Source organism: Rhipicephalus microplus, chromosome 2 (assembly GCF_043290135.1).
Source record: "Rhipicephalus microplus isolate Deutch F79 chromosome 2, USDA_Rmic, whole genome shotgun sequence".
Lineage (NCBI taxonomy): Eukaryota > Metazoa > Arthropoda > Arachnida > Ixodida > Ixodidae > Rhipicephalus > Rhipicephalus microplus.
The window spans coordinates 278,522,071-279,098,786 of record NC_134701.1 but is presented as its reverse complement, the minus strand read 5'-3'; the positions used below and the strand labels follow the sequence as shown (position 1 = coordinate 279,098,786).

At 47.1% G+C, this 576,716-nt stretch overlaps 11 protein-coding genes across 15 annotated transcripts in view; 2 read left to right on the top strand and 9 right to left on the bottom strand.

The window, feature by feature from the left end:
• LOC119163116 (uncharacterized) overlaps positions 1–8,187 on the bottom strand; it is a gene marked incomplete at its 5' end in the record, with an annotated part of 79,631 nt that extends 71,444 nt beyond the window's left edge. Inside the window, one exon of the mRNA XM_075886006.1 lies at positions 8,052–8,187. Within this exon, the coding sequence (XP_075742121.1) occupies positions 8,052–8,187 (136 nt within the window). The remainder of the gene's footprint in view (positions 1–8,051) is intronic.
• Positions 8,188–14,176: 5,989 nt separating this feature from the next.
• pasi1 (septate junction component pasiflora 1) lies at positions 14,177–22,686 on the top strand. The gene is made up of 6 exons (XM_037430618.2): positions 14,177–14,482; positions 16,255–16,351; positions 16,424–16,509; positions 17,746–17,847; positions 19,175–19,225; positions 19,303–22,686. The coding sequence occupies exons 1-6, from the start codon at positions 14,390–14,392 to the stop codon at positions 19,384–19,386; spliced, it is 513 nt and encodes a 170-aa protein (XP_037286515.1). The 5' UTR covers positions 14,177–14,389; the 3' UTR covers positions 19,387–22,686.
• Positions 22,687–68,774, bottom strand: Scgbeta (sarcoglycan beta). Of its 2 annotated transcripts, none has more exons than XM_075882096.1 (6): positions 68,689–68,774; positions 68,019–68,219; positions 66,068–66,250; positions 62,714–62,926; positions 50,177–50,311; positions 22,687–47,839 (listed from the first exon to the last, which is right to left on the bottom strand). In XM_075882096.1, the coding sequence occupies exons 1-6, from the start codon at positions 68,725–68,727 to the stop codon at positions 47,630–47,632; spliced, it is 981 nt and encodes a 326-aa protein (XP_075738211.1). In that variant the 5' UTR covers positions 68,728–68,774; the 3' UTR covers positions 22,687–47,629. The 2 variants fall into 2 exon arrangements, with proteins under 2 accessions (XP_075738211.1, XP_037270940.2); XM_037415043.2 differs by having other exon boundaries at positions 68,695–68,768.
• A 1,558-nt stretch (positions 68,775–70,332) lies between these two features.
• LOC119163099 (endothelin-converting enzyme 1) lies at positions 70,333–75,046 on the bottom strand. Its single transcript, XM_037415034.2, has one exon. It carries the CDS (start codon positions 74,064–74,066, stop codon positions 71,847–71,849), a length of 2,220 nt encoding a protein of 739 aa, XP_037270931.2. The 5' UTR covers positions 74,067–75,046; the 3' UTR covers positions 70,333–71,846.
• Positions 75,047–80,780: 5,734 nt separating this feature from the next.
• LOC142779081 (uncharacterized) lies at positions 80,781–87,955 on the bottom strand. Its single transcript, XM_075882091.1, has 2 exons — positions 87,567–87,955; positions 80,781–82,416 (listed from the first exon to the last, which is right to left on the bottom strand). The coding sequence occupies exon 2, from the start codon at positions 82,230–82,232 to the stop codon at positions 81,078–81,080; it is 1,155 nt and encodes a 384-aa protein (XP_075738206.1). The 5' UTR covers positions 82,233–82,416; positions 87,567–87,955; the 3' UTR covers positions 80,781–81,077.
• Positions 87,956–114,986: 27,031 nt separating this feature from the next.
• On the bottom strand, positions 114,987–134,469 carry LOC119179513 (glutamine synthetase). Its single transcript, XM_037430606.2, has 6 exons — positions 133,444–134,469; positions 131,637–131,804; positions 130,735–130,887; positions 124,771–124,898; positions 118,968–119,170; positions 114,987–115,853 (listed from the first exon to the last, which is right to left on the bottom strand). Exons 1-6 carry the CDS (start codon positions 133,595–133,597, stop codon positions 115,571–115,573), a joined length of 1,089 nt encoding a protein of 362 aa, XP_037286503.2. The 5' UTR covers positions 133,598–134,469; the 3' UTR covers positions 114,987–115,570.
• Positions 134,470–142,215: 7,746 nt separating this feature from the next.
• LOC119179506 (glutamine synthetase) lies at positions 142,216–162,062 on the bottom strand. The gene is made up of 6 exons (XM_037430594.2): positions 161,716–162,062; positions 159,190–159,357; positions 150,964–151,113; positions 149,894–150,021; positions 148,738–148,940; positions 142,216–147,024 (listed from the first exon to the last, which is right to left on the bottom strand). The coding sequence occupies exons 1-6, from the start codon at positions 161,867–161,869 to the stop codon at positions 146,739–146,741; spliced, it is 1,089 nt and encodes a 362-aa protein (XP_037286491.2). The 5' UTR covers positions 161,870–162,062; the 3' UTR covers positions 142,216–146,738.
• A 16,388-nt stretch (positions 162,063–178,450) lies between these two features.
• LOC119179496 (glutamine synthetase 2 cytoplasmic-like) lies at positions 178,451–198,529 on the bottom strand. Of its 2 annotated transcripts, XM_037430583.2 has the most exons (6): positions 198,376–198,529; positions 193,147–193,314; positions 192,017–192,169; positions 188,916–189,043; positions 185,857–186,059; positions 178,451–179,347 (listed from the first exon to the last, which is right to left on the bottom strand). In XM_037430583.2, exons 1-6 carry the CDS (start codon positions 198,527–198,529, stop codon positions 179,062–179,064), a joined length of 1,092 nt encoding a protein of 363 aa, XP_037286480.2. In that variant the 3' UTR covers positions 178,451–179,061. The 2 variants fall into 2 exon arrangements, with proteins under 2 accessions (XP_037286480.2, XP_075738209.1); XM_075882094.1 differs by lacking the exon at positions 188,916–189,043.
• LOC119163070 (DNA-binding protein RFX6) lies at positions 198,432–482,125 on the top strand. 2 transcript variants are annotated; one of them, XM_075882089.1, is made up of 18 exons: positions 198,432–198,569; positions 328,233–328,432; positions 381,016–381,144; positions 470,323–470,446; positions 471,323–471,384; positions 471,528–471,605; positions 472,689–472,719; positions 472,784–472,888; positions 473,619–473,696; positions 474,296–474,409; positions 475,653–475,702; positions 475,788–475,882; positions 475,959–476,017; positions 476,092–476,224; positions 477,583–477,674; positions 478,503–478,626; positions 479,977–480,099; positions 481,994–482,125. In XM_075882089.1, the coding sequence occupies exons 1-18, from the start codon at positions 198,528–198,530 to the stop codon at positions 482,053–482,055; spliced, it is 1,701 nt and encodes a 566-aa protein (XP_075738204.1). In that variant the 5' UTR covers positions 198,432–198,527; the 3' UTR covers positions 482,056–482,125. The 2 variants fall into 2 exon arrangements, with proteins under 2 accessions (XP_075738204.1, XP_075738205.1); XM_075882090.1 differs by lacking the exons at positions 198,432–198,569; positions 328,233–328,432; positions 381,016–381,144 and adding an exon at positions 469,662–469,845.
• LOC119163086 (glutamine synthetase-like) lies at positions 200,739–215,365 on the bottom strand. Its single transcript, XM_075882095.1, has 6 exons — positions 214,535–215,365; positions 213,702–213,869; positions 208,206–208,355; positions 206,240–206,367; positions 204,334–204,536; positions 200,739–201,301 (listed from the first exon to the last, which is right to left on the bottom strand). Exons 1-6 carry the CDS (start codon positions 214,686–214,688, stop codon positions 201,022–201,024), a joined length of 1,083 nt encoding a protein of 360 aa, XP_075738210.1. The 5' UTR covers positions 214,689–215,365; the 3' UTR covers positions 200,739–201,021.
• On the bottom strand, positions 226,254–390,582 carry LOC119163077 (uncharacterized). 2 transcript variants are annotated; one of them, XM_075882092.1, is made up of 6 exons: positions 389,929–390,573; positions 262,918–263,104; positions 254,547–254,782; positions 252,752–253,005; positions 248,598–248,732; positions 226,254–228,804 (listed from the first exon to the last, which is right to left on the bottom strand). In XM_075882092.1, exons 1-6 carry the CDS (start codon positions 390,094–390,096, stop codon positions 228,642–228,644), a joined length of 1,143 nt encoding a protein of 380 aa, XP_075738207.1. In that variant the 5' UTR covers positions 390,097–390,573; the 3' UTR covers positions 226,254–228,641. The 2 variants fall into 2 exon arrangements, with proteins under 2 accessions (XP_075738207.1, XP_075738208.1); XM_075882093.1 differs by lacking the exons at positions 226,254–228,804; positions 248,598–248,732 and adding an exon at positions 250,275–250,986 and having other exon boundaries at positions 389,929–390,582.
• Positions 482,126–576,716: the final 94,591 nt, after the last annotated feature.

Genomic DNA, 576,716 nt, shown 5'->3' with positions numbered 1-576,716 from the left:
CGCAGACGCTCCCCTAAGCGGCTCTTCGCCTGTGTCCCGGACAGCCACGAACACAGGTGGCGTTTCGAGCCTGCACGTGCACCGCAAGTCGGCGGACCCCGAGGAGTGGCCAGACTTCGAATGGAAGCAATGATCCAAGCAATGGGATTCCGTGGTGAACCCTCCGTAGCGTATACTCTGCGGGGCGACATCTCGGGGGTCTTTGACGTTCATTAGGCAACGCTTCTTTGCCGACCCGTTTGGGCGCAGAGACGGCGGCGAATTCAGAATGTAGGGGGTGGGCAGCATGTGCGTGCGTGCGGAAAGCAGCGGCGACGGGGAGCCACTGACCTGTGCGCGGTGCAGCTTGCAGGTCACTGCGTGCGCCATCGAAACCCACACCGGTGCGCTTCGCCAATGGCGTCACGTTCGCTAGAACGGTTCCGCTTCCTTCTTCGCGCGTTGTTAATTACGGAACCTTTCTTATTCATTTCCTACAACTATGGTACACATGAATGCTGTACTGACGACTGCGGTCGGTTACAATCCTAAGAATGATTAGAAGCTCTGGCCGTACACAACCACGGTGAGCTTGTCAATCACTTAAGTTCGAGAGTCGCTAAAGTTGTCCTTTCTAACAGTGTAACTGCTCAATATTAAACAATCTGTTAGCCTCGACATATGTCATCACTATGAGCACTTGCAGCGCGACGATTGATTGATTGCTCTTTTATCTTGGCGCAACCCACCATGGGGTATCAGCCTTAAACGAGCGGTGCCGTCGGTGCGGGATTTCTTCAACCTCTTCTTCATCTTCTGCTTTGCTCGCCTGATTCGTGCGCCCAGCGTGCGCTTTCTCACTGCACCGATTTGTCCGGCGTGATGTGCAATGACACGGATGAGAGAGAAATAGAATGAAATAAAGGAAAGAGGGAAAATATCGAGTAAAAAGTCATAGCATTATCTACGGAGTAAATGATGATGACTGGGGCGAATCATCCGTCTGTGTCTATTCATCTGTCTGTCTGTCCGTTCGTTCGTTCATCTGTCTGTCCGTCAACTATACAAAAACCATTAACGCCATCTAGTAATGATATTTCCAATGACATATACACACAACGCCATCTACTGCATGATAAGAGATGCTACCGGGTACGCCGGAGGGATGAGAGATCACCTATGGACCATAAGGAGCTTGGTCCCTAAGACAGAGAGAAAAGGATATGAAGACACAAAAAAAGATGAAAAAACAAACACTACGACGAAAAGAGAAAGAAAGCAAGAGAAAAACAAACAGAGCGGAAGAAATAGAGAAAGAAAAAGAAATAAGAAACGAGGTAGAGAGTGAGAAAAGAAAGGAAGAGACAAAACAGGGAAAGGAAGAGGCAAGGACAAGCAACAGATAGAAATTTCGTGATGATGAAGAGGAGCAAAAAGAGGAACAACGAAAGCTGTCCGGCTCTGCTTTATCTCTACTCTGTGTGTGCGCGCGTGTGTGTGCTTCTAAAATATGATTTTTGGGTAGGCAGTGACACAATAATCTTTCATGAAGTTTGCCATGACGTTACAGTTCACAGCTTCAAATCAGCAAAACAAACATGTGTCACCAACTTTCTGAAACACGCCAAAGATGCTTGATGATGTCGCAGAAATGACCAAATTTGATGGGATTGAACGTCTATATGCGAATGCGAATACTCTTAATGAGGGTCACTGATGGCTGTGCGTGGTGTCTCATTTATCCTTACGTTATAACCAACTTTAGTGTGTTGGGGGGGGGGGGGCGACAATCAAAGTTTTCGATTAAAAACCTGAATTTAGTTGAAGTCGATTCTGTATCAGTGAAATTGAATAGACTTTGATAGGCAACTACGACGTTTCTTGAGTTGTTTGTTGATTAACGCATGAAGTGGGTTGCGCGATAAAGCGACACACGCTATGATCGGACGCCGTAGTGGAAGGTTAAGTATAATTTCGACCACCTCCGTGCATGGTGCTCATTAAAGGGACACTAAAGAGCAAAGCAATTTTTGTCGTATTAGTAAATTGTTCTTTCACTGTGCTTGTTATTCTAGAACGCTTTTTAGACGCTTGTTAAGACACTTGTTAAGCTAGAAAGTACGCAAAAAGAGAACGTCGATGGCGAAGCCACCTTGAAGTGTCCGCACTACACTGCAGGCTGAACCAGTGGCGTGCTGCCTTGCGCACGATCGCAGTAACAAGCTGACCAGTTTGAGGTAACCCGTTTTTTTTTACATGGTGCTGAAGCCAACAAGCGAGAGCACATTGTAAATAGTCCAATAAAGTTTTCAATAAATCATTCTACTTATTTTGACGGCGGCGCCTACAGAGGCCTATTCGCAGTTCTCAAACGGTAAAATCAAAGTGAAGTGTCCTATCAGGAGGCCATATAGACGTAGCAAGTTTTAATGATCTGAGGAGCTAATGGGGCCAAATTACGACACACATTGTAATCCGCGACGTCAGGTGCGGAATTCTCGGCGCAAAATTTAGAAATGAAACTGTGCACTTGATTTTCTCCTCTATTGATAAACTTGTGGTGGTGAAAAAACTACAATTTTATTGTTAGAGTGAAATTTATCTCTCTACACAAATCCGTTGTTTATCTTTAGTGTCGCTTTAAGATGCGCTGGCGTCGCACAGTACACGGGCGCCATCATATATTCATATATCATATATTCGTCGCCATCAGAATGCGATCGCCACGGCCAAACTCGAAGCCACGTTTTTCAGGGTGGCACTGACAGTGAGCTATATACAGCATAAACTGTGCACAATTAAACGTGAAACAGGGCTCGGCTGCTGACCCTTAGATAGCGGTACTGAATCCCGACCACGGTGGTCTCATTTTAGATGGAGGGGGAAATGCGAAAGTGCACGTTAAAGAGCTACAAATTCCCTTTGCTTTCCACTATGACATTTCTCGTTATAGTATGGTAGTTTTGAGACCTTAAACAACAACGAATAATTAATTAATTATCCTATCAGCTTTATTGGATATATGCGCTGCTCGCCAGTTCACTTTTATCACGCACCACGCTCAAACGTCCGCATTTCAAATTGTTTTATGCATAGACAGCGCATGAGGCATCTTTGCAGAAGAAACGGACTTGCAGACACCCTCATATGGAGGCACCAGGCTGCCGCAAGCGAGTAAATGTAGCCGGGAGTGTATTGTGAATACGACAGATTGGGGAAGTGACTACTCGGGCTGCCTGTTCCGCGTGTTGCATGCGTATATACTCGTATGGCAATAAATCTGATCGCGTGAGACTACGATGGGGACGGGTGCTTCTGCAAATGATAATGTCTGCAATGGCGAGCTCGTCATGCGAAAATTAAGAACTTCCGCAGGCTTCCGTTAAGCCCGAAGAGACTAAACTATAACAGTACGGGGCGCTGTCAGGTGTGCTTACTCACGTTTCAGAAAGTGCACTGTAGAAAGAGACTTTTCCGGGACTCCGCTAACGTGGTTTGATTTCTATACCTACACGTACGACTGATGTGTTTTGTTTACATTATTTGCTTGAGATATGGATCGATATTCGAGCACGTGATATGGAAAAAAAAAATCAAAAGGTCAGGCATAGACATGGTCGCCGAGTGGATTTTCTTCTTTTGGGGAAGTGGGGGGGTGGGGGGTGGCGTGCAAATCAGTGTTGCATCGCGGCTGGGGGAGAACACTGGAGTAGCTTGGGTGAGGTGAAGTGTCCCTCTTGCACTCCCCCCTGCCTACACCCATGGGCATATAGAGAACCCACATCAATATGGACTAATATTATTATATATAATACCATTATATATATAATACTATATATTACTGTTGTACTATTGCTATAATACTATTGTATATAATGCATTAAACGCACTGTTGTATCAGTTGGAGCATTAGAAATAAATGAATAAAGTTTGCCGTGATTAAGCAGCGTTTATGGTTAGATTCCAGCCAGGTTCACAGGTTCGATTCTAGCCATAGCAGTCACGTTACGATGGAAGCGAAAAGCTAGAAGCCCGCGTATACGCGCGCCTTGCTGTGCGAGACCAGAGCACGTTAAAGAACAACAGACGGTCTAAACTACCGGAGCTCTCCACAGCGGCATTTCTCATAACTATATAGAGCATTTGGGACGTAAAACCCCTGATATTATGAATATTGAAAAAAAAGCAGCACGCGAAAGTACGGTCTTCTTGTCCCATAACAACAATCGTCAGCTAGATTGTTGCGTTTCCTTTTTTTGAAAACATTTCATTGTCCCTTTCGAAATGCTATCTGGGGCCGATAACGCGCATGCCGTTATTGACATGAATGTACAGACTGGTCCAATGTTAAAGGGAACACCTGCGTGAGCTGCATGTTTAGATTTCGCTATTTTACCGAATCATAGCGGGTTAGAAATGCATAAGGCTACTGCATGGTGGTTAAAATTTCCGACTCCTCTTGACAGGCTATTGACTTGCGCGAAGATTGTTTCTTAATCCACTTGCTCTTGGAGGGCCAGGGATATTGAAGGTGTGCATTCGAGTGTTCCCTTTAACAGTGGACCATACTGTACAGTACATTGCGCACAATAATGTGCGTCATGTACAATACAATAATGTGCGAAAATAAAAAGAGCACACGAGATTGATGACGATAGTTCTAGACCAAAAAGACACCCTTTTTAGGCGAACTTTATAGGTAGAATGTCCGCAAACATTTAATCTTGTTCGAAGCTCGGGCTGTAAACGCTAGTCAGGAAGCAATTTTTTATTGATTCTGCAGAGAGAGTCACGTTTTACTAATGCTAATTGGCGCGTATCAAAAGGGGATCACATCAATGAAAAAAATGGCAGCATATCCTCGGAGTGAATGATGGGGAGGGGGGCGAAGCATTCGTCCGTCCATTCGTTCTTGCTTCCGTCCGTTCCTGCGTACGTCTGTGTAACCGTCCATGCGTCCATCCACCCGTCCGTGCGTGCGTCTGTTCGTGCGTCCGTCCCTGCGTTCGTCCATGCATCTGCGCCTGCGTCCGTTCATGCGTCCATCCATGCATCTCTCTGTGTGTCCGTTCGTCCATCTATTCAGCACTCCAAGTACCACCATCTCGCATCTTTTCATCATATATTCTCCATATAGAAGCACCGCCATCCAGCGGACATTTCAAGGACTAAACGGGAGGTGGCACATGCACACTTTCTTACGGCTTGCGCTTCGAGTTAACTTCCCACCTTTAACCACCTCGAGTTCATGGTATATACTAGTTCACTGTATTCATGGCTATGCGGCCCAACGCTCGCTAAACCTTTCTAAAACCAAGGAGGTTACACCCAGCGAGTATAACGTAGCAACCCTTTCTTATCAGATCGTGCTCAATGTACATAATGGGGATCGCAGCGTGCGCGTTACCTAAAGGCCGAATGCTCCTGTCTCTCATTCCCCCTTAGCAGCCATTAACATGTGCATTGAGCACTTTCTTTTATTGTTCAACAACGCACAGAAGAAATCTCTCACCGGAACCACCTTGGAGGTAGAAATCGTAAGGACCGCTATTTCGGGTATGTGCCACTGGTGGTTACGTACTACGAGAAATGCACAAGCCACGCCATAAGGAACTTCGCCCCTAAAAAAAAAAACTGTTCTGAACCTTGGCCTACATCCGGGTGATATTACTTTCATTATAATGTGGACGGACACTTAACAGCAATCACTTCCGGAACTGCCATGACACACGAAAACAGAATCTTGCGGACCATGCACATTCACTTAAAATGCTCAGCGTCATCATACCTGTTCCTACTGGAATACACGATACTAATAATATGTGGGGTTTTACGTTCCAAAACCACCATATGATTATGAGAGTCACCGTAGTGGAGGACTCCGGAAATTTCGACCATCAGGCGTTCATTAACGCTCACTGACATCGCACAACAGACGGGCCTCAACCTTCTTGCACCCACCGAAATGCGACAGCCACGGCCGGGGTCGAACCCACGACCTTCGGGTCAGCAGCCGGACACCGTAGCCACTGTCCACCGTGGCGGACAATGCACACTCAAACGAAAGCAAATGATTTGTCACTGTTAACGCAAAGTGGCGCTTCTCTGATACGTGAGGTGTTCCCTGTGTGGCACTGCCCCGCCGCGGTGGTCTAGTGGCTAAGGTACTTGGCTGCTGACCCGCCGGTCGCGGGTTCGAATCCCGGCTGCGGCGGCTGCATTTCCGATGGACGCGGAAATGTTGTAGGCCCGTGTGCTCAGATTTTGATGCACGTTAAAGAACCCCAGGTGGTTGAAATTTCCGGAGCCCTCCACTACGGCGTCTCTCATAATCATATGGTGGTTTTGGGACGTTAAACCCCACATATCAATCAATCAATCCTGTGTGGCACTGTGACTGGCACACTGTGCGCATAACACCGCGCGTCCTCAAACTCACTATCACTGACCCCCGTATTCAGAAATGCTCCTCGACTCGACTGTTGAGTTGAGCACTGCACCGCTGCTCGGCTGAAAATGATGCTGCGCTACTCAAGAATCGCAGCAGATTATCGCTAATATGCAGTGACTTGCCGTGCCTAGAGACGGCGCTCCCATCGGCTTTCTCAAGCGAAGGTGAAGCGTTGAGTAAAGGGACGTTCTAGAATACGGGGGTGAGTCCGGCATGACACGGCTGCATGCATGCTTCAAACCGTCTCCGATAAGCGACAGTGCCACCGCAGCGTCCCTGAGGGATTACGTCACCAGCGGTGGTTGGAAAACCAAGTTGATAAGCTTGGAAGATCATCATTGCTTCGTTATCGTGACGAGCGTAGCGTGGACATGCTCACTTGCTGCTGCCGTTAATAGAAGAAATAAACGCGTTAAATTTCAAGCTGGGATTCTTCTAGCGTCGACATTAAATCCCACAGCTGGTATGCAATCATCTCAGGAAAAGAAACGCGCACCCACAAGATGCACAAACGACGAGGACATGGCTTATACCCGAGAAGTGGCCATCTCAAAAGACCGCAATGACTTTGATGTGTGGATGGTGATTGCCCGGCGTCCCTTCACTTTACGGACGTAAGCTCCGCCGTTTTCACGCCAGACCCAACTGTATAGTCATTTTCGGCAGCGAATTAAAAAAAACGGTGAAACATTTTTGTTCGGCCTAGTCATGTCAGCACCCGCAACATATCTCACGGCTTTCGAGCCTCACATCGTAAGCGAACGCCCGAGTGGAAAAGTATAGCCTTCGCCAACAAATGGCGGCAACTCCTTCATCATTTGTTATTTCAGTAAACAACTACATGAAAAGAAACACATGCGAAAAAACACTGCCCTTCCTGCTTTAGGGGGATTTGGGGAGCCATGTGCACCACGCATGTCTTATACAATAAATTCTCATCTGTAGATACGGCCCAACCACCCGATCAGTTAGAACTATCTGCACTGTGACCATAGGCGTGAGCAAAAAGGCGTTTGGTGGGGGGGGGGGGGGGCAGGAGGAAGCGCCCTAGTGGGGGCTATAGTCATTTAAAGAGGGGCGCCAATTCTGCCCCGTATACGTTGACGTAGTCGGACGTACACGTCATTTCTTTAATGCGCGTGGTTGTGGATGAGTATTATTTTTTACTATAATGGCGACCAGTGAGTCCTGATGCATGCATTCAAAGAACTGTTTACTTGGCGCCTTTACCCCATAAAACTGAAGATCAGCGGCAGGCCTCTGCGAGAAGCATTTCATCGGAGCTCGTTTTATTTAGGACTCGACCAACAGGGCTGAAGTGAGGAAGAAGGGCAGAAACGCACCTTCCCCCTTTTCTAAGTAAAGAACCCTGCACTTGCACATGTATGTAAATACTTATAGTATACCCAGTACTTGCCGGATTGTGGTTACCCAGAGGCTACGGAGAGAATATCCGCTCCCATTCTAAAAGCTTTACATCGTTCGCAGTTTTCGCACCACGCCAGCAAATGCTCGCAGTAAATCCCCCGCGCGCCTGAAGCTAAGCTTTGTTCGCGTTCCTCGTTGTACATTCAAATCAAACGCAAATGGCATGCATATAAGTATGGTGTGTAACACTCACTTTGGCTGCATCCCGAGAAGTGGCCATCAGGCCGTAAGGGCTCGTCGTAGGTAACGCAGTCATCGTCGGCGTATAGGCAAGGCAGCAGCACAGAAGATTCGCACGTGCACGAGTAAACAGCGCAGCAAGTGGCACATTAGCAATAGTCAAAACGGCATCTAGACGTGCACGGTGTTACTCTTAAAGTGGCACAACGCCACAACGGCGTGAAGAAACGGCCGAGCCGGCCAGAAGAAAGAACGGAGCGCTGACATCCGGCAGTGTGGCAGAATACGACGCTCTGGTTTTAGGCACCTGCGCTCGTCACCCCCGCCAAGGCAGATAAAATGGGAGAGGCCTACATTGAACACCGCCGCTGCCGCCAATGCCTCTCGTTTGCTTCTCAGCCCCCAGCAGCAGATACACAAAAATGACCGTGCCGCGGCCTGACGTGAAAAAAAAAAATTTATTATCAGTCATTTCACCACCGCCAACATCTCGAATAAAAAGCAAACGTAAATAAATAGTCATGCCTGTTACCGAGGGTGCGTTTTGGCGGGCTCTTGCGCGTGCGTGCATGCCCAGAAGTATAGTGAACCAGAACTTCCCGTTCACGAACGGCACTATCAGCGTGACAGAGCATTCTCGATAAGACAGAGGCGAGCGCCGAGTTTTCCAGAAAGAAAACGCAACCAAGCCAGATGACGATAACGCCTGACAAGAAGACAGGGTATACGGGGGTGATCCAGAGAATGCTATGGAACACCATACTCTGGATCGAATGCAGCTTAGCGTGTTAGGCAAAAAAAAAAAAAAAAAGGAATACTTGAGGTGTCTTTCTGTCGCATAACGATAATAGCTAAGGCGCCCATCTCGCGTACTTTCGTAGCGTTCCGGCACTTCACTGCGCGCATTTCTAGACCATGTCAAAGTTTTCCAAATCATTAAATTCTCTAGTGGAGACATCTTCCGCCAATTAGAGAAGCCGTAATAGCCTTCTGGGCAAATCACAGTTGACAAAGGGCACAAATAACGGCATAACGGAATTTAAGATAGTTCAGGGTAACTTTCAGGGTGGCATATAGGATGGGAATCTAGGGAGCCCGCAGTTTGCAAGAAACGAAACGCAGGCAAGTCAGATAACATGACGGAAAGACGTCCCAGATACCTTCAGCAACTTTGAGAGTGTAAATTCCAAGTAAAAAAATCGTGTATCTGGCGAGTATCTCTGCTACCCAACTATCACTATCTGTCTCGCTTGCGTTTCCTTTCTTTCAAACCCGGCGGGCTCATAGTCGTCGGCAGGATTTGCTCTTAGGAGGGTGCAAACCACCAATGTTCCATCGTAGTGATGAAGCGTGGAAACTTGGACAAGTTGGTAGGACATAACTGAATATATGAACAGCGCAACTTAAAAGTAGTTACGCTGTAACTACTTTTAAGTTGCGCTGTTCGTATATTCAGCTCCATCGTAGGTGGGCTATAGGAGAGCCCTGGTGTAACTTGGGTGAGGCCAAGTCAATAGTAATATATAGGTGTTCTGTGGTCAAGTGCTGCTGAAGCTGGAGGGGGAAGTACCCCTTTTGCACCCTCCCGCTGAAGCCCATGGGCCGGCTCCTTCCGCTTTTCTTTCAAAAATGCTGTCATGTTGATATCGGTTACACTGTAACTACTTTCAAATTGCGCTGTTCGTATATTCAGCTCCATCGTAGGTGGGGTATAGGAGAGCACTGGTGTAACTTGGGTGAGGCCAAGTCAATGGTAGTATATAGGTGTTCTGTGGTCAAGTGCTGCTGAAGCTTGAGGGGGGCAAGTACCCCTTTTAAACCCTCCTGCTGAAGCCCATGGGTCGGCTCCTTCCGCTTTTCTTTCAAAAATGCTGTCATGCTGATATCGGTTACACTGTAACTACTTTCAAATTGCGCTGTTCGTATATTCAGCTCCATCGTAGGTGGGGTATAGGAGAGCACTGGTGTAACTTGGGTGAGGCCAAGTCAATGGTAGTATATAGGTGTTCTGTGGTCAAGTGCTGCTGAAGCAAGGAGGATACATAAAACTTGCTGGAGTGGAAGGGACGCTGTGCGAGTGAAGCCAGCCGCCGCCATCTTGCCAGTGGCAAAAAGCGTGCTCAGCGCCCTCGCGAGCTGCTGATTTCGTCCGTTCTTGTTTCACCTTGTCGGCTTGTAAAGACAAATGGTTTACAATGGTTGCCTCTTGCGTCATTTACGGATGTGCCAACAGGTTGAAAAAAGGTTGTGACCTCACATTCCACCTGTACGTACACGAAAACGTCTTCGACATAGCCATTCCGCGCTCGTTACTAAAGGGAGCTATAGCTGACGCGATCTAACGTGCAAAACATAACAGTCCAGATTTGTTTTACAGATTTACTAAAAATCCCGTAACGCGGAGCCTCTGGGAGTGGGCCGTTCGCCGTAAGAAGTAGAATGCGAAAGACGGAGATCACTTCGCTCTGTGCACTTTGCGCCAGAGTGCTTTGACCACCTCTTTGACATTGAAGGGAAGCATGTGAAATGGGGTTATGAAGTGGCATTGAAGGCACTTCAACGTGAAGAAGGGTTGTGGCTCGGAAACAAACTTACGAAAGTCCACGTCCAATGGGAAAAGCAAGAAAATGAGGGTGTGATATGCTGTACAACTGAACGAGTGCCTCAGTTGCCGACGCTTCGGACTTCTGCGACCAAAAGCTAAAGCTGCCGCAATTCAAGGGTGCCAGCACAAGATCTACGTTTATTTGAACTTTTGATGGCTTGTTTGACATCTTAAACTCCAGGAACCCGCTGGCAAGGTCGTACAAAGCGCCCTTTCGGCAAGGGAATGAAGCATTCTGGAAGTCGTTTTTTTTTTTTTTTTTGTGGAGACTCGAACGTACATAAACGGGCTGAGAGATCCGGCAGTGACAGAAGGACCGAAAAAAAATGGATTCATTGGTTTTTGGATATGCATGGCAAGCACCGAAAGAATGTTTGACAGACTTGTCAGCCAGGGTCAGCTGAAATACTTACTGACACACAAACTCAGTCAAGACTATGCCGAAAACTTCTTTGAATCAATACGTGGATGAGGCGGCCACAACAACCCAACAGCTTCGCAGTTTATGGCTGCATACAAGCGTCTATTGGTTCAGACGGAAGTCACGTCTTCAAGTTCTGGACACTGCTCCCAAGATGTTCTCTCCGTATTGAATGCAACGACTCCTGCAGCCATGGTACATCCAAAAAGCAATCTCACTGACATGCGCTAGGCCCCAGTCCTGCAGCTCGATGACCACGACAATACGCATCGCATTGACTAGCCCGAAAGCTTTTCTGCTTTTGTCAATTCCGTGGTGCCATACATAGCAGGCTTCATTGTTCGAAAGGTCGAACTGCAACTACCTGTGAAGAGTGCATAGCAGCCATGCACTCAGATGAGCTGACACCTTAAATGTAAGAGGCGAGGTGGTCTTGTTTTACCGTCGCGAGATGTCATTAGCCCCTGTAAAGAAGTCGAGGACTGAGGTGGCTACAGGCTGAATGTGATTCCATCACAACGGTGAAGTCTAGAGCAAGACACCTCATCCTGAAAAATCTATGAGCTTCCTCCGAGAAAAACTGGTTCCATAAACTAGAGCAGCACGTCCTAGACTTTGATACGCTTGATAATCAGGTTTACAGTTTGTGCAGGCAAATCGCTGAACAATACGTAAAAGTGAGGATACAACACATGACGGAGGAAAAAAAAACCGAGAATCGGTCAAAAGTAAGGTGGGACCACTTTTGACAAGGGCAATAATTTTCAACCACCTGTAGGGCACCTATGTTTTCGATTATGTGTTTGCTTTAGGCATCGTGATTTGATGCATATGCACTTTAATTGAGTTCTCTACATGCCACTTGGCTGCGTACAGGTCGCAATAAACATTTACAACCAGAGTTACTTGTTTTCGTTGCTTTATAAACACACGAGTCACTTCACCCGCAGCGCGGTGAAGCATTAAATTTGAAGCGCTCGGCTCTTTTCTGCCACTGGCAACATGGCCGCCGCATGCTCGGCGCGGCTTCACTCTCTCCCGTAGCGGCGCATAGGCGGCTTCCACTCCAGCAAGTTTTATGTATCCTCCTTGTGCCTAAGCTTGAGGGGGGCAAGTACCCCTTTTAAACCCTCCTGCTGAAGCCCATGGGTCGGCTCCTTCCGCTTTTCTTTCAAAAATGCTGTCATGCTGATATCGGTTACACTGTAACTACTTTCAAATTGCGCTGTTCGTATATTCAGCTCCATCGTAGGTGGGGTATAGGAGAGCACTGGTGAACTCGGGTGAGGCCAAGTCAATGGTAGTATATAGGTGTTCTGTGGTCAAGTGCTGCTGAAGCTGGAGGGGGAAGTACCCCTTTTGCACCCTCCTGCTGAAGCCCACGGGTCGGCTCCTTCCGCTTTTCTTTCAAAAATGCTGTCATGTTGATATCGGTTACACTGTAACTACTTTCAAATTGCGCTGTTCGTATATTCAGCTCCATCGTAGGTGGGGTATAGGAGAGCACAGGTGTAACTTGGGTGAGGTCAAGTCAATTGTAGTATATAGGTGTTCTGTGGTCAAGTGCTGTTGAAGCTTGAGGGGGGGGGGGGGGCAAGTACCCCATTTGCACTCTCCTGCTGAAGCTCATGGGCCGGCTCCTACCGCTTTTCTATCAAATATGATGTCATTTTAATATCGCGCACGCTGTTTGTGACAGGGAAGTGCCGGCACGGCAGCGATAACGCAAGGAAATTATACAAGTACGCGGGTTAGATGATTAGTTGTGTAGCAGAAAGAACTTCCTAAATACTCGATTTCATAAGAGTGATGCTTGCTGTCTTCTACGTAATAATGCTACGCTCTTCTTCATTTTAAACCTCCAGACTAGTTCAAACTTGTTCAAATCACAATATGCAAGGAAAACACAATGCTTTTTGGATTTTACGGCACATTATAAAATAGAGATCACGCCAAGCTAAGCTCGTTTAAAAAATTGTCATTATCAAAATTAATTTTTTTTTCTCTCTCTACGTGAACATTTAAAAAAGAAACGTTTATAAACTTCTAGCGAAGGCACTGGCGCGATCTCTACGCAGAAAACGGCACCATGCTACCACGCTTTTTTTTTTATTGTGGCCTCCGAGACCAAAAGTCGAACGCTTGTGCTAAGTATTGCAGAACCTGACTACAACTTTAAAACGTATAAATAATTTTTTCGTTTTTAATTATTGACACATAAAATTTTAATTTTTTTATAACTTAATAACAGTTTTAACAGTTTTTATGGTTCATGTTGCAAGTTTCCGCCAGGGGCGATAACAGCGCCACACAGACAAAAACTGTCACATTTCGACATGGCAGCGCGCACGGTTGTAGATCGTCAAATCTTTTGATAGCTTTTGATTCTACCGGGACCTTGTTCTGTGGATTCACACACCTGACCACCGCCAAGTGCCGAGTGAAACTCCAGTCTACAAATACAAAATGGTGCATGTTATGAAAGGTATACTTGTCGAGTGCGACCCGGCAATGAAGCAATTTCTACTCCACTTGGACGACACCAACGCCCTGGGAAAGAAGTTCATAATCCAAGATTTGGATGAAACACACGTCTTCATTACAGCAGAAATATTGGAAACACTACAGAGCAAGATCGACGACATCATGGACCAGATTTCATTTCCGTTGTCCGAAAAGTGATGGTGTGTCGTGCGTTGCCAGGTGTGCGTGGCTTCCTGCACGCAACGCTATGACGGAAACTTGTGCTAATTGCAAGAAGACTTCTTCATCTGACAGCTGGGACATTGTGACAATTTCAGCTGTGCTGAACGCTATTAGCCGTTAATAGTTGCCGCGCGTGAATAAAAAAAAAAAAAACGAGTGGCGAGCCCTGCGCACGACTCGATATCCAAGTTGGCTTTCGTGCTGTGGTTTTTCCGCATTTTAACAGTGTGGCATTGCATGCGACCTGTATACTACATGTTTTTACTGCCGTACATCGTTCACTAACTAACCGAGCAGAGCGAAATGCACGACTTCGCATGTGTCGTTCGTATCGTTTTACAACGCACGAAACGAACCGGTGCGGAAGGAGTCTCCGATTGGTTGGCTCGTAGCAGGTGACCTAAAACAGGTATGCGGAATGGGCAACGCCTCTAGCGACGGCGTACGTGCGAAGCAGCGCCCGTTTGAAGTCAACCGTCAACAAAGGGTCGTTGCGGCGTCTCCGTTTGGCTATGTAACGTTAATTTAAGCGTGAAAGACATGCACGTCATAACCACCGTTCTCTTAGCATTGTGCGCTGTACTCGGAAAACTTATTTAACGACACTCAAAGACCAATCATGCCACTTCTAAGTCGCTGCTGGACGCCTTTCCTCCTGTACCACTGGACCAACCTCCGCTATGGGAGTTTTTACTCTGCGATGTACACAGCTGTAAGCATATTTCTGATCCGTGGTTTTGTCTTCTGAACCACCGTGTGCCTACCATTTATTTTTTCTTAGATTAACACGCACGAACCGCATGTAGCTACTTTTACAGAGAAATGCTTGGGCGTTGTCATGAAGCCGCCGTCCAGGCGTGTCATTAGCGCTAAATTACTCACTCTGGTTGAGTCATCGGAAGTATTTAGCCATCAAACGATGGCTTCGTAACTTGCACGTTTGTATTGATATTTCCTAGGTCTGTGCGTCTCATTGCGAAGCCTGGAGTTACTGCAGGCCAAGACAGATGCGTAATTGATGTACCAGAGGAAACAAATGCACATGGTGTAGTGAAGCTGCACTACGTGCAAGCTAAGGTTGTTGATCTCTTGCTCGCTTTACTGGGAGTTGAAGCGCGCCCTGGCGCTTGGCCCGCCCTAAATAGGCGCACATGCGCGAACCGGAAGAGCCTACCGCTGCTGTGCCGTGTAGTGCAGAATCTATTCTGCATTGTTGTCCGTAGTGATTGATGCCTGCGCACTGCTGTTAATGCACGTGGCATCAGCCATGGGTTTCTCGCAAAAGAATGCGTCGTTTTGCTGAGGTGAAGTCATGTGGATGCCGATCTGCCGCTCAATTCGTCGATTGAACCGTAATGTTTTAAATTTCAGAGATCGGAATTGTTGCGGGATGATGCACCGATGTAGGCAATAAGCTTAAGCGCCGGCTTCAGCAAGGAATACTAAAATAAATATAGTATTAAAATAAAAAACTAGTTGCAGCGAAATGGGAAGAAATAGTGCTTAACTACAATAAATATAAAACAATACATTTAAGACAGTAATTGGCACATTCTGATCAAAGAACGAGCAACATCAATAAAAGATGTTTACATACCAGGTGCTCTCAAGTTCGGCAAAATTTCCAAGTTCGTCTTGTTCTAGGATATTACTAATGTTTTGTCATACTGTGAAAAATTACTTTTCATTTAAGGGTGTGTGTGTGTGTGTGGGGGGGGGGGGGGGGGGTCAGAATCTTTCAAAGCGAAGTTGAAAAAAAAGTGCATATAAAAAGGGCATTGCTGTACTGAAAGTGCAACAAATGCTAAACATACTGATGTAACATTATTGAGAGTTCATGTTACAATGTAGAAACGATGAATGAGTATTTGCTGCCGGCAGAATACTACAGTATGTAAACTGGTATAGGCAGAAACCTGAATAAGAAATCCGGAGGCTTACAATTAGGGTTCAACTTAAAATTCGGACGATGTGAAAAGCAATGGACAGGAAAGGGATAGGTGCAACATTAAGGGACAAGAAAGCAGAGTGGGTAAGGGAACAAACGGGTGTTAAACACGTCTTAGTTGAAATCGAGAAGAAATGAACATGGGCAGGGCACATATAACGTGTAGGCAAAATAAAAGCTGGTCATTAAGAGTAACCGACCAGATTCCAAAAGAAGGCAAACACGCAAAGGGGTGACAAAAAGTTGTGGCCAGAGCACGTACAGGAACGAGTTGTGTGTCGGAACATGGGAGAGGCTTTAGCCTTGCAGTGGGTGTTGTCAGGCTGATGATCATGACGGATGGACAGAAAAGAGCTCATTAAAGCCATTTTCTATGATCTCCTTAACTTGTCTAAATGCTGTTCAACTAGTGTGCACACAACTAAGTGATGAGAAAGAGATTGAGCTATGTTGCATCATGTGCACTTTGGCAAAGTACATAGTCGAATTGTTTGCCTGATGACACCCACCCTTTTTTCGTGTTCTTCAACTTGCAGGTGTATCATGTTTTATTCATATTCTATGCCATATATGCTATCAACGGAGGAAGGACGGATTATTTCTTCAGTCCATACTTCGAGCTTTCAATGAAAGGTAAGCTCCTTTCAGGAACATTATGTAGCTGCCTTTTGCAACATCTCTAGAAAAAGAACTGTGTCGTTCCAGGAATATACGTTGCAGCTGGCTGCACCATGGGCTTTGGTGTCGTCTTTCTCCTTTTCACGCTAATGTTGGTCATAGGCATCAAACGTGTAAGTGTGCAACAACTTCGTTTTCTTTTGATGGCTGTTGCGGGGATTGAAGTGTTTCATTAAATCTGGATTGATGCTGTCTGCCATTTAGCAGTCACTTTATGGTGCTTATAAACTACAGTTTTTGTACCAAAAATTTAACGATGCATTTTTGATACTGCTGTTTTGCAGACGAGTCAGAATTGTATACTAGTAGGACTGCAGTTTCGAAGACATAAACAAAATAAGATGCACAACAAAATAGTTATACTGTGTGGCTTACTTCGTCCCCGACATTCAAATGCAGTACAGTAAAATAGAGAACAAATTTATGTGCCTGCCTACATGCTACAGCCGGAAGTTGCTGTGAAAATCATTGTGTGTCCTGCCTGTTGCATCATCTACATTGACGAGTAGGCTTCATAGCAATATGATGTTGAGTTCAACACTTTCATTAAATCAAGCAAGTGTTGAAACATACTTTGGCGATCTCAGTTTAAATTGAGAGTGTTTAGGTTAGGCTAACATAAAAACATCTCGGGTATGAAGGCACTTCAGTCAATTCACTTTTTTTCCTTTTCACTATCATTGTGATGAATGCACAAAGACAGTTGCTTTAAGGCTGTTTCGATAAAGAGCTGAGTAGTAAAAACTTGCTCTCATTTCATATTAAAGGCATATCAAAAGCTAACTGTGAAACTCTGCCAACAACCCTGTCACTGTGTTTGGTGACTAGTACATATGCTTGTGCACGTGAAAAGAGATAATAAATGTACTATATAAAAAACAGGAAAACATGGCTAGCTTTGACCTATAGTGGGTGCTTTACCCAGTCAATACGTCCAGCAGCCTTAGCTGCCATTTTTGCTCAGAAAGATGATTAGAGCTGGACCATCAAGTGAGAGCTGAACAATGCTGTCTCCCATATTTGTCTAATGAATCGTCTGATGAGTGTGAGCAGTGGTGTGCTTTACATGGCCATACCATGTTGCACATTGCTCACATTGTAGGCATTTGTGATATAGCAAAGGGCACAGAGTGTGGCAAGACTCCTGTGGATGCATGTTTGTAGTCTGCATCATACTACAGCTTCCTCTCATGATGTAAAAGTCGTGTGGACATGCTGGTCTGCTTCGCAAAAGGCTGTAGTGTTGCAGGATGCGTACGTGATTGTTATTGGTACCGGCTTGGAGTGTGATTGCTTGCTTTGTAGCTCACACTGCTGGGACGATAACGACAAATTTTGCATGTTCGTAGGATAACCGTTGCCTCTTCTTCCCGTGGATGATATCTGTTGTCATCGAAATCCTTCTCATGATTGCTGTAGGACTGTGGTACATTGGCCGCTATTACAGAAATGTAAGTGTGTTTGTGACCTCCACTAGAACACAACTTGACCTTAGCTAGCATATCTCTGCTTGGTTGAGAGATCTACAAACTGCTCTTTTAAGTCCCACAAGAAGCAAATGTTTGACTGTATGGACAGATTATGTGAATTGACTTGCATTAATGTGTAGAACCCTTCAGTGCAGGCACACATTCCTATGAAATTGTGTAGCGAATAAGCATGTTGATATGTGAGTAATGAACCTCTATGTAATAAAAAGCAACACCCTAATGTGCTTCATTAGGTGGTACTAGGAGTTAAGCCACTATATAGCTACTCAGTCCACACGTACACTACATGCTCAAGATATTGGAAAAAGGACTTGTTAGATATTGAGATGCAGGACAAATTCACACAGTGCAGTGATTACTGGCATAGCCAGGAAGAAAGCAGGGAGTTGAGAATGTTCAGCTGTGCCCCCCCCCCCCCCCACCTTAAAATTTTCAATTTCGCATTTCTTTGTAACACACACATACAAACCCACTTATGAACTTGGTACGTAAATAATGTGTGAGACTCCACTTCAAAAATAAAATAAATATTTCTGGTTACACTCCCAGCAATGATTACTAAACACTGTGTTGAGCTTTACATTGCTTGCTACTATAAAAAAAGTGTCAAATTTAACTAGGCTGGAACAAGGCAACACACAATCTCTAAAGTATGCAATAACATATGTGTAAACAGTGTTCAGTGTTAAGTTTCCATTTTAAGTATGAAATTGCATTTTTTTTACAATGTGACAGTTATGATGTCTCAGCAGTTAGGGTGGATGCTTTACAGGGGAGCTTATCAAAACTCTCACTTAAAAAAGTGATGCTTGTACACCACGTGCCGCCTTTTACTTACACCTTCACAGTCATCGGGACTCCATCACATAAGCTCAGCAGACTGCTTTCTGTTAGATATCTTAAAGTGACAAAAGTCCATTTGTGATTATGTAAATCATTGTTTAAAGTATGGTGGGATCAAACCTCTGTACTCCAACGCAGGAACCCAAAGTCCTGACAGTTTAGCCACAATCACAGACATGCTTTCCAAGTGTAAACATCACTTTTTGAAACATTTAGTGTGTGCATCACATGCCAATTTTTTATGTCCTCTTCTCGAGACAGCTTATGCTTCAAGATGCTTCATTAGACAGCACAGTCATCAGGACTTTGTAATATTTTTGTCAGAGAAACATGCCCTTTCCACAGTGGGTGAAATCCACCATTGTTACGGCAGTATTATAAGATAATTCCAGAATCTTCAAGAATCCTAAAACAACTCTCTTATGCCCCCTCGTTTTTCTTGCAGCTTTACTCCGTTCTGGCTGCTATCATCCTATGGTGCATCGATGGTGTTCACGTGAGTAGCTTTTCAACCGCGTACATTAAAAATATAGCATTAAGATCTAATATTTTGTTGCTTGTTCATCTTCGCAGGTCTACTGCTTCATGTGCGTCGTATCGCACTACCAGGTGGTCCGTGACCTTCAGGAGCCGAAGTTCCAGATTTTGTACCCATAATTTTACATCCAGCTGTTCAGACTGCAGGCAAAACTGAGCAGGCACATACCTTCACGAACACATCCAATGTCTACTCCTCCATCTTCTCGTAGAGTGCAAAGAACATGCTCAGGAGCCATATTAATGGCATTGAAAATTCTCGAGTTAAGAAAGCAGAGGCACACCAACAGCAAGGGACACGCTAAAAGTGAGAAAAAGGATGTAACTAATGTGAAGATACTTTGCCAAGTACTGCTTTTATTAGATGAAAGAGCCACTGCAGACCCGATTGCAGCCGATTCTGATGTTTGCAGCTGCTGTTGAGTTGGCATATTCAACTAATGGGAACCTTTGGAGAAGTGAAGACGTACCTTTGGTCTATTTAGTCCATACATGCTGTAGAACAGTGCCAGAGAACACAAGAGACCACACAGAGAACAAAGAATGATGTGCAGCTCCCTGTGCAGAGTTAGTTCTACTGTGGTGTGTTGCTGCAAGGAAAGGTGAACTAGCATCACCATCACTCTCTAGAGCTTTTTAGTGCTACTAGTCTAAAAAGTGGCACAAAGCAGCTAGCAGTTGGCAGCAAGCATGCTGCGGGTTGCCCAGTTTCTTCTGACAAATGGTGTTCGGTACTCACGGATTGAATGCGCCATTTTCGTGTCATATTGCTGTCATTTCAATTGAAATGCTTGCATCAGAACTACCATCACCTTTAGCAGCCAGATTTATAGCAACATGATGTATTTGTCTTGTGCAGTTGTGCATATCAATAGTTTACTGAAAATTTTCACGTCGCATTTCAATCCGCTGGACAGTATGTGCTTGGAGTATGAGCACTATAGGATTAGGCATGACGACATTGTAATTGCACAAAAAATGGCCCCAGAGAATATTATAAGGCACCTCTAGTGAAGTGGGCAAAAACTATGTGCAGTTCTTGGTACAGAGGCTTGCACATGGGGATAGCATCCACCATTTACTATGGTTAGTTATCCATTGTCAAACGCTTTCTTTATTTTGGGCGAGCATACATCACCGCCTCGCCCTCACTTATATGTGCATATTGCAGAAAAAAAAATGCAGCTTGCTTGTCTGTGTCAACTTCCAGACCGCTTGTCGGCCTAGGGCAAAGACAGTGATCTGGCTTACTTTTCTGCTCGCAATAATGTTTTAAGAACCTTCCCGGTGCAAGCAGGGCTATCGTGTCTTATTCATGAGGTATTGGTGAGCACGGTGTTCACATTTTCTCCTCAAACTATTCCATTATTGTAAGTGCCAAGTATATAAGAATGTTCATGATAAACTCGTCATTCATTTGCGCTAAAGTTTCATCTAGAGGTGGCACTTCACAGCGAATGCAGTTTAATAACATGCATGCTTTTGTACCATAAGGCTGACCATGAGTACCATCATTCTGCTTTTTGCAAATACTGTACTTGTCTAACATGGTTTCAGATATGTGCTCCAGATTTATTCTTGACAAAACAGGCAAAGAATACTGCATGCAAAGGTCATACAAGCTGCATCTACTGTAAAACAACCTCTGCAAAACTCGAAAAAGCCACTGTCTTAAGACAGCCGAACCTTGCAGTTATCTTGCTCCTCTATTCACGCGGCATTTCGTATAAGTAGTGAATGTGGTGTAGATTATAGGGATGAATATTCACCTTTGTAACATCTATATGCTTTACTTCTTTCCCCGGTATTGTTTAGTGCATCTATATACACTAAGCAGCCATTCGCACTGCTCACGCAGTTTAGTACAAATAACTGGAGGCTTACGTGGCACTATTGTGGATAAGAGCAGTGAATGTACAGCACGGGAATGACGGAAATATGTGACCTGTTAAAAGAAATAAATATGAAGCTTGGTTCACAGTTTTCTGCATTAACTTTCTTAAAGCTTATCATAATGGAAAAATTTGATACCTACGGTCGTTTTCTTCTTTACATAGTTAACATTTTTGCAAGTTACTGTGTCAGCCACACAAATTACGTGATGCATGCAACAATGCAATCCTTTATTGAATTCAGTGAACTACTCTGCAGTAGAAATTTGTCTGCTGCAAAACAATGCAGCAAATCAGACTACAAAACGGAGCATTAAAAAATGAGTCAGAAAGTGTGCATTCAATTTTGACCAAACCGGTTATAATTTGAGTCAAGGCAGCCAATTTAAACCACGCCAGGCAGAGTATGCAGAGAGGCAATTCTTTGAGTATTTGCGTTATGCTGCTGTAGTAAAACAGAACCATGTTAACAGCTCAAGCACAAGCTGTGCCAACCAATAGCTGCCCGCATCACAATAGCAGAATATTTTGTTTACAGTGTTTCTGGTCATTCCCATGTTGGCTAAAATACTTGAAGCTGCAGTCCTCTCGCTGGTTATGTCTGCATGAAACGATATTTGCGGTGAGAATTGCTGCATTCTTTTGCAACAGCAATCCAAGACAACCGCAATGTAGTTCATTCCTACTCCGTCCATGAAAAATCTCATATTTGTGAAGTTTACAATTTCTACTTTTTTACACTTTTTGTAAAGCTTTACATTGTACATGAACTACGGGACTGATTATTTGCAGTGGGCTTTGTTATGCACTGAACTGGGCAGTGCATTTCTGCTTGCACTAAACAGCTGTAGGCCCACAGCAGGTTTCAAGTATTTTGTGATGCTATTCTCAACCGGTGGCTAATCAAGGGCATTTAAAACCTGCAGAGGGTAACGGCAAATTGCAGTGCGTCCCACATGAATCTCATTCATGCAGTCTGGACAGTAGGAATATGCACTGCGAGGACCTTTACGCAGATGCTTGTGCATGGCTGTGCCATAAGGCTCTTTTCGAAGTTTTGTTGCACTCTTATCATGCTATCACACTGCCAGTATGAAACATTCCTCACTTCATTCAAAGTGGAGTGATTCAACACACACCACCTTGCAGTGTTATTGTTACTCGTGCAATGTCATTCTGCCGAAAATGGAACACGAATCATTGAGCTCACCCTTTTACACTACTTCAGCACTTTCCAGAGTCACCTGAAATTCTCTGCGAATGATAAATTCTTGCACTACCTCAAGAAAAAGAAGATTATTACATAATATTATTTGTGCTATGTGCAAAAAATAATGATTTTGGATTTGGCCAGCTACATCAGAATCGACCCAGGATGGCATTTATACCATACCCTTCTGGCACACTTACCAACCATTAGTAACGGCAAGCAACAAATCTACCCTATGTTTTGTGTGTAGCATGAAGTTGCTGAAGGTGCAAGTTTGAGCATATATTTAATAAAGCAAAACTTTTTTACACTCTGAAATGCATCGTCAAAAGTGTCTTTATTTCCCATCAAAACAACATACATACGTCATGAAAACAGTGGAGAACAGCTTTATGAGGCCAAGCACATCATATATGTGTTGCTAAAAAGCAGGTAAACATAAAATATTTTAGGTTAATGAATGAGGATCACCACCCTTATGAACGCAAGTCCCTTCTACAACACGTAGGCATCAGCCTTAAATGCTTTTTGTTCAACTACAGCTGGTCATTTCGACACTGAACGTTTTCATCATCTTCTGTCACGTTTGGACGCTACATGCAGACGACATACATGGGGGGTGGGGGGGAGAGGAGATTTTGCAGATGCTTTAGAAATTTTGTTTCATTACTACTATGAGGTTAACAGTAGTAAATGGTTAACAATAGTAAATTATTGCACAATGTTGTAAAACACAGTTAAGCAGTTATGCCATCATCATTTGGAAATTCTGTGTTGTCCCCTCGAACAAGGATCGTTTGACGCTTGCTCCAAAAAATGCTAGCTTTTCCAGCTACCTATTTGCTCTGCATACTTTTCGATGTGCATAGTATGGCAGAAGCTCTGTAACCATTATGAACCTTGAATGTCAACTATTAATTGTTAATCAAAACTATGCTCAAAGTACCCACTATTCAATTAAAGCTTCAATAACACATAACAAGCTAGCGGCTTGATCATCACAAAGCAAGAACGAGTATATTATAAAGGCATGGAAATGGAAGACTACACACGGGGGTATTGTGCCTTGTTGTCCCTCAGTGTTCTTGCGAAGTGCGTGCAGTTTTTTTCGCGTCTAAAAATTAATGACGGTCGGCACATTTCTACTTTCGGCTGCTGTACTTCTTTAGATTGACTTTCCAAGTGAACTGGTGACAGCATAACAGCACAATTCCCTTACATAGAGCGATGACTAACCATGGCTATTGGCAGGATTTGTCTCTGGGGAGGGTGCAAACACGTGTTCGTTGTGACTGGGGAAGGAAGGAGAGTGCTTGTGTGGCCTAGGCGAAGGGCAAGTACTCCTGCACGCCCCAGTGCCCATACACATGTCACTTTAACTGGGAGACTGAGGAAGATGACATCTGGTACATCGGATGTCGAGTATTTATCGGACAGCTGTGCATCAAGCCATCCGATTAAACAACCGCAGGCCATGAGAACCAGGGGCCACACTTTCTAATGATCAATTTCAACCTTCACTCATCTGGATCTATGTTGTCATTCTGTCTAATCACAGCTGTGAAGGCAAAATTTTAAACAAAGAAAATTGAACCATTGTGAGAAACAGAAAGATTGATATTAAACCAAACAAAATGTGACCCCAATGCTTCGTTCAAAGAGACTGGCGTGAGTTCTTCCAGTTTCAGAAAAAAATCGCTGCCAAAAGCTATAATCTCTGAAGCCGACCCTTGATAAGCCTATTGTGATGCCCTACGCAGCAATAACGATGTTCTGTCGGTAATATTGGAGAAGAAAGTTTGGTTAGTTGACAAATGCCATAGACACAAGATGTATTTACTAGTATCATAAATTAGCACAAGAAAAAATGTAAAGTAAAAAAATGCAGAAAAAAATACAAAATATAGCACTGCCTGTTCAAGGCACTTGGCAAATGCACAATGTATAAAGCAATGCTGACAATAGGTGACACCACACACCAACAAATCTACTTTTATTGCTTTTTAGCTAATCAATTTGCACAGTAAGTGATAAATCAGAAATACAACCCAAAAACTGAAAAACAGTCTAACTTTGATGTTATGAAAATAACATCAAAGCTCGCTCAACAAACATGCAGTTCAGGACAACTTTGTAAACGGGGATAAGGTAATGCAAGTGCACGAGGCTATACTCAAATGTGTGAACCTACTATTAAACATTATGTAATGTTGAAAAGATGCCTGCTAAAAGCAGTGTTCTGAATATGGCAGTTCAAGTTCAAGAATATGGCACTTCAAATTTCAAATCTGCACAGCAAGCTATGAAAGATACTAGAAAAAGAGAGGAATTCTCGTCACTTGCTGCTTTCCACTGAACACCTAAATGTTTCAACACATGAATGTATTGCACCCACAATTGCCTACGTGCGGTTACTTGCGAATTCAAGAAGCGAACTTGCTGAACACTACAACTCCAGCGATGTTCAGTAACTGTAAAATTATTATAATCCTTTTGGCGAATTGATGCGCCATAACAAATATTCACGAACCCATCTATATACCTTGGCAGTGCAATTCACTCGTAACACAGAGCAACAAAACAAAAATACTGGTGCACATGCATTATAATAAAATAATGCTGAACTTCTGTTGCAAGAAATGCATAGGCATTTGTAGTGGGCCTTTTTGCATGATCACACTTACCTGCAACTTAAAGGGACACTGAAGTGATACAATGACTTAGTTTATATTGATGAACTGTACTATGAGAACTCTAATGTTGCAAGTTTCACCACCATAAATTCATTATTATAGGAGAAAATCAAGGTTGAAGTTTCAATACCAGGTTTAGCACCAAAATATTTGCACGTGACGTCACGAATTTCAAAATGGATTTTTTGTATTTTCATGACATTGGCACAATAAAATTTTCTGAAGCTTCGCATGTTAAGTCTATGGCCCCCACAGATGACAATGTACCTTATTTTTACTGATTAGTAACTACATATGCAAGGCTAGATCCGCCGGCTACCTACAACATCCCTAACCTTAACCTAAACCTACGGAACTAGTAAACACCATCAAAATCTATGACGTCACAGTGTTTGGTGCGTGATCTCAAGGTGGCGTTTCCACCTGCATTTTCTTTTCAAGTGTTTGCTTGCTTACCAAGCATCGCCTTGCGGTAAGAGTGGCATTTTTGAGATTGTGGAATTGTACTTAACTACTTTGCAAAAAACCTTTCTTCTCTTTAGGGTCACCTTAAAGCACATAAACAATATTGAAAATAAGGATTAGCAGGGAAAAAAAAGTTGCTGGATTCCCAATAACAAAATCTGCTTAATATGTAAAGCAGTTATAATATTGATGGATTGGATAGTATTTTTTTGGCAAGACATATGGCACAGAAGAAATCATTTATACATAACACTGTTTTCACTAGCAGTTATAACAGCATTAAAGGGACCCTGAAACAGTTTTGGCAACTTTGTACAAACACACTGGACCCGTAAACCAAGTCCAAACAGTCATTTACAAACCAATTAGAGCTCTCAGTGTAAATAAACTGTGTTATTTATTACAGTGCTTTAATCTGCGAATCGCTACAGATCACTGTGACTCGGCCAAACGCATTTTAAACAGCCCATTCACAGAGAGAAATGGGTCTCTTTTGAGCGTCCAGTGCGAACAAACGTGTTTTTCTGAGCTCTTGCGTCGGCAAGAGACGCTGCTGCATCTCTGTTGTCTTCGAATGATTGCTGTCAGAGTATTGCTTCAATCTTCCGGAATTGTACACCGTTCGACAGATCTCATCGAGAGGATTCCACCGAGCCCATTTTTGACCTGGCAGGCCCATTTTCGCCCTTTTTAAAGACTTTTCTTCGGCCGGGTATCCGCCAGTGCCGACGGAACGGCATCATGCTAGAGGTGATGGTGGTGGACGGGGATGTTATTTCCCAAAAAGACGCGGATGCGCCTGGGTAGCAGACTGCTTTAGGCAAGAATATGCGTTCTCCCCGACAACAAGCATCTACTTCTTCCCAAAGTGAAGGAACGGCTGGCCATCACACGGCCACCGCGCATGGCGGCGTTCGGTGTCTTGCAGCCGCATCGAGGCTTACCAATTGCCGAGGAGTCATATTCGAGTCATAGTCCGACCGAAAGGGGGTCTAAATCTCAAGAAGGTTAGCCTGATTTGTCTAGCCCAAGCCCTGGAAACAGCAGCAAAACTGTCCCCGGACGAAACACTGGAGGATATTGTCTACCTGAACATAACTCAGAATATCATTGTGGTCTCTACCACAGCGTCTCGCAACGCGGGTGCCTACGCGGCGCTGCGTCTCATTTGCCTTAGCTCGACTGAGTACCACGTTTCCGCCTACACGGCCGCTTTTGACGATACCTGCAAAGGTGTCATCCGAAGGGTCGATGTGGACATCAATGAGTGACAGTTGGTGGCGATGATCGTCAACCAGCGCAACCCTAAAGCCATGGAGGTGCATCGCATCAAAAAAACGACTACCGTTGTCGTTCTCTTCAGTGGTCTCAAGGTACCCAACTATGTTATGTGTGGTACGAGCATGCTACGGTGTACTTTGTACAGGAGACAGACTGACGTTTGTTATGAATGAGGAGCTCTCGGTCATTATGCCGATGTCTGCGCAACACCGACTAAAGAAAGTGTGCCGCGGGTATGCTGTCAACGATTCTGCGAACGATTACCAATGCCAACCGACATGTGCCTTGTCCGGGAGGGGGGGGGGGGGATGGCACATCTAACGGCCAATCGATTCCAAGTCCCCTACTTGGTAAGGCGGCGAAAACGGCATACAAAGGCCGCCAAGAAACGCAGGCAGCACCAAGAGGGTCTGACGTCATGGGATTCGGGCATGGCACCAATGTCGAGAATCCGCTCTTCCTTGCCAACAGATGAGAAGAGTCGCAGCCGCTCAAGAGAACGCTCTCGCTCCAAGAGGCATGCCCACTCGAAGGGGCGCTCCCACTCCAAGGGACGCTCCTACTCCAAGGGACGCTCCCACTCTAGGCTACGCTTCCAAGAGGCTCCCAAGACCTGGGCAGATCGTGCCAAGCCAAGCCCGGCGCAGCAGCTAGCACAGGTAACGCAAGCGGCACTGCCAGAGCAAAAAGAAAACCCTAGGATTGCAATCTTACCTCAAGAGAATGCTAGCTTTAAAGCGCAGCTTCAGCAGATGAGGGTCAAGTTTGAAGTTCTCAAAAATACAGTACAGCACGGTCTTTGTCAGTGGAGCCGCGGCTAAGAGAAGGATAGGTATGGAAAGAGAGGTAGCGGCGGCTTTCGACGTGGACGTCTTGGGAGCAATCAAATATATACAAAAGGCGGTAGCGCGGCAGGTGGAATGCTTTGACCTCGTAGCATGTAAAGTTGCCATGATCGAAAGCAGACTCGTTCCAAGCGGGAACTCTTTTGTCCCGCTGACGCCTGTTTCACTTGTTCCCTCTGCGCGCCCCGGTACGCCAATGAATCAGGCTGCCATCGATATGGATGTGCCGTTAAGACGGCAAACCAGTAGCAGCAGCCATGGCTCCCAACCCAACTGAGTTCGTCATTTGGCAGTGGAACTGCGTGGGGTTCAGGAAGCGTAAGGCCTCCTTCCAGCAGTAGATTGCTTCACTGGCGGTTCAGCCGCATGTGACTGCTTTACAAGAAACCATTGACACGGCGGTTGCTTTGCCCGGATATCGATCTATATCGTTTGAAGGGAAGGGTCAACGTGGTCTGGCTGTCTTGGTTTCAAACAAATGCGCGTTTTTAGAACACACGCTTGCGCTCGGCAACTCTACATTTGGAGGCTAAGCTGGTTGAAATTATTCCAAAATATTGGCTTAAGTTAAGCATATTCGTACTGAATGTTTACAGCAGCCCTCTAAATCGTAAACAGGCGTTCTCCTCGGTGGTCACAAAGATGGCTACACTTGCAGGCAAGTCACCGCTAGTAGCTATCGGTGACTTTAACGCACCTCACCCAGCCTGGGGTTATCCAAAGGCCACTGTTAAAGGGCAAAACCTTGTTAAAGTTATGACGGAGTGTTCCTTGGAGCTGGTCATGAACCCTCAGTTCCAAATCCGATTGATTGATTGATATGTGGGGTTTCACGTCCCAAAACCACTATATGATAATGAGAGACGCCGTAGTGGAGGGCTCCGGAAATTTCGACCACCTGGGTTCTTTAATGTGCACCCAAGTCTGAGTACGCGGGCCCACAACACTTCTGCCTCCATCGGAAATGCAGCCGCCGCAGCCGGGATTCGATCCCACGACCAGTTCCAAATCCGATTGGGCAAATTCAATTCAAGAGACACCACTCCGGATCTGGCATTCAACAGAAATGCGGGGAGAGTTCAGTGGGTTAACTTGCAGGAAAGCCTGGGAAGTGATCACTTCATCCTCACAGTCACGCAAGAAACCTGGGCGGCTCCACCTAAAGAGTACGGGGTGACGAACTGGGACGAGTTCAAGAAGCGCTGGAAAGCTGATCAGACAGAATATGCCATGTTAGAGGAACTCTTTTCTCGACACGCGGAGGATGAGCTCCTTGCAACCAAGACTGTCCAAACTGACTTACAGGTGGATACGGTGAACTTGCGTCTTGCGTATTTATTGGCGGCTAAAAAATCGCTGGTTGAGAGATGGCCCAGACAAAAGCTAAATAGAAGGCTCCGCAAACGCATAGCTCTCCTCAATAAAGATGTTAAAGATTATTGTCAGGAGCTTGCTAGGCAGCAGTGGAACGAGGTTTGCTCAAAATTCGATGGGCAGATGCGCGCCGGAGGTAAATGGAACCTCCTGAAGGTACTACTCGGTCAGACAAACTCCAAAAATAATTAGAGGTTGCCAATCGACCACTTAGTTCAAGCACAGCGGAGCAGTGGAGTCACTGATACCACTTTACTCAAGGAATCAGCAGAGCGATACCTTCCACTTGGCCCCTCCGGGGACTGGGATTATCCGGTCTTTCAGGGAAGGCTGCTCGAGGAAATCGACTCACCCTTTACAAACCTTGAAATCGAATAGATGCTTCATGCATAGCCACTCAGCCGCTGGTCCAGGCGGCATTACAAACAGGTTGCTGCGTAATCTCGATGAAAAGTCCATCGCTAAGTTAACCGAGGAGGTCAACACCCTCTGGGCAGAAGGTCTTGTGACTGAGGCCTGACGGACTGTTTCGGTAATACTCATTCATAAGCCGGGCAAGGTACTCGCCATGGAGAACCTACTCCCATTTCCCTCACATCTTGCGTGAGGAAGGTGATGAAGCATGCGATACACAACAGGGTATCTTGGTATATTGAAAATAAAGAGCTCTTTCCGTACAACATGGTAGGTTTCCGGCGGGGTCTCTCTGCCCAGGATGTGATGCTGCTGATTAAAAAGCAAATTATCGACCTACACACCTGAGATGTTCGAGAAATATTGGCCCTAGATGTCGCCAAGGCCTTTGACACGATTTCACATCAGTTTATACTGGAGGAGGTAGAGCGCATGGGATTAGGTCCCAAGTTTAACGCCTATGTTCGCGCCTTCCTCAGGGACCGCAAATCCACCAAAAAGACTAACGAATTAGAATCTGAAACCTTCGCCCTGGGTGCGAGGGGCACGTCGCAGAGAGCAGAAGTTTCACCCCTTTTGTTCAACATAGCCATGAAAGGCCTCTAGGAGCGCCTCTCCACTGTAGCCAACAACAACTATACCTTATATGCCGACGACATTACAGTATGGTGCATGGGGGGTTCGGATGCTGAAGTGGAGGAGGTGCTCCAATCTACTTTGTCTATCACGGAACATTTTCTACAGGACACAGGGCTTGAGTATCCCCCTCTATATCGACCGGTTCGACCCGAAAGAAGGAACAAGTCACCGCTTAATCAGGCGCAGATTACTATAGCCACACGGGATGGGCAGTCGATTCCTAGAGTCAATTGTATTCGGGTGCTAGGTTTCCTTCTTGAATCCAACGATAGAAATTCACAGGTTTTGGCTCGCATCACTTCCAAAATGGGGAACATGCTCAGACTAATATTGAGGGTTTACAGCCACAGAGGAGGTGTGATGACTGCGATGAGCGAGCCATAGGGGCAAAACCCTGAGCGCGGAATTGAAACGAAGAAGAGAAAGAACAAGACGGTGCAGGGAGCGTGCGCGGACGGCTTAGATGGTTGTCGGTGTTTTGGGCCCCGTGACCTGGGCGCTAGCCCCAGTCGAGCGTGACCTGGGCGCCAGCAAGACGTCATGGTGCGAAACATTGACTTGAGCTCGAGCCAGTGAGCTACACGAGAAGGCGTGTCTCACCGTGGACGCTACTGCGATGGACTCAACGCCACGTTGCCTGGTGCTACGGTCACTGCAACGACGGTGCGCGTGAGTGTGGTCATGTAGACTTGGTGTCGCAGGAGTGAAGCACGCAGACCGTAACGACGTAGACTCTCTTCTCGCATGGAAGGAACTTTATTGTAGACTTTCCATGTATCATTGTGAGATTCCATCATATGTGTTCCTGACTTCGTCCGATATAAAGAACGTCTTCACGTTATCAGGTTGTCTTGAGTGCGTCCGATGACTTGGACCCGTTGAGTAAACCCCCTTACCCACCACAATTGGCGAGCCTTGCCAGGATCGGCACTTACTATGTTCCCGCCGAAAACCTGTCACGCTCAAGACGCCTGTTAACTTGCAAGGATTTCGAACTGCAGTACATATGCAAAGATGACAATGACTATGAGCGTGTAAGACGGGAAGGAGAGAAGCTACTGTCGGAAATGCGCACGGCTATCTCAGACATACGAAAGATTGCAAGTTGCAAAGCAGCGCGCAATGAGGCTAATGAGGTGGATAGGATAAAACTTTACCAAGACGAGACATATATAGCTGATTCGCTGACACGTGAGAACGTGAATGATAAAGAACTTGACGTTGATCCTCCAGATACACAGCCTGCAACTACAGGTGCGAAGCGGGCATGTGACGACAGCACAGTCCGCAGTGATAGACAGCAAGTCGGTTTTTGCTTTCCTCAGTTTGGACCTGTTGGTCAAACTAAGACTGTTGCAAACAGATCTCAGTCTGTGACTTCAGAAGTGCCAAGTGGTCGCGGCAGCGAGAGTGATGTGAAAGAAAGCGCAGCCAGTAACCATGGTACTTTTGACGTGCCGGAAGCTTGAGTCCTTCGCGAAAGCATGCCAGCTGGGTGTATGCTAGGCCTGAGTCAGACAACTACCTTGCCAGCTGAAATGATCGTTCGAATCTCAAGTTAAAGCAAGTTCCTGATGACATTCCTGAAATAGAGCCGCAAGGGCAAAGGTCAGGCAAGAGAGACTTGAACTCCTAAAGTACTAGCGCAGTTAGAAACGCCTTGAGCCCAATGTATGGCTATTGGTACCACTTCAGAACAGATGGGCATTGACCCAGCAAAAGCTTGCTGTGTTGTGGGTACTACCCAGCCGGAGACTCAGGTACAGATTTCATGGTTGAGTACTGGTGGTTAGATCTTGGCAGCATCGACAATGCTCCGCGTTACCCAGAAGTGAGCTGAAATAAAGAACGCTGGTTCCGTGCGAACACTCGGAAGAAAAAGAATCAGCCTATAAACATGAGGAATTGATACCGAACTGACCTGTACTCCCATTGTATGTATACTTTTGTGATGGCCACTTGCGCCTCTTGGGTATCATGGCATGTCATATGACAACAAAATAAGTTGAATCGCTCTCCACTTTTCTGATAGGCTCACATCAAATATGTGCAAGACATGTTCCTTGGTGAAACGTAGAGAATATAGTCAATGTGACATTGAAACGAATGCTTCAAATAGTGCACTTCTATGCCGGTAAATCTTTGAGTGTATATTGCAGTGCTCCCTAAATGCTGGTGAAACACTTGGACATTCCAGCCTACAGCATTGGTGTTACTCTGTCTCCAACTTGTACGTCCGAAATTCGACCCGGCAACAGACTTTGGACTGTATGAATGTCAGCAACCAAAATGTCTATCAGACACCACCTTTACATCCTTTGGCATTGTCAAGTAGCACGCTCTGTGGACTAGTTCAACTGCAGCAGCCAAAGTGCGTGCAACTTTCTGAAAGAGGGGGGAAGAATGTGATGAGTGCGATGAGCCAGCCATAGGGGCAAAACCCTGAGCGCAGAATCAAAACGAAGAAGAGAAAGAAGAAGGTGGTGCAGGGAGCGTGCGCAGGCGGCTTTGACAGTTGTCGGGGCTTTAGACCCCATGTCCTCGGCGCTCGCCCCGGTAAGGCGTGACCTGGGCGCCAACAAGACGTCATGGTGCGAAACATCGACTTAAGCTCGAGCCAGCGAGGTACATGAGAAGGCGTGTCTCACCGTGGACGCTACTGCGATGGACTCAACGCCACGTTGCCTGGTGCTACAGTCACCGCAACGACGGTGCACGTGAGTGTGGATGTACACTTGCTGTCGCGGGAGTGAAGCACGCTGGCCGTAACGACGTAGATTTTCTTCTCCCGTGGAAGAAACTTAGTTGTTGACTTTCCATTCATCACTGTGAGATTCCATTATATGTGTTCCTGTCCTCGTCCGATATAGAGAACGTCTTCATTCTATCAGGTTGTCTTGAGTGCATTCGATGATTTGGACCCACTGAGTAAACCCTCTTACTCACCACAGGAGAGCTGAGGGAGAGCAATCTCCTTCGGCTCTTCCACGCATTCCTCATGAGCCACATTAATTACGTGGCATCCTCGCTAAAGTGTTCTAAACGCGAGGAGGATAAACTCGACACTTTAACAAGTAAAAACATCAAAGGGTACTGAAGCCTAACGAGGTAAGCCCATGCCGGTGCGACGCCAGCCGCGTCCTTGTTCCCAGATGCCCTTTTCGCTCTTCTCAGGGCTTAGTTCCAGAAAAATGAAATATCAGGTGGTGGGGGAGGACATCACCCCAGAAGAGGTAACAGAAGACCGCGGTTGGCAGTCTGCAGGCGCCAGAAGAGCTGGCGCGCGCTCAGTAGGCGCTAATACTAATGGTGCTACTCTCAAGGAGACGAAGTCGACAACGGCCGAGGCCCCGCGAGGCCGCAACAGTGGCAATAACACCAACGCTAGGAACATTCGCGCGGGCCGGATGCCTCAGCTCCCCAGGGAGGATACCAAGATCGTGATACGGCCCCGCAGGGGCCTCAATATTGTCAAGACTGGCTGCACCGTGGTGGCTGATGCAATCCTGGCGGCCACAAGCATCTGCGCCGAAGATTTGCGGGGCGACACGCTATGCCCCAACGTGCAGCAGGATATTATGGTTGTCAGCACACCTAGAAGGAGAAATGCCAACCAATACGTCAAAGTTTGGCAGATCGTCGTCAAGCGCTGAACATACAAGGTCAGTGCCTACGAGGCTGCCCTGTCATAATAAATGGTGCGCGTGGGTTGAAATGTGCAAAAACAAAACGGTACGCCGTGCGGTGGCGACTTGTGTGGCCTTTTGAATGTGTGCACCGTTTGGGGGGCGAATTGCGTATGTGCCGTGCGGTGGCGCAGAGGACGGCGATCGTGTGCGCGGCGTGTCTCGAGACAGCGTGGGCCGTGCACGAGAGTCGAAATTGCAAAGCTGGGCTCTCCTTCGCTGGGCGTCCGGTCCATGGGAGAAACCGGAGCCCTACCTCCTGCTGCCTCGACTTAGAGCGCTCCCGCCTGTTCCGCTACGAGGAGATCGGGGCAGGGAACGTGCATGAGGCCGGGCCAAGGTCTTGACGCTGTGGACAGATGGGCACACTCAGGGTTCGGCCCACGAGCACGCACAGGCCGAGGGCGTCCACCGTGGAGCGGGTCTCTTGGGCGCAGAGTCCTGGCATCAACGGCCACAGAGTGGACCTTCTTGACTTCATGCGGCCAGACCAAACACTGAGCTACGGCATCGGAGAGATGGTCTACGCACGGCACCTTCAACTCGGCAACTTCATCGGCTCCGACAAAAAACTGTACGCTGCTGCTTGACTATTTCGCATAACAGTCCTCATGTCAAATCTAACTGTTTTTCTCTATTCATTGAGTCCTGTCGTGTCTGTAAAGGTGTCTTACGCGTGTCTCTCCACCGGCGTGCTGTGTTATTCTTTCTGGAGCGAATCCTGAACCCACGTTAACATCACAAACTGGCGAGCCTACCAGGATTCGCTCAGTAACAGTAGAAAAAAAACAAGCAGTTTCACTTGTGTAACAGCACACGTTCAGCTTCCAACATGAACTTAGAAAAGCTTGCCGCTGTAGGGATTCAACTCAGGCTGACAGGCGCAGAACTGAGCAGGTGGATCAAGGCTCAGCAGGCAAAACAAAGGGATGATAGAGCTGCGGAACGAGAGGCACTGAAAGAGGCTGCGGAGATAGCGCGCTTAGCTGATGAGAGGCAGCGTGAGATCCTCCTACTAAAGCTACAGCTTCAGGAAGGAGCTCGGAATGTACCGGCTGCAGCTAATGACGTTCTGCCGGTACCCAGCACTTCATCACCGCTTAACCCGCAGAAATTAATTCCTCTCTTTGACGAGAAACACGATAATTTACACGCGTACTTACAAGGATTTGAGCGAGTAGCAACCGGTCAGGATTGGCCACAAGAGAAATGGGCCATGGCTGTGAGTATGTGCCTCTAGGGTGACGCCGTAACTGTGATTGGTAGGATGACTGCCGCCGATTCATTGGACTACCAGAAGGTGAAGAAAGCTTTGCTGCAAAGGTTCCAATTTACGGCGCAGGGTTACCAAGACAAGTTTCACAAGGCAAGAGCTGCGGACCGCGAAACTAGAACGCAGTTAGCCGTGAGAATTGCGGGCTATTTTGATCACTGGGTCGACATGGCCAACGTGTCAAAAACGTACGAAGGGCTACGTGATCATATAATCTCCGAGCAATACCTACGCTGTTGCCAACCGAAACTAGTCATCTTCTTAAAGGAGTGAGAGGGCAAATCACTTGACGAGCTTGCTAAGCTAACTGATCGCTTCCTCGAAGCACAGAATTTGCCGAACATTGGAAAAGATCCCGGTATGGGGAAGGATTTTGGTGAGAAACTTAATGAAGCACCCTGTAAACTGCAAGTGAAGTGCATGCTCTGCAATCAACTCGGCCATTTGGCTCCCGACTGTCGCAGCCAACCTAAACAATTGGTAAGGTGTAAATCGTGTGGCAAACCGGGAAACTCGGCTGAAAATTGCAGAGGTCAGTGCGCAGACAACAAACCGACTTCGTCCTGTGCATTCACAGAAGCACAACTGACTGGACCTTGTCAGGGCAAAACATCAAAGTGCCCCCTAAAGCAAACTAGCCGCTCAAGTAATGACGACAAGAACAGAAAACCCGCTGTAACTTTCCTAAGCGACGGGATGCCAGTAGTTGAAGGGCGATTGCTAGGACGAAAAATTCGCGTGCTTCGGGACACAGGCAATACAGCAATTGTCAGGCGAGAGTTGACTCCTGAAGAGTGCTTGACGGGTAAAACAAGCAGTGTCATTTTGCCTGATGGCTCAAGGAGTCGCCTCCCTGAAGCCCTCATACAAGTGAAAACACCTTACTTTTCAGGCAGTATAAAAGTGGCTTGTATGAACCAACCCCTGTACGATGTGGTTTTAGGAAACTTTCCAGGCGTCAGAGGACCATACGATCCTGATTCGGACTGGTAGCGAGCAGATGCGGCTGAGGAAGAGTGGAAAGAACCAAACATGACCAGGAACCCTCCGCAGGCCTCAAGCACCGCTAAATCCAAAGCTCCACAACAAAAACAAAGCAAGATGCGTCCCTTGTACGACCCGGAGGTTTTGTCGAGTGACATCACAAAAGCGCAACTCATTGAGGGGCAGCAGAGTGACCCGAAGTTAAAACCGTTTTTTAGTGAAGTGAACAAAGAATTTAAATCGGGAAAAGGTCACGGCTATGAATTCGTGGAAGAAAATGGATTGCTCTACCGCTGTTACCGCCTTGCAACAGGTAGAACATTTACAAAGGTGGTAGTTCCAAAGGCGTTTCGATGAAATATTTTAGAAGTTGCCCATGAAAACATCATGGTTGGGCATCAGAAAATCAAAAGAACAACCGATCGTATTTTGCAAGAATTCTACTGGCCTGATTTACACGGAGACATAAAACGCTTCGTGAAATCATGTGACATATGCCAACGAACAACACCTAAAGGAAAAGTAGGAGTCGCTCCATTGGGCAACATGCCTCTGATCCGCACACCTTTTGGAAGAGTGGCAGTAGATCTGATCGGCCCCTTCTCACCAATGTCAGACTGGAGGAACCAATACGTTCCGACCTTAGTTGATTTCGCAACTAGGTATCTGTATGCTATAGCACTTCCCGATATTGATACCGTTCATGTTGCCGAAGCGCTCATCGAAATGTTTTCCCGCATTGGTTTACCCAAAGAAATAGTCACCGACCAGGGAGCAAGCTTTACCTCCGACTTAATGAAAGAGGCTAGTCGGCTTCTCTCCGTGAAGCTTCTCAGGACGACGCCATACCATGCTATGGCGAATGGCCTCGTAGAAAAATTCAATGGCACCTTAAAGATGATGTTAAGGAGAATGTGCCAAGAAAAACCAAGATCACGGGACAGGTACCTCGCCCCCCTGCTTTTGCGTACCGAGAAGCACTACAGGCAAGCCTTGGGTTCTCTCCCTTTCAGCTTATCTATGGTCGTCATGTCCGAGGACCACTGACAGTATTAAGAGAGCTGTAGACGAATGAGGAACTCGATGGAGAAACACGGACAACATACACGTATGTCTTTGACTTGCGGAATCGGCTGGAGGAGGCGTGCAAGATAGCGCAAGAACAATTGGAAAAAGCTCGCGCCAAGCAAAGAACATACTACGACAAGAAAAGTCGTCCTAGAAAATTGTGTTCAGGCGGCAAAGCTCTCATATTGTTGCCTACTGACTCCAATAAACTTCTAATGCAGTGGAAAGGACCATTCCAAGTAATTGAGCGAAGAAATGACGTGGATTACGTCATTGACGTCTTTGGGAAAAACAAGATATTCCATATAAATATGCTCAAGAGGTACGAAGAACGGGAGCCTAGCGAGCCCCAACAGATGTCAGTTGTCACAGAGGTTAACAAAAACACCACCGAAGGACAAGAAGATGACGTGAACCTTATGCCAGCACTGAACCTGCATCGCACACAATTTTGCACTGATGTCAATGTAGCCACAGACCTTACCGCTGAACAGGTTGAAGAAGTGGAATGCTTATTAGAAGAGTATGCCGACATTTTTTCAGACCTGCCTGAAAGGACTGCGCTCGTGGAGTGTTCCCTTCGTCTTACATCCAATAAAACGGTGCACGTCCCTCAGTACCCTATACCATTTGCTTTGCAAGAAAAGGTCGAAAAGGAAGTGCAAGAGATGCTAAAGTTGGGTATCATTGAGAAGTCTAAGTCGCCGTACCACGCACCGATCGTAGTGGTGAAGAGACCTGACAACACGCTTCGGCTCTGCATCGACTTCAGTGAACTAAACAAGATACTCATCCCAGATTGCGAGCCAATAACACGCATTGATCTCGTACTTGTACTTGTTGGTCAAAAGCAGATTTTTTCCAAATTTGACTTTACGAAAGGATATTGGCAAGTACCAATGTCTAGAGAGAGCCGTGAGAAAACTGCTTTTTCTAGCATGTCTGGTCTCTACCACTTTCTTTACATGCCTTTTGGTATCAAGATGGCACCGGTCGTATTTGCGTGCCTGATGAGACATGTACTGGGTGGTGTCGAAAACGTTCATCATTACTTCGACGATGTTGTCATTGCTACCGACGCATGGCAAAAACACATAGACACCCTCAGAAAAGTGTTTCACCGAATCAAACAAGCCAATCTCACGATCAAGCTAACGAAATGCGAAATAGGAGAAAGCAGCATCGTGTTCCTGGGACATCGCATCAGGAAGGCTACAGTCGAACGTCTTCTCAAAACCCTGGAGAAGATTCTGGCTACTAAACCTCCTGCAAGCAAGAAGGCACTACAGTCATTCCTTGGCTTGACTGGCTATTACCGGAGGTTCATACGAAACTACGCCGAACTAACAAAGCCATTGACAGACCTCACAAAGAAGGGACAAAGACACAATGTATCGTGGGATTCAGATCAAGAAGCAGCATTCACGACACTAAAGGAGAAGCTGGGTGATGTGCCAATACTCCTCGCTCCCGACCTTTCGAAAGAGCTTGTACTTCACACAGACGCCTCGAATACGAGCCTGGATGCGGTATTGTTTCAGATGGGAAACGATCAAGTGCTACACCCTGTCGCTTACGCTAGTCGTAACTTATTGGCCAGGGAGACCCACTATTCTACAATCGTGCGGGAATGCCTCGCACTTGTATGGGCCATACAGAAGTTCCATATTTACCTGTATGGAAAGCCGTTCATTGTGTAGTTCGACCACCAGCCCTTACAGTACTTGAATTCTGCCAAACACCTGAACAATAGGGAGTCTCCTTTTGCAAGAATATTTCTTTTATGTTCAATACATAAAAGGCTGTGACAACATAGGAGCGGACTACATGAGTCGTGCTTAACATGTACCAACGAACTCAACCGCACAAACTGGAAAGCGTGCTATGTATTAACTCTTTCTTTCCGCGCGTCTCTTTTAAAATAGTTGTAATATGGTGCGCGCGGGTTGAAATGTGCAAAAACAAAACAGTACGCCGTGCGGTGGCGACTTGTGTGGCCTTTTGAATGTGTGCGCTGTGCGGGGGCGAATCGCGTATGTGCGTGCGGTGGCGACTTGTGTGGCCTTTTGAATGTGTGCGCTGTGCGGGGGCGAATCGCGTATGTGCCGTGCGGTGGCGAAGAGGACGGGGATCGTGTGCGCGGCGTGTCTCGAGACAGCTTGGGCCGTGCACGAGAGTCGGAATTGCAAGGCTGGGCTTTCCTTCGCTGGGCGTACGGTCCATGGGAGAACCCGGAGCCCTACCTCCTGCTGCCTCGACTTAGAGCGCTCCCGCCTGTTCCGCTACGAGGAGATCGGGACAGGGAACGTGCACGAGACCGGGTCAACGTCTTGACGCTGTGGGCAGACGGGCACACTCAGGGTTCGGCCCACGAGCACGCACAGGCCGAGGGCGTCCACCGTGGAGAGTGTCCCTTGGGCGCAGAGTCCCGGCATCAATGGCCACAGAGCGGACCTTCTTGACTTCATGCGGCCAGACAAAACACCGAGCTACGGCATCGGACAAATGGTCAACACACGGTGCCTTCAACTCGGCAACTTCATCGGCTCCTACAACAAACTGTACGCTACTGCTCGACTATTTCGCGTTACAGCTCTCATGTCAAATATAACTGTTTTTCTCTATTCGTTGAGTCCAGTCGTGTCTGTAAAAGTGTCTCGCCTGTTTGTCCATCTGCATGCTACGTTATTCTTTCTGGAGCGAATCCTGAACCCACGTTAACATCACACGCCCCTCATTCCATGTGAAAGGGCGTGATCTGAGGTATTCCACTCGTCGTCGGCCCGAATGATATTGACAACAAGATCGTAAATGAAAGAAATCGGCTCGCCCTGGCATCCAAGCGCATAGGCATCACCGGTACGGTAATTGTCGCCTTCGACGAGTCTCAAACTTTGTACGCTACGGCCCCACCCTTGTGCAATATTCACTTTATCGCAAGAAAATAGACATTTGCTACGCTAGTGGTCGGCTCGGTCACCGTGCTGATATGTGTCCCAGCCCAGGCGACGTCGTATGTCGGGGCTGCGTGCTTCAAATCCTGACGCACAACACAAGTGTACCCCCAGGTGCAGGCTGTGCGGTCGGCAGCACCTCACGGCTGACAAGGACTGCAGACAAAGATTCCAGATCCCGTACGTCGTGCCACGAAGGTGCTGGGAAAAGTCTCACGCCGCCGATCAAGGCCAAGCCACGGCACCATTATCACCCCTCACGGATGGGCAGGACTTCCAGCAGTCACGCAGTTCCGGGGGTTGTTCCAGGCGACGTTCTTGGTCCCATTCCAGGGGCCGTTCCCGGTCCAGGAGCCGCTCCCGGTTCCAAGGAGGAGCGCGGCGCTCCAAGTCTGGGAGTCGCTCCAGGTCTCGATCCAGGTCTACCGGGAGTCAACAGCAGCCTAGCGGGGTGTCAGCGAGAAGCAAGAAGTCGGGCTCTGTAACCTGGGCCGACACAGTCCGAGGAGCGCCAGCTGAGGTACTGTCCGGGTCACTCCCAGAGCACGCGGAAAGCGCGCGCGAGATTTCCCAGCTGAAACGTGAGAACGCTGCGATGAGGGAAACTATTAACAGGCTTATATCCGAAATTGCCGAGATTAAGAACGCGAAAAACCCACTATTGCAACCCGCCGCCGCCTGCGTCGCCGATACAATGCCCCTACCTATGGAAGTGCACAGCACTGAAGCCGGCGGCAGCAGCAGTGAGGGTCAAAGTGCTCCCAAGAAGAGGGCCGTCGCCTACGAACAGGAAGGTGTAGCGATTCGAGTCAGGTCTGAGCTTCAAGACACGCTATACGCGCTCAGTGAACGCATCAATAAGCTCGGGAAGAATTTCGCCCAATTGCAGATCACCCTGGGCGCGCAAAACGACCGAGTATCCAAGGTAGAGTCCTTTCTCGAAAGCGTAGTGAAACCTGCCCTGACCTCAACCGCTGTCGTACAACCCAGCCCGGCGCTATGGGCCCTATCGTCCACGCTATTCTTAGCCAATCTGAGGGCAGCACCACCCCACAAAAGCACCAAGATGGCCAAGCCAAGTGAGACGTTTCTCATTTGGCAATGGAACTGCAGGGGCTTCCCCAGTAAAGAGGCGTCCTTGCAACAGTACATTCGATCCTCTAGCGAAAAACCCCTCGTCATTCTGCTTCAGGAAACATTAGCCCCAAACGTCACACTGACTGGTTACCAGCCTGTCTTGCATTATTCTGATGGCCGGGGCGTCTGCACCTTAGTCAGTAGCAAGCTCACACACATCTCTCACGATCTCAAAATGGCCAACAGCAGCGCCGAATATGTTATGACCGAGATTCTGTCACGCAGCTCGGACTGAAGCAGCATCTTTTTTCTCAACGTGTACAGTAGCCCTAAGGACCGACGACAGTGTTTCAGGGCCCTCATAAAGAAGGCAGTCAACCTGGCGGGTCCCAACCCCCTGGTTGTGGCAGGCGATTTTAATGCTCCGCACCACAGTTGGGGCTACCCGTACAATACCAGCAAGGGGGCGGAACTGTGGCAGAACGCGACTGACATGGACCTGACTCTAATCACCGACAAGGCCTTTCCAACTCGGTTGGGCACCTCATCCTGCAGAGACTCGACTCCTGACTTGACCTTCGTGAAGAATCTCCCCGATGTACTGTGGGCCAACTCGAACATTGACTTAGGTAGCGACCATTACGTCCTGGTGACGCAGTTCTTAGTGGTTGAAAGAGGGCACGGGAGTTTTTTTGGACAAATTGGGACCAGTTTCGCAAAGTCCGCAACGACCGACCACTACCTGCAACCAGGCCAAGCCTCGAGCAGTGGATTAGCCAGCTCAGAGAGGACGTCATAAGTACCACGAAAAATATTAGTACTGACCTTCCGGTTGAAAAAATGAACAGCCGCCTTGCCCAACTGCTCGAGGCCAAGCAGTCACTTCTTGCCCACTGAAAAGGCCAGCGCCTCAATCGCAGGTTGCGAAAGAAAATCTCCGACCTAAACAAGACCATCGAGGAGCACTGCTGCGTCCTCTCCAAGCTGCAGTGGGACGAGGTATGTAACTCGGTAGACGGCCAGATGGGTAATGGCAAGACATGGAACCTGCTCAAGCATCTGCTCAGTGAGACTAACATCAAAACTAACCAGTGGAACGTACTAGCGCGTGACATGCATGAAGCCAAGCAGTCCTCTTCATAAGAGGAGGTTTTGAAGCAGCTGGTGCAAAAGTACCTCCTGTCGACTCGAACCCCGCAACAACGTACCGAGAGTACTCTGGAATGGCTAACACTAAACTGGACGTCGAGATATGCCACGAAGAGGTTCGGCAGGTGCTCCACGGGCTCAACGGAAGGTCTGCCGCGGGCCCTGATGGCATAACTAATAAGACCCTGTGGAACCTGGACGACCGGTCAATCGATTACCTCACCGAAGTCATCAACGAGGGATGGAAGAGCGGCGAGGTCCCCGACCCGTGGAAGGTCGCACACACCATGCTCATTCCCAAGTCGGGCAGGCCACCCAACTTGGACAACATGCGCCCCATTTCGCTTACATCCTGCGTGGGAAAGGTAGCCGAGCATGTGGTACTCTATAGGTTTACTCGGTACCTGGAAGACAATGGGCTCTACCCGCACACCATGATTGGTTTTCGGGCCAAGCTTTCGACGCAAGACGCTATGAAGCTGCTCAAGCACCAAGTCATCGACTGCAATACTCGAGACACGTGGGCCAATCTCGGCCTCGACTCAACAGGAGAAAGCCGTTGACAATGTTACTCGCTCTTTCGTGTTTGCGGTCAATTGCTGAGCTCGGCCTTGGAGTCAGATTCTGTAAATATGTCAAATCGTTCTTGACCCGTAGGAGAGCCACCCTCAGAGTGGGAGACCTTGTCTCCGAGGAAATCGAGCTGGGCTCGCGCGGCACGCCACAGGGGTCAGTGATATCGCCAACCCTGTTCAACCTTGTCACGGTCGGGTTGTCCAAGAACCTCTCATGTATCCAAGGCATTAACCGCACAATTTACACGGACGCTATTACCATTTGGTGCACAGGTGGCAGTGACGGGCAAGTCGAGCCCTCCTTGCAGGAGGCCATAGACACCACAGAAGATTACCTACGTCCCACGGGCCTGAGGTGTTCCCCAAACAAGTCCGAGCTCCTCCTCTACCAACCCACTAGGCGAGGGCAAAAGCCCAAAAACTGGCAGCCGATCTCGAAGTGTGACATTAAGCTCTACACCGGAGATGGCGGCACAATACCCTGAGTCGACTCCATTCGGGTCCTTGGCATGACCATCAAGTCCAATGGTTCCAACGGCAAGACTATACTCAAGCTCGCCGCCAAGACGGATAATGCGGTTCGGCTGGCTCGACGGGTGGCCAACCGCTACCAAGGCCTCAAGGAAGACAACCTAATCCGCCTGGTCAATGCCTTTGTGCTTTGCCATTTTTCATATGTCGCGGCCATGCACAATTGGCAGCGTGCCGAGCGTGACAAGATCAACGTGTTGCTCAGAAAGATTACCAAGCGAGCCCTCGGTATCCCGATCAGGACGTGCACCGAGCGCCTGCTCCAGCTTGGAGTACACAATACGTTGGAGGAGATTGCCGAAGCGCAGGAGCGGGCCCAGCTCGCGCGCCTTTCGAGCTCCCAGACCGGCAGACATATATTCCGAGAGCTCGGTCACTCTCCGGTTGAAGTGGATGAGATGAGACAGGTGCCCCATGAGATTTCTGACCTCATCAACGTGGCACCGATATCGAGGAATGTCCATCCCGAGCACAATCCTGGTAGGCGACGGGCTAGAGCTGCCACTCTTCTCAAGCAGGTTCATAGTGAGGAGCACGGCGTCCGCTTTGCCGACGCGACAGCGTACCGTGGTAGCCGCGCCTTCTCCGCAGTCGTCGTCGACTCCAAACAGCAAATCACCAACTGCGCATCGGTTCACAATGACGATCCGACGATTGCCGAGCAAGTGGCCATCGCCCTAGCCATCCTGAAAGGTGAAAGAGAGGTCATCTATAGTGACTCTAGGTCAACTATTCGCGCTTTCGAAGCGCGGTGTAATCTCCAAGAAAGCCCTGCACATGCTCCAAAGTGGTGGCCGCGATGGTATCAAGCACCCCGTACTGATCTGGTTTCTTGCACATGTTGGAGAGGTCCAAGGTGCTCCTTCCAACTTCAACGAGTCTGCCCACGAGGCCGCGCGCGAGCTAACCGACCCCGTTGATTCTGGGCAACGATTCGGGGCCAACGGGGTTGCGGAAAACAGGGACGCGCCTGCCACGTACAACGAAATAACAAAACATTTTTACCTCGCGTGAAGACTACATCCACTTTCTCATCCAAAACTTAATAGGCCACAGGCCCTTACGCTCAGGCTACTGCAGACCGACACGTACCCTAGCCTGAGACCCCTTCATGCTATTTATCCTGACGTGTTCCCCAATGACGCTTGCCCCACATGTGGGGATGTATCCACACTGGTGCACATGCTCTGGGAGTGCAAAGCAATGTACACTAACCCCAACAGTACATCGGTCAGGTGGGAGGCGGCCCTACGCAGCTCCCTCCTGGCCGACCAACTTTGGGCCGTCCAGCAGGCCCGCAGAGCGGCCGATAGGCTTAACCTAATGGTCCCGACAAGGGAGTCGTCCGCTGCGCGCTGACGCGCACATTGCAGGACCGCAATAAAGTTTCACAACCAACCAACCAATCAAAGGGTACTAGGCCTACCCATGAGCACCAGCACGGACAGGCTCATGAGTCTGGGCATGCACAACACCCTCACGGAGGTGACCGAGGCACAAACACTAGCTGAGGTCCCGCGACTCTGCTCCACGAAAACAGGGCAGCGTCTCCTATAGTCGCTGGGATTTCATCATACGGCAGGGAATGAACAGGAGATCTTCTTATCACAAACAATGAAGAGCACGTGTAAGGTGGCACCCTTCCCGCGTAACGTTCATTCACAGTATAATGTTGGCCGGCGAAAGGAACGGGCCAAGTCTCTTTTTGATTTCGTGGCTAGGTCAACGGGCAGTGTAACTTTCGTCGATGCGGTGCAGTACGGTCGCTCCGATCGTTTTGCAGCTGTGGTTGTTGATCATCGCGGTTGCGTACTCAATTCAACTTCCGTGAGGAAAGCCTCTGCCTCCGTAGCAGAGCAGGTAGCGATAGCCTTGGCAATGATGGACCCTTCGCGTCCAGAGATATTTACTGATTCCAGGATTGCCGTGCTGGCCTTTTCCTTGGGAGAAATCTCTAGGAAGGCTGCTGCTATTTTAAAAATCCACGGGTGTAATAGGCTACCACACAATCACGTGGTTTGTAGCACACATGGGCTCAGAGGTGCATTCCACTCTTCCCAACGCCAATGAAATTGGCCATAACCGTGCGCGAGAAATCACGTACCGCGGCGGTACGGGCGGGTACGAAGGTGGGTTAGCGGATAACTTTAAAGATCCACTTGGCACTTTTAAGGAAGTGATGTCCGATCATCAGTTGTTTAGGCGGAGGTACCCGCTTCCGCATTCTAAGCTCACTCGGCAGCAGTCGTCGGTTCTTCGGATGCTACAGGCAGATTCATTCCCATCTCGTTGCACATTCAGCCACTTTGCTGATGGCATAGCTCCAGGATGCCCTAGTTGTGAGGCACATAACTGCACACTCGCTCACATGCTCTGGCAGTGCCCAGTATTACGTGGCGTAAAGTTAAGCAAAGAAGAAGACTTGTAGAGGGCTCTTAAAAGCTCCGAGCTCTCAGTACAATACTTGGCAGTCCAGAAGGCCTGCAAACGGGCGGAGGGCCACGGTCTTCTAGTCCTGGCGTAGACGCGGCCAGAAACTGCGACAAACCCTTCTTCGGGGGGTGTCTGACCAGTTCTCCAGGACCAAATAAAGTTCATTTCACTTCACAGATCGACACGCTACCCTATTGACGTCACCGTGGCTGCTGATCTGATTGGCTGTGAAATTCGTGGCACAGTCCCCGTGAAAGCGGAGCTTAGCCCCAAGCGCTCGAAGGAAGAAAGTAGCTGAGGGTGAATAGTGGTGCGGAGGAGGAAGGTAGTTGCTATTAGTGGCAGCTCCATTAATAAGGGGTGTTTCGATTGAATTATGGTGCCAATGATTTGCTCCAATAGTAGTCTAATCAAAAATGGAATATGAAAGAACTGTTTGAGGGGCCTTTCAACAAGAAAACTGACTGGAATTTTGGCGTGTTTCTACTTAAAAGAAATACTATGCCCAAAAATATCTAAGAAAGGGGTACTGAAATGAGTTTCCAGTTGTAATTTTATTGTGTCCAATGAAAGACCAAGTCCTCAAGAGCCTAGAAAATGCACTGCTAGGCACAAGTGTCGACTGAAAATAATTGCATGTTTTTATATGCTGGTGGCAGTTCCTACAGTACCTTGAAGTCATGATAAAAAGTTTTACGTTACATGCTCGCTCAATGGCAGCACTGCTCTGCGGCTCTGTCGGCGATGCATAAGTGACCTTTTGCGTGTTTCGGTACCTGATGTCATCACAACTTGTCATACTCGTGGGTGAAGTCACCAGAAATATTACTGTAGCCCGATGTCACGCTGGTGCTGATGGCATCAGCAAGTGCACAATGCGAAACTTCACTTTATATGTCTAAACAACGTACCACCTATCTAGGCAGTTTTTCTAAAGCTTCATGTTAGTACGTAGTGATTTGACTACAGGACATTTGTATGGCTGAGTAGACCCAGTTACAAAAATTCGCGTCAGTACCCTTTAGCGGCTCAAGCATGCTAGCAGAGAAACACACGCAGAGTGCTGCCGACAAAGCAATTCCTCTGCAGCAGTGCAGCCACACTAAATGGCGGCGAGCGCGTCCATCTTGGATTGAGGCATGGGAGTACAGAGACTGATGTCACTTCCTCTGCAGTTGTTTTTTTGCAAGATGGGGGTAATGCATATTTACTACAGTCTTGAGAAAATTATGTGGGCCCCAGATGGCCTTGTCGAAAAGGTACAGACCAGGGTTTTGCTACCACAGTCACAGTCATAAAGTTATTTGTCATAGCAAATGAAATAGGCACGCATGTACGAATTCCAGTAGCCTTCCCATTAGTACTGCTTCATAGAAGGCCACGTGCTAGTTAGTTTGTGTCTTCCCAGTCTTTTTGTGCCATTTCTATCTTTCAACTTAAACAATCATCTAGCTCAGCAACAAGTTGTATTTCATACTAATAGATGGAACGTGTGCAGACCAAGAGAAACAAGCACTGACACGAGGACGAAATGTGCTTCGACATTAGAGCGAAACAAACATGTCCATGGGTCTGCATAAAACTGTTACAGCATGTGTACATCACTGATGGTATTACTGGCAAGCACATTCGACACACTACGAACAATTGCGCATTAACCCATCCCTTTCACAACATTAGAATGCTGCTGCGTGGAAATTCTGGAGGCTTGCAATTTTCTTCTAAAAGCACACAGTGCACATTTTTCAGCTAGTGTGTTCTGGCTTTAAAGACTAGCTTAGTAATAAATAAACAATATATGGCATGCTGCACGGCTGCACCTAGGTACAGGGGTTGACGCTCTCTGGAAACCTAACGTCTCCGCATCCAAAGCCCTGCTCCCGAACTGGTACACGGAAGATTCGGCCAGAAGGCATGCACACACACAGCTTGTACCAGTATGAGGCATCGCTTGAAGGGTTCTCGGAGCGTGGCAAACCGGCGGCTAGGATACGAATGCCATTGCTGCCATCCAAGGTAAGGCTTTGGTTCTGCAGAGTAAAATAAGTTATGAACATGAGGTTTGTTTAGCATTAAAAAAAAAAGAAAGCCATAGCGGAAGGATCTAGATTATCTTTCCAGACTATAGTACACGGCAATCATCGATGCAAGTGTAGGCACTGCTGTTTTTTTGCTCAAACATTATGACTAAACTTCACATAAATGCAGTGCTCGCTTGTTTTAGCACTTGTAGGTAGGGCGTGCAATTCATTGCTTTGTTTCTTCCGTTCACTTTTTTTTCTTTATATCTTAAGTTTCTCAGTGAAAACTGGCTCAGTCTTTTGCTGACCCGAAGCTCTGTCTCAATTGAACTAGTAGAACACGAACCTTATAATGCAGTTACACTCTTATGATTTTCTCTTCTCCTTCACCGTCATCCAAAACCGGGATATTGCATCTAACTCTGACACTAGTTCTTTGCAAATGGACATTAATAATACTATTGCTAACTGGTGCAGAACTTGGTGCATGAACCTCAACACTAACAAGTGTGAAGTTTTACGCATTGCACGAACTACTGCACCCCTGCTAACTACGCCTTAAACGATGCTGCTCTAGATTCTGTAACTTTGTGCAAATACTTGGGGATTCACATAACATCTGACTCGAACTCGAAGAATCACATCAACAACGTTATAAACAATAGCAACCGTATGCTAGCATACTTACGACAAGACTTTAGTCATACCCCTTAAAACCCCCCATATCAATTGTTAAACGTTAAACCCCCCATATGAATCAACTTTTGTGCAGAATAATGGCAATGTAGCAGGATTTGTCTTCTTAGAGCAGCTTGGCACAACTGACGCAGTTATCACACCATCACACCCCTGCATGTTACAATATTCGACATAAAAAAATGGAAAATATATTTCTAGATTCACCATTTCCCAAAATAATTTGAGTGCAGTCATCACTTAGCTAGATAGAGTTTTGACAATATGAAAGGCAACAAGGTGAATTGGTTGCACACTTGGTTAACATCTTGACCTAAGTATTAGGCTGAAAAATGAGGATATAGAGGCGTGTAGTTGCTGTGCGTCTCTTCGGCACCCGTGGTTTTTGGACTGGCCACTAAGCAAACATGCAAAAGTGAACTACCACATTTGGTAAAATAATGAAAAGATTATTTCTTTCAAACCTTCCCTTCATCCAGCAACGGCACTCTGCGAGACAAACTGTTGCCATTAGCTTGAGCTATTTTAAGAATAGCAGCACACAGGAACAAGATGACCCTATGAAATAGTACCACAATGCTTCAACAGTGAGGCATGCAAACTGCTTCCTTGAATATGTGTTGAGATTAGCTTCCAACAAAATATTTCAAGAATAACATTTATGGTCATAAATGTTTGAGAAAAAAAAAAGAGAGGGCAGCATTCATCGAAGCAATGGCTCTCGCTGACAGCAAGTCTGATTTCATTCCCAAACAAGTGATAACATACTTGCTATTACTTTCTCTTATATTGCTGAACTGACACATTGTAGCTGTTACGTGTTGAGTACAACGAGTTACCAAGGACTTCTAGGAAAGACACGACTGCATGAAGGAGATCTGTTCAGTAAGAATTTCTTGAGCTCGTCGGGCTTTTCTTTGTGGCACGTACAATACCATTTATAGACTGCTGATTGATAAATCACCACTTTTTTTGAAATTCGAAATATATTCCCAATGCCTAAAGTGGAGATAGCTGCTTTTGCAAACCAATACGTGTGTGCATTTCACTAGTTGTGCAAGCACTTAAGCAAAATGTAAGCAGATTAATATATGTTTAACAAACCATGCATCTAATACACTGTGAGATGCCTCGGCCAGGGTGCCCCAGTGACCACCACTGCCTCTTGTTGGGGTGCCATTGAATTGTGCTTCCCTACATAGTAGCGTCCTCTAGAGTGATAGCAATATCATGCACTTCTGCTCACCAGCATACGTGAAGATCTTATGTTAAGCGTTTAGAAGAGTTGCTTGTTGGCCAAGTTGGTACATACTTAGTAAACCACAAAAGCCACACAAATTGTCAAAATTCGAAAAAGGAGAGCAGTAGATACAGATACAGAGAGTTAGCACAGCCTCAGTTTATCTCACCAGGAGAAAATGTTTGTTTTCAGCACAAAAGTGATTTACTCTGATTAGCTTGCCGGGTGCTTTTGGTTTGTTATCTGCGCATGTGTTGTATGGACTTGGGAGGAAGGTTGTTCCGAAATAAACGTCAGTTGTTAGTGCAACGTCTCTGCTCTCTATCTGTTTCTACCACTCCACTTCTTCCGGTTTCGATGTTTTGCGTGGCTTTTGTAGTTTACTAATTATGGTAAGCACTATGACTTACCACACTCCTCAGAAATATGTTGTGTCCAGCTGACCAAGTAATGTTGTGCCCTTCCATATCCAGCCCTCCGTTGCCTTTGAGTAGAATTTGGTAGGGAGATGAAATGATCAGTGGATCACGTTTGGCACTGGTGAGCTAGAAAAAAAAATGTTTGACTTGGGGAAAACAAGCACTTGCCTCTGTTTCACAACTTATCCACTGGAGATTACAGAAATCACTCCACGCTCAACAAAACGTATTGTGGCCTTGCATATACATGATGGCCATTGCAATGAACTTGGCAGGCTATCTGAAAACGAAGGCTTTGAAAACATAGGCTGTCATTGATTAGAGTATTACCTGAAAATAAAAAGTTTCATTTACTGACATTTAAGGCAACTTCAAAATAAAAAATATGTTTAATAATAAATGTAACCATGAAGCAGGTAGCCATAGAATGCTTTCAATGTTTTTCTGGCTTATATTGAAGTCCTAAAAGAACTTCACGAGGGAGTAAAATTTTTACTTGTTAGTGAAGCTTAGCAGAAACAATATTAGACATTATATTATCCCAGACTCTGCATACCCTTACCAGTGTTGCAGAGTTGACACTCCAGAATTGGAATGATTTTGAAATCATTCCACATTTTCTCAAACCGAAATGGAATGCGGACAAATCTTGGAGGAACGGAATAGGAATGGCATTGAATGCCTTTGTACAGAATAGAATGCGAATGGAATCAGGTCCTATTCCAAAAGTACGTTTTCATCTATGAGCTGTTTTTCAAGCTTAAAACATTAGTAAGTCATAGCCTCGAATTCATAAATAAAGCAGTATTTTTACAACAGCTTGGCTGATTACAAGCAAAGTACATTCATAAGCAAAACCTACTACAATTCTACCCTTATGTGAATGTGTTGCTCTAAGTTTGCCTCTGATTTTCCCGTAACCACGGTTCTCTACCGTTGATTTCCATCGTGTAGAGTTACAGCGACATACCTCCTTTAACGTTCAAACGGCACGCTATTTATATCTACGACTTACCGCTGTTGGCGGGCATCTCAAGGGGGAAATATCGCGTTGTCAGCATTATCAGCAAGATGATACAATAAGTGCGCAGCGGCTCTTATCTTCCACGAGTGCTTTGGCCTGCAGATAGGAGGAGGGTGGACTGGACGATCCCTCACACACCCTTATGTCCCGGTGGGGAGGATCATACGTCTTGGCTGCCGTTGGGCTTGCACTGGAACTATTCTGTTGTAGTTACGGATGCACAAAGTCTTTGGAATCGTTGCACAGCCTCCTTGGCGAAAAGGGCGGGCGAAGTATCAACTGAGACGCTTATTCGCATTCATCTGTACCTGTGACTACGTTTCGTGAGTCATTTGTGCGTGAGAAACGTGGGGCACGTTTCGATCTGCTTGCCATTCTGCCCGTGACCTTCCAATTTGTTGGTATCGCGTCCATGGCTTCCTCTTTGCGGCAAAGCTGTGGCTTGTTTTTCTTGCTTCTGTCCCTGTCTGTGACTCGGACGCATATTCGAAAAAGCGAATCTTTAAGTTGTGCATCTCTCAATGACTGGAAGGCTGTGGGATGCTAAAAGCTGCCAGGCTCATAGCTTAGGCCTTCCTTCGCTGCCTAAAGTTCACCTTTAGGTGGTTCAGCTGCTCCTAGTTTTGTTCAGCTTGTTTTTTGTCAGCCGTTGATTGGCGGCTGGCGTTCTTCGAGTGAGTTTGGCACTTGCTGAGGCAAGCTATGGTGCTCTAGTAGACAGGATCGACACCTTCTTGCCTCAAGATACACTGTATTTGTTCACACAATGCTCACACTCTCACAATTCTTGCACCCCCGAAAACTGCCGTAATAATGTCGCCTGCTCGTTCCAGCCACTGATAATGATAGTGCATGCCATCTGGCGCCACCTCTTAAGCATTAATTGTAGTAATATTGCACAGAGATTCAATCTAATCTAAGCCAAGCCAAAGTGGCAAGTGTGCATTGCGGCGTGTTCTGCATGTTGTGTTGGTAATCTTGTGACGTTATGGGGCGATACTGAAGCTACACGGCTGCTTTCAAGATGAAAGTGATAGATCATGCACTAAACAATGGCAATAGGGCCACCGGTAGGCCCATCGAGTTTTGAGTTCGCAACTGGTGACGGCAGCTGAAAGCCACCAAGACGCGTTGGACCTACCATGTGGATAAGACTGGGATTGATGCTAAACTTATTTCTTCCGAAGGAAACTGCAGACGATTCTGTTAAATAGCCATCAGTCCAATACTGCAATCCTACGCTTACCTTTTAAAAGCTCCTGTTCAGTGACGAACGCTACCGCTACGCCCGCAACGCCCACAAGCTTTGCATATGATATTCTAATTCTCAACTATATTTGCTTGCACTTTTTGTGTCTCAAATAAATCTTGCCTTGTGTTGAATTTCTGCTCTTATTGTTGATGAGGTAAATTTTAATTAGTACTTCTCAAAGCTTGCTGTTAGTTGCTGGTGTGAGACTCCCAATTTGTGGCCACTTCGTTTTCCCTTTCACTCTGTACGTTTTCATGGAAAGTTTTCCCCGCGTTATTCTCACAACCTCCAACTCTGCACCGGTTTTCCGCCAAAAAAAGTGCGAGGATTATGCGAGCAAATATGGTATAGCATGCCAATATTTCTATTGCTAAACTAACATACACAATCCTCTAGTCCAAAAAAAAACTGTGCATGGGCCTAAATTGATATCGTTATGAGGAAAAAACTATGTACTGTTATGACCGTCATCATTATTGATGTCTTTCGGCCTTTGTGAACTGGACAAAACTATTTCAGCGCATTCCAAGCAAGGATGTGCCATCAAGACGGGTTGATTTCCTGTCAGCAAAATGTGAACAAGGAGTCCAAGACCGGTTCGCGCAAAAAAAAAAAAATGCACGAGTCAAAAATGCCATTTTGAGCTCGACTCTATGCAAGGTTTTCGAAGCAAACAAGGAGGCAGCTGGGCCATTTTCGAGGTCACCGTGGATCTGAAAAGGCCGGGACCAGCCTGGTATTTACAGTTTGGGCTGAAAGCTAAAACTAAACTCGTTGTGGCTGCACCTTGCGAGGAGAAGCGAAGTCCCAGAAATTAGTAGCTAAGCTGCAGCTTCTAGCAAACAATGAGGAATTGAATGTGTGGTTGAAGGAAAGGAAAAAGGCACTATCTGCTGCAGCCCTTAAGGGAGCCCGCCTCAGTGAAGAGAGATTAGTCAACCGCTCCTCCTTCCCCCTCTCCCCATAGGATCCGCTGAAGGGAGTGGCATGTTTCGACGAAAAGCTGTCAGGCCACTACATTGTCCTACCCGAACGCAGTCAGGCAAGTTTGGCATGTGTACCGGGAGCCGGTTCTTCGAGCCTCATCCAACTGCCAGAAGAGTTCTTGGAAACCAAGTTCATCTAAGATCATCCGACATGCACAAAATCCTGGTGACGTGAGCAAAATGTCGATGAAGTGCGTTTGTGACCATGTTTGGGCATCGTGTAGACTGTGCCTTCTCCACGTGCATTGTGTGGTCTTTCACCGCCTTCGTGGGTGGAGCACCTAGACCATCGAGCGCCGTATTGACTGAAGCCACAGGCAATGCTCCCAGGGTTGGTAACGCGGCGCTATGCAAGAGGAAGACTTTAGTATATATTCAGTTCAACAGTTCTCCTGGTCAGTTCTTCAGACTTCTTGAGTTCTTACTAACCATGTAAATAAATTGTTGTCGTTCTTACGAGCGCCTCATCTCATTTGTTGGACGATGGGTCTTAGGGCGGGAGCCTGCTACAAGAATGAGAGCCGCGGGACCCGAAGTCGCAACAGTACACAAGGAGACGTACAACACTGCCCCATTCCAAGTGCACTCCGCTGAGCACTTTTTCGTCATCCTCCTCTGCCATATTCACCCGTAACAATACCCGCCGCCGGCAAAGGCACAGTCATGGTGCAATTGGTTTTTGTGGCGAGAGGGCTACAGTACCAGTCACGATACAAGAATTATATCACTCGTTGTTGAGGTAATCGGTGACCTAGGAGCGAGTGGAGCTATCTCATAGGTCACACCAGTGACGTTCATATGACATGTTAAGGCCACCATGTCAGGACATCAGTTTTTCATATAGACGAACACGCTGTGATGGTAACCACAGTAAGACCAGTGACCCCTGTGAGTATATACCCCATGTGAGGTGGCACGCGCATGCTAACAGCGTCATTCATTTGAGGATCAACACAACAATTAGCGTACACAACAGAAACCATTTGCAGTTTTTGCAGGATTCATCAACTTTTGTTTAATAATAAAACAAATATTGTTATGGTCATTAATTAAAAGCATGCAAATTGTCCGATATGAAAAGGAGTTTATTGGCGTGTGTTGTGATGGTGGCCCTTCGATGAAAACACGATCGGGACAGAGGAATGGTCAAGCAGATGCCGGTGACGATCAGCACGAGGCGAGCGAGATGTCCAGGACCCAGTACCCAAGCGGTGGCGATGTTGCTTGCCAACGATGCGTTTTCTTTTTCACAATTTTCCCTCGCTGAAAAAGAGCCATCCTGGCGACCTAAGAGTCTGGAGGCAGAGGGTTATGATATGGCTTAAGGCAGGCGACGTGGATAATGTCACGTCGACGCCGGCGCATGTTGTCAGATAAGAAAAGTGGCTCAATGAGGAAATTGACCGGCGGGGTTTGCTCCAAAACGCGGTGAAGACCCTCTAACTTCGGGACGAGTTTTGAGAAAAGGCCGGGGTTTTGTAGGGAACAGCCAGCCATACAAGTGATTACGGGGAATAGTTGTGGCATCGTGAAGAGTCGGCGTTGTTTTCTTTTTGGCGCTGCTATTCTTGTGACGTAAAGGTGCGTGCGAGTTCATGGCACTCTTCCGCTTTTTGGGCAGCTTCGGACACAGATGGGCATTCGGATGCGTCAGGACGGTATGGAAGGAGAGTGTCGATGGTGTGAGATGGTTCGCGTCCATATAGAAGAAAGAAAGGTGAAAATCCAGTGGTAGACTGTGCCGCGGTGTCGTATGAGAAAGTGATGAATGGAAGAATGTGATGCCAGTTAGTATGATCAGATGTCACATACATTGCAAGAATTTCACTGAGGGTGCGGTTAAATGTCTCAGTGAGCCCGTTAGTCTGCGGATGGTACGCCGTGGTCTTGCGATGAACAACATGGCATTCAGAAAGCAGAGCCGTGACGACTTCTAATAAGAAGGCTCAACCTCGGTCACTTAGTAGTTCTCGAGGTGCACCATGTCGTAGTAAGAATCGATGGAGGACGAAGGACGCTACGTCCCAAGCAGTGGCACTTGGAAGGGCGGCGGTCTGAGCGTAGCGTGTTAGATGGTCCACAGCGACTAAGATCAACCGATTTTCATCTTATTTTGTCGGTAGAGGGCCATAGAGATCAATTCCGATCCGATCAAAAGTTTTGGCAGGGCACGGAAGAGGTTGAAGCGCACTGGACGAGTGGAAAAGCGGTGATTTGCGGCTTTGACAGTCAGGACAGCCCATAACGAATTTTCAAACAAAGTTATACATTACGCGTCAGTAGAAGCGATGGAGAATGCGTTCGTAAGTTCTGAAAACTCTGGCATGGCCACATTGGGGATCGTCGTGAAAGGAGGCGCATATTTATGATCGCAAGCTGCGGGGGACAACCAAGAGCCACTTACGACCTTCAGGGGCGTAGTTCCGTCGGTGTATCAGCCGATCACGAATGGCGAAATAAGCAGCTTGACGTTGGGAGAGATCGTGATACCGCAGTGGTTAAAAAAGGAAGCGATCCACGGGTCCTTGTGTTGTTCACTGGAAAAAGAGTCGAGGTCGAGAGATGCGACAGAGTTGGTACCAGTGGTTCCGCAGGCCGAGTCGGGAGGTAAAGGCGAACGGGACAGGGCGTCGGCGTCAGAATGCTTGCGTCCGCTGTGATAGATGACGCGAATGTCGTACCCCTGGATTTGCACTGCCCACTGAACTAGGAGACCAGAAGGATCTTTCAATGTGGCGAGACAACAAAGTGCATGGTGGTCCGTTACCAGGTCGAATGGGCGACCGTACAAATAAGGGTGGAACTTGCGAAGCGCCCACACTAGCTCTAAGCCCTCCTTTTCAGTGACGCTGTACTTGGCCTCAGCTTTAGTGAGCGTAGGACTCGCATAAGCGACGACGTATTCGGAGTAGCCCAACTTGCGTTGGGTGAGGACAGCACCAAGACCAACCCCGCTAGCGTTTGTGTGAACTTCCGTTGCAGCTGTTAAGTCGAAATGCCGAAAAATGGGAGGAGATGTTAGCAGACTACGGAGCATGGCAAACCCGACGTCACAGTCAGGAAACCAGGATGAAAGGTCTGCGTCACTGCGTAGGAGGTTGGTCAGTGGTGACATGATCGACGCGAAACTTCGAACGAAGCGCCCGAAGTACGAGCATAGTCCCGACGAAACTGCGTAATTCTTTCAGTGTAGTAGGTTTCAAGAACTCAGCGACTGCTCGCAGTTTTGCAGGGTCGGGTAGAACACCATGCTTGGACACGATGTGCCCTAAGATGGACAGCTTTCGCGCGACAAAGCGGCATTTTTGAAGGTTCAGTTGGCGCCCAGCAGAGGTTAAACACGTCAGAACCAGTTGGAGCCGAGGCGGATGTGTAGGAAAATCGGGAGAGAAAACGACAATGCCATCAAGATAGCATAGACACACAGACCACTTCTGTCTACGCAGCATGTTGTCCATGAGTTGTTCAAACGTGGCAGGAGCATTACAAAGCCCAAAAAGCATTACATTAAATTCATACAGGCCATCTGGTGTAATGAACGCAGTTTTCTGGCGATCAGCTTCTGCCATAGAAACCTGCCAGTATCCAGATCATAAGTCTAAGGAGGAGAAGAATTCGGCTCCTTGGAGGCTGTCAAGGGCGTCGTCGATGCGTGGTAATGGATAGACGTCTTTTCGCGTCACCTTGTTTAATCGCCGGTAGTCGACGCAAAATCGAATCGATCCATCCTTCCTTCGAACTAGAACAACAGGAGATGCCCAAGGACATTGCAATGGTTGAATAACGGGACGGCGTAGCATCTCTTCGACCTGGTCGTTGATGACGTGGCATTCTGCAGCTGAGACATGGTACGGTCTTTGACGCAATAGCTGGTGCGAACCGGTGTCAATGCAGTGGTGCACTGCGGAAGTACGACCCAATTGTGGCTGAGAAACATTGAATGAATTCGCAAAGTGCTGGAGGAGATTAAGGAGCTCGGCGCGTTCTTGGGGACTTAAGGTGTCGGCGATGGAACTCGAGAAGACGTCACTCGACGAGCATTCCAGTGGGGAAAGGGCATGAAAATCGGTCGAGGCGCTACTGCACAATTTGTCTGGCATGTTAAGGAATAAAGAAGAATCAAGATACTCCACTCGACCGAGACATTCGCCGGAAAGTAGCGTAAGCGGTCCAGAAAGGAGGTTGTGGACAAAAATATTGCTTTGGCCAGTAGTGACGTCAAGTGTAGCGAAAGGCAAAGAAACGGCTCTGTGGCTCATGAAAATGTCGGAAAGTGTAAACATCGTTATGGTCATTGCAGCAAAAAGGGACAACGGCAAGAGAGGCTGGCGGAATTTCAGTGTCCTCATGCATGACGGGTTTTGGCGACCGCTCAAGGGTTTCGTGCAAAGGTTCGTCACACAGGTGCGAAAATTGAACTTCAGCGCGTGCGCAGTCGATGACGGCATGATGATGTGACAGAAAGTCCCACCCGAGGATAACGTCATGCGAGCACACCGAAAGGACAATGAACTCGAAAACGTACAGAGAGCCTTGGACGAATATGCGGGCCGTACAGGTGCAGAGAGGTCAAACTGGTTGTGCGCTAGCCGTAAGAAGCGATAGTCCAGAGAGCGGCATGGTCACTTTGCATAGGGAGCGGCAGAGCTGGGCGACTATAACAGAAATGACAGCACCAGTGTCGACGAGGGCAAAGGTAGAAACACCATCGACATATATGGCGAGGACGTTAGCAGGTGAAGTGCGAGGACTTGAGCATTTCGACGATCACCTGCGAGCAGATGGGGAGCGCCGAGAGTGAGTCTGAGATGGGGGCTGGGGTGACCGAGACTCAGGAAGGTTAGTGTAGCCATACTCCGGTGAGGGATAAGGAGCAGGTAGGTGCATGGGCTGTGGGTCATACGGTATGGCCGAGAAGCGTCGTGGAGTGGTTGGAAGCGACGGCAACAATATCGTGCCACGTGTCCTGAAGTACCGCATGCGTAGCAGATCGGTCGATTGTCAGGAGTGCGCCAGGAATTGCTGACTCGTGGTGTGGCCCAAGGTGTCGAAAAAGGGGCGGAGTGGGGTGCAACTGAAGACATGGGTGACAAATGCTGCTGGCGGGGTCAGCAGCATCCCACCTGGGCATACATAAGAGGCACAACCACGAGCTGCATAGCCGGCGTATGGGCAACAGGCATGGCCACAGGCTGCTGGTGGGCAGCGACGGGAACAGCCTGAGCTACCTCTTCGGCAATAACATCGCCGAGTGGTGAGGGCAGACGAGAGGACGTCGGCTGCTGCGTGAAGGGAATAAATGACAGTTGCCGAGCTACTCCTTCACGCCCGAAGTCTTTATTCTCTTGCAGGGTTGGTGAGTGATCAGGAACAGAAGTAAGACTGGAGAGCGAGTCAGCGTGTGAGGAAAATGGCCGAGTCAGGGTGCGCTGCTTTCTCAACTCGTCGAAACTTCGCCACAAAGTGACAATTTTCGCAACGGTAGCAGGATTATGGGCCAGGAGCATCTGAAATGCGCCGTCCTTTATCCCTTTGAGGATGTGCTGAATCTTCTCCGACTCGGGCATGGCGGTGTTCCTAGGGTTGCAAAGACCAATAATGTCTTTGATGTAACTGGTGAACTATTCCGTTGGCATCTGTGCACGAGTCCGCAAGCGTTGTTCGGCTATGGACTTGCAGACAGTGGGTCGGCCAAAAACGCCAGCAAACGACATTTTGAAGATGGACCACATCGTAATGTCGTTTTTGTGGTTGTTATACCATATTTCGGCCATGTCAGCGAGGTAAAAGATGATGTTAGTCAACTTGTCCGCGTCATCCCACTTGTTGTTTGCGCTCACCAGTTCGTGCTGAGTGAACCAGTCTTCCACGTCGGTCTCACCAGCTCCGCTAAAGACCTTGGGCTCTCGCAAGCGAAGAACACAGGGGTTGCTGAAGGATGGAGTGGAAGAGCTAGGTCGCGCGTTGTTGGTGGCCATGATGGGAGGTAGCATTCGGTTGCGCAGCTCCACGTTTAGGCAAATGCGAATGGCAGCACCCAGGTTCAAGCGACGGGAATGTCAGCACCCTCCATTAATTGAAAAGGGGTTTATTGAAATGTGTTGCGACGGGGGTCCTACGATGAAAATATGATCGGGACAGAGCAACGGTCAAGCAGATGCCGGCGACGATCAGCACGAGGCGAGCGAGAGAAGCCCAGGACCCAGTGCCCAAGTGGTGGCAATGTCGCTTGCCAATGATGCATTTTCTTCTTCACAGATAAAGTATTATTACTTCTCCAGCTTTGTTAAGTCAGTCTGAAAAACCATTGCAGTCGAGCAAAAAAGGTGGTCTGTTCTAGTAACACTGGCACGCGGTGTTGTGAAATGAACTGTTGTGGCTCTTATCATCCCAAAGATGCTTCTAAAACAAAGTTAATGATCATGAGGCATGCTTCAGAAAAGAACAGAGAATCCCAGCTGTCTTTCGGTCATGTTTAGGTGTTCTGTATTGTATATGCGATATGGGGGACAGCATGGACGCAGGTGAAGTGGAATGTAATGTCAAATTCTTCTTTAACGTAGAACCCCGGTGAATACTGGTGTGTACTTCACGCATGACGACTCACGCAACCTTACTAGATTACGTTAGCCTTACGGTTATAATTAGAAAATTCCTTTAAGTCAATCACGATGATCTTCGCTGAAGACAGTGTTTTTTATTCTGATGATTGGCGTCAGATGCAGCGCTCGCATTTCTTTGCCGTAGGCAGGTAGGTAGAAAAGCAGGCGAATGCGCCGCCGTGCACCTCTTTGAACGCATGATAAAAAACAAACAAAAATTACTCTCTGGCACCACTTAAAGCTGACTCAAGCGTGTAAAATACAATTTCAAGTTATAAATGTTTGTGTCTAGGCAAAGTGAGTGCACCTGTGTGGATTTCTTGTCCTGCCAGTAAATTGAAGCAAATAGCTGTTGGGCGACGCTAGCCGTCATTCTTTGTCGACTTTCAACATCAAATAAAAACAATATTTTTTTTTTCATAGTACAAAAGCATGCTCATTGCCATCAATGCGATGTTGCCACAATCAAAACGAATTTTTAAAGCGGTAGACAGCCCTTTTAAATGTCACACCAATCTTGACTTGATCAAGTTTCGAAAAGGTGTGCAAAATTTGAATTGAAGTATGTTTGCTTTTTTTCCAATTTAAATTATAAGACTTTTCATTAAGAACTGCAAAATATTCGTTCGTGCAACCTCTACATTGTAGTGCCAGCCACTGAATCCTACAGAGTTAAAAGTATAAAAATAGGTCTGCACATTGGTCATCTGGTAGCAAGGTGAACAGACATTACTTCACCATTCCTGGAAGCCCTTTAACTCATGAACAATCATTTTTCAGTAAGAAATATTATAGTTTACAAACAGCCTACCCAAGCACTTTGCATGCCTAGAACTGTACATAGTGCTTGCATCCTTCTGTGCTTATTCTGCTTTTTCAATCAATTTTTTTTTGTAACCTTGCAGGTTTACTTGTCCTAACTTTAGTTATCATGCCTAGAACTGTACATAGTGCTTGCATCCTTCTGTGCTTATTCTGCTTTTTGAATCAATTTTTTTTTGTAACCTTGCAGGTTTACTTGTCCTAACTTTAGTTATCCTATTTTTGAAGCTCCTTAACACTAAAGAGACCCTGCAACACTTTTTGAACATGGTCAGAAAACCCTGCTGATCGGTAGTCGATGATCCAGAGGACACGCGAGCCAAACATTGCAGCGCTGCGTGCAGCCTGAAATTCACAATTAATTCTCAGAGTCACTTAGAAAACATTCTCTCTTCCCTCTAAAAATGATGCCATATACCCAGATTACTGCACCATATATATTCAAGATCAGCGCCATTGGCAGATTTGACCATCGCAAGCTACAAATCTTTTGTGGCTGCCACGGGATGCTGCCACATGCCACACATTTGAAGAAAAAGTAGACAAAAGCTCAAGTTCATGGTGCATGCTGACAAAAGATCTTCTTGCGCCTTTTTGATGCCCTTCCCTGTGTAGTTTTCTGAATGCTTACTGGTATGAAATGAGAGAGAAAGCACTCGAAGCGTTCGACAAATCTATAGAACTCTAGTCACACTTGATGGATTCTAAAAATTTTGGGGCATATGATGCGTGAAATGTCACGAGATAATAGTGGGACTATTCTATTACCGCTTAACCCCTTGAGCCCTCAACTTTTTTCAGTTTCCCGAGCAAGACTGCCTGTTTTTGTTTATTAATGATACTCTATCTGATTGTACTAAAAAGTAGCTAGTTGATGTTACAAAAATATTTGTATTACATACATAGTTAAATAAACACAATGACAAGCTCACTTTTGAACAATACATGGGAAAACAGCTACCTGTTGCGAATAAAAATATAAACCTTATAAATAAAACAGTTGCAGATGCCACATCTTTTTTTTTGCTTGAGCAGGCTATGTGTCTTCGGGCTATTTTACTCAGGAAAATTTGAGAATGCGTGGAAAATTTCAAAACAAAGAATGATGCAAAGCGGCTTCAACAAAAAGCACTTGTGATGTTCACTTCCGTGCTGCCTCCATCATCAATGGAACGGCTACTCAGTTCACTACTATTGCTGCCTTTGCTTCTGGGTACAAAATAAAAATCTGTATGCGAATCATCATCATCACTCGAAGCAGATAGAACGAAAAGCTTCTTTTTTTTTACGGGCCTGCTACGCCCAAGTTGCCATCTTCGCATGCCATCTTCCCCCCACAAATACCACGCTCCTGCTGCCGGAGAAAACTAAATCGTCAAGAAAATGCTGCCATCTAGTGGATGACACGCAATCTTAGTCGTAGACAAGTGCTTCACGTCCTCAACACTACAGGGGAGTACCTATTCCACTAGGACCAGGTCTACTCATCCAAAGCAATTTGGCAACAGTTGGGGCAAGTCAAGCTCTGCTCATCCAAAGCACTTAAGATGTCAAGAAAGTGTTACTAAGGCCCTTCAGTGGAAGGACAAAATGGTTACAGAGTAAAATGTCGGGGGAGCCAACTTCACTGAATCAGCATTACAGGCATTTCCCAGGCTTGAAGATGCACCTCTATACTGCGTTAATGTGACCTTAGCCAATAATTAGAAATCATGTTGCAAAGAATTTCACTTAGGATCATCTCTAACTTTCAGCTCCAGTCTACTACTTCTTGGCATGGTGTAATTGAAACTGCTAGCAGATTGCTAGCGAGAGATTTCAGAAAAGAAGAGCTGTGCTTACCCGAGATACATGAGCCTCCTTGACACTGAGATTTGGTATGCCCTTAGGCAGCTGGAAACCCTGGTATTCAGTAGAGAAGATTGTTCGGCCTGTGGTTGGGCTGCGGACTCTGAATTCCTTGACATTGCTCACTACAGTCCAGTCAGGGCCAACTTCCAGGCTCGGTCCAGCTGTGTCGGATGCTTGCTTCTCCCCTGAAGTCCTCACCACAACCTGAATAACAAAGTGGAGAAAACGTGTCAGTGAAGACTTTGACGAGAGAAAAATACTTTTAACACAATTCATTTACTGTACACATACTAATGCAATGGCCACATGCTGGTAAAAGCAGCAGCCCTAACTTTGTAAGTAGTCTCCCCCCCCCCAAAAGAAACACTCAAAACTCACCAGTTTTAACCCTTCATTCTTACTACACACTTCATTATTAATAAAATGTGATGCGATTCGAAAAAAAAAAAAGCTGCACTAATCTGTAGCGTATGATAATGAAATTTTTGCTGCATATATTTCCTTTATGCTGATTTCAAATATGTGATTCATTTCATAGTAGGTTGAACAGTTTTTGTTTTATGCTACAACAATGTGTAAAGTATAGCTATTTTTTGACAAACATTTTGATGCCATTAAACTGACATAGTTCTGAGCCATTAGTGGCTCATAATGCTCTAAATTAACTGTAGAATGCAAATAACTATCAAGAAAGTGCATAGAAAACATTTTAATGGTAAAAAAATTATAATGTGAATATTTTGAAAATCCTCAACCCATACTAATTGTTTACTTTAGATTTATTTATTTATTTATTTATTCATGCACCCTAAAGGCCCGAGGGCATTACATGGGGGGGGGGGGGTAATAGTATACATATATAGAAACTAACACAAACAATAAAGTAATAACATGTATGAAAAAGTAAAGAACAACATATAAATAATGTACAAAATCTCAGAAAATCAATTACGAAGACAAAAGTACACTAAAAAGGAAGGCGTATCAAAAGAACAAGCGAGGCTGAACATTTATACAGGCAGTATCAAGCTTTAAAAGATATACTTGCACCCTTCACCTGTTAAGAGATATGTAGGTGAAATTTCATCTTCATTGGGCAATCAGAAGTTCCAAAAATATCATGTACAAACTCAGGAAGTTGTCCGAAAATGTATCTTGAGAAAAATGCCTGTTAAAGGTATAAATGAAAGCTCATCTATGCACAAAACATGTTTTTTTAGATGACTTCTTCTATCATGAGAGCTTGGCAATCATGGTTATTTTGAGCATGTGGCTTTAATGAACTCTTCTGACGAAATGCTATGACAAGCAGTGAGATGACAATTTCAAGAATGCTCTAGTCAATGAGCACTTCTTAGTTTTTAGAAGCCACATTGTGCTTTTTAAAAAAAATTTAACCTACTTCTAGCTAAATTACAATTTTCAGTTATTTGTAGAGAACATATAGAAGCTGAACTTGTAAAAACAAATAAAAGCAAAAACAAGTAACTTTGGAAACTCACATCTTAGGTTAGAAGTTCTACCTGTTGTGGGGTGTGAGAATTTCGAAGCTATTTTTTTTTCTTTTGGAACACCCAACCGGATGGCCAGAACTTTGAGAAGAACGAGAACTCAGGGAATCGAAGGTTATCTCAAAAGAATGCACTCAGAAAAAAAAAAAAAAGGTGCACGGGGGAGTGCCTTTAAAGGCTAGCACAATACATTCCTGGAGATAAAGACTCACTTCTGCAGTATGTAACAAAAAAGCCAAGCTATGGCTATTCTATTTAAACTTAGATGTAGCATGCAAAAGTGTTCGGCATCGCATGAAATAAAGCAATTCCGATTAGAGTGTTCAAAGCCAAAAATAGATAAATGTGGCACTTCATCGAGTAAAAGAACCTTTCTCTCCACTGCCGCACAGTGACTGTCTCGAAGCGAAAAAATAAAAGAGCTTTACTTCTTTTTTTCTCGCTTCCCTCAGTACAAGTGGGTACTGCAGTTCAATAGCGACTAGCAGTGTGGAAAATATCAACGAAAGAAAAATAATTTGTTTCTGCATACATTGACCTCCCCACGATTTTCTCCCCAACTTTAAAAAACAAATTGTGGCCATTACACTAGCATACAAAGTAATAAATCGTAATATAATAAGCATGTAAAAACATTGAATCTCAGACAACAAATGAACACGAAAGCTTCTTAATTAGTTTTATCATTTTCTACAAATTTTCTGAAAATACTGTTAACATAATGTAATCGGCTTCATAAAATAGCTAAATAGTAACCTTTGTTTTATTACCTATAATGAATTTCTATGAATTTCATTGCCAAAAGAAATTATTTCTTCTTTTCCTGTGTATTATTATCAATAGCAGTCAAAGATAATCCATCATCTTAATGCCAACTCACACGATTGCATAAGGCCTGCTGAATTTCAGAGTCCTATCAATGATCTATGATAAATGTATTTGAAAGGTGCACTATTCGTGAGCAATATGAGAGGAACAAAAGAACACATGGTGAATAGCCTCCAACCCAAATACTGATACTCGGATGGCGCTGTGAAAAATGAAGTGTAAAGGATGACGCTTTTCTGCGAACTGCTGACATTCCCACCATGTGTCTGTCTTACGGCACGCGAAATGTACGACGATAGTTATAGCGCGAGAACAAAACGACGACACAGAGACAAGAAGGACACTAAAGACTCGAGCGCTCGTGTCTTTCGTGTCCTTCTTGTCTCTGTGTCATCGTTTTGTTCTCGCGCTATAACTATCGTCATGCCATACCAACTAGCCCAAGCTGCCACACGCGAAATGTATGACACAAACAGCAGCTTGATAGTGTAGTGACAGCTGTAGCGCTCACACTCAGCAAACAGCTCTTATGTTTTGAAGTGCCTTGATTTTATGTGTTTTCTGCACACAAGCGAATAAAAAAGTGGTATTTTGAATAGAGCTACGGACAGCAGTCTGTTGCACTTAGATTGCGATGCCCAACTTACACTTTCGAGCGGCCAACCATGTGCACCTGCGTTTGTCATCAGCAATAGCGAAGTGGGCATTTTGATACTTAACGGGACAGCATTGCCCGTTCTAAATCATCTTTAAGAACTACCACTGTGCATCGCCATGCCTGATGCTTTACTATTTGCCATGCACTTGGGTGTTCCCAATCATACTGCTCATGATAGAACATGTCACAATTTCTAATGACAAAAAGCAATACTACTCTATTATACACAGTGTACCACCAGCCTTTGTCTATGTGACAGCTTTGCTGAAAATCTCCTAATCATAAAGCAGCAGATCATAAAAGGAGCATCATAAATCATAAGTAATCATAAAAAAAGCAGATACTTACCGGTTGTGATTCCCCAATTATATGCAGATCTGTGTCTTTGAAGCCTCCAATGACACCCTTGTGTGGAATAACTGTCCCGAGGTCGGCATTGTTTAGAAACCTCAACAGTTGGCCGCTGGGGAGAAATTCAAGGCTTTCCATGCCATATCCAATACGCAGAACCCCCAACAGCATCACAGTCACCTGAAAAATGATACGAACTCTGACAAATGTTTTGCAAGCTTTAGTTTGTAATGACTACTGAGGAATGTAAAATGCAGCCATGATAAGCAGAGGGTGAAGTGGTGTGTTAAAATCGGGAAACATGCAGGCCTAAAATCTTATCAGCTAGGGGGGAGAGGCTAAATTGGAGACCACTGGTCCAGCCATTGTCCTGAAGTTGACATAAATAGCCTGCTGCTGACGATGACAATTGTTTTAAGAATAAAATGCATCCATTCTCAATTGTACTGCATGAACAGTTATCAAAAGGAATGAACAACTCAGGTAACTAACAATGTGGATCGAAATATTAAGCTGCTTAGCAATGTGCTTCATGAGCACACAGAGATGGTCAGACAGAGTGCACTTTTAAAGAAATACCAATATAAAATTTACATATTGCTTCTTCAGTAGCAATAAATAGCCAACAACCCACTAATTGTGACTGGATTATTGTCTTGAGATGTTTTCATAGTACCAGTGGCACTTTCAGTTTCAGACAATGTCAAAAGAGGCAGAAACCAGTACAGTGTTTATGTAAACACAGTTGGCCACTTGAGAACACAAAACTGATGCATCAGTCAGGTGCTGTGCATGGCACTGCGTCACCACTGGGCTGTTGCAAACGTGCATGGCCCACAAAAATACAATGCCTAGGCAATGACGCCAGCCTTTGTATTGCCACTGAAGTCCATAAAAGAAGTGTTTCTTTTTTCGTTGGAAAACTGTGCTAGAAGAGAGTACTCACAGGAGCATGGAAACCATCTCAAACTCACGGTGCGGGTAGCTGTTCATTGTTCACATTGGGAGCAAATTGGTAGGGGTGAAAAAAACGTGACTTGGTTTCTTCACAAATGTATTTTTTTCATTATTGATTAGTCTCTTTTGCCACTGTTTTCTATGTACGATCACATGTAAACAACCAGCCCAAAGACCCACACTAGTGCTTTCTTCAAAATCATGCTCAATAATAGTTTTGTGTGCAATACGCTTCGCCAATGGACAGACTACATATGAATCATGTTTATTAGTGCACGAAAAATGCAGCATAAGATGCATTTCACGTTTTATTAGATTAATTACTCCTTTTTTTATTGCATGCGAGGACCTTGATGTTGACATTGGAAAGATTATCATTTGGAAACTCCCACCTGCATAAGAAAGAAGGATGACAAAGGACGCTACATTAAGTACATTTGTGTGAAACGGTACAGAAAACTCCAAGGGTTCAGCGTAGTGAGGAACAGTGCGGGCAGAAGGCAAGGATTCGCGTGCGTGCATTCAGTGCCAAACAACAGGCAAGGAAAGCTGGTAAGACAAGCAGCGCAAGAGATGTTCACATAGAAGGCCACCAGTAACAGGACAACCAGCACGAAGCCAGACGTGCGCACATCACTGCACCACGTACGACGCCAAATTTATTTGTGGGGTTTAACGTCCCAAAGCCACTGTATAATTATGAGAGACGCCGTAGTGGAGGGCTCCGGAAATTTCGACCACCTGGGGTTCTTCAACGTGCACCCAAATCTGAGTACACGGGCCTACAACATTTCCGCCTCCATCGGAAATGCAGCCGCCACAGCCGGGATTTGATCCCGCGACCTGCGGGTCAGCAGCCGAGTACCTTAGCCACTAGACCACCGTGGCGGGGCCGTACGACGCCAAAGGGGTAGCACAAAATTCTCGACATGCAAGCGCGCTACACATCTTACAGAAAAAGGAAAATCGTGCAAGTAGCGGCAGAGCTTACCGCAAGGTTGGCGAGAGAAACCACGAAGAGACCCACCACCAAGCCATAGAAGAGAAACGCTTTCCGACCCCGCAAACCAGTTTTGTGCAGCGAGTTCTCAAATATGGGAACATACCCAGCAGAGAAGTTTCCATTGTGCCGTTTGTTTATCTCCTGCTTTAGCATAGCTTTTTCACGCATTGACAGCGTGCTTCGGGAGGCCTGAAAAAAAAAAAACAAGAATTAGGTGTGTCTTTAAGGTCAACGTGATCTTGTCCTGCGATCGCTTTGACGTATGAAAGATAAAAAAAAAAAAAGATGCATACACCGATGCATGCGAATTACACGTTAAAAATATTGACATATCAATCAATATGAAATAAGCACTGTCGTGAACTACCATAACTCCAAATTCTGTAGGGGTCCGACTACGTTGACACAATGGAGGCTGAAAAGCGGTTATTTTTCGCATGCGACAAAAATGCATCAAACGTTATAACGTAAATTTCGAACACAGTGCCGCAAAAGCTGCTCGCCTGAGAGCTCTCGGTCGCGCACCTATGATGTTGCGCTATGAGAGCAAGAACTGCATAAAACAACGTAGAATTAGTTCACGCGATCAATTTTGTTTGCTAGAAAACCACCCAATTTAGGTTATCGTGTTTGGTGTTAAAATTGCAAAAATACGCACGCTAACCTCCATCGCTGGAACAGCAGCAACTGCAGCCATTGCGAAACCTCAAACGAACTTGGATTGCCTTGTCTTGACCGGTAAACACCTATCTTGACTTCTAATTCAGTTTTCATTGGCTCCATGCAGCGCAAGATCTTACGTGTGGTTGTGGCAAAACTGGTGCATGAATAAAAAAATAATACCACAAAATATATTCAAACTAAATATAATGAAAATATTTTACAAACAAATGTACGCAGCCAAAGTATTGGACAGACGATACAACGCACACACAACAATGGCGGCGATAGTCTGCAGTCGGTGGTTGGCGGGATTTCCGCGTTGTATAAAAATTACCGAGTTAAATGCATATATTAAATCAGAGTTGCTGTAATGGCATGCTTCTGGCAGTCCCCATACAACTGTGCCCACAAGATTCCTGAAACCGCGTAATGTGTGAGAGTGCCGTTTCCACAAATGGTAAGCGTTATTATCATGCAATTAAAGTTTTTTTTTCTCACATCTTTAGGACTTAAAGCGCCGATTGCATTCGGCTTCCCACCGCTGAGCTAATGTGCGGGTTTAACGTGAACGTCCGGACGTCCTGCTTTCTGTGGTAACCGACTTTTGGCGCTAAGAAAAATACCGGTGGGACAATCATGCGAAATATGTTCATCGCTGGCGCAAGGAACAGTTAGAAACGTAAAGAATGCTCTCCGAATGCTTTGCGAACCATATCCACGGGTAAAGCTTAGTTACAAACAAGTGCACAGCAATATACATGATTTAATTGTGCGATTGCAACTCACAATTTATGGTTAAAATTCAAACAGAAGAGGGGGGGGGGGCAACTAACGAACAAATTAGGGCGTCATGCGGTGCCCAAAATGGTTGTGTATAGGTGTTCTGTGGTGCCCATGTGTTTCGCACATATGCTTCGTTCAGCTCCCTTGCTCTATATTTATTTAGTTATATTTATTTGGACTTGTTACAACTGCAAGAAAGCACTATTGTATGTTGGTGACATTCAAGATGACGAACACAGAAATGGCAAAAACTAGGAAACTTGAGCTTCGCTTTCGAGAGCAAATTAAACGCGATAGAGTTATCGGACCGTGTTCGTATCGTTAAATCGCTCGCCTGGCTTCGCTATCGGCACCGAATTGGCAACTTTACGACTTAACAACACCGTCTGGTGACAAAAATTTCAGGTTGGCACCATGGCTACTTTCTGGTTTCTTTTGAACTTCTGTTTTGATGCAATGGGTAGCCATTTTTCTCATTATTTGCAGGTAAAGCGTGGTTAAGGCTGGACATTAAAAAAGTGAACTCTGCTTGTCGGAGAAGATATTTGCGACAGTGGACTGTAACCAGGGACATAGATGAATTATATCATTAGTGGGTTTCGTTCGTCATTCCTACGCTAGGCCTGCACTGAACATGCAGCACAGTCACAGCGAAAGCTGGAAGAGGGGCCTTTCAGAGCCTTTTATAAACACTCTTTGGGAAACTGCTCGAGGCACACTTGCTCGGTACCCGCTACGCCATAGATAATCATAATTTCTTTGTACTAGGCTGGCATTCACTATGCTATCCTTCGTCTTTCTTCGGAGAAGCATGGTGTCCGCTACACACTTGCAAGAAATTTTGTGCAAATTTAAAAAAAATGCGAATGCATTTCTTAGTCGGGCCATGTCAGGCATCTGGCGTTGTCCGCGGCAGTGACTGTGCGCCGACAGGTGTTATCTCTCCGCTCTCCCTCTCCCATAGCAACAGCTGTGGGCGCGCGCACTTACTATCCTCGCCCCTAACAACCAGAGCATGTGGTGTAACAGAGTGTAGGAGAGGGTAGGTACAGTGCTTCGCCGATCCTACCCTCGCCGTTCACTCTCTCTTTTTCCTGCGCCGCCACACTCTCCCGTCCGCTCGCGCCTCACTCTCAACCGTTCGCTGGCTGGGCGCCTCTCTAGGCGGCGGAAAAAGTCGGTGAAGGTGAATGCCTGACGGCAACGGTACCCTCTCTCGGCGCAAGCAGTGCATTCGCATTTCCTCGCTATTCCCTTCGGGTAGGTGGGGGCATTTTTTTGTATGCAGTAGCTGATGACGATGAAGAATTAGGCCTGAAGTTGGTATGCGCCACAGTTAATATTTGATGCAAAACTCGTTACTCAATTCACATTGTGACGCCTGGTTGTTCCTTTGCTGTTCTAAAACACCCTATTACTCATATTAAGGCGATTCCTTTTCCGACATCAAGCCTGCCTAAGGCAAATTTCCAAACGAGTTTCAAACGCGCCTCTCGTCTTGAAGAAGCGTGACATAACGTCGGGGGTACACGGGGGTTGTGTCTTTACAAGGGCGCCGTCGTGGTCGCTGATGCGCGCGCAACTCAGGCATAACCAGGTGGGTCGTACACCCTTCATAAGGCGTTTACTGTTCCAAAGTCACGATAAGATTGCGAGGGACGCCGTAGTTGAGGGTTGCGGAAATTTTAACCGCCCGGGGTTCTGCGCCACCTCAACCTAAGAAAACGGGCCTCAAGCATTTCCGTCTTCATTGTTGAAAATGCGACCGGGATTCAATTCAATGACCTGTGGGTGAGCAGTCGAGCCCCATAACCATTGGACCACCGTGGCGGGTTCACTCGTATGTACTTTGCATGCAAACGTATTTTCTGAAATCAACGTTTTGTAGAATTACGCGAGACTGGATTTAAGAGTTAGCTGCCAGCCTTACTTCTTGTAAGAATATAATATGTTGCTATATCGCACTTATTTATTGGTCATTGCGGCGAAACTGGGATTTTATTTTTTCGAGGATGAAATTCGCGTACCAACTCCCCCTCCAATGACTTTGCTGACCCCCGGGGTTCTGCAGACCCGCACTTGCGAACCGCTGCATGATTTAGATATTGCTGTAAATAGTTTACACTTGCTATATGCGTTTAGCCGCCATGACCGTAAGAGACGCTGAACAGGCGATACTTATGAGAGAAAATGAGTTATGAAACAAAATTACGTTCATTAATCGCGTGATCCATGCCGCAGTCACGAAAAAAAACTTTTTCGAACAGACCACTCACCGTTCACGAAATGACTATCACAAACACACACGCATACGTACAGCCACCTAAGGCACTGAAATCAAGCGTATATAATGTTATGGCATATATCACGTTATTCGTCCGTGCACCGAAAGCTCGTCTCCACGGACACGTTCTGATATCGGGACTTGATGACGTTGACGAGCCCGGAACAATTGACCCGAAGGTGCGCGAGTGCCTCGGCGGGATGACACTTGAAGGCCTGCTGGAATATCTTGACGCGTCTCATGGGCCAGTTGCAAAGGGCCTTGTTCATGACCCTCGTCTCGTCGTTCCTAACGCACAGGTTTATGCAGCTTCCCACTAAGAAGAGCTGAACTGGCGAGAGCTCGACTGCGGGTAGCACAAAGCTACCCGAACTACCTTTATCGGTCATGAACATCTGGTAGGCCCTGAGCAAAGCGCCAGAACGGAAAAAGCTTTCCGCTGGGTCCTTCAGTTGATAGGTGACGTTGTTGTACGCGTCGTTGTAGCATTTCATGTGCATTCGGAACTTGCGTTCTGTCGGCAGATTCCACGTCTCTGCGGCTCGGTACTTGTTGCTGTAATAACCTTCGTAGTAGATAGCGTTCGTTGCCTGCGTCACGAGGTAACCGTAGATCAACGCCGCAGGGAAGTTTTCGGTGCCAAAGAAAGAAGTCATGAAGACGGAAAGAGGTACGAATAGCACGTTGTGGGAATAGACGTGGCGAACAGTAGGCACGATCGACCACACGTCGCGCGGGTAAATGTACCGGTAGGACTTGGCTCTCAGAGTCTGGCTCAGGCTATCCAGCACGCTGACGTACAGGGTCGTGAAGGGAATGGTGCTGTCGATATCCGGCAACCGCGTGTAGGCTTCCTCCACATCCTCGTACCTGAATCGCGACAGGATGCCGACTTCACTGACGAGATTACGAATTCGTGCTTGCATCTTGCTTAAGGTCTTAGCGTCCATCCAGTACAGATCTTCTAGTTGAGCCCTCACGTACCTTTTAGCGTTGACGACGATCTCTTCCCAATCGGAAATGATATCCTTGTCAAATTTTTGGTACATGTAGCGGTCAAGCACCAAGGCGAACAGGCGATACGTTTCGTAGTAGCACACGTCCACCCGAAAAATGTGCTCCGTCACGTTGGTAACCCTGAAGCGTTTAGCAGTTTCCATCATGGTCTTGCGGAGAGCAGGGCTCGTGTGCCGACCGAGCGTCTCTACAATCACCCAGGCCATATAGCTTGACATGGCTGGCAAGGTGCTCTTTTCGTTCATCAAAGATAGAGTTTTCTTTAGAACTGCGAGATCGGAAACCCGAGCGACCACTTTGTTGATGAGCAGTCGTTTCTGCTCTGGATCGAAATAGTTCCCTAAGGCGCGCAAGAGCTGCCAGCCTACTTTAAATGGATCCTGCGAGAGCACCCTCAGCCTCACAACCAGCAGCTCGTCGTCCCCAGTCGTCACCATTCTGATCTCGTCTTCCACGTATGTTATGTTCGAGACTATGCCCACGGGCAGCGTCTGCTGGAACACTTCGCCTAGTACGTCGTTCATGAGGTGTGAGCGAAAGTTCAAGTTAGAGGTGGCAGCGTAGCTCAAATACCACGGGTGGTAGCGGTCTTCTATGGCCAGCCTCAAATTGCTCATGCCGCTGTCGAAGCTCAGGTCGACGAACGGGTGTATGAGGTAGGACAGCTGAAGCTCCACGAGAATCCTGAAGAATTCTTGCGAGTTGGGCAGCACTGTCGGCCAGTTGAATCGCAGGTCGTCGGTCAAGAAGCTTTTGATTTCGTCGATGCTGGAATCTGGTGGTCCAGCAAAGGTAGTCGCGCAAGACTCGTGGAACGAGATGGCCTTGATGATGTTGGGCGGGTGGTTTGTTCCGCTTGGCATGTACAGGGATAGATTAACCAGCGTTATCATGGTAGAGGCGTCCGTCGGATACGTGCTCTCCCATCCGCTGCAGACGAACTCGTAGAAGTCGGAGCAAGGCCGGACGTGCACGTTGATGCTGCTCTTGATGAACTTCGCCGTAGAGCGACATGCTTCCGAGCGGCACACTGAGTCTTGCGGTTTTACGATCTCGGCGAAGAGGACGGATAAAATGCAGTATGCTACTGGCAGAACTGTCATGCCCATTATAGACAGGATTCTGGGAAGATAAGGGGCTGAAACGTCTGACATATCGTGCCCAATGTCTGCTGCGGATTCCCTGCGATCCCCTGCCGTGTCTTGCGGCTGTTTCTGTGGCTGCTGCTTCTGGTCGTGGTTGGCCGGAGCCCCCTCTCCATCTCCTTTCGCATGCTCCGTCGTCGGCATCGCGAACAAAGGCAAAAAGCTGCGCAGCCTGCAGCAACAAAGAACGCACCATCAGTTGAAGAACAATTTTGAACATTTGCACCGATCGTTTTAACCAGCCGATCAACTGAATTTGAATTATAGCCGAAAAAGACCATAGCGAACACGGGAAATACCATTTCTCTGGACATAATGCACAGACCAGCAAGTAAAGCAAGCGTGGTATGAATACAGTTTAAAGAAGATTTTTCTGGAGACTCGACGTCTCCTCCAGGTTCTTATTGGAAATTTGCGATTATCGTTCAATGACAGGTGGAGAGTACGAGAGGGCACGGTGGGGGCTTGGCTTTTCTCTAGGCTGCATAACGGGGGCAGAGCCCCTCTAGAGGTGGCCTGGAATATTTTTTAAGAGCTTGGCTAAAACTCTCACCCACCGCCAATGGACTGTTGCTATCAGACTTTCAAAACTAGGATCACGGGGCAGGGACAAGTAGGGAGCCTGGCGCCGTGGTCATATTGAGATCTATGTGACAGGATCACAAAATTGCGGCATTTGCACTCAAAGGTCCCTCTGTACGCTTGGCACGATGGGCTCCGCGGTTCCAAGAGTACGATCCGTGTCATCTACCGCTCAGACCAGAAGCACGCAGATGCCGATGCTATTTGGCGTTCGCCTGTTTCTACTATAATATTACGAGTGCCTCCATTCAAGACATCTTATTTCCACCATCAGTATTCATCGGCATGGCTTTGGAGCAGCGGAAGGAATCGTGGATTGCGTCTTTGATGATTTACTTTTCTGATGCACTATAGCCGGCCCACCATCTCGAACGCTACACCGACAAGCCTCACTTCGCCATCCGTGATGGAATCCTTTATCGCCGTAACTACCAACCTGACGGCCGCAAATGGCTACTCGTACCCATACAACCCCGCGCTAGCACATATGCTGCTTTCCATGCCGATCTGCAGTGCGCACATGCCGGTTTGTATGAAACCGACGCCAGACTACGTCTTCGCCAGACTACTGGCGCGGTATGTACACACATCCGATCTTGCACAGAGTGCCTGCGCCGCAAGCCTGATTCTTGCCACCCTATACTGCAACATTGCAACTGTTACCATACCCAATGCGGCCATTCCACCGGGTTAGAACAAACATTTACGGTCCTCTGCTATGCACATCAGCTGGGAATCGCTGGGTTTTTACGGCGATAGGTCATCTCACGAGATATGCAGAAACGGCTGTTCTGTCATCCGCTACGGCACGTGACGTTGCGTCTTTCCTGCTTCTACGTTTTTTTCTGCGTGACGGCGCCCCTCGTGAACTCCTGAGTACGGCCGCTGGATTAAAAACAAACTAACAAAAAACAACCTTGTTTTTTTATCCAGCGGCTGTGTCCTGAGCGACCGAGGTCGCGTCTTCATCGCGGATGTGATTCAAGAACCTCTCGCTGAATGGTGCGTTAATCACAGCTTTACTACCGCATATCATCCGCAAACAAGCGGCTTGACCGAGTGCTTCAACCAGACTCTTGGCGATACGCTTTCTATGTAGGTCGCTTCCAACCAAACCAACTATAGGACCTTATTCTTCCTTATACGTTACGTACGCTTAACGCTTACAACACGGCACCCCGGGCGCGACAGGCTTTTCGCCCTTCTTTTTACTGTATGGTAAAGAGCCATAATCTCCTATCGACACCATTCTTCCCTACCGACCCGACTCGTCCGAGGGCACACCAGTTTCCGAAGGGACTCGATATGCGGAAGAATGTCGGCAATTAGTTCGCACCCTTACAACACACTGAGAGAAAGGACGACACCAATTTCGCCACGACGTCGGACGGCCCCACAACCAGTTTTCGCCCAAAAGAGATGCCAATGGAATACGGGAAATTTTCAGCCTGTTTATGCGTAACTTGAAGTACGTGATGAAGCTGTCCAAGACCAACCGCAAGCTCAGGACTTACTCTAGAATAGCCTGGCATCGAATGAAAAACAAAAACAAAAACAACTTTAATCTTTACAACATGCCGCACCTCGAACATAAATCCAGCTTTTTTACCGAGCTCAGGAATAGATCTTTTTTCGATTCCTTTAACCTTCGCGGTATCAAGCGTTCACCACAACTTCCTGAGCAATGGCTTTACCTCGTCGCAACAAATAAAGTAACGAACTCGAAAATTAAATTACTAAGTTTCGCGGGATTTTCACATACCGGAATAGATGATCGCAGGTTGTGCAGAGCTGAGAACAAGACGACTTCTTCGGGAAATCCGGAGTAGGCACGCGTACTCGTAGCGAACAACGTCTTCTTCTAATTCGAACGAATAATAATGATGCGGATGACAATGGTGACGTCCTATAGGCTCATGCACGCAGTGATGAAAATTTCAAAAGGCCGTATATATCCTTGACAAACGCCCAATGAGGAAGTAACAAGTAAACACTTTTTCTGGTACTGCTGGCTTTTCTTTCCGCCGTCAGCATAACCATTGAATTTGAAATGCGGCAATTCAGTCTGCTCTTTACTTAGACTGTACTATTGTCACTTGGGCTTTCTGTGTTGGAACAGTGGGACGGGATTAAATGCAGTGCTGAATAGAAATCCATGCCTTATTAAAATCGATTGAATAGGTACATTAATCGCTGCTACTAATTTTATAGCTTCTGACCCCTCGTCAAAATTATTTTTGTTTGGTTCAAAGGTTCGACAGCACGGGTTTATTCAGTAGTACTAAATTGGCCGAGTAACTCTTCTATCAATTCGATGTCGTAAGTCCGAACGTGAATAAATAAAAAAAAAACGATAGCACCTCATGACCTGTCCGACTCTTTTGAGGACGTAGGGGCATTCCATGCAGGAGCATCATCATCATCATTGCACGTTAGCTCGTTGCTCATGCCTATGCATGATGATAGCAGATTTATTTGTTTATTTCTTCGCGGCAATAACTCATTCTTATGGTTAGAACGGAATCTGTAACCGCCCTTACTGAGACAAAACAAATTAAGAGTCATAAACACCGTGCTAATGTAAGCAACAAGCCCTTTTCATCGCAGTTTCTTCATAATGCCCATAGTAACGCGAGTAGCATTAAGCCCGGTTGATTTCTTTTTGATTTCTTTTCCCAAGCTTGGCTCTCGGGCTAGTGGCTTCTCATTGAATCATATTAGATCAGATTAGCTAGCTAGCTAGCTAGCTAGCTAGATCTATCTAGCTAGATAGCTAGCTAGATATCTAGCTATCTAGCTATCTAGCTAGATCTATCTAGCTAGATCTATCTAGATCTAGATCTATCTAGCTAGATCTATCTAGCTAGATCTATCTAGCTAGATAGCTAGCTAGCTAGCTATCTATCTAGCTAGCTAGCTAGCTAGATAGATAGATAGATAGATAGATAGATAGATAGATAGATAGATAGATAGATAGATAGATAGATAGATAGATAGATAGATAGATAGATAGATAGATAGATAGATAGATAGATAGATAGATAGATAGATAGATAGATAGATAGATAGATAGATAGATAGATAGGCGGGCAGGCAGGCAGGCAGGCAGGCGCAGGCAGGCAGGCAGGCAGGCAGGCTCAAAGCTCGGTTGGCTATTAAATGCTTCATGAAATATCCAGAGTTTTACGTCCGCAAGTCACATTTTGCCCCCATCGAAATTGATCACTGCGGCTGGTATCGAACCCGCGACCTTCGGGTCAGCAACCGAGCAGCGTAACCGTTACGGACCGCGGCGGACAGCTAATAAATGAGTCACCTTAAATATGTTGGTAGATGTATGAAACAAGGCCGCGCCTCTTTGATTAACTGCTTTCATCCCAGGTTTGAAGCTGTTATGCACTGCTACGCAATGGGCCTTTCGAGCGAAGTCGCTGTAGATCATGCACTTACAAAGGCAGTAACTGAGGTACGCTCGATCTGACGCAACCTTCATATGAAAAAAAAAAAAAAATGGTTGATTCCTTCGTCATGGGACCCGGTATAACACAAAAATAAGACGTCCCCTTACAGAATGGGTGTATTGTTTTCTGTACATTGATTCAAGAGACCTTAAGGAAAATAGGAGAGAGGGAAAAAGAGAGAACGAGAAGGAAAATAGGACAAAAAGAACGACAGGGAGGTTAACCAGCCTATAGGCAGCCGGTTTGCTACCCTGCGCATGGGAGGGGGATGGGGGAGATGAAAGATAGAGAGGAGAGAGGGAAGAGAGATAAACGCAGCACATTCACCAGCACACGCGCGTACACTATGTCATAGTCCAGTCTTGTCTTTCGCGATGTGTGACATTGCTGTTACAGCCGCTTGTTCAAGTCCGTGTAACGTGGGAATTTCAACAGAGCTTTTGTCGCCTTTTGTTGCAATATGTACATATTGCAACAAAAGGCAATATGTACATATTGTCCACAGACATTTGGCTGTTGTCGATACGCGCAAAAACGGACGCTAGTGACTGTCTCTGGATGTCAAACAACGGACAGTCGCACAGGATGTGGTGTAGCATCTCTTCGCAACCAGAGGCATCACAGAGAGCTTTGTCGGCCATTCCTATGACAAAGGAATAAGATTTTCAAAATGCCACTCCTAACCATAAGCGATGAAGAAGGGTGGCTTCTCTTCGGTCGAGCCCAGTGGGCATGCGGAGAGCCATCAAAGAGGACAGGTGGTGTTGACGATTCGTCTCGTTGCTTGGTGGGCACCATAGTGAAAACGTGTTTTCACGCACAAGTCGTCGAAGAGACCTTATAAAATGCCTGTAATGTTTGGCAGCTAAAGCCGCGTTTAACGTGAATGCCTCCACGTTGACGCTTATTGATACACCTCCATCCCTATGACTAAGGTCCATGATTAATGATTGATTGATGATTCAATATTGTAGTCATGCAAATTCACGATCGATATCAGTTGCAACACGCTGTCTGGGCTCAAAATGTCGCCAACGTTGCAAATCTTCACCTAAATAGAAAAAAAAAACCACAGCATATCTACGGAGTGAATGGCGATGAGTGGGGCGAAGCGTCCGTCCGTGTGTCCATTCGTGCGCGCATCCGGATGGATGGACGGGCAGATGCACGGACGGACGAAAGCAAGAATGAACGGATTGATGGACGGATAGAAGAACAGACGGACGCATGGATGAACGGAAACACGGACGGACGCATGGATGGACAGAAGCATTGACTGAATCATGGACACACGGACGTACGGATCCACAGGCAGACAGACGGACGCATGGACGGATGCACAGAAGCACGGACGGACGGACGCTTCGCCCCACTTATCACCACCATTCACTTCGTGGATATGCTGTGAAAACCACCAAAGCCATCTATTTATACTTTATTCTCAAGGACATATACACAGAACGCCATATATTGAACAAGTATAAAATAGAGGTTGCCACGTACTTTACATACGGACGAGGGAATGACCCACGGCCTAAAGAGCTTCGCCCCTAAAAAAATGGCGAGTGAGACTCTCAGCGGTGCTTTCTGAACCAATTTAACGTTTGTCGGCGTCATTGTTCCGGCTTGAGGTCAGTCTAATCAAGCCAGCATGTTGGAACTCATATTGAGTGTGACTGTATGCCTGTGGCAGATGTAGTTAGCGGTGAGAGCGGAACAAAATAAAGTGGTGTAACTGCCTGAAGAGCGTGACTGATTTCACGCCAAACTTGGGCTAAGATCGTCCCTTCGCGCAACGAACATGGTGTCTTTTTTGTTTACCAACCACGATTTTTCGCTCACCTGGGTGAGCGTAAATGAGGAACGCGGAGTTACATCCAGGTGAAACAAGCGCGTTGTGGATATATTTTTGATATTAATGGATGCTATGACTCACGCCGACGCTTTGGATAAGGTGGTGTATCAAGCCGTCAGAAAATTGTACTTCTTTTATTGAAAACGTGCCGATTAGGACGGATGCGTAAATGACGCGTTGAAAAAACTAATCATGGAGTCAGAGTCATCACAAAGGTCATGACTCATGAGGTATTACTACACTTTGTCAAGATGACTGTGAGAGGATCGTACTAGATACAAAAGACGCGTTTTTAAAGCTGAGAAAGTACGTTACTTTAGCGTAGCTGTCTGGCAGTAAGGAAAAGGCGTAGAGGATGTCGTGCCCGGCGCCTGCTGTTGTCGATAGTGAGGTCGTTGGTTCGACTTCCGTTGGTGGAACTTTTTTTATTTGTCTTCCTATCGTGCGTGTTTTCTCGACGTAATTTACGCGACGAAAATACGTCAATGAATTCTTGGTGGACTACAGAATAAAACACCGTGTCACTTATAGAAGGCGTTTTCGCATGCATACATTACGGCTGGAAGAACATGACAAGATTCTTGATAAATAAGAAGCTGTGTTTTGTTTTTTTTTCGATAAATTGAAGAGGAGCGTGTGACATCGACCTGTTCACTTGTACCAGCCCTGCATTGTTTAGATTTCCTCCTTTAATTCCACCTTTATTATGCGCCTTTACCCAAGCAGAAAAGACAAGAAACGCACCTGCTTGTTGAGGGCCCTTACCAAAATCCCGAATGAACGCGAGGACATAAAAATAAAATGCAAATAGAACGGAAAAGGTGGATTGTAGTTTACCCGCTGTCTAGCTATAAGCTCACGTGGCACCAGTATGCCAGTGCCGAATTGATGGTGTATCTCCTCCCCCCCCCCTTTCCCGACTGCAAGAATACTTGTATTTATTCCATACATATAAATCGGTTTTAGAATACAAACAAATCATTGGTTTTATTTCAATCGCACGCTCTTTTCGCACTTAACAGATATATACACAGATTAGGGGAATGGGCGGGTCATTGTCAGAATCTCGGTCTTATATGTATATACACAGCAGTTTGTTTCACGCTGATGGCGAGTGAGGGAGGCGCGCTCGGGAACTGCTGAGAACAAGTATACCCGAGCCCTGGCGTGCTCCTCAGTAACATGGGCATTACGCATCATGGGACGTTGTTCGGGTCTTCGCTTGCATTGGCACCGTTCTTGCTAACATCGCCGCGGTCAGTGACCCCATACGTGGTGGATCTTCCGGTACCCGTTGGCAGGGTCCCGCAATACGTACGTCCTGCTCGAGCCAATCCGCAAGTCAGGCGACGAGGAGCTGGCATGAGAGTCGTGGTGTCGTTTACGTGACGACGACGAGCCCTTAGCAGGTGGCTCCGTCTCGCTCGGTTCGCTATGTCCCACGAGCACACACTGCTTGTCGTCGAGATTTTCTTCTCCAGTGGAGACCGAGAGGTTTGCCATCTTGCGCACCGGCGGCGGCGACACTTTCTTCATCGGTGATGCCAACCCCGTAAAGTTGACTGTGCGCCGTGTGGAGGTCGTGGAAGCAGTACGCTTGGCGGCGGGTGCGCCCAGCTTGGGCGTCACGCTGCCCTTGATGCCGCTCTTGAGAGGCCTCAGCCCCGGCACGGAGGAGCCCGGTGTGACGGTGGCAAAGACCGACATGCTGCGGTCCACCCGACAGCGGCTGCTGATTTCCGTATCGGTCATCGGCCTGATGGAGTGGCTCCGGCGATGACGCCTGGACGCGCTCTGGGTGCTAGTCGGAGTGCCCGTAAGCTGCTCGCCTTCCATCTGCATCAGGGGCTCCTCCTGGAACCCGATGCGCTTCTTGGTATCCGGTGTGGTATCCTTGCCAGGATCGAAACCTCGCCGCGTCGACGGTTTGGTGACTGGGTTCTCAACCACTGCTCCCTCAATGCTAGGCGCGTCCTCCGTGAGCGTCGTGTAGTAAGGGTTCACTTGGAGGTGTCCCTTACGGAGCCTGGAGATGAGTGCGCGGAAGAAACCGCGCTTCGCCGTCTCCTGCGGAGCCCGGCTGCCCGAGGAAGGCGGAAGTGCCACGTGGCAGGCTTCGTTGCACTTCTCGAACATCATGCTGGGTTTTCGTAGTTGGTACACGGGAGCAATGGGCGCCGAGGGCGGCTCAGCCTCGCCGTGGGCGACCGATGGCTTCTTCTGGTGGTGCTGAGAGGATGGAGAGGCCGTCGGTGCAGCGACGTTTTCCTGGCACATCGCGGCGGTGTGTGTACCGGTCTCGCGCCCGAAGAGCACGTCTCTCAGGGCTCGTCGCCTGAGCGTGCCCTCGGGGGGCTGTACGAACAGCACGAACAGCACGACCAGGCCGCTGATGCTCAGGAACACGACCATGCAAAACTGCTTGCCGAACGTCAGCAACAGGACGATGAACAGTCCCACGGAGGTGATGAGCAAGAGCCAGCAGGACAACACCGTGTACTGGTCTCGGTCCAGCCTGGATATGTACGTGTTCCAGGTTGCTCGGCTTGTTTTCTTCAAAACGCTGTGCGCCTTCTCGACGCGTAAGACACGAGGCCTGTAAAAAAGAATAAGGCAGCCTGAATCAGCGACCATGATTAGCGGTGAGATGTACGATGTATGCATGACTTACGCGTCAGCAGGCAGGGGTGCTGGGTTGTCCGCCTGCATAGTTGCTTGCTAGGCAAGCCGTTTCATTTTCGACAAGTTAATGCTCGGTGACCGCACCGTAGACATGATCAACTTCTTCTCCTTCCTTTCGCTCGACAGAGGAAGAGAATCCACACCAGCTGCTGTCACATCTTTTATTTCCTTATTACAACTAAAACTAGATATCAAAAAACCCGATTTTACTGGTTTCTTGATGTAACGAAAACAATTACGTTCCCAGGCAGTGCTGTCGCCAACCGTAATCAACGAAACTAACTAGGTTTCTCATCCGAATAAACGAAATTTTTACCGAAGGAAGTCAGTGTATTTCTGGCGATATCTCTCTCCATTACTGACACAATTTTTTTTTTCGTTGAGTGGGCGCTTTAACGCTGTCGAGTTCAAACGTGTTGCCGCCGTAGTCACGGCCATAGTTTTAATTAGGCGAGGCTGCACGCCCCGTTCATGCATGAAATAGCGGACACTACTCGGCCAAAAACACCTGCAACGAAGATGAGCCATAATCTGAGGTAGCCTCAGCAGTTCGTAGCGTACTTAACAGATTTCAGAATACATTATCCACCCGATTTGTGAATGAACTCCCTGAATGGGTAAGAGCCTGTCCTTCTAGGGTCATCATCATCATAATCTTCGTGCTTACGCAAAAGATGGTGCTGGGGGCACCATCAGTCATTTATCATCGTTTATCAGTCAATCTAAAAGAATATCAAACTAAATGGTTCATCTTTTAAGTAATGTAATACTAATAATCCGTACTTAAGTTTGTTATATTAGCTATTCCTAGCTTATACGACAAGTATTGCGAAAAAAATACTGAAAACATTCTTCTGATATTCGGCCAATCTCCTGCATTGGGTATGAGCCATGAGAAGAGGAGGAGAAGAAGAAGTAGAGGCGGTGGTGCTTAAAGTTCCTCTCATTCTTTTAGAAAGAGAATCGCTACGCTTATGTCTTGGTCCCCTTAAAACAGTTTCTAACTGCGTTTTATACCTAGAATCGAGAGTTACTTCTCTTTCGTGCAGATTTCGTATCTTGACCGTTCAGACATTTTTAGGAATGAGTCGCCACTCCAGCCGTCGCAGACAGTATTCATATCCTCCCCGGAATTATTTTTGGGTGTTAGATGGCCACAGTTTCACACCCCACAAATTATATTTGTGCAACGTTTACTGCACCTGCTGAATGTACGTATCGGCGAGATAAGGCCGACTAGTGATAATTCACCCCATGAGGATATTCAATTTGACGACATTTTTCCTAATAATGCAAAGTTGCTCCCCCATCACACTCTAGGTGGTTTATTGCAAGAACACTTGCAGAGCATCAAAACAAGTGGAAATATTGCTACAGATGCATCGCAGAGTGACGAAAAGTCAGCTGTTGGTATATTCAGCCCGAACTTGGATTGGTCCAATGCCTCCTAGAAAATTTTTTCTAGGAGGCGTTGATTGGTTACATTCATCTTGCTAGGAAGCGCAGCCACTATTACAAAGAACACACAACACAAGCGCTTAACTTCAACTAAACGTTTATTGCAAACGTAAGAGTTTATAAAGGGGAGAAAAGAGAAAAAAAGAATAAAAAATGGTAGACAACAAAAAGCACACGTGCCAGTCCCGTACATTACTATCCGTTATTGTCTATCACCCCATCCAAAAAACATAGTTCTTTCCGCGTGAGCGAGATAGAGGGTGCACTAACACAATCAAAATCATCGCGTGTCATTTCATACAATTGTTTATTGGTTATATTCGCTCCAACTACCTGATTTCATACCCGTTTTTGTGTCTGAGTTTCTGGCAGTGGTACTGGCTTTGCGAAAGTTAAACGCAGAATTTCATCGGCTGTTATAATTACAGATTCTCTGTCTCGTTGTGCTGCATTTTTGGTTGGTGCTGAATTGCACATAACAAAGACGTTTCGTGCATAAATACTCCCCCCCCTCCCCATTTGAGAAAAGTTAGATTAGTTTGGGTGCCGGGCCATAAAGGGTTGCTTTTGAACGAAATGGCTGATTCTTTAGCCAAGTCAGCAATAAGTAGGCCAATTTTACCGTGTTTTGCACCATCCGCTTATGTAACGACCGCGCAATTTCGCAGGCGTACCATTATGGAAAGCTCCACAGGTACATCACTCACAAATTCGAATGAATATCGGCACTTATTATATCCCTGGCGCCAATCCTCTTGTGACACACGTAAACTTGAAGTCACAATCACCAGGCTGCGCTGTAGGGTGCCCAAACTAAATTTATACCAACACAGCTCTGGTCAGACTCTTTCTCCGATGTGCGCTTTCTGTGGGTAGCCAGAAACTATAGATCATTACATTTTTACATGTAGACGGTTTACTACAGCTCGTAGATCCAAGTTAGAAAATCCTTTACGCGCTACTAGAATTAATTTATCCATGCCCGTGATTATGTCCTTTGGAGCCTCCATTTCTGGGTTTGCCAGTCCGAAAGTTTGCGAGGCATTGCGGAATAATCTGAATGAAACGAAAAGACTAACAAACTAATATTATTCTTCTGTATAGACATACGCATAACTTCTTCCTTTTAAATCTTTTTTAAGCTAGGTTCTGATCTAGGTTATTATCTATTACTAATACAAAAACTTTACAGTAAGTACATATCAGTGATCATCAAAAATTCATTCTAAAAGTTGCAATGTTCTCACTTTGTAAGTTCCTTTACTCTAAAATAGAATAATACTTTATAAGACCACTCAATTATTGACCAATCCCCCACAGTGGGTACGAGCCACAAGTAAAGGGCAACAAGAACAAGAACAAGTTGCCAATGCTTTAAATAAGTTTTTTAAAGCTTCAAAGATATTCAGACTGTAGAACATATTATTACTCCTAAATTACTTGTTTCCGAATCGCTTTACTTATTCATTCATTTATGGTTGTTCGTGAAATTATCTGCTTCATTTTCGATATGCGTTATCTGTAATTGTCAATTTATCATATTTTATTTTTTCCCTTGATCTCTCTGATTAGTTTAAAAGACGTGAGCTAACAGATTAACAGTATTTCGATAGAACTGCCCGGGTCTTGGCCTATCCCGCAGCATGGGTGTGTGCCACAGATTCCAGGCTCTTCCTCTTCATGTCCCTGTAAGTGCTCCCGCAGGAGCACAATATGGTGGTTGATTTCGTTATTTCATGCATAATTTATGCAAACGACAGCACGGGTCACCTTCTCGCAGCTATCTCACCACGCTTAATTGTAAAATGGCTGCATTCATTCTTCCATTCTTCACCAGCCAATACCGACGTCCCACCATAGCTTGACCAGACCGTCTACCCGGTCTTCGTTGCTCGGGCATAGGGGGCTCCGGGGCCAAGCCGCCGTCGCGGACTTTTTCACGCGCGCACGTGTTGTTTAGCGGCGAACGCAATGCCGTTATAGTTAATTGGTGACGTTGCGTGAAACTTTTATATCTCCGAGAACCTAAAAATGCCTTTCCCTGTTTCACAAACTTCCCGGTTTAAAGAATGCACGCGAGTGTGATAACCATGTCAGTAAATCGAGCTTCTGCTATGTTTATTCACGTATTTGCGGTCAAAGAACCAGATAAACGTGAAGTTTATGAAGAAGACACATTTGAGACACATTACGAGTAGCATGTGCATTTCGTAGAAAAAGTGGGAGAAATTGCGAAAAAGGTAAGGAATAGACAATGACACTAACCGTTTCGACAAAGCATGTTCACGATGTGCGAGCTGACAACCGATGTCAACTCTCACTCGAGATCGTGCTCTCCCCAAACCTCAATCTGTTATTTTTCAGCCAGGATGCATACTTAACGGGGAGACACCACACAGTGCAAGGACGTGAAAACCCGTAACTCCGCTGTATCTGTGCCTCATTTGCTGAAAGTGAATAGCGGGCGGTACCATCATTTGAAAGTATTTAGCTATGCACGTTATATTTAGAACCGCCATTATGAGACGTTTTTAGGGGCGAAGCTCCTTAAGGCGTGGGGTGGCGGTGCATCCCTTGTATGTATGTATGTATGTATGTATGTATGTATGTATGTATGTATGTATGTATGTATGTATGTATGTATGTATGTATGTATGTATGTATGTATGTATGTATGTATGTATGTATGTATGTATGTATGTATGTATGTATGTATGTATGTAGTACGTGGCCACCGGTGGCACATACCCGCTCTAGAGTGGGTATGTGCCACAGGGGATACGAGACGGGAGATGGTGGCACTTGGAGTGTTCACTAGATGGACACACGGACGGACGGACAGGCAGACTAGCAGACGGACGGACGGATGGATAGACGCGTGGACGTACGGACGGATGGGCGCACGAACAGACGGAGAGACAGATGGATGGACTGACTCACGGACGGACACATGGATGTACGCGCGGAGGGTAGCGCGGGCGCACGGAAACAAGAACGAAGGGACGGACGGAAGCATGGACTGGCTGATGGACGCTTCGCCCACTCATGATCATTCACACCGTGAATATGCTGTGATTCTTTTTTTTTTCACATTGGAAGCCAACAGCTGCGTCAACGTTTTCAGCACTTCTATCACTTCAATACCTCGCTCTCTGATATCCCAACCTGATTGATTGATTTGAGGGGTTTAACGCCCCAAATCCACCATACGATTATGAGAGACGCCGTAGTGGAGGGTTCCGGAAATTTCGACCACCTGGGATTCTTTAACGTGCACCCAAATCTGAGTACACGGGCCTACAACATTTCCGCCTTCATCGGAAATGCAGCCGCCACAGCCGGGATTTGATACCGCGACCTGGGGGTCAGCAGCCGAGTACCTTAGCCACTAGACCACCGTGGCCGGGCCTCCCAACCTGAAGATTCAATCGATCTCAAGAGGACAGTATACGTCGGCAAGTGTGTCAGGAATCATGTAACGCCTAAAACATTAGGCATCGCTTCATATAAACGTTAATTTCATGCGAGGCAACAACAGGATTTTTAAACGGGAAAACGAGCTCATTTATAAAAACCTAATAAAAGTGCGTTTAAGCAGATACTCACACATAAGACGCATTACAAGGTACGAAATATAAATGAAACCCAGATGATGCCTGGGTATACGGGCACGAACTTTATCATGGCGCGTCGTTCGGGAGGCACCTTTGATATGAATATACGTCGTAGGAGAATGCACTGTGAGCTTAAAATAAAAGCACAGCAGGAGTTATGTGGCAGCTTGTGCAACGCATGTCGTCACGTGGCGGTCTGCAGGTGTAAGTGCGTTGCCGAACTTGACATTTATGAGAGTGATACACGAGTCGTGTACAATGGCGCACGATGTCAGTGCGAAAACTCTTCGAAAGTCGTGTAAGACCAAGATTTTTGAGTCTGACGTCGTATTTTTTTTCCCCAAAGATGTGCACAATTGAAGTCTTATAAGAAAACACTGAAGGGCGCCACTTTCTTATAATGCCCAGCTTTATTATAATCAGAGAGATTAGCATGTTAGATATATACAGGGAGTTTTTTTTTTTTCGTAGACACATATCTTTAAAATAAAAATCCGACGATAGTAAGCCTTCTGTCGTTTTTGCAGATGAACTGTGTACGTTGAGGCGGAAATACTTTGCAGCAGCTTAACTGACACTTAAGCGTCTAATTAACAAAACGCCATATCTACGTGAGCGTGAGGGCGCTAATTCAACGCCCCGCTGCTGAACTTTTCCTTCTACGCTTGGAGACAGAAGGCTATATATCGTCTTTCGAAGGCATGCATTTGCAGTGAAGCAGGCAGATACGCGGCCATTTTATTTAGATTGACGGTTTCCAGCAGGCTAAAAAAAAATGGCAGATCCCACGTACAGTGGGGATCGATGATATGCGAAGCATAGATGAGAAATGTTGGTATGTCACTTTAAAATCAGCACAACGTTACGAGGTGGTAGTAAATGATGCTGTACATGACTTCCGTGTCATGATTACCATGTTTGGATGTGTCGTTCACCTTTATTTGATTGATTTGTGGCGTTTAACGTCCAAAAACCACTATTTGAATATGAGAGACGCCGTAGTGGAGGGCTCCGGAAATTTTGACCATTTGGGGTTTTTTAACGTGCACCCAAATCTGAGTACACGGGCCTACAACATTTCCGCCTCCAACGGCAATGCAGCCGCCGCAGCCGGCATTTGATCTCACGACCTGCGGGTCAGTACCTTAGCCACTAGACCACTGTGGCGGGGCTGTCGATTACCTTCGTCATCTATTCACGTCACGTATAATACCAAATTTAGTATATGTGGAGATAGCGAAACGGCCGCGAGCACGCTATGAGCGTGGTAAGTTGTCATGTTCTTACATGACACGTGTGTCAGGATTATCATGTTTGCACCAGTAAGATATTTCGTCATTCATTCACGTCACGTAACACCAAATTTGGTATTTGTGGAGCTAGCAAAACGGCCGCCAGCGCATCATGAAGAGCCCAATATACTCCGATGAAGCGTTGACGCGCGCGCACGATGACCACAGCGACGTTACGTTAGCAAAACACGAGCACTCTATAGTCTGACGCCAGGCCCGACCAGCGTCCGTCGGCGTGGCCCGATGGCAACCGACGTGAAATGCGACATGCTACATTTCGCGCCGATGCTATAGAGTAACTCTATGCTGATGCGTTACCAAGACAACACTGCGTCTCCCACTTTTCGCGATGGAGGGACGCCGGACGCGCCGAAACGCGCATGCGTCAAAGCAGCGCGGCGCACGCCTGCGAGTAAATAATGGCAGGACCGGCGCTTGGCGGGACAACGCCGGCCTGACGCGACAAAATGAACGCTGGGGAGCACGTGCACCGCGTCATGTCAAAATGTATTGGCGCCTTCACTGTGGCATGTAGTCATGTTCTCACATGACACGCATCGCATGATGAATATGTTTGCACAAGTCACATACCTTCGTCATCCATTGGCGTCACGTAATGCCAAATTTGTCATATGTTAAGCTTGCGAAACGGCCGCGAGCGCATCATGAGTGTGACATGTAGTCATGTTGTTACATGACACGCATCTCGTGATTATCATATTTCGATGTGTCATTTACCTATGTCGTCCATTCGCGTAGCGTAATACCGAGTTTGGTACATGTGAAGCTAGCGAAATGGCCGCCAGCGCATCATGAGCGTGGCATGTAGTGATGTTACATGACACACATCTCATGTTTATGATGTTTGCACTAGTCACATACCTTCGTCATCATCCACGTATCGTAATACCTAATTTGGCATATGTGACGCTAGCGGAACGGCCGCGAGTGCATCATGAGCGTGACATGTAGTCACGTTGTTACATTACAAGCATGTCACAATTTTCATGTTAGGGTCTGTCGCTTGTGTTAGCCATGCAATATACCAGTTTTGGAACATGCCATGTGAACGAAATCACCGCGAAAGCTGCTGGACTATGAAACGTAAATTATGACATTCATGACATAAATGTCATGATTTTCATGTTATGACTAGTCAAATATGTTCTTCGTAAAGTCATGTTATGCCATACCAAGTTTGGTATCGATACCATTTATTGAAACGGCCAGGAGAGCTAAAAGTCGTAGGCGGCTAGATAGATAAATAGACATGCTCAAAGTCGCCGAAGTTCGCTAAGTAATCTTTCGCATTTAATACAATGGCCCGTTGATTGTCTTTTGAGGACGCAGCAATGAGTAGCTGATATAAGTGTACAGTCCATGATCGTCTGGTCATCCGAGCTTGGAGACGCACGGCCTTCGCAATGGACGCCGCTGCGCTGTACGGTTCGACGTTTGCACCGGGCCTGAGGTCTTCGAGGTACCCTTGGCCGGCGTCGTACTCGAGGCGTAGCTCGCACACGCTGCCATCTCCAGAGTACGAGTCGGTCACAAAGTTCTCGTTGGCGTCGCCAGCATGCTGGCTCCGAGGCGGTGTTGGTTCGCCGCACTGACCTTGCATGGATCGTAGATCCGTAAACGCTCGGCGGCATTAGCTTCGAGCTTCTTTAGCGCCACCTAGCATTGCGGGTTTAGTGCACATGCTATGGACCTGCCCATCCTACAATGATCCAAGTAGAAACGTAGAATCCTGGGAGGCCTTATTACACAGCCGTGACGCCGAAGAACAGCGTCAAGTCATCGGTCTCGCGCTGACCACCGCCGAGTCCCAAGGGATTCCGGCCGATGGCTAGGGGGATGATTGGGGGCAGAGGCCGAAGCCTCCTCCCCCGTCATTCTAGATGGGTGCAATAACCGTTATTTCTCTCTCTCTGCCTCTTTAGCGCCGCCTGTGAAACAAAATTTACGGACAGCCCTATCATTATACTGAAAGAATTATTTGATTGATTTGTGGAGTTTAACGTCCCAAAACCACCATATGATTATGAGAGACGCCGTAGTGGAGGGCTCCGGAAATTTTAACCACCTGGGGTTCTTTAACGTGCACCCAAATCTGAGTACACGGGCCTACGACATTTCCGCCTCCATCGGAAATGCAGCCGCCACAGCCGATATACTGAAAAGAAGACAATGCTTGCTTGTTAACAGCCGACAGCCGACATCATGAATAATTTAGCCTTGTTAAGCCTGCGCTAGTCATGGTTGCTTAATTAAATCACTGCGTGACAAGAATAAATAATTAACGACCCACGCAGATAGCAAAAACGCTGGGCGAGCGCTCGTCCTGTGTTTCACTCTTTCCATGTGATGTGATGAGCTTTAATTATGCTGTATTGATCAACGCTATCATCCTTTAGCAATGATTTAGTCAACACAAGTCGACATTACCGAGTGTTAGATTGGCTAGCAGAATGAAATTAAACACAATAGTAGAGGTCACGTGACCTTGTGAAAAAATATGTTTTGTGGTGCACGTCTTTCGGGATCAGACCATATTTATCGTCAAACACTAGTTGCGAGTAAAGCGGTGTCCCTTTCGTTCCTTTTGTGCTTGTCTCAGTGCGCTGCTTCATCAGTAAACATAACAAATATTCGTCGTAGTTCTTAGACATGACGTAAGATGAATGCGATTCTTTATGAGGCGTTAGACGCCGTCTGCCCGGTCGCTACAACAAGCTGAAAACTGGCAATGTCCTCGAGCCATCACCACATACAATTACGTTTTCATTATCGTGAGTAGGAGACGTAGTTGTAGTTGGGGCAAGTTTCTCCAAGGAGAAAATGCACTCAGGGTTAATTTACCTGTACTGATCTCTGATGTTGTGTCAGCGATGTCCGAATGAATGTAGTCAAGGCAAGGTTCAAAATTTAAAAAAAAACTGTATTGTGCTAAGTTACAGGTGAATCGGCAGTGGTTACATGTATAAGGAAACTGGACTCGGTGCAGGAGCTCCATCGCATACGTCCGACGCCACTCGCGTCTCGGCTCGCCCTGCGGTACGTTGCTCTGCGGTCCTGGCTCGAATCTCGGCTCGTTCTCCCCTCTCTGGCGATGCGTTGCTATGCGGTCCCGGCTTGAAGGCTCACTTTTTGTTTTTTGAATGTTTGTTGAACCAATGGGCACGCTCAGGGCTCGGAGTCCACGTTAACGCAGTCCAGCGTTTCCCGAGCAAGCACGGAGACGCTGCCGGAGAAGGAGGCGGTGCCGGAGAATGAGACGCTGCCGGAGAATTCAGCTGTGCGAACTCGAGTGCCGCTGACACGGCCCTCCCGAAAATTGCGCCTGTCCTCAGGCGTGCGTGTCGTTAGATGGCGATGGTTCCGTAACTTCTCGGAGGGGCTCCTTATATCTACGAAGCTGCTCCACGTTGACGATTTTTCGGTTGATCAGGCCCGGTGTGTGGGGGTACTCTTTGGATCTCGGCCCTGTTTCTTCCGACGAGGGCCGTTATCTCGAATGGACCTTCATAGCGAGGGTCTAATGAGCCTCGAGCGCTCAACTCAAGCAGGATGAGGTCCCCCGTTATGAACCTCGGAGTTCGCCGCTTGTTGTCGTAATGGACCGTTGTTTTGCGCTGAATCTGCAGTAGCCTCTCTCTTGTCTCCGCACGTCATCTTGCCAAGTCGTGTAGTCTATGAGACTCGTCGATGTCTCCCTCGACTGAGGCGAGGTTGAGCTCTCCTGGCAGTTTTGGGTCGTAGCCGTGCATGAGTCGAAATGGGCTGGAGCCACTGTGACGATGCTTCGTGGCGTTGATTGCTAGCGTTGCTCGGGGTAATTCCTTCTGCTATTTGTCCTTGTTGTTTAGCATTTTGCGTAGCATCTGTTTCAATGTTCCTACCATTCGCTCGATCAGTCCGTTTGATTGTGGCCAGTATGGTGGGGAGTTCTGATGAGCAATTCCCAGTCTGCGATAGAATTGGTTGGTTTTCTTGCTCACAAATCCCTTGGCTTGGTCCGTAATAATGACGCTGGGAACCCCAAATCGCGGAATGCACTGGTTTGTCATGAAGTCAAGGTAGTGCGTCGATGAAGTGCTCGGTACGGTCACGGCGTCCATGTATCTCGTGACGTGGTCGATACACACGAGGATGTGGTCTCTCTTCTCGTTTAGCGGACCCATGTGATCCAGGGATATCACCGCGTTTGGCTCAGTAGGAATATCGCGTGGGATGAGGCAACCTTCATTCCGTGTCGTGCGGGCGTTGATAGTCTGGCACGTGTGGCAGGAGTCAACATACTCGCGTATGTCCTTTCTCATCGATGGCCACCAGTACTTTCGCTGGATCAGGTCTCTTGTCTTCTCGACGCCTAGGTGGCCGTTGTTGTCGTGGAAAACGATCATCACACTGCTTCGGAGGGCAGCGGGAATGATCACCCTCCGACGGACCCGTCCCCCCTTGAGAGATTTCTTCACCAGTATGTCGTTTTCGATCTCGTAGTCTGAAGATTTGTGCTTGGCCTCCTCCCGAAATCCTTTGCAGTCAGTATCCCTCTCCTGAAACACGTGTAGGCGACTGTGTTTGCCGACCACTACTGCGTAGCAGTGGAGGTCTCGGGTCGAAACGCCCTGGTCGAAAGCCTCTGCAGATTCCGACTGCCTCGAGAGTGCGTCAGCAGCGGAGTTCTGGCGTCCTGGCTTGTGCTTGACGTCGAAGGTGTACTTTGCTAAGTCGAGCATCCACCTCGCAAATCTGCGGTTGCTGGCTCCCTTCTGGACGAGGTATGACAAGCTGAAGTTGTCCGTGAACACTGTAAAACGAGGGCCTCCTCTCAGGTAGACCGAAAACTTCTCAGTGATCGCCCAGTGGAGCGCCATGCACTCGAGCGTATTGGAGTGTAGACCACGATCGTGCTCGTTTAGTGATCTGCTTGCGTACTCTATGATTCGCTCCTTTCCGTCTTGAGTTTGAGAAAGCACCGCACCCAGCCCAGTTTGCGAAGCGTCGACGTGAACGTTAGTCGGGCAGTCTGGGCGGAAGCTTGCCAAAATCGGCGGGTTCTTCAAGGCGTGTTTTGTGGCGTTGACGGTTGCTTCATGAGCGTCAGTCTATACGAAAAGAACGTCCTTCGCCAGAAGGTGCCGTAGCTTGTGCGTGACCTTTGCAAACTCCGGTATGAACTTTCAGTAGTGGTTAGCGAACTGCAGGAAGGAGTACAGCTTCTTTGCGTTGCGATGCGGCTCGAACTTCTCGACAGCGGCAACTCTGGATTCGTCCAGTGTTCGTCCTTCGGCGAAGATCACGTAACCCAGGAAAGATACTTTGTTTTGAATCAACTGGCATTTCCGGAGAACCATATTCAAGCCGTTGATCACGACTCTCCTGAGTGCTTCGTTCAGCAAATCCAAAGCCTCCCTCACTGTTGTGGCTCCCTGCCCGACATCGTCCATGTACGTAGCTGTCCTAGGTAAGCCATCGAACGTGCGACGCATGACTCTTTGCATGGTCTGAGGGGCCTTGCAAAACCCAAAGGCCATTCGAAGGTATTCGTACTTTCCGTCTGGAGTGACGAATGCGGTCTTGTGTACGTCGTCCGGCTTCATTCGTATAGTCAGAAATGCCGTCTTCACGTCCAACACAGTGAAGTAAGCCGATCCGTCGCGCATGACACCGTCAATAACGTCTTCCATGACAGGCATTGGATAAGAAGGGTTGATGGTTTTCTTGTTGAGCTTGCGATAGTCGTGTACCATTCTTCGTGGAGTCGTCGGGTGGTGCGGTTGGTCGACGACTATCGTTGGAGCACCGTACTCGCTTTCGCTCGGCCTTATGATGCCCTTGGAAAGGTAGTCATTCACCTGCTCTCGGATGAACTTGCGATCAGCCGGTGATTACCTGTACGGCCTCGATGACACTGGTATATTGTCTCTGAGCTCCATGCTGTGCTCGGTGTGAGGACACACGCCCAAAGTGTCGCCTTTGAAAGTGAACGCTTGGTGATGCCTTAACAGAATTGCGTGAACTTGTTCCCTCTCTGCCTTGGTGGCATCCTTCGTTACCTTCCGTGTGGCGTCTTCGACTAGACTCGTGAAGTCTACGTCGGGTGCGGGACATTTCGTGTTGAGGCGCACGTACCCTTCGTCTTTGGAAACACTCTCGTCCGATTGCCGGCAGAACGTCGCAATAAGCGTTTCCCCGGTGCGGTGTGGTGTGCCTTGTTTCGGGTGTGGCACTTTGGACGATGAAAATTTTCCGGAGGGCTCGACTGGAACGATAGTCACATCGTTTGACGTGTGAAATGTTACGTCGACGTTGGCGACTCGTCGCCAGTCTGATCCCAGAATCAGGTCGATGCCGCTGGGCAATTCCGTTACCACGACGTCCCCGAGTCGCACATTCGTGGTGCCCAGTGTCACATCAAGCGTTGCAGCGAGAGTTGGGCATATGCTGCGGTTGAGAACTTCAATGTTCTCGCGCGATACCCATGCGTGCGTGGGAATGTCGTCCGTCAAGGCATTGGCACTCATGATGGATAAGTTGGCGCCACTGTCAATGCACACGCGGACGGGTCGGTTGTTAGCAGTACCGGACACTATTGGTAATGTGCCGCCCGTCGAATGCAAAAAACAGTTCGCTTGCCTAGGTGACGTAGTCCCTGTTTCGTGGCTGCTATTGTCCCTCTTCGCTCGTTTCTCGTCCGCTCGGATCGTTGCTGGTGTTTTCGGCTTCCTACAATCACGGGACAGGTGACCGATGTCGCCGCAGTTGAAGCACGAACGAGCAGAGATGGGCCGCGGGTGTGGAGCTCCCGAGAAATCGCTGCGCGGGTTGGCCTTCGGCAAGTTGGCAGGGCCGCTGGCTTGCACCCGCTGGTTCGAACCCTGACCACGGCTCGCTGTAGACGATGAAGGTTTCTTGTCGTTCTCGGCACACATGGTCGTGCGACGCCTCGCGTCGAGCAAAGCCGCTCTGTCAATGAGTTCGGTTACTGTGCCACACAGCTGCGCTGCCAGTGGGTTGGCCCATGTGTCGTCCTCGATGCCGCTGAGAATGATGGAAATACGTTCTTCCTCTGCTAAACGGTACGGCGCCTTGTTCAGAATGACGTTCTTCGCGTACATGTACTTGACGATGGTCTCGTGGCTCTGAAGGCGTCGCTTCGTCTGCAGTTCGAGAAACTCCTGCATTGTCAGCTTTCGTTTGAATCGGAGAATGAGCGCTTCCTTCCATTGCTCCCAGGTGTCCCAGGTGTGAGCCGTAGGCGCTGTGCCAATCCTTGGCAGATTCCGTCAAGCGGCTTGCTGCTGTCACCAACGTCGGTGATGGCGTCCAGTGGGCGAGCGCTGCGATTCTCTCCACTTGCGTAATCCATTCGTGAGCACTTTGTTGCAGCGTCCCATCGAACAAGGGGATTGAGGATGACGTGTCGCTTGTGGAATGAATCTGGATCGGGCTCGTCGTCGGTGGACCTCTCGACAGCGTGTTGGCGAGCAGGGCTTGTGTGTTCACGAGCGCGGCGAGGATCTGGGCCATGGAAGGTTCTCCCTCGTGCGTTGAAACGGTCGGCGCGGCGGGGCGTGCCGCGTCTTGGTTGGTGCCGTCGTTCAGTGACGGTGGCCGCGTCGAACCCGAGGACATCGTTATGTCAGCAGGCACGGAATGGTGCAGCCCGAGGGTTGGAGTCGTCACCCGTTCCGTTCGCAGTGAAGCGTTCTGATGGGCTTCGTGCAATGTCTCACGTTCACTCGTGGTCGCACGGTTAAGCTGGGCTCGCAGGCTGCTAAGTTCAACGCAAAGCCTCGCGTTGTCGGCGGACAGTGTCTTCAGGTGTGCCTGCCTGTCGTCGTCGTATAGGCAGCCTGGTTCTTCGTTGACGAGTCCGTCGGCTCTAGGGCTTGGCGAGTGATGTTGTCGCGGATGATTCTTGCGATGAGCTCGTCCTTTCGTCCGGAGCACTGTAGACCTCGTGCTCTCAGCTCGTCGACGAGTTGCTTTTTCGTTGCATTGGCCATCGTGCTGTGGTCGAGGGTCGTGAACACGCTTTCGACGATGGTCGTTTCGGAGTCCCGAGACGATGTACGGCGCGGCGTCGCTCCTTCTCGTGGCGTCGTTTCTTCCTCCGCATGCAGCTCGGTCGATTCACATCCTGTCGGCTGCGCCATGTCAGCGATGTCCGAATGAATGTAGTCAAGGCAAGGTTCAAATTTTAAGAAAAACTGTATTGTGCTAAGTTACAGGTGAATCGGCAGTGGTTACATGTATAAGGAAACTGGACTCGGTGCAGAAGGTCGATCGGATACGTCCGACGCCACTCGCGTCTCGGCTCGCTCTGCGGTACGTTGCTATGCGGTCCCGGCTCGAAGGCTCACTTTTTGTTTTTTGAATGTTCGTTGAACCAATGGACAACCGCGTCGAGTGGACGCGCTCAGGGCTCGGAGTCCACGTTAACACAGTGCAGCGTTTTCCGAGCAAGCACGGAGACGCTGCCGGAGAAGGAGGCGCTGCCGGAGAATGAGACGCTGCCGGAGAATTCAGCTGTGCGAACTCGAGTGCTGCCGCTGACAGTTGAACGCCACAATGTCAAGAGAGAGAGAGATAAAAATTGCCCGCAGCTTCCCTCGGGGGAACACTGAGGAGGATGCGGACCATATAATTGGTTAACGGGGTGTTAAAGTGCGACTTACTTGGGTCGATGGCTAAATTGGTTAACGTGGTTGTGAAATGGGGTGTTAAATTGCGACTTACTTGGGTCGATGGCTAAATTGGTTAACGTGGTTGTAGGAGGGGGTGTTAAATGAGTGAACACGTACACACGTATGCGAAAGGGCGGCGCTGGTCGAAGGGACGTCGATCATTGTGTTTGTGGATTCGTTGGAATTCATTTCACCGCGACCTTGGACGTCGACGCGCCGTACAAACCAACCGACGAGCGGCAACTGAGCGAGCGAGCGCCGACCTTGAGTATATATACAGCACGACGGCGCATGCACTGTCAGCTGTTGAATGTTCTCGAAGCGCGACGCCACATGCGCGTCCACTGGAGAATCAGGAGAATTGTAGATGTCGAACGCGGTGTGTAGAGGAGGAAGAGTGCACAGATGGTGGAGGAGTGAAGCGCGCGCGGTGTGTAGAGGAGGAAGGGATGCACTGATGGTGGAAGAGTGGGCGACGGCGCGACGGCGCATGCGCGCGCGTCAGCTGTCGAATGTTCGAGAAGCGGTGCGGACGGCGCGGACGGCGCACTACAAGGCGCGAGTATAAGATGCTTCCGCATCTAAAAATGCAAGGAGCCACAATGTCAAACAACACAGCAAAGGCGCAGCCTGCGCAACTCGGGGACGGTGGAGGTTTGCTGGGAAAACAGGACATGAAAACGAGTTTGGTGAATTGTTCAGTACGTTGCCGTGTTGAAATAGCGGGACTAGGGTAGCGGGACTAGGTTGCAACAAGTTGCAACTCCGCCCCCCCCCCCCCCCCAACACACTCTTATTCGTTACGCCAAAGCAACACAGCAATGTATTCTATAATTGCGTTGACTCGTTTCCGTACTTATATCCTGCAATGGTCACCATTATTAGTCTGCTGCTGCGTCAGGTAATTGAATATAGAAGGTGGGCCTACCATAATCGAACAGTTATTATTCCACGACGCACTTCAGGGTCACCCAAGTGAGCGTGTACAAAGACGGGAAAACAGATTTCTGTTTTTTAGTCCGACTGTTGCTAGCCGGCGATGTAAGCACCGCTGGCATGCATGTGAAGAAGCTCAGAACAGACGGCCTTCGCCAACGTCGCAAGCAAAAAAAAAAAAAAACAGTAAATGATCCTCACCAAGCGTAGGATAACGCCGCATATTTTCCGTGTGCATAGCGCTGTAACCACCACTGGCATAGATGTTATTAAGAACCTCAGAAAGGACAGCATTCACTAACGTCGTTACCGAAAAAAAAAAGTAAATGATCCTCACCCAGTGTATGGGTTAGAAGTAACGTCGCATATTATCTTTAGCCATTGCGCACTATATATAATCGCACTGTATGGTTGGTATGAAGTATACCTTTTTCCTGAGTGCCTGATTGCAGTTTACTTGAAACAAATCCATGCACGTGATCCTTTGCCGGGGGCTGTGACCGCTCATTTTCTCGCGCCTTTCTTTATGCGTTCATTTGTGTGGACACCCGACTGGGCAAAAAAAGAAAAGAAAAACAGCCTGCATTATACCTCCACGGAAAAATTGCAGTGGTTTCCAATTTCCGAAGGCGGTGTGATACTGCCAACATGAGAACTGGTTCGACTGTCAATGCATTAAAAAATTATTCCGCTGGGTACTGAAGACAAAAAAAAAAAAAAAAAAAAAACTCCTGCGCTCTGTTTTCGGTGCAATTCAAGGAGCTCAAAGTGACATAAGTTATTTCGAAACTTACCACAGGGGCTTCTCTTATACCTTGCGCGTAGTTTCGAAGCGTTAAACCAGATTATTTCTTTGTTATTTTGCGTAACAGGTTTGTCATACCACCGTCTTCGCATTCCTAATCCAAGACGAGGTGACTTCGCAACCGCAAAACGTGGCTCAAGGCTTTCTCTTTCGAAAGGTTCTCGCCCAGCACGACCCTTTTAAGTCATCGCATGCATCCGTGAAGACGATTTCTTTTATTGTGTATTGCTAAAGACGCAATAGTCAGTTTCCTCCCCAGTCCGAGGTCATCTGATGGGATAGCGTTCATGAAACAAACACCCTTGAGACAATCACAGAGGCGTTAAATTGATTGATTTGTGGGGTTTAACGTCCCAAAACCACCATATGATTATGAGAGACGCCGTAGTGGAGGGCTCCGGAAATTTAGACCACCTGGGGTACTTTAGCGTGCACCCAAATCTGAGTACACGGGCCTACAACATTTCCGCCTCCATCGGAAATGCAGCCGTGCACAGCCGGGATTTGATCCCGCGACCTGCGGGTCAGCAGCCGAGTGCCTTAACCACTAGACCACCGTGGCGGGGCACAGAGGCGTTAAAAGGGCCCTCTAACACTTTCCACAACTGCATAGTTTTACGTGGTTTTCCAGCTGTTTGTCTACACTGACGGATTAAGAGATACGTGTCGCAAGAACGGCAGCGATAGGTCCTAAAATGCAAAGTTATTCAGGGTAGACATATCAAAATACAAAAAAAATGGGCGTTTCCCTCAACTCGATTTTCGCGGGCTCAGCTTACCGTGCTTCCCTCGCGCTCTGACGTAGGAAGGCAGCCCAATGAAATAAACTAAAAGACCTACCTTATACAGCAAGCTCGCATGACATATTGCCTGTTACGTCCAGCGTATTAAGGACGCCGTTGCGATGGTAACAAACAATGTGGCACTTGAAGAGGGAACGACATGTGCGAAACAAGCCAAATCGCGAACGCTTCTATAATGTTATGTAGCTTTACTGATCTTTGTTTTTGCAATGACGTATATATTGCATTTTTTTAACTTTATAAAATACCGGCGCCCGGAGCATCGCCGGCGCGTTTCCTCCAGCACATGGCATTCGGTGCATTCTTTGATCAGCTTTGCAGTTTTCAAGCTCGAAAAGTCGGAACGCTTTATTCTCTGTCGCTTTGAGTAAAAATCATGCTAATGAGAGAGAGAGAGAAAACATTTATTGAAAGAAGCTTGTGAGTGAAGGTGGGAGGGTCCCTTATTCCATGAACCCTCTGGCTTGGACAGCCCGCCGAGCTCGAGCGACGAGTTGACGCTGCTCGACCAGGTCCGGCTGGGAGATCGCAGCCTCCCACGCTTCGCTGAGGAGGTCTTGGTCCGCATCTGGTGCTGCTGCTCGTAGTCTTGGGACGCTTACTTTGCACTGCAGTAGGAGGTGTGCCAGAGTGTCTGCCACATTGCAGTGAGGGCAGATGTAGCTGTGCAACGTTGGCCTCATATGGTGCAATAGTACGCCGTGTGTGAACGTGTTGCTTTGAAGACGCCTATAGTCAGTCCCTTCGTCTCTTGTGAGTTTTGGATGTGGTGGGGGGTATAACCTGCGTTCTAGCCGATAATGTTGCAATAATGCATGGTACGTTAGTGGTATGGCTTCTCTTGTCTCTGATTCTGTTGTTGAGTAGGAGGTGCCTCGGATCTTGTATGGGAATGCCCGGTTGACGCATTCGCGGGCTGCGGTGTGTGCCGCTTCATTTCCCTCGAGACCTTCATGACCCGGAATCCACACGATGCATGTGTAGGAAGGAGGATTGTCCATGCGCTTTAGTAGCCTAATCGCCACCGTGGAGACCCTGCCTTTCAGGTAGTTCCGTGCCGCTGTTTGTGAGTCGGTAAAGACCACGATGGGATCCTCACTCGTCTGGGTGACGAGTGCTATAGCAGCCTCTTCAGCTGTTTCCGCACGTTTGGCGAGGATAGTCGCCGATGCCAGTACTGTGCCCTTGCAATCTACGACGGTAATCGCGAAGGCATTACGTCTCGGATATTTGGCTGCGTCCACGTATCGCGCCTGCGGGTCATTGCCATGTTTTTTTTTGATCATGTTAACCCTGGCGAGCCGCCTTTCTCGGTGATGTTGAGGATGCATGTTCCGAGGGATCTGCTGAATTTCAAGGCTTTCTCGCAGATGTGACGGTATTTTGCCTTTGCGTTCTTCGTTGGGTTCTAGAGTGGTCTGGTATCCTGTGCGTCGAAGCACGGCTTGCCCTGTGAGTGACAGCTTGAGTCTCTCGACCTGGTTGATGAGGTGTGCTTCGGTGAGTTCTTCCCAGGTATTATGAACTCCCATGCGAAGCAGTCGGTCAGTGGAGGCGGCTGGCGGCAGTCCTAGGGCAAGCTTTGTAGCCTTTCGTATCAGCAGATTAAGTTTTTGTTTCTCCGCTGTCTTCAGGTTGAGGTAGGGAGTTCCCTACGTTATGCGGCTGTAAAGGAGAGCTTGTACCATTTTTAGGGTGTCGTGCTCTTTGAAGCCACTGCGGCGATTAGCCACCCTTCGGATTAGGTGGGTGAGCTGTGTCACAGTGTTCTGCAGCCGGGGTAGGGCAGCGGAGCCAGACCCATCTTTATGTATGTGTAGTCCAAGGACTCGAAGCGTGTCAACTTGTGGTATTTGGACTCCCTGTAGAAAGACTTGTGGGTCAGGAGTGTCGTAGCTTGGTGGTCTACCCCGGGTGCGTGCCGCAAGTACTAACAGTTCCGACTTTTCCGGAGCACACTGGAGGCCGCAGGTCTTGAGATATCCTTCAGTGATGTTTATCGCCTCTTGAAGTCGGTCTTCCTGTTCACCCGTGCTTGAACCTCTTGTCCACATAGTGATATCATCGGCTTATAACGCGTGATGTATCCCAGGGACAGCATCCAAGAGACGTGGGAGCTTAAGGAGGGCCAAGTTGAAAAGCACTGGTGATATCACTGAGCCCTGCAGCGTGCCTTTGTTAGGGAGTTGAAAAAGCTCGCTCCTGATATTGGCAATCCCTACAGTGGCAATGCGGTTGGTGAGGAAAGCCAGCATATAGGCGTATGTCTTGGCACCGCAGCCGACATCTTCCAGGCTACGCACAATGGCTTCGTGGCTCACATTGTCAAATGCGCCCTTTACGTCCAAAGCTAGAACAGATGACTTACTGTGCTTGCTCAAGCGGAGAAGAATATCTTCCTTTATCTGCAAGAGGACGTCTTGTGTGCTGAGCATTTGGCGGAAGCCGAACATGGTGTTCGGATAGTGACCATTGTCTTCGAGATGTGTGGTGAGCCGCTCGTTTACCATGTGCTCAAAGAGTTTCCCAGCGCAAGATGTAAGGGAAATGGGACGAAGATTCGTAATCGAGATTGGCTTGTTTGACTTGGGTACCATGGTCACCTCTGAGTGCTTCCAGGCTTGTGGTAGCTCGCCCTTCCTCCAGCAGTCGTTATATTGCCGAAGGAGCGCCGTCAACGCCCGGGGCGGTAGCTGTCGTAGGTGCTTATTGGCCACTCCGTCTTTTCCCGGGCTTGTGTTGCGCGTAAGCTTAGCAAGGGCCACGTGTAGCTCTGCCAGCGTGAAAGGCTGGTCTAGTGCTTCGTTCGGTGCTCCTCGGTACTCCCTGGGCGTCGAATTGTTGATGGAGGTAGCTTGCTGGTTAACCGAGCCACAAAGTTTTGCTTGAAGCTCTTGGAGTAACTGGTGCTCTGTGCCCTCATAGTAGTGTATGAGCCGCTTAATTGTATTTCTTTGGTTAGTTTTGGTGTGGGCGTCGTCAATCAGGGCTCGAAGAATGCGCCAAGTCTTCTTTGTGCTCAATGTCCCTTGAAGTTTGTCGCAGAAGGACCGCCAGTTCTGGCTCGTAAGGTTTTCGGCGTACTCCTGTGCCTGTCTAGTGAGTACGGCGATGCGGCGCTTCAGCTTGCGGTTGAGCTTTTGCCGTTGCCATCGTTTAATAAGCGATCTTCGAGCTTCCCATAGGTGAAGGAGATGATTATCGACTGCCGGATTGTCCTCGTTCAAGTGTATCGTTTTGGTATGTCCGTCAGCAACACTTACAATACTGTTTAACCAGGCTTCAATGTCTTCGATAGTCGAATCATCATCAAGCTCATTCCTGTAGGCGGTCCAGTCCGTGAGCCGAGCTTTTCCTGTCTTGAGCGAGCGGTGAACCTGTTTGACCTCTATTTGAATTATGTGATGGTCACTCCCTAGAGTGTCTGGTAGCCTTGTCCACGTTGCGTTGTGCACGTCTCTAGTGAACGTGAGATCAGGATTAGTATCCCTCGAGACGCTGTTGCCAACTCGGGTTGGATGGAGCAAGTCATTCCACAGCGTCAGACCGTGTTGCTGCGCAGCGTCGTGAACACGCGCCCCCTTCTTGGTGGTGCTGTGATAGCCCCAGGCCGCGTGTGGAGCATTGAAGTCCCCAACCATGACGAGTCGGTTGCCGTTAACCATTTGACGGAGCTCTTGGACGAAGTGGTCGTATTGGTGTAACTGCTCCCGCGGAGGACTGTAAATGTTGGCCAGGTATAAGCTTTGTTGAGTCTTCCGAGTGGGGATTATCTCCACGATGGTGTGTTCGATGCCAATGTCTTCAATTTCATGAGCCTGTGCGGTTAGAGTCTTCTTGACTAGAATTGCGGTGCGGGGTGTGCATGTGAGAGTGCTGTAGCCAGGGAGCTTGATTTTTTCTGTGTGGGTTTCCTGCACCGCGATCATATCTGGATTATTTGTTTTAACATATTCTTGCAAGTTTGCAGAACGAGGACTGTAGGATCTGCAATTCCAGTGCCAAATTCGAAGAGTGAGGAGTGGCTCAGACTGTCTATGTGTGGGAGCTGCCATTCTGGCAGTTGATTCCTGCCTGGTGCCGGTCGTTTGGGGCTGTAGATCGAATTTCCGCTGCAGTGTCATCGCCTAAAGTTTTTCGCTCTTTCCGCTTGGTCCCTGATTGCTCTACCAGCTGCTCATGGGTAACGAAATTTTTGTATGCATATGTTATGAAGTTATGCTGTTGTGCCATGAAGCCATCAAGCTTGGCGTCGAGCGTGCTTACAGTACGGGTCAATGGGTCTACCTTTTCCATAATTTTAGTAACCACTTTCTCCATGGTTGTATCTATGGATGCGAGGAGTTTCGCAGTGAGGGCTTTCTCGAAAGCTTCAAGGCGTCGTTCGACGAGATCGAGCATCTTCGCTTCATGTGCTTGCAGCCTTTATTCTACCCGCTTCATTATTCTGGCTTCCGTCTGTTTTAGTATGCTGTCGTCAAGGTCTAGTGTGCTACACTCGGCTGGTGGGCGTTGTTGTATACTCCGTTGTAGATCTTGGACTTTATTTTCTAGAGCCCGGATGGTCGCTGTCTGAGCAGGCGAGATGGTCGAGGCACTTGTAGTATTTAGAGAACTGGGCCCGTCACTACCGGTCACCGCGGCGGCGTAACTAATTCCCCTAACGGAGCGAGACCGTGATGGCGTGCGGGATCCAGAGCGACCTTTTTTCTTAGAGCGAGAGCGACTTCGGTCAAATTTTTGGGGAAAAGAGGGGGCTCGTGAAATTTCTGGTGTGATAACTGACCCGAGTAAATCATTGGTGCAAGCACTCCAGTGATTCTCACGGGCGCGGGCGTTATCGAGCTGGTGGCGTCTTACTTGATAAGGAGGGGGATTGCTGCGGAGTTTCTTCTTGCATTCCTTTCCAGCAGTCTCATGGTCTTCTCCGCAGATCTTGCACATCGGTTGGCAGTCATGTGGTTCTGTGTCCTTGTCGTGGCCGCATTTGTAGCAGAAGTTCGCTTTCGGCTGAGGGCAGATGTCTTGTCGGTGGCCTAGGGCGCCACAGGTTCGGCAATATTGGATGGACTTCCGGTATGGCTTGCATCGGTAGTCTCCACTGAGGTACGTCACGTAAAAAGGAACGTGCTGCCCGTCGGAAGTGATAACTGCAGCTATGGAAGATCCCAGCATGCGCGCGCCAAGGACGTGGTATCTTGGGTCTACGCGAAGTCCTGCAACAATCTCTGTGGGGCTTGTTCCTGGTTCGAGGCCGTAGATCACTCCGCGGCACACATCATCGGGGTGTCGAATGTGCGGATTCACTTGATATATTACTCCACCGTGCTGTATAGCATTTATACTTTGCAGTTTGGAAGCTCGTTCAGTACTTGCTGTGCTTGCGATGATCACATTCTCTACTTTTTGCACCTGCACTCGCACATGGTCATAGAAGTCCTGCTGGGCCAAGCCACTGGATCTTCCGATAGCATGTGTAACCTTGATGAGTGTTCGTTTTGAAAGATCTAGTCCTGGTTGCGGGCGGAAAACAATTTTGAAGTCATCAGTAGGGAATGGCCGCATCCTAGGGCTGCGTTGACGCTGCGGTTGAGATTCGGCGTCTGGCTTCACAGGTTGCGTAGCTCGTTCTTCGGCTGACTTTTCTTCTTTGGCTGACCTGCCTTTACGGCCAGCTTGAAGCCACTCAATGTGGGCTTTGCCTGTCGTTTTGCCACTATTTTCATCAAACGTCCATTGTGATGCCGTTCTTGAGTTACCCTCCGTGTTGTCCAGTTGCATCGTACTCGGGTTTTCTTGACGTGGGTTAGACGTCTGCGTTTCCATGAGAGCTCTTTACCTCAGACGCTGCGTCTCTGTGTTGCGCGAGCAGCGTGCTCGTGCACCTACGAGACGCTGGCGTCCAGCTCGTTTCGCAGGCCCGTCGCCACAGCGGCGTTCGCGTGCAGCGCGTCCTCTGAATTCCTTGGCGCGTCCCAGCGAGCAGGCACAATATGTTTAGAGTTCAATATCTAGTAAAAATGTACACTCACTGCGATGAGTCTGGTGTCAAACGATGCCTTGCAACGTGAGGAATCCCAGCTAGGTCACTAAACGCGAGCAGTGTCCAGGCAAGGTTGCACAGAAAATAGCAAAAAGAGCAAGAGCCCATGTGAGGTGCGACTACCATGCTAATGAAAAAATATTTAATAGTAATCCTTATTTTTATGCTATGCCAAGATCGAATTTAAGGTTACATTTATCCACGGCCGGACTCGACTCCTTCTCCGGCGCTCCCCTTGCGGAAGGAGCGTCGAGTACGGCCGTGATTTATGCAATCATATGGCGCAACCTTCTGGCGTCATTTCCGCTCGCAGTAGTTCTGGCGAGCGCCACTATACGAGTTATGCCATCGGCACCGATGTTTTCATGGAAGAAGGATGGATGTTTCGAAGCGTTAGAGGGCCCCTCAAAGAATACTTGGTGCGTCTGCTCGACAACGGGGTTTCAACAGTGGCGTTTCATTCAAAAATACTTGTTTACGTGATACGTGTTTCTGCCGACGCTGTTTTACTTCAAGGTGCGCATCCACTCACCGAATAAGCATGACGCAAATGCAGTAAAGCTCGCATCAATGACATTCGCGCATACAGTGCTGTGAAGCTCATTTTTGTTGATTTCCACGCGTTCAGCGAGAGTGAACGTGAGGCATGCAGCTGCTTGTTAAAACTGGCGCGATTTCTTACGTGTCCTTGAATTGAGTAGTAATAAGTATTATGTAGTAACACTACTGCCACGGTGTTCTTGCGAAGCTCATGGGAGCGACGGCCGCGTAGTTATTGTTTTAAAGATGGGTTTTCATCATCTACTCATACACAAACTAGGGGAGTGCCGCAAGGCTCATTGTTTTCCCCTGTGCTATTAATTTACTAATGAGTACCATTCCACGTAAACAGGATATAACAACTTATGTTTATGCAGACGATATCGCGTTTTTTTTTGCAATGGCAGATAACATTCAGATCATATATGAACGGCTGCAGACTTACCTTAATATACTGGAGAGCTGGCCCGATAGCAACTGCTTTCTACTTAATCCGAGTAAATGGGCCCTCCTTGTTTTCCCTCTGCAATACCCCGTACTCATCTCTCTGTCTTACCATCATGCGGATATACCACAGGTGGAATCTGTTAAATACCTTAGAGTAATTTATCACACATTGCTTAACTGGCGACCTCATATCGAATATATCGCCGGAAAAGCTGTGCGGGCCGTTGGTATATTACGTAGGTTAAGCAACTGCCGCATATGTATGAGAAGAGACGCACTGGTAATGATATATCGCATGTACGTTCGTCCTATTCTGGAATTTGGTTGTGTGCTTTTCTTTGGAGTTCCCGCTTACAAGTTGCGGCCTCTAATTCTTCTAGAAAGAAGCTTTGCGCTTATGCCTTGGCCTGCCCAAAACAGTTGCTAACAATGTGTTGTATGATCGAATCGAGGGTCCCTCCGCTTTCTTGTAGAATTCGCCTTCTGACTGTTCAGACATGTTTAAGACTTTATGAATCACCATTACGACATTCAGAAACAGCCTTTATTTCCACCCCGGAATCATTTTTTGGTGCTAGACGGCCGCGATTTCACACCCCACAAATTATATCTGTGCAAAATTTACTGGAGCCTCTAGACGTGCGTGTATGAGACATCATGCCGAGTCGTGATAATTGATACCCTCTGGAAATTCAATTCGACGACATTTTTCTTAATAATGTCAAATTACTTCCCCATAATGTTTTGGATGGTTTACTACAAGATCACCTGCGCAGTATTACAACGAACGTTATTATTGCCGCAGACGCATCGAAATGTGACGAAAAGTCAGGGGTTGGTATTTTCAGCTCGATTTTAAATTGGATTTATTCCCTTCGACTACCCGATTTCATACCCGTTTTTGTGGCTGAATTTCTGACAGTAGTGCTCGCCTTACGCAAGTTGGATACAGCAATTACATCAGCTGTCATAATAAAAGATTCCTTATCTCTCTGTGCGGCACTTTCTGTTGGCGCTGATAATCAAGTAACAAAGGCGTTCTCTGCACTAGTGCCTCCGCATTATAGAAAAGTCCGATTAGTTTGGGTGCCTGGACATGAAGGCTTATTTCTAAATGAAATAGCCAATTCCTTAGCTAAGTCGTCCATTAGCGAACCTATTCTACCGCACTGTTCATCATCTGCTTATGTGACAGCTGCTCGATTTCGCAGATGTACGCTTATCAAAGTCTTTAGAAGAACAGCACTAACAAACTCTACAGAATATCGCCATTTAATATATCCCTGTTGAAGACACTTTTGCCGCACTCGTAAACAAGAAGTAGCTATCACAAGGCTGTGTTGCCGGGTACCAAATCTAAATTACTATAAACACAGGTCTGCTCAGGTACCTTCGCCACTGTGCGTGTTCTGTGATGAACTGGAAACAATAGATCTTTTTTAGGGGCGAAGCTCATTAGGGCGTGGGCTGTGCGTCCCCTGTAGCCTGTATGTAGCCACCTCTAGTTTAGTTCTTGCAGTGTTCACTAGATGGTGGTACTTGTAGCTGATGATGAAAAGATGCAAGATGTTATAAACTAGAAAGCGGTACTTGTAGTTGATGAAAGACGCGAGATCTTATAAAATAGGAATGATGTCACATATGGCGCGTGTCATTGGTTGAAGGCAATCGTTCGATTTAGTGCGGCGACGTACGCTAGGGGGAGCGTTGTAATGAAATCCGTTCGCTGTTGGCGCGCGCTCGGAGTCGCCGGATGGATAAGGCTGCACAGCGGAGAGAGCGCAAGGCGGCAGCAGCGCGCGCTCGCAGACAGAATCCCGATGTGCGAGCGCGCGAGGCAAGGGACATCGCAAGCCATCCATCGTCTAAGAACAAATAAAAGTTGATTTGTGTATATACACACGCAGCGTTTCTCACGTCTTTACATGATGATCGACTGGGCGAATTACACGGAAGATTCACAGTTTACCGATGAATCCCTCCGGAGCTTCGCCCATTCATCATCATTCACCCCGTGAATATGCCGTAATTTTTTTTTACCTGCAGGTGGTTTAACACATTACAAAAAACCCTTTTAGAAATACCTTTACGTGGTATTGGTATGGGATTATCTGTGCCGGTCATTTTGTCTTTCGGAGCTTCCGTTTCTGGATTCTCTAATGCGACAGTATGCGCGGTCGTCCGGGAGTAGATTTATGAAACTAATAGGTTGACTAATTAACCTTTTTCAATGTCCTAACAAGTATACAAAATTATATACCTATAAAAATCAGATTATTGCTTTATTCTAGGAAAAGAATTCGTTTCTTCATTTAAATAATTCTATGCATTGCATCAAGCACCACACTTTCCTGGGTTATCGGTAATCTTTTTATTATATCTCCAATATTCTAAATCTGAACAATACTTTTTAAAACCACTAGATTCTTGGTCAATCCCCCATAGTCGGTATGCGCCACGATCAATAGGTGAACTACAACAACAACAGTTGCGGCCCGGGTTCCGATCAATAAAGAACGCTCGTGGTCTGGCTCCGCATCTTCCCTGCGGGGTTCTGGGCCGAGCAGCCTCAAAGCCCCCCTACATTTGGCGCCCAATGGGAAGAACCCTGCCCCTGAGCTACGCAGATCGAGGAACCTGGCAGTCTGTGACCATGGCCCTGACGACGCCGCTGACCGTGCCCTCTTTTCCCGGTCAAGATGCGAGGGAATCGGTCCTCGACTTTATTGACAATCTTTTCGTGTACTCGACCGTTAGCGGCTTCTCAGAGTCCGACGTGCTCCGGCGGGTCGTCCCAGTTGCTCTGCCTGGTACTGCAGAACGATGGCGGTGGCTTCAACCACCCTTTCAGTCCTAGAACCAGTTCATTGCGGCATTCCGAAAAGAGTTCCTACCGGTCGCTCACGAATACCTTATCAGGTGTGAGCTCGACACTCGAACGCAACACCCAGAGGAGGGTCTGCGAGATTATGTTCGGGCCATGCCTTCCGTCGGGTGGACCCACTGCACCTGACGCCTTTAAGGTCTCGCACGTAATGCAGCTATGCCACCCCCGTTTCCAGCTGTACCGGTTGGGTGGCTCCATCCCTTCCCTCGAGGAGCTTCCCCGTTTTGCTTCGAAAGTTGAGGAGGCCGTCTTTCGGGAGCACCAGCCACCACCTCCTGACGTCCCTCTTGGGACCCCTTGTGGCTCACCATCTAACTCGGCTTCACGACTACAAGCGAGCGACCCTCGGTACGAGCTGGTACGAGCATGGTACGAACGAGCTGTCGGGCGCCCGAGTACTGAGCCGTCTACTCCGGCCGTACCCATCGTCGCGGAGGAGGGAGGTGAGCTCCATGGAGGCAAGGCAGAGGTTCGTTAGAGTCGACAAGGTGCATGGGACGTCGCCGAAGTTGGCGTGGCGGTCGCCGTGTGGGGAGACGCCACGCGACGAGATGGCGCTGCAGCCCGGAGCTGCGGCAGATGGCGCTATTGGTGACGTTGACAATTGGAGGAAAAGTATTGATTGATATGTGGGGTTGAACGTCCCAAAACCACCATATTGCCACAAGGCAGTAGTGGGATTGGGGCATAAAGCGGTAGATGGTCTCTACTTGGAAGAAAAGACTACGAAGTGGATAAAGACTGGTCCCAGGCCGCCTGTGTGTCAGCCATTGCCATCGCAAGTAAACATCGTAAATATCCGCAATTATACGTTTTCTTGTAAGATTATTGGTGGAGGTGCGGGGTAGGTTTACCTGGCTTTCCCGGCAAACCAACACGGAACTTTGGAGTGGTTGCCACCTTCATTTTCCTGCAATGGCTCGACAGGCCTACCCACAAGAGCAACAACAGCCGCAGCAACGACAACAGCAACAGCAGCAGCAGCAGCGGCAGCAGCAGCTGCTGCTGCTGCCGCCGCCGCCTCCTCCTCCTCCTCCTCCTCCTCCTCCTCCTCTGATACTCCTGCCTCCACGAGACCCCTGCCTCCTGCCTCCACGAGATGCTGGCCAACGTTGTATTTTACTTGCGGGATACGGCACTCACCTGGTATGAGATGCATGAGTTGGAGTTCACCAGCTGGGATATTTGCAAAATGAAGCGGGTACGCCAACACGCTGGGCTCCCAGAGGTTCGAGTACGATCTGGAGTTGGAGAACATCGAGAAGAGGCTGGTGGTCAGGCACGCCGCAGAGATGAAGGCACTGAAGTCGGAGCACAGGGCCAACATGGAGGCACTGAGAGAGAGAGCATGTAAGAAGAGCTGCAAGTCGTCAAAGCCGGCTACGAGGAAGAGCAGCGCAAGCTACGCAGAAGCCTCGAGACCAACCACTACTTGGTGGATAACTCGCAGAAGGCACAGTTCGGGCTGGCGCTGGAGGCCCTGAAGAAGACACACAAAGCGCAGATTGAGAAGATGAAGGAACAGCATGCGAGTGTCGTGGAACAACTGGACAAGGAAAGAACGCAGTTGAAACAGTGCATAGCCGAGGAGAAGGCGTCTGTCATCCAGGTTATGAAAAGCCAACTGGAGGCTCACTACACAGAGATTGTAGACACCGGCAGGGTAGGGTGTGCCGCAAGAGTCAAGCGACTGCATGATGAATTGGCGAAGACGGTGCAGCAGCTGCGCTCCTTGCGTCAACGGCACGAGAAGGACCCACCAAGGGAGGAGGAAGTGGTTGCTGTGACAACCAATCTGTCTACGGCAGAAAAGCCTGTGATGGTTGTGTAGCTTGATAGTTTAGATGGGAAGCTTCCTGAAAGAAAAATCGAGAAAAGAACCGCTCAGGAAGCAGTTTATTCACAATATCACGCCACCACTTCTGTCGCAAAAAAATAGAGTCCTCGGCAGAAGTGGGTGACATCCTGTACGAGCGGTCTGAACTGATGAAGCAGCTGAGAAGGCTCAGTGCCATTGTGCACAAACTGCAGGCAGAAAACGAAGACTTGCAGGAGTCCTTGGAGAAAGCGACAGAAAGGGTGGATACGTTCTAGAACTACATCGAGAAAAGCGATGAAAAGCATCAGCGAGGGTGGGTGTGAGCGCCAGAGGCATTAGCAGTTGGAGCTTCTGCGAGGACGTCACGCTTCCACGGCTGCTGAGCTGGCCAGCGTTCAATGACTACTACGTGGAGGAGTGGCCACCACCTAGACGTCGCAGGTCCGGGTGGCTACAACGACAAAAGATCCAGCGAGATGCTTACGGCCATGTCCCCGTGCAACAATGTCAGCACCAGGAGGTCTAATTTGACTACGTTGGGCCCGCTAGCGTGGTGGGACTGGATCTGCACCAGGAGCAACGGCTTGCCTTCATGTTGCCACCGACGACCGCAGTCACTAACCTTAGTAGACCGGTGCGCCTCCGTTTTCGAGCGGCGGCAGAGATGGTACCCCTGCGCGAGTCGGTGACTACGATGTCTGGCAGCCCATGAGGTATCCCGAGGTGTCGCTTTGGCTGTCCAGACATGTGATTGCGTGTACCACGCGTGGTCCGCCGTGGCCAGGGATAGCCCCTCCATCTATGCGGCATCTGCTCTCCACTTGTTCTGAGGAGAGGGGCAGTATGGGAGCAACGGTCGCGAGCGCGCCGACCATAGGAGAAGGGAAGAAGACAAGGACGATCGGATGTGCGCTTGGTGGCACGTGGCAGCGGCTGGCAGCAGCTGGCAGTGGGCAGTTGCGGCCCGGGTTTAGATCAATAAAGAAGACTCCTGGTCTGGCTCCGCATCTTCCCTGCGGGTTTCTGTGCCGAGCAGCCTCGAAAACCCCCTACAAGCTGTAGTGCGAGCTTTCCGGATTTAGCTAACTGCAGCACGTGTTTTCTTGAGTTTTGTCAGAGACGGCGCTCATTTACAATGATATCAACGTTGTTGCAAGTTCAAATGTCATGTATGAAAGGGACGAAAAAGAAAGAGGCTTCCAGGCTTTTCGGCCCGAAATCAAGGGTTCGCGTCTTGGCGAGCATATTCACGAGGGGGCCGTTGATGCGCACGTTATGCGCGAAAAATCATGTCGCCCAGCTGTTCGAGCCCAAGGTATTTCTTCATGATGTCTGGGCTGTATGTCGCCACGGCTGTTTCTTGGAAGTGCGGTGATGGGGGAGACGCAGACTGAGTGAACGACGAAAAGCAAAACGAGCCGTTAAATAGAAAGCGTGCGTTGGGCGAGCAGCTTAGTGGAAGATCAACGAAATGGGAGGACGATGAGAGAGAGGGTCAGGCTGGTTGTTGGGCACAACGGAGAAAGCGACGTCAGCGAGACATGCTCAGGGCCACCGTCTTGCAAGTTGTGGCGGTTGCAACAGCTTCGACTATATCTCTTTCTCTCCCACTGCACTCCTTTTCACTTGCTTATCACGATTTGCCATCCATTCCTCGCATTATAGTGCATACACATTTGTGATCTAAGGTTATACTATAGGCCGAGGTCGACGTTACTATTCTTCTGATAGGGTGAAATGAATGGGATCGGTGGTGTTATATGATATCATAGGTCTCTCCATACCTTTTGATAATGACCGTGTAAATGAAGGCACCCTTAGAGTTTAGCTACAGCGTGCGCTAGAAATTAGTCTCCGCTCCTCACAAATGCCGATGCGCGTGTGCGTTGATAACTGTCAACACCGCGTAACACACGGCACGCGTGTACAATACACTGTTTTCATTTTGAATTATGAACCACTATGGGAAGCTTGTCACATATATTTATGAGAATTTGAGTTCTACACATGATGAACGAAAGATAACACTTGAATGATCATTTGGAACTAACTACGTTAAGTACATCATTATACTTTCTACGAGACACGACACCAGTTTGTGTCTGCGTGCACCGCATTTAATAAATAACTTTTTCCCACTGTATGCGTTGGAGCACCTACACAATCTATATGAGGGCTTATTTAATGATCTAAGGTTGTGGAACTACAGCCTTACAGCAGCATTGATGCAGTTATAGCGCCTGCATAACGTTGAAAGAGTTTCGTAGTGAGAGCTACGTTGGGCGTGTTCTATCCGTTTCGCTGTGGCCAGTGGCCGCAACCATGAGCTGAGTCGTTGCCTAGCAACCGCTGCAGCTGGCAGCGCTGCTCGCCGCACCATCGGGCATGATTTAAGAGGAGGGGCCGGTGCCGTATTACAGCATTAGAGGGGGAGCCGGCGTGGCATCATATACATAGAAGGAGCGGCTCGGTGGGATTCGTCGGCTCACATGGAAAGTGAGTGGGACAAACTGGCAGAGTGGAACGAAATCAAGAATAGGCAGCGAACTGAAGAGACGGAGAAAGAACTAGCTGCACGCGCCGAGAAACGAAACCGTACAGAGAAACAAGCTGAACAAGATCAACCGTACATCTGATACGCACGCCCACGCATGATGGAGTTAGGCCCCAGATTATGTTTTTTAAAACATCAAGTTCGGACAAGGGAAGTTGGCTAGAAGCAACAAGACGTCTCTTTCGTATTGCGCGAGGTGCTACAAGGCGTTTACTATGAGAGGGAGAGATGTAAGAATAAAAGGATATTGGAGCTTGTGGTACTGACAGTAATCTAAAGCAGAGTGAAGACAACAAGGTAAACCATAAAGGTGATTATACGTGCACCTCTGTGGAATGGTCTTGTTAAAGTTCGACATGAAACGATAAGAACTTTATTGATGTCCTGAAGAGGTCGCGCACTGGAGGACCAGGGACGAGTCGATGACTTTACCCATGACGGGATTGGGAGATCTAGACCAACCGCAACATCATGGACCTTCTAGACGGCCTGCGTTAGTTGTAATTGTGCTGGTCTATTGAGGGTGCATTTCCAGGAGTACTTTGTTTGAAGTGAAAAGGCTCTTAACTATTTTCATGCACAGTACATCATTTTTGGCGGGAAAGAGAGTTTTATTGAAAACTATACTGAGACCTTTTACAGAAAATGATTTCCTCGCAAAAAAACGGGAAATTGGCAGTTTTAGTTAAAAAAATATCAGGTGGTCACTCCAGGCGACCACCATGCAGTAAGAATCTGCTGGTCACTTTCGATGAAAGCACAGCTCTTCATTTCTGTAGTCCTTAGCGTTAGCTCCTCATACATCATGCTTACCTGCACTATCAACATAGTAGGAAGAGCACATACTTATATATCTATAAAAGTATCTCGGGTCCATGGTCTATCGTGCCTTCAGGATGACGGCAGCCGCAAGAAAGCAACATGTATTGAAACCCAAATGAAGTAGCGTCATCTCTGTCAGATTGCCGAATGCTAAATATGCACCATTTGAAATTCAGCACGCTGGGCTCACATGTTTCAAGAAGAAAAAAATGAAGAAATAGTGGTTACCTGGGGTGACTACGGTGCTGGAAAGACTTAAGGTTCGGCACAGCCTGAGCATGTGTTCAGAACTGCAACATTCGTATCCGCGATTGCGAAGTCTGATTGCTGGGCAGAGACATATAATCGGTCACTATAGGCACACGGTCCTGACAATCATCTCGCAGACGGTGTACGGGTCCGCGTTGGCTCCGGGCCGCCTGTCCTCCAGGTAACCCTTTCCAGCGTCCACTACGGTGCGTGGTATGCGCACGCTGACCTCCTTGGAGCACTCGTCGGCGGTGAACTGCTCGAGAGGCGTCGCCATCATTCCCGATCCGACCCGGAGTTTGTTTCGCTTCACCCTGGCTGTGTCGTATTTGGCCAAATCGGCGTCGGCGTTGCTCTTCAGCTTCTCGATGGCAGCTCTGATGGCACTGGGTACAGAGAAGAGACGAGAACATAAATAATGGCGCACTGGCAAGTTATTTTCGTGTGTGTGTGTGTGTGTGTGTGTGTGTGTGTGTGTGTGTGTGTGTGTGTGTGTGTGTGTGTGTGTTTTGCGTTAAACTAAGGTCATATATCTCACAGTCGTCAAAAGCATGCTGACAAGTTCCGGCTTACCTCAGTCTGACAGCTTTCCTAAAGCAAGTGATGATCGTGGACGCAGCTCATCGATTGCTGCAAAGTTACGCAGAGCTCCCAGAGACGAAAGTATGAGCAATGAATTAAAAGGCTATATCAGCTTAGGATTACAGCTATTTTTGTATACGTTTGGAAGACGCGATATCTGCGATCTAACGAAGTCAGCAACACTATAATTAAATGAATTATCCTACTACTGAAATCTTGCTAGTGGGACATAAGAAAATTGGAAACGATCATATTCTAAAACAAGTCTTTTTTAAACGCGATAATGAAGTTTCACACTCAACGTGCTGAAATAGCTCTCATAGGTGGAAGTCTTGTAGAAGAGGTGAGCCTCCCTTACTGCTGCCTGCAGCTGATCCCGCATATCGCATTGTTCTTGAAGCCGGTCGGAGTTGATAACCGTGCTCGTGCTTTATTCACGGGGTCCACATTCGCTTCAGACGACTTTAAGGAGAAAGCTATCTTCTTTTTCGTCTCAGTTTACGTATTGCTTTTGCCACGCCCCCTCGCGAAACCTTTCTGCACGTAACGTGGTTTCACACTGCGTTCAAGATCGGAGGCACTGCAAGCTTTTCGCACCTCACTCAGATTTGCACTGCTTCCGTGATCGGCCCACCTTTGACCAAGCGACGATGTAATGCGGTGACGCCATCGTGTGGCGTCACAATGTATGACTCATAGTGACGTCACAAGTTTTGTTGATCTGTGACATCATGTCACACGTCACATGTCAAATGTGACGTCATGTCACATGTCAAACATCATGAATGGATGATAGTGTTTTTCATCATTCGTGTTGACACTAACAAACGTCAAAGTGGGACGATTGGAGCCCAAGCAACAAAACCGGCATTTGCCTGAATTCCGCTCTCCAGTGGGGATATGTCTAAGGCCTTCGTCTTAAAACAACACCGCGTCCTTTTTGAAGCAGTCCACTGCGTCACGTGGGAAGCTAGGTCTCGTACCGAGAGTTGCAATGTGTGTGTTGGTGACGCGTTGAAAATCATTTTTTTAGCGCGAGGTGGAATACGGGTATTCGGAAACAGTCATCTCATGCAGTCTGTCCCTTCCTTTTTCCGTATTTTGCCTCGCGCTACCAAAATTCCTCGTACCGAGCGTCCATTCTCCTGGATTAGCGCAATAATATAAGTATCTTACAAGTTTCAAAGGAATGCAAGTTTTAAACGAATCGTTATATTAGAATAATTACACCGATAGACAATTAAGCCAAGAAGCATATGAAACGTTACTTGTGGTTTCTTATTGTGGTATAATGATTATCATTTAAGTTGATAGTAATTAAAGTGGACGGAAAATCACCCATACCGTCTGTGGGATCCGAGCCCCCAACCTTAGTCTTATAGTGTCATACATTGGCAGATGTGGAGTGGCCGACGAACTCTGCTCGTCTGGCGCAGAGTTCTACACTCTCACACACAAGAACATAAGAGAATCTACCAATGAAACACACGCGCTCCCTTCGGAGCAAATGGCAGGGTCAGAATGCAAAGCGATGCGTCCGTCTCTCTTCTTGCATAAGTGGGCACGTTGGGCACTGAGCCGCTATACGCTAGCAAAACATGAGCTCCGACGCGAGGCGCAACTGACGCGACCGGCGTACACCGGTCCGCCGAAAGTTCGCACCGTTTCAAGGCACGGGGTGCTTGTGACTTCCGGTCGAATCCGCCGATTTTTTCGGAGTAGAAAAAGTTGCTCCGTGGAGGGGATCTCGAGACGGAGCTGCTCCAGATCTGCCAATTGAACATACAGAGAGCACTTTCAATCCGCCAATGGAACAGACTTGCTCCACAAGAAGCAGAAGAAAGTATTACCTGAAGTGCTCCGAATCTGCTGATGGATGACACCATTAGTATTTTCGAAAAAAGTATCTTAAATTTTCAGACGTAAACGTTTACCAGAACGCCAAAACTAAAAAAAATAAACCGGTTTTAAGCCCGTAACGACACGTGTCAATAATGATGCGATTAGGAATCAATAAGCCCCGCCGCGGTGGTCTAGTGTCTAAGGTACTCGGCTGCTGACCCGCAGGTCGCGGGATTGAATCCCGGCTGTGGCGGCTGCATTTCTGATGGAGGCGAAAATGTTGTAGGCCAGTGTGCTCAGATTTGGGTGCACGTTAAAGAACCCCAGGTGGTCGAAATTTCCGGAGCCCTCCACTACGGCGTCTCTCATAATCATATGTTGGTTTTGGGACGTTAAACCCCACATATAAATCAATTAGGAATCAATAAATGTGTAGACATGTCATATTCTCATCAGGGGCGTAGCTTGGGTTTTTTTGTATGTATTGTGATCAGTACAAATGTTTCAACATGTTGTGGCAGTGCTATTGGGTGCACGATCAATGATTTGTTACTTGGTTGCTCCATTATTGCTATAACTGTAGCACTCACCCTGTCCACTCTCTTTCCTCACTAGTGTTGTATAGTTTCATCGGCGTGCACTAAAATATCTCATGCCGATCACAATTGACCCGCCGAACAGCATGCCGTAATAATCGGTACCAGAGGAAAGGACGATGTGTCAAACGTTGGACAGAAAATGACCATAATTTTCATGGCCGTGGTGGTCATGTGGTTGTCATGGTCAATTACTAGATTGAATACAGGCCGCAACGACCTCAGTTCCGCGGAAGCAAACTGCTAGAAGTCCATTTATTACGATTACGGCCCAAACCCAAGTGGTCGAAATTTCCGGAGCCCTCCACTACTGCGTCTCTCATAATCATATCGGGATTTCCTGGTGTAAAATCACAACATTCATTGTACCCTGATATCGTCAAAATACGTCTCTTCGTTCCTTCCCGCCTCCTTAGCTAGACGAGAGCGCTCTCAATACATGCTTCGGAAAAACTAATAGTGAGCTGAACGAAGGCTCACTTTATGCCGCCGTCGCTGCGCATCGCCCTGGTGCTGAAGTTAGTGTGCATGGCAGAACCGAGCCAGTCTCCCGGTGGATAAGGCATCGGATCCAGGCTGACCAGCACGTCGAAGTCTTCGGCAACGCGGTCCAATATGTAGCGCGACATCCAGAGGTGGTCGGCGGCTTCGACGCCTTCCAGGGGGCCCACCTGGTATTCCCACTGCGAAGAGATGGCCCGGGTTTTTCGATTCGTTTGTGTCCATGCTATCGGTGAGCGATGTGACACATCATAAACTAGGTATAATATTGTACCAGCAGAAATAGAGCAAGTAACTAATATGACGTTAGTAAAGTTAGATAGATGAGCGTGCGTCTTGCTGGCCCATACGCAACAGATGAAATAATGGATATCATAGCGAAAAGTTATTATGTTAGCATACTTCAGGGGTAGTAAGTAGTGCTTGATTATCTGCAGTATCGCACTTATCTTCATTGAGGCCTTATCGAACCCGACATTCTACCAGCGTTTCGCGTCGGCGTCTACCGTCGGTGGCGTCAACGTGAGTGAGGCGAAAAATCATGATCACGTCCCCATGGCGTCCGCATGGCGTCCCCATGGCGTCTCCATGGCGTCACAGATAGCCGAATTTCGGGGTGTCATCGTGACTTCATGGCAACATCATGTGCAGAGCGCTTGAGAGTGGTGAGGCAAAATGAATACATTGACTAAGAAGAAAAAAAATGGTTATCATCCTCTAAGCACACGAGTGTGCTTGAAGGATGAGTAAATCATCAGGTAGATGCTTTTTATTCTCGTTTTCATGGCGTCCTATCGCCACGCATTTACGCGCCTGCTACTCTGTCCAGTGTAGTATTTGCCAGAGGACAGCGGCACCCGATAGATGATGAATGCCTGTATTGTCCTGTCTTTTGCGCTGCTTTAAACTACAGTTCTTCTCGCTTAGCGAATTGACTATGGAATATTGAAAATAATAATCATCAAAGAATCATTTATTCAATGTTCCCTGGAAGAACTATAACTTCTTAGTCCATGCGCACGAAAAATGAAACCATACAAATAAACATACAATACACTCACTCTTCAGTAAAATCAAATAAAAAGAGCGAAAACACGTAAGAAAAATAAATCAGCGCGAAATGGAAAGAAAAAAATATCGACCGTCTCTCCGAAAGAAACCCTGATGGAATGCAAAGCAGCAGCCATGCGCACGGCGTTGAACCGGTTGAAATGGGCGTCGATGCGGACGCTGGAAGAACAGTTTGAAGTGAAACTCTGCGTAGCGTTTACTCTACTGAACGTTTGTTTGAAACGCGAAAACACGGAAGGTGGGTTGGGTTTCATGCAAGTTTCATCACAGAAAGACTGTTCGCTCGATGTGCGCTCGAACGTTGCCAGCGGCGGAGAGGGTGAAGCAAGAGAGATGACACGCGGCGAGCGGTGACAGGCTAGGGAGATAGTGACGTCAATGCGTGCGCGCTGCGAAGGAAGGCGTGACCTACTTGGCACCGCCCCATCACCTGTGGCTAGGGGAGCGTGGTGCGGACGGAGGGATAGCGTTACACAGGCTAGTCATAGAGCAGCTTCGCATCTGATAAAAAGATAAGATGAGAATCATGGAAAAGAAGTGAATAAAGAGAAATATTCACGACTATGTAGAAACTTTTCTGAAACAATGAAAAGGGAAAAACCTCTACATTGTGAAAAACTATGTTAAGACAGTGCAGAGCTGAGATAAAAACAATGAAAATGGGCTGTGAAAAACGTCAAGCTTATGGATTTTCACATTACAGAGACTTTCCCCACCGCTGTGGTCTAGTGGCTAAGGTGCTCAGCTGCTGACCCGCAGGTCGCGGGATTGAATCCCGGCTGCGGCGGCTGCATTTCCGATGGAAGCGGAAAAGTTGTAGGCCCGTGTGCTCAGATTCGGATGCACCTTAAAGAACCACAGGTGGTCGAAATTCCCGTAGCTTTCCACTACGGCGTCTCTCATAATCATATGGTGGTGGTTTGGGACGTTAAACCACCCATATCAATCAATCAGCTTAAAGAGACTTCGTATTCTGTGTACAGTATAGAGTGTTGAAAGAAGTTGTCAAGCTTGCAGGTACATGAAATGGTCGATTCTCTCTGGTTTACTTACGCGGAATCAGAAAACTTACACAGCCGAGAAATAATGGGCGTGAAGTCATACCGTGAACTGGTTTGTAAAGAAATGATAGGTCAGCGCGATTGCGTCGGCTGTGATGTGATGGCAACGATAATAATCTAGTAGTGTTTGAATGAGATCCGGAGTCACTTCTAGTGAAACCATGATAGTAAATGCTAATGAATTTTTTCTGGACTCGCTCAATGGCGTCACTGCCACGTTTGTCAAGACCATTCCAGATCACAGATGCATATTCAAGTTGACAATGACGTATTGCGGTGTATAATTTGTGAAAGATTGTAGGAGATCTGAATTTTCAAGAAATTCTACAAACGCAGCCAAGAGAACGAAGGCCACGCATGGCAGCAGATTTCGTGTGAGCAGAAAAGCTTAGCATGCTATCAAAAAGAATACCAAGATTTCTGAATTCCAATATCTTGCATAAGCACATGGTATTGACATAGATGGAAATGACACGATGGATCTCTTGCGAGATATACTCATGAATTTGGTCTTTCAGGTATTCAGACGAAGGTTATTGTTGTCACACCATTTGGAGAAAAAAACACAAATGTGACTGCAGCAAGCGACAGTCATTTTCCTAATGAATCTCCTTAAATATCTTGATGTCATAAGCATAAAAGAGAAAAGAGGAATGACGAATCGCGAAAGAAACATCGTTAACGTAAATGAAAAATAAGAGTGGCCTAATACCGACCCTTGAGGAACTTCACTAGTCTCTTTGTACAAGGAAGGCGTTTGGCCATTTACGGCAGCATAACATGATCTATTAGGCAGATAGCTGGGCAATAGATTCATATCAGATGAGTCAACATCAAAATTTGCAAGTTAAACCAAAGACAGTGAGTGGCCTATACTACGTCAAAAACCTTGCTCAGGTCACTGTATAAACTGTACGTCAACCTGTTCTCTCTGAGAAATAGGTGAAGATATTCGTGTCATGAAACTATAGCAATATTTGTGGTAGCTGAACGGCCAGACAGAGATGCGTGTTGATTAGGAATCAATGAATTATTCACGCTAACATACAAGATGTCGTGAATGTTGTGAAAAGCCAGCTCAAATATCTTCGACGTGGCACACAGTAGAGAAATCGGGTGATAATTAGAAACATCAGTTCTGCAGCTTGACTCAAATACTGGGAAAACACGCGCAGTTTCCCACATGCTGGGAAATGTGGAAGCGTTCAGACAGTTGTTAAATATTGTAGTCAGTACTAAGGTCAAATATACCATAAGCCTTGAGTATGGCTGAAGGGATGCCATTCGGGCGAAATGATAAAGGTTATAAGCGCTTAATAATATTAAAACTATGAAGGGCTTAACGTCCCAAAACCACCTTATTATTATGATAGACGCCGTAGTGGAGGCTCCGGAAATTTCGACCACCTGGGAATCTTCAACGTGCATTCGAATTTCTGCACACGGGCCTTCAGCATCTTCGCTTCCGTCTGGTTTTAAGCGCTTAATGTATGAGCTGATGAGCTTTTCATCCAGCGATAGACCACTAGGTGTGCTAACTGCCTTGGGCTGTTGTACTATCTGAGTCCTACAGTCTGAGGTCTTGTAGACGGATGAAAAATGCGTGGCGAAATAGTTATAGCGACGGCGTGCACTTCGACACCGTCCGAGTCCAGTAGCCTGAAGGACTCCCCACTTATGCTAGACCGTTTGCGTGCATACTTTAAAAACTCAGCTGGCCTGTAAGATAGATTTTTTTCAACAATGCAATTCATAAACTGTGGTCCCGTTTATATAGGTGATTAGAGAGAGCGCGGAAAAAGCTCAACTTGCTGAATGGAGTACATTTAGCCTCCCTGTGCACGCGATCTTTATGTTTCAGCGCACTTATAAGTTCAGGGAAAGACCAGTGGTGATATGTACGATGCTAAGCTGTATATTGTGGTTTTACGCATGCTGCTTAATGCAAGCTTCGTATACCGCTAAACTTGGTCATCAAAATTTGGTTAGTCCGTAACATGTGACCAATCAATGGCATCAACGGATAATGTAAGCCCGTGCATAATTGAGCACTCTTGTAGGCAAATCTTGGTGATTGCTTAAATTGACTACTGTAACTCGTTGTTTCAGCTTATACAGATACTCTTAAATGAAGTGGTGGGAGGAATTTGTCAGGACGAACAAGAGAGACGTCAAAGCGTGCAATTTCAACGGGTTGATCGTTTGACAGACAGATGTTTAAGACGTTGTCTCTACAATGGACAACGGTGTTATGTTGCGGTAGGGAATTAAATGCGACAGAATTCCAGAGAAGGCTACACTTTTTCTCGGTGAAGTAATTATAACGAAAAAAAATGAGCGTTCTCCAATAAATTCTAGGCACATTAAAGTCACCAAGAACAATTCTTCTGTGCCCACTTTGAGACGATATTACATGTTCAATAGACGACATGACATCATGAAACATGGCAGGATAATGCTGGGCGGTAAATAGAAACACCCAATGAACAAGTTTTTCAGGCGCTCAAAGCAAATTTCTAACCACATCGATACATCGCAAGTTTCGAGGTCTTTCTTTCTAACGAATTTAAGTGAACTGTCAATGATAATCAGCACCGCCTTGCTCCACCGCCTTGCTGTTTTGTTGCACTGAAATCTCGGTCGCTGCAGAAAGTGGTGACGGTCGGAGGAAAAATGTGAGATGAGCGAATTTCAGAGCCCAGCCATGTATCAGAAATAGCAACAATAGGAAAAGAACACAATAAAAGGTTAGTGAAAAGCTCGTTTATGTTGATATAGGCAGACCACGAGCATATCTGGCAGAATATGTCTACGTTTACTGACTAGATTTGGCCGCAAATAATACACACACAAAGTAAAGAAACACTCAACGACAAGCACAAGCGGCACTTCCAAGTTGGAAGTGCCGCTTGTGCTTGTCGTTGAGTGTTTCTTTACTTTGTGTGTGTATTATTTGCGGCCAAATCATGTCAGTAAGCAAGTGCCAACTAGGCCAACAATCAGTATTGTTATGTCTACGTTACACGGCACTTTCGACACCTGGCACTAAAGCTCAGACGAATGAAGCATGCCGTCGCGCAGGTCCCCACGAAAACGCTTGAAGAGGCATCCGAGAGGCCACATCGAAGGCTCATTCAGGCGCTGTAGCGTTTCTTCGTCACTCTCGATGCATAAAGATGAATATGTATGAAATTTAGTTTGAAGGTGCCGTCAAGAGGTGCGAGACTTATCTATTGAAGTAATATGTTTGTTGGTGTCAGCAGCAGTGATCTCCGGGCTCAGCTTTGAAACGAAAATGGCCTTTGGCCGTTGCGGCCGATGTGGCCGTTGAGTTACAGATATCAATGATGTTGTCATAACTCCAAATGAGGCAGATTTATTCCTTCACTTAATAATAATAATAATAATAATAATAATAATAATAATAATAATAATAATAATAATAATAATAATAATAATAATAATAATAATAATAATAATAATAATAATAATAATAATAATAATAATAATAATAATAATAATATTAATAATAATAATAATAATAATAATAATAATAATAATAATAATAATAATATACTGTGATGTTATTACACTGAAAACAAAAACAAACTGGGTGAATCTTATTGCTCTATATGAAAAGAAGTTTTTACCTGAGATAGCATACCCTCGCTATTTGTGCCGGCCATCTTGACGCCGGCGTAGGTGCACGCCTTGTAATGAGCGTCCGATATGTATCTCCCGGAAGTGACATCAGCCCCGACGCCGAAGCAGTAGGGACCTGAATGAGAGGATAGCACGTGTTAGTGAGTTGGATCGAACAGGTGTATGAAAACCATAAAATCACGTCCTTCACCTAAGAAACTGGGCTGAATCATCCAATGTGAGCTACACCTCGGCTTGGATGTTTTATTTGCCTTATTTTTAAAATAGAATGAGACGGCGTTGTCGTATGTACCTTATGCAAGGAGCAATGCTCGAAAAATAGTGGCTACATTGTTACAGGTATTTGCTGTTCAGCAAGCCTGATTGACCAACAAGCCTGATTTCCACTAAGGTTTGCGGTTTACACCGCTGAGCTGCGGATAATGTAGTCGAAGACGAAAAACTTTCTTTTAATGACAACTGCCTGAAGCAATAGCAGGATTGTGACCAATGGTACTGTCGTCACACTGCGATATTCTTTCGCAGGTTATGCAAATAACTCTCTATAGCACCTGTCCCTTCTTTTATGTAGGGACAAAAGAACGGGCTGCAGAAGCGTGGTTCGTTTTGCTTGTTGGAATCAGGGCTAAAGTTGACGAAAGCACAAGCGAAGGAACCTGCAGGACGAGAAAGGACTAAGGACGGAGAGCTTTATTGCTTCGACGCAATATAGTTGACTATTTGGCGGAAAACTAACTGCAATTAAAATTTTCAGTTAAGTCATGGCACATCAACGGACGCTGTGAATGCCACAAAAAGGCTAGTTCGTATATATGAACGTTATGCACTGACAGAAGTACTGCTCCAAGTGCTCCAAGCCGCTGCAAAAGAGAAATGCTGCTACAGGCCGCTCCAAAGCTCAATGTTTCCAAGTATATCTACTTTGAATCTGCTCCAAAGTGGTGCTGCAGGCGCGTAGCCAGAAATTTTATTCGGCTGGGGCACCATCTCAATTTGGGGAGGGGCACCCCCTTAGTATGACCACTTTCGCTCTCTATGCCACGACGAAAAAATTTCGGGGGGGGGGGGGGGCAAGTGCCCGGTGTGCCACCCCCTGGCTACTCCCCTGTGGCACTGGGAAACTCAAAACCAGGATTTTTAACCATGTGACCATCAAGTGAGCCTTAACAAAAAAATGGCAGATCCCAAGTACCCTAGGATTTGACACTATGCGAAGCATGCGGAGGGAAGGTCACCCTGTTGTAATTTTTTTAAAGACGACAGTCTTTCTTGGGGACCTTCGACAGAAAAATTTTGGTCTGTCTGTATGTATGTATGTATGTATGTATGTATGTATGTATGTATGTATGTATGTATGTATGTATGTATGTATGTATGTATGTATGTATGTATGTATGTACATTTGTCTGTTTGTCCACCCTAACGATACCTCAAACGGCCAACCCCATCCGCAGCTCCCACCAATATTGCTCAAAGTTTAGCGCTCATAGTTGTGCGATTGTCAATTAAAAAAACAATTATTGCGCATATCTGAGGCACCACAACAATGCTTCGATGTTTTCTATGTCTGCCTTTATACTAGAAGAGTCACACACAGGTAACTTTAAGGAATGTAGCGTTTAATCGCGCTGCGCTGACAGTACAACGCGATGTTCAAAAAGGTGTTTCCAACGCTTTGTTATGACGTCACGGTGGTGGCACCTGTCCGTCGCTTTGTGTTCTACACCTTATCACGTACCTCTGAGACCGGCGCGCATCTTTCTCCGTAGGCTGCACGCCTTCGTTTTCGAAGATAACTGCCAGATGGCACTTGTGTCTAACGTGCCTAGATGCGCTCGTTCGCCTCCGCCACACGCTCGAGGCACTCTAACGCAGCGCCTGCAGAATACCATTCACCGATTTTCTTGCGCAGAACATCAAATAAACGTTTTGTTCACTCTCTCCAGACACAAGACTATCGTCTTTCGACGACATTTACAGTGTAACATGTAGATTAGGGCCAATTTTTTTGCTTCAGTGACACGTCATGAAATGACGCTAAATATTTGTATAAATGTTACACGCATGAACATATATTGAAGAGTTGCAGGTATTTATATAATCAGTTGTTTGCACTTGCGCAACGATGCAAACAGGACCATGAGTATTAGCGACACCAGAAGCGAGAAGCTGATAGGAAGCGCTGGTGGTCGGGAGGATAGTAGCCGTAGACACTGCAACATAAATCATTGATTGATTTGTGGGGTTTAACGTCCCAAAACCACCATATGATTATGAGAGACGCCGTAGTGGAGGGCTTCGGAAATTTCGACCACCTGGGGTTCTGTAACGTGCACCCAAGTCTGAGCACACGGGCCTACAACATTTCCGCTTCCATCGGAAATGCAGCCGCCGCAGCCGGGATTCGATCCCGCTACCTGCGGGTCAGCAGCCGAGTACCTTAGCCACTAGACCACCGCGGCGGGGCTGCAACATAAGTCAACTTCAGTGCACGGCACCTAACTAAAATTGGCGTAGATAGATAGATAGATAGATAGATAGATAGATAGATAGATAGATAGATAGATAGATAGATAGATAGATAGATAGATAGATAGATAGATAGATAGATAGATAGATAGATAGATAGATAGATAGGTGAATGGGTGGGTGGGTGGGTGGGTATTTGTTGCATTTTTAGGGGCGAAGCTCCTTACAACGGCACCGGTTTGTCCCTCGTAGTAGTCGTAGTGCGTAACCAGTCTTACGTTTGGATTTGCAAGGTGGTGCCGGTGGGAGATTTCTCCTGTGCGTTATTGAACAATAAAAAAATTCGCAGTGTGCGCGTTAACTAAAAGCCGCATTCCCCTGTCTCTCATTCCCCATTAGCAGCCATTGGCATGTACATCGAGCACTATCTGACAAGCAAGGGTTGCTACGTTATACTCGCTCGGTGTAACCTCCTTGGTTTTACAAAGGTTTAGCGAGCGTTGCGCCGCAGAGCCATGAATGCAGTGAACTAGTATATACCATGAACTCGAGGTGGTTAAAAGTGGAAAGTAGACACGAAGGGTTCGCTCGCTGTATTCCGTGCTGACCGGTTGTGCGCCCGCGCGCTCCGTGCGCTCGCGACCTTCGGCGTCACCGTAGCTCTGGCCGACTGGGCTCGCCCTACGTCACCTCCTGTCGCCGACGACCTTCGACGGCAGTGAAGCTCTGACTTACTGGACCTGCTCTACGCCATCTACAGACGCCGACAACATCTCTCGCAAGTGTACCCCGTCCTCGGACTCCAGTGACCGTGCTTCCATCTTTCCTGTCTCTCCTATCCCCTCAGTTTGTTGTTGCTTCTTCTTCCTCTTTTCTATACCTTTACTTCTACCCTTTTTATCCCTCCTCACCCCCATCCCTAGTGAGCTCTGTGGTGGTGTCGCTCACTGAAGCAGACAATAACGGGGCTCACTTTTCTCTTCCTTTCTCTTTCTCAAGAACCACTACAAAGTAAACACGAAGCGCAAGCCGTAAGAAAGTGTGCGTGTGCCACCTCTCCTTTAGTCCTTGGAATGTCCGCTGGATGGCGGTGCTTCTATATGGGGAATATATGATGAAAAGATGCGAGATGGTGGTACCTGGAGTGTTGAATAGATGGACGAATGCACACACGGACAGATGCATGGACGGACGCGCGGATGGCTGCACGGATGGCTGCACGGATGGCTGCACGGATGGCTGCACGGACGGATGGATGCATGGACGGACGCAGGGGCGGATGCATGGTCGAACGCAGGGATGGACGCACAGATGAACGTACGGACGCATGAACAGGCGCATGCACGGACGAGTGGATGGATGCGCGGACGGTCACACAGACGGACGCATGGACAGACGGAAGCAAGAACGAATGGATGGACGGATGCTTCGCCCCACTCTCCATCATTAACTCCGGTGATATGCTGCCATTTTTTTTTTGTGTGTGCAGTGGCTGATGACGATGAAGAATTATACCTGAAGCGGCTATGCGCCACAGTTAATAGGTGAACAACAACAAGCTTTAGTAATGGGTTGAAGCATTGGACGACCAACTTGGTACGCCATTCGCCTTGTGTGACGCCTGCTTGTTTCTTTGCTGTTCTAAAACGCTTTATTACTCGTACTGACGCGATTCCTTTCCCGACATCAAAGCTGCATAAGGAAAGTTTGCAATGGGGATTCCAGCATCGGTGTGGCTCTGCGTCAGAATACTGGGCTGGCACGCAGGGTACCCGGGTTCGAATCCCGTTGTTTTTGTTTACTTTTTTTATTTCATGTGATAGTGGTGATATGGTGTCACGACGCGTGGTATGATGTCACGCGCAGTTGAGCGTTGCTGAGTGCGCTTTGCTTGCCAGCTGTGTGGCGGAATATACAAAAGTAGGAACCGGCGTGAAACTTCAGAAGGTGTCGAACAACTTGCACTAATACTGGCAGTGCTACATGAATGGCCATTGTCGATATATATATCTGATTTTGCTCTATGTTATTGTCTTACAAGCAAACTACTTTGGTGAAATGCTTTGGTGATTGCTAACTGCTGATGTGATGAATTTGATGCGTGGTTGTTTACATTACCACTTTTATCAGCTTTGACCTCATTTATGTCTCAAGAACTGGCACTTTGAGTGTATAGCTCATCAATCTTATTTTACTTTTGAAAATGCTGGTGCTTGCTATTTTCGGGAAATATCAAAATAGCTTTATTTATTTCTTTCATTTATCATATACTGCGAACCATTTAAGGTCCAAGCAGGAAAGGTACAGCAAGTTCAAAGGTAAAATAAAAGTACGACAAAGTTACAACAAAATTGATACTGGTACACACGAAATGTAAGAAAAACATAGCAATCACCATCAAATTATACTCGTTTCCAGAGGGCTGAGTACACCCACTGCAACACAATCCATAAGCAAAGCACCACACTCTTAGGCACACAAGCTTATATAACTCCTACCGGTTGTGAACTGATGCTTTGGCAATAGTTATAGTTACATGGGACTGGGGCGACTTTTGTAATTTGCTGCTCAGCTTAATTGGTTTTCTGTAATTCCTGCCATATGTACTGGTACTTTCTTTATATATGCTGCTCATCTTACTTTGTGTTCGTGGACCACCCATCTGTTTGTTTCTTGAAAATTGAAGTGATTGCTTTATTAACATTATACTTAGCAATAAGTAATAGTATTTTAATATTTACGATATGCTTGAATGATGGTTTAAACTCTAGGAGTCGCTTGCAATATTTGGTCATGTGCTCCGATGACACCGAAATCTGCTCGAAACTCGCAATTTTTCTGCTTCGGAATCGGCTCCAACAATCGTAATGTCGCTTCCATCGCTGACGATGTGTAGCGCAAAGAGATACGCGTCAGGTGACCGAGAAGGCAGACTGCAAGGAGCGCACCTGCCAACCGAAATTTTCAGACGCACGAATAATTGACAGGCACAACAAGCGGACGACGAGGGAAATAACGGAAGCGTATAGAATAAAAAAAGGAGGGCACAGTTGCGTCAGTGAAGTGTCAGTTCTACTAAAAGATGCGTAATTTCCTTTTTTGGACGTCACATAACCCAGTGTTTTTTTCTGTTTTTTGTTTTTTTCTGTTTTACGTTTTTTCTGTTTTTTTCTGTTTTACGTTTTCTTTTTTTAGTTCTTGACACGTGTTTGTTTCCGGTTGTGTGCCATCGATTATGGGAGTGCATATTTTGTTATATCACGTTGTTAATGGCGACAGGGGAAGTCGGGAATGACGTACATGCGTGTGATGTATTTATTAGTGTTCGCTACGAAATGAAATCGTGAACCTTTACCAACACGCCCAACTGGCAGTCATCCTAAGGCAGACTAGACTTGTCGGTTGTTCTTGTCGCCCGGAGTGCAACGTTTACGGTGCGCACAGGGTCAACACGTAAGCTACGAATATATGACATGACATACCTAGAGCCTTGATTGTATGCCTAGAGTCTCTCGGCCAGTCCACTGGGTGTCCGTCTTTTTCAGTTACCACGTACTCTTGTTCGATACCAAACCAGGGTTGCTGATCTTTCGCCTTGTTCATTGCGTTAAGGCAGCTTCGGCGGGTATTAGTCTCTGAAATGGAAATAGAATGAAAGCGATAGTCCCTGCAGAACTGTGGTATTGTTCCTTGCGCGCTCAGCTGCAGCGGTATGGGAGGCCTCAGGCTCTGGTAACTTTTCGGTGGGTGAACGATCCAGGTGTGAATGGTTCCCATACAGAGTACCATGCCACCGGTTAAATACACTTTTGGCAGAAATTTTCGCTTCTTTAATGAACAGCATCTCCCTCTTTTTGTTGTCACTCTTCGATATTTAAGGAAGAACTCGGCGATGGGCCACGTAAAGTCGAAATGGTAAAAACGAAGTTTTTGTGAGCGCAGAAACTATACTGTAGAGCTTGTTTGCCTGTATGCGCTGTAGAGTAAATATTAGAAAACAAAAAAAAAAAAAATTCTCGTCAGACGACAATGAAAATGCAACTATCCGGCAAGTAATAGTTGCTTTTTCGAAAATTCAATGTCTAGAAGCGATTAAATGTTACAACCATATTTGTGCTAGCTGTCATTAGTAACTTTCTGAGTAGTCGGGAGGTAATGATCATGGTGATCTACTCGACTGCAAGCTCCGCTGCAATGTTGACTCGCAAAACGGAAAAGCATCATGCAGGCTGCTCGAGCTGCAGAGAACCTACCACGCATCGCAGTGATAAGCTGCCGACATATACTTTTTTTCAAAAAAAAAAGGGGGGGGGGGAAGGAGTGACATTGCCCTGCTTGCACCTATGGTTAAGCACTTGACAGCGTACGAAGAATGACGTCTTACTCATTGGTGAGCGATCGTGCTGGAGTACTTCGCAGAGGACGAGTTTGTTGCGGCCCTTGAAAAACGGGTCCCTGAACAGGGCGACAGGTGATAGGTAGGCTTCGGACTTGGGGCCTGCGTCGGGCCACTGGTACGATGCAAGGGCGCAGAATGTCCATTCCGGGCACTCTGTAGTTGAATGAACGGATTAAGGAAGGTGGGAATGGATAAGTTGGTGGATAACTCAGTGGTGAGCGAGGGAGTGAGTCAGTGAGATCGCCAGCAGAGTGTCCTGCTTTATTCATTGATCCCCTTAGTTATTAATTTATTGGTGGTACTGAATTCACAGGAATGTATTGTGGGGACGGCCGGAAGGAGGGAGGGGTCCAAGAAAAAATCCCATACCGCAAGTAGTCTGAATACTTACGTATGAGAACTTCTATGAATCGACAACTACCAACATAGACCATTCTATCCCAGTACCGCTCTCTATGAAATTCGCCCCATCAGCCTTGTGTCACAAGAGGCCTTAGTCGGGCCGACTCAACTCGGCCCGACTAAGGACAGGATGGGACTATGAACAGGATCGACATGCACTCCTGCATGGCTGCATATCGGGGGTGCTCCCTCCTCACTGTGCACTGAATGCATGAAGTCGCGGATATTCAGCACCATCTCTGATCAATTTCATGCGCAACGCTTCTATTAGTCACAGTAGTGCTTTGCGATACGGCAAATGATCATGCCACTGTCACCATCAAATTCATCCAGTAAACAGTTATTTTATTATTTTTAAAAATTTAGTTTTCATGGCTGACCAGTTTTCTCGAAAAGCATGTGCAGTATGTTACAAAAAATACAGACATAAAGAGCCGAGAAAATTGAAGAGTATGTAGTGCTTCGTTTTTAATCACTCACCAGACCGAATGGATAGTTAAGGTAAGATAATTGATTGATATGTGGGGTTTAACGTCCCAAAACCACCATATGATTATGAGAGACGCCGTAGTGGAGGGCTCCGGAAATTTCGTCCACCTGGGGTTCTTTAACGTGCACCCAAATCTGAGCACACGGGCCTACAACATTTCCGCCTCCATCGGAAATGCAGCCGCCGCAGCCGGGATTCGATCCCGCATCCTGCGGGTCAGTAGCCGAGTACCTTAGCCACTAGACCACCCCGGCGGGGCTTAAGGTATAAGATATGGTTGCATACGAGTGTTCCCTGCAAACTTCGCATAGGTTACTGCAGAGACGAGTGTTCCTAGGAGGGGCAAATTCTTCGCGATCAACTCTAGATGCATTCACGTAGAACGCCTTTCTTCGGCGTTTTTCCTGCACAGAATGCGAAGATAAACGATATTTATAGGTCACGTTCGGTTAACGCTAAGGTATACTTCCTCGTATCTGCATGGCGCGTTTGAAAAGCGACGAAATACCCTTAAGTACTGTCACGACCTTGTTTTTATCCAGCCGCCGTGGTACTGTGCGCACGCTAAAAGCCCAGCTGCGCTGCGCGTTCAACGCGCGCGCGCACCGAAAAGAAGGAATATCGCGGCGCGAGGCCACGTGATGCGAGTAAGCCAATGGCATCGGCTGCGACGCGGGGCAAACAGATGCAGTGCTCTGAAAGTTTTCCAGCGGATGTAGTTTTTTATGAATTTAAGCGTGATTTAAAAATATAAATCCAAGCCACAACGCGAGAAGATTGCGAGAATATGTCACTATAACTCATTTAAAAAAAAAATTCTACTACTATCTAATCGCACGTTCTGGCCAGGTGTCGGTCCCATTAGGCGTTTTATCTTTCGTACACACAGAGATATCGTACCTTCAGCGGTTTTCGGCTCAAAGCCCAGAGTTCTGGTTTTGCTTCGAGTTCTCTCCAAAGTTCCATCGATGAAGACGTATGTGCAGAAGACAGCGTCGTCCGGTTGATCCAGATCGAGGTATCGCTGTAGCACTGCCGCTCTTTTCATGGCCATATGTCTGCGGCTCGCGTGTCGAAAACACCGAAGACTGCCGAGATGGGCTTTCAATAACACCTGTATTCACTAACACCCTTTCACTCAACTTTTTTCCTCGACTTCGCCAATCAAGGCCAAGCGCCCTCCTTCGCACAAGGGACCGCTTTGTTTCTTGAACTCTCCTCCGTATTTCCTTCGCCGAGGGAGGCCTTCGAAATGCTGTTCCTTTCACTCGAATGAAACGCGCAGACCGAAAAAAAAAAGCATCTGGTAACAAGGGTGTTATGAAATGGCATTAGCAAATGTGTATTTGTGCACAATAATTAAGGGTTTCTCTTAATTATCTATCCTTATCAGTTGACATTACAGCAAAATACGTATCTCTATATTAGTAGAGTATACCTTTCGTAAGCTTTGTGCCGATAGAGTAAGCGAAACTCGTACTTCACGTCTGGCAACAATCGCACCCGGCTTTCCTCGGTTGTTGACCGAACAGCTGACTCTGCACCATCTGCTGCTGTACGTTTTCACGTGCTTTATTCATTTAGTTTCTGATGCGCCTGTCAATTGCAGTTTTCATTATGGCAGTGTCTGCGCGTGTACGTGTAACCTAGTTTTTTTTTTCCATGGCGACTAACGAACTACGTAAGTGATAGCAGAAAGCACAGCCCCACAAACGGGTGATTTGTTGCTATCTTTTTCTTGGTTTGCTGAGGGCCTTCTGATCACCGATGCAGCTACCAAACTGATAACTCGGGTTGAGTAATTTGTTTCATGATATCGCATTATAATTGATGTGCTTTAGTGAGTTCCCCACTGTATTTTGTACAAGGATTACTTGTTCGTTGGAGGAAGAAGAAGTTGTCACAGAGAACAGCCTCTGCTTCGAGCTCTGTGAGTCTCCTAATTCTTTTGCCAAGTTTTTTCAATAATCGACACACCTCGAAGGGGCGCTCCCCCTTAGAATGGGGGATCAAAACCCCATCCAGCAACCGGGACCGGGCCGACCACATCATAGTGCGTCTGACGCAAGTACTCACCCCGGCCCAAGCGGGGCCCACAATGACAATTCTGATGACTCCTCCGTTGAAGATATGGCTTCGGACAGTGACTACGTGGTCGTACCAAGCCGACGCCTGAAGAGGAAAATCAGCCGGACATCGCCCACTAGCCGGCAAGCACAGACAAAGACGAGTAGCATGCGGTCGTACACCATTTCGTATGTGCCGACATCGAAGACAGACATTTTGAACTCTCTAAATAGGCAGAGCCTGACAGAGTACTTTGAGCTCATCGCTCCAGGGAAAGTCGTAGAAATACGCATAAATACCCGAAAGAACATACTGTCCGTGGAGGTCACTACGAAGGCCTTAATGGACACGCTGAAAGCGATTGTTCGATTAGGAAATATTCCGGTTCGCGCATTCTCCGCGTACGACGAAAAAACGACAACAGGAGTTATATACGATGTGGATGAGGAGATAACAGACTCGAGTCTCGAGAAACTGCTGTCATCGTCGGCTCCCGTGCTTGGCTTCCACCGCTTTGGACGCACGCGATGTGTTAAAGTAGTGTTTCAGTCGAAGACGTTACCCACACATGTAAAAGTTGGGTACGTGAGGCACTCGGTACGTCCTTACGTACCAAAACCTCTGCAATGTCATAAATGCATGAAATTTGGGCACGTTAGTGCAGTTTGCAAGGGTGCAGTAACCTGCAAGAATTGCGGTGGCCCTCATGATGGTGATAACTGCAATGCTGTGGCCAAATGCCCAAACTGCTCAGGTGCCCACGACGCAACATCAAAGGAATGTCCCAAAATGAGGAATGAAATTAGTATCCTGAAGAAGATGGTTCGAGACCACTCCACTCACAGAGAAGCTGCAAGGGCTGTACGGCGTCGTAAACATCGTTCGCGACATCGACGCAAACGAAGCAGCAGTGCTCATAGCTTATCGAATTCGACACACAAAACCGTGCCCTCACCACCTCCTAGCCTACTTTTGTCGGCCAGAAAAGAGGATACAGACGCTCAAATGCCAATTCAGTCCACGCAAGTACAATGTAACCAGTCATTGGCTCTCCCCACGTCGGAGACTCAATGGCCTTCACTACCGTCAAGAGCTACGGTAGCGCCATCATCACATAGTGCCCCTACCTCCAATGAAGAAAACAAGAAGATGGACAACACAGATGTCAAGGCTATGCTTAAAAATTTGATGGGTTCGATGCGTAAGATTCTCAGCAGCCTAAACACTCCCGCTGCTAAGGCGGCTGTGCAGCTACTTGAGGTTTTGGAGCCTCTTCTACTGGTTCTTCAGTAAGTGAACATGACACTGATGTTCGAAGAACGCATGCGCCAGTCGCTTGTTATGCAATGGAATGCTCATGGCCTACGTGGCCGTCTGTCAGACTTCAGACAATGGGTTTTTAAATATAAATTTCCTGTTATCGTTATATGTGAACCGAATATGGTTTCACCTTTTCGTATATCTGGATATATCCAGATTTGGTCCCGCAGTGATCAACGTACGAGCAAAGTTCTCGTTTGTATTCGCCGCGATTTGACATTCTTGAGACATGAAGTCGCGTCGCATACCAGCAATGATTACGTGAGCCTGATTATAACACATAAAAAGCGAACATTCTCCGTAATAGGAGGATACATACACCCAAGCGCACAGATGGACTGCTTCCACCTGGGGACCATTCTTCAAGCTGCACAAAGGCCACACATTGTGATCGGCGATTTTAATGCACATCATCCTCTCTGGGGTAGCACTACAACGAATTATCGCGGAAAGGATTTAGCCAATTTTATATACAACTATGGACTAAGCGTACTCAACGACGGATCACTTACATTTGTTCGTGGCACGTCCTACAGCAGCTGCCTCGACCTCTGTTTCGTTTCCAGAAACCTTCTGTCTTCCGCATGTTGGTGCACAGATTTGGACACTCGCGGCAGTGACCACCTTCCAACCTATGTTCAGTTCAGGTGGTTTCGCCGCACGCACACACGCTACATCCGTCGAACCGACTGGACACTGTTCAAGGCATCTGTCAAGTCTGGCTGTGAGCACACCACTGATACATCCGAGGTAGAAAACATAATTGCTTCTTCACTGCGTGACACAACCGAACAGGTTAACCTACCGATGCAGAGATCAGCAGTTGACTCCCAATACGAGGCCCTTCGTGCAATCCGTCGCCGTGCCGAACGCCGATACAGACGAACGAAGTCACCTTCAGACCTTTCCGCCTGTCGTCGAGCTCAACGACATGTTCTTCGGCATCTTGACAAGATTGACAGGCAACGTTGGAGAAATTTCTGTGGATCTCTGGACCCCAGGCAACCTCTATCTAAGATCTGGCGGGTGGTACGAAGTTTGCAGACAACTCCCCAGCAACATCAACCATTGTTGCTCTACATCAGGGACGGACAGAAGTTGAGATAGCCAGTGACTACTGTAGCCTCATCGTGGACACCACTGATGATCTTGCCACTAATGAGCTTCTTACTACCATTGGGCCTCCATCGTCTGACGAGCGCCTTGATGTACGTTTTACAATACATGAGCTTGACGCTGCGATTTCTGCCTCCCGCCGATCATCGGCACCAGGACCTGACGGAATCACGTATGCTGCACTCAACCATCTTGATACATAAGCACGACGTATCCTGTTATCTCATTATAACACCTCATGGGAGTCAGGAGAAGTCCCAGCTAACTGGAAATGCAGTCGCATTATTGCACTGCTCAAGCCGGGGAAGTGTCCTTATGCACTGTCCTCCTACAGACCAATCGCGTTAGCCAGCTGCGTCGGAAAAGTGATGGAAAGAATGGTACTGGCACGATTAGAGTGGCTTCTAGAGAGCAACAACTCCTTTCCTGCATTTATGAACGGCTTCAGAAGAGGCCGATCTGCCATTGATGGTGTGGTCGACTTGATCACCAGCGTTGAAGAGGAAAGAAGCCGACGCAGACTAGTGGCGGCGGTCTTCTTAGACATTAAGGGTGCCTACGATAATGTGCTGCATTATGCGATCCTTGACGCACTGGAAGATTTCGACATCGGTGGACGACTGTACGCTTGGATTTTTAGCTACCTTAGGGACCGCACCATTTACATGACGACAAGTAACGGAGACACCGATCGATATAAGGTTCATCGTGGTGTTCCCCAAGGAGGAGTTCTCAGCCCGATCCTATTCAATGTCACAATGATCGGCCTAGCAGCAGAACTTCCCAGCACGGTGAAGATCACTGCATACGCTGATGACATATGCATATGGGCATCCGGAACTACTCGTCCGCAATTGCGAGCTCGACTACAGCGTGCAGTGACGATCACATACAAATATCTACGACGTCAGGGGCTCACTCTTTCAATCGACAAATGCTCAGTGCTTGCGTTCACGCGCAAGCATATGTCGCAATACCCGATATTTATTAATGGGACAGCGATACCTGCTGTAACGCACCACAAGTTCCTTGGGGTTGTCGTACACAGAGATCTATCGTGGACGAGGCATGTCGCCGTATTTCAATCTAAATTGAAGTGCTTTGCTCTCATTCTTTGCCACGTAGCAGGAGCAAGATGGGGCCCATCAGAAGCATCGCTACTTCAATTATACAATGCTCTATTTGTGGGATACATTCGATACAGCATGCCGGTGCTTTCCAATATGAGACCTAGTTGTGTGAAGACACTCGAGAGTGTTCAAGCTCAATGCTTACGAAGATGCTTGGGTTTACCACGCCGCACTTCAACAAATGGGACAATCGCAGAGGCTCGGGCTTGTCCCATCAGTGTATACATGCTCTGCGAGCCACTTAGAGTTCACCTACGATTACTGAGCAGACACAGACAGCACCCACTGTCAGTACTACCCGCCACTCACCCAGATTGCAGTTTCTCAAAGGTAATATTGCGGCATGAAAATATTATACCACCAAGGTTTTCTCCGCCAAATGCCCCTGCAGTGCCACCATGGGTTCTGCCTAAACCACCTATCTCTTTTACGATACCTGGAATTACGAAGAAGTCGCTCATTTCTTCTGTTGGCCTCAGACAACTGACCCTATATCACATTTATACAACGTACAGTGATTCTCTGCACGTGTACACCGACGGATCCACCACGCTAAACACCTCCGCCGCAGCCTTTGTCATCCCAGACATGGATATCGCTCGAAGATTCAAAGTGGACCATAAAACCACATCAAGTGCCGCAGAGCTTGTCGCTATCCGAGAGGCAATAAGGTTTATTTCCGAAGAGCGACCTCGAGCCTGGACGATTTTCTGTGATGCCAAACCCGCTTTGCAAACCATTAATTGCATCATGAAGCAAGGTTCATATTACAGCTTGGCAATAGAAACCACAGAACTTATTCAGGTCGCTTCAACAAATGGCCATCTTATAACTTTCCAGTGGATTCCCGCTCATTGCGGCGTGATGGGAAACGAAGAGGCAGACGCTCAAGCTAAAAATGCCTTAAGCAGTGCCCCTGAAGTACGCATTGCGTTTTCACGAGCTGACACGAACGCCCTGCTTCGCTGCGTGATGCGCAGCTACACACTTCAGCACTGGACCAAACCGGAACGGCGACACCAGCGACTTCACAAATGGGACCCGGAAAGGAGGTTCCGCATGCCTCCTAAATTGAAACGGCAACTCACAAGTATGATCCACCGCATTCGTCTTGGTGTAGCGTACACTAGACGTTACGCACATATCATCGGTCGCAGTGACACCGGTCCTAATTGTGAACACTGTGATGTGCCAGAAACACTTGAGCACATATTTTGTGTCTGCCCAGCATACGCACGTGAACGACAAACACTGATTCCTTCTAATGAACAATATCGCAGTAGGTCATTAACTGATGAGACCATGTTGGGCCCTTGGCTAGACACCAACAGTGCAACTGCGGTCACAAGAGCAGTCATTACCTTTTTAGAAACAACTGGACTATGTGCGCGGCTATAAAATGTGTCTCAGCTAGAGAGAACACTACATACTCACCTCTCTATCTCACCATCGTCATCCATTAATCTTTCTTTTCCCCTTTCCCTTCCCCCAGTGTAGAGTAGCAGGCTAGAGCAAACTATCGCTCAGGCCGACCTCTCTGCCTTTCTGTAAATAAACATACTTCCTTCCTTCCTTACTTGTTCGTAAATTCAATCTCGCTGCGGGAGTACGTACACGATTCGTAACTTAGGGGGCTGAATTCAGGGGCCTGTGAAATTTTCATTTCTCTCGTTTTATTTTTTGGAACCTTCAGGGGGGCACTCTCGTAGTGGTTCCCTTTGCTGTAATATGAAATGTGGAATATAGTGCTCGTAACTGCCATTCAATGTTACAACAGTGTGACGTCAAGAACAAGGCATCTTATACTTGGGGTTGAGCGTTCAAATTAGACTGTTACGCTAGTTGAGGAAAGTGATCGTGTCCCTTACCTCCGCCATCGACGAAAGCAGTTTTTTAAAGTGCTTCCTTTTTAATTAGCAACATATGTTTTCGGTTAAAAGACGCGCGTGCGTGTGTGCGAGAGAGAGAGAGAAAGAGTATTTCTTGACCCCAGGTATGCTCCATGCAAAATTTTAGTTTAATGTGGATACTTGAGTAAGCATTCATTTCCCTCTGTTTTATATTCGATTTGCACTTGATCTTCTGACGTGACAAATTCGAATACACCCTTTAAGTCACTGTAAATTCCGTCTCCCAGTCCACGCAGCGAACATGACTTAAAATTTTTGTCCCGTCTTCTCGTTTTGGAAGCGCAGAACATTCGTTAGCACACGAATGTTGTCTGTGCTCAAGTTCTGACTTTTGCTGCAGATTATTACTCATGGGAATAATACCTTTCGAGGAGGACCGCGCTGTTTGTGCTGCGTTGCGAAGCCTCTGCAGTACATAATCTATAGGACATTTTGGATTATTCCGCAAACCGTGAGGCTGCGGCTGCTCCTGACTTTTGCCGCTGTTGTGTCCTAAATACGAGCGTGTGAGTTATGTCAGCCTGAGAGGAAGTGTAGTTTACTCTAATGATTCAATGAGGACCAGAGCAGCAAAATGTTGAAAAATGCTCCAGAGCATTGCACTCATCGGGGCTGTATCAGGTCACAAGAACCCTGTAAGTATGCGCTATTTCTACATCATAAGCATGTCCGTCTGGCTGTTGGAACCGCGCCACCTCACGTCCGTGGGAGGGGAGTGGTGCTGCTGTATATTGAGCAAGCGTGATTTTGGTGGAACGGCTTTTCTTTAGAATCAGAGGAGATGCGGTTTTTGCGATCCTGTCCGACCATGAAAGTACAAGGATGATGCTGATTTAGGTATTGATAACTGAATTAGGCAAATAGTGCGAATATTATATGAACCTTTATTATATGTGGCTCACGAAGAACGATGTAAGTGACAGACTCAAATGTGTAAGCTCAAAAGTGTCCATCAGTGAACAAATGCACCCTAGTAGCTAACACGCTGCCAAGATGAAGTTCGTGCTCGTAGTTCATCATAAAAACGATACAGTGGGTAGACACACTAGCGTGATAATGTTGTGTGAAGATGTGGTGGGTTTCGGCTCGACTTGTAGAAAATTGAGCCTGCCGTTACGATGAAAAAGGAGTGTATTTAAAATAAAACATAGAGTAACATATTTACTATGCTGCTCTATGAATAAACCGCAGCCTGACTTCGTGGGTTCTGCTTTAGAGCGTGATTCCAAAGCTAGAACTCTTCGTTCATCACGTCTTCGATCTTTGTCGAACATGGTGCACCTACACACGATATGTGCAGATTTTCTCATTTTATATACAGTCATGCAAACGCTATAGTGCATTGCAAATACTGCACGTTTAAAGACGGTGCTGGTCTGTGTTCTGTGGGCAGCCTGGTTTTTGCACAAAATGGCAGAGAATAACGAAAACATAACAGGACGTCAAAGCTGCATTTTTTACATTTCTCGTTTTGCAGACATTCATTAATATTCTCGCGTTCGTAAACACGCATGTCTTTTGTTGAGTTAATGAGCTTTGACTATTTTGATACATATTTGTCTCGGGCACTTGCGCAGCTGATCAGGCATATGGTTATGTTACGTCCACTAATTTCATTATGTGATGACATGAATTCAAATATACTGCGTGCTTTTTTTTACAAGTTGCCATCGTTGCTTTATTAGAAGTGCTATTACTAAGCTTGAAAAGAAAACAATATTCTAAAGCAGTGTGTCTCTGCTGTATTTCTATATCATCTGTTTGTGTTTCAATAAGACATTCCATACATATTCGCGTGCAAGCAGTCTTCATAGAGCAGGACCGCCCGCTTGATTTCCCAAAGCTGGCTTTTTCGTTTGTAGGTGTTGTGTGCTGTATGAACGCTGTGCGTCGAAGCTATGTATCACGCGTGTGTACAGTCGCGCGCAATATGAAGATGAAGGTTATCGTGTGAGCGTCCACTAGGACCTACAGTGGCGCCACGTCCCAGCATACTCTCTTGAGGAGAGAGAGTCCATGGTATCACGCAAGCTTAACTCGCCATTTTTCGCTGCTCCTTAAGCTTCAAGCACTTGCATCTTAGGAGGCTGATTAACCGAAGCAGCGCCAAGCAACAAGTTTAAGACATCTTTCCTCTCAGCATTTTTTTTATTCATTTGTGCAGATAAAAGCCGCGAAGAATTTAGTGATCGCAATAAGTGAAAGGCTCAAAATATATAGAAATGGTGTCCAGTTCGCCATATATGGGTAGTTGTTGTAGCATTAAACAGTCAACGAGCGAGATCGAAATTTGCGACGTTGGTTTTCACAGTTGCGAACGTATCCCTATGTCCTTGAGACGTTAGGCGGGTCGATGCTCGCGCGATATCCTTCTTATTGCCACGCGCGTTTCTTGTTTTTACTTTTGATTCGGTTTTTGCCCCACAAAGCCTAGGTCAGAAATGCTCAGTGCAAACTGCGCCTCATTGTTCGAGAAGATTCGCGATCGTTGTAGATCGTCCTGATAGGGAGCGATCCGCTTGATATCACGCCCGCCTGTCTCGGTGCCACAGTATAACTGAGCCGTAGCCGAATGGCTCAAAGACAGCTTCGTAACGAATGCGCACAGGCGTAGGAAGAAATGCTGCGGCGGAAGCTCTATTCCTAGAGTACCAGACTTTTGGGCAAGTTGCTTTAAAGTTACGTTCAGTGAAGCCATAGCGCTGATGAAACGGGAGCTACAAAAAGAGAAAGTGTGCGTCCTGTACTCTTTCTTTGGTCCCTGCCTTATCAGCGCTGCGACTTCATTCAAGCTTAATTCATCGCGAAAGGCCGACGAAAGCAGGCACGCTCCGTATGGACGCCATGCTCGCGCAGAACCTTCACGCAAGGAACAATTCAAGGTAAGCATGCCGTGTATACCTTGGCTATCTCAACAAAAATGCTCGAGAATTTCTCCAGTCGAGGCGCGGTTCGAGTGAAGGGTTGATTGATTGATATGTGAGGTTTAACGTCCCAAAACCACCACATGATTATGAGAGACGCCGTAGTGGAGGGCTCTGGAGATTTCGACCACCTGTGGTCCTTTAACGTGCACCCTAATCTGAGCACACGGGCCTACAACATTTCTGCCTCCATCGGAAATGCACCCGCCGCAGCCGGGATTCGATCCCGCGACCTGCGGGTCAGCAGCCGAGCACCTTATCCACCAGACCACCGCGGCGGGGCTCGAGTAAACGGTGATTTGTAATCGGAAAACGGCCCTCAAGGAACGTTTCGAGTGAAGGGTCGAGTCGAGGAGTGTTTGTGAATACGCGGGTGAGGCTCCGTGTAGCAGTGCGTTCTTATTAAATTGGTGAGTTATTTTTTGTGTACATGCAGAGTATGAAAATTCAGCAATGTTAATTATCTATGGAACACTTTTCTTGCAAAACGCAATTTCAGATATGTTTGCTTCGACAACGGGCAGCACTGGATCAACTGCGCAACGAAGCAGGCTAATTATACGACTGCAATAATATGGAACTCCGCCCTCAAGGAACTAAAATAAGCAGCGGAGGCAAGGACACCATGCTTGCATTCTCTTGGGTGTATTTTGGTTTATTTTTTGAATTTTTGGTAAACTTGTCTTTCTTGTCATAACATTAGTTATCCCATTTTTGAAGCCCCTTAACATCAAAGAGGTCTTGCAACATTTTTTTTTTTTTAGCATAGTCAGAAAACGCTGCTGATCGGTATTCGAAGCTCCAGAGAACACGCGAGCCAAACGTTACAGCTCAGCGTGCATCCCGAAATTCGCCGTTAATTATCAAAGTCAGCTAGGAAACGACATTTCCCGTTCCCTCTACAATTGATGCCATATGCCCATATTACTGTGCCATACACCCAAGTTTGGAGGCATGGGCTGATTTGAGCGTCGCGAGCTGCATCGAGATCGCGCTTCCCCCAAATCTAGATCTGTCCTTTTTCAGTCAGGATGCACAGCGAACCGTGAGACACCTAAGAGCACAAGGTCGTAAAAACCTCGAACTTCGGCGTATACGTACTCGATTATCTTCAAGTGTTCAGCTGTGCCCGTAACATGGGCGATTGCTATCGTGAACCGTATTTAAAATTTGAAGCCAGCAGCTGAGGCAACTTGCTTTCGCATTTCCTTCATTTTTATCTCACTTTCTGATTTCCCATTCTGAAGAATAAAATAATCGTAAACGATCGATTCAAATGATCGATAAATTTAAGAGGCCAACAAATTAGCAACTGTATTGGAAATTGTGTTACGCGTTAAACAACGTCCGCCATCGTTTCCTGCGAACGTTGTTCGATTGATGGCAACAACGGGATTCTTAAACGGGAAAATGCGCTAATTTACAAAAACTAATGAACGAACTTCTCAGCAGAGATGCTTTACAAGGCATGACGCTTTACAACATGGTTTACAAGGCACAACCTTAATTAAACCCAGACGATGCCAATGTAGGGGCACCAACTTTACTACAACATGTCTGTCTAGTCTGGGAGACACATTTGATATGAATATGCGTCGCAGGGGAATTCACTCAGAGTTTAAAATGAAAGCACAGCAGGAGTCATTTGGCAGCTTGTGCAACGTCTGTTATGACGTGACGCTTCGCAGCTGCAAACGCGCTGGTGAACTTCACATTTAGAAGAGTGACAGGAGAGTAGTACACAGTGGCTTGGCTATCAGTCTCTAAATAGTCATGTACAGCGGTTAGCACTGTTAGGGTGAACACGTGAGCGCGTGGCCGACGGCACTACATCAGCGCCGCGTAACAGCGTTCGTTGGAAACATTGCACGGGCGCAGCATGTGCTCAACGTCAAAAGTATGCGCTGTTCGTCGTCTGCTAGCCGCTTTTTGGTCGGTTAGGCTGGCGTGTCCTTCATTCCGAGGCACATCTCGAATAAAATGTGGGCCGTTAATACAAAAGTGAATATAAAACAGTTTACTTTTGAAGTATTTATAAAGAAAATCTCGAAGACAAAAAATAGGTCCAAAAGAGGGATGCATCAGCTTCGCAAACAAAAGTTTGGCTAGGGGGCGACGAACAAGCGTATTCATGACGTGGTAGAAAAACTACATCGCAGAGCACATGCTGCGTATATGCGCAATGTTTCTACCGATGAGTGTTACGCGGCGTTGATAGTGCGTCAGCCTTGTGCGAGCGTGTTGATTAACATTTTATTTATTTATTTATTTGGGGGGTTTAACACTCTAAAACCACCATAATTGATTGATAAGTAAGATTTAACGTCCCAAAACCACCATACGATTATGAGAGACGCCGTAGTGGAGGGCTCCGGAAATTTCGACCGCCTGGGGTTTTAGATGCGGAGCATCTTATACTCGCGCCTTGTAGTGCGCCGTCCGCGCCGTCCGCACCGCTTCTCGAACATTCGACAGCTAACGCGCGTGCATGCGCCGTCGCGCCGTCGCCCACTCTTCCACCATCTGTGCATCCCTTCCTCCTCTACACACCGCGCGCGCTTCACTCCTCCACCATCTGTGCACCCTTCCTCCTCTACACACCGCGTTCGACATCTACAATTCTCCTGATTCTCCAGTGGACGCGCATGTGGCGTCGCGCTTCGAGAACATTCAACAGCTGACAGTGCATGCGCCGTCGTGCTGTATATATACTCAAGGTCGGCGCTCGCTCGCTGAGTTGCCGCTCGTCGGTTGGTTTGTACGGCGCGTCAACGTCCAAGGTCGCGGTGAAATGAATTCCAACGAATCCACAAACACAATGATCAACGTCCCTTCGACCAGCGCCGCCCTTTCGCATACGTGTGTACGTGTTCACTCATTTAACAGCCCCTCCTACAACCACGTTAACCAATTTAGCCATCGACCCAAGTAAGTCGCAATTTAACACCCCATTTCACAACCACGTTAACCAATTTAGCCATCGACCCAAGTAAGTCGCACTTTAACACCCCGTTAACCAATTATATGGTCCGCATCCTCCTCAGTGTTCCCCCGAGGGAAGCTGCGGGCAATTTTTTTTTAACGGGCACCCAAATCTGATCACACGGGCCTACCGCATTTTCGCCTCCATCGAAAATGCAGCTGCCGCAGTTGGGATTCGATCCCGCGACCTGCGGGTCAGCAGCGTGCTCGCGTGTTTACCCCTAAGAATGCTCACCGCTGTGCGATGATTACTGATCCCTAATTGTGCTCACTGCTGTAATGGCTGAGGCTTGAGTCCCGTTACCGTCAGGGTAATCTTGATGCGCCCGCCTCTTTAACCTGGTTTTTAATCTCGATAGTTACCAAAAAAAAGTGGCTCTCTTCGCATCTGTATTGACAGTAAATTCGGAAGCTAAGTGCGAACCAGGATTTGTACCTGTTGCGTAAAGATAGTGAACTGGGAATGTTACGGAGCAATCGCACGTTTTCAATCAAGTGAGATAGCAGGCAAGGTAAGCTCGACTTGTAAACAATGCTGCCAATAGGGCGCGCACTGTAGACACAGATCCGTTAACAGGGCAAACGTGGGGCCTCCCGCGACAAGCTTCTGCGAATAGCCCAGCTTTTTTTAGATCGATGGCTCCCAGCAGGCTGAAAACGGAACGGCCCGCTGATTGTCTTTGTAGAACGCAGCGACGAGAAGCTGATGTAGGTATGCAGTCCATGGTCGCCCCGGCCATCCAGGCTCAGAGACACACGGTCTTCACGATGGCCGTCGTAGCGCTGTACGGCTCGACGTTTGCGCCGGGCCTGCGGTCTTCGAGGTACCCTTGGCCGGCGTCGTACACGAGGCGCGGCACGCGGACGCTGGCCTCTCGAGAGCACGAGTCGACGACGAAGTTCTCGTTGGGCGTCGCCAGCATGCCGGCCCCGAGGCGGCGCCGGTTGGCCGCGCCGCCCTTGCGCGGGTCGTAGATGCGCAGGTGCTCGGCGGCATTGGCTTCGAGCTTCTGCAGCGCCACCTTGATGTGCCTGTGAAACAAAATTTACGAGCAGCCCTATCATTATACTGAAGGAAGACAATGCTTGCGTGTTGAAAGCCGACAGCCAACATTATGAACCATTTTTTTATTTATTTTATTTACAGTATACTGCGGTCACAAAGGACCACGCAGGTGGGAAAATATACAGCTTCGAATTTACAAGCACAAATGGAGCCGCAAGGCACACGAGCTCACAGAAAAGGGAAACAAACTAATCTTGCGGTATATCTAGAAGTATTACCAGCGTAGCCTGTCAAGATAAAAAAATAATACAGTTCTTAGGAGAGTGACGCACACTATAAGAAGTATAAAAGTAAACAAAAAAGAACTCTTCCCGGAAGACTTCTTTTCCTGGCTAAGTGCGCATGTCCTTCGCATTTAGCCTTGTTATACCAGCAATAGACATTGCTAGACAAAAAAAATATAAAGGTAGGCTAGTTGGCAGCGTAGCTTAGTAAAATGACTGCGCGTCAAAAGAAAAAGAAGGGTCAATGCAGAGAGCAAGACCACACTGATTTTACGGTCATCAGGTGTTTTACTCTTTTGTGTTATCAACACTGTTATACATTAGCGAGACTTCAGTCAACACTAGTTGAAATCGCAGCGGAAGTCACGTGACCTAGTGAAAACTTGTGTTTTATAGTGCTCTTCTTTTGCGATCGGACTATATTTCTCGTCAGAAATCGCGCAACGCCGTACCCTTTTGTATAATGTGTGTGGACGAGTGCTACATGAAAACATAGTCCTCGAAAAAAAAAAAGTTATGCTGCATGTATTTTGCAGCCTGGTGTGGGTGTCCCATCTCGCGTCAGCCAATAGGTCCGCGAATGCACTAGTTGAAGGTGTAGCTGCGTACACATTCTCAAAAAGTAAAACAGAGTCCGCGAGCAGTGACAAAACTGCCCTAAACTGCATGCCAGCATGCTTTATCGAAGAAGTGTTTCTCTTTTTATAAACGGAAATGATGACACTATCTTCTGTCACATTTCGTTTCATAATTAGAGAACCGCTGCTCTGATAGAGCAACCTGGCATGCAGTTTTGCGTAGTTTGGCCACAGCTCGCTGACTCCGTTTTATTTTTGGGGCACCTGTACGTTACCTGCATTGTTGCTCAGCGCTTGAATTCGTTTTAGGCGATAGCTTTTTTTTTTACGATGTGTACGACCTCCAGTGTTGTAATGTGTAGTATCACTCGTTAGGAATGATAATGGAGGCAGAAGTTGACGGATAACCGTCACCTCCTGCATATCGCTCTTCGTGACCAACAAGGGTCAATAGATGTGGATTACTACAGGCTTCATCTTCTGAATGTATCACAAATGGACCTGTGTAATGAAGGCGGATGTTAAATAGTATCACAAATCCTCCACTAGCTAATACATGTCCATGCTTTGAAGCCTTATAAGGTCGGAGATGACAAATTTTGCGAAATATAGAAATTTCTGTTGTAGGCAACACGAGATAGCAAGTGCTATTTCAACGCCGGAGTGCCATTCCCCGTTGCATCATGAGCATTTAAGGATGCGCTCGGCAACAAGAGCAGCAGCACATGCAAAGAAGAGCGGATTGCCACAGTGTTCGACGGATTAGTTATGCAGTGTCGTTCAGTACGAGTGTGTCGTCAAGCGAACGCGCGATCTGGGGTAACCGGAGAGCAAACAAACAACCAAACAAACAAAAAGAAGATAGAAGAGAGCTCACTCGAGGCCTCCCGGCTTGCGCATGTCCTTCGTGCTGAAATTGATGTGTCCTCCGGAGCCGCAGAGGGCGTCGTTCTCGAAGGGCTTCGGGTCGAACGAGATGACCACGTCGAACTCTTCCGCCACCCGCTTGAGGATATAGCGCGAGATCCACAGATGATCGCCCGCCGCTGTACCTTCCAGTGGTCCCACTTGGTACTCCCACTGTGAAAGACAAGTCAGCGTACACGTCTGTGCGAGAGTAGAGCCAATAAGATTGGCAGATTGTCGATTGTTCATGTAGTGCCACTGTGGCGCTTAAGTTCGCGATAATGAAATTAAGGATTCGCCATCGTCATTTAGTGGCTGACGTCGCAACCTACTGGAGTTGCAGCATAGAGCAGGATGCATGCTGTCGGCTGCAGGCAGGCCATGCCTTGCAGACAGCGTGTCATGTATAAGGTGCTGTAAGGTGTAAGGTGGTGTAAGGTGATAAACATGTGCATAGAGATAAACTGCTGATAGAAGCACAACGAGGTAAACAGCTTAAAGTTGAGCTGCAATTAGAAGTGATTCATGATAGGGAAATAAAAAACTCAGACGTGCATACACTATTACAGAAGCGGATGTAAACTTACAACACAAACGCCAAATATCAAGTTAAATGTTTAAAAATGGCAGGCAAATATCTGCAGAAAAAATTTGCTGTGCAGGCTCTGCAGGAATGTAATTGCCTTCCTAGTCTGGGATACGCTGTCAATCATGAACACGCTTAGTTATAATGTCATCGCTTATTTTCTTACGTTTAAATGCGACGTCATCGTGACTAAGCACTCGGATATCGCGGAGGTGGCCCACGCACCTTATTGGCGGACGACAAAAACCTAGCACGTGAAGGTGGATGCGGACACCTTCATGTCAGTTTTCTCCACAGTTGTCAGCGACAAAAGAAGCGCGTGAGCACACGTCAGTTACCTCAGAACGACATTATTCAGAATGAAAATAATTCACTATATACAGTTTCGCTAATGTTTCTAGCACTATAGCAGGAGATGTTTGTAATGACGGTATACATTTATTTTGTTGTGAGAATATTTGGAAAGTTGTATGGCGCCGCGACACATCTTGCCGATTTGCACTGGGATCTAGGGTGAAGGCCACAGCGCGGCTCGCCCTACCTGCGAAAGGACAACCTCGGAGTTGGTTCCGCTGATCTTGACCCCGGCGTAAGCGCAGGCCTTTAGGTGGGCATCTGAAATTTGCCTTCCGATTGTGTTCTCCGCTCCGACACCGAAGAAGAATGGTCCTGAAGTGTAAAATATAGGGATTAAAGGCGTCAGCCTTTCGCTTCACTTTTTGGCCGACACACAGCAATGTCATTAGCGGGTAATTGCAACTTGGCACATGGTAATAGTAGAGCCCTTGTCTAGCATAGTATTCAAGATTGGGCGACCTCTGGCGAGCATGCCACTCCCATCTCGGAGAAGATTTAGTAGGGACTTCACTACCATGCCATCTCGGAGGCGAACGTACCATCACTTGCATTGCGAGTGACGGTACATTCTCCTTATTTCTGCCGCACACTGACTTGGCTGAGGCACAGTGACACGGAGCTAAAGAAGATGTAAGATACATTATTTGCAGTCTTTAGCTGCAACGTAGTAATCGTGATACGAAATGCAAAGAAAGTACAGCGACCGAAAAGACGACTTGCTGCCGGTAGGGAGCAAGCCTTCAACCTTCGAAGAACGTGTCCGATGCCTCAGAGTGTGCTAGAACAGAGGAGTGCGCGGAACGGCCGTCGCACTAGCGTACAGAAAGGAAAGCCCAAACAGGGTCAAGCCGTTCGTGGCGCTTCGATCGGTAACCTGCAATGGGTTGTTTGAGAATTGCGCGAGGCTCTGCCAAAGTGGTGGAAACGTAGGATTCCCACTTCCCACTCAAAAGGCCCACGTTCTAATTGCAGCTGCAGATAGTGGGCTTTCATTTTATTTTTAGTGGCACTTTCTACAGCTGTATTACTTTTTCTTTGTTTCTTCAAACTACCTTCAGTTGCTACTTGTTGCTACGAAAATTAACTTAAAATGTGAGGGCTCGTATTCGCGAAAATCGTCGACGAAATAGCAAACTTCCCAAGTCAGCACTCATTATGCACACATGTATAATCTCCCACACGTACCTGGTTTACTCTTTTCAAATAAAATACCTAGAAAATGTAAAAAACATGTGTCGTCGTTAGTATACATACCCAGTGGCCTAATTGAGTGTCCGTCTCTGGGCCAGCCTAGTGGCAGACCGTCCCTTCCTCGAATCGCGTACTCTTGCTCGATGCCAAACCAAGGCTCCTGGGTGCCAGCTTTCGTCATCACCTCGACGCACGAATGGCGTGTGTTCGTCTCTGCAAGAGAAAAGGGCTGGTGTAGTTTGTCTTCCTGCTTCGAACAAACACTACAATATTGTCAAAGAAAAAGCTTCTAATATGTCCTGCCTGCGCGAACTACGGAATTCGGAAATTCTTGCTAAAAATAACTCTAGGAACACGGACTCGAAATTTACTTGTCTAAAAGGGGCCATATTATCAGCCAATTTTCGATCGTCACCCGCGTTATACGGGTTGATTCTTGTTTGTCCAGAAACAAGCTGGTGAAGTTTTAGTGCACTTGGTCAGGCGCGTGATTTGTCATTGAATATTCTTGAAAGAGGTGAGGCCCCGCCGTGGTGCTCTAGTGGCTAAGGTACTCGGCTGCTGACCCGCAGGTCGCGGGCTCAAATCCCGGCTGTGGCGGCTGCATTTCCGATGGAGGCGGAAATGTTGTAGGCCCGTGTGCTCAGATTTGGGTGCACGTTAAAGAACCCCAGGTTGTAGAAATTTCCGGAGCCCTCCACTGCGGCGTCTCTCATAGTCATATGGTGGCATTGAGACGTTAAACCCAACAAATAAACAAATTGAAAGAAGTGAGTGACCTCAGAGTCTGGCGACACTGGCGTACTCGCGACCTGTGGCCTAACAAGCTGCTCGCAGGGTGAGCGTCTGCATTCCGGATAACGATTTTGATCCGTGGTCAACTGCGCGAGCAATCGAGCCATTTCGGCTTTCTTCGGCTAGGCGTTGGAACTGAACAATTTGCGGCGGCTGAAACTTTGGTAGAAGACGACGTGGCTCCGCTCCATGCAGCACATGACGTCACAAACGCCATATCAAAAGGGTGTACACTGGCGGTGGGTGGGGTTTATAGCCGGCGATCACTTGGAGCTTAGCTTGTGCGGAAATAATCTTGAGCAGCAGCGCAAATTTCATACGCATAAACGTGTAATAGACACACTACTTTTATTTTTCGCTGAAAACCGCAAATTCTCGAGTGACCATCTCTGGGTCCCTTTAAATTTGAATGGCGAGTGGATTTCTTACGCTTGGCGGACGTCAACAATGAAGTGTGCTTATCGGGAGGCGCAAGTGCGCGATGTAGACAAATGCACTGGGGTGCAAGAATGCCAAGGTATTATGAGAGAGGGAGGGAAAGGTTCGGTGAAAGGCAGGGAGGTTAACCAGAATAAAAGTTCCGATTTGCTACCTTGCGCTGAGAAAGGGGAAATGATACCGAAAAACTGTATATACACTGCATGCTTAACTGACACAATCCCTGGCATCATCCTACTTGCCTCTATGTTGAGGAAATTAATCATGCGTAAACCTAAGTTGGAGAGAGCTTAGCGCACAACTTCGAAAATGAGGCTCGGAGGCAAAAATAGAAGCATGGACATCCATGCTTTATCCAGTGCACTTTGACTCAGCTGCGTCCACTGGGAAATTGATTTCTAAGGTTTAATGTCTGAAAGCGAAACTAGGTTTACGATTAATATCGTATAACCCGCCATGGTGTTCTAGTGGCTAAGGCACTCGGCCGCTGACCCGCAGGTCGCGGGATCCGATTCTGGCCGCGGCGGCCGCAATTTCCATGGAAACGAAAATGGTTGAGGTCCGTGTGCTTAGATTTAGGTGCGCGTATAGAACTCCAGGTGGTCGAAATTTGCGGACATTTTTGCTACGGCGTCCCTCGTGATCATATAATGGTTTGCGGACGTTAAACACCAGCAATTGTTAATATTGTATAAGGGGGCCCTGAATCAACTTCTGTGTTTTATGATGTGCACTTAAAACAGACAGCACACGCATTTCCGGATATCACCTACATCGAAATGCCAATCGCCGCAGGAAGTCACACCCTTTACCTTACAGTCATTCACAGGATGTAGTAAACTCACGTCGTAGCTGCACTCACTAATATGTAACAAAGGCAAACGAAAATAAAAGAGAGCTCACTCGAGGCCTCCCGGCTTGCCCATGTCCTTAAACGAAAGTGCCCGCCTCAGTCGGGGCGTTCAAAAGTTAGCTTGACATAAAATGGAAATCAATACCGGGCAGACGGCTTGAATGCTATCGGTTTCGAACATATTAAACACAGAAACACCGATGGACTGAGACGCCGTGGTCGCAAGCATCAGTCTTGGAGTATTATCCAACACAAGTACTTGCTATTTGAACGTATCGGCACGATGAGACATGTCTGAGTTGTGCTTTCGAAATCTGAAATTGTGAGTTATTTACCACACTCGTGATAGCTATTCATCGCAGTTCACGGACTTTGCGATGAGAAATGGGATTCTCAATGAGCCGTTACACACCGCTTTTCACATCTGCTACATTAGCGGGTACACTGTCCGGCAGGGTCATGCAACCATCACCACATCAAATTTTGTTTTCGTCATAGTGATTGGAAGATATGATTGAGTCGATTGATAAATATATCGGCAGGAACCTCCCTCTAAGCAGAAAATCCATGCTGTCCCTGTATTTTCTTGCATCTCTCTCTCTTTCTCTCTGCGTGCATGTGTGTGTGTGTGTGTGTGTGTGTGTGTGTGTGTGTGTGTGTGTGTGTGTGTGTGTGTGTGTGTGTGTGTGTGTGTGTGTTGACCTGATTGATAGATATGTGGGGTTTAACGTCCCAAAACCATCGTATCATTATGAGAGACGCCGTAGTGGAGGGCTCCGGAAATTTCGACCACGTGGGGTTTTTTAACGTGCACCCAAACGTGATCACACGGGCCTGCGACATTTCCGCCTCCATCGGAAAGGCAGCCGCCGCAGCCGGGATTTGAACCCGCGACCTGGGGGTCAGCAGCCGAGTACCTTAGCCAATAGACCACCGCGGCGGAGCAGCGTGTGAGTGTGTGTGTGTGTGTGTGTGTGTGTGTGTGTGTGTGTGTGTGTGTGTGTGTGTGTGTGTGTGTGTGTGTGTGTGTGTGTGTGTGTGTGTGTGTGTGTGTGTGTGGGTGTGTCTGTGGGTGTGGGTGTGTGCGTGAGACATGCGTGCGTGCGTGCCTACGAATACTTGTTTCTCATGTTGAACGTCACAGTGTGTAACAACGCAGCAGTGGTGAAGCCAGGAATGCTATCGAGGTGAGGAGGTGGGGGAGGGCGGGTATCTGTCATGAGTGCAGAATGGAAGCCAGTCTGGTTAATCATCCGTAACTAGGGCTAATTTCCATGCATGGCTTTTGTGACAGACTTCCGTTCCAATATCCTGCAATTGTCAAGCTCATTACTCTGCTGTTGCGTCGACGAATCAAATACAGAGGTTAGGCTGCCGTCATTGAATTGTCATCATTCAGACGATGTGCTTCAGCGTCTCTGAATTGAGCGTGTACGAAGTCAATCGAAAGCATTTCCTGCTTTTACGTTCGATTGCCTTGTGCCGGTTGGGTAGACACCGCTTTCACGCATGTAAAGAACGTTAGGCGAGGCGGCCTTCACTATCGTCGCTACGAAAAGACAAAAACAAAACAAAAATAGCAGTAAATGGCACTCATCCAGTATACCGGTTAGGAGTATTAGCACACATTTTCCTTATGCATAGCGCGGACTACAATTGCACCATACGGCAAGTATGAAGGGGACCTTTTTCCTCAGCGCAGTTCACTTGAAAGAAATCTCTATACCACATTTACCAAATTATAACGCGCATCTTTTTTTTCCCGGAAATATAGACCTCAATATCGAACGCATGTGCGTAAGATTCGGGTACAGACGTTTAAACTACCCCACTATAATAGTTGTATATATATATATATATATGAATACGAAAACTCTCGGGTGCCCTGCTATCAGTGCAATGAAAGAACCTTTAAGTGGCCTAACTCATTTCGAAGGACGCCACAGTGGTGTAACTCATGACTAGCTCGTGGTTTCGAAGCGTTAAACCCGATTATATAGTTTGTTACTTTAGGTGACTGGTTTACCAGACCATTATCTTTGCATAAAAAAAAACGTCACTGACCTATGTCAAACAAAACATGACGTTTCGGATCCCGAAACGTCATTTGTTATGGATTGGGCACAAGGGATCTGTGCGGATACCGAAACGTCATTCGTTTCGTTTGCCATAGGTCAGTGACCTGTTTTTCAACAATGCCTTTACCTGACTAGACGCTATTCCGTCGAACTCTCAATTACATTTTTGCATTTCTGATGCAGCATAAAATTACATAAAATCAGCAGCGCGTTGCTGAAAGCGTCCCTTGTGGATAGGCTTTCGCCATGCCCGTTCTTTTCGAGTCACAGACATTGTATCCGTGAAGATAGTTTGTTTTAATACTTAATGAAGAAAAAATGGAATAGTCGCCGTTTCTGCTTCGGAATATGAGATCGTCATGTCAGAATTGTCAAAAAGTTTCGCTCATGTGAATCCACAGGAACCCGTCGGTAATGAAAAAAATAATTGTAATAAAAAGGACACGAATCATAACTGCGGTTTGTGTAAATGCTGGCCTCTTTTTAATCACCATCGATTAGGATTAACATGCACATGCTCTTGACTATATAGGCCAATGGGCTTCAGGAGATGTCTCTTCAAGGAAAACTTATTGGCGGAAAGATGCGAATTATTGCTGCGCTAATAATGACCAGTCGGGAGGAATTCTCGCTTCCAGCGACATCTTCAGTAGAGAAATGGGAGGAAGCTTGAGCCATAGAGTTTCCCAAAATTAACTAGAGGGCACTCTGGCGCTGCGATCGTTCAGCGACCATGGGAATGATGGGTAGTACACACATTTGCCTATTCTTCGTACTTGCGGGCGGCGAATTGTACTTGCGGCTTCGTTTATTGCTGTGTTTCGATTTTGTTTTGAAAGAAAGATTCAACCCTTTTGAACTTCGTGACCCAATTTGGAAAGGTAATTAAAAAATAGGGCGGTGAAGCGCAATCGCTGAACATTTGCCGATTTTTGTTTCATGAGAAAACAGCTTCAAGCCACACGAACACACACGGAGCCAAAAGCAGGCCAGAAGTTCGAAGTTTAGACAAACGTGTGTACTACCCATCATTCCCATGCTCGCTGAAGCGCCGTGTGTTGCAGCTCCCATAGACACTAGCGCCAGAGTTCCCTCTGGTAAGTATTGAGGGAAACTCTATGGCTTGAGCTTCGCCTTCAATGGTAGACTGAGATTGCGTAATCGGGTCTCGTACGCATCGCCTTCTGAACTTTTAGCCTGCTCTAGTTTTCGGTGCATGCCTCAACCGCGCAACAATTGACCGTGCGCGTAACATTGACCATTTCGAAGTACCATTGAATGTCTCTTGCAAGGGCAGTTGCCCGCTTCCTCATAATTACTCCTTTTGCGAACCAGCGATGGGTCTACTACGCGTCCGCAACATGCGTACCTGCTCAGCTGTTCACTTTGTTGATGCTTTGCTTTAGCTGATGATGATTAAAGACATCCGATTGTTTTGTGCTGGTTGGGCCTTCTAAACACCCACTCGGTGCTTAATTTACTTCTTTTGACGCCTGGCGTGTACTTACGCTTCTGCTGCGTAATGTAGGAGACGTTACAAATATTCCTTTCACTTTGTGGTAATAATAGAGAGTTTTAGTACTGCGGAATGGTGCGACGTACGCATCACGCAAGCGCCTTGCGTTACGTGGCGTCGTTTGCCACTAAACGGCTTTTAGTACGCCGTGGTACCCGCGTACGTAACGAGCGTGAAGCGTGTTGCGCCATCTGGTTGATCAAAATAGAAGCACGTGTTGTTGACAGCCAATGTGAGCCAATCCAAGTGTTATAACCAGATTATGGCCATATTTTAAGCCACAGAGCCGGTTGGTGCTTGACTTCGATGCCGCCATTTTGCAAAACGAAGTCTCGCGCTGTCGCGAACTTGTTCGAGAGCGGCGCGATCACCTCATACGTACGCACGCACGCATCTCATGCGTGCGTACGTAGCGGCTGCGTACGTAATTCGATACGTGCGCGTTGTGGTCTGCGCACTACGCAGAACGTGGCGTCCTTACGTACGCAGCGTACGCAGTACTAAAACTCTCTAATATGTATCTATAGGTGTTTTTTTCTGAAACAGTTTAGACAAATACTGTGGTTCTGTAGTAGAACACTTGCTTACCACGCAGACGGCACAGGTTTGATCCTCACTCGGACCCGGAGTTTTTATTGTTTAGGTAATTTGAATGTTTATCGATTCTTTGCTCACGAACAAGATGATGATCTTTCGCTCAGAGCCGATGACGCCGACGCCGGAATTTCCACGGAACGAGCTCTTTGACGCTATCGCGTTAGCATGCATGTCGTATGCTGTGGTTCCGATGGAAAGCGTGTAATGGTGATCTCGGTTAATAATTGGCCGTTGCTGTTTCTTCATCGCCTTCTAAGCGGCAGTGCGACTTTAGCTTTTTTGGCAAATGTCGGCATAAATCTTGGCATTCCCGTTTCAGAAATATTATCGTTAGAAAGTTGGCGTCCCACGTGAAAATGGAACAGTCGAACTCGCGCTCAGCTTCATGTAACGCCATAACCAATGGGCTTTATCTGAGTAGCTCACCCAACATTTGTATGCGTGAACATGGAGGCCAAAGTAAATATATTATAGCAAGCCTCTATCTAACCAGCATAGGCAACGTAGTGTCGCACGAGTGAGGCAACGAAAATAAAAAAAAATCAGCCAATCAACGAGCGAACAAACGAACCGAATACAACCATACAAAGCGCTATTGCAGTTAGTAGGTTGAAGAGGTGACTGCCCCCTTAGGGTAACAGCTACAGGCAGTGCGTAAAACAAGATGAATAAGGCGCGCAGAAAAAGGTGCCGCTCGTCAGTGAAAGATTATCGAACAGTTTTAATAAGATAAAATATTTTCGTTAAACAGTCTTCGTGATAATAATTTTTTTTTGCAAAAATTACACAATGCCAAAGAAAAGCGTGCATGCAGAACAACTCCAGCTAGGTCTAGCGAAATGAAATAATGTTAAAGAATGTCAATAAAAATGTGTCACGAACCTGTTTCAGCGATATAGTTACAAAGTGCTCACCAGTTATCGATGAATAACTCGGTCAACTAACTTGTCCAAACCCCTAATCTATGGATCTTTCAGTCGATGAGTGTATAGAGTCTTTAGAAAATTCAGACTTGGCTGAGTGACCCCAGTGTCAGGAACCGCCGCCTTCACAAATTGGACCCATCGAGAAAGCTTAAAGTTCTATCGGACCTCTCCCGCCAGGATGCAACTTTACTGTGCCGCCTGTGGTTAGGAGTATCTTTTACAAAGGCGTACTCTTTTCGCATAGGAATGGCGGATAGCTCCCGATGTGAATCGTGCGACACTGACGAGACAATAGAACATCTACTGTGTTCATGTGAACGTTTTGCGAGTGAACGCAACTTGCTACGCGAAACGTTAGAGACACTAGACAGTAGACCTTTTTCCGAAGAGAAGATACTTGGCTCATGGCTCTACGCGTCGCTGGCCAGCAAAGTGACGCGGGCATTGCTAAGTTTTTTTAAAGACGACCGGTCTACGCGACCGCTTATCAGCGTGCAATGGACAAGGTCACATATACACACACGTTGCCCTTCACTTCTCTCTCTCTTCTCCTTTAATCCCCTCACCCCTTCCCCCAGTGCAGGGTAGCAAACCGTACGTGCGTCTGGTTGACCTCCCTGCCTTTCATTTCTTTCCTTGCTCCTCCTGCTCCTCCTAGAAAATTCAGTCTGGCAACATCGCTCTTCTGTCATATCTTGTTCACTCGTGCGACCTGGCGGGCTGCGTGTCCCAGCGACCCTAGCGACGCCGATTAGCGTTCCCTGCAGCGCACACGGACAGCCAGTCCGCCACCCGCAGAGGTCTCGCAAGGGCCGCAGGGGCGCTGTTTCCTGAAGCGGCCGCTTTGTGCCCTCTCGGGCGTCCCACTTATTGCCAACCACAACACACATACGCAGCGATAATCGCGTACTGGTATCAGCACAGTGCATCACCGTGGGTGAACAAAACATGGCGGAAAAAAATATGTTTTCGGTTTCGTTCGATAGGTGGCGCTGAATTTTGAAAAGGGTGTCTGTTCAAGTATCACGAAGTAAAAAATAAACGCCTCCAATCTGCCAATGACTATAACAGATGGGTTTCACCCACCGTGCGGCGTTCCGTCGTATTTTAACACTTGGCACAGCACCAGTTTGTTCCGTCCCCTGAGAAAGGGATCACGAAAGAGGGCCACGGGCTCCATGTACATCTCGGACTTCGCGCCAGCGTCGCCCCACTGGTACGTGCCCAGGGCGCAGAACGTCCAGCGTGGGCAGTCTGTAACAGGAAAATAAAAATAACTGTTCTAAAAGCCTTTTTTCATTTATTGATTTGGGTTTCTCAGAGGCACTAAACTATTTTTAAGTGCAAAGTGGTGGGCGGGGATTACTAACTAACTGAGGACGTAAAAGGAGAGGCCGAGTGTAAGGGTCACTTTCTCAACGAGCTATATACGGACAAACATACTTTCTGTACTGAGCATTTGCGCACCACAGTATTCACACCGTACGAAGGAGTTCACAGCTGCTGGTTTCCAAGTAAAAGTAGCAGCCGGGTGGAACGCGGCAATGTCAGTGCCTGCACTGGACAATAAGAAAGGTGTACTAACTCACTCACTGACTCACTCACTCACTCACTCATGTGGAAAACACACTCGAGACATCTAAAGAGTCGTTCAAACACTTCATACGTCGGCTCGACTACGGGTTTATGACAGCCGCGTTTCATTTGAAATATTTGTTTTCGGTATTCGTGTTTCAACCGACGCTGTCTTCCCTCGAAGTGCGCATCCACTTCACAAGCAAGCATGACGCAAATAAAGTGCAGCGCACAGTTCGCATCAATCACATTCGTGCTTACAACACGGTCAAGCTTATTTTCGTTTAGTTCTCCGCGTTCAGCGAGAGCGAATACAGCGTGCGGCCGCTTGTTGAAACCAGCAGTGTTTCTCACGCTCGATCATTTGAATGAAATGGTTATAAAAACTTGTTTAGTGATATTTCTGCCACGGTGTTCTTGCGATGCTGGAGAGCAAGCTTTTCAGATGTTGCTCTCTGCAGTGCGCATTTCTTTAAGTTTCGTATTCCCACGCGTGGAAGAATCCCCGTGGGAAAAAAAAAAACACACTAACGCTGCCTCAATGAAACGGCCTCTGAAAACACAAAAAGAAGAGTGCATTATTCTTTCCTAGCGTTTCTCTTCTTTCTGGCGCACTTCGTGACGCAAGAACAGTGATTCGTGTGATGTCATTACGGCACATTTACGTGATTAGTCCAGCGCCTCCGAGATCGACGGGATTTCATGGTGAAGGAAGGCGAGGTCGAGCGTGACAGTTGCTCTATCCTTTTTTTTTTGTTATAATCGTGTACCACTTGAAAGGCCTAAAATTTCATGTCAGTAATTCTTGGCATATCCCCCTGTGTGGGCAAGAGCCACAGTGGAAGCATCATCATCATCATCATCACCATCACCATCATCATCATCATCAGTTGGGTGGCGCGGCAGCAAAACTCGCGCGAGAGGTGCAGAAAATAAAGAAAAAGTCAGTTGTGTTTAGGCTATGGCGCTAACCAGACGTGTTGGGTCGTTTTCTCGCGTGTTCTCCACACATACACGTGAAATGTAGGTTGTGAATTGTCTGCTACACTGCTTCACAAAGGCAGCCACCCACCCGTTCTTTGAATGACTATCGTGCGCGATCAACTGGTGATTTTGTGTTTTTGACTGCGCATTTAAAAGTAACAGCGTGTAGCCGACAAGCGTGAAATCTTTATAGGCTCCATTCTTAGTGCTGGCATTGTGCAGGTGCTTTCAAGAAGTGAGTGGTGGGGACGAGCTATCAACTGTAGGAATTCTGAGTATACTAAGGCAAGAAGGAAACCACTGCCTCGTCTCTGAACTCAAGGGGGTGAGGGGCCCTTCAAAGGATTGTTTCATCGAACGTTGAAAGACGCAGGAAATCGACAGGACTCAGCATGTGGCAGCTTTATCTTCACAGCGAGATAGCATTTCGTGCTGAACTTGATAGTCATACCGAGGGACAATGCGCTGCAACTTGAAAGCGGGATAAGTTGCTGCAGATAACGAGTGGCCAACCGTTTCATACATTTAGTTTTTTTAAGCATCGATATAGTAAATGGTAGCACATTTTGTTTTCAACACTACAATCGACATTGATTGCTGCTGCTAATATAGGTCAAAGCCTTTTTCACTGCCCTGTCTCTTCTACAGTATTTCGCCCGTGGGCTATAGCTGGAACCATGGTGGCTGGAAAAGTATTATTATTACTTTATGCCTAATGACGAGTGCTGTTGCTGAGACTAGCTAATATAGAGGGTTTGGACGTGGCGTCATGAACGCAGTTCTTGAAAGGAATTGGTGCTCCACCAGGGCTGCTTCGATGACAAACAAGTTGCTTCTGTGTGAAAACAACGCGACAGGAACGTCATCTCTGTGCGTGAGTAATGAAGAAACCCGCATTTGATGATATTAACGTGACGTAAGAAACGTCACGCCCCCGCATGCTGGTGATCCAACATGACCCTTTCAGAAACGGCCTTCATCTACGGCTGTAGTAACATTGGTGCGAGCTCAAGTGTCATGTATATAAACGTGAAGCAAAGAGAGAGCTTTCACCTTCGGGCGCTTTCGGCTCGAAGTCGAGGGTCCGCGTTTTGGCGCGCACGTTCTCCAGGGTGCCGTCAACGAACACGTACGTGCAGAATACCACATCATCCGGCTGCTCGAGCTCGAGGTATTTCTCCATGATGTCGGGGCGGTATGTGGCCATGGCTATTTCTTGAAAGTGCTGCGATGGAGGAGACGCGCCGGCTCGACTCGCCGCTGATTGAACGGGAAGCAGAACGGGCTGTTAAAAGGAAGCGCGCGTTGTGCGAGCAGCTGAGTGGAGTACCAGAGAACGAGAAGGATGAGGAGAGAGAGAAAGGGCGAGGCCCGTTGTTGCGGCATAACGGGGGCGCTGACGTCAGCTAAACAGATGCTCAGGGCCGCCGCCGTCTTGCAAGTTGTGGCGGCTGCAACTGCTCCGACTCTTTCTCTCTCCTCCTTCATTCACTTTCTTTTTCTGATCGCGTTTCACTATCAATTTTTCTCATTTATGTGCGCAAAACACTCACTGTATGATGTTATATGCCAGACAGAGGTCAACTTTGCTGCCCCACTGATAGTGGGAACGGAACGAGATTGGTGGCGTTATACGAACTCGTAACTCTTACCATATTTCTTAATAATGGAGGGATGAAATGAAAGTGCCATTAGAGGTTATCTGGTGGCCCGTTTGTTCTTTGCGCAGCTCTCTGTTGTTAAGCGTGAGTGAAAAAGAACAATGCACCGCGGCGTTTCCCTACCTCTACTTTGACGCAATAAGTCAGTCACTATGGATGAGTTGTGCCATATCGACGAACTCTCTGATAAAGGCGTAAGTGAAGCGAGGAACTGTTATCGCATATGATGAAATGAGCTCTCTGTGGCGTAACGACAACGTCATGCGACTCTTGCGCTCCAGTTATCTTCACCGGAAACGTTGTCACGTGGAGTAAGCTCAGAAGCGTTGTTTGAGCATTGACACGGTGGCGACGAAAATGTAAAGCACAGGTTGGTTAAAGTGCAATAACATCGCTTGCATTTTCTGTGTGACCACTGCAAGCTGCAACAGGAGTGGGCTCGCTAGGGTGTGTTGTGCTCACTTTAGCTGGTGTTGCTTTGTCGCTTGATGTTGACTGGAACAGTTGGCGCTGAGTAAGGTGTACTTATTTATAAGGTTTGAGTCCCCTGCAGCTGAGACAAAGTGACCAAGCCTGCTGGTTTTAACTGGGGCTAAACGTATGTAGAATAGGGGAAACATGAATCGTTATCATCGTGCTGAGATATAGGCTAAGTGAAAAAAAAAATACAAGTTTAATTTCAGCATTTTGTTCGATTCGAAAATAATTTTCTGCAAGAGTGGTATTCTTGAAAAAAAAAACATATCTTCATTGCTTGTTTCTTGCTTATTTGCTTTCGTCTGTAACGGTGGCACTTCTTTAATATCTGTACGCACCATGCGACTGTAAACGCATCGTACTGCTGCGCCAAAGTGACAACTTAAGTCCTCATGTCTCCACGTTTTAGTATTACCTCGAGTTGGCCGCAGTGGTGCGTCGTTATGGTATAAACGCATAACTTGTTTCTCTGCTCACCCTTCATCACTTCTTCTGTTTCCTTGTCCCTCTTACCCTGTGCAGAGTAGCAGGCTAGAGCGAACTAACTCAGGCCGACCTCTATTCATTCTAATAAATCATCTCTTTCTCTCTCTCTTACCTAGAGAGATATTGTAACAGACTAGAAAAGTGTAGAGAAGAGAAGCAGAGGAAGACGAAGAGTCTTGGCACGATCGCAGTGTGCTGCCGCAAACGACCATCGTTCACCTCCTGTAAATAAAACCATCTTATCACAGCTCGCTGTTACAGTTGTGGTGGACGTGCGGGGTAATCGACACCCGAAGACGGAAGGTGAACCGCAAGTTCTTCGACGGAGCGGTCGCATTGCTGGACTTCCACCGAATCCATCTGGGCTGGACATGTCCCACAACGCAAATGAACACCGGCCCCTCTCGACTTCTGCGCCGACCAGTTCGGCTCCACAACTGAGAGATGCTCGTCCCTTTGCCTGCAGACCAGATGAAGACGCCGAGGCTTGGCTCATCCATTACAAACGGGTGAGCGCCGCTAACAAATGGGATGCCGCTTCTCAGCTTTTGTACGTCGTGTTCTTTTTGACCGATACTGCATTAATGTGGTACGAGAATCGGGAGGAAACGCTAACGACGTGGGACAGATTTGTTTCTGAAATCAAAGAACGTTTCGGCGACCCAACAACGATAAAGAAAAGAGCAGAACAGACGCTAATGCAACGCGCTCAAATGCCAGGTGAAACTTGCACGACCTACATTGAGGAAGTCATAAAGCTATGTAGGACCATTGACTCCGGAATGTCTGAGGAAGACAAAGTCGGGCACATTCTAAAAGGAATCGCGCAGGATGTTTACAGTTTCCTCATCGCGAAAGACACCTTGATATCTGTCACCGATGTCATTCGTCATTGCCGCAATTTTGAGCAACTAAAGATGAGGCGCATCACGCCAAAGTTCGGCAGGCTGCCCAATGTGACGACCATCGCGAGCATAGACAGCAACCAGGCGCTTGATCTTGCAACAACAATCCGGCAGATCGTACGTGAAGAACTCGGCCTGTGTATACGCGCAAGTGGCAAACCGCCCAAGCACTCATCCTCCCTATCAGCCACCAGAGTTCGAGCGAAACGTTGCTTCATTCTCCTCGCACCGAGTGGCGGAGGGCTTTGAGGATTCTGATGCCACACCTCAGTATCAGCCACGTCTATACGATAGAAGCCCTGCCTATGACGCGCGATCACGACGAGCACAGCCACATTCTTATACTCAGGGTTCTCAGCCGGACTACGTCCCGCTGCGGCAAGGACAGTACTGACCCTACTACCAAGATGCGACTTACGGCGAATACAGTGGATTCCAGAGAATGGCAGAAACCCGTTCTTCGCCTGATACCGAACTTCCTCGCCGACAGCAGCGGCCCAGAATTCGTTCCGATGAATACAGTATAAACCGTGACCTTCCCGTGTGCTACAACTGTGGTTTCACTGGGCATATTGCTCGGTATTGCCGCCAACAACGCCGCCAATCACGAAGGACACCAGCCATGTCTTCGCCACTAAGACCCGGTGCTTCATATGACCTGCGGACAACCGACTTGTTTCCAAGGGACCGTTTTTTGCACGAGACCAGACGCAGTGATTCGCCAGCATCCGAGCGGAGTTTGACACCACCATCCAACCGTTCTCGTCGCTCGCCGTCTCCTCTGCGCCGTTCTTCTCCGCCGCCGGGAAACTAGCATCCGCGGCCAATGGAGGTGAGGTCGCCGGACGGTCTTTTCAAGATATACCTCTGCCTATTGTTATGATCAAAAACAAAGTGAATGTGTTGATTGATGGAATACCGACGATGGCGTTAGTTGACAATGGGGCGACTGTGTCTGTGATGAGCCTCGCCTTCAGAAACCGCTTAGGTCGCAAAGTTATGTTTTCATGGGACGATACAATCACCTTTCGTGGTGTATGCGGCGAGTGGCTTAATCCTCTTGGTGCATGTGCTGTCAGTGTTTCATTGGCTGGGAAAGTATTTGTATCGGAATTTCTGGTTCTATCTCGTTGTTCGCACGATGTCATTCTTTGTATCGATTTCCTGGAGCAATGCGGTGCTTCCGTTGACTGTGGTAGTGGGGAGTTATTACTAAACAATTTGTTTCTACCGTCGCTTTCCGAAGAAGAGTACCGTGGCGAAGACAGGAACACACTTAGTGTGATTGATGAAGTGATAGCACCATCTTGGTGCCCGACACCCGTTCGAGTATCTTCCACAGCGGTTGATGATGCTTGTGTTGACCTCGTAGTGGGGCCTCTGCGCAAGAACTGTTTTAAGAAGGACATACTTGTGCCTTGTTCTGTTGTGTGCATGACGAAAGGAGTAGCAACATTGTGGGCGCTGAACTGTTCTGCCACGCCACAATTGTGCTTCCTCGCGGGACGAAGATAGCTCTCTTTCATGAAGCCTCATGCAACTCGATAGCAGCAATAGCTACGGACCTGCCTCCCTCTTCCTCTGCTTGTGATATTCGCCATAATGAAGATCTAATGCTCGCTATGATCAGCAAGACTCTCAGTACGACGGAACGGCAAGCACTGGTGCAGGTCCTTTCCCGGCATGTTGCTGCTTTCGACTTCAAACATAGAGATGCACCCCTTCAGTTACCCTCGTCCCGCGCTCGTCACAGAATAGACACTGGCTCTGCACACCCCATCCGCCAAAAGCCCTACCGAGTGTCATCCTCTGAGCGCAAAGTTATCGCCGAACAAGTAAAGGACATGCTGAATAAAGGGGTCGTGCAAGAGTCGTCCAGCCCGTGGGCAGCCCCGGTAAATCTTGTCAGGAAAAAGGATGGTTCCTGGAGATTCTGCGTAGATTACAGGCGTCTAAACACTGTGACGAAGAAAGATGTATATCCCTTACCACGGATTGATGACGTCATAGATTGCTTGCATGCCGCTTCCTATTTTTCAACGCTTGATTTGCGGTCAGGTTATTGGCAAATACCTATGGAACCCGGCGACAAAGAAAATACTGCTTTCATAACTCCGGATGGCTTATTTGAATTTAATGTCATGCCTTTTGGCCTTTGTAATGCTCTAGCCACCTTTGAAAGATTTATGGACACATTATTACGTGGTCTAAAATGGGAGATATGCATGTGCTACCTTGACGATGTTGTGATCTTTGGCCGTACGTTTGAGGAACATAACAACCGTATCAGTCTTGTTCTCGACTGCATCGAAAAAGCCGGGCTGGTTCTGAATTCTAAAAAATGTCGCTTTGGTGAACGTCAAACTCTCGTGCTGGGGCACTTGGTCGACAAGGATGGCGTCAGACCCGATCCTCGCAAGATAGAAGCAGTGAGCTCTTTTAAATCATCATTTGTCGGCCTATGCTCATATTTTCGTCGTTTTGTTCCACGATTTGTGGAGATCGTGTATCCGCTGACAAACGTCTTGTGACAGGATGCAACCTTCAACTGGACACCAGAGTGTGACGGCGCATTCTCACAACTTAAGTTTGTACTAACGTCAGCACCACTGTTGCGTCACTTCGATCCATCTTGCCCGACTGAGGTCCACACGGACGCTAGTGGTATCGGTGTAGGCGCGGTGCTTGTACAGCGTGACAATGGCGCAGAGCATGTCGTGGCATATGCCAGCCGTTGCCTGACAAATCAGAACGCAATTACACAGTTACGGAACAGGAATGTCTGGCAGCTGTTTTCGCTGTACAGAAGTTTTGTTGTTATCTTTGCGGGAGGCCATTTAAGATAATTACCGATCACCATTCGTTATGCTGGCTGGTCGGTTTGCGTGACCCCTCTGGCCGCCTCGCACGTTGGGCGCTGCGACTTCAGGAATACGACTTTACGGTGTCGTACAAGAGCGGCCGTCGTCACGCTGACGCAGACTGCCTCTCCCGGATTCCTCTTGCGACTACTGACTGCGATGCTGAGAATTTTGACGACTGCCTTGCTGCTGTTACAAGCACGTTCCCCAACGTGGCTGATTTCCAGAGAGAACAACGCAACGATCTCAACTTGGATCCTCTTTTTGCCGCCGCACGTGCCTCCCAACACAGCGGTCGCTTTACGGTCCGAGACAAGTTGCTCTATAAAACTAACTACTCCAGACCTGGAGCACGTTTTCTTCTAGTTGTCCCCGAGAGCCTTCGCTTCGAAGTTCTGCGTGCCATGCATGACGATGCGACGTCCGGTCACTTCGGCTTCATTAGAACGCTGAACCGCACGCAGGAACGCTTTTACTGGCCCAAGATGTACGAAACGACGAAGCGTTACGTCGCTAGCTGCGAGACGTGCCAACGTCACAAGCGCCCGGCCACCGCTACACCAGGTCCCCTTCAGCCGTTAACACCATCCAGCACACCTTTTGAACAAGTACAAATAGGAATTGACATTATGGGTCCATTTCCGTTATCTAACAATAAGAAGCGCTGGATAATCGTCTGCGTAGATCATCTTACGCGGTATGCCGAAACCGCAGCTATTCCCTCTTCTACCGCTGCATCCGTGGAGGACTTCTTGCTTCACTCCGTTGTCCTTCGCCATGGCCCACCACGTGTTATTATCAGCGACCGTGGCCGCCAGTTCACTGCCGATGCCGTTGAAGAATTACTACGCATGTGCACGACACAGTTCCGTCATTCCACACCGTATCACCTACAGACGAATGGCCTCGTTGAACGGACAAACAGAACGCTGACCAACATGCTTGCCATGTACGTTTCTTCCAATCATAAGAACTGGGATGAAGTGCTGCCTTTTATCACGTACGCGTACAACACGGCAAAACATGAAACAACGAACTTCAGCCCATTTTATCTGTTGTGCGCAAGGTTGCCACTAAGCCCTCTAGACACTTTCTTACCCTTCATTCTACACAATGACGACTCTGTATCAAACACCCTGTGCCTCGCGGAAGAAGCCCGTCGAATCGCTCGTCTTCGTACTCTGGCCTCTCAACGTCGTTCGAAGGAACGATACGACGACCGTCACGAACCAGTTTTATTCGAAAAAGGTGACTTGGTGTTACTTTGGACACCGCAACGCAAGCGTGGATTGTGTCAAAAGCTTCTGTCACGATATTCAGGCCCATTTGTAGTTTTGGAGCGTCTAAGCCAGCTCACTTACGTAATAGCTCGTCTTTTGTCCAATGGTCGTCGATCGAGCAGAACGCAGCTCAATCACGTGGCTCGCCTGAAACCTTTCCACCCTCCTTGTGCATCATAACTCGCCCTACGGGCTTCGTCTGCTTGCGGGGGAATGTAACAGAGTAGAAAAGGGTAGAGAAGAGAAGCAGAGGAAGGCGAAGAGTCTTGGCACGATCGCAGTGTGCTGCCGCAAACGACCATCGTTCACCTCCTGTAAATAAAACCATCTTATCACAGCTCGCTGTTACAATATTTTACCGTTTACTGTTGAGATTTGTCGTGATCAAGTGCACTTGGCATTGACCGTGCTCACTACTGATCCAATAAGTTTACTGCTGTGAGTGCCTAATTCTTACTTACCCTGTTACATAATGTCACTGTTGGATATCATATCTTGCCTTCTAAGATGTAGCCTCATATTTATCCACCTAACGAACGCTGAGAGCTGCGTTTTCTTCACGCAAGCTTTTCTTTTTCAACGGCCCCGTTAAGCTGTTGAAGGACAGCCCCGCAGGCGCCGGGACGTCCCGCGCGGGAGCCTGGCGCCTCGGGTCGCACAGGCGGCGGGTAATATTACTCCGAAGCAGCAGACCGGCCTTGCTCCGACCGAAGTGTCCATTCTCGAACGTGGCCTTGCAATCTATTCGCGCTCTTTTTTTTTTCAGCACTGCTGTCGTTCATTATCATCACCATCATCATCATCATAATCATCATCATAATCATCATCATCATCTGCCTGACTACGTCCACTGCAGGACAAAGGTCTCTCCCATGTTCCGCCAGTTAACCCGGTCCTGTGCTTGCTGCTTCCAATTTATACCCGCAAACTTCTTAATCTCATCTGCCCACCTAACCTTCTGTCTCCCCCTAACCCGCTTGCCTTCTCTGGGAATCCAGTTAGTTACCCTCAATGACCAGCGGTTCTCCTGTCTCCGCGCTACATGCCCGGTCCATGTCCATTTCCTCTTCTTGATTTCGACTATGATATCCTTAACCCCCGTTTGTTCCCTAATCCACTCTGCTGTCTTCCTGTCTCTTAAGGTTACACCTACCATTTTTCTTTCCATTGCTCGCTGCGTCGTCCTCAATTTAACCTGATCCCTCTTTGCAAGTCTCCAGATTTCTGCTCCGTAGCTAAGTACCGGCAAGATACAGCTGTTATATACCTTCCTCTTGAGAGCTAGTGCTGTCGTTCGTTACTCATTAAATATTGCGGCGTCCGTCATGTGGCTTACAAAACCACTGCCGCGGAAGCCACATTCGAGCCTTTACTGCCTTTACGAGAGCAAATACCGAAATTAAATACAAACAACGCGCGCATGCTCCAGCGTATACGCGTATTCATAACATTGAGTCTCTGTACACCCTTCCATCTGACAAAATATAGTAGTAAAAAGGTAGTAACTGTAGTCCTTATTACCACCTTGACACATTTAGTATTTTTCGCTAACGTTTACTCCTTCAGAGGTATGAAATATTGTCATTACTACTTAGCATGTCAGGGTTAGTAGACGATACTTGCTTACGTGAAGCGTTGGTTAATGTTACTACGTATGTCATTTGTGGCATATTGTGCTGTTGTATAAAATTTAGGCAATCTGTAGTTTTTCTTAATTACTTATGAATAGCAGTTTTCTCATATGTCGAGTCACACGTATACGAGAGTAGCTAGATATGAAAATACCCGGCCAATTCATGAAATGTAAGTCCGATTTCATGGTTAGTTTACAAGTATAAGGTCTGTTATCCCCAAGTATGGCTCTATGCCAACAAAATGATGAATTGGGCTGGTTGCTGTACGATCATCTTTCAAAAGCTATGAAGAAGCGTACCGAAGATCTGCACAGTATAGAAGTCGTCTGGACGGCGCTTACACTCACAACTCAATTTTTATTAGTGAGAATAAGGCATATAATTCGGCTACATGTTTTTTTCGCTCATGTGTTCATAACAGAGCAGGGCGCAAAAAAAAAAAAAACTTGTCAGGATAATCACTAGAAGTTTTCCGCGTTAGATACGTTAGATGTCATCTGTTATTCCTCACAAGCACCACGTGCTAGAAACGCGTGCTCCTTATCTTGCAGCCGCACTGCATTCGCTTGATAACACGGTCATGTCCCCTCTTCCGAATATGATACGATTCCACTATCTCACGTGTCAGTTTATCCATGGGAAAAAATATATTTCGATTTCACGAAACATGGGGTAGCATACGCAGTTTTTATGCTATGATGAGGTAGATGGGTATTGCTTGAGTTCTTTTCAGATGAGTGGTGTTCCCTAGACTGATCTTTCACGCATCTTGCAGACTGACCTACGTACACGTTACAACAAGAACAACAACAAAAAAGGAATATTACCAACCACCACTTTACGCGTCCCAAAAACTCTTTAATCTATCTCCCTATTAACAAACGGACACAAACTTCCTAGTTTGTTTGTTGCCGTAAACTTTACGTCTACATTATGCCTACTGCCAGCGCCAGCTTTTAGGGGCGAAGCTCCTTATAGCAGCACCCGTTCGTCCCTCGTAGTCGTAGTAGTAGTGTGTAACAAGTCTTACATTTTCACCTCCAAGGTGGTGCCGGTGGGAGATTTCTTCTGTGCGTTGTTGAACAATAAAAAATTCGCAGCGTGCGCGTTAACTAAAAGCCGAATTCTCCGGTCTCTCATTCCCCCTTAGCAGCCATTGGCATGTACATTGAGCACTATCTGACAAGAAAGGGTTGCTACGTTATACTCGCCGGGCGTTACCTCCTTGGTTTTAGAAAGGTTTAGCGAGCGTTGGGCCGCAGTGCCATGAATAAAGTGAACTAGTATAAACCATAAACTCGAGGTGGTTAAAGGTGGGAAGTAGACACGAAGCGCAAGCCGTAAGAAAGTGTCCATGTGCCTCCTCTCGTTCAGTCCTTGGAATGTCCGCTGGATGGCGGTGCTTCTATATGATGAATATATGATGAAAAGATGCGAGATGGTGGTTTTTGGAGTGTTGAATAGGTGGACGAACGGACACACAAACAGATGCATGGACGGACGCACGGATGGCTGCACGGACGGATGTACGCATGGACGGACGCAGAGACGCACGAACAGACGCACGCGCGGACGGGCGGATGGACGCAAGGACGGCCACACAGACGCACGCATGGACGGATTGAAGCAAGAACGAATGGACGGACGGATGCTTCGCCCCGCTCTCCATCATTCACTCCGTGGATATGCTGCCATTTTTTACACACTACGGTGGTCTAGTGGCTAAGGCACTCGGCTGCTGACCTGCAGGTGGCACGCGATCGAATCACGGTTACGGTAGCCGCATTTTCGATGCAGGCGGAAATGCTTGAGGCCCGTGAGCTTATATATAGAATCAGGTTCGCGTTAAAAAACCCCAGGTGGTCGAAATTCTTGTAGTTCTCCGCTACGGTATCTGCCATAATCATATTGCCACAGGCATGGAACGAGGTTTAGCCATGCCAATGCGAGTATGTGCCATGGTGTGAAAGAAGAAGACGGTTGGTGTATGCTCGTGCTCTAACGTTCGGTTCGGCTCGACGTCCAGTGCTGCTCCTGTGAACAGATGTTGTGGTCGTTCTGTGATCACGTGACATTTTCTGGTGGAGGTGCCGTATTGTGGTGGTCCCGAGTAGAACGACGGTGCCGTCTGCAGAGTGGACGGACGGGACGGATAGCCAACAGCCGGTGCAGGAGTACGTAGTGCTTCCGCGTACGTTAATAGCGGAGCTTCGGCCGGACGCGAGGCCGTCATGGGTTGGACTTCGGCTGCACGCAGAGTCGTCATGGGGTGCACCAGCTGCCGGACCTCTTCGCGAACGACATCCGTTAGAGCAGCAACATGGGGCGGAGAAGACACCACGTGCAGCTTTTGCAGCTCCTCGCGCACAATACTGCGCACGAGCTCCGTCAGGTCTTCTACAGTCGTGACGTCAGGTGTTGGTAGGGTCGACGACACTGACGAAAGACTGCCAGGACGCTCATACTGGTACGAACGCTGCCTTAGCATTCTCTCCATTGTCGTGGCTTCGCGGAGGAAATCCTCTACAGTGCTGGGAGGGTTCCGCACTAGTCCCGCGAACAGCTGCTCTTTCACTCCCCGCATTAGGAGGCGCACCTTCTTCTCTTCCTTCATTGAGGAGTCGGCTCGCCTGAACAGCCGCGTCATGTACTCAACGAACATGGCAACACTCTCGTTCGGACGCTGGTTTCGGGAATTGAGGAGCCGTTCCGCTTGCTCCTTTCGGTCAGAGCTTCGGAAGGTATTTCGCAACTGGTTGCAAAACTTTGGCCAGGTTGTCATAGTGGCTTCATGGTTTTCGAACCAAGTGCGCGCAGAGTCCTCGAGATGAAAGTAGACATACCGAAGCTTTCGCAGCTCGTTCCACTCGTTGACGCTGCCGCAACGGTTGTAGTCGTCAAGCCAGTCGTCGACGTCCTCGTAAGGGTCACCGTGGAACGGCTTCGGAGTACGCGGGACGTTGAAGAACCATGGAGGAGGCAGCGTTGATGTTTCTTGGGTTCGCGTTCCCGCACTAGCCATAGTAATGCCGAGTTGTGGAAATGGTCCAAATTCAGGAGGTAGGCCTAGTTGTCGCCTGCTACGCCCTAGGTCAGCTGGTTCTTCCAAGTCGCGACATGTGTCGGGACCTTGCGGCTGATTTCAGTGCATACAACACTACCCCGCACCTCCACCAGAAAATATCACGTGATCACAGAACGACCACAACGTCTGTTCACAGGAGCAGCACTGGACGTCGAGCCGAACCGAACGTTAGAGCACGAGCACACACCAACCGTCCACTTCTTCTTTCACACCATGGCACATACTCGCATTGGCATAGCTAAACCTCGTTCCATGCCTGTGGCAACACCCCCCCCCCCTCGAAAAAAAAAGTACCACCCCGATGACCAATTCCGATTAAAAGTTAAAGTAGTCGCGTACACACACAAAGACGCGTGATGAAGCAGTGTCAAGTGGCTCGGGGGTAGTGTGGCTTCATCCGTGCCAATATATATGGTGGCTTGCGGGGCGTTAAACCCCACATATCATATATATATATATATATATATATATATATATATATATATATATATATATATATATATATATATATATATATATATATATATATATATATATATATATATATATGTGTGTGTGTGTGTGTGTGTGTGCATATTATGTATTCAAAGATAGAAGAGTAGCTGGTCGCTGGTCCTAGTAAAGGTATTAACCTCTAGAAAGCGAATCGATAAAATAACACCTGTATACCGACCCTAAAGTTACCCTTGTCTATCTGTTATTTTCGCATGGACGTGAACATTACGTTTATCTGGGTAATTTTTCTCGACTCATGATGCCACCAAACGTCGGCAACGGAATTGAGGAGGTTCCAAGCATCTTACTGCCTATACCATTGCCTCTACAGCTGCATTGTACAGCGTTTTGATGCTCGCTCGGGCACAGCCAGTACTTGAACGTGGAGTACATATTCGCGTTTGTTTTGGTCACCGCTTTTGCTTTCCATGCCGCTCAATTCGAAAGTCACTTTTAAAAACAAATAAATCACATAAATATTGGTGAATGACGGTGACCAAAAAAAAATTGGCAGCATATCCACGGAGTGAATGATGGAGAGTGGGGCGAAGCATTTGTCCGTCCATTCGTTCTTGCTTCCGTCCGTCCATGCGTCTGTCCATGCGTCCATCCGCCTGTCCGTGCGTGCGTATGTTCTTGCGTCTGTTCCTGCGTTTGTCCATGCATCCGCCCCTGCGTCCGTTCATGCGTCCATCTATGCATCTGTCTGTGTGTCCGTTCATCCATCTATTCAACACTCCAAGCACCACCATCTCGCATCTTTTCATCATATATTCATCATATAGAAGCACCGCCATCCAGCGGACATTCCAAGGACTAAACGAGAGGTGGCACACGCACACTTTCTTACGGCCTGCGCTTCGTGTCTACTTCCCACCTTTAACCACCTCGAGTTCATGGTATATACTAGTTGATTGATTGATTGATTAAAACTTTATTTTTGTCCTGAGAAGACGCAGGAGAGACCCCGCGCCATCCGGCTAATCCCACGTTGGGACCGTCAAGCCGAGCTTGGCGGCTCGTTCACGGGCACTCTGGACGGCCAGGGTTTGATCCTTAAGTTCATCGTATTCATGGCGCTGCGGCTAAACGCTCGCTATACCTTTCTAGAACTAAGGAGGTTACACCCAGCGAGTATAATGTAGCAACCCTTTCTTGTCAGATAGTGCTCAATGTACATGCCAATGGCTGCTAATGGGGATCGCAGCGTGCGCGTTAACTAAAAGCCGAATGCTCCTGTCTCTCATTCCCCATTAGCAGCCATTGGCATGTACATTGAGCAATATTTTTATTGTTCAACAACGCACAGAAGAAATCTCTCACCGGCACCCCCTTGGTGGTCAAAATGTTATGCTTGTTACACACTACAACGGCTACGAGGGACGAACGGGTGCCGCTACAAAGATCTTCGCCCCTAGAATATTTCGCCAACCCCGGATTTTCTGGTTAAGACAATACTTCGCATTTAAAGGAGTACAGTAAAAAAAAGGGGGGCATCAGAGTTTGTATCTAACATTGTCAGAGGTCATTTTTTTTTTCAATGCACAGATGTAAGTACATTTACCAACCAGCTAAGCTGGCGAAGCGTCATTCAATGTAATACACGCGCAAACAGAGACAAGGAGAATTAGGGGCAGGCATCCTTTACAGAAGTATGGCCTTGAGCGTGACTTCCAGCTGAAGAAAGTAAAAGCATAGTTCTTCCTTTGAAATTCACGGCAGCAACTTCGCTAAAGCTGTTTGTTAACAAGGGCTATAGGCTACTGGCTGTACTGGTGAAGTTTTTTCTTCTTTTATCTCGTTAGACTTAGTGGTATTTAAATTAAAAAACCTCAACTTCATGATGAATTAACGTATTACATCACGGGCGCGCCAAGCCGTGGTGGTCTAGTGGCTAAAGTACTCGGCTGCTGACCCGCAAGGTCGTGGCTTCGTATCCCGGCGGCGGCGGCTGCATTTTCGACGGAGGCAGAAATGCTGTTCGCCCGTGTGCTCAGATTTTGGTGCACGCTAAATAACCCCAGGTGGTTGAAATTTCCGGAGCCTTCCACTACGGCTTCTCTCATAATCATATAGTGGTTTTGAGAGGTTCAACCATAGAGAAAGAAAAAAAAAACCATCACAAATGCGTGCTTATCAAGCAGTATCACGTGCAATGTTAGTGCTGTTCAAACAAGCTTGTTGTGAACATCGTGTCGTTTACAACGATCTTGCCTTAAAAATGATTCCTATAGGATGTATGCTTTCCAGCTGAGCTAGAAAACAACAGCCTGTAGGAGTGATTGAAACTGACTTGACTGAACTTTACTATTCGGAATGCAGTATACTCAAAAGACGAGAGTGTACTACTACGCACAGTATAGCTTCAGTTAGTTCGTGTATAACTTGCAAAACAATATTTTGTATATTGTCGCTCGTACTCTTTTATTTTGTATTTTTGTTACCGCCCTGTTACAAGTGTAGCTGCTGCCTCGCGCAAATTGCGCCCCAATGACTGGGAACCACCTAGATTATCTCAGAACTTTCCGCTGAGATTATGTGCGCATAACGCGAACAGAGTTTGTTCTGTAACTTGTGCGGCCGCTGGCGATGACGCTGGAATCTTCGATGACACATGTATGGATGCCGACGTTCGTCGCCGCTTGACAAATTATCGACGGTCCACGACCCGTTCGCCCATATCAGGGTGCAGCGTGCATTGCTTCCTGTAGTTTGCGTTTCCTTTACCCGGCTACAAGTTCGGACAAATAATGAGTCATCTTGGACGCGCCGACTGCTGCCTTCGTCGACGTCACGACGCCGAGACAATTGTGTGCAGTCGACCGTCGCAGTCTAATAGCAGAATATGCATGAGCGAGACGAAATAGTGCGCAGAAGTACATCGTTTCCTTTCTGAACAACCTACAAAGCAAGGTTTCCGTACACGCGACAGTGAATGTTCCCCGAAGCGCCCATAGGAAAAATGAAATACTTACACGACCCTGAACATATAGACATTTGGTGGGATACAAGATGGAGAAATTGCCAGGCTGTCCCCGCCTGTATAGAAACAATGAAACCAATAAACTTGCATGTGTGCATCGAACCGACATTGCTTTCTCCACTAGGCTGGAAAGCTGGGCCAAGTTATTGGTTGCATATACTCAATGAAAAGTGCAAAAAAAGGCCACAGTTTCGCCGCGAGGGAGAAGCAGTGAGCTCACAGCATATGATCGAGTTTACGAATGTGTGCCTTTGCAAGTGATCTTTGCCGCAGGCTAATCGCCTTCGCTAATATTGTGTCCAGCATCAGGATTGAGTGGTATTTGTTGGTACAAGAAATTTCAGCTGACCGGTGCGGAGCCCCTATACACTATATAGATAGAATTCCTTTCCGAGACAAGACATTTCATTCGCGAATAACAGCCAATACTGCCTCCGAGTACTGATGAATGAAAACAGTTTTCAACTTAAAAATTCAGATTTGCGGCACGCAGTGTTTTTGTTTTACACGGTTCTGATAAGAATATTTGGGGTTTAAGAACCTAAAGCCTTGATATGGTTATGAGGGATGTCGCAGTGGAGGACTCCAGAAATTTTGATTATCTGGTGCTCTTTAATGTGCACTGCCATGGCACAGTACACGGGCCTTTGGCATTTTGCCTTCATCGAAATGCGAGTGCCCCATCCGGGATCGAACCGCGACCTTCGTGTTAGCAGCCGAGCACTATAACCACTGCTCTACCGCGGCGGAAATTGGTGGAACTTTGACCTCGGCAAATAGAAAAGCCAGCGCATGCCTATAGGCCTTCTACATATGTACCGTTGATAGCCTTAACTTTGCGCAGCTTCTTCCACTTCAACGGGTCTAATCATGTATAATCAACTGGACCAGTCCGTTAAAAACGTTGCGGAAACAAGGGCCTGCATCCTTGTTATCTCACAGATAGCGAATGCTCCCACACAGAAAAACAAATAAAACCAATATAATGAACCTATCGCAACGCATCCGTCACATAGATGTCCAGGAAACTGCTACTCTACTGATAGCTGCATGAAACAAAAAAAAAAGAAAAGAAAACTTTCCACTGAACGCACCACAGTTGTGCAACAAACTGGGTTGAGCAACGCGTGGTACCTGTAGGCGATTGTTCTTAGGAGGATTTGTCACCGATATTGTGTCCATTGAAAACCGGAAGTTTTCCGGTGGAGGTCACGCACGTCGCCCGAATGCATTATCTGTCTCCCCTCGATATATTGTGTCCAATGCGTGCCAGGAAGGAAGAATTGGTCACCACTTTTAACAAGTGCGAGTGCGAGTTTGCGCTGTTAACAGTGAACACCAAGGGACACACTGTACGCTTGTATGATACACCGTTTTCTTTCTGCATGGAATTCCAACCGTGCGCTATTGGATGCTTGTCATATTTATTTATCATAAATTCTTTCCATCCATAATGGAACAAAGGTAACGTTTCGATGATAGCATGAAACAGAAAAAAAACAAGATAATACACCAGTTTGTCTCTGCCACAGCATTTGAATGAATGAATGAATGAATGAATGAATGAATGAATGAATAAATGAACTTTACTTAAAGTCTGGTAGTTTCCTTAAGAACATTTTTTTCCGCCACTGCATGAATTGGAGCTCCTATATTATTTAAACGGCCAGCTTGTTTTATGATACCTGGCTGTGCATCCACAGCCTTATAGTTTAATCAATTCAGCTATAAAAAGGCCTGCACAACGCTGAAAGCGTTTCGAAGGTCACAAGAAAATTGTTAATATATTCAGTGGTGCGGCGATGTACCTACTGAAAAAGGCAGATATATACGAGTGTTTTAGGGCTGACAGTACAGCACGGTAAAACGTCCGAAAAGTTTTCCGTGTACCTTTGTGGAGCGGTCTTATTGATATCCCACATGAAACGACAGGAATTTTATTAGGGTCCTGAATAGTTCACGCCCGCGATGAGACTTGACCGCTGACAGTACTGGCAGGCCTGTACCCACCGCGAATCCGCGGGCCTTTGAACAGGTTGCTGTTTGTGTAGACTCTTGGAAGTGGACTCGGCATTCGGTTTGAAGCGAAGATGCCTGTATGGCTGGGCACAGCCAGACCTTGTCTTTCATAATGCAACATTCGTATCCGCATAAATTTAAAAGGCTCGTTTTTCTTCGTGAGACACAATATCAGTGAGGGCCAACAGAAAATGATGCCGAAGTAACATGGATCTTATTAGCAGTAATTGCATTGTAAATGTCAAGAAAGAAAAAGGCTGAAAGATAACTTGCCGCTTGCAGGCACCGAACCTACGACCTTCGAACACCGCGTCCCATGCTCTATCAACCGAGCTACAGTGATGGTCACCCCCCCCCCCCTCACCCCTTTACGTTCGCTTTAAAGGCTGCATAATAATATCTTCTATATATACTTGGCATCATCGTCTGTTATTTCTCGTTATTAGTGGGTCTAACACGCGTACCCACGATTGCGAAGTCGGCTCGCTAAGAAAAGCCAGTTAATCGATCACTCTAGTCTAGGCACACAGTCCTGATGATCGTCTCGCAAACGGTGTACGGGTCCGCATTGCCTCCGGGCCTCCTCTCCTCCAGGTAACCCTTTCCAGCGTCCACTACGGTGCGTGGTATGCGCACGCTGACCTCCTTGGAGCACTCGTCGGCGGTGAACTGCTTGAGAGGCGTGGTGTACATTCCCGATCCGACCCGGAGTTTGTTTCGCTTGACCCTTGCCGTGTCGTATTTGGCCAAATCGGCATCGGCGTTGCTCTTCAGCTTCTCGATGGCAGCTTTGATGGCACTGTGCAAGGAGGAGAGGCGAGAACATAAATTACAAAGCGCTGGGATTTTTTTCCACATGCTCGTTTTTTTTTCTGTGTTGAACAAAAGTCTTATGCCTGAATGTCATAAAAACACACTGCCAAGTCCCGGCAAACTTTATTATAAGAGCTTTTCTAAAGCAAGTCATGATGACAGACGCAGCTCGCTCGTTGCTGCAAGATTATCCAGAGCCCCCAAAGATGAAATTGCGAGCAAATAATAACACGGCTATGTCACCTTAGCATAAGCTTCTTGTTTTTTAAACCTTCTGGTGAACGCAATATCTGCAACCGAGTACATTCACCAACTGCATGCATAAATGAATACCCTAAATCCTGGAAATTCTCTGCTATGACATGTAACTATAAGAGGAAACATGATGAGGATCATTTCCTTGAACAAGTCCACTTGATTTCACATTTTTTAAAGTGTCAAATAAGTTTCACACTTAGCATCCTAAATCACACTCAGAGGCGAAAGTTCCGTAGAAAAAAATGAACTTCCCGTTCTGCTTCGTGTGGCACAACTGATTCCGCATGGCACATTATAGCAACTGGTCGGATCTGGTAACTATGCTCTTGCTTTTTGCCATAAAAAATCCACAAAGTCCCTCACGCATTCTTGTGAAATGACTCGAAGGCGAAAGCTATCGTCTTTCTCTTCTAAAGGAGCTTGCTGGCCAAGCTTCTTATGCTCGGGGCATCTCCCTTGGCGTGTACGTTAAAGGCGCAGCTGTGAAATGTAACCACTACACGCCTATCGTAACTTTCATAAAATAGGGAAGCGCCCAGTATACCGCTATGCCATTCGTCAGTCCGCTAATAAGCGAGATACCCACTACACATCTGTAAGGCATTATATCAACTTAGTGCTACGAACAAGGCTCTTCGTCGACAGGCAGATACCGAAGTGAGAGCTCGCGAAGCAGAGGCGGCACGCAAGCGGTAGCAAGAGAACCTTGAATCGGAATCTGTATCGACATTGCTCGCTTCAACTTTCAACTGCAACCTATAATTCAAGATCCCCTCGCCACATACTTCACAAACCTGAAAATTGGAATCTTCAAAAGGATATTCGTCCCACAGCTTTGTTATCAGTAATGTAGTCCTCGTATATATTTCCATCGACATGTAAATCATACCTATAACAACGTGTGACATCTTTATATGATGATTGAGGACTTGTTTGGGGATTCACGGATTTTCTGAATCAGTTCGGAGCAAGTTTCGTCATCATTCTTTTTTTTTTGTCTCAGTCGATGCATCGCCCTTTCCTCGCCCCTTCCGAAAGCTTTCTACACATCACCTGGTTTCGCACTGCTTATGCGATCGTACTTTTGCTTTTCACTGCCCTTTACCCTGACTGCTCTCTGCCGTTTCGCATTCGCCAACCATTTGCGCCATGGGAACGCGGTGGCGTACGCTGGCGGGCGTTTTCCACCTCAGTACTGCTAGCAGTAAAACTAAAGTGGATTTATTAGGCTGAGCCTCATAGAGTTCCCTACAGTCAATGTGGCCCCGTAACGTAGATAACGTTTCAAACTGCACTCGAAAGCGAAACTTCAGGCTAAACAGGATACCTTCAGGTAGTATGCGAGGTATTATTTTTCAGCTGCCATGTCGTAAAAGTCTCCAGCTGCCAGAAAACATTGTTACGCACTCGCCGTCATAGCTACTAGCGGCACTGACTGGCTCCCCCAGGTCTAAATGCACATATACAGTGAAACCTCGGTGACATGAATCTCCCGAAGTCCCTAGAAATATTCGCATCATCTTATCAAGAAAACGCGGAACATAGTATGCATCAAAAGAGAGCTGGCGTACATTTTCATTCATTGTCAGGACAGCAGCAACACCGTGAACAGGTCTAAATGATCGCGAGTAAAGTTTCGAGACGCCAAAAGTCATACGTGTACTTGCAAATATATGGCGCATGCGTGTGTGTGTAATTAATGAGCCAGATGCGATCTGACCTGTGACAGCAAGTACCCCTTCCTCATTACAGTACCTTTTTTCGCATGACGACAGTACTGTGGTGAAAGGGACTTAAAGAGCACGTTCCTCGGAATAGATGAAGGCCAGAAGATTTCATAACCGCTGCCTTTCATTTTTATTACTAGGAGCGAAGCTCCTTAGGCCCGCACTTCACAATCGTCGCCGTCGAAGCTCCCTGCGCTGGGCCAGCGCGCCGAGCGGAATTCGCAGCGGAAGCGCCGGCGCTGTGGCACTCGCGCTGCGCCACGCGCACCCCACATTCACTCGCTCAGTCGTTCCCGCCACCTGGCGCAAAAGACGCTCTCCCAATCTTCTCGCCACCAAGCCGCCTTCGTAAAAGCTAGCAGCGAGATCAGGCGCACAGTCGTTCGCGTCTCATGCAAAGGAGTTTCGCTCATCAGTTTTGTTCGTACACGGAACAACTCCTAGTTTTCTTAGTTGCGGAGCATCTCTTGCTCGGGTTTATGTCCCGCGGTGTCGGCGTCCGCACCCACCATACGCATGCGCAACTCTCCGTCTTCTCTCTCCTCTATAGTTGCGCGCTCCTCTCAACACCTCTCTTTCCCCTCCTACGCTACCCCTCTCGCCTCGCAACGCCGACGCGGGGAGCGTGTGCTTACCTACGCTCGCTCTCCCTCTCCTCCAGGCATTTCTTCCCGTGGTGTTTACAACTCCATTGCGCATGCGCATCCTCTCTTCTCTCCTACGCTTCCCTCACTCGCTTCGCAACTCTGATCCAGGCAGCGTTTGCTAGCGAGGTCCTTGCTCGAAAAGGCGAACTGTTTCGAGCTGCACAATGTTCACTGGCCACCACGTATACATAGCCACATGATCTTTACCTCCACGGCAGTGTCGGTGGAGATTTTTCCTGTGCGTTGTTGAACAATAAAAATTCGCAGCGTGCGCGTTAGCTAAAGGTGGACTGCGGGTCTGTGTGTCCGATCGGAGTCTTCTGTCTCTCACTGCCGCGATTGGCATGTTCCAGTCGGAAACACCGGTCCATCACTGTGTGCTTTTCGCCTCCTCAGGTTTCTCGCCTGCGCAACGTCGCGATGAGTGCCAGCGTCAACGTCGCCGCCAGTGTAAGCGTTAGCTACTGCTGCTTTGCATCTACGCATGGTTCCCTTTGGCGGGAGTTGGCGCAATTTTTAGGGGTTAGGGGCGAAGCTCCTTATGGCGTGGCTTGGGCGTCCCTCGTAGTACGTAACCACCAGTGGCACATATACGAAATAGGTATAACATTTGAACTCCAAGGTGGTGCCGGTGAGAGATTTCTTATGTGCGTTGTTTAACAATAAAAAATAGTGCTCAATGTACATGCCAATGGCTGCTAATGGGGAATGAGAGACAGGAGCATTCGGCTTTTAGTCAACGCGCACGCTGCGATCCCCAATAGCAGCCATTGGCATGTACATTGAGCACTATCGGACAAGAAAAGGTTGCTACAGTATACTCGCTGGGTGTAACCTCTTTAGTTTTAGAAAGGTTTAGCGAGCGTTGAGCCGCAGGGCCATGAACACAATGAACTAGTATATACCATGAACTCAAGGTGGTTGAATGTGGGAAGTAGACCCGATGCGCAAGCCGTAAGAAAGTGTGCGTGTGCCACCTCTCGTTTAGTCCTTGGAATGTCCACTGAATGGCGGTGCTTCTATATGGGGAATATATGATAAAAAGATGCGAGATGGTGGGACTTGGAGTGTTGAATAGATGGACGAACGGACACACAGACAGATGCATGGATGGACGCATGAACGGACGCAGGGGCGGATGCATGAACGAACGCAGGGACGGGCGCACGAACAGACGCATGGACGGTCACACAGACGGACGCATGGACGGGCGAATGCTTCGCCCCACTCTCCATCATTCACTCCGTGGATATGCTGCCATTTTTTTTCTTATCGTGGTGGCGTTATGCGTGTTTGTTTTTTTTTTTTTGGAAACTTAACAGCTGTGCACGCATAAGCTGGAGGTTTGCTGAAAATTCGGAAGTCGCCGGTGCAAATCGGAGAGTTGGCAGGTGTGCACGTCCCGAACAATCATGCGAGTTGACGTTACGAGGCCTAGCTCCTTGTTTGCGTCGCCCTTCCTCCTCTGTGTCTTACTGTGCGCTGTTACCCCCTACAGCTCCTCCGTTAAGTCTGTTCGTTTTTTCCTTTCGGACCTCGTCCTCGTTTTACAGGATGTCTGAGTGCGATATGGTGATAAGTGCAATGATGCTACCTCGAGCACAACAGCACGTGTGAACGAGTTAGAGAGAGACAAATAGGCGATGCCAGCGTTATGTGTATGCTAAACGCGAAGGCACACAGGGTACATTAAGGCCTCAAAGATTCACGCGCATTACCTCGGAGGCTACGTCGCGCCGCTGATGGCAAGTGGTCGCGCGGCGCACATGCCTGTGCTTGAATTCGCGCACCAGTTCATGATTGTCGCGTTTTCCGCGACTGCGCGGGCAGCATCTGTTTGTATCTGCACGGTAACGTACGATTGTATCAAACGCCGCGGAGTGAAAGTCGGTTTGGTGCATCGGTAGTCCTTTACATTGCAGGCTAGGGGCCTTGGTAGGTACTACAGAAAATTTCGTATCATCCTGAAATTCATACGAGGCGTGATGGTATCACCAAGGTTCCACTGTATACCCTTATAGGGTGGACGTGGTGATGACCGCCGCTGTAGCTCGCTTGGCGGATGATTTATTTATTCGAGGGTTGAAGGTTCGGTCTCTGCCAGGCGCAAGTTGACTTCTAGTCCACATTATACTTTCTTGTCATTTGCCTCATAATTGCTGCAAAAATTCCCGATACCTACTCACGCTTTTTGTCTCTTCTTGTCCGAATCAATGTTGTTTGTAGCCTGATTGTTAGTATTTTAAAAATAGTGTTCTATTTTAACGCTTATGGCTAGGAGTGGCATTTACAAAATCTTACTCCTTTGTCATAGGAATGGCCGACAACGCTCTCTGCGATGCCTGTCATTGCGAAGAGACGCTACACCACATCCTGTGTGACTGTCCATTGTATGAAATCCAGAGACAGTCACTGGCATCGGCTTTTGCGCGCATCGACAACAGCCAAATGTCTGTGGACACTATTCTGTCAAGTGCCCGAGAGAAGACCTTGCAACAGAAGGTGACGAAGGCTCTGTTGAAATTCCTACGCGACACCGACTTGAACAAGCGACTGTAACAGCAATGTCACACACCGCGAAAGACAAGACTGGACTATGACTGAGTGTGCGCGCGTGTGCTGCCGAATGTGCTGTTTCTATCTTCCTTCTCCGCTCTCTTTCATCTCCCCCATCCCTCTCCCATGCGCAGGGTAGCAAACCGGCTGCCTATAGGCTGGTTAACCTCCTTGCCTTTCTTTTCCCTCTATTTTCCTTCCTTCCTTCCTTTAACACGAACAGTTACTACAATTTCAAAGCTTGAAAACATGCGCCATGAACCCCGTAACAATGCGGGCCGATCCTAATGAAGTTATGACTGAAAAAGTGTACCAAAATGCCCTATTTCTACCAGAGGCGTAGCTCGGATTTTTTCTGTATGTATTGGGATCAGTACAAATGTTTCAGGGCGCTGTGGCAGCGCTGTTGTGTGCACCGTTAACCATTTGTTACTTGGGTGCTGCATTAGTGCTGGAAAGCGTATCACTCGCCTTGTCCGCTGTTTTTCTCGCCCTTGTTCTATTTGTTTCATTGACATGTGCTGAAGGTCTTTACGTTGATTACAACTGACACGTCTAACAGCAGGTTTTAAATGCGAAGCATTTTTTAGCGAACTTCGGCGACTTTGAGCGTATCCATCTAGCCACCTACGACTTTTAGCTTTCCTGGCCGTTTCGATAGTGGTATCGATATCAAACTTGGTATGGCATAACATGGCCGTATATAGAACTTATTTGACTAGACATAACATGAAAATCATGACATGTATGTCGCTATTTACATGGCATGGTCCTGTCGCTCTTGCGGTGGTTTCGTTCACATGGCATGTTGCAAAACTGGTATGGTATGACATGATTGCATGACGAGCACAAGCGACAGACCCTAACATGAAAATCATGACATGCGTGTCATGTGACACCATGACTACGTTCCACGCTCATGATGCGCTTGCGGCCGTTTCGCTATGGTCACATATACCGAATTTGGTATTACGGTACGTGAATGGATGACGAAGGTATGTGACTGGTGCAAACATGATAATCATGAGATGCGTGTCATGTAATAACATGACTGCATGCTACGCTCATGATGTGCTGGCGGCCGTTTCGCTAGCTTCACGTATACCAAGTTCACACATCAACACTTCTCATTCGTGCTTCGCACATAATCGATTTGCCAATTTTTTATTGAGTGATCGACAGATAATAAACCGCTGTACCATTAATTGACAAAAAACCATGATCGGTCATTCTACTATCTCGGCTAGACGAGGGCACTCTCAATACATGCGTCAGAATGAATGTTGGTGAGGTGAACGAAGTCCCACCTTATGCCGCCGTCGCTGCGCATCGCCTTCGTGCTGAAGTTCGTGTGCATGGCAGAACCGAGCCAGTTTCCCGGTGGATAAGGCATCGGATCCAAGCTGACCAGCACGCCGAAGTCTTCGGCAACGCGGTCCAATATGTAGCGCGACATCCAGAGGTGGTCGGCGGCGTGGACGCCTTCCAGGGGACCCACCTGGTATTCCCACTGCGAAAACGATGGCCTGGGTTCATCTATTCGCTGGAATTCGTGCTATCGGTGACTGGTACGACACATCATAGGCCGATATTGTAACAGAGCAGATAAAGCAACCGTGGTGTAAAATGCAGCGCATAAAAGCAACGCACAGAAGGAGGAGGACACAGGACAAGCGGTGAGATGGCAACTGTCGTCTTCATTAGAAATGGTAGAATATACACAATCAGTTCAGTTGCGTGCGCATCCTCCAAACGGCGCGTGGTTGGCGCGCTTTTTGAAGTAAGCTGATCTAAATTCATTAGATAGCTGGATGGGGAGGAAATGCAATAATCATCTTCAGGACACATGCATAAAAAATCACGTGAAGTCATCAAGCAGTCTACACAAAGAAAAATAATGGTAATTGTGTTCCCCATCCATGCACCTATATAAATGTGAAATTACCTTACTTGAAGAAGCGTGACAATTACGTGTAGTCTGGGGGATGCGCACGTAACCGAACTGGTTGTATTTATTCCCCTCTTTGTAATGAAGATGGCAGCTGCTAATTCAGCACTTGTGCTGTGTCCTCATTTTTCGTCTATTGTCTTTCTTCGTTGCGTTTTACATCATGAAGCTAAAGCGACTCGCCCAGTTTTGTACGCTAAGATAGAGTAAGAAACGAGGATACAGTTAGTACAGTTATGTGGACGAGCTGCGTGCGCCTTGCTGGGCCGCACGCAAGAGGTAAAATACCTTAGCGAAAATTTAGTATTAGGTCAGCACACTTAAGAAGTGCAGTAGCGCACTATTACCTGTAGTAGCGCATTTTTTTTGTATGTGTGTAGGTGAAAGCCACAGACGCCCCAACAAACCGGAAGTTTGACGCTCGCCCCGCGTCGTCGCTAACCGTCGGTGGTGTTACACGAGTGGCGCGAAACATCATCATTACGTCACGACACCACAATATGGCATCATCAGTGCCAGAAGTCGCCACACTTTGACGTCATCCCAAGACATCGTAGCTTGACCGAAGAGTGTACTGACCACGGAGGCAGAGCAAAACCAGGTGAGGTGCCTCCGATTGTGGAGGCGGTATGGGAAAGCTACGTCATGCGCAGAGAGCCTTCGGAGTGTGGCGGAGCGAAATCATTACGTCGACTAAGAAAACGAAGATGGCTCATGACCAGCTAAGCACTATCGAGAGAGCCCATGACATGGGCGGAGAGATGCATGTCCCCGTACCGTTGTGGCTGCAGCCATAGATGGGCTAAGGGCGAGTGAGAGTCGTCTCCGGATTCAAATAAAGTTTTTTGCCTGCCTTCCTGCCTGCCATTCGTCTTAGCTGAGCGCACACGGCACCCTGTGAGTCTTGAAATGATGAACAGGAGAGTTTGGTGTGTCTGCCCCGAAGGAATAAATAGGTTGCACTTCGAAGTCGACACAAGTATAAAAGAAGGTACCAAGAAGACGCCCACGCAGTGCCACTAGGAACAACAATATTTTTCTGAGCCCGAACATCCCATATACACCAGAAGTGTGACTGTCAACTAAAAACATGTAGTGGTAATAAGAGGTATGCGCAAGGAAGTCACCTGTGGGACAACATCATAATAAGAGATAATCGGCCCGCCCCGGTGGTCTAGTGGCTAAGGTACTCGGCTGCGGGCCCGCAGGTCGCGGGATCGAATCACGGCTGCGGCAGCTGCATTTCCAATGGAGGTGGAAATGTTGTGGGCCCGTGTGCTCAGATTCGGGTGCACGTTAAAGAACCCCAGGTGGTCGAAATCTCGGGAGCCCTCCACTACGTATAGTAGATCGACGTAGCGCGTTTAGAAACATAGGACAAGGGAAGGGACAGAAGGGAGCGCTTACTTCCAACAAAATTTTATTTCGAGGAGCGCACATATATATGCATGCTCCTATGTCTCTATGTCTTACCAACATGCCCAACTTTATACTCTAGCCTCCACTACGGTGTCTGTCATAATCATATGGTGGTTTTGGGACGTTAAACCCCAAATATCTATCTACAACAACGGTGAGCGCTTTCGGCTCCGACTCTGTTTCGTGGTGCGCCGTTCCGCAAGAACAATTAACGTGTGCTCGTGCGTCGTTTTAGTGCTTCCCCGTGTATTGCCGGTGTTTGACTCACCGAAATTCGCGGATACCAGCGTGACGACGCTGTGCTCGGTTGTTGAAACCTACGTATGTTTCTCGCACGTGCGTGTGCTGTAAGCAATTTCGCTTATTTGTGTCGCGATACCCCATATCTATCAATATCAACCCCATATATATCAATATCAAATCACGTGATAATCGCACAGTTGCGGATGGTCATTGTTTCCACAGGAAACCCAACTCTTTAGTCGACAATGATACGAATAGCTTCATAACGCAGACGTCCCCAAGAGGGTCTATCACGAAACGATGGCAATGTGATAGTGTGCGGTTATCAGTTATTGTGATGCCGTTTCATAGGCGACTCGATCACGCACGTCTGCTGTGTTACCATCAGGTGATATTTGTTTGCTGTTGCATTGCAAATAAGCATTCATGTTGCAAGTAGCACTGAGTGTGCGTCCTCTCCGGCTTCGTGCCGTCGTTTTTCCTTGTGCCGAGTTCGTGCTGCAGCTAAATGATTTATTGATTTACAACAAGCCCACTTTGCGACTCTCGTTGTCTACGCTGCTATCGGCTACGCCTTCTTGCTTGGAAAGTCAAATAATAATAATAATAATAATAATAATAATAATAATAATAATAATAATAATAATAATAATGCTCTGTTGTTATTACACCGAAGAAAGAGATTAAGCGAATCATCGCCTTCCAGGTATACTTTTTGTTACGAATCTTACGTTCAACATGAAAACAAGGTTTTACCTGCGATAGGACGCCCTCACAGTTTGTGCCGGCCATTTTGACGCTGGCGTAGGTGCATGCCTTGTAGTGAGCGTCCGATATGTATCTCCCGGAAGTGACATCAGCCCCGACGCCGTAGCAGTAGGGACCTCAATGAGAAAGGATAGAACGAACCTTAGTGAGTTGGTTCAGACAGTTCTATAAAAAAACAAAACATACTATCAGGCCCTTCACCTGAGAAGCTGCATTTAGCTTGTGCTCTGAATCATCCAATGTCACCCGATACCTCGCTTAAGATGTTTTCTTACGTTATTAAAAAAAAGAAAGCACTTTTTCGGCATAAAAACGAAGCAGCGATTGCGATAACACCCCAACGGACTGTTACTTGAAGTAAGGAAGATTATGAACCATACGAAAGGCAGTGTACAAACCCGCACGTACAGCAGCGTATTCTTCGTGTGTCGTGGCACCTATACAATCCCGCATTGCTTCTGCGCGATCAGAATTCCGTTGGAGCTGTTCCGCGGGTGTTCGTACGACACGCGATGGCACCATAAAGGTCATACTATACATACAGTTTCGCCGGCGTTTGTCCGGCGTTTTCTTCCTTGGAGTCAGTCGGCGTCGACGATTACGGTGACGGTAGTGAAAAGTACAGTTCCAATGCACTTCACTGAAACGTCTACCTCAGATAGTCCCAGACATTGCAGTGTGGGCGTCAACGCCAGAAGCGGCTGGATAGTGGAAGAAGTTTGCTTGCTTGCTCGTTTCTTTGATGTGTGGCTCCCGCCCATCACGGGGGATTCGGAGAACTTTGGTGCCGCATAACTGCTAGCGAGACATACGACCTTTGCTCGAGAATGTTTCTTTTAGGTCCACTGACATTAAGCCAGGGGTAAATGGTGCATATAGTATATAGCTCGCCGTTATATAGTGAGATGGATATCACTTAGCCTCACCACCTTTTCTGCATAACGTGGTTTCAAGAACTCTCGCTATATACTCTACTTAGCTTCGGATGTTTCTTCAGTAATGCTAGAGCGCTTATTGTCGATATGTGATCGTACCCAGATTCTATACGAGTAGTGTCATTTTATGTTCATTCTAGCAAGCATTTTATTAAATACCATGAAATAAAAAAATAAAAAGCGACGTGGCCTAGTGCTCTGAGGATGGAGGGGTCGCTGGTTCCAAATCCAGGACATGACGGTGACAGCGAAAATCAGCTGAGAGTGTGCATATATCGCAATAAAATAAATGGGACGTCGTTGTCACATCTGCACTTTACGGTATGGTATGGTAGCGTAAACTAAATCTAGGTTCTGAAGATCAACGCGTAGGTTGACGCAGGTGACTCCCACGTTGGGACAGTAAGGTATCCCTTGAGCAATAATTTTGAACATGATGGCTGCATCACTACCGGTCTCTGCTGCTCAGCAACATGTTACCGACAGTAGTTATTTCTATGAAGGGTCGTGGTAACCAGCACTGAGCTGCCGATAATTTAGATGAAGTCAAAATAGCACCTTTTTTTTAATGTCAGCTACCTGGAGCACTAACAGGATTGACACCAATGTTACTGCCGTCACTGCTGTGTATTTGTTCGCAGATTATGCAAATAACTCCACAGCTCCTTTCCTGTATATTTAAGAGGAGACATCTGTGTATTTAACAGAACTAAGATGCGACGCAGTATCGGCCTGCAACATTGTTGTTCTACGAGCTAGCTGGATACAGACTTACAAAAGAGAAGATCTGATCAAAAGGACATGGATAACGTCGGTCAAACGGGGTGGTGGTGGTGGTGGTGAAAAACATTTATTTAGACTATTTGCAAGAGAAATATAGAAGTTGCCTTCAGGGCCGACCCTGTATAAACTCTATAGAAGGAGTCCCTAGTCCGGGACCCTTATGGCTTCAGCGGCGGCATGCGTCCTGGCCACGAGGGCTCAGACCCTCAAAGGCCGAGCAGCCGAACAGGGCAGCCTTCCAGCTCTCTCGTGTAGGGGGTAAAAGGGAAGTTGATCGGGGGGACCGCCGGGTTAGATGGGCAAGCCAACACCATGTTGAATGTATACGCAAGCGGATGTCCGCAAACGGGGAGACGCGTCAACGAGCGACTAAGTCAACATGAAGAATGAAACAAAAATGCCGATAAAGGAGCCCGTCTTGTGGTTCATATTCTCTTTCAGCAGGTGTGAAGCAGGATTTCAATAGACGTCGAGTTTTGGCAGATGCCAAAATGAGCATGCGTGGCTGGATTTGGAAGCTTTTCACACTACGAAAAGAGATCGTCTGTGTGCCAGCTACAGTTTCGTGTCCCTGCATTCATATGAATACAGTTTCTTGTCGTCGCGGATCTGATCCACCCTTTTCATCACTACTTAACTGGTCTAAAACTTTCGTTGTGTGCGCACGCGCGATAAGGCTGAATTGCGCATAAATATGCATCGACATATGAAGGAATAAAGCAGTTGATATTCAGCGCTCGCGTGTGTGTCCTCTTTGTGGGGCGTGTTCTGTGTTTGCGCTGATAATTTTATGTCATGAAAAGTCACGAAGTACATACAATCGAAGGGGCACATGGGATGAGCGCTGACAAACAACGGGAGGCTTCATTGCTTCGCCGTAATGCAAAGTAAAATTGGTGTGATTGATTGATTGATATGTGGGGCTTAACGTCCCAAAACCACCATATGATTATGAGATACGCCGTAGTGAAGGGCTCCGGAGATTTCGACCACCTGGGGTTCTTTAACGTGCACCCAAATCTGAGCATATGGGCCTACAACATTCCTGCCTCCATCGGAAATGCAGCCGCCGCCGGCAGGATTCGAACCCGCGACCTGCAGGTCAGCAGCCGAGTACCTTAGCTACTAGGTCACCGTTGTGGGGCAAAAATTGTTGGGAAACCTACAGCACGCGAAATTTTCAAGGCTTCGTCATGACACATGGGCATAAGCCCTCAACATAACACAAAAAGACCAGATGTAGTTTCAGAACAGCTTATGTGCCATACACGACAGGGAAGATGGATAGACCGCTTGTACTTGTGGCCTTGTGTAAGCCGTTTATGGCTTACAAAGTACATGCATAAGCTGCAAAAGTACCACGCTATTTACCTAGAGCCTTGATTGTATGCTTAGCGTCTCTTGGCCAGTCCACTGGGTGTCCGTCTTTTTCAGTCACCACGTACTCTTGCTCGATACCGAACCAGGGTTGCTGGTCTTTCGCCTTGTTCATTGCGTTGAGGCAGCTTCGGCGGGTATTAGTCTCTGAAACGGGAATAGAATGAAAGCGAAACCGCTGCCAAAACTGTCGTGAAGCTCTTGGCGCGCTGGGCAACATCAGTATGGGAGGCCTGCAGGCTCTCGTAACGCGTCAATGTGCGAACGATCCAGGTGCGAAAATATACGAAGTAGTTTGTCATAGGTTAAAAACACGCCGGAAAAAAATCTGTTTTTCTTTTATGAAAAGTTTCTCTCTTTGTCTATCTTGCTCTCTATCTATATGTAATGCTTAGGGGAGAGCTCTGCAATGCGCCACGTTTCCTAAAAGCCTAATTTTCCGAGCGCAGAAGAGATACTGTTCCATATATTTTGCTTATAAACAGATCGAACTCTTTGCGAGATGAACATGCATACCTGCTTATGCTGTAAGTAACGGCTGATTATCGAGCGTACAAAATAAAAAAAACATATAATTGTGGGAGCTGCCACGCGTAAGGTTTGAACTGTCTGCGTAGACGGCAGACGATGATCGTGGCGAAGTACTCGGTGGTGGCCTTCACTGCATTGCTGGCACACAAAGCGAGAGAACATCGCGCAAGCTGCTCGCACCGCAGAGACGCTACCGCGCATTGCAGTAGTGCGCTGCCGTGCGCAGCACTTTAGGGAGCCGGGCTGTCGTCTGCTGTCGTATGACGTCACCGTCGTATGCTGTTGTCAGTTGGCGTAACGCAGGGAAAACTACGCATAGCGTGGCCGTTTGAGCGCACGCCCGCTCGAAAGAGAAGTCTTTTTTTTTCTGTTGTTTTTCGAGCGTCTTGATGACGATATAGATAAGTTGAAATAATTACATAAAAACACAGAAATACTGGAAAAAGGTAGAATAAAGAAATAGAGGAGGAAGTAAAGAAAGCGAAAACCGAAGAGAAACAAAGAAGGCTGCGTATTTCCTGCAGGCTTGGCACCACCAGTGCAAGCTGCCTTGATTTTTCTAACAGAGGGAAAAGGAATGAGTCGCGTTTTACTCATTGGTGAACGGTCGTGCTGGAGTACTTCGCAGAGGACGAGCTTGTTGCGGCCCTTGAGAAAGGGGTCCCGGAACAGGGCGACAGGTGACAGGTAGGCCTCAGACTTGGGGCCTGCGTCCGGCCACTGGTACGATGCAAGGGCGCAGAATGTCCATTCCGGGCACTCTGCGTCAAGATAAATAGATTAAGGAAGGTGGGAATGGATAAGTTAGTGGATAACTGAGCGAATGAGTGAGTAGGTGAGTGAGTTTGTGAGTGAGTGAGCGAGTGACTGAGGGAGGAGGGAGAGAGGGAGGTGGTCAGTGAGTGAGGGAATAAGACCGCCAGCGGAGTATCCTCCTTTATTTATTGATTTTGTTTAGTTATTATTTTATTATTGATTAGGAAATTGCGGGAATGCTATGTTTTGGAGGGGGGGGGGGGCTCCAATAAAATAAGACTCTCATACCGCGAGTATTCTGAGTAATTACGAGAAAGTCATCGTAGAATACACGCGTAATCTACCTTATAGCAGATAGTACCTGTCCCAGAATTATTTCCGTCTCTGCTAGCGGCGTTCGAAGCTTCAGTGATGGGCACTCCAGGATGGAGTGTGTGATGTGCTGTATGCGTAAAGCCGGCGATACGATTTCTCAACTGATAGCAGTAGCTTTCCTTTATCTTAGATTGCGTTCATGTGCACAGGACGGCCGTGTGACTTTTATCTATTCACGAAAGGCTTAGTGAAGTCTGGGGCAATATTTCACAGAGTGGGGAACGTTTCGGCAATCATGCCAGAGGTGGGCGTCGTTTTAGTTAATTGATTCGCGAAGCTTGACGTACCTGAAGCTGTCATCAAATACACGCTAGTGGAGGTTTTCGGAAGAAATTTCACCCTCCGTCATTTCAATAAAGTGTAAATTGTCATATATGCCTAAGCACTGCTTTCAAACGTTATGTCGTAATGTACTGATGCCGTGCGTTGATGGCGTGATCACTGGCGTTGCCCGGGGAAGTGAAGGGGGGTTGGGATCCAAACCTTCTCAAAATTTTTGAATTTTGAATGTGCGTATACACATTCACACATATCCAAATGGTGATTGGATACCCCCTCTCCCCTTCCCCCTGAAAAAAGCTTTCCGGCTACATTTCTAATAAACAAGCAGTCCTATAGGAACGGCTTTTATACGTGGCATCGGTTTCGCTGCGTGGTAATAGAGTTATTATCATTATAGATGTAGTTTTGGGAACTATTCGCGTGTTCTAGGCAGTTCGCACACGTTTTGAACTTTGCAGGATAGCGGAATACAGGAGGCGTAGCCTCGATTAGCGTAAGGCACCTTTGCCACCGAAGGTACAGACGGAGAGACTTTTGAGAAGCGGCGTTGGTGTCGCCTCCATGTGGTACATGGTAAGCATGTCTGCGCTATCAGATCCAGCGCTGCTTACGGGACTCTAACGGCTTCATTTCGAGGCCATTACACCATGCCATTTTTTAATATGATATATAAGGAGATGTTTGCGCACAAATATGGTGCCGGCTACTCCATAGCCCTTGAGTGCAACTTGAACACGTATCCTAAAGTAGAACATACAAAGCTGTGCATGGAAAATGGAACAATCGGGCACAGATATGCAAAGATACACTTATACGCACATATCACAACAAAATGGTAATGTTCGAAAGTCAAATAATTAAGTCTCTGATAATGTCCTTCGTTGATATTCGGTCCAACCAGCACAAAACAGCAGAGCACACGCCTGGTCCTTATGAAGATATATTCACTCTTGTGTACATAATGGTCGACACGTCATTCACTTCAGCACACACATATGATGGGTGTCACGTGATACTGCACATAATAAGTACATTTGCTATACAAATGAAAGTTTGTTATTTTTTAGTACTTGTCAGCAATTCCGCTGTCTTGTGAGAAACGTGTTAATGCTTTTAAAGCGTGCGACTGTAAAATTCCAGTTGGCCATGGGCCCAGAAGTTTCTTCATGCTAAACGGTCTGCGGTCTAATCCCAACGGTTCTGATTTAGGACTGCGTCTCGAGGTGTCATTATGTGGACAGTCTATGAGGAGGTGACATACGTCTTCATCTATAAATCCACATTCACATTCGGGAGTTTCAGCTCTGCGAATTATGTGCAAAGAAATGTTTTGTGTATGCGGTGCCTAGCCTCAATCGGTGAATTAGAGTTTCCATACTTCTATCTAATGCCACCGTAATTTTGAATTTAATAAATGGATCGATGTGATATAAATTGCAGCTCTTGCACCTTGGTCAAGCCAAGCAGTTTTGCTGATTCTGAAAGTTGTAGTCTTTATAATACTACGTAATTCATTTTTCGAAATTGGTAAAGAAACAGTAACATCTTTACGATGTGCTTGTCGTGCTGCTTCATCGGCAGCTGTGTTTCCAGGAATGTTGCAATGGCGAGGTATCCACTGGAATTTGATCTCATGTTGCGTTTTGTTGCTTTGGTGAGCTCTTTCAGCGTTTCGTATGTCATACTATCACTTATTACTGTCCTGTTTGTACTGGAGAGTGATCTTAATGCGGCCTGTGAGTCACTGAAAAGTACCCAGTTTCTCGCGTCTGCTGCCGAGTTTATAAACTTTATTGCATAGAGAATCGCAAGAAGCTCAGCTGTAGTAGCTGACGTCATGCGACATAATTTAAATTATTCCTGAATATTCAGCTGTGGTACAATAAATGCCGATGTTGAAGACGTTGTTATACTTGAGCCACCTCTGTAAATGTTTATGTGCCCTGGATACCGCATGTGTATCTGATAAAGCGCTAGTTTTTGAGCAGCTTCGATGAACATGTCTCTCTTTCTGATAATGCCATTCACTGAGAATTCAATGCTTGGTATTGCTAGCAGCCATGGAGAATAGTCCATTTCAGAGCTCCAAAATTCATTTCTTGGTAATATATGTACATTACTCTGTATTTCTTTATGAACATTGCTTTTACCCCTTCGTATAATCTCCAGTGCCAATGGGTGGTTCTTGTGTTGCGTGTGTAAGCGAAAAAAATGGCGGCATGTTTCGATTGTTCTCATGACTGGAAAGGGTGGTTGTCGAGTCTATGCTATGACAAGGCTGCTGGAAGTCGCTCGTCGAACACCTAGGCAGACGCGCAGTCCCCTAGTTAATAGTCTTTGAAGTCGCTCCTCTGATGTGCGGGAAAGGCCGTGTAAGACTGTTGCAGAATATGCAACTTTTTGTCGTATTACAGCATTGTGAACATTGCCATTGATGTAATGAGCTAACTTTAGAGTAGCGTAGCTAAGGTAAGCTAAGCTAAGCTAGATATAGCTGAGGGTTACGCACTTGAACATATTGTAACTCAGCGCACAACTAGGCGTACGCAAGAGTGGAAGGGACAATTCCCGCAGTCCCTTCTTCTCTTGTGTCCGCGTAGTCGTGCGCTGTGTTAAAATATATTCAAGTGCTCTCACCAATTGGCCCAGTTCTCGGTCCTTCTACAGAGGGCTATACGCAGCTGCATGCGTAGACACTTTGGCAGCTAGCTATAGGAACGCGATCGCTGAAACGTGAATTGATCTTTCTTTTCCCATGGCCACTCGATTAAAATATGCAAAATGTGTGTGTGTGTGTGCTTGCATAGAGTGGCCGTCCCTGTTTCTTTAACGAGAGTAGTCGTGCAGCTCAACGACAATTCTAATGCGCTGCGATTTGTGGAAGCACCACAGGATTCTCCCACGCCTGGCCTCGTGCTATACCGCCAGTGTCCAGCGTTACAGCGGCATTTTCGAAAAGAGCAAATTTCCCGCGCGCATTCGATGGCAATAAAGATAGAAGATTATACAAAACTCTCGCAACAGCTGTGGCATGCAAAGTCACATGTTCTTTCATGTTTTGATACTGCGAAAACAAAGCCACGGTGAACGTGAGCTCAAGCTTTCGCCGTATATGGAGTTTTGTGGTTCAATTATTGCATTCCTAAAATCTGGCTGCTCGTTATACCTCTCTGAAGTTTGCAATGAGGCTTGAAATAATATGTGTCCACATCGGTAGAATAGTAGTTACGCTGCTTGGTCGCAGACCTGCAGGTCGCCGAATCGTGCTCGGAAGCGGCGGCGGTCGCATTTAGATGCATACGTTAAATGGTCGTGGCTCGTGTGTTGTGCTATATGCAAATGCACGTTAAAGAACATCAGATGGTCGAAACTTCCAATATAGTGTATCTCATAATGATATCGTAATTTTAGAACGTAAAACAACCGATATTATTATTATTATTATTATTATTATTATTATTATTATTATTATTATTATTATTATTATTATTATTATTATTATTATTATTATTATTATTATTATTATTATTATTATTATTATTATTATTATCGGAAGCTATAGATAACTTTTTTTTTTCATATATCATGCCACCGTTTAGCTCCACTGCGTAGAATGTTTCTTGAAATGCCGACCATTATGCTTGGCTTACTATTTACGACTTCTAACATTTTGTCATTTGAGGCCGAAAAGTTTGGGTGCACCGAAATGCTACTCTGACTGCGCTACACAAATACATTCAACCAACCACAACCTACCACAGCCACCACTGAAAACATTTTTTTGTTCGATATTATTTCTATGGACTTTATTAGTTTTTACCTCACCGACTTCTTAATTATCGTGTGCTTAGTCCTTTTCGTTTTTTTTTAATGTTGCACAGCGTTTACATTTCCATTTTATATAATGTGACCATTTCCACATGCGGCCGTGAGCCACTTTGCATTAGGCGACAAAAAGAAACAGAACCTGTTTGCGCGCTTCTTTTCTACCTCTATTATTTCGCATTAGACCACCATATATAGGCGTATACCCAGACATTTTTTTCGGGAAGGAAGGGTGTGGTTCAATGATCTTTTTGTATGCATTCGTGCATGTGTTTGTGTGCGTGCGTGTATATGTACACACAAAATTGAAAAAAAATTGGGGGTGATTTGTACCCGCCTCCCATGATCATTATACAACTTTGCATGTGTACAGATACCGGCATATGTACTAACGCCTGCACAAGTGTACATAAACTATTGTATAACACGTCCACGTCCCCTCCTACCGAAGAAAAAATATTTCTGGCTACGCTGCAAGGGCGGAGCTTGTATTAATTCTTAGGTTGTAATTGACTATACAAGCATTCCTTTGAGCATCTCTTAATCGTTTTCATCTATCCTTTGTACACACAGAGATACTGCACCTTCAGCGGATTTCGGCTCGAAGTCCAGAGTTCTGGTCTTGCACCGAGTTCTCTCCAAAGTTCCATCGACGAAGACGTACGTGCAGAAGACGGCGTCGTCCGGCTGATCCAGGTCGAGATATCGTTGTAGCACTGCCGCTCTGTCCACGGCCATGTCCGCGTCTCGCGTGCAGAAAACACCGAAGACTACCGAGGTAAGCTCCAAGTTGCCGAATGCCTTCTTAGTATGGCGACGGGCATATCATCGCGCGATAGCGTATTTAGGCGGTACTAGAGCGTTCTGAAGGTGATGTCGCCACACCACGTGAGTACAACAGATTACGCTACTCGAAGATACAATTGTTGAAATCGAAGCGCAAACATCACGGTATACCCGCGCCCGGTTAATCGTGCTTCGGCGCTCCATTCGTGCTGGCGTGCGATATTTCTCCGACCCACCGCAGTGCGCTGTATTAACGGCAGTTGCAGTTTGAATGTTTCGGGCTCTACTTAGCAGTACGTTTCATTGCATTCACAATGAATGCACTCTGTACATGGACATTGTGCACATGCACTGTGTACATGGACATGGACATCTTTAAGGCATACCTTCTTCGAAAAACGCAATCTTAGATATGTTTGCTTCGAGAATAGGCCACTCTGAATCAACTGTGTAACGAAACAGGCTAATAATACAACTCCAGTGTTTTGGAACTCATTCACGACTTTCATCGAATTTTCGAGGCCACACACACACGCACGCACACACACGCACACACACACGTTATATGTTTGTTCAGGTACAGTTTCATTGTTAAATCATACTTGAGCGAAGGTTCTGTTGTACAATACAGTATTTGTGGCAAAAAAAGAGAGACAGAGAGATCTTTATTGAAAGGCAGATAATTTAGCCTTTAGCCAGCGTGTGTATATCGCTGACTTGCTACTCTGTGTGGGGAAGGGGATCGAGGATTGAAAGACAGAAAGAGAGAGAGCGAGAGAAAATATTAAAAGTGAGAACGAAAAGAAAAAGAAATTAAATATACGTATTTGTAGCAAGCAACATATTCTGCCCATCTTCACGAGCCGTTGAAAAGTCTGATCTGCTGTGTTTATAACTTGTAAACTTAAACTCGTGTTGTACGGAAGATGAGGGCTAACGAAACAAGGCGAGTACAAAGGAGTTACATATGCGCAGATCAACGCGCAAGTCGGCGACCCAATTTAAAGAGCACCACAGCTACTGGAAAGAAGGTCATGGCTAATTGTGACGAAAGAAGCGTATCAAGTATCAGTGTTCTTAATTCGTTGCAACAACATCGGCATGGAGTCAAGATTCGGATCGTGGGAAGATCACGCCGCCAGTTTAACGTAATGTAAAAAAAACTATAAGGCTAAACTGGGCAAGCATTTTTTTCTTGTGCCATTTAGCTCACTATGGCATGTGCATCGCATCAACTTTATCCTTGTGCTTTTTTTCGTTTTTCTTTTATTCATACTGCGCAAACTCAAAACGTGGGATAGACCCAATGCAGTTTATGGTAACATAGCTAGCCCAAGGGGTGTGGTGGACTATACAAAGGTTACCACGGCTTATGCTTGCCCAAACTGCACAGATTCACACGAAGGGGACGACAAACTCATGTGCATCGTGAATAACTACATTCATACACAAAACAGGCATTACAGCACTTATATAATACAAATGTACGCATGCAAGGGCAAGCCTTCATCACACAACAAAATATAGTAAATAAATAAACAAATGAAACATTCGACGGACCATGTACATTGTGCGAATCTGTTTCATGCGAAGCAGTCGGCGAGTAGCTAGCTGTCAATGCTTCATTCCTTTAGCGTTGAGTCGATTGTTACGAGTTGGAGAAGCGTAAATCAAGTAGTTATGGTAGATCATGTGCTTACCGGGCACGGCGACTATACCGACGTTTAAAAGGTAACTTATGCGTTTTGATAACGTCAGCATTCATGCGAGAGCGTAGATGCCTTTTTTTTTTTAAACTAAGCGCACGCTGCGGGGGATTCAAATTTCGCGTGCCATGCTGTGCATGTTATATATCATTCACTAGTGTATTGCTCCGGGTCGAGCAGCGCTTTAATCAAGCTTGCAGTCGTAGGAGTACGTATGTAATGTTTATTCGACTGTTATAAAAGCGGAGCCAACACTGGAGCTAAAATCGATATAAAGCTAACGTCATGACATCAACGCGATGTCATTACGTCAAGGTGACTGCTCCCCTTTTGCCCCCTCCTCCCTGCCCCCCTCCCCTCTGAAGAAGCTGAAAAAAAAAATAGAACGGACAAATTCCCCGCCCTCCCTGCCCCTCTGAAAGGACACACCTGGTGTGCCCTTTTCCCCTCACTAAAATAAAATATCCTGGTGCCATCACTGCGGCCATAGAGATATGATTAACGGTGCAAGCCAATGTATGATGGCGTCACTGTGCAAACTTAACAGTGCTAATCGGGCTCAGGGGAGCATACTCGATCGAAAGAAGAGCGGGGAGAGTGAAGTCACTGTGTACGACACGTTCTGCGGGGCGCTACCTTCGATGAGAAAACCGAATCGGAACGGTATGATCGAAAATGTCAACACATATGCCCAGTAGTATTTATAGGGGAACGGATGCGAAGGAAGCTTCATTTCACCTAACATAGAGTTTGAACGAGATCTTGCATGGCTCGGTAAGGTTCTACGTTGGCGCCCGGCCTGCGGTCTTCGAGAAATCCTCGACCAGCCACCTGAGTCTGTCGGGGCACGCGCACGCACACGTTCTTGCTGGCGACGCCAGCAGAAAAGTGGCGTTGGGGAGTAGCCAGTCGATCGCCTTTCAGCCGCTCTTCGTTGGACTTATCCTTTCTGGGATCGTATGCTGCCAGATGGAGCTCGTGAGTGAGTTCTAGCTTCGCGATAGCCTTGTTGATCCAACTGCAAGAGGGAAAACAAAAAAACAAATACATTCCTATTTTATCGCTGAAGCGGACTTTACATATCTCCAACATGTCTCGTATATTAATCGTGATTGAGGTCCCAAGTTGGGCTGTTGGAACATGATTTAGAAATACTGCAGCGCAAAAAAAGCAAACAAACGCCAGGTTTGTGCGAAGAATGCAGCGTAATTCCAGCGAAGGCAGGGAGAGGGTAATTTCTGGAGCTTGTAAACATTCTTTCTTGAGGCTGTTAATACAAGTACACTTGAAAGGTAGGCCCTATGTCATAGATAATAATATTTTGAAGAAGGGCCATTTTTAGTCATTTTGTGTAAAATCGAAAATTTCGCTACATATATGCAAGGCGTTATGTGCACCTCGTTGATGCAGTGGCTGATCACGATGAGTAATTGTCATTCCCTTTGTAATGCCCTTTGTAATGAGCCCTTTGTAATGGGTTGAGCGTATGACAACCGGTCGTTGTTTTACTCTCCGACCGCGCCATATTACGTACGTGAGAAAGGTAGAGAGAGAAATACCTTTTTTTCTGGCTCTGAGGGAATAGGTCACGATCTTTGGGCTTCCTTGGCAACTAATACAAAATCAAAAATAAATAAATTGCGAAGCACTCGGTACGCCATAAAACAACACAATTTTAGTGAAGTAGTGAAGCATTCAATATGTCGTTATTCGTCATTCTGAGGTCAATTGTGATGCCTGCGACGCACTTGCAAGGCATTACGTATACTTGGCGATGTGATGGTTGAATATATATGATGAAGATTTGCGACTGTACGTTGTGTAATTGGTCGGAAGTATTCAACGAACCAGTCGTTACGCTCTTCGGATATTTTGACGCCTGGTTGTCATTTTACTCTTTTACCGCACTATGCGTAGTTAACGTCGTTCCTTCTCGACATCAAGCCCTCCCTACACAGCCCTTTGCGAATAAGTTTCAAGCACCGGTGAGGCTCTGTGGTACAATGCTGGCTGCCTCGAGGCGATCCCAGGTTTGAACCTCGCTCCATTCTGGGTGGATTTTATTACTTCGTTTTTTTTTTTTGTGCGATAGCGGTTACGGATACCGCCAATGGTTACAGCAGGGAATTACGGTGTGAAAACGGTCGTTCTTTTGATATCTCATAAAAGCTTTCTTAGTAAATGACATACAGACGGAACAACAGAATTTAACTCCCTTTCTTGTTGTCTTGTTTTGATTGTGTCTTTTTTTAAATTTTACAGTATTTTTCTATACCCCAATATCTCCCAGATCACGGATTGAACAAATTATTTAGTTAATAAAAAATGAACGCGTTGATGAACTAAATCCCGTTAGATGGCGCGAATGCAGCGGTGAAAAACAGAGACAAAGAACACGCAGCACATGAACGGGTTGCGCACGGTTCCAAGTCAGGCGGGTTCCCTGGCAGAAGCAGGCAAGCACCACTCTAAACACACGAGAGGAGGAACCCACTCAATAACCTTCAACAGTCAGTCGTTCCTTCGTTAGAGATCATGCAATTTCACCCTTAATCTGATGTATTACGTAGAAGTCACGAATTCCCCCTCTCATCCCCTTGTCTTTTATTTTCACAACGGCAAAAAAAAATTTGGGTGGTATACTTGACACCCTCTCAGTAAATCGGTGATATGATATGTGGGATTTAAAGTCCCAAAGCCACCATATGACTATGAGAGACGACGTAGTGGAGGGCTCCGGAAATTTCCACCCCCTGGGGTTTTTCAACGTGCACCCAAATCTGAGCACACGGGCGTACAGCATTTCCGCCTCTATCGAAATGCAGCCGCCACAGCCGGGATTCGATCTCGTGACCTGCGCGTCAGCAGCCGAGTACTTTAGCCACTAGACCACAATGGCGGGGTGGTGAATCAGTGAATCGACCGACAGTGTGTCTGCATTTTATACAATGAGAACACTCCTGCAGTTTCTTATCCGTGCCGACCTCCTCGAAAGGCTTCGGTGGGCTGAGGGTCGTGATATGTTTTGTAATGCTCGGTATCTGTCACGCACTGATTTTACAACTTCTTAATCATACCTATCTGCAGCAACATGCTAAGCGTATCGCCAGGCAAACATGTCCAGTAACATTAAAGATCCTTTGCTCTTGATCGATTGATATGTGGGGTTTAACGCCCCAAAACCACCATATGATTATTAGAGACGCCGTAGTGGAGGGCTCCGGAAATTTCGACCACCTGGGGTTCTTTAACGTGCACCCAAATACTGTGCTCTTCTATCATATGGTACATATTTCCCAAATATTAGGATGCAAGCCTTACATGCCTCATCACACACGAAATGTGACCATGCGTGTCGTGAATATGAGCTATGCAAAAAAAATTATGTGACGTCATCGCATAGTAAACGGTGGGTCAATCCCCGAGGCACAGCAAAAACATGTAGGTGAAGAAAGCTTGCAGCATGAAGTTTCCCAAAGCTAACTAGAGGAGACTCTGGTGTTGCGATCTTTCAGCGACCATGGGTGTGATGGATAGTGCACGGATTTGCCGAGTCTACGTATACCTGTGGGTCTCGAACTGCACTTGTCGATTCGTTTATTGCTGTGTTTCGGTTCTGATTCGAAGAAAAGAACGAGCCCTTTGGAACTTTCTGACCCGATTTGAAATGGTCAGTCCAAAAGGTTAAGGTGGTGAGGTGCAACTGCTGAACATTTTCTAAATTTGTCTTGTCACAAAAAAAGAAATAGCTCCAAGCCATGTGAACATAAACGGAACCGGAAATACGAAGATTAGACAAATTCGTGTACTAAGCATAATTTCTATGCTTGCTGAAGCGCCGTGCGTTGTAGCTACCATATACACTAGCGTCATAGTTCCCTCTAGTGCATAGTGCAGGGGTGCAGGGGGCGCAATTCAATTGACTGGGAAAACAGAAAAGAATGGAATAGCTTTTGCCTTCAAATCATTTTAGACAAATTCATAAGTGACCGTGTGAGTTCTTACTACAGCTATCCAGCATCAAGAGAAATCACTCTACTGGTGACTTACTCGAGGCCTCCCTCACTTCGGGACGACTTGGTGCTAAAGTTTATGTGACCCGCGCCACCCGGCAGCTTGTAGTTCTCGAACGGTCGCGGCTCGAAGCTGACTACGACGTCGAAGTCCTCGGCCACTCGCTGCAGAATGTAGCGGGACATCCAGAGGTGGTCGCCCGCCTCCACACCAGGCAAAGGCCCGATCTGGTACTCCCACTGATCAAATGAAGTCATAGCATGTACACCTAATTAGCTGCGAATAGCTAGGGTGTAAAATTACTGCGTAGAAGCATGTGCGGGGAAGGTGACCGTGTTGCATTTTTTAATTGAGTGACACGTTATGAAATAATGATTGATATAATTGATTTGTATGTGGGGTTTAACGTCAAAAACCACCATATGATTATGAAAGACGCCGTAGTGGAGGGCTCCGGAAATTTCGACCACCTGGGCTTCTTAAACGTGCACCAAAATGTGAGCACATTGGCCTACAGCATTTTTGCCTCTATCGGCTAGATATATGAACTAACGCTGCACGCACAGACATATGTTGAGTTGAAGATGTTTATACCACCAGTTGTTTGCACTTGCGCAACGATGCCAACAGAACATGAGTATTAACAACACGAGAGGCGATAATCTGACACGAAGGGCTTGTGCTCGCGAGGATGATAGCCCTGGACACTGCTACATAGATCAACTTCAGCGCACGGAATCTAACTACAATCGACGTTAACCCGACGTGACGGCTGTATTAGAGGAGTACGTATGTAATGTTTGTAAAATTGGATATTGATTGATATGTGCGCTTTGACGTCCCGAAACCACCGTATGATAAAGAGATACGCCGTAGTGGAGGGCTCCGAAAATTTCGATCACCTGGGGTTCTTTAACGTGCTCCCAAATCTGAGCACACGAGCCCATAGCATTTTCGCTTCCCTAGAAAATGCAGCCGCCGCAGCCGGGATTCGATCCCGCGACATGGGGGTCAGCAGCCGAGTACCTTAGCCAACGTAGACCGCCGCTGCGGGGCGTGAGTTGGTCGCGCGCGGCAGTCATTTCGAGACGAAGCAGAAGGAAAATATCTTGAACTAGGCGCACATTTAGCGTTAAAAAATAGGTATGCCATAAATTGGCACGCACTACAACTTTGTGCTACAAACACCTGCCCTCAGGTGAGTAATTAAAAAGTTAACGAATTTTCTAAATTAGTACACGCAGTGTCATATTAGTTGCACCAAAATGTTTTCGTCTCGACGGGTATTTCGTGAGCGAAAACAACAGGAGCCTCGTTGTCAGATTTTTATACATAATTTGTTTGTTAGTGCACTGTGTAGCAGATCAGCATAGATCCGCAGGGATCCAGCGAGAAATCTTCAGCTACCTGTCATGCATAACCTGACATGCAGCACCGCGTAGCGTTGTGCCAACAGCAGTTTCACTCGCGGGTCGTGTAAGTATATCTTTGTGCCTTGAAATCTAGTTGATACAATCACGCTTAATACGTTTTTCGGCTTTAATCTTTCTTTGTATTTACGGCCGACGATCAACGTACGTGTTGCGTTTACACACGGCTGATACAAGCGAAGATTCTTGCGTGTGTGCCTAGTCTTCTTTCTTTCTTTCTTTCTTTTTTTCTTTCTTTCTTTCTTTCTTTCTTTCTTTCTTTCTTTCCTTCCTTCTTTCTTTCTTTCTTTCTATTTTCTTTCTTTCTTTCTTTCTTTCTTTCTTTCTTTCTTTCTTTCTTTCTACGTGTATATTCGCGTGAGTTTGAATATTCCCCACTTAAATTTTTCATCCACGTCAACTAGTTTCGATATATGTCATAATTACTATATACTACAGTTAAATGTTGCATGTAATGACCCTATACCTTTTTTAGCATCACTGGCTGTTGTTTTTATTAGGTTGTTTTATACCTGTGAGATGACGGCTTCGCCGTTGGAGCCGTAAAGCTTGACTCCGGCGTATGAGCACGCTTTGACGTGTGCGTCCGCAACTTGCCGGCCGGCAACGTTTTCAGAACCCACCGCATAGAAATAGCTCTCTGCAAAGAACGTGTGTAGTTAAAAAAAAGTAAAAAGTAAATAAGTTGTCAGGGTCTCTTCACTCGAATTTTTTCCGTCTTACTAAGTGTGTGTTAGGAAATGCGCCATATTATGCAATGAATTTAAGTAAAAATAGATACTTTTGCACTATATCTGCTCATTAACAGCTCATACTCAAGCATACATGACTGACAGGAAAAAAATGACTCAACAACAACCACGCGATATTTATTTGTCATGAATATTGAAAAGGAAAGAACTGCTGCTCAATGATACATAAAAAGGCCGCATTATTGAGCAATCACTCACTCGGTAATTTTCGTGTTTTTGCATGCTTAAAAAGAATTGTTTGAAAAACAGGCGAGAGGGCTGTTATCACTGCAAAAACAATCTAGGGTCACTATGAAAAATAGTCAACTCCGAAGGATTTTTAAGCGTTTGGTGTAATAAGAAGTATGCAAAAATGTCCGTAGAACGTAATATAGGCGTTGTGTACCGCATTTCTTTATCATGTGGTCGATACTACATCGGTGAGACGGGGCGTTGTCGGAACGATCGCATTAGGAAGCACGAAATTATCATGCGGGGATCGGTGGGCAGCCATTTGGCAAGTCACTGTGCGAACCATTAATGAACACCGATGTTTGAAGTATCCCAAGTAATGGCAAGATCTGTAGGGACAAGAAGTCACGTGAAATGCGTGAAGCGTTTCTGATTCGCAAGGCAGGAACGGGGTGGGTGACTGCCCCATCTGTGAACTTGTTGGACAATGAGTGCAAGTATCTTTTCAGTTAAAATACAATTTCAAGACTTGAATAAGATGTTTGCTTGCGCATGCGCCATCATTTTCCCTTATATTCAGGCAACAGTGAATTTTGTGCAACGTGAAATTACAGGCGGCCTCGATTAAAGATCAGATCACCATATCGGAAACGGCTTATCGCCGACAAGCGCTGGACCCGAGTTGATAAATGAACTCTTGATTGATTGATTTGTGGGGTTTAACGTCCCAAAACCACCATTTGATTATGAGAGACGCCGTAGTGGAGGGCTCCGGAAATTTTGACCACCTGGGGTTCTTTAACGTGCACCCAAATCTGAGTACGCGGGCCTACAACATTTCCGCCTCCATCGGAAGATAAATGAACACTTATTAAAACCGGTCCTTGCAGTTTCCCTTCGGGCGAGGGAGGGGGAAGCAGAAATCATTGGAAAATGGCGAAAACAAACACGCACGTGGCTGGCGCACCAGTGAGGGCCACGTTTATTTATGCTTGCCGGTGCCGAATTTTTCGCGTATACGGCGCCGCCACCGAGATCTGCGAGCTGCAATGTATACCTTTTGCTTCAAAAAAAAAAAAAAAAGATGAAAGATTATCTTTAAAAGGAATAGTGTTTGCAAAAAAATGGAATTGAGTTATATAAGTCTTGTTATGTTTTCTATAAATTATGTCCAAGATTGTGGTAGCGTACCTTACGGTGCGTGTAATTTACCAGTATTATCTGCTTCCTAAACATTATAAGATATTCAAAGTACCTGTTTATCTTACCACGACTTACGTAGAAAATATTTTGTTTCATATAGTGTTGGTTTGATACTCAGGTACACCCCTAATGTCACAAGATCAATAACTCCCCGGCGAGAGAGATTAAAAGGAAGGCCAGGAAGTTAACCAGATGTGAGCATCCCGTTTGCTACCCACTCTCTATTACAGTGTATGACGTACGTTTAATATATTTTTTGTGTAAGTATTTAGGTAACTGGTGCGCCCTTAAGGGCGCCACCTTACCCTGTTAATCTTATTAGTAAAAAAAGAAAAGTTTATCATTGACTCACGGCAGTCTTTCAAGGTATGGCGCCGACTGGGCCAGCTGATCGGCAAGCCATTTCTTTCAAGAAGCACGTACTCCTGCTCGATACCGAACCAGGGCTCTTCGTCTTTCGCAGATTCCATTGCCATTTTGCAAGAGTGGCGCGTGTTTGTGTCTGAAAAAAAAAAGCGAATCGGCTCATTAATGATGTAATCGGAAAAACTTATATGTATACATACTAAGCATATTGCCACATGCGCTTCTTTTTCTGCTCGTTCGTGCATGGTTCATTACACTTATAACCACTGCCTGGTGCAGAATACGCCCAAATGTCTGGCGCGGTATTATAATCTTCTGATTGGCTGGAGCGCGCGAACACGGAGAGTTGAGCTTATAATTCTGCAACTCACGCGGTCACCAGCGATAAGTCTCCGATGTTCAATAACTAGTGCAGAAATGTCGATGTGCTTTACTGCACATGAGATAATCAACGTCGACGCGTCACCGCCAACAGTGTGCAATGTGCATTTCTTGTAGTCTTAGTTTTTGTTTCCCGGGTGCCAGCTCGCCCAAATAAAGAGTTAAGGCGCTGATATTCTCCAGCGTATAAGCATCACCGCACAGAAAGCGTGGAGTGGGTGTTGCGTCGGTTACGCAGTACTTTTGAAATTATTATGGTTGTTTTATTGCGATAGCAGTACACTCTCGGCTGGATTTTGCCGCCGGCGTCGACGTCGGCGTCGATGTCATGCACCGTATATGTATACGTATTTATATACATGGAAACGCAAGAAAGAAAAAAAATCAAGAAAAATTGACCCCGTGTCTGCTTGTAATCTGCAAATGTCGTCGAAAGACGATAGTCTTGCGTGGGGAGAGAGTGAACAATTAGTTTTATGTTCTGCGCAAGCAAATCGGTGACTGGTATTTCGGTGGCGCTGCGTTAGAGTGCCTCGAGCGTGCAGCGGAGGCGAACGAGCGCATCAAGTCACGTCACACGTGAGACATGAGCGCCACCTGGCAGTCTTCTTGCAAAACGAAGCGCGTGGCTCTGAGACGGGTGTGCGCGCCCGTCTCAGAGGTGATAAAGTGTAAAACGCAAGGCGACGGGTAGGTGCCACCACCATCGCGTCTTAGGAAAGAGTTGGAAAGACTCATCTTTTCGTGCAAGCGTTGCCTATTCAGCGCAGCGTGATAAGCGCTACGGTCCCTAAAATTACTTATGTATGCATTATGCACACGCAAGATGAATACGTGTTGTTATAGTGCCCCAGACTTGCGCAATAATTGCTTATTCATTCACAATTGCACAAGTACGAACGCTAAACCTTGAGCAACATTGGTGGGCGCTGCGGATGGGGTCGGAAGTTTCAACTATCCGGTGCCGTTAAGAGTGGACATACAGACAAGTGTACAGACAGACAGACCAAGATGTATGCGTCGAAGGTCCCCAAGAAAGACTATTGTCTTTAAAAACACTCTGGCGCGCGGAATTGAACGTGGGATCTCTGCGTCATGAAAGCGAGGCGTTATAACCACTGATCCACCCCGGAGCACAATATCCATCGTTCAAACGGCAAGCTACTTATATCTACCACCTACCGCATGCTCACGAGCATCTCGAGGGAGAATTGTGTTCTCAGCACTTTGCCCGGCTGAGAGAAGGGGAGCGACGCTCCCGCACACGCCTTTATCCCACGGCGGCGAGGAGGGGAAGGTCGTACGCCTTGGCTGGCCTCGGACTTTACCTGGAACCATTCTGCTGTAGTTAACGGGTGCACAAAGGTCACTGCAATCACTGCAGTCTCCGTTTGCGAAAGGCGCGCGCTTTTCAGACACAGAAAATTAACAAATGAGACGCTTATTCGCCTGCATTCGTACCTGTGAGAACGTTTTGTGCGTCATTTGTGCGTGAAGAAGGCGGGGCCTGTTTCGATCTGCTATCCATTCTGCGCTTGACCTTTCAATTTGTTAAGTGTAAATACACTTTATAAGCGACCCCAAACCATCCACCGCCGTCGGCGGCGTCCGCAGTCTTCTCTCTATCTTTAAAAGAAAGAGGACTTGGCGGGCCGCAGCGCGACGCTCTACCGAATAAGCCACGGACGCGACGCTGATATCGGTGTCAGTAACGCGCCTTATACCCCCTCCCCCTTCGCTCGCTCCTCCGCTCTCCTCGCTCGCTGCAGCTGCGCGCGCACCCCTCTCTCTCGCGCGCCCGCCTTCCCTCTCAGTCTCCCGTCGAGAGCGGGTCGTGCGATGGATGTCTCGGAGGCAACGCTACCATCAACAACGAATGCAGTACAACCGAATGCCAGCACTGCACCCGTCGTTGGAGGTGACGGTACCGCGGTGGTTTCGCCGACGTTGCAAGACAAGGCGGCGCTGCGAAGGGCTCGTGAGACCGAACGTAAGCGGGCGAAGCGTGCAGCGGATGCCGAACTGCGTGCTCGTGAGACCGAACGTAAGCGGGCGAAGCGTGCAGCGGATGCCGAACTGCGCGTTCGCGAGGCCGAGGACAAGCGGGCGAAGCGTGCAGAGGATGCCGAACTTCGCGCTCGCGAGGCCGAGGACAAGCGGGCGAAGCGTGCAGCGGATGGTGAACTGCGCGCTCGCGGGGCCGAGATGAGGCGTCAGCATCGAGCCGCGAACGCGGCCCAAGAAGCGGAACGACAACGCAAGCGTCAGGCGGAGAAGGGCGATGAAGGCCGGCGTCAAGACGCCGCTCGCAATCGTTAACGGCGAGTGGACGTTCCCGAAGCCGTTCGAGCCAGTGAACGTGCCGCGCGGGAGAGGGTGCGAGCCCTGTACTTTGCTCGTCCGGGCGCGTCGTGAAGTGTAAATAAATAATACTTCGTATATAATGTATCTGTGTACAAATGCTTCCTGGCAAACAACACTTAAATTTATTAATTACACTTTAATCATCAGTAATAAAACTCCCAAGCATTTCCCCGAGGGTGAACATGGTTAAGTGCGAATGCACGGGGTGATGCTATGAGGGGGAGTAAAGTTAAAATCCGTTGGCATTCGCCAGTGAGTTAACATAAACTCCCCCGTGTGATCAAATTGCGATTCCCAGGAACCATTGCACCATAAAGGCACCATAGTGTGATTAATAAATATAATAGTGCGAATTAATAAATACTCCTCATAGCATCACCTCGTGCATTCGCACTTAACCATGTTCACCCTCGGGGAAATGCTTGGGAATTTTTTGTCATCGCGTTCATTACTTCGCCTTTCCAGCAAAGCTGTCACTTTTTTTTTTAATACGTTGCTCGATTATCGCACACATCATTCGACTGCAATGAATTTATCTGAATATACAGGGAAGCTACGCACGCCGTCCATCTCGTGTTGTAGCTTCTGCCTCGCCCTGAACTCGCTACAGCTGCAACCATCACAAACTTTTGTTATGAGGTGGCAGCATCGATTGATTGATTTGTGGGGTTTAACGTCCCAAAACCACCATTTGATTATGAGAGACGCCGTAGTGGAGGGCTCCGGAAATTTCGACCACCAGGGGTTCTTTAACGTGCACCCAAATCTGAGCACACGGGCCTACAACATTTCCGCCTCCATCGGAAATGCAGCCGCCGCAGCCGGGAATCGAACCCGCGACCTGCGGGTCAGCAGCCGAGTGCCTTAGCCGCTAGACCACCGCGGCGGGGCCGGCAGCATCGAGGGACGACACGGATGCGTGAATGCATTTTCTCAGCTAGTGCTCCATGAGAAATCGAGGGATGCGACACCAAGCCCACCAAGCGTTCCCAAGGTGAAGCGAGTCATGCGACTGGCACTGAAAAATGTCAATATAATTTAGCAGTATGCATGGTACTGTACTCCATAGAGCTATACATAATTAGCAATTTTCACTAAAAGGCACGCCACACATACTGGGAGTGGCGACTTTTGTGGCGAAATTTAAAGAAAATTGGCCACTTTTGGCGACATTTCACTCGTCGTTTGGCGAATTCCCCTTTAAAGTCAGTGACAACCCTGCCCAAGGCGCGCTCCGGCGTCGCTCCGGCAGCAATTGGCGCCCTTTCTCGTCAGCCGTAGCAACTTCGCCATTACAAAATGCGCTCTCATCACTACTCCGCTTAAAGTCCCTTGATCTTTAACTCAGCTGCGCATACGCTGCTTTGGCAGTGGCCGCTGTGTCGGGCCCAAGGAGGATTAAAAAAAATTGCTGGAGTGGAAATGATTGCGCAGAACTGAAGCCGTTCCTCTGGCAAGATGGCAGTTGTGGCGGCCATCTTACTAGGGGCATCATAATGTATCACCGGTCAGCGATTGAAAACGAAGCGTTTCCCTTGCACGCCCAACGAGTTTGATGTGGCAACTTTTTCGGGTCACATAGTGCTCCAAGTGCGTCTTACAGTTACTAGTTTTCCTAAGTGGGCCTCTAATTAGAGGAAAAGTTCCTTGATGATTCAGTTATCCATACTCGTTTCTGCATGTTATTTCGTCGGGAACAACTGTCTTTTAAAATAGAACTAACGTAGCATTTACATAAAATATCAAAGCCACTTGATCTTTAAGTGGGCACTATCAGAAAAGAACATGTCTCCGCCATCTTGGCCGTGGAAAAAGGTGGCTTCACTTCTGCCGGCAAGGCATTGCGGGAGCTTCCACTCCTGCAATTTTTCTTTAATCTTCCTTGGTCGGGCCGCGTCGCGTTGGCGCCATGTTGCACGTGGTCTCGCGCCTGACATGGCGTCGCCGAAGTGACGCGATCAAATGAACCCAGGCACGCGCGTGCCGTTCGAACGTCGGAATATAACAGAGTCTTTACGTCTTTAATAACCGTACTGCCGTCTTCTTTGTCGCCGCGACCTGGAGATAACTTGCATTGCTGATTGGTGTCGCTTAACGAGGAAAATTCGACGCATGATCAGTAGTGCTACAGCGGCGGTCACTTTCTGCCCCACTTTCATCGGTATTTCTGCGTGTGAAGCTCCTGGAGTGCTAGCCGGCGTTACTGGTAGCTGTTGCGGCAACTGAGCAAGACTATTGTCACCAGATAGTGCGTATATTGGGTTTCGGTGTTTTGCACGTCATCCAAAAAAGCAAGACTTTTTGAATGTAAAAGGGAACCAATCGTTCCTGACTCGTGTAAGAACATTTCCACTAGCGCATGCAGGTTTGGTCGGTTGTGTAGTCAGCCGCATGTGTCATTTCATAATAAACAATAACTGCGCAGGTTTCGCCTATTAAAACTACGATGGGATTATGTGAGGCTCAGCTAGGTGGGGCTTCGAAAATTTCGACTACCTTGGGTCTTTTAAGTCGCACCTAAATCTAAGCACATGGGTCTCTATCGTTTTGCTTTCGAGGAAATGTGCCCACCACGGCCGTGGTTCGAACCCGCAACCTTCTGGTCATCGGTCAAGTTCCATAACTAATGACCCACTGCGGCGTATCTGCACATTATCAGTCGACGTGTACTACTATTGCATAACGTGCGTATTTTGTAAGCAAATAAACTTCAAGAAAAGGCACCGCGTATATTTACCGTTCGGTTGATCGTCCGAGTTGAGAACTTCGCAGAGAACCAGCTTGTTCCGGCCCTTGAAAAAGGGATCCCTGAACAGAGCTACTGGGGCGAGGTACAGTTCAGAGTCAACGTCCGCATCCGGCCACTGGTCAGTGCCCTTGCCACAAAACGTGCACCTCGGGCACTCTGAAGCAAAGGAGTGAGGAAAGGATGCAGACTATACTAACACACAACAGCGAGTCTATGCATGGCAGTTGATCACTAATCGAGAACGAGCTGGCAGTAGAATATTGAACTACTTGTATATAAAATAGCGTATAGTTTCCATCAAGATTTGCACATTTGTTGCACATTTTTTACCACCATTATGGATTAGTTTGCAATGCAGTAAAATATGGCTTTTTTCTTTCATCTACGAGTATGTACCCTCGCCTTGTGTAATACACACCATCAATGGGGTCCTTGAAGAATAAAATTGAAATGAAGTAAATATAATGAACTAAAATTAATTAACCACCCTTCGTGCAACATAAGGATGGTTGTATTATTTGCCTTTCTTAAAATTAATTATGTGGCTCAATACAGATGCCTTTTTAACATCTTTTATTCTCCTCAGCGCTTTCCCCAGCACAGGGTAGCCAGCCGGTCTAAGAACTGGCTAACCTCCCTGCCTTTCCGCTTAAACTTTCTTCCTCCTCCTTCGTAGTTCCCATTGATGGTGGACGTAAGCGCATGCAGGTAACAAAGTCGGGACACATTCGAGACTAGCTGCAATCGCCTGGTTGCTATTAAGACGTACAACAAAGTGACCTCACAGATGAAAAAATGCAATAGAAGCAGACCCACTGTACCTTCGGGTGATAGCGGTTCGTAGTTGAGTACTCTCATCTTTGATCTCACGTTCTCCAATGTACCATCGACGAACACGTAAGTACAAAACACCTGGTCGGCCGGTTGTTCCAGCTCCAAATATTTCTTAAAAACGTCTGGTCTTGCAGTTGCCATAGCGAACTTGTACGCAACGTTCAGTTGACAGGAGTATACGGTTTTAGTCGCCAATCTCTGTCCGCAACGTACCCGCCGTCCGTCTCTCGCTTCGAGGCCTGGAATTGTGCGGCGAAAAAAAAAAACGCTATAGCCGGCTGCGTGGCTTTTTGCTGGAAGCGCAATGCTGTTTGTCAGTCTGGCGTTTTAAGACGATAAAAATGTGGCGTCTGCTTACGAAACGAAAATAGTGCGCTTTATTAGTTCCAGTTTTTTTTTTAATTTTATTTATCTTCAAGCGGCCGAGCTGTCGTTTGGCGTATTCGTCAAGGATACACCTGCGGCAACGTGAACCTGCTATTATACCAGCCACACAACGGCTCACAGACACGCAAAACAGAAATCTTTGATGTCCCACAGCCAGTGTTTTGACGTTCATTTAAAATGAATGAAACCTCAGCAATTATCTCATCTTGTGATTATGATATCGTTATTTCGAAATGAACGAAGTAAGAGTTTGGAAAAGCTTATTACATTAGCCCAAACTTTTTTTAGTGTTTCTGTTAGGGTCTCTTTGAAGGGTTGTTTGATTCATGGATATGTGGTGTGTAACGTTCCAAAACCACCATATGATTGTGAGAGACGCCGTAGTGGAGGGCTCCGGAAATTTCGACCACCTGGGGTTCTTTATCGTGCACCCAAATGTGAGCACACGGGCCTAAGGCATTTTCGCCTCCATCGAAAATGCAGCCGCCGCAGTCGGGATTCGATCCGGGGACCTGCGCGTCAGCAGCCGAGTACCTTAGCCACTAGACGACCGCGGCGGGGCTTGTAACGTCACGTTACGCCTTATAGGTATTGGTATCACGCGTGTTCAATTAGCAAGTGTAGTTCTGCCTTTTAAATTTGGTCAAGTTTACATTACTGCGAACAGCCATGAATGTGACTAACCACGAATGTCCGACTAACCTTGAAGGTCTGATGATGCTCAGCATGAATGCATTACAGAACTTTAGCCAAACGTAAAAGAAAAAGAGCTGGCGTTTGTCATAGTCTCACTGCCACTGACCTCAACCGATCTCCAAGCATGATCCACAACTTCCAATTGTATGAATCGTTACCTTCAGGCTGCGATTCCCAGTGCTAAGTAACAATTATTGTTTACCTGCCTGAACAGCAGCCACTCGGCGGAGTGAAACGCTGGGTATGTGTCAAGCAATTTATGGAGATGCGGACTTTCGTATAGAGGAAATCGTTTGTGGGGTAGTTGGTAAGTCGTCGTGGTGAAGGAATGGTGGTCGTCCTGCTGAAGCAACTGAAGGGCCCCCTAAACCACCTCCGATGTTTTCTTGGCATTTTTAAGTAAACGTGCACGTCGAGTTCAGAGTGCCGTCGTTATCAACAATGCTAGACAATGGGCCACAAGATAAAATAAAATAACATTCGGCGATTCTCCGGTCCTTTCAGGTGTCCCCAGTGCTGGTCGTGACGTCACTTGGGTGATCAGGTGATGGCGCCATGGAGCAGGCGCTGTCGATTAGTCGAACAAGCTTATTTCCTAGCTATAGTAAGAGCACGTATACTCCCTGCTCTTCCCCGTCGTGTTGCTGGGTGCACGGCGAGGAGAGGCACTTTACGACAAGGACACACAAGTCGACCCCGCCACGGAGGTCTAGTGGCTAAGGTACTCGGCTGCTGACCCGCACGTCGCGGGTTCGATTCCCGGCTGTGGCGGCTGCATTTCCGATGGAGGCGGAAATGTTGTAGGCTCGTGTGCTCAGATTTGGGCGCACGTTAAAGAACCCTAGGTGGTTGAAATTTCCGGAGCCCTCCACTACGGCGTCTCTCATAATCATATGGTGGTTTTGGGACGTTAAACCCCACATATCAATCAATCAATCAATCAATCAATCAACGCACAAGTCGACAAACGGAGCGTAGCAGGGAAACGAGTGAGGCGTCGATCATGAAGCGCGTGGAATTCTAATATTGCGGTAACGTCTAAAAAAAAAAAAAATCGACCACGTACTTCTTGTATACTCGTGCACAACAGCAACACCACAACTAAATTTCGACCTCTGCGTGGTTTAGGGGCCCTTTAAGTACGTGGTTGGTGTTCTGGAGTGTATGCTTGCGTGGACGTGTACGTGAACTAGGGCCGATATCGTAACTGCATCAAGGCCAGCCAGAATCACATTCGGTAGGAGTGCGAGGGGAACCCACATGCCACAACAATACTGCTGGCTTCCTCTTGCAAGGCGTGGGAGTCACTGCGGTCGTCAACTGACGACCATGTTCAGGTAAAAGCGATTAACTGGGCCGTGCATGCAAGATATTGACGGTGGCAGGCTAACATCAGAGACTTCGTTGAGTCATAAAGCTTTTTATTCGTCTCTTTTATAAATGATTTTATATTGCAAGCTTCCTTGGTATAAAATGGTTCATAAGGGACATACATAACATTGAATGGGTCAATCGGGCACCCTTCTCGAGAAGTGCGGGTATTCGGCAGCGCAACATAAAAATTAATGGAATGCTTTACAAGGTGAGTCCGTCCATCGAAAAACGGAGGAAAAAAAAAGAAAATCGAAGAGACGAGACGAGACAAGGAAAGACAGGAAGACTGGACGAGCGCTCACTACCATGCTAGCGAACCCCTTCTGTGCTCCTCTCGCCCCCCCCCCCTTTTTTTTTTGCCCTCTGCATTTATTTCCAAACGCAGTGGACTTTGACATTCACGCTGTCACGCGATACGACGCGCGCTTCCGCTAGTGGACAGCACTCCTGCGTGATCAGGGGCTGTATGACTAAGTTGAGCGTTAATGAATTTGAGTTAGTGCACAGGTGCGGGTGTCATACACGCGCAGACACATCACCTCGAGTCGTCAGACCTACCGCTACACCAATTTTTCAAGTAACATGCAGCGTATACCACATGATAGTGAGCCTTCGAATCACACAGTCTCTGATAGACATTGCATATAATTAGGGGATTGCGAGCATTTAAATTTTCGAACATAAATCAGCCCCCCCCCCAAAAAAAAAACTAACAAAAATCTGCCTTCAAACTTGCAGTAGAGTTTTGAATATGTGTGGACCGTTAAAAAGTTCTGAAGCGAGAAGTAAATATAGCTTTCATTACTCTTTAAAAATGAATAATAAAGGTAAATGTCATTAGGCTGCATTACATTAAGAACACTTTGGGCAACGCACTCCTTACGGATTATTATGCAGAAATATCAACTAATTGACACGTGCACAAGGTGAGCACCGTTTACATACTGAAACAACCCATCTGAAAGCGGCAATAACCCCCCCCCCCCCGTCTTACAATTTAGATGACATTCGAATTCACCCGAATATTTGCTGCCTTAACCTCATATTCGGTCATGACCAAACATTTGAGAAATCTGGATATGCATTTCTGAATCGCATATGGTTTGAATAAGTAAAATATTAAATTCGAATTTTAAATTTAGGAACACTTGCTCGACCTTATAATAATCACACTAACCGTTTTAAACTAACCTAAACATTCCTGTTTACATTAAGCTGTAGTCTCGAATATTATATAGTGTGTATTTAACCTTCTTTGCCTTTATAAAAACGTACGGCCAGTATTATGCCACAGTTACTTTTAAACTTCATTAAGTTCTTGGTAACATGTTTGCTAGATTTGACATGGTACAAAGGAAGATGCCACGCAACAGCCAGCGGCACCACTCATGTGACGTCGTACTGCGCCAGGGTTCCATCTGTGCTGCGCCCTCACCAAGTGATTACTTTGACTGAATAAAGATCACAACATGCTTTATTTCAGGAACAGTATATATTGTACTCTCCTTATAACCCTTTGCTGTAGGATTTTTTTTTCTTGCGCAATTGCTTCATTCTTTCAGCAGCTATTCAGCCGTTGATCATACTTTGTCGTAAATTGGTTTGCAAAGACCTGTCCATTCCGATTACAAGCCCAGAGGACCGTTGCTTTCATGTAGCACGCGTCGATGTTTTTTTTTATATTGCTACATGCATATGTAAATTTTGTGGGACGATGCACATGTGTGCCTGAGGAAGAGGACGAAGGGTGGTCTCCGCTCGTTCGCTGGTGAACCGGTCACGCCATTACTGCTGGTTTTAGGGGCGAAGCTCCTTAGGGCGTGGGCTGTGCGTCCCCTGTAGCCTGTATGTAGCCACCTCTACTTTAGTTCTTGCAGTGTTCACTAGATGGCGGTACGGTCCCCTGTATGTAGCCACCTCTAGTTTAGTTCTTGCAGTGTTCACTAGATGGCGGTACCGTCTCCTGTATGTAGCCACCTCTCGTTTAGTTCTTGTAGTGTTTACTAGATGGTGGTACTTGTAGCTGATGATGAAAAGATGCAAGATGTTATAAACTAGAAAGCGGTACTTGTAGTTGATGAAAGACGCGAGATCTTATAAAATAGGAATGATGTCACATATGGCGCGTGTCATTGGTTGAAGGCAATCGTTCGATTTAGTGCGGCGACGTGCGCTAGGCGGAGCGATGTAATAAAATCGAGTGGGCAAAATGTACAGAGGATTCATGGTTTACCAGGTTTACCTCCGGAGCTTCGCTCACTCATCATCATTCACTTCGTGGATATGGCGGAATTTTTTTGAGTACATCTCATCCACAGCCTCGTCGATACGGCGTCGCGTCTTATCCGTAACATATTTGGTGGAGGTGGAACGTTCCCCGTCCTCACCACGAAGCTTAGCAGTGGCCGCACCGTTCAGTCTCCGGCCATGGCTACCAATGACAACAACCAGTCAGCGACTCCATCTGTAGCTCCAGCCACTACATACCTGACGATGCCCTACCCGTGTGATCCCGGTACATTCTCCGCACAACCTGGGCTTGACGTTGACTACTGGCTCCGTATCTACGAGCGTGTTAGCGAGACACGCCGATGGGACCCTACCATGATGCTCGCCAACGTAATCTTTTACTTGGACGGCACCCCACGTGTTTGGGTCGACGCCCATGAGACCGAGATCACCAGCTGGGATATCTTAGAGGAGCGACTACGCGACATCTTTGGGGACCCGTCCGATCGCCAAATGGAAGCGCGAAAGAACTCGCCACTCGTGTGCAGTCCTCAACTGAGTCATATGTCTCGTACATACGAGACATCCTCGCGTTGTGCCGGAAAGTGGACGAGCAAATGACACAGAGTGACAAGGTGAGTAACTTACTCAAGGGCATCGCGGATGACGCCTTCAATTTGCTCATGTACACTAACGTGACGACCGTCGATGTGATTATTAAAGAATGCGCCGCTTCGAAAGGGCCAAAAGCCGACGTGTCCTGCCTCAATTCACGCGCCTACCAAAGACAGCTGTTACATCTACCTGCACCGATCTCAGTGCCGCACCACCCATGCAGGAGAACGTGACACGTATAGTTCGACGGGAGCTTGAGGCGTCAAGTCCGGCGCCATTGCCTACACTTCCACTCGACCATGGCGCCGCACAAACGGCTCCGGCGGTCTCTGTTATTCAAGCAGCCGCGAGGCAAGAAATTGCAAAGCTCGGTTATCCTGTGGCCTGCTCTGTTTACCGACCTGCCTCCAGACCGATGACAATAAATGCACCGCGCCATGACTCATATTTTCTTTCGCGTTTTCGCAATCCGTCGGAATGGAGAACAGAAGACGACAAGGCAACCTGCTTCCGCTGTCACCGAGTTGGCCATGTCTCCCGCTACTGTCGCAGTACTTGGACGCCCCACCGTTGGAGCCAATTTTCTTCTTATCCTCGGCCTTACGCGGACCCCCGTCCCCCGTCGGTATTCGCCCAGCCGTGGGTATCCTGCTTCCGACGCACCTAACGGCCGCTCTACCGCTCGTTCACCATCACCGCAACGCCGCCGTTCTCCGTCGCCCCAACCCCGCCACTATCCATCGCCGACCAACTATGGATCTTCCCGGACGGAAAACTTGATTATACAGCTCCTGGAGGTAGTGCTGCATCAAGTGCGACTGACCGAAATCTTCCGTTGACGCACCCTACTAATAAGAACTTGCTGGAAGTGCATGTGGACGGTCTTTCTAGGACGGCTTTAGTTGACACTGGAGCTCAGGTGTCTATAATGAGTGCTCGTCTCTGTCGTCGCCCCCAAAAAGTACTCACGCCTACGCAACACAAGCCGTCCGTGTCGCCGATGGTGCAACTGCGCCCGTCATTGGAATGTGTACCGCACCTATTAGCCTTGCCGGCCGCTATGTTCCTGTTTTATTTACCGTGCTCGACAATCGCCCTCATGACCTCATCTTCGGGGTGGACTTCTTATCGATGCATTTTGCCCTGATCAACTGTTCCGCCGGCACTCTCTGTTTAGAACTTCCTCTTCTTCCAGATTCTCGCCCTGAGCTGCTGAAAAGCCTCTGTACCACAGAATTCAGTCGGATACCGCCAAAAGTCCTCAAATTCATTGAATTGGCAACAAGTTCACTCGTTGTTGGCGCTGATTATGTCGTCACGCCTATTCCTGATGTTCTCCTGGTGCGCGACATCACTGTGCCACACTCCGTCGTAACCATGGCCTCTAACCGAACATGTCTGCCAATTATCAATTTTGGTTTTACGCAGTAAGTATTACCACACGGAATTTCAGTCGCCACGCTTCGACCCTTAATAGAAGCCCACGTCACCGCTTGTGTGGCAGACGCATGCTCCAATCTTCTATGTCACCCGCAGGATGCCACATCCCTCGATGCGGCCTTGCGCCCCATGATCGACCCGAAACTCAAACCTGAACAGTCCGACGCTCTATTCCTCCTTCTGGCTTCCTACCGTGACATATTTGACATCGACAGCAGTCCACTCGGTAAGACTTCTCTCGTGAAGCACCGCATTAATACAGCTGATTCTCCTCCGATTCATCGCCGACCATACCGGATGTCTGCCACGGAGCGTAAAGTAATTCAAGCAGAAGTCAACAAGATGCTAGCCAAATGAAATATTGAACCTTCCTCAAGCCCTTGGGCATCTCCTGTTGTTCCAGTTAAAAAGAAAGATGACACGTGGCGCTTCTGCGTTGATTACCGCCATCTTAATCGAATCACAAAAAAGGACGTTTATCCTTTGGCCCGAATAGATGTCGCCCTCGATTGTCTTCACGGCGTGCGATACTTTTCTTCAATCGACCTACGTTCTGGCTATTGGCAGATTGCAGTAGACGAGAAAGACCAAGAAAAGACTGCGTTTGTAACTCCCGACGGCCTATACCAATTCAAGGTGATGCCGTTTAAGCTATGCAACGCCCCAGCCACCTTTGAGCGTATGATGGACTCGCTATTGCAAGGGTTCAAGTGGTCAACATGTCTGTGCTACCTGGATGATGCCCTTGTATATTCGCCTACATTTGAGACACACCTCGAGCGTCGGTCAGCGTTCTCGACATCTTCCGCACTGCTGGCCTTCAACTAAACTCGTCAAACTGTCACTTTGGCCGCCAGCAGATTACGGTGTTGGGCCACCTTGTCGACGCATCAGGTGTGCAGCCTAACCCAGAGAAAATTCGTGCCGTCACGAGCTTTCCTGTACCACAGTCTGTCAAGGACATCCGGAGCTTTGCGGGATTTGGTTCCTATTTTAGAAAGTTCGTGAAAGATTTTGCAATGATCGCTCGACCACTCACCGACCTTCCGAAGAAAGACGCGACTTTTACGTGGGGTTCCGCTCAAGCTGCCGCTTTTTCTCAACTCATCACCCTCCTCACGACTCCACATTTATTGGCCCACTTTGGCCCGTCCGCTCCGACAGAAGTCAAAACCGATGCGAGCGGTCACGGGATTGGAGCCGTCCTAGCTCAACGCCAGCGGGGACACGAACGAGTCATCGCCCGCGCTAGCCGCCTTCTCACAGCTGCCGAGCACAACTATTCAATAACAGAGCGTGAATGTCTTGCTCTTGTTTGGGCAGTCGCGAAGTTCCGCCCATATTTATATGGCACGAGTTTCTCTGTAATAACGGACCACCATGCACTATGTTGGCTTTTGTCACTGAAGGATCCTACTGACTGGCTCGGGCGCTGGACTATGCGACTGCAAGAGTACACCTACACAGTGACGTACAAGTCCGGACGCCTACATCAGGACGCAGACTGCCTGTCCTGCTACCCGGTTGCTGAGTCGAGCTCTATGCCTGATGCCGACACCGAGCCTTGCGTCTTTTCCCTTTCGCAAATGACATGCATCGGTGACGAGCAACGCCATCTTGCGTCCTTGCATGCTATCATTGAGCGCCTCGAATCACCATCTTCCAATCAGTCCCATCACTCATTCGTGCTCCACGATGGTGCAATATACCGCCAAAGTTTGAGCCGGATGGACCGGCCCTGCTTCTTGTCATTCCGAAACACCTTCGCTCGGAAGTTCTACATGAACTTCATGACCTTCCAACTGTTGGTCACCTTAGTGTGTCACGCACTTACGACCGAATACGCCGACGCTTCTTTTGGCCAGGGATTGCACGCTCAGTCAGAAGATACGTCGCGGCTTGTGAGAAATGCCAGCGCCGCAAAACACCATCGACACTTCCTGCCGGATGCCTTCAACTACTTGACATTTCACCAGAACCGTTCTTCCGCGTTGGCTTGGACCTACTTGGCCCTTTCCCCTTGTCTTCCTTGGGTAACAAGTGGATAGCCGTGGCCACCGACTACGTCACGCGTTATGCCATCACGATCACACGAGCTCTTCCAACAAGCTGCGCCACAGTCATCGCCGACTTCCTCCTCAAGGACGTGATTTTGCAACACGGAGCCCCACGGCAGCTGCTTACAGACCGTGGCCGCACCTTTTTGTCGATGGTCATAGCCGACATCTTGCTGTCCTGTCAAACGAGACACAAGCTGACTACGTCATACCACCCGCAAACCTATGGACTCACACAGCGTCTAAATCGAACTCTTACAGACATGATCGCTAAGTATGTTTCTACCAACCATACCGATTGGCATCTCGTACGTCACATTTGCCAACAATTCTTCTCGCCATGACACTGCCGCTTACTCACCATTTTTTCTGTTGTTCGGCCGAGAACCTACATTACCCTTAGATACAGTCATCCCGTCTACCGCGACACCGACCAGCGAATATGCCCTTGACGCTATCACTAGGGCTGCCCACGCACGTGAAATCGTCCGCACTCACTTTCTGGCCTCTCAAGAGAACCACCCACGTTTGTACGATCAACGGCACCGCGACGTGCACTTCTTACCCGGTTCATTGGTGCTGCTGTGGTCCCCAACCCGTCAAGTCGGCTTGTCGGAAAAACTTTTTTCCCGCTACACAGGTCTATATCGAGTCCTTCGTGAGGTTACTCCTGTGACATACGAGATTGGCCCTTCTGCCCCATCGCTCTCAACTGCCTCACACACCACCGATATTGTACATGTGGCACGCTTGAAGCCTTACCACTCTCCCGCTGACGTTGACATCTAGATGCGCCGAGACGGCGCTTCTGCCGCCGGGGATTTTGCTACATGCATGTTGACATTTGTGGGACGATGCGCGTGTGTGCCTTGTTAAGTTTGGCCTGGAAAGTCGTCTGGGCAGACGCCTTTGTGTGTAAGCCGATCCACTGGAGAGGTTCTAAATCCCTTCGGCGCCCAGTCTGACCGTCGCTGCCGAAGATTTGAGCAATTATCCAGACCAAGCAGCAAGCAAAGGCGAGTGCCCGTCCTTCAAATGCGGACCCTTTTGTCGTCCCTTCAAGCAGAAGCGGTGACTAATGGACTCGGCGACTCATCGGGCAACGGAAAAGCTGGCGTGATCGGCGACAGAGCTGACGGCGGAGCGGCGCTTCTTTAATCCTCAGTCAAGTAGCCGACCGGCCGACTGCCTATGCCCGCCAGGCATTGTCCCTGCTGGCCGGAGGACGAGACGTAGTGTCGCCAAGACGCCACAGAGAGGACAACAGGGACGGCGTCTTCCTGGGGGAGACCGCGGCGGCTGCCGCGGATCGCCCCGCTAATTGAGCGAACAAAATCGGCGGACCCTTTGAAGTATGCGGCCAGGATTGTGGGCACTCTCGACTAAAGGCACACACACGACGAGGAAGAGCCCTGCTGGCGCCACCACAGTGCAGTGTTCACGTGGACCTTGCATGCTCGCCCCCCCCCCCCTCACCTGTGTGTGCGTGATTGGTGTTCGACTCGGAGAGGAGGAGCCCGACAGGGCATAAAACGACGCGGCAGAGTGCTGGACGTCGCTCTGAACTATGTATCGTTCAACCACCACGCTCGTGGTTTGTGAAACCACTATCCCTTCTTTTCTGTAAATATGTCTAAATAATGTCATAAACCATGTTTTATGTTTCTCGTATCCTCTTGTCAGCATTTAGTTCCTCCATCGGGATGCCATCACCTGCAACTTCCTTCGACTCCAACCCTAACAGCCTGACGAAGAGGACGTAGGGTGGTCTCCGCTCGTTCGCTGGTGAACCGGTCATGCCATTACTGCTGGTTTTAAGTACATCTCATCCACAGCCTCGTCGATACGGCGTCGCTTCTTATCCGTAACAATAGATAGTCGCGTAATAAAAAAAAACGTGTGCAAATGTACGAAAATTTTCAATAACGAACCGAATAGCGTTCTATTCGACGGGGTACTCCAAACGAATAGCGCATATTCGAATTACTCAACATTTCTCGAATAGTTTTCGAATAATCTGCAGCGACGAAGAACCACTCGAGAAATAAAAAGAGGGAACAGCGAATGGGAGATTTTTCTTGTTTTCATCATCGGATTACCCGATGCATGCAGCCCATGTACTTACGGCACTATTGATGCGGTATTGTGAATATAAGGCTGCTCTATGGGGGACCAGAGCCTATACAAGCTGCGCAAACGCAGCTTTTTTCTCTGGTTCCATATGTTCGCATTTACAGTGCACTGTGTAGGGCTTTGGGCAATGCGATAGTGATTTCGAACTTGGATTGGATCGGAATATCATAATGTGATATTATCGACGCCATATGCTTGAAACTGCAGTGTCGTCCAACCAATTGTGTCCGCAATCTACTATCTTCACTGTGAAAGTCACGCTGATGTTAACTCTTGACAATTGCTTGATATTTATCTACGAGTTTTATTTAAGAGCTGTTGACAAAGTACCACATTCAATACTGTAGCCACTGCTATATTTCAGCCTGCAGTTACAAAATATTTAGAAGCCTTTAGCTGCTGCTTAGTTTACATCATGGAAGTACTTTTGTTTGTTAAAATAATCATAATGATCCTTTATTAGAGCTTGGAAATACTTGCTTCAGATAAAATGCTGTGAAATTCTTAGGCTGATTTTTTTTAATTGCCACCTTAGTAGGCTAAACCAAGCTTTGAGAATCGTCGTCTTATACTATTCGAATAGCACTCGATTCGTGTTCGGTTCTAAAATTCACTATTTGCACACCCATAACAAGAAGGCCCTATGCAACATTTGCGCCAGAACGCAAAGCGGGCATGTGAAACGAGTTGGCTTTGCGACTGAGCATGGAATCCAAGAGCGCACATCAGTGTAACATCTAAGCAATGCGCGGCAGAAACGAAAGGCACCAGGAAGATGACTGAACTCCGATGTGAACGCAGCCACAACGCGTTTATTTCAAACAATGAATGTGCACATTACATCTCGCACGTATAAGAACATCGGCATGGCCTATAGTGAACATTGTGCCACTGCACCTCTTGAACAAGGTTGTTTGAAAACACTTTCACGGAGAGCCTGCCTCATGAGCTGAAGGATAAACGGCGCAGTTTGTCATCTGAGTTGAAATAACAATAGATAAAAAAACGCTGCCTAGCATACTGCGTAATATAGTTTGTGCTTTTGCTCATAAAGAGTGCTGTCGTATCTATAGATCTATGACAAGATAGTATCAGCTACAACGGCGGTATAGTGTTTCTCACCGCGCGATGTCGCACGAATTCTAGATGCAACTGCAGCTTTTCTGCGCCAGCTAAAGTTAAAACGACAACGCTCCAATATTTCATCTCTAACGCGTTGCAGATAAGGAGTCCACTAACGGACATATGTTATATATGCTTTATAGTGCTTTATAGTGCTTATATATGCTTTATAGGACATATGTTATTGCTTTATAGTGAAATTACTGTTGTCAATTATGATACATAGGTCTTTCCGCTACCTACAAGACCTGGTTGTTTTACTTACAAGACCTGGAACAGTGGTTGTTTCTGCTTAGTGCCCTACTGCTGACATGTGGGGATGGCCAGGCTCGTCAAGCGGCGTAAAATTCGCTGCTTTTTTCTCGCCATCCCTAGTTTGTATGTTTGTATGTGCAAACTGAAATAAAGATTTTGATTTGATTTGATTTGATATGGAGCTAATGGTTGACCAGCATCAAAGTACAGCTAGAGAAGGCTTCAGGAAACACCATTGCAATAGACTACTATACAGAAACATGAACTTCTAAGCAATCGCGGATCGTTAAGCACAACACGTTTTCATCTAAGGTATTGTACTACTAACACTTTGCTGCACAGGGTGACTAAACCGCATTCAGCTAGAAGGAAATCGACCCTTCTCGTGTCGAGGTATGCTCAGCGGTATTTAAACAATGATAGGAAAGATGCCATTTTTCATTCGTTTGCATCAGTGGGTATGAAAAGTACAAAAAGGAGGCAGTGAGTTAGCTTTAGTCATTAGGCAAACACACACACTTGGTCTGTGCATTGTTATACGTTTATCATGCGTGTGCGCAAACACAACAACAGCGATATGCAGGGTAAAAAGTGTAAGACTACAGTTTGCAGGTAAACAGTGCAGAATTCCCAACATGACGCAACGTACAGAGGATGGCATCTATTTGTAACAAGTTCAACTGCGTAACAGTTTCAGCGATCGAGGACAAGTGTAACAGCGTAAGGGAGAGCTTGGAAGCAAGCGTTAACAAGGCTGCCTCGACATTGCAACATGTTATTGCATTGTAACAGCAAACTAACGTGTAAGTGTTAAATATCAGTGGCAAAGCCGTAGTTTTAACACACGACTCATGCATATGTCGTACGAATCAGAAAGTTGTATATACTCCAACGTATTGGCAGTCATTATACTGAGCGAGTAAAGCTAATCTTTAACACGGGAGAAGGTTGGGACATTCACGTGCACTGGGAAACAAAAACGAGCCGTTGCTTTCAGAAATTAACCATTCCGGCTTGTCGTTTTTTGTTTTGTTTTTCTTTTCTGCTTTCAGTGTACCACCTTCTACGATATCAAAATAAGCAGCAGTAAACGATCAAGCCAGTGACGTGAATCACTGTATTGCCAGGTGTGGTTATGCACAACTGCGAGAGCACGCGAGCGGGAAGAGACAAACATAAAAAAAGGAAAGAAAAAGCAACACCATCATGTCACGTACATACACCAAGAACGTCTGTCGTTTTGTATGTGGTGTCGATGTGTTGAAGTTTCTGTACGCGAGTGTACCAGCACGTGGGCGGGGTACACGGGAGCTATGCGAGTGCGCTCGACGAGTCAGAGCGGAAACCTTAAATAACGAAAGAAAGGAGACGCGAAACATACATACACTAAACAGACGATGGTAACAGTCACCGGCATGGCGCAGACAAACAAAAAAAAATCATACACGCGCACACACGCACAGAAACAAACAAGTTCCACAACTATTCGCCCAGCACATTCTCCTCCGTCTCTCCCTCGGCGCGCCTTTCGTCCGCTTCCTTCGTCTATCCAGAGTTCAAAGTTCAAAGCGAAGGTGCTCTGCTGGGCAGGCGAGAGCTGCGACGAAGGCGACACGGGGCGTCGTCGGTTTTGGTCAAGACTGGAATGCCCGGTGGTCGCTGGGCTACCGCAAGCGCTTGCACTATTGTTGCCAGCAGACGTGGGCGATACGCAGCGAGCGAAAAAGAAACAACGAAACAAGTGATAACGGCGGCGGCAGCAGCGGCGGAGACGTGGTCGTGGTGCTCAGTCGCGCTCGAAGAACTGCCATCTGTGGGAATGCGGGTGAACTTTCCGGTCGGCAACGTGCTTGGGCCAGTAGTCCGGTCGCTTGGGGCAGCGGCCCGAGTCCACGTCGTACAATCCGTACTCGCACTCGGGTACGTGACAGTCTTGCGTCTCGACGCACCTGCACAGGTGACGGTGGATGAAGCTCGCTTAATTACACGACACAGGCTGGAATAAGGAATTGGGATCACAGTAGCCCGGGAAACACTTTATTGACACGAGCCCGCTCACGTCGGTTGCATCGAATCCCAGCCGCGGCAGGTATATTTTCGATGAAGGCGCAAATGCTAGAGGCCAGCTTACTTAAATTGATTGACATGTGGGGTTTAACGTCCCAAAACCACCATAATATGTATATGAGACACCGTAGTGGAGGGCTCCCAAAATTTTGACCACCTGGGGTTCTTTAACGTGCACCCAAATCTGAGCACACGGGTCTACAGCATTTTTGCCTCCATCGAAAATGCAGCCGCCGCAGCCGGGATTGCGGGTCAGCAGCCGAGTACCTTAGCCACTAGATCACCGCGGTGGGGCAGCGTACCTATATTTAGGTGCACGTTAGAGAATCCTGGGTGGTCAAAATTTCCGGAATCCTCCACTGCCTTCACTATACGGCGTCTACCATTATTATACGGTGGGTTTGGGACGTTAAACACACAGTTGCTATTACTATGGCAGGCGCAAGGCGCCTGGGTTGCAATGCACGTCATAACGTCGGGGTATACCACAACGCAACCACGTATTAACACTCACGGGCGCGTGCATCAATGTCTTTGGTTAAGGTGCGAAGGGTACTAGATAAGCAGAAAATGGGCACAGATTAATTGGTTATACAGCATTTCAATCAACATCTCATCTGATTACTGGTCGGATAAGGCGCTTGATTACTCAGTTTAAAAGATACTTAGACTAAGCACGTGTGCATTTGAATCGAACATATATTTTCCGCATATTTTCAAACAAATCAATCGTTGATAGTTAGGGGTCGTGTTTTTCACCGTATTGCCCTGTCTTGACTTCGCGCGCTTTGAGAAAGTTATCTTTTTTTTACTTCTTACTCATAAATGAGTGCATACAAGCTGTACCAGGTTTCGGGACCACTTCAGGCAACCTTGCGCTCTCCACTGCTCTTCCACCGCCTTTCTATGTGAGCAAAGGGAGAAGGTGCACAGACACATATACATGCAAACACGAGCATGCGTGCACATAGTAATTACAGCAGTCGTTCACACTGAAGAACACTACTACTATACGAGCAAACCCTATACGCTCGAATACGACATAAAAGTTGTCAATTTGTATCTCACTTGGGCACATTGTTTTACTTGCGAGGCCGATGTGAAGTGGTCTCGTACATGAACCCGAGTCAACCATGGGATACGACGTGGTCAGTCATGTTAATTACACTTAATGAACCAGAGTAATTGACGCCAAACAGGCCCGGTAATTCATGTAGGCGGATTGCCTCGCGGCACCTGTGTTACATGTTTCACACCACAGTCCATTTCGTCTAGACGTGAGCACACACGCGTGCGGATGGAGACCAAAACCAACTTCGCATTGTATCACGTCTCGAGAAATTCTTTTCGTTAGTTATTTAATACCACATTTGCATACCCTCTTGGGTATTTTTACGTGAGCACGTGCTATCCGCTGCTCAACAGTCACCACATTCCGCGTTGAGGTACAGATATCGCTTCGTGTCATTACCCGAGCATCGCATGAGCGCTTCCCTTGTTGTAAACACATTTTTTTTTGTTCCACAGCATTCTCCAGAAGATGTATCAATGCTTAGCACAGACGCAGCGTGCCACATGTGCAGAGCACCGCGCGTATAAAATGTGTGTAGAGAATAAATTCACCTGTGCGATGCCGGTTTTCAATCCACATTCTGAATAGTTCAGTATGAAGAATTTCATGGGAAAGAGGGAAAGTGAGCTTCGGCAGAAAACGTGCTAACACTATCCCAGTTAAGTATAGACATGTTTAATCCGCAATTGTGAGATTTTTTTAGGCTGTACATATGGAAATCTCGTCGTATTTTCCCGTGTTTTCTTTTCCGTTAAAGCGGCTTGGGCAATGTTTACCAGAACGTTTATGGGCTTCGTCTTGCATCTTTCATCATCGTTCGACAATACACTGCATTAGGTACATAAAATGTACATTTTGTACCATTCAACATAAATTGCCTCACTAACAAAACTGATATCACGCACGACGTCTGTGAATCAGTCAACTGCCAACGTCAAAACAAGATTACGGTAGAAATTTAGTGATATATATTACAGTTGTCAGTTCGAATAGCCTGTGACACTCGATGAAATTCCGTCAACTTTGTGAAAACGCGTAAGCTGCTCGAACGCGGCGGCTTGCACCAACAAAATGTTTGAGAAAACAGCGAGCGTCGTATGAAACGACGCCAAGACTCCGAACACACCTGTTTATACACGCGGCGAATTCTTAAATGCGTTCAATTGCGCTTGATTGGTAAGTGGTATATCTGTGGTAGCAGTGAAAGCATCGTGATTTCGCGCAAGAGGCAGAGAGTTCACATCATATCTCCGAAATTTGTGCGCTCAGATTTGGGTGCACGTTCAAGAGCCCCAGGTGGTCGATATTTCCGGAGCCCTCCACTATACGGCGTCTCTCATGATCTTACGGTGGTTTTGGGAAGTTAAACTCCACGTATTATCATCTTCGAAATTGCTATGAGTTTATTGGATGCGCACCTTTAAAAAAAATATTGCGCTAGTGTTGAGCCACGAACACGGTAGGATCTATGTCGGTGAGAAATAACGACATCTGCTGTGCAATGTGCACATAGCAAACTCAAATCAGAGCACTGTCTGCTGTGTGTTTTCTATACTACATTTAAAGATTTCGGCGCGCCCCGCCGCGGTGGTCTAGTGGCTAAGGTACTCGGCTTCTGACCCGCACGTCGCAGGTTCGAATCCCGGCTGCGGCGGCTGCATTTCCGATGGAGGCGGAAATGTTGTAGGCCCGTGTACTCAGATTTGGGTGCACGTTAAAGAACCCCAGGTGGTCGAAATTTCCGGAGCCCTCCACTGCGGCGTCTCTCATAATCACATGGTGGTTTTGGGACGTTAAACCCCACATATCAATCAAATCAAGATTTCGGTGCAGCCTGTCAGTGTTGTCTGCGCGATCGTATGCTCAAAAAACCGGCGTGAATATGATCGTCGTATGGATGATCGCATTGGCTCTATTATGCACTACCTTGTGAGCACCGCTCGAAAACTATTACTTAAAGAAAAAAAGATGCGAAGGTGTACATATTACCTGCAGTGATATCTATTAGCCGTCATTAATGTAACACCTCAAGGTCGTTCGGCCGGAATGTGTCCCGCTAGCGGTGTTTTTCGCATTACCAGTGCTGCTTGACTTATTGTAGCTAGAGGGGAAAAAAATCCAAATCGGCACCAAATATGTTTTATCTCGATCATTTGACTCATACTGAACGATTTCGAAGTGTTTATATATTAATCTACGTGACTCGGAGTACTCGCATGCAGCTGTAGATTCGATCATGTCACGGAATATACAGCTCTGCGATGCACCGTATGCGCCGAGCCTAACAGAAAGCGCTGTATGCAGGCTTAACGTCAAGTTTGTCGACTCTTATAACAGCCGCATACGCTACCCGTGTCAAAGACACCGAACTCGTTAGCAATGTAGGAGAGTTCCTTGCACCCGTCGGCTAGGCGCGAGCAGCGCTTAAACAGCTGCACTGTTCAAACCCTACGACACCGGACGCCTTTCAGTGGGGAGCTTTAGCCGCTCGGCGGTTTGGTCTCCTTTGCCCGTTGCTCCCTAGTATCACAAATATACAACTGCCTGTCGCCGCTGGCTGAGATAAGGATCTTCGTCTTCCATCATGCCAAAGCACACAAACAGAGGGCGCGCGCGATGATTGCAAGCGTGCCTCCGAATCCGCTCCCAGAGGCCCTATACACTGAGAGAGCTGTCGCGGCAGACGTCGTTCCTGTAACGTTTCCTCTTTACTTTTGTACGTAAAACGGCACAGCAGTTCAATGTCAGCACAGTGCATGACCTCCGTCAATTTTACTGCTCTCGGGTCAATGTTACACAAATGCGTTTACTCGTAACAAGTGATGCCGGTGACGTTAGACAGTGACAGTATGTATATCAGCGACAAGTGCGAATAGCCTCAAGTGTAAGTGCGCATTATACGATCATTAGAAATAAAATTATACCGGGGCAGGAAAATTCCTAGATAATATGGCATCGTATACAGTGTAAAGTGCGACAAGTGTAGGCTACTGTTCAAAAGAAGCTTTAGACCAAGACAAACTTCTTTGCTGCCCATTCGTATAAGCTCAAAACGAAGAAATGAGTTACTAAAAATAAGATGATTTGTTCGAAATGAAGTTACTGAATCAAATCTTCGAGTAAAACTTGTATCGTGGTGCCCGTATACGCAGGCACATTTGGCATTCTGCCTTACATTGCCCCTAAACAACTTCTGAAAATGCAAAGAATGAGTGCATTATTATCTCCTGGTATGCTGTCGACTTTTCGGCACAATGTGGGGCGCTAGCAATTTGTTTACGAGACGTCACAATGTAAGGAGCTCTCGATTGGCGCGTGTACGAGGGATGCTGTGGCTGACAGTGGTCTCCTCTCCAGCTTCGCCATGCAGTCTCACATCCGTTCTGCCTCATCGCGCCTGGCAAATGGTTTCGGCTCGTTCGGTGCGTTTTCGACTTTTCAAGCGGGGATAACAGCATGCAGGCGAAAAGCGCGAAATCCTGATGGCTTCAACGCTTGGTGCTCAAAGTCTCCGCTTGTTCTATGAAGAAATAAGTACGAGATAGCGCCTGTACAAAGGGGAGTCAAAGAGAGTAAGAAACAACTCCCTCCTATTCGAACTTTGAGTGGTATAAGAGCGATTTAATTTCAGTGCTCTCCTTTTTAATACAAAAATCAGAAACAGTTATTGCAGTTCTATCATTTGCCTCCGATAGAATGTGTTAAAAGAGGAAGTTCCTTCTATAAATTTAAAAGTTTACGCAAGTTTGAAAAATAAGTTATGAAGGCTTTACACCTATCGTACTCGCATATTAGCCATACATTTCCCGATGATGTATTACAGTATTTCTATCGCTGTTATATATATTGTGAGGCGGACTTTAAAAACTTATGATGTTCTCATTTTATCGTGCCGTTGTGCGGTCACCTTACCTCTAGAAATTCATTTTGCAGTATTTTTTGAGGCCAAACAATTTTTGCATATGAAAAATACGATGACATCAGTCAAAACCCCGAGTCATTGCAGATGTTTACTTTATTGCTTTGTTTTGTTCTCGTATCAAACCTCGCCAGGTTCGGGGCAGTGATTTTCTGTGCAAACGAATTCTCTCTTCCCGTGTATAATAGATAAAGCTACCGAGCTAACCCTAAACGTTCAGTATTATCCATCTCGCTGACGGAATGCCTTTTACTGCAACTACCGATGACAACTCGCCCATTGCGTACAGCGAGTGTACTCGTGTTTCGTTCCCCTCTCAACTGTAACGTATAAAATCAAAGCGTCGCAGAAATACCAAGCTAGACATGCGCGCGAACTTGGCATCGCGCTATATGTACACTCTCTAGGCGATCAGGCGCATCGTGCAACACTCAGTTGTGTACCGGCACAACTCAGTGTTAGGCGGTGAGCCGCTGACTTTTAGCGTGCAAGCGGGACTGTGAAATAGAATACGTATACATCACTGCTTGAGTACAGCGCAGGCAACGGTGCTTCAATACTCATACTTCTGTCTACCAATTATGCGATATAATGAAAGAGTCAGCTAGTGCCGGGATATACACCTTTGTTTCTCTTTACGGACTTAAATTTGAAGTACGGGTAATTGCCCTACTGGTTACTTATTTCATCTTCCGTTTTCATACGATCTGGAATAGTGCGAAAATAATGATATTTATTATAAGTAAGTGTATGCTGAATAGTACTTACGTAACTGGTATACAGTAATCTTCCCCATATAAGCATGAACATGTGCATGCGTACTTGTTCTAAACTACTTTTCTGTCAGAAGAACTCATTGTCGAACTGGAGCCTCTATACGTATAATTTGCTGCAAGATCAGAACTCTTTCGAAATGAATTACTCCCGGTAACCCCATTTTCATAGTTGCGGTGAGAATGAAACGTGATAACGATTATAATAATGACGGATCAGATCGTATGAACTGGATTTTTAGAGACTCAACCTTTTACAATAGCCCCGCCGCGGTGGTCTACACTGCAAATCATTTCACACCCTTAAGGGTGGATTTTTGAATAAATCACCCATCTTACACCTATTATTTCTGCCAAACTTATCCGCATGGGTGTAAGTTCTGCAATTCCACCTTTTGTACGCCCATTTCTCATTTTCAGGTGTATTATAGGTATATGTTAGCAAATTACACCCAAGGGTGTTTCCTTGAACGTTACACCTATCATATATGTATATAGTTTAGAGCATCAATACATATCACATCTCAACGGATGCAATCAAACCGCATGCCAAAAGTCTGGTGAAAAGATTGATGTTGCGGCATTCGTTTTCATTTCCCATAATTCATTCGCCAAAATATATCGTGCTATGTATTATATTTAATAAACCACCCCCTATTTATTATATTCAGAAGATTCCTCGCATGTTCAATGACTTAATTCATGGGTTAACTTTTTGGGATTCCTACTAAAAATATTTTGCTGCCGCTTATGTCCATTCTTCCCTAATTCTCACAGAGACATCAGTAAAAGAGATTATGTTGCACTTAAACATAACATGAAACGATTACACACGGTTTTCGACAGGCTATCGTGCGTGCTTTCTCATTTGAAATCACACTAAGTTTTTTGTACCAGAGATCCTGATTTATTAAAGACGATAGTCTTTTTTGGGGACCTTCAACGCAAAAATTTTGGTCTGTCTGTTTGTCTGTCTGTATGTCTGTACATTTGTCGGTTTGTCCACTCTATACGGCATCTGGTACTTGAAATGGCCGACCTCATCCGCAGCGCCCACCAGTGTTGCTCAAGATTGAGCGTTCATGCTTGTGCAATCGTCAATTAAAAAGCCATGATTGCGCATGTTTGTGGCACTATAACAACACGTATATATTCTGTATGTGCGTCTTTTACTAGAAAAAGCATACATTAGTAATATTAAGCGCCGTAGCGCTTATCACGCTGCGCTGACCATGCAATGCTTGCACGGAACAGGGAGTGTTTCCAACGCTTTGCTAAGGTGGTGAAATCTACCCGTCGCCTTGCGTTCTACACCTTATCACCTCTGAGACGGGCGGGCACACCCCTATCAAAGCCACACGCTTTGTTTTCTAGGAAGACTGCCAGATGGCGCTCATGTCTCACGTGTGACATGATTTGATGTTCTTTTTCGCCTTAGCTGTACGCTCGAGGCACTCAAACGCAGTGCCTACAGAACACCACTCACCGACTTTCTTGCGCAGAACACCAAATAAATGTCCTGTTCACTCTCTCCACACGCAAGACTATCGTCTTTTGACGACATTTGCAGAAACGTGGAGATACGGGGCCAATTTTTTACAATGGGGGTCCATATATTTCCTCACACTGAAGTATTTCGCATCAATACACGGGTCCCTGATTTATTCAGTGAGTTATATTTAGATCTATGAACATGGGTCAGTTCAAATTGAATGTTTGTAGTATTCGCATTGCCACAGAACTAGGCATGTTTGCAATTAACAGGCTAAGCTTACTCTGATGCAGCTGCTGTGCACGCATGCTGCGCCGCAGGACAAGCTCGACGCACATACGCTAAGCACGGGTGAACTCTTCCAATGGGTCGCACCACTCTGTGGGCACTTAGTGCTCTTTTTATATTTACTTGAAATGCACGCTTGCGCGTCGTATAATATACACGTGAACGATCGTAGACAACACTAGCGCAATGTACCCGTGCCACAAAGATGCAGAGTAGTTGACTAATTGCAGCATTGTAATTAACAGTTGTTACTGCCACGTTACAATGCACTGATAATCGCACATTGGTATGCTCACACAAAATTTAAAACTTGAAATAAAAGCAAGCATCCTTCATACTTTGTCGGTAAATAAAGCAAAGCCCCCGGTTCTTGCTGATTGCAGAGTGTTATTTAAAAGAAGCTAATAGCACAGCAGGGGTGTTGCTAGGATTTATGCGTGCAAGGGAACAGAAAGAGGAAAAAAGGGGGCCTGGCGCAATTTGTATGTAAATTTTTGCCTGTAGTTGCATACGTGCGGATCCGAATCGCAAGCTTTCTTTTTTTTTTTGTTTTTGCGAAATGGGCCAAATCCTGACCCGAAAGTAGCTCAAATGACACTCAATTGGCTCATACATACGTTCACGTTTCCTCTAAAACAGTAATATTAAAACATTATTTATAAATATTACTGTTCTAGAAGAACGTTGATACTACGTATATGTCAAGGCAGCGTTAGTTGAGCTTGTTTCGGTTCTACATTTGCCCCATTTTGAATGAAAAAATATCTCCTCAAACGAACATAAAAAAGGGTGGGAGATGTGTCAAATATGTAACAACCTCCTTGCCACCCTTCCCTAACTTTTTATTCATATCTATGTTCCGCAAGTAACAAATTTTGACTCCGAAATGTTGAAACAACGCCGCAATAACGCCTCACCCGGGAAAAAAAAAATGTACATTACGAAGGCTACGCATTTGCCACCTGCACACGTCAGTGGCAAAAAAAAAGACATTGAAGCTCTGCTAGCAAATAAATATGTTGTCAAGCATGAAATATTACACTATATCTTGGAGGCTTGACATAGCTTGGAAATTATATCATAAAACGGTGCTGCTATGTGTTTCGGTTTCGGTTTCAGTTTTGAGGTCTCGGGGCAACTGCACATCGCCATCGTCAACAGACAGACTTTGAATTGGCTGGTAACATGTCGTGTGCGTGTTTGCTGCAGGCTGACGGTGGTTTATTATTTTACTATTCACTTGCTTTGGCAGAAACGCGTACTTATACGGCTTGCACAGTTTAACTTGTGCTTACAGTAGATACAATACGTGTCACTGCAATCTGTGGCGTGTCGGCTAGTACAGAACAACTTCGGTGCGGCGGAGTGTGTCCTCTGTCAACGGCTTTCGTTGAAGCTTGTGCCCGCCGCAAGCAGTGTTTCCGATCAAGCAATCAACGGAGTGTACGCTGGGAGCTACATGGAGAACGCTTTTGGATTTCGTGCTATTGCTGAAAAGGTAAGCTTTCGTGTATGCGAACAACGAAGTGCAGAAATGCGTGCCTGCCTGCCAACTCCCGATTTGCCCGCGATACTCGTAATTGCAGGAAGCGACCGTCTCATGGCGTCGGTAGCTTCGTGACCTTCGCTCGCTGTGTGCTTATCAGCTGCGATGTCTCAACAGTCGCAGTGTTCGTGAACCTCGCTTTGGGGCTTGGTTAAAAAAAAACGGCGGGATGTGCCCCGCGCAGATAAACCTTACGGCATTCGGCAGCGGGTGAAAAAACAAGGGGGGGGGGGGGGGCTGAGCGAGCCGAAGTGGGCGAAAAAAATGGCATAATAATAATAATAATAAAAACGAAGCAGATCAACGGTAAAAGAGGCGCCAGTTGTCAGTTAGCGGGACTGCAGTGGACAAATGGGGCGCGTTTATTACGCGGCAGAAAAAAAAAATCCAGATTTCAATGACTGAAGATAGGGGTGCGTTTTTAATGCGAATAAATACGCTATTTAACGCAACAATTGAAAAATACTTAAACTTTGTATCAGTACCCCTTTGATGCCTGCGCTTTGCAGCGGCGTGACGTGTTTTGTTAAAAATCGTGCAGCTAACCAAAGAATTTATATGTACCTTGTTTAATCATTGATTCGCACTTTTTATGCCTTGCTAGGTTTGTTTATATTTATACTAGTATATCGTAAATAATCAGGATATAGAAATATTGATCTGATTTAATAAGGGATTGAACAGCCACACTCAATTGCACACATCTTTTTGCATTTTTGCACCATTGTACTGCGGCACATAGAATATTGTAGAATAGAATATTTCTGTATATTTTGGTGTAGGGTTTTGCGATGTGGTTACATATGAAAGCTTAGCCAAAGTGTACCAACAAACACGCACACAAAACTTTCAGTTAGACTGATACAGCACAGATGATAATGGTGTAGGCATAGTTAGCCACTAAAGAACATGCTCGCGAAAAACAAAATGAGAATGGCGACACAGGTGGCTGTAAATGAAAGCAGGCAGACATAACAGCTCTTGTATGTTTCATGCATTTTATCTGTGCAGGTTTCATCCTTACGAATGTAAGGACACTGATCCAACTAATAAGCCCTCCATGCATATATTCCTGTTAGCTACTTCTCCAATATGTCGTGCATTTTTTAAATTACACATATTTATGGTCCAACAGTTCAGAGCTTATTGAGCTATATTTAACTTACTTGTGATACATTATCTGTTGCATGGCTGTTTTTATGAATTAAAAAAATTCAACTGCGAATGAGCTGCTTATGCATGCACTCGAAGAATAGGGTTAGCACGTCTTATTTATTCTTGAGAGTAGTCAGTTTTACTCGTGGCCTAAAGTAATCATTTTGTTGACCAATAAGCAACCTGTGAAAGACATAAAATTATCGAGTACACCAAATTTATGTAACTGGAGAAGAAATTTAGAGGTGAGCTTCCACAAATACACAGTGCTGTTTTTCCAGCAGCAGTTGTCATATTGTAAGTGCTGTTGATCCTTCCATATTGGGGCTTGCTCGATGTTTTACACTATTTTCACACAGTAGATTGTACATCTGTGATGTGTACATGTCTACACAACGATCCTTCAAAGTAAATGATAAATATTGCTATTTTTCTGTCTGAATGGGTTTATATAATTTTTTGTATCAACTATTGTAGTGGCCTATTGGTTAGCGTATTCTAGCTTAGCAAGAAAACTTGGTATAAACGCTGAAATTTGAGCTTCCCAGTATATTTCAAGCTTCTTGGTAGGTGCATGATTCAAGAGAGAAGCACTTTTTCACCACCACCACGGTGGTGAAAAAACCATACTCAAACATGGCACTTGCATTCGTACACTAATATGCACAGATGCTTGTAAACGTAAAAGTGAATAGCGGTAAAGCTGAAAGTGGAGAAGCTGGAGCTTTTTATTATGTGACACATCATAATGAGGTTCTGATTGTTTCCAGTATTTTTTAAGTGCTTAGTTGAATGTTGTGCATCTCTTACATGCAGAATGTTGAAAGGAAAGCACACTACGTCTTCTACGATGGACTGGGTGCTGACAATGCAGTGCACTCTTCATCACAACCTGAAAGCAGCTGTTCCGGGCTCACGACCTCACTCAAAGGGTCGCAGCAGTGGTGGACGCTACTCATAGGGTGCACCAAATATCTTGTACATTTTAGGAACATTCCTCTGATGGGAAAGGCTTCATCTCAAGCTATGTGTCCTATATACCTACTTATATTTTCAATATAATTATCAGTTTGCCATCAGATCAACAGCAGTGCATGTAGAAAACTGTGTACAATGCATAATGTTACAGTTGTATGAAAAACTGGAGATGGCCTACATGTCGCCAGCTTAAAAGGTTGATCCACTAATGGGTCAATCCAAGCCAAACATCCCAACTATTTTAGTGACCATCTCAAATGTATTAAAATTGTGATGATTTACTGCATTGAAAACAGTGAAACAGTAAAATAATTTCAAAAGAAAAAAAATTTTCGGTCACGTAGTTGCCTTCTGAACTTACTGGAGTATCGTTTCAGTGTGGTTTGTGAAAAGGTAGTTTAAAAGTACTGCTCATTGCTTCGATACCAAAATTTGTCTACATGTTAAGTACAAGTTCATGTGTAAAGTGTTTGAAGTGCAGTAATATTAGTGCAATTTCACTGGCACATACACCTCCAAGACTAACAATGTGCTTGATACGACTGGTTGGTGCTGTATGGTAGACAAAGAAAGTGCTTAACAGCGCAAGGGACAAGAAGGGAAAGAAGAAACGAGAACAGAGCCCTGAACAAACAATCAAAGTTTATTGCAAACCAACTGCAATATATAGAAAACAGAATCTGCGCATAACCACGCACCATAAGCAGAATCCCACATACATGCACCATACAGCCTACCTTATCAACAACCGGTCATGTAAATGGACCCAAGATAACTAACTTCGCAGCAGTTAAGAAAAATTGAGGGTACGCCAACACAGGAAGGACCAAGTTGTTGAATATAGAAAGCTTCACTAATCTCGTGCTCGTGCCGATTTTTATATCCCCCGTGATCAAACACTTGTCGAGAATTGGCTGACAACAAGACTTATTACAATGGTCTGCCAAGTGGCTGGGAAGGAAACCTTTTAGAGAGTTAGCGTACCCCCTCAACCGATCATTTATGCATCGCCCTGTGTGGCCAATGTAACCATGCCCAAAAGTAAAAAAATATCTTGTAGAGAATCGCTAAAACACATTCAAGATGGCACGTAGCGTGTTTCTTAGTGCATTCTTCTTTCTTAGGTCTTTCGCTGTTGACCCTGTGACATAGCCCAGCGAGTTTATCGCATGCGCAGAACACAACTCTTACACCTATTTTGCCAGTGACCTTCTTTAGCCTTTGGGAAACTTCGTGTATGTAGGGAATAACAGCCTTGCTAGAATGAGGCTTGTTGGGTTAGCTGTTGGTCTCTTATCAACCACTCTTAGTGATTTAGGAGAGTCTCGGCAATGGAAGTTAGCTCGGGATTAGTTAAGCCTTTTTGTTGAAGGCAGTGAACTTGGAGCGAGAAACTGCACTCTATCTGGCGGTGACAAGAGCCAGTTAAAATTGCCTTTAGGCAGAAGAAAGCGATGCTTCACTTGACCAGCTTAGAATGGGCGGACGTAAAAAGGAGGTTCTTTCTTGAGAATGACTCGTACTGCCAACTTACATGATGAACAAAAAAAAAGCATTTCTAATTCTAGACATCGTAGCTTGTCGTCGGAAATAAACTCCGACGTTATTTCTAGTTTCTTCATTTCACACCCAAAAACTTCAAATATCTCATCGGTGGTTCGCCGAGGGTCAGATTGATCGATGCGGTAAAGCACTAAAAAGTCGTCAACGTAGTCGAACACTTTAGCTGTACTCGTGTGATCAAAGTTAGCCATGAGACTTCTTTCATACCGCGCGAGTAAAAAGTCACAAAGAACCGGTGCTAAACTTGAGCCATTGCACACATCTGCACCGGTGAGATATTTGACATTTTTTGGCGTGAAATGATGCAACTGGAATTAATGTCGGAGTTCGATTCATGACGACAATTTACGATGCCTTGACTTGGAAGTGGTTTTTTGGTTGACCATGTATATTGGCGGTACGAACCTTTCTCAAGGAAAAGCCTTCTTTTTACGTCCACTAATTCTAAGCTAGTCAAGCGTAGCATCGCTTTTTCCTGCCTAAAGGCAATTCTAACTGACTCCTGTCACCGCCAGATAGAGTGCAGTTTCTCGTTCTAAGTTCACTGCCTTCAACAAGCAGGCTTTTCTAATCCCCTGCTAACTTCTATTGCCGAGACTCTCCTAACGTCACTAAGATTGCCTGATGAGACACAAAGCAAGAGCTAACTCAACAAGCCTCATTCTAGCAAGGCTGTTATTTCCTACGCACACGATGTTTCTCATAGGCTAAAGAAGGTCGCTGGAAAAATAGGTGTAAGAGTTGCGTTGTGCAAACGCGACAAGCTCGCTGGCCTATGTCGCAGGGTCAAGAGCGAAGGACCTGAGAAAGAAGCATGCACTAAGAAACACGCTATGCACCATGTTGAATGTGTTTTAGCTATTCTCTACAAGATATTATTTACCTGTGGACATCGGCCAAACAGGGCGCTGCATGAATGATCGGTTGAGGGAGCATGCTAACTCTCTAAAAGGTTTCCTTCCCAGCCACTTGGTAGACCATTGTAATAAGCCTTGTTTACAGCCGATTCTTGACAAGTGTTTGATTACGGGGGATATAAAAATCGGCGCGAGCACGAGATTAGTGAAGCTTTCTATATTCAAGAACTTGGCGCTTCCTGTCTTAGCGCACCCTCAATTTTTTTAACTGCTGTGAAGTTAGTTATCTGGGGTACCCTTATATGACCGGTTGTCGATAAGGTAGGTTGTATGGTACATGTATGTGCAATTCTGCTTATAATGCGTGGTTATGCGCAGATTCTGTTTTCTGTATATTGCAGTTGGTTTGCAATAAGCTTTGGTTGTTTGTTCAGGGCTCTGTTCTCGTCTCATCTTTTCTTTCTTGTCATTTGCGCTGTTAAGCACTTTCTTCGTCTACTACGCCTACAAAAACTTAGCCAACATGTGTTATGAATGTCTGACTAATGAATACTAACTACACAAAAGGTATATTTTGAGGAAATAGTATTATGAGACTTCTTAAGCAGCTAAACATTACAAGAAAAAATTACGAGTTTCGCAGATTCGTCATTTTCGTTTATATTGAGAACCGATTTGCACTGTGGAGTGGTCCAAATAAATATGACCTTCAAACCTGAATCGAAAGGAAAAAAAAAGGTATTTTCATGTGCCAATTGTTATCATTACACTTTTTTTGTTTTAAGGAAGAAAATAAGTTTTGAACTTTCCCATTGATGAAAATAAGAAATTTCAAGGTGGCAGCTGTCGTATGACGAAATGGGAAGATAGGCACCAATGGGAATGCTAAAAAAATATTTTCTTCCTTAAAACAAAAATTCAATGATAGTATATGAAAAGAAGTGTTCATTTGCTTTCAATTTATGTATAAAGGTAATTTTTAGTTAAGCCACCACATGGCGTAAATCGCATCTGAATATGATCAAAAATTACGATTTTGTAGCATTTATGATTTTTTCTCATAAAGTTTACCAGCTTGATAAGTCTCAAATATTTTTTTCTCAAAATATACCTTGCGTGGAGTAGGTATTCACTACACAGATATTCATACAAACTGCAGTATTGCAATAAAGAAATTGCAAACATAGCATATTTTGGATAAATTCTTAGAAGCATATGTGCCAGTATAGTTGCAATAATATTACTGAGCTTCAAACACCTTACACAAGAACCTTTACTCAACATGTAGATCAAGTTTGGTATAGAACGTACTTTTAAAATAAATTTTTTCACACACACCCAAACGACATCCCGGAAAGTTCCGACGGCAACCTTGCTACCAAACATTTTTTCTCTCCGAAATATCCTACCGTTTCACTGCTTTCAATACAGTTAATCAGCACAATATTTTTCGAATGCATTTGAGATGGTCACCAAAACGGCTGGGCGTTTAGCGTGAAATCACCCTAACAGTGTGTCGTCAACACAGAAAAAGGTCCTATGCTTATTAAGCCCTTTATTTACCAAAAAATATACTGAAAGTGCCTCCTCTGAGGCACTGTATAGTGCCGCTTTTTTCACAGTTCTAAGGGAACTAACTGCACGTGCTATTGTTGTTTACATGTGCAGCATGTGCAGCATCAATATGTAGTAGAACTTGGTGTTGGGATAGTTGGTGCATGTTTGCATTAAATATTAGTCAATTTTGCGCCAAAATGACGACCACACAAACGAAGAAAACACATAAACGGATTGGGCACTCATTTGCAATTGTTGATTTCTTGAGAAAATAGGCTGATATAAACCCACTTTTTGTCAACGCTTGTGCAACCTACTCGGGCCGTCCCTTACCTAATCACGATATAGGACACACAATCGCTCATACATGATGAGTGAAGTTTTGCTAACGTAATTGATACCCCTTTTCTTTTGTGAAAGCCCATCAAAATGGCTCTTGGTGTGAATCCACATGAAGTGACATGTGCTCTTGAACGGGCACCGTCGTTATTCTTTGCCGTAAGGGCGTGTTCCCTCGCTCGATCATTGACGCAGCGCCTCGTCGTCTGGCTAACATGTGTCTTTCTGCACGATAGGGGTACTTTGTAAACCATCAGTGGCAGACTTCGTGAATGGCCACGCATGCTTCTTTTTACAGCCTTTCAGCTGCTCAGCATGATTTTCAGCGATGCACCGGCGCAATTTTGCTAGTTTGTTAGGGGCACGAACACAATCAGTACTTCATGCCGGCTCGCCACCTTTTTAAGGTTGTACGTATGAATATATAGTATATTATGAATATAATGTACAAACAGCTGCTAGTGAGCACCCATCCTGTTTATGTGTTTTCTTTGTGCGGTCGTGGTTTTGACGTGAAATTGACTATTCAATTCAGGCATTCATGTCTATTCACAGCACATGTTTAATGTCTGTAGCAAAATATTACATGATATTTTCGTATTCATATTTGCATGTTTAAGAGAACAGCAGCCATGCCAATTGTGTCAATTGGATACAATTTCCTAATTTTGCACAAAACCATTATGAAATGCCCAACCAGCCTCAATTATTTCTCAGTATTGTTAATTCTATCAAGAAACATAAGATCCATTATTCAACTTAAGTTTGCGCATCACCATCCAATTGATTGATGTGTGCAGTTTAATGTCCTAAAGCCACCATTTGATTATGAGACGCTTTAGGGGAGGGCTCCAGAAATTTCGGCCGCCTGGGGTTCTTGTGCACCCAAATCTAAGGAAATGGGCCTACAGCATTTCCGCCTGCATGAAAAATGCAGCTGAGTACCTTGGCGACTGAACCATCGAGGTGGGGTCATCATCATCTAATCTAATACAGATGTGCCAACCGTAATTATAACTTTTAATTGACTGTATTCTAACCTCACAGCAAAAGAAAAGAGTAGAACAGTTTAAAAGAAATTTCTACCCCCCCCCCTTTTTATGACGTCCATAACGCTTTTTAGGTCACTTTTGCCAAAATACGCTTTCGCTCTGCGGAAAAGTGCTTTTTGATTTACAGGACACAAAATATTTTTGTCCCTATATTACTCTGCCATGCAGATGCCATTCAATAATGAGTACTAGTATAAGTGCTGGCCGTCTTTCAGAGTGATTTATGAGGTTTTTGCAGCCTTAAGCAACGATAAAGAAAATCGTATGCCACTTTTTTTCTTTTCGCCACCTGCTTGAGCTTTTCCTTTACGAATATCTGGAATTTCTGGGTCACCTGTCAAACAGTTGGACAAGCTCACCAAATGCTACTGCGAGTTTTACACCCGTATTTTAGAACGTCCCTTCACTAAATGCTTCACCTTGACTTGAGAAAATTGATTCCAGCGCAGTCTCTAGGCAGAGCAAGTCACTCAATATCAGGGATAATCTGCTGCGATTCTCAAGAAACGCAGCGTCTTTTTAGACAAGCGGTGGCGCTGTGCTCAGCTAGTACAAGTGAAGGACGAGATTCGAGTCGAGGAGCATTCGTATATAGGGAGGATAGCATTGTTTGCACTGTGGGACAGTTCAAGAGTGCTTTTGTTGAAATAGCTGCACTCTCGTGTATTTTGAATGAATTAGCGTATCTCAAATAATTTCTACATATACTTTTTTGTGTGTGTGATTCAGTTTAATTTGTTGTACTACTGTAAATTTGGAGCCCCACCGCGGTGGTCTAGGGGCTATGGTACTCGGCTGCTGACCCCCAGGTCGTGGGATCGAATCATTGCTGCGGTGTCTGCACTTCCGATGGAGGCAGAAACGCATTAGGCCCGTGTGCTCAGATTTGGGTGCACGTTAAAGAACCCCAGGTGTTTAAAATTTCCGGAGCCCTCCACTACGACGTTTCTCATAACCATATGGTGGTTTGGGGACGTTAAACTGCACATATCAATCAATGCTGTAAATTTGAAATTTCAAGCTCAAAAATGCTGTGTTTGTTTTTCCTGAAACCTGCTCCAAATTTAGATTTTCTTTCTAGAAAAGCAAGATATGATGCTCCAAAATATTGTTCCAGATAATAGCTTGGCTGTTCCACCTCTGTTAGCTGTAAGTGGTTACTCTTTCACCCTGCTTTTGTGTGCCCATTTTATGTTCTTTGATGTTGCATTGTTTCAGGGGGACATATTATGTGATGCGCTTGATATTTTACATCTTTAAATCAATTATTCTGTGTGGTTAGTATCTAGTGACACTGTTAAGCTATTGTAATTTTGCCTATTGTTTTCACACCTGTATTATTGTTTCCCCAGTATTCTGAATGTCTGAACACACAAGGGTTATTGTGAAATGAAAATGCCATTTTAAGACTGTTTTGTCATTACATTCATTAGAATACCACTAGCCTTGCATAATATGCATAAGGCATGCCACAACACTGTGGCAAACTGTGGCGTATCATTGTGGTAATTGTTGTGTGCATTGATATATTATTTCAGTATATTGGAGAAACAAGGCATGCTGCATTGCCCTACTCTTCCTGCTGTTTGTATGCTTCACTGCACTGTGCTTTTGTGCTGCATTGAAGCATGTTAAAATTAGTTCTTCATTTTTAAGTGCAAATAAAGGCTCTTTTATTGTATTTGATATGCATGCATTGGTCGTTAGAGCTCCATGCCGTACCATTGACGTCTGATTTCCGGTCTTCTTTTGTAGCAAATGGCATTCTGCTTTTGATTAAGGTACAATTTGTCTCTGAATCCTGTATGTCCTCTGTGCCTAATAAAATAAAGCTTGATTTCGTTTTGCACAATGGCATGACTTTGTGAACGTTGTGTTATGTGTGGCAGCTCATTTTGAGTGATGCCTTTGCATTAAGCTAGGATTACGTGTTATATGCCGTGCTTCATATATGCACCATAAAAGCTGTGCTAAGGCCAGGATTACCACACTGTGGCAGGAGCCACTACGATAGGACATCTGCACATGAAAGGTCTAGCTAAAGGGTAAGCTTTCACGTGCTTCCACAGGGGCTTACTGGAAAGGGGTAACTTTCGAATTATGGTATTTTTTGCATGGGTGTTGGGGCATTATTCAGCATGAACACCCCCACACCCTTTTTGCTGTTTGAGCAATTACACCCCTACACTACTTTTGTTTTTTAAAGGTGTTAGGGTGTCATAGCAATATTACACCCTTACGCCCTTAAGAGAACTTGGGTGTACATTCGCTTTTACACCCTCACTCCTTTAAGGCCACTTGGGTGTACATTTGTCTTTCCACCCGAAAAAAATGTGTGTGCCATAGGGTGTAAATTCAGAAATCCGCCCCACGATATAGGTGTAGCCCTGCTTGATACACCCATTTCGTGGGGTGTTGGGGTGTGAGTTATAGACACTATAAAACACCTATATGGGTGTAATTTGGTTTACAGTGTAGTGGCTAAGGTACTCGGCTGCTGACCCGCAGGTCGCGGGTTCAAATCCCGGCTGCGGCGGCTGCATTTCCGATGGAGGCGGAAATGTTGTAGGCCCGTGTGCTCAAATTTGTGTGCACGTTAAAGAACCCCGGGTGGTCGAAATTTCCGGAGCCATCCACTACGGCGTCTCTCATAATCATATGGTGGTTTCGGGACGTTAAACCACACATATCAATCAATCGGACCTTTTACAATAACAAAAAAAAAAAGCTTAGCGCCCCGGCTTTATAAGGAGAAGTGGGAATAGACTACTCATAATATCTGACGTTTAACGTCCCAAAATCACAATTTCATTGAGGGACGCCGTAGTGGAGAGCTCTCGAAATCTAGACAAGAGAGAGAGAGAATAAACTTTATTGGTAAATCTAGACAACACGTTGTTCTTTAAGGTGCGCTTACGTCACACAGCACGCACGACTTCAGCATTTCTCCTCCGTTCTAAAGGGGACCGCCACTGCGGGGATCGAACATGCGACCTTCGGCTCAGCACCCAAGCACCGCAACCGCTAAAGTATACCCCGGCGGATGTCGAAAGTGTAAGCAACGTTAAGGAGCGTGACACATGCCTTCGGGCCAGGTCTCCGAGCGGTTCCCGCCCCCTCTTGATCTTGAGGCATCGCTTTTGCTTCTCGAAACAGTCGCAGCTGCAGCGTCCGTCTTCGTACTGCCGTCGTGAGAATGGTTCCGGACAGTTATGGCACCTGCGTGGAAGGAAACAGCAGCTGGTGACAAGCATCCCACGTCAGGCGATCTGCAGTCGCAGTGACTGGGGCTTCCAAAGGATACTGCAATCTTAAATACTGCTAGGATTCAACACAGGACGGAGAAAAAGCACTGACGCGCGGGCCAAGCGCTATCGATTACTCGGGGATTATGACCCCAGCAACGAATATTCTTAAGGATGGTACAAATTAGCGCTAAGTCAGCACAGACTGGCACTGAACTCAGTTCAAGTATTTACTTGCGTTTCTTTATAGAGAAGGGGAAAGAATGCAGACTGATGACAAATGACGGCCGGGGATGCTATATTCCTCAATTTCGATCCCGAACCATAGCACCGGTTATGTTTCATGTTGCTGTCATCTATTGCGTTTTATTGTTATGAGTTCACTAGACAATTAGGCCTATACATAGAGACTATAATTGTTGTGTTTGACTGTAGAGTATAATAATTATGACGGGAATAAAATAAAGTTGACGAAACATTACTCTCTCCGTTTTTTTCCATGCATGACATGATTGTTAGGCGGGCTAATTTCGTTGTGTTTAACATAAAAACGAGCACCTCCAAAAGCTGCTAGTTTTTCATTTATATTGTTTCCATTCGCTCACGTTGCGGAAGAGGAGGATGAGATGCTCATTCCTTCGCGATCGCTATAAAAAAAGTTTTAGATGGCGTTAAGTTTCGCGCCACTGCGCATGCTCCGTGAGCTAACCTCTCCCGTGAAGTGTCGGAAACAAAGGGTGACCGCAACGAACGCTAACTTAGCGTAAGCTATTCTAATATTTTAACATTTTCGCAGGTTATGGTAGTTTTTTTGACAGCAAAGGCTGCAGAAATATTCTTCTCATTAATTAGCCCGTGGCAGATGATGTCAAACTGAATCACATTATGTGACACTTTTTATCCATCGATTGCACTCCACCAGTTTCCTTAGCTTTTTCTTTTTTTTTCGGAAGGAGGCGCTCTTGTGAGTCACATGACACATGCCCATCACCTTCACCATCGCCACCACCACCACCGTCACCGTCACCAACTTGAAAAGGCCGTTTGGTGCCTACGCGCGTGAGAAGCATACTTTCGGTTGCTCGGTGTAAGCGAACCTGAATTGTACTCGAATTACAGCTGCCCGGCGCATTATCGTTTGTTCGCAATTTAACCGAATTTGGGACTTGGGATCAGGCGCAACGAATATGCATTTTTTTGTCGATGTAGCTTTGTCTGTGTGCGAGTTATTGCGCTAAAACGCGCATCGCTAGTGGGATAACTCAGTTTGAAACAGCTTCCGGGTCTGCTTCTGCGTGCCTCAGCTTTACCAGTGACTACTGCGTGTAGCTGCGAAAGGTTCTGTTTCGCGGAATCGTCAAAATTGGTGTGTTGCCGCGCATTATGGTTAAGTTAACTGCAGCTACTCTTACATTGTGCAGGCTTGGATAGCCAGTGGCTAATTTCGAAGCGATGTTTCGCGCTCGCTTAGTGTTTCCTCGATGCGGAAGGATTTTGGGCCTGACAGAAAGTAGCTGTCCAGGCACGGCCAATGTCATGGTTCCAGAGCGTACACTTTAAATGTTGCCCGTGTTATGAGCACACGGATCGCGATGTTACTGAAAACTAAATCAATAATCCTTCACAGGCTTTCGCTGTCCTCTGGGAACAGGCTGCCAATACTCAGCTCCAGTCCGGGTTGTATTCGTGGGCGCGAAAATGTGCGGAGCGACTTCGCGACACCCGATTCATTTTGTCACAGGTCGCGAGGTGCCCAACGAGACCGCCGACACCGGGGGAAGAAGCGCAATCTGTTATTCTGCAACCCAAGCGTTATGGCCGTTAGCGCTTTCCTGCTAATCCGTCGTCCGCCTGCCCAGGGAGCCAGGCCGGGCCACCACCGCAACAGGCCCGACGCATGCCGCGAGGCGCCCGGAACCGCGGTCCTTCCGAAAAAAGCCGCGAGAAGATGCACGGTCCCGATAGATATTGACGCCATCTATCTTGTCGCAGCAGACAAGCCTCAAACTCACCCCCACACTGCTCGGCTTTTCCTTCGCGGTCGAGCCTCGCCCAGAATACCTAATCGGCGATGCCTCTTTTGCGCTTGCCCGGAGTCGTGGTTGCTGTTGTTGTGCGGCGGCGGCGGCGGCAGTGGTGGTGCGCCCAGCAAAAGCAGCAGTTCGGGGGGAGGAAGGTAGGGAGCGTGAGACCCCCTAAGTGGCCCTTCTAAATTCGGTGGGCCACCCCTGTTTGGGAAAATAGAGTTGGGAACCGTTAGGACACGAGCAATCTGCGGTGCAACGACCCGCCGCCGCGAGCTGATCGAGAGCTCCGCAAGATGCGCACGTGTCGGCGTGCATGTACGTCGAACGCGTGCTTCGGCCGGCGAAACAATGCGAAGCCACGGCCGCGCCTCGCGCCTCGCGTATAGATGGCAAAGCGTGTAGGCGAACAAGACAGGAACCCTAAAGGAAGATGAGGAGGGAGAAAGAGGTCGACGTACGCGAGGTAAAAAGAAGCAGGGGGCGTCCTTGCCAGGAACCGCATTAGCCGGTGTAATTGAGGCCTATTTATTAAGCACCCATAGGTGGGCGACGAGTAAGTGACCGCGAAAGCGCAAAGGTCACGCTCATTGCACGAGGCACGAAGCTAAGAACCCGATGCGGCGTTTTGGGCTATAGTCGCCCGCGACTAATGCCTTCCGTCCCGTATTCCTCTAGCTTTCACGTGTCGTTTCGAAATCGTATTTGCCAAGGGCCTGTCCGTTTCCGTTTCTCATTTCGGTAGAGCGAAGGAGTCGATTACGTCAGCCAGGAGACATGCTGAGAGTAACGGCTGGCTTGTTATGGGAGCCGCACCTGGTCGAAGTGAAAGGAAATGGTTCGGCAAGGGGCTTTTGTTAGTGGAAAAAAAGACGATGTGGATTCGTATTTATCGGGGTGATCCACCCTGCTAACTTCCGCGAGCAACAGGTAACCGCTAAACCGGCAGACAACGGTCTCGAGGAAAAGCGTGCAGAAAAGAAGAAGAAAGTCGCGTGTCCACCCGTTTTCTCTAGCTTGCTACAATGTTGCCGTAGTGTAGGCAGGCATAATTACATGCGTAGCGAGTCTCGTGCGACACGACATTGACTATATTTAGCTGTTGTGGCACACCAGTCACTAAGTGGGTATACTGTTAAACACCGCAGCTGCTGTCCTTCACTAAACATAAAAGGTAGACAGAAAGAAAACATCGTAGACATAACAAAACCGCTGTTACTCAGTCTAATTACAGTTGGTGTCATTTATTCATTCTCACTCACTATCGCGAGAAAGACGGCAAACTATTGCAGTTGTTTACTAAAGCAACGCGCATTTTTGAAAAATACCACACAATTTCGAATCTTCCTTGACCTATACCTTATTGATTTTGTCATAGCTACAGACACTGAACAGTCATTTTGGGAATTCGGCCATTTCCACATGCATAGCTCAACTCAAATAAGGCAGCAAAAATCGTGGACCCATGGCCAAAAAGGAAACCTACAAAGCACCGTGCTCCAACCTCTCCTTATGTATACACATAATAAAAAAGGGCGTGGGGCAGAAGTGTAAGGGAAGATGGCAGCTTGAAGAGATGAAAAAATTTGAACAAGGGGCGTCGCTGGAGCCATTGTTGCGAGAAAAATTCTTGTCTTCTTCAAGGTTGCAGCTACCTACGTCACGCGTGCTTTATACCCTCTTCCCCAACTCAACTCAAAAAGGGAGTGTGGCAGCCTGGGCTAGTTGGTATGGCATGACGATAGTTATAGCGCGAGAAAAAAACGACGACACAGAGGCAAGAATGACACGAAGGACCCGAGCGCTCGTGTCCTTCGTGTCCTTCTTGTCTCTGTGTCGTCGTTTTGTTCTCGCGCTACAACTACCGTCAAAAAGGGAACTGAGGAAGCACTGAGACGTGATTTCGTGAATGTGTTAGAAGGTGGCGACACTTCTCTTTGCCGTGTGCAGTGAGAGTTCTTATACTCACTTGAGTGGTCCCGAGGGCAGCTCCTCGTGCATGCCCGATCCGGCGGCCAAGTCGGGGTCTTCCGAGGAAGGGGCGTGCAGCGACACCTTGTTGTGTTCTCCCGAGTGGTGAGCGATGCGCGAGGGCCTCGCCGCCGTGCGCGGGATGTCGTTGACCGGCTGACACTCGCACTCGGTGTGGTTGGGGAAGAGCAGCTTGGTCACCGAATTTCGGAGGCCCACCTCGCCGCCGTTCTGGTTCTGCAGGTGGATCGTCTGCGCGCCGAGTGAGACGCCGCCGCTGATTCGATAAGGCGCGAATAGATCGGCACCAGGTGCTGTGACATTGCTTAAAAGCCGTGGCATTTGGTGGAGCGCTTTTAAGGTCGATGGGGAATTGAGTGTGTGAGAGAGAGAGATAGATGGAAGACTGCGCAAATATAACGAAAAAAATGCAGCCCTAGTTTGCTACTTTGCACGATTCAGAAGTGAATAGAAATATCAAGCAAGGAGAGAAATAGACTTTGTTTGCAACATTGAATATCTATTACCAGTTTACCAATGTGTGAGTTTGCGCAAGTTTCAAGCACGTTTTTTTTTATCTTTTTTCTCTTTTTCTTGAGCGAGAACCTATTCTAACTTTGTCGTTACTCGTGATCGCTGCGTTAAATGCAAATGCAGTGACGCTCGATTGGGGCCTATTGTCCTCAATCTAGTGACATCGACAACCCACAAACGCAGAGAAACCCGTGTTGGTTTGTGTATCGATTTCCATTTTACAACGAGGCATTCTTCGTCGTTTCACCGCGATTATCGTCACCTGTCTCACATGTTACGCAGAACATTATATAATGCATGGTCTGGCATGCTGGTATTTCATCTCAGCCTTTTAGCGCAGGACACAGCGCAAGGACAGTGCGAAATTACAAAAGAGTGTTTTCGTTGTACATTGCTCTGCCCGTTTGTCTTTTCGACTATGAAAAGTTGAAACGCGTGGTACAGCTAGGAAATGAAACTTCCGCCGCTTCTTCAGAGATTCCGCTCTCGAAATGCGAGCATCTTGACCATAACAAGTGACGTAGGCAGGTCACTCAAAGTATTAATAAATCCCAACCATGTATTACTGGTACCGTGCTCGTGAAAGGAGTGCATTAGCATGTGTACAAGTAAATAAGTAAATGTTCAAATTAATCGCTACATGTGGCAGGAGCTGTTTCACTTTTGTCGGTACGTCTAATTGTTTGTAATATAAATACCTCTCAAATATATTTATTTCCAAAAATATATGAGCAGCGGCATTCCTTGCCTGTGTGATTGGTAAAATGTTATAAAGCTTATGATTACAGACGTTTAGCGCTATATCCGCACGGTACAATGTAACATACATGACTCATGTCTGTTAGCACTTGTCTTTCGCGCAAAAAGGTTTATCACCAATTACCAGTTAGCACGCTCGCACGCCTCCTGCAACGAGCACTGATGTTTATTCGTAAAGACGCTTCTAACAAATATGACAAATCAGTTTCATGAAAGCCTGTTGTTAGAAGTATCCTAAGTGTAATATCTTATGTTTGGACAGCTTAAGTGTCCTAACTCTATGTACCTGTTATATTGCATTTATTTAAGAAAACCCGGCTGCCACAAGAATAAGTTCTTGATCTTTTTTATAGTGCAACTTTCTTATCAAGTTTTAACTACCTTTCGTTTTACGATCTTCACACTTTTACTACACCAAATGCACGTCAAACAGGGGCGCTGCGACTCGGCGAAATTGTGTGTCTGCACTATATAGTTTGACACCGTCGCTGCTCACTCACGTAGAAGTGCAGGGTGACCTCCTGCACTGCCCGGGGCACACACTGGTACTGCTCGCTGTCGCAGCATCCGGCGTCGTCGCCGCACCGGTGTAGGATGGTGCACCGGGGCAGGTACTCCTTGCTCGGGTCCGAGTAGAACTCCTTGACGTGAACGACGCGCGTGCGGGGCACCCGGCACCGGGCCGTCGTCCGAATGCGCAGAAAGTGCTCGTTGGCGCTCCGGACATCCTCCAGTTCTGGGACGATGAGAGATACGGTCACAGTGGCCAGGCGCAAGAAACGCACAGCTCAGACTGACAAATACGCGATAGTTCCTTCCTCAAAAAATTTGAACGTGATAGCTGAACGTGATAGTTGAACGTGATAGGGAAATCCTGTCCCTAGTGCACCCTTCAAACGAAAAGTGCATACTTATTCGTATGTTTTGTTACATACACACGCACGCACACACACGCACACAGTAGACTGGACCAGCGCACGATATTATCGCCAAATCGGCTCGTTTCCATCGTGACACCTGTTAAACAAAATGCGTTAAAGGGGCCCTGAAACACTTTTTTAAGTAACGATGAAATGAATTCACTGGAAGAGCTTATTGCCTCACGAATTAAATGCCGCAAACATTTTTAGAATCCGTCCAGTGCGTGTGGAGTTACAAAGGTTTGTCGCATGCTGTAATTGCATTATCTCTTCTCTCGTCCCGACCAAAACGCTAGAAGCTAAGCAGGGAGGGGTGGCAGGGCAAAGAAATTACCGCGCCTCGTGACCTTGAGCACTTTTTTTGTCTTCGAATGCGCGGCTTTCCAGTGTGATCGCGCGCGCACGCGTGGACAAATAGCAGCCTCGATCCCGTGGCTATCTCGGTAACTTGATTTTTCGGTCACAGACGCACATACGATTTTTCGCTCACAACCAACGGGGCCGACGCCGGCGGCAGGTTTTCTGCGACCCGAGCTCTTTAACGCTATCACATTAAAAGTATTCAATAAGTTGGGATCGTACGTAGGAAGCGAAATGCGTTGTGAATAAACAAAGAAATGTTAACATCACCTGTGGGAGGCTGTGGATGCTTTTACCATGTTTTAAGGCACACTAAAGCGAGAAACAATTTTACTTGCATTAGTAAATTACTCTTGCATGATATTAGTACACCGCATTTTACGTGAGAAGACACTTAGTAAGCGAGCAAACACGCAAGAAGAAAATACTAGAGGCGACGCCGAATTGCTCTTGCTGCACCACTCGCCGTGACGTCATATATTTGGGAGTCGTCAAATGAGGCCTAGATCGTCCCTTATGAGTTGAAATGAAGCACATTCTCCTTCCTGGGAGCAAGCGAATCGGCATGCAGAATTTGAAGAAATTTCGTTCAGCGAATGATACCGAGAAGTTGAGGAAATAAAAGCGACTTAGAAATCTGTGACGTAACCTTCTAAGATTTTGGCAAAGTTATAGCTGAATCTCTCAACATAGACTTTTCCCATCTATTAATAAAGCAATCTTGGTGAAAGTAATGATCCTGAACTCTTCAGAATATAAATTACCAGTCTAAACTAATTTATCGTTTCTCTTTGATGTTTCTTTAACTCTTTAACTTGTTCTATTTTCCTTTCCTGTGTGTTTTTCTTTTTGCACGCCTCCAGGTGTAGTTGTCGGCAATCTCTCTCAATCTGTATTTCATCTGTGTTCTTGCGTATTTGTGTACGCGTATCAAATAATAGCGATAATAAATAGCTCCATTTAACATATTTTTTTCGTAAACAATGAAATACGCTCTCTCTGTTTATAGAGAACGCACGTACTGGAGCAGTGACAGAATTCCTGATGTAGGGTTCGTAAAAGTGGAACGCGGTACAGACCACTGGGCAAGGCGGACACACTAGCCATCATGGTATTTACATGATACGGAGACTTCACCAGTTCACTCATTTCTAGCGTCATTTCGCATAAATGACGGGAGGGGGAGGAGGAGGTGTTGAAGCGACCGTGAGCCGGGCGGTAGAGGGCTGGCGGAGCAACCCAAGCATGCACGTCACACGGACGACGCTGCCCAACGGCGCCACGGTATCGCCCCCAATAGAGCTCTTTGATAGCTCCATCAGTCGACCGAAACTCTGCCGGGGTCGTCAGTAGTAAAGCGAAGTTTGCCGAACTCGCTAGGAGGTGTTCTGTGTCAGATTGGAGTTTATGTTTCCGCGTAGTCTGCACGACAAAAGAACAGTATTATACAGGAAGATAAAGGCACGAACATCACAGCGCCATCTGTACCCCATCTGCGGCTGATCGAATCCCGCTGCTGTCGTAGAGAGTTACTATAAACGCCTGCACGCCACGGGAGTTGGCCGATAGTTTAGACAGGCCTGTGCAGTGCCCCGAGAGGATATATATATACCAACGTAGAGTATTATACACACTTTTACAAGCTAGCTTTAGTAAGCAAGCAAGCAGGCGGCACGCTTTGTTATTTCGCTTTCTGAGCTCTATCTAGCTTTATGGTCATTCGTGCTGTTTTCTCCAGAAAAAGAGCGGCGAGTCTTTTCGATGCGATCTCGCCTCTACCAACGCTTATAAGTATACGACCTCCCAACGCTGATACCGGAATGGACAACTTTAAAAGCTGGCTTCCAGTATTCCCCGCCACATAGGTTGCTAGCAGTTTACAGCTTCTATTTCAAGTCCAGGTGGTCTTGCTGAAAGCAGCCGTAAAACACTCGAAAAGCGGCTGACATTTGTCTCGATTTTTTTCTATTTCTATTGATCAACGTTGGCAGCCAGTGAAATGAACGAAAAACCGTTCTAGCTTTGGCTGATAACCTAGATCTCGTATCCGTTGAAAAAGCTTTGGCCGAATTCAGGCCAAAGTGGATATCACGTTGCCTTATCACTTGCTTCGAAATTTTCGCTTATACGAGCGCATTCCCACGCATGCTATACTTAGCAAGCTGTGATTGATGGGTGCGGATTAATCTAGGCTGGCTAATAAGACATCTAAGAACCGCTCTGGGGTATCGGTGTGCCTTTATTGCGACAGCGTGGAACACACAGACAGGGCATATATCGATATGTTTTGAGGTGACGATGCTCGTAGCGATCAAGATGCATGCGCAAAGATACGAACGCATATCCTCTACTATTCGCTGCTTGTTTGTACTCCAGATAGAAGTGAATTTACGGGGACATTGGTCTTATTTCGTCACGTGTGCTACCCTATTTACCTACCTCATTAAAGTTAATACTGAAAACTCGAAACGCCTCGCTGGAACAAGTAGCCTCGTTAAAAATAGGCCGCAGATATCTCAACGGCTTTTTTTTTAATTGCGGCTCGCGTTAATGTCCTACTTGCTAGCTTTTCAATCAACATCTTTTAGGTGAACATATGCACCCCATAAAGGGGACGGAGAGATGACCGCCGCTTTAGGTCTGTTTGTAGAGCATCGGAGGCGTCATTCGATGCAGCAAGTTTACTCCTTGCCCACAGCAAGTTATCTTTTAGTCCACTTTTTTTTCTTCACATGTACAGACGGTTCCACTGTTAAAGGGAACACATGCGTCAGTAGCATGTTTAGATTTAGCTATCTTACGGAATCATAGCGGCTTAGATATGCATAAGACTACTGGTGGTCAAAAGTTTCAACTCCTCTTAACAGACTATTGACTTGTATGAAGAACAGACTATTGACTTGTACGAAGATTGTTTCTTAATCCACTTGCTGCCCCGCCGCGGTGGTCTAGTGGCTAGGGTACTCGGCTGCTGACCCGCAGGTCGCGGGTTCGAATCCCGGCTGCGGCGGCTGCATTTCCGATGGAGGCGGAAATGTTGTAGGCCCGTGTGCTCAGATTTGGGTGCACGTTAAAGAACCCCAGGTGGTCGAAATTTCCGGAGCCCTCCACTACGGCGTCTCTCATAATCATATAGTGGTTTTGGGACGTTAAACCTCACATATCAATCAATTAACCGTTCCTATAGGTATCACTGTCTGTTAGTTCTCCTTAATAGAGTGTTCAACAAAGAACAACGAGCCCTCAAATGTCTACTTTTTTCCTTGCTATCTTTTATTTTGTTGAACGTATTGAAGTTGTTTAAGTGACTATAATTGGTGGGTGAACAACCGTTGAAACAGGGGTTTCATACAAAGTGTGCTAGTCTATAGAAAAATCGGAGCGCAAAACCATATATGCGTCTGAGCAACCAAACGAACAATAAGACAGCTCCCATGCAAGTCTGCTCGCAGCAGCTTGTTGCTCCGACCAAAACAAAGTCTACCATCGTAACCTGTTGTCAACGACGCGCTATATCAAAATCAATCCTTTATCCTGCAAGTGCCGTGACTGAACAGCCGTTACGATGACTGTCTCGATGTCTGGCGAATCCCTGGCAACCCTTCCGGCCTATAGACGTCGTCAAGTCTGACAACTCGCGTGACGTGTGGCGAACATATCCTGCGCTCTTTGGTTTACAAGCAGGGGTACAGCTGCTCCCAAGCCAGCAGCAGGCAAACCTTTGTTCTATCAGCGTTCTCTGCGTCAAAGCGCCTGGTAGATACCATGCATGATGATGCGTTGATAACAATTGCGTTTCCCTAAACTGTGATGCCAGGCCCTTGGCGGTCCTCCTGGCTGCTTTGACATTCATCGCTCAAGTGCAATAACAGCTTCGTTTCTTTTTTTTATTTGCCTGTTTAGCCTGTATAGAGTGGGGTGTCGAGGCTGTAGCTCTGATTTTGCCAAGAGTCAAGGCTCGGCTCCACGTCAGCGGCAGCGGGGTTGCATGCGCGCCTGTAAGAGCAGTTATGGTTGAGTTGATGTCACAGAGAGGGCTTTCTGTCTCTCTCATTCGTTATGGAACACCTGCTTTCGCGTTAGCAGCTGGTAAATCATTGTTCCGTACACGTTGACAGCGGCTTAACCGCGCGTCATTTGTAACAACGCCAATAGCACTAATGTTTCTAGTTCTCTTTGTTTGTTTTTCTTGGCCCGAAAACTCTAGTGCTACAGCCTAACAGACCCCGCAGAGGAAGCTCGGCGCTTTGTGATGGATGGGAAGAAACGAGCTTTCGCCAGCGTCTGGCGAGAGTGGCTTGTAACAACTGTCGGCACTAACCGCGTCGTATATAGTCTGCTATACAGCGCGGCGACAGCTTGTTACACGCGCACGCGCAATACAACAGAACCCAGATGCGCACGCTGATAACGAATGCAACCTTTTACCTTTAAATACGAGAAAGGAAAAAAACAAACTAACGCGTATCGTGCGAAAAAAAAAGAAAGAAAACAGTAACGAAGACATCATAACATTTTCTACTTCCTTAGTGCGGTAGAAAGCTCTTCGACTGAGTGTCCGTCGATTCACACGGTATTCTAGTCGTATACAAGAGAACGAATGTTTGCATTACCAATTCGTAAAAACAACAACAACAACAACAACAACAATAATAATAATAATAATAATAATAATAATAATCGAGGTTTCAGGTCCTTAAACCACGATATGATTATGAGGGACGCCACAGTGAAGCGCTCAGGAAATTTCGGTCGTCCTGTGTTCTTTGACGTGCTCTGACTTCGCACACTACATGGGCCTCCATCATTTCGCCTCCACCAAAATGCGACGGCCGTGGCCGGGGTCGAACCCTGGACCTTCAGGTCAGCAGCTGAAAACCGTATCCACTGACCCGCGGGGGGGGGGGACAATTCTTAAGAATGGCCCTGAATGGTACGCCATTGTACACTGTTACGTGAATGTTCCTATCTTGTGCCACTGCAATAAGCAGGCAATTGCATTCTTAAGTGGCAGCATATGAATCGTCAGTGGAATGGTAGGAGACTGTAACGCCGATGTGTTGTCCGTGCACGGGAATGAACTGAAAAGAGCCTTGACTGCTGTCAGTTTTGCTTATAAGCTAGTGTGATATAAAGCAGGCATGGTTTCGCTATTAGGGAAGTGCAGACATCTCATTCTTTTTGTTAAGCATCCTATTCTTTCACGTTCGCAACCAATGAACACAAATAACGACACGTTTCTGAGAACTCAAACCAACGGATATAGGAGAGCAGACAGAGTTGACTCTCCACCTGCCTAATTAGCACCGTTACGGTGCTAATTAGGAGAACGAATAAAAGTGATTTCAGCTTCGCGACAGACGGCTCCGCGTGTTATAGCAACCGCACACTCTCAGCGACAAAATAATAATTAAGAAGCGACATCTCACAAACACATACTGTGCCAATCCTTCAAGCCTCTCATCTATCGCATATCTCGAAAGTAGCCATCTCTCATCCTTGCTCAATATTTGAATACGTCACCCTCACATCACGACGATGACTTCAGATTTTATTGAGCTAACAACTTATTAGCAGTTTAGCACCACACATACCAGGTGAGGTGTGACTGCAAGCAAGCAAGCAAGCAACGTTCATAGTGAGGACATTGCGCAACGCCGTCTGCCATAGTGTCTGTGTAGCCCATAGTAACGAGCTAGAGAACGAGGAGCCACGTGCACCAAAGATTATCAACCCAAACCTATCCGCTGGAAAAAAACATCGTCGCATACACTCGCTTACTCGTGGCTCAGCCTTTCTCAGCGATGGCACCGTGCGTACTTCTTATCCACGTCACGTACTCGCGGGCGGCATTTTTGGCGCAACACTCGTAATACGACGCGTCCGGCTCAAAAAGCAGAGCAATGCCATTATCGCGCCCATCGAAACGGAACCGATACATCGCGGGCGACTAATAAGAAAAAAGCGAGAAAAAAAATGTGTACACGGGTGACGCGTAACGACGAAGAATCTTCGAATGTCTTACGTATTCCGAGTTACGCGTAAAACTGCTTCCCGAAATAGCCGCGAGCGTCACTTCTCAGAGGCACGATTAAGAACAGCACGAAAAGGAACGACTCCATTACTCGTCGCTTTTTCGGCTCAAGTTCACTTAATAAAAGCCGTTTTTCTTTCTTTTTTTTTTTCTGACCAGCTTTCAGTAATACTTAGGGCAGCCGAATAAACTGAGGTTCTCTGCTTACTTTGCGAATGTCGTTTATTCGAGTAATGAAAAATACGCGAGGATCTTTGTGTGCGTGCGCGTGCTTGTCCTGCTCTGTGATGAAACGTCACCGGTCATAGTTTCTTGCAGCACGACCGTAGCATAGTGGAAGTGGAACTTCGGTATGCTATAGTATACATGTTCAATGTCATTGCTGCACATTTTCGCTTAACCTTGCGCCTGCCATGTATGACGTAAGTTCGCTTGCATTTTATCACTTTTCACATGATGGTGGCCAGCTTTCGAAAAAAAAACTGCGCGCAATAGTGTGTGTGTGTGTGCGTGCGTGCGTGCGTGCGTGTGTGTGTGTGTGTGTGTGTGTGTGTGTGTGTGTATGTGTGTGTGTGTGTGTGTGTGTGCGTGTGTGCGTGCGTGTGTGTGTGTGTGTTTGTGTGTGCATGCGTGTGTGTGTGTGTGTGTTGTGGTAATAACCACATAAAGGGAAGGATTACGAAACGAAATCGTGTGCCCCTCTAAACAATACTAAGGAGAGCACAAGATAATTAAGTTTTGAAGAGACACTCGTTAAATTTTTTGGACGTGCCTCGATTGATTGCATTGTTTATCCCTATACCCTTCTGCTTTCCGCATGCGAGATCAGCGTACCTGTGACCGAGAGACGATCATTGGATGCCATGTGATGACGCCATACGACGTAATTTGGTACTGTTCATGCTGTGCACGCCTGGTGTTGTTCGTGTTGTCAACTCCGGACAATGCATTTTTCCCGTAATGAGATATCTAGGGTTTTTGCCCCATCCGCCTCGTCCGGTTTCTATAGTGGCTAAGGCACTCGGCTGCTGACCTGCAGGTCGCGGGATCGCATCTCGGCCGCGGCGACCGCATTTTCGATGAAGGCGAAAATGCTTGGGGCCCGTGTGCTCAGATTTAGGTGCACGTTAAAGAACCTCAGGTGGTCGAATTGCCCTGAGGCCTCAGCATCTGCTATAATCATACAGTGGTTTTAGGACGTTAAACTTCAAAATTATTATTAAGGCTTTTGCCCCACATTAAACACTTTTGATTGACATGTGAGGTTTTAACGTCCCCGAACCACCATATGATTACGAGAGACGCCTTAGTGGAGGGCTCCGGAAATTTCGACCACCTGGGGTTCTTTAACGTGCACCCAAATCTGAGCACACTGGCCTACAACATTTGCGCCTTCATTGAAAATGCAGCGGCCGCAGGCGGGATTCGATCCCTCGACCTGTGGGTCAGCATCCGAGTATACTTAGCCACTAGACCACCGCGGCGGGGCTATTAAACACTTTTACCGTCTAGTTGATGTGCACATAGCAGTCGATTCGAGTGCGCAATATGCGATACCTTGCGAGAGAACGGGCGTGACGCGGGGTTCCCGTATCCTAGCTTCGCGGGCGTCCCTGGCGCTGTACAGGAGCCGCACGGTGTCGGCGTAGCTTCCGCTGCTTGCACCGCTGCGGCCGTCACCGGACCGGGAGGACGTGGCGCTGCCGCCGGAGGGAGCCACTGGGCCACTGCGCGTCACTCCGAGCTGCAGCCATGAAAAAAGGAGGCAAGAGGCCATCGGTCAATTTGTGTCACGTCACAGTTGCGCGAATACTTCAATGAAAAATTGGCCCCGTATCTGATGTTTCACTTCAAATGTCGTCGAAAGACGATAGTCTTGAGTGCGGAGAGAGTGAACAAAACGTTTATTTGATGTTCTGCGCGAGAAAATAGTTTAATAGTATTCTGGAAGCGCTGCGTTAGAGCGTCTCGATCCGTGCAGCGAAGGCGAACGAGGGCATCGAGACGCGTCAGACACGAGCGCTATCTGGCAGTTACATCTGAAAACGAAAGAAGGCGTGCGCGCCCACGGAGAAAGATGCCCGCCTGTCTTGGAGGCGATGAGGTGTAGAACGCAGGTCCCGTCATCGTGTCGTCTTAGCAAAACTAGGAAAACTTTGGAAACACTTGTCTTTTTGAGCATCGCGTTGCACTGTCAGTGCAGCGTGACAAAACGCTACGGTCCTTATAATTACATACGTGTGCCTTCTCTAGTATAAAGCCACACATACAAAATATTGACGCTTTGTTATGGCGCCTCAGATAAGCGCAATAATTGCTTTTTAATTGACAATCGCATAAGCATGAACGCTGAAACTTCGGCAATATTGGTTGGGCGCTGCGGATGAGGTTGGCCGTTTGGAGTATCGCTTGGTGCCTTTGGGGTATCGTTACGGTGGACAAACAGACCAAAATTTTTGCGTCCAAGCACCCCAGGAAAGACTACCGTCGTTAAAAAAAAAAAAAACAGGGGGATCCTTATACTACGCCTTTAAAAGTTTAACGCCACAGCGATATCCTGTCCTTATAGTGCGTATTTGTTTCAAAATGGCTAGTGTCGGTGAAGCTTTCGCATGCGGTTGCATTCTGTGTAATGGGTAGCAAGCTTTAAACCACGGGCAATTCTCCGCGTGAAATCTTTTCTAGCTTGCTGTAAACCCGCCACGTGGCCTCAAGGGAAAAGGCGCGGTAACGTGTGTGCTTTTTGTAGTGTGTGGCCGGCTTTAAGCCGTGAAGTCATGATAATCACATGCTCTAACGCCCGATCGCAATGTACGCACGCATTTTTACTGCAATATTGTTACATGTGGCATTGCAAAGCATGAACACAGGACGCGTGCGTTTGTAAAGCGTAAGAGCTATTTCCACCGACTTTCCAAGAAGAGAAAGTTATTCTCACGGTATGTCCAAGCAGACGCAAGGCTCTGTGGTAGAACACCAGCTTGCCACCCAAGCGACCCGAGTTCAGTCCTCACTCTCAGATCCAGAATTTTTTCATGATTTATTTTATTCAAATCTCTCTCGATTTTTTTTTCAATCACGCACAAGATGATTTTTCGCTCACAACAAATGACGCCGCTGCTGCCGACACCGGAATGTCTGCCAAACGAACTCTTTAACGCTGTCGCGTTAATACGATGATTGCTGCGATTTCCTCCTAAAAGAACGATATGTTTCTTAGGGACGCCATAGTGATGGGGTCCAGCAATTTGACCCACGTGGGGTTCTAGAACGCGCACCTAAAATATAAGTACACGAGCTTATATCATCTTCTGCTCCATCGAACACTTTGCCCCGCCGCGGTGGTCTAGTGGCTAAGGTACTCAGCTGCTGACCCGCAGGTCGCGGGTTCAAATCCCGGCTGCGGCGGCTGCATTTCCGATGGAGGCGGAAATGTTGTAGGCCCGTGTGCTCAGATTTGGGTGCACGTTAAAGAACCCCAGGTGGTCGAAATTTCCGGAGCCCTCCACTACGGCGTCTCTCATAATCATATGGTGGTTTTGGGACGTTAAACCCCACATATCAATCAATGCTCCATCGAACATGCGGTGGCCCCAGCCAGAATTCGATCCCGCGAACTTCGGGTCGTCAGTCGAATACCATTAACACTAGACCATGTGCGCGCACTAGTAAAAAACAATGCAATTTGCGCAGACTAAGCGACTCACCCACATTTATTTATTTATTCATTTATTCATTTATTTATTTATTTATAATATAGTTCCGAGAGATGGTTGAAAAAAGAGACAGAGGGGAAGGATGTGGGAATGCGGAGGCATGACTGATACGGCGACTTTGCCGCAGTATTGAACTTCTCAGCGCAAAAACTTCCGACAAGTAACACAAAAGACGATGACTGCGCTCGTCCTCGTCTTTTGTGTTACTTGTCTGAAGTTTTTGCGCTGAGAAGTTCAATAATGCATTACCAACTAGCCCAATCCCACACTTTACTTTGCCGCAGTACCAGCCGTACTTTCAGAAAGCGCGCTTTAAGCAACAGTGCAGCTGTGAAGCTTTGTCACAATACCGTCACATACACCGGAGAAGTCGCCCGTGCGGGACAACTGAATTGGTTGAGATTGTCAACGTAACTTCCGCTTTTACACAAATATGCCTAGATTCGTCGCAAAATTTTTGTATTTGGAAGAAAATCGGTGTGTGCAAATTTTGTTTATTGTTTCGAGAACCAAAACATGACATTGATCAAATATCGCTATCATACCGATTTCTTTTTTTAACTCCAATCATTTCTTAGCGTACTGCAAGCACTTTTGTTATCTATCTATCTATCTATCTATCTATCTATCTATCTATCTATCTATCTATCTATCTATCTATCTATCTATCTATCTATCTATCTATCTATCTGTCTATCTGTCTGTCTGTCTGTCTGTCTGTCTGTCTGTCTGTCTGTCTGTCTGTCTGTCTGTCTGTCTGTCTAGCCGCTTAAGTCTGAGTGCTCTCGTAATCAACCTTCAATTTGGCTTGAACCAAATTTGGCTTGAATTTGCATGGGAGGGTAAGATGGTTTGATGAATAGGACGCGCTGGTCAAGACATGAATAATGTCACAATCTCGTAGCGTACGTCGGCAAACACTTCCCGCCAAACAATGGCACATACCCGCGGGCGTGCATGTGCCGCTAATATCTGCCACAGGTGACTCGCACTTAGTATCTACCCAGGAACAACGAGAACACATATGGGCAATTTTAAAGCGGGAGCGTTAATAGAAACCTGGCATCGGCAGCGTTAACCCGACGAACTTAAAGAATAAATGTCAGGGTTTTAGTAGGAATCGAATCCAAGCATTCTGCGTGGCCATCAAGCATTCTAGCACAGAGCCACGTTAGGTCTCGGAACTACTTTTCAAGTATACCCTAAAGCTCGTGAAACTTCAATTGCGATCGCAGTGGTGGCTACCTAATTTTATAAACATTACATACGTACTCCTATAATACAGCCGTCACGTCGGATTAACATCAATCGTAGTTAGGCGCCACGCGCTGCAGTTGATTTATGTAGCAGTGTCCAGGGACACCATCCTCGTGAGCATCGGCGCTTCATATCAGCTTAACACTTCTGGTGTTGCTAACACTCGCGTTCTTGTTGGCGCATCGTTGTCCAAGTGTAAACAACTGTTTATATATGAATCTGCAACTCTCCAACTTCTGTCTGTGCGTTGAATATTTACTCACATATTTAGCGTCCTTTCATGACGTGTCGCTTAATAAAGAAGTCACAATATGCATGGTCGCCTTCCGTTCGCATGCTTCGCATCACGTCGATTCTCGAGGTACGTGGGATCTGCCGAGCTCCTTCTCTACACGCGTTGCACTGTAGTCTGACAGACCAGATCTCGTGTTGCGGTACTAAAACTAAAGTAAAGCATAAACAAGGAAGTTGGCACATTTCTTAGCTAATGGGCTGCGAGAAATATCTTATGGGTTCCATGAATCACGCCAGGTTCCAGACCAATAACAGCTGAACGAACGCCAACTTTTCATTAGGCTTGCCGGACTGCGCATGTTGTACAAGGTTTGAGTACGGGTTATTCGGTATTTCATTGTAAGTTTGCTTGCAGTGTAGACACAGATGAAAGTACCGAAGCCAGCGCTCGTCTTCGTCGAGCTTCTGTCCTTTCGTCTTCGTCTGCTCTTTACGAAAGCTTACGATGCGCGTTCACTCTGCGAGAAACGCAGTAGCGCAACCTGGTGCAGCTGTCGCCCTTGCCCATCTTTGTCCGAACCTCCTACTCTGCACGCGAGCAGACATCACAGACACACACACAAAACACCTTCGTTAAAATACGCAAGGCACGAGTTCATCTAGTAAATTATCACCGTTATCACTATGGCCACTCCCGAAAACGCGCCATTAAGACATCACCGCTTCATTAGATCATGTAACAGCACACACGCTGCAGGAACCGCATTAGTGTAGCTGAAAACAATGGAAAGAGAGAAATAGTGAAAGAAAGAAGGAAGGAAAGAAAAAAGAAAGAAAGAAAGCGAGAAAGAAAGGTAAGAAAGAAAGAAAGAAAGGGAAAGCCCGGGCACACAACCGAAATTGTAAACAGTGGCTGGCATCGAGGCACTCGATCGGCGCACGCAGTGCAGCGCAGATTAGAATCAGACGCGAGCGGTGGCGCGCCTCGGCGATACGGTGGGAACTCCTGCGGGTGCGTATAACGACCCTGAAATGTGGAAAGACGGCACGGGACAATCTGGTCCGCCCGTGGAGTTACTGGGAGGGGCGGGGGAGAGATTACAAAGCCGCCTTCATGGCGGCCAAACTTAGAAGCTTCGCGGCCGCGCGGTGTTTACGGCGAACCTACACGAGCGAGCGACCACAACAGTGCGAGAGGCAGTAGCGAAAACCCTGGGAGCCGCTTTCTCTTCTCGCCGAGGCTCGCAGGATGTAAACAAATCGTCGGATCGGATCGTTTATACCGCAGCTTGGTCCAAGTTGGCTCCTGCACTGAGGGCAAGAAGGAGCCTAAGGAGAACAGACACGACAAGCGCAAGTTCTGGCTGCCGCTGGTAGAACACCGCCGGAAAAAAAGAAGAGGAGAGGAAAGTGAAGACATTTTGATTTACGGCGACCAGTGGTCGCTCGTTGACAAGGGAAAGCTTTCAAGAAAGTCACGTTCTCTCGATAGCTCTTGCGAGAATAGGATGACAGAAAGTACGCTGAAATCAGTGGTGGATCCAGAGAAGGAGGGGGCGGTATGGGCGATCGCCTTTCTGTAGTCTATGTCAGCACCCCCTCCCTCCATAACTCCATGGTTGTCCACCTCCTATTACTAATTAGGACAAATGCGTGAAATGTCTGTGAGCACACATTAACAGTATTTATGCTGCGAAGGGGTTTTTCTACTAGTAAAAACGACAAGTCATCACTACGCCCCCCTCTCCAATGTTACTTCAAGTGACGCCCCCTCCCCGCTAAATAGAGTGGCTGGATCCGCCCTGGCTGAAACTGCAGGAGGAAGGAAAGACAGAAGAAAACGCGGTTTTTTATACATTCACCTTAGATGATTTGAAGGTGAGAGTGATGTTATTTTTCTCATCAGTGGATGTATTCACCCTCACCCGCCCCCCTACAAAACCTCTCTGATCGTAACGTCGCAGTGCCCCTAAGATCGGAGGCGTTACAATCTTCACTGAACCACATATGGTTTAGCAATGCCCCCGTAATCATGCCCACCATCGACCAAGCGACAATGTCAGGTGAAGACGCCATCATGTTACGTCGCGATAACGTCATAGTGACGATGAGATGGCAAAAATTTTGTCGATCTGTGTGACGTCAAGGTGGCGTGATCAGGTAATATTTCGCGTCACTTGTTCACGCTTCCAACGCGGGACGTCGACGACTGTCAATTTCGCGTTTAGCCAGAAAAAATGGCGCATACGTTCAGTGATGTTCCGTACTACGCCGAAGAATTCCCATTCAGAGACATGAAAATTTCTTATTTCGGCGGCTTTCCCCTGCAAACGTTGACGAAATTCTCGGCATATTTCTCTGCAGAACAGTACTAAGTTCCGGCCCCATCCACGCACACACATAATATAATTACACCTCTCTCACGTACTAGTCATTCACTGCCTCGAAACGAAAGTATGACTTTAATTATTCATATACATTTAGTACACTGCACATTGTGGGCTTTAAGTCTATAGTACCAATAGTGAACTAGGAATCGCTCCGCGTAGATATCAGAAAAATCTCAAAGGCTATATTTGCGTGGTGCATGCGCCATAGTCGATTACAGCAGATGAAGGCACGCTGTGACCGCTAATTATCCGTCGTCATAAAAGAATTTAACCATTGCTGAAATTAACTGCAATATCACGAAGATTCACTTTTTCCGTTTGGCTCGAAATGACAGGCGAGAATTCTCCGAAAAAGGGAAAATTTCGTGCACGGAACGTCACTGGCATTAGGGTCTGTTTGAAAAGTAGTACCGAGACATGGTGTGGCTCTGTTGTAGAATGCTTGATTGCTACGCAGAATGCTTGGGCTCGAGTCCTACTGGGATTTCGACATTTATTATTTACATTTGTCGGGTCGACGCTACCGATGTCGGGTATTACTTAGCGCTCGCGCGTTAATATTGCCCGTGAGTGTTCTCGTCGTTCCTCGATAGATACTAAGTGTCCATCACCTGTGGCACAAACCCGCGGCACATACCCGCCCGTGGGTATGTGCCACTGTCTGGCGAGAAGTGTTTGACGACGTACGCGACGGGATTGTGGCATTACTCATGTCCTGACCAGCGCGTCATATTTGTCAAACCATCTTACCCAAATTTAGGGGGGGGGGGGGTCACGTGAACACCCAGACTTAAGCGGCTAGATAGACAGATACGCAGGTAGACGCCAGAAGTGCTTGCAGTACGCAAAGAACTGCTTCGCCTTAAAAAAGTAACGTAATATAATGTATTGAGAGCTACATGCATGTATACGGTGCGTACCTTTCAAGATAGTGTGAGAGTCCCGCCTGTCTTCTCCGGGGCAAACAGCAGCTGCTTCAACTTCCTGTTTCGCTCGTTTGGAAATTACATTAAAGGCCATACAACGGGGCAGCAATGCCGTTTCTTTACAAAGTAGTAAGCTCGAAAAAAAAAAAAGAAATGTGACACAAACGAGCACAACTATATGCACTCCAGAAACTTGCAAAACGTATGCTTGTCAAATCTTGTTCCTATTTGTACCAGCGTATGTGTACTATGAAGACAACTTGTTGCGTAACGAGTCCGGTGTATATAGCATCGCATCGTGCCTCGCGTTCTTTGCGCACAGCACGGGAAATTTCAAGATCCATTTAATGAACGTATGCAGTAAACAGGGCATACATATGAGCAGCTGCATATACATTATTGGAGTAGATTTACGAAGAAAGTGAGCTCGAACATGTTCATAGATTAGTTGTATCTTGTGGAAACTACAACTCTACGCGCACATTCAGGGCGTACGTGAAGAAACTACAAATGAAAATTACATTAATTAAGATGAACGAGAGCGCTTTCCAGCATATATCTCGGTGCTTTTAGTGCACAGTTTATAACGTTTTTTTTTCATTATTTGTTTCCAGATTATTGTGATGCGTTTATGGTGGTTTAATCCTCTGAATTGGTAGCTGCCACTGCTTTTAAGGTCGCCGTCAGCACCAAGCTTCCTCGTGGCCCGAAACATCAATCTCTCCCTCTAGTGTATGTGGCATCCCGCGATTTCCTCCCAAACAAACGGCTACCCGTACTGGGAGCACGCTGACAGCACGAGAAAAGCCTATAGTTGTTCGTACAAAGCGTGTCCTTCCTGGACCAGTGACCGATCAACCCCAATAAGCCAGATGGAGGAAACCAAGCCTCTCGACACAGGGACCCACAATTGGAAAGTGCAGGTCAGAGGGCGCGGACACCGCGGCTTGACAAACGGCACGACTCGTGCGCACGGTTACCGCGGGGCACGCCCAACAGAGACGTCAGGAAGTGGCGGTGAGTTGTGCGCCGGCCTTCGCTGTAATGTCTGTGTGTTCGTCCACAAACGAAGGCGCTTGCGTTGCTTCTTGCATTGCTTACTGGAGAGGAAGAGTGGTGGCTTCTCTATATTCGGTATCATCCGTGCTACTGTACGAAACGGCGTCCAACGTTTGCCCGGCAGTGTTGGACGTTTGTTGGGGATATTAAACGTTGCTTGAATAGAAATCGTTCAGTGTAGCAGAAGTGTGGAAACGGGAATACATGAAAAGGGGGGTGTTGACTGGAGAGGTAATAAGTTCAACCAGGACTACTGTCGGGTTTGCTAGCCTTTACTGATCGTGTGGGAAAGAACAAGAAAGATAAGAATGAAAGAGAGAAAGAGAGAGTAGAAACAGAGCACACATTAACTATCTTTATGCAAAGCACAGGATTCAACACTGCATTCACGAAATTCGTTTCTTAAAAATTGCAACGATGTATTTGAAGCCATGTGCTTGTATAGTGGTGGTAATGTAGTAACGAGCGCTTATATCATCATGATTCAGAACAGGCATACATAATGTTTTCAGGTGTCTTCTAGAAGGGAAAGCCATTGCAGGCAGAGTTGTCGGCCAGTGCAGCTTGACTCTAGAATCACGGCGCTACCGAATTAACTTAGCATATTTCCTTACGCTCGGTCTTTCAGCGTGTCGCACCAGTACTTCGTAGTGAAGTAATCTTCGCTTTACATCCGTTCCTTGAAGCGGGAAACCCGGGCAAGGCACTTGGTATACGATTCGCTCGTTCAGTCATGCGAAAGTGGGGGTGGGGGGGGGCGGAGGAGGGAAAGAAAATAAGCTGCTTGCGTTCCCGTTGATACTGTTGTTGCAGCGCGCGTATATACCCTGCATTTCTCACGGTCAAAACATTGCTCTGCGAGCAAACACGGCACACACCCAGTGCGCCGCTTGAAAAACCATCAGCATTTCACGCGACGCCTTTCCGAGAAGACTTTTAACTGTCCTCGCCGCCCACGACGAACAACTCGAGCTACGTTATCTGGTGACGAGGAAACGTCGCCACGGGCGCTGCCTACCTCAACACGCATCCAACATGTGCACTACCAGGAGTCGACTTAATGTAAACTAACTTCTACAAAGAAAGGAAAGAGGCACATTGCGTTGGAGGAGTTCAGGGGCGAGTTATCGCGCCAGCTCTCACTACCGGTATGCACACGCTGCAGAGGAAACCGCCCTTTTTCAGTCGACTCAATGGATTTGCATACTCGTTATACGCTCGTGCGCGCTCTCGCCGGGCAAGTCGGCTTCATAAACCTCAGACTTTACTACGACGCCCGAGGCATACACGAGGTCGGTCGGCGAGGGACGAACGACTACGCCGGCGAGGTGGGGAGGGGAGCGGCATCAAACCGGTAAGCGATGCTTCGGGGGCAATGAAGACGACTACGCCTTCGACTTAAAGGGGCCCGTAAAAGGTGCGCGCCTCGTGGAAACGACAAAGACTATTAGAACTGAGAAGATCGGAAAAGACTATAGACGCGCGAGGCTCGGCTTTTTACGTGACCCCTTCGCGTTCCCGAATGCCCCCGACAGGCGTCGGCGTCGTCACAGCAGCCAGATGGCGCCAAACAGCACGCGTGCACACTTGGTGACGACATAAACACCGAGAAAACTGTGGGTCCGCCTTCTCGAGATGGGCCTTTTTGTCGCTCGGAGCAGGCGCACGCATGCGACGCGTCGCTCGGTAATGACTGGCGTATATCTTGATCGTAGTCGTCCCGCGTAAGAGGAGCCCCTCTCACCGAGCCGGTCTTCCATTTCTTCGGCTCGCGTTGTTGTTCTATTCCGTTTCCTGCTTTCAAAGGACGGGAAAAAAACAAAAGACGAGGAGGAGCTGGCGAAGACACAGCCGTAAAACGCCGGCAAATGCGAACGGCCTCTGGCGCGGCATCACTGCAGCAGCCAGATGAGACCACCCGTTTGTCCGTGCCTCCGCGTGCGAGGCCGTGCTGTACGTCGTTGTACGTGCGTGTGCGTGTGTGTGGGCGTCTCGCCGCCTTTCCCGTTAGGCCGCCCTCGCTATTTCCGCTACGTTTTCTTGCATTTCGTCCCTTCGCCGCGAGATCGAGGAGGGACGAAGGTCGATGAACCGCCGCCATTCCTTCGAGCCCCATCCTTCTAGAGTTTCCGAAAGTGCCAGTGGCGCTCCTTCAAACGTGTACACCCCCGCGAAAAAAAAATAAATTAAAAAAACTATATCATGTCTTGACGCTTTCGACACTACCGCTCGACACGCGTCTATACAACAGACCCAAGAAATCCCAGGCAGATTAGATGACGTCAGGCGACCTCTTTCACGATCGATCTTCGCGTGGCCCGTAACAAGCTGCGAGAGGGAAAAGAGGACAAGGGTAGGAAGGGACGCACCGCCAGGAAGCCCGAGATGGCGACGTTGACACAACTATCTGTCGATCAAACTCCTCTTTCGCTCGGCCGCCTTTCAGCGAACGCCTGGTGTGCACTATGGCGGCGGAGCTATCAAAGCGTCAGGCAGCGCGACAGAAACGGGACAACGGCCCTGGATGCAAGTCTCGCTGGCTGTCACTTCGTCCGGAGCACGCCGTGAAGAATCGCGAACAACGAGCGTAAATCTCCCCTCCGAGTGTGTATACCTTCTCCAATTCGGCGACCGCCGGTTCGCTGCTGACGGCTTCGTCTTTCCCTTCTTTTGCCCCGCGCGAGTCGAAAAGCCCTACACCGCGCGACGGGGTGCGAGACCACCCTCGACGGTCGCGCCTGCTTGCGGTTCGTTGTTTGTTTGTTTTAAGTACTCGCTGGCTCGCGTCTCCTCGCTCGATTCTCGAATGTATACTGCTCCTCGCCCGCTCCGTTTTTTCCAAGGACTCGAGATCTCGACGCAGCCGCCTACGCGTCTCTTTTCAACCTCAAATGCACGGCGCTTTCCTCATGGCCACAACGAATGCGCTTCGCTTACCAGGCCGGTTATTGCTGCCGTTACGCTCACAGAGTATATAACAGGCGTAACAGTTTGCCTAGTTAGGTCACATTGGTAACTGGGAGAGATCTAGATTCAGGCTGGTTCGGTGGTCCGTGCACGGCAGCTGAGCGCAACGGACGTTCTTCTCCTGTACAACGGAGGTCAAGATATGCGTCTAGATCGCGGGGAGCCTATGCCCTAGACTGCGTTGACAACGTTGGCAATAGCACGTGGCACAAGAGCGGCTAGTTATGATTATGCATGGTCATGTTTACGAGTTCCCACTTGCCCTGCTGGTCCCCCTGATGTTTTGCCGTGAGGGGTACGTTCTAGACAAGTCTTGGTGTCACCGTGTGCCGGGAGTACATAAACGCCATTCAAGATTAAGCAACGAGATAAACTGGTGAATTAATGTGTGGTTATGAGACCGATGCTCTGTTCGGTCATCAGTTTTTTGTCACAAACATTATATTGTGCACGGAATCTTCTGCTGATATGGAAAAAAAAGCAATTGAAAATAAACAGCAGCTAGACTAACATTAGCTGGGCCGCGGAACATAGATATTATTTGGCTAATTGCTATCTAGAGTAAAGACCAATGAATAAGTTAATCAACAACAACCTCACTCACTTGGCCGAGACAGCTTGGAAGTACATTGACCCCTGCGCATTTCACGAAAGCATAATCACTTTTCTAACCTAGGATGACTGGTTCTTAATTCCTTCCATAAAAATTCGGCAGATTCCAAGTACCATGGGAATCGATGTTATGCGAAGCATGTGGAGGGAAGGTGACTCTGGTGATAATTTTTTTTTCTGCGAAATTACACTAAATACGTGTACCGATGTTGTACGCAAAACATATGTTTAACGGTCACATATGTGTCATATAACCCGTTTTTCACAGTTGAGTAACGACGCCAACAAGCCACATAGGTATTAAGAACACCAGAAGCGGTAAGCTGATATGTAGCGCTTGTACTTGAGAGGATGGCAGCACTGAGCGTTACGTTGACCGGCTTTCTTGGATCGATGGCGCTCAAGTGTACAGTTGACATTAACCCGACGTCACACCTGTATCATAGGAGTATACGTATATGAGTTATGTCTGTAAAAATCGTTAGCCAGCACTGCAACCACAATAGGCGCTTCACCAACGTTACGCCTGCATATCGTATTTTTTTCCAAAGCAGTTAAAAGACCTGACGTGGCTGATTGATTTGATTTATATGTGGGGCTTAACGCCCCAAAACCACCATTATGAGAGACGCCGCGGTGGAGGGCTCCGGAAATTTCCACCACCTGGGGTTCTTTAACGTTCACCCAAATCTGAGCACACGGGCGTATACAGTATTTTCGCCTCCATCGGAAACGCAGCCGCCGCAGCTGGAATTTGATCCTGCGACCTGCGGGTCAGCAGCCGAGTACCTTAGCCACTATACCACCGCGGCGGGGCCTCCCATACTAATTTTTGCCTACCCTAAGTTAAGGAGGCGATCACGAGAGCACACAGACGTTGGTGGATATACACTTAGATTTGTAGTTAGATAGCTGGTCATTAAGGGTAACTAACTGGATTCCCAGAGAAAGCAAGCTGGTTAGGGGGAGACAGAAAGTTAGGTGGGCAGATGCAATTAAGAAGTTTGTGGGTATAAAATGGCAGCAGCAAGCACAGGACCGAGTTGACTGGCGGAACATGGGAGAGGCCTTTGTCCTGCAGTTGACGTAGTCAGGATGATGATGGTGATGATGATGACGACGACGACGTAATTAGACACGCTAAAAGTGCCTGCAGTCCACTAAAAATTGCTTCGCATTTAAAACGGTATTCATTAACTTCCAGTGCTCAACAAATGCAGTGTTTCTTAAGGTATTTACAAACGTTTAACTACGATCTATCACGTACTCCAATAATTCAGCAGATATGCCGAACTCGAGAACGCCTTCACAGCTATTCGTCTGAAACCTATATAAAGTCTTGCTCAAAAAAAAAAAAGCGTGACCATTTATACGACAGTGTTTTCTTGAGAGAACATAGATAAACGCGCATAACAGGATGGATAAGTTCAAGCCGTGCTTTCGATATTTTATGTATATCGCTGATGCAATGATTCCGCAAGGAGTGTCAAGACGAAAGTGACTGATGAGCGGCGTTACTTCTTTCCATCGGGCACAGTTAATGTGAACCTCCGTTATTGATGATGTAACACGCTTTCACTCCCCCCCCCCTTTTTTTTTAATGCTGTCTCGCACAGCACGCTGTGTGAGATACCAGGTCGACGTTGTATTTGTGCTCGCATCTGGGCTGTCATGTTTCCGGTGCTTTCCCAGAGTCTCGGATGATCGAGGACTTGAAAAGTGACGTGACCTGCTTATGCCAGTTGCTTTGACTCATGGCCTAACATCTGCTTTTTTTTTCAATTCTTTTACAATATCATGTATAGTCAACTGCATTTGTTTATGCGCGCTTAACAAGCACGTCACGGTGGAGGCTCTGATGTCTGCTCTACACGAGGAAAACTGCCCGCTTTCATTCAGCTGTATTGAGGCATGTATACGTAAAACAGATGTATCTATTTCACAATAATGAACCACTATGTTACAAAACGGTCAAGTTTGTCCGAGAACGTGGTAGAAATATATTCAGTACACCCGCCTGGTCGTTTGGCGAAGAAAGTGTTCTGCTGCTATATTTAAATATTTAAAGAAGCGGGTTCGATTCCTGTTCATTACGGTGGCGATTCGGGTGGGACTGAAATGCAAAAATTTTCGCGTACTTGTAGAGCTAAGTAAATACAGCACAAGTTAAAAGTACCCCGTGTTGTCGAAACTGGTCGCCTCCTGCGGTTTCACTCCTCGTATTGTGGCTTTATCTTGCATACATGTCAGACTTCCAATGTTCAACAGAATTAGAACATGTTTTAAGAAAACGAATTCTGGTACAAATGCTCGTAGCAGTCAGTCGTTCGTGTTGCAGAGAAAAGGCTCAGAAGAACAGGCCGTGTGTAGGAAAATGACTGGCAGCAGCACTTTCTCAAGTCACGCGTCTTGTCCTGGGCGCTGATGCTTCTGCATAATACCAGATGGCGTAGAAGTACTTAAGCGGCCTTCGGCGCTTACCCGTGTCATCCCACAAGTAACGAAGGAAAACTGCTACGCTTTGCTCGTCGCACTCTATTTGTAAGACGTGGGTCTTCACGCTTCAGTACTCCTACATCTAGGTGACTATAGCTACACTCAGCTCGATTTCGATCACGCATGATTTAATGTGGTTATTTCAGCATTACAGAAATATCTTTAGTAGCATTACATCTTTAATAGCATTGCAGAAATATCAGCATTACAGATATATTTTGTGCCTAATGCAGCCCCATCAGCGCGAAACATGAGCAAGTGTCATGCGCGGGCAAGGCAACGATTACGTCGCAATTGCGGGCTTGCAATGGTCTCGGCTATTTCGCGCTTTCCGAGGCGCCTCCTCTAGCGCGGCGCTCGTATTGACCGGAAGTTTTTGAAGTGTTTTTTTTTTGTGGTTTTAGGCAAATTATCGTCATTAATTACTACTTCTGAATTTTATATTTTATACTTTGTTGTTTTAGTTTCCACTGGGCCTGTATTGACCACTGCGTGGCCGTGAAACATGAGACGATGGATACCGACAAGCCGGGCGGCCCCTGAAGCTTCGTCCGGCGCTGTATAACAGAAGGACAAATGAAGCCGCAGCAAGGCGGGCGCTTGTGTTGCCGCGCTTTCCTTAAGATGAATACTAACCAACCCACTTAAATATTTGTTCCACTGTCAGGTAATGTTTAAGTTCTGTAGACTCGCCTGTTTCTCTAATTGCGCAAACGACATAGCGAAGGTGATTTATACAGTGGTATTTTTTTTTCCTATTGTCGCCATCAATCACATGTCTGGCAACACGTGCACTTATATAACTAGTTAATCGAAACCGATGTGCGCGAAGGACAAGTCGTCGATTTCCGTGTGTGATCTTGAATAACCTTTTCAATCGCGTCCGCAATGTAGTTGTTATGTCAGACCATTGTAGCAGATGTTCTCTGTCTCGCTTAAATATGTGCGAGACTTGCTGCGTTCATTGCATTGCCCGTGATTTGAGGCAACAAAAAAGTGCGTTGTGAAATCGTCACGTATGCATTACGAACCGCTGAATATTCACTTTCTAACAAACCTTCCGGCAAAGAAAAGGAGAAAGATACAATTCACTGCCGCGTTTGTCAGGGAGTTCCTCGAGTACTTGCACGAATGGAAGGAGACGGTGTGTTCATTATGCAGACTGCAGTTGTTCGGCTCAGCTCTCGGGCGCATGCACGTGTCCTCGTAACCCCAATGAAAGATTCAAATAGTCTCCGCCCTTCGTCACTCTTTTTTTCTGTAATAAATTAAATTGTCCCAGATATTTTCCCAGCTTGAGTTACCGTCGTGTATGGATGCTCATCCCCGCATACGAATGGGACACCGCAAACGGCATGCTACAACGGCATGCGAGGTTTGACTCGTGGGTTCAGGGTGCGCGACCTCATTAAAGGCGCGTTTGTCTTCCACACCGCCCTGCACCGCCACTGCCTCCTCGACTAGCTGTATACGGAGCGCTTAAGGTCGTGCATTCGCCTAATAAATGGAGGTCCGACAGGGCCATCTTTTTTTCCTTTTTTTTAAAAATACTGCATTTACCCGTCATGTTGGGAAACTTGCGCTAGCCCACGCTTCCGACTGTGCGCCTGCGACGTTTGGCGCGTGGATGCGTGAATGCGGGAGGCACGAAAACAACCACGCATTGGTGTATGCGTACAAACGACTGGCGACGCCTCCGCCGCATGGGCCTGTTCCGAATTATGCAAATCGAAGGCCGGGCAAGTCTTTCATGCGACCAGGCGCAGGAAGACGGGCAAGGAAGAAATGGAAATAGTGATGTTATCGACCAACTCTTCGGCGATGGTGCAGTGATCCTGCGCCACTGTGGGCAGCGTGTTGTTATCGGAAAACACAAAATGGCACGCGCACTCTCCCGTGCTGGCATACTCAGAGATGTGTTCGCTGAGGCTGTAGAACCCCTCTTTGCCGAACGGTAAAGTCGAAGCGTGGCCGTAAGAATTCTAGGCCGGAATGCTACAGCAACAGTTCATAAGTGCACTGCGCCGTGTAGATCAACAATGCGTGCCATGAAATACGGAGAGCCCTGGGATTAACCTTGTCGCAACATTTGAGTTTGGAGCAAGAAAAAGACAAAACGTATAATAAAATGAACGGAGGACCTCAACACTGTAACGTTGCCGTCTTGTCGCTTACTGTGCCCAGCCAACTGCTCAATTCGGGGCCTCAATTCAGCAAGGGTACGTGCACAGGGCAGATGGAATGGTAGGCAAGCAGGCAGTATACAGTCTGGGATCCATATCGCAGTTCGGAAATCACGTACGTTCGATTTACGGCACACGAAAGCTAATCAACGACGTGCTGTGGCTTCAGCTTCTTTAAAGCGCAAGTTCAATAAAAATAATAATTGACAGAGCTGGAGGTCTCCAAGGAACATCTGAGGACGCCGTTCATGCTCGCACCAAATACGCTTCTTTGATTTGCCAAGAATTTTTTGCGTGCTTCACGTCCCCACCAAAGGGGATCGATCATGCAATCACGCGCTAATTAAGTAGAGGCCATAGCCTACCTTGCATTGACTTTGCAAGTAACGTCGAAATGAACAAAACGGCAGGAAGCGAGAGAAAAGGGGCTGTTTATAGAGGACGGACGAACCTGACATTTCAGAATGTGTAGACTTTTGTCCCACCATGCAAGGCGCCTACTTTCAGGAAAATTTAGGAGACCTCGCCACCTTTCTAAACGCAGCGCAGCAAACATGGGTTCGTGCAGAGTGTGGGTGGAACGGAAGGCAAGCAAACAGTACGCTGTCCGAGAGCCATGTCGCGCATTGGAGCCGCACTGCGCTGCTTCGAGACAGCAACCTCATATGAGTAAGTCAGTCATTGCCAATCACAGGCTCGTTTCACGCCGCACGCAGGACCATTTTAAACACTACTTTTGTATAATTGCAGTGTGTACACCATCTTAATTGGCGAGGCATGTGCAAAGAACAAACGCTGGAGTTTCCCAAAGCAAACTTAAGTAACGAAAGCAGCGGAGCAAACAGGTCTGTAGATTTTTCAGGTCTTTTGTCAGACTGGGCCTGCGTGTAGGGGTGGTGTCGGGCGACAATTAATTATGACTAGATTTAGCTAGAACCTAATTAAGACACGTAGAGGGCCGGATGAATGACATGGTAAGTTCAGCTAACGTCTCTGCCGCTCGCAATGTGCAGATTTACGAGGGAATATCAGTCTACATCAAATAAATAAAAATGGCTAATTAATTATCCGAAATCTCTGCGTTTGTACGATTGAGCACCCCAAAACATATAACTTTCCACGAAATATAATTCGTCCCGAAATGGGCACTTACGTGCGACCCATGTTCAGTTCCCAGTAATAAACATTTTTTCCTGGTTGCTTCAATCGCGTAACCATAACGATAATTGGTTATCTCCAAGTATTTTCTTCACTTTCGCTCAATTTTTTCGGGCCGCTCATCCGAACAAAAGCAGAGGTGCAACTGCTACCGCGCACCAATAACGATGGGGGAAAGCGAGGTGAAGACAAGATATTGCGAACTCTTGCGGTCTCTTCTCTCCTTCTCGGTCTCTCTTTCATTCTCTAAGGATGTTTTGGAAGCGGAAGATCTCCATCTTCCTTTTTCGTCAGCTTAGAGGCAATCACTACGCTTCTTTGTTCGTCTTTTTGATTGTACCTTCAAATTATCTCTCGCGCTGTTTTGCGCCCACAACAAAGATGACAGCTGTGCCGAGCGGGCAAATGTGACACGCGCGTGGCATCCATATAGTTCCCGCCCCCTACACCCAATCTCCGAGGCGAAGGAAAATAAACATCGTATAGATGAGGAAGACAAAGAGAGAGAAGTGTTAGGCTGCGTGTGTATGTGTGTCGGGGGAGGCGCGCAAGAGGGTGTTGCGTGAATTCACCGCAAGCGCCGACGACAACGTTCATTACGCTTCGCGCGTCTTCCCTCCTCCCGGTTCCGAAATAGCGGATCCGCGACGGAAGAAAACAGCTGGGGCTTCGCGGGGCGCGCCTTCCTTGCCTTTCGTCAATGCGGGGACCCTGCGGCCGGCTGGTGCCAACGAATAACACACGGCGCCGAAGAAGTCGACATTGGCCCAGAGAGGCCTCCCCCTAAAAGCGAGCGCGCGCGCCGATCTCACGTTTTGGCATCCCCGCACTTCCTCCTCCCCGTTTCCTGAACCTCACCTCGCACGAAGTAAGCACACGTCACGACGGCCTTGAAGGTTGCAGCAGCGCGACCCGAGAGCACACCGGCCGGCTGTCACGTTTCGAACGTGATAGGCTTCGAAACTGTGCGAAATAAACCTCCTTGTGGCAGTGTAACACCTTTTATCATCGCTCCAGAGTATCCTGAGGAAGCTAGTGATATATGTCAGTAATAGGCAATCAGTAAGTCTGCATGTCACTAAACAAGCAGGCCAGTCGGTTAGTCGACTGATTTATTGTTCGTTCGTCGGCTCAAAAAGCAGTCAAAGCTGTCTTGTGCTTTTTGAGGACTACAGGCCTATGTGACTACCTTTAACTTTTGTGTAGTGCCACCGCTGCATACGCACCAGCCGATTGACTGACAATCCTCCTTCTCTCTCTCTCTCTCTCTCTCTCTCTCTCTCTCTCTCTCTCATCTTTATGCCCCCTTCCTATTCCCCCAGCGTAGGGTAGCAAACATGCCCGGTTAACCTCCCTGCCTTCCCTCTTGTTGTTTACCCCCCCCCCCCCTTGTTGTTCGTTTGACCGTTACTCAGTTGCCAAGCCAATCAGTCAGCCCCAACCTCCTTGGCCGTTTCTCGATCAAACGGCTAGATAAGCAGTCATCACGCAGGAATAAGTCGGTGAACTGGTCGGTCAAATATACGGTGTGATAAACAGGAGCTGCTCTTGAATCTTCAAATAAAGCTTTAAGCAAAGCCATAAAGATGAATGCTTGCGTTGACGGGACATCTTTCAACAAGAAATGCGGCTGGAGCCAGCGTTGCGTAAGTGGACTTGTCTTCAACGGGGCAGTAGCATCGCCGCGGACTTCGTCGTTGAAGGGGGTCGAGCTTCAGCTTGTTGGCATGGCTTTGTTACGGGAAGCAGCACAAAAAAATATATAAAAATAAATAATGCGACGTAGAAGCAAGGTTCCTGCCCTGACGAGAGCCTCGTTGAATTGTTGGTTCCGGCCGCACTCTGTGTTTGGCGACATCTACAATTTACTTGTTTTTGTATAGGCATACACACACGAACGCTTATTGGCTTGCGGCTTTGAGCCGGTAGTATACGGTTTTTTTTTTCATTAGTTCGCCGAATCGCATAATCCTGCCTCGATTCAACGCGTACTTCACTGTTTCATAATGGTTACGTACGAGGACATCTCCGTAACCGCGAGCATGCACACAGAGAAACCACCGTCTTTCAGGTTGACAATTTATATTCCGTCAGAAGTAGAGCGAGCGATATCTTATCTCTTCTCTACAACCGCTGCACTTGTTGGAATGAGTCGGCCGTATAAGGTCGGAATGAGGAAACGAAATGAACGAGCGATTCATGGCAGGGCCATTTCCTCGATTGGGTGCCCGTATGTCGGTGTCTGTTGCATTGGTCGACTGAAGCCTTTACTTTTCTGCTTCTTTTTTTTTTCATCTCAACTTGAGTATTTTTTTCATGAACTCCAGGTACGGTATACCTCTTGGCGACAATGTTGTCCCTTCTGTGTCCTTGCAACTGGGGCGAGAAATGTGATGAAATCGTTCCCGTTATCGATGAAGAAAAGCTGCAGCCTAAGGATATCCGTCACTGCCAAAAAAAAAAATGTAAGTACTAAACATGTCCATAGCCTGTGGACACCAGCACGGCACGTTGGTCCAGCGCTTCTGCCTTTTTTTCTCTTCACCTCTTGCAAGTCTTTACTTATTTTCTCACAGCACTGAGCTGTGCACTCGCTGCGGAAGACAGCACTAGATTTTTTTTTTTCAGCTCTAGTCACTCATTCCCTTCAATTAGTGCCTTTCGGAGGACAGCACATTTGCAGTGCGGATGCTACAAACCTTAGTGACTAAAATATCCGAAAAGCATGACCGCACAGGTTGAAAATAAAGCATCGAACGAACTTGGCGACCAGCCGCGGCAGCCAGCTGTACGGCAACGCAGTGGTAATACAGTGAATAAAGGTCTACGCGAATAGCTCAATCCAGAAACGCCGAGGGACGGGCGATGCCATTATCGCGCGCTTATAATACCATCGACAGAGCATTGGTTCTTGTACGCTTTCAGACCATGGCGCGACGAGCGGGCGGCCAGCGCACCCAAACGATGGTTTAACCTTAGCCTTCCATCGCAAACTATATACGAGCGCTCAAGGCGATGGTTGTTGACCTCTGTGGTTCGCTATATGCGGGAAGCCTGATGCTAACCAGGCGCTGCAACCCGCTGATAGATCGCATTACTCGAACTCACGTTCTCCTGCGCGCAGGGCTCCGATGCGTTCGATAACCCCTTGCATGAGCTGCTTCCTTCCTCGGATAAGCACTATACAGGCCCGCGCCAAAGACCCGACGTAGATTTCATTACCACAAGAGGGGCACGAAGCTTCCAAGTCTCTCCGCTGCGAGCTGCGTCAGCCCAGAGGGCAGGGGCGTAATCGGGAGATGGCACACAGGGCACGCCGCTCCCCCTCTCTCCCCGAATTTTTTTTTTTTCGCCGTGGCACAGAGAGCGAGAAATGGCAATTTTAAGGGGGTGCCTCTCCCGAAATTAAGGTGGTGCCCCCCCTTCCCCTCCCCTCCAGAAATTTTCTGGCTACGTGCCTGGTGTGTATGTGCGAGATTGCACGTGCGAAGAAAGTGAGTGCTGAGGTCAAGCTGGGTATCGTGCGAAGCATTTCTGCTCCATAGCTTGGATTTTCTTATGCATGAACTTACGGAGACCGCCAACTTCACTTATGCAGGCAATCAATTCCTGGGCCCGGAGTGCCCAAATTTTCAACCCTGTAACATAGACGTTCCTTGCAACCAACCCCTGCTGTTACGGTTTCATCAAATCACACGAAACCCCAAGATAACCTAAAATTGACGCGTACCGAGGCTCAGGCACGGGGTCCGTCAACCTTTCGCTGGCGACCTGGCGCGCACATGACTATCATAGTTCCGTTTTTTTTTTCGTTTTCTTATCAGATATTTTATTCATGATCCGCGCAGACGCGACTCGTTTGAAACGTTTTTCGTGAGGTGTTCCATGCGGTCACTATACGTTAAAACATAACCGTGGAACACAGTAGCCATTTTTCTGGTACAATATTTCTGCTACAAACGGTCAATGTTTTTTTTCCTAGCAAAACGAGAGAGAGAGACGAAGAGAGACAGATAGAAAGCATTAGCGTTCCAGAAATTTGGCAGTTTAGGCCAAGCACTATTCATCAAGTAGCAGTTAGTGACATTCCGGCTTACATCCTTTAAAAAGTGGTTGTTCGAACACACATTCAAAAGTTGATGGTGCCTTGTATGGCGTGAAGGATCATTACCGTCTTCGCTGATGAAGCCGTTGCTATCTTCAACTTTCCATCTCTACAGAGCAATTAACTCCTAAACAGCTGATTGTGGAGGCTGCTAGAACGGGTGTTATAGCTTGTCGGGTGCTTGTGTTTTCATTTTTCCATGTTTCCGCGTGCTGCAGCAAGTATCCAGCATTTACAAGCGCGGCAATAGGGAGCTTTAGAATACCGTTTGCAAGCGCTGCGGGCGTTGCGGGCGTAGCGGGCGCCATATGAGTTTTAGAATAGCGTTTACCCTGCTGCGATCCGCAACGCACGATCGCAGCGACACCGTAGCCTCGAAACCAGCCAACGCCTCCTAGATTTCCCGTGCCTGCCGGATTATCGGTGGTCACTTGGGAAGCGGCGGTCGTCGGAACTACGGTGGTGGCACCACTCAAGTAGTGGTGTCTTCAAATAGGTTTTTACGTTTTTAAAGCTTATATGCAACAAAAATAACGTAAAAAGTTTGAAAAGGCGTAAACGTAATTATAACCTTACCTAAATGACGCCGTCACTTAGCAAGCAACTTTTTTTAATACAAGGCATCCTCTAAAATTAGTAGCAAACGCCAAAATTGCCGATCTCAAAGGCCAAGTACAAAGACCCTTATCCCTACGTAGGCAGCGCCGCCATAGATGACCGGCGTTTCGCGCTCATCCGGCAGGCACGGGAAATCTAGGAGGTGTTGAACCAGCGCTTGCGGGCCACATGCGGGCCGCCATTACCGCACGCAATTTCGGATTTTTTTTGCGTGTGGTCCGCGAACGCGAACGCCGACTCGCGTTACGAAGCATCCGCAGTGGCAGCGACCGCACCCCAAGGGCTTGCGGTGCGCTATTCTAAAACTCCCTAATCTGTTCATGCCGTCACAATGCTCTCAGCCTTGTACAGCTTCAGTCTTGGCTTATATACTTATATTGCAAAAAAAGTATGTGGCATTCGAGACGCGACAGCATACGGCTCGTGTAATGAAATGATCAGAATGATTGCATGTTCCCGGCGCCAAATAAAGACAAAAACAAACCAGAATGACCTTCGTGTGCCGAATGGAGGAATTCCATCGCGCTGTAAACAATCGGTCTGATGGTCGTCCACCGCTGCATCTGCATTGTGATAGATGGGTACGTAGTAGTTAAACGTGTAGCTATAGGCCATCAATGCCTCTCAAGCAAGCGCATTGCGGTAAACAGCTCAGCGGGAACGAGCACGAGGACATTGAAGCACAGCTTCTGCTTGTCCATTCCTTCTTTGTCCTCGTCCTTGTTCTATTTGAACGGCGGCGCATTTCCATTGTGGACAAAGTAGCTTGCCCACTTGTTAGCCTTAACCGCGTTTTCTAACCAAACTTGACTAGGCTCAGTTGTATATGGCTGATTGGTGGAACATGGTAGAGGCCTTTGCCCTGCAATGGGCTAGTCAGGAGAATGATGATGATGATGATGATGGTGATGATGATTAAAGTAATGTCCATGTTGCTGCTAACGTGGTGATGTACAAGTGAAAAAGTCTGCACACCTTACGGAGTAAATCTCCATGATGACTCAGGCATTAATTCGGCAAGCAAGCGAAGAGCGAAAGAGAGAGAGAGAGATCAACGAAAGGAAGAGTATGGAGACAAACCAGACCTAATAACCCGTGAGGAAGGATTAGAAAACAAAAACAACAAATATCTCAGCTTCGCACCAGTGGTGTCAAGCCTGATGGAAATGCGGAACTGGCCAACCCTCCTTGTTTTTATCTCTCTTTCTTTCTTGTTCCCCGTTACAGCTTTCGCTTGTTCTTTCCTCGTTACTTCTATTTATTTCTATTGTTGTTCCCAATTGCCTCTTTCTTTCTCTATCTATTTATCGCTTGCTTCCTCTATTTTTTTCTATTTTTATACTTGCTCTTGCCTGCGTTACGCCAAGCGACGACCGCATACAACATCATACGACAGCCCGGTTCCACTCCAAAGAGTGGGCGATATAAGTATACAGCCCATGCACGTTATCACCGCAGTTCGATATGCAAGACGACAGTTGTTAGTACTAAACGGAATATATTAAAAGACGCGTTTCTTTAGCTGACGCACAGTGTAAACCTAATGTTCCAGTCTCACATCCGTCGCCTTCATAAGGTTGTGTCAGTACTACAGCCATTGCGTTACTTAGATGCAGGGGGCAGGGCAGGGCGTAATCTTTTTGTGCTTCTTTGTAATTTTATTTGCCTGACACTATCCGTTCTGTTTTCGTACACAGACACACACACACATACAGGCGCATATATATATATATATATATATATATATATATATATATATATATATATATATATATATATATATATATATATATATATATATATATATATATATATATATATATATATTATATATATATATATATATATATATGCTTGCGAGCTTCATATTAATATTGGCACGTTATACTGTACAGTGCAGAACCTCGGTCTGTCGGAACTACAAGACTTCGAGCTGAAGCGATCAACACTAAGGACGCGGCTTTATCGTCTTTTCCGCTTGCTTAATTGTTCTCCTCTTTGTTCCGCTGTGGCACAAAGAAGTCGGCCACCAGTCAAACTACACAGCACAACCACATCCCATAATGGAGGCATCACTCTCTATGGCCCGAAAGGCATCGTCTCGATCGATGCTGTCTGGAGATCGGAGCAGAACACACGCACTCATCATATTGATGGATGATATATAACTGTGCTCTCCCGTTCTACTCATTTAACTCCTTTCCAGTCTGGTAGGATGAAGTGGCGCGATACATGCTGAAAAAAAAAAAACGGGCTGTAAAGATATACCTCCATGTACGATGCGTATATAACGCGCGTATACTGGTCCGTTTCCAGCGGGGCGCGCGGTATCATCATTCCGCGATCTTCAGACGCGGTCGCTAAAACGTCTCTCTTTCGCCGTCATCGCCTTCCCGCCATTTGTCTCTCTTCCGGTCGCTGTACGTACAAGGAGGCGTGTGCGAGCGTGCAGGCGGGCGGCCGCCTCAAAGCGCGGCAAGCCAGACTTTCTTTTTCTTGCTTGCAGGGCGCTTCGCCGCGCAGCAGTCCCGTACAGTTCTGTCGACCGACCGCCGGTGAAGGGGCGTGCCTTGTGCCCGGTTGCGGGGAGTGGCGGCGTTGACGTTAGCCACGCTCAATCTGCGTCGGCCATTGCGCGATCTGCGACGAAAGGGGGCCACAGGAGGCACCCCCTCTGCAGCCCCCTTCATTAGCGGTCATCCCCGCGTGGCACACCGCGCACCATACGAAACGCCACCGTCTCTCTAGTCTGCGACGGCGCTGCGTATAGAGAGAACGAGAGAACAAAACAAAAAAAAGGAAAACGTTAGTTTCACGCCAGACAGCGCTGAAGAACCGTGACTCGCGAAGTGCGCTCTTCACGCTAGACGGCCACATCCGTCGGGTGCGAAACCAGCCGTAGAGAACGTAGTGTGTAGTACGTTTAATTAATTGCGAGCCAGAAACATCGCTGCTGTGTCCTCGGCTACAACGATGCTTCTCCCTTTTTTGTTCATCCGTGACGGCGCGTTAAGGCGGCCGACGTCGTTATCGCTCGTCAGCGCCCGCTGTCGGCGACATTCGTCAAGCTGCACGCCGCGTACATCTGCCCGGCGCGCGGGGGTTGCTTCCGTGGCAGTTCACTCTCACGCCCTCTGACCCGCGTACACGCCGAGTCCTCGACTAATTAAGGAAGTAGAGTGGGTACAATCTTGGAGGCTAGTTGAATTACATGTCGCCAGCGTCGCCTGTGTATGTCAGCGTCTGCGTACAACGTTGAAATACTGCCTATATACTTGTATACGTTCTAACAAGTTGGAAGCTTCTTACGCGCTGTCAGCATATTTGCAAGAGGTTTGTCTCTTTTTCATTTCGTTCCCGTTCGTCGAGGCACTTTTACTAACTAATAAATAATGTGCACGTAACTCAAGTTGGGAATTATGAAAGTCCCAATTCCGTTTCCGTTCTTCTCTTTTTCCTCGGCCTCCTGAGCTGGAATAACTGGGTTTAGTAGCTCGTAAAATGTACGCCTCGTGCATAGGACAGTGTGCAAGCTCCACTGCCGCAACCGTGGTGCGCAACATCAAGGCTTATCGTTGTCTCGTAATTGTGTTGCAAACGATCACTGGCACGATTAACAGACTAGGCCATAAGCTGCATACGTTTTCTTCTCTGTTTCTATGCTACACCAAAGAGATACACAGTTTGTTCACTACGGCCCGAAATATATAGTTTGTTCCTTTGAAGAGGGACCATGAAGCCGCTACCGTAACATCTATCATTTGCTCCCTTTCCCAATAAGCAATAAGGTAAACTGTGCGCAACCGAAAAATGATCTGATCAATGTTAGTGCGTCTCTACGGCACTCATGGTGGTGTGGGATATATGTAATTTGGTCGAAATTTTATGCTTATGACATTCGAAATTTTCCGCGAGGGACTGCATCTTAGAAGCGACAGCGACTCTGACTGTACGCATATCCCTTGCTGTTCGTCGAAAACAATGATTGTTCGTCAACTTTTGAAGGATAAAGAGCGATAAACAACGCCAGACCAACGCCTCCGAAAGCAAGAAGCGCGAGTAATAGACTCATTCGCGCATTACCTACCTTTGCGCTTTACATATATGAGCAAACTGCATTATGTACAAGCACCAGAATTGAATCTTGGCATTAGTGTATATAAGAAATTGTGCATATTTATTTTTATTTATTTATTTATTTATTTATTTACTTATTTATTCGTTCATTTAATCAGTACCTCGCGAGATGTTCTGGAAGAGCGGCAGCACTGAAAATGCATGCTAGAGATAAATACAAAGTAACACATTTACAAGGTATGACTTTGATTAGTGTAGAAGATGCAATTGAATTCACGAACGTAAACTAAACTAAAAGTTAAAGCTCTGTACAGTGTGTGAAAATATATATTAGGAATATATGATATGCGATCTAAAATCAACTAATTAAACGGAAATAAAAAAAAATATTGCACCAGAACTTACAAGTAACTGACAAAAAGTGTCTTCAACAAAGAAATAAATCCACAGGCGGAAAAAAAAACATACGAGTAATAAAAGATACCGAAAAATACACATCGGCAACAGTACTGAATGCAGCGATGAATGGGGGAAAAAATCAAACGTGAGATTTGGGTGGACAGATTTTTTTAAAAACATTTTTCTGGGGACATTACGTTCTGTTTCCCTGATGCTAGATTTGCCCCGCCGCGGTGGTCTAGTGGCTAAGGTACTCGGCTGCTGACCCGCAGGTCGCGGGTTCGAATCCCGGCTGCGGCGGCTGCATTTCCGATGGAGGCGGAAATGTTGTAGGTCCGTGTGCTCAGATTTGGGTGCACGTTAAAGAACCCCAGGTGGTCGAAATTTCCGGAGCCCTCCACTACGGCGTCTCTCATAATCAAATGGTGGTTTTGGGACGTTAAACCCCACATATCAATCAATCAATCAATCAATCCTTATGCTAGATCATTTGGTTGGATCATTGCACTCACGAATAGCTCGTGCAAGAGCCGCACAAGCTTCCGCTTTCATCGCGCGCTTGCTCTCTGCAAGTTTTAAAAGCGTGTGACGACGTCAACCACTCTCTGCCGCTCGAAACAATCGAAGATGATTAAGTAAATACGTACTCGCCGTGGCCATGTGCCGCTCGTGTGGCACCGACGCGCGCGCGATCATTGTTGACATTCCGACAGTTAACAATCCCGCTAAGATCGCGCGCCGCGCGTTCCGAAGCCCGCAGCTCCTGTTGACAGAAGGCGGCGAAAGAATTCTGCCGAGCCTTGTTGCTCTGAGGCCACGTTGTCTGGGCGAGAGAGCGACGACAGACAGGATCATTCGTCGTCGTCGGTTCCTTGAAAACAAGCGTGTTCTGGAACAAAAAAGGGGGGGGGGGGGGGGACACGGCGCGGTTGACCAGCATGCATCCCGCTTATTCTATGCAGTGCGAGGGACAGAGCGAGCGGCAATGATTCCAAGTTGAAACGCGACTGAGCCGATTGAATGAAAAAGAGGGATATCGAAGAGAGAGGCCAAATTTAACAGTTATTTAAGGACCAGTTAAATCCCTTGGAATCCGTCGTCCGCACTTTTTCCCTAAGACATTTGGAAGCCGCCATTTCGTGTTGTTAAAGCAATGTTTTCTTGTTTGTTTTATGACGACATCCATTAATATGGCGTTTCCGAGTGCATGTGTCTTCCGTAACGCTGTTCCTTTAGTCGTTAATGACACAAAGCACATTAACAACTCAATATGAAGCCACTAATCCATCCGTAAAATAGTCCATATCCCAGCGGCGAGAGTGAAGACTTACGACAGGGAGATCATCGGTAAAGCAATAGGTGGCTTATAAGGAAGCTTAGCGTAGCCAGTTGAGCCTGATAGAGAAAGGGTGGAGCGTAAGAGAGAAAGGCAGCAAGGGCGAAACTATGGTGGGAACAGGCCAGGTCTTGTGTAGAGGAGGGCCAGCGGTAAACCATACTGAAAAAAGCTGAGGGTCTAACATTCGTTCTAGAATGTTTATTTATTTATTTATTTATTTATTTATTTATTTATTTATTTATTTATTTATTTATTTATTTATTTATTTACTTATTTATTTATTTGCAATACTGCCAGTCTCTACTGTGACCAATGTAGGTGGGCACTCTGTACAGATGCTATGACTGCCACTAGCGAAGCTAAATTCGTGGCCACTGTATCGTTTAAGCTCCATCGTTTAAGCGGCCTTCGCGACGTTAGGTCAGTTGAAGGTGCAAATGATTTTGTCACATACCACCACATGAAACCATCTAAAGCGCGTGAGGTGAAGCTGGTCCTTTTTAACTAAAGGGTAACAATTTTAAGATGAAAGATAATGAAAGTTGACGAAAAGAGAAACAGTTTGCCGGCCGACTCTGTACCCTAAACCTCCAAACTGCTCAAAGCGGTCGGTTTAATTGCTTTAGTGATTTTTTTTCCTTCGAGTTAATTGACCGATAAAGTTTTATTTCCCAAAGCTGCACTGAACGAGAGGAGAGCCTCCGGCTCTAAATAGATGTCTTCAACGGTGGCTGCCCCATACATGCGCATGTGAATCTAAGTCTCTGTACACTTTCGCTTTCTTTTTCATTTAGTGCATCCCCATACAAAATATTGCTCGTTTGGTGATGAATATTTCAAGTGAGATAGCATCCCAGCATCATATATCCACTGATTCAGCGCGGTGCCTGAAGATGCAGGTACTTGAGAGTGCTACAGATCTTTGGTAACTTCAGTTTTTCTACTGTTTTATTCCCTACGTAATTATATGGCAGAGATAAACATTCACGATACGAAAGAGTAATGCTGTGCACATAAAGTGTTGCCGTCCCTGTCACTGAACCTCTTACTTCCTCTCTCTTAATCTCCCTGCATCCCTCCCCACAGGCACTCACACTTATTTTTTGTCGATGTACTTATTGGCACACTTTTTGTATGAACTTGGGCTATCACGGTGGCTTTTGTAATGGATAGCGAGAACTGTTACTCCATTTTTGCGTGTTTAACTTTAGGTGGTGTTCAGATTGTCTTTTTTTTCTCTCTCTCTCTCTCTTTCGTTTAAGAAAGCGATTGAAATGAAACGACTAGTGGCGGCGACGTTAACGCACGGTCGAACGAACGTATACCCGTATATATCCTGAACGGGCAGTGTCGGCATCTTTAATACGAACGTATACATCTGCGCATCGCTGCACAGAATTGGGGAGAAATAACGAAGCGCTTGCTCGAGGCGGCAAACCCGTCTCATCGCGAGGAAACGAAACGTGACGCGGCATAAAGCATGCAGCGCGCAAAGTCGACGTCGCGATCCGTTCAATTAGGGCGTTCCACACGTGTCAAGGAGTTCTTTCAAGCGCCCCGTTATTCCTCTATTAGCTCGGCGGGGTGTCTCGTCTGGAGCTCTGTGCTTTCGTATAGAAGCCCTCGTCGTTTGTCCGGGTATCTATTTCTCTTATATTTACACGCGGATACAGGCCGGCCGCGCGCGTTTCATTCTTATATAATCACCACTTAGAAGGCAGTCGGAGCGCTACGGCTTTCAATTAAACACCGACTCGCCGCGCTAGAAACTATGCGATCGGTTCGCAGATAGGTAATGTCGAGAAATTAATAAGCGATCGAGCGCGGGCCGCCATTATGCCTTTTTGTTTCTTTTGCTTTTCTAAAAAAATATTCGATTCTTTAGGGCAACTGCGTACGCAGCGTTGTAAATCGAGTTACGCTTATCGCCATCGCTGTTTTAAGAGCGGGAATAGCTCGAATAAATACAGTCGATCGTGTAGATAAGGAAGGAAAATGGAAGCAGTCAGAACAACCTTTCTGGCCTAGCTTGAAATAATGAGAATGCCCGCTTCTTCTTCGCTTAGAGCAAACGGGTGCGCTTGCTGCGTGAATGGTGCTAATGTGGGTAAGGATGCGTCGACGTTGTACGGTCGCACTCCTGATGGCACTCGTTTAATCACAATTATGCGTGAGAGGTGCATTATTAAAGCCGCGAATGAAGCTTATTACAGTTCCAGAAAAAAAAAAGGAAGTTGTGTAAAGAAAGAGCACGCAAACACACACACACACACACACACACACACACACACACACACACACACACACACACACACACATATATATATATATATATATATATATATATATATATATATATATATATATATATATATATATATATCATCATCATCATCAGCCTGACTACGTCCACTGCAGGACAAAGGCCTCTCCCATGTTCCGCCAGTTAACCCGGTCCTGTGCTTGCTGTCCAATTTACACCCGCAAACTTCTTAATCTCATCTGCCCACCTAACCTTCTGTCTTCTCCTAACCCGCTTCCCTTCTCTGGGAATCCAGTTAATTACCCTTAATGACCAGCGGTTATCCTGTCTACGCGCTACATGCCCGGCCCACGTCCATTTCCTCTTCTTTATTTCAACTATGATATCCTTAACCCCCTTTGTCCCCTAATCCACTGTGCTCTCTTCTTGTCTCTTAAGGTTACACCTACCATTTTTCTTTCTTTCCATTGCTCGCTGCGTCGTCCTCAATTTATATATATATATATATATATATATATATATATATATATATATATATATATATATATATATATATATATATATATATATAGAGAGAGAGAGAGAGAGAGAGAGAGAGAGAGAGAGAGGTGGTTCAGGTCAGGTCTCCATAACCGGTACTCTGTCGAACAGTGCAAGTAAAAGCAAAATGAAAAGAAAAAGTCTGAGTGTGTGCGCTTGCGGGGGGGGGGGGGGGCATAAATACAATATGTGTAGCATAAATACAATATGCGTTGCATAAATACAATGAACGCCACTCAAAGGTCCAATCTAAACTTCCATAGACGGCACGCGCATTTGTACAGCGGTAAACGTCTTGTAACGCTACACGCGGGCTTTTACGTTCTTTATTTCGATGTCATCGAGTTATTTCTCCCGCAAAGAAATATTAACCTCGCTCGGCGCTGGTTAAGGTGCAATGTTTGGGAAGCATCACCATCATTCCGGTTGTTGTGTGTGGTTTAACGTCCCGAAACCACCATATGATTATGAGAAACACCACGATCATTTCGGATCGTTTTTTTTAAATTCACGCGCAGTACACGAGTAACGTAGTTTATTTTTTAGAGCCAGGTCATGTGCCAGTGATGACGCGGGAAATCCCATAAGGCATGCTTAAAAGCCGATGCATTTTACCCAACAAGAAGATCAGTCGATGCTCGACATCCTTTCTTTTTGCTGTGGCTCTGCAACGAGTATTGCTTGTATTTTGAGTTCATATTTCTATGAACGAAATTTCGCTCAATAATAATATTATTATTAATAATAATAATAACAATAACAATAACAATAATAATAAAGAAGAAGAAGAAGAAGAAGAAGAAGAAGAAGAAGAAGAAGAACCAAATAAATCGGTTTTGGCAAAACCAGCTGTCTGGTCGGCTCCCAAAATCAAGTTGTAGCTATTAGTGTCTACTTTGTTGTTGATTCTTTTTTCTCACTATCTAAATCATTGGTTTATTTCTTTTTCTTTAACATACTGTCTTCACTATACAACTCCCCCCCCCCTTTTTTTTTCGTTGTAAGCAATAATGCAGTTATCGTCCATATGAGACTATATGTTCTCTTGGCCAATCCCCCAGAGTGGGTACGAGCCATGGATTAAAGGATACAAACAAACAAATAAGATGTGGTGTTGAACCTCTCAAAGCTACACCATGATTGTGAGGGACTCCGTAGTGGAAAGCTCCTGAAATTTCGATCATTCGGTGTATACGTTAACATGCGCTCACATCGCACAGCATACCTAGGCCTCTACCAGTAATTCGCCTCCACCGAAATGCGACCGCCGCGGTCGTTATCGAACCCGCGACCTACGGTTCAGCAGGCGAGCCCCGTAACTGTTACACCACCGCGTTTTTAATCTGTACCAGCTGTTCTGCCTTCTTCGCCGTTACTAAAACGCGACGATATAGACAATATTTACAGCATATCGCAGTGGCATATGACATTACACAGATATCCACGCAAAAAAATCGCGCCGTCTTCAGCGTATATATTGTGCTTTTGAATAAAACGCCATTTGCGAGGAAAAGAAGAGGGATGATTTAGCTCGCCAAGCCTTAAACCATGTGTAAGTCAATAACGCAGATGAAAAAAAAAATGAGAGAAAGAGAAAGAAAGCAAAAACCCACAGGAATTACATATAGTGCCTGTACACACACAAGTGAGTAAAGTTCACTGCCCCGCGATTGCGTGAATAGTTCGAAACTACAAAGACTCGAACGCTATATCAGAGCTACCGCGGACTCCGGATGCCAGAGGGCACGCGACATACGCCCCTGACATGGGAACCGTCTGCGGGCGTAATCACAAGGAAAAGACATTTCACGCTCACTCGTATACGTTTATACACTTCGCCATCCGACAATCTCGTCCAACACAGCGCAGTGTTACAGCGTTCACAGCCGCCCAGGTGACGTTGAACCATCACCGTCGTCGGGTCTGGAGCGAACGACTTGTCTGACCTTGAAAAAGGCGAAAGAACAACCCGGTAGAGAGCGACGAACGCCTAAATTTATTTCCGCGGAACACGACAGCCCGCACAGGCTCTCATTCCACACCGGGCATCCCCTGTTTCTCGGTACGACAAAAGAAAGAAAGAAAGAAAGAAAGAAAGAAAGAAAGAAAGAAAGAAAGAAAGAAAGAAAGAAAGAAAGATAGATAGATAGATAGATAGATAGATAGATAGATAGATAGATAGATAGATAGATAGATAGATAGATAGATAGATAGAAGAAAGAAAGAAAGAAAGAAAGGAAAAAAGAAAGAAAGAAAGAAAGGAAAAAAGAAAGAAAGAAAGAAAGGAAAAAAGAAAGAAAGAAAGAAAGAAAGGAAGAAAAAGTACTTCCAGCTGTACTCCAAGAAAGAAAGAAAGAAAGAAAGAAAGAAAGAAAGAAAGAAAGAAAGAAAGAAAGAAAGAAAGAAAGAAAGAAGGAAAGAAAGAAAGAAAGAAAAAGTACTTCCAGCTGTACACCAGTGCAGTCTTTTTTTTTTCTTTCGTCACGTGGCAGACAGGCATCCGTGACGAGTGGGAATCGTCGGGCAACTACTATATAATCATCTCACTATCTGCTGTGAAAATCTAACTGTGTGCACGGGGCTGTGAGCGGGACACGCCAGCTAATGACGCGACGCTCGCTTCCCTCCTCCCAGCTGCCACAACCACCGTTTACTCGCATCTGACGTCATCAGTTGCGTATGGCTACAAAGAAACGTGTCCATAGCTGAACTACTAGCGCCACTAGTCTCCTGACTCACACTTTAGTATTGGTATATACGTAGTAAGCGTTTGGCAACGCGCGTCTTCTAAGGAAGAGGGTGCGGCGCAATCGCGTGACTCACTACCCCGAAATGACATTTGAGACACCAGAAAGACGAGCCTAGAAGTATCCCTTCTCGAAAGCTGTCCGCTCCTCTCACCCCCGTCTTGCCTACTTTTCACGCCTGCTGTCGCTCGGTTTGATGCGACTTTGAAGGACGATACACTCACTTTCGCAAGTACATCTGCGTTTCTGTTGTTCAGTACTTTGTTTCTTCTTGGATCTGTTTTTTTTTTTATGTCAGCAGGTACGAATGCACCTTCCGGAGATCCCTTTCCCACTTAGAGGCGTCCTTTCCTCTTCTGTCGTTCATACCTCGGTCATTAAGGGGAGACGATTGTGCGCGTGGTGCTATCGCGAACATGCTGCACACAACTATTCTTTTTGTTCTTATGCGACTCCTAGACTCATTCATACGATCACCTTCCTACGCGTGGCGCATACCCTCCTCCTCGCTCTGACGCCGCTTAGTTCGAATCCAAGGATGACGACTTTTCCGCCGCCGTATGATATGTTCGGAGCGTCACCGTGTCCAGCATGCACATGGTGTCAGTTCGTGTTTTTGTTGCGGAGTTACAGCTTCATCGGGCCTGCATCAATGCTATACCCCATCCCAACAACAACCCGTTCGTGTACCGGCGCTCATAGTGCGCCGGATGGCTAACGAGGCCAAGGCGACAGGGGGCGCGGATGCCGGGAAAGGGAGGCACTTCTCCTCGATTTTTGTCTTCTTAGCTCCTCGGAGCGCGCTGCTGTCGGCGTTCTTTCAGCTCTGCTTTGGCAGGGTTAGGTCTTTAAAGCTACCCTACGACGTCGGCTGCGTGGATAAACGACATTTTGTGTTCCTTTGCCACAGATTACAGAATTGCGTGCAGTATTAAGAACACGGCGATACAATCTATAGGCTTAAGAAAAAAAAAGAAAGAAACGTGACCCCCCCCCCCCCTCTTCCTTTCTTTTTTCTTTAGGAGGGGGGCCATGTCTCGGCATGGTATTGGGCGCATATGTAAGCTTCTATTCACGATCAACAACGGGACACGAAAACGGACCTACTGGCACAAATGAAACGAAACGAAAACCCGAGTTACCTGGGACGCAAGGAATGCGGGCGCTCATCGTTCTTGTTTCTGTTTTTTTCTTTGTAATTGTAATCACGATCGACTAGTTCAAAAAGTGACGCACGAACCAAACTAACCTAGCAACATAATACCTAGAGCGCAGTGCGACTCGAACAGTGCATCTTGCCCTCGAATACTGATCATTGCATGACGGCGGAATAAACCATGTGGTCCTGTCCGAAACAGCGGAGCACACGTTCTCTCAAAAAACTAACTCACGCAGTAAACGTCGCTTAAGGAAAGTCGCATTGCCTCCCTTCGTGCACATGTCCAATATGTTCTTCTTTTATGGGTCGAGCGCACGGCAATGGGTCTGCAATAGCATAGAGATAGAGTACAGTTCTTTCTCGTCCTTATCCTTCGTAAGTATTGCATCGAAGGATTTGCCGTGTGGTCGATCCTGTAGCTGCAGTGCGGTCAGCATGCCGCTAAGATATGCAGCATGCTGGGTGGTTCCAGAACGAGTTTCTGGAGCGCACATACGTCGCCAAGAGCTGCCACGGCGCGAATAAACAGTCACCGTATATTTCGAGCTTTGATTACTCAGCGTCGCGCCCCGATCACGTGAGTATATGCGTATGTCACGTGTTTTCGCATCACCCTATAGACTCCTCATCCTACGTAAAAATCATTCGTAAAAACTAGCTACAGAGTGTTTAACCTATGACAGCATTGGTTGACATCCTATACGCCCCATAACGCTATTACACTAGAGCAATTACACTAGAGGGAACTCTGGTGCTATAGCGTCGATAGGAGCTGCAAAGCATTGCGCTTCAGGCAGCAGGGTAATGATGGGTTGTGCACAGATTTGTACAAACTTCGTTCTTTCGGTGTCGTTGGTTGGTTTTAAATGAAAAGAGAAAAGTGAGCCCCGTAACTGTCCCTCAGGAGGAGGACACCTCAACAGTAGCTCACGAGAGGTGGGAGTAAAGGAGGGATTAAAAGGATAGGATTAAAAGGTCCGTTTGACTCCATGTGCCCTGCATCTGCTTTTTCACAATATACAGTTCAGCAAACGTGCAGCACTTCGCCCCATTAACCTTTTAGGCTCACCAATATTAGTAGGCTCACGAAGCTCACAATGAGCCACTCTTTCATGCGCAGCAATCGCCAAAGTACAACAATAAGCAAAGCCACTATTGCGGTCGAAGTCGCCAGCGAGAAGAAATAGGCAGGTCCGTGTACTGCCTATAATTTCCATGCTGGCTGAACGATCGCAGCCCCATATTTCCCTTAGTAAGCATTGTAGGGAGCTCTGTAGATATGCCTCGTAGCTCTCAGTGAAAAGGTGCAACACTTAAGGGAAGAGGGGTTGCTTGTGAATCTGACGGGAAAAGAAGTTGCGTGGGAAGAGAATTTGCTTGTGAATCTGACGGGCGGTCTGCGAAAGCCACCCTCGTTGGCTCAATCGTCTGTGACGCCTCTGTTGAAACATTGCTCGGGTGTTTGCCGTCAATGAAAGGAGCGAAGAAGTCATGCGAGGCCGCAAGCCGAGGCGAGGACATGCGCGAAACTGCTCAGTGTACGTCGAACAGTGACGTCCGCCGACAAGTCAGCCACGTTCACTGCCGACAAATGGGGGGACAAACTGACACAGTGGCCCACATAACCAAAAGTTAATGACGTGCGCTTTCTTCGACGGCACGTTTTTGCAATGCACTCGGGCGAAAACATCGTAGGTAAGCCGTTCGACCTACAGTGCAAAAAAACTAACAGTTCATGAGTGGCTTTGACAGGCCCGCCTTACAGAATAGTATTTCGCTCGCCCATTGGCAGTGCGTCGTCCTTGCATATTGGCGTGCGGGCCACGGCTGACGACGCAATTAAGACGGTTCGATCGAATCCCCTCCGCCCTGACGACTCGACCTTTCGGAGGCCACGTTTCGACTTTTCCCGGAGAGTCCTGTGATGAATGGAACAACACCGCTTCAACACTGTCCGCTCGGGCAGCTGCATGGCATTGAAGCGTATTGACAGCTATGCGGAGGCAGTTTGAAGGAATTCTCCAGTTCGCAGAGTTCGCAGCTTCAGCGGCCTGTAACGTGGCGAGGATAATTAAGGACGAACAAACTGTTATTGTTGTACTTTAAGTTGATTTTTATTATTGCTAATCACCATGGCGTTGCTCTTGCGCTTAGACCACGTTTGGCAGTTGATGTTTGTTTCGAGTGTATGTGTGATGTCGAGAAGAAGAAAAAGAGTAAACAAAAACGACATAATGGTATAATGCATAAGAAAAGTTCGATCTATTTGGTAGTACTCATCAGAAGAAAGCAGTCGAGAATTTCATCTAACCATTAATTCATTCATTCCCTGGATTTAAGGGCGCGACAGGTCGAACAACCACAAAAAGCCCAATCATTGAACACTGCACGTGCTGTACCTTTCTGTTTACTAACTACTGTGAACGTAGAATGTATTCTTCACTGTCCTTTTTTTCAGCGAGAATAGCGCGCAAAGCGCAAGAACATGTTTGCTTCTTTTTGGACTAAGCATCGCGAGATTTCACCACGTACGTTACTTTTACAACAGTTCTGGCAACATTCCGGAAATATATGCCGCCACCACTGCGACAAATAACCGTCAACACCGTTATCACTATGGTCATTACATCATTATGTTTTAGTTCACTGTGAGATGAAAATCATCAATTAGTCTCGTTCCACTACGCCTGAGTTTATCTGCTGGTATCATGGGAAAAATATCGAATAATGTATGTAGGGAGCGGTGAGCGAGGCCAAGCTCTAAGAGGCACTGCTTGATAGGAATGCTCCGAGAAGAGGCAAGGCGCACTGCGTGCAGATGGGCATACAATGAGCACTCGGGAGTCAAGACAGCCAATGGCTTCTCCTTTCGGTGCGCCGATCCGGCTGAGCAAGAACTGGCCGGAACAGCAACGGGCCTGGCCGAGTAAAAATAAATTGCTAAAAAAAAACAACTGCAGCACTGAACACAGCGTACGCCTCGCTGCTTGTATAGGGCAGGGCATGCATGCATGGAAAGGCGCACTTATGTATACCTGCCAGCCTGCTCTCGCGTTTAGGCTTAGCCCGTGTATGGATGGAGCTCATCTCGGCGTTCAATGAATCGCATTCGACCTTTACCAGACGGGTCGTCGATCTTACGCGGGGGAGGGCATCACCACATATACCCTCTCCATTTCTTAGTGAAGCTGTTGCGCGGACGAGTAGAGGAAGTCAGCTTTTTTTTTTTTTTTGTCCTGCTTACGGGGGCACAGTCATGCATATTGCTTGAACACACCCTCCAATACCTCAACGCTCCCGTCCATTCGCTTGCCTTCTTTGCAGATGTGGCCGTCCAGCTTCCACGCAGCGGCCAGAGAAGCGCACGCATAGCTCTCACATACATGCTCATGTATACTAACGCATGTTTTACGTATACGACACCACCACCGGTGATGCTCGTGTGGAGGTATTCTCAATCTCTGTCTACGACGATGCACGTGCGGCAACTTCAGGTGACGTCACGTGGCCGAGAAGCAACATCCATCAACCCGCTTCGAATGCGGCGCACGGTTCCGTAACACACTTGTTCAACTAGCCTACCTTTGTACACCCATCTGCGACATTGTAATAATATCAGCCATAATAATAAAAAGGCAAAATGGGTCGCTGACTTGAGTTATTGAGTCGACGGCGCTTTTTTTTTCTTTTTATTCAAACTATAACGGTGTCAAAAGCAAGCATCTGTGCTGGCATACGCTGCCGTTGCGCATAAATGTTGTGTGCGCTTCACAACGGTATACGATTGCTGCGTCTATTATATAGCTAATAAATCGGATGTTGCGGTGACGAAAAGGGCGCAATATTACTAGGCGGTGAAGTACAAGCTACGCCGTTCCTCGCACGTACTATTCGTACTTCATAATCGACTGACGGCACATGTGTCGCAGCGTATCAGCTGTCGCGATTGTTCTGCAGACAGGTCACCACCATAAAAATAACTGTTTCGGTTTAACATCCCAAAACCACCATATGATTATGAGAGGCGCAGTATAGTGGAGGGCTCCGGAAATTTCGACCACTTGGGGTTTTTTGACAGGCACCTGCACCTAAGTACACGTACCTCTAGCATTCCCCCTCCGTCAGAATGTGGCGCGCATGGTCAGTATTCGACACCCCGACCCTATGCTCAGCACTCGCGCACCATAGCCACCAGACCACCGCGGCAGACCGGTCTTCACTTTTTTTTTTTCTTTTGCTTTATTGCCTGTTCCCAGACACTATGTAAGGGCCACAGCAACAAACATTGGCAGTCCTACTGAACAGAGCCTAATTTTAAAATTACTTGAGAGCTGTCAAGGGATCCACCCTCGATAGCCGCTCAGGTACAGACTCCTGTGCTTTCTGAAGTTCAACATATTTCGATATACACTCTCTGAAGTACGTTCTTGCAGGTCTTGCATCTGGATCACAGTGAAATCTTGCCATACGGGTCCGCCATAAACATTGGAGGCCTGTTAACTTTCTAAAGTCAAATGGTAAACCATCTTAATTGTGTATCGGGAGAAATCTCATACCGTATGGGTTCAGCTGGACTTGCTATTTGATTGTCCTCTGCAATAGATCCCAAGAATACACTCCCTCCCAGCAGTGTTAAAAAAAACGTGGTCATTAGTTTCTGACCTATTAAAAATGAGACAATCTGGCCACCAAGGTAGAAATACAGACCGCTCTGCTAGATATATACTTTGACGTGCAAATAACCACTCATTCACACAACCTATCGCGCATTCTTTCGCACAGTGAGCACTTCCGCGAAGTTGGGATGAACGATTTGCATATAAAGCCTCGGCCTGGCTGCTTGAATTTAATACGCAGGGTAGACCGTGCGTATGTGAATAGCAAGACGCCATGCTATCTCTCTCCCTCTTTCGTCGCGAGTCTTTTTTTTTTTTGTCAATCGCGTGCCTCGGTGGTCTTTGTTTCGGATTCGAGGTGGTGCCAGTAGCTGTCCGCTGGCGTTTGTCTCAATGCGCCTTGCTCCGCCTCACCTGTCGCTGGTGATGAATGACCTGCACAGTTCCATTTGCCCCCTTCGTTGGCAGTGCGCACCGCTGTGACGGAGCGTGCCTGAACACGTGTGCAGACCGGAACGAGTCCTGCCGCCTGTTTTAACGGCGGCGGCTCTCTCTGGCACGGTGTTAACCTTTCGTTGACCGTTGGCAGCTGAATTTCGTTTGTTGTTGTTCGCAAACTTGTTTGGTAGCTCGCTTTACCAACAACCCCGGCTATACCTGTCCGCCGGATTCGCGCGATGTATATACACATGCATGTGCGCTGCTGTCAGTGACGACCGATAGCTACGCCCGAACCACCTGGAAAGCAAACTGTTCGTTCCGGGTTAGAGGTGACGCCTTGGAAAACGCGAAAGCAAGCCGTGGCCGCATGGTATTGCGTTGGAATGAGCACTTGCGCACACTTAGATTCTACGGGTTTGCTTTTCGGTGTGTTCGATGGTAACTATATAGTCCACAGAAAGCCTACCTTAAAGTGATACTGGCATTATCTTTCGAATACGAGTTTACCCTGCCATACAAATTTCCTGCAAAAGAGTGGTGTCTGTGCGACAGTGCAAACCTCGGTGAATGCGGATAAGGAATCTTATTTTGGCATGCAATTTCACATTAGCATGGCGCACAAGCTGATAACAACAGCGTTAATCAGGATACACAGTGCAAATTCTAATGACGTCACGCGTCGGTGTGGCTAGTTTCGATTCATTCGTGTTACCGACGGAGCTAGGAATAGAGCGGCCGTGGAAACGTCATACTATACCGCGAGCACGTGGCGAGAAGCTCAGGCCGCGCTGTGACGTCAAGGTACAATAGGAACAGAAACTATCTTTTAAAACATTCTGTGTATTTATTTATTTATTTATTTGCTTATTTATTTATTTATTTCAAACTGCGATAGCTCACGCTAACCAGTACAATTCCTAGCTTTTTGAGTGATTGGCTTTTCATTTGACGAAAAAGAAAAAAAAGTAAAAAAAAAGTCCGTCTGAGTGCAATGCATTATAGTTCCCTTTTCCGCCCTATATTCCTTTGCACCAATTTTCTTGCACAGGGATAAATCAGGCACATTCATTCAATCATTTATTCATTCATTCATTCATTCATTCATTCATTCATTCATTCATTCATTTATTCGTTCATTCGTTCGTTCGTTCATTTATTCATTCATACATTCATTCGACATGGCGGTTCTAAAACCAACTAAATTGCCCCCCCCCCCTCCCCAGTACGAATCAGCTACACCATTTTCACCTATAGATTCTCTGTGTAAGCTTTAGAATCCAAAATTAATCACTTATAACATGCCGCATGAACGTATGGGAGATGCAACTGACCACAGGCATACCGTTTTGTCACACTGAATTACACGTGTTTGCTCCTAGAGTACGCCGATGCAGTGAGGGACACACGTCGCGCGGTGCACCACGGCTACACAAAATACATGCGGAACTCAGCGTGCGAGAAGCATTGCGACAACAGCAAAACGCAGGTAAACACGTCTGAGCGTATTATACTGGAATCCCACGATGACACTTAGAAATAATAAGCATGCATGTTTGAATAGCCAATCATTATGCCGGCACAAGATGAAACAGCTAATGAGTATGGACGGCGGTAATAAACGTAGCAAGCGTGTATTGTAGCGGTACAAGTTGTGTCTAGCGACGTATTCGTAGCTGCAAACGCCCCCTCAAACATATAAATATAGATATGCGAGAGAGGAAAGTCTCCTGTACAGGTGAAAGCCGCTGCAAGAATGATTCAATCAGGCATCGAGCGGGTATACGCGATTGAGCAAACAGCGGCGGTGAGAAGTGCGCCGCACAGGTATCCAGCCGACTGTTTCAGCCGCGTACGACTCGACGGCTTCCAAGGTCAGCGCCGACGGCGTCGTTTCAGGAAGTCGCGCAAAGCTCTCGGCAGTCGCTCGTCACGGTCGTTGTTGGGCGCCTCCCGTCTCGACGCCGCATCGCAGGTTTTCTGTGTTTCTGTTTCAGGGTGACTCTAAAAGAACACTTTAGGACGCACCAAAAAGGACACCTGCGGGCGGCGCCAGCTACTGCTCGTCGCCAAGGCAACCAACGCTTTTTTTTTTTTCGCTGGCAATGGAGACTTTCTTTTTTTTTTCAAGAATCCATGATGCGCAGTGGCAGTCACTTCACTTTAAAAAAGGGCGCATTAGGAGCGTCTTTCTGTAGCCCAGCAGTAATCGTCATTTGGCACGCTGGCGTTTTCTTTCACGACAATTGCAGGCTCACTACTTTTGCCTCGGACTTTTTCCGAGGCAAAAGCTGAAAATACTATCAGTTTCACATGCCTTTTGCATGTGAAACTGGTAGTATGTGTGCCGCTTGTGTCCTGGAAGTACAGGGCACGCAGTGGTAGCGAGAGGAGAGGCATGAAGAAAAGGTGCTACGTGTCAGAAAGACGCGAAAAGTGTACCATCCCTGTTCTGAGTGTAGTTTCAAGCTCCATAAAAGCTCACGCAAGGCTAATGAAGTGCGCGCGAAAAGTCTCGTCACACGCACGCACGCACACACGGACTCACTGACTACCACTGCCTGACATGAAATTCCCTCACACGACATCATTTCGTCCACATGACGTCATTTTGGCAATATTCTAAATTTTGAACAATTTGAATTTGTGGACAAGCTAATGAGAGAAGAATTCTCGTCACGCCCACTTACATGAATCGATGAGGTACGCTATACTCGACACTGGGAAAAGGGAAGCGTTAGAAGAGTCGATCAAGGTTGATCGATTGATATGTGGGGTTTAACGTCCCAAAACCACCATATGATTATGAGAGATGGCATAGTGGAGGTCTCCGGAAATTGCGACCACCCGGGGTTCTTTAACGTGCACCCAAATCTGAGCACGCGGGCCTACAACATTTCCGCCTCCATCGGAAATATCGAGAAAGGTCGAGAAAACAAAAGCTCAAGTGCGTCGTTGGCGTCGATTGTTATTGCTGCACACGTTCACTACGTCGTTCAATGCCAACACCAAACGATGCTGCAGCTTTTTGTGCAGATCTGATGTATTTAAAAGTTTGGAACGCAATCGAGGAGGACGAGTTCATTGGTATAAAAATGTATTAGCGCGTATATATATATATATATATATATATATATATATATATATATATATATATATATATATATATATATATATATATATATATATATGTGTGTGTGTGTGTGTGTGTGTGTGTGTGTGTGTGTGTGTGTGTGTGTGTGTGTGTGTGTGTGTGTGTGTGTGTGTGTGTGTGTGTATCTGGCTCTGTTTGCGTTCGCGTGGCTTGGAACTGTTTTGTCACGAACCAAAAATCAGCAAATCCACAAGTTTCCGCATCAGTCATGTGTTATCCAGGGACTTTATAGAGAACAAGCGACGCTTCTTAACCGAATAAGTATACTGACTCCGCATACACGCCGGCTTGGTTTTTGAAGACTGGGCGAGACGCTTACCCGTTTGTGTCCCCTGTGGTGATATCGGCGACATCGAACATATTATCTGGCTGTGCCTGCGTTTTGAGAGGGAAAGAGCAGCGATGGCAGGCCGCGTCTCTCATAATCATAGTGTGGTTTTGGGACGTTAAACCCCACAAATCAATCAATCAATCAGCGATGGCAGGCAGCTTTCAAGAGGTTTGTCTGTCACAGGCACGGGGCAATTTATGTCATTTTTTCTGAACGGCCCATGACAACTAGGAGGAGCGTGCAACGTATTTTGTGACTTTCCTGCGAGACACTGGGCTGTGCGACATTTAGTGACGAATAGCTCTTATGCAGGAGATGCTCAGGCGGAACAATTTCCGGCCATTTAGGCCAGGCTGATCCCGCCTGTTGCACCACCACCACCATTAGACAAGATAGCAAGGTAGATCCCGCGATGAAGTCTTACCCCCGTATTTTAGAACGTCCCTTCAGTCAACGCTTTACCTTGACTTTAGAAAGTCGATGAGAGCGCCATTTATAAGCAGGAAAAGTCGCTGCATATCAGCGATATTCTGCAGCGATTCTTAATTGCGAAGTGCAGCGTCATTTTCCGACGCTGCACTTTCCGAAATGACACCCCACTCTTCCACTGAGTGGAACAGTGGGGCAGTGCTCAACCATGTCAAGTAAAGGGAGGAATCCGAGTCGTGAAGCATTTGTGAGAACGGCGGTTATAATGGAATTATAGCTACCGAGCACGTATAAAACTAACATAACGACATAACATCAACCTCACGAGAAAATAAAACTGGATTAAGCGCGTTAGGCGCAGACCCTAAAGTTCTCGGTGTCTTGGCGCAGCATGCGTGATTCTAACAAGAAACTCGGAGGATTTAGGCATTCCTATTTGTTTCTTTTTTTTTGTTACATTCTCATGCCCCTTTGTGAAAGCTGGGGAACGTCTCAAGGTGGCCCACTGAACCAAACTCGCCAGTCTACCGGGTAAGAAGCCGTATGCGCCCCTATACATGATGGGCGCAGATAAAGACGACCAGTAAACCCGTTTTATGCGCTGATGATCCGGCTCACCAGCGCCCTTTTTTAACTCCCCCATCAATCGTGTTCCCAGTCCAGATAAAGGTTAAGTGGCGTGACTCGCCAACTGAAACAAATCCGTCTGGCCACACTTATGCAGGAGAGTAGTAATCGCTTTCAAAACGCGCTTTCAAAAACAGCGGCGGCCGAAGCACCACTCCCGTCCCTAAACTTAGCACCTGCATTCCACGTAATCCTCGGGATTGAGCACTTTAAGATAACCCTGAGATAGCGAAGGCATGAGAGGGCTCCGAAGGATTTGCAAAGACCTAGAAACATAGGCGCATAGTGGCGCAAGCATGAAATAAAGGTGAATAATAACGAAAACAAGAAAGAAAGAAGGAAACACTGGAAAAGGGGGCTCCTCTGGGGCAGCAGCAATTATCGCCGGAATTCCTGTACACCGCTGCTTTCGGCGCCTGATTATTTCGCCGCCTCGGCTGCTGATAGCTGGGTGCAGCGAATAGCGCCCCAAGCAAGGGGTCAGACGCCAGGTCTGTTGGTCAAACTCGTGAATGCTTCGTTTGCATTTTTTTAAACGCGGCCGGTATCACAGGGAACGAAAGAAGGTAGACGCGTTTTGGAGGAGGGTTAGTTTGTCTTTCAGATATGTATACCGTCTGGTTAGCTATATAGGAACAGACAGTGGGGAGCATCCGGTGCTTAGTACACACTAGTTAGAGCGCCTAGATATAAGTCAACCTCAGCCAACGAGGCTACAGGTAGTCCCCCTTCGGAACACTCTCTAACCACCGTGGTCTGTAGTAGTTGCGGACCTGAAGGTCGTGGGATCGAATCCCTACCACGGTGGCCACATTTCCATGGGTGCTACATACCTGGGGCTCCTGTACTCTGATTTAAGCTCACGTTAAACCCCGAGTGGTGGAAATTTGTAAAACCTTCCACTACGGCGTCAACCATGCGCAATTTCGGTTGTGCACTACGCTGCCACCTGCACACAACACACGACTGAAGAAGAACCTACAGAATGTTTTACCTGTGGCATCGTAGAATATTCTATAGCGCAACGAATTAGAAACATTTTTTTTAGTGCCAAGTGATGTAAGCGACTTCATGTTCATAGCAAATATTTTGAATAATGAATGTGAATTTTGAGTTGTTCTTGAATTGTTATTTTAAATGTTGAGTTGTTAATTAAAAGAATACCAGTGTTCATTGTGAGTCGTCAAGGTATTAAGAAACTTTAAGAACATTGTACATTCTTTATGTACGTCCTCTCTGTTATGACCCTCTATGAGGGTTGACAGTATTAGCAAATAAACAAATAAAAATACATTAGATGCGTCCCTTCTCTCTCCCGTCCCTGTTCGTACCTAACGCATATTGGCCTGAAGCTTGGGCTGTTAAGCTGATGTTTTCTGGTTGCATATTGCGACATGAATTATTAAGGCCACGAAGCATCGTGTGCACGAACACAACTGTTGTGATGTGGTGCGCCTACCGTAGCACTCTGTTCGTTCAGCTTTCAAAGGTACAAAGCACAATGGGCTGCACTGAAACCACTCCGTAAAATAGTCTACACCGTAACGTGTCGCCAGATGCCTCGGAACTTCGAGGAGGCTACAAGTGTGCAGCTTCTCTTCGACGCACTTTTCGGTCCGTGCAAGGAAATTGGAGGAAAGTGGGATCTTGTACACGACGTGCTTCGCGCATTCAACAAATATTAAAGACTATAGTCTTTCTTGGAAACCTTCGACGCAAAAATTTTGGTCTGTCTATCTGTACATTTGTCTGTTTTGACCACTTTTTATGGTACCCTAAACGGCATCAAAGTTGCCAAACGATGCTCCAAACGGCCTACACCATCCGCAGCACCCACCAATGTTGCTCAAGATTCAACGTTCATACTTGTGCGATTGTCATTTAAAAAACAATTATAGCGCATATCTGAGGCACCGTAACAACGCGTATATATTCTGCGTGGGCCTCTTTTACTAGAAAAGGCATACATAAGTAATTCTATAAGTACCGTAGCGCTTATCACGCGGCCCTGACCATGCAACGCTTGCACGAGAAGGCGAGTGTTTCCAACGCTTTGCTAAGACGACACGGTGGTGGCGCCTACCTGTCGCCTTGCCTTTTACACCTTATCACCTCTGAGAAGGGCGCGCGCGCTCGTTTCAAAGCCGCGCGTTTTGTTTTCCAAGATAGCGCTCATGTCTCACGTGTGACGTGCCTTGATGCGTTCGTTCGCCTCCGCTGCATGCTCGAGGCACTCTAACGCAGCGCCTCCAGAATACAATTCACCGATTTTCTTGCGCATGCAGAACATCAAATAAGCGTTTTGTTCGCACTCTCCAGACGCAAGAATATATCGTTTTTCGACGACATTTGCGATTAACATGCAGATGCGGGGCCAATTTGTTTGTATGTCTGATCAAGCACATTCCACATTCGTTCCATGCCGTGGCCACCGTTGTGCTCTTGCGCGCGATCCTAATGATGGCTTGCACGTGAAGCCAAGGACGCAGCTTTTCAAAAAGAACTGGCGCTCCACAATGGCGGCTTCGATGACAAATAAGTTGTATTTATTCCGATACAGAAACTTCTCTGGGCGCTAATAATCAAATATCCTGCACATGATGTATCGATAATGTTAATATGCCATCGGGTACGCCACGTCCTCACATGCTGGTGCTGGCGGACATGAACGTCACGTTTTCACATCCCGTCGTTCTGGCAGACATGATGCCTTCAGGCAGTATGCGAGTGTTCCACACTCGCTGTCACGGCTACTGGCGGCGCTGGCTGACGCTCCCACGTTTAATGCACGTATCCTATCGGAGGGATAGCGGCCGTGATATACATAGCTCAATTGGTATAGAGCATCGGACGTGTTATTCAAATGTCGCAGGTTTGGTCCCCACCCATGGAAAAAAAAATTGTTCGTCCCCTTTTTCTTGTTCACATTTACATTGCGCTTACTTCTAAGAACATCCCCTATCTTTTTCTTGGTATTAATCTCTGTCAAGTATCGTTAATACAATATATTTCAAGTGTTTGCCTACATTCGTATTGGTTATAGACAGATGAAAGAAAAAAAAGAAAAAAAGAAATAAAGAAAAAAAAGGAAGAAAAAAAGAAAAAAAGGAAGAAGAAGAAAAAGAAAAAAGAAAAACAGGAAAAAGAAAGAAAGAAAAAAAGAAAAAAGAAAGAAAAAAGAGAAAGAAAGAAAAAAAGAAAGAAAGAAGAAAAGAAAGAAAAAAAGAAAGAAAAGAAAGAGAAAAAGAAAAGAAAGAAAAAGAAGAAAGAAAAAGAAGAAGGAAAAAAAGAAAGAAAAAGAAGAAGGAAAAAAGAAGGAAAAAAGAAGGAAAAAAAGAAGGAAAGAAAGAAGGAAAGATAGATAGATAGATAGATAGATAGATAGATAGATAGATAGATAGATAGATAGATAGATAGATAGATAGATAGATAGATAGATAGATAGATAGATAGATAGATAGATAGATAGATAGATAGATAGATAGATAGATAGATAGATAGATAGATAGATAGATAGATAGATAGATAGATAGATAGATAGATAGATAGATAGATAGATAGAAGAGCATCTACACTTAACGAAATATTTTACAGTGTTCACATAACTGCCGCCGCGATCACGTCCGACCTCGACTGCCGCAGTGGCACGTCGGGGCTTCGTGCCCCTCCCCTGGAAAGAGCTGCCACTGTGCGCAAAAATCGGAACACCTTCTTTTCCGGGTTGGCCGCGTCTTCTCTCTTTTTGGCGCAATTTGTTTGGGTGCACGCCCTGAAACCGGGCCGCCTTGCCCTTCTCCCAGTTGGCGCGGAAGGTGCCGAATTCCCGGCGGGTATTTCGAGCGGTGTGACGGCGCTGCCACTGCGACATTCTACAGGCGCAGAAACTGAAGCGACCTCGAAAGCCCCTGTGCTCAACTTCGACGCACGCTTGTCGATCGAGGCAGCCGCGTGTTGCATAGAAACCACAGAATACTGCTGTCCTTATACATGTCTACAGAGAGAGAGAAATAAATAAAAGGAAGAGACAGGGAAGTTAACCTAGACGAACTGGTTTGCTACCCTGTACGGGGGCGGGGAAAAGGGTCGGAAAGAGGATAGCTATAGAGAGATATAAAATAAATTAGAAAAAAAACGCATGCGCACGCATTCAGGGAGTTCCGATCACAGTCGTTTGGACAGGCCGGTTGAACGCAAGAAGCGCATGAGCGCCTTCACAGCCTTCTTCTGCGACATAAAGTCCTGTCGGCAGCGCAGAAGTCTTTCTTCCGAAAGAGGCTGGTTGTACAGTTCATCTAGTGCATTGCAGAGTGACTGTCTCTGCGAGCAGTATTGTGGGCATTCACACAGAATGTGTCCAGTTGTTTCATCACTGCCACAATGGTCGCATGCAGCAGTGTCGGCCATTCCTATGCGGAACGCGTACGCATTGGCAAATGCGACGCCCAACCATAATCTGCACAAAATTTAATTATAGTATCTGGGGCTTAACGCCCCACAACCACGATATGATTATGAGAGATGCCGTATAGTGGAGGGCTCCGGAAATTTCGACCACCTGTGGTTCTTTAACGTGCACCTGAATGTCAGTACGCGGGCATCAAGCGATTTTGCCTCCATCGAAAATGCAGCCGCCGCATCCGGGATTTGTTGCAGCGACCTTCGGTAAGCAATCTAGTGCCACAAACCACCTGACCACCACGGCGGGGCTATACAAAAATTTTAAAATTGACAATCCAAGAATTGATTGATTGATTTGTAGGGTTTAACGTCCCGAAACCACCATATGACTATGAGAGACGCCGTAGTAGAGGGCTGCGAAAATTTAGACCACCTGACAATCCAAGGACAGTACAGGCAAAAACATACAGTGCCCTCACTAGCCAATCATTAAGTAAGGTTGACGGTCTCTGTTGGAGAGCTTCAGTGCCGGGGTCTTAAATCATGTCACGCAAGTGCGCCCTTACGTTCATATGTATTCTCCTTAGGTGCGGCTGGAAGTAGAAAGGAACGCTAAAGCGTGCGTATACGCAAGCGGCTTGGCTTCCTCGGCGCTAAGAATTCCTGCTCGCTGGCAGCCTACGTCCGCACAGCTGTCCGCATCGGCGGAACGTTACGGTGTTTGCCTGTTGACTCGAAGGTCAAGGGTTCGATTCCTGGCAGCGGCGGTCGCATTTAGATGGCGGCAAAAACGTTAGAGGCCTGAGTGCTGTGCAGTGTCAATGCACGCTCGTCGAAGAACACCAAATGGTCAATATTTCCGGCTCATAATCATATCAAGGTTTTGGCTTGGTATAACCCCGAATATTATTATCCACAGAGCTGCTTCCAGCTAAAACTGTGCACGTAAAGAATCTAGAAGCAGCCATGTTAACAAAGATAGTCGCATATACATCGGCTGAGGAAAATTTAGGTTAGGCTGTGCACTCAAAGAGTCTAGAAGCAGCCATGTTAACAAAGATAGTCGCACATACACCGACTGAGGAAAATTTAGGTTTAGGCGTACAAAAACTTCGCTCCCAGTTGAGTTCTGCCAAAAGGGAGGCTGTATATAAATGGAGTGATGATGCAAGCGCGAGTCCTTCCGGCACTGTTGCACGTCCATGCGGCCTTGCAGAGAGGCACGGTCAGTACACGCACTTGCATCTAAATCAAGACGCTTCACAGTTAATGAACACATCGCTGTCGGGGGGACGAAGAGGCCGTTCGGTTGCGTAACCCGTGGCGTAACCCCACTGGGTAACCCCTCCTACTGTCAGCGGAGAAGGCGAACGGTTGGCGCACGTGACGGCGGCGCCTGCCGCGGAAACGGCTATCTCACGGTCACGGTGCCACTCGGAGCGCGGCTTGTATCTTCCCCCGCAACGGCGACCAGGTTTGGCGCGCAATTTCAAAAGAAAGCCGCTTGAACGCGTGCCTGCAGAAACGTGTATTTCGCGTGGACTGCACCGAAACATCTGGTTCCTGGGTGCTCGGAGACTTCCCTCCACAACCGGTTGTGGCAACCGGTGCTATGAGAATAAAACTGTGCAGTGCTTCGAAGGCTAAGCTATATCCCCTCCCAATAAAAACTCGCAAAGAAAATCTTGCGCATTCTTATTCGTTCAGCGTACTGGAGGAGCGTGGAAACACAACAGACAGAGAAGAGCCACACAGCACGAGTGCTCACTAACAACTGTGTTTTTTTCTTTTCTGCACCCAATAAATAGGGCCGTATATGGTGCACAGGAGGGCACAGGTCGTGTCTAAAGGCAGGGAATGTCAAGAGCATGCATAAACAGTTTGTAAAGTGCACTTCGGAAGTGGTATATACATACCCCTATCTTGTGGTCGCATGGGTGTTTGAAATGTATGCCTCACAGAACATAGAAGTTCCTTTAAAAGTACCCCGCATTCCATTTCAGCCTCGAATTGCGATTCGTTTCAAATGCCAACAGTTGTTTGAAAGAACACGTGTTTCTTTTCGGCGTGCGCTTCAAACTAAACGCGAAAATTCTGAAGCGTATCACATTTCCAAGAATGCAGATCGGTGCATCAGCCATCTTTCATTATCACTACATGACTGTGAAATTAACTATATAGATAATTCATAGACAAGTGCCTCAGTGAAACGCTTCGCATGCTGCCCGCACTATTGTCATAATCCTGTCAACATATGCACCCTTGCATACATATGTGCCTTTCGAGCGTGACAAATAAACCAGTTCTCAACGCTCGTGCTGTGTGACCATTCTCCGTCTTTGTGTGTTTCCGCGCTCCCGGTTCGCTGAACGAATACAAAATACCAACTGGCCCACCTATCAATCTTGTTGCTTGCGCATTCGCCTTGGACGACTCGAAAATGAAATCTATCATGTTTTCCTTACTAATCTATGTATAGATCGCCCCCCCCCCCCCACCAGCTTTCTGCACATAACGCGGTTTTGCACCACCCTCGGATCGGATGCAGAGCAAGCATTGCGCACGTCACCGGTTTTTGCACTACCACTGCAATCGAGCCACCTTTGAGCAAGCGACGGTGTCATGTGATGACATGCTCGTGTGAGGTCACACTAAGCGGTATCATTATGAAGTCGCGAACTTAGGGGATCTGTAATGTCATTCACGCAATGCCACACGTATGGACGCCACCACGTCGTGACGATATTTTCGCATCGCACGTGTTGACGCCGCTGACAGCCGATTTTAGCGTTTGATGAGTCGCCGGCTTTAATAGTCAGTGCTGTGAAATCGGTGTAAGCCCTCATATTAGCACCTGTGAGCGGCCCACGCAAGCAGAAGAGAAGAAACCTGTCGTTATATTGTGATGTAACGATTCGTGTTCTTTGGTCGGTGTTAATGTACGACTCTGCAATCTCTTGCACACCAGTGACTGCCTTCGGGCGTTTACTGCAGTGCACGGTTTTAGCAAAACGGAGGGCCGGTTCACGCCCCGCTCCGCATTTGTTGCTGCGTGCCGGCGATGATAGAAGGAACGAGAGCGAGGGAGATGAATTAACAAGGCGCTGCACGCAACGTTTAAAGAGTGCCTTTTCCTGACAGCTCGGCCTTCAATGGTACGACGTGCATGCGTACGTGTGTTTTGGGTCGCACTATATAACGTAAGCACGTGTGACAGCTCGTCCAATTGCGCGTACTACTGTAACAAAATAACAAAACGAACAATCGCCGAGCATGGATTCAAACGAAGGCGTTAACCCCGCACGCTTTCTCGCCGACATTTGAGAAAGAGAAAAAATAACGCATAAAAAAACTTGCGCAATCTTTCGGCGGACGTATACTACGTCTGAAGGCTATGGAAGGTGGATGCAATCTTTATGGGCGTTGTGGGTCGGTTTAGTAGTGAATGGTTCGTCTTGCTTTTAGAAGCCGAAAAAGAAAAAAAAATTGCTGCGATTGAGCAATGGGCTTGTCTAACGTTACGTCCGCAGATTTAAAAGTGCAATTTCCTGTTTGTTTTCTTCCTTCCTTAGGCTGCGCTGTCGCTTGACAGCGCAACCTAGATCGGTCTGTTTACATCTAAAGAAAAAACGATCACAATGGAATGCACTGACACAGTTTCATAGAGGATAGTAAACAGGAAAAATAATGATAAAGCTATCCTGTAGACGTAAGACAGCTGTGCGTTTTCCGTTTTATACGACCGCGTAAGAGCTTTCCTTTTGAGAACCAACTACAGCGCTGGAAGAATGCATATGCACGAGCCAAACTAAACTCGGCTTATCTTGTCTTTACGATTGCGAGCAACTCGTGCCTTGTGTGTACGCATGACGGTAAATGCAATGTTGAAGAGACTGAAGTTGACATATAGGAAAGGAAAAAGAAAATATTGTGTTAAAGCGTGGTTACCATGGTCCTTACGACAGTACATGTAACGTGTCACGACATGTGACAGTAAATGAATAAAAGCAAAAAGCGCGGGGGAACACGTCAGCATTGCTCTAATGGCAGGTGGCTGAAAATACACTTTAAAAAATTGCTGTTTAACAAGTTAGTCCGCGCAGAATTATCAGCCCTCATACACCGACAAACTGTATACCGTATCACTGATCCTATTTGACCCTATGCTTTTGCAATAAATTCGACTTGATAAGTAAACGCCAACGGCACACATAAACCGAGCCGGTGTAAAGGTTGTTCGGTAATTGCACTTCACTGATGTTACAGTGACCGTACTACGGCGTCTCTCATAATCATATGGTGGTTTTGGGACGTTAAATCGCACATATCAATCAATCAATCAATCAATCAATCGTCGAAAGACGATAGTCTTGCGTGTGGAAAGAGTGAACAAAACGTATATTTCATTTCCTGCGCGAGAAAAATGAATCGGTGAATTGTATTCTGCAAGCGCTGCGTTAGAGAGTCTCGATCCGTGCAGTGAAAGCGAACGAGTGCATCGAGGCACGTTAGACACGATCGCTATCTGGCAGTTATCTCCGAAAACGGAGGAAGGCGTGCGCGCCCACGGAGAAAGATGCGCGCCCATCTTCGGGGCGATAAGGTGTAGAACGCAAAGTGCGGGCAGGTGCCACCACCGTTTCGTCTTAGCAATGCGTTGGAAACACTTGCCTTTTTGAGCATCGCGTTGCATTGTCAGCGCAGTGTGATAAACGCTACGGTCCTTAGAATTACTTATGTATGACTTCTCTTGTATAATGACACACATACAAACTATTGACGTGTTGTTATGGTGCCTCAGATATGCGCAGTAATTGATTTTGAATTGCAAATCGCGCAAGTATGAACGCGGAAACTTGAGCAGTATTGGTGGCCAGGCGCTGCGAATGGGATTGGCCGTTTGACGTATCGTTGGGTGACGTTTAGAATATCGTTAGCGCGGACAAACAGACAAGTCTACAGACAGACAGACAAAACATTTTTTGTTGAAATACCCCAAGAAAGACTATCGCCTTTAAAGAATTACATGACAGTCACGTTCCCTGCCCATGCTTCGCATGACATCCATTTCCATGGTACGTGCGATCTCCCGAATTTTTTATAGTGTGCTGTACTAGTGCACATCCGAATAATCTAGCAGCACTGTTAGTATTATATTCGTCCCTCCCTTGCCTGAATCGTACGCGACAGAAGAGAAGATGAAACCAAAGCCGCCGCTTAATATAATGGCAGCTTCTTCACACAGGTATAGCTCGGGATGTGTGCGTCTTCCTCGTCGGCATTTCATCCTAATGTAATTCAAACGCCAGCACCGTCACGCTGAAATGGCAGCGCGGGACACCACATATATTCAAGTTCTTCACCCCCCCCCCCCCCCCCCCTAGGCGCGTGAGTAGACCTACGGTGTCTAGAAATATACTGGTATATTTCTAGGCACTATTGTTAGAGCGCCGTCCGCCTCCTGCGCTTCTTGAGCGGTACAGCAATGCGACGGGCGCGAGACAGACTTCTGCGAACTGTTTCCCCAGATAAACAACACCTCTTTTTACGCTCCATCGGGCGACCGTTGAACTCCTTTAATTTGATCGCGAGCCGACGGTCTTCGCCGCTGCCGGATTAAGGTCAGCCACTCGATTAGAGCCGCCTCGACTGGCACGGTGTGGGAGATGATGGTCCGCGCACTTTCGACGCGGTGTTTGCCGAGAAGGCGACTGCAGCGGTCCCTAGCGGACGCCGTCGTATAGAGACTGAGTACTTCCAGCTCACGGCGCGCGACACGTTGCGAGGTTGCGGTGTGGTTTCCTTGGCGGTGCGTGTGAACTCAAAATAAACGAAGACGACGGTGCTGGGGCTAGGTTGGGGTTCGCGCTGTGTGCGCCAGCTATTTTCGAGCCCTCCCCTCGGATGTCCTTCCCCACACCGCTCGGAGTGAAACATTTACGCGTGACGTTCTAGTGTTTGTTAGTGTTGGGCGTGTATATAACGCGGCAAAAGAAGGTCAAGACGCTTTATAGCTAAGTCGCGCGCTAAAACGGTGCAGTGTGCCAACTGCAGTTTCCGCTCTGTTTCTTATTTAGTTACGTTTCACGTTAGCGAAAAGTTCGTCAAGCTTGCGCCATCTGTTGTTGTTGTTGTTGTTGCTTTTTTTTTCTCATGACGGAAGGCTTATGAGCCTCACCAAACGCGAAATTTGACCGTTCAAGACGTCAACACGACGATGCTAAATGATCACGAGATGACGTCACCATACAAAGTCATCATGACCTCACAACTTGCCAAAGTTTGTGACGTCACTGCGCCGTCACGTAACTCGACGTCGCGTGACGACGTCACCCCGTGATATCGCAGCTGGGTCATTCTAGGTGGCCGGCCCCGCAGGCACATGAAATGCAGAAAGCGCCTTCGTTCCAGGAGGCTTTCGGCGGCGGGGTGATCGATTCAATGGACTGTGAAGAAAGTGAAGATGGCTTTCACCTGCGAAGGGTCTTAGGTGAATGCACCAGCGACCCTGCGAGTTTTGTTGTTGTTGTTGTTGTTGGGTTTGTTGTTGTTGTTGTTGTTGTTGTTGTTGTTGTTGTTGTTGTTGTTGTTGTTGTTGTTGTTGTTGTTGTTGTTGTTGTTGTTGTTGATGACAGCGCAAAGAATGCTAGCAATGTGCCTCGCAATTTGTTTAACGTCCAACTGTCCTCGGGTTCGTCTGTGTCAATTTACTTAACGGTTCGCAGCCTGCAATGCGCTTTTGGGCACAAAAAGATCAAGATGAGAAAGAGAAGAAAAACAACCACCCGTTTGAAGCACAAAGCCACAAGGAAATCCGCATGAATTTGTGAAAAGGAAGAGCTTCTAAGTTGTTGAAAAATTCGTCTTGGTACGTGTTTTTTCGACAACTAATAAGCTTTTCGAATAACGCGTTCGATGCTCTAAACTAATAAGTTTTTTCTTGCTGAGAAATCCATACTGATTTTCTTGTGGCTTCGTGCTACAAACAAGTGGTTGTCTTCTTTTTCTTTCTTTACCCTTCCGCCACCTTGCGAGTTTCCGCAGAACTCATTTGCATCACAAAGATAATACGTAGTTTTTATGGGATTCAACATTTTATGGCACTGCAAAAAATGACACTGCGCACGTATCTTCTCATATACTGCGTGCCAACAGGACGTCCGTGGAGTCGGACTGCATGACCGGTTGACCTTAAACGTAGCAACCAATAATACTGATAATATCATGAATCACTCACGAAAACGGTTTCAAGCTTCTTGAAATATATTTCCTATAGTTTAGCGGAAAAAAAGAAAACCAGGGGGAAAAAAGGTAAACGACAGAGTTTCGCCGCGAAGCAATGAATGCGATAGCAACATATTGGGATGTCACGTGATGAACGGCAAGCAGATCGAAACTTTGGAGCGTGGTTGCCAAAACACAAAGGGCGTGCGAAAAGAACGCACACAGAACGAGTGCCAACTAACAAATGCCACAGTTTTCGCATCACTCTGTTTGAAGAGCGCCCTTTTCTCGTTAACGGGATCTCTGGAGCGAGCGCAACTTATACGCAATCTTTCCGACAAAAGCACACGACGTACACCAGTAGGTAAGTGCGCGGGCGACAAAGCTTCGCGGGGCAAAGTGGAAGTTACGAGCCAATGCATTGCACTGGTTTGTAGAGAACACGCTGATATTCCTGCGCCAACCGCGTATCACTAGTGGTAAATAGTGCGTATAAATAGCTCGCCGTTAGTAGGCTTAAAGTTGTTCGCTGCTGGCGCCGACCGGTTAGCGCTGTGGAGCGAGAGGGAGCTGGTTCGATTCCGTGCGTCGGAAACCATTTCGCTGAGTTATTTTTCTTCGCGGTATTTTTTATATGTAAACACAGGTACATATGCGGGGTGCTACGCTGGCGGCAGAAAGCAGCCGAGAGTGTCTAGATAATTAATTTAGCAATAAAAAGGAGGGAGAGAAGGCAGGTCACGCACAGGAATGGAGTGTCAGCAGTGACTCACGGAAAGTCGTATCCCATGTTTGCTTGTGCGCAGAGAAATGCCACCTTTAGATTCCCTCACTAAACACCATGACGTGGTAAGTTTTGGCAGCGTCTACTGGGTGCTACGTAGTGTTTAACCGGTAAAAAATGAAGTACATCGAGCCCATGTCGCGAAATTACCAAAAAAGACATTTTGAAATTCATGACGTCACGGGTGAAGATTTAGGCGAGAAATGTAAGACCGAAACTTCAACCTTGGTTTTCTTGGCTAATAGTTGACTTGTGATTGTCAAACTTGTCACGTTAGAGTTCTCAGAGTGCAGTCTATGCGTGTAAACCAAGTCACTGTCTCACTTTAGTGTTTAATCAACAATGGTGACATTCGTAACGAAACAGCACACACCCAGGAAGTCGAAAAAGAAACAAATCAACGCCGCGAGTTTATACTGTCAAGTGAAATGTTTTACGTAACGCAGTGACATATATATCCATGAAGCAGAACATCAGGTATGATGCAACATGCGCATTAATGATGTTATATGGGGTTTAACGTCCCAAGACTACCGCATGATTATGACAATGGAGTGCTCCGGAAATTTCAAACACCTGCGATTCTTTAACGTGCATCCAAATCTGAGCACACGGACGTATACAGCATTTTTGCCGCCATCGAAAATGCAGCCGCCGCAGCCGGGATTCGATCCTGCGACCTGCGGATCAGCAGCCGAGTACGTTAGCCACTAGACCACCGCGGCGGGGCCATGCATAACAAGACTAAAAACTAGTGACATGATGCGCGTTACGAACAAGAACATCATAATCCACATCTTGATGACATTAGAACCCGAGCCTTCTTTACTAAGAGCGGATTAAGTGAGAGCTGGCTGATGCAACTTCTTCAGCCACCTTTTAACGGGGGCTGCGGCGGCTGCATTTTCGATGGAGGCGGAAATGGTGTAGGCTCGTGTGCTCAGATTTGGGTGCACGTTAAAGAACCCCAGGTGGTCGAAATTTCCGGAGCCCTCCACTACGGCGTCTCTCATAATCATATGGTGGTTTTGGGACGTTAAACCGAACATATCTATCTATCTACCTTTTAACGGAAAATGCTTCTGAAGTTCAGCTGACGATCCTAATTTTGTTGGTCATATAAAATACTTCTATCAGTAAGGACTGTATAACATTTGCACTTCGTACGGTGGGAAGCCAAGTGAGCATGCTAATTTCCTTTAGTGCCCTCCTAAGCTCTCTGGACCTCGTGTGAACGCACCGGCCTGATGTAACAGGTGCCGCATCACACCTGCAGGGTATTTGTCTAAGCATTTTAGATTAAAAACGGAGGAAAAGATTGTATATAACAGCCAGACCTCACTTAATATCTAAAAAAAGTGGTTCGACATTCGGACGGCACTTATGGCGCGAATTATAATACGATTATGATGTCATGCATACCATCACCAGTTCATGGTATTGATACGCACATGTTGCATCATATGATATTCTACTTTATGAATATATGTTGCTGAGTTGAATGAAAAAAAAGTCTGTTGATAGGCGGCGATCGTGCCGTAGGTTTCTTTCCTTTCAATCTACGTGTGTGTACGCTGTTCAAAACGAAGGTCTACAGATTCGCGCGAATGGCCTCTTTGCTCTAGGAATGACAGTTCTTTCATCGCATTCGTTGTCTCGCGGCTCGTCTCACGGGAAGATTGCACGGTAGACAAGCCTGTGCAGCGTGCTAGTAGTGAGGCCGGGCAGCGTTACCCCAGTTACTAGGCGCGGTTAGTGTGGCATGCGAGCGAAGAGGAACGACAGCGGATCGAGGGGCGCACATTCATTTCCTGTCGTCTCCGTCTATATTTAAAGAGCCCGCCGGGCGGTTCCAGCCAGCTCGACGGATCTGTGTGGTGGCGGGCGCACATCTTGTTGCATGCGCGGCACGTTGCCGCTCCGGGGGCGATCGTCCATCTGTCGCGTTCTTTGATACCACTCGTTCGTGTGGCGTCCGGGCCCTCTACCCTGGAGGCTTCGTGACTACTCGGAGCGAAGACGACGTCCCATCGGGGTGTAGCATATACATCAACCTGACGTCGTCTTATGTCTCCATGCCGGTTGCTTGTCGATGGCCGTATACAAGGCTGCAATTCGCTTCAATAGATGTTTCTATTGGCCGCAGTTCATAAAGGTCGAACGTCCTCGCGACAAAACGTTTCTGCCCCGCCGCGGTGGTCTAGTGGCTAAGGTACTCGGCTCACTGACCCGCCGGTCGCGGGTTCGAATCCCGGCTGCGGTGGCTGCATTTCTGATGGAGGCGGAAATGTTGTAGGCCCGTGTGCTCAAATTTGGGCGCACGTTAAAGAACCCCAGGTGGTCAAAATTTCCGGAGCCCTTCACTAAGGCGTCTCTCATAATCATATATGGTGGTTTTGGGACGTTAAACCCCACATATCAATCAATCAATCAATCAATCAATCAATCAATCAATCAATCAATCAATCAATCAATCAATCAAAAACGTTTCTTTGTGATAATACTTGGTTATACTGGTGGTGTGACACTGGTATGTGCGACAGGGGGCGGATACTCCCTATATCTTCCATGTATTCGCTCTCGATGCTGATACGCAGCGGCAGCGCCGCTTTTACCACTGGTGGTTGCTGGGCATCCTACTAAAAATAAATCACGAACAGGAAATCCCTTTCATGACGTCACTGGTGACGTACCGAAATAGAGTGAAAGGACGAAATATTGATAGGAGGTCCCCCTTTCCCACTTTGCATGCAAGTGGAATGCGCTCGTGCCTTCTTTCAGGTCCGCTTGGGCGATGCAGTCATTCTTAAAATTTCGTTAATCTTTTTTTTTTTTGAAATTTTGTTGGCGTGTTCTGAAGAGGCGAATGTTAAGCTGACTGATGTCTCAGTATAAAACGAAAGTCAGTGGGTACAAATAAAATGAACTTTTTTTATTACACGTTTGGTATAAAAAACATACACGTAGTGTGAAAGTGCAAATATATAAAACCATCTTTCACTTACAATCGACGTACGGACATAATGAGAGAAAATTGAACCCAGAATATCTGAACCAATGCGAAAGTTATCTACAATCGCGAGTAGGACACGCCATGTTTTAATTTCCGGAGCCCTCCACTACGGCGTCTCTGGTGGTTTTGGGACGTTAAACCTTACAAATCAATCGACACGCCGTGTTGGACTGAATCACGTTTGTTACGACAGCGCGCATAGCTTTCTTACAGAACTTCGGTACCAAACGAGACTGAAATTCAGAGGCGCAGAGACGCTTGAAGCGATCAGTAGTTTTTCGAGAAAGAACGTCGCTGGAAACAGTGTCGGCAAGTTGACTTGTCCTTGTCAGGGCAACGGCGTTGCGGTGACGAAGAAAAGTTGACTTGTCAAAACGTTGGCTCTACCGAAATTCTCTGTAATAATATTTACAAGCATTTAGGCCATCACGTGTATTTGAGTGACAGTATTAGAAGTAAAGACTCACAAATTATGGAAGAGCGGCTACAAGAATTTTATGAGCAGAAGTCAAGCAGCCTCTAATTAATTGACATCATTTGAACTTCATGCCAAAAGTACAAGAAGCTAAAACTACGTGGCCAAGCCAACTCGAATTCAAGCCTTTCAATAAACGCATTTTCCCGACAGGAGCTTGGCTGCCATCTACACCTAATAAACAAGTGACACCGCACTTCTGTCAGTCCAGTCAGGCTTGCAGAGAACTGGGTTTACTCATGTACTCATGCAAAATCAATACCTGCTCAAATAATGGGTCCAAGTTCTCGTGCTCACCCTTTGCCTTTAGCAAACGCCGAGAAACGTTTGCAGGCCCCGCCGCGGTGGTCTAGTGGCTAAGGTACTCGGCTGCTGACCCGCAGGGCGCGGGTTCAAATCCCGGCTGCGGCGGCTGCATTTCCGATGGAGGCGGAAATGTTGTAGGCCCGTGTGCTCAGATTTGGGTGCACGTTAAAGAACCCCAGGTGGTCTAAATTTCCGGAGCCGTCCACTACGGCGTCTCTCATAATCATATGGTGGTTTTGGGACGTTAAACCCCAGATATCAATCAGAAACGTTTGCAGAATTAGAAATCACCGGTTTGGCACACTGCAGAGCCGCGGAAAACATGCGTTGCCCGATTAAGCCATCTTGGACAAATGCGTGGTTCACTAGTCCGGCTTAGCTCATTGTGCGGCTTTTGTTCTATGTCCGCCACCGCTTGCTGTCTTTATCTTTTCCGAAGTTGGCATGCACGCCAACCGAGTGAGATAACTGAGCGGGATCTAACTTTTAACATCGCTGAGCGAGGGGCGAGAAGGAGAGGATGCACGCGCTACGAACTCAAGGCAATCACTTCCCACGCTTCGCCTGATTTAAAACTAACAAAATAAGCAATAAGAGAACACGCATAAACAAAAAGAGAAGTTCTGTACAGTGGTATCAATTTTTTATTTGAAAAAACTTGTGAAAGCCATAGCATGCCAACATTCACATCAACCTCATTCTGTTCAATCGGATCTTAGGATGCCCGGCAACCGCTACGGGCGTGCATGTGCCTTGAAACCGAAACTAGTGTCGAGTTTCCGGGGCCTGTGAGCGACGCGAATAGGACACGGACCATACGTACATGACCAGTTTCACTGCGTGCGCTTTTCTGAGTACGTTCGCTCCTCTATGCACAATGTTACACGTCTCGAAGTCCGTCGGAAACTTGCGCGTGGCCCCTTCTAGTACACTGTAGCCGCGTGTGTGATTCCCATATCTGCTCTTCCTGCTAAGGGACTTTTCTTCCGGCAAATTTCGTGCCGTCTCGTATATGCTATGCGATGACGGCGCAGTTTGACGAAGCTAGTGCTATTGCGAGATCGATATGCCTTCACTTTCATAACAACGAAGGCTACTGGGCGTAGGGTAGCTTTTTATTTTAACATGAGAGTCTTAAAGAAGCGAAAAAGCTGGCGATGCGTCGGCGGCGTGGACACAAGCGACACGGGAGAAGTGCGAAACCAAGGTGGTGGTGGTTGGGGGGGGGGGGGGGGGGGCACGCTTTAGATCTACGATTATGCTAGATGCAGAAAGCTTCCGGAGGATCAATACATCAACTGAGAGGAAAAAGAAAACGGCCTTCGAGTCATCTCATGTGAATTCATATGGAACCATCTGCACTCTCTTATGGCTTCTTCTCTCGTATTGCGTAGTTCAAGGGATAGAGAGATTATCGTACGATCTGTGAGCGAATGTCTTCATCACAACCGTTCCCCTAAAACTTCGTGAACTCACGCACACCTCTCTCGCGGTGGCTATAATCTCATGTTGCGAGAGAGTCGTCTTAAAGATAGCTTGAGGTCGCTCTGGCGTTTGTTGCAGGATGGCGACACTTTTCTCACAAAACACATTTCCTGGCACCGTGCCGGAGGAGGACGCATGCGATGCGTCAAGGAAGATACTATACAGTTACTGGCGTGTTCCACAGGCAGGGTGGTCGGCTTGACGTAATAACAGTTCCTGAACACTGCTATGATGGGAAGTATTCCCAGTACTGTAGTCTTGATCGGTCCATTTGTTTAGCAGACTCACGACGATATGATCATCTTGTCTCTATGTTACGGCTATCACGTCTCATTTCGCCCACGCATCTTCTGAATGGCTGGCGTCGGAGTGAAAGCATATGATCCCCGCTGTCATGCATTTAGAAAGCACGCGCAAGCTATCGGCGAACGTCTCTGCTCAGCTGCCCTCGCTATACTCTCTGTCGCGTGAGTTGGTAGCGTCTGACGCTGCTATCGCGCGAGTCGCTCGCTGCATGCGAGTCCATTCGATGTTCGCGCCTTCGTCTTGGTGCGTGTCCATACTCGAGGCACGACCTGTCTCGCACACCTTGTACGCGCGAGACGCATTCGATGTGTCGTGCTTCACAAGTTGCAGGCGGCTGGCTGCCCATAACAACGGGATGGGCGAAGTTCAGGTCAGCTCCTTTCACAGCCGCGGTTTTCACGATGACCTCTTCAGGGCCACCTGCTTGTGCTTAAGTGCGTGCTACATTTTTATTTGACCTTCGCTCTATATCGTTGTTAGTCTATTACGTGTATCATTTTTTTTTTGGAACGTCGAAGCATAAAACCCCCAAATAGCCCATTTAACTGTAGTCAAAAAAAAGTCACACCATCCATTACCCCTAAAGACAACTGGAAAGCGAAAACCACCGTGATTCAACCCTCAGTCGATTGTATTGATCCGTGCACTCTGCAGATAACGGGATCTGACCCACGTTTGACCAAGCGACGACGTCATGCGAGGACGTGGTGAAGTGACGTCGTGCTAATCATGTGGAGTTATGTGGCAAGACTGTGCTTCGGGCGTGGCCGCCGTTTCTGTATTAGTTCCTACAGCTGCAATTAGCCTAATTGACAACTACCTCCACTTGCGTATGGACCTGTCACTATTACTCACAGTTCTTACTAAGATCATCATATGTACAGTTCATCTGACAAATATCGCCCCTAAGTTTCGGTTAGCTGCCGTTGTTCAATTACTAAGAATAACTGATATGCTGCGAATGGTTCAAGTTCTGCTAACATTAATTTTCGCAACCTGATGAGCTGACCTGACGGACCCCTGCACCGGCATTGAGGCTGTGAACGTTTTTTATCCAGCGGCCGTGGGCTGTGGCAACCCTAGCGCAATAGCACGTGCGTCTCGAAGAGCTGTTAGTTAGCATTCAGCGATAAACAAACTCCATATCTTGGTCAGTCAATCGCTCTAACGCACTCCGTTTGCGTCATCACCTCAGTGTGGGGACCGACCACCAACTAGAAAAACGCCCGAAACATAACTCAGTTTCGATGATTAACCATGCCTCTTTGACTTGAGATTGAAGAGGAGTGGTCTCCTCGGAACACGTAGCTTCCTGCTTTCGTTCTAGTTTTGTTTACCAACCGTAGCACGGTCTATAGTGTGCGAAATGAGGTATATTTAGGAGCCTCTACCGAATGGCAAAATGGCAGGGGGAAAGCGAGGATTGGCGTGTGCACGGCTGATTGTGTTGCATTCTACAACATCGCTCAATGCTCCTTTTCACATTCCAGGAACTGAACATTCTTCCACGTACTTAGAAGCGCAACACTTCTTGTTGCTACTGGCAACAACGACGGTCATGCTTGAAACAATTAACATGAAAAGGCAACAATGAAGCGCGACAACGTGAAACGACAAGTGAGCTCGATGAAAGATCAAATCGCCGTAATAGAAACGGCTGATCACCGACAAGCCCACGATCTAGAGCCAAATCAGTTATAATATATAAAACAGATATTACAAAAAAAACTCGCTAGCAGACGCTGCCTGCGTCGGCGCTCCGAGGCAAGATAGTGTGGAGCGTAGGAGGGGAAAGAGAGGGGGAGAAGACGCGCGTGCGCAGTGGGGTTACATGTCACGGGGAGGATTGTCTAGGGAAGAGAGAGGAGGAATGAGCGAACGCTAGCAGACGCTCTCTGCGTCGGCGTTGCGAAGCCAGAGAGGGGAGAGCATAGAAGAGTAGAGGGAAGAGGAGTGGATGCGCATGCGCTGTAAGGGTGGTCACGCTGCACACCGAATTGAGCTCGACCCTAAGCTGCTTCGCATCTAAAAATAGGCTCGCGATCGGTGTACCTTCGATGGATGCATTTGTGTACACAAGCTGGCTTTTGACGCGAGAGCGTTAGGAACTCGTTTCGCGTCATCCGTATCGTTCATTGTGAGCGAAAATTGATGTCCTTGGCCGGAAAATCAAGAAAGATTTTAATAAAATGAATAATAAGAATTTTCGTGAAATGCACCGGTAAAAACAGAGGAATGAATAATTAACTCAGGAAGATATATGTTAGAGGAATAGAAAGAGTAACTGACGCAGCACCAGTTTGGCAAAAAAAAAACATATCCACTACAATTGAAAGATTAAAATCAATTTAATGAAAACTGTTATTATTAATAACAAAAGCATATAAACTTTCAAATAATGCATTAAATGTTTTAACTAATGTACCGCTTGTACTTATTAGAATAGAGAAAGAAATAGAAGTGTATAAAAACATGAAAAACGCAAAACAGTTCATTTGAAAAAATAGCGTATTTCACTCATATAACTTCTCTAAAAAGATTGACAAACTGCAAACTAACCTTACTAAAAAGCTTAGATTTAGTTTAAGCTAACAAGTAGCCCAATAGACGGAGTGGAAAATCTTTACAGATGGCTCATGTTATGAAATGGGAGCTGAATCAGCGTTCGTACTACTCGTAGAAAGCCGTTTTCGCTTTTGTGCTTCGCTACTGCTCTTTGAAGGGCTAGGTAATTAAAAGTTATTTCAGGGAGGCTGCGTTGTACTTCACTGTCAGTCAATTGAAATATGACGTTTAAAAGTTAAATCTAAAAAGCGCGGGGAGGAACACTTGCAAAAAGGTTGGCACCCCCTACCACACCACCCCTCTTCCTTGGTTGAAGCCAGTGAACACACATCAAACAGCAGATCTGCCACATTCAGTGTTTACTCAACAAACGCCCATGCCACCAGGTATAGACCTACAACCATGTCAAGGGCACTTTTTAGCCCCGGAGGAGAGCAAATAGCAAGAAATTACATAGGATACGTTGATCACTACAGTGCTACAGCTACCAGAAGAAGATGACCACCGGGAATGCCAATAACGATCACGGCAGTGACCAGAGCGATGACCGTGACGAGTGCAGCAATGGCGGGAGCCCTGGACTTCCTCGGACGACGTCTCCTGCGCACGCGGTGGTTAAACGGAACCGGCCCAACGCCATTGTCGCTCAGTGTCACAGGCTGCGATGCATTGATGGGTGAGCACTCCTTCTCTTGTTCTATATTGACGAAGCACACGAAGGCGAACACCTGGACATTAATTGAACGACCGGCTACGAGCGAATCATCGATGCTCCAGCTGAAACCGATGCGTTGGATGTTCAGATTAATGCTGCTTCTCAAGAAGTTAGAGCTTCCTGGAGAGCAGGTATCCTCGCTGACGCCCTTCTCAGGGCTCACGCCTGAAAACGAGCCTTTCAAAAGGTCTGACACACGTGAAAAAGCACTGCCCGTCACTGGCTTCGCCACGACCACAAAAATGTCGCTGAATGTTCTCTTTTCAGTACTGACCGTGCAGGCAATCGATTTTCCAGACGCATCGGCCGTAATAAGCAAACGCACGCCCTTATACTCCGCGTATGCTGTGGTCTTCGTGAAACCGTGGTCGTCGCATTCCACTGCTGATTGAGGAGATCCAGAACGTTTCAAGTCGACAAAAGGGCAATTCGCTATTTTTGAGCACTTCTTTTTCGTGCTGCCACCCTTTGCGCATGCCACGGCGAACACTGCTGCTTTCAAGGTGTCAGTCGTAAACGCGGACTCTTCAGGCGTACAGTTGAAGGAGAGTTCCGGCACATTCAATTCATTATCTTGGTAAACATAATAGTTTTTCTTGCCTGAGCACTCTTCCCATTTCAGTTGCTTGCTGCTCTCAATGCTTGCCTGGTTTATATACACTGGGCTCGTTATCTTGTTGCCATCGGTGGTTCCGGCAGAGAGGACCAGGGCATAAATTTCGACGATTTTATGGGCAGCGTCTGCCTTGACGCTGGCGGTGAGCGTCGCTCCTGTTGCAGTCGCAGTCACGGTCAGAAGGAAGGTATCATCTGCGGTACTTCCTAGCGTCAACTCCAGAGTGCTGCAATTCACTGGCAACTTGGGAGGTCCAGAAGGCTTCGTCAACTCTTTGAAATCGGATTTCGCTATTTTTGAGCACTTCTTGTTCGTGCTGCCACCCTTTGCGCATGCCACGGCGAACACTGCTGCTTTCAAGGTGTCAGTCGTAAACGCGGACTCTTCAGGCGTACAGTCGAACGAGAGTTCCGGCACATTCAAGTCATTATCTTGGTAGACGTAATAGTTTTTCTGGCCTGAACACTCTTCCCATTTCAGTTGCCCGCTGCTCTCAATGCTTGCCTGGTTTATATACACTGGGCTCGTTATCTTGTTGCCATCGGTGGTTCCGGCAGAAAGGACCAGGGCATAAATTTCGACGATTTTATGGGCAGCGTCTGCCTTGACGCTGGCGGTGAGCGTCGCTCCTGTTGCAGTCGCAGTCACGGTCAGAAGGAAGGTATCATCTGCGGTACTTCCTGGCGTCAACTCCAGAGTGCTGCAATCCACTGGCAACTTGGGAGGTCCAGAAGGCTTCGTCAACTCTTTGAAATCGGATTTTGCTATTTTTGAGCACTTCTTGTTCGTGCTGCCACCCTTTGCGCATGCCACGGCGAACACTGCTGCTTTCAAGGTGTCAGTCGTAAACGCGGACTCTTCAGGCGTACAGTTGAAGGAGAGTTCCGGCACATTCAATTCATTATCTTGGTGGACGTAATAGTTTTTCTGGCCTGAACACTGTTCCCATTTCAGTTGTTCGCTGCTCTTAATGCTTGCCTGGTTTATATACACTGGGCTCGTTATCTTGTTGCCATCGGTGGTTCCGGCAGAGAGGACCAGGGCATAAATTTCGACGATTTTATGGGCAGCGTCTGCCTTGACGCTGGCGGTGAGCGTCGCTCCTGTTGCAGTCGCAGTCACGGTCAGAAGGAAGGTATCATCTGCGGTACTTCCTGGCGTCAACTCCAGAGTGCTGCAACCTACTGGCAACTTGGGAGGTCCAGAAGGCTTCGTCAACTCCTTGAAATCGGATTTCGCTATTTTTGAGCACTTCTTGTTCGTGCTGCCACCCTTTGCGCATGCCACGGCGAACACTGCTGCTTTCAAGGTGTCAGTCGTAAACGCGGACTCTTCAGGCGTACAGTTGAAGGAGAGTTCCGGCACATTCAATTCATTATCTTGGTAAACGTAATAGTTTTTCTTGCCTGAGCACTCTTCCCACTTCAGTTGCTTGCTGCTCTCAATGCTTGCCTGGTTTATATACACTGGGCTCGTTATCGTGTTGCCATCGGTGGTTCCAGCAGAGAGGACCAGGGCATAAATTTCGACGATTTTATGGGCAGCGTCTGCCTTGACGCTGGCGGTGAGCGTCGCTCCTATTGCAGTCACAGTCACGGTCAGAAGGAAGGTATCATCTGCGGTACTTCCTGGCGTCAACTCCAGAGTGCTGCAATCCACTGGCAACTTGGGAGGTCCAGAAGGCTTCGTCAACTCCTTGAAATCGGATTTCGCTATTTTTGAGCACTTTTTCGTGCTGCCACCCTTTGCGCATGCCACGGCGAACACTGCTGCTTTCAAGGTGTCAGTCGTAAACGCGGACTCTTCAGGCGTACAGTTGAAGGAGAGTTCCGGCACATTCAATTCATTATCTTGGTAAACGTAATAGTTTTTCTTGCCTGAGCACTCTTCCCACTTCAGTTGCTTGCTGCTCTCAATGCTTGCCTGGTTTATATACACTGGGCTCGTTATCGTGTTGCCATCGGTGGTTCCAGCAGAGAGGACCAGGGCATAAATTTCGACGATTTTATGGGCAGCGTCTGCCTTGACGCTGGCGGTGAGCGTCGCTCCTATTGCAGTCACAGTCACGGTCAGAAGGAAGGTATCATCTGCGGTACTTCCTGGCGTCAACTCCAGAGTGCTGCAATCCACTGGCAACTTGGGAGGTCCAGATGGCTTCGTCAACTCCTTGAAATCGGATTTCGCTATTTTTGAGCACTTCTTTTTCGTGCTGCCATCCTTTGCGCATGCCACGGCGAACACTGCTGCTTTCAAGGTGTCAGTCGTAAACGCGGACTCTTCAGGCGTACAGTTGAACGAGAGTTCCGGCACATTCAAGTCATTATCTTGGTAGACGTAATAGTTTTTCTGGCCTGAACACTCTTCCCATTTCAGTTGCTCGCTGCTCTTAATGCTTGCCTGGTTTATATACACTGGGCTCGTTATCTTGTTGCCATCGGTGGTTCCAGCAGAGAGGACCAGGGCATACATTTCGACGATTTTATGGGCAGCGTCTGCCTTGACGCTGGCGGTGAGCGTCGCTCCTGTTGCAGTCGCAGTCACGGTCAGGAGGAAGGTATCATCTGCGGTACTTCCTGGCGTCAACTCCAGAGTGCTGCAATCCACTGGCAACTTGGGAGGTCCAGAAGGCTTCGTCAACTCCTTGAAATCGGATTTCGCTATTTTTGAGCACTTTTTCGTGCTGCCGCCCTTTGCGCATGCCACGGCGAACACTGCTGCTTTCAAGGTGTCAGTCGTAAACGCGGACTCTTCAGGCGTACAGTTGAACGAGAGTTCCGGCACATTCAAGTCATTATCTTGGTAGACGAAATAGTTTTTCTGGCCTGAACACTCTTCCCATTTCAGTTGCTCGCTGCTCTCAATGCTTGCCTGGTTTATATACACTGGGCTCGTTATCTTGTTGCCATCGGTGGTTCCAGCAGAGAGGACCAGGGCATACATTTCGACGATTTTATGGGCAGCGTCTGCCTTGACGCTGGCGGTGAGCGTCGCTCCTGTTGCAGTCGCAGTCACGGTCAGAAGGAAGGTATCTGCGGTACTTCCTGGCGCCAACTCCAGAGTGCTGCAATCCACTGGCAACTTGGGAGGTCCAGAAGGCTTCGTCAACTCCTTGAAATCGGATTTCGCTATTTTCGAGCACTTTTTCGTGCTGCCGCCCTTTGCGCATGCCACGGCGAACACTGCTGCTTTCAAGGTGTCAGTCGTAAACGCGGACTCTTCAGGCGTACAGTTGAACGAGAGTTCCGGCACATTCAGGTCATTATCTTGGTAGACGAAATAGTTTTTCTGGCCTGAACACTCTTCCCATTTCAGTTGCTCGCTGCTCTCAATGCTTGCCTGGTTTATATACACTGGGCTCGTTATCTTGTTGCCATCGGTGGTTCCAGCAGAGAGGACCAGGGCATACATTTCGACGATTTTATGGGCAGCGTCTGCCTTGACGCTGGCGGTGAGCGTCGCTCCTGTTGCAGTCGCAGTCACGGTCAGAAGGAAGGTATCTGCGGTACTTCCTGGCGCCAACTCCAGAGTGCTGCAATCCACTGGCAACTTGGGAGGTCCAGAAGGCTTCGTCAACTCCTTGAAATCGGATTTTGCTATTTTCGAGCACTTTTTCGTGCTGCCACCCTTTGCGCATGCCACGGCGAACACTGCTGCTTTCAAGGTGTCAGTCGTAAACGCGGACTCTTCAGGCGTACAGTTGAACGAGAGTTCCGGCACATTCAGGTCATTATCTTGGTAGACGAAATAGTTTTTCTGGCCTGAACACTCTTCCCATTTCAGTTGCTCGCTGCTCTCAATGCTTGCCTGGTTTATATACACTGGGCTCGTTATCTTGTTGCCATCGGTGGTTCCAGCAGAGAGGACCAGGGCATACATTTCGACGATTTTATGGGCAGCGTCTGCCTTGACGCTGGCGGTGAGCGTCGCTCCTGTTGCAGTCGCAGTCACGGTCAGAAGGAAGGTATCATCTGCGGTACTTCCTGGCGTCAACTCCAGAGTGCTGCAATCCACTGGCAACTTGGGAGGTCCAGAAGGCTTCGTCAACTCCTTGAAATCGGATTTCGCTATTTTTGAGCACTTCTTTTTCGTGCTGCCATCCTTTGCGCATGCCACGGCGAACACTGCTGCTTTCAAGGTGCCAGTCGTAAACGCGGACTCTTCAGGCGTACAGTTGAACGAGAGTTCCGGCACATTCAGGTCATTATCTTGGTAGACGTAATAGTTTTTCTTGCCTGAACACTCTTCCCATTTCAGTTGCTCGCTGCTCTCAATGCTTGCCTGGTTTATATACACTGGGCTCGTTATCTTGTTGCCATCGGTGGTTCCAGCAGAGAGGACCAGGGCATACATTTCGACGATTTTATGGGCAGCGTCTGCCTTGACGCTGGCGGTGAGCGTCGCTCCTGTTGCAGTCGCAGTCACGGTCAGAAGGAAAGTATCATCTGCGGTACTTCCTGGTGTCAACTCCAGAGTGCTGCAATCCACTGGTATAGACGCAGAGTAACGCAAATATCCGAGCACTAAAAGATGCAGCAATATGCTTGCAGCCATGTCTGCGAACGTTCTTTTCTATCAATACGATGACGATGATGATGCTGAAAATGAACTGGACTCACCATGACGTGCCAGAGTTAATTGAGACACTGTTGGTTTCGAACGCGCAGAAATAAATGAATAATAATAATAATAATAATAATAATAATAATAATAATAATAATAATAATAATAATAATAATAATAATAATGAACGCATGATACATCTCTTTATTTCCCCTTGAGTCCGAAATTACAAGCGCGGTTCAGTGGATTCAGTGGTTCAGTGGAAAAAATAAATACCGAAACCAGCCTTGTTGATTGAAGTGCTACAGTGCCGCTGCAGGAGTGTTTCCCCTCCGTGGAACATTTGGGATAGAAAGTGTTTAGGTACTCTTTCAGGCTACATCCTAACTTTGAGCTTTTTTTCATTCTTATATTAAACATTTGTTCTCTGTTGATATATAAAAGTTGTTATGACCCATCTCGGGTTTTGTTTTATTTTGTGTTGTTTTTTGGTTTGCCGGAGCAGATCTAGAATCTGTTTTTCTTGTATTTATGGCTTAATATATAGGTACCTAAACCCATTTATCTACTTATTTTTACTTTTTACCTAATGTTCTGTTTTATTGCTGCAATTTTAAAATTGATTTTATTTTGTTTCTTGTTCATATGTCGCGAATAGCACTTAGGAGCAGCACTTTGTTCTTTGTTCATTCTGGTTGAATATTGTTTGTTGTTTTTGTGGCGCATGTGATCCAGCCAGCCTCGGCAAAAGAGGTAGACAGCGTGAGGTGACAAAATACTGCCTTACGGAAGAGGTAAATAAACTTATTCAGGCGGAGCCCTTACGTGCCTCATCGAAGGCGAAAACTGTCCGTCCGCGTCGAGCGTCAACACGATTGATGCTCAACCACCAACATCATCACGCGATGATGTCACCTTCGTATGACGTCATAATGACGTCACGTAACAAAATTTAAGGACACGTCTCACCATGACGTCACTGAATGCTATAGCGGCTTGGCCAAAGGGGGCCGATCATGGGGGCAGTGCAACACCAGGCGCCTGAGTAACAAAAAGAAAGGAGATAACATGATGTCACAAGAGCTGAAGACCACCGTGTTGGCCCAACACGTGACCAAAACGTCACAGCATCATGCAGGTTCTAGTACTCTCGGTGGTGTTTCGTTTTCGAAGCTCCTGCGTGAGCCGGCCGGTCTGCGCCAAACAAGTGCATTGCAGATAAGAGCTACCGGGTGCCCTGAAGTCTCGGTACAATCTCGGCAATCTCGTTGCTTGCGTGTTCTTGATGCAAATGTCACGTGTTGGGTCGAGACTGCTGGCTTTAAAACGGGTTGGCTTACAATGGATGGCGGCGTGACGTCATGCTCCCTCCGTTCTTTTTCTTCCTCCATGCCAGGTGAGATGCCGGAAGCCTTCAATCCAGGAGGAAGCGTACAAGCACGATACGTACAGAAAACTTTCGAAGGGGCATGGCGTGGAAGAGTGAATACATCGGCTGAGAATAGAAGGAAGATGGTTTTGCGAGAACGTCTAAGTTCTTTACTAGGAGATGTCGAACAATACTTTGGCAGATATAACAGCATATGAAACGTCATCTTTTGTGAACTTGTTTTGCACTATAACATTGTAATTGGTGACTAGTAGGAACAGACTCTCCCTCAGCGATGATGTTTCCACGTCTTAGAATGCACAAGTTTACTAACTAGGGTTTTTTCTTCTTTTTTTTTAAGAGCGAAGCTCCTTAAGGCGTTGGCTGAGCGCCCCGTCGTAATCGTATGTAGCCACCTCTCGTTAGTTCTTGAAGAGGCCGTAGAGGGCGGTACTTGTACATGTAACGAAATGCATATACACTGAAAAATGCAAATGGTATGGTACTTGAGGGCGTTACTTGTAGTATGATAAATAATAAAAATCACAGCATATTCATGCAGTTAATGATGATGAGCCGTCCGTTCATTCTTGCTTCCGTCTATCCGTCCATCCATTAATCCGTGGGTCTGTCCATTCGTGCATCCGTCCTTGCGTCCGTCCGTCCGTCCGTCTGTCCGCTCTCTCGTGCGTCCATCTGTGTGTGTATCCGTACGTCCGTCCCTCCGTTCGTCTATGCGTCCGTCCGCCCGTCCGTGCGTTCATCCATGCGTCTGGCCGTGCGTCCATCTGTCCGTCCATCCGTGCATGCGTCCATTCGTGCGTCCGTCCGTCCGTCCTCTCGTGCTTTCTTCTGTGCGTCCTTCCATGCGTTCGTGTATTCATTCGTCCGTCCGTCCGGCCATCCGACCGCTTCGCCCCACTCGTCATCATTCACCCCGTGGATACGCTGCGATTACGTTTCTTAGGTTTCACTACGCAGCTAGGAACGATTTTCTGAACTTAGAAGTAGTTGTTCCGGCTGTTATCCTACATCGCCAAATGCTGTGGTGGCCGCAGGGCGTAGTTGTGTCACAATGGAAAATACTTCATTCATTATGATTATTCTATCTCGCATTTGTGCCATTCATCTTGGTATCGAGCCTGGTCGGAATTGTTCAGTTTTTCAGTTATTTCCGTAGTGTGTTTTTTATTTTTTTTTATATTCGTATGCTTCGGTTTACGAGATCTCGTCTATGTTTGCGGCACTGCTGTCGCTGACGTCCAGTCGTCGTGACCGCGAAAACGTGCCAAGCGTCTGGAAGCACTGGCTTTGAACCGACCAGGGCTGCAAAAGACGCGCCAGGCGTCTTGTGTTTGCCCTCAGGTGGCACATTCCTGAATTGATTTAGCGCCATGATACCTTAATGAAAAAAAAAAGGGTAATAGTTGCGCATAGGTAAAATCTAGATTCGCCGTAAGATATTTATTCATGCTAATTTATTTCTTAATTACAAGGACCACTTAACCACCGTCGTCCTGATGATCTCGCCCCAATCCCCAGCTGCCCCCCGCCGCCACCTTCAAATCGACTCAATTGGCATTTTCCCGAGCTGACCAAACGCTGTGAGCGCACTTACAGAACAAAATAGCAAGTTGCTCTTGGACATGCTTCCCAGAGCCTACAGCAACGAGCCCGCTCTCGAATGCTAGGTAGCCTCCATTCGACAGCGTGACGACGCTATAAAGCCATAAGTTTATTGCTTACTATAGCAGTTCCGGCCTCATGCGTCACGTGTAATTTGCAGTGCAAACCCATTTTTGAAAGAGGCACTGGCCCAAAAGTTATGACCTCGCCTTACTTCTTTTTTTTTTGCTGCTGTGTGTTCCTGAGGGCCTCTTAGTCATAACACGACACATCGTTTCTGCAGCGCGCGACTGATAATTAATTACAGGCTCGTTATTACCGAACAGTGTCTGTTTCGGTTTCAAAAACGACGTGCCACCGGGTGCAACTATCAGCACCTAGCGGGTGCAACACTTGTCCCTGTCGGCACACAGAACCAAACAACTGTAAAGCATGCCAGCGTGGTTCGCATCAAGAAGTTTTTTCGAACAGGAAGCGGAACAGCAATAGAGAGATTTAGTACTGCGGAATGGTGCTACGTATACGCATCACGCAAGCGCCTTGCGTTACGTGGCGTCGTTTGCCACCAATCGGCTTTTAGTACGCCGTAGTACCCGCGTACGTAACGAGCGTGAAGCATGCTGCGTCATCTGGTAGATCAAAATAGAAGCACGTGTTGTTGACAGCCAATATGAGCCAATCCAAGTGTTATAGCCAGATTATGGCCATATTTTAAGCCACAGAGCCGGTCGGTGCTTGCCTTCGATGCCGCCATTTTGCAAAACGAAGTCTCGCGCTGTCGCGAACTTGTTCGAGAGCGGCGCGATCGCCTCATACGTACGTACGCACGCATCTCATGCGTGCGTACGTAGCTGCTACGTACGTAACGCGATACGTGCGCGTTGCGGTCTGCGCATGCGCACTACGCAGAACGTGGCGTCCTTACGTACGCAACGCTGCCACGTACGCAGCGTACGCAGTACTAAAACTCTCTAATGTCATCAAACTCAAAAGCTTCAACTCGCGCGCCGTGGCCCCGGTCTCGCGAGCAGCTGCCGAGTAATAGTATGCTGGAGCAAACGCGACCTAATAAAAATGGTGGTTATCACGTGGTCATAACTTCCTGCAGCGCGGTCACTTGAGGGAAGTAGGGGGTCCCCAAGGGTCCCCTTTGAGGGTGTCGATACCGCGATCGAGTCGACCCCTCGCGCAAATTTCAAAAATAACTTGGAATATCTTCCAAGCTATATTCGCTGCTGACATTTTGCATATAGTCTGCGCTTATTCACAGGAGTCGATCCCGCAGGCTATCTAGGCCACGAAATTTTACGTCAGCATTATTTTAAGGCTTCATATTATTTACCTACAGACACATCAGTTGCACATGGTTAAGCCAAGGAGGATTAAAGAAAAAATTGCTGGAGTGGAAGCTCCCGCAACGCCTTGCCGGCAGAAGTGAAGCCAGCTTTTGCCTCTGCCGAGATGGCGGAAACATGCTTTTTTTCTCATAGTGCTTACTTAAAGATCAAGTGGTTTTGATATGTTATGTATATGCTACGTCAGTTCTATATTAAAAGATGGTTGTTCCCGACGAAATTACACACAGAAACGAGTATGGATGACTGAATCTTTAAAGAACTTTGCCTCCAATTAGAGGCTCATTAAGGAAAACTAGTAACTAAGACGCACTTGGAGCTTTATGTGACCCAGAAAAGTTTCCACATTAAACTCGTTGGGCGTTCGAGGGAAACGCTTCGTTTTTAATCGCCATCTTGCCAGAGGAACGGCTTCACTTCTGCGCAATCATTTCCACTCCAGCATTTTTTAAATCCTCCTTGGGTTAAGCGAACACGAGGTAAGCAAGGCGGCGTAAATTTCGCGGGCCTCGAAGGCCGTCTTGAGGCTCTGCAGTCGCCAAAGAGAGCAGCGGAATTCTTTTTGTTGTTGAATTGATTGATGGATTGATTGATTGATTGATTGATTGATTGATTGATTGAACGTTTATTATCATTTGTCACATGAAGTTTACAAACACTGATTGGACCCATAGCCTGAGGCTAGTGTAGGGTCCAATGAGAAAAGTAATGAACAAAAGCGGGAAATATCAATTACACATAATACATGTGTAGCTATACAGACACTGCAAATATACACATATACAGAGTAGAAAAGTCTTTCTCTTCTTAAACAATCTGGTCACACCAAACAAAACTGCATGTGCGCATACAAAAAGTTATGACAGATAACTTCGTGGACAACCCCAAAAAAACATCAGTTAAAATACATAAAGAACACCAAACTATCACAAGTTTTAGTTAGAAGGGAAAAAATGCCAGGTTTACAAGATTCACCAGCGTATATTTATACAAATGTAAGCGCTTACCACCAAAGAGAAAAAGAAGCATTTACAGCTTGCTCAAGAATTGATTCTTTAGTTTTACCGCAGCATTGTGTGATGTCTTCAATTCAGTGGGCAAACTATTCCAGATCTTTATCCCTGTGAATTTCGCCAGCGTCACCGACGCAGCACGTTTGCACTGTATCTGCACGTGGGAGACCTGTGAGGTGGCCGGGCGCAGAGCTGTATAATTCTTTCTCTACGTCTGTAGTACCGTGCATGCCAAGTTTTCCAATCTGACTGCAGCGCCAGAATACATAGCCTAGCGGACGAAAAAAGCAACATTGGGACGGAATCTCATAATGGAACGCGATGCGCGTGTCTCACGTTCTGCATGAGTGTGTAGATTGTGACCGTGACACACGGGGAACGCGCGCAGTCGTCTGCACGCCTCTAACCGTAGAGTTTCCGAAAATTAACTTGAGGGGACTCTGGCGCTGCGATCGTTCAGCGACAATGGGAATGATGGGTAGTACACACATTTACCTAGTCTTCGTACTTGCGGGCGGCGAATCGTACTTGCGGCTTCGTTTATTGCTGTGTTTTAGTTTTGTCTTGAAAGAAAGATTCAAAACTTTTGAACTTCGTGACCCGATTTGGAGAGATAAGTCTAAAAGAATAAGGTGGTGAAGGGCAACCGCTGAACATTTGCTGGTTTTTGTTTGGTGATCATAGTGGCGACCTTTCAGCTAGACGGAGCCAACGCGTCGCTACAAGCGCCTCAGTATGCCGACGGCACCTACCCTTGTTTACAAACATAGAACAGGTTCATACCGCCCCATTCTCACTGAAGTGAACTTGCCAGTATCTGTAGAATCAAAACGTCTACAAACCAAAGCTTAATACCGTCGGATTCGAGACTGCTGTTTGAAGCGGAAACACTCGACCAGGCGAAAAATGTGGCATCGTACAACGTGAAGGTGGCGGAATTTCGCACAACACAGACTATAGCTCTCCAAACAACGGCAGTTCAGAAGGACTCACATGAGCCGGGAATGAATGTATGAAATAGAGGACAAGTAGCCGCGAAGCTGCTAAAATGAAGGTGCAGAGACCACACTGGAAATTTTAAGTTCGCAAAATTTTGGGGGGCGAAGCTCCTTGCGCCGTGTTTCGTGCGTCCCGTGTGGTCATCGTAGTAGTCACTTATTGTTTTAGTCCTTGGAATGGCAGCTGGATGGCGGTACTTGTATATGTGAATATATGACGAAAAGATGCGAAATGGCTGTACTTGAAGTGTTCACTAGATGGACGGACGGATGGATAGACGCACGGACACTTCGCCCCACTCATTATCATTCACTCCGTGGATACGCTGTGATTTTTTTGTGAGTTCACCAGCAATGTTGGTAACAAACTCGCGCTATAACGCTGAAGGCGTGGCACCTTTTCGACAAGAACACCCACGACTTTGTGAAACATGAAGTTGTGAAGGGCAAACTTGAATTTGGCAGCGAGTCATATTTTGGAATTGATAAGGAGGCAAGCAACATATGGGCCATCAGAGTCACAAACTGCGTGGTTCTCCTATACTTGCGTTCGCGTTTACATTACTATACTATATCGCTCCGCGGTGAATCGCTGCCATGTATATACATCGAATTCTTTCGAAATGTTGGTAAAAACCCCCATCGCTATTCGCAAACATGGTTTGGCGCTCGTCCGATTTGCGTTGCAAAACTATCCGTGCACGGCTTCCTGGTACAAATGACAGCGGAATTCGAGCGTATTCTGAAACGTGGATTTGTACAAGTGGCAGCGAAAGTGTGAGCTACGTTAGATACCAGCCATGAAAGCCAGCGGTATGGCTGTACCGTATACGCAACTTCAGAGAACTGCATATCAATCATCACAAGTTGAACGGCGAAGAAGTTCATTTTAGTCCGGAACAGCGTTAGCGGCAAGAGTCGCTGCGAAACGAGCAATTCGGTGGGTGCAGCCAGGTAGCGGCTTGATACGTATAGAGTGTTTACCGGGGCTCACTCAGCGTCGGATGTTTCCGCGCGTGTGGTCGGGCGGGCGCGTATAGTTGTATGCGCGATGGAACACGGAGATACAAGCACCGATACCGCAGCCCTTCCCTTCAATGCGATAAGTCGGGCAATTGAGCCGGTGAGAGTGCGTCGAACCGAAGGCGACCGGTGCGGGTCCGGAGATGTTGCGGAGACGAGCTCCCCAAGCGCGAGACCCTCCCCTCCAACTTTGCCAACGCATTCCCTTTCCCCGGAATTAGCGCTGCCGCCACTGTATAGGATATCTGGTTGTCTCGGTGCAACCTTACCTCTTTCAGAAAGGCTCCTCCTCCTCGGTTGGGGGAGGAGGCGAGCTGGTCATTTACCCGCAGCGACAACACGAGCAACTTCCTCGTTGAAGCGTGGATGATGGATTGCCTGGCAGGCATCGCGGTTGAGCCGAAGCAAAGACGCCGAAACAGGCAGCAGCGGCGTGCAGATTGCCGCAAAGACCAATTAGAAGGCGCGCAGACGGGTCCGTGCCGCGAGATACACCCGCCAGATAAGTCTTAATGGGAGTACGTCCCCTCCACCTCACCTCCATCCCGTTGCTTCGTGATGCCCGCGCGATCACTTCGCTCGTCGTGGAGAGAAGACACGGCGGCGGCTCGCTGAAGGAGACGTCGAGAATAACGGCGTTTTAATAACATCTTTCCCTTTGATCAGGGCGCCTGCCTAAGAGCAGGCCGATGCGTCCCCGACTTCGAGTGTCGCCCCATGTATAGCGCGACTGTTTATGCGTGGCGCATGCAAAAAGACACGCCTGCAGGCATATTCGGAAGACGCCGCGACCTAGGTTACGGGCTGGAGAACAGAAGATCCGCACCGTGCAGAGACGCGGAGGTATCTTGTCGCGAATGTGTGTATGCATATTGACGAGCTCACCGGCATGCACGCGAATGCGACTCTGTAACAGAGCCCTCCGTGTGAGACGGTGGAGCGCCCCGCCACCAGCGTCCGTGGAAGCTTCTTGTGCATGTACTACGTATACGGTAGCTGGAGGCAACGCTCTAGCACTTATGCTACCATTTAGGACCACCAAAGACGACGTCGACGGTAACGTGTTGTTCCGAAGAATGTCCCATTTAGTGTCTTATACTCCCTCCCCCACCTTCTCCTCTCTCCTCTCTCTCTCTCTCTCTCTGTGTGTGTGGTGTGTGTGTGTGTGTGTGTGCGTGTGTGCGTGCGTGCGTGCGTGCGTGCGTGTCTCGCAGCATTCATTGCATATCTGATGGTAGGGAGGTGTTGATTATGATGCCACTGCCAGTGAGTGACTGCACTGAGCAAGGGATTGTGAGCGAACCTCAAAAATAGAGAAGGGCGCCGCTCAATTCCATGACCACACGGCAATGTAAGATGTCCACTACCCCTCAGTGACCAGCAACATTTTGAGCCTGCGTTGCAAAAAAGAAAAAAAACGAAAAAAAACTTACAGGGTTCCTCATGCATGTGCCACTGGAAGACTAAGCCATCTGATTCTAATCGGTGTGCGCCCCTAAATATCCTTCGGCACAGGAGGTTTTGCACTGCCTTCAAGATCGGCCAACCTCGCACCAATTCACAATTTTATGCGATGACGTCACGCCATAGTGACGTCATGATAACGTCACCATTTTTGGTGATTTGTGACGCCGTGATATGCACATCGACACGCGATGATGATGTTTCGCATCACCCGCCGACGTTCAATATTCGCGTCTGCGGAGACATCTACAGCTTTCGCCATAATAGCATCGCTCCCAAGGGCTACTAACACGATGGTTTCGTTGCTTGCTGCGGCAGCAGCTCCCGAAGACCACACCGCTCAGTTTTCACTAGTTCGCGCCACCCAATCAAGCCATCGAGGCATAACCTCCGAGATCCATCATGATCGAGCAGCGTTACTTCTTCGAAACCCCTTTAGAGGGCGCCGTACTCCCGCTCGCTCGCTTTGCGCATTTCTTCGTTTGTTTCGGGCAAACACACCATAGATAATCCATAGTGATTTTGAGGGACGGATTGTGTTTCAACATGAGATTTAACAGCGAAAAGCTGATGTGGTGATGATAAGAAAGGTCGCGCGCACCATTGTTGTCCGCCGCCGTATCCGGTGCCCGTAACCACTATCGTGCGAAACAGAAAAAAAAACTACTAATCAACTAATCGAAAAACAACTAATCACCCACGACGCAACGGGATTCGCACCCGGGTCTCCTGCTTGCCAGGCCAGTATTATACCACAAGAGCCACGCCAGTGTTTGAAACACCGTTGAACACTGGTATTCAGAAACGCTCCTCAACTCGACTTTCTCCCTTCACTTGACAGAGTTGAGCGCTGCGCCGCTGCTCGGCCGAAAATGACGCTGCGCTACTCAAGAATAGCAACAAATCATCCCTGATATGCAGTGTCTTGCCCTGCCTAAAGATGGCGCTCCAATCGGCTTTCTCAAGTGAAGGTGAAGCATTGAGTGAAGGCGGGGGTTAGTGTCGGGAAACGAATCGCGCTAATATGAACCATAAGGCGTTTTAGAACAGCAAAGCAAACCCAGTCGTCACACAATGTTATTTGCTTAACGAGTGGGCATTGGATGCTTCACCCCATTACAGAATCTTCAAGCATAATTCTTCATCTTCGTCAGTCGCAGCATGACAAATTACACAAGTTTTCTTGCAAGTATGTAGCGGTACGCAACATGCTTCCCCGAAGAGTGACGAAAGATGGCACAGTGAATGTACCCATACCACACGAAAATTGGGACGATTTATGGCTTAGTGGGTACCCTGCAAGTGTAATTGCAACAATTACCTAGAGAGAGAGAGAGAGAGATAAAGATGCAAGGAAAGGCAGGCAGGTTAACCAGACGCACATCCGGTTTGCTACCCTGCACTGGGGAAGGGATAAAGGGGAGAAAAGAGGTTGCAGAGAGATGAGAAGGTACACACCTTCTAAAGAACCTAAAGAATGCTTATAACACGTACGGGCTCTGAACGACGGGATTCCTCGTCGCCTTTGTGGAAGCAGCACGTACGTGCAGACACACCACGCACGCTCGTATACGACAGGCATCCGCGGACGCACGGAAAACCAGACTGATCCCTTCTTCACGGAACCATTTTCTCGTCTGGGCGACAGTGCGTGCTGCATCGTCGCTTCAGCCACGTTTATCAAACAGACCCGGCGCGTTCATCACGGCCGACGTTCTTGCACACCCTCGCGGTGGAATCCCGCTTTTTTTCATTTTCCCTTCCCGTCCCGTTTCCCAGTATATGCCGCGGTCTGTGATGGAACTCCCGGAAGCCGTGCCAGCTGTGCGTGCTTGCCTTCTCATGAGCCTCCTCATCTGACTATGACATGCTCGCATTTGTAATGGGCTTCGGATTCGCGTGTATGACTTCTTCGGACAGCCTATACTAAACGCACTTCGGCCCCTGGGGAAGCAAGCGATCTTTAATTGTACATTGGAACGGGACACTCGCTTCATCTTTGCGGATCAGGCAGAAATCGGGTCGGGCATTGCAGCGGCGGTCAATTCAAAAGCACAAACGTTGGCCGCGCGCACGCTTGAATCTCTTCCGGTTTCCGGTCCGTACACGCATTTCGCGGCAATTAAACGGAGGCGCCCAGAGAACGAGCCACCACCCTTCGCAGTCAATGAGGTCTGCTATAGTGGGCGCGTTTATATACTACCGGGTCTTGCACGCGGAATGCCCATCGCTCATAGTGCTATAGCGTAGCTAAGTTTATACTGCAGAAAAGGAGTCAGCGCCAGAAGGAAATACACCCCCTCGCCCCATCACGCGGTCATCAATCTTGTTTCTTAATGGGGCGGTTTCCTTTTTGTCAACTGCTGCGCGTCGCAGTATTTCCTGCACAGAGTGGCGATGTAGTGTCGTTGCTGGGGCACTAATGACTGTCCGGGTGTTAAGTCCCAAAACCACGATGTCATTATGAGTGACGGCGCAGTGGAGGGTCTGGGAGTATTCGCCATTTGGAATTTTATTATGTGCACCGAAGTTTGACTACACGAGCCTCGAGCTTCATGCCTCTATTGTAATTCGGCCGCCGGGATTCGATTCTACGAGCTTTTGAGTCCGCATTCGAGCAACATAACGGCAAGACCACCGCGGTACGTGTATATATGCACTGAGAACCAGTTAGGACGAAGTACTGCGACATTGCACAGAACATGTGCTGTGAGGAATGCGATTAACTGCATTTAGTTAATCACAGCCCAAGCTCGGAACTTCCGGCACCATTGGTGACGACAGTTTCATAAGATGGTGCTTTACGGCAGGCCGTTACGCTCCAATGTTTCCAACTGATGTATTAGTAGACTGGGAATAGGCGCAATAGACGCCGCCAAAGATGCCAGCGAATAGGGAGCGAAGAGGCGCGCTTCGCAATTGAAAACAAACAAGCGATGTTACGAAATTATTTTCGTCGTGATCTCGGTCCTCTTCGGCCACTCGTACAAGTTCGAGTGCGGAAACACCGTTTCAAAACTTTCCTTCTGCGGCCAATGCGTAAAACACCCGTGAATCAACGAACTTCCTGCGCAAATGATATGTTCCCATCTCTCCCTCGATTTTTCTCTCTTCATTATATATTATCCTCCTATGTAAGAAAACCTTACAACCTTTACGAAATAGTATCATATATGACGGAAATTTAACAATTTTTAGCGGGAACGACAACACAGACGCCCCGCCACGGTAGTCTAGTGGCTAAGGTACTCGGCTGCTGACCCTCAAGTCGCGGGTTTGAATCCCGCTGCGGCGGCTGCATCTCCGATGGAGGCGAAAATGTTGTAGGCCCGTGTGCTCAGATTTGGGTGCACGTTAAAGAACCCCAGGTGGTCGAAATTTCCGGAGCCCTCCACTACGGCGTCTCTCATAATCATATAGTGGCTTTGGGACGTTAAACCCCACATATCAATCAATCAATCAATCAGTCAATCAACAACACAGACGAAAGGAATTCGAATGCCGGACTTCTTACGAAGACGAAATCGAAGAGCTACGGTATAACATAAACGCAACGTTGTAATTGCAAAATATTTGGTACGTATTATGACGCCGGCGAGTGTCGAAGTGAGGCGACTTCATGGTTTTCGTTCCTCGCGCGTGCTTTGAAAATTATGTCTCGCTCTCAACCTAGCTCATATCATTCTAGAGTGTCTAATACCGTACACAAAAAGAAACGCAGACAGTTTATCGTGGTGCCGCGCAGGCCACCAATGCAAAGGCGGCGCGCTCCAACGCCACTCTCGTCGAACGAAGATGCGCGGCTAGTCGAAGTTTTTCGGCTCCTATATGACTCTCCGGAAAATCGATTCAGTAGGGAAGCAAGAAATGAAGGGGAAAGGGGGGGGGGACATTGTAGGACGTCGCTGGCACCAGCCTGGCACTCGCCGATCTTCCTTTCGTCGCGCCTCGAAATGCTCAGTGGTGAGTTGTGTGCAGCGTCGGGAAGGTCTGCGAGATGCGATGACTGAAATGGGTATACAGTGCTCTGCAGTGTTCTGCACATGTGACGTGGAAATGCGCAGCAAGACCACAGGGGGCGAACTTTGTCGTGTTACTCATTTACACTGGAGCGCCGTGGGAGGTCACACTTTCTCGGCCACGGCTGGAGGTCCAAGAGGCTTCATGGCCATGAAGCCTCTTGACCAGGCGGGACGCCTGGTCAAGAGGCTTGGTCTGGTCTTGACCAGCTTCATGACCAGGCGGGACGCCTAGCTGCGGTTACACGTAGTATTTATTTATTTATTTATTTATTTATTTATTTATTTATTTATTTATTTATTTATTGGTACTGCAATCCCCTGGAGGGATTCTAGCAGGTGGGTACAAAAGACGCAAACATCAGCATATAACACCAGGCAAACAGATAGAACAGCCTATCACATTTCACATAGTAGGCAGCCATATAACGCAAAACAAACAAATAACTATCACTTGCGTTTTACAACGTAAACAAACGTAACAAAATTTTACCGATGACATATCACTCTCATTTTAAGAAAAAAAAAAGAGATCTAGCACACAAGTAAAATTATTTTCTCTGTTGTTCCAGACCAGCGGCGAAGGATGTTAAAGACTGTGTTGTGACTTGATGGTTATTTAAACTATTCCAATCCTGCACTGTTCTGGGGAAAAAAAGAATATTTGAAGCAGTTATTGCGGGTACGAAATGGAGTTATTGTACGATCATGGCGTTGTCTGGTGGCGTAACCTGAAGAAAATGAACTGGAATAAGGAGCCGCCTATCCGCTCTTTCCCATTCTAACCCGTCCCTCATTCCCATTTCCCCCAACTCAAGTGATTAGTAATAATTTGTGTCGACCACCACCTATAGTCCTATTTCACTCACTTTCCGTAATAGTGCGCAATTTACACGCGGTCGATCGTACTTTCTCACCGATTTCGTCTACCGCATTTAGTCACTTGCTAGCGGTACTTGATATAGAGTTCCTTGAATGTTGGTTACAGCGTAAGCTAATGTTGGCGGTCATATGTTGCAACAGCGCACATGTATTCAATGTTAATCAAATGATCGATTGGGCAGCGTACATTCCCAGGATTTGGGGACATCTGTACGTGGCGCCATCTCTCGGTGGCAGCAAGAGCGCCCCGTCATAGCTGAATCGGAAATATTCGAAAAAAAATTGCATCTCAATAAAAGAGACAGTCAACAGCAATGACTCCTGGTTCTTTACAACTTACGCATTTGAACATTATGTTAAATTTACGGTGTCGCACTACAAACTGCGTCGCTCCCCGCAGGTGTTGTGTTTCAAATGGGTGGTGTTATATTGTCCAGTGAAGCCACGTGCCACACACAGGCCTCCGCTGTCACCGACGAGACGGTGGCGCTATACCTGAACACATTCTGCGTATCTTGGCCGTTGCCAGACTTTATGCGATTCATTCCGTGCTTTGGCAGTGGTAACCCAGCTCTGCTCAGCACTCTATATCACGACGATCAGCCAGTGTTTGACAAGAAGGAAGTTGAATGAAAAGAAACGAATCGCTGCATACCGGCACTGAGCGAGTTCGTTCACGGCGTGATCCGACACGTGGAACAGTGAAGTCGCTGACTTGGTGCGGGAATAGTCGGCTGTCCCTGGTCTGCTACACTACAACCGTGAACCGTTTGAACGGCTTCGTTTGAAAGGATGATGCCGCTGTGTTCACTTGCCGACAACCTAAACATTCCACAGACCCCACCCCCCCACCCCCCCTTTCATTTAACAATATGCAAACGTATACAGTTCTTCTATAGCTAACCTGTGCTATGCTTATGTTGAACGCCAGCAACAAAGACGGGATTTACAATATCTGAGAGAGAAAGAGAGAGAGAGATGTTTATTATGGTTGTAATCGATGGTGCCAATCTTCCAGGGCGCCACTTGTCTACAGTGGCTCAGTGTTTAAAGTCATCAGTTGGTTTCACATTTTCACAGACTGGCAATCATTACTAACGGTGAATTCGAACTAACGATAAACTAGCGCTGTGTGTGTTTGATGCCTGGGTGTGTGTGTGTGTGAGTGATCTTGTCGTGTGTTCGCGCTCGAATTACCTTTTAGAATTTGAACCAAACTGTCGAAATTGTACTACAAGTGCACTAGCTGTATACCCAAGACAACATCTTGTTGCGATGGGGGTGTTTTACTCCTCCGAAAGCACTCCTATACCAGCTCCCTCAAAATTACCATGAGATGAACTCCCGACCAGGGGAAACAGTTGGCCATCGTTTTCAGGGCTAAAAGAGTCGCTTCCCGTCGGAGCCATTCTAAGGTGCCAGGCAGGTGGCCTAGTCAAATAAAAATGGATACCACCACCACCAACAGCAACAAAAGTTAGATTTGCGCGAGTTGGTTCATCGTGATTTTTTTTAAAATAACCAAGAACGAATAATGAAAAAGAGATGATACAAGCCTTTCTTTTATCAGGAAGGCCACGGATCGACGAATCAGTACACCATCACTTCACCTTTGCGAGAGTACTATCTTCTGAGTTAATGTTATGCACACCTGTGTCGTCGCGCCGTCTGGCACTCTGTATAAAAGCGCTCGTGGAACCTTGAATAATTTCAGTTGAAAGTTAGCGCTCTTTCATGTTCATGTTGTTTCTTCACACCATTGCCGCTCTGTAAATGCGATACAACCACCACCACCACCAGTTCCGCGGGCTGCGCCTCCCCAGGACCATCTCAGGTAAATACCCAACAGAGGCGAGATGGCAGCCTCTCACGTAGTATTTGTTGCTGAATCTGTGGGGGGTAGATGTGGGTAAGGGTTGATTTACAGTCGACGCCAGTACCGTGGTTGCTTGTCTGCTGTTTAGGTTAGTTCGAGGTAAACGAAGTATTTCGTCTGCTTAGTCTTTGACATTCGAGAGCGTCTTTTGGAGCTCCCGCAAGGTGTCCTCCCGTGCGACCGCTCAGTTCGAAGCATGACAAGCCGGGCCGCGGACTGCGATGCCTGCAATTTTTCACGTGATACTGCAGAAAAAATTTGCACACAGAAGGAAACATTCCTAACTTGCATTCGACTGGCTTCGTTTTTCTTTTATTACTGTCTTTGTTCGCGATATGCATGCACTATTCTTTTCCCTCCTAGTGCGACCATCATCATTCGTGTTTACATGACTATAGTCATGTAAACACGAATGATACTTCACAAAATGTTCTCTGCTCATCAGTAGTGTATTTGTCTGATTTAATTTATGCATTTTTCTATTGACCATCCTTCTGTTTACTCGTGGTTTTTTTTTTTGGTTTTCACGTTGGTATTAATTTTTGGTGGGTGTTGCTTATGATGAAACGTAAGTATTCACTCAAAATTCCCCCCCCCTCCTATGCAATGACCATTACAGCTTTCAGGGTATTGAAATAAATAACTCGGTTAGCTTGAATTGAACGTAAACCGTGGGGACGTTTTCAACAGGCGAACCAGCTATGTACTCCACCGCGAGGCCTCCTTTTATGACGCGCACAATGACGTCACATAATTAATCGACTTACACCGCTGCCTTGAAGCTTCCTGAAAATATTAACTGTTAACTTCACATCTCGCGAGAGAATTCGACCCCGTGCCGTAGTACTGTAATTAAAAAGCAGCAAAAAAGAGCGTTATTTATTTATTTTTTAGTAGAAACGGTGACAGACTTGCGTACGGAAATGTGGCGTCGGAATCTATGAACAAGCCGTGCACATGCAGATTTCTGGGTTGATATTTCTCGATATGCCTAGGGTATAGCTACCATGTACGCTCATGTTTTTTTTTTGTCTTGTAGTGTAGAAGAGCCCCAGTATACTTGCGAACTGCTTCGCTTTTTTTTTTGCTGCGTGTTGTAGCGTTTCCGACAGGGAATCGAAAATTTGTATAACACTTGTTTTTTAAATATATTTTTGTTGCTGTTCAAATGCTCACATTGTTTTTTTTTCCTTCTTAGATTTTTTGTTAAGTATAATTAACCGAGAGTCCCGTTGCAGTCTTCGACTTTAAGACCCTCGTCTGTATATTTTTCTGTAATAACATTTTATTGCGGAAGAATAATGAATGACTAAATAACATGACTTGATCGGTGATGCGGCTGTAGGAATTCAACTGAAGAACGTACTTTACGAAATTTTAGATTGTCGGCAGGAGGTGTGTGTACGGTAAAGAAAAAAATAAAAAAATGTCCACTGCATTCGCCTTCATGCGAGTTGAAGGCGAAAGCCATGTTTTTCATCGCGGTCGATGTATTTATTCTCCTTCTCCTCGGAAAACTTTCTGCATTTACGTGGTTATGCCCTGCCATCATGATCGCCCCCGCTTTCCTTTAACCAAGCGACGATGTCATGAGATGACGTCATATGTGATGCCAAATCATGTGAAGTCACAGTGACGTCATGATGACGTCACAGTGACGTCACAAGTCTATACGATCCGTGATGTCACGATGACACTAAGCCTTCAATAATCTGAGCAGTGTGCTGCAGACAAAACAGCGGTTCCCGTTTGAACATCACTGCACATAACTGCGTAGCCTTAACGACTCTACGCATGCATGGTTAACCATTACAATAGAAGCGCCGCCCGCCCTCAAATGGGAGAACTGTAAGCTTAAAAGCTGACGCTCAAAACCAGAAAACTGTAGCCTTAAGAGACAGACAAAAAAAAAGGACTTAACAAAACAAATGGGGAATAAGAGAGCTCTTTCATTGCGTGAAGTCTTTCCCTGACTAAAAGAATGAAAAGGAGCGCCTCTTTGTCACCAGCACGCTTTTGGAAGCCCTCTCGCCGACGCCCACATTTCGGGCGCGTGAGGTCTTTTGTCGAGTAAGACAACTCGATCAATCTCGTGTTCAAAGAAGTTTACGCCTAGCCGGAATGCAGCCGATTTGCATTCAAACACATTCCGCGAGCTTGCATGATTACTCTCATTATGAAAACGACAGTCAAAAGTTGCATGGCGAAATGGGCAATAACGGAGAACGAAGGATCAGCAAATGACCTGAACGCTGCCGATCGCTACCCCCGTGAAAGCTTGACCACATGTAGCCGTTGAAGCGCTTCAGCGCATTGCTTTTTTGACGCGGCACCGCGCTCGCTATGAAGAGTGAGGACGCGGGGCTACTTATATAGGATGCCTGGCACATCGAGGCACCTTATACGCGAAGTTGCGCGCCCTCGCTCTCGAAAGCGAGTGGGCGTGGCGCCGCTTCAAAAAACCCCTCGCTGACGCGCTGCAACGGCTACATGTGGTCAGGCATTGAGACCGCGAACACAACGTTAAAACAATTCATTGTAACGTTTGTGCGCACTAAATCGGTCCCTCGGTCATAAAAAAAAGTATGTAAGAAAGTAACAAAGTTGTGCGCAAGGGGATGCACGAGTTGACGGTACGTGGTAATACAACCTTACAATTCACCAACTTTCACTCCATGTTTCGTGTAGAATGAAGGATATCAGTGCAGTGTCGCAAAATTGTAAGAGCAATAAACGACGATTGATTGATATGTATGGTTTAGCGTCCCAACACCACAATATGATTTGAGAGACGCCGTAGTGGAGTATATTTCGTAGTATATTCCGACCACCTGGGGATCTTTAACGTGCACCCAAACCTGAGCACACAGGTGTATGCCGCACTTTCGCCTCCATCGAAAATGCAGCCGCTTCATCCGGGATTCGATCCCGCGACCTGTGGTTCAGCAGCCGAGTACCCAAGCCACTAGACCACCGCGGCGGGGTAGCAAAAAAACGAAGACAAAATGCTTCGGCTAAGTAAAATTAAGCAACGCCCAGTTCAAACGTGCTCGCAGTTGAGGTCATTCCGTAGGAACGAGTAGACGCTCGTTATCAGAAGTTTGACCATGTGCCACACCCAGTTTAACTTGTCGCGGTGTCCTATCCACTTTAGGGCGTGCAACTTCACTCGCCGCCAACTCCGCGCAGCACAGTGAGCACCGTACACTGAGTGCGTGCGAAGAGATAACCAGAACTTCTTCACTGTTTAGTTCTGATCAAGCCCGGTGGGGGTGCTGGCTGAACTTTAGGGAAGATTGAATAATCCCGTTCTGTAGCGTGCAGTGCGACCTCGTTAAGCGATTGAATGAAGCGCCTTCACTGCGCTGCACGGAATAGTACTGGACTGCAACGAAAAAAAAAAATGCGCAGTGAGGTATGAAAATGTTTAACCTGTGCGAACGGAAACTATGTTAAGGGCTTTCTGCAAAAGGTGTCAGGAGCACTCGCGCAAGGTTAAGGTGTTAACGACGCGGGGTTCCCTTTATCAAATGGCTAGCGATGTTTTTCCTGCGTCAGAGACTAATCGGTAATCGCGCAGTGGTCGACGTCGCTCCCTCCCTCTACGAAGTACGGCTTTGCGAACCCGTTCGTTTTTCGTTTGCACCATGCCGGCTATGTCGGAAAGCGCCAATTAGCCAAAGCTGTCGCGGACCACACGCAGCGCTAGCCGGGGCGCGGTTGCAAAAGCCAATTTCCATTTATATACGTGCCTTTTTTTTTTTTTTGAGCCCGAACAAGGTCACACCGACATTGACATTTGTCGTCTTCCGCATACATATACATGGCCGAATTTAACGACACCGTCGCCGCTGTGTCGCAGCGATGACCACTCTTGTGGCGCCAAGGCGATGTTTTTTAATACGATGCTTAGTTGAATTGCAAGGACATGTCTCGAACACAGCCACCGATAATCACTTTTGTGGCACCAAAAAATATGTTTCGCAAGATGAAGCTGTTCAATCGAAGGAGAGGGTGTGAGCTCGGAAGGAGGCTCTTTGTCGCGCCGATAATCGCTCTTGGCGCCAAAGGAAAATTTTGAAAGATGCGGGGAAAAAGAAACGGGGAAGGGGGGGGGGGGGGCTTTATATGCCCAGTTTTATGAGAGCTCGACGCTGCCGCTGAAAATCTCCGTTCAGCCGAGAACGCGTCTTGGCGATATCTGGAGTGAGGTGAAGAGTGCTACAATGTTCGATAATAATGCGATGAAACGACGATTCCAATTGGCGTTTCGTCGCATTTTAGAGTCATAGGGTTTTCTGTAAGTACACTAGAGGGAACTTGGCGCTGGTGTCTATAGGAGTGGCTAAGCATTGCAATGGATTTGTCTAATTTTTGTACTTCCGACTCCGACTGGTTTCGCGTGGCTTGAAGTTGCTTTGTTATGAAACAAAAATGAGCAAATATTCGGTAGCTGCACTACACTACTTTAGTTTTTTTAGGCTCACTATTACACAGCATGGCTTCAGATGCGGTTCCAGCACTGTAAACCAACTAACTGAATCCACTCACGACATTGCGTGTCATTTATAACAGGGCCATCAAATCGGTGTACTTTTTATTTACTTCTCAAAAGCCTTCTCAAAAGCCTTCTCAAAGCCTTCTCAAAAGCCTTTGAATATGAGAATACATTCTCATATTCTGCACAAACTACACATCATCCTCAAAAATTCACGTCTGGTTTATTATATTGCTGCTTTTCTTTATAATCGTTCTTAACTTGTCGACCTAAGCTCCACAAGGTCATCAGTGGTAGAAGTAGGCTTTAAGGTCGCACAAGGGTCCTTCCTGGGTCCTTTATTATTTGTTATTTATATAAAACACCTTCCAGAACATGTATCATCGAAGAATCACCTTTACGCAGATGATTGTGCTTTATATGATGAGACCGTTTCTGCAGGTAACGAAAAGCGTTCAAATGATTCCTTTACCTCTTTTTGTGCTTGGTGCGAAAAAGCGAAAATCAAAATATTTTCAAAAACACTGTTGTTTTGTCATTTACAAAAAAAGCAATGCCGGGTTAAACAAGTTCCTTGTTTTAAATATTTAGGCGTCACTTTTGATGAACACTTACACTGGCATGAGCAAGTACAAAGTGTGTGCGCAAAGCTAGCCTATGGCTGCTATTCTCTAATAAAAGCTCGCCAATATTTTCCACAAGCTATACTCCGCACACTCTACTTTTCATTGTGTCATTGTCACATAGGTTACTGTCTGGAATCGTGGGGTGTGACGTACAACAGTTATCTAAAAACTCTTGAACGACTTCAAAAGCGTACACTGAAAATCATAAGCCAAGGTGAATCAGTAAGTAATATTTTCCAATCACAACGCATTCTCTCGGTTCCGATGTTGCGTGACTACAAAATTGCTGTTTCAGTAAATAACATAATTAATAGAAATTCACCTTTGCCTGCTGATCTTTTTTCAATTCCTAAACGCAATACGCGACATGCTTCGAATGGTAATTTCAATCTGCCCAAATGTTTTAATGTTTACGGAGAAAGACTGATACAGTTTAGTGGAACAAAAATATGGAACACGGCCCCCCTAGAGATTAAAACGGCACGTAATTTCAGCATGGCATGTAAATCATTTTTTTCTGTGGAGTCAAGACATGTAAGCATGTGTGTGTTTGATTCGATTTTCATTGTATTTTTTAATAAGTGCCTATGTATAGAAACTAGCTGCAAGCTAATAAGTATGCATATCTGCAAGAAAAAAATGTATTACTGTGTTATCTGTATCACATGATTGTTTTTTTTATGTTGTTACCTCAGAGCTGACCTGTACACTTTTTTATGTTGCACATCGTATTGGACCGTCCACTAGCCACTTTAGGCTATCGGTCCAAATAATCCCTGTAATTGCATATATCTATTTATGAAAATAAAGCTTCATTGATTGATTGATTGATTGATTGATTGATTGATTGATTGATTGCAACATACTCTTTCTATGGTGTCTCTTTGAACGGAGTTATGCAGTACAAATATCTTGGTGTCTCGTTCACTCATGATCTTTCGTGGCTTACTCACATTGCCTTAACATGTTCTAAAGCCTTAAACTATAACGGATACCTTCGTCGAACAATGCAGAATGCCCGAGAAGATATTAAACATTTAGCGTATAAGTCTCTTTTTCGCCCTATCATCGATTATGTCTCAACGGTGTGGTCACTTTAGACAATGCGACGTAATCAGGCTAGAAGCAGTTCAAAAAAAAGTTGCCCGTCTCATTTTTCGCAGGTACGATCGCTACTTCTCACCGTCATTCGCATTACATGAGCTAAAGCTAGAACCCCTTTCGGTACGTCGTGACGTAAAATCATTATACAGCGAAAGCTGTTACGAGATCACAACTCGGGTCACGCGCAGTTGTCCGCCGCCGCCGCCGCCGGTGTATGTAACCTCATCGCGCGAAATTAGAAAAAAAAAAACCTAGCACCAAAGACACAGTGGGCTCGGAACCCGGGTCTGCTGGATGCCAGCCCAGTATTCTACCACTGAGCTACGCGGGTGCTTGTGACCTGTTGGCAAACTTTGCACCGCAGACACAGTGGAGCTCGAATCCGGCTTCACTGGGTGCCAGCCCAGTATTCTACCACTGAGCTGGTGCTTGTGACTTGTTGGCAAACTTGCTTTAGGCAGGCTTGATGTCGGGAAAGCAATCACGTTAATACGACTTATAAAGTGTTTTAAAACAGCGAAAGAACAACCAGTCATCGCACAATGCGAACAGCGTAACGAGTCGACCGTCCAATGCTCCAACACATTACAATAGCTTGTTCTTGTTCCCCTATATTAACTGTGGCGCATAACCGTGCACGTGCACTTCAGCCATAGTTCCTCATCGTCGTCAGCCACTGCATGAACAATTGGCACCAAATTCTCGGCAAGTGTTTAGCGGATACCACGCTTCTCAGAAAAAAATGACGAAAAACAGCATAGCGAATGCCGGCCTACTACCCAAAAGTTCATTACTATTGCCCTAGTGGGTATCAAGCAAGTGTGCTTGCAGTAGTTACCCAATGAGTGTTTTGAAAAGGCTCTGAAAAGCCGCTCTTCTAGCTTTCGCTGTGACTGTGCTGCGCCTTCCGCGCAGGCCTGACTCTTTTTTTTTTCTTGCACAACTTAATTAACGATTCATGTCGCATTTCACAAACAGCCTTTTTTTTTTACATTTGACAGGCCTTCCTTTACCCGTAACATTGCTACCTTTTTTGCACGCGCACATACATATGTGTATAGTTTCTTTTTCCGCACAATATAATTATAGAATTCCTTACCTGGCCGCATTGGATAACTCCCACTGAATGATTATGTGACTATTCTTGCTGAAAATCATTATGCAACAAAAGCTTAATTTTTTATTGTTTTAACTGTTTTGATTGTTATTTTGTTGTTATTTCTGATGTATCTTGTCTGTTGTGATCTCTTTTTTTTTTGTCTTGTATAATCTCACTCTTGCGTCTTTTTACAGAGTTGAAACTAGTGTAATAAATAAATAAATAAATAAATAAATAAATAAATAAATAAATAAATAAATAAATAAATAAATAAATAAATAAATAAATAAATAAATAAATAAATAAATAAATAAAACCACTCATTTCCTTGCCAATCACCCACTATGGGTGTGAGCCACCGTGGAAGAAGAACAAGAACAAAGATTAGGCGAGTAGAAAAAAGTTACGATCACCAAATTTCGACGCCATGTTCCTCGTTTGAACATTTGTTTACACAGAGCTGGCCTGACGTTATCGACCATCTGCCAGTTCTGCGCGGAAATAGAAAATATTGAACTTTATCGTTTGACACGTTGCATATTTTAGAAGAAGAATGCTTGTAACTCCCCTTTCAATAGGCCTAAATTTGACTGCAGAAATTATATCTGAGTTTCAGTGCCTCAGTTTTGGGACATTGCCAAAGAGATCTTTTTGATGCAGTTTGTAGTTACATTCAAGCTTCTAAACGTACTACCCGGCAATTGTGACTACAACAAATATTGGACAAGTAATATGTAAAAACAGAAAAGTGAGAATCTAACAAATATACTCGAGATTGCTACGATAAGAATAATTCGGCAATCTGACCTACTAGCCAAATCGCACAATGTAAACAGCATGTATTTGATATATTACCCGGCGCTTTCTTTTTTATTTATTGAATTGTTCAAACTATCTACTAAATACAAAACCTCGAAAAATGGCTAATCCCCCAGAGTGTGCATGTGCCACATTTGTAAGGCTCAAACATACAACAATCAACGTATCACGAAGATCTACATCCACATCTACGAGCTACTTAAAAGCTGTCACAACAGCTTTGGTGTGTTCCAGCGATTTGCCAATTTTTCCAACGGCGGACGGCACGCGACGCAGACGACACGCAAAGGACGCCAGCCGGGTCAATGTGGTCACTGATCTCGCTTCGTCAGAACGAGCCCTGCACAAACACTCAGGCACGGCTTAACAAGTAACCGCACCGCCCAGTTTGTTCATCTTATGGAGGTAAAGACCTCGGCGCGCTGACAGCTGCGAATAAGCGAGGCAGCGGTAAGAGCTTAAACACTTACGTATAGGCATTGGGGATGGATAGAAGACTTATTCGCTCGAGAATTTCAATCGACACTCACTCGTTGCCGCACCAGCCACGCTTTCGGCCGAAGCGGCTGACGTTTAGATACAAAGATTATTTCAAACCACATCAGAAGCGCTTAACGTTTATTGCGATACCCCATTAACCGCGGACCCAAAATCTAATTTTATGGAATGTTACTCGAATACCTCATAAATAATAAACCTCGTATCGTTAATTTCGTACTTAAGCAGGAATTTTCACCTGTCGTATTTCAATGTTTTTCAATTTCAATTTTTGTAATTCAATTTTTGTAATTCAATCTCTTTATTTTAATTTCAATTTTTGTAATTTTTTGTAAATTTGTAGTTTAGATTTTTTTTTTGGGTGAAGGAGCCAGCCAAGCTGTGAAATGCAGCTTTTTTCCCTTCGCACCAAACCTCGTATACAGTGTATTTTCGTGTACTTGTCACGTGGTTGAATAAACTCAAACTCAAATGTGTGGTGTGGACAAGAACTCTAGTTTATTTTTTTGTGTGTGTGACGCCCGTGGCTACTGACCGTATTCCTATGAAGAAAACCCAGTCTTCTCGACGCCCTTGCCATCAAACGCTGCTGTCTAGTCTTCCATAGCAAGCGCAGTGATTCTACCGTCATGTTCAACCGCCATGTTAAATAATAATAATTTTATTATTATTAAGAATTTGGGTTTAACGGCTCATAAGCACCTTAAGATTATCAGTGAAGCCGTAGTGCTCCAGAAATTTCAACACACTGGTGTTCTTTAGCGCGCACTGACAGTACACAGGCCTCTGCCATTTAGCCTCAATCGAAATGCCACCGCCAGGGCTGCATGGAAGCCACGATCTTCGGGACAGCGGCTGAGAGTCCGTAACCGCTACACCACCGTGGCGTAGCTTGCATGCACTTCGATTCCCGACCAGTATGCATGACCGCGCTTCGAAGTGGTTGGGGACGGGTATTACAAGGCCCGTGTACGTGGATTTAATTAGATGTTCGTTTAACAGCTCCAGATGGTTACTCCTAATCCAGAATTCATTCGAAATCCCTGTCTCCAATAGGACGACAGGCGCGAGCTTGCACGTATTGCCCACCAAACTTCTTGGCGCTGAAACTTTACTGTGTCGCATGAGGTTGGGCGTGGCATTTACGAATTCGTACTCTCGTCTCCTTGGAATGGCGAGCACTTCGGAATGCAACATCTGCGCCTGCGAGGAAACCCTTGAGCACATTCTATGTCATTGCCCAGCATACCAGACCGAACGACGTATTATGGAAGCCAAGCTCTGTCAGCTGGATTCACGGCCGCTTACAGAAGAGAAGATCCTGGGACCTTGGCCGACGGCTTCCCATACGCGCAAAGCCACGAAAGCCCTCTTGTACTTTTTAAGGACCACCAGACTTCACGACCGCTTGTGAAAGAACTGTGCGAGGCCGTGCTGTGTAGTCTCGAACTGACAATTCATGCTTCTCTTTCTTACTCCTCTTCTTTTATATCCCTTTCTGTTCTATTATTTTCCCTTTCCCCCACCCCAAGTGTAGGGTAGCCAACCGAGCCAAGCTTGGTTAACCTCCCTGCCTTTCCTCTCTATTTATCTCTCTCTCTCTCTTTTTCTTGCATACTATAGCTTCCACCGCATTGCATTTGATGTATGAAACGGAGCATGGACCGAAGTGTATGAGGAGCTGTCTATTATTGTCCTCGATTCCTCGCGTGCTTTGCTCGCGTTGGCTAGGGAGTGTACGCACGGCATTCCTTGCTGAGGCTGTACGCGCGAAGCGTCTGCTTAGCGAAACAGGGTCACTCTGCCAGATTCTGCGTGTGCTCAAGGCGTGGTTGGCTACATCCTCCATTGCCAGCACGCGCTTGTCCTGAAAGTGAACGAGCTATTTCGACCCCTCGAGAAAGGAGAGCTTTTAGCGATTGCAGTATGCCTCGATCAGCTAGTGTTGACGTTCAGCATTGATGGTGTGACACAGTAACCGTAAAGCCCTTGAAGGACAGGAAGAAAGGAACGTGTTCACGAATGCGCTTAGCTCTGTTCTTCCCGTATTCTTACAGTTGCTGTACAGTGTAACGCTCTTCAGCTACGCGATCTAAAAAGCGCCTTTCGATGACGCAGAGCTCGCCGACTCTGGCGGCGCCACGGCTCTGGTTCTCAAGAAGGTGTCGTTGAAAGCTATAGCCACAGACATGCCACTCGTTCGGCATATGCGCGACGGCCTCAGCAGACCTCTCAAGATCCTCGTTTTACGGACGGGTCATGGCGCGCAGCGGGGTTTCCCCCCTGGAAGATTGCGCGCTCCCCCCCCCCCCCTTTCCATCCGCAGTGAACGTGGAGGCATCAGAGACGACGACACTGCATCGCGATCGGCAGTCGCCTGTACGGCGGCGCTGGCCGCTGCCGCATCCCGCCATGCATCGCCCACTAAGGTACACGTATACCTTGTATACAGTGCATCACAGCATGCATGCATGCATACACTCGCAAGGCCCCTGGATAGTTGAACCCGCGTAATTTTTATGCTTTAAGGCTTATGATAATGCACTACCTTTCATGATTTCTTATTGGTCAACGATGGCGTACCGGTCTTCCGTACTTACGCGCATACTAGTAGCACTAGAACAAGCACTGTATAGAATAATAATATAATTCTGGGTAATGTCGTTCGTGTGGTAGGTAATGTTAGCCGATTGATAGTAAGCGTTGGTAAATGTCTGATAATTCAGGAAGCATGCTGCTTCGACATCGACGTTTGGTGTGTTCCCGACCTAGCCGTTATCGTACACAGTCTACCTAGACATGTTAGAATACAGCATCTAGCCCATAGTCGTCCGAAATGGAGAATCCTACACAATCTTGCGGAAATGTGTACTTTTCTTCGTGATACTCGCTTCTAGATTACGGCACAATTGATTCGCATAATGTTTTTTTTTTTTTTAGCTGTCGCCGTGCTCAGTCCTGTTTAAGGTGCATTCTGGAGTCCAGCCGTAGCTGCAGGTGACGAACCAACTCGATTCTCCGTCGCCCAGATATCTGCGGCTTGGAGTGATCGCTAGCTCACACTTCGCCAATCGCCTCATCAGACTTGAACTTATGTTTCTGTTTACTGAAAAGGAAAGTGCCATAGTCGTATTCACTAATGATTATGCGCGCACACCTTGTACCTAACGGCTGCGACATCAATGTGCCGCTTCTCTTTCTCAAATACCATGAATTATTCATTCTCATAGCGTGCGAGTCAATGGTCCCCGAGTACATAAGTCGGTTTCGCGTTAACAAGGAGAAAGCACATTGAGGCTCTGTACTGCCTTCGCGCTATTAAAATAATACCAGGCGAAACTCCTTGCTCTACGACATAGCTACAAGGAAAAATAAATAAATAAGTGTGCATGGCCTGTGGGCGTTGAAAAATAATTGCGATCATAATATCGAGGTTATCGAACTTTATGTCAAACGCTACGCGAATGGACGATTGACAGCGGTAACGTGTTAAACCTACTCAGTCGTCGAGACCGATCTCGAGGAAAATGTTGATTATTTCCTCGTAGACGCCATATATTTCGCTTCAGTCTCGGCAAGCGTAAATCAAGGGGGGGGGGGGGATGAAGTCCCACCCACGGAAATTACCATATATTTTCATAGCCATTAGGTCGTTATATTGGGTTAGGTTATATAGCGCGGCCTAATAGATGCACTTGTGTGACCCTAGTCATTATATGGAATCAGAGACAAGGATTCGGAAGGCGCGAAGATGATATATGCGCATACCGCCTTTGAGAGAGCGCCGAACAAGGGCGCTGCTTCAACGTGATGCACGGAACAGGTGCACATTCTCTATCTTCACTACAGCGATCCCTGATGGTAAACGCTGCAAGAAAGTGTGAGTTAGGGACAGTTAGATTGGTACAAGCAAGTATGTTTTTAGGAACATTTGTCTCGGCTACAGCACATGCACGCGCTTTCGATCACACTTGCTTTAGATGGCAGGATTCAGCGGCGTTTCTCGGAAGTCGGGTTATGTATACAGTGTCACGATAGGCCGGCCTATATTGTTAGAGTCCGATTTGCTCTCCTTATAACTGACAACGAGCTATATATATATATATATATATATATATATATATATATATATATATATATATATATATATATATATATATATATATATATATATATATATATATATATATAAACTTCGAGAATAGTGCAGTATAGGAAACAATAATTTATTTATTTAATCCTAACAGTTTACCTATATAGCCTACTTATATTACAGTCTGCTGATATACTGTATAGATCCGCCGAAGAAGGCTCGTCCACCAGCCCAAACTGTTAGGATTAAATGAATAAATTATATTTTTGTTTCCTATACTGCACTATTCTCGAAGTTTATAATTTTTGTTACGGTAGCTATCTATTTCATCTCTCTCTCTCTCTCTCTCTCTCTATATATATATATATATATATATATATATATATATATATGGTTAGACAGACCAATGGTCAGGCGTACGTCTCTGCGTTACTGTACTCGAGACAAACGCATGATCGATTATGTCGTGCGTGATCGGGATAACGATGATAAAGTCAGGTGCTTAACCCACGCAAATGAATAGTTGGTTTCTAGGCCTTAAGGCGCGTGGAGATCGGGTGCGCCCAGATTAATTTTGATGTGGTGAACTTACGGTGACTCTCATAAATGCGTCCTAATGTTTGCGCTTGGTCCATTCTCCTCCTTATCCGACTTGTTTGCTTCTTCGTTTTTTTTTTTTCAGTACGGAATATTTAAGGCCTACCACTGGCAGACTGTCACTTGGCGTAACTATCAAGTGAGATTAGTCTACAGCGTGTAACGTACGAAATTGAATGCCACTTCTGAAGGCCAGGACCTGTGTCTGCTAATCGAGCAACGTAAAGCTTATTGCTACAGCAGCCCCGTCGTGGTGGTCTAGTGGCTAAGGTACTCGGCTGCTGACCCGCAGGGTGCGGGTTCGAATCCCGGCTGCGGCGGCTGCATTTCCGATGGAGGCGGAACTGTTGTAGGCCCGTGTGCTCAGATTTGGGTGCACGTTAAAGAACCCCAGGTGGTCTAAATTTCCGGAGCCCTCCACTACGGCGTCTCTCATAATTATATAGTGGTTTTGAGACGTTAAACCCCACATATCAATCACCAATCATTATTGCTACAGCATAGGAAAACATCTGAAATCCCAGAAGGAGGCGCCTTGCAACCCCCTCTGGACGTCCGTGCATCGAACTAGCCGAACCTGAAACAATGTTGACTACCGCATAACCAAACGCGGGATGCTGGCGCGAGTGAATCACAGGGCAGTAATTGATGGAGAAAAGCAACGCAATCTGGCACGGCATCAAGGCTATACGCTTCACACAACGCGAGCGCGCGCGAACGGAACCTTCTCGTCTCGCGCCGTTTTTGGCCGAGCGTCAGTGAACGCACAGAAGCGATTATTCATCGCGCGCGCAGTATACGCCGGCGGCGCCTCCTGTCTTCCTCGCGCGACGGATCCGTCTCGGCGCCCTATCCGGTGGCAGCGTGCTTTGGAAACCAGACACGGTCAAAACATGCGCACTCACGTTGCCGCGTCGGCGCCGAGCGCAACGTGCGTATAGGAGGCACGTTGTGTTGACTCGTCTACTCGCTAATCGTATACGAAAGCGCGAAGACTTGTGACGACAGATAGAAAGCACTCGGTCCGAGTGTATACACCGCCCGTGCACAGTTACGACAGCCCGGAGGGCGTTATGACGAAGTACAGGGAACCTCACATTGAAATATTCTGTATACCCGTGCGACACTTCCTTTCTCGAATAAATTGATTAGATCTGTAGAAGGGTAAGGCCTATTCGCTTCTATTATTCGTAATTGGCGATGGTTTCGCGCTCTAGTCACCGATCGTGTCTATATAGGGCGTAGTCTTCAATTCAATATCAATTTTATTGACAAAACATGAGGAATTATTACAGACTAGCTGGGCCGTGAGCCTACAATGGCTAGTGTTCGGTCCATATTAGAGTACGTATGAAGAGATTAACAGCTAGAGCATGTATGTTTACATGCACACACACACACACATATATATATATATATATATATATATATATATATATATATATATATATATATATGTGTGTGTGTGTGTGTGTGTGTGTGTGTGTGTGTGTGTGTGTGTGTGTGTGTGTGTATGTGTGCATGTAAACATACATGCTCTAGCTGTTGTAGTGCGTTATTTCGAGGAGCCAACGACAGTGAGAAATGTGTCAGTGTGGAGACGCGAGACGAAGTTCACCACGCGCTCATGCATTAAACAGCGTCCTATGTCAGCAAGAGCGGCGAACTCCGCGCGGCCGACGAAAGGCGAGCCCTGCATCGATGCGCAAGCAAAACTTTCTCTCTTGTCGGGAGTGCCCGACAGCAGCAGCAGCATCCGCTTTGGCGGCGGGCTGGCTCTACTTCGCTCAGCGATCGATGCGCGCCCCCATCTCGGACGTCCCGCCGCCGGAGAAACTTCTCCCGTCCGCGGGACACACTCACTAAACGCGTGACCCACTGCGTGCGATGCCGGAAAGCCGGCACTCTGGCCAATTCGGGCACCACCGCCTGACGCCTTCGTTCATTGCGATGTTTTGTGTGCTTCATGCGTCCTTTGTGGATGTCGTATGTCCCGACATATAGATAAAGAGACGACAGTGCGCCGAACAGCTTTCTTTGCTTCTTCTTTAGGGACTGTTGTCGCGTGTACTCACTCCTATTCCCCGAGTTGTTCGATGTGTATTGTCCTAGTCCTACTTTCATGACAAAAAGCCGAAGTGGGTGGACTATTCTTTGACAGGGTGCTTTTAGGGAGAACAATGCTATAAAGGACAGGCACACGGTCTCCAGAGGAAGCAGCGTGATACGCCAGTCTTTGTTGTCTTCGCAACCATTTTTTTGCTAAACGAAAAAAAGGTCATTTTAAGGGAAGACCTGGATAAGTCGTTTTTTGGGGAGAATATGGTCATAAACTAAGAGAACAAGCAATGTCATGACCCCCCTCCCCCTTTAGTTCTTCCTTCGGGATTTGCCAATGCTCTGTGATAGGCTCGTATTAAATTAATCGTTAGGGTTTCACGTTCCAAAGCCACGGTATCATTGGCCACCTGCGATTCCTTAGCGTGCACCTAAGCCAGCAATACAGCTTTCTGCCTCTGTGGGATATTTGGCTGCCAGGGTCGAGATTCGAACCCCCAACCTTCGGATCAGCAGTCGATCACCATCATCTACTAGACCACTTCGGTGTGAGTGGTGGGCGCACGTCATGATGGTCATGCTATGCGAGTGTTATATACAAACGCCTCGCCTGAAAAGGGGCAAAAAATGAGAAGGCCCGGTTTGATTTCCCTCCCCTCGGCGGTTTCGTGTAACTTCGGTGGCGACGCCTTAACCCCACGCTCAGCCCTGGTAATCGAAACTTCTCGGGAGCGCTGCTTATCTTCCAAGCATATTGCACGAAAAATAAGCCATGCACCGCTCGCATGCATGCTTGCTTGGCCGCAGCGAAAGATAAGCCGCATCGCATATCGCATGCAGCGCGCACAGAAGCGACAGAGCCACTTCCTTTTTTGGGCATGGCTTCCTTCGGTGCAAGGTCAGCCTCGCAGCGAACGGGTGATTCTGAGCAGGAGTCAGCTAACGTGTGAGCACAGCCACAAACTCGATACTTGGTAGCCATGCACGAGTTTCTTTCAACGCGGTATGACATGCCTTAACGAGCGTCCCTTATGAAGCCCGTCGGCATTGGAGCGCCCATGTTTCGCGCCTTTGGCGACGAGGTTATCGCATTTCAAGGCGCTCGTCGCACGCTGCGAGCGACAACGACCCTCTTGTACTTACCACCGGAACTGCGCTTTTCTCAGTTGCTGGCCGTTGCTGCGTCCAGTCATCGGGTAGGCGAGTAAACTTAATACGGGCACCTCTTAGATAGACATTGCGTTATACGGCTCTTACGCAAAACTGACATCGTGGCGACGTTCGAATTTCATTTGGTGCTGTTTTTTTTAAGTGTGAATACACTTTATAAGCGACGCCAAACCATCCACCGCCGTCGGCGGCGTCCGCAGTCTTCTCTCTATCTTTAAAAGAAAGAGGACTTGCCGGGCCGCAGCGCGACGCTCTACCGAATAAGCCACGGACGCGACGCTGATATCGGTGTCAGTAACGCGCCTTATACCCCCTCTTCCTTCGCTCGCTCCTCCGCTCTCCCGTCGCTCGCTGCAGCTGCGCGCGCACCCCTCTCTCTCGTGCGCCCGCCTTCTCTCTCAGTCTCCCGTCGAGAGCGGGTCGTGAGGGGGAGTAAAGTTAAAATCCGTTGGCATTCGCCAGTGAGTTGACGTAAACTCCCCCTTGTGATCAAATTGCGATTCCCAGGAACCATTACACCATGAAGGCACCATATTGTGATTAATAAATATAATAGTGCGAATTAATAAATACCAATCATAGCATCACCCCGTGTATTCGCACTTAACTATGTTCACCCTTGGGGAAATGCTTGGGAGTTTTATTTGCCTTGTGGATGCGAAAGGCGCCACCTCGAAGAATCCGGTTAAAGTAGGGCTTTACTTGCTTTTGTCAGTTTCATCGTCGGGCCCTTCATTGTGTGACATTCTTCTATTGAGCACCGCCGCTATTTATTTTTCTTCAAATCACTATCTTCACTTCTTTGTCCTTGTTTGCTTTTTTTTCAGCATTGCAAAATCACCAACACATGGGCCGACGAAATCTCGAGCGCGCTTTTCGCAGTACGTAAAATTACTGCAATGTGCAAGTGCATATAGATAGATATAGCGCTACCACGACAGGCTACACCGATTAGGCGGCGTGATTCTGCAGCAGCCACTTCACTTTGTAGCTGTTGCTCGGCAGCTTAAACTTGGCCAGAGATCATTACATTCTCGTGCTGACATCGTTTGCCGTTAACGTGCTGACACATTTGCCGTGAGTCACCTACGTACCATCAAGGACTCTTATGCGAGTCGCGCGTGCGCCGGCTAAAGCCTAAACTGCCGCCACTGCACCTTACGAAAGCGTGTTTTCTTCGTGTTATCGCTTTCGGGGTGCAAATAATAATAATAATAATAATAATAATAATAATAATAATAATAATAATAATAATAATAGAGTAATGACTTCGCAGCTTGAATATTATGCATATATACTCCAAAAAGTTTCTCTGTCATAAGGTCAAACACTGGACACTTTTTTTTTGCGAGTCGCAAAAGCAATCGTGTAACTTACTCGCACGAATCGTGATGCACCAAGTAAGCCCTCCCGGGTGATTCTGAGCAGGAGTCAGCTGACCCTACTGAAGCTCTCCCGCTTGCTCAATCGTCAATTACTACGCCGAATGTTATCACCACCCCGCTTCACCATTCAGCATTACGCGGAGGTATTCGCAATAATAACTGCTGGAGTTTCACGATATGATTACGATGGACGTCGTAGTGAAGGGTTCCGGCAATTGCAACCGCGCGGAGTTATTTAACACGAACCTAAGTCTGGGTATACGGACCTCTTGCACTTCATTCCCACCGGAAATGTGGCCGCTGCGGCCGAGAATCGATACCTCGAAGTACGGGTCAACATTGGTGCATTCACCAAACCACCGCGATGAAGGCATGCCGCCAAAAGACAATGGTGCGCAACATAAAGAACTGTTTTCGAGGAAAGGTATACAAGCGGCACGGTGACCTAGAAATGCTTGCGAGCGAATACCGACAGGTCGGGGTGTAGATTAATTGTTAAGAGAAACGAAATGTAATCAGCGTACTCTTCACGCAGCCAGACCCTGCAAAGGAAGTTAATGAGTTTTCATTGCCCCCTCCGCTACGTCATGCCACCCTCGCGAACCCGGCGAGCCAAATGCTGGCGACCCATGATGGGCACCACTGTGTTCACAGACTGCTCACTCTCTTCTTGCCTCTGATCCTGATTTGCTTCCGTTGAAATGTTCACCTTCTCGTCTTTTCTCTACAAACAACCACTCACAAAACTGCTCGATTCATCGGCAGCGTCGAAAGACAAAGCACTCTTCGCCGAAGAAGTTCTTATGCACCGACGAGTGAGCATGATGCCAATGATGCCCGCCGCCCGCTCGATTACAGCGCCGCAAGGCGGCGATCATTCGTCCGGTGTGTGTACCTCCCCCAACTCAGTCACACGCTGCCCAAATCTGGCTCGACCACGCGCGGCGAAGACGGAGCGGGGCGGTGATTTATTTAGGCACCGTACCAAGCTGCTCCAAAGTCGCCTGCTCGTTTCGGAGGAGGCCATTCGTTTAAAACTAAGAAGCGCCCAGTGCGGAACGGGCCAAGTCCCCCCTCCCTCCTTGGGAGACGGGGCTGTCAAAAACCGGGCCGCCGTGCGTTGCCTAATTGGTCGTTAATTAATAGGGAGTGGTCGAGGAGAGCGGAAAAGCTGGTCGGTTGGTGGCGCTACCCTCAGACCTCGTCGTCGCCTCATTTCGGGCCATGTGTTTGTGTGTGGTCGGCTGCAGCTCGACGCCCCGAGCAGCGGCGGAAGTCAGGACGGCCATTTCCGTGAATGGAAGAAAAATAAGAGACCCTCTGCCCCCGGCAGTAGCCGCTCTTCGAAAGAGAGAGAAAAAAAAAGCGCAGCAATATCCGCGATCTACCCATGCGGGCCAGAGTATAGGCGTACTATACACCTCGATCGACTACTCCTTTGAGCCTGACGAACACGCAGGAAGCAATATTCTCCAAGGGGACCAGCGCGCGCCCACCAAATTGCGCGCATCGCCGGTTGACCTCCGCGCTATAGTCTTAAGCGTTGTGCCTACCCGAGCATCCTTCGTCCGCGTGGCCTTCCTAGTTATTTGTCAATCCAGTAGCGCCTGTGTTTTTCTTCTCTTTTATGCCGTTTCCACCGTATAGGACGAAGTGGGCAGTCGTCAATCGTAGTACTTTTCCATTTGCCGTCGTATCTGGGAACCAACCTTATGGCCAGCCACGCACAAACCTTGCCTGCGTGGGAAACTTAATTTTTTTACCCTTCACATTCGAGACACGTCCTGTCCAACTGACACCTGCTTTGAGTGCGCGAACGGTGCGCAGAAAGAGTTAGCGTGTTGATAATTGAACGTTCGTTGCGTTCAACAATCGTCGTCTCTGTTTTGTTTCTTTCTCGCGTGTGATAAAGGTCTCTGAGGAAGCGCTTGAGGCTGGAAACAGCAAAATCGTTCGTGATGGATATGCGCACCCACTTGACCAGCTCTCAATTATGACGGAAAGAACAAGTTGTGCGTACGCGGTCCGATAAACAAAAATGCGGGTGCATCGGCATGCGTCGATGTTATAATTGAAGTTAGCCGCTTGCCGGCGTTCAGCCACCGTCGCTATTGACAAAGCATTGGGAGTGGACTCGTACATCAATACATTCAAGGTCAAAAGGGCTGTACCTCGATTGTCCGTCACGCTCGAAAAAAACATGTTGCAAATGCGCTTTGGCCGATTCCGCTGCCGACGTCATGTTGTTTCGCGATTATTCTTTCTTCCGAAGTTTGCTAGGGCAAGCAGCATATTGTAAACAAATACTCGCGTGCGCAGGTGAACACATCGGAACGCTTCCGGGATCACGTTTTCTGGGTCGTTACGCAGCCAAGTATAAGCGATGGGTTGCCAGCCACTTCAAATGCAAATCACGCTGAGCTGTAATTGCAAACTGGAAGCTCGTTTATCTTTTACCGTTACGATGGCAATTTCCAGTCATCCACGGCTTGCTGAACGTAACGTTCTCTGTCTCTCTCCGTATCTATAACGAACCGTTAGACACTGAAGCTGCATAGCCAGCTATTTATTTCTGCCAAATACAAAAGGATACGTTCTGACGTTCAACGGGGAATCGTCAACTTGAACTAATAGGCAGACACTGCGCCGTGCTCCCGACCGGGCAGCAGAAATTAGGTGCCTTTCTCCTCTTCTAACCACAACCACCACCACGACGTTCAACGGGGAATCGTCATCCTAAACTAAACATAATACACACGCTCGTGCGAACAAGCATATTCGAATGTAGCTTCTTATTCTGGGAGACAACACAGTTCTCTTTATGCAGCACCACTCTATGCCTTCGCTGACGCTTCACAAGTTTGTGCCCGCATCTTAATCGCACATGATCACCATCTTAAGAGATTCTTTCATGCTTATGCTTTTTTTCTCTGTTTCTTGGATACTGCGCGATTTGTATTTTGATTTGGATCACTCCAACTTCTACTGTGACCCTGAGTGGGCTGCAAATTGTTAAAATATATTCAATATAGCGTTAGCTATATATACCCCATAATGACCACCGCTGTAGCTATGTTGGAGCATATCGGACGCGCTATTTGAAGGTCGCAGGTTCGCTTTTTCTTTCTTAGCATATACATAACAATCACTATATAGTAATAACATTTTCTATGCTTTACTTGGCGTCATTGTCTGTGCTCATTAAAATATATGAAATCAGCATGCAGTAATGCCCAACCCAGCCGACAGTGGCCGCCGACATTTTTAGAATACGCCAAGGATTCCGTTTCGTGGATGGAGAAAAAGTTATCCGCTCCGGCAGCAGTGGGGCAAGTGCAACTTGACATCTTGCGTCACCGTATTCGCCCAGTCTGTCGGTGAAGTTTCGTCAGAGGCACGGAAACATAATAAGACTAAAAGCTATAGGAAGCTGTGCGGAGAAAGCTGCAGACGAGGTTATTTCCGTACTCACAACTACTGAGCGATTGGCGTTCTGTAGCTCGTAGCCCTGCAGGATGTAGGTGCTGTGACTATACATAGCAGACTTAGCCGAAAGGTACCTGTCCTAGCTTTGACGAGTTGGGTTGATGTACAGAATACTGAGAGTCGTTTTTTTTTTTTCACCCAAGTTGCTAGCACCGACTGTGTGACCTTCAGAATTCTGCGAAAGAAAGCATAAATAGGTCGTGTAAAGTTTAAAAAGTTGAAAATCAAGGCTCACATAAAAAACGGGGTGTGAATCGAACCCGTATGTATGCATTTTTTTTATTCTATACTTCGCTGCGTTGATATCAAAGGGGGCCCCGCCGCGGTGGTCTAGTGGCTAAGGTACTCGGCTACTGACCCGCAGGTTGCTGGATCGAATCCCGGTGGCGGCGACTGCGTTTCCGGTGGAGGCGAAAATGTTGTAGGCCCGTGTGCTCAGATTTGGGTGCACACGTTAAAGAACCCCAGGTGGTCGAAATTTCCGGAGCCCTCCACTACGGAATCTCTCAGAATCGTACGGTGCTTTTTGGGACGTTAAACCACACAAATCAATCAATCAAATCATGATATCAAACGGGTACTGACACGAAAACCTTAAGTTGTTTTTGCGTTAAACGCCAAGCCCTCAAGACCCTAGAAAATGTGCTGCTAAGCGTGAGTGCGCCCTGAAACAGTAGTTACGGAATGGTAATAATGACTAGTGTCGCTTCCTACTGTGCGCTGACGTCACAACCCTGTATGAGATTCTCGACACATGCTCGCACAAGATGTGACGCTTCCACGGTTGCTCAGCACCGTAGCAGTATATAGTACCGTAGCTCCGTTGGCGACGCCCGAGTGGCCATTTGAAACGTTTTCGTGACGCGCGAGCTCTCATGTTGGAAGTTAAGGTACTTGACGTCATCACAACTAACCAAACTGCTGCGTGAAGTCACCATAATGGGTACTCTAGCCCGATGTCCATGTCGGTGAACTCACCATGGAAAGATTGGCTTTAATATCGAAAATTAAATATCTTATCAGCGTTTACTGATCGGCGTACGTGCTCAGAGCCCCCTTCAAACGCAGGATACTTGTAAGGCACTGTAAACCCAAGGCCCGAAATTGGTTCTAGTACACCTTTAACTTGTTTGGAAGGCTGGTAAGACTCGATCTGTGAGGACTCGTTTATTGGAGCACGCGGGTAGCATATCTTTGGCGATTGGTCCTTTCACAAAGGGTAAAAAAAAAGTTTTGCTTCCTACACATGCTAAACTAAATAGACATGGAGAGAAGCCTCTCAGCTCCGATAGACCGCACGCCGCGCCTAATCACAGTGTTGTTTATGATTTCTTTTTTTTTTCGCATATCGATAAGTAATCCGGTTACACCAGCGGCACGATTAAAACGTTCGCCGGGGCAGCGGAGAAGCGTTCTCGTGTCGACAGCCGTGGTCATTGCGCCGGTGGCTACGTAGCGTAGGAAGTTGGCTCGTCTTGTATCGGCGAACTCACTATGAGACAATTTTAGGCCCGAGACACGCCTCAATTTCCGGGGTCACCAACGTGTGTGTGCGTGTGTACACTCGCTTTTGTACGGACTGATGGGGCAGCCGGGTTAGTTAAGAAATAGCTTATTACCGAGTAATCAAGCACCATGAAGCTTACTAGACGAAGTATCACATAACTGCGGCGCTTACTACGCGGAAACACGACACCAATTACGTCAAATCGGATAAAGGTGAAGGTGTTGTCCCCAAGGCGGTGTCCAATTACCGCACCGTTTCGGAACGAAGACAAGACAAGCCGCAGAGCGACGGGGACGAGAAACCGACCAATAAGACGAAGAAGAAAAAAAAAAGAATAACCTGGTCTGGCAAATGTATGTATATATTTTTGTCGCGCGTACCAGGAACTGAACTGCGGATGGGGGGTAGACACGGCGAACACCGCCAGCTCTTTGATCTCGCTGACGTTCGTGCTGGGAGGGGGGGGGGGGTGATCGGAAGGTAGTCGCTGCAATGCTGGCTGAGCAAGGAGAGCATTGCCGCTAGCTATAGCGGCTGGCTCTCATCTCCGCTCGGGTCGTCGTCTGGGGGATGCCTTGGAAGCTGCGAAGAAGATGCGACGCGAAGGAGCAGACGAAAACAAAAAAACACACAAAGACGCACGGGAAAAACAAGCAAGAAGAATCGCCAGACGGGGTTGTGCATGCGAGGGATGCTATAACGCGGCAGCGTATAAAGAGCGCCGATGACGCGATCCCGGCTGAACCCTGTATTTAAGGCCACGGAGGGAGCCAGTTTGTGAGCGTGCCGCCATTCACAAGACGCGAGAAGGTGGTGTGCGAATCAGACCTGCCCCCCCCCCCCCCCTTTCCTTCAACCCTTCGACTGGTTCCCGTAGACGTTAGGCACGCGAGCCTTCTTTGGAAGGATCACAAGAAAGGGGCATGCTCTACCTGTCGTTGCGGTGTCCGCACAGCGTGAGCCAGTACAAGGATCGAGGGGAGGAGGACAAGCCGCTCTTTTCCTATACTACCGGCACTATTACACCTCTTGAGGGCGGCTCGGAGACCATAGAAAGACGACACCTGTTGATCGTCGTTATACTCTTTATGGCCCTTGCCTTGGGTCTGCTTGCTGCGCTGCAGGGCGCGTAAGTACGTATGCTCGTTGCGTCATAGCGTGAGCCTAGAGTTAAGCTTATATGTGCGTGCGTTAAGGAACAGCATCCCTTCGGAACGCTATATACAGTGGAGATAATTTTTTTTTATGTATATGGTGCCATAAATCATGGGAAAACACGCCTGCCGCAGCAGGCGCGTGTAGCGCAAGCCGGTTCGGCAGAATCTCGCTCCCTTTGCTTCGCGGCCGAAGTGCGACCCGACGTTGCTCGGAATTCGCTTTGCCATTTTTTTTTATTCCGGCTGTCCGAACGCATCCCGGAAAGCGAAATGTTCCGAGGCCGCGTCGTCCTCTCGTTCTGATCGAGCGATAAGCTCTAACGGTGCTCGGTGGCACTGACTTTCGTTTTTTTTTTCGTGCCTAGAAGCGCATAATTGCGCGACCGTTCTTCCTCCGTTAATTCGCGCATCCAAAGGTGATGGCGGTGTCACAGCAGGCAGGGGTCAGCCGGCAACGGTTCCACCTGGGTTTGTTAACGGGAGCGTACGCAGTCGTTGACCTGAAGCCACCATAGAGTTTCCTAAAATTATCTAGAGGGTACTCTGTCGCTGCGATCGTTCAGCAATTATGGGAATGATGGGTAGTACACACATTTGCCTAGTCTTCGTCCTTGCGGGCGGCGAATCCTACTCGCGGCTTCGTTTATTGCTGTTTCGGTTTTGTTTTGAAAGATTCAACCCTTCTGAACTTCGTGACCCAATTCGGAAAAGTAAGTCTAAAAGAATACGGTGGTGAAGCGCAACCACTGGACGTTTGCTGATTTTTTGTTTCGTGAGAAAACATATCCAAGCCACGCGAACACACACGGAGCCAAAAACAGCCAGAAGTACAAAGATTAGACAAATGTGTGTACTACCCATCATTCCCATGCTCGCTGAAGCGCCGTGCGTTGCAGCTCCCATAGGCACTAGTGCCAAAGTTCTTTCTGGTGTATATTACGAAACTCTATGCCTGAAGCCCCGTGTCTCGAATACGATTCGGCAGTAGTAAACTCTTTTTCTGATTTCCGCGAAACTTCAAGCTTCCCGGGAACACGACGCGCTTGAAAGTTTGTGGGGACCCTCTTTGCGGCGGCCATAGCTGCATATAAAAATTTTTTGCGCAACTGCTCTCGCTGTGCCCTGCAGTGGTGGTGGCTACGTTTGTGTACGCGACTTGCTATAGTTGCGTCACCTTGTGGCCAGATTAGATCAATGTACATTACTGATTAGATGGCATGAAGCTCGTGCATAGTCAGTATGTCTTGGTTTCGGTGTGGTGTGCAAGACAGACCGTACCTGATCACTTCGGTGAAGGTACTACGGGTCGTTCGAAGTACCGCATTCCAGAAGCAGCGTCAAAAGTATTACTACTCTTCCTCCGATTGAGTGAAACCGAAAAAATAGTTGCGCACACATTCGAAACCTACAATTTCATTCTTACGCCCAAATACAACGGCGTGGTTGACTGCAGCACAACGAAGTATTTAATTATATGCGAATTACGACTGTTTGCCCCCAATTCGCACGGAAGAATGCGTTGCTTCATTTTATTTCTTGGAGCGTATATTGAGTGCGTTGGAATGATGCTATGTTACTTTTACGCATACCGTACACGCAGTCCATCATAATCCGCGCCTTAAAAAGTAGTGCGCACAATTGCGCACAACAGTGAAGTGTGTGATTGGTCATTGGAGATCTACTGACACCATTTTTTTTTTTCGAAGCTGAGTCTATTCCGTCATTCGAACATCCTGAGTACAGAAATTGTTCTGAGCAAGTGCGAAGCTCAATAGATATCTAATTTTCGTATGATTGTCAGTTTTTGCATGACGCACTTACTGACGCCGGCGCAAGCAGGACGTTAGGCTATGTACAGTGCCAATTCTGATGACTTGACTTACGATAATGACTTCAGTTGCGATGACGCCAGGCTCCAAAACATTCTAAAAGGCAGCTTGTCAACGAAGACACGCAGCGTACTGGCCTTGGGAAATATCTTGCGAGAAGAGCATAGCATGCCGGGATATCTGGGTAAGAATGGAAATCAACTTTCCAAAACGTGTTAAAATAACGGCGCTTCTTTGTGACTAACCGCTCAAGCCTGAGGAGGGCTGTTGCGTCGCATTCAACTCTTCTGCAATTTACAACGGAAAGGGCGGTGGCGGTTATTAAATGCTTAATTAGCTGGATGGTTTTTTTTTACATGACATTCAAAACAGCGATATGATTAAGAATCATGCTATATAGTGGAGTATACATCAGATCAGTTTTGACAACCACGAGTTTTTTAACATAAATCGAAGTCTAAAAGTAAGCACAGTCCAACTACAAAGCGAACCTTAAGTATCGGTTATCGACTCCATTGTGGGTTTAGTTCAGGGCGACAATCTCGCTTCATGGTTCAGTGAAGGTTTGCCATAGCATACCACACGTTTCATAATAACTTACATAAGCCACCTGTTGCGCCATTTTTGCTAGCGCCAGCACAGACCATTCCGGAGGGAAAGTTTATGCAAATTTTTCTTTCGTGGTACTGTATGTAACGTAGTCATTGAACATTTAGAAACGCAGAGTGGTAACGCATTCATCTAAGCGGAAAAAGCGAGTAAGACCGTGAACTGAACCTTTGAGGGACCCCTGAGGTAACTAATGGCACATTCGACTCGGTGCCGCCAAACTCTCGCCCAGAGTGCAACATTGTGGTTGCCAGCTCTTGTGTCTACGTCTCCGTCGTCTACGTACAGCCCCTCTTTAGAGCAATCGAAGGCGGGAAGAGGAAAGACCTTACCGTGTCTTCTAACAGACGAGGCGCATGATAGTGTCACATGATCAAAACTATGTCGCGCTTCGTCGTCAAAGTTAAGGCGCCTCAGAGGGCATTGAGCTGGCGCGCGGTGCTCTGAAAGAGCAAGTCGAACGTAGTTGGAGCGCTCAACATTGACCAGTCGAACGTGACGCGCGTCGCCAGAGCGTTCTGGAACGCTCAAAAATGGCCAGTCAAATGTACTATAAAAGGTGCCTACGAGTCCGGTTTCATATGCATTTTGCGAACGTGGCCTTGAACGAAACGTCGGTGTAAGAGGGGGGAAACAAAAAAAAAATCTCGTTAGATTGTAACGTCATCACTTGACAATCGTAAGTTATGTTGAAGCGAGTGAAAGCGCTATTGCGCCAATCAATGTTGCTATTTCCAACAAATTAGGTGAGTAGTCAGTTGATTAGTGATTAGTAAACGAGAAACTAGTGAATTGCGGTTGTGAGATGAAATTAAAGCAAATTAGGTGAGTAGTTAATAAATTAACGACATTGAATGAGAGGAAGTGGGACTTGACTATTAAGTTCACGGTCACATAGCCACACCGGATTACTTTCGCCTTCAAATCGCCTCGAGCTAGTGCGTATGAGAGACCCTGCCAGCTTTATTTATGTCTAATGACTGTGTGCGACGTGTTAGAACGAGCGATACACGTTTGATGATAATATTCTTCGCATCCTATAGACTAATATGCTCTTACGAGCAGACACAGCTTAAAATCATACTGCAATACGCCCTGCCGTCCGCAATACAGCGCAAAGTATCGAAAGCCGGAGCAAACCTACATAATGTAAACATCCACCCGTGGCGGGCTTCTTGATCCATCCGCCCGTTGGGGATACTTGATCGGCAGTTTAGTCTGCCTCCCTCAATGAAGTTTGCGAGTTTCAAGCGAGCGTTTCTGAACTTGGCACCGATCACCAGACAGCTGCCACCTACGTGCATAGTTTTCTCGCCGAGCGCTGCTCAATGCGTATCGCAGTCCCGCAACTTGCGGAGGGCTGAAAGATATCGATCCTGTCTCTGTCCAGTGTGCGGCACGAACCATTCGGCGCATTGCAACTAAACGAGCCCTTCGCGTACGCGCGCGCGCAATACGCTTGGAACGGCGCCTCGCTATAGAAGACACCGCGTGTATTCAAACGCCGCTCACGTAACGGCCGCGATCTGCATGGAATTACGCGCTCGGCTTCCCGAGATAAGGGGCAAAATAAATTACAACGGGGTCTCTCCCCGCCAGCGAGCGCCGACCGAGACTTTCTATTTCACGAACGCCAGCGCGCAATCGTTCAGGCGCGTGTTTATATAGACGGGCTCGTCGCTCAGACGGGCTAAGTTGGGCGGGAGACGCCGGGTGGGCTCTTCGGAGGTGGCGCAAGTACACAGTATACGCGGAGTACGTACAAACGAATGCGAGACGCCCCTGCTTCGTACCGCGAACGCGCTGGTCTCGCTAAATCCGTGCAGTGATGATGTATTCGTTCGGGCTCGGTGCGTGTTGATCAACTACACAACCAACGGCCTGATTAGATTTGGGTGCACGTTAAAGAACCCCAGGTGGTCAAAATTTCCGGAGCCCTCCACTACGGCGTCCCTCATAATCGTTTGGTGGTTTTGGGACGTTAAACCCCACAAATCAATCAATCAACGGCCTGATTGACGACACGTATTGGCCATGTCTATAGACTCGGCGCCTGCTGTATCGTCCTTTAAGTGCGTTGCCGTCCGCATCGTTATGCGTAGCGCGGATGGGGAGACTTGGAGTAAATTTCATTACAGCCTGGACCTTTCGCCTTGGCGATGTCTGTTCTTTTAATGCTGACATATGTTTAGCCCACCGCGTTATCGACGCACTCAGTAACAGCTTAGAGGGAAATCGACAGATGAATTCGGGCAGGAAACCAGTCACTTACTGGTATCAAATGATACTCAGTGGGGGTAATGCTGGCGCATAACTCTCAAGCTGTGCAGCCTCCTAAAGCTGTATTCAGCGACGGACGAAATTTCTGGAGTCCTCCACTACGGCGTCTCTCATAATCATATGGTGATTTTGGGACGTTAAATCCCACATATCAATCAATCAATCAATTAATCACCGACGGACCAAATCGTGATTTGAGCCTGCAAATTGCGTACCGTACGTCACCATACTACAGCCGTTCCCGTGTTCCCGTTGCGGCCCGCGCGGACCGATTCGTGAAACGACGGAAGCCTGAATCGCTGTTGGGATACTCGGGAACCAATGCCGGAACCCTCGCTTGTAGCGTGAATTCTCCCGTGTCGTGCGAATGCTGGCTGCGAAAAGGTGCAAATTACATCGAATGTCACGTGACTGATCTGTCCGCGATCACGTTCGCCGTGTGAATACGGCTTAGGAGTCACTACTTTATAACGACAGACGCACCCTATTGGCTAGTGTGTTCGTAACCACTCCTCCACCCCCCACCCCCCGGCTGGGTTCCTGAACCACCGCGCAGTCCTACGCCACATCTACATGGCCGCGCCTCTTTTTGCAATAACTGTGGGTACAGACATATACGGTTTGATGGTTCAGATACAGTTCCTGCAAACGCTATTCGGATTGTTGTGTTGGTTCAAACGCAGATTCGCGAAGCTGCTTGTTTGCCCGTAAATTGTTCACACAAACAAAATAGCGGTTCATTCCTGAACTGTACATACTGAAATAAAAAAAATATTATGGGAAAGAGACCACCGGGTACTTATGGCCGCGCGCTCGTAGACCACAGCCCCAACGAGAAGGTGCGTGATTCGCAGGGCCGTCGAGCGCTTTTACGCGGACCAATTATGGGCGCCGGGCGATGGCGCAGGGGTCAACTATAACAGAATCGTTTCATAGTCATAGGCAAGCAGTGTGTCGTGGAAGAAATCAACTTAGTTGACACGAAGAAAGAGAGTGTTGTTAGACCAGCACAATAATGCTTCGGGCGGCGAAATACGGTAATGTCCGAAAAGAAAAATGGCGCGAAGGATGAGGTCTAAACAAACGAAAGCTACATATATTGACAATGACGACAGAAAATGTCTTTAAAGCCAACCGCAGTTCAGCTCGTCCACATGTGTCGCGATATTCAGACTCGAGAAACAGCAACTGTCACGAATCACGACGTTATTGCATGGAGGAATATTTATCGTTTATTGGTGCGTTCACGTTGTTATCCTTGATGAAGGCGGGCAGAATTGGCTCGGGTTCAAGTCTAGTCATTGGGGTCATGCAAACACGATGGCAATATTCGCTGAAACATATTTACACTAATGCGTAATATACAACGGAAGAAAACTTGTAGGACGCCAGAGTTTCGCCCTCAAGAGAAGAACGCGATGACGTAATTGGAACCCGTGCGCGCCAACCGTATACCGCAAGGAAAGGAACATGTGTTCGCGGGACGTTAACCGTTTCAAGCTACGTATACATCTTGCTTACGGTTCTATAATTACTTGTTGGTGTGTTCTTTCGATGTAATTTCATTCACTGTGTCCATTCCTGCTCGGAGTCAAGAGACTCTGCAGTATTCCTAAAGGAAAAAATATATCCCACTACGCCTACACTAAAAGTGCAGTGGATAAGTGTCCTTTGCGTCATAATTCTTCCCTTTGCTTATTGGCGGAGTGCCCACCATGCGTCAGTGAGGTACCACGTGCAGAGCGTTACAAACAACAAACAAGCCTGACGGTCTTCAAATGAAAAGCGCTTTTCACCGCTTATACGATAGACTGGCCACACCATGCAGTGTATGTGCTTTCGTATATTGCCCGCATTGAAGGCGAAGGCCGAGCTATTTTACCCGTGTATATGTATACTAACTCGCCAAGATGTTTATTGACATGGAGAGGCTTCTAAACATTTTAGTGAATTGGAGCTGTGCGAGCTTCGAGGTCAGTTGTGTAGACCCGCGTTGAATATTGTGTTGCCTGACTTAAGAAGGTGAGCTTTAATTGCTCAGTAACTATTATCAATAACAAATATTTAATAATCTTCAATTGGCACATTGTAAGAGCATCGTCTCACTCTGTCATACAAATCTACTGTATATATACAAAGACGGCTCTGAACAAGCGTGAAACTTTGTAAATGCATATAGGATTTTTTTCCTTTACATTTAAGTATATTTTGCCTCACACACCCGCTCACATTGACTCTATCGTGACGTCAGGCTACGGTATCAATCCTTTCGCGCACCAGCATGGACAGCCGTGACGACGTCCGGCACCGAGACGTTCAAAATGACCACTTGCGCGTCACAGCGGAGCCACGGAACGAGGCGGCCATGGAAACGTCACGGTATTCTAAGCGAGCATGTGACCCCTCCAACACCTGTCCCTCGAAAGTGATTGGTCTAGACGCAGTCGTGTCGGGCTAGTTGAGCTGGACTTCGGACCCGAGCGGCTCGCTTCGAGTGCCCGTAAACGCAGCAGCTTACGGCCTTCGCATTTCGTCACCTCCGTTCTTCTTCGATAATAAAAGCGACGGTCATGAACACGCATGCTCATTGTTTTAAGAATCGGTTGCTCTATGAAGTGACAGTACTACTTCGGACTCACTGTTCTGTACTGATCTCCTCCTGGTACGCCCTCTCATGGCCCTTTACAGAGCCCCGCTCTCTATGTATCCATTTTTTGAGATAAGCAACCAGCTGCGATAACGACTTCTACATATTCAACGTCACTTGCAACGACTAAGAGAAACATATGCACGTTGATAATATTTTAGTGCGAGAATCTTGACATGTTACCGGTGAGAACAGCTGTTTGTTATCAGAAACTTGCTCGTAATGCATTTGATAGTTGATTTGCATTCTCCTTTGGCGCTTTTCTATTTCTTTACATTCAGCCTCAAGACTCTCCTATTTGGGACACCTTTGGAATTTACAAACCCTGCCAGGTGTCGACTCCAACGTGCACTGCGACGGCAGCAGAACTTCTGCACATCTGCGACATTCGCGGACGCTACATGGTACAGGTAAGTCGAAGGAGACATTTCAGCGGTGCGAGGCTCAGAGGCAGCGAGTCGTTGCTCTTCGGGCGCGCACGCGCGCCTTACATAATAAATTCCGGAGGGGGAAAGCTTCGGTAGCGCAAAAACAAATACCACGTCAGGCGCGTCCAGCGACCCAGGGTGGCTTGAAAGAACGCGGCTTGGCTTGTTGTGTTTATAACAGGCGCGGTGTTGCGTGCTTGGGGAGAGCATGGGACGGCGAGCCTCAACAGCAGCCACGACGCTTCTCAGACGTCCATCGCTTTCTTTCTGGGGAAGTGTCCTTACGTAAGACAGCTCGGTCAGAGGGGAGGAGGAAAAGAGAAAGAGTGAAGCCTGTCGCCCAATGGCTCTCTCACGTCTTTGTTCAATCGCGTGTTGTTTATCCGATGCACGAGAGTGAGTGGTGGTCCGGTGGCCCACAGAACGCGGCGAAGGAAGATAGTCTCCGAGAAGGGACGCCTATTCTTCGTGCCAGACGTATTACCATTCTTAACAAGAACGGAACAGTGAAGATGCTGTGTGTGTGTGTGTTTGAAGAGAGGGGGGTCAGACGCGGATCTACCGCAAAGGGCGCTCAGGCTGAATAGAAAGAGGCGCGGGCAGTGGTCCGTTACCGTTCTGAGGGCTGCCACAACAACGGGAGAACTCTGGAGTCGTGCATGCTATATGAGGAAAGGGAGAAAGCAGGGCATGGATTCTCGTAAGAGCGACGCTCCTGGGATGACGTGGGGCTCAACGTTTTGACAGCTGGCGCCACGATTCTGAAACAGCTTTTGTCGAAGCCACAAGGGTACTCTCATCCTCGACGTCCCCCCCCCCCCCCCCTTCGCCCTTCCGTCCTCCAGGCAGCAACGCTTGTTTCTTTTTTTTCGTTTTCTTATCCTGCCTTAGTTTTCAAGGTTGCGTGTCGCGCTTTCTATCTCCCAAGTGACGCTCTCAAGCGTATCTTGTTTGTACAGCGTTAGTCGTCACCACGAAGACCGTGGTCACAGCATGCAGAAAAAGGAATGAACAAAAAAGCCAGCATAGGAGAAAACGAAGAGAGAGATTGAGATGAAACGTGGGTGCGCATATTTCCTTCGGCGCATTCGCCGTTCGTGAACCAACAGCATCGCGTTGTCGCCGTCGTCACGTCAAGTAAATTGAGCGGGCAAACGGAAAGTAGGTCGGTGGCTGACAGCTTTCCAAATGAGTTTTGCTATAGACTTTTTTTTTCTTTTCATTATTCCCTTTACCGCGTCTCTTCCCCAGCACGATCACTTTCATAATTTAAAAAAAAAGCGAATGTACTGCCTCTGACACGTCAGCCGTCATTAATTTCGCCGATACGCTGTAGAAAAAGCGAGCGACTAGCTTTCGACAAGCCGAGTTCACTTTGGAGGCTATACCAAAACATCAATAAACTTTTTTTTTATGTCAGAGAAAAGCATAGGACAGTGTGCTACAGTACAGCCGGCCATTCCACAAGCCTGGTAATAATATAAAACAAAAACACAAACACAAGAAAAACAGCAACAAACTACATAATAAGAAGATAGAAAAATAAGCGGAAGTACATATAATGTAAGCGGCGCTTAATGAATGAATAGAGTCTAGGGCCAAAGTCTATAACATTCACGATGGCCACATGTATTACCGCGGATAGAGTTGGATGGCCCGGAGCTTGCGAGACAGTAGCAAGTGGAGCCATGCACTTGGGGCTCCACCCATCGAGCTCATCATTCCTTGTCCCAAACTGTTATGACGTAATGCTTTCTCACACACATATTACAAGACCATAAACTTAAGTAAGTTAAAAAGTAGTTTCGCAGCCTTTGTCTGTAAATGTTATCCTGCGAGCATAGGCCGGCAAACTCGCTCATAAGTCGACTCAGTCGGACTCACATTCACGAAAATTTCCCTCAACCGGACGCACTAACACTCGCGGCTCGGTGGGAGTCTGAGCGAGTCCGGGGGAGTAATATTTCGGTGAGTTCGAGCCCGAGTTAACGCCGTTGAAAAATATTCGTGATTTTGAGTCCGAGTGAGCACGGTTCAGGAAAATTTTGACGAGTCCAAGTCTGAACGAGTCCAAAGCGCAGGATGTATTTCGTGAATGAGTCTGAGTGAGTTCCAGTTTTGTTTGCCGACCTATATGCCAGCGAGGCGGGAAGGACAAGGGAACGTGAGCAGCAACAGCACCGGGAGCGGGATGTTTGTTAACCCAACTATAAGTTTCAAAATGTTGCTCGTCTTTGACGAAACGTCACCATCGGTTCCTTTGCAAACTAACTCATTCTGAACCATTTCTATTAGCTCTCTCAGTTCACAAGTTGTATGAACTTCCCGGTATAATTTACCTGCATGTTTATCAGTATAGCTAATGCACCGCAACGCTATCGGGAAAAAAGCATGGCTCTTCTGCAGGTAACGCGAAGCTCAATGCAAAACAATCAGAAAGAAAGAAGATACGCTGCACTAAATACCATTCAGTCATTTTTGGGAAGCCAAAGAAATGTACAATGCTGTTGCCATCATATAAGGTGAAACCGTCGCTCGCTGTTGGCGCTTCTGCACGCACCTGTAAACATATTTAAGCATTACTGTAAATCTTGGCCTATTTTCCGATTGATATGTGAGGTTTGACGTCCCTGAACCACCATATGATTATGAGAGACGCCGTAGTGGAGGGCTTCAGAAATTTCGACCACCTGGCGTTCTTTAACGTGCACCCAAATCTGAGCACACGGGCCTACAGCATTTTCGCCTCCACCGAAAATGCAGCCGCCCTAGCCGAGATTCGATCCCGCGACCTGCGGGTCAGCAGCCGACTCGGCCTATCTTCTGGACGCTACTATACTATACATAAGGGATGAGCGCAAAAACGACGTGTAGCATTTTTTTTTGTATCTGTGCATGTGCGTGTTCACGTACGTGTACATATACAAATTAGTAATAATACACGGAGTTTAACGTACCGAACCCACGATATGATTGTGAGAGACGCTGCAGTGGAGGGCTCCGGAAATTTCAATCATCTGGTCATCAATCACACACGCACACACACACACACACACACACACACACACACACACACACACACACACACACATATATATATATATATATATATATATATATATATATATATATGTGTGTGTGTGTGTGTGTGTGTGTGTGTGTGTGTGTGTGTGTGTGTGTGTGTGTGTGTGTGTGTGTGTGTGTGTGTGTGTGTGTGTGTGTGTGTGTGTGTGTTGCCGTCGTGATGACGTATCGACTTCGACGCCGGCCTCTCGCCGAGTCGTGAAGGCACCGCTGGTCAATTTTCGCACTCGAAGAGGCAGCAAGTGTTTTCACCCTTAATATTAATCTACTTTGATAGTTTATTTTAAAATGTGCAGCGATATGACGGTGAACGGAATGGTACCGTATATATACGCATCAACACACCACGCGTGCATGTCTACAAGTCGTCGGTGTAGATGCTCAGTTCCACTTTGCATAGCACGCTTCGCCTGCCTCTACACATGCACGAAAAGCAACCTTCCCTGTATTCGTTCGCTACTGCTGCGCAAGTAATCGTGCAGAAAAACGCGGGAGTGGCGCCTCAGAGTCGGCCAGGGTGGCCTTGTAGAGAAAACTAACGCAAAATAAAGGTCAATACGTAAAGAAGGCAGCGTAGGCAATCGCGGCTTCTGCGGACAGAACGAGCTACGCACGGTTCGACGGACGCGTTCTTTGCCTGGCGCCTTCTTCCCTCTTGAAATAACCGCGCGCGACCGTCGCGTCTTGATGTTACGCTAGCTTGGCGACGCGTCAAGGTGCGCCGCGACTCGTTTTTTTTTTTCTTTTCGACGAAGTCCGTGCTGGCACCAAAAAAAGGACGAAAACAAGCGAGGGCGACAGACAAGGCGGCCGAGAGGACCAGCGAACTGCACAGAGAACGACGCCACAAAGCAGGTTGGTATGACGGAGGTGTATGGACCACGAAAACACACGGACCGGCCCGAGTGTCTCAAACAAGTGTGATATGTGTGTTTCCCGCAGATTGTGAACGCAGGCGTGTAAGGGCAGAGACCGAACATAATGATTGTTGGGGTTTAGCATCCCAGAAAGACGGTATGCATATGATTATCACAGACGCCGTAGTGAAGGACTCCGGAAATTTCGACCACCTCGGGTTATTTAACGTGCACATAAACCTAAGTATACATGGGCCGTGAGAGCGTTTCCGCCTTCAAACCAATGTGCGGCCGCAGCGGCCGGGATTCGATCCCATGACCTGTGGTTCAGCCAGAGGTTGAACCATTTGGTCACATAACTGAATTGCATGTGCGCACCGAAATTCCACTCCTGTTACATGCAGTAGGGGAAGATATAAAAGCCTGTTGATATGTGGCTGTCTCGAATAGCGCTGTTGGCCTGAAATTCTGCATGTCTGCGCAGTTTGACTGCAGTGATAACCAGTCATTGCCCGATAAAAACTCCCATTTTCTCCCTCGTCAGAACCTTGTGAAAAAGGTTGACGAACTCGCAACGTGGTCATGGATCTGTCCCGCGACATTGTCTTAAAAACGAGTGAGTGCAGTAACATCCGAGAAAATTGTAGAGGACCGCAGATACAGTCATCAATTTCGAAACATTTTCCAAGCACCGGTATGACATCACTTTGAAACCAATCACACAAGACTTCACATGTTACGTTCCAGCGTTCACTTGAGCTGCACATACACGCAATGAGAATGTGCGGTTCGCGAAGAAGATGGGGGGAAGGAAAAAGGGTTGTCCTGATCGATCATGGTAGGGTACACTTTCGCTTCTAGATACCGAGGGGTAGCGCCCAGAACGCGCCTCGATTGAGCAGCTACGTACCATCCCCCGGGGGCAGGCGTGTATTTGGCCACGTCGAGATAATGATAATTTGGGTCGCTCCATTCTGTGTGACCACGCCCACTTCCTGTGTAAACTCACCCGAAAGTCTCCGAATGTGATCGATCGAGAATACATGTACACTCTGCTCGCAAAACGGCGCTCCTGTGATTATACTCGGAACACGGCAAGCGTAGTCAGTTATATACCGACAGGGGGGCCCATCCCCTCTGTTATTGGGACCGTTTCCTTATCTCGGGTTGCAGCCGTTTATTAGTATGCCGCGCACCCGTGGTGAAACGCGCGTCAGAACGGAATCGCTTATTGCTCGTCCGGTGATTGTAGCTGGAGAGGCGGTATACGTAAATGAAAAAAAAAAGAATAAGTGTGCGTGCATATCAGTAATCACGTAAACATTGGCATGTACCGGTGCGCATTTCCGTGTAACCACAAGACGGCAAGATGGGATCGCGTATTACACGTGCTTCGTCACGAATGGTACACGTGTAGTACGCACAAAACAAGGGCGTAACGGCGAATGCCACAAATGAAGTCGGGCCGATGCATGCTTTTTTTTTCCTCCTCCCGACGCGGTGGTGTAATCTTGTCGCCGACGCGGATCACTGCACCGAGTCGCGCTCCCGCTTTCGCGCCGCGCCAACGCATCGTCCGATTTCGCGGTTAAACCCGCGCGACGAGAGTTGTGGCGGCGACGCTTTGAACCAGTTGGTCCCGCGGCGGAGCTTGCGAAGCGGGCGCTGCTGCCTGCAGGCGACAAGGATGCGAGCAGGAAACTTTACACGCCAAGAAAGTGATAAAAAGAAGAGAGAGAAAAGAGAAACAGTCTCGTCAACCCCTCGTGACGAAAAGCGGAGCCCGACAATCTTGGCAAAACATCGTGGGAGAAGCGAAGCTCGCTCCGAAGGCACGGCCTCGACCTCAAGAGAGCGGTACACATCTTCACGCCGCCGACTACGTCTCGCAAGTTTTACCCGTTATACACACTGCGTTTCCCACATCAGGTACAACGCTGCGGAAGCTATGCGAGTGCTCCTGTGACCAATATGTGAAATTTCGTGCGTCTGGCTCTTCCATTTCGTCGTTGTATGTGGCCTCTGCGATTGGAACCAATCGCAGAGACCACAATAATAAAAAAAGAGAGACGTAAGCCATCCTGAACAAGGTACTACGAACAGTATAAATGAGGGGGTTTCTTTATTTCTGTCTTAAAAACTAACACAAACAAACATACAAAGACGCACACAAAGTGATAGCACTATTTCACTATTTCTTGGTGCGAACGTATCTATACTGCAAGAAGTCTCGGCTGCTACACTCCTTAACGCTACACCCGATCTGTGAAACGGTGTATAGACGTTGTTCATCGCTGAAGGTGGTTCTGATAAGAATCTGAGGGATTCCATAATACTTGCGAGGCTCGTAGCCAACACCTGCACGCGCGCACTGCGTAATAGGGTGTCAAATGTGGCGTGAATGCTAACTGTATACGGGGATATCCTATATACATGCCGTTCTGTTGAGCAAGATACGAGACTATCGACGTTCCGCGTTGTGTTGAATGGAGTTGCGATACGTGATAGAAAGGCGGAATGAAGTGCAGGAAGTCGCAGGAGTGTGTGGGCAGACGCGTTGGTTACCTTGTACTGGGCAATGAGGAGGAAACTATTGCACATTGAGAAGAGTCACTATAGCTGCCTGCGCGCTCGTCATTGGCGTAGTCTTTCGTGTATTTCGTGTCCTTCTTGTCTCTGTGTCGTCGTTTTGTTCTCGCGCTATAACTATCGTCGTAGTCAACGAGCTGCGTACCGAACTGTGCTGCTGATTTCGCAAAGCGTGGATGTTCGTACGTAACATTCCGAAGCTTCGCGACGCCAAAGTTAAATCCTGTGAGTGCGCTGATTACCCTCCGAAAAAAATGTGTTTATGATTATTACTTATAAATAACGCAGCCGTTATAGGTGTTTGACAGGATATGGTGTACATGTAGTTAAACATACCCCGCACCTCCACCACTGGCGGCGTATAGTGCTTTGCACGCCTTTATTAAGCCTGGAATACGTGACCAAACCAGTCACTTCTGAGGCACAGAACAGACTCAAAAGAGATTTCCTCACAAGCGATGCTGATGAAGAACACCATGTGATGATGGTTATGTACAGGTGATGAAGATCTGTCTTATAATTGCCCACAACACAGAGATGAGTGAGAGATAGGACCATCTATAGGAATATGTAAGTAGGAACAAGATTGGACCACGTATACAAACTACACACCAGCAACAGCGTTTAAAAGTTGAGAAATGGGTCATAAATGAACTTCGGCTGGTAACGAAGTCCAGTGTTCAATCGTGTGGGGGAAGAAACTGTGTTTTGAAGTGCTAGCACGTGGAACAGCACAATACAGTTTAAACATTCTGTTGGCTGTAATATGCTGTTTTGTATATATCTTGATAGGACGTAAGTACCCCATCTAAAATCAGACGCAGTGTTATTTCGTATAATCAACGCTATACTACAGCGACAGCGTATTCAGGTAATGCCATCATTGCTAGTCCCCCGCGCAGTTTTGTAGCGGGCGATGTTGGCAAGGAAACTTCAATTACAAAAAAAAGAAAAGACGGCGTCACATTGGCGTGCGACGGGAAACTTCCCGCTACATAACGTGAAGTTTATGCTTTAGGCGCTCTAGCATAGTTTCTGCGCATTGATTAAAAAAGAGAAAGCAGTGCTCGAAGGATTATAATTTATTTTTTTGCGCAGAGCACCGTGGCATAGTTAGTTATTTCATGCTATATTAGGGCAACTGATTCCCGATCTCAAAACATTATCAAGCGTCGCGGCACACGACGACAAATATCTTTGTCCGGTAACACATTTAATTGAAACTTGGACTGTTACGCGCTGCGTGATAGCATTTCGGGATGTTCTTTATTTGTAATTGCAGTTAAAATTAAAAAAAAGAGAACAGTCAGCGGGGCACGTGACACAGCCGTGCAAAGTTCTTTTTCTCTAAATGTGGTCACTGCACAGCAAACATGCACAAAATGGAAAGATAGCAATCATGTTGGTGTCGGAAGGCACCGGTTCGACTGAACCGTTACGGGGCGCGCTTTTGTCTTTAACAGTTGCTCAAAGCGATTGCTTGACTGGACTCTAGGATCGTGATGTGTCAGGCGCGCGCATTTTCCGGTGGATACGTGCGGAAGACGGTCGATTTCATTATGGAAGCTGCATGATATCGCTCCCTGCTCCTTTAGTGGCATCCGTGTTGATTCCAGCGAGAAGTAATGATGGATCAATTAAACTGTGTTTTCATGAGGTTGTTGGAAATACGAGTGGCGGCTAGTTTACTGCGCGCAGTAACCACGCGCGTTTATACTGCGCGCGCTGGAAAATACGTATACAGATAGAACTTGAACTACAATTAAGCCGGTGCTTGCGTAAGTATACGGGGAAATAATTTTCCTTGTGCTCTGATTCACAAATACTGAAAGTAAAAAAAAAATATGACGAAAGAGAGCGTAGTGAATTTTCGAAAGGTTATACAGAATTAAGTAAACATGTCGCTGTGAGCGTGGATCACATCAAGCTTTGCCTTGCGAGAGTATACCCACGAAAAAAATAATAAATAAAAAGAAACAGTCGCGGCGAATAGATCGGAGCACGGAAACGTGATTCGCGAAACGGGGTAGCGATCACGGTCACACGGTCAAATGCAGCCTTTGTTTACTGCATACCTCAACGTCAGATTCGCCCTTATCACGCCTGGTTGAAGGCTGCCGCGCGCGCTTAATATCGCTTGTGGCATCTCCGCTAGGCCGCTGACTTGGTAGCGTCGAGAAAGATATGGTGAGGGGAGAGAAAAAAACTTAAAAAAAATGACCCGAGGGGCCCTCACCGGAGATACCGGCGCCGAAGTCCTGAGCGCACTGATGGGGTTCCCAGAGTGGGCCAGCAGCGCCTGCACCCGCTGCTTGGCGCTCCTGTCGACGAGCAGGTGTCCGTATCCGACGGCTGCCACCAGCGCGCACCAACAGAGGACCAACTCGAGTCGGTGGTGCACCATCGTCCAACGAATCGTCACAAACACTTGGAACACTTTTCAAAAAAGATGGCCTCGAGAGACGGGTATGTCGGCTTGTCTTCACGCACAATCAGGCGTCAAGCGCCCGGTACGCCGGCGCTTCTGCAGTCGCTGCGACAGCGTAGCTGCCCGTGCGAACATCGTCGCGCCCCTTTCGAATCCGAGCTCACGTGGAGCGGCGGCGACGGCCGGTGGGCCCGCTTTGCGCGCTTATTTCCGGCATTGGGTAAAAAAGAAAGGAGCACCGGGAGCAAATGTGTCGCGCAGAGATGCCCGACTTGAGAGACGAAGCACGCCGGGAGAGCGCACGCCTCCTCCAGGAGACCACCGGCACTCGCCGCAACCACCTTACGCCACGCTACTCTATCCTTGCCCACCACTCTGCGGAGGAGCAGGCGAACACGCGTGTTGGATGCGTGCGTGTTGGTGCGCGCGCGCGCCGAAGTCAGCGATCGAGTCGGCGGCGGCGGCGGCATGCGAGAGAGCGGCAGGAGCGAGCGCCAGGCGGTGTTGTCGTCGGTGGCGCCTTGCCCGGTGGCAGCGGAGGTTGTGCGAACTAAGGCGTTGCTCTCCCGCTTCCGACATCGTACTTAGCACGCCACCGCAGCCGGGGTGTTTTCGGCGCGTCTGGCCCATCACCGTCGACGCAAAAGACGGATGGCAAGGAGCTTTTTAGCGGCGCACGTGATCGGTCCACCGGCCTTCCCATTCGTGCGTTTCGCCTGACGGCGTGGTGTGCACCTCGAGAATGGTCACACGAGTTCGATCCCGCGACCAGCGGGTCAGCAGCTGAGTACCTTAGTCACTAGAGCACCTCAGCGGGGCAACTGCGGCAAAGTTATTTCAAATATTGGCTTCGTTAAGTATCATTTATTCATTCACACGAACAAATATATGGGTCATACTGTGTGATTCACAGGCAGCGTTATTGTCAATAAATAGTGGTATCAATCAGATAAATTGAGCTTTAGTTGATGAACCATAGGAAAAAGTTATGAAATCAAGCGAGCAAAAGCACACAGTGATATTTTAGCGGATACCTTGCCACTACAGTGTCCCTCGTGTTGTTGCACTGGATGGAGAAGCTGGACAAACACGTAGGAAAAATAATACATTGGGAATATACCCACTACAAAAAGCGAATTACATACAACACATACTTTGGCAGATGTCGGCTTGTGGTTGCAGTGTGACAGGGTTCTATGTAAATTCAAAATATTCAGTCCTCCTTTGCAGTGATCGTATTCGTGAATTCAGAATTATTTTCGCGTTTAAAGTAAGCAGTGTCTTTGAAACGCAGGTGCATCGCCTCAGGCTGGGAACAAACTTCTTTTTACACAAAAGTTCACGAATATAAAGTCTAGAATGCGCGTGTGGACACATGTACGACGATGTACAGCTGAATTTATTAGAATGGCCGCGATATCAGAATGAAGGACAGCAATTTATATTTATAGAACTGCACTATAGGCCCTTCGATCTCCAAATAGTCCTAGGTCTATCGCTAACAAGTGTCTTATAAAAATGCACACTGTACAGATAGTCGAAAACTCCCTAGGAGAGTGAAAATCTCTTCGTTTATGCTGACTTTATAGGTATGATTTGACCTGACTTTGTAGGGCTTTTGTGTCACTTGATGTGCTAACTCACTTTGCGTCCCTACGATGGCACATTCTGAATTTAATTGCTGCTCTGTGGCCAGACTTTGTGTATCATATTCTTTTAAAACGTGAATGGTTGTCGTGTAACGGCATTTTGCCTGAACATTAGTGTTATGTGAGCGGACTGTCAGTGTTTTTCTTTATGTTATGTTGTGAATGAATTTATATGAACTCTGCCTAGCTGGTATTTATGTTTTTTTTTTGCTGCTGTGCTTTTCCCATATCATAATATCCGTGAAAAGGAGTATAGCTGGTGCTATACGAAAGTGTCATCGTCTCCTAAACATCATATAATAAAAGAGGGACAAGGAACTGAAACAAACTGAAAGCAAACTGACAGAGTGCCGAATAGCAACTGAGTTTATTATCGCTTGACAGGAAATAAATAGGAATACACAAGTGACGTGAAAGAATCAACAAAGCAACAGGCCCAGACTATACCAGTTATTACACTACAAACCTGAGCACCCGAAAAGAGAGACTTATTTCTGTGTAAGTGAGACGTGGGGAACTGAGCAATGTTGATTTTTTTTAAATTTTAGAGCTTTCCGAAGTTTGCGTGTAATTCTGTCCAAATATTGGCCTATCAATTCGCATTGATCGAAAGAAAAACGGCTTGTGCGTTAAGCAACGGTCGCGGTATCGAATCCCGGCTGCGGCGGCTGTATTTCCGATGGAGGCGGACACGTTGCAGGCCCATGTGCTCAGATATGGGTGCACGTTAAAGAACCCCAGCTGATCGAGATTTCCGGAGCCCTCCACTACGGCGTCTCTCATACTGATATGGGGCTTTTGGGACGTTAAAACCCCACATATCAAGTCGGGCTTGCTCAGTTGGTGGGCACCATGATATGTATGCAGATGCTTACGCTCATAATGATCTGCTTTGTGCAGATTAGCCTCGGTAATGCCAACTGGTTGGCCCCGGCACCATTATCTTTGATTGGCACGCATGGTTACAGTGACTGTGCAACCGCCGGCGCGCAGCATGGTTGGCAACCTCTGAAGGCAGCTCTACCTAATTACAGCGCGGTATTCATTCCATCGATGGGCATTGATTAGGCAACGCATCGTGTCTTCAATATCTGTGGCTGAAGCTGACCTGGAAAAACCGAGATTCATTGCCTTGCAGATTAGTTACAATGTGAGTTCCTTTTTCGAAGCGATTGCCGTTGTCTTGCGTTCTTGGTGTATACGCGCATTTGACATCGTCGTATTGGTGTGTCATAGTAGTTGTTTTCTTGCTCATAAGTTCATCTTGTGCGATTACGTGGAAGCAAACCGCAATCAGACGCAGTAAGAACTGTTAGAAAAATATCTGGTTTCTCGAACTGAAGATGCAATTTGCATAGTAATTGAAAATTGTACGATCTGAATGTAAAAATAGCGCGCAAGGATCGTGCATGAGGTAATCATGAGTGTTGTTTGTGTTTTAGGTTCCGAAAACCCGGAATGATAATGATGGATGCCGTAGTGGAGGGGTCCGGACATTTTGACCACCTGAGAGTATCTGAAGTGCTCCTAAAGCTACAAAGACGCAGGCCTCTAACTTGTTGACTCCACCAAAATGTGGCGCTGCGGCCGCAATTCGATACCAGCAGTCGTACACAATGACCTCCAGACTGTTGTGACAGGTGAGGTCACGGAATGAAGCACAGATATACGCGCTGTTTCTGTCTGCTACACACTGCGTTGACACGTAGTTTTTGCGCTTTCAGGCTTGACGCTCAGATATGTAGGAATTGGTCCACCTATAGTCAGTGGTGTCCGATACTTCTTCATGGATTTGATTGCCAAAAGCGAAGTGCAGTGGTACATTATATAAAAAAAAGAAATGGTGAACACGTTCAGTGAAAGCAAGGCGTTATGAACTTCCAACAATGCGTATTGAGAACACTGCAGCTACGGTGTAAGAAGTAGGCTCAGTAGCCTGAAGAATTGCGTGATTCGCATGCCGTTCCACGTGAACGTATCGTTCTTTCGCGCTAGCTTTTAATATCAAATATGTCAAACGCGCTGAGGCCAAGACCTAGTTCTACTAATGACGTGACTGAATTTCAGAACATAAATCAACATCAAGCACGTCGTGACGCTAGCATTAATTCTTCTGAGCAGGTCATTCTCATGCATGCATTCGCAAAAGTGGTTTCTGGGCTGAGGCGTGCGTGCACATGGATCCAGCTTCGTATTACGTCTTCCCGTAATCGTGATCCATCTGAACATAGAGAGACCCTCCACGGTGGTCTAGCGGGTATGGTGCCTGACTGCTGAAACGAAGGTCGTAGGTTTGAATACCGCTCGCGGCAGCCATTTGTCGATGGGGTCGAAACATTAGGGGCATGTTTATTTAGATTTAGGCTCGTGTTAAAGAACACCGAATGGTCAAAATTTTCCGAGCCCTCCACCAGGACGTCCTTCACAATCATATCGTGCTTCTGGGTTCTAAAACCCAGAAATTATTATGTTGTTGTCTGAATACACACAGGAAGTAGTGCATTGTCTCTGTTTACATACGTATGCTCGATTGTGTTTCTTTTCCTATTGTTATGATAACCAGAATTGGGGCAGTACACGCCAAAACTATTGCATCATTATGAGGCTGGCACTGCAGCATGTGGCTCTGGATTATATATATATATGTTAACCTGAGGCTCCTTGCACTCAAGTCTGAATGCAGGTGGGGTTGGCGGCAACATTGTGCCTAATTGGCTACTTTACAACCCTCTGTGGCAACGAAAATTTTCGGTTGGCGGCATGACTACTCTGAACTCAGTCAATTAGTACATTTCGCAGCCATTTTACGGTGATATTCTGTTTCAGCCATTTTACGGTGAATTTCCATTTCGCGGAAATTCCGGTGGCGGTGCGGGCGTCGTTGGATGTGAGCGAAAACTCATCATCTTGTCCGTGACCGTAAAATTGAGAAAGATGTAAACAAAGTAATTAAAAAAATTGCCGATACCGAGTGAGGATTGAATCCACGTCATTTGCGTGGCAAGCAGGTGTTCTACCACAAAGCCACGTGTCTATTTTTAGATGCGAAGCAGCTCTTTGATTAGCCAGTTTGATGGTGTCCCTCCGTACGAACGCGCTGCAGGTGTTGGCGCGGTGCCAAGTAGGTCATGTCGCTGCTGCGCGTTGACGTCACGCTCCCCTCGCAGCGCACGCTGACGTCACTCTTTCCTTCGCCTGCCGTGCGCTCGCTCCACCACCGACTCGTCGGTTCACGCGCAATAAACCTGACGCGCGGCTAACGTACGCGTTGAAACATGTCTGTACGCGTCACCTACAAGACATACGCCAGCCATCACTTCAAACGAATTTTCCAGTGATCACCGCAGCGCACGCGTTAGCGCCGTTCAACCCGCGACGCAACCTGTGCTCAACCCTGCTGCTTCGCATCCCATCAGAGTTCCCTTGGAGGAGATGGTCCAAGTTTTTTCTTTCTCTCTTACGTGATATTTAATATTCAACAAATGTACAACAGGCGTTACAGAACAAATCCCATACAACACTGTCTAAATGGGGTATTGGATCTTCATGAGTTCCGGATAATAGTATGACTGAAACAGCAGTTGTTCTTGAAAATACAGTGAATATAACTTATATCTTTAAGGGTGAGCAACAGGTAAAAATGTTGTGCTTCTTGTTCTGCGTTTTCTCTTATTCGAGATAATATCTCTCGTACAATATTAACTATATTCATTCTATTGTTCTATGCTTTTGTTCTATTTTGCTACAAATATGGTGCTAAATTTATGTGTTATGACTACTTTGACTACGCTTGGTTTGAGTTCCGGCTCCTTTTCAAGTCGAGCTAACGTAACCCTGTATGCAAGGTCTTTTCTGTATTACGGTCCAATAAAAATCCGGCTTTCCTTACTGACAATCACACCCTCGTCGTCGCGTTTAACAGCACAGCGTCCAGGCTATGCCATGGCGGATGGAAATGATAAACTACGTGAATGAGCATTTTAGTATTCCGTACGGTAATATAACAGCGCAAGTGTGGGAAACAAGCACGAATCAATGTACGAATAGAAACGCGCAAACATGACACGACGGGAACAGTCGGAGGGAGTGTCACAGGGCGTACATCCTGCCACGCAGAGTTGTATTGTATGACGGGGCCCTGTCACTCTTCCAGACACACGTACTGCAACTCTGCGTTGCCGCTGTCTTTGCCTTGCGAACAGTGTCGTGTACTGTATACGGTGTGCGCCGCCACCGGAAGTGGTTGCTTGCACGAAGACTTGCGTTGTTGCGAGTTCATTACTACTTTGGCAGTGTCAGTGGTTCGTCGGGGGGGGGGGGGGGGAGGTGCCATGCCATACATACGTCCGTACTGCTTCGCGGTCCCATTTTGTCGGCGTCGCTATACTGCGAGAGATATAGGGACGACAGTGGCATGCCGTTACACCGATGATGTTATACGTGTACGTGACGTTTTTGTTCATGTCACATGACCTTGAGCTGTTGAGGTTGGCCCTGGCAGCACTGATATGTTGGCAACATAAGGAGATCCGCGCAGTGTCATGGCGTCGATTAGTGCAGTGCTGCAGTTCGTTACTGCTGTTCTCAAGTGGCAGGCATTGGTTACTGCATTGTGATGATCCTCACTTAAATTGAAATGAGTTAAAGTGGACGAAAAATCACCCTTTTTGTCGGTGGAATACGAACCCAGAACCTCCGAGTTACGCGTCCAATGCCTACCATTGTGAACGACAACGGATGGTGCTTTACCGTCCACACTTTTGTAGCGTATTTACGCGCGCCTGTGAGCACTTCCGGTGTCGACGCACATATAAGACCACTGTTCTTATATGTGCGTCAACATAATACAAGTACAATGTACTACAAGAACAATGTTCTGATATTATAGGAGCACATATAAGAACACTGTTCTTATATGTGCGTCTATATACATAATACAAGTACGATCTACTACAAGAACAATGTTCTGATATTATAGGAGCACATATAAGAACACTGTTCTTTTATGTGCTCCTCTAATATCAGAACATTGTTCTTGTATTACTGAACTACTGGTTATTCCTTCCCGCAAACCGTGTTCGGCCGCCCATCGCTTCACTCCAGCATGAACTACCACAAGCGCCGTGCCTGCATGGCTTCCAGTGTGATCAGCTCCAACTCAGCTAGTGAGTTTCACAGTAACCCCTGTGAGTTAGTGCGTCTGCATTCCCCATGCAAACGAAATGTCGTTGCATCGCGCCACCGTGCTAGATCACGGAGCACGCCCGCACTGCAGCAGAAGCGCCCCGGTAGCTTCGCCGATGCCCTGGCCTGGAAGAAAGTCGGGGGAACGAGTGAGCAACAAAACAGGCGAAACTAGGCGGCTCAAGTGTCGACGGCAAAAGCAGCAGCAAAGACGGCTCGATCTGAGGGGATAATCGCTCTTTGGCTGCCCTCTCCTTCCATCTTAGCCCGGCTCTTTCGTCTGGTCGTTCAACCGTGAAACGAACACCCATGTCGGTCTCCAGAGTCGTTGATTTCTCTTCGCCGCCTCATCCTCTCTCAACTCTTGGGCTTGGAACACGTAGTATATAATGCGGACACCCGTACGGTGATCGTTACAAGAACACGAAACAAGACACCGTTCACGCGCGTTTGAAGAGAGAGAGAGAGTAAGGAGAGGCGGGAGTGGGGATAGCCGGTGCGCTCGTGTGTGAGTGATCGAACAGTGTTTTGCCGCCACGAGTATGTCCCAGAAATAGAAAGTGTGTAGCCCACTTCCCTAGCGAATGTCGATTGAATAAATCTAAAAGTCCTCCGTCTGCACTACAGCCGCTCAGTGATCCGAACGGACTCTAGATTGCGAATTAGCTGACGCCAGGGTGGTTCCCGCGTAGCTAAAAAAGAGCATCATTCACTTAAAGGGGTAGGGTTGTTCGTAAAAATGATTAGAAAGAGGAGGAGAGGAATATACTCGCGATTAGTGGTTTGCAGTGAGGTTGAACCGTTGTCGCACGACTCGCCTCGCTTGGTGGGTTTCTCGCTTACGCCGCATATGTGCATCTTACGCGGTACGTGTCATGCGAACTTCGACTCGCTAGTTATGGAAATACTAAACGCAACACTGAAGGTTACCCGCACACTACTAGTCCTAAGAGTTGATCAATACAATAAAAGACAGGCTTTGTCCTCTCTCCCCCCCTCCCCCGCCTTTCTGTGGGCAGGGAAACTGGACAGCTACTCGCAGAAGCTTTGTCGCTTTAGAGTAGCACTGTTAAGCATGGTATCAATATGCAAGAACGCACTGGTATTTAGATTTTGGTAATAGCTAATAAACGCATTGTTGGGGGGAGGGTGTCAGAGTTATTTCTAATACCCCAGTACAATCTGCCTCTTATCAGATGACAATTTCAGCAGGAAAGACTTCTGAATTTTCTCTAGGACTGAGAATATTATTCCGCCTCGGTGGAACGGTGGCTACAGTGCTCCGCTGCTTCCCCAAAACATGGCCTCCGAGATTGCGGGCGCGCGTTGGGTTTGCCGCGCGCTTGCAATCTCGGAGGCCATGCACAGAAGGTCGCAAATGCAATCCCGTCCGCCATGGTCGCATTTCGATGGAGGCGAAGTGGTAGAGGCTCGTGTGATGTCAGGACACGTGCTAGAGCACCAGATGGTCACAATTTCGGGAGCCCTCCATCATACGGCGTCCCTCATAATCATATTGTTATTTTGGGACGTAAAAGCCCACATATTAACATTACAGGGAATAATAGTTGAAGCACTCAATGGCGTTGCAACAGGGGCTCCACAGCAGGGAATATTTCAAGAAAGGAGACTTCAATTGGTCATTGTAAAAAGTCTGCGCCATCGCGACGTCACGTTTTCTTGTCAAATCGTTGGCTCCGGCGACATACCTCGTTCAGGCACTTTCTAAAAGCTATACTTCCTTAAGTATAGCACAACCCACTGGAGGTTTTGATGGAGGATGTTATGAGGCGCAAGTCGGAAGGCTCGTTCATACATGCGACGAGAACCGGACGTGCGACGAATGAAGTTAGTCACAAAACGACCACTCTGACTCAGTCGCGCGCTGCTCGATTTTCTGTCGCAAACTTCTGAACCACTCACGTGCTCAGCAAGAGGACATCAGATTATTTTACAGGGCAGTGTCAGTGTGAGCCTTGTGTCAATAGACGTGAACGTGGGGCGAAGGATTTATAGGAGTCGTGCATGTAAGTGTGAATATCGGTCGTTTATTTGTCGACAGTCGCAAATGGGCCGCGTGAACGGTGATGTGTAGTCGCAGGTTAAAGAGCTGCTGGTGTCTTCGCCATCGCGCATATTGCAGGCGGGTGCAGATAGAACACTTTTCTTCTGGCTCCTGACATGCACTCGGCCATTTCAGTGCATCTAAGTTGATACCACGCCCCGCCGCGGTGGTCTAGTGGCTAAGGTACTCGGCTGCTGACCCGCAGGGCGCGGGTTCGATTCCCGGCTGCGGCGGCTGCGTTTCCGATGGAGGCGGAAACGTTGTAGGCCCGTGTGTTGAGATTTGGGCGCACGTTAAAGAACCCCAGGTGGTCAAAATTTCCGAAGCCCTCCACTACGGCGTCTCTCATAATCATATGGTGGTTTTGGGACGTTAAACCCCACATATCAATCAATCAATCAAGTTGATACCACGTCCTGTCTTCGACTGGGTTGCACTGTCGAACCTACTAACAAAGCACATTCAAGCGATCGTTCTTTGAGAACGTTAGGCGCGGAGCACCGCTCTGTTCCCTTGGCCTGCCACAATGTAGATCGCTGGATGCGGCTGCACCATTCTTATCGGGTGTTGTGGCCTACGCTATTCTTGCCATCACTGCTCTAGCGGGTGGGTATCAAGCAAATGTGCTCTCAGTACTTACCCAATGAGTGTTTTGAAAATTCTCTAAAAGGCCCCGCCGTGTTGGTCTAGTGGCTAAGGTACTCGGCTGCTGACGCGCAGGTCCCGGGATCGAATCCCGGCTGCGCCGGCTGCATTTTCGATGGAGGCGAAAATGCTGTAGGCCCGTGTGCTCACATTTGGGTGCACGTTAAAGAACCCCAGGTGGTCTAAATTTCCGGAGCCCTCCACTACGGCTTCTCTCATAATCATATGGTGGTTTTGGGACGTGAAACCCCACATAATAAAATTCTCTGAAAGGTCGCTTTTCCAGCTTTCGCTGTGACTGTGCTGCGCCTTCCATGCAGGCCTGGCGTTTTTCTCTTTTTTTTTTACCAAACGTTAGACCCATCTTTCTTTTTACAGATAGTGTCCATTAATTCCAGCAAATCTTCTTTCTTATTGACCATTAAAGCTGTGTGATTCTCTGTGTAATCAGTGCAGATAACGACTGCTTAAAGATTGTCCTTGCTTGATAATAGAAAGGGTGAAGCTAAGTACAGATATCTCTGATTTGTTCGCAAGTACCTGTGGGTACAGGACATTAATACACGCCGACCGGCCCTCTATCTGTGGTCTCGTAATACCGCGAGGGTGCCCCGTCACCTCTCGCGCACGTCACGCACCTTACCATTCGGAAACTAAAACTCAATCTAACCATTTGAACAAAAGCATCGGTGAAAAGTTAGCTTCAAATGCGGTCCTCTGCCATGCATTCGCATGCCCGAAATTTCTATTTTTTTATTATTATCGACAGCAAGGCATCCGGAAGGAAGACAAGATAACGTGCGCAGCGCACCATCGAGAGTGAGAATATTACGAGGTTAAAATAATTTACTATAGCTACGTTTGAAGTTCATAAGCTTCCGTACGTGCCCAGCGTTTCGCTATATTGCGCTATGGTGTAATATAGTCCCCGTTACCATATTTACCGCTGTGAAAAGCGACAGAAGATGCGAGACATTGACCGTCACTGCCAAGTGAATGAAATTCATTAGTATGAGTTATTAAATCGCCTACACCGTTCTGTTCTCAGTTACTCGCACTGAAGCACTGCAACATCCCTTGTCATTGACGGCTTAACTCCACTTTTTTCGTCAATGCGATAAAATCATACTCTCTCGAAGGACACGTTTAGCGTCGAGACGACAGTTGTAAAGCTTCCGACATCGCTGCACTGGTTTTCGTCCCACAAGAAAGGTGCTTCTCGCGTCCTCGCATCGGGTTTCACCTCTGTATCCGTTGAGTATTTCCACTGTAACGGCCAAGTATCATCTCTATAAGTGTCGAGTATCTCTTCTACAGACATAGACTGCATATCTTCTTCGTAGTTGTCGAGTATCTCCTCTACAGCCACCGAGTATCTCCTCTACAGCCATGGACAGAGTATACCTACCTATAACCGTCGTGTATCTCCTATATCTGTCGAGTATAACGACCGAGTAACTTCTCAGCCATGGACCGGGTATCCATCTATAGTCCCCGCGTATCTTCTCCATAGCCGTCGAGTATTTCCTCTGTACCCGTCTAGTATCCTCTATACAAGCTCCGATGAGGTGCCGTGTCGGCCGCTCCAAAGAGCTGCAGCACGCGTCGGCGGCCGTGCATGGGTCGTTGGTAGAATCGTGGCTAATCGTAAATCATCGCGAACCGCCCACCGGCCGGCCCCGTCTTTCGTTACCGCCAGCGAGCGGGCGATGTGTGTTGGCAAAAAAAAAAAGGGGGGGGGGGGCGGGGTGGCGTGACGGCGGGCAAATTCATTCAGAAGCGTGCGCGTCTCGTCGTTGGCAATCAATCTCAACCTATTTGGGAGCTATTGTTGGCCGCCGGCCGAACGTAGTCGCGCCGGCTGCAAGCTCCGCTGCTTCCTGCACCTACCCTCTCTCTCGTGTATCGCGCGATTAAAAATACGCCGAAGAGTGTGCCCGATCGCCTACCGCTGACGGAACGCTCGAATTAGGGCCCTATCGCGTTCCGCCATTACGCGAGAGTGTGTGTACTACGCGAAAGCGAATGTTCCCGAACCCGCGATTGTGTTAGTATTCAGCAGCACGCTTACGATCGAGCCAAAATAGACGTGTCCCAGGGGTTTAAAAGACGGAGCCATTAGTAGCGACTAAATATAAAAAAAAGATTATACCTACACTCGCGAGAACAAGCGACTCGCTTCGGTGTATGTGCGAACGGACGCTTGGAATACGGAGCGCTATAAACGCGCGCACACCATTTCGCTGCGATCGTATGAGAAAGAGAGATCGGACGATGTAAGGGCGAATATTTAGCTCGCAATGCGCTGACAGGCGCGCAGGAACTGCCTTCAGCTACGTCTCTCGGTCGTCGATCAGTTAACGACTCATTAGGAGGACTCACATTAAGAAAGGAATGCGCTTATTGGCTCTCGCTTTCTCTTCGCACTGGGAATTCCTTAGCCCTATTTTTTTTTCCTTCGTTGTTCTCTTGTTTTTTCGATGTCTCGCAGCGATAACGGTCTGTCTCGACACAGATTTCGAAAGTGAACGAGTACGCGTGCAAGTGGGCACGCCCCATCAAGCTTTACAACGCCTGGTATGCGCTAACCGCGCAATCAACTGCATGCAGTGCCTCGCGCCATGCTCGCGGCGCATATATACACTCTATCAATGAACGGATTCTCCTTGTTTGACGGGGACCGTCCACGCATTAAGCCGGAGCAGAGCTGGAACTTCGCGAACGCTATTGAGTCGCGCACGCAGCGGCAGCATAAGCGCGCGCTTCCTGCAAATGGGGCGGGGGTGCTGAAACATTAGTCCCTCCGAGGAAACAGGTTTGGGGCCCAAAGGGGTGGGCCATGCCTCCTGGAAAATCATTAGCGCGTCCCTCTCCTTTCTCTTCTTTTCCCGTATAGTCTCGTTCAGCGAAGATCTCTTTCTCTCCGATCAACTGTGAGTCCCTCGCTCTCTTTCTTATTTCTTTCTCCTGTGACGCTGCTGTTGGTGCTTGTGGTGTGTGTGTCCGCAGGTATGGAGGAGCTTCAACGCGCTTAGTCATTTTCTTTTCCCCACTTATCGCAAGGGACCACCCCACTGTATGAGTAACGTTAGACGCGAAAATATGGATCTCCGCCACCTCAACGAGCTGCACACGTGCCTTTGGGCGACCGATGCCTCGTCGTCGCTATAAAGCAGAACGGGAGGAGGGAGGGGGGGGGGGGGTCGCGCAAGCTGTTGCAGGCTCGATTCTTTATCGGGAAAGTCTGAAAGCGCGCGTGCTCATGAAATGCGATCCTGTCGTCGCTTAGATTCGGGCAGGCCCTCCCCACGCGAACGAAGGCCGGCGCCGGCTCTTTGCTGAACACCGGAGGAAAAGACCTCCCCTCATTGCAGCCTCGGCCGAGAAAGAAGCAAGGCATGCATTTTTCATTGCCTCGCTGGATCTGTCGCCTCCTTTCTCGGTTAGCCCGCGCGTTATAGCAGAGGCGCATGTGTAGACACTATAAACCCCCGGAGCGGGGCTCGCTTCTAATACACCTTCGCAGGCGCGATGCAGGCAGGAGTTGGCGTGACCCATGCGGTACAGTTTGGCTTATAGTCTCAAAGCATGCCGCTGCTTTCGCAATGAGACGTCGCACAATCTCCGAGAATGCGGCCACCAGACCGATATGCGTTGCCCCCTCCAGCCAGCACCGCACGAATGTATCAGTATATAATGTGTATACACAGCAAACATGGTCGCGCGGCCAGTGTATATTTTGTACAGCGCAGACGTGGATGACTCTTGAGAAGACGAAGAAAAGTGCGCGAGCAGGAAGTATATATATATATATATATTAGTGTTTTTACTTCACTGTGGAGATCTAGATGTCATTCGCACTGAGGATAAGAGGTGAACGGGGGAACACTGAGCTCCTGCTTGCATCCCGTGATCTGTGTTCGCTTGTTGCTGTTGCTGCACGTGCACCGTCCCGTCCGCACGCGTCTCCCGACCTGCTGCGCGCCGTCCTAGTTGGTGATTTGTATGCGTGATGGCCAGACCCACTTGGAAGACTACGGCTTCTCTGGGAACGCTTATAGGCGCCTCCTCAAACTGCACACAATGCGACGTTCGTGCCTGCCTGCCTGCCTGTCCCTGTGTAAGTTAGCCTCGATTCAGCCGCCTTTGCTTTAACTGGTGTTGCACAGAGACGCAGAAGCCGCGGCGTAAGCATGCAGCTAACGAACTCTCTTGTTCCGCCGACTAAATAAATTGGCAGCATATCCACGGAGTGAATGATGGAGAGTGGGGCGAAGCATTCGTCCGTCCATTCGTTCTTGCTTACGTCCGTCTATGCGTCCGTCTGCGTGACCGTCCATGCGTCCATCCGCACGTCCGTGCGTGCGTCTGTTCGTGCGTCCGTCCCTGCGTTCGTCCGTGCATCCGCCCCTGCGTCCGTTCATGCGTCCATCCATGCATTTGTCTGTGTGTCCGTTCGTCCATCTATTCAACACTCCAAGTACCACCATCTCGCATCTTTTCATCATATATTCCCCATATAGAAGCGCCGCCATCCAGCGGACATTCCGAGGACTAAACGAGAGGTGGCACACGCACACTTTCTTACGGCTTGCGCTTCGGGTTTACTTCCCACCTTTAACCACCTCGAGTTCGTGGTATATACTAGTTCACTGTATTCATGGCACTGCTGTTCAACGCTCGCTAAATCTACAAAACAAGGAGGTTACGCCCAGCGAGTATAACGTAGCAACCCTTTTTTCTCAGATAGTGCTCAATGTACATGCCTGTGATGCGATGGTGATGCGACTGGTGCGCGTAATTGTGAATGATTGAAAAATGCGCGAAATTAAAGGATGACCGAGTGCACGTGCTGGGTCGCCTGAACAACAACGACGACGCCGAGGACCGGTACACGTGAGAGCGTGGAGCGCAAGCATCCAAGACCATAAAGCAAACAAGGGCCAATGGCTGATCACCACGGAGTTTTGAAAGGCCAATCGGGACGAGACAAGTGTGCCCCAGAGGAAGCCAATCCTGAAGGGCAAGAGAGCTAGTAGTTCGAGGCAGGCAGTGCAAGCGGAAGGTCGTCACCGGACCGGGCGCTGAAGATGAGCCGTTGGGTTCCGGACCCGAGCCTACAGGACTTCAACCGGCCGGGGCCTCCTGCTGTCGGGTTCCCGCTCCAAAGGACCGTGGCCATCCGGTCCTGAACTCCTTTCCAGGGCCTGCGGACTTTGGTTCCGGCAGGCGAGCTACAGCCGTCGGGCTCCGGGCCCGAGCTGTGCGCCCAGCTGCTTGACTAGGTCGACCCTAGTTCCCTGACGCGTCGCCACCAGCCTGCGTTCTCCCGTCTCCGACGTGTACACGCTCCTCAAGCCGAAACCATCACGATTTGGTAGGGCTTTCCGACGTGTCGCCAGCAGCCAGCGTTCCCTCGTCCTCGTCCAGCCCACGCACTGACGCCGGAGTCACGGCGTTCCGGTTTCTCATCACCGCCGAAAACCAACTTGTGGGTGAGACTGCACCGATACTCTTGCGCTACTCTCATCACTCAGCCCCTTTCGAGCGTTAGGTTTAGTTACTGACTTTGAACGTTCTTGTTGGGTGTTTACAGATGTGTTTCGTCATGTCCAGTCAACTGTTTATTAAGTGTTTTGTTCTGTGAGGAATTTTCGCCTTTTTTTCTTTTCAATTAAACTTTTTGTGTGTTTCTTGGAAACCGAACGGCTTTGTCCTTATTAACAAAACTCTCTGAGGCTCAGCCCAGGAGGAAAACAAATTAGCAACAAGAACCTCGCATCACAAACTGGCGTCCGCGACAGGACAAAGCCGTTGGTTTGACACCTTCATTTATTGACGCGGTTGACATCATGTCGAATATGCGAGAGCTAATGGCCTTGGCGGATCGCATGGGAATTGATGGGGCGGATTTTAAAGCATGGTACGAGGAGAAGGAGACACGAGCACGAGAGGAACGGGCTGCGGAACGAGAAGCTCGAAAGGAACAGTTGGAACGGGAGACGCAGGCCAAGAAGGAGCAGCTTGAGCTCGAGACGCGCGAAAAAGAAAAACAGCTCGAACTGGAGACACGCGCAAAGAAGGAGCAGCTGGAATTAGAGAACCAAAACCTGCAACTGCGTCTTAGACTTGCCGAAGCTGAGAATAGCCGTGTAGAGACAAGAACTGTTGACTCAGCACCAGGCTCAGCACAAGAAAGGAGTGTTTCATGCAGCGTGAATCCTCATAATTTGATACCGGGATTTAATGAAAGCCGGGACGACTTGGACGCCTATTTAAAAAGGTTCGAGAGAGTCGCCATCGGTCAAGAATGGCCTAGGGACAAATGGGCCACAGCTTTAAGTTTATGTTTGAGCGGAGAAGCCTTAAAGGTGTTTGGAAGACTTTCGCCGGAGGATTCACTCGATTATGATAAAGCCAAGTTGGCGTTGCTCCAGCGTTTCCGTTTTACGGCCGAAGGGTATCGGGAAAAGTTCCGACAAAGCAAGCCACAGGACGGCGAAACAGGCAAGCAGTACGCAACTAGGCTACTGAGTTTTTTCGATCGTTGGGTCGAAATGTCGAGGACCGGAAAAGAATATTCGGCTCTTCGTAACTTGATAGTTACAGAACAGTTTTTAAGAAACTGTCATCACCGTTTGGCACTTTTCCTGCGAGAAAAGAACTTCAACAAGCTAGAGGACATGGCCGAGGCCTCAGATAACTTTTTAGAAGCTCAGAGGCAAGTCAACCTGTTAGTTTTCCGAGAAAAAGTGGAATCTAAAAGCAATACGGAAAAAAGTGGTAGTTACTCGGAGAGAGGAGCAGTACGTTGCTTTGTATGTGGCAAAATGGGTCACAGGGCATCGGAGTGCCGATCAAGGCCAAAACAACCTTTCTGTGGATATTGTCAGAAGACGGGGCATGATTCCAAAACTTGCTCAAAGAAGAACGGTTCAGCCAACAAGACGTCATGTCTTTTGTCGCCAGAGGAGCACTCAACGGAAGTGAAGCTTTCACCGGACAAAGAAGAGGACATGGCGGGCGCCGTGAATACTCACCCGAAGTTTGCCACACACAAAATGCCCGTGTTACAGGGCAGAATCTTTGGCCGAACCGTCTCAGTGTTGCGGGATACGGGTAGCAATACGCTGGTGGTGCGTCGTTCTCTGGTACCCGATGAAGCCCTCATAGGTACTACCGCTACGCTATTCTTAGCCGATGGCAGTAGCATCACCGTTCCTGAGGCGGAGGTGGAAATTCATTCACCTTATTTTTCTGGTACATTTATTGTCAAATGCATGACAAACCCACTCTACGACCTTATCGTCGGAAATGTACCAGGTTCACGTGAAGTCCATGACCCCGATACCAAGTGGGAGGAAAGGATTCCGGTAAAAACCTACCCCAACTATATAGCGAGTGGAAAAGGAGCAGATAGAGAGGATGGTACCCTGAAGTCTTCAGTGGTTGGTATCAAAATCCGAGAGCAACGGTCAATCTCATCTGAAATCGATGTACCCACCTTGAAGACGACCCGAAAGGATCTTAGTGCCGCTCAAAAACAGGACAAGACCCTAGATTCTTGCAGGAGTAAAGTAGGTCAAGGGCTACAGGGAGGATCAAAGTCCTATTCGTTCGAGATAGAAAAGGGGCTGCTATACCGCTATTATCACCTACCATCTGGTAAGGTGATTCAACAAGTAGTAGTGCCCCAAAGATTGCGCAGCCAAGTGCTTACTTTGGCGCACGAAACCCTGATGTCGGGGCATCAAGGAATAAAAAGAACGATTGATCGTGTTCTACAATCATTTTACTGGCCAGGAGTTCAAGAGGCAGTGAGGAGATACGTGCGCTCTTGTGACGCATGCCAACGAACCTACCCCAAGAGCAGAGTTGGTAAGGCACCACTAGGTCGAATGCCTTTGATAGACACCCCATTCGAAAGAGTGGCAGTGGACATTATCGGGCCTTTAAAGCCAATATCACACATGGGTAATCGATATATACTAACACTAGTGGACTTCGCTACTAGATACCCAGATGCAATAGCCCTGCCATCCATCGATTCAGCCACAGTAGCCGAGGCACTGGTAGAGATGTTTTCTCGAATCGGGTTCCCGCGTGAGGTACTTTGTGATCAGGCATCATGCTTTACATCGGAGCTAATGAGAGAGGTCAATAACTTGTTGGCGATCAAGCATCTCAGCTCCACACCCTATCATCCCATGTGTAATGGCTTAGTGGAGAGATTTAATGGCACACTAAAGCAAATGTTGCGTAAATTGTGCCAAGAGGAACCCAAGACATGGGACCGACTATTAGCCCCACTCCTGTTTGCGTACCGGGAAGTCCCGCAAGCCAGCTTGGGATTTTCGCCTTTTGAGCTGATCTACGGTAGAAATGTTCGAGGACCTCTCAGTCTACTTAAAGAATTATGGACCGGAGACAATCAAAGCGAGGAAGTGAAGACAACATATGGGTATGTCCTGGATCTCAGAGATCGCCTAGAAAAAACATTGCAATTGGCACAAGAAAACCTGTCACGAGCTAAAACAACGCAGAAGAAATACTATGACCCGGGAAGTCGGATGCGTCGGCTAAAGGTTGGAGACCGCGCCCTCGTACTACTTCCCACGACGGAAAACAAGCTTATGATGCATTGGAAAGGACCTTTCAGGGTCACAGGAAAGAAGGGTGACTCTGACTACTGGCTGGATATGGGACATACTACCAAGCTGTTCCATATAAACATGTTAAAACGCTACGAAGAGCGTCCTCCAGAAATATCACCCCAGTCCGCATCTTTCATTGTAGTGGAAGAGGAAGAGACAGACACGCCAGTGCCTACCTTTAAAGCTACTGAGGGCTTTGGTACTGAAGCTATCAAGCTTGGTCCTAACCTCAGGAATAGACAAAGGGAAGAAATTGACGAGCTCCTAGCCACCCATAAAGACGTCTTTTCCGAAGTCCCCGGCAAGACAAACTTGTTAGAGTGTCGTCTTAAACTGACAACGTCCGAGCCTATCAACACTCCACAATATCCGTTACCATTCGCAATGAAAGAGGTAGTTGAGAAAGAAGTCGGAGAAATGTTGCGACTCGGAGTGATTGAAAGGTCCGACTCACCTTACAACTCGCCATTGGTGCTGGTGAAGAAGCCCGATAAGAGTTACCGTACTTGCATCGACTTCCGTCGCATCAATGATGTGTTGGTCTCCGACGCAGAACCAATTCCGAGAACGGATGTATTGTTTACAGAGATCGGCACTAGAAAATTCTTCTCCAAGTTTGACCTTACGAAAGGATACTGGCAGGTGCCCTTGGACAAAGAATCCCGGCTAAAAACGGCATTCTCCACCCAATCGGGACACTACCATTTCCTCTATATGCCATTCGGTATCAAAACAGCGTCCGCAGTGTTTACCCGGCTAATGAGACGTCTCCTTCAGGGCATCCCGAACGTCGTTCATTATATCGATGATGTTCTCGTCGCTACGACAACCTGGGAGGAACACATGCAGACTCTGAGTGAACTGATGAATAGGATTCGAGAAGCAGGACTCAAAATTAAGCCCCAGAAATCGGAGATTGGAATGACGTCGATTGTGTTCCTGGGTCATCGACTGGGAGATGGAACAATTCAGCCGGTAGAGGACACGATCATAAAAATCGCCAAAGCCCCATTACCCACTACGAAGAAACAACTACGTTCGTTTCTTGGCTTGGCAGGATATTATCGTGATCTAATCCCTCACTACGCTGAGAAGGCACTGCCTCTGACAGAGATGACAAAGAAAAGGGAGAGTAACAAGATCAATTGGAATATTGAAGGGCAGACAGCTTTCGAAACACTAAAGCAAACTCTGGCGTCTGGACCTATTTTAAAGGCTCCGGATCTCAAACGTGGATTTGTACTCCGCAGTGACGCCTCCGATTCTTGCATCGGTGCAGTCCTTATGCAAGAGCACGACGGTGTTTTACACCCGGTAAAATACGCCAGTCGTCAGCTACTGCCTCGAGAACAGAACTACTCAACAATCGAGCGGGAGTGTCTCGCGTTGGTGTGGGCAGTGGAAAAGTTCCACATATTTTTATATGGGACATATTTCACGGTTCAAACAGATCACCAACCGTTGCAGTACTTATCTCGAGCAAAACACCTCAACAGCAGAGTTCTGCGGTGGAGTTTAGTACTGCAAGAGTACAACTTTCACGTAGAACATATAAAGGGATCCGAGAATGTTGGAGCCGACTACATGAGTAGGTTGCAGTAAATATGTTCTGTGTGTTATTATTACAAGGTTAGGCTTGTGGGGTGGACTGTTGCTGGAGTTAATGACTGTATTTGTACTGTTCTTAGTTGCTGCCAAAAACTTTTCTTATTGTTGTTGGTTGAATGTTACGTTCTGTGGACTCGGTGTTTCGACGTGAGACATGTCAACGAAGAAGCAGTGTGGTGCCATAGGTGTGTTGTGATAGCTTGTGTGGTGCGCATCGAACGACAGTTTTTCAACCGGAAAAACTTCTTCGAAAGGGGGCCATTGTGATGCGATGGTGATGCGACTGGTGCGCGTAATTGTGAATGATTGAAAAATGCGCGAAATTAAAGGATGACCGAGTGCACGTGCTGGGTCGCCTGAACAACAACGACGACGCCGAGGACCGGTACACGTGAGAGCGTGGAGCGCAAGCATCCAAGACCATAAAGCAAACAAGGGCCAATGGCTGATCACCACGGAGTTTTGAAAGGCCAATCGGGACGAGACAAGTGTGCCCCAGAGGAAGCCAATCCTGAAGGGCAAGAGAGCTAGTAGTTCGAGGCAGGCAGTGCAAGCGGAAGGTCGTCACCGGACCGGGCGCTGAAGATGAGCCGTTGGGTTCCGGACCCGAGCCTACAGGACTTCAACCGGCCGGGGCCTCCTGCTGTCGGGTTCCCGCTCCAAAGGACCGTGGCCATCCGGTCCTGAACTCCTTTCCAGGGCCTGCGGACTTTGGTTCCGGCAGGCGAGCTACAGCCGTCGGGCTCCGGGCCCGAGCTGTGCGCCCAGCTGCTTGACTAGGTCGACCCTAGTTCCCTGACGCGTCGCCACCAGCCTGCGTTCTCCCGTCTCCGACGTGTACACGCTCCTCAAGCCGAAACCATCACGATTTGGTAGGGCTTTCCGACGTGTCGCCAGCAGCCAGCGTTCCCTCGTCCTCGTCCAGCCCACGCACTGACGCCGGAGTCACGGCGTTCCGGTTTCTCATCACCGCCGAAAACCAACTTGTGGGTGAGACTGCACCGATACTCTTGCGCTACTCTCATCACTCAGCCCCTTTCGAGCGTTAGGTTTAGTTACTGACTTTGAACGTTCTTGTTGGGTGTTTACAGATGTGTTTCGTCATGTCCAGTCAACTGTTTATTAAGTGTTTTGTTCTGTGAGGAATTTTCGCCTTTTTTTCTTTTCAATTAAACTTTTTGTGTGTTTCTTGGAAACCGAACGGCTTTGTCCTTATTAACAAAACTCTCTGAGGCTCAGCCCAGGAGGAAAACAAATTAGCAACAAGAACCTCGCATCACAATGCCAATGGCTGCTAATGGGGAATGAGAGGCAGGAGCATTCAGCTTTTAGTTAATGTGCACGTCGCGAACTTTTTATTGTTCAACAAAGCCCAGGAGAAATCTCCCACCGGCACCACCTTGCAGGTCAAAATGTAACACTTGTTACACACTACGACTACGACTACGACTACGAGGGACGAACTGGTGCCGCTTTAGGGAGCTTCGCCCCTAAAACAATGCCTTTGGTTCCGTGGGAACCTTCTCCATCAAATCGGGTGTAACGGAGGCGGAAGAAATCAGGAGTTTCTAGTGGCCAAGCCCGGGCTGTTCGCGGGATCTGCCCCTGCTATAAGCGCAGCCAAACACCCAGGCCGGTATATGCACCCCTGTGCGCGTATCGGCACGAACAATGACGTCTCGCCTTTGCGCCACGGAGCTTGATTTGCGGAGGCCATGCACGCGGCGGAACAACGCCCGCGCCCCGAATAAAAGCGCGCACGGAACGGACCCCCAAGAGAGAAACATGCTTTCCGTACTATACGAAACGCTCGGCTCGAGCACGAATCAGCAGCGAGCGCGCCCAATGCGGCGCACATACATCCGCCCAAGTCGCAACACCTGTCGGATATCGCGCGGTCAAGCGCGCGAGTGAGGTAATGGTGGGTACCCCGCAGAGTACGTGGTGTTTCGTCGTGTATATACACGCGCGCACAGCTCGGATCGCACTCCTCCCAGGAGGTTTCCCCCTTCGCTGACCGTCGGGGGACGCTTATACGTGTTATATTGTGCAACTGCGTCGAAGTGGAGCAACCATCAGGTTGGGCGAAGCCGGGGCGCTCTCCTGGATGCGGGGGATGCGTGCACAGGAAACGTGGAAACATACATAAACGCATTCCTTTTTCATACACGCAAGACGCGCGGACAAAATTAGGACCGCAGGCATCTGGCGTGCTCCGGGATCACTAATTAAACATCTTCCAGCAACGCCCAGCCGTGTAGTACGAAGCCTCGTGTCCCATGCTTCGTTATATGTTTCCATACTCGTAGCGAGGCTCCCGACGCGTGCGCGGCGTTATTCCGGACACGTGACCCGCGCCTTGCGGGACCGCAGAGGCCTGGACGGGACTGATTGCGTGGGTGTCGGTGTGTGTGTGGGGCGCCAGGCCCGCGCCGAAGATTCATGGCGAACCCGGATGAAGTGGCAAGGGGTCGGGTATCCCCGCGCCACCCACGTTCAATTATCGCGCTCCGTGGCCTTACGCTCCGGAAGATTCGAATACGAAGCGCGGGAAAGGAGTGGCCCGCATCCGAAGGACGCTCCGGTCTCCTGTCTGGCTGCTGAGTCGGATTATTGAGTTACTTCGCCCGCTAATCGGGCGCTGTTGGCGGCAGGCAGGTAGAAGAGTGGCCGATCATGACCGGTCATTGTTTCGCGCCCTTCCATTTGTTATGTTATGCCATCTTTGACTGGTCGTTTCGCAGTGCTCTAGAACGCTCTTTTGGGAGAGAGAGGCTGACGAAAGCAAAAAAGACGCAACCTCTCTCTCTCTCACACGAGAGCGCTCCGAAACGGCCAGTCAAAGATGGCATTAGGCATCCTGGGCTACATCGTTTAGGACGCACGTCACGTAGGAAGCATTCCTTATTCCACTTTACTGCACTGCACGGTGTTTAGAACGCGGAACGGCGTTTGATTAAAGGAGCCTGCGCAAAGTGACACGTACTGAAGTGCTATGTTTAGAGATAAATTGTGCGGGTCGGTCGACCGTACCCGGGTAGCTATCACTGACTGTGCATTTAGCCATTTAGCTCTTTCTCACTTGCACGAAATTGATTTATACGTGGGGTTTAACGTCCCAAAACCACCATATGATTACGAAAGACGCCGTAGTGGAGGGATCCGAAAAGTTTGACAACCTGGTGTTCTTTAACATGCACCCAAATCTGAGCGCAAGGGCCTACAGCATTTTTACCACTATCGAAAATGCAGCCGCCGCAGCCGGTATTAGATCCCGCGATCTGCGGGTACCTTAGCCGCGGCGGGGCCTCACTTGCACGAAAAGTGCCACCGTTGTGCGTGTTTCTATCGTGTGAGCGACAGTGTGAGCGGTTTTTCTTCACCGATATGTGTGTGGTGTGGGTACTTGTACTATATAGTCCTTGTGGGGCTGTAATGCTCATCCGTTGGCTCCGTGCTGTTTATATCATGCAGCTTTAATGTCAAGTATACAAAAATAGACAGGACCAATGAGATCATACGGTATTGATGAAAAGGAAACAGCGGAACGCTGGTTAAGCAGCCTCCTTGATCCTCAGTATGACGACTTCCTTACATTGCTGGCCAACGTGGTTCCTGACGCATCTTCGCCATGGAGGGCTACGTGAGGGTGAACCCGGCGTTCGATGCGCAAAATAAAGGAGTCCGCGAGCATCTATGCGTGACTATGCACATCGCTGGCTGTGCGGTCCACCTTGTAGCTTTCATCAAGGAAAGTAACCGCTGTGTTCAAGGCTTCCTTTTTCATGCCAAGTACGTTATACTACGGCTAGTATAATGGTTAGGTGCCTTCATGTGATGGTCCATCTCATCACTTATCATTAGTGTTCCAGCAAACCGTCTTCACCACAGCCTTTCATTTTCGCCCTATCGAAGAATATGATCTTCACGAATCGGAGAGCTCAACTTCGGCCAACGAAAAATCGCAGTTCCTGGCAGGGTGCACTCGACCCGCCTCTATACTTGACAGCTGTCATGTAGCCTTCCTGATTGGTCAAATGGCGGGTGGTGAAATGTGGTGCGGTGGTGGTCGGTGGTGCCTCCAAAACGTACAGAGCCAGAGGCCTATGGTGAACCTCGAATGTCTCGAGTGGCTTGGACAAAGGGGTCTGAATGGGGATCTAACCCGGGTTGTTTGCGTGGCAAGTGGGTGTTCTACCAAGCGGCCACACCTATTTTTGGCTTAGACAAAGCTTCTCATAATACTTCCGGTGAGATATAAAACAACAATGTGTTGGCCAGTGGGACACCGTATACAGTCGCGACAGTTCGTAGTGGAACTGTACGGATTGAGGGACGTTCGGCAGTTTCAGCCAATCCCGATACCAAGCATATTAGCGCAGACAACGAGTCACTAATAAAGGGGGCTCGTAAAATAATAACTTTGTGAATTCTATCTCGAGTTTGTAGTTGTGGTTAAGCCACAATACATTTTATCAGTTTTTTCATCAACGCGCGTTTTTTGAAAATGCAGCGGCTCATGTTAAAGTTCAATGAGGGCTGTTGTTATATTCAAATCACTGCAACGACCGTCGTACAATGGTACGTCTACCCATTGACGAAGCAAGAGTTTGCGACGTAATCCACACGCCGATGGTTTTCTTGAAATGTCGAAACCCCGTCATACGAAAATCCTTTGATTTGACTTACCACTGACGCTAATCGCGTTGTGAAAACATGTTTTGGTACTGTAGTGAGCCAAAAAAAAAATTCGGCAGATCCCACGTACCTGAGAGTCGACGTTATGCGAAGCATGCGAAGGGAAGGTGACTGTGTTGCAATTTTTTTATTGTGTGACACGTCATGAAATGACGCTAAATATGCGTACTAACGTTGCACGCACAGATATATGTTGAAGAGTTGCAGAAGTTTATATAACCAGTTATTTGCACTTGCGCAATGATGCCAACTGGAACATACGTATTAGCAACACCAGAAGCTGATATGAAACGCTGATGCTCGCAAGGATGCTGGCTCTGAACAATGCCACAAACGTCGGCGCATGGTAACTAACCACAATTGACGTTAACCTGACGTGACGGACGTATGAAAGGAACACATGTGTAATGTTTATAAAATTGGGTAGGCAGCACTGCAACCACTATTGACGTTTCACAAAGATTAACGTCTATTTGAAAAGTAGTTCCGAGACCTAGCATAGCTCTGTGGCAAAAATCCTTCATTGCCACGCAAAATACTTTAGTTCGATTCCAGCTGGGACCCTGACATTTATCATTTGCATTTCCCGGGTTGACGCTACCGATTTCGATTATTTCTTAACGCTCGCACGTTGGAATTGCCCATGTGTGTTCTCGTCGTTTCTGTGTAGATACAAAGCGTCAATCGCCTGTGGCACATACTCGCATACCAGCGGCCCATACACGCCCATGGGTATGTGCCAGTCTCTGGTGGGACGCGTTTGACGACGTACGTGACGGGATTGTGACATTATTGAGATCTTGAGCAGCTCGTCACATTCTTCAAACCATCTTACCCTCCCATGCTAATTTTGGTTCACGCCAAGTTAAGGAGGTGACCACGAGAGCACCCAAACGTAAGCGGCTAGATAGATAGATACGCTCAAAGTCGCCGAAGTTCGCTAAGAAATTCTTTGCATTTAATATAAAAAATGTCCTGTAGGTGTTCCTTCTGTAGGTGATTTACTGCTAGATTCGGAAATATGATTGCGCATGCAACCCTGCATAGGACACGTTTTTCTTTTTCGTATCTCGCTTGGCAGATGCTTCGACCGATCTAAGGAAACTGTGCATATGCGCTTCCGCGCCCAAATTAACATGCGTATCATGTATGAAACCTGCATAACAGTACGATAAAAAAATGTTCGTTGCACGGGCGCATGCGAAAGCACCCAAAGCGGCCTTGAAGTTTCCTGAAAGGTCAGCGACTTCCTATACATGCCCGAGATGCACGCAGAGCAAAAGCGAGGCATTCCTCCCCCGACGACGACATGCGATACAGAAATTCAGCCGCACCAACGAGACCGTGACACCCATAAAACTACCGCATGGCCCCCTCTCTTCGATTTCGGCCGCGGCGTCTCCCCGCTTTTACGAAGGGCGGCTGGGACACTTGCCGGGTGCGAAGTTAGCACGTGCGGCGAAGGCGCGCGAGTGGCGTCGTAGTTTTGTTCACCATCATATACTTCCAACTTCAACACCGAATATGTACGTGGTTCTGCTACACTGCGAGCGCATCATTCATCCGTCTCATGCATGCAGGCACTGTAATTTTATTATTGCGAGCCTTTCTCGTAAACACTCAACAGATACGTTCTAGTGAATGTTTTTCCATCGGTTGAGTGCTGCTCAGGCGCCTACCACTAACATAAATAGCTTACGCAATGTACTGCTTTGTTGCGTCCTGAACATTCATCGAGCTCCGGTCCACGCTGCACTTAACTGTAGGGGTCGGTGCAACGATGCCATACAGCAGGAGTGTATGTATACAGCCTAGCGCACGGCTTATAATTTCGGGGCCTCCCCACATCGGCCCTCGGAAGGGGCACGAGTGGGTGACGCTTATTCTAGACGTCACTCTTCGTCTGCGGATGCGCCATCGGCAGCCCGGAAGGCATAAACAGTTCCCTTCTTGGGGCAGACGGCGACCAAATGACAGGGCCTGTTGCGCGCGCCTGATCCATCCACCCCTGACGGCCTGCCAGCCTTGAAAAGGGATACCACTGTACGTCCCAGGACCGAATTAGCAGCGCGGCCCTCCATCGCGAACGTTGGCCCGGAGTGTATACGTCGCGTGGTCGACAATTCCGGGCTCTTCGCGGGGGATTCAGCCGAGTCCACGTCGGCTTCCAGATGTTTTAATCGAGCCTGCATTCGGACGCTCATGGGGTGAGGGGTGACGATGAGTGTGTGCGTGCATGCTGGAGCCAGTTAATCCCGGCTAAGTGTATCATGTATAAGCCTTCCCGTAGAGCCCCATTCATTTGGAATGATGGAGTGCGCAGGCACGTCAGTAGTCGCATAATGTTTTCTACGTGACGGGTGTTGCGTTTGTCAGCCTGGGCTCAAAAAGTTCAAGTTCACTTTTACAACAAGCTTTATTGCTACTCTTGCTGGTGATAAGACGGCAGCAGTTTGTAAGAGCACGCGTATGGGCTTATGTGCTGCTGAGGTGCTCGGCACATATCCGGTCCCGTTTTTATTGTAAAGAATGCGCACAACCACTGCAGTGAAAAATGAGTACTAGGAAAGGAACAAGAGCTGAAACTGCAAATCGGAGTTACTCATGCGTATTTATAGTTGTTCCGTTAAAGGTGTTCCAGCGTATCAGTTCTTTCTACGGGTGATAACCGGGCATTCCTGCACGCGAACGAAACACTGTGCACGTTACGTCTCCAGTACATGTTCTTTGACATTTAATGTCATTCGTAGTGGATTCCTACAACATACATAGAGGGTTTTACGTGCTAAAATCACGAGATCATCAGAGACAATGCTTGGTGAGAGGGGTATACCCAAGATTGAATTTGTTCATGCGGGGTTATTTAACAAACAATCAAACCTAAGTACATTATGGTCCACTGTTAAAGGGAACACTTGAATGCACACCATCAGTATTCCTGGCCCTCGGGGGCAAGTGGATTAAGAAACAATCTTCGTGCAAGTCAATAGTCTGTCAAGAGGAGTCGGCACTTTTAACCACCAGTATTCGTAAGCATATCTAAGCCGCTATGATTCCGTAGGATAGTGAAATTTAAACATGCTGCTCACGCAGGTGTTCCCTTTACAATGGACCCGTCTGTACATAGATGTACACTGCAGCCGCTGTCAGCAGTCTAACCCACGCCCTCGTATTTGCCTACTGCCCCCTTCCCTAGTCACTGGAGAGAGGTGCTCACTGTCAGCCCTATACACTCTGACAAAATAGGGAGAGGGGTACTGCGACGAACCTGCGTCCTCCCCTGAAGGATAACGCTGCGCACGTGATGGTATGTCCCAGGTTCGTATACCGGCCACGGCGGCCGCCTGGTGACAAAGGCGCTATACAAAAACACTGAGAATGATAGCTGGGCTAGTGGGTAGGGAATCGCGATAAAAGACGGCTGGCGCTCAAACACAGGAATGGGTTGCTCTGATTTCTTCCCTGTGTCCGCGTTTACATACCGTCGTTCACTACGAGAACACTTTCTTATGTGGTTCTTAACGGGAAAAGAAGAGAAAAGTGAGCCCCGTAACTGTCTGCATCAGGTGCGACACCTCAACAGTAGCTCACAAGGGATGGGGGTAAGGAGGGATTAAAATGATATGATTAAAAGGTATATATATACAGAGAGGAAGGAGAGAGCGAGGCGGAGGGACAGCGAGTGACGGAAGTAGAGAGACGATAGGAAAGATGGACACGGTCGCAGGAGTCCGGGGACGGGGTACCACTCGACGAGAGCTCTTGTCGGCTTCAGGAGATGGCGTAGGACCAGCCCAGTCGGCCAGAGCTTCACTGTCGTTGTGTGATTTGGTATATTAAAAAGTACCATACTACTAAGTAGCACACCTATTATGCTTGCTTGTTTTCGCTGTGATGTTTGCAGACCCATGAAGATATAGCAGTATAGGGTCGATGGTCGATGGTGGCTTTATATAAAGTCGTAACATTTGTTTTCTTACGCATTAGACCTTGTTTAGGCGCCATTACCAATACAAATATGCGCCCTGTGTGAGCCTTCGGGGTGAATTCGCCTTTAGGTACAGTGATTAAGGATTACCAATGACCCTCCAGTTCCCACAAATGCTGACAGGCGTGTTGACCAAGAATCGCTTTTTGTTCCGTTCTTCAAGAAGGGTAACCGATGCTCCGACAAATGTCTGGCCGTTTTTTCCGGTTCCACTTACCTCACCAGACTCGAGCAGCGCTGATGCACTGAAGGATCGATACCGTTTCCGCCGCTACAGACATTTGCTTACGCGTCATTAGCGCAGCCACCGGTGTGTGTATTCACTGCGAGCTCTGTATAGAAACGACCGCCGCACGGAGCAGCGCCCTGTGTGTTTCGCGCTGCCGGCGTTATAAATCAAATCAAGATAGCCGTGCCCCTGGCTCGGCTTGTGCATGACACGCCGGGAGAGGGGAGCAAAACTTTTCCAAAAGAGCTTCTTCATTCAGGTCACGAAACGCGGTCTTAATCTTCCATCTAGGGCAGCAGCGTCACACGAAGACGTTCCAATGTCGGCAGTGGTGTAGCGGGGCGTTGCTCGGCCGGTCGCCACCGTATACTCCCGTGTTCTGCCGAGGACAATGTGCCGCGGGAGACTCCGTTTAATTGCCGCGTTTACAACACGACGCGCCTAACTGCTCGTGATGATTCAGATCCCGACCAACGCGACCCCCGGCGGGGCTGTTCTGTGGCAACGGTGCTTCGGCACACTTTTCGACGTTTATGCGGGTAAAAAGAAACAACCAAGAAGGCAAGAAAATGAAGTAAACTCGCGTCCTAGATTCGTTGACGAACGTGATTTGTTCGGATCATTAGCTAATCGAGAGAAACAATTTGTCGGGTCGCCCCAGCCACGACTGCCGCCCGTGGCTGTCATGTGACCCCTCGAGCGTATAAAAAGATACAAGTATGTGCTGCTGTATATGCAATGTATCCAACAGGGTGCTTGCAGTTGGGACCGTCCTGGTGATTCTGTTGGCGTTCGCTTTTGTGAGAACGACCGTATTTTACTGAACCAGCCGTGACCACCAACTAAAGGAAGCGCTTTGCCACGAAGGGGTACGACAATGGGAAATGGGTCAATTTCTGTATTTTTATTATAGATTGGGTACTTACTGAAGACCAGCAGATAATGAAGTCATGCAAGGTAGGTATGGGGAACGTTAATTGAACTGCTCATTTTAAAAGTAATTATACTGATAGCGTCATAAATTATGTGAGTAAAGTAATGTGGATGGCCATTTTACTTTCCTCATATCTATACAGTGTACGAATAAAAAAACAGCACATTGAAACGTCCCCCATACTTTCCTAGGCTTCGTTACCCATTTGTTTTCCTCAAGGTTGTATCAAACAAAGAAACGAGCCCTTATAAAAAGCAACCTTTCTTTTTTTAAATACTTATGATCACTTGCTACATGCCAAGCTTGAGGGGTCAGTGATACGTAGCAACTAAAATCTTTCAGTACTTCCTTGCGCAGAACGAATTGGCGTCTGATTTCAGTGAAAGCAAGAAAAATTGGGCACTGAAGGTGTACGGTCGTTGTGAAAAAGTTTAGGGACCATGACTTGTATAAAAAAGCTGAAAATTCTTGTTACTCCAGCAGTCAACCTTGAATCTATATTTTCGCGCCTGTTCTAAAATGCGCTAAGAACATGCACTGTATAGTTAATTCGACCGAATACAGTGCTTCGACTAGGTCTGACAAAACCACAAGTTTTGTCAAAACTAGAGGCCTCTAAACTTTAGACGCCGACTGCTCAGTGAGTCGGCGGGATAATTATGAATACTAAGTACTCACGTATTGAAACGCGACACTAGTCTTTTTAGTATAATGGCTGCTATGAATGATGGGTCGGGATAAGCGTGCCATGTCGATGCATATTCTTGCGGTCCAGATATAAGATGTAAGATGCTGACTCAGATTTAAGCGTTTCAGTTGAAACAAAGTCAATATAGCTCTAACTGTGGATTCAGGATACGAAAGTGTACGAGCAATATACTTATCTCTAAATTGTTCGCGTTCCGTGAGTATATTGCATACCCACTTATTAACATAAAGACACATTTTTTTTAATTTCTTGCCTATTTAATTCGTGGTTTTCGGCCATCTGAAATGCAATTCCCGAACAATCACCTAACACAACTTCAACTGAAAATTTGTGTCAAGAAGCCGCAGGCATGGTATTAAGGTGACACTATATACTCCGTGCCTCGAAGCCAAACAGTGCACGGCGAATATAGGCCGGCGTTGTTAGGCTTACACCGATGCGTACAGTGAAGTGATAGGCTCGCATATACGTGCGTATATATTCATTCTACACGCTGCGCTCGCCACGTTCAAACGGACGTATATACTTTTTCGGGGCGGCGTTGTCCTTGTAACGCCTCGTGGCCGATCAGCTGCCAGTCCTATACGATTCGTATAGATTTGAAACGAGCGTGTCCGTTCTGTTCTGGCCGAGGAAGTGTCGCGGGCGAGGCAAGACAAATACTCACAAATTACGAGCCATTTGTCAGGGCGTGGCACGCGTCGTTCCTATTGCGGCAACAAGTGCATGATCCGACGGTGGTCCTCAAAAGAGGTCCGCGCTTATATGGTCAAGGCGAGAGCTGCGAGTATAACCGAACGAGCGACACAAATAATAATAATAATAAAGAGAGGAACGTGCCACGCGCGCTGAAATGCAGCGAGTCGTAGAGCCGAGGCTTCACTTCGGGTATACCTGTTTTCTCGCATGCACAGCGGCAGTATATAGCGCACCGAAAAAAAAACTGGAACATAATAGTTTATTGTACTTGAGTGACTTGGCTTCGTATCGGCGAGCATGCTATGTATGTATAAGGACTATTCATAACCATACACTGCCCCCAGATCGTGTTGTGCATTAGAACCGAACGTACCACGTTTACAAAACAGGGCAATGGCTTTATCCTGTCTGCTGCCTTCTTTTTCTTCATTTGCTTGCGTGCAATCTGCAGCGTGCGCGATCGGCATGAATAAACATATGCTTGCCTTTATAACACGAGCGGTCGTGTGTATATATATGTGGTTCTCTCGCCATGCGCGCTCCTTGTGCTCTTGAAGAACGCAACATACAATACGAAACTCATATGCGAGATATAGCCTCGGACAATGAGAAGAGACTCACTCCAACCTGGATACTTGCGTATCAGCGAATTAATCATAGTGAATGGCATCACAGTCGAGACAACTTCTTCCAATGTGTCAAGTAAAGGAAAAGAAAAAAGTGTGAAATTGACGAGAGGGAAACCGATTTATTATCACACAAGTTCAGGAGTCTTTCCTTTACCGGGACAATAGGGGCAAGCGAAGCGTGCCTGACTTACTGCTTTTACTTCTTTTTATGGCCTTGCGCAAGGCTCCTTCGGCACTTTTCCCTATCTCCGCGCCGAGAATCGGACATTCATCGTCGTTCTTAGCAGTGGGGCAGTTCAGTTGATACAGGCATTAACGATGGCCACGCGTCCATGTCCAGACAACAATGAAGTGCACCAATGTGATATCACAGGTTACCTCATTAATAATTCTTGGGGTTTAACGTCCCAAAACCACGATGTGCTTATGAGAACACGCCGCTGTGGAGGGCACTGGAACTTTCGACAGAGTTCTTTAACGTGCGCGCAAATCTAAGTTCACGGACTTCCGTTGATAATGCTGCCGCCGCAGCAGGGATTCGATCCCGTGACCTTCGGGTTAGCAGTCGACCGCCACAGTCACTAGACAACTATTGACCTGTCTGGTTTATTACGTCCAGCTACGATCACTCATCAAGCTTCACTTTTATCAAGTATTATTTTGACTTGCAGAAGCTACATCGGACAGACGCAACCTTTCTCGACTCTGTTCGTTTCATAAGCTGTATTATAGTTTTTCTGACTTACGTGGTTATCTAATACTTCCTCCCCCCTCCACCTCCATCGCTTTTCTCGTTGCCCATTTATTTCCAGAAGACTCCAGCGACAATTTGGTGGGACCACTGCATTTAAAAAATCATTTCTTTCTGCCTCCATCGAAGAATGAAACAACTTACCGGAAAACATCGTCTGAGAGCGGTACTCAAGCATATCGAAACAACTTTTAACAGCTCACTTGGAAACATATTAGCACTCCTCTTGCGTCGCTGTATTTTACACTATGCATAAGTACATTTTCTGTGCGCATGTTTTCGGATGCCGCGAAACAATTGCTTGTATACTTGTACTGCTATTTCTTATATTTTTCTGTTGTTGATGATTTGTTTGTGTTTTTGTGTGTCTAGTGATATGTTTTTATTGTTTGTTCTCTCCAAGCCTTTCTAAATGCTCACAACAAGCCTTTCAAGGCGTGCTGGCACGATTTCGAGGCACCCCAGAAGGGACACCTTTTGTTTCCTTTGTGTGCACTATCAACGCTCGCCATGCCGGAACCAGACAATATTTTGCTTTGGTTTTAAAATTTTTGTCCCCCTTTCCCCCTTCTCAAGAGGGAGCCTATAGGCAGAACAGAATGACTAAATTTGAAGACATGACGAAAGGGAAGTTATTTGCGAAACAGCTATAATGCCTTCTTCAAGTGCAGAAAAGGGCGTCAGTTTGCTATCGATAAGTTTATCGTTAACGGAGATTCAATCAATTTAACCTGCGAAAAAGAACGTTGTTGGGGTAGGCGCTTTTCGTTCTGTTCATGTCTACTTTTCATTATGCCGGAAATTTCAACAACGCATGTAAACAAATAATTGAAACGCGTTCTAAAGGAGCGCAACGCAGAGCTGATGGTTTGAATTGCGCATGCATCGTACCCTTGCCTCTTGCGGGCTCCCATTGAATAACGAACGCTAACTATACGCCGGCAACGCCAGCTCACTTGGAGCACGATATTCCAAAAAACTCCCTGTTTAGTCGTGCCAGTATGAGTTCTTCGTCTGATAGTTTAAATCAGTTCGGACTTGAGGTCAGCATGAACCAGCTATCCCCAGTCGTCAGTTACGACATTCAATGCACAACAAGTGATCGCGCAAGCAATAAATCGGCGCGACAAGTTGGCCATGGGCTTCTGTTTAGTGCACGTGCGAGCCAGTTTGGGTGTTATCGCGGCCTAAGAGCGCCAGGGCTAGATAACAGCAGCGCTTGGGCACCCTTAAGATTCCTTTGATCTTGGCTCTTTTCTTTTCCTATGACTGAGATTTCGTACACTGCGTAAAGCGTTCGCATTCCTTCAGCAAGACAAGCTGTTATACACAGTCCTTCTTCAATTTACATGCAGGCTCACAAGAAAGTAAAAGGCACGCCGCTTACGTATTCGTCTTCCTGGCCTCGTGCTTCTAGACGGAGCGGTCTCTTTTTGTGAATTGAAAGAAGGAGCCGTTAAGTTCTTGAGGCGCTTACTCAAGCACGTAGGCGTGTACGTGGTGACACAGGGTCAACGGCAGGCGGTAGACGATGTCCCGAGTAACCGAAGAGTTCACCGTTCTGCGACGGGCACGTGGGTTCCCCTTCTCGGAAGTGCCCCCATTAGCCGAGTCCCCCGGGCATTCGGTGTAACAACGCTGGAGAGCAAGGTAAGCTAACACGTTGCGCGTACAGGGAGGCGTCACTGGGACCTTTGCCTTTCCTCCGCCTTCGGTGTTCTTTGCAGTGCTTCGCGACGGCGATGATTCTAGAGTGCCCCCCGAGAGAGAACCACCTCCCATCCCGCGCGCATATGTGTCCCACCTTCCGTACGCTGTCAGAGAGACTATGGTGGATTCTTTGTTGCTTCGTCGGCCGACCTGTTGTGCCACCACCGTGCGAGACGTTGAGAGCCAACGCCCGATTTGACCGCAGGGTTGCATAGATCTTTTTTTTTTCTCTCTCGCGTTCTGCTACCATTTTCAAAGGCCGGCTTACGCAAGCTTACAAGTTGTCTGCGATGGCCAAAAAAATAAAAAGGAGGAGAAATATAAGAGGTGGGGGGAGGATGTAAAGGAATAAAGAAGTCTTAAACGAAGAAGCAGAAACTAGAAAGGATAGTCGTATCAAGCGAGGTCACTGAACTCCGCAATCGAGTCAAGTGAACCGTACAGCGCTACCGACTTCTGTCCGGCTGTCAAAAAGAGAGAGGGGGAAAATAAAAGAACAAGTGACAAAAACATGAAGAAGAAAAAAGAGTAGAATAAAGGAAGACATGGAAATAAAATACTTAGTCTCGCTACCGGTGTCTTCTTTCCCGCAATGCCGACGAGACGAACGGCGCGGCGTGCCGCACGAGAGGTGATGTGCCCCGGTGTCAGGTCGACGCAGTGCGTCTGCGCGGAAAATTAAAGGCGCGACTCGCCCAGACGAAGCACAAGAAGAAAACTGAGATACTCCAAAAGACGTTGGAGCATGAGCCCCTCGAGTCGCTACCATCCTAAGAACAACAACAAAGTCGTCTTCGTCGAGGATCGAGAGGGATGCTGCGAAGCCCGCATGGATTAAACAAGAGGCTGCCGCGGTAAGAAACGCGCTGGAGCGAGCAGATCGCATTATAAACAGGAATGACAGCGGTGTAATAGAAAACCAGTGCCGCAGAAAACAGGGGCATAATCTGATTAGAACCTCGAGAGCAAGTGCGTATATGGCGGTCCTCCTCGGCGTCTCGGAGAGACCTTGAGTTGTCATCTTTCGCGCAGGTAATTCTCGTCACGACAGGAGGAAGAGGATGTGCTCTCGTTTTTTTTTCTCTTCTTTCTCTCTCGCTTTATCACTTCTTTTGGTTTTGATGTCACGTATGTCTTATCTCCTTTTCTGTTGACGTTTTCTGCCTGTGGCGACGAAGTAAAAATGTGAATGCGCGAAAGTGAAGGCGAGAGTGAAGGACTTTCGAGTAGCTCCAGGGGTCGTCTCCCCGGTGTGTTTTATCTTGGCCGTGAACAGTTCTTTAGGCCTCCTTGCGCCATCGTGACAGAAAAAGGCGACGTTCTTTCGATTCTGGAACTGTCATTAAAGGATGTAAAAAAAAGGAAAACAGCGTGATGTTAGCACGATAACACGTCGAAATGGTGGCTTTACGCGCTATGTATCAACAAGGTCAAAGAGAAAACGAAATGAACTTTCCCGTCACGGCGGCGTCAAACAAATTATCTCACGCCGAGCGACTCACTCGGTGCGCCATGGAATCTCTATTGCTGGCTGTAGCTTTCGCGGTTGCGCAGAGTGCAAAGCGCTTGCGCTGTACACTTCTCTAGCAGCTGTGAAGCGCCCGCAAATAACGGCGTCAGGTATTCGCAACTTCTTACGAGGCGATCTGATGCTAGATAAAACAGGATCTGGGCGAGTGAGGCTGCAGTCTTTATGTAACGTAGAAAAAACCTAATGTGTTCTGGCTTTCTCTTTGTTTACCGTGTAGACTTGTGAAGGAGAGCAGTCGTTATGGCTCCCACAAGAACTCGATGATTGATTGATTGATTTGTGGGGTTTAACGTCCCAAAACCACCATATGATTATGAGAGACGCCGTAGTGGAGGGCTCCGGAAGTTTTGACCACCTGGGGTTCTTTCCCACAAGGACTCGACAGGATGCGAACATGTTCAAAATATTATTTGCTTGGACATGCAAGAAACGCAATATTACATTACACCGCGGGATCCCAGTCATCAGTCCAGTGAAATCTAGTTAGCCTATTGGTGTAGCAAATGGAGTAAGGGGAGGCTGGAGGACGGGGAGTGAGTCTAGATGTGTGTCATCCATGGATGCATGGCCAGGTCTTGCGATCGGAGCTTGTCCACGTTGTGGTAACTGCCTTTCACGTAGACGCTTTGGCTGATAAAATCACAATAGCACATCCGCAACTGCACGTTCTTCATTTACGTAGCAATATATGGCTTAGTCGATAAAATGTATGGCGCCAACGATTGCCTTATTATACATCGGCCGTACGATAGCATGTGGAATTTTGGAGGTGATTCTCCTGGGCGAGTACTATGCTAGCGACCGGATAACTTAATTCGATTACTGCATTCACAAAGCTCGGGGTTAAGTGGAGACTGACATACGGAAAGAGGATGGTATGAGCGCATAAGGGAGTATATCAGAACACGCCCCGCCACGGTGGTCTAGTGGCTAAGGTACTCGGCTGCTGACCCGCAGGTCGCGGGATCAAATCCCGGCTGTGGCGGCTGCATTTCCGATGGAGGCGGAAATGTTGTAAGCCCGTGTGCTCAGATTTGGGTGCACGTTAAAGAACCCCAGGTGGTCTAAATTTCCGGAGCCCTCCACTACGGCGTCTCTCATAATCATATAGTGGTTTTGGGACGTTAAACCCCACAAATCAATCAATCAATCAGAACACGCTCAAGTGCGCAACAACGCACGCGAGCGTCAGCATTGCCTGAGGCGTTGGCGTGAGAAGGCTGACTGGAGACGCCGCTGTGTCTTCTACTGTAGAGCATGCCTGAGTCGACAGCGTCGCCAACTTGTTCGATTTGCTATTCGCAGAGGTAGCGCTTTGGATTTCGTGATAGCCGCTACGAGTTGGTGACCCAGTGATTCACTAATCACTTATGAAGTCCGTCGCAACAGCTGAAATTTTAATCTAAACGTCGACTTCCGGCATCAGGCGCAACACTGATGTCATATGCTGGCAAATACCTTGAAGCACATACAGCGTAAACTCGCCAGAGATGACAGCCCAGTTTATTTATACACTATAGGCAAAGTTAAGCCGGAAGACAAGCCATCTGCCTCTATGCCGGAAAACCAAGTAACCCAAGCCCAGTGTACGTCTGGTCCACGGTGTTATTGGTCCAGTCCAAAGATCAAGTCAACATACTCGACAAGACTAGGTATAACGTAAGCCCAGATTAATGATAGCATACCGGTGCACAGGCTTGTTTCAATGCCAGGAGCTCGAAAAAAAAAAGACAGAACAAAAAACGAAGAAACCTAACCCGTGATCCGCGGCGTATGATTCGAATGCCAGGCGAGTACAGAATCCTGATTTGCCTCTTTGCATCGTGGTACCACGATATTCGCAAGTCACGCCCCGTGATTCGAATACAGATATAGGATTACCTACTGCCGGGCATGCGGGGAAAACCTCCACCCGTAGGGGGCTAGGACGAGATCTCCAATGTCGTGCAAGGCACGCATTGAATTGAATCGCGAATGTAAATTTCCTCATTACCGATGCAAAACAGACACGATGCTTGATCTGCGACGTGCAACCCATATTCCTCAAGAGCCCGCAGATGGGTATTGGGGCCCGCGACCGTCAGATTCAGTGTTGCCCACTCCGCGTCGCCGACGATCGGGACGAGCGGTTCCCCAACACGTGTGGCTTCTGCGGCGAAGGTCACTCAACTTTCTCCGGTGTCTGTCAGCCCTCCTTTGCTCTTGCTCAGCAAGGCGAGCAAGGATGGGTCTCTTCAGTTGCCGCCGTCTTCTCAGAGCGGACCTCCCGAGTCCCGATACCTCCGAGGGCCCGGCAGACGGTAGTGGCTCGCCGTTCCGGTCTTGGCCACGCTCTCGCCATCGTAAATTACCGGCTTGCGCATCATACGATGCCGCCGTGCCGAGTCCGGCCACCTTGCCTCGGCCGCCGGGCATAGCGCGCGCAGACTCGTGCGTGTCTGCTGCCCCCTTTTCTTTCGACGTCCAGACGAAAGGTGGCTCGGCGCGCTAGAAGATGGAGAACGCAGCGGCGAGTCAGCAGCGACAAAGAAGAGCTGCTAATTTTAGTCACTGGAATGGACCTCCCTTTTTCACGAAGGCATTGCGTACGGCAGCTGCACGCGTGGAGCGGGGTTACCGCGATATTTGCAGGGCAGCTGCTGTGCGGGGAGATACAGGTGCTTTCAACAGTGCGAACAAGCAGAGCTTATCAAAGAGTTGTTGAAAACTGACTACGATAAATATTGATGTTGTATATAGGCACATTTAAAAGCGTTTTAATTCTTGGGTTCTGAAGACGCAATCTGAAGACGCAATATGAAACGCAATCTGATTGCCAAGCACGCAACAATGATGTCTTGGGATTCGCAGCTAAATACCTGATCCGCAGTAAACCTTATCCCTTATCTGCCGCATTGCGTACGTTCTAAATGTATTTTCTTTTTTTTTCGTTCTCTTTTGATGAAATTCTGAGTGCAACCGCTTTCCCACCAGAGCATGCTAAGCTAGGTTCCTGTGATTGTTCATATTTCGTGACTTTTGTGAAACTGAGCGTCATGTTCCTATTAACGGTACTGACGAAAATTTCAAGTCAAGGACTCTCATCATACATGATGAGATTGTTCGATATCGAAGTCAGGCAATTGGTGAAAAAACAAACATAATGGCTGATGCCTGACATTCGTTGCTCAAGCATGTGGCGCTGGAGGTTACAATGTGATAAATGCTGCGTCACTGGTAATACGAGCCGCAAAACTTATGGGACAATGAAAATCAATATTGCATTTATCCGTGCAAAATGAGAAAGAAAGAGAGAGCCTATCACATGTGTTCAATGGTATTGCAGATGTAGTACAAGGCTGCGGGTAATGGTTAGTAAATATGGCATTAAGAAAAACCATTGCAAGGGAATGGGGCCTATGCCCTGCAGTGGTTTTGAATAACGGTGATGATTTTACTTCGCTGGTTTCCCACCACTGTCGCAGTGGGAAGCTGCAGCAACATTGGAGCAACACTTTCTGCACCGTTCTGCGCTGGTATAATAGATAAATTATAATATATATTACAACTGGCTATGATAACCGCTTAGGTAAAACAATTAAGCCACCAAAGTCTTGTGGCTTTGGTAATGCAAGCCACTGTATAATTAGGAATAAACAGTAAATTGCTTTTTTCTGTCTTGCATAAAACCAGAGCGAGAGACCTGACGAAATGCTGAACAGTCGCACGTCAGGTTTGCTATCCTGCACTGGCCTAATGAGATGAAGAAAAAAAACACAAGAGAACAGAGGGCTATATGGTAAGGTATGAGTCTTTCTTGTGGCGAACTTTTCTTATCTCTTTTAAAACGTGTGATTGAGGGATAACTTTTTTGTTTTCTTATTTTCTGTTGATCTTTCAGGACCTTGCTTCATATGCCATAGCTTAGTAGTTAACCAGACTGTTTTACCTGGTTGAACTCTCTGCCGTTCTTCTCGTCTTCTCTCTATTTTACTTCCTGCTAGTAAATTAAGCGAGAGAATTTTTTTTCGCAGCAGTCTCATTCCTCATTGAGACCTTCTAACTTGCAGGTAGCCGAGCCCGTGCGAGCGAAAATATGTAAGCAGTTATTGAAGAGCCGCTGGAATGGGACGTTTCCCCATTTATTTCTTTTTTTATTATTGGCCACGTAGTACATCTACCATTGCCTACTACCGGATGAGAACGTAACGAAGCGGTTCCTAACGCTTAGTGGTGGAAATATGCATACGTCGACTCCGCGGCCTCGCTTGTACCACATGCATCCTCCGCAGTAGTGCTCTGATAGACCGGGTGAGGGCAGCTGAGCAGAAGAGGCACGGTTCAATTTGCACCGTCTGGGCTGGCAGCCGCCGAGTTCGCGGGTGACGAGGGCTAGAAGAGCTCTCGCCGGCTTCTCTTCGCACTCTTTAACGGTTCGCCACGCCAGACAACACCCAACGCGTTGAAGACTCTGCTTCAAGAATGAGCCGAGCTGTGCGGCCGTGGAAAAAAAAAACAGAAAGCGGGGTCTGTTTTGGCCGCGAAACGGCGGACCTTCCCCCCGGGCTGTTTCGGTGGCAGGTATACGAATAAGACGGCTCCTTCTGAACAGAGACGCGCGCGTGAAAAAAAAAAAAAAAAAACGTGGTCGTCGCGCTGCTGCGGACAAAACGGAAAGAGGTATACGGACCGACTGCAGCTGTGTACGCGTGTTCAACTATAACGGGGCACGCACGTCCGAACGCATTTCCACCTCGGAGCACTTCGACTTGGACGTGAAGAGGAAGTGTAAATTCAAAGTGACTCACTTCCTCGAAAGATGATTGCAGCCGCTCGACCAAGGAGTCCATCGTCTTTTAATATCCGTCTCAGTCTTCAGGAGCTATACGGGATAACTACATACGTGTTCTTGGTCAGCCTTCTGTGGTTGATTAATCTGGACAGCGCTAACTTGCTGGATATGTCAGGATGCGCAAGGGTCGAGCTCGCTTGGCCCGCGCGCTATATTGGGGTGGCGCGCAATCCAGGACGATGTCCTTTCGTGCTTTGTTTATTTTTTTGTGCTTTCTAGCCCCGTCTAGTTGTTATTCGAGAGTTCAGTCTTAGTTAATAACGTTTGGTTTATCGACATCTCCCGCTACTTCGAATATATTCGCTGTCTTAGTTTCGCAGCAAAGCTATTAAAGCTCCGACGGTACTAAGGCGTAAGGAGATGAATAAAAGAAGGGACCCTCTTTTAATTCTGCGTTTGCCTCCGCAGGTTAATGCAGTCACAGTCGTTATTCGATTTGTAAAATTTCCTGGTGTAAGATTTCCTGGTCAAGGCGCAGCACAGTCACTACGAAAGCTAGAAGAGCGGCCTTTCACAGGACCTTTTCTTAACACTCATTGGACGACTGCTGCAGGCGCACTTGCTTGATACCCACCACAGTCTTATTACTAAAATTTTAGGGTAGCAGGCCGGCATTCGCTCTGCTATTTTTCGTCATTCTTCTAAGAAGCCTGGTATACGCTAAACTATTGCGGGGAATTTCGTGCCAATCGTCCATGCAGTGGCTGACGACGATGAGGAATTATGGCTGAAGTGGGTATGCGCCACAGTTGATAGCTGAACAATATGATAGATATGTGGGGTTTAACGTCCCAAAACCACCATATGATTATGAGAGACGCCGTAGTGGAGGGCTCCGGAAATTTCGACCACCTGGGGTTCTTTAACGTGCACCCAAATCTGAGCACACGGGCCTACAACATTTCCGCCTCCATCGGAAATGCAGCCGCCGCAGCCGGGATTTGAACCCGCGACCTGCGGGTCGATAGCTGAACAAAAAAAAAACCAGCTTTTGTAATAGGCTGGAGCGTTGGACGACCCACTCGTTACGCTATTCGCATTGTGGGAGGACTGCTTGTTCTTTCGCTGTTTTAAAAACGCTTTATCACTCGTATTAACGCGATTGCTTTCTCGACATCAAGCCTGCCTTAGGCACGTTTGTCAACAAGTCGCAAGCGTCGGTGTGGCTCAGTGGTGTGCACAGGCAATAAAGAAAGAAAAAAGAAGTCGGTGTGGCTCAGTGGTAGAATAACGGGCTGTCACCCAACGGACCCGGGTTTGAGCCCCATTGTGTCATTGGTACCAGGTTTTTTTTTTTTGGTAATTTCGCGCGATGTAATTACGGACACCGGCGGCGGCGGCGGACAACTACGGCGCTGCGCTAGACCCGTGTTCTGATCTGATAACAGCTTTCGCTGTAATCGCGTAGCAGTGTCTGTATACGCACGCAAGAGGACTGGATTGGCGGTAGCGCATTGGGCCTATTTTGTCTTACGTGTGCTTGTAACGTTGTGCTTTCATGCTGTTCAAGTCCTTTTCATTGCGAACTTTAAATTAGTAATACACAATTCGGCAAAATATGGCCATTTCGACTATACGTTATTTGATGTGTAGTCAGCATGACACGATTGCTCGGAGCTGCACAACCCTTCAACATTTGCTCTGATACAGCATGGTTGAAATTTTGGAAGCTCTCCAGTACTGTGTGCCTCATAATACGTGTATTTTCAAGTAAAAAATAGATGATAAATTGCACGTCATAACGACCCTGGACACTACTGATCCTTTCGTTGTCGGGTGACCTATAGCGGAACCCTGGAAAGAAGTGAATGGTGTACGTCGCGATGATGCCTCCTCCCTCCCTCGTTAAGTGTAGTCGAACCGACCCACTTCGAGTGGTCCTCCTTTACTTCCTACATCTTCTACGTCCTTGTGCCCGCTCCGCAGTTCTTGGTATCAAATCAGACCGCTTACCTTTCTTGCCTTAACTGAATCAACCTCTCTGCCGTTCTCCCCTTGTTCTCTCTCGGTAAGTCGTTACTGTGTATTGTTACCATTATGAATACTCATTTGATTCGGTTTTGTCAAGCTCTTGGGGGTGTATATAGGATTGCAATTTGAGCGCAGTTAATACTCTTTTCCCTACACACAGACACACATGAAACGACGTGTGTGTGTGTGTGTGTGTGTGCGTGTTCGTGTGTGTGTATATGTGTGTGTGTGTGCGTTTGCGTGTGTGTGCGTGTGTGCGTGTATATATATGTGTGTGTGCCTGTGCGTGTGTGTGTGTATGTGTGTGTGTGTGTCTGCGTCTGTGTGCGCGCGCGCGTGTGTGTGTGTGTGTGTGTATGTGTGTGTGTGTGTATGTGTCTGTGTGTGTGTGTGTGTCTGTGTGTGTGTGCGTGTGCGTGTGTGTGTGTGTGTGCGTGTGTGTGTGTGTGTGTGTGTGTGTGTGTGTGTGCTCGTGTGGTCACGCTGCTGACCCGCAGGTCGCGGGTTCGAATCCCGGCTGCGGCGGCTGCATTTCCGATGGAGGCGGAAATGTTGTAGGCCCGTGTACTCAGATTTGGGTGCACGTTAAAGAAGCCCAGGTGGTCTAAATTTCCGGAGCCCTCCACTACGGCGTCTCTCATAATGAAATGGTGGTTTTGGGACGTTAAACCCTACATATGAATCAATCAATCGTGGGGTCACGTTAGTCGTCTCGCCACTCCAACCAACTTTATAACAGGACGACTCAGCTCTGACAAAGTTTCCTGCATTACTTTTCGTTAGCGCTGTTGTCGTTCTGGAAGACTGCGTGCGGAGCTGAGCTGTTGAGCCCACGCGGCGGGTCTCCTGCAAAATCCGTGGGCCAGTCCAATTTCCTCGAGGCATTACACGAAGAGGAGGTCGTGGAGTGCGAGCTCGTTTCCCGCGGAAATCTCACGAGAAAGCCTCTAATCTCAGCTGAGACTCGCTCGCCCACTGTAAAAGGTGTGCAGCCGCTCGCAGGTATTACCGAAACACGGGGAAAGCTGTCGTGCGTCCTGGAGAAGCGTGAATCACGCCCCGGACGCGCCACTGTACGTTCGAGGAACAATGCAAGGGAGAACGCCTGGCCCGGCCCGTCGTATACCTCTGGGTGCCCGTACGACAACGAGGAGGCCAATGGCGCGATCCTTATCGCCCACTTTGAGCGCGCGCGCATGCTCCCGAGGCGGGGTCCGCGGGGTCAGCGGGTTTCCCTTGGACGTCGCTGCAGAGTCTGACAGCTCACTGTATTATCGCTGTGTTTGCATTCCCAGTCGTCGAGTCGCAATGAACGCGCGGAGGCTGCTCTTTTCGTTTATTTATCGAAGCTCACTCGGCCCCGCCGGCGTGCCTGCCTATTTACCTGTACCTGCCAGCCTGTATTTATTGTCTGCCTGATATACAAGCGACTTCGCAAGCGCCCATGCAGTCGTTGGATTGCGGCACCGAGAAACTTTTGTTTCCGTGCCTTCGGGAGTTTGTTTTTTTTTTTCAAGATAAATGGCGCTTTCTTGGCGCGATCGATAGACGTAAAATCTCTCTTTATATTTTAAAGTAAAGTGCAGTGGTTTGCATTTAAGTTCATACGCGCTCATTTGCTCTCTCTGAGATTCCATTTTACAAAACTTTAATTAATTGGAAGCGAGTACTTGTTATTACACTGGAAGTTTAGTCACAGGTGCCGGTCACAGTGTCACGTGCCTTTGTTAGAAACATCTAAAGTAATGCCGAGCTTATCGCACAGAAGTTATTTAGGGCTCCCGTTTAGAAACCTATCTTTTTTGTACTTTTGTGAAAGAAAACACGCTTCAGAAACCTGAATGATTCATGTGCGGCAGCCACCGCTCTATATATATAGAGAGAGCTGTGCAATACCCCTAATACTGCATAACTTCATCAGTTAGCCACTGAAATATTTTTGTTTTTATATGTTTTGTTGGCGCCAAACGAAACAACCGCCAGTCACTTGTTTGTGGAAGGTAAGCTGTTGTTTTTCGGTGACTTGTGCAGCTCAATAAAAAAAAAATGTCTTCCAGCATTTATGCCGTAAGTCACGTTCCTCTGTCCAAGAAATATTGTTACCTGCCCCTTCCACAGCGTTTCCTTCCCTTTTAAAGGAGTATGCGGTCACACAATGATATTGTATGCTGTGATTTAGGTATTTTTGATTTGTTTTTATTTTTTGAGTGCCATGCAATTCAACTCGTCCCCAATGATTTAAATGTACTTTGAATTTGTAACCGCCCCTACAACAATGCCCGCAGAGGGCGCTGTATGTATAAGTATAAATAAAGTATAAATAAATAAATCACACACGGTGGTGCACCATGTCGTAGGACGATTTGCTGAATGAACTTCGTGACGTCAGACGCCTTTCCGCGAAAGCGTGCGCAATATGCTGCCGCCGATCATCGTCGTCGTCTTCCGTATGGTGTCAAAGTTGACATGCATTCGGTAGTGCGAATATTCGGGCTAATCGGCTCGTGTCGTGCAAAGAAACAACGCAGGCACACGTGATAAAAAAAAAACATACCGCACTTGGCGCGGGCTAACAACAGGCGATGTTGAGTTCAACATGATATCTGTAGACAAGGTGAAGGCCAATCTATCTTCCTTTTTCTTGTCTTGTGCCTTTGAATTGTTTCTCGTCATGAACCCTTTCCAAGTTCAGCGTCGAACCACCTTTAAGCACGTTTCGTGTCAGTAATTGAAGTGATCGCGTCCGCGCGGCCGTCTTTGTTGTTACTCTTATTAAATTCAATGCTATTACCCTAATTTACTACTGCACATTATTTCGCTTTTAACTTCAACTTCGCGGAACTAGGGCTAATCATTTGATAGAGAAACTGGAGATCTGAAACTTGAAGCTAGCACCCAACACAATTAGTGCAATGTCTGCTACTAGCGTGATTATGCACGAAAGATTAAGGCGAGAAACTAAATAATAATAATAATAATAATAATAATAATAATAATAATAATAATAATAATAATAATAATAATAATAATAATAATAATAATAATAATAATAATAATAATAATAATAACGTCCCAAAACTACGATATACTTATGGGTGGTGGTGGTGAAAACATTTAATAACCATTAAATGGTTACAGAGAGGTGATTGGGTTGGGGCCTTATTGGCCTCCTACCCTCACAGCACTAGGTGGAACCCCTATTCCGGGGCTCCATTGGCAAGCAACGCCGCCCGCGCCCGTTGAACCAGAGCCTCTTGGGCCTTCAGGTCTTGACAGCCGAGCAGGGCCGCCTCCCAGTCCTCTCTCGTGGGATTGGGGTTGGGGGGGATAGATGGATTAGACTGGCACGCCCAGACGATGTGAAAGGTGTCAGCCACCTCACCACAGAATTGGCACGTGCCATCAAAGGATGAATTGAAATGTTTTAGCACCGCCGGGCACAGTACAGTATTGGTAAACAGTTTTAAAAGGAGGCGCTCGTCAGCGCGATGCAGTCCCTTACAAGGGTCTGGATAGCGCCGGTGCTCCTCCTTGTAGTAATTGGTAATATCTTTGAATGAAAGGGCCGAATTGTCTGATTGCGAGTAGGCTTCCAAAGACAGGGAGATAGCCCGGGAAGAGAATACTTATGAGATATGCAGTATTGTGGAGGGCTCCGGAAGTTTCGACCACCTGGGGCTTTTTAACGTGCACCTAAATCCAAGTACATGGGACTAAAATATTTTCGCATCCATCGAAAAGGCAGCCACCGCAGCCGGGATTCGATCCCGCGACCTTCGGGTTAGCAGTGGAGTTCCATAACCGCCAGACCACCATGGCGGGCTGGTGAAAAACTAAAGGAACACATCTGTTGAACAACCTAAGTGTCAGTGGATTAATCAAAGCTGCGCAGAAAATGATTCACTCATTTAAAAGTCTGTTAGGCAAGAACTAAAAAAAAAGAACATGCGCAGTGTATCGCTGGTGGCAAGTTTTTGTGTGGTAAGATTATTAAAATGAGAGAAGAAGAATAATATGAGAAGTGTGGAGAGGTTAACAAACTAAATATGATTTTTAGAAAACGAAACTTCATCTACGCAGAACGGGTCACGCAAGCGACGATCCACCTTGTTAAAGGCATTTCCACGTGCTGCCACATATTCGACTTGACACTTCCTTCATCCTCCAAAACCCAGCACGCTTCTCGTAGGACAAATAAATAGAGTGGGGCAAAATAAACAAATAATGGAGGAAAGAGAAACAGTGACAGATTACTCTTAACAAGAGCTGCGCCGGGAGTGCGCGGGTGTCTTCCTGTTCGGCCGGCGAGAGTGTCGCGTCGGAGAGATTAATGTCCTCTCTGTGCGCTTTAAGGGCAGGGTTTGCCGTTTCGGGAACGCTAACGGTGCAGGCCATAAAGCTGGACATGCCGGTGGGATGTGGTCAGCGGGTGACCGGGCTCTGCCTGCACGTGTGGCCGTAACGAGAAACAAAAGGAAGCATATATCCGCTGCGCAGAAAAGCCAGAAGAAAAAAAAAGAATGGCATTGACCTGTTCTCGGTGTGTTGGCGGGGGCATTGGTGGATGCGGTGATAAAGATGCGAGTGTGTATCGGCCTTTTTTAAACGTGACTGGGGGACTCGGAAGTGAAAGAGCGCTTGTTTTTGTCGGTTCACTGCGGCCACCCGTCGCTTGCGGCTATTTCCTTCGCAGACGACTGCTTAACTGTGTTATAATTCATTCTGAGGTGGCGTGATCACGTTTTTTTTTGGTAATGTGTGTTCGTCGTGCTTGTAGCAAGTACTTATCCCGTGTTGATCTTCTCTTTGGCCCTGTTAGTCTCGCGCTATTTTTTTTTTCGTTCTTTCGTGACATATCGTTAGTATGATTTATATTTGATTACCCATTGTGCCACAAACAGATCGACGACTCTGGTATGTGGACCCGCTTATGGCGCCATGCACTTCAATCCACTCAAGCGTTTGTCCATCGTGAGTATGCAACTGTACAGACAATAGTGTGAGGTCGTACTACTCTTTCTTCCTTCTTCTGACCACCCGCAATGCCATTTAATTATGGTTACCTTATCGATGAAATCGAACTGCTGGAGACCCTATATAGTGTGATATGGGACCACGTTCAAGAACACCGGAGTTCCCCCCTACATTGTGTATATCGCGGTTTTGTGCCATAACCACCAATTATTATTATTATTATTATTATTATTATTATTATTATTATTATTATTATTATTATTATTATTATTATTATTATTATTATTATTATTATTAATGATGATGATGATGATGATTGTGGTGGTGGTGGTGGTGATGATGATGAAAAACTCATCTGCTCATGCATAAGCGCTTAAACCATCCTTATCATGTGGCCCAGGTGGCTGGCGTCCCTTCCGCCATTCTAAAGGCTTATGGTAGTATATTTGCCCCAGCGCATACTACAATGTTTAACAACTGTCTGAACGCTCCCACACTTCCCATGGAGCATGAGGAAACCTGTGCGTGTTTTTCAAGTATTTAAGTCTGGCTGCAAAACTGATGTTTCCAATTATCGCCCGATTTCTCTTCTGTCTGCCACATTGAATATCTTTGAACTGGCTTTTCACAACATATTGTATGTTAGCGTGAATAATTCATTGATTCCTAATCAACACGGCCTCCCCCCTTCCCCCCCCCCCGGCCGCTCAACTACCACAAATTTTGCTAGTCTCATGAAGCAAATCTCTTCGCCTATTTCTCAGAGAGGAGAGGTTTGACTGCGCGTACTGCCACCTGAGCTAGGCTTGTGGCGTAGTCAGCTACTCACTGTTTTTGGTTCAACTTGCAAACTTTGATATTGACTCGTCTGCCGCGAATTTCCCGCACAGCTATCCTCTTTAATAGATCATGTTATGGTGCCATAAATGGCCAAACGTCTTCCTTGTACAAAGTGACTTCTGGAGTCCCTCAAAGGTCGGTATTAGGCACACTCTTATTTTTAATTTACGTAAGCGACGTTTCTTTTGCGATTAATTGTTCTTCCTTTCTGTTGTATACTGATTACATCAAGAAATTTAAGAAAATTTATTAAAGGCGCCTTGCGACACTTTTGCGACAACCTTATTTAGCACCGCTACGCGTGTAGCAAGGATTGCTTAGACGAATGCAACACGAAAGATGGAAATCGGTGCACGAAATGTGAAGTTGTGAGTCCTCAAAGTTCGAAACTCCAGCAGACGATGACGAAAAACGTTCTCTTTCGCACTTCACTCGCCTGCTGACGTCAAAGACCGCTTCCAATCACAGCGTCCGTCTCATAAAGACATACCACAAATGTCACCTCGTGGTGGCCTTCACACAATACCTCACTACCGCTCTCTTAGGACGTTCTTTCTTTTTTCTTTCCTTATTTGCCTTGCTTTTTGTTGCCTGATGTGTCACTTAGCCTATAATAATTACTTATCACTCTATATTATATAATTGATTTCCATTCACTCGTTGCTTGTTAACTTGATCTGATTTATTGATTGTTATAATGCATCGAGGGTCCCGTTACAGTTTTTAACTTTGGGACCCTCGTCTGTATATTAATATTACTGTACTACTTTTTTGAAATGAATAATAAACTGAAACTGAAACTGAAACTGAAACCACGTGCGGCGGGTAGCAGACGCTCTCACGATCACGCTGTGTAAGATACATACATACGCTTTTCGGCTTGCATGCAAGACGAGTTATACGGAAACACCGGCGTCCGTCGTATGTCGCATTTTTGGCTCGCTAAAATTGCGGCATGTTTTAAATGCGAAGCATTTCTTAGCGAACTTCGGCGACTTTGAGCGTATCTATCTATCTATCTATCTATCTATCTATCTATCTATCTATCTATCTATCTATCTATCCGCCTATGACCTTTAGCTCTCCTGGCCGCTTCGATAGTGGCATCGATACCAAACTTGGTATGGCATAACATGAGTGTATGAACAATATATTTGACTGTCATGACTTGAAAATCATGAAATGTATGTCATGAATGTCATGATTTACATTTCATGGTCCTGCAGCTCTCGCGATGGCTTCATTCACATGGCATGTTGCAAAACTGGTACGGTACGACATGATTGCATGGCGAACACGAGTGACAAACCCTAACATGAAAATCGTGACATGCGTGTCATCTAACAACATGACTACATGCCACGCTCATGATGCGCTCGCGGCCGTTTCGCTAGCGTCCCATATACCAAATTTGGCACTATGGGACGTGAATGGAAGACGAAGGTATGATACTCATGCAAACATGATGAACATGAGATAATAATAATAATAATAATAATAATAATAATAATAATAATAATAATAATAATAATAATAATAATAATAATAATACCTTTTATTTCTTCAAATAAAAAAGGCGGCTGCATTTCCAATGGAGGCGGAAATGTTGTAGGCCCGTGTACTCAGATTTGGGTGCACGTTAAAGAACCCCAGGTGGTCAAAATTTCCGGAGCCCTCCACTATGGCGTCTCTCATAATCATATGGTGGTTTTGGGACGTTAAACCCCACAAATCAATCAATCAATTCTTCAAATAAAACAGTACATGTGACTAGGCCTGCCAAAGCCAATTGGTGGCTTGAGTGGTAGAGCCTGGCAGACAGCAAAACAAACCGCAGGCGTTACCAGATTGTATTTCATGCCCTAAGAGGGATGATAGGACAAAAAACAACGTGCATATAAGGTCAGAAACAACGGAGCATACAAGCAATAGTTACAAGCATTACACAATAGTTACAGCAATTGAAAGTGAAAAGGTGTAAAGGAAAAAGAAATAATTATAGCAAATGCTTCTTAAGCAAAGTGCCACACTGGATGATTGTGCAGCATCATGCTTGCGAATGAGTGTATGTGAAATAGCACACGACATGCATTACAATTGTAGACAGATACGCCGTAGCAGTTTCTATATTTTGTATTTTGTTTTTGTGCAAGAATGCTGGGGTGAAGCACATTGAAATAGGTTGGTACATAATGAGCTCGTATTCTAGTTCCATACTTTGTTGAACACCGCGAACTCCAGTAACGTACTTTGGCCCTTAAAAAACGAGAAGTAACATATGGAACCAGTAATTCTTTGGACCAGAAATGTTTTAAAACAACCGTTTGAATTAACAGATCCTTGAAGTTTAGCATAAACAGCGTTTTGAAAATTTCTTTCTCAGAATTAATGTTCAGGTCGTACGACATATTTTTTTAAAATCGAACGCAATATTCTGTATGAGATGCTTGTCATATGTAACAACATGACGACATGCTACGCTCATTATGCGCTCGCGGTCGTTTCGATAGCTTCACATGTACAAACTCGGTATTACGCGACGCGAATGGGTGACATAGGTAAATGACACATCCAAACATAATCACGACATGCATGTCATGTAACAACATGATTACATGCCACACTCATGATGCGCTCGCGGCCGTTTCGCTAGCTTCGCATATGCCAAATTTGGTATGACGTGACGTCAATCGGATGACGAAGGTATGTGACTGGTGCAAACTTGATAATCATGAGATACGTGTCATGTGAAAACATGACTACATGCCACAGTCAAGGCGCCAATACGTTTCGTCGTGACGCGGTGCGCGTGCTCGCCGGCGTTCATTTCGTCGCGTCACACCGGCGTTGCGATGCCAAGCGCCGGTTTCGCCATATACTCGCAGGCGCGCGCCGCGCAGCGTTGCTTTGACGCATGCGCGTTTCAGCGCGTCCGGCATCTCTCCGTCACAAAAAAGAAGGAGACGTAGTGTTGTCTAGTAACGCGTCGGTACGAATTTCGCGCCGGTTGCCGTCGGACCGCGCCGACCAATGATCTAGTGGAGATCAGTGGCGCCGACCAACGCTAGTCGCGCCGGTCGCGCCTGGCGTCAGACTGTAGAGTGGGCACGTTTGGCTGACGTAACGTCGCTGTGCCCAGCGTGCGCGCGTGTCAACGCTACATTAGAGTACATTGGGCCCTTCATGATGCTCTCGCGGCCGTTTGGCTAGCTCCACATATACCAAAATCGGTGTTAAGGGATGACGAAATATATGACTGGTGCAAACATGGTAATCCTGACACGCGGGTCATGTAAGAATATGACAACATACCACGCTCATAGCGTGCTGGCGACCGTTTCGCCAGCTCCACATATACTAAATGTGGTATCTTGCGACGTGAACAGATGACGAAGGCAGACTACGCATCCAAACATGATAACCATGACATGGAAGTCTTGTACGGCATCATTTACCTCCACCTCGTAACGTTGGGCTGATTGTAAGGTGACATATGAACTTTTCTCATTCATGCTTCGCATATCATCGATTCGCATATCATCGTATGTGGGATCTGCCAATTTTTTTTAAATGCGAAGCATGTCTTAGCGAACTTCGGCGACTTTGAGCGTATCTATCTATCTACCTACCTACTTACCTATCTATCTATCTATCTATCTATCTATCTATCTATCTATCTATCTATCTATCTATCTATCTATCTATCTATCTATCTATCTATCTATCTATCTATCTATACGTCTGGGTACTCTTGTGATCACTCCCTTAACTCGGGGCAAACCAAAATTTGTATAGGGGGGTAAGATGCTTTGACGAATATAGCTCGCTGCTCATGACGGGAATAATGTCACGATCCGGTCGCGTACGCCGTCAAGGACTCTTCACCAAACAGTAGCACACGATCTTTTCCACTGCTTATGGAACTGCCCAAAGCCCATGGCGGTAGACCCTATCCCTAACCCTTCCCTTTCCTCGTGGGAGGCCGCTCTTCGGGTCACTGGCTCGGACGATCAGTTGTGGCTGGTGCACCGGGCCTGCCTAGAGATGTCGGCCAGGGGGCTCCCGGACGTCTAGGGGCCCAAGCACATTTACTTTGATTTTTTTTTCATATAAAGTTGTATCCTCCTCCTCCTCCTCCTCCTCCTCCTTCTCCTACCCATGGGTGGATATGTGCCACCGGTATGCGTGTATGTGCCACAGGTGATTGACAGTTTATGTCTAGCCAGGAACGGCGACAACACACATGGGTAATTTTAACGCGCTAGCGTTAAGAAAAGGCTATAGCATCGGCAGCGTTGACCGGACGAAAGCAAAGAATAAATTCCAATGTCCCAACAGCAATCTAACCCAAACATTCTACCACAGCACCGTGTTAGGTCTGGATAAAGCTTTGGAAAAATACGCTATTCAGACGTAATGATGTTGAAACGCCAATTATGGCTGCAATGCTGGCGATACAATTTTGTAAACTTTACATATGTAATTATATGATACCGCCGTCTTGTCGGGTTTACGTCGATTGTAGTTAAGCGCCATCCACTGAATCGATTTATGTAGTGTCCAGGGCTACCATCCTGACGTGCCCAAACGTTAAATATAAGCTTACCGCCTCAGGTGTTCCTAATACGAATGCTGCTGTTGGCATTGTTATGTAAGTGTAGACAATGGGTTATATAAAAAATGGCAGCATATCCACGAAGTGAATGATGGAGAGTGGGGCGAAGCATTCGTCCGTTCATGCGTCCATCCATGCATCTGTTTGTGTGTCCGTTCGTTCATCTATTCAACACTCCAAGTCCCACCATCTCGCATCTTTTTATCATATATTCCCCATAGAGAAGCAGCGCCATCCAGCGGACATTCCAAGGACTAAACGAGAGGTGGCACACGCACACTTTTTTACGGCCTGTGCTTTGGGTCCACTTCCCCCCTTTAACCACCTCGAGTTCATGGTATATTCTAGTTCACTGTATTCATGGCACTGCGACCAAACGCTCGCTAAACCTTTCGAAAACCAAGGAGGTTACGCCCAGCGAGTATAACGTAGCAACCTTTCCCTGTCAGATAGGGCCCAATGTGCATGCCAATGGCTGCTAATGAGAAATGAGAGACAGGAGAATTCGGCTCTTACTTTCTTACGGCTTGCGCTTCGTATCTACTTCTCATTTTTAACCACCTTGAGTTCATTCATGGTATATACAAGTTCATTGTATTCATGGCACTGCGGCTCAACGCTCGCTAAACCTTTCTAAAGCTAAGGAGGCTACACCCAGCGAGTATAATGTAGCATCCCTTTCTTGTCCGATAGTGCTCAATGTACATGCCAATGGCTGCTAATGGGGATCGCAGCGTGCGCGTTGACTAAAAGCCGAATGCTCATGTCTCTCATTCCCCATTAGCAGCCATTGGCATGTACATTGAGCACTATTTTTTATTGTTAAACAACGCACAGAAGAAATCTCTCACTGGCACCACCTTGGAGGTCAAGTGTTATACCTATTTCGGGTATGTGCCACTGGTGGTTACATACGAGGGACGCCCAAGCCACGCCATAAGGAGCTTCGCCCCTAAAATAAGCAGTGTGTTAGCTGTAGGTTTCGCCAGGATTTACGTAACGAAAGCTGTTGGAGGATGAATGGCCGAACACGGACGGACGGATGAATGAACCATGGAAGGGCGTATGCACGAACCATAGACGGACGGATGGATGGACGAACTAACCACGGACAGACCGATGGATTAACGAACCACGGATGGACGGACTAGCGAGTGAGTAAAGTGCCAGCCCACTTGTGACATATCAATCCAGGAGCTCCCAGGCCTTCGGCGCGCCAGCTGTGAGCCATGTGACGTCACTGCTTCTTGCGCTTGCGCAGAACCGCTCACCGTAATCCACGCGAAGCTGCTCAACCACGGCCAGTGTAACTTACGCGACTGTTCAACATATTTCTCTGCGTGCATATCTTAAGTCTCGTTTCGTAACGTTTCGTTCAATAAAAAAGTTACAATGGAATCACCTTTCCTCCGCATACTTCGCATAACGTCGATTCCCAAGTTTCGTGGGATCTGTAGAATTTTTCGATGGTACAGTCAACGTTCAGGAACTAGCCGTGTACGGGCATCAACAAAATAAAATGTTTCTTAGTCTTTGATCGCTTGATTATATTCAATAGAATTGATGAAACACTAAGTAAACCATTCAATTTAATCACAGGTTCAATCCTCGACTCTGATATATTTTGTTATTTTTTATCGCACATCATGTACGGTGAACTTATGATTGCCGTAATTCTCACGAGTGGTCTCTGGTGCGCTCTTATCTGTACGGGCGTTCTTATCTGCTCTTATCTGTATCCAGTCAAGATCAGAGCCAGAGAAAGGCTGAACAAAAGAGCAGCGTGCTCACCAGAGTTTAACTTGTAAGACACTTTACTGTAGCTATCGAAGGGCGGAAGCTAAGGCACCACTGTTTGTTTAAACCGCCAGCACGTGTTTTAAACAAACGGGTGGACACAAGCCGCGCGTTTGCAAACCTCTGCGGTGCGCCGCGCAAACGGAGCTGTCAGCATCCGCAAATCTGGATGTCGGTCACTCTTTCGCGAAGAAGACGAAAATGCCCCCGAGCGCTGGCCGCTCACCTTGGCGAATGGTTTACCAAGACTTGCTTGAGACCCATCGATTGCGTAAAACACTGTGGGGGCAATCTATAACCTCGCAGCCATGAGGTCGATGCCACACGTTAACCCTACTGCTGCGAATTTTCGATACATGTGTTACCTTCGCGTGGAAGCTAACGTTCGCTATATGTTATTCACAGACGGATCCACAACTCTTCTTCGACTGAGACGCCAGGTCAATCGCCTATGTAACTCAGTTTTCCTTGATAACCTAAGAATCGACGTCCCTGTAGAGGTACAATGGGGGTTAAGAGGTTAAAGCTCTCAAAACTGACCAGTTGGACGTATAAAGTCACTCGACGAGGCTGTCTGCACAGTGCTATAGGATCGAATAGTCCCGTTAAAGTGACCTCGAAAGTGCACTTTGCATTAACATGTTAAAGGTTTTGTAAGCTACAGTTCGAAATTTATACGAGAAGTTTGGTCCGGACGTGACGCGGCATCACCGAATACCCCATACGTCGGGGCCACACATTTGTGAGGCATCAGACCGGGGGCTCGTTCTTTCGTGTAAATCCCCTCACGGTGGTTGTCATCAAGGGTGCGCTTCCTTTTTTTTCTTCTTAACGTTCCCACCCAAAATAAGGCACGTTCGTGGCTCCCTGAACATCAGTGCGTAGGGAGACATAAGTGCATCCACGCGCGAACAAGCGCGGAGCTACGAAGGAGGAGGAAGCAGGCCGCACATGTTGCATGGCATGTCGTCCGGGTGGCCGGGAGTCTCCGTCACACTTCTCTGCATGTTACACGTATACACATCGCACGTCGTCAATCTCGCTCGTCGCGTCGCAGCAGCGGGTTCCCCGTGGCCCCCGCGCTTGTTCCTGGTTTGCACCTCCCCCTCCTCCTCTGTGGACGCGCGGCCACCATAAAGACCGCCCACGAATCATGCGAGCACGCGCGCCAGAGGGAGAGGCGTTGCATTCGCGGCACTACGGCGAACGGCTGTGGCAATCTCGATGGTGCAAACACACGAACACAACGCGTATAGTACATGCGAGTGCCGCGCCGACCTGCAGTTTGCCACCGCCGCCACTACACCCGAGGAGAGGTCGACAGCCCTCACTGTCAGGAGCGGGCCGAGCGTGCAGTGACGACGAGGGTTTATACGCGCGAGACGAGCTGCCCACCTCCTTCCTCGCAACACTTTTGCTGCGAGCGACGAGTGCAGGACGACTCGGTTTTATGATGCCTCCCATCGGACCGTTTCGTATTCACCACGTTGCCTTCATTTACTCTTCGCCCCGGAGGCGCGTAGCTAGCAGCGGCAGTCTCCGTACAGCGCTGCCAGCTTCGAGAAACGAAACGCGCGTGAGAAAAAAGAAGAAGCGCATACCCGTTGGGATCGCGAGACCTGGGGGGAAAAAGAAAAAAAAAAGCGAAAAAGAAAGAACAGCTCGCTTCTACCTGCGCTGATATATCTAAAGTGCTTTCCGAACGTGGAAACGCGAGGAGTTACATATTTTTTGTGTAGCAACCCAGCGGGCAAAGCGGAGTCTCTGTTTTTGAGTGATGGGAGCAGGAGGTCCGTGATGGCCCGCGTGTTTGTGTGCTGGACCGAATGCGACGGCACGTCGAGAGGCCAGGGAGCAAGAAGTGGGCGCCTGTTGCAGAGGGCCCTGCCTGCCACTTCCGGGTTTCGTAAGCATCCTTTTAGCGTGGGTTCGCGTCACGGAGCCATCGGCTGATTCCGCGACGCCTGCGGAGGCGGAACGCGCGGCGAGAATGACGAATCGCTGCGCGAGCCGAACTGTACGTTGGTATATTCACCCCGTGTGCACAAAAATTAGATTTCCAAAAAAATGGTGGTGTAGGCTGAAGTTTACGGTAGAATAATTAGCTCTTACATCAACGGAGACAATAGAACAATGGCAGCGCACGTTTGGGCGTTTCGATTGAGTGGTCCTGTACGTCGACAAGGGCAATGGCGTCAGCATCGGTCCTTGTATTTCATTTCGGTAGGAGGGGTGGGCGATAGGACCACAGCAATCCCCTTCTTTCCAACTGGTTACGCTTGTGATTACCTGACCCACGAAGAAGCAGAAATGTCAGGCTTGAATGCTGAAGAAACAATGGATAGTGGTGAGAGCACAGTTGACACCGCCAGCGATTGTGCCTTCGTCTCTCTCTGATGTGGTGCGCTTGCGTTTCGGCATTCTACTATAATTTCTACTACAAGTTCTAACATAAGTTTCTGGTGTTTGACTTGCCCCAAACCTCAATATGGTTGAAACAAGTCGCAGTGCGGGACCCCCAATTAACCTTGACAGCCTGTTCTTTAACGTGCGCATCAATGTTGCGGAATATTGCTAGATGGTTCTAAGCACTGTGAAAAGAAAGCAGCACGTTATTTGGTAAAGAGAGCGACATGGACATCGTTCTCACACGCCAGGGGTATAGGCTTTTCAAGGGATGCGACACTTTTATTTCACAAGCTTCAGCTGACGTACTTATCACCATACGCACTTCGACCAGCTACGTGTCCATCACGATTGATTGATTGATTGAGTGATTGATTGATTGATATGTGGGGTTTAACGTCCCAAAACCACCATATAATTATGAGAGACGCCGTAGTGGAGGGCTCCGGAAATTTCGACCACCCGGGGTTCTTTAACGTGCACTCAAATCTGAGCACACGGGCCTACAACATTTCCGCCTCCATCGGAAATGCAGCCGCCGCAGGCGGGATTTGAACGCGCGACCTGCGGGTCAGCAGCCGAGTACTTTAGCCACTAGACCACCGCGGCGGGGCGTGTCCATCACGACTTTTCAAACATTTCCTTCTTGAAAGAACGTACACGTAAGGGCTTGTTGGTGGCGGTACATAGAGAAACGTGCAGCTCACAAAGAAGGACGTGAATGAAGACAGGACACTGCTCTTTCGTCCTGTCTTCACTTTCTTTGTCCGTGTCCTTCTTTGTGCGCTGCAAGTTTCTCCATATTTCCTTCATGTCTGATTGCGTCGCGTCATGCTCAAATATGATCGAAAATTATATCCGAAGCTACGACAATTCTTTAAACAGGACATGGTTGTGTGGGCGTCTTTTGAAAGTCACGACATCCTCCCTACGTCTCAACTATGCGTATGCGAGCGTCAGCGCTGCGTTTACGTGCACCTTAAGGGCGGGAATCTCGATGCAGTGCCCAATTACTGTACCCGTACAGAAACCAGTACGAAAAGCAAGCAAGTTTTATTCACCTATAGACTACATTACGGGAAGGTTTCGCTGCCGCCTACATATTGGGCTCTATAGCTCTGTCGTTTTATATCTTTAACAACTGAACTAATAGTGCCACGGTCGACGCACATGAACGAAAACGGATAGGGTGGTGTTGATTGATTGATTGATTGATTGATTGATTGATTGATTGATTGATTGATTGATTTGTGGGGTTTAACGTCCCGAAACCACCATATGATTATGAGAGATGCCATAGTGGAGGACTCCGGAAATTTCGACCATCTTGGGTTCTTTAACGTGCACCCAAATCTGAGCACACGGGCCTACAACATTTCCGCCTCCATCGGAAATGCAGCCGCCACAGCCTGGATTTGATCCCGCGACCTGCGGGTCAGCAGCCGAGTACCTTAGCCACTAGACCACCGTGGCGGGGCGTGATAGGTTGGTGTATTCGATGATTGATGACCTTAATAATTCACGTCGCGGTATGAACAAAATTGTAAAACATACGATAAATAGCTTACTGTTGCACTGCCCAAGCGTCTTATGTAGACTAATCCAAATATAGGCCGGAAATAGCAAAAAAAGAGACATATGAGCATTTATACACGTATGAACATTTATCTCTTAATACGCTTATCATGACCACTTGTTTTTACAATAGGAAAAAGGGGGGGGGGGATGACGTTCAGCCCAATTTTCCACGAAACTTTCTCGAGTTGCGTTAAGGAAATTTGTGCGAAGAGGAGTAACTTTGAGTCTCTCAAATGAAGGACTTGTAAATTACTGTTCCTCGCACTCGACAGCGTCATGACGAAGGCGGAACATGAGCGCGAAAAGCACTTCCTGCGTTGAATGCGTATAGGGATGCGAGGAGAGACTATACGCAAGTGACGGTGTTGGATGCGTGGCGCATGAATCTTGCAGTATATACGCCCGCAGTGTTGCCATACGCACCGTGACCCTTTCCCTGTCAGCGGCTCGTTTGGGTTCTCGGCGCGAGTGGTGCGAAACGCAAGACTCCCAAGAGTTACGCGCCAAAGGGCGTTCGGCCCCCACTGGGAGTCACATACCGACGGTTATACCCGCTGAGTGCAAAGGCTTGTTCAGCGAATGGTGCTTGCTCATTCAGGCATCGTCGATCCGTTACAGTGCCTCCTCTCGCTCCGAGAATAATCGCTGTCTCTCTGCCGGGCCATTAGTCAAGTCTGGCTCAGGGCCCCGCCACTGTCAGAAGAGTTTGAACTTCTTGCCCAGTTAGGTCGGGGGTCCCTTGAGGTCGAACAAAATGAAGGAACGAAAGCCTGAAACGGCGTTGTTGGTGCCATCTGCGCCCAGGTTGTTCCACGCGTGAGGCAGATCGCTTCTGAATAAAAGAACGGAATGTACCAACACACGCCCACGCTTGACCTTAAGCTGTCTGCGGCGCAACGATGTTGGATAAACCAGAAAATAAAGAAGCAGGCGCGTAGGCGGGGTCGCGCGTTCCGTCCGGGTTTTTGACGGAACCGCAGGTGAAGTCGTGTGGTGTCTGCCTTTAATTCAAAACGAACTGAGTTCGATTCCGGCCCAGTGTTTCCCACCGGTGTTTGCAATTTGCAGAAGCAGATGTTATTGGTTGAATGAGCACGAGAACGTCCCTCAGACAGGTTGCATGGCCAACATGACTGTGGCACTTGCTTCTGCTCATTCGACCTGTTCGAATTTTACTTTCTTTTTTTTTAACTGTTGGCTCCCACATTGGTTTTTAATTGAGAGGCAGCCGTACCATTGCCTCACGTTCGGCGTTGTTATGACTCCTAAATTCTCGAGAAGGTAGCCTTCCTTTTCTGCTCTCCTCTTTTTGTCCAGTGATGTTGTGCCATTCTCCCTTGTGTGTTGCAGAAACAAGCGTCCTTTCTTTGTTCAAATCGTTGCTAATAATTTCTGAGTGTGCAGTGTGCCCACTTGTACTTAAGGTGTGACAGAGCGTACAAACAGGACACCTTAAGGACACATATAGTCGAGAAACGGTGATAAATCTTGCCTCGTCCAATGGCTAGTCCTCGGTGATAACGATACGCCAAATAATTAATATTGTTCCTGATTTTAACTACAATGTTTTAATGTGGGCGATCAATCTGATAAATAAGCATTTATGAAACCAGTTATGAAATCCGCTTATTGACGGTGCTATCTCAAAGGCTATAGGAGGTCATGGTGTCACCGCTCGATTAGCATGAGCCAGCGCATTAACATAAATAACTTTATAAGGAATTGGAAAGAAAACTAGCAAAGCTTCTTGTTTATAATAACAGTTTCTCATTGACTCTCTGCATTTTCGATGGAAGCGAAAACCCGTGTGCTCAGATCTGGGCGCACGTTACAGAACCCCAGGTCGTCGAAATTTCTGGAGCCCTCCACTAAGGCGTCTCTCATAACCGTATGATGGTTTTGGGACGTTATAACCCACAAATCAATCAATCATCATTGACTCTCAGCGTTTAAACGCTATGCCAACAATGCCTATGTGACGGTTGGCTTGCTTATTTTTCTGTCGGATGGTTCGAATGTAACAATTTGTGAAGGCAGGTGCAAACATCTGGCAGGCTGGTACTGAATACGCCAGAATTCAACCTTGAGATTAGAAGAAACCTCTCAATGTTGTTTCAAAGATGCGTTATAAGTAAAGACATCATAACGTTATGATAACTCAATGAATGACTATCGCATAGATAATACCGCTCCCTTCGGATATATGTTGCATGAAAATGTTATCGCCCCGTATTGACGGAACCCGTACACGGTAGAAGCAACGCATACCGTATATGTACTGAACGTGGCAGTTCAAACATGTCCTGCATGCTTTCACTACATTTAATATTTAGTTCAGTGTGCACGTTCACAGATACATTGGTCGTGCCACGAAGCATGGGATTTGGCGGGGAGCAGTTGGTCGACCATTGTTGCTATATAGGCAGACAGACAGTCAGCTCAAAAAAAAAAAGTAAACTACGTAGTTGTTTCATATACTTATTCATATAACAAATAAATTTAGCGCAACTTGGAAATCCCACAAACGCTGTTGATCATTGTTATCGTGTACGTACACAAGAGGGTCGATCTTACACGCAATAAACAGTTGGTAGTGAGCGCTGTATGTGGTGTGTCCTCCTCGGGTGGAAGAGTGTGTGAATGTGCGAATGCTTGCAGGATTTCCAAGTTGCTCTAAATTTACTTACAATATGACAAATTACACACTAGCTCAACAACAAGTTTTAATAAGGCATATATTTCTGTTGCAAACCACCGTTTTGTGTTATGTGTTATCTGACTGTTAGGCGTATGTGTAACTGTATGTGTTGTGTGTTTATCGTCATCCTGAGAATTCTTTCGAATTAAACTTCGCGTACGCCTGCAGTGTACCGTTTGTAATATACGTAGTCAACAAAAAAGAACACGGAGGTTGCCGAATGCATTCGCCTAGGGCGACTCGAAGGTGAAAGTCGTATTCTTTTTCTTCTCAGCTGAGGTAATAAATCTCCCCTCTACCTTCCTGAGACTTCCTGCACTTAACGTGGTTGTGCACTGCCTCTGGGATCGGTCCACGTTTGACCACGCGACAACGTCATGTAAGGGAGACGTTATCATATGACGTCATAATGATGTAATGTTGACGTCACAAAACTTGGTGATCAACTAAGTCATGATGACATAGTGAACTCATCACGTGACGTTGATTTCTTGCACCCCTCGTGTTGACGCCGACGGTCAATTTTCGTATTTAACGAGGCTGCGGTGGCTTTCGTTTTAATAATTGAAACTTCATTAACAAGTCGTGGCTTTTTTAAGCTTGATTTTTGTTTTGTTTATGCAGAATTACGACACCTAACACGTTTTATTTTCACGAATTCTTTTTTTTTTGTTCTGAAATTTCGCGCTATGTTCTGGGGCTCAGGTTTTATTCGCCGTCATGGTGCCTGCATTTCGGTGGGGGTGTGTATTCAGAAAAGGTGAGCACGTGGTCTATAAGTTCATCCGGGATCCCCCACAACGGCGTGCCTCTAAACCATATCATGGTTTTGCCTAGTCAAACGGCTGATTAATGTACACTAACTATTATTTTTGTTATTCTTCAGAAACATTACTTTGTAGATATTTATTTGTTCATGTTGTTAAAGACACTTCGTATCGGCGCGCTGTCAAGTGTAACTTCTCGACGGCTCCGCACAGAAGTCACGATGAATGAATCAGCAGCCATGCTACTAATCTGAGAATTCCCTGGCAGAGACATATACAGCGGCGTTATCGCTCAGGAATGCGTCCTTGATACGGCTGCGCTGAATCCGTGTTTGCGCGGAAAGCGACGAGCGCCACTTCAGGGCGGCCGGCTTTCGAGGGTATCAGCTCCGCGACAAAGCTTCCGAGGTGTCAGGGATTTTTTTGCGGGGATGCGTTGAGTCAGGAATGAATCTCGCGGCTACGCAAGATAAGCCGGGAACGGCCGTCCCTCCGAGAAACGCGTGCCGGATGTGGTGTATTGTTTACCTCCTCCACAGTATGACCGATTTCGCTTCTTGTATTCCGGCACCTATACGTATGATTAGGGGTAATTTGCTCACTTATTTAGCGCAGTTCATGTGACTAACTTGCTTCGACTTATCTTGGCTAACATCTGAGCCTGCACATGACCTTGAGGTGCCGCAGTGGTGTAGTGGTTATGGTGCTATGTGGTAGAAATTCCCGGAGCCCTCCACTACGGCGTCTCTCATAATCATATGGTGGTTTTGGGACGTTAAACTCCATATATCAATCAATCAGTCATGGTTATGGTGCTATAGACTGCTGACGAGAAGTTCAGGTGATCGAATCACGGCCGTGGTGCCGCGTTTCTATAGGGTTGCTATGCTAATAATATCTGTGCTTTACGTCCCAAAACCACTGTACGATTATGAGGGGCACTGCAGTGAAGGACACCGGAAATTCTGACTATTTGGTGTTCTTTACGGTTCGCTGACATCGCACAGCAGACGGGCCTCATCCATTTTGTCTCCATGAAGATGCGACCGCCGTTGAAGAGCTCGAACCCGCGACCTTCGAGTCGTCGGTAGGCCACCGTAACCGCTCATCCAACATGGCAGGCAGAGGTGGATTGCTAGAAAACCGCATACGTAAATTTAGGCGCGCGTAAATAATCGCAGGTGTTGCCGCAGACTCCCTCTATGGCTTCTCTTGTAATCGTATGGTGGTTTTCGAACGTATATAACCTTAACAATTATCATGACCCCTCGCACTTCTAAAAAAACTGTAAAATTAAAAGGTGCACTCGCCTTCCCGGCGCTATCTCGAAGTTTCGCTTCGTCATCAACACCGTCAAGATGCCCGCACTGATCTGCATCACTGATCTACAGGTCTGCATCACTGCAGTCTGCATCACTGCGCTCTGCAGTCTGCATTACTGATCTGCACTGATCTGTTCACTGATCTGTTCACTGATGTGTAGGTCATCAGTTCTGCAAGAAATTTCGTTATTTGCCCCTGGAATGATTTTGGATTGAAAAAAAAAAAGTTCTGAGCTTCAGTATGCGAACTTCGTCAATAGGAGGTCTTGGATTTTCTGGAGCTGTGGCCTTCTGCTTACAATACAAAACGTAGGATTGCCGGTGCAGTTTTGTCGAGCATCTGCTTATGTGATAGCTCGCATAGTGTGAGTGACTGAATCATGTGAGTTAGTGTAATTGTGTAGAGTAGTGGCTCGAGTTGCTTAAGTGAAGCTATTCAATTTGTCTTCGATTCTTTCTCCCCATTTTTTGTGTGTAAAAGCGTATTCTATTATATACCACGTTGCACGGGAGGGATTTAAAGACACTAGTGCTTGTATCTCTAATAATTAACCACTTCATAATTATTCAGGCGCGATTTCTAGATATTAAATGTGTGTGTGTGCGCGCACGCGCGTGCGTGTGTGTGTGTGTGTGTGTGTGTGCGCGTGTGTGTGTGTGTGTGTGTGTGTGTGTGTGTGTGTGTGTGTGTGTGTGTGTGTGTGTGTGTGTGTGTGTGTGTTGAGGGGAGAAACGTCTTTTTAGCATTTATGAGAACGCGTGCAAATGTAGTTCGGAGGGTGAACGGCCAGAAGGATCTAAACGCATCATAAACTTTTGCATCTCATCACACGGGACAATATTTGCTTAAAAACATTGCTTTTTTATGCCGTAATCAAAGCTACACGGGCGAGTTTTAAAGCTGCTTCAGAGGGTGTCATTCACCTCCTTTGAAAGAATGTGGCGCCTGGAGAGTCCCGAGAAAGTTGTTTAAACGCAAGTGCACTCACTGGACCGTGTTTATGGATACGCTGAGGCCCACGATCTAAGCGAAGGCAGGACAAGCCTTCGCCTCACTGTCAGGCATAGCTGCTTTCTCTTTCTGAAAGTGAAGGAGGGCGAGTGACGTCCGTGAAGAAGACGCACGTCTTGCGTGGCATCCTTCCAACTTTCACCTCTTCCCGGACCAGTCCTCAGGACGCTCGTTCGTCAACGTTGTCTCGCGCGCGCGCGCGACATCGGCGGTGGCACGCGCGAACTCAAGCGAAAGGAGTGATGCATGCAGCACCCTTCGTCTTTCACCGCTTCCTTCTCTATACTTCCTATACGCGCCCCGCCGCGGTGGTCTAGTGGCTAAGGTACTCGGCTGCTGACCCGCAGGTCGCGGGTTTGATTCCCGGCTGCGGCGGCTGCATTTCCGATGGAGGCGGAAATGTTGTAGGCCCGTGTGCTCAGATTTGGGTGCACGTTAAAGAACCCCAGGTGGTCGAAATTCCCGGAGCCCTCCACTACGGCGTCTCTCATAATCATATGGTGGTTTTGGGACGTTAAACCCTACAAATCAATCAATACTTTCTATACGCCACGAGTGTCAATAAATGCGCGCGACGGCGCAGCAGCCAACGTTACTATAGAACCAGGACGTTGGCTGCAGCGGGGACTTCCTTTCTTGTTTGACGGGACATAAAGATGATGGCGCACTGGCGCGGCGCCGACGTCTCCTTATCTTTACCGACTGCTTTTAGTAGAAAGACCAGATTGTGCAAAGTAATACTTTCACTAGTGTCAAAGAGAGACAAAGAGAACACAAGGAGAAAGGCACAGAGGTTAACCAGGGCTGTGCCCCGGTTGGCTACCCTGCACTGGGGAAGAGGAGAGGGAAAAGGAAAGACTATCACTACACCACTGCGGGGAGCAATACCTGTAACACTTGGAATCTATACCGATGTTGGGCTTCGTTTGTATTTCCTTTCCTCCAGCGCAAGCGCCGCGTGTTTTGTGTGTTTGTGCGCGTGTCTGTTAAGCGGACGCGATGTTTTGCAAACCATTGGTTCACGTGTACAAAAAACGTGCTTATGTTGTTCGCCGAACAGCAAGTGCCAAGCAGCCATGATAGAGGAGATACTAGAGGAAGCCGGCCACTGGCGAACGTTTGGTCATCGCCGCTTTTGAATTCCAAACACTTTTTCGCATTTCAGGACATTTAGGCCCAAACAACGAAACGTTCCTTTCCTTTGACCGCGTCCTCTCCTTACGTGAGGCTTCCTTACAACCAAGTACCGACGGAGGAAGCAAGCGTACTCTGAAAGCTCCTTCAACCCGTCCTTGCGGGAGGAATGGTTGCCGCGCTCCTGCTTTCGAGATTATCGAATATAAGCTTTGCTCACAAGCGTTTATTCTGTAAAAAAAAGTTGGGTCACCACATCACTTCCAAATTGAAGTGTTAATATAGAGACGCGTGTACGCTTTCTTCAAACTACGATTACTGAATGTGAAAAGCCACCGTAGTTGAGCGCAAAACGTGTTATAGCTTGCTAGAGGCAAGTGGCTTTCACAAGACCTTACCTCGCTATCATAAATGTCCAGCCTATTCGCTCCAGCCTGCTCTGGCTGCAGGGACACCAACGCTATAAAAAGAAAAAGAAAACAGGTTGAGAGTGTTCCTCAACCATGTCTCGTCGACATTTCCATAGCTTGTGCAAACGCTGCACGGTATTAGGAGAGCGCCTGCACGCTGCGCGAAGATTTCACTGGCGCTCGCTTGTCTAACGTTTTAGCTTCGAGCCCTTGGCAGACAGGAACCTTAAGGTAAAACGAACGTAATACTGAGAAGAAAATGAAAAAAACCCGAGAGGCCGTCTTCCTATGCGCGAGTTGATTGCGAGAAAGCACGCGAAACGGACAGCGAGGCTGACAAAGGAGGGATCAATCAACGGATGCCTGCACAGAACACGGCCGACGGGACGGGGAAAAGGCAGCGCGAAGCGATGTTTTACTTTCGCTTTTCACTGGGCGTCCCTGTGTGGCGCGAAGGTTAAAAAAAAACGCCACAAGAATGAGCGGGCGCGCCGCCTGGCGGGTGTATTTTCGGTCTGTTGCATCACGCAGCGGATGCATTTGCGAAGTGCCGAACAATGGGAAGCTGTTTGCAAACACGGCGGGCGACTTGTGGCGCGACTGTGCTTCCCCCTGTTTCATTCCGCCACTCGGCGCTCTGTCTCGAATGAGCGCGATTGTTCTTGCTTTTCGCCCGTACCACGGACGTGCGCCTTTGTGTATACGTGCGGTCTTTTAAGCACGCGTGCGAGTGTGCTGCACTTGACCGATTAATCAGTGTGCGCGCCAAGCTCCCGTCCTGCTCATTAGCATGTATATGAAATGCGAACAAAGGACGTGTCTATTAGCCTTGCCTTGTACCCTATTGTGGCCCTCCATTTTTCGCTCGTTTATTTGCCTAATTAGTTTCGTACTTGCAGCCAGTCAGAGGAATGCGTAGTAGAATACTTTATAATTGTTCGTTTGGCTTGTGAAGTCCCAGAGGCTGGATGAATCAGTCCAGGACCTCATCTCCTTCTGCATACAACTGGTCGCAGCCAGTGTCTTTGCCGGTTGTACAGCCGTACATGCTTCCCTGGCGCCTTAGTTGCAAAACACATTTATTTGCTGGCCGCTTTCCCCTTCCTCGGTGCAAGGCAACAACATGAATGCAACCTGCCTCTCACAAATTTCTTTTGGCTTCTGTTTCTATCCATCTGTAATTTCGAAAAAAAAACGGAGTCCTTTTTTGAAATCTTGGTCTCTGTGTCCGTCCAAGAAATACCTTTTTGCCGTTCATTTTATCAAGTGCGCGTGATCCTCTGCTGTAATTTATCTCGGCCCCGCTTTCATCATTTGTTCATTTGACCGATCTGCTATCAGTTCTCCGTCGCTGATGCCACGACCAGTTGACCTACCAAACCGTGAAACTTCACCACCTATTAATACGAAAAGGCTACGACATCGTCTTTCAGTGGTTACCTGGGCATTGCGGGATAGGCGGAAAGGATTCTGCAGATCATGCTGCTCGCACGTCACATGAAGAAGCAAACAGCGTTTCAATTCCGCTTTCAAGAGCGGATGCGGTGAGGCAGATTCGTCAACTGGCCCGCAGTCTCACACTGACTAAGTGGAACACACCAAGCATACGGCGTACAAGACTGCACGAGCTCGACCCTTCACTACAACTCTGGCCTCCAACCGGCCTACATCGACGTGAAGCTTCGTTTCTATATTGACTTTGGCTGGTAGATGCTTTCACGAAAGCTTACTAGCTAATCGGAATTACTGACAATACGGCGTGCGATGTTTGTGGCACCGACGAAAATATCGAACACCTGCTGTGCCACTGTCCTCGATTTGCCTCAGATAGACAAGTACTTGCCAACGCAATGCGGCGACTGGATGATCGGCCTCTTTCTGTGCAGGTGCTATTACAGCAACGTCCACATGCCTCGACAGCCTACAAGGCAGTGAAAGCCCTGCTGTGTTTTCTGAGAAAGACAGGCTTGTGTGAACGCCTCTGACATGTGGTAGAGTTATACACGCTGCAGTGAAATTATTGTCAGTCTCCCCCCCCCTTTTCTTTTCCCTCTCTTACCGCTTTCTCATCTTTCTTGTCCCCTTCCCTAATCCCCCAGTGTAGGGTAGCCAACTGGATGTCTTTCTGGTTAACCTCCCTGCATTCTCCCTTTTGTTGCTTCCTCCTTGACCGATACGTATGAGTAGTGTAGATAGTCGCAGATCAATTTACTCGTCAGCCCAACGGGGTTAAAAGTGACATGCTCGCAGTTGCCCTCGCCGTTCGTCATGTCAGCTGAGTGTGACAGCAACGACAGCGGCTGCAAGCCCGGAAAGCAAAGAACGTAACAGAAAGGGTTTGACTGCAGCGATAATGTTGACCGTGGCTCAGTTCCAGTGCAGATTTGAGCCCGGCAACGCTTTGCAGCTTCCGGAAGCCCCACTTTCGGGTCTGGCCCACAAGCCTGCAGTATGGACAAACTCATTCGTGAAAGGTGAGACAGCGTGGCTCACTCGCTTTAAGAGTCCCGATCGAGCCTGGTAGCTCTGACTACTTCTTGGACGCTGGAGAGTGAAAGGGAGGATAAACAATATGCCAGCCCTAAAGGAGTGCCGCCAGTCCGATGTGAATAAGACCGATGAGTTGTGGACCGAGATGAGTGCGTCTTGCCGCGAATAACGGACTTCCGGATCAGCACTCACGCATGCGAGGTGTGTACTGTGTAGTACTTCGGGGTGTGTTTGCCTGCGCGTCGTTTTTGCATGCGGAACCGTGTGAAGTATAAATACTAGCCGTATATGTAGCTTCAGTGTCTGTGCACGCATCTCTGGCAGCTGTTATAGCCGCTCTCGAAGTATTGTCAATAACTCGGGATTCAGCCGCTGAGGAGGTACAGTTGGCGACGGTTCTCGGCTTGGCCCCGCCGCGGTGGTCTAGTGGCTAAGGTACTCGGCTGCTGATCCGCAGGGCGCGGGTTCGAATCCCGGCTGCGGCGGCTGCATTTCCGATGGAGGCGGAAATGTTGTAGGCCCGTGTGCTCAGATTTGGGTGCACGTTAAAGAACCCCAGGTGGTCTAAATTTCCGGAGCCCTCCACTACGGCGTCTCTCATAATCATATAGTGGTTTTGGGTCGTTAAACCCCACATATCAATCAATCAATCAATTGGTTCTCGGCTTCGATGATTACGGCTTAGCCGATGATTACCCGATGATTACGGCTGCGACTCGGGCCACGGCTGTGGCATTCTTTATGGAAATAATTGACAATGCTTGAGAACCGTGTACATGTATATGAATACGTTAAATACCTACAGGTGGTCGAGTTTCCGCGGAGACCTACACTATATACGGCGAGCATCATCATCATATCGTTGTATTGGCGCATAAAACGCCAGCAATGAATAGTACACGGTGTTCATCTTACTATAAGTTACTTGCTTACTTTAAAGTAGCACGTGATTATATTACGAGCTGGCAGCTCGTAATGAGATCTTGTGCTACGGGACGCTAAAAGGTTGAAAAAAAAAATAGTGTTCCACACGCCCCATAATGGCTGCTTTCGGCGTTCACTGACGCTCCCACGTTTGAATTCTTATGTACACCCTATAATGTGGACTAAGAGATTACCGTCGCCTTATCTCAGTTAGCATAGCATCGAACACATTATTCAAAGGTCTCTGGCTCGCTCCTTGCCGGTGGCAAGTTATCTTCTCGTTCACTTTTCTTTCTTCACATTTACATTGCAATTAGTTTTAATAACGTAGGCTATGCTTTTCTTGGCGTCATTTTTTGTTATTCCTCGTTATTATTGTATCCCACAAAAGAAAAGATAAAGACGGTCACAGTACACGCCAGAGCCCTATATAGTCAAACAGAGCTAGAGGCTTAAATGAGCTTGTTAACCTTTTATGCAAAGTTCTTAAGTAACCTCTCCTGCGTGGCACAACTATTGTACCGTCTGTAGTGCGAGGGTGAAGAGTTGTCGTACACACGGGAGTGCAGCAAAGCTTTGGCTTCTATACAAAACTGCTTTTTGCGAAGTGCATTGTGCTTGCTTTTTTTACGATGTAGCGAAACGAATTTCTATGTCATGTGTTGCTTCATCATATGGGTATGGTGCTGTCATTTTTCATGTGATCGCAGAAAGAGACGAGAAGCCAGTGGCACTTGCAACAATGGCGCCAGCAGAGAAATTCTATGCTCAGTGTGAGCGCGATGCATTAGCTCTGATGCTTGGGTTTAAAATATTTTACTGATTCTTATACACACCATTAGCCACTGCTCGGAATATTGGGCTACGGCATGCCTGTGCCGGTGCTTTGTGCCGCTCGAATGCAAAAATGGGCAATTACCCTGGCAGCTTACAAATATAATATACAAAAGGAGAGACATGTTTAAGTGGCTGACGCCCTCTCTCTGGTCTTCTATGGCCTATTGTAGAGGCCAACGAACATTTCATGTGTCTATACTTGCTGTTTGATAGCATGCCCCTCAAATTGGGTGATGTGGCGTGAGCCACAAGACGTCGTCCGGCCTTGTCTTGCGTAACGCATTTCATTCTAAATGGATGGCCTTCAGTGGGCTCTGAAGCATACTATTTCATCTACGGCGCGACGAGCTATGAGTAGAGCTCAGATGCTTAGTTTAGGTGGTCAAAACTTTCGGAGCCCTCCACTATGGCGTCTCTCATAATCATATGGTGGTTTTGGGACTTTAAACCCCACATACCAATAAATCAAATGCGTGGTTTGGTGATCGAGGTTGATCAAACCTGATAAACTCCAACTACTGGTCCTTCAGCTATTGCAGACTATTGCAATACAGACTAGTTTTGCAGGTCTTTTTGCTATTGCAAGTTATTGTAGACTACCAAGCTAGCGCTATCATAGCATATATTGCAGGACAAAGCCAGTTACCAGAAACACTCACTTCGGAATTGCTTGGAGAGCTATCTAATGAGTTATGGGAGTTATTTTTGAAAAGATATCCACAAGTAAAGCTTTCGTTGCTGAAACCAGATTTATGATTGTTCATGTGGAAGCAGCAGCGACGTACCAAAGTGCAAAAGGATATGTCGCGCGCGGTTCTCGGTGTTTTGCTGTGTAGGACGCTTTGGGGGCGAAGACTGTGCGAGGCGAAGCAATCATGTCGTGGGGAGATCGCGTCGCAACACAGGTTATCAGTCTCCTCCTGTATCTGCTGAAAGTGCCGCAGGCAGTGTGATTTACGCACGCTGACCGCATCAGAGCCCGCCACGCAAGCCCGAATTCTTCAAGATGTTTGCAGGTACAACCTGCTCCTAAATCATCCAAATACACAATTCCGATGTCAGCTGTGATGTCGTCTGGATCAGATGGAGGTGAAATACTAGAAGCCTGTGTGCTTAGATTTAGGCGCACATTAAATAACACCAGAAGGTCAAAGCTCCCGGAAGCCTCCAGTACTGCGTCCTTGATAATCATGTGGTGGTTTTGAGACGTCAAATCCAAGCATCACAATTCCTATTACTGCGAAGTATAAGATGCTTGCGAAAGTTTACTTCATAATTTACTCGATAGCTGTTGAGAAGTATGCTAGCTCAGATCATGTCGTTCTGCCTGCTTCTCTGCATAACGTCTAATGACCTTTTCTTCGGCGACTGCTTTCTCATGGCGTCTTCGTATCTAGACGAATAATTCTCGCTCTATTTCCACAGGCTATCTGTCAAACAATGCGCCAACCCATCTCAAACGGAAGGTTCGGAAGTATCCAGGCGCGGCAAACATCCTCGACTCGCTTTCGGCGACGTCGTCTGCGCAGGAAGCGGAGTTCTTTGACCTCTGCAGTGGAGGAGAGCCCAGTGAACCACAGACCGTGCCACAGTAAGCAGTGCTTGACACTGAACACTCGATGAGACTGGCACTCATTACAGCACAAAGATAAACCGAAACACTGCAGCTTGGAGCGCGCGCAGAGAAATCTCAGGGTCCGTCTCTTTTTCTATTTTGTGTTGACTCAAGGGCAAATGAAGGGAGGATGTGAGACGAGTGTTTGGCACACAGGTCTCGCTTTCCTTTCAAGATGATGGATTGCTTGTAACGACAGTCGCAGAGAATCGACCCCACGCGCAGCGCCTGTGCGTTCCTCGCATTGCCTTTCAGTGCCTTTCCAGCGGCACCTTTTCGCAGAACGCACGGGGGAACCCAGCCTATAGCGTAGTCTTGCGTGAGAATGCGGCGCCGCATTGCATCACCTGGGAAATGTGTTTCGCTGTCCTCTAATTTGAAGCCAAGTGAAAATCCTGCCTTGACGACTAAATGTGCGCGAGCGAGGTGTATGCAATAAGGACGGCTCCGCCGCGTGGCGCTGTGCGTGCGCTGATACGCCGCGCATAATGACAGTGCAATTTCGCGGTTGTGTGGAGGCGTGCACCGCATGCTTCCAGCTCGGATGGTTCTTCACGGGAAGAAGAGAAATTGCTATTTTGATAATGTTTAACGGCAACTTCACCTTAAAGGTGGTGTAGGAGGATGATATCACTGCTTGAAATGAGGGAAAGACACAGGGCCGTACGCCTATACTGTGCGCGAAAAGGAACGCGGTATATACATGATAGGTCGAATGCGCTCATGTATACTTACGTACACGCGCTAATTGAATTACCGTTTCCACTGAGCTCGTGATCATGCGTCTGATTATCTACCTCGGCGGCCACATTCCCATGGGACAAAATGCAAGGACATTTGTGGGCTGATATTTATGTACACGTTAAGAACTGGTCAAAATAATCCAGAACACCCAATTAGAGCGTGGTTCTGGCGTGTGAAACCCAGAAAATTATATATATATATATATATATATATATATATATATATATATATATATATATATATATATATATATATATATATATATATATATATATATATATATATATATATATATATATATATATTACCGTTTATGCTTCCCCGGCTAGTACTAACTTTATGCCACGCTCTGTGAATTCATCATCATCATCATTAGCAGCAGCAGCAGCAGCAGCCTGACTACGTCCACTGCAGGGCAAAGGCATCTGCCATGTTCCGCCAGTCAACTCGGTCCTGTGCTTGCTGCTGCCACTTTATCCCCAGCAACTTCCTAATCTTCTCTGTCCACCTAAGTTTCTCTGTGAATTACGTAGCTATATATCAGGATAGCGACGCCCAGGTTTCCGGACTATTTCCTTTACTCTCCGGTGTCAGCTTGGCCAATGAACGTACATGCCCTCGTTTTCTCGGTGGACATGAGCTAAGGTTCTCTGTTTAATTGATGTTATTCTGTCATCTTTTCTCGCACTTCATTTTTTTTGCCGTTGCAACGGTGACAACTAATGCAGAAATCTACTTCGATTTCTTCTTATGACTATGATAATGACGTATTAGTGGTGTTTTCTCTTTATTGATGAGATAACTGGCAAATCTTAATACCGTTAAGTCGGACGAAGCACTCCGCTAATTCCCTTGCTGCGAACGTAACCAGGAAATGCCAACCAAAGTGTTTGCTGGTGTGTTAGCGAGCTGCAGAACAGCTTTCTCAAGCAGGTGGCGTGACCTTTTCTTCATGTACACGCAATTCCACCGAAACCCTATATCAAAGGAGGCTATTATGTATGGTAAAGTAAGCGTGGCACGATGCATGCGACAAAAGAAAAGCGTTTTAAGACTAACCGTTTTTTTTTTTTGCCGCCACGAAGAACAACCACTCGTGTATATGAGGCCGACCGGTTTGAACCGTGAGAAGAGACCCACCCGGGGACACGGGTGTTGTTAATCTGTATTCCATGTTTACGTCCTCAGATGCGCGCTTTCTTTTTCGAGACGAGCATCGTTATTCAAGCCGCATCGTTGTCCCTACACTGCACTGTGAAAGTGCAACGTCTGCATGGTCACTTGACAGTCGACTTCCCGACCGCGTTGCGTCTTGGAGTAATGTATATACGCAGCTCGCGCGCCGGCAGGGGCTTCTAAGCGAAATGATTGCCCCCGTATCATCTGCTTTCCCGCGATGTTGCATGCAGCAGTACGTATATAGGCACGCCTCTAGGTCGTTTGACGCCCACAACATGTATACCGATCTGTCAGAGGCATTGCAAATCAGTTCGGCGGGATACCGCAAGGTGGCGGAATGCTTCTAAAAGGGATAATGACAACCACCCGTTCGTAGCGCCAAGCCAAGAGTGAATCCATAGATATTGCTGAGAAAGGAAAGCTTCTAGTTCAAGGAAAACTTGTTCTCATTTGGGGATCGAACGCGTGATTACTGTCCTTTTGGGGTGATTGTTCTACTAGTTGAGCTAAACAGGATGCTAGTGATTGGTAGTGCGAGGGCGATTCCGTCAAGAACTGGAAGCACGAGACCGAGAATATTGCAAATGGGTTAGTCGAATCATGCAATCACGCGGAACGGCTCTAAAAGACGCATGGATGCTGTAGGGTTTGTGACGCATGAAAGGCTGGAAGAACCCGCGTGCAGATGCATTAACGGGAAGATAAACATAAATTGTCATGCAGTGAACACACATGCGCATGCACGTACACACGCACGTGGACTCGCTCGATGGATTTCGTGCCGACCGGTTGTGCCCTCAGGATCTCCAACGTCAGCGTAGCTCTGGTCGACTAGGATGTCCCTACGCCATCTCCTGACGCCGATCTTCGACGACAGCGCAGCTCTGGCCTACTGGACTTGCCCTACACCATCTCCTGACGCCGGCAAGAGCTCTCGCCAATGGTGCCCCGTCCTCGGACTCAGTGCAACCATGTCCATTTTTCCTGTCTTCTCCTTACTTCCGTCGTTCGCTGTCCCTGTGCCTTGCTCTCTCAGTCCTTTCTCTCTATCTCTTTACCTTTTAATCCTATCCTTTTAATCCCTTCTCCACCCCCATCCCTCGTGAGCTACTGTTCAGGCGTCCTCTCCCTGAGAGACAGTTACGGGACTCACTTTTCTCTTCTTTTCATTTAAAATCACTCCCTTCCCCCCATTCCATTACTGTCGCATGTTACTGGAAAATGGGATGCCTTCATGTTTAACGCCTGTATATCTTACGAATTATGAGTGACACGTAGTGGCATGAGATGATATTTGTTGCGCAATAATTTGTCACTCTGTAATTTTGCTTGTCACGCACTATGACGGCATTGACGTCATTTGAGTCTAGTTTTATTGCGCTGAGTGATACATATCATACGCATCAATGCTTCCAAGCACTGGCGTATAGCCAGCACTGAGGGTACCGATCCCCCACAGCGAAAATAAAAATTTCAGGAAGGCTATGTGGGTTCAACGATGATGATGATATGTGGGGTTTAACGTCCCAAAACCACCGTATGACTACGAGAGACGCCGTAGTGGAGGGCTCCGGAAATTTTGACCACCTGGGGTTCTTTAACGTGCACCGAAATCTGAGCACACAGGCCTACAACATCGCCGCCTCCATCGGAAATGCAGCCGCCGCAGCCGGGATTCAAACCTGCGACCTGCGGGTCAGCAGCCGAGTACCTTAGCCACTAGACCACCATGGTGGGGCGTGGGTTCACCGACCCTTTATATACATTCTTGCGTGGTGTTTGTATGTGTTCCTGTATATATAAACATGTAAGATTGAGGGGCTCGGTTAACCCTCATCCCCTATATGGTTACGCCGGTGACGCGTGAGAACGTCGCAGTTGTTTTCATTGTCGTCCATTGCACCGATTATGGTAATTACATTGCGCTGAAGTCTTTAAATACCCGTGGATGTCGCAGAGGCGCTTTTTATTTATGCCATCACTTTGGTCCTAATTACCCCAGTAAAACCATATATCGAAGTACGGGGCTTGCGAAAATGCCTTAGGTTTCAAATGCTCTTGCCAAAAGTATCATTCCTGGCGCTATAGAGGTGTCATTAGAGAATAATTGTGGGGTTTAGCATCCCAAAACCATGATATGGTTATGACGTACGCCGTAGCGGAGGGCTCCGGAATTGACCGTGCATGTGGTGTTCTTTAGCGTGCCGCCACGGCCGGGCTTCGATCCTGCGACCTTCTCATGAGCAGTCCAGATCCAAAATACTTAGACCATGACGGCGGGTGACGTCTTTTTCAGAATTCTCTTTTTCAAATGCAACAAAATTGTTTTGATATCGGCCCCAGTATTGCAGGGGAAACCCAATTTTGCGGGTGACATGTGCTTGAATACAATTACTGACTGATTATCATTTCAGTGGCCAGGGCTATTGGTTTGGCTGGCTCGCTCAACCCCCTACTCCGCCCCACCCCGCTGAAACATTTATTTCGTATGTGCATGCGCACAGGTACAAATGCACGCATGAACATACATGAACGGAATCGAATCACATTTCGAAAAAAATTTCTGGCTACGCCCGGGTTGCTTGCCAAGCTATATGCATACGTGTATTATTTTTATAGGCATTCCCTTCTTTATTCGGTGGTCATTATTCTTTAACACTCGATCGCCTTCCTTAAAAAAGAATATCGAGTTTTGATTGCGGTGGCCGCATTTCGATGGACTCGAAATACTAGACGCCCGTGTGGTCAAAATTTCCGAGGCCCTCCTCTACGGCGTTCATCATAATAATATCGTGCTTTTAGGACTTAAGCCCCAAATTTGTTTTTTCAAAATTGTGCCTGTAGAACACTCCTGCCCTCTTTATTCTCAAATGATCCGGCATTCCTGAACGAAAGTTTAGGAAAAGCGTTCTTTTTTAGATGCGGAGCATCTTATACTCGCGCCTTGTAGTGCGCCGTCCGCGCCGTCCGCGCCGTCCACACCGCTTCTCGAACATTCGACAGCAGACGCGCGCGCATGCGCCGTCGCGCCGTCGCCCACTCTTCCACCATCTGTGCATCCCTTCCTCCTCTACACACCGCGCGCGCTTCACTCCTCCACCATCTGCGCACCCTTTCTCCTCTACACACCGCGTTCGACATCTACAATTCTCCTGATTCTCCAGTGGACGCGCATGTGGCGTCGCGCTTCGAGAACATTCAACAGCTGACAGTGCATGCGCCCTCGCGCTGTATATATACTCAAGGTCGGCGCTCGCTCGCTCAGTTGCCGCTCGTCGGTTGGTTTGTACGGCGCGTCGACGTCCAAGGTCGCGGTGAAATGAATTCCAACGAATCCACAAACACAATGATCGACGTCCCTTCGACCAGCGCCGCCCTTTCGCATACGTGTGTACGTGTTCACTCATTTAACACCCCCTCCTACAACCACGTTAACCAATTTAGCCATCGACCCAAGTAAGTCGCAATTTAACACCCCATTTCACAACCACGTTAACCAATTTAGCCATCGACCCAAGTAAGTCGCACTTTAACACCCCGTTAACCAATTATATGCTCCGCATGCTCCTCAGTGTTCCCCCGAGGGAAGCTGCGGGCAATTTTTTTTTGAGACAATCTTTTTTCCCGCTTCCATCATCGTGGCTGAGGGGCTCTGAACAGGTAGCGCATCCTATGGAGAAAGCTTGCAAGCACTCGTCTACGACCGTGGCGTCCGAGATCGGGGGTGTACCGAGCACGCTCTTCCATGCAATCGGTGACACAGTACTGTTTAAGCTAGTGGTCTCGGTAACGTTATCCTTATGCTTACAAACTTGTGGTATCTGACCAACTCTGTCAAATACCACTGGGTCGCTTCCGCTTGGTAGAATGCGTAGAACTTTCAAGCGGACAGTGGGAAACATAACCTACCGCCATCTGGCAGTTGTACGCAGAAAATCAGCGTGTATTCAGTCGAACTCTAAGATTACTGGTACACAGCACCGAACTGTCATTGTGTTACTGCATCAAATGTTTTGATGTCCTGTACGTTTCTCATGGGGTTAAACGCATGGCTCCGGCTGCCAATCATATATGCCTATGACCTCAAATTGACTAGTTTCTGTCGCAGATTTTTAAATGCGCAGCATTCCTTTGCGTACTCTAAGCACTCTTCGAGTCTATCTGCGTATTTGTCTATCTATGTATCTATCTATCTAGCCGCGTACGTTTCTCTTGTGGTCACCCCGAGTGGTATCGTGGTCACCCCGACGAATATGACGCGCTGGTCAGGACATGAATAATGTCACAATCCCGTCGCGTACGTCGTCAAACACTTCCCGCCAGACAGTGGCACATACCCACGGGCGGGTATGTGCCACTGTCTGGCGGGTATGTGCCACAGGTCATTGACACTTGGTATCAGCCCAGGAACGAGGAGAACACACATGAACAATTTTAACGCATGAGCTTTAAGAAAAATCTCACATTGGTAGCGTTGACTGTACGAATGCAAATAATTAATGTCAGGGGCCCAGCAGGAATCAAATCCAAGCATTCTGCATGGCAATGAAGCATTTTACAATAGAGTCACGCCAGGCCTCGGAACTGCCTTTCAAGTAGGCACTAATGTTCGTGAGACGTATATTGTGGTTGCAGTGCTGACTATCTGATTTTATAAACTTATGTATGTATTCTTTTGATTCTTCCGTAACGTCGGGTGAACGTCAATTGTAGTTGGGCACCGTGTGCTGTAGTCGATTTGTGTGGCAGTGTTGTTGTTGTTGTTGTTGTTGTTGTTGTTGTTGTTGTTGTTGTTGTTGCTGTTGTTGTATCCCTCTGCAGATGGCTCGTACCCAAACGAGGGGATTGACCGATTATAAGGTGCTTCATTCCTAAAACGCAAGTTATTTAATTATGATTTGAAGTGCCTATTGCGAATTTGAAGATAAAAAAAGTTGTGAGCCCACAATTTAGCAAGAAAATTGTTCAGTCGCAGTGATGTATTCCTGAACGGCGAATAAAACACCCCTGCGTGTCCAAGGCTATCATCCTCGCGAGCACCAGCGCTTCATATCAGCTTATCGTGTCTGGTGTTACTAATACTCATGTACCTATTAACAATCCTATTGGCATCAAATTGGTTGTATATGCAGTTCTTATATATATACACGCATACATAATTGTTTGGGTGCATATACACGAACATACATAAAAGGCAATTAAATTACACTCCGTCCCTGACCCCGCCCCTTCAAAAACGTTTTCGCTACGCCCCAGGTTCCAGCATTCGCAGAGATGCAGATGTGAATTCAGGATTAGGTTTAGCTTTGTGGCGGACTGGCCTAACGCTTTCGAGGACTTCTCACAATACAGAATCCGCGGCTCTAGGTTTGCCAAGTTGGCATCACCGCGGCCTATATATTTACGCATGTCCGCCAGAACGTCGGACACCAAACGGGCGTATTTACTGAGGCGCGTATGTAGGCGCGGTCGTTTGCGATGTGACACACCGAGTTTCTCGTTGGTTTTGCTGAAAGCGCGCCTCGTTGTTCTTCTTAATGGACTGCTGTGGCAAGATGCGATAGCGTTATCTGCGAAGCGGCAGAAGATCAAAGGGAGCGGCCGCCGGAAGCAACGCATGTTTCTCAGCGGACATCAAAGGTGGTCGCTGCTTTTGCCCAAGTAACTCCGGCTCCACAGTAACGCGGACTTCTTTCCCTCCGTGAGTTCTCTACTAGCCCTAGCCAAGGTCCGGAGTACCGCTGACCCTAACACTGCCACATTTCTCTCGATAATTGAAACCCCATGTTCCTTCCACGTTCGATTGTTGGCAATGATGAATGATGCAAAGAAACAGAAGACAGTGAGGAAACGTAGAGTCGTGGAATGTGATCTTCGCAGCAAGGACACTTTGGAATGGTAAGGAATTTATTAATTCCCAGCATGCGTGTGATTTTTTTTTTTTGCTTGTGTGCGTGCTTACGTTTGCGTACACTCAACACGATGGCACGAGGTTGCATCTAACCGTAACAACACGGTGGAGAAGAATCTGGGTGCAGGAGAATCGCCGTGTGTCTCGAAACCAAATGGTATACCTCTACGAACCGGTTACGTCCCTAGGTCTCCCCACAAGCATGCCATATTTTCTGTGGCAATCCATGGTGCTCACATGAAAGCGTTCTGTGCGAACTCGGACCTATGATACATACATCGTTTGAAATCAATATTGCCCAAGAATCACACTCATTTAGTTTGCAAAGAGTATGATAAAAACGTTTACGATAGGTACTGTGCGAATCATTGCGAATGTGATATTACTTCTGTTCGTTACCGCATTAATAACTGCTGCAATCTGTTGTGCGTATATGTGCACTGATGGTCAACTACAAACCGCAGGGTGTCAGCCAACTACATCGAGTCGCCAGGCGTGTGCTTACCCCGGTGCACCTTGTACCAGCATTACCTCGACCACTGCCGCAGGAGCTCGAAACCACCCATGGGAGCTGCGGCATTCGGCAAGGTTGGCAGAGTTGCCCAAAGTTAACGATTGCCTAGCTTTCCTTTCTTCTTTTATTAGTCATAGTTTTCAATATAGCGATGTATTGCCATGTATGAACCGAAATCTGAAAACGATCTCTTTATATGGTGTGTTATATATTGACTACTTTAGTCAACTTTAGAACTTATCTTTTCCACTTTTTTCCGCTATTGTGGTGCTCTCTTCAAATTTCTGGGCCTTATCATTTCCGTTATTTTATGTGAAGCAGCAAAACCTTCAAGCACATTTGACGCCATCAGCTTTCCTAAACATTTCTCTCTCACTCATGCTAAAGCGCTTTGCACTTGGTCAACGCTCGCACTGCTATCGGTAAATCCATGAAGCTAAGCTGCAGGTAATTTGAGTCATTTGTTTCAGTTTTTCAGACTCGTTTTTGCCCCGAAGAAGAAACAGTGTCCAAGGCAACGAAAATACGAAGTTTGTGTTTCGTGTTCTAACTTCGATCCCAAAAACGCGAGAGGCCGAAAATTATGTTTTAGGGCAGCTCTTGATTGCGACTGCCTTAAAAGGGGAAAAGAAAAGCTTCTATGTTCTAGAAGACCAATTTTCGACTAAAAGGGTACGTGCGCTGTCGTATTTCTATCTGCACAAACATTTCATCATTATTTCGCTTTCCCTGATCTCGAAGGGCGCGGGATAGAATCCCGGCCGTGGCGACCGCATTTAGTTGGAGGCGAAACGGTCGATCCTGTGTGCTTAGATGTCGACGCACGTTAAAAAAACTTCCGTGGTAGAAACTTGTGGAGCCGCCCATTACGGTTTCACCTATTAATATATCGTGGATTAGAGACATAAAACCACAACGTTTTTATTGTAATCATTTCAACTTCTGTGCAGCTCATACGACAGAAGTTCCCGGCAGTTACAACCAGGAGGCTCGGAACGAGGGGGCAGTCGAGGTGAGTCTGTTAGGCAGCAGTGCATGCATATGTCTTTGAGTTCATGACATCTCTCTACATGCATGCTTTATACATTACTGATTATCTGCGTTTGGCAAGAAATTTGATGCTAATGACAAAAGAAATCTCCTGGGTTCGTTCAGGTACCACTATTACGGTATAGGCCTGAAGCCGACGTCCTTCTACTACGATCAGGCATACTGCGGCAAAGACATTACAAGGTAATGATCGCAATGAACAAACGTTGCTTTTAGATAGCCTTGTGTTTTTACCTGTCGAGAGCGTCGAGTCAACGTCGGTATGAATCGACGAATTTGGGTCCATGCACGGCCATAAATCAAGTTTGCGTAGGCAACTGTCCAGGTCTGCCTAATTTTGAGCATATTTCAAAACGACGCCTCGCAATTTTCGTAATCTGTGCAGTGCGCCTTTACTCAAAACACGCACTGTGTACATATAACCAGTACAAAAGTTCATCGGCAGACGGTGGGTCGGTGTTAGCTGTGATGACCAGTCCAAAATACAATGGTATAAACAGTGGCAGAGCCCGTTTATTGTATTTTTGGACTGCTTATACGAAGCGTGTTCAAACATAGCGGTCTTGCGAACCTTAGTCTTTTTTCTGACATAATGGATGCAGAGATGCACACTGAACCATCTCCCCTTACACTAATGTCGATTTTGCATATCTTCTTTTTTACTTATGGAGGATAGTTTATTTGAAATAAAAGTGCTCTAATAATCACTTTAAAACTGGCCGTATTTTCGATAGAAGTGCGGTCTTGTGCTGGTCAACAGTGACAATGGTGGTCGCTTTCTGTTGTCCCTTGATTATTTTCGACAACTTGTAAGCATAAATGATTCATCCAGTCCAAGACGTCTGAATTAGCTCAGTTGTATGGTGTTATGTCACCACAGAAAGCATTGAGTGTAACCCTGTTTGATTTATACTTTAGTAGTCACACATAGGTTTATCTTGTTTGTTTGATTATCTGATAACCGGTGATGTTCATTGCCCAACAGTGTTTTTTGTTTTTTTTCTGAAAGCTTTGCTGAAACATGCTGAGTATGACTTTGGAATGGTTAATGCTAAACATACGTACTGAAACAACTCAGTTATGGGAATTACTGTTTAATATACAACGAACATAGCAGTATCCCTTTTGTTTGAACCTAACGATACAGGCAGTAGACAATGCGTCGTCACCTTTGTAAGTAGTGTGAACTGTATTTCTGACTTTCAGAGATACCGTGATTGTATGGTATAGCTTCACTGCAATGACACGCTCTTCGCTTTCTTTAAGGTTCTCGGGTCAGAAGGTCAAGTGCATCGAGGTAAGAATCAAATTCTCCTTGCTACAACAGCACGAAATAAATCCTTTTTTTATGTATATAACAGGAAGAGCATATCAAACAACCAGCGCCTTGCACAAGCCGCAAGAAATGGGAGTTCATTCCTGACGTTCGAGATTTGAGTTCTACCGTGACTGTCGATTGGACAAGGGTACGAGAGCAAACAAAACGCTTCGCTTTGCAATGTCTTTAGGGGAAATGTAGAGTTTTTGACTTACATGCCCGCTTCATACGGCAATCACTGATTTCATCACCATTCTCATGATCGCCATCGTCGTCGACATCATCAACCTATCTTACGTCCTGTGCCGGACGAAGGCGTCTCCCAATAATGTACAACCCACTATGGCCTGCGGTAGCCTATTCTATTTTATGCATTCTGATGTTTTAATTTCGTCCTTTCGCCCATCTACTTGGCATCCTCCGCCGCCCTTCTGATCTCTTGGTATCCATTCCGACGCTCTAACTGTCCATGTGTCCCTCTCTTGACGTGACCAGCAGAGGTACACTTTTGCTTTCATTAATTGCTGAGATATCGGCCACTACTATTTGTGCTCGGACGCACTCTGTTGCCTTCCTATCTTTCACATTTATATATATACGGTTCTTCGTTACATTGCAAGCTAGGTAGTCCTCGAGCTGTTCTCGAGTTTATTTCTTATCGTCAATGTTTCCTTCTCGCATTCTATAAGACTGCTTTCCTCACACTAACCACTCACGTTCGAGAGTAAGCCTTCAACGATGAGGCTATTCCCTGGTCTTAGTAGCAATACGTTTACCCCTCCGAGAGTAATGTTACGCATTGTGGTATGAACAGCTGCTCCCGCACAAGCTGTTGTCAAGACGCTTATGTTCTTATAGCATGTTCAATCTCGCTTCAGGCGGAGGGCTTCCTGTCCATGTACCGTGCGCACTGTTGCAGCCTTCTTGATGCCGTCATGATAGCCGACTTCAAGGCAGTGAGTATATGAAGTTGAAATTTTCCTCTCAGTTCTAGTTGGCATTTGTGTAACCCGCTTCAGTATCAATACTTATATACTTATCGTAATGAAAGCCTCTACCAATCTGTATTATTAGAAACAGTCTTGATCACAAGTTTTCAATATATATATATATATATATATATATATATATATATATATATATATATATATATATATATATATATATATATATATAGCTACGTCTTCCAGAGTGTTGTAGCATGCCTCGTGTGGTGATGCCCGAAAAAGTGATTACCAATAACCTTCACGATCCCTAAAACAAACAGAAAAATGCAGATGCTTTGAAAAACCTATAATTCCGCATTTAGTTATGTTGCTATGGGATTCTCATGGTAAAATGATTGGCTGAGAACATATGTGCAAGCTATGTTCTGTACATTTGCCGTTTTATTTTTTTTCAAGTCTCTCACTTCATCTCCTAAGCTTTACGATCTTTCTTTTATTTCCTGATCATTTAATGTTGTAACCATAGTGAGTCCGACACCATATATGTATGACTCTGGTAATTTACAATGGGGCTTCAAGCAGTCAAAAGTCCTGCCTCTCTATTCTAGGTGCAGGGTATGGTACTCCACTTCTGGAGCAGCCTGCAGGAAGGTTTCATGTCGTTGCTTCACAGCGTCATTGTGTGTGACATTGTATCTGTGTGGGACGACTACCTCTACGCGGTAAGCCTTCCGAATTTTTCTGACGAATATTAATAACCAAATTGCAAAAAAGTAGGTAAACTCATATATACAAACATGGTAGCCCCTCAAAGGCCACCAACCCGGAAGCGGGTGTAATTTCTCGTCATCCACATAAGGCTTTTCGAAAAAAAAAATTGCCCGCAGCTTCCCTCGGGGGAACACTGAGGAGGATGCGGAGCATATAATTGGTTAACGGGGTGTTAAAGTGCGACTTACTTGGGTCGATGGCTAAATTGGTTAACGTGGTTGTGAAATGGGGTGTTAAATTGCGACTTACTTGGGTCGATGGCTAAATTGGTTAACGTGGTTGTAGGAGGGGGTGTTAAATGAGTGAACACGTACACACGTATGCGAAAGGGCGGCGCTGGTCGAAGGGACGTCGATCATTGTGTTTGTGGATTCGTTGGAATTCATTTCACCGCGACCTTGGACGTTGACGCGCCGTACAAACCAACCGACGAGCGGCAACTGAGCGAGCGAGCGCCGACCTTGAGTCGCGACGGCGCATGCACAGTGCGACGGCGCATGCACTGTCAGCTGTTGAATGTTCTCGAAGCGCGACGGCGCATGCGCGTCCACTGGAGAATCAGGAGAATTGTAGAATGTTCTCGAAGGGGAGAAGCGCGCGCGGCACAGATGGTGGGTGACGGTGCATGCGCGCGTCAGCTGTCGAATGTTCGAGAAGGGGGAGAAGTGCAACGGCGCATGCGCGCGCGTCAGCTGCCGATGTTCTCGAAGCGCGACGGCGCATGCGCGCGCGTCAGCTGCCGATGTTCTCGAATCGTGACGGCGCATGCGCGCTACATTATACAGCTAGCGAATGTTCGTGAAGAGGAGAAGCGCACGCGGTGTGTAGAGGAGGAAGGGTGCACAGATGGTGGAGGAGTGAAGCGCACGCGGTGTGTAGAGGAGGAAGGGATGCACAGATGGTGGAAGAAGGAGGAGGAAGCTTGCGGACGGCGCCGCACTACAAGCCTCGAGTATTAGATGCTCCGCATCTAAAATTTAGTTTACAACCTAAATTATTCAAGTCTTGACCTGATGTGTTGCGATCGAATAGCCGATCAAATTCAAATACAAGACATTTTATTTTCTTGCAAGAACTCATATCTGTGTGTGTTGTGTTTTTCACATTTACAAACAACGCATTATTACAAAAGTTGCAGATGTCTGAAACACTCAAGAATCAAGTAAAAGCACAAATTTTCTTTTTTTAATCCAGGCAATGCAAGAGATTCTGACTCCCATAGAGATTCAGGAGCTACCGCAAAGGTACTCTTCTTGCGAATTTGAGTCACATAAACTAACAGAGGAGAGGTTAAGGATGTGGTAATTTCATTTCTCTTTCACCTGTCAGTTTTAAACAGGAACTCAGCTTCTTCACAAGTCAACTTCCTGGCTGGCTGCGCAGTGTTATTCCAGCTTCGCTATTACTTCAGACAAAGATCAGAGGTAAGTGGCCTTGCATTAACCGCATGAACGACACCTATTTAGCTGCTTAAGACGTCATTTTTTTCTTTCCGCGCAGTTCTCCAGGAGTGGACCAAGGTTTTCAAGCGACAAATGTCATTTACAAAGCTGGCGCAGGTGGAGTGTGATTTTTTTTGTGAAAGCTTGCCAATGTACCGTCTCACTGTGCGAATTCTGTTTATATATTTTAGTCATGCCGGAGCGTGCTATCTAACGCCTGCTACACACAAAACATGTTGGACGACTTGAGCAAGCTTGTAATGGATGAAACCGTCGAAGAAGCCTTCGCCTGCCTTCAGAATGGCAGAACGGCATCTGCAATGGGTAAGACGCGGCGTCGGCTATGCGAAAATGTTTTTGCTGTGTCAATGTACACACGCAAAAAAAATTCCGCCATATCCACGAAGTGAATGATGATGAGTGGGCGAAGCTCCGGAGGTAAACCTGGTAAACCATGAATCCTCTGTACATTTTGCCCACTCGATTTTACTACATCGCTCCCCCTAGCGTACGTCGCCGCACTAAATCGAACGATTGCCTTCAACCAATGACACGCGCCATATGTGACATCATTCCTATTTATAAGATCTCGCGTCTTTCATCAACTACAAGTACCGCTTTCTAGTTTATAACATCTTGCATCTTTTCATCATCAGCTACAAGTACCACCATCTAGTAAACACTACAAGAACTAAACGAGAGGTGGCTACATACAGGAGACGGTACCGCCATCTAGTGAACACTGCAAAAACTAAACTTGAGGTGGCTACATACAGGGGACGGTACCACCATCTAGTGAACACTGCAAGAACTAAACTAGAGGTGGCTACATACAGGCTACAGGGGACGCACAGCCCACGCCCTAAGGAGCTTCGCCCCTAAAATAAACTATGCATCTAGTGATGTGTTCGTATATTATCAACACTGAAAAAAAATGTGGCGAGGGTGCGCAACAGCTTGCGATAAGCTTCTTCCTGAACAGCGGTAAAGCTGGTGAGCACAGTCAAGAATTAAGCGTCAAGCCTCATACGTAGTAATCAAGAAGCAATACTAGTAAGAACTAACATAATGAAAGATGGTTCAGTAGGAAAAGACACAAGTCTCGCCTTGCATAATAATTTGCTGTGTATGAGTGCTTCGAAAACGCTTTGACGTAATAGGGCTCGTCTTGACACTGCATTTGTGAGCTTCATGCTTCCGGGTTTGAGGGAATGCATCGCTGTACATTCCTTATTAAAATGGTAGGTGTAACCTTAAGAGACAAGAAGAGAGCAGAACGGATTAGGGAACAAACGGGGGTTAAGGATATCATAGTTGAAATAAAGAAGAGGAAATGGACATGGGCCGGGCATGTAGCGCGTAGACAGGATAACCGCTGGTCATTAAGGGTAACTAACTGGATTCCCAGAGAAGGGAAGCGGGTTAGGGGGAGACAGAAGGTTAGGTGGGCAGATGAGATTAAGAAGTTAGCGGGCATAAATTGGCAGCAGCAAGCGCAGGACCGGGTTAACTGGCGGAACATGGGAGAGGTCTTTGTCCTGCATTGGACGTAGTCAGGCTGATGAGGGTGATGATGATGATGATGACATTCCTTATTAATGGCCGTGTTCCGCATTGAATAAGACCACCACATTTAGATCGTTCAGTGGACTAGTACTTCGAACGATGACATCAACTTGCAGGTGTTGCCGAATTGCTCTCACTGTTAAAGAAGCACGCCTCGGTTGAAGACTTGACTGAATGGATGGACATGGCTCTCGACAACGCCGCCACCGTGAGTCATCACTTCTGCACACTCGCGCTTGTTGCTCGTGACGTTAGCACTATCAAGTCCGCGTATACCGAACACGCAAAAAATAAAACTTCAAAAACCGTATTTTTGTACGGAGGGTGGCTTCACGGCATGACTTTTCGATACTACAAAAAAGACGTCTTCACAGCAATACGTGAAAATTTGTTTCTTAGTTTTGTTTTTGCTTTCATTTTCCACTGTTTGTGACCGGGGGGCAGTATATATGCTAGAAAATGTGCTATCGATGTGAACATAGTGCGTCAAAAAAGACTGCTTTCAGATTTTTTTTTTAATACATACATCGTGGACATGTACGAGTGACAAACGATGTTCGTTCGACTTTTTTTTTTCTTATAAGCTATCGGCGACCGCACTCAACAGGAGCACACACAACGAGGAATTATTGGAAAAAAAACTTGCGATTACAAGTAGTAGTTTTCACTCGCCCCGCCCGTCACCCTCTTAATCACACCGCTTGCTCTCCCAAATGCATGCGGAAAAGCCACCTTTCGTAAAAATAAAAGCCAGCTTATTTTTTTAGGAGAAGCCAACTTCCACGCGCGTTTGTCACTCCTCGATATTCAATGTATGAAGACTTCCAGGCTAGTTCTTTCGGTGTAGCTGTATATTTTTTACGCAGTAACATTCAAGTAGTGCCGTGTTTGAAAATAATCATATATAAAGGATAATTCGATATTATGAAATGTGGATGCTCGCGCAGTTCCCATTGCTGTCATTTTATTTCTGTCGAAGTGTTTATGCTTGTTTGCAAATGACTATGTTGTGTGCTTTCTGGAATATCGACTACAGGAAGGAAGACATAGTGGCACGACGCACAGTCGTAGCGTTGTATACAAGGACTTCATGCTTTCCTGGATGCTGCTTTTCTCGGCCATTATGCGGCACTTGACCTTGTGCCGGGCACAGAGCTTCGGTAAGTTGTTGAAATACAATTCTATTTTCTTCTTGCAGGGATCTCTAAATATATGTGTCCATATATCAGGAAAAAATCTGAAGAAGAAGACAGAGTCTTTTATATGTTCGCCTAAAGCGGCTTGAAGTCTAAAGATATATTTTTCTTCTCAATCGATGCATTGATGTTTTCTGCAGCTAACGTGGCTTTGCACTGCCTCCTTGATCGGCCCACCTTCGGCCACGATGTCATGTGTTTACGTCAGCGTGTGACGTTACGTTATGTGACATCATGATCGAGTCATCCGGTGACGTCATGTCGTGAGACGCCACCGGTGGTCAATTTTCGCGTTTGATGGGCACCTAAGGCTTTCGCCTTCAAGCCACGCCATATTGTTTGTAATGCGCGCGTGTGATTTAGAACCACAGATATTGTGTGGGTGGTGGTGGCGGTTAAAACATTTATTTGACTTGCTGCAGAGTGACAGGTGTGCCGAGACCAGCCCGTTAGGGACTGTTCCTTACAAATACGAATTGGTGTTCCCAGTTTGGGGCTCCAGTGGGGCTAACCGCTCAAGCGCGCTCGACTAAGGCTTCTTGGACGTAAAAGTCGTGCCAGCTGAGCAGGGTTGCTTCACTGCCCCCCCCCCCCCTGAATTGGTTAGGGTTGGAGGGGAATGGCCGCGTATCTTGTAAGCACATCTATACAGAGCAAATTGAACACTTTGCAAACACACCCTGCGGGGAATATAAAAAAAAATTCCGCCATATCCACGAAGTGAATGATGATGAGTGGGCGAAGCTCCGGAGGTAAACCTGGTAAACCATGAATCCTCTGTACATTTTGCCCACTCGATTTTATTACATCGCTCCCCCTAGCTTACGTCGCCGCACTAAATCGAACGATTGCCTTCAACCAATGACACGCGCCATATGTGACATCATTCCTATTTTATAAGATATCGCGTCTTTCATCAACTACAAGTACCGCTTTCTAGTTTATAACATCTTGCATCTTTTCATCATCAGCTACAAGTACCACCACCTAGTAAACACTACAAGAACTAAACGAGAGGTGGCCACATACAGGAGACGGTACCGCCATCTAGTGAACACTGCAAGAACTAAACTAGAGGTGGCTACATACAGGCTACAGGGGACGCACAGCCCACGCCCTAAGGAGCTTCGCCCCTAAAAAGCGTTGCGTACATTACCGCTAGTTCTTAATGTTCCCCCCACCACTCTGCGTGAATGCGCAATGCGGCGAAGGGAATACTGAGAACTAACGGTGACGTACACCAACGAACGCCAATAGCGTGAACGTTGGAGTCTCGAGTGACTTACCCGTACTTCGGAACGCGTGCGTTTGCAGGTCATGTCCACATGTTGCGCGTCATGATAGAGGAGTACATGCTACTCGCCTTCGAGACGTCCGTTGGCAAGGAAGCCAGGCACCAAAGGCGAGAGAAACTGCTAACGTGCGCCAAAGATCCAGGTAAGAAAGAAGGACGGCGTGCGCTGGTTTCGCCCGTTGTGAATGTCAGGCTTGCGTGAATAGTAAATTTTAGTCTCGAAGTGAACTCGAAGCAATTAGAGATTTGGTCTAATAATCTCGAATTTAATTGGAATAGTGTATCTCACATAAAATGAAGAACAATGTTCGTATTCGTCATACAAAAGTAACCTTCACAATATTTTTTTAAATGCAAACAAGGCATGTGCAAATGTTTTATTCATTCAGTGCAAATGTCATTATTCTTCGTTCGAAGGAAAGGAAAGCAACTTTGAATAACAGCAGGATTTGACTTTCGGTAGAATGCAAGTGATAACCTGTAAAATACGCCACATATTAAAAGTTTCTGTACTTAGAGTGTATAAGCCGGTATAACAAGTTTTTGAACCTAATAGTGAATGATGAATCGATGTGAGAGAAACATGTTCATCATCATCATCTTGACTGCGCCCTCTGTAGGTCAAAGGCATCTCCCATGATCCTTACAGCGGCGCTTCGCGGCAGTGCAAATTTTCCCTGGACATGTGTACTTTGTGCATAGCATTTGTTTACTGCAGTGAAAGCATCTTTACAACGTGTTATATACAGATTAATGTACACCGACTCGTTCATTTTGAATACTTCCTAAATTTCCGGTAATTTAAATTCGAGTGGAAGCGAATTAAAGCACTCTACTACTGTAATACAGCACCTCCACCAAAATTATGAGACGTTCTAGGGAACAAAGTCGTCAGATGGTAGCGTAGAGCAGCGAGACGTAACGTACAGGAATGCACCCGAACAAAAGCTTCATGAGCAACCCGTCGGTCTCTTCTCTTCTAGCAACATCCCCACTGCCTCTTGCTGTCCAATACAGTTCAAATATTGGAAGTGCCCGAATATTCCCACAAGACTAGTGAATTTGTATACCAGGTGCAAATTTTCAATTGTAGCGCCTCCTGATTTGGATGTTCTGCGCGTGCACACGGGGAAAAACAGTGCTATTCAGAAAAGTAGTATATCGGGGCCTCAATAACCCTCCAATATTTCATTTTGGAGGGTTATTTCAATAACCCTCCACCTAACCCTCCAATATTTCATATTGAAGGGTTTACGCAAAAAAAAATGACAAATGGACAGAGAGAAGAAGAGAGAGAGAACTCTTTATTGACAGAGTTCTGCCGGCACATCTATGGCGCTTGCATGTTACGTTGCGAAGCCAAGAGGCGTATTCAGGACAGAAATTCCCAAGAGAAACGGAAGGGCGACAAAGGAAAGAAAATACAATGTATGTAGTTTTAATGAAGAAGAAAAAGAGTGGATGTTTCCTATAATTGGACAGCGTTTTTATTCGTTACACAGTACTACCGGAGCGTCCATTTTTTCCCAAGGAGAAGACGCTGGACATATCGGGAATCCCGTGGCACTTCGGAAGTTGAGCACATTCTATTGTGAATACAAGACAAGTTGTATACCTTTTCTGTATCTCTGGCATTCTAGCTAAATTGGTAACACGGGAATCCACGCTGGATTTCTAGCAAAATTGGTAACACGGGAATGCACGCTGGATTATCAACGGTAAAAAAACAAAGACAGCTGAATTCCGCGTATTCCGTCCTGTACAATGTTGTGGTACTTTCACACAGGTATCACTGACACTTATTCATGACGTAATAGTAATTAGCGCTTTATTTGTTCGTGCAATTTTTCCCCAGTACAAGCGCACTGCTCCTCTCACGGTTTTCTGAACCGAGTGCTTTCTAGGCTAAATGTTTTTTTTTTTTTCCAGACAGACACTTGTCCGGTTAATATAAGCTTAGCAACTTTAGACAGTTAGTTGTCTTGTAGGGTGTGTTGCTTTAATGTTCCTTTTTCAATGTCTTCGCTGCTGCTACAGATGCTGTGCGCACCAGAATGGCAGCGTCGTACGCGGCTCTGGTTTTTCAGCGTGCATGCTGAACTGGTATCCCACAGGTTCCCTTCACCAGTGTTGTTGGTATAAATAAACGTGCAACTCCGATAAATATAATCACGCTGTCTCTTCAGATCAACGTGTCCAGCCATCAAGTCGTGACGCTGGAATGAACATCAACGCTCCTGCATAAAGGTCATCGTAGTAGTAGGAAATATATCAAACAAAAGTTAACCTTCATCGTGACATTTAGAAAAAGTAAATAGTAAAAAAAGCAACAAAACTTAGTGTTGCATTGGTACTGCCGCTTATATAACATAAATTGTAACTTCATTTGTCGTTTGTCAGAGTTAACTTTCTCGCCACACATGCATAAAATATTCCACAAGTACACATACAGTGTCTAACACGGAAACGGCAGTTTTAAACACTACACACGATGTGATGCCACTGAATAACAGTTAACTACGTTCTAGTAATATCAATGCCTTCACCACTCTTGTCCTGTTCACCAATTTGCTCCCCATGCCGTTTACTGCGACATTTCGCGCCTATTCAAATGTTATGATTCGTTCTTAAACTTTGAAATTAATGTCCGATTGGTGTCACTACAATTTGTGATCTTTTTATTTCCACCAACCTATCGAGTCGCATTCTGGAAGGTTGTCAATCCCCGTGTTGGGACAAGATCTCAAACTTGCAACCTTGCGATACGGTAACACATGCATGTTGCGCCATCACTGCGAACGCGCGCCCAACGTCCATACCACGCGGTGCGTTGGACACTCGGCCTCTGAGATTCAAAACGTGCTCTGCCTGGCGCTGCCCTGCTTGGGTGATTGTTATTTCGGAGGCCAAGTGATTTCTTTTCTTGCGATGGTGGAGCTCGCAGTGCTTTCGTCTGCGGGACCGCCGTGTTTGGGCTCGGCCGCTTGATGAAAACTATAGTAAAACCGCACCTCCTCGTGCGTATCCATCGAGCAGCCGTGCTTTGGGCACGGTAATGCGGGACTGCGTAGAAGCAAAGATGGACGCATCTCAAAGGCTGCAGAAAACGCGACGTTGTTTCTCCTACGTGCCGTTCGATGCCGCCACGATGCGTGCGCACTGCCTACGCGCAGAGCGCGCAGAGCGCGCAGAGCTGTAGTGCATCGTAGTGTCTCGTAATGAGTGGAGTTCTGCGCTTCATTAAGGTCTAGAGCCTTCTCCGTGGACATGTAACGTGCAGTCATAATGAGAATTGCAGAGTTTGTTCTGAATATGCGCCATTTGTTACGACCACATTGAAGCACTACGCGTAATGTCGTTTATTGCAACAGATACTCATCATGTACCTAATGCTATAAGAACGTGCTCAAAGGGTGGGGTGGGGGGAGTTGTTTTTATCGTGATGAAAACTCCCCCCCCCCCCCCCGCGCCCATTTTTTTTTTTGCTTTAACAGTGCTATTAAGAGAAACGAGGAAGAAAAGGGAGGCAGGGACGTTAACCAGAGGCTAGTATCCGGTATGCTACCCAGTGCTATTAGAATTACTTGTAGCGTAGTAACCTTGATATTGTGTGTGCATCTGTGTGTCTTTTATTTATGGTTCACTCATGCGTTGTTATTGAATGGGTCAGTATGCATTCTATTTACCATGGTTATCACAAGAAACAATTCATTAAGTGATTATTGTTTAGATATTCAAGTGAAACCCTTTTCCATCATGGCGTTTTACATTATCTGCCATCGTTCTGGCGAGCTCAACTCCATAATTCGACAAAGCGCACTGTTTGTACCTTGTACTCGTGGTCTTGTAATGAATATAGCTTGATATGAAATTACGAATCGTACGTGCAAACAAAGTCGAGCAAGTAAACCTGCTGTTGGCTAGTTGTATTGCTCGAAGCTTGCTAACGCTACTTTGCCTTATTTAGTCCCCCGGTGTGAACATGAACATAAATAAAAGAGGGGGTGACCGGCACCACCAATAGGTGTGACGGGTTGAAGTCAATTTACGATCAATTATGAGGGTAGTTCTGCCAAGGCTATGATTTCAAAGAGAAGCCACGTTTCAAGAAGGGGAAAAAAAATATGCGCAGGGTTTGAAAAAGAATGAATACCGGGAAAGAGATTGGTAGCGAATGAAGAAGTGCGACATGTACCGATGACGTGGCGTCGCCTGCGTACGCCAAAGAAAGGAAATGGGGTTTTTGGGCAGTGGTATGTTAGGGGGGGGGGGGGGGCACTTTTAACATTATGGGTACGTGAAGTGCCAGTCTGCCGTTTATTGGTGCAACAAAAATGTATCTAATTAGACATAGAAGAGGGAGTGGGCTCGGCACGTAGGAGTGCTAGGAACTTCTGGTAGGATCCGTCTGGTGGGCTCCGAGCGTAGAACAGCAACAGGTGCACGTTGGAGACTGCAGTAGAGATGGTTGCCGGAAGCCAATGAGTAGAGAGGTGGTTCTTGCAGCCCATGTACTGCCACTAAAGAAAAATGTGTTGAGCAGTGAGTGAGCTAAAAATGTCCGTTGAGAACGTTTTGTAGGAAGTGGAGGGTCATTTAAGTCGTGAATGAGGGTGCTATATATGATAATGATGGCGGATAAGGTGAGCTTTGACCCGGTGACGCCATCGCTTTGTACCGCAGGGGAGAGAGAGAGAGAAATAAAGATGCAAGGAAAGGCAGGGAGGTTAACCAGAGGCACATCCGGTTTGCTACCCTGCACTGGGGAAGGGATAAAGGGGAGAAAAGAGGTTGCAGAGAGATGAGAAGGTACACACAATCACGATCACACTCGGTGAGCACACACAGTCTACAGGCGGTCGCTCAAGTTTGTTGACTTTAAGTAAAGTAGCAGTGCTTTAGTTGCTTTCTGCGCAACTGAGGCAGATGCCCAAGATGACGCTTAAAATAACTCGAAATAATACAAAAGGTGATGTGTATGGGAGTGATAGAGATTTCGGATGATAAGCGAAGAAGTGTGATAGAGGTGTGCATCGGGGGCGTGGAGGGGTGATTGATAATAGTAACAGATGCTCCCATGAAAATTTCTTGCTGTAATAATGCGCGCTGTGCTTGTTGGTTAGGGGCGCAAGATAATAGAAGTGCTAAATGGTAGAGCAGCCGGAGATGAATTTGAGACCCCTGCGAGCAGACGTGGAAAGGTTCTGTGTGGTGGAAATCATTATTTGTGTATTCTGTATAGTCAAGGGATCCAGTTGTAGACTGAAGTCCCAGCGCCCTCGCATTGCCAATTGGTATAACACTTAGATGGAATGGAATGAAAAAAAATTATTTTGCCACTGAGATCTGAGGATTGTTTTGGATTTAGCTTTGATCGAGCACGTTGAAAATCCAGCGAAACGGAGGACTCTATGAATTGCCGCAACGGAGTCCAAATGGTCTGGCAATACATTACCTAGAATTATCATGCGCTCAGGGGCGTGAATGTGGCCTGTGGTTGTACCGAAGGAAACAACATCATGGAGAAGTAACCTGAGGGCCAATGCATCCATCGTCGTTGGAGATGTTACAGAGTTTGGCGAGCAGTGACTGGAAATCGGTGTGTAAGTGAACTGAAGAGGAGGGACGAGATCCCTTGATATATAATAATGCTTCGTAAATTGCTATAATTTGGAAATGGAGGTACTGGAATCATTGACGACTGAGAACGTTGCTACCTTTTAAACCTGCTGCGTATGGTTGGTGATGACGAAAGCTGAACCAGATGCACAGGAGGTGCATAAGCCATCTGTTTATAGACACGGAGTGTGGGAGCAAGGGGCGTTGTGCAGTCTGTGATCGGAGGAAGTTTATTGAATATAGAAACGGTAGGCGGACAGAGGGGTGATGGAACCAAGGAGAACACAGATACCGAATTTCGTCTGTCCAGAAGATTTTAGTTCCAAGGTGGGTAATATGCCGGAGAGAGAAAATAAAAAATTCCGTGGCTCGTTGGCGAGTATTTGGAGGGATGATGCCCGGGCTGTGTAAAAAGCACTGAGTGCGACTATAAGATGGTTCGCTGCAGTGATAGATCACGGTTTTTCAAATTCTTAGTTGGGAAAAATGGACTGTTATGCAGGCTTTTGATGCATAGGAGATGGAGGGCAAGATGGTATGTTTGCATAAGCGACCGTTTAGTGTGCTGGGGAGACAATGGTACAAATGGATAAACCCGAGGATCCTGGACGTCGAAAGCTCCGCCCTTTGCTTGAAGTGGTCAATTTGAGTGCATAAATCGTATAACTACTTCTCGGTGGCTTTTCACAGTAATCGTGAATAGTAACTTCGTAGTTACTATATACAGGTAATGACACATCCTGTCTATATCTTTCGCCTTGTCCTTTGTCTCTTTTGCGCTAATTATTTAAGTATGGGGTGGTGAATATGGAGACAAACACCTACTACCTCATAGTTCGTAAACACCACTAAATCTCTGAAGTGTCTGTCCTCCGTTCATGTCACAAATTATCGTTCATTGTGCAAATAAATATATTTCATAAATGTCATTGCTCCGTCACTCAAAGCGTTCACTCGTCCACAATGAAAAGTACCACCCTTTTTTTTAGAAGATACCTTGCCGTTAAAGTGTTCACTAAGTAGGTAACTAAGAGGAGTTTGCAAATATTTCATAATTGCGAAGATGTAACTGAATAGCCAAGACTCCTAAATATGTTTTGAAAAGTTTAGGACTATTTCAGTTTGCAAGTTGCACCCCGAAAACACAAACTTCATTTTCGCGAGCATAGTGGAGTCATAAAATATTAAAAAAAATTTATTGATGCAACAGGTCGCGTCACATGCGAGAATATGCTACCGATTGCCTATTTCTCTCTGATGATGCATCGTTTAGCTATCTAGTCTGCATAACTATTTGAAAAGTATGCAGTATTTTTTTTCGATTAAGACTTTCGTTTTTCTTTTGCTTTTTTTCTCATTTTTATTCGTCTCGAACCTGGAAGTTCGCTAATTCCAGATTTTTATTGTAACTAATGCCACATAATTTGTATTGCCATTAACCGGCGAGTTGAGAGCACGTTCCAGTGACTTCGTGCAATTCCTACGAAGACAAGACGCCTTTACACGCGAACTTTGGCAGCTCCTCACTTCGCTGATGCTTTTGATGCGGATGTTCAAATAAGACTCGGTAATTTCTTATGAGCGGGCTTTTGAAACACCCACTCGTTGTGCAATAAACTTGTTTTCATGCCTAGCGGAATTGTGCGTTTCTCGCACACAATAATATTTCAGGCATTATGGGTACTCATCGCACTAAATGACATTCGGATTGTGTGTGTCTGTCTGTCTGTCTGTCTGTCTGTCTGTCTGTCTGTCTGTCTGTCTGTCTGTCTGTCCGTCCGTCCGTCCGTCTGTCTGTCTGTCTGTCTGTCTGTCTGTCTGTCTGTCTGTCTGTCTGTCTGTCTGTCTGTCTGTCTGTCTGTGGTTGAACAACTGCTTGGTACGTAGATGCCGTGTGTTGGATTCTCACTCGAACCCACTATTTTTATCATTTATTTTTTTCACCTGCCTCAGTTTTTTTGTTCATTGAAAACGCTGATGTTTCGCAGACAGTCAACGACACCGGCGCATCCACCGACGCCGACGCCGGAATTTCCGTTATATGAGCGTTTTAAAGATGTCGCGTTGAAAAGGCAATCAATAAACAACAAAGTTTGCACGGCTGACCCCTACGTTCGTCTCAACCACAAGTAATTCTCGGGAAACCTGTCGTGTTGGCTTTCCCACAAGTACGCATTCTGTGAGAACCTTATTGCAACTTATTCCCGGTTAAAATTGGGACACCAATCTGTTACGTAGAGTGCATCTGCAGTTGCTGGCCTTTGCCGCATCCAGTTAGCTGCCCGACGAGGAAGTAAACGTGAGAAACAGCACTCGAAGACCCACCACACGCAGCCTATTCTCATACTACAGAAGCAAACGGCTCCCCCAGGACATACGCGTCGTTTCTGGGCGACACGAACAAAAACCCGACCGCGACACTATAATAATAATAATAAAAAAAAACTCGAGAGAGAAGCAGCACCTCTCTTCTATAGTTTCGTCTTCCAGCGGCATCGCGGTAACTTGCTTGTTTCAGTCGGGGTTTCGAACGTCTTCCTGGCTCGCAGGTGCAATCTGTTTTGCATGCTAGGACAGAGAAGCCGATGGAAACGACGCCAGTGACAAAACGGGGAAACAAGAGGCTTCACTCGGTCGGTCGACCGGCCACTGCGTCTGGCTCTTCCCCTGGAAACTTAGCGGATTGGCCACGGTGCGCAAATTATCGATGCACGCGGCAGAGTTGCGCAGCGGTGCGTAACGAGCCGATTCAGGTTTCGCGTCGTCGAGACGTTTCTTTTAAAAGAAGCACTTTGCTGCAGGGCTCTTGCTTTTGTTCGTCCCTATGCGCGGCCCTTCAACTGGAAGCAACTCGATCGTCCGGCCGGCGCCGCTCATAGCGGTCGATTTGAGAGGAGGCGGCCCAACACGGGCTCCTGTCGTTTCTGCTTTGTGCGCCGCACCCTCGTTTGGGTTGTTTCGCGCCGAAGCTAATGAGTATCCACGGCCGTCCGAAAAAGACTTTGACCCGATTGCGAGGACGGACGAGTGTGCGGGTGAGCCGCGGCTGTTTTTTTTTCTCTCGACTTTAGAGCGTTGATCGAGTATGCGCACAGTTTAGATCGTGTTAAGTGCGCAACAGATAGGCGCGTCATAAGCGCGGGAGCTGCTGTTGAGAATGTTTATCCCGATGAGCGCGCGCGCGCGTGTGTGTGTACCTTATGAACTGAATGTAAGAAATATCTAGTAAGACGTGAAATGAGGAAGATAGAGGCACTTGAGTCCTTAAACTGTTTTTTACTGGCTTTGACGTTGCAGCCTCATCATTTGTCGGCGGAGCCTGATGATCTTCGAAAAGTATAGTGCGGCGTGTTTGGTACACAATGGCACTGCGTCAAATTTGCGTACCACACTGCACGTACCACACTGCATTTGCGTACCACACTGCATCACGTGCATAGGTATGCACGTGATCCTCCATTAGTGGCGCTATGCTTTACTGCAGCCGCCCCCCCCCTTTTTTTTTTCCTCCAATTGCTCTATTCCTGGAGAAAAAGAGAAGTTTCGCAATAAATGCTATAATGAAAATGAGGTGGTGACCTCAATTTCTGAAAGGCCTGATTTTTTTTTTTTGCCCCCGATTTTACAGGTATATAGGAAGTGTATACAGTCCTCGTTGCCACAGCGCGCTGCGCGACGCTAGGTGTGATGCGTAACAGGATCGCTTACCTCATGAGCAATAAATAAATGTTGGTTCGATGAGTTTTTTTCTCGCACACACGGCGCATAGCTGTGTAATGTGTACTGGCCGTGGCAGAGCATTATTTGTGTACATTCGATAACTACGAACCGTATATATTCCCACATCGACCTTCATCAGCTGCTCAAGCTTAGCTCTAAACTCAAAATTTGACGTCGAAGTGTTTGAGCCATTGCGCACCAAGCTGTCCACATCTTATTAAACAAGGGAATAGGAAAGTTAAAATTATTGGCATAATCTTGCTGGGGTGGTCCGCTTGTACTCATAGTTCTGTTTATTCCTCAAAACACCTCCAAGCGTTCAATCCAGCATAGCTGCCACGCACGCATTTTGCAAGTTACTTTGGATGACCTCTTCTCTGGCGAATGCTAGTTGTTTGGCGATACGCGAATTTCCGGGTCATGGCGTCTACGCATGATTAGTGTCTGTAGCCTCAGGATTGCATTCCCTTGAATGATAAACAAACGTCGACGTCTGACATCTAACAAACCTAGCTGCCTCCAAGCGCAGCTTGTTGAAACTCACCAGCACTGCATAAACCGGCAAGAAGTGTGAAATTTCAATGTTGAATTTTGTTGACTCGCGATGGCTTTCGGTATATTAATTTTTCACGCATGAATTCGGACACTGGACAATCGACTACACATAGAATAAACACAACACGCACGCGGCTGTGAACACATTCGTACTGCCTTTCAATTTCGTCACAGCCTATACGTAGACAGTTTTATGAATGGCTCACGAATGGAGGCCAAACATGAAGGGTTTGACTGGATGTGCGTTAATTTCTGGACAGAAGGGTCCAAAGTCAACATGCCAAGCAATCAATGCATGTGCGCCTTATTCAGAGGACCAGTTCACAGTACAGGTACGCAATGCACTTCGGGACAATGTGGGTTTGGCTGCTATGTCGTATATTAGCAGTAACCTGTTCCCAGTAGTGTTGGCGTGGTTCAGATAGAGATGTTGAGAAATGTTCCTGAAAGTACTTTACTTTCTGAAAATTGTGAACAACTTCAAGAATTAGCACTATAGAAAGCAACAGAGACCTTTAACATGAGCAAACGTCTGCAGATATGACGTCCATCTGGGTGACGATGAAGTGGAGTGCCAGAATGAGCCGCTTTCTGCGAGCCGGCCGCGTTGATTTAACATTGCTCACAACAGATCACTGACACCTAAAGTGTACTCCTATAGTTTTACAGTTTACTTTGTTTGCTTTGTTAAGTTTCCTTCGCTGCGTTTTTCGCTCACCATGCAAAGAGACATTTTTAGGGTGAATGACCTACGGAGGAAAAGTACGTAAGATGGTCTTACTCGGGTATTCTTATTCAGACAAGATGAAAATGTCGCCAGATGTATCCTGATTTTCTAATCAGCCGGTCGTTACCAAGAATCCTTGCGATACACTCGATATGTGTTTTTCTTTATAATTTTTTTCACAAGTACTACAAAGATTCTAACGGTGGGATATTATCAGGGATGTGTCAGTACACTATTTACGGATTTAAATAGGACAGCCTGGGCATAAGTAATTCGCATGCTTTCGTTTCTTCTGTCCTCATGTTCGGTTCATATACCGGCGTAATTTTGACTCGAACGCGTTGATCAGAGCCAACATTATCTTTTAGATACCAGATTCGTAGCAATATAATGTGGTTATCTCGAGGAACGGCGCCTGCAACTCGTCATATCTATAAAGAAATTGTGTCACACTTGAATTCGTAAGCAGTGCTGCGAGCTATCTCTCTCTCTCTCAGGAAAAAAAATGAAAGAAAAAAATATATCCTTTTCCAGGATTCAATCCTATATTCGCGACTTACGTCTAGGACATCGTATAGACCTATTCCATGTTGGTCAACATGGTTAAGAGCCGCCCACTTACTCAGAGCGGCGTCGAGGCGCTTATAGGCTCCGCCCAGACCAAAGCTAGTCTCCTCCCTCTATGATCACGTGACACCCCGACACGCTGTGCTCGAAAGCAGCTTTGTAACTGCTGTGCCCGTTGTCACGTGATCATAGAGGGAGGTGACAGCTTTGGGGTGGGCGGAGCCTACGCAGCGCGACGTAAAGTCCCCAGAAAAAGCAGCGGCGTCTCTAAAAGTGCCCCAGTACGTCAATGGCACTTACCGCTGTTTACAAACATGGAATGATTCTGCGCCATCGATCACGTCAGCCGAAATCTCTGTCGTAGCACCCATATTTGTCGTGGTTCAGCTATCGCTGTTTTATATGGCGTTTGTAATTAACTTCGCTCTATGACTCAGTTATGTTAGGTGCGAATTACTTCGCTGGATCTCTGAATTTTGTTTTCTTGGTACCTCTGCGTCTAGTGGTATGTGTCTCTTCAACTATGTTCCTTATAGTTGCTGTCATGTCGTGATTGACAGACCTACTTTGCTGCCTTGTCCTTTCGTAATAAGCAGTAGTACCTCGTGTGCGTTGCCAATATATATTTCTAGTTTATAGCCAAGGTATCCGCAAAGCCACACGGCATGCAGCAAGGGACATCACAAAGTGGTTACAACGCCAAGTGGCACGTCTTTGCGGTTGCATATGATACACACGAGTCACTACTATATGCCTACACTGACACTTTTCTAATTGTTCGAGATGGTGCATTGACTTGGCTGCATTGAAGTCGATGCTTACATACTTGTCAGTCCCGCCTTTTCTCAACAAGTGCTCCCAGCACCCATTGTGAGGAATCGGCCAAGCGTTAGGCTGTTTCACAGAATGAGTGGAACGAGAGCAAAAAAAAAATACTACCTTAATGGAAAATACACGTTCTTGCACGCCGTAGCTTGTGCCGCCACGGTCGTCTTTGCTTGTCGCTTGTTGATGTTGCTGCTGCTGCTGTTGTTGTTGCCGCCGCTGTTGTGTCGGTGGCAACTTCGCTGATGCAGACCTCTATTCGCTTCGCCTGAGCTTCTCGTTCAGCATCGTTGGATTGTTGAAGGGCGGAAAGCGCTATCACTGCGGCGTCCCAACCGAGAGCCATCACCGCTGCGCTCAGCAGTGACCGGACTCACGCCGTTCTTGAAACTATGTAGAGTATACTCTGTGTGTCTACGTGAAACGAGGGCGACCGACCGCTGTCGTTTCCGCGCGAGTATACAGCGCAACTTTTTCTCCGCTGCGCTCGTCGCGTCTGCCGCCGGTGTGAACTATACGGCTCATTAGGCTCGTGCCATTATCGGCGGCGTCAGTGTCCTCTCGAAGAGCATCCCAAGCGGCGAGCAAGACGAGCCTCGCAGCTCATCCTATACGGCAAGAGCAAAGACGGACGTTTCAAGCACAGCCGGTGTCTCCTTTGTCATCTTTCAGAGGCGCCAGCTCGGTCGACCGAAAACAAGCGCACAGATACTGTGCAGCATTGTGGATGCGTACCATGGCGCTAAACAAAAGAAAAAAAAGTTCTATGAGTTTTCTACTACTTACGAAGGCGGGCCAAGCAGCGATGTGCACTCAACTTTAGATTCACCGTGATCATTGTGGCCGAAGACACATATTTTACGCCCCGCCGCGGTAGTCTAGAGGCTAATGTACTCGGCTGCTGACCCGCAGGTCTCGGGTTCAAATCGCGGCTGCGGCGACTGCATTTCCGATGGAGGCGGAATTGTTGTAGGCCCGTGTGCTCAGATTTGGGTGCACGTTAAAGAACCCCAGGTGGTCGAAATTTCCGGAGCCCTCCACTACGGCGTCTCTCATAATCATATGGTGGTTTTGGGACGTTAAACCCCACAAATCAATCATCAATCATCACATAATTTACGGTTATTGACCGACTACAGAGGAAAATCGTCATCTTACTTCTTTTTTAACTCGGTTCGGTCAGATGTAATCCGAAAGTCCACGGCACTTTTTGGCCTACATACCCTTGTGTCATTACTGATTATCAATTAATCAGGGATGTATACCTGATTGACTGATATGCTTTCCTTGTGCCGTTCTGCCAGCACTTATCGGCTTTTATTCGGGGTTCCTCTTGAGCAACCGCTCGCAGTAACAGCCGTAAAATCGCTTCAATTGCGCGTGCCTTAGGCTCCCTGGGCTTCGTCCGGCCAGATGACGGGGACGTGCGTGTATACACGTAACCTGTAGAAGGGCGAGTTCGATCTGTGGGACGTCATCGCATCAGTACAGTGCTGCACAGTTCTTCTAAACCGCGCCAAGAACAGACCGTGTTTCTCGTCTCGGAAGGCGACGTCGTTAGGTGTCACTCGCGCGACAAGGGCAGTCAACCGTGGCACCAGACGAGGTTTAAATGGTTCTATTTTCCTCGACGGACGCGGTCTGCAGCTCACGGTGTGTGCGCCGACTTTTATTTTCCTTTGCGTACACCGCGCTTTGGAGTTCGCGTGGTTCTATTAGTTTTTTGTTTTGTTTTTGGGCAGAAAAAAAAAAGAACCCATCTCCCGTGGCTATATAAGCAGTGGACAACGTTTCGAAGAAATGCGATTAGCGCGTACGACTCAGCCGCAGAGCCGGCTTTACCTTTATCTCCAGCTCGAGATGGTCGTGAAGATATTCTCGCAGAACCATCGTCCGACCAGCGCGCATCGCCTGCCGCTTGCCGTCAACGCGGCCTTGGCGGAGGAACAGGTTCGCGTAGTGCTGAATAATGCATACACTACGACAGGCTGAAGGCGTGAACTTTATATGTGATAAAAAAAAAGGGCAACGATAAAATATAAGTGAATATCGCTAGTCCCGATAGTTCACCAGGAATCACGGCTGTGACCTAAAATACAAACAAACTATTTGCAGATTGATTAGTGATTGTGGTTTGTTCTCCACAAGCCCTCCCCCCTCCCCTCCGCACACACACACTGAAACACACCACTGCGCTAATGAGCCAGTGTGTCTAAGCGAGCGTAAACCATGTCGACATGTTATTGGTTGGCTGTTATTGTTAACGGTCTGTCATCTTCTTTAGTGACTATAATACTACGTACGTACATTACTACTGAGGTGGGTGAACAGGTTCGTGAATCGCTGACATGGAATGTAGCTGCAGGTCCTGAATATTCTTCAGGACGTCTGGCCAGGTGGAGTTTACGCCTTCAAGATTTCGACGTAACAATCGTGTACAAAAGCTCACGGATGCAGCTTGTCTTCCGTGCGCTTCACTTACAACGACTTCAACTGATGATGACATCGATGGTTGCTTCTTTTGCGCTATCAATGCATCTGACTCGACGCAAGAACTGAGGGCAGACGCTGAGCTTCGACAATTCGTCGAATACCTTTAAGGTGGCAATTCGCATACTCCACGGGTGTTCGCGCGTCCGCCATCATCCTTTTGTGTGCGCAGCTATGTTCTCTATAAGAATAACTTCATCCAATACGCATCTGAGCACCTACTCGTCGTTCCATCCGTACTACGTGCGGATATTTTATCGGCCTGTCACGATGAGCCTTCGTCTGGCCACTTGGGGTTCACACGCACCTTGACTCGGATTCGCCAGCACTACTTCTGGCCAAAACTCACACAGGACGTTAGGCATTATGTCAAGAAGTGTCGTGAATATCACTGCCGTAAAGCACCACCTCAGCGCCCAACTGGGTTTCCAAAGCCTATATCGTCTCACCAACACAACCATTCCAACAGATTGCTATGGACGTCCTCGGACCTTTGCCCAACTCTCTTAATGGCAACCGCTGGATTGTTGTCGCCTCAGATTACATGACACGATACTGTGAAACCAAAGCATTACCATGAGGCACTGCCAGGGAGATTGCCCACTTCTTCACGAAAAACATCGTTTTCCTCCACGGAGCGCTAGCAGTCGTATTAAGTACCCGCGGAACAGGGTTTACCGCCCAGATGATGGAGGAGGATGTCCCGCAGCTAAGTGGAATCGCCCACAAAGCAACTGCATTACAGAGAGACTAAACAAGACGATCACTGACATGCTTTCCATGCACGTCGATCGCGACCTCAAAAACTGGGATGACATTTTGCCATACATCACTGCTGTTCAAGAAACTGCCGGGTTCACACCGTTCTGTTTGCTTAACGGCAGAGAGGCAGCCACTATGGTGGATGTCATGCTCCTAACCGACAGGTGCGACGTTAATGCCAACACCAATGAGTTCATCCGACTCGCGGACGCAGCTCGCAGTCCAAAGACTGACCAGCAATGCATAGACTTCCAGTAGTACATGTAATGACAGTCATTGCCAGGTTATTTATGGCGATAAAGTCTGGTTGTGAACCCCCATTCGCCAACGGGGTCGTTCGGAAAAGTTATTTTGCACCGCTACTTTGGCCCATATCGTGTTCTCCGGCGCCTCAGCGAAGTGAACTATGAAGTACTTCCTCAAGATACACCTCGACGATCCCGTAGTTCAGACATCGTCCACGTTTCCTAGATGAAATCATGCTACCAACGTTGACTATCTTTTAAACGCAGCGTTTTTAGATACTGTATCTAAAAACGTTGGTTAAACATATATGCGTGTCTTTGTCGCAGTCAGCTTGTGTGTCTGTGCGTTTCTCCTGGAATCATGCACCCGCATCGGGGCGATTTTCTTCAGGGGGAGGGAGGGGGGGCGTAATGCAACAAGCATGATGGCTTATATTACGTGGTAGAGTTGCTGGCGTAATTGTATGTACAGCTAATCAAAAGACGATGAAGACTATATAGCACGCGAAAAAAGAAGATGAGTTCGCTTTGACAGTGATCTGACCAGCCTGACGTTCTGCCGACCTCCATTTACAGGTATCTGTCACATTATAACGTTAATCTCTCTCTCTCTCTCTCTTTATATATATATATATATATATATATATATATATATATATATATATATATATATATATATATATATATATATATATATATATATATATATATATAAGCTTAGAAGCACGAATGAAATGTGCCTAAATAAGCTGCTATGGTGAGCCTTCACGTGACTTCTTTGTCAAAGACGCGCTCCTGCGATTTATGCAAAGTTTCTTTTGATGTCAGCGACAGAGCCTTACTTTGTTCGGTCAATACAGATATCCTTAATGACATTCGCTACACGAAACACACATGCTTCTACCTGGGCGATGGTACATTATCAATATGTATCTATCAACTCGGGCAAGCAGGGAAGCGGGCAGAATTTTAAATCCGCGCACTGAGCACTCTACTTTTATACCAGCTTTTTTTTTATCTGATATAGGTCGCGCGTTGCATAAAACGCGAACCCCTCAAAAGCAGTTTGATTGCGCAGCTGCTTTTTATTTTTAATGATTTTCTTTGATCGATTGACTTCCGGGACGCCGGACGCCTTAAATGTATCCGGTTCTGTCACGCGCTGCACGCTCGATCGGTTAATAGAGCCTTCCAACAAGCGCCGAGGCGTTGGCCTGTCATCTCCTTCCGTAATAATCGTGCGAGCAAGGAAGTCTTTATTTACGATCGCCTTGATCCACGCGCCGCACTTTATTAAAAGCTTCCAGTCGCATTTGTGTGGTGCTTTTATCTTCTAGAAAAATATGCACGGGTCGTCGACTTCGGTGTACATAAATTGCCACCCCCGTGACCACATCCGCGAACGTCATGTATACCCTATTCGTACGCGAAAACACACATATGGGACATGCATGTGCCCTCGGTCTGAGTTTATCGACGACCACACCTTTACAAGAGCATTCCCAGGGTCTTCGAAAGAGCTCAACGCCTGCTGCCGTGTGCCACGTGCTTTGCGCAAAGACTGATTCTCGGCGAAAATAAGGAACAGTCCGCCGTGATAGTGTTCTGAACATGGTGCTCAGCCGCTCACCCGAAGGTTGCGAACATACACTCATATACAGACTAAGAGTGGGAAGTGATGCTGGGTTGCAAATGTTTTGCTGACCTCCCATGAATGTTCACATAGGTGCTGCCCTGAATTCAAAGCGAACGCGCTGTCGGATTGCAGATTGTCCCCCGTATTCACAAACGCTCCTCGACTCGACTTTCACCCTTCACGGGACAGAGTTGCGCACTGCGCCGCTGTTCGGCTCAAATGATGCTGCGCTGCTCAAGAATAGCAGCAAATTATCGCTTATATGCAGTGACTTTCCTTGCCTACAGATGGCGCTTCCATCGTCTTTCTCATCAAGTGAAGGTCGAGCGTTGAGTGAAGGGGCGTTCTAGAATACGGGGGTTGTTGTGACCGGCGCCGGAGCTGAAGAGGGAGCGGCGCTCCTTTAATCTTCAAACCAAACCGAACGACCGGCTGCCTACTGTTAGGACCGGCGCCAGGTCTGACAATGGATCGGCGTTCCTTTTGATGTTCCTTTTTAGTCGCCAAACGGGTTGGCGGCCTGTGTCCGCCATGTATTGTTCCCCCCTGGCCGGAGGGTGCGGCGTCTTGCCGCCACGACACCGTGGGCAGTTCGGGAGACCACAAGTGCAGCTTCTTCTTTGGAAGATGACGGCGGCGGCGGCGGCCGGAAATCGTCCCGCTAATTGAACGAGTCGTTCGGCGACCATTTGAAGCTTGTTTACGGCGGCCCTTTCGATGGATGCAGTCATCAACTTCAGACCCCTCGCCCAGCGACACCCCTTGACGAGGAGGAGCCACGTTCGTGCCACATGGCCGTGCAGTGACCACGCTTCAATTTTGAACGTTCACGTGGACCGTGCGTGCTCGTCACCCTCGCGGGTAATGTGTGATCCGTGGTTGGACGGTGCCCTCTGTACGCGGTCCCCGATCTAGGGATCTGGGGAGGACAGACCCTTTATAATGAGCCCCCACGGCTCATTCGGTGTGCTTTTTTTCGAGAAGAGAACCAGGCAGAACAGAGCAGAACCGAGCAGAACCATGTAGAACCAAGCACCATGGAGCGCTATGTTAGGAGTCATGTAGAGGCCTGCCACGTTTGAGGGCTCACCGTGTAGGGAGTTCGCAATGTATATATTGTAAATAAACCCTCTTCAAGTCTCTCTTCCTCCTGCCTCGACAACTTCATCCCGGACCCCCGGTGTCTGGAAACCCCGGTCGCAACAGCTGGTTGGCAGCGGTGGGATACGAGTCTGCGACGGAGAGCGACATGTACCGGAGGCCAGCCGAAAGCCCTGGAACTCGGCGGGATCGAAGCAGCGTACCACCACCGCACGTAATGGGGTGAGTGCCTGGCTTTGTGCTTGAGATATATCGAGTCTTTTAGCCTAGATTCGTTAAAAGATAGATATAACCAACAACTGCCTGGCCACTGTGGTTGTTATCTCAGCACAAGGCAGCACTGGATGATTATCTGAGCAAGTACGCTAAAGCAGGAAAGCTTAGATGATTCAATAGGAACAAGTGGTAATGTTTCAAAATTTCTAAGGGTACGTTGCGGGTTAAATTTTAGGATGTTGTAAAAAGCAGGAGTGAAAAATTAACAAGAAAAAGTAGAGAGGGATGTTGGCCACGTAGTGCTACTTGGGTGCTTAAGCTTGTGGTCTCCGCTGTGAGATTTGCCAGGCTTCAATTTCTCTAGACCCAGAATTGAAACGCTGGTGGGTTTGTGTTTTGTCACAGCTGAGCCAAAGCAAAGTAGTCGCCATGGATCTTACGAGATTGACAAGAGAGGACCTGCTGAACCTGTGTTGGGATCTGGAGCTAGATTTTAATGATGATATGCCTGCTTCTAAACTCCGCGAAGTGATTCTCGAAAGCAATAGTGACAATGAGGAAATCGAGCACTTCGGGAATATGTACTTATTGGACCAGGAGGAGGAAGTACAAAGGGCGCAAAGAAAGGAAAGATGGCGCCAGGAGGAATTGGAAGCTGAGCGCAGGCATGAAGAACATATAAAAAGGATGCAGGAATTAGATGAAGAGATAGAAAGGCTTAATTGTGAATTGGTGGCATTGCAGCAGAGTGGTCAATCCATAGATGTAGCGCACGAACGGTGCGATGTAGCGGCGGTGCCATTTGAGACCGAAGCGAAGGCTACAGGTCAGACATCTGTAGATGAAGTGCACGAACGGTGCGACGTAGCGGCGGTGCCGATTAAGGCCGAAGAGAGGGCTACAGGTCAGAAATTTGCAGATGTACCGCACGAACGGTGCGTTTCAGCAGCGGTGCCGTTTAGGGCCGAAGAGAGTGCTGCGGGTCTGATATCTGTAGATATAGCGGCGGTGCCGTTTGAGGCCAAAGAGAAGGCTAGTGCCTGTAAGGGAATGGAACAGGTTTTAACCCATTCTGAGGGAAAAGAGCTCGCGGTCACAGCAGGGTGTGAGGGTTCCGTGGTGGTGGAAACGAAGTTAAGATTAACAGAGTGTTCCATCGAACCTTGCAGCCCTGTAGACCATGTTGATGAGCGTCAGAGGCGGACGAAAGGCTCCAGGTTTGGCACCAAGGAATGTGCCAAACGGAGAAAGCGTCCGAAAAACAGAAGCGCGGCAAGGCTCGCGATCAGCGCGGCGCGTTTGACGAGGACCTTCAAACGGCGTGGCGGATTTGCGAGAAAAGGCCCGTTGTCTTCTCTGACTGGCTTAAATCGCATGCGTCTGAGCGGCCGGAGAGTAAGGAACAGAAGTGCGCAATCTACGCGGCCGCGGTCTAACGATGAACTGATAGGCAATCATCAGGACTGGGCGCTGTTGCGTAACGGACCGATCCCACCGCTGCCACCACTGTTGAGGAAGACGGGCCGATCCCACCGCTGCGAAGTGGACCGATCCCGCAGCTTCCACCACTGTTGCGAACGACGGGCCGATCCCGCCGAAGCCACCACTGTTGCGTAGCGTAGGTTTATCAGCTCGCGACTGCTTCTGCGCAGAGCTGATAAGACGAGCGGACGAGACGACGGTGAGTTAAACAAGGTTTATGTACAGCATATATACAGAAGCGTTACAATTTCGGCACTGGGGCCGACAGAGACTCGAAAAGCCGAGCTCTTCTCTCTAACACATAGGTCAGCTTTTCGCCTAAAACCGCCGACTCACACACATGCCGGCTCTCCGACACGGGGCCTCCTCTCACTCACATAGGACCGCCGATCGCGACGCGCCGCAGGGCGTCTTTTATTTACACCGGGTCCAACCAAAATGTCCAATCCGAAGCGCCGCTTTGTCGTCAGGGCAGATTCCTCCAATGGCGCGCCGCGCCATGCGTCAGGCCACCAGGCACGCGGCCGCCGGCTCGCTGTCACGTGCGCCGCTGACTCACTGCACCTGGGCCAGAGGGGCGTCGCGCGTGTTCACGCCGTTGAGATGTTCGCGTCGGGCGGGCTGCGGCTGGCCTTGACCCAGATTGCCTTTTTCCGAGGCACGGACGTTTGACGAGGACTCGCTGGCATAACAGCACCCCCGCCGCCAGACAATGCACCGGAAAGACGAGCTGCTTCCACGGGGCTCGGATGTCAGGTGCGCTCGTCCGCCAAGTCCCTCCAGGTTCGCCTCCAGGGCCATGGGAAGAATACAGCTCCAGACTGTTCCGGGAACACATCCCATTTTTGACGACGGATCCCAGCTCCACTGGCTTGTCGCCACAACTTGCTGACCAGCTTCACTCGTCTCTTCTGACCATCTTCGGTTTCAGCACTTGTCGATGGTTCTGCAACTGGCTAAGAACGGTTCGACAACAGACAACACACGACACAAGCAAGTGCCCTCGGTCACCCGACAGAACACCAGACAAAGTATAGTACAACATATACCTATCTACGTGTCTATCGGAATTTTGTTCCCTCTACATCAAGAGGCACATGTGGGACACAAGACTCTTAAAGTAAGAACTTGAATTTTTCACAATTACAACAACGCAACGAATTAGAATACCACATAAAGTTGGCCCCTTGAGATCACTCTGAACAAGAGCGCTCAGCCCAGGTCGTGATGAGGTCAAAATTTTGCCCCGAATCGCCAACGAGAAATCGAAAGGTTGAGAAGTTACTAGCTGGAACTCACTGCTCAATGCACCTGCCTTAGCGTTTACCTTTCCTTTATTTTTTTTTATTTTTTTTTTTTGATAGCGAACGTCAAAGTTGCGCTGTGGAGCAACATGCTCCACTTCAGTAACCGGCCACTTTTAGGCGACGATACCTATGCGGCACCAAGAGCGGCTCACACTTTCGACGTTGCACAAGGGAACAACGATACGGCTTGCTACTGAATGACTCCTCACCGCTTAGCTTGATATCGTGTTCGATCACCGTCGTTTCTCCGGGACGGTCCGACAACACATACCCAAACTCGGAAACAATCTTTCTCAGGTCCTCTTTCTCAGGTCCTCCTTCACTTACGCTAGGCTCTAGGTTTATCTGCTCCCGGATTACTTTCGATCCCCCTTCAATTACCTCACTAGAACTCAAAATTTCTGCTTCCTCTTCCTTTGAAGCATTCAACAACAGATTTACGACCGCTTGATGTTGAACGTATGGTTTCATCAAGTTGTAAATTTTGTCCGGCCGCCTTCCTAATTTCACTTCATAATTTGTATCGCAAGGCTTCGATAATACTTTGGCGGGCCCTTCCCAATCAACCTCAAGCTTGTTCCTTTTGGATGGCTGCAGCGGCATTACCTGACTTCCTACTTCAAAAGCACGCTTCTTCACCGATTCCTCGTAGTGCTCCTTCGACAGCACTTTTGCCGCGTTTTTCTGGCTTTCCCCTAGCGCTTCAATTTGGCTTTCCGCTAGCGCTTCAATCGAGAGATCCTCACGCTGCTCTCGAATGAGCGTCTCTCGATCAACTCTCGGCAGCTCGCTCCAACTTTCCGCTACAGGCGAGAGCGTTGCAACCCTCTCGCTCTGACTCATTGGCGCCATGTCGTCTCCCCCTACCGCGCCGGCCGTGCCGACCGCCTTCGCGACGGGCCGCTCGCGTGACTGCTCACATGACTCATGCGGAAAATTTCCTTTCTGGGGTTCCGTCGACCCGCCGACAAGGTCACTTGAGAGTTCACTGCATTGAACCAGATCAGGCTTCCGCGTTTGCGATCGCGTGAGGGCCATGCCCGCTAAGTTGGGGAAGAACGATTTGCCCTGCTCTTTGAGAAGCTGCTCCGAGTTGTTGGAGAAAAGATAAGGAAAACGATCATTTAGCGCGGCAGACACAGCCGCTTCGGTGCAAAACTTACCGAACGGGCCTTCAATGACAACCGTGGCGATTGGTAAGCGAACACTCTGCTCCTCGGCGACTTGCCTGATCCACGCGCATTCTCCTGTGAAATCATCCGGAGACACCAATGAAGGATGGACAACATCCATGGTTGCCGCTGAGTCTCTAAGCGCTCGGCACGTTTTCTTATTTACTTTAATTTCTTGGAGATACGGCTCCAACAACCGCATGTTTTTTCCTGATTCTCGGATTGTTGCGAAGGCAAATTTTTCCTGACAGTTTCTCGCGATGTGTCCTTCCTTTTTGCAGTTGTAGCAAATTACCGGCTTCCGTTTGTTTTCCGATTCAAATGCCTGTGTAGTAGAAACCTCACTCGATTTCTCCGCTTCTGTTTGCCCTTCCCCTACACTGTCCTTCGTAAGAGACGGTTCCTTCTTGAAATTACGGTGCGGAGCGGATTTCCGTTGATCAGGTTTCCTTGAAAAGCCCTCTTTCCTTTCATCCTTTTCAACGCGCACTGCCCTGATATGCAACTTCCGGCGAGCATAATACTCCTCAGCTAACTCAGCTGCCTTATTTAACTGTACTTCCCCAAGTCTGTCCTGCAGCCAAAGTCTGACATCCTCCTCGATGCAGCGGTAGAATTGCTCCAATGCAACGCATTCCACCACTTTATCGCGGTCGTCATAAACACCTTCGCCCTTGAGCCATTCAATCAAATCGGCTTTAAGACGAAACGCGAAGTCAACGTGTGACTCATTCCCCTTTTTAGCATACCGAAACCTTTGCCTGAAAGCCTCGGGTGACAACTTATAACGTCTCAAGAGCACTTCCTTAACCTCGTCATAGCTCTCAAACGCTTCCCTCGATAAGCAAGTTATCGCGTCGGACACTTCGCCGGGAAGAAGAGCTAGCAGGTTCCGCGCCCAAAGAGACTGCTCCAAAGCATTTCGCTCACAGACGTGTTCAAACTTGACGAGATACTTCGCCATGTCCTCGCCTACTACGAACGGTGGCAATTGGTCCCTAATTCTAAAACCGCTGACCTGAACTGTTGGAGAAGCTACGCTAGGCGCCTGCGAACACTGTAGGATTGCCAATTCTAGTCGTTTCAACTCTAGGCGCTCTTGTCTCTCGGCCTCCTCGCGCTCGCGACGTTCACGCCTTTCAGCTTCCTCACGGCGTGCTTTAATATCCTCCCAGGCCTCATCGACTTCCTCAGCCGACACTCCCTCATCCTTCATGATCTCAAGGATCGCTTGCTTTCGTTTCGCACGGCCCAAAGTAATGCCGAGTTCCTCACAAATTTCGATGAGTTCCTTCACCTTAAGGTTCTCCATCGTTCACACTAGCCTCTTGCTGTTTGCCCCTGTTAACAATTTACTTGCCGTACCCACTATAAGTCAACTAGCAAGACGCGCAAGCAATTTTTCACTCTCCCGTGTTTACCCCCTCCGCATTAACTTTGGTTTCAAAGCACTTCGACTTTGCTTGAAACGATCAAAGCTCACTCTAATGCTTCACACAGCCCTTCTCTAAACTACTACAACCTGAGCTAGAGTAGTCTGGTGAACTGAGGGGAAAACATCAGGCACTCACCGCATCGATGTCGCTGACGCCGGCCGATCCCGCAGCTGCCAACCACTGTTGCGTAACGGACCGATCCCACCGCTGCCACTACTGTTGCGAACGACGGGCCGATCCCGCCGAAGCCACCACTGTTGCGTAGCGTAGGTTTATCAGCTCGCGACTGCTTCTGCGCAGAGCTGATAAGACGAGCGGACGAGACGACGGTGAGTTAAACAAGGTTTATGTACAGCATATATACAGAAGCGTTACAATTTCGGCACTGGGGCCGACAGAGACTCGAAAAGCCGAGCTCTTCTCTCTAACACATAGGTCAGCTTTTCGCCTAAAACCGCCGACTCACACACATGCCGGCTCTCCGACACGGGGCCTCCTCTCACTCACATAGGACCGCCGATCGCGACGCGCCGCAGGGCGTCTTTTATTTACACCGGGTCCAACCAAAATGTCCAATCCGAAGCGCCGCTTTGTCGTCAGGGCAGATTCCTCCAATGGCGCGCCGCGCCATGCGTCAGGCCACCAGGCACGCGGCCGCCGGCTCGCTGTCACGTGCGCCGCTGACTCACTGCACCTGGGCCAGAGGGGCGTCGCGCGTGTTCACGCCGTTGAGATGTTCGCGTCGGGCGGGCTGCGGCTGGCCTTGACCCAGATTGCCTTTTTCCGAGGCACGGACGTTTGACGAGGACTCGCTGGCATAACAGCGCGCGAGATGGCGGAGGAGCATATCGGTGATGAAGAACGTCAGAGTAGGACGAAAGGCTCCCAGGTCCGCACAAAGAAGCGTGCACAGGGGAGAAAGCGTCCGAAGGGCAACAAAAAGGCAAAGCTCGAGATGAGCACAACGCGTTTGAGTAAGGGTTTCAAACGGCGTGGTAAAATCGCGAGAAAAGTGCCGTTGTCATCTCTGACGGGTCTGTATCGTATGCGTCCGAACCGCCGGAAAAGAAAAGCGCATCGTACGCGGCAGTGTTTGAAGGATAGATTGCTAGGCAATTATCCAGACAGTCCGCGCGAAAAATCAGATGAGCATGTGGGTGCTGGTGAGCATCAGAGATGGGCGAAAGGCTCCGTAGACGGCACCAAGAGACGTGCAAAACGGAGAAAGCGCCGTAAAAACAGGCAGGCAAAAATCGCGACGCGTTTGAGGAATGTATTCAAATGGCGGAGCGAAATTTCAAGAAAGTTGCCGTATCGCAAGCGTCCAAGCGGCCAGAGAACAAAGAAAAGAGAAGCGCATTGTGTGCGTAAGTGGTCGAGGGGCAAGAGACCCTTCCGTTGTTCTCGCGGTGCATTGGACGGGGTGCGGGGCAAAAGAGTCGGTGGTTTTCGAGGGGCAGGAAGCGACAGCAAGTCGGCTTCGAGGAACGTCGCGGGGTTCGGTAGCAGGGCGATTGACGCGTGTTGTAGACCCCGCTTCTCGAGAAAATCGTTCCGGGCGCGACCACCGCGAGTTCGACTCAGAGTTGTTGCGAACAGCTGTTAGCCTCTCGGAAAACGTCGACTCGGGACTGTTGAAAGGAACATTTTGTTTGTTTTTGTGATTTTGTAAATAACTCGTTTGTACTTTGTTTTCGTTAGCGCTCTATCATTTTGGTAGCCTATATGCGTTGTATAGATCTATTGGAAGGATAGTGACACGCATTAGAGCGTACAGAATTAGGCGTTTGTCATCGGCACCGGAGTTGGTTTGTATGCGTCCGAGCCGCCGGACAAAACGAAAAAAAAAAAAAGCACGTTGGGTAGAAAGGCAGACCCTTTCGTCGCTCTATCGACGGCATGTTTGATGGACTGCGGGAGTGCGAGGTACTCAGCGAGAGTAAGAACGCAGGTTGTCAGCGCAGAGCTTTGCGGGGGTCGGAGGCGAAGCGAATGGGTTTTGCCATTGTTCCATTTCCCGTTCGCCTAAAAAGACCCACAGGACGCGACACCGCGCGTTAGTCCCAAAAAGGAGTAGACATCCGTGAGCTTTTGACGATGGTCATTAGTGGATTTATTTTGTTTTGAAATTTGCTTTTGACTGTTTAAGTTGTTTTGGATTTTAATGTGTTTTTTAAGAATCTCGTCTACCAAATAGTGTTTAGGTAACACATTTTTTTGGTTTTGTTCATTTCTTGGGCGTTGTACGTTTAGCTAAGGTAAGCGTTGTGCGATTGCATAAACGACACGCATAGGAGCCTGCGTCATGGTAGATACGTGTAAATGAGCAGGAGCAACGTTATGAACTAATTATGACTGAGCGTAGAGACGCAAAGTTATTGCTTGCGAGATTTTTCAGGATTCATGCGAAACTTTTTTTGTTGTTCATTTAATGTTTTGTTCGCATGTGTCCGGTGTGTAAGAAAAGCTAGCTCGTAAGTTTATATGTATGCTTTGTGAAAGTGGCAACAGCAAGGGAACGGTTAGGTGGTATCTCCTCCAGGCAGGCGCACTGTGATGTGCGTTTGCGGATGTATAATAAAGAGGTTCCTAATGCAGGTGCAGCACGGCAGTTATGCTTTCGTCTTCTCAAGAGGAATTGACGACTGGCTTTGGCGGCACTAAATTTCGGGAACTAAAAGATAGCGTGAAGTAAAATGCTTCGTTTTATGAGTATGATACCTGGTGGGTTACGGCGGATTACTCACGCAGGCACTCGGGTATGCCACGGTGAGCGCATCACTTGACAATTAGTTTTCTTGAAAGCAGTTTGATGGGAAGATTATTATCGGATCGGGATTAGGAGTTTTGGTGAAACCTCAGAGAAACGTCCCGATTGCTGCTTTGTGTTTGGTAATACTGCTTAAGTAAGGTTGCTTTTGGATAATTTGTCGGACTCGACGTGTCTCAGTGCGGGCAGGGTGCTCTCCCGTGCCTGTGGTGGTGTGTATGAATGCTTTTCCCAGAGGGGAGCCACAAGGAACGAGAGGGAAAGAGTCCTTGGCTGAGCGTCATCAGCAGTGGCCTGGAAGACAGCACTACACAGCGACACTTCGAGCAACCTGTGCAGCTGGTCACCCTCAGGTCGCTTCTCCCGCCGGCGGACGAGCTGTTGTGACCGGCGCCGGAGCTGAAGAGGGAGCGGCGCTCCTTTAATCTTCAAACCAAACCGAACGACCGGCTGCCTACTGTTAGGACCGGCGCCAGGTCTGACAATGGATCGGCGTTCCTTTTGATGTTCCTTTTTAGTCGCCAAACGGGTTGGCGGCCTGTGTCCGCCATGTATTGTTCCCCCCTGGCCGGAGGGTGCGGCGTCTTGCCGCCACGACACCGTGGGCAGTTCGGGAGACCACAAGTGCAGCTTCTTCTTTGGAAGATGACGGCGGCGGCGGCGGCCGGAAATCGTCCCGCTAATTGAACGAGTCGTTCGGCGACCATTTGAAGCTTGTTTACGGCGGCCCTTTCGATGGATGCAGTCATCAACTTCAGACCCCTCGCCCAGCGACACCCCTTGACGAGGAGGAGCCACGTTCGTGCCACATGGCCGTGCAGTGACCACGCTTCAATTTTGAACGTTCACGTGGACCGTGCGTGCTCGTCACCCTCGCGGGTAATGTGTGATCCGTGGTTGGACGGTGCCCTCTGTACGCGGTCCCCGATCTAGGGATCTGGGGAGGACAGACCCTTTATAATGAGCCCCCACGGCTCATTCGGTGTGCTTTTTTTCGAGAAGAGAACCAGGCAGAACAGAGCAGAACCGAGCAGAACCATGTAGAACCAAGCACCATGGAGCGCTATGTTAGGAGTCATGTAGAGGCCTGCCACGTTTGAGGGCTCACCGTGTAGGGAGTTCGCAATGTATATATTGTAAATAAACCCTCTTCAAGTCTCTCTTCCTCCTGCCTCGACAACTTCATCCCGGACCCCCGGTGTCTGGAAACCCCGGTCGCAACAGGGTGTATTTCGCGCGCTCCACTTACAATGACGTCAACTGGCGACGACATCGATGGTCGCTTGCTTTGCGCTATCGCAAGGAAGCGACCTATATCTTCAAATAACGGAAGGCATCGTGACCAACGGACTGATGCCACCGCTTCGCTTGACGGTTTGTTTAACTACACGTACGCAATGGTCACATCGTTTGTTTCACGACGTGTGACCTTCGCTCCTACAGAAATCAGTTCCTGGAGCGCTATACAGAAGCGTTAACTGCACAATCATCTTGCCTTCAATGCAAGTACATACGTACAAGTTATTTGGTGATCTTGAAATCCTGCAATGGAGGCGGAAATGTTGTAGGCCCGTGTGCTCAGATTTGGGTGCACGTTAAAGAACCCCAAGTGGTCGAAATTTCCGGAGCCCTCCCCTACGGGGTCTCTCATAATCATATGGTGGTTTTGGGACGTTAAACCCCACATATCAATCAATCAATCAATCAATCAATCAACTCCTGCAGTTAGACGCCTTAAAGCGACTTTCTTTTCTTTGAGTGCGCCATGGCAAACAAGCAGGTGAGCAAGAAGGCGTGGCCCGCTTTTTGGCGTGCTCGCTATTCCTGGTTATCGTACCACTCTATTAGGAAGTGGCGCGCCGAGGGACTTCTCTATACTGCCGCGGCCACTGTAGCGTATTACCGCAGTACGCCACTTGCGAACCGTTGGGGACGCTCGAGAACATCGCTAATGGTAACGGAAATTTCGGCTCGTAAACCAATTGCGTAGCTACATAAACGCCGTACGGAATGCGTGGGCAACTGGATCGTTGCCATCGGGCTTACTCGGTTGTGTCCGCTTGGCGTGTACGCATAAAGCCATTCGCCGGCGAACCTGCAGAAGAACGGGTTGCGATGATAAATGGATACCCAAAAGAGCCCATAGGCACGGCGCCACGAAGCCGTGGAATATATCAGCGCTTTTCATCCGCGCGAAAAAGAGTCATCGCTTTTAGCGTGTGTGGCCGGCGAGCCAGTCCCAAACAGCGCGAGCATGCACGGCTGGACACCCAGCAATTAGATCACCGAGTGCGCGTTGTGCACTGCACTCGTTTGTATACGTACTATATACGCTGGTGTTCCACCCGCCAAAGAAGGCGTATACACGAAGCGGGAGTGCGGGTCTATAGACTAAACGATATACGTATACAACGCAGCCCTCCGCGGATGCCTTTACCTGAGAGGAGGGAAGCATATATATGTATAAACGAATCGAATATCTTGCGGGAGGGGCCCTGCTATAAACTGAGAGAGTCGGTCGCTTCGGCCTGTTGGCCGGGCTCATTTGCATAAATAACTGGCCCACCTTACTTCATCACGGCTCTCTTCGTACACGCGCACGCGATTGTCTGCATTTATACGCATGCCTCTCAGCGAAAGAACACGTTGGACGAAGGAGGGCCTCGTTGTTGTTTCGGCAGTTGCAAACGAGCCCCGGCTGCCGCCAGGCTGCAGACAAAAGCCACGGACCGCCGCCGTGTTTTTTCGCGAAGGCGTTATCTCGAATCCCGCAGTAGTGTAGCAGCAGCTGCCGCAACCGCTGCAGAAGAGGCACATTAGCATAGAGGCCCACTTGTTAGCGGCTTCTTGTAACCAAAGCGAGGATCATCAACCGGTACACACACTGCCGAAAGGGGCAGCGGAGACGATCGCTGCAGGGGTCACGAGTGAACGCGAACTCAATTCCGGTCACGCTTACACACGATGCGTAGTGCTGTGCCGTTTCGCGGTGCCACCGCTGGTTTTCGCATGCTCGCGTACGCTATATTGTGTGCTGTGGGTACTTACGCCCGTGTGAGTCAGCGATGGCGGGCCGGGAGTCCGCCTGGTATCGTCGGCGAACTTCCAGGGGCTGCGCTAATGTTTCCGCAAGCATACCCTCTCGCGCACGTCCAAGTCAAGTTCGCAAGAGCTACTGGTCGAGTTTGATTATACTTATCGCTGTCTCGCCCTAAGTACGTAAGTATCCCACAATACTGGAATTTCCTTTATTTTGTTTTTTTTAATTTCCTTTGTTCTTCGTTATGCGATTGGCGGATTTAGTCTTATCCACATCGATAGGGCCGCAGGCGAATGAAGTAATAATCAGCCGTGACCTCACTGATTCCGTGTCCCCAAACTCATGTACTGCTAAAGCACCCATTTACTTTTAGAGTAGTGTCAGCGCATCTTCTTGGACATACGTTCCTCATTGTGATGCGCACGACGTATAGTACTTGCATGCACGTGCGCCACAATTCTAAACGGCTGAACGGTGCGCCAATTCCCAAGCCCTGTAACGTCGTCCCCAGCGGCACATTTTGGCGGCAGCATGACTTCGGTTTCCAGCAGCTTCTGTTGGCTACTATATTTCTCTTTTGCTGTAAGACCAGAAGGGCGCTAGAAATGGAAACGTCCCACTTAACGGCGGTGATGACTTGTCAATATAGGGTCGGTTTAATATTGTATAGGGCGGTTATCATAAGGCAGGTAAACGCCGCAAACAGTAAATAAAAAAAATGTTACGCGAGGATACACTCGCGGAAAATTAATACTACCGCCGACCTCGGTTGTCTAGTCGCTATATCGCTGAACTGCTGTGACGAACCGCGCCCCCATCCCTGCGCTTTCTCGAGCCCATGCACGTCATTCTCAGCGTCGTACCCAATGCCCGCGCGCCATTGGTTCTTTTGGGAGTAACGTCTTCCATCTTGTTAGAGTGTGCTAGTACACTGTAACCTCGTCGCAGCCAGCCATGGTATAAACTGTAGCCGTGGCGCTAAGCGCGCGCGCGTCAGTTTTTCCTGAAACCTTCCACATGGGTATGCCACGGACAACTCTATAGAAGAGCGCCGACGGTGGAAATGTGAGAAATCTCGCATTAGCTGGACCAATGGTTCAGTCCTGGTACAAAGACAGGCCCGGTAGGCCGAGTGCTGGCAGCAACTGCGTACCGATGATCCGGCAGCTTTGCAAGCCGTGCTAAATTGCGAACGCGAATGCAAGTGCCGGTGGTGGGCGGATCCTGCTAATGACTCCGCCGAGTTAGCTCGCGATCTACAAAGGCTTGCAACAACACTGCGCCGAACCATGAGTGCGTGGGTCTTGAAGAAGAGAAAAAAGGCACCTAATTTCTTTCTGCATATAGGCGAAATGGCGCGTGCATGCAGCGCGTATACACCGAACAAATAGTGTTGCAGCGTCAACATGATGATTGCAGAAGCACGTCAACGGGGGTTCGCTTTCGGCGGGAGTGACTTCAGCGGCAGTTTGACTTTAGCTGCGACGTATGTGACCGCCTGTGGTACGAGAACAACTACTGTGATTAACGCCATTGCAAAACACATTTAACCACTCATTATACACTCCTCAATGAACGTCATCATGCGAGGCGCTATGGGAGGCATGAAATAAACACTGCGATAAACCCATGCAATCCAAATGTCTGTCTAGCCCCAATAACAAGCACGAACATGTAACCAATAATTGTGAAAGGCTTCAGTGCTACGCCGGGTTGCACCCACGGCTGAACACTGGGACAGCACGTTTCAGCTTTATCTGTTAAACCATTTGTACAAAATGATTAAGCGACGATTTTTTCGTTTAAATTTGACTTCTCATGAAGTTATCCGCCGCTCATTCAAATTATTGCAAATTATAGAACGGTAAAAATTTGGAGATCAAAGGCCCTGCCTCCTTCACTAATCTTGGGGCCTCAAGTGCCAAAGCTGGCTTCCCACATAAAGCACGCGTGCTCGACGTTTATCAATCTGGTATGTGTTCTTAATGTAGGCCTGATTAATTTTCATGTCATGCTAATCAGTTAAATGACGCTCATAAGCAACACGCTATTTAAATAAAAGTCATTTGTGAAGCCCGTCGTTGCGTACCACCTGTGGTGCGGATGTTGGAGCCATGCCGCATAATTTGTATTCACTTAGCGCGTAGCCGCTTAGTTCTAGTCTGTGTCTCCTTTACTGTGTTTGTTCATTTACTTCAAAGTATTGTGTGGTGGAGCTTCACAAACAGTTAATACGTTCAACTAAAAATCTCAGGCACGAAATTGGGGGAGCAGCATCAGTGAGCTAACGCACGAGTGATTGTATAGAACTTTAACTCTTTCGTCACCATGCCTATTCAAATCTATCACCGGTGATCGATGTTTTTGGATTGTCTATATTGGCATATTAGATTTATTTCTCGTGCACCCAGCATATTCTAGTAGTTAGTCGAGGGACTCAACTTTCAGGATCAATTTGGCAATAGTAATTTTTGACAGACCTTTGAGCGAATCAATGTGCGTGTATTATTGGAAAAGTGCTTTAGGATGGCGAACTTGACAGAAGTGCGTTCCCTTCGCGATTATGCTACGTTAACATCGAAGCTCTTCAATGAAAAGAACTTTCTCAAGCCAAATATTCAATTAAAGTGCCATCTTCGCAATTTCGCAATGTTGAGCAGTAATTATTATCAGAAGTTTATGCCAGCTATTCAACAGAGAGCTGTTCTTAGAAGTCAGGGAATAGCTGTTCTACATAAGATATTTACGAAGGTCCGCCGCGTGTTTAAAGTGTCGAGGCGGCCTTCTCTGACAGTTTCCAGCAGCTTTCGTTTAGCTCGCATTGTCATATCAGACAGAGGGTCACCTCTATAGTGTCACTAGTCGCTCCTATGACGCCGCCGCCACACGCGCATGGGTGCGCACCAGCGCTGCAAAACACAAGCTCCTCTTGAGACTGTCATCCAACCCCACGTGAATTGAGTGAGGACGAGCGTAGAGTCTGAGGATGACAGAACCGCAGCTTCAAGTTTTATGGAGACGGTGTTTTGCGTCAGCCTGGGACATCCGCAGCGTTTGTTTCGTTTACATCCTCAAGTTGCCTCCTCCGCCGCAAGTGCGTACAGCTTCTGACCTTTGTGCACAACCTTGAAGCTACTACATGCGAGGATTACACTTCGCTGGGGCGTGGTGTGCTGGCACCAGCTGCAGACCTTCTCCTAAAGACAAAAAGAAGGCCCCCGGAGCACATCTTGGCCCTGACTACGGAGCAGTGCGAAATGTTCTAGAACTGCGTGCGATATTGTCTTTTTGTTTAATACGATGTGCGCGAAAATTGCAAAGAAATATGCTTGGATGCATATATTGGAACGCTAACCTATGCGAAGTGGGGTGGCTCGAGGAAAGAGTTCGCTTGATAAAATAACGAAGTTCATTGGACAATTCGTGTATGGAGGGATTATTCACTTCGCGGGCATCCATCTGTATTGAAACACCTGGAAACTCTTACCGCAACACAAAAAAATTTACTCAGAAAAGTGTACGAGTTCACTTGTCCCTCACGAAAAACCATGCAATGCTTCACCGCATGGCTCGAGCAATGAAACAGCACCTCGGTTCTGATTTCCTTTGCCTATGTGAAGAGAAACATTTTGTGCAACATTAGTTATTTTTTATACTGTTCCTAGGTCAGTCATCTGCAAAATGAATAGTCTGAATTTTCCTCGTTTTGAATATTTTTGCACATATAGTGTTTTTATTGCACTGAGTTTGAGTTTATTCAACCACGTGACAAGTATACGAAAATACACTGTATACGTGGTTTGGTGCGAAGGGGAAAAAGCTGCATTTCACAGCTTGACTGGCCCCTTGACCCAGAAAAAAATCTAAGCTACAAATTTACAAAAATCAAAAAAATTACAGGCAGTGGAAAGCGACAATACAAAAAGAAACATGCATGTGGCCCATGACTGCAAGTAATAGAATCGCAACTCTAAAATACATACAAAAATATTCATAACAAAGCAATGCATGAAACAATAAAAACTGAATAACCATTAAAGAAATAACCATTACCAGATAACAACAAAAAATTACACATTTCTCACGTTTTTATTCATTTTAAGATACATTTGTTGCTCTACAACGAATATATATTTTTTGAAAGAGCATTGCATTGTGCAAAGTTTGGTATGTTGCAATGCTTGCTGAAGTGATTTACAAACTGGCAAGAACGATCCTCCCAAGACATGTGAAAAACAACCATTTTCGCGTGTTAATGAAAGAGTTAAGCGATACGAAATGCAGACTGGGGTCGTAAATGGGATCTGCAACACTTCTTCAGCATGGTAGGAAAACGCTGCCGATCGGTGGTCGAGGCTCTTGAGGACACGCAAGCCAAACAATACAGAACAGAACGTAGCCTGGAACTTACGATTAATCTTCAAAGCCAGCTGGTATCCCTCTTCTTCCTACCAATGGCGTCATATACTCGGATTACCGCGCCATATAGCCACATCCACGGCCATTGGCGGATTTGAGCATCGAGAGCTGTGCAGTTACGGAGACCGCCACGTTTTCGCGCACGTTACCGCTGAAGATAAGCCGCGTGTCAAAAAAAAACCAACAAAAAAACTAAAGTGCTCAAGGTTATGAAGCGTGCGTGACGTAACTTCTTTCCCCCCGCGCCACTCCTGCCTGCTTAACTTCCAGTGCGCTCGTCAGGACGACAAAAAGGAGACAGCGATTACAGCTTCTAACTCCGCTCATACATGACTGATTACAAATGGTGTAAAACGCAAACTTCGTCAGGAAAACTTCACGTGCTTTAAAGCTATAAGCGAAAGAAACGTGCTTTACACGCATAATACGATCATGGACTTGCGTCGCCTTGTTTCCTAGTTGTTTTTACCGTAGGATGCAGTGTTGCCGGTGAGTGGTACCATCGGGTATAGCTAATAATTCCTGCACATGGTTGGAATTATTACAACCCAGAAGATGCTGTCACGTTTGCCGTATCTTGTGGGTTGTAAGGGGTAGTGAAGTGTAGGTGTACGTGGCTAGTGGTTTGGTGAACAGCTTTACAGCTGTTCAACAAACAGCTGATGAACGCATGGAACTGACCACATTCCCACTTACGTCAAAATCGAAGGATTGCCCCATGCTAAGATACGCGATAGTGTTCAGAGAGTGGACTGGTTGAAATTCCAGTCTCGCATGGAAGAGCAATGTGAAGCAAACATATCCCTCGACATAGAGGAGATAATTAAAAGCAGAATACACGATACTACGTGTATACCCTCACCTGCTCTCCCAAAGTAACGGAATTCGACATCGAGCTAGAACGACTTCGAGCAATCCGACGGCGTGCTGAACGAAGATACCGACGCACGGAGGCAATAGAAGACTTACGGATTGCTCGACGTATACAAAAGGAGATTCAGCGCCGGATAAATAAACTCGAGTCACAACGTTGGACTGCTTTTTGTGAGTCACTTGACCCACGAAAACCTTTATACCAATTGTGGAAGACGGTACGAGGTTTCCGCACAAAACCCACTCAGTAGTCACCATTCAGGGCTCTCGCACTTTCTAAACAGAGACGCGGCATTGACGTGGCAGAAGAATTCTGTGCCAGAGTATCTGGGCCACTCGCAGGGCCCAATGGCCTATTGCCCTCGACTAACTGTCAACAAACACTGGATTCCCGCATGGATATGCCTTTTTCAATCGTGGAGCTCAGAGCAGCACTAGATTTGTGTGGTTGCACGTCGGCACCAGGGCCCGATAGAATTTCTTATAGGGCCTTGTGTCATCTGGGTGAACGCGCGAGAATCCTCCTTTTGGAGTTGTACAACAAATCCTGGCAAGATGGAACGCTCCCGACAAGCTGGAAGACAAGTCGCCTAGTTCCACTTCTGAAGCCAGGCAAGTCACCGTTGGAGCTCTCATCTTATCGTCCGATCGCATTGGCCAGTTGTGTAGGCAAAGTTTTGGAGAGGATGATCCTGGGACGCCTGGAGTGGTTCTTGAAGTGTAACAACATCTACCCAGATGCCATGGCAGGATTTCGGCGTGGTCGAGCATCGATTGACAACGTAGTCGACCTGGTCACTTATGTCCAACACGAGAAAGGCCGTAAGCGTCTTTGCGCATCTTTGTTCCTTGACGTTAAAGGGGCGTATGACAACGTTACGCATGAAGCTGTTCTCACCGCTCTCGAAGATATTGGAGTAGGTGGTCGGATGTATCGCTGGATACGTAGTTATTTGTCAATGCGATCCTTCTTTGTCAGCACTGAAGACGGTCCAACCTCTCCACATTACAGCCACCGTGGCGTTCACAGGGTGGCGTACTTAGCCCTGTGCTGTTCAATCTTACGTTAATTGCTCTCACTGAGCATCTACCAAGCACGGTCAGGCTATCAATGTACGCAGATGATATCTGCGTTTGGGCATCGGCTGTAACACGCCTGCAGTTACGAGGGAGAATTCAAAAAGCTTCCACTGAAACATTACGCTACCTACGAAATCGAGGCTTGGAAATTTCTTCCGAGAAATGCGCCCTCGTAGCTTTTACACGAAAGCCTATGGATAAGTACACTATAAGCATCAATGGTCAAACTGTACCATACGTTCGATCGCACAAGTTTTTGGGCGTCATAATTGACAGGAATCTATCATGTAGCGATCACCTTTCGTACATGAAGAAACGGTTAATGGGCATCTGTAATATACTGAAGGTATTTGCAGGGAAGACTTGGGGAATGTTTCCCAGTGCAATGCTACAGCTGTACAGAGTAATTTTTATCGGTTTTCTGCGGTACAGTTTACCGGCATTGACCAATGCAAGCAAAACAAGCCTTCGAACGCTACAGAGTGTTCAGTCCCAGGCACTCCGGATTTGCCTCGGCTTGCCTCGTAGTGCGTCGACAATGGCTACTATAGCTATCGCCGGTGACCACCTCATCACGACACATATCGACGTTGAGGCACTCAGGACACATATAAGGCATATTTCTCGGACACGCTGCCACCACCTAGCCTCTTTACCAGCAGACAGACCAAGTTCGTCATTTTGCCAAACGGTCACCACATATCGCGATTCTTTGCCAACATGCTTCACACCCGCCGCCAGGCCTTCGACTCCTCCCTGGTGCCTGACTCAAGCTAACATCAGGCTAACTATACCTGGCATCCAGAAAAAAGCAGATATGTCGTCACCTGCTCTTAGACAGCTTGCTCTGCTCTTGTTATACGAGACGTATCAAGGCTGTATACACGTATACACTGACGGCTCTGTTTTACAGAAGAGTTCAATGGCCTCATTTGTTATACCGATAAAAGACACGACAAGAAAATTCAAGACGTCCCACCTTACGACATTAACGGGAGCAGAGCTCACAGCTCTTCGTGCCGCATTGCAATTCATCAACGACTAACAGCCACAAAAATGGGCAATTTTCAATGACTCAAAGGCGGCACTGCAATCTCTTTTATCACATTTACGCCGCGGCCCGTACAAACAGCTGGTATTTGAGATTGCAGAAAAGACTCACCAACTCATTGAGGAAGGACATGAAATAGCCTTTCGATGGCTTCCAAGTCATTGTGGAATAATTAGCAATGAACGGGCCGATCGAGCTGCCCGCTCTGCATGTCCATACTGAAAGCAATGAAATATCAATTCCGATTTCCAGAACTGACGCTGCACGGAAACTCCGCATGCTTTCTCGCAAGCGCACCACGTCACAATGGAACGAGTCACATTTCATCCATGCATGGTTAGGTACTTTAGACCCAACTCTCAGTCTTCGAATTCCTCCGGAATTACGCCGACTAGACGCTACTATGCTGTGCAGATTATGGTTGGTCGTCGCATTTACCAATGCGTACGCGTTCCGCATAGGAATGGCTGACACTGCTGCATGCGACCATTGTGGCAGTGATGAAACAACTTGGCACATTCTGTGTTAATGCCCACAATACTGCTCGCAGAGACAGTCACTCTGCAATGCACTAGATGAACTGGACAACCAGCCTCTTTCGGAAGAAAGAATCCTGCGCTGCCGACAAAACTTTATGTCGCAGAAGAAGGCTGTGCAGGCGCTCCTGCGCTTCTTGCGGTCAACCGGCCTGTCCAAACGACTGTGATCAGAACTCCCTGAATGTGTGCGCATGTGGATTTTTTTCTAATTTATTTTATATCTCTCTATATCTACCCTCTTTCCGACCCTTTTCCCCAACCCCGTACAGGGTAGGAAACCAGTTAGTCTGGGTTAACCTCCCTGTCTCTTCCTTTTATTTATTTCTCTCTCTTTACTTCCTATGGGACGTCCCCATAATATTGTCCGTATTATAAACAAAAATAAAGGAGGCGGAGAAAACGTAGTTTGCGAGGCCACTTGCAAGATCGCGCGACTTGCGCTGCGCAGAAGCGAGCTTTCTTCGCGTACGCGCGCTTGCGGAGGGAATTCTGTGAGCGCGCGCACGAGCGTCACGAGCGAAGCGCTGCCGGCGCCACGAAAAGCGCGCACGCCGTTGCGGTCGGGACCGTGACCGCGCGGATGGCGCCCTCCGCCGCCAGGCGGCGGCAGCGCGTGACCGTGACAGCCGCCCGCCGTGGGCACGAAGCTGTCTCGGGGCCGGTCCACAGCTGCGGAGGATGCACCCGAAGCTGATAGATAGATAGATAGATAGATTAGATAGATAGATAGATAGATAGATAGATAGATAGATAGATAGATAGATAGATAGATAGATAGATAGATAGATAGATAGATAGATATAGATAGATAGATAGACAGACAGACAGACAGACAGACAGATAGATAGATAGACAGATAGATAGATAGACAGACAGACAGATAGATAGATAGATAGATAGATAGATAGATAGATAGATAGATAGATAGATAGATAGATAGATAGATAGATAGATAGATAGATAGATAGATAGATATGTGGGGTTTAACGTCCCAAAACCACTATATGATTATGAGAGACGCCGTAGTGGAGGGCTCCGGAAATTTCGACCACCTGGGGTTCTTTAACGTGCACCCAAATCTGAGCACACGGGCCTACAACATTTCCGCCTTCATCGGAAATGCAGCCGCCGCAGTCGGGATTCGATCCCGCGACCTGCGGGTCAGCAGCCGAGTACCTTAGCCACTAGACCACCGCGGCGGGGCTGCACCCGAAGCTGGTGTTCTTAAAAGCGAAAACGACGAGCCTCACTTTTAAGGCGTGTAGCGCTTCTTCTGGAAAGAAACCAAGAATTCTATAGTCCAAAGGTGCTATATAGTAAGGTGAACTCGGAGCACTTCGCCATGAGATATTTTATTGGCCAGCTCTCGAGGATCACTTATGCAGCCCGTCTCTAGGGCCCAGAACGTGGCATCGAACTCGAGGGACCTAGAAATAAGGATACCGCTTCAAAGCTCCTCTCGCATTTTTTTTTTCCTTAGTCCCGCCCTATTTGTCCTTGACGGCACATGTTTTATTTAGCACGAAAAAAACACCATTTTCTGAGCTACATGTGGGGGATAGTTTTCCTGGTGGTGTAAAGTCCGACCTAAGTACAGCCGTGTACATGTATAGTCAGAAAAAAAATGCTCAATAGAAGAATCGAATTTTATGAGCGTGTCTTAAGCTTCCTATATACGTCACGTCCAACGCGGGGGACCAGTTGCTGAGGTGGTCAGTTACTCACCCTGAGGTTGGGGCTTTGATGGAGGCGACATGGTAGAGGCCCGGGTACTGTGGTGCTTCTATAGGTGGTCAATGATGCTGGAGCCCTCCACTACGGCGTCTCTCATAATCATCGTATGGTGGCTTTGGGAACGTACAACCCGAGCAATTATATTATTATTATTATTATTATTATTATTATTATTATTATTATTATTATTATTATTATTATTATTATTATTATTATTATTATTATTATTATTATTATTATTATTATCAACATCATCATCATCATCATACGCACGTCACAGGCGATATGTTCTTCCCGCTGCCAAAATCGTCCCGCTTGTAATTGTCGCTTATGCCAACATTGAATCCGAAATCAACTGCTTGGTAGTGACGGCGTATGGTGTTTTCTTGCATATAAGTCTTAATATATCTAGCACATCGAAATGAGGCCTCCGAGATGGATAATGAAATCCCCAGCCTTGCACTCTTTTTTTATAATAGATGTATGTAAGGAGAGGTTGGTGCCAATGCGTGGCGCCGGCTACTCCTCTTATCTTGCACAAAAGTCAACATCGCACATTCAGTAGCAAACACAAGGCTATACATATGTACATAGCACAACACTTACACAATGAGTTCACGTTTCTGTCAGAGAGCTTCGGGGGCCTCAAGCGCCTTTTTTTTTCCATAAGCGTATAACAGTTAACAACCCCTTTTGTTTACAGACGCGCCGCCCCTCTATACGTAAACGCTATATGTGCATCGCTGTTTAATGTAGCGGCACTGTGACGCACGATAGCCCTGATGACATGCATGACTCTTGCGTCGTGCGCAATTCTCGAGTGTTGTCATTTTGTTTAAATTTGTATGCTGCGGTGATAGAATGATTCGTTTGTCTCTCTTTATTGTGCAAACGTCAGTATCGCGTAACGCTATCTCACCGCGAGGTCAGTGTGCTGTATACCCATAGCGTACTTCGCACCAAAGAAAAAAGGAAAGCGCACCGTTGTATATGATGCCAGGTTTCTTGTATATATGTAACAGATATATAGTCAACGTATACGTATTGATTGATATGTGGGGTTTAACGTCCCAAAACCACCTTATGATTATGAGAGACGCCGTAGTGGAGGGCTCCGGAAATTTCCACCACCTGGGGTTCTTTAACGTGCACCCAAATCTGAGCACACGGGCCTACAACATTTCCGCCTCCACCGGAAATGCAGCCGCCGCAGCCGGGATTCGAACCCGCGCCCTGCGGGTCAGCAGCCGAGTACCTTAGCCACTAGACCACCGCGGCGGGGAGCGTATACGTATTAAGCGGCTAATTTCGATACGAAGGATGCCGCACCATGCAGTACACTTTGACTATCGACGTATACTGGCACAATGAACTCGTTGAGGGAAATGTGCCAGCGTGCTGGTAACGTTCCAGCTTTGTATCGTGCGACGGTCATCAATACTAAATATGCCCATCACACACCACGCGGATGCCATCGAGGGCGCAGGTTGTGGCACAGCGCCAGCGAAGAAAAAGAAAGAAAGAAAAAAGCTAGGTGGTGGTTCTGATTGTTGCACCGCTGACAGGGTCTATAGTTTATGCCGATGCGTGCTTCCAATATTAGCCTTCGTTTATTCCCGATCTCGGAGCACCGGGGCCGCGAGTCCAAACAAATCGGCAGGGAATTACCATCGCGCTGCCGTCGTGTGCGAGACGCGAAAATCACAGCGTGCCAGGGCTGACCCGAATATTTCGAGCCACTCGCTCGCCTTGACGACGCTAAGCGAGCGACTATAAAACGTCGGGCACAAAAAAAAAATGGGAGCGGTGAGACCGCACGGGCGCAATCACACGGGCCCGCAGCGGACGGCCCATCCGAGCAGCCGAAAAGGGACAATCAGCTGGCTAGCGAAGAAATAAAAAAAAAAACTAAAGGGTACACAAGGGGATGAAGGAGTGGAGACGGGAAGGTGGTCTAAGCTTACACGGTGAAATGTAAAGCGGAGCTAAGTCGTCCGGTGGGGTGCCGCCGCCATCAAAATTGGCTCGACGGCCGTATGTGACCGCGTATAGTCCCGCAACAAGAACAAAAAATTGAGGAATAAACACGAACTAGGTGAATCCCAGCTTGCGCTGAGTAAGCCAAATACACATATATAATAATAAACAACGATGATCGCCGACGACTCGCCTTGTGACGGCCAGACAAAAAAAAAAAAAAAGATAGGTAAACCAAAGTTGAAACGCCCCGACCGACGCTGAGTGAATGAAAAAAGACTGAGGTGCTCCACTTATAACTGTGCTGTGACAGGGAACTTGGAACTTGGAACCGGCATCAGCGTCAAAGGAGCAAGCGTTAGCGCAGCGGCAGCATTGGCGCCCACTTATTTTCACGACGCCCACTGCGAAAATTGATCTTGAATATTCGATCGTCTCCCCGCGATCTACATTGAAAAGATATGTGTGCTTGTACTCCGTAAAAAATAGATAAACGAACGCACCAATTTTCCGGCCCTGCGGGCGTCACCGTATTTTTTGCATTCCACACAGTGGCCCGCCGTTCCGCTATTATGATTACGTTGTATATTTCTCGCCCAAACGCGTACTTCCATAACGTTGTATCTACGGCCTTTATCTTGGCTGCATGCACATACACCGGCCAAATCGGTGGCTGGCCAGACAGACGGCGTATACTGCAGTCGTAAAGCCTGCCGAGCGTTTTGAGCATATGTGTTAAAAAAGATTCGTTGGGCTGTAAACAGATAGGAAGTAGTCAAAACAACTTGAACTAACGAGATTATCATAAAGATATTGATAATATAAAGATGTGTGTGTGCGTGTGTGTGTGTGTGTGTGTGTGTGTGCGTGTGCGTGTGCGCGCGTGTGCGTGTGTGTGTGTGTGTGTGTGTGTGATGCGCCGAAATACATGATATTTTACGTGAACGACGTAGACGGCAGTGGTCCTGCGGTTCGGAAATCTGCGCTCTCAAGCTGTACCCGAAGGTATGCTCTGCGGCGTTACGTTTGACAGCTTGAGTTGTAATTATGTAGCACTGGTTTATGTCAAGCTACATGCCATATATATCTTGTATCAGACCATGCGTATATTCATGTGTGGAAGGTTGTGAAATCTTTTTTAATATTTCAGACAACCACTATATATATTTTCTTGAACACATGTTGGCAAGTCAGTGCTCCAGTTTTCCAAGGCCCTTTAAAAAGCTCTAAACATATCGAACTACCCGCCTGTGTGCGTGAAGAGGTGAGATTTTTTCCTAAAGGCGAGAGCCTGCAGATGCCTCATCAAACGCGAAAATTGACCATCAGTGGCAACAAGAGGGGTGAAACAAATTATCGCCTGATGACGTTGCCATATGACATCATCATAACGTCACAGATGGCCAAATCGCATAACGTCATCACGGCATCGCCGCTTGCTCAAAGGTGGGCCCCGATCACGAAGGCAGTGTAAAATCAGATGAGGTGAAGAAAGCTTGTAACGCTTCCGATCCTGGATGCAATGCAAAACTGGCGCAGACAGCTTTCTGAGGGGAGCTCTGGAGGATAAATACATCGATTGAAAAGAAAAAAAAATGCGATGGCTTTCGTCTTCGGGTCGTCTTCGGTAGATGCATTAAAGGGACCTTGTGAGTTCTTTTTTTTTTTGTTGGTGAAGGAAGGGAATTTGGGAACAACTTGTCACGAAAAATTAAGTAATTCACGAAGTAAACTACTGAAGTATTAATCAGGAAAAGAGATGCAAGTGGCTGCAACCATTAGCAACCAAATGAGTTCTTCACGCAAAATCAAAGAGCAGCTTCACTACACCACGCGGGGAAACGAAAAAGAAAATCGGCACAACTCAGCAATGCAATTGACTCGGCAGAACTAAGGTCACTATATATATATATTCGTAGATAGAGGGACTTCAGGCAGAACGGTGCTGCACCGCCCCGCAACGGAGGTTTTGGGGCTAAGGTACTCGGCTGTTGACCCGCAGGTCGTGGCGTCGAATCCCGGCTGCAGCGGCTGCATTTTAGATGGAGACGAAAACGTTGTCCGTGTGCTCATATTTGTGTGCGCGTTAAACAGCACCAGGGGGTCGAAATTTCCGGAGTCTTTCACTACGGCATCTCTCATGATCATATGGTGGTTTTGGGACGTTAAACCCCACATATCAATCAGTCAATAGCACTACAGTAGGCAGATGGAGAAATGATACGTGCGAGTTGTCGTTGTCTTCTCGCGATGGTGCGCCGATCACTTTGGTTTCGGCTTCATGACTGAACATTGGCTTGTCAACGCATACGAACGTATTCTCAATTCAGCGTGCGGTTAGCAGTCAAGTTGGGAGGCTTGCGAAACACTTCACTCCGCAGCTACTCGGACGCGCGCAGTGACTGTTATACCATTTGTTGACCGTCTCAGTCGGGTAGTTCTTAACGGCCATTTGCTCGCAACATTGGACCATTTATTTAAACACCTGCATTTAAAGCAGCATCGCTAGGTGAGGTCTAAATCAATGGCCGTACATTTGGTGGGCTTTGTCAACCTCTTCAGCGCGTACCTCGCACATTAGAATTGTGTTCTCGGATTAGAGTACAAGAAACCGCAGAAGAAATATAGAGAAACGACGAGGATGTTTCGTTCTGATCGCACCGGCCACGTGTGAATAATGATATGTGCTGCGCTGGGAGATGCTGCCAGATCGCAAGCGTGTGATATAATCAGCGTAACTTACGTGCGCACGAACACAACCAAAATAAAACGGGAGGGGGACGGGGAATCCGGCTCGATGTGCCCATATTTCATAGCATTGGTAGACGTATAAGTGAGAGAAAATTTTGAAAGAAAAAAAAAACTTGAGGGGAGAACTTCAAAGGCAAGAAGTGAAGAAAACTCGGCCTTGTCTGGGGAGGAGAAAAGAGGGGGGAAGGTGCGGTCACGTGAACAGCTGTGCCCTGTGCAAAACGCGCGTGTGTTTTCGGCACGCCGTTCCTATTGTGTGCAGCGCTTGTGTAGTCCTTTACACAGCGGTCATCTCTTTTCACGCACGCACTCACACCTCCCTGCAGGACGCGCGTGTTGCTCGAAAAACACTGTTTTTATTTTTTGTTCTTGAATGCGACTGGTTTCAAGGCGCCGAACTCGACGAACAGCGAAAGAAGTAAAGCCGCATTCACACACACAAAAAAAAAAAGAAATCTAGAGAATAAACTCGAAACAGAAAGGATGATGTCCGGGAACCATTTTGGTCGCCCTTCAATGTTGAAGGCTCAGACGCTCTATAACTGCCAAGGGGAAGTCCGTCACATTGAAGTGGTTCCATTAGGATTCCCCCTTTTTTTCTACAGCGAGCACCTTTTCGATCTTAGTTTTGCTTCCACTTCTCGGCCACGTGTGCCAGCAACAGTGTTATATTCTTCAACTCGGTTCCGTTTGACCTCCATCTTTTCCTTGTCTGTGTTTTCTTCTCCGCTTGAAGCCGACCTCTTTGTGCTACGGCGTGACGAATCGAGAAGGACTTTCATCGTCTGCTTCTTGCTCTGGACACAACTGGGGCGCCAAAGCAATAACAATAATAACACGGCTTAACCGGAGATCATGCTGAAGGAGTATGTGAGAAGCAAAACTTTAGTGACGCGAGGGATCAAATGCTAAAAGAGCAGCAGTGATGAATAAAATTGTTCTGACTTTCACTTGGAACATGTGATTGGATGTCACCCAATTTTTGTTTCAATACAAAGAATTCACCACTATAATACGATATAAACAAACCACTTACCTCATCAGACATTTATGTTTACGCCGAAGGATGAACCAATGCTTATGCTCAAATATGCGAGTGCCGCACATGACAACGACGCCATGTTTAAAATAATATAGCAAATGAAATGAGAAAAAAAAATCACAGCATATTTACGGAGTGAATGATGATGAGTGGAGCGAAGCGTCCGTCAGTCCGTCCGTGCTTCCGTTCGTCCGTTCGTTCTTGCTTCCGCTCGTCCGCGCGACCATCCGTGCGTCCATCCATATGCGTCCGTCCACCTGTCCATGCGCCCGTCCGAGAGTCCGTCCATTCATCTGTTTGTCTGTCTGTTCGTGCGTCCATCCGTCCGCGCGTCTATCCATTCGTCCGTGTGTCTGCTAGTCTGTCTGTCCGTCCGTTGGTGCGTAAGCTAGTGAACACTTTAAGTACCGCCGTCTCCCATCTCGCATTCCCTGTGGCACATACCAGCTCTAGAGCGGGTATGCGCCGCCGGTGGCTACGTACTATATATACTACACACATACAAGGGATGAACAGACCCACGCTTTAAGGAGCTTCGCCCCTAAAACGGGGTTGAGTCAGTAGTCTGACAACGATGTTAACGCCATAGTGGAATCACAGGACGACGATAAAATTGACGAGAAATGACGAAGAATGTGAATGACGACGACGGGATTCTGCAATGACATCTGCAATTTGTTTCACGTTTTTTCAAAGGAACATTATTATTGTTCCTATCTAATTTCTCTTTATTATTTTTAGCAAGCGTTGTAAAAAATGATCTATTATGAGGTACAGTGTGGCCAATCCCCCATGTGGGTATGAGCCAAGATCTCCTAGGAGACAAGACAAGACAAGACTACGCGATGTCTCTTTAAACACGCATATACAGATTGAAAACCGTAGTGTGTAATGCCATCCGTACACCACTGCTGACCAGCTCCAAGTTCAAGTTTCGTACTTACCTCGACAGCAAAGAATGGTTACTTTTTCCGGGCATGCCGTTATTGATAGGGGATGGCGTTGTCGCAAGATAGCATGCAACCGCACAGATTACTGATTACTTGATTAAGGACGTGAAGTATTGTCCAAACCTTTCGAGCGCTAGTCGAGGAAACCGGGGCGTTTTAGAACATTTGTCAGCAATACATGCTGCGGCGGGCCACACGGCAAGCATTTCCTTTCTTTCTTTCTTTCTTTCTTTCTTTCTTTCTTTCTTTCTTTCTTTCTTTCTTTCTTTCTTTCTTTCTTTCTTTCTTTCTTTCTTTCTTTCTTTCTCGCAGGTGAGCAGCCGGTACTGCATTAAGCACGACCCTGTAAAAGCTGCACGTGCCTCAAATGCTTTTTCATAACTTCTAAGCCTGAGCCGTGATTTGTTGTAGAATGGAAGAAACTTCTGTGTTTAGGCAGGCTTTCGTGTAAAGCTCCCAAAGCGCGGAAGATGAACCCTGCAGAAGGCGGTATATACCCGACCAACCGCGGAAGCCAATTGAGCTCTCCACAAAGGGCGAAGTGTTTCGGGGGAGCATTAAGTAGTAACACAGCACTGATTTATTATGACCGATGGCCTTCTGATGTGGATATACAAATCGACAAATGCAGTTAACTCTTTCACTTCATATAGAACTTATTCACTTATTATCTCCCGTTTCTTTTCATTCATTTTCATCCCGCCTTTCTGTAGAAGAGGAGTAATTGTTCGGAGCGCTTTTGTTCTCAACGGTGAATACTGCCAGTTTGGTTTATCGCCGAATGTAACTTATTTAACCACAGGGACAAATGTACTCGGTGCATCGTGCTGGCCGCATGAACATCGAACACTTTTAAAAGTGTAGTTCGGCGAAAACATGTACCTATAGAATGGGAGTTTATTTAGATAGCAGAGCAGTCGGCTCACTGGCTCAAGCACAGTGTATCAGCTTGCTACATTTTATCGGATAGTCTGCTAACAGATTCAGTACTGAAGGAGATCATTATCTTCTGTATGTACGAAAGAAAAGGCTAAACGCAGCCTCAGTGCACGTAATGTTTTTCATCAAGGAACTCAATGTCAGCTGCTGCATGAGAGAAGGAAGTCGTATACTCGATGATAGCGTGTGAGATGCTAAACGTGGCATGTAAGACCGTTTGGGGCATCAGCATGTAGCCGAGGCCCCAAACGAATACCTGTCGCTGTAAAGAACATCTACAAAACCGATGGCCCCTGGCATTCACAGAAGGCCAAGTCTGGTGCGGAATCACAGTCTGCAACCGTGTGCTTTCATGTGTTGACTCGGACGTCTCTTGACCCGCTGTGTACGAGGTGCCCATAGGGCAGCGCAAACGGCCTCGAATAACTGCACCGCTTCAGCACTTCGTCTCGGAAATTCCGTGCAGTAGAACGCGGGTAGCAACCGACATATATGTGCAACGTCCTTACGATGTCTTCTGTCACAAAACTTCATTGCTCAGGCAAATTGCCAAAGACTGAATAACCTTATTGAAATGGATACATTTTTTTCCCTCTTCCTCATAGCTACGTATCAGAGCAATTCAAACGTCTGAGTGCAGTTACTACGTGAACGCGGACCGTACTTGGCCGTCTGCGAAATGGAATTGGTAAGGTTTATACTGCAAAACAACCCTTTTTCGATAGTGTTTTGCAGTATAAACCTTAACAACCCTTTTTTCGATAGTTTGCGCACGTGTGCTGCCGAATGTGCTCTGTTTATCTCTCTTCCCTCTCTGCTCTCTATCTTTCATCTCCCCCACCCCTCCCATGCGCAGGGTAGCGAACCGGCTGCCTGTAGGCTGGTTAACCTCCCTGCTGTTCCTTTCCTCCTTTTTTCCTTCCTTTTCGATAGTTCATGTGTTAGCTTGGTCGAGAAATCTGTCGGCAATACGTCTTAGGGCTCTTCCCAATACCCGTTTAGAGCCATTCCATGGCTAAACATTGTCCTAGTAAGTTGCCTATTACTCACAAAACGCTGCTAGTGTACGAAACGCTGTGGAAAATGATCGCCCGCTGATATGATACGATGCTGCAGGCTGAACGGTGCCTATTTCCTTGTTAAACAGTGCGTAATTTCGTGCATTGACGAACACGCATCCTCGGCTTTTGTGCATTCGAGCCTACCACGTTGCACCGAATTCGCTCTGCTGCATGCGATACAGTGTAGGTCCGTTCCGGCTGATTCTTGACCGCTGAGGTAGCCGAGCGCGCTGCAGCTTGTCGGCTGCTGTTATCTATTACGTGTTGCGAAGCGCGCTGTTCCTCTTCGAGGAAGCTCGTTCCTGCCAGTTGCCCGGGAATCGGCCGACTGGATGCCGTGGTCCTGAAAAACGACTGCGGAGAGCAAACGAGTTAGTTTTTTCCGTCTTGGGACAAGTACAAGACAGCAGCTAGAACGGTCAAGCATGTCACAATGAGTTGTTAGGAACATCAGACAGTGAGGATTTATTTTTATAGAAAAAAAAGAAAGAAAGAAAGAAAGAAAGAAAGAAAGAAAGAAAGAAAGAAAGAAAGAAAGAAAGAAAGAAAGAAAGAAAGAAAGAGCCATGGTCAGCTAAACCAGAAAGATAGAGGGACTGGCACCTCCTCCACTGTATTTCGCGCTGCTTGGCTTTCTGTACGCGTTGGGCAGCACGCCAGTGCACACTTCTCCGGATCCACAGGCATATACGTACGCAACCACATTTGCGTATTCTTCAATACGATCGTGTCGCCGTGCGCTATACTTTGTGTAGAATTGAACTCTCTTCTGCGAATAACCGAATCGGCTTGGCGCCACGTGCGCAGTAAATCAGCATGCGAAGGCGCTTTCATTCCCAATTAGAGAATATCTGCTATCTAAAAAAAGAGAGAGATAGAGAAAGGCAGGTAGAGGGACAGAAACGGAGGGGGTTTCTAAACAGGGCCCATTTTTCAAACTGTCTCCGTCGAGCCTGATCTGACACTCCCTCTCACTTTATTACCCGCGCACAGACTAAAGTGTAGTTGGTGAAGCAAAACCATCAGAGGAAAAAACTTATAGCGGAGAGAGGGAGAGAGAAGAGAGGTGGAGGCCCCCTCTTAGGAACACGTGCCGCGTGCTGTATACTGTACTCAGATTGCGTGCCTGGGCCACGTGACAGTGCGGGGCTCCTCCAGCCAGCAGCGGACCACAATTTTCGCCGCTGCCGCTTGCTTAGTTAACGCCCGTTGTCAATAATAGATGGCGTGCGGGAAGCCACACGTTCCGTTATTGCTCCCGCGAGACTGCAGGCGCCGGCCGTGGAAGGGGGCGCGAGAAGTGGGCGACAGACAGGCGCCCAAGTCCCAGGTGTGTCAGCACTACGCCGAGCATGGAAAAGGAACCACACACCGACTCGCGGTTGCTATGCTCGCATAGGATATGTGTTCTCGAATGTTCTATTGCACGGGAACATAGAACGAGTACATCTTACTTTTGCAGTGGCAACCTTTTTCAGTGCGTGTATAAATGCCTTCCTTGTTTACGCGCTGTAGGAAAGTAGTGAGAAAAGTAGTGAGAAATTCGTGCGCTGACGGCTCATGTTTTCGGAATCAAAACATTATGTATATGAGCCCTATATGATGTCAACACATAAAACTTACGAAGGCTCTGCTGTAATGTAGAATAGTAGGATAAAAGCGACGAAACCTTGACAACAATAAAACTCATTTGTACCATGCTATACGATGCTCCACTAGGACACACGAGCGACGGCTTCGATCACCATAATTCCTATCGGCGACCTGTCAATACACACGCATACTACCACTCGAGAAGGTGTGCTCGCTCATTCGGACATCTGTTTGATCGGGGTGAGCCTGTCGGTAGCGTGGACGGCGGGAACGATTAGCTGCGAAGACCTGCGGTTGTCAAACCTATTACCGCGGTGACAACCGCGCAGCCAATGAGTCGCGCGGAGGAGGGGGAGTCCTTGCTCGCGAAGCTTCTGAACGTAACTCGCCCGTCCTGGCGGTGGTGAGTCACGTGTGTGACGGGGAGCCATATTGCGGACCTGAGCAGTGGTGGTGATCTACCTTTTCATCCCGAGAGAGAATGAGGGTGAGGGTCGAAAGGGGCGGGCTGTGGGCGGGAGTGGTGGTGCTCGGGGCGCACACCAGAAGCGCTCACGCGCGTCTATAGCGGAGTTTTTTTGCGTACAGGAGTCGGTGCGTGGATTGACAAAAAAAAAAAGAAAAAAAAGAATGGGACGCCTCAACAGAACGCCAAAGGGGGGGGGGGCGAAGCCGAGGACGAAGCGTTTTGAGCCTCTAATCGTACATACTTACATAGATGCACCTGGGCACCAAACTTGCTCTCGCTTGTTCCCACACTTTGAATTACCTTCTCCACAACGGTTGCTGCCCCCGCTCTCGTGAGCCTTATGCATCATCCGTCCCCCCTGTCGCCGGGTGGCGAGTATTGATTTTCAGCCTCGGTTTCCCCCTCGCCGACGATGTCGACTCTTATGCAGTACTGTTTTCGGAGGCGGGCAGATCATATTGCGCAAGAGATCTGAAACGCGTCGCTTTACTCCCTTGCCGTAGCTTGGGTGTAGTTCATACATAGTACTCGTGTCGTTCATACATAATACTCGGGGTAGTTCTCTACTGTTTGAGGCCAGGACGAGAGTATTGCGAATCAAGACTTATCGGGCCAAATACGAAGGAGTAGACACGGCATGCAGTGCGTGTGGAGAGGAGGAGGAAACTGCCGAACACCTGGTAATGTTCTGTAAAGGGCTTCACCCTGTAGTTCAGGATGATGGCGCAGAGTTTTCCAAAGCACTGGTGTTTAGCGACAGTGAGGGCAAAATATACTTTAAGCGGGTAAAATAATTAGAAGGAGGTTATCTGATTGGTGGCTAAAATCAAGGCACGAGTGAAAATAAATCCCTCACTGCAAAGTACTAGTCCTCAACTTCACTATTTAAAGGGAAAAAAATGATGAATCTATTTGTTGGTTCACTAAGTAAGCCGCCGCCCGATCTAAAGGGTACAGCCATATCAATTCATCCACCCATCGTAGCTGACAATTAAAGAGAACGTGCACCAGTTTTTCTTTGTCACAATTATTAGCAAATGATTAACGTAATTCTCATTCTCGAGTTTCACGCACCAAAACCACAATGTGATTACTTTTTCTTTCTTTTTCTCTCTTTCTTCCGTCTGCTTTGGAGTTTTGAACTCAACATTGCGAGACGAATTGACATTTCAGCACTTACATAAAGTGTGCACATGTTAGTCGTGGGATTAGCTATGTACAGCAACTACTCTGTCAACCAAAGGGAAGCATATATAGTCAAACGTGACGTCAGTACGTGCATTGCTGCACGTTCCTTACGTTCAAATGAAGTGCGCTTTAACATGCGACGATGCACGTATAAGTATACGGTAGACGTCGCGCACCTTCGAAACACAGAAATGGTTGATTATAGCATGATTGCTCCAGTACACGCACAGTGTTTTTTTTTTACATTGTTATCAAAGAAGATAGCCAACACTACAACCACGACAGAATTTATTCGCTGTAGTCGTCTGGGAGATCTAGTGCTCGAGTGCTGACTCGAAAATTTCGGGATCGAATCCCGGCCGCGGCTGCCGCTTTTTCGGTGAGGGCGGAAGTGCTCAAGGCCAGCATACTTATATTTTGGGGCACGTTAGAGCAACCCAAGGTGGTCAGAGTCTACGGAGCCTTCCACTAAGGCGTCTCTCATAATCATATGGTAGTTTGAAGACGTTATTATTATTATTATTATTATTATTATTATTATTATTATTATTATTATTATTATTATTATTATTATTATTATTATTATTATTATTATTATTGCCCAAGCATGATATTGATACGTTGGGTTTAACGTCCCAAAACCACCATATGATTATGAGAGACGCCGTAGTGGAGGGCTCCGGAAATTTCGACCACCTGGAGTTCTTTAACGTGCACCCAAATCTGAGCACATGGGCCTACAACATTTCCGCCTCCATCGGAAATACAGCCGCCGCAGCCGGGATTCGATCCCGCAACCTGCGAGTCAGGAGCCGGGTACCTTAGCCACTAGACCACCGCGGCGGGGCGTGCCCAAGCATGGATCGCACATCCCACCCAATGCTGTATAGAAGACTTGAAATACAATTTTCAAGCTGACAGAAGGTAAATCTGATGTCATATTCTTTATGTTCAACTGAGGACTTCTTGGGCTACGTGCTTGTGGCAACTCGTCACAGACGTGCTTGTCGTATACTGGGAATCAGTCAGTTGCGCATAAAATAAGAATAATATAAAAAAAACGAAAGTAGAAAGTTGAGCAGGAAGAAGCGCTTCCTGTCGATTACTCTTGGGACATATCCTGTTGGCTGAGGAAGTAGGAAGTGAGTCTAAGAAGCGAGCATTGATAAGTTGCGCCGCTTTTGTGAGAAGCACATGTCCGGCTTCGAAGCCGTATAGTGCAATAAATCTACCGAGAACGAGCTATTCTCAATTTTTCCTTCTTCGACAGCAGAGCCCATGACCCCATAGCTCGAGCAAAGTGAAACGGTAAACTATATACGTGACCAGGATGTAAACGCGACATGGTTCGTTCCACATTAGGTGTGGTAATGTACAGCATCAAACGTTTGGGCCGGAGGAAAGGCGTGAAATTGGTTCGGTCGTTGTTTGTTATGTTGTCGTTCACTTTACACGGGGATGAGAAGTATGAGCGGTAAGGCATTTGGGTATTTACTGTCGAAATCGAGAATTGTGCGTCTTGAAAACCAGCATTACACTTATAGGAAAGAGATACATATTAGCATATAACTTGAAGAAGCAATAATATAAACTTTATTATCTGCATATCTTTTTTGCGCGTTGGAAGCTGTCCGCTGCCGTACTTTACCATATTTCATTACAAGCTACTGGATAAGTGCTTCAATGCTTTCTTTTCAGCTTCTTGTATCTATAGCGTTACGTCTTTCATATGCACCTCCAAGCTTGCAACTGTAACGAAGCTATATTTAACTTGCGGAAACAAGTTGGAATGGTTTGCATCTGGTCTAGTTGCTAATCTTGCATGTCGAGTGGCAGCAGTTAAAATTAAAGACGTGGGCGAAGGAGCTGTCGCCGTGTTTTTTTTTCCTGCATTCGTGCGTTTAAAGTTAGCTGCAACCACATGACATGTAACGAGTTAGTTGTGCTGGTTCTACTGGTCATTTTCTTCGACTTCCTTGTGATGTGTTCAACTGCCTTAAAATTAACTAAGTGGGGAAGAAGGACCGGGGTGTGTGCTCCGATACTTCGGTAGCAAGTTTTTTCATTCGCTGATTCTTCTACCAGATGGCGCTAAGGTAGACAGTGGAAAGCTGAACACGCCCATAATATAGAAATAAATAAGAGACGTGTAGAGCAAGTACTGAGGGCAGAAAACTAGAAAGAAGGGACAATATAGTGGGGAAAATAAGGGCATTCTGCCGTAAAGCTAAACAACTGGGCTATAAATGTGGTTTTCCCTATAGGTTCAATATAAGTCGACAATTAAGGCATTAGGCCGGTTAAAGAAAAAAAGGCAAAGTTTTTTTTTTTCTTTTCCTTCTTCTTTGCCGAGCCCGGTAATCCCGGCAGCGACGGCTGCATTTTCTATGGAGGCGAAAATGCTTTAGGCCCGTGTGCTTAGATTAGGGGGCACGTTAAAGAACCCCAGGTGGTCGAAATTTCTGGAGCCCTCCACTACGGCGTATCTCATAATCATATGGTGGTTTGAGGATGTTAAACCACACATATAATTATGTCGAGCCTGGTGCCACAATCGTCACCGCCCCGTAATAAAGGGAACGCTCATAGCATCCATCCATCTATACGTGCAGAGATTTAGCTTATTCATAGATGGCCTATCTATGGTTCCTTTCATTCTGTGCGATCATTTGTTCGATCCCGCTGTGGTCATAGTGCCGCAATGTTGAGAAGCAGCAAATACAGATTCGTTAACAAGGTGCGCCGTATCTGTAGCTTGCGGTCGCAAGTTGGTCGCAATGCGCTGCGTTATGCATGGGTACGAAATTTGGCTGGGCTTTTTCTGGCTTTTTTTTAAGCGTGGCTTTCTTTGGGGGAGTCAACTTGAACCTCAACAGCTCGGGTATGATGTCACCTGAGCTTGACGTATTACTTTATTGGTAGAACAGCACGTCGCTGCCAAATCTGGCTCTGGCAGTAGCGACGCTGGCAAAACAGTAAGAACTGCGAAGCGGCAAGTCGTAGATTACTGGTTCACCAGTGATACGGTCCAGGCGATGACATTGGCACTGTAGGGATACTATACATATGCAACTGCAGGTAGAACATTGCCATTTGATCAGCCGCATTGTACAGCGATGGTATGACGTCACACGTGACGTTGCTTTTTTCGGGGGAGGGGGGGGAGCTCGTTAGCTGAGCTGTTAAGATGGGAGTAGACTCCTCAGCCTTCTTCATGAACCTCCCTGGTTTCGCTAACCGTGGCTGCTGCTGTATAACGCATGCGACTTCCGGTTACGCCCTCTCTTTCTTACGTTTACTTCCGGTTTCCATTTCACCATTGGTCAGTTTGCTGTACCCATAGACTCCTTCTAACAGGTCGCGTTATATGCGCTGCATTTTCTTGCTTTCCGGTACCACTATCACCCTGTCTCTCAAAATCCAATGGGTGAGAAAAAACACTTCCTTCGTGCAGCGTCACCACGTGCAATTGGGGCCTACAGTTATCATCTCAAGTTACTTTAATCGCATTTTTATGTCGAACAGCCCATATTTGTTGTTAGTCCTTGCATTGTCGATGTGAAACGCGGGACAGCAGTTCCCAGAGGTCGTTTGGAGGGGCCTTCGTCCTGTACCATGGTTAAACAGGATCATTGTGGTGGTGTAGAAGTTCCAACGGTCCATTATAGTTTGGTTGCTTGCCTGCACCTCTTTTCATGCTTTCGTTTTTTTTGCTTTTTTTCAGCAAGCCTTGAGTTGTTAGTGGGTGCATCTGTAAGTTCTCCCTCTTTCCGAAATTTTCATGCTTTCGTTTTTTTTTTGCTTTTTTTTTAGCAAGCCTTGAGTTGTTAGTGGGTGCATCTGTAAGCTCTCCGTCTTTCCGAACCCGGTGTCTGCGCGTCTTTTCGCGCGTAGTTTCAAAGGACATTGCCGTTGGACCAAAAGCGAGAGACAACATCCCGCCCGTGGGCTTGAGAGTCATCTGTCGTCCGACGGCGGCAATTACGTGTTCCATGACAACTAATTGGGCGGACCACCAGCCGGGGTGCTGCGGACGGCGACAAACCGCTGCGACGGCAGAACGAAGGGAAGAGAACGAGTGCCTTCAGCGGTGGACGTTTTCAAAGACCGAAAATTAAGGCGCCCTAATGAAGGCGCCCATCCGAGAAACGCCCCGCCACTTATTCGAGGTAATGCTGCAGTCGATTGAGGACGCCCAGAAGGGTGCCTCGTGCTCGCTATCCGCACATTATGCGTCGTTCGCCCGTCCGTGAGACTCGGTGTGTCGTCTGTAGTAAATGCGTGACTAGACGGCATTCTTACTCACTGTCTTCCTTAACATACAAAAACAGTCCCTAACTGCACATTACTAAAGTACAACCGTAGCTGTTCACATTGGATAATAAGAAGATACATAGTGTAACTTACTTTGCGCGAAAAATTTCTGTCGATTGCATCCACGGCTTCAATGGCCTCCTTTGTGATCCCCCTAGCCCTCGGCTCTTGTGCAACTTTAATGATCGTGATGCCGATAGCTTTAATAGTCTCATTCCATTTACGCCGTAACGCAACTATCTGCTGCGCTTATCTCAAGCTAAATGTAATCTAGCAGGACGAAAGAGACTACCGAGGCATGGTATACGAGGACGTCCACTAAAATATTATGTAACACTCAAGCTTAAGCCACTAATTAACCAGTATACACCGGACGCTACTACGCTTGTGGTTGGGAACTTTTTTTTTCGATGTGAGGGAGGGGGGGGGGGGATAAAGGTGTATTTATGCTGTAATCTTGGAAAGTATGTTTTTTATTATTTGTTTTCGGTAAAACGCTCTTCTCTATCAAATTTTCGGGAGGTTCTGGATCCCTGGGGCACGCTCCCCCCCTCTTGACGGCGGGCCAGCCTGACACAAAGTTCTTGGTGCCGGCGTGTGTTGCTAAATGTGCTTTTCGTTGCTTGGTGTTAGTGATTTTCAAAAAATGGCACTCCGCTAGTAAGCTGTTTGATTCATTCACATATATTGAATGGCGATTTGTACTCTCTCTACGCTTTGTCTACGCTGTATACAGCAAAATTAGGGCATATTTTTATAGATGTCTTGAAAATTATCATTCTCAATATTGTGGGCTCTTTCTTGCACCTTCCTTTTTTTATTGTGCCCTCTAGCCGTCATCTACTTCAGGTCACCTTTTTTTCCTCACGATCAATCTCGACATGCGGCGAAGAAACGCAAGCATTCGGCCATCACAGTCCACCTTTTCCATTTTCGTGTGCCTCCCTATGCCGATTTGGTATGGTTTTGGTAGGGGCCGGGACAACTGGTATTGCTAGAAGGAAAGCCTCCGAGATCAACAGGTGGTTCTCGACTTTTCCGCTAGAGGAAGGGTGCATGCACTGCGGCATTGTGAAAGAGGTGGATTACTGGTTACATAAAACATATGCGACTGTTTAGCGTACGTATGTGCGCGAATTTCTACGTATATTTAGCGCCACTCCGCAACGTTTTGCTAAATGAAAAAAATTACAACACACAGTCACCTTCCATCCATATGCTTCGCTCATTATACCGTATGGTTAAGTAGCTCTCAACCTTATTGAAAATGCTTCGAATAACATCGATTCCCAACGCATGTGGGATCTGCTAAATTCTTTTTATGGGATAAGCCTTGATGCTCCATCAAACACCAAAATTGACCGTCATAGTTCTACGTCGGGAGATCAATAAGATTTCTGTGATAAATCATCACACAATGACGTAATTGTGTTGTTACAGATCGACAAAAGTGGCGACATCATTGTGACTTGGCGTGAACGTGTCATCGCATCTCATCGTCGTTTGGTCAAAGGTTGGCTGATCATGGAGGCAGTGCAGGACAGGTGTGGTGATCGCATTGCCTCCGATTCTGGAGGCAATGCAGAGCTGCAGAAATATTTGTGGCGGGGATGTGGGGAGGGGAAGGGGCATTTAGAGAGAATAGAATAAAATGGCTTTCGCGTATGCACATGCTTAGGCGTATGCGTAGGCGTATGCATATGGGACCCTGCGATTTTTATTATGTTTGTGTGTGTGTGTGGGGGGGGGGGGTTCTTTCTGAGGGTTTGGATTATAATGTCCGGACATTTCGTTTTTCAAAAATTTAACCACAAAGCTGTACGCAATCTGATCACCTAACGTGCTACGGTGGCTTGATCTTTTCGTGCGCTAATGTCAATTCAATCTTACGTGACTGTTTCCTGATCTACGAAATAGGCTCGTCGGCATCGCTTCAGCAAAAAAAAAATGTCAATTTTTATTGTCTGGCACTGCATTAATTTTGTACAGGCGTAAAACAAAAACAGAAACAACTTGTTTGTCGGAACGAAACTGGAATTTCGACAAGAATCTCAACTGAGTTCAACGATCTCAACAACCACTCCTGCTAATAGCTCGAAATCTATGCACCTCAAATGGTCGAGGTGTGGCAAAGGCACAAGTGGGTGCGATCAATGCCGCCACCGCTACTTTAGTTAGTGCTCGCGATGCCGTTGTCTCTTATAAAAGAAAAAAAAAGAAAAAATCGCCGGAAATGCCAACTGGAGCTTGCGCTTGGGACGGTGTCATTACCGTGCAGCAAAGCCGCGATAGCGCATCCAAGCAGCTCCACCAAACAAAACCATTTACACGAGACCATTCCATTAAGATTGTAAATGACGGCACCAAAATGCACTATCCACTTGAGAGATCTTCCGCGGTGTAGTCTCCGTGTCGATGGGCTCACAACACGGTGGCAGTGGCTGCCCACGCGCACAGCGCTGATCCCTGTATGCGTACAGCTTTTACTTTTCTGCTGTCCATCACAAATATCTGTTTCCGTCCGTGCCATTGCCGCGCCTAGTATATCTGTAGACGCCGCCGCTTCGTTCCGAAGCTACATTTTCCGGTTTCTTCGCTCCCTTTTCTCCTTCTCATAATCTTCACGCGTTCATTTTTTTTTTATTCTTCGTGCTTATAGTAGCTCTTATATACCACTCATCTAACTCGTGTAAGTGGAAAAGTCAGTGCGGCAATGCCAGTTAGAATCGACGGAATCAAGAGAGAATCGAAGATGCATGTCCCGAGCGTCATGTATTTTCCTCGATCACTACCGCACGCATGGTAGTATAGACCACACTGGCCGCCACGTTTGCACTAATACGTACACCCACACCTACTTCGCTGCAAGAGCTAAAAGCCTGCGCAGACAAGCAGTGCTTGCGAAAGGGCGATGAACTGTATAATACACCGCGCTCCCGCAGGATCAAAATAAACTCGCTCGCAGCTCTTGCTCGGAATGAAACCGCTCGCTCTTGAAGGACGCTCAGGTGTGGATTTACAACGTGCGCGATACCGGGAGGAGAAGCTGATTTGAATAAGCTGCACAGTCGAGTATACGCCCTCCCGTTCCCACCTCTTCGTATACAACCCGCCATGCGTGTTATTTTTCGCGCCCGTCGCATCCAGGTAGCGTCTGCAGGTACATCCATGTCTGTCACCGATAAGCGGGGGGCCATCAATTTTTCTGTCGTTGTCCTCGCTGTATGCGTATACCTGCGCAACCCCAATCTCGCCCAACCTTTCTTATTCGTCTTCCAATTCATCTACGTCCGCACGTTCGCGCTAGGTAAGAGTGCCCCGACTTGTCACTCGGTGGCAGGTGCGGCGTTGTCGGTGGCATCGCACTCTCCAAGGTGTAAGGGCACGCGTAAACCGCTCCCATGACAGACACTATGGCAACTACGCCTCCTAAGCGTGGCGTCCACTCATGCGGAACGTCCTCGGTACTATGATGCGCACCGGTAAGGAGTGTCGTAATTCATGGGACACTGTGGCGGCGTGCACGGCATCGAGATGTTGACTTGTGATGAACTTGGCTATCACATCACTCGCAGCCCTTCATTCGGCTCTCGCTTATCCCTGGATGCGCGGTGCATTCACACTGCCACCCGAGACCTCTCAGACTCCGTGTGCATTGACAACATGGATATAGCCGACAAGAGTGGCGATGTGGGCTTGTTGGTGAAACATTTGAAAGAAATTTAGGTAGCGCGAGGCGAAAAAACGAACACAGGAAAGAATAGACTGCGAAGACAGAGCGCTTTGTCTTCTCAGTCTATTCTTTCCTGTGTTCGTTTTTTCGCCTCATGCTACATAAATTTCTTTCAAATGAATATAGCAATCGCCGCAGCCTTGAAACAGTGCGCAGCGTTGCTGCGCGTTTACCTATAGGGTTTTTCTACCTTTTTTAACCTTCCCGACCAGCGGCCGTGAAGTGCGGGTCACGGCCGGAACGATACGCGCGCACATTTCACGGGAATGTTCTGGTGGGCACTCGCAATCGTGCCGGGCGTGTGTTCCGGGGCGTGCTGCGAAAAGCTTTCGCATCGTTGTTTTCGTTAACTCAAGGTCGCTAACCACGTTCACGGCTGAAACGAACTCGCTGTATTTAACGCGGTAGACGCTTCCCGTAACAGACCGCGTATTTTCTCTTCATAAGAAGTGTACTTGAAAGTAATCACGACTTAATTATTTCGCTTTTCTCTCTCTCCCTCTTTTCTTGCTCTACGGACTACAGTCGGAAAAGCGGATCCAAGTTTTCACAGCTGTTATGGGCGCACTTTTGAGCAACTTAACGCGGTCATAATAACCGAAGCCGCTCCCGTGTTGCTTTTACGTGTCTATAAACCTAACGATTTTAACTTTGCACAATCATTTTCCTGTATTATTGTAAAATATGCAAGAAAAGATCGGACGAACACAGAGAAAAACGAAGTACACGAAGTAGACGTTTTCCTGTGGACGTGTACTGTACATTCTTAAGCATGTACGACCGCATTCAGACGGCGCTTATTGATTAACGGTTTTAATGACCGAAAGCAACACATCGGACTGTGAGAAACGTCGTAGCCAAGGGCCCTTAATATTCAACTACCCGTGATCGGATACAACTTTGGAAGTCTGCAGCATTTCCTCCACAAAGGCGAATGTAGACAAGCCTGCTCCAGGCAAAGCGTACTTCTTAGTGCCGTCATGATCCGGGTGGTCGGTAACCCCGCCTTCCGAGTATGTTGCAGAGTGCATGAGTGGGACTATTTATTTAGTCGCGGAGGTGATCGGCTGGCGCCCTTCGGTCATCTGGGCGGGGCCTCTCCGGAATGCTTTAGTTTTATCCGATTGTTGCGTTATCTAATGTACACTCGAGCCAAAGTCTTTGCCCGTCAGTCATAAACCACCAAACGACGAAACTGACTGACATTAGACATCGTCTAAAGGTAGCCGTACTGCGGGCCACGAAGAGAGCCCAACAGTGGAACGCAGTATAACCACTGAGCCATCGTGGCCGATGCGGATACACTGAGGTATTATAACGCCGATCGAGTGCCGTCGTATTGACGTCAGATTGTGGAGTGATGGCGAAGCCAGAGCGAAATTCCGGCAGCAACATTGTGCCTTCCTGCGTTGTCCTTTCTTGTTTGTTTTTTTTGTTTCTTTTGCTTGTACGATAGAGATACGGTGCGGATCGAAGCGATGAAGCCCGCAAGTGAACCGGCTCCACGTTTTTTTTTTTTTCCTCGCATCCCGGATGCGGCTCGCGGATGAAAGAAAAAAAAAGAAAGAACTCTTTGTATACGTCTCGGAACGGAGGGAACTCTTTCTGGGAATGGCCAAAAAAATCAACGCCACCACTGCACGACGACGACCAGAAGAGGAGGACGTCGAACCAGAGCGTCAGAAAATGGCCTCTCTTCACTGAAAAGCACTTCGGGGATGATCAATGCACGGACGGCAACCAGGAAGCTCGTTGGCGCGCCGCGCCAGGCCAAGCGTGACGGAATTCGCTCGAATTGCGTGCCGACGATGCGGCTGACGTCGCGCTCGTGCACGCGCACGCACGTACACCGATGTGTTCCGAGATGTAGACCTCGCGTGCTCATGATGCAGCGTGTTTTGTTGGGCTCTGTTGTAGCCGAATGTAGAAAGCTTCCCGTTGGAACGCCACGTCTGTTACGTCACGCCTGTCTCCTGTAATTATTCCACTTAAAGGGCACTATAGAGCGGTACGGTTTTTGTCATATTAGTAAAGTACGATTTCACAGCCTTTCACAATCCTGTAAACACCACTTTCACCGCGACACGGCGCTTGGTAAGCCAGAAAACGCGCGAAAAGAAAATGCGAGTGGAGAAGCCATGCACCTCCAGATTCCCGCAGAGAACCGACCGTGACGTCATAAAATTTGAAGGCGTCCACTGTGTAATACGTAGCCTTTAATCGATAAACAATAAAGTATATATTGACATCTACCCATGCCGTAGACCTGGCAGAAGAATCGTCAGAAATATTCATCTAGCTGATGTCGCGAAAATGCGAAAAATACATTTTGAAAAGTTCCGCGGCACGCGTGTAGACTACGGCGCGAAATTTAAAATTGAATCTCAAGCCTTGGTTTCACAAGCTAATGATGAGCTTATGGTAGTGGAACATACGGCATTACAGTTCTATGACTGTAGTGTGTCAACCTGAGTCATCGCTTCCTTTTCGTCTTCCTTTAAAATGGGGATCTATGGCTCGAAACGATTCCAGTCAAAGGAACGATCCTAGTGGTGCTCTTGCTGTCATGCGCGCCTGCCATGCGTGGTGTCATGCGCTCCTCGTGGTGGCACATGTCGCCTGAATCGCGCGTTAACCGAACGAGGCTGTATTACGCCCAATGCAAGATACTGTGCCTTTTCTATGTACATTTCTCATTTCAGGCTATTTGGCTATCTATCTATCTATCTATCTATCTATCTATCTATCTATCTATCTATCTATCTATCTATCTATCTATCTATCTATCTATCTATCTATCTATCTATCTATCTATCTATCTATCTATCTATCTATCTATCTATCTATCTGTCTGTCTGTCTGCCTGTCTGTCTGCCTGTCTGTCTGTCTGTCTGTCTGTCTGTCTGTCTGTCTGTCTGTCTGTCTGTCTGTCTGTCTGTCTGTCTGTCTGTCTGTCTGTCTGTCTGTCTGTCTGTCTGTCTAGCTAGCTAGCTAGCTAGCTAGCTTGAGATTGCGGTTTTATTCATTAATATATAGAAATGTGTGAATGTAGGCTACGCGAGAGCTACCAATCCCGAAATCGTGGGAGATTATCAAAAAATGACAGTTTCGCCGCAAGAACGAAGCAATGAATGCGATACCGAAAAATGCGGATTCGCAGCGCACCCCCGCAAGAGAAAACACTGAGCCTCTGAGTGACAAGCTGCCTGAAGAAGACGAATCAATCCTTGTAGTTCTTCAATCACTGTTAGACAAAATTCGAGTGTTCGTCGTGTCTGTAAATGGCTCGCCGTTATTATGCTGGCGCATCCATGGTGTGTTTCTGAGCGGTTGGCCTTCTGAAAAAAAAAACAGACAAAATAAGCGAGAGAGATTAAAACAGAAAGATACATAGAGGGGGGAAAAGGAATGAAGCTGAGTGGTTTAACGAAGTGCGCCGTGGAGGGAGGGTGGGGGGTCGCTGGTTGGAATCCCCAGCCTCTACATTCCTCGCATGACGGTTACGGCAAATATCAGCTAAAAGTGTCCTCATAATTGCTATCGCATTAATAAGGTGAAACATAAAATTATTCTAAAAGGCACTATGCAGACATGACCCGAAACGATCCCATAAGTTTGGTGTTGTTTCTTGTTGATGCTTTTCAGCTCGGCATTATGTTATAATATCTGGGATTTTGCTTGCCATAGTCACGACATGATCATGGGGCGTGCCTTTGTAGAGGGCTCTGGACATGCGAATCATGTGGTGTTTTCAGATGCTCACAGTGATCGCACTATGTATACAGGGGCCACTTTCGCCATCATTGCTATGCGACCACATTGACGGGGATCGAACCAGCAACCTTTGAGAATGAAGCCGAGCTCTGTAGCTACTGTACCAGCTGACCCAGAACTTGTACATATTGCCTCGTTGAGTCATCACGCGCTTTCCTACAACCTTGTACTTTTATATCGGGATGAGAGTGCATGCGCAAACAATTCAGGCGTGTCTCTCTCGGTGGCGCGCCGAGCATTGTGATATATTCTGTCATTCCAGCGACGCAGGCGGCGCCATGTAGCCGTGCTCCGAAGCTGTCACACGGGGATAAAACTGCGACACAGTTCGGTCTCTCAGTAATCATAAACCAATGAATGTGTCTTCACGCTCTGCGACGCTCATAGAGTTTCCTAAAGTTAACTCGAGGGGACTCTGGCGCTGCGATCGTTCAGCGACCATGCGAATAATGGGTAGTACACACATTTGCCTAGACTTCGTACTTGCGGGTGGCGAATCATACTTGCGGCTTCGTTTATTGCTTGTTACGGTTTCGTTTTGAAGGAAAGAACGCACCATTATAAACTTCGTAACCCGATTCGAAATGATAAGCCTAAAAGAATTAGGTGGTGAAGCGCAAACGCTGAACATTTGCCAACTTTTTTTTTCGTTCTCTCCAAGCCACACGGACACACATGAAGCCAAACGCAGGCCAGAAGTACGAAGTTTAGTCAAATGTGTGTACTACCCATCATTCTCATGCTCACTGAAGCGCCGTGCGTTGCAGCTCCCATAGACACTAGCGCCAAAGTTCCCTCTATAGTGCATATTAGGAAACTCTATGGCGACGCTGACGTAAACGCTCGCGACATAACCGTCTCGTCCGCCATTTCGACCTGGCCCTGCGCCGCCTATAGTCGCTGGAATGATCGAATCAGTTACCTCTCACTGTCATGCGCACGCTCTCTTCACTATGCTCAGTGCACACATGTAGAGAACGTTGAGGGGTCTAAGTTTAGCATGCAAATAACTCCTCTCTTCCGCGTCTAAACCGAAGCGCGTTCGGCGTCCGCCGTGCTTGGTGGCGAAATAGAACGCGGCGCAGCGCGAACGCAACACGCGGAAACTTCGATACGCTTTGCACTCGAGTGGCACGCGAACGCCTGCATAGATGCCAGGGGAGATCGTTGTTGATTAACTCCGCGGATCCAGTTCCAATACAGGCACGCATATTCGCAGGCGGTAAAAGATTGCCGCGTTCAGGGGTACTTAGACACTTCGTTCTCTCCGCCTTCTTCGCGCAGTTTAGAAATATATAGTGTCCGTATCAGCTTCGCCTCTCATGAAATCGAGGGCGTTGTTTTGAAAGCTGTGTGGGCCGCAAAGAAGAGCTGTTCTGTTCCCTTTTTAGGGGCAAAGCTCTTTATGGCGTGGCTTGTGCGTCCCTCGTAGTACGTAACCACCAGTGGCACATACCCGAAATAGGTATAACACTTGACCTCCAAGGTGGTGCCAGTGAGAGATTTCTTCTGTGCGTTGTTTAACAATAAAAAATAGTGCTCAATGTACATGCCAATGGCTGCTAATTGGGAATGAGAGACATGAGCATTCGGCTTTTAGTCAACGCGCACGCTGCGATCCCCATTAGCAGCCATTGGCATGTACATTGAGCACTATCGGACAAGAAAGGGTTGCTACATTATACTCGCTGGGTGTAACCTTCTTAGTTTTAGAAAGGTTTAGCGAGCGTTGAGCCGCAGGGCCATGAATACAGTGAACTAGTATATACCATGAACTCAAGGTGGTTGAAGGTGGGAAGTAGACCCGAAGCGCAAGCCGTAAGAAAGTGTGCGTGTGCCACCTCTCATTTAGTCCTTGGAATGTCCACTGAATGGCGGTGCTTCTATATGGGGAATATATGATTAAAAGATGCGAGATGGTGGGACTTGGAGTGTTGAATAGATGGACGAACGGTCACACAGACAGATGCATGGATGGACGCATGAACGGACGCAGGGACGGGCGCACGAACAGACGCATGGACGGTCACACAGACGGACGCATGAACGGACGAATGCTTCGCCCCACTTTCCATCATTCACTCCGTGGATATGCTGCCATTTTTTGGCTTCTTTTGGTTTTTTACTTCTTTAAGATAGATCTTTTTTGCTCGCAAAAAATGTTTCAGAGGACGCCCAGTTTACTTCCAATAATTGTAATTCGCATGAAGGGAAATACTTAGCCGGTGTCTAACCTGGCGTATACCACACACGCTTCAATCGAGCTCAAGAAAGACAACATGTGAGGTTTTAGAAGCTTTTATTTCCATTTAAAGGGATTATCACTGCTGGTGTTTGTGTGTGTGTGTGTGTGTGTGTGTGTGTGTGTGTGTGTGTGTGTGTGTGTGTGTGTGTGTGTGTGTGTGTGTGTGTGTGTGTGTGTGTGTGTGTGTGTGTGTGTGTGTGTGTGTGTGTGTGTGCTTGCGTGCGTGTATCCTTGCGCTTGAATGAGGGGAACGTTTTCAAATGGAGAGAAGTTCCAATTTTCTAAACTCAGGAGCAAGTGAAAGAAATAGTTGCGTAAACGTATTTGCAGCCACCGATCATTTATGAAAGAACCTGATTACGCTATACAGGACGTGAGCTCTATACAGGACGTGAGAAAGTACGTGCCGCATTTTCTCGAGTGGTGCCACGCACATTTTTTTCTTCAATGAAAAGTGCGTCCACTTTTTTTTTTCACAGAGTTTAATGAGGTATGCAACGAAGTATGGTTCGTAGATGGCATTACTACAGGCAATTAATTGCAGTTAATTAAAACTATGATGCCAAGAATGCAATGTGAAAAATCTGTGACAAGCTAAACAGTTTTTGCAACAAGAATATTGCATACAAAGAATTGAGTAAATGACGAAGACTTAGTTACCATAATTCGTGGGTGCTCATGATTCGATCGACTCAAGAGAGCACGCAATAAAATCGTGGCTATTTGATGGTGGTCTCTATAGGGTCCGAAGGAAAGAAGCGAATAAAACTGAAGTACAGTTAGAGAGCCTAATTATCTAGCCGACGCTCCGTAGCCAGTTTGGCAAACGTTCTTTGCCAAACAAGCGATCTTTTGCACGGGAGCGTTCACACGCGTGTGGCTCAACACGTTTCGCAGCGCGGTTGCGCGACAGTAGCCCACGAAACTTAGACGCCATCACTTCAGCGTTATGAAATCACTAGAGAGGTCATCGAGGCGTTTAACATTAGCAAGGTGGATGAGCAGCGCATTACGGCCCCTTCATGGTGTTTGCATTGCAGTGAGAACGTCCTTTTTGGAATGCTCTAAACCGTAAAGCAAGAGAGATATCGAAAAAAAACAAAGGCGAAAGGCGAGGAGAATTACTAAGTTCGATTGGCTACCCTGCGCTCAATTGTAAATAAATGGACAATAATGGGTAAGATAGAGAAGAAAAAAAAATAAGAAATAAATAGTTAGCGAGAACACGCGCAACACGGACTCGTGTTGGTACAGTTAACCGCGACGCTCGTGAAGTCCACTTGCCTTCAAGCACTTAAATGGCGCTTTCGTGACCTTATGCATGCACGAAAGTGTTGCAGGATCTTCTACTACGATTGCGGTCGTGCATCAGGTGATCGTGTTTGGCTCCTAGAACACGTCGCTGAGCCTGGTAGGATAGACAGTGTCATAGAATGCTCTGGATTGTCTCCTATCACCTGCAAAAGTTGCATACCAAAGAAATTCTTTCCTTCGAATTTACACGTAGAATTGCCTAAAATTTCTGTGCCTTTTTTTGTGATTCTAGATTCAAGATTGTCGCTTTCTTGCGTCCTTTGTGAAGTGTGATCACATAGCTGCACGATAGGATGTCGTTATTTAAACGCAAAGGTGGTTTCAAATGAAATTTATCTGTGAGTCTTTGATTTGATGTGCCTTCAATATTTTGGGGTCCGTGTCGTTTTAACGCTATAGCGTTTCGCAATGATTCCGTTATCGGCGTCATTGGTTAAGACGCGAAAAATCAGCGTTGTGCATGAGCGAAAATTTGAGAGAGAAGCGAATAAATGAATAAATAAATAAATAAATAAATAAATAAATAAATAAATAAATAAATAAATAAATAAATAAAAGACTTCCGTTCGAGTGGGAATCAAACCTAGACTTCGGCGTGGCGAGCAAGAGTTCTACCGCAGAGTCATGTCATTGTGTTTTTGCTTTATTCATGCATGACACTTATTACAAATTTGCTTAATGTGTTGCATGGCCTTGATTGTTGAGAACCACGCCATTGCATAGAATGTCTTTCGAAAAAAAAATACATACGACTGTCATGCAATGCAGAGTCTCCTCAACGCATGCAATGCTGCGTGGCAGAACCATAAAATTGCGCCAGGCGTCATGACATTCTAATTTCACAGCGACTGAGGGGTGCATTGGCACAGCCGTAACAGTCGCTCATACATTTGTTATCATAGTCATCAACAAAAGCGTGAACGGAGTGAGCAGCTGCGTGGGTTCGCGTGTTGCCTTATACGGACGACCTCACTGATTTGTCCGTTGCCGCGGTGGTCTAGTGGCTAAGGCACTCGGCTGCTGACGCGCAGGTCGCGGGATCGAATCCCGGCTGCGGCCGCTGCATTTCTGTGGAGACAGAAATGTTGTAGGCCCGTGTGCTCAGATTTGGGTGCACGTTAAAGAACCCCAAGTGGTTGAAATTTCCGAATCCCTCCACTACGACGTCTCTCATAGTCATATGTTAGATTTGGGACGTTAAACCCCACATATTAATATCAAACCTCGCTGATTCGAAGAAATAATACATATGGCGTAGTATAGGCACTTAAAAACTGTATACTTGCATGAGCATTGTAGGATATAGTTTAAAATGGTTAATGTTACGCGTATACAGGCGTTCCCTTCTTTGGGCACCGTTGAGGGGTATACATCGAGAAGCGAAGCGAGGCTACCGTATGAGAAGCCGACGAGAACGGGGACTTTATCGCGTTCTGCTCGTGATACGAAGCTGAAACGTCCAGAAAAGTTTTATTTTATTTTCTTTTTTGCGCTCTTTTTAAAGGTACTTTAAGCCCTGCTTTCGTGTTACTCGCGCCTACTCTTCGGTTGCATCGTGTTGCAAACGTGATGTCTTCACTCGCACAGTTCTCGCCGCCTGCCTCACTCTCAAAGTCGCCTTTGAACGAAGACAGCCACGAAGCAGCCCAGATTATTTGTCTCACCCATATCGCACCGTCAGGAAAAAACCCCGGTTGTCATCTATAGCCGAGCACAGCGACCTTACACTGCCTGGCCTGGCCGCTCGGCTCGCACATTTTCCCGTTCGAGCGCGTCTGCGAGACACCGCGTATGGAAACGGCGAGAATAACGTGTCTCCATCCGTCACGGCCGTGCGAAATGGTCGTGACAGCGGCGCCTGAGGTGCGTGCACGCGAGTCCTCTCAGGCGTCCTGACTGAGCGCGAACCGACCGATCTAGTAGGCAGGCCAACAGCTACGGCTGATGCTTTCACGTACGCACACGGCCTCTAGCTCTTATACATAATGCACGTGCGGTAAATGCGCGTGCTCCTCATGTGTGCGCGCCGTCTATTCTCTAACGGATGCGGCGGGGTCGAGACGACGAATGCTTTTGAACGAGTGCATTGCCTGACTGACAATCCTTCTTTACTCGCGAAACAAGTAAAGAATGATTACTCTGCACCACACATCAACATTAGACTCCTGCAGCGAAACCGAAGAGACACTTGAACACGTTTTTTTTTTGCTGCTGCGCTCGCTATTGTGCCCAGTGGTGTGATAACGAACTGGAGTCAAGTATATTTTCGGGAGCCGGGCGAAAATTCCCGAAACGTGGACAAGTGCGTCGAAGGTGCAGAAGGCAACAAAAACTCCAATGAAATACGTTAGGCTCATTGTGTCTGCATGACCGCAACACGTCGCTGCCATTTTAAAATGACACCGCAACATACTAACACAATATTCCATGCGCTCTTTACATCACATCTGAGTTATTGCAACCTAGTTTGTGGTAATGAAGCAAAGCTGTCTATGAGTAATCTTATTATTGTACAGAAAAAATTGCTACGATCTGTTTCTAACCTCCCTATTAATGCCCATACTTCACAATTATTCGCTAAATATAAAATATTCAAATTAAACCTGCTCTGCGAATGTTCTTTAGCAATCTTTTTCAGATCTGATACCATAAAATGTCGTGGGTATATACGTATATAATTTAGCTAACCTGCAATTAAATTCTCTGACGCGCCTAAACCGACACTGAATATTGGCATGTGCAGAGACCGCGCACAAATATGTTTTTCAGACATTGTGTTATTGCTTGCCGAATATACTAAGTAAATTAGGAATTACTTATGAAAATGTTCGTATGCTCTCTAATATTTCTATTTTAATTATGCTTTATTAGTTTGTGTGTAGTATTAATTTCTGTTTGACTACTTCTTTCGATGTATAGCATGTGCGTTTCTGGTTTGTATAAGTTTGTTTTAACCTTTTGTTCCGATGCAAGCCTATGCATTGCTGGTTTAACCTGTCCTGTGTTTACTTTGCTTTTGCCGTTTTGTTGCCACAGTTGCCATGGGGATATGGGGCTTTGTGAAGCTGTTTTATACAGCCTTTTTCTTCTGTCCCAGCCACTTACTGTACAACTGTACGTGGTAAAATAAACTAAACTCTAAAAAAGTGACCACCTAAAGTATTATCTTCCTAAAACCGCACGGGGTTGTTTGCAGAATGTCAAGAAAATTCCGCGATATTCTTGCTTCTTTGAAGCTCGCTGTCCGTAAACGAAACGGCTGCGCTCCTTGTGGGAAGTTGTGCTGCAGTCGTGGGAAGGTGTGTGCGCACACATTGTACCTTGGATTACAAAAGCGCTAATTCGATGCTTCCTGAAGGAAACCGGCGTCATGAAAGAGTGAACTGTGAGACGTTGAATATTCATCTTAGAGTTTGGTTCAAGACATATTCCAATACTTCAGCAGCCACACTTAAGTGTGCAAAACGAGATTGCTTTCATAAAAGAATTCTGAATAATTATAATGATACACCACGCAACTGCCAGGTCATAAATGGTTTTTTTAAATAATAAAAGTCGTAAGGAAGTAACTAAGATTAAAACTGAAGCACAAACATACAGCTATCCAACTGACATCGCCAATGCGTTCTGTAAGCACTTTAGCAGTACCTGTGATTCTCCAAGAAGTCCCCCATTACCAACACTGCCACGGCAACCTCACTCTTTCTATTTGCGACCTATGAATACTGAGGAAGTTTTCCATGTTATCTCTTCGCTCAGATTTACGGCACCCGGTCCCCACTCTGTTTACCCACCCCACGTCAAGTTAGGTTTTTAGTGAGCTATCTCCTATCATTGCAGATATTATTACCGAGACGTTTAAAGCGGGCTTATTTCCCGATTCCCTGAAAGTTACTAGAGTATTATATGTTCACACAAAAAAAAAGGTGACCGTGATCTTGTCAGTAACTACAAGCCCATTTGTATTCTGTTGTTTTTTAGCAAGATGCTTGATTGATCGTCTTTTGCATACACGATCAGAATCATATGTGAGATTAATCCACTATCATCTAAACGGTGTGGCTTTCGGCCTGATTATTCCATTGAGCTTGCGCTTCCAACCCTCGCCGATAAAATAAAAAATGCGATTGACGAAAGCTTCCTGGTTGGTGGCGTATTTATAAAATTGAAAAAAAGCCGTATTACACAAATACTCAGAACATTCTTGTACATAAACTTGAATCGTAAAGCATAAATGGTCGACCAATTCAATTTATTTCAAGCTATTTTTCTAACCGTACTCAGGTTGTTCAGATTGACGGTAAAGTTTCAGGTGCTAAGAAAGTAAGTGAAGGTGCTTCTCGGGGGTCGATCCTTGACCTGCTGCTTTTCTTGATATTTTGTAATAATCTACCCAATACTTTGAGTACTGCAGACTGTATCTTGTATGCAGATGATGCGACCAATTTCGCTTGCACTAATGACATCGATGTCCTACAACGAAAAATGAATGTTGATCTATTTTACATAAGTCCATAATGTCAAAAGAACATGTTAAATATTATATTATCCAAAACCGTTTTTATGGTCTTCCGTTCCTTACGGACAGTACTTTCAAAACCTATATCTGTACGATTGGATGGTAACTTAATACCAATGTCTGATCACTGAAAATTTCTTGGGGTAGTCCTCGACAGGCGTATGAAGTTCAATCTTCAAGATAATTTCGAAATACGCGCCATAATTTATCCACACAATTTAGCCACAGTTTCTCCATTCCCTCTATAACGCATATATTCACAGCCAGTTATTTTATGGCGTATAAGCCTGGGGCAAAACATATTTCACCAATCTCAACCAGCTTCAACGCATGCAAAATCAAGCACTTCGTCTCATGACAGTCAGCCATTTTTTAACTAATGCAACCCACTTCATCAAAATTTAACTATCCATTTTCTTCATCAACTATTTCAGCTGAAGTTATCCACTGTGATGTAAAGGATTTCTCGAGGTATTGTGCATATCCATGGCATTATCGTGGATAACCTTGTAAATAACAACGGTACTAGGTTTTCTGAGCTGGGTAATCATCTTCTGGCCAAGATTCGCACAAGCTACGACAAGTTCACCACCACATTTATGGGAATCAAGCTGTGGGATTCCCTTCCCCACATCATTAAATCATAATTCACGAAACATGCATTCAAAAAGCAAATAAAGAAATACTTTTCGCTGAAACAACTGTCTTCATTCAGAGAATTTCTTTTTGTTTGGTACATGTTATATTACTCTTTTGTTTTTATTGTAATTTCCTATTGTTTTTTCTTCAGTGTTAACTTTTACTTTTTGTCCGTCAAATATATACGTATTTTTGCTTTTGTATTTATTTTCGCACAGTTCATGTTCTTTCTCACTGAAGATACTGTAATCACTGAATGATATATATGCTGTTTCTTGTTCACATCTTGTATGGGAGCCTCCCTCCGATTGTTTTTAACTTTAGGGTTGCTTGAGCATTACCTATCTTGTACACACTTTTCTGTAAACTAATACCGTCGATGTTCAATAAACTTGAAACTTCCAGGTGACAATCACGGGTAATTTAAATTGACATTTACGACGAAATATGTATGCTCGAATGTGATACATGTAATATGAAATATATTGGCCAACCTGAAACCTAGATGAGCACTCAATTTAATAACCGCAGGTCTCACGTCAGAACTTTTCCAAACCCGCCTTTATAAATATATGTAATAACACATAGTCAGTGTTTCGACAAAGTTATAGTAATGGTATTGTGATTCGGTTTTCGCCTTAACCGTGAGCGGGCCATCCGCATAAGGTTTCTTATCTACACGTTTAACACTGTAATGTCTGTAATTAACGAGCATGCAGATACATACCCGCTGGTTTTCATTCACTGCCTAACATATTTTTATGGCGCCCTATTCCTACATGTACAACCTATAGTTAACTTCCCTGCCTCTCATTTTCCATTTGCCCTTCTCTCTCTCATTTCGAGATTTCCTACTTTTCTCGCACACCTATTTAAGAAGCTCAGTTCAACAGGTTATGTTTTCTATTTATTTATTGGTTTATTTCTGGCCATTTGGTCGTATACGCTTGTGACAATGCGTTTTTACATACCGCGCGCCATTCACATTGAAATGACTTTACGTTTATACTGGTGTTGCCGTGACAATAAAAGGTGGGCGCTGTGCGCACTCTAACCTCACACATTGTTAAGGTTTCGTTGTGGGTGTATTCAATCTCATTGTGCACTAGTGTGACATCACTATACCGATTGCGCGTATTCAAAAACATTTTAGAAATATTCATAAAAGCTACGAAAGCTCTGTTGCACGTGACACTGACGAAGGCTGGTCCAACAGCAGAAACGTCTTTAATTGATTGATTGATATGTGGGGTTTAACGTCCCAAAACCACCACATGATTATGAGAGACGCCGTAGTGGAGGGCTCCACAAATTTCGACCACATGGGGTTCTTTAACGTGCACCCAAGTCTGAACACATGGGCCTACAACATTTCCGCCTCCATCGGAAATGCAGCCGCCGCAGCCGGAATTCGATCCCGCGAAACGTCTCTGATTAACACAGGTGTTTGCACGTATGTCGTGCCTTCGTATACATGCACTCATGCAACTACATCGTTTCCTTGTCCCGTGCCTTTGAAAGATTCATGCCCTGAAACTGCATTAATTCTGGTAGAGCAGTCCACCGACCGTAATATTACTAAACTAATGCTTTTGTTTGTCAGTCGCGTCTACGTTGAGGTTGATTTCGTTGCACACACGCTCACACACACACACACACACACACACACACACACACACACACACACACACACACACATATATATATATATATATATATATATATATATATATATATATAATACAAAATTCCAATGTATGGAAGCAACCCGGACAGCAATGAATGAGAGAGGGGATTACGTTATGCTTTGCGACTCGCTCGCTTTTATTCGTGCTTTACTCACTCTTTCAGGCCTCCATTCTTCATCACTTCTTTGACGCTGCCGCTTGCATGGTGGTGTGGACAGAGATTTATTTCTCTAGCATATATTACAACCCATGACGAGGCTCATCATCCAGTGCGGATGAGTTCGAGAGGCAGCGCAAACATAGCAGCATAGCAAGCATCGTTTACTACACGAGACCATCCTCCAGCATAAGACGAAAAGATGGGTACCATTATAACTTCACCACCGCGACCTCTTGCTTAGCGCCGTTGATCAATCTATGTTACAGATTGTCTGAAACTCGTCGACTAGTTAAGTTCCGTAAACATCCCTGTTGAAAGCAGTTATCTTTCTTTCACCCCTCCTCGCGATTACTAAACAAATTATGCACTCCATTATGACTGATGAAGACGTCTTCAGGCCATGTATGATGATAGCTTTAAACAATGCCAGAAAACATAGGTCTAGGCTATAGCATGCTGCGTGGTCTTGCTGTTTTCATATAGTACGTACTTAGTTCTTCGGCTGTGTGCTGACATGAATGCAGAGGCAGATTGCGCGCGTTCTAGACTAGCCGAACCGGGACGAGCTCGAGAGAGAGATAGATCGCAGACAGCAGCAACAACACAAGAAACGCGGGCCATGCCAAGAAGGGTAACGCTCTGCTATCATTTGCATTTCACGGAGCAGTCAGTTCTGCGAATTCACGCAGCGCGCGCATGTCGTCGTCTTTCCCCCGAAAAGTCGTCGTCGCCCACCACATGCAGGCGGCGGCAACGACCGTTCACTCAAATCGCGCTGCAGTTTATCTTAGCGCCGATGCGTGGGACGATGGCTCACCGCGCGTCGCCCTCGTTGCTCAGCGGACTGGAGAGGAGCGGTCTCGAAGCCAAAAACGTCATTACAAAGAGCTCTATTAGACTACTGATAAGTTTCGTGAAATGATGAAAAGTGACACAATTTTTAAACTAATGTTTTGTATGCCGACCAGGAATGCTATTACCAGATGTGCAGAAATATTAGATGTATTACGTTAAGTATGCAAACCAAAAACGTGTTCAAAGTGTAGTGTATAAGATGGATTTTTCTTCTTCAATGTGTTCGGTATCTGTGTATAAGTGATATGTTTATCAAAACAATCTTCATCTTAAACTAAAGTGTCGTTCATTATACAACTCTTTCTCTTGCCTCTAATTAATGTATGTTATAATTGCATGGATCCATACTAGCATTCTGCTAAGGATACAGATGTTGCTGACATGTGTTTCTTTACTGTATGTTGTTTATTCATAATAAAGTTCAAAGTTCAAAGTTCAACTAATAAATGACTCAGCAAGGCAAAAAAAGGGGGGCGTGCGCTCGCTCGAGTGACGAAGCGAGAAGGCAGGCGAACTTTCTCCTGCCTTCCTGAAGCCTGTCCTTCTGCACCGTACACGTTCGAGGGAAACATCTTACAGAACCCAATGTGCTCGTTCAAATCGTGTACAGAGTTGTCTAGAAGCGTACCGTCATGTGCAACTTGAGAGGGAACACTGAACTCGCATTTAATCAATGATTACTCGCACTACACCGATTTGAATTAGACGTATCGAACTGCAAGAGATACCTGTCCGCTTGATCATTCAGTGTTATGGACGCTTTCGCGCTTGCGAACTTCGTTTAGTCGGTATGACGTTGGAAGGGTATAATAACTTGTGAATTTAAATCAACTGGATAGAAGTGATTTCACGGTCGAGAAAGTATTGCCCACCCACGTTTCCATTGGGTGGTCGTCGTTTATTCTTGGGGCTTGGTTCCGCTCCAGTTGCACGTCGTTGTTAGCATGGCACCGGCATTCCAGAAGCAAGTGTGTCAGGTTGTCTGGTACGCTGCATAGCGGGCACAGTGCGAATTACATAACGAATGGGTCGTTCAATGCTCCAACCCATTACAGAAGCTTATCCTTGATCCCCTATTAACTGTGCCGCATACCGACTTCAGGCCTAATTGTTCAGCATCGTCAGCCGTGGCATAAAAAAAATATGCCCGAAATTCCTTGCAAGTGTGTAGCCGATACCAGGCTTCTCCGAAGAATGACAAAGAATAGCATAGTGAACGCCGGCCTACTACTAAAAAAATTATGATTATTTATGGCACAGTGGGTACCCAGAAGGTATGCTTGCAGCAGTTACCCAAAGATTGTTTAGAAAAGGCTCTGAAAGTTCACTCTTCCAGCTTTCCCTGTGACTCTGCCGCGCTTGCCGCGCAAGTCTGGCGATTGTTCTGGCGATAACGGGGGCTGAGAAATTCTCACGTTTCCCTCTAAGATATGTTTACTTCCCATTTTTTACCCGGAAAGCTGGCGACTAAAGGTATTCCGTTGAGAGAAGCACGTATTCGCGTCATTATTTATTTTCGCAGCCATATTGAACCACATTTTCCTTTCGGACTAAACCAAAAGGTAGTGGGAGGCAGTCAAAGGAACCATTGCCGTCCCACTTCTCGTAAAGCGGAACCCTGTGCCCGCCTAGAACATATTAATGTGCGCGCTGTGCGCTTACAGTTGGGGCTGTGCCGCCAGTCAAACTGCGCAACGATTGCGGGGTGGTCCCTCGGGTATTTGTGTGGACGAGGACCATACATTCGTCAGTATACATTCGTGGGAACTCATTGATGACACTAATATGTTTTCCCGGTCACTCAATCTATGAACTTGAAAAAACTGTTAACACATGTCGAAATAAGTCGACCTGCTGGCTCCAACTGTACAAGTTGCGGCTAAACGTGAGTGAAACTAAATTTGTGTTCTTTGCGCTTCTCAATGAGTCACGAAACGTAGGTTTAAGTATCTTCTGTGAGGGTCAGACTTTTGAACAGGTATAGGTACAAAAATTATTGGGTGTGTGGTTCCAGGAAGTCCTTCATCGGAATAAACATGTAAATCAATTAGCACGGGATCTAAGTAGAAGCGTGGGATGTGTGTACAAACTTTTTTTACTACAACTTCGGCTCAAGAAATCGAATTGTTAAGGAAGCGTGTTAGGTAACGACAGCACAAAACTATAAGACTTACGTAACGTAAAAAAGTACTACGACCATTCGAGGGAAAAAGCGGTCATCCACGAGATCTTAGCACACGCCTGTTATTTTCTAAATATTTCACACTACTAGTAAACAGAATATTTTATTATAGGTTCCTCTTGTACATTCAAAATAACAAACTATAACCCATGTACGATTCTTCTCGATGTGTTGAGTACTGTCTCCGTACACATAGCATAATAACACCGAGAACTTGGACCACCTATGGTCAGCGACATACTAAACATCAAATACCGACTCTCCATGGCAAGCTGCGAAGCATTGTTGACCTAAAAAAAGTACTTCCAAAAGTTAGTTTATTAAAATTCTCCTTAATAATTGAATTGAATACGTTTAGCCCAATACGAGTATTCAGATTAGTTATTTATTTATATGTCCGAATTGGTTGGAGTACAGTTTCAATTTTGTCTGTCTGTTTTCTTTTGATTTTTGTTTTTTAAAGAAATGTATGTCTGCAGATGCTTTCTCAACCTCACATATTCTGCACCCTGCGATAATGATGTTTTAGAGGTATTTTATTACAGTGTACGGTTCATTTCCCTTTATCACGTTTGGGATCTTTATTCACCTGATCGAAAGTTGCTGATTGTGAGTCTTTACATAAAATGATGTGTTTTTTTTATTTGCGTCTAAGTTGTGTACGACATGTTTTCTGTGTACCAGACTGTATTTAGGAGCAAAAGGCTCCGTCAGGCTATATAGCCTTTTGCTGTTGCTTTGTTTCTTCTGTTATATATACAGAAAAAAAACTCAACCTCAACATTCGGCGTGATATGTTGACCGGAACTTAGCATTCCTCAGTGAATGAAAAGAAAAGAAATAGGTACGAGACTGTGAAGATCGGCCAGTTCCTTTAATATATAGCATCATGACAAAACGTGTTGAAGCTGCACTCTGGAAAAAACATCTAACCTGTCGCTAATCTAACTCTTCTGCAATAAAGTTTATTAAAAACAAAGTCCATTCCTCCTTATTCTTCTTTGTGAGTCTTACCTGGCACTTCTAAGAACCTCTTAAAAGAGACACGTTCAAACTTTTTTGCATCCCATAACTCCCCGTTGAGAATGTCATCAACATTATCACCATTGGCAGCAGCAGCAGCAGCAGCAGCAGTAGCATTAATGTAGGCCTCACGGATTTCCTAGCGTATACAACAAACGTCTCATAAACTTTCGTCACTCCTTTCCTGCTATGTAAAGTAACATGCTATTTTGGTGCTGTCATTGTAGCAATAAGTCATAATAAACTCATCGCCAGTCTTCATTATTGGACATTTCAGCATTGTCTATAAATAGACTTTTCGCCGAAAAAAAAAACTAAATTTTTTCCTTAACAGACATGTATGATTTCGCTCTCAGACGAGGCTGTTCTACGTTATGTTGAAGGCAAATTTGTTTAGTCCTGATCAGCATGCAGTCGATAGCGAAAGCTGTTTTTCTGGTGTAGTGAGACGGCATCGGAACGCATGGAGGCACAATAAAAATAGGACCAGTCGATAAGTCTAGTATCTCTATCAGCTATTCAGTAGTAGGGCGATAGTACGACTGAGTAGCTTAGGCAGTAGCATGCGTTTCTTCAATATTCTTTACAAATTGTTCAGGTTTTCATGCACCCTACTCACGATTACCTCACGATTACAATAAATAAGTGGCTGAATGGCCGAATTCCACTTCATCGAATTCTGGGCATTTATCTATGTTCGGGCCCGGGTGCACGCTAAAGAACCTCAGGTGGTCGAAATTTCCGGAGCCCTCCACTACGGCGTCTCTCATAATCATATGGTGGTTTTTGGACGTTAAACACCACATATAAATCAATCAATCAATCAATCAATCAATGGGCATTATATTATGATTATCTCGCCGTAACGTTTTTCAGCAGCAGCGTGCGCGAAAACAGGAGCCCGGCGCGAGGGACAGTGCGCCGTTCCGGTCGTTTAATCTTTATCGACGTCTTATCGGTGTAATTGAGCGGTGTCTTGTATGGCACTTTCCCGGTGACAATGCCACAATCAAGCCCGAACGCGGAGGCATTCACGCGAATCGCAGCGGCCGCTGCTGTGGCTTAAAAAGACGCCGCCTCCGCCATATAGGACATGCCGCCTGGCCTTGGCGGCCGTAACAAAAAAGGCGCTGCAAGGCTTGTATGAAAACGTAATCACGCGTATAAATACATATAGGTACACTATATGGCATCCACGTTCACGCCACATTAGCCGCTGTAACGAGCAACCATCATCGTGCTTTTTTCCCTCTTTATTTCCTTTTCGTGCGCCAGACTAGGTCATGACCAACAAGGATGTTTAAGTGTGTAGATATTTCTTTTTTCTCTTTTTTTCTTTCTATGTGCGTGTTCCTTGGCATCAAAATATCGAATGCGAAATCAAGACAACTGGTGGATTGCATGCGCTAATCACCTTCATTTTATTAGGCAATTAAGGGACTAGGGCAATATAACTATAGCTCAATACACTGCGCATTGTAGCATTGCGCTTCATATAAAGCCAGACCATTGGGGCTATTATTTCTCTCGAATAATCTCTTCCACTACCATGCCTGAAAAGAACAAAACAGAGAAAATTAGTTGAACAGCACCATGTCAAATTCACTTGGCTGTAAACTTGCAGGGGAGCGGCTCGGGGTATTGCATTTAAAAATCAATCTGGCAATACGTGATTCATAGTTTTATTGTGCTATTTTTCCTGCGTGGTATTTTACAAGGTGTACTGCTCCACGGACCGGTAGCCGTGTTAATGGCATGAGAACCGTGTAGGTTTATCTATGATGGCTTGGCTTAGCACGACAGGTTCTGTAGCTGTTACCAAGCGGGAAGAAGCGGTAGTTAAACGCCGTTAGACTAGCAATAAAGTTATCTCGTGCCTATAGTAAGCGGCGTAGAGGTTTGTAGAGTGTGTGAGGCAGTGGCCGGCAGTGAAACACGTGAAACAAAACGGCTTCACGCTATTGAGCGGTGGGTTTTAGAAGGAGCGGCCATAAAACGGTAAATGGAGTGAGTGGATGTCAGTCATTAAAGAGAATGAGGTCTTAACGACAGGCTAGCTGTATACGCTGCCAATAAGTCCCAGTGAGCTGTACTGGACGCCCTCAATCCAGTTAACCCGTGATCCTCCAGTGGGCTTGTATATGCACCGCAGCCACATTCAGTTCTAAATTTAGAACACACACAGAGCCCATCGAAGCGAATAATTTATTTACTGAGGCTGTAGTAAAAAGCTGACTTTAGGCTAGTGGACCACCCATTTCTTTTTACTTTAAAAGCTCAATTGACACACTAATGACTCTACTGATTGATAAGTATAATTTTTATATGCCACCAAACCCACTACAGTGTCATACAAAAAGCGCTTACCTACACATATAGATAGCAGCGCTGTGGAAGTTACGAATAAGGACGAAAATGGGGTGTGCGTGTCACATCCCGTGACTGCCATCTAAAGTGTGCTGCCACTTATGTGTGTATAGCATGGTAACGAACATAAGAATAAATAACTGCTTCTAGAGATCTTTAATCCGCATTACGTTTTTTTTTAACAAAGCTACCAGAAGATGTCATTGGCGTGACCGGTATTTCATTATGAAGGAGGTCAGATCCAATATGTGTATGGGCGTTCGTGCTTGTATATTGACCTGTATATGCAACCAAATTGAAAATTTTAGGTGGAGTGTAGGTATATGCTCCCCGTCCCGCCAAAAATTCATTTCCCTTATATGGATATACTTCTAGATGACCGGCGTATTGCCCAAGAAATGCGAGGTTGTCACTGCAAACCCCGTTCTCCCTCTTCCAGTCAATAAAGAAAATGAGTTCAACTGAAAAAGAACAATGTATACAGATCCAAGGGGACTACACATGTTCGTGGCAGCTAACGAAGAAGTATGTCCAATGATATAAGGGGCACAGTATGCAAATAACCCTAGCCCTCCAAGTCAGTGTCTTCCAAGAAACTATCGAACTCAAAATGGCAACATTCAGAGCTACAAATTTACACAAGAATGACAAGGTACTTGTTGCGCTGAACTTTACCCTGAGCAAGCACAAAGCAGCCCGTCAATGCAACGCAAAATCCTGGGATCTATATCAAAGCGTGGTGATCGAACTATTCTTTCCGGCACGAGTGCAGTTGTAGTCGCGTGACATTCTTCAAAGCGTACGTCACGATTCCCTCTGGTCATACGACCACCAAACTCGCTGCGTTTTCTTTTCGGTCGACATAGGTCTTGGAACATACTATCCTAACACCGCCAAAACTGACGAGGAAAAGGGAAAACACAAATAAAAGGAAACGTTGTCAGAGACAGGCTCTTCATGATGCAATGTACGTATACTCGCGGAGGGAAATAGTCGTGAGCCTTTCTCTATAAACTTGTGCTCTCCGGGCTGCTCAGGCAGCTGCACCGTACAGACAATAGCTACATCCGAACGAGGATAGATGCACGGATCTCCACCTCCGCCCAATCCCACCTGCCCCGTTCGCCCACAAACACGGGCACATTTTTCGCCTCCCTTAAATATCATTTCGCTGGCGTCGCAGTGGCTACGAAATGGCAGCGTGGAGCTGCGGAATATGGGGATAAAAACAAACGAATGAAGACAAACGTAGAAAACGCAACCCAAAAGGGGGCCTCCCACCATAACTCGCCGGCAGATACCAACCCGCAGTGGCGGCGGGGTCTATAAGCCATGAAACAAGCGTCTGTCTGAGGGAGGAGGGAACCGGCGAGCACATGGACTGCGAGCGAGCGCTCATGAAAAACCGAGCAAATGACACTCCAAAAACGAGAGGATCGTTCGTCATGGCGCACCTCGGCGGCCCAGCGCCGGCTGCAGCCATTAGCCGAGCCTAATGACATTTTCTCTCGGTCCTCATCTTCCTCCCTTTCCTCTCTCTACGCACGCTATTGAGCCCAACGATGGGCAAGTTCGCTGCCTCGCGTCGTACCACGTTGCGGTGCAACAGCACAGAGCGCGTGGTATGTGCATGCAGACACCGCTGCCACAGCCAGCTAACCCAAGTCTCTACGTCCGTATAGACCTATTCCATGTTTGTAAACAAGACTAGGCGCCGTCCACGTACGAAGGCGCTGCTAGTCGCAGCTGCTGGGCCTCTTGCCACGTGATGACAGAGCGCGGTGGTGGCGAGCTTTGGGCTGGGCGGGGCCTTCGCGCCGTAACGTCGTTACAAGCGCATTGGTATGTCGATGACGCCTACCCCTGTTTACAAACGTGAAATGGGTCTATCCGTGGAGTCGCAATAGTGGCGCATAAATGTAGACGAAGACGCGAGATGCAGGTGGAGCGCGAGATGCAGGTCGAGAAAGACCGAAGCCTGCCAAGGTCGTGGGGCACTCGCGGCGGGGGGTGCAATGTCTCGAGCCGCCAGTTGTCTCACACAACAGCCGAGCTTGATGGCTTGCGAACCACACCTGGCGGCGTGAACGCATATTCAGTGAGTCACCGAACGGAGGGGCAGAGTGTTCTTTTCTCGTAAGGTCGACGACATGTTTGTCGGGGAAAGTGTCAGGCGCTTTCCGAGCGTGGGAGAAGGGCTCTTGAAAACGAGAAGTCCATCGCTGCAGTACGGGCGGCGAGGTGTGGCCACACGCGCGAGGCCGATGGCTCAGGAAAGTTTTGCACGAGGGTGAGCTCTAACGTCCGATTCCGAGATGAGAAAACTGCTTCATCAAACGTTGTTGCACGTTATGAAGCGTTCTAGGGCAATATGCCGTTTCTCGCGGCCACTAACGTCGTTTATACGTGATCTGATGCTTCGTTCAGCTTGCGTGAAGTCACGGCTGAAACTTATTGCCCATCGTGAAAGTATACACTCTTAAAAAACGTTAGTCATCAGTGAGTAAACCCGTGTATTTACTTGTTTCCAGCGTGTTTTACTACCTTCGCGGCATAGATATACTATCCACCAGCTAGTATAGAGCTTGCAACTTCTGCCGTTACTAACCAGGGAACCTTCTTCGGATGGTCAAGAGAGAGAGAAACGGAGAGGAAGGGCGGGAAGTTAACCAGGTATTGGCATCCGATTCGCTACCCAGCACTGGGGGTGGGGAAATAGGGGCACGAAAGAGGGGGTAGATAGAGAAGAAAAGAAAACGCACGTGCACTCACGAGAAAACGAAAACACACACAGGAAGGGCGTTCTTGCTACAACCGTTCAGAGAGGCCGGTCGATCGCGAAAAGTGCAGTAGCGCTTTCAGGACCTTCTTCTGTGATGTTGCATCTTGTTGATATTGTAAAATTGTTTCCTCCGACAGAGGTCGATTATCTAATTGGATGAGTTATTTGCGAAAGCATAGCCGTTGTGTATACTATACTCTAGGTAGTCACAAAGGATATGTTGGATGGTTTCTTCTTTGCCACAGTGGCCACAGGCTGCAGCGTCGGGATACTAATGCGTATACAAAGCGTAGGCGTTGGTAAACGCAACGCCCAACCACAGCCTATAAAAGGGTCTGGTCTGCTCGGCAAAGTCTCGACGGGACTTGAAGACTTAACGTATAGGGTCAAGCGAGTACAGTCGGGCGTGCTTGCAGCGTGGCTGATTCTATTGTGATGTGGTTTGCTGGCGAGCAATCAAGCGGAGCTTTCGTGCATCGTCTGTCCTAGAAAGTCGCAATAGCAGTTCAAGGTCTTCTGCGTGGGTTGAGCGGGCAGCTTGATCGGCCCGTTCATTGCCGACGATTCCGCAGTGACTGGGTAACCACTGAAATGTAATTTGGTGCCCTTTCTGTCAGGTGGTGTATAACCTCTGCTATCTCTAGTACCAGCTGCTCGTGCGATCCATGGCGTAAGGCTGATAGTAGAGACTGCAGTGCCGCCTTCGAGTCGCAGAAAATAGTCCACTTGCGTGTAGGTTGATTTTCGCATTTGACGAGGGGCCTAAGCTAGACTTTCGCCTTGTATACTAAAGCGGGCCTGACGCAGTGTCGAGACGAGAAATGCTTCAACGGAAAAGCGCCGACGTCACGAAACGTGGCGGCTGCACCGACCGGCGACCCACACAGCCAGGGTCGGGCAGCAGTTGTTGACCCGCGTGCGTTCGACCAGATTAAAGCGGCATTCCGCGGCAAACTTTCATTCTCCGCTGCCACTGCAGAAGTTGTACTCGGAAGAATCGAGAACGTCTCGCGTGCAGCCTTCTCCACACCGTCATTAAGCGATGTCAAGGCTTTCCACGTCGTTAACGCGTTAGCGAGCGTTCGCACGAGCTGCCGCAGACTCGACGCTAACGATTAACGTTTTGCGGAGCACGCCCATGGCCGGCTTCTGCCCTACTGCAGGTGTTGGGAATTCGGGGAGATTAACTGTTGCTTCAATGTGAAATGGGCACACCGAAATGAAAGTGATTTTTTTTTTCATGCTCGGCACATGACAATGCACGAGGATATGCGGACGCATTAATGGCGCGACCCTGTTAGTTGAGGATATGCGTTAGTTGGGAAGGAGTGCTGCTACGTGTTCAAGGTGGACAGAGAACTGTTGATCTGCAAGTATATAGTTACGTGCCATTGAGTAAGAACGAACAGACTGACAGAACTAAATAAAGAAAGAAAGAGGCGCCTACGCGGGGTTTAATTGCGGTTCTTGCAATTCAGAAGCGATCTCCCGCAGTTGCGCTCCGTGACCAGCACGGAGGCCACGCTTCTTCATTATCACAAGCAGCGTGTACTACGCCGGTGTGTGCGCATGCATGCCCGCCGCACGTTCGGCGTCTTTTGATGACTTGACCGTGAATCTCCGCGCCGAACAACAACAACGCGGACAAGAAAAGAATCGACCACTGTATACGCGCTCTCTTGTTCCTTCCCTCGCGCGAGAAATGAAATCACCTCGTGCATCGAGACGCTGAAGGGCGCCGGCACGGAGGGTCGCTTTGCATCCGCTGCACACTCACCGTACCCACTATGGTTGTTTGTCTTTACGGGAGGACTTCCTCGCTTGTAATAAGCGGATGATGATTAATGTTGCCTCACGGTGGCGCTGCGCCCGCGGTGGCCCTCGTATATGCTGTAGGCCAGACACGCTTGCGATATGGCTATACGCTAAGCGCGGCCCGATTCTTCAGAGTTCGTCGCCGCGCCGCATCGTGTACTCGGCGTTAGCGTCGGAGACTGTGTGGTTCAGTTAGAGTGTACTTGGCCAACTTGGTCGGCCCCGTCGGGCCACCGCATGTGTGCACGCTTCGATAAATAATTATCCGCGCCCTGTCGATGGCGACGCGTCGTTAATTCCCCCTCGCATGTGGCGACACGCGCTCGCAGTGTTCGAACGAGGTTCGTGACGTGGCCCTAATAATTTGGAGATTAATCTCGCGGTTCCCGTGCCTCTCGTTGTTCGTCTTGCGTCGCGGTTCGTGATTGGATGTTCGAATTCTGGCTTCCCATAGGAGATCATATATTGCCGCTGCGCGCGCAGGCACACTTACACATGCAGGCGCCTATTTACGAAATGTTTGTATGCAGCGCACCGATGCAACTGCACTGGCTATGGAAGAACCAGCAGTTGCCGCGCGTTCCGTGGTAATCGAAGTAATATATAGGGGATGTTGACGCAGTTAAACTGTGACATCTTCACTGGTTGCGAGTGTCTCCACGCTCATCGGTGCATCTATGGTGAAGTGATGCTTTAGCACGTGAAGATCAGTCATCGTCTCATCAAGAGCAAGCATTAATGTATGCTATCCCCAGCCTGTCCATAGGAAATTCCTGATGTATATGGGCACAACACAGAAAACGGAACACAATCTTCGTCTCCTATATAACTGCATGCAGTTCACACACTGCTGTTGCCCACTTCAATTTTTTTGTTAATTTTTTTTCATTACCGGAGACCCTTTCGCGCCTACCCGTGCCACAGGGCACAGAGGCTATGCCACTTCACTACGCTGAACAAGTTGGATGATCGACCTTTGTTGGAAGAAAAAATTCGGCGTCATTGACATGACTTCACGTCACTGAAGAATGCCGCTCAAGCGCTACTCCGCCTCTTGCACTCCACCGGCCTTCCTGAACTGCCGTAGACGCCCTTACAGTGTTTGCTATCTTATAGTATTCTGTGTGTAGTACCTTTCTCTCTCCATCTCTCCGTGCCCTCTCTTCAACCCCTGTTTCTCCACACCACTGAAGGATAGCAAGCGGGACGTCTGGTTCACCTCTCGGCCTTCCTGTATACGTGCATCTCTCTTCCTTGTTGTTAGATTTTCTTGGAGCTCTTGCACAAGCATCCCTTTCCCTCAATGGTATTTTGGTAGTGCAGTCTGAATCCTCCGCTCGCTGCCGTTTTGACTTCCAGTCGGGTCTATTTGTTTCCCCCCATTCGTTCTCCTGCTTCTCGAACAAGATCGCGATTGGCCCGCCTTGGCGAATCTCAAGAAGTTGACGCGTGACTTATGCTCAGTTCGCCGGTCGAGCCGGGGCTACGCTGAGCCGAGCCGAGCCAAAATGTACCCGCACGCTTAACGAGGACCACTGCCGGCACTCGCGGTGGGTGGCCGTGGCGTCCAGAGAAACGTGGCCCCGCAGCAACACATCGCGGCTGGACAAGCGTGAACCCTGCCGGCCCGCCGAGCTCCGCTTTGCCTGCGCTAGCGTTGAGCCGAACCGCCGCCGCCGGCTTCTCGCGTGTCCAATGGACGGCCGTCCCCTGGAGGCCAGTCCTGTAGCGACCGACCGTCGGGCGCACTAAACCGTCAAGAGACACCGGCCGTGCCAGGGAAAGATGAGGCCCGAGACGAAAAAAAAAAAAACAGTACACCAATCCTGCCTGCTAAGAAGGCGTCTCTAGAGCCGAAAGGGGCGCGTTGCGAGATCAACAAGAGAAGAAAAGCAGGCCACACGGCAGCGCAGAGTGTTACGTTTCGTAAGCTGTCCGTGCGAAACCCAAAACCGGCTTTCGTTTACTTCGGCGCCAACAACGCGGCACGCACCCTCAGCTGCACAGCTAGAGACGTAACAATGGGTGTCGGTGCATCCCCTCCAGCGCCAAATCCTACGCACGTGTATATACTATAAGACACAACGGGTTCGGTTCTGAGCCTCTTTCTGTTGCTCTTGTGCGCGAAGAGGCTCACGCTTCGGAATCCTGACTTGAAGATGCTCGGCGTTGCTCCGTATGGGCCGGACAGGACTAAAACGAAGCGAAAATAACCAGGACGTCGAAGGAAACAACATACACGGAGTGCTCCTGCCGAAGTCATTTACTCCTCTGCATTCCGCGAAAGAGTGTACTACGTTTCACGGCGTGTCTTTTGTCTCACATTGTTTTCGCTCTTGTGAAGATCCACGAGACGAAGGCGCGGCGTCATGAGCTCGTCGCCTTCCCGACGAAGTGAGACATGTATGTAGTCAACAGTGCGATACTTCCCAACGCCCGTGAAACGCACTGTGTCCGTGATAGACTAGCTACCTCTGATTCTGTAGCGCGTGCTACTGGAAGGCTGTGTAGAAGAAAGCCGTGCCAGGTGGGAGGGGACAACGTTGTGTCGACGTTCTTTCAGCAGGGTCGCTTTAAGCATTGCTATCTTAACATCGCGTTCGTAAAGCACACAATAGTGTCGCCATTGTTAGTCGTATGAATAAAGGAACCGAAGCAAAAAGAGGAATAGCGAGAACGAGCATCCTGACTGCCGTCAGCTCGGAAATAAAGCGCACCCGTTTCCTTTAGCCAGAAGAATGCAGAATGGAGAGATGCGAATGCCTGAATAGGGTTGCAAGCGATCAAGGGCAAGTTAATGTGCGTTCTGGTGACAGATATTCATAAGAGATGTGAATGTTGCCATGGTGCCGTGCAACAGGCAAGAATTCCTGATGTGCATTCTTAGCTCCACTCCGCCGAGAGACACCGTGCATGACAGTATGTCCTACTATACATTCGTAGCTCATCCGCAAAGCGTAATAAGAACGAAACACGAGTAACAATAAGGCAATATCGGGGTGCCGTTTGCAGACGTTTCATGTCATCCTGCTCAAATGAATGCTAGCCGCGAACGATAAGCAGGAAAAGAGACCCATTACTCGAGAGATGGTACCATGACCGCTTTCTTTGTAGGCCTTAGTGACTTGAACATATCCAGACTTATCCAGATATGCTAAAATGTTGTCCTTTTGTTTTTGTTTTGTTTTTAGTGGATGCAAATTAAAATGCCCGAGCGGCCGACTTGCTTCTGAATGCAGGATCGCAGAGAATATGAGCTCCTGTTCTCGTGTGAGCGACTTTCGTGCGTATAAGACCGAAACCGAAAGCTGTCTGTCGTTAAAGCCTACCTTCATAAACGTGCACAAACGTGAACATAACAAAACACGGGGTGCTTTTCTCTTACTCAATGCATATGTTATATAATTAACTAACTTTAGTTTGAAAAACAGGCAATATATAAGTCAACAGATCTCTGCGAGCGTTTGTATAAGGTCCCTAGATAAAACAAGGTAGCGTCACTCATTGTTCTCGAGCCGTCCTCCTCACTCTCTCGATTATTCCTCTTTTTCTCTGCCATCCGCGTCTGTAATTGGTGCATTACTTGCACGTGATCTTGCAAATGGCTGGTGGTGTTATTTATTATTATACACAAGGTTCAAAACGAGTACGCATGCGCATATGGCTCCAGCCGGATTCTCGCCGTGACCAAAGACAAAATCGTAGCCAGAACATAAACTGGAGAGGAGGAGCGTTTCGGTGTGCGCTAAGTCGACCAAGATTGTTTCGCCATGCTCGTTCAATGCAACATCTGCGTTTTTCAGCAATGCTGCGTTGCTGTAAACAACAGAAAATTGTTTCGCTCTCTTCAACTTACCTCGTGCTTTCCGAGATGAAGCGCACCATGAAGTGCAACTATGAACCATTTCACGCGATTGCTTTCGTGCAACTCCGTCAACGTATGTCGACGCGGATCTGCGAAGCGAGTTCACTTGTCGGTTTTTATTGAAACGCCAGGCGCACGTCTAATGCGTGTCTAGTGCATGCCAGTTGGTACAAATACATGTGGGTATGCACGTATACAGAGCAGCTGTAGGTTGTAATCAACGCACCTTCAGAAACATTTCACTCTTGACCAGTTCCCGCTTGAGCCGAAACGCGCTGCTTCGAGACACATCACTAGTAGAACTCTCACTTTTCAAGAAGGTCCCAGCACCGCATCAGAATCACTTGGCATCACGATTGTCCAAATGGGCACATTTAAAAAAAAACGTCATCGCACTGCTGCTGGACAAGTGTTCGTACCAATCTGGTCGTAGTTTTTTTTTTTTTTCTTGCGTGTGCACAAGCTCGTCACAACGTGTGCGTCGTCACAACGTCACGCCCTGTGGCCACTTACAGGATCCAGCAAGAAGCACGTTCACTGTGTCACAGCACGAACAAAACACAATCGGAGAAGTGGACTAGTTAGAACTGGACAAAATACCGCGGCCGTGGAACTAAAATGTACTTAATCCCATTGAGGTTAAAAATAAGTATGTACTATGCACTCTTCTATTCTAAAGTAAGTTATGGGATGTTAGTCTGGGGAACGACATCACAAGGGAATTACCATAAGTTAATAACTATACAAAAGAAAATATTGCGCTGCTTTGAAAATTACAGGGGGAATCTACAAGACTTGCGCACTGCTCCACTATTCATTAAATATTCCATACTCAGAATTGATCAATTATATCATTTTAAATTACTTCAGTTAATACAAAAGACTAAGTTATATGAAGAAAGTTGCACCGAAAGACCACACTACAGTATGCGAGAACAAAAGAAACGAGCTCCTAGAACAAGAACCAAGTATGGAAAACAAAGTATTGCTTACCAGGTACCTCAGGTTTTAAATACCCTTGCAGATCAATTGAACTTTAGGGCTAGTAGTGCGACTTTCAAGAAACAAATAAAGAACTTATTCATAACCGCCGGTCTACACTATCGAAACTACGTAATGGAGTCTCATGCCTCTGCAAATGCTTAAATTGTTCATAAACTTCTATGTCAATTATACGAGTGTATACAGCAGAATTCATTATATCCGCATGCATTTTGTGTCTGTTTTTGAGTTTGTTTCATTGATATTGTTTAGTTGTGAATTATAACGAGATTGACCTCTAATTCTTAAAATGTGTTATGTAAACTTCTTATGCGATTTATGTTTGAATTTTGTGTTTACAATTTCAGGTTGCTTGAAACCAATGTATTGAATATATACATTGTTTAAGCTTTGCACTGTCACGGACTGCGGAGGGACAGGGGCCTTTGTCAGGCTGTTCACCTTTAGCCCTTTGCCCCTGCAGTGAGCTCTGTATCCGGCTTACTGTAAATAAAAATACTACTACTACTACTACTACTACTACTACTACTACTACTACTACTACTACTACTACTACTACGCGAGACGCCATGGCTAGTGGTGTAAAGTATAGAACTGCACAACGTTGCCGGTTGAGTAACGCACATCCCGCTTGCTCTTGTGTTGTGCCATTTATGTTCATAAAGGTAACTGTTTATTCTACGTCTTATTTCGTTCCATTTTGTTTCATTTACATCTATTCACCGTAGGCACAGAACCCAAACATTCGCTTTTGGATGAAAGTTTTAAACCTTCTAGGGGGCGCTTCAGGCAAATAAGCGAGGAGGAAAAGGGAGGGTGTCGCTACCTTGGAAACTTGTTTCATCTAGGGACCTTACGTTTGTAGATTGATGCGCTCCCCCTATTCGTGACCTTGTCCATCTCTCGCTTTTCATCTGTCTCTATTTTTTTACCCTTTTATTCATTTTCGAGGGTGGGGTAGCAAACCGGACAGGCGTCTGGTTAAGCTTCTTCCCTTTACTCTCACTGTCTCCCATCACGTCATCCTCTGGACGTCACGCATCTAATCGTGCAGCTTATAACAACGTGGAAGATTGCACTCCCTATACTGGTCGCGTTGCTCCAGACAGCGTCACCGCTAAGGTGATGCTATTGTCATCAGATGAAGATGCATGCGTTGCTGGCCAGTGCATGTTACTGTTTTTGTTGACAGCCATGGTGTTGTTAATCTAAGTTTGGTGCATAAAAAGAGGACATGCCTATGAGATATTCGACTGTCCATATAGGGTAATTGAGAAAAATGACGTATGGAAGAACTCGTGCGCGTGATTACGGCAGAGTGTGCTCTTCAACCGCCGCACGTTCGCTACGTGCCTAGAGGTGCCGTATGTGGTTAAAGGTGCCGGCTAAAAGCTCCTAAAGGTGCCGTATATGCCTAGAGGTGCCGAACATGGTATTCCACTTATCGAGGGCCCGATCAAGCTGACTGCGCACACAATTTGGCGAACGCGAATGTATACAATAATTGATCTGAACTTACTCGTATACATCATTTCATCAGTCGACATTGTGGTGCACCTATAGCGCCTTAGCATGGCTTTCCCACGCGAGGTTCGGAAAGCACCGAACATAACGTAAACCGGCCCCAAATAACTCTTTTCTGTCTTTGCTGGATAACAAATACGTTTCTTTGAACCTTCTACCCGGACTAAGGGATCACTTGGCTTGCCTGAGGGATGATCGATATCACTGATTCATCATTAATGACATAAAAAGTGTTGGGGAAACTGAGCTATTAAGAAAACAAAAGGGCATACCGCGATTGGTAAATTGGCCTATCTGTTACTGGTACTGACCCACCATCGAGGCTACATCTTGTGACCTTTTTTTCTTTGCGGTCACAAAAGCTGCCACTGAGCCTGCTTCTAAGAAGATACGTTTCTTCCCGATTGCATAATGAGCGCGTCCTCAGTTTTTGTTTGTTGTTTAGGACAAGGGGGAGGGGGGGGGGTCACACACACACGGACCAATTTATCCTACGCTCGGTGGATATGCCTATACGCACAATGATATACAATCATTGCAAGGTCCACATGCGTGCGTAATAGCAAGGTCCTTCAGTACTTGGCAATAAGTATATAGGTAGTTTGTTAAAACGTTTCCTACAGAACAATATGTTGCTGCAATCATCGAACTGTAACAACTCGAAGAGGTTCAAATTTCAACTTCCAAGGTGTCAAAATATACAATGGACTAGTTAACTAAATTTCAAGAATTCAGTTTTTAACTGTAGACTCTTAGCCACGTGTTGCAGTTTATGAACTGTAGTCGGTGACATTGTGAGTGCTCTTGACTTCAAGCTAATCCTATGGATACAGCAGAAGGTACGGGGTGCATCCCGTACCTTCTGGAAATAATAAAGGACCTGGGAGGCGTCTCACCATGGATTATCTTAACGCCTATGGTGATGTCAGTTGCAGAATTGACAAAGATCGACGGGAAGGCTAAGAGCGAGCGTAGACTTTCAGGCCTGTCGAGCTTTTCGACCACGCGCCTGGTGTTGGCTGAACTGGCAGATAACCCTGACGTGGCCGGTAACCCTGAACAATTCTGTGATACGTTTCGTCAGACGTCGGTGTCACCCTCACACACAGACCCTCTCGCCGGGCCAGAACCACTTCGGCCCGAAGAGCACCAGCAGCAACAGCAGTATGACGACGTATGACGTGACAAGCTAGAACCCACGTTAGTGGGGCCCACAGAAGCGCATCTTTCTACATTACGTCAGTTTGTCGGTTTCCCCCATGGCACCCCTACAGCACCTGACAAGCGAGCAATCCCACCGTGTTTTGTGTTCCCTGTCGGTATTATACAAGCGCGCCGGTTCCGCTATCGCTGAGCATAGTTGAACGCACCAGTTTGACTGTATTGGTTCCTGGTGACATGCTTTCCGCGTACCTTCAGTGTATGTGAAGCTTGATTCTGAAATCTGACAAGCTATCAGAAATTCAGCTGCTATTTACCCTGCCTTTTGGATATGGTAATTCATTTACGGGCATATATGCTTCATTGCTTTCCTTTGTTGTGTATGCTGTGCAATAATTAGGGTTTTGTTGTTTTCTCATATATAGGTGTTTACGCGGACTCCTCTACGGGGCTAGTTTCTTCAAGGCGTCGCATCTTGAATTGAACTGATGCTGGAAGCATCGTAGGAGACGTGAATGGAATTACCCTGAGGTCAGTACAGGTTTTGTCCGCACAAGAGCTGAATGAGGCTCCGCATAAAGTAACATGATCCATGACAAAACGTCGCACCTTCCCACTGTGTTATTCGTTTCGAATAACACAGTGGACACCAAACAGCCCTTGGGCATTTCAGTAGCCTGCATTAAGTAGATAAAGGCGGGAGTGCTGTTACTGTTGCCATCCCCTAGAGCTACAACAGTGCTCGTTACTTGACAGTACGTGAAACTTCCTCACAATAAAGGGCCCTACATAAACTGTTTCTATGACAAAAACAACGTATACTCTTTCTATTCAGTACAACAGGCGATATAGTGCGGTATGATTTGTTTCTCATCTTCGCGCTATACCACCCTCCTCACCCTCCTCCCCCCCCCCCCAAAAAAAGGAAAAAGATAAGATTACAATGTCGCTTTCACATAAACAAACGAATTACTTTCTCGCTGGTGAAGTGGCCTCGATGGAGTATACATTCTTACTGGTTCTTACCGACGATGCCCATCGTGCAACAACACAGCACACATATATGAAGTTGGCTTTACGTCTGCAATTGATCTAAACAATGCTGCGTTGTACGCCTATAGCTGTTGCTTCACCAAACGCGGAATGTGACGATAGCTTTACAGTCTTACACGAGACGACTGAAGGAGGATGCAATATTCGTATTGCAATAGAATTCTGCCAGATTCTGCTTCACAGTTCTTTGTACACTTTTACTGCTCTTGCTGTTCGGCTTACTGGACGCGTAATATCGGCGTCAAATTAAAAGAGGTCAGCGGTGAGCATTAGCGGAGGTAAAGTGCGCGCTGTTCAGTCATCATCATGGACATGCACAGCGCTGCTAAACCAGAGCGCTGTGCGCTATAGTTTATGGTGATGACTCGACGGCACGTACTTGGCCATTTTAATGCGCGCCGCTGTTCGCTTTTTTATTCGACGCAGATAGTATGTACTTAGCTTGATAAAATAGAATCTTGAAGAAGTACAGTATGCTCGTTCACCGTAAGGCACAAGTAAGCAATATTGCTGAATTGTTTTCAAATTCAAATAAGTTATAGGTGGGTGATTAAACGTTTGAATCATGTATAAGAAGTAAATGCTGTAGATGAGGAGCGAGGAGGCGTAAATGGACAAAAGTAATAAAATAATAATGTCCAGAGGAAGTCATGGAATTGCCCGCAGATGTCCCCAATTGGTATATTAATCGAATTGTATAAGGTTATTAAGACGATGGCGTTCCAGACACTGCGATCAGACTCAACTCCGCCTTTAAAGTATAAGGCAAAAAAATACCTGTTTATTTAACTGCGCTCGGAAGCGCTCTGCTGTCACCTGAGCGTCCCCGCGTCCCTCGCTCGCGCTCTTCTTCTTTCTCGTTTCCTTGTCCCAGCCCAGAACGTGAAAAATAATCAACAAGGTAAAATTCATAACTCGTCCCATTCGCTGATTACGTCATCGTGAACACTTCTGTCAACTCTACCTTACTTGCACGTTTTCACTGAAACTTCTGTACCTTTATGAAAGACATAGAATATCATACAATAATAACTATATAGAATCAGGCGCTATAGTGTCTACGCGGGTTGCTTCAGTGCCGCTTGTACCCCCATGGGAATTATGGGAAGTACAGTCTTTGGATCTGCTTCGGATGTATTACGTTCTTGAGATTCGGGACGCTTCTTTTCGCAGTGTAGAACAAAGTGATATGAACTTGTATTTAATTGAAACTTGCTTTGTTTGTTTGTCTGTAAACTTTATTGCAAAAAGTTTTTGTGACGAGGCGGCAAAAATGAAACCAGGGCAAATTTAACCATCGGGGTATGCATTGCTCTGCCATTGCGTTACATATTTGGCACCAAGATTTAATGAACACTTTTTTTACAACGCTTGACAACAAGCATGCTTGTTTTTCTCTCGAAAGTACGAATGATCTATTTATTGAAATAACAGTACAGTATTAAGTGACAAACGCTTAAAATTTCGTCTTCTTCAATGCTAGGTGCGTCTGTCCAGGTTGCCTGCCCCCAACGCCCCTCTGGTTCTGTTGTGAAGTAGAGTCAGCGGAGCGTGAAGGTGCCTCTGCTTAGCGTCGTCATCGTTTTGCAGTCGATTTAAAAAGTGTACTCGTGAAAAATCATGAACTCTACGCAATATCCTGCACTGGCATAAGACGCTACATCCATGCGCGTTGAGTGAACAACACTTTGTTTAAACTGTAAAATACGACACGTAAAGCTCCAACGTCGCAGCGAACTTCCGACCAAGTGGTCTTCAGCCTCTTTGAACAACAAAGGCGCTGCTTCAGTGCTCTTTACCGCACCCCACTACCCGCGCTGTGCGAAGAACGAAACTGCATGTAGAAAAAAGTCTGTAAACAGTTCGCTAGCTAACCCTATCCAATCCGAAGCCTGTACTTCCCATAATTCTCATGGAGGTACACGATTGCAGCACCAGATTCCTCTCTAGGTATTACTGTATGAAACTCTATGATGAAAGCATTTTTCTTTTCATTCACCTTGTTACGGTGGGCGGTTAGTCACTCGCATCAGCATCAGTTACTGATCCATATTTGTGAAGGAGGACATATCGCAGTGCGTTAGAGAGTGCCCTTGGTATCAGTCCGTGTCCATAATGTTAATGAACTCTTAGACCGCCTAGTACGCAGGATAGCACAGATGCGCGTGGCTAGGTACAACTTAAAAGAGAAATATTTAAGCCTTGCAAACAACCTCAGACCGCGAGTGTCACTGGCTGTTAAATTTAGAATGTCCATGCAGTACACTGGGCGAAGCCGTGTACCACGGTTGGCTTCATTTCTTTGCCTGCCGCTTTTAAGCCCCCCCCCCCCCCACCCCTGACAGCTCTCATTCGACGGGGTGTACACAGGGCATTTAGTGTGCTACGAAGAAGCGGGGGACAGAATTCGTTCTTCCTCGTACGGGACCGTCAAAAACTTGCCATGCCACCGCCGAGAGGCGCCAGATCTCTCATTGGTTGAGCCTGTATTTCCCGGATAGAGAGAGCGGTCTTAAGCGATGCTCCCAATTACAAGGCCGCAAAGCCGCCGCCGCCTTGCTCACACACATAGATCCATCCAGGCACTCGGCTACTTCACGGAAACATCCTGGATCCCGGCGCGGTATGTCTACGCGCGGCCCACGTTATACAGAGAACGCGTGGAGCTGCTGCTGCTGATGCTGCTAGCAGCAGCGAGGAACGTCGGCGCTGCCTGATGCTCGAACGTGACCGCCATTCGGCCATCACTCACAAGAGCGGACGGCCTCCGAGATTCTTTTTTTGGGACGAAGCGAGTGCGAGACGCCGTCGCAGCCTCTGCAGCGAAGAGCTGCGCACACTTGTAACAGCGCGCGGCTATCCCCGGGACGAAGTTTGGCGTCACCTATAGCGAGCCTGTTATAGCGTGCGCCGTCGGGGTTGAACGCTGTCGACGTTTAGACGCGGATCATCATGAACCGCCGATGGCCCGAAAAGAGGCGGCCGCCCAAAGGTGGTCACCGTCACGACGTCGTTGACGACGGCGACGTATACGCCGTGAGCGAGAAGGCAACCGAGTTTTGACGCGTTGACAGGAAAAACGCGCGCTCGTGCACCAGGTTGCGCAAGCTTCCTCGGTGAACAAAAAAAAACACAGGAAATAAAAGAAGTTCGCTATACCTGGTCGGAGCAGGCGCTCTACTTTTTTTTTTTCACCCGTTTCGCTTCATTCGTTCATTTTCTGTCGGTTATCAAATGCCAGGCACTCATTCGCTGCGAGAAATGCGAAGGGGTGCCGTAGCTTTTGGCGAATATCAAGAAACTATACTCACTCAAAGAACGAACGAAAAAAAAAAAAGAAACACGCTCGACCGTCGAGATGAACTTGAAAAGGGCGCCGCGCTGTCGCACCTTGGCGGATGACCTGCTT

Coding starts and splice junctions, on each gene's coding strand:
- pasi1 (XM_037430618.2), top strand. CDS start 14,390: ATGCCACTTCTAAGTCGCTGCTGGACGCCTTTCCTCCTGTACCACTGG. Junction 16,352..16,423: donor CTTCGAGCTTTCAATGAAAG/GTAAGCTCCTTT, acceptor GTGTCGTTCCAG/GAATATACGTTGCAGCTGGC. Junction 16,510..17,745: donor TGGTCATAGGCATCAAACGT/GTAAGTGTGCAA, acceptor GCATGTTCGTAG/GATAACCGTTGCCTCTTCTT.
- Scgbeta (XM_075882096.1), bottom strand. CDS start 68,727: ATGGCTGCAGTTGCTGCTGTTCCAGCGATGGAGGTTAGC. Junction 66,251..68,018: donor TTTCTCTCGCCAACCTTGCG/GTAAGCTCTGCC, acceptor ATCATTTTTCAG/GTGACTGTGATGCTGTTGGG. Junction 47,840..50,176: donor ACATATTTCTGAGGAGTGTG/GTAAGTCATAGT, acceptor TTTACTCTGCAG/AACCAAAGCCTTACCTTGGA.
- LOC119163099 (XM_037415034.2), bottom strand. CDS start 74,066: ATGCCGACGACGGAGCATGCGAAAGGAGATGGAGAGGGGGCTCCGGCC.
- LOC142779081 (XM_075882091.1), bottom strand. CDS start 82,232: ATGGTCGTGTTCCTGAGCATCAGCGGCCTGGTCGTGCTGTTCGTGCTG.
- LOC119179513 (XM_037430606.2), bottom strand. CDS start 133,597: ATGGCCATGAAAAGAGCGGCAGTGCTACAGCGATACCTCGATCTGGAT. Junction 119,171..124,770: donor GCGAGGGTATGCTATCTCAG/GTAAAAACTTCT, acceptor ATCTCTTCGCAG/TGGGAATACCAGGTGGGCCC. Junction 115,854..118,967: donor CGCAGCGACGGCGGCATAAA/GTGAGCCTTCGT, acceptor CTCTGTACCCAG/TGCCATCAGAGCTGCCATCG.
- LOC119179506 (XM_037430594.2), bottom strand. CDS start 161,869: ATGGCCACATACCGCCCCGACATCATGGAGAAATACCTCGAGCTCGAG. Junction 159,358..161,715: donor CGAGCCGAAAGCGCCCGAAG/GTGAAAGCTCTC, acceptor TTCCTGTTACAG/ACTGCCCACGCTGGACGTTC. Junction 150,022..150,963: donor ACACTCAATTAGGCCACTGG/GTATGTATACTA, acceptor TTTACACTTCAG/GACCATTCTTCTTCGGTGTC.
- LOC119163070 (XM_075882089.1), top strand. CDS start 198,528: ATGTCCGCGTCTCGCGTGCAGAAAACACCGAAGACTACCGAG. Junction 472,720..472,783: donor AGAAGGTCAAGTGCATCGAG/GTAAGAATCAAA, acceptor TGTATATAACAG/GAAGAGCATATCAAACAACC. Junction 478,627..479,976: donor GTGCCGGGCACAGAGCTTCG/GTAAGTTGTTGA, acceptor GTGCGTTTGCAG/GTCATGTCCACATGTTGCGC.
- LOC119179496 (XM_037430583.2), bottom strand. CDS start 198,529: ATGGCCGTGGACAGAGCGGCAGTGCTACAACGATATCTCGACCTGGAT. Junction 193,315..198,375: donor CGAGCCGAAATCCGCTGAAG/GTGCAGTATCTC, acceptor ATCTTGACGCAG/AGTGCCCGGAATGGACATTC. Junction 189,044..192,016: donor GCATACAATCAAGGCTCTAG/GTAAATAGCGTG, acceptor TTTCTCATTGAG/GTCCCTACTGCTACGGCGTC.
- LOC119163086 (XM_075882095.1), bottom strand. CDS start 214,688: ATGGCAACTGCAAGACCAGACGTTTTTAAGAAATATTTGGAGCTGGAA. Junction 208,356..213,701: donor CTCGGACGATCAACCGAACG/GTAAATATACGC, acceptor TTTTTTTTTCAG/ACACAAACACGCGCCACTCT. Junction 206,368..208,205: donor CCATACCTTGAAAGACTGCC/GTGAGTCAATGA, acceptor CGTTCTTTGCAG/AGAGCTATTTCTATGCGGTG.
- LOC119163077 (XM_075882092.1), bottom strand. CDS start 390,096: ATGGTGCACCACCGACTCGAGTTGGTCCTCTGTTGGTGCGCGCTGGTG. Junction 248,733..252,751: donor CTGCCCTCGGGACCACTCAA/GTGAGTATAAGA, acceptor CCTTCCACGCAG/GTGCCATAACTGTCCGGAAC. Junction 228,805..248,597: donor CTCGGAGACCTGGCCCGAAG/GCATGTGTCACG, acceptor TCACCTGTGCAG/GTGCGTCGAGACGCAAGACT.